The sequence below is a fragment of the Nylanderia fulva genome, unplaced genomic scaffold, assembly GCF_048542155.1.
Source record: "Nylanderia fulva isolate GAGA-0341 unplaced genomic scaffold, ASM4854215v1 Scaffold40, whole genome shotgun sequence".
Lineage (NCBI taxonomy): Eukaryota > Metazoa > Arthropoda > Insecta > Hymenoptera > Formicidae > Nylanderia > Nylanderia fulva.
In genome coordinates, this window is record NW_028190477.1 from 164,987 (window position 1) to 652,573 (window position 487,587).

General features: G+C 36.3%; 23 protein-coding genes and 5 long non-coding RNA genes across 52 annotated transcripts; 13 read left to right on the forward strand and 15 right to left on the reverse strand.

The window, feature by feature from the left end:
* The first annotated feature begins 73,277 nt into the window (after nt 1–73,277).
* On the forward strand, nt 73,278–73,820 carry LOC146721866 (uncharacterized). The gene is made up of 2 exons (XR_014925482.1): nt 73,278–73,416; nt 73,495–73,820. It is a non-coding gene; the product is annotated as an uncharacterized LOC146721866 (long non-coding RNA).
* Nucleotides 73,821–81,197: 7,377 nt separating this feature from the next.
* Nucleotides 81,198–107,366, forward strand: Fur2 (furin-like protease 2). 3 transcript variants are annotated; one of them, XM_029307708.2, is made up of 14 exons: nt 81,198–81,299; nt 84,889–85,095; nt 96,004–96,298; nt 98,788–98,960; nt 99,951–100,616; nt 101,186–101,402; nt 101,665–102,142; nt 102,705–102,892; nt 102,982–103,230; nt 103,406–103,874; nt 103,972–104,171; nt 104,231–104,533; nt 104,807–105,021; nt 105,624–107,366. In XM_029307708.2, the coding sequence occupies exons 3-14, from the start codon at nt 96,031–96,033 to the stop codon at nt 105,729–105,731; spliced, it is 3,534 nt and encodes a 1,177-aa protein (XP_029163541.2). In that variant the 5' UTR covers nt 81,198–81,299; nt 84,889–85,095; nt 96,004–96,030; the 3' UTR covers nt 105,732–107,366. The 3 variants fall into 3 exon arrangements, with proteins under 3 accessions (XP_029163541.2, XP_085342263.1, XP_085342262.1); XM_085486137.1 differs by having other exon boundaries at nt 104,231–104,512; XM_085486136.1 differs by lacking the exon at nt 81,198–81,299 and having other exon boundaries at nt 85,035–85,095; nt 101,665–101,744; nt 101,862–102,142.
* Nucleotides 107,367–136,970: 29,604 nt separating this feature from the next.
* On the forward strand, nt 136,971–143,797 carry LOC114936514 (adipokinetic hormone/corazonin-related peptide receptor variant I-like). Of its 9 annotated transcripts, XM_029309762.1 has the most exons (10): nt 139,323–139,508; nt 139,602–139,763; nt 140,249–140,524; nt 140,671–140,819; nt 141,054–141,159; nt 141,226–141,433; nt 141,626–141,749; nt 142,046–142,178; nt 142,648–142,810; nt 143,034–143,797. In XM_029309762.1, exons 3-10 carry the CDS (start codon nt 140,249–140,251, stop codon nt 143,144–143,146), a joined length of 1,272 nt encoding a protein of 423 aa, XP_029165595.1. In that variant the 5' UTR covers nt 139,323–139,508; nt 139,602–139,763; the 3' UTR covers nt 143,147–143,797. The 9 variants fall into 9 exon arrangements, with proteins under 9 accessions (XP_029165594.1, XP_029165593.1, XP_029165596.1 ...); XM_029309761.1 differs by lacking the exons at nt 139,323–139,508; nt 139,602–139,763 and adding an exon at nt 136,971–137,130; XM_029309760.2 differs by lacking the exons at nt 139,323–139,508; nt 139,602–139,763 and adding an exon at nt 137,150–137,580.
* LOC114936516 (uncharacterized) lies at nt 137,197–141,499 on the reverse strand. The gene is made up of 3 exons (XR_003820722.2): nt 140,236–141,499; nt 139,925–140,137; nt 137,197–139,506 (listed from the first exon to the last, which is right to left on the reverse strand). It is a non-coding gene; the product is annotated as an uncharacterized LOC114936516 (long non-coding RNA).
* Nucleotides 143,798–145,646: 1,849 nt separating the features above from the next.
* Nucleotides 145,647–155,357, forward strand: Tsp (Thrombospondin). The gene is made up of 15 exons (XM_029309758.2): nt 145,647–145,950; nt 146,461–146,637; nt 146,721–146,947; nt 147,548–148,262; nt 148,336–148,421; nt 148,734–148,797; nt 149,581–149,791; nt 149,880–150,008; nt 150,314–150,590; nt 150,692–150,844; nt 151,268–151,640; nt 151,805–152,158; nt 152,779–153,006; nt 153,230–153,742; nt 154,005–155,357. Exons 1-15 carry the CDS (start codon nt 145,875–145,877, stop codon nt 154,124–154,126), a joined length of 3,705 nt encoding a protein of 1,234 aa, XP_029165591.1. The 5' UTR covers nt 145,647–145,874; the 3' UTR covers nt 154,127–155,357.
* Nucleotides 154,884–190,135, reverse strand: LOC114936478 (C-Maf-inducing protein). The gene is given in 10 exon segments (XM_029309680.2): nt 154,884–157,539; nt 157,912–158,212; nt 158,384–158,437; nt 158,439–158,642; nt 159,894–160,146; nt 160,234–160,323; nt 160,402–160,550; nt 161,788–162,219; nt 163,643–163,828; nt 184,767–190,135. Coding segments are annotated over 10 exon segments (3,078 nt in total). The 5' UTR covers nt 186,051–190,135; the 3' UTR covers nt 154,884–157,414.
* On the forward strand, nt 184,692–192,144 carry LOC114936481 (uncharacterized). Its single transcript, XR_003820717.2, has 2 exons — nt 184,692–190,561; nt 190,617–192,144. It is a non-coding gene; the product is annotated as an uncharacterized LOC114936481 (long non-coding RNA).
* Nucleotides 191,447–212,012, reverse strand: Dip-C (dipeptidase C). 4 transcript variants are annotated; one of them, XM_029309682.2, is made up of 10 exons: nt 208,833–209,259; nt 208,321–208,380; nt 207,648–207,846; nt 201,975–202,214; nt 195,995–196,056; nt 195,873–195,917; nt 192,634–192,903; nt 192,057–192,501; nt 191,819–191,970; nt 191,447–191,740 (listed from the first exon to the last, which is right to left on the reverse strand). In XM_029309682.2, exons 1-10 carry the CDS (start codon nt 208,841–208,843, stop codon nt 191,701–191,703), a joined length of 1,524 nt encoding a protein of 507 aa, XP_029165515.1. In that variant the 5' UTR covers nt 208,844–209,259; the 3' UTR covers nt 191,447–191,700. The 4 variants fall into 4 exon arrangements, with proteins under 4 accessions (XP_029165515.1, XP_029165516.1, XP_085342311.1 ...); XM_029309683.2 differs by lacking the exons at nt 208,321–208,380; nt 208,833–209,259 and adding an exon at nt 211,742–212,012; XM_085486185.1 differs by lacking the exons at nt 208,321–208,380; nt 208,833–209,259 and adding an exon at nt 209,756–209,903.
* Nucleotides 192,911–195,866, reverse strand: LOC114936479 (uncharacterized). Its single transcript, XM_029309681.2, has one exon. The coding sequence runs from the start codon at nt 195,264–195,266 to the stop codon at nt 193,152–193,154; it is 2,115 nt and encodes a 704-aa protein (XP_029165514.2). The 5' UTR covers nt 195,267–195,866; the 3' UTR covers nt 192,911–193,151.
* LOC114936482 (uncharacterized) lies at nt 200,477–203,791 on the forward strand. Its single transcript, XR_003820718.2, has 3 exons — nt 200,477–201,350; nt 201,631–201,743; nt 201,896–203,791. It is a non-coding gene; the product is annotated as an uncharacterized LOC114936482 (long non-coding RNA).
* Nucleotides 212,013–215,932: 3,920 nt separating the features above from the next.
* Nucleotides 215,933–222,966, reverse strand: LOC114936469 (uncharacterized). Its single transcript, XM_029309669.2, has 2 exons — nt 221,183–222,966; nt 215,933–221,091 (listed from the first exon to the last, which is right to left on the reverse strand). The coding sequence occupies exon 2, from the start codon at nt 220,779–220,781 to the stop codon at nt 220,179–220,181; it is 603 nt and encodes a 200-aa protein (XP_029165502.1). The 5' UTR covers nt 220,782–221,091; nt 221,183–222,966; the 3' UTR covers nt 215,933–220,178.
* A 225-nt stretch (nt 222,967–223,191) lies between these two features.
* On the reverse strand, nt 223,192–226,858 carry LOC114936470 (uncharacterized). The gene is made up of 10 exons (XM_085486184.1): nt 226,748–226,858; nt 225,669–226,292; nt 225,369–225,587; nt 225,105–225,291; nt 224,793–225,016; nt 224,584–224,712; nt 224,102–224,438; nt 223,795–224,027; nt 223,546–223,717; nt 223,192–223,475 (listed from the first exon to the last, which is right to left on the reverse strand). The coding sequence occupies exons 2-10, from the start codon at nt 225,848–225,850 to the stop codon at nt 223,335–223,337; spliced, it is 1,824 nt and encodes a 607-aa protein (XP_085342310.1). The 5' UTR covers nt 225,851–226,292; nt 226,748–226,858; the 3' UTR covers nt 223,192–223,334.
* Nucleotides 226,663–230,077, forward strand: LOC114936471 (UBX domain-containing protein 7). The gene is made up of 8 exons (XM_029309672.2): nt 226,663–227,041; nt 227,236–227,478; nt 227,548–227,822; nt 227,913–228,185; nt 228,263–228,320; nt 228,471–228,629; nt 228,717–228,802; nt 228,881–230,077. The coding sequence occupies exons 1-8, from the start codon at nt 227,002–227,004 to the stop codon at nt 229,040–229,042; spliced, it is 1,296 nt and encodes a 431-aa protein (XP_029165505.1). The 5' UTR covers nt 226,663–227,001; the 3' UTR covers nt 229,043–230,077.
* Nucleotides 230,078–230,507: 430 nt separating this feature from the next.
* Jwa (PRA1 family protein Jwa) lies at nt 230,508–233,437 on the reverse strand. The gene is made up of 4 exons (XM_029309645.2): nt 232,852–233,437; nt 232,305–232,522; nt 232,072–232,185; nt 230,508–230,894 (listed from the first exon to the last, which is right to left on the reverse strand). Exons 1-4 carry the CDS (start codon nt 233,049–233,051, stop codon nt 230,836–230,838), a joined length of 591 nt encoding a protein of 196 aa, XP_029165478.1. The 5' UTR covers nt 233,052–233,437; the 3' UTR covers nt 230,508–230,835.
* A 1,671-nt stretch (nt 233,438–235,108) lies between these two features.
* Dnmt3 (DNA methyltransferase 3) lies at nt 235,109–370,467 on the forward strand. Its single transcript, XM_029309660.2, is given in 21 exon segments — nt 235,109–235,853; nt 236,003–236,024; nt 286,580–286,623; nt 362,535–364,823; nt 365,228–365,429; nt 366,452–366,540; nt 366,612–366,719; nt 366,820–366,901; nt 366,991–367,098; nt 367,196–367,354; nt 367,457–367,548; nt 367,625–367,735; nt 367,880–368,105; nt 368,193–368,320; nt 368,439–368,486; nt 368,562–368,626; nt 368,714–368,982; nt 369,246–369,482; nt 369,573–369,714; nt 369,793–370,007; nt 370,090–370,467. Coding segments are annotated over 21 exon segments (5,124 nt in total). The 5' UTR covers nt 235,109–235,649; the 3' UTR covers nt 370,374–370,467.
* Rpn7 (regulatory particle non-ATPase 7) lies at nt 237,117–239,257 on the reverse strand. Its single transcript, XM_029309664.2, has 5 exons — nt 239,006–239,257; nt 238,427–238,778; nt 238,027–238,355; nt 237,784–237,952; nt 237,117–237,493 (listed from the first exon to the last, which is right to left on the reverse strand). The coding sequence occupies exons 1-5, from the start codon at nt 239,148–239,150 to the stop codon at nt 237,319–237,321; spliced, it is 1,170 nt and encodes a 389-aa protein (XP_029165497.2). The 5' UTR covers nt 239,151–239,257; the 3' UTR covers nt 237,117–237,318.
* Tdg (Thymine DNA glycosylase) lies at nt 240,175–349,953 on the reverse strand. Its single transcript, XM_029309662.2, has 9 exons — nt 347,986–349,953; nt 286,215–286,285; nt 282,905–283,122; nt 278,164–278,483; nt 276,576–276,717; nt 270,318–270,387; nt 252,400–252,549; nt 248,158–248,300; nt 240,175–247,832 (listed from the first exon to the last, which is right to left on the reverse strand). The coding sequence occupies exons 1-9, from the start codon at nt 348,180–348,182 to the stop codon at nt 245,850–245,852; spliced, it is 3,294 nt and encodes a 1,097-aa protein (XP_029165495.1). The 5' UTR covers nt 348,183–349,953; the 3' UTR covers nt 240,175–245,849.
* Nucleotides 369,613–374,499, reverse strand: LOC114936463 (polynucleotide 5'-hydroxyl-kinase NOL9). Its single transcript, XM_029309663.2, has 7 exons — nt 374,339–374,499; nt 374,060–374,181; nt 372,179–373,815; nt 371,895–372,100; nt 371,748–371,798; nt 371,470–371,669; nt 369,613–371,406 (listed from the first exon to the last, which is right to left on the reverse strand). Exons 1-7 carry the CDS (start codon nt 374,401–374,403, stop codon nt 371,165–371,167), a joined length of 2,523 nt encoding a protein of 840 aa, XP_029165496.1. The 5' UTR covers nt 374,404–374,499; the 3' UTR covers nt 369,613–371,164.
* Nucleotides 374,500–374,750: 251 nt separating this feature from the next.
* On the forward strand, nt 374,751–381,830 carry LOC114936438 (histone lysine demethylase PHF8). Of its 3 annotated transcripts, none has more exons than XM_029309626.2 (13): nt 374,751–374,928; nt 375,392–375,477; nt 375,563–375,841; nt 375,948–376,089; nt 376,180–376,629; nt 376,706–376,907; nt 377,025–377,797; nt 377,870–377,920; nt 378,291–378,481; nt 378,574–378,776; nt 379,086–379,133; nt 379,531–379,720; nt 379,833–381,830. In XM_029309626.2, exons 1-13 carry the CDS (start codon nt 374,831–374,833, stop codon nt 379,910–379,912), a joined length of 2,793 nt encoding a protein of 930 aa, XP_029165459.1. In that variant the 5' UTR covers nt 374,751–374,830; the 3' UTR covers nt 379,913–381,830. The 3 variants fall into 3 exon arrangements, with proteins under 3 accessions (XP_029165459.1, XP_029165460.1, XP_029165461.1); XM_029309627.2 differs by having other exon boundaries at nt 378,300–378,481; XM_029309628.2 differs by lacking the exon at nt 379,086–379,133.
* A 2,311-nt stretch (nt 381,831–384,141) lies between these two features.
* On the forward strand, nt 384,142–417,287 carry LOC146721867 (uncharacterized). 3 transcript variants are annotated; one of them, XM_085486165.1, is made up of 3 exons: nt 384,142–384,481; nt 386,825–386,969; nt 417,192–417,287. In XM_085486165.1, exons 2-3 carry the CDS (start codon nt 386,827–386,829, stop codon nt 417,283–417,285), a joined length of 237 nt encoding a protein of 78 aa, XP_085342291.1. In that variant the 5' UTR covers nt 384,142–384,481; nt 386,825–386,826; the 3' UTR covers nt 417,286–417,287. The 3 variants fall into 3 exon arrangements, 2 of the variants coding, with proteins under 2 accessions (XP_085342291.1, XP_085342292.1); XM_085486166.1 differs by lacking the exon at nt 384,142–384,481 and adding an exon at nt 384,807–385,272; XR_014925481.1 differs by lacking the exons at nt 384,142–384,481; nt 386,825–386,969 and adding an exon at nt 413,887–414,573 and having other exon boundaries at nt 417,192–417,254.
* Nucleotides 414,231–415,669, reverse strand: LOC114936507 (uncharacterized). The gene is made up of 2 exons (XR_003820721.2): nt 415,523–415,669; nt 414,231–415,307 (listed from the first exon to the last, which is right to left on the reverse strand). It is a non-coding gene; the product is annotated as an uncharacterized LOC114936507 (long non-coding RNA).
* A 457-nt stretch (nt 417,288–417,744) lies between the features above and the next one.
* On the forward strand, nt 417,745–436,754 carry LOC114936505 (trehalase). Of its 3 annotated transcripts, none has more exons than XM_029309747.2 (6): nt 417,745–417,886; nt 424,483–425,265; nt 425,572–425,705; nt 426,496–427,049; nt 427,184–427,431; nt 432,296–436,754. In XM_029309747.2, the coding sequence occupies exons 1-6, from the start codon at nt 417,750–417,752 to the stop codon at nt 432,435–432,437; spliced, it is 1,998 nt and encodes a 665-aa protein (XP_029165580.1). In that variant the 5' UTR covers nt 417,745–417,749; the 3' UTR covers nt 432,438–436,754. The 3 variants fall into 3 exon arrangements, with proteins under 3 accessions (XP_029165580.1, XP_085342290.1, XP_029165582.1); XM_085486164.1 differs by lacking the exon at nt 432,296–436,754 and adding an exon at nt 427,618–430,710 and having other exon boundaries at nt 427,184–427,436; XM_029309749.2 differs by having other exon boundaries at nt 417,821–417,886; nt 424,523–425,265.
* Nucleotides 436,755–437,045: 291 nt separating this feature from the next.
* On the reverse strand, nt 437,046–445,947 carry LOC114936434 (uncharacterized). Its single transcript, XM_029309620.2, has 14 exons — nt 445,394–445,947; nt 443,915–443,986; nt 443,692–443,835; nt 443,428–443,565; nt 443,208–443,348; nt 442,829–443,116; nt 442,551–442,694; nt 442,235–442,473; nt 441,945–442,091; nt 441,522–441,836; nt 440,985–441,266; nt 440,584–440,859; nt 440,213–440,500; nt 437,046–440,020 (listed from the first exon to the last, which is right to left on the reverse strand). Exons 1-14 carry the CDS (start codon nt 445,630–445,632, stop codon nt 439,896–439,898), a joined length of 2,838 nt encoding a protein of 945 aa, XP_029165453.1. The 5' UTR covers nt 445,633–445,947; the 3' UTR covers nt 437,046–439,895.
* LOC114936435 (protein FAM98A) lies at nt 444,967–448,800 on the forward strand. 2 transcript variants are annotated; one of them, XM_029309621.2, is made up of 6 exons: nt 444,967–446,164; nt 446,218–446,291; nt 446,486–446,852; nt 446,994–447,284; nt 447,386–447,684; nt 447,898–448,800. In XM_029309621.2, exons 2-6 carry the CDS (start codon nt 446,248–446,250, stop codon nt 448,451–448,453), a joined length of 1,557 nt encoding a protein of 518 aa, XP_029165454.2. In that variant the 5' UTR covers nt 444,967–446,164; nt 446,218–446,247; the 3' UTR covers nt 448,454–448,800. The 2 variants fall into 2 exon arrangements, with proteins under 2 accessions (XP_029165454.2, XP_029165456.2); XM_029309623.2 differs by having other exon boundaries at nt 446,238–446,291.
* Nucleotides 448,801–449,479: 679 nt separating this feature from the next.
* Nucleotides 449,480–451,965, forward strand: LOC114936455 (ribonuclease H2 subunit C). Of its 2 annotated transcripts, XM_029309652.2 has the most exons (4): nt 449,480–449,784; nt 449,869–450,101; nt 450,189–450,221; nt 450,353–451,965. In XM_029309652.2, the coding sequence occupies exons 1-3, from the start codon at nt 449,637–449,639 to the stop codon at nt 450,207–450,209; spliced, it is 402 nt and encodes a 133-aa protein (XP_029165485.1). In that variant the 5' UTR covers nt 449,480–449,636; the 3' UTR covers nt 450,210–450,221; nt 450,353–451,965. The 2 variants fall into 2 exon arrangements, with proteins under 2 accessions (XP_029165485.1, XP_029165484.1); XM_029309651.2 differs by having other exon boundaries at nt 449,481–449,784; nt 450,189–451,092.
* LOC114936454 (transmembrane channel-like protein 7) lies at nt 449,665–455,625 on the reverse strand. 2 transcript variants are annotated; one of them, XM_029309649.2, is made up of 4 exons: nt 455,221–455,625; nt 454,722–455,120; nt 454,404–454,645; nt 449,665–454,324 (listed from the first exon to the last, which is right to left on the reverse strand). In XM_029309649.2, the coding sequence occupies exons 2-4, from the start codon at nt 454,897–454,899 to the stop codon at nt 452,444–452,446; spliced, it is 2,301 nt and encodes a 766-aa protein (XP_029165482.1). In that variant the 5' UTR covers nt 454,900–455,120; nt 455,221–455,625; the 3' UTR covers nt 449,665–452,443. The 2 variants fall into 2 exon arrangements, with proteins under 2 accessions (XP_029165482.1, XP_029165483.1); XM_029309650.2 differs by having other exon boundaries at nt 454,722–455,133.
* Nucleotides 455,626–456,350: 725 nt separating this feature from the next.
* Nucleotides 456,351–466,745, reverse strand: LOC114936495 (uncharacterized). Of its 2 annotated transcripts, XM_085486135.1 has the most exons (9): nt 466,632–466,745; nt 462,493–462,629; nt 462,216–462,340; nt 461,922–462,061; nt 461,604–461,633; nt 460,176–460,387; nt 459,797–460,034; nt 458,459–458,703; nt 456,351–457,714 (listed from the first exon to the last, which is right to left on the reverse strand). In XM_085486135.1, the coding sequence occupies exons 1-9, from the start codon at nt 466,639–466,641 to the stop codon at nt 457,487–457,489; spliced, it is 1,365 nt and encodes a 454-aa protein (XP_085342261.1). In that variant the 5' UTR covers nt 466,642–466,745; the 3' UTR covers nt 456,351–457,486. The 2 variants fall into 2 exon arrangements, with proteins under 2 accessions (XP_085342261.1, XP_029165547.1); XM_029309714.2 differs by lacking the exon at nt 461,604–461,633.
* Nucleotides 466,746–469,191: 2,446 nt separating this feature from the next.
* Nucleotides 469,192–487,210, reverse strand: CAH1 (carbonic anhydrase 1). Of its 2 annotated transcripts, XM_085486186.1 has the most exons (8): nt 486,786–487,210; nt 480,983–481,183; nt 478,374–478,495; nt 476,540–476,635; nt 475,186–475,300; nt 474,318–474,416; nt 472,727–472,905; nt 469,192–471,702 (listed from the first exon to the last, which is right to left on the reverse strand). In XM_085486186.1, the coding sequence occupies exons 1-8, from the start codon at nt 486,823–486,825 to the stop codon at nt 471,634–471,636; spliced, it is 921 nt and encodes a 306-aa protein (XP_085342312.1). In that variant the 5' UTR covers nt 486,826–487,210; the 3' UTR covers nt 469,192–471,633. The 2 variants fall into 2 exon arrangements, with proteins under 2 accessions (XP_085342312.1, XP_029165550.1); XM_029309717.2 differs by lacking the exon at nt 474,318–474,416.
* Between the last annotated feature and the right edge of the window lie 377 nt (nt 487,211–487,587).

The following is a 487,587-nucleotide window of genomic DNA, read 5'->3' on the forward strand; positions in this document are numbered from 1 at the left end:
CACAGGTTGGATGTACATTTGTGTCTGTGTGTGTGTGTATGTCTCCGTCGTCTTTCGATAGATTTAAAGATATAACAAGACGAGAGAGACATTGTGTCAATAGAATGACGTCTCAAGAGGGAAAAATTCGGTCTTCAGTACCATCAATACGTTTTGAACAAGATTTGCTATTTTTCAAAAGTTAAAAGTATAAAAGGTGTTTTTATATTATTTCATTTTAATATTAGTTATTGTACAATTTATAATACGTTAAGACAGTTATACAGTAATAAGTTTTCTGCAATAAGGTCTCTATATTATATTGAATGCGTGAAAATATTATTAAGATATTATAATATTAAGTTAAAAAAAAAAATAATAATTGCGGTATAATCATTTTGTTGTTATTTTTAATTGTTTATAATAAAACAGTACGATTTGCCATACGGGAGTTTAAAAAATTCCAGTTTCGAGCTTTTACGATCTACATATAAAATGTTAAGCGATATGCTGAAACGGTTACGTTAACGCGATAAATGCCCTGAGGAGAGATAAGCAGATATTTGAGGTGTTTGAAGCGGCTACATTATTCATGAATAAACCAGAAGCTTGGACGAATGGCAGCTTATGAGATTAAAAATTATTTTACTGTATAAAGTTAAATATAACGAATTTGCATGAGAAAACTAGAACGTCATCAATGTACGCGAAAGATGCAGATAAATGATCTCTGCTGCTTCGAAATAACTTGCATTAATGTGTAGTAAAGCATCAATAATAATTATATGTCGAATAATTACACATTTTTTTTTCATAAATTATATACGAAGATATATCTATCGAAATCATATATTCATTCGCGATTTTGCATCAACGAAAATTCATTCGGAGAAAAACACTTTTCGCGGAAATTGGTTGAAAGTTGAATCGGACGCGGCTGCAACGATTAAATGAAGTTCGTAAAGGAGAAAAAAAGATTATAAGAACGTTAGCATCGTTAAACGCGCGTTTCATTGAGGAATTCACGCGAATCGTTTAACCTTTCGTAGATGTATAAGCATGTAATTGCGAGAAAGAGAGCAGAGCATGTTAAAATCACGTTCGCGAGTAATATCTACCCAACGAAAAATCCTTTGATGCTCGACGTGGATATTGAGACTTTAAAAGGCAATTATCCCCATCGGCAGTTGATTGGGTCCTGAATGGATATTCCACAGGATAATTTTCTCTTTTTTTTTTTTTTTTTTTGCCTGTCGATGTAAATATTTTTGTTCGACTATAGAAGGAAAGAGGCTATCTTTGCTCTCCCGTTAATAATCCTTCTGTTAATAATCGGACTTTATGCGAAATACAGAGTTCAAATCACTCGCAGAGAAAATCCTGCCGGCCGTTTTTAAATCATACAGACGTGAGATTAAAAAATATTGGCCGTATTAATCGCGTTGGTATACTGTACGTTTTAACCAAGCCGGAGCGAGGCGAAATTTTCTGAGTACTCAGAGAAGACTGTGTAAAAAAAACTCTGAATTAAAATACGCTCCGTTCTAATATGTTAAGATGGATGAGCCGGAAAATAATGGAAGAATATCAAATAGATATGGATACATATAATCGGCTCTTTAAAACACTACAAGAAATGTTTTGAAATAAATATGGACAATAACGTGATTATCTTTAGATTGTTATATCAATCTGTCTATGGATATAGAAACGATAATTTTAGATATTTAATATTATCGAGTTTATTCTATCCATCTATATTATTTTTACGTATTTTGTCATGAGAAAATTTATCCTGAATATTCATTTTTGGATATTTATATATTTTATAATAATTTGAAAATAGCAACTTATAATTATATTCATTTACTTAAAAATATTTCAACATTATTATAATTAAAATTTTATTATAGATATTTTTGATCTATACTATTTCAAGATAAATAAAAAATATCTTCTCCGCAAGGAAGTTTATTTTGGATATGTAAAATAAGAAATGCGCACAATTTTTTACGTAAAAGATAGATATTGTATGATGATTTCACACAAAGTGGATGATTTCCGGCGAGTCGATGGTCTTTTTAAATTAGGCGCGAATGTAAGATTAAAAAGAATCTGTAAAGAAGGCTGTATTAAACTTGCGTCTACGTATGTGTGTATAGCGAAATAAATTTGTGACAGAAACACGAAAGCACGGATAATGTACAAATGAAGAGTGTCAAAGTGGCAGACAGGTTAATAAGTCTGGTAATTCACGTAGTTCGTATATCGTTTCATACGCTTCGAAACTCATTCACAAATTTCTGCGTCCGCAAAGTTATATACAAACTTCTCTTGCGTAATAATAATCTGCTTGCTCTTTCGCGTGCTAGGAAGCACTTTCGATCGCCTCCTAGAATTAATACGAAATATATATATGCGAGGAAATTTTTTATTGAGCCAATTATCTCGCAGAATTAATATTTCAGATCAAAATGATTATAATGGGCCTTTGAAAATAATTTATAATTAGTCCGAGTACCGTCTCTTTTAGAAATTATAATGATATCGATTCATCGACTTTCTCTTTAATTAGACGAATATCTTAATGCCAATTAATTTTTACAATAAAATTTCAATCTTTTATATATATATATATATATATATATTTGATAATTGATATATAAATGCTTGGAATTTATTTGCTTAATAAATCTAAAATTTTAATAAGTCAAAAAAATAACGAATTCCGAAAAAAAGAATAGATATCGCAACACTTATTCCCTCGAGATGGTAGAAGAGCCGTTCTGTTCCTTTATAGCCAGGCCAGGGCACGTTTGCCATTCGCGTTACGACATTAAAAAAAATAATTCACGCCGAATGGTCGACGTATCATTCGCGTTCCCTTTACACCGTCATAATAATAAAGCAGAAGAATTCACGAGGAGCTCACAGGCGTGCTTCCGTAACGGCTAGCCGACATGCGCCATTCTTTCGTTCGGCCTCGAAATATAGACATTACCCTCTTGCGTAATGAGATCGCACACGGGACTCGTTACTCCGACGTTTTATCCGTTCGGCATCGCGGGAAGTAAACCGACTTAGAGAGGGTATCGAAAAATATTCCGAGACGTGCGCGCGAATTATCGGAAAAACGCGGAGGAACAAAAGGTAGATAGCTACATACGTCGGAGTTCCATTCAGAATTTAAAGGAGCAAGGAAGGCCCCTCAGAGATTCTGGGGCGGAATAATTACAAAATCAGGAAAAAGCTTCGAAATTTGTTGTTCGTTAAAGCGAGTAGGAACAAAAAAAACGTGTGATTTTTCGCGATCAAATTTATCGTGCGAATTTTCTATATATATTTTCGGTTTATTAAATAAATCGAATAATAAATTCACGGAACTTACGTTCCATCCAGTGCAACTGATTTCGGAATGGATGGTTCCAGAGTTCTCGCTTGCAGAAACTCTCTCTCGCGATATTCGAAGAATCGTGCGAAATGAAGCGACTACGCGATGTGAGGGAATATTTAACGGATCATAACCGACGTAGAAGGAACGAAATTCTAGGGAAGAATAGAAAGGAATGGGGGACAACGCGCGCAACGTTGCTCGCCGACATTTCCATCTCGGCCGTCGTAACTTCCGGTTCCCAGAGAGCGAAGCTCGTTCCGCGGAAGTAACGGCCTCAGCTAATCGAGCCTGGCTCCTTCGGGATCGTATTCGCTCGGAGGCGCCGTTTCTTCTTCCGCGACCTCTCTGCTGCCTTCGTTTTCTCTCTTTCTCTATATTCTCTCTTGCTTTTGCCGTTCTTATTTTCCCGAAGCGTCCCGAGACGCTACGTCCTGCAATAACCCGTATCCCGGGGAACGATGACGGCCCTCGAGACCGGACGTCAAAATCGTCCCATGACTCTGATGGATTATCGATTCCGCCCTCGTCGGAGAGAGGATATGTTTCTCGCCTGGAACGATCTCCGGCGACGTTTTCCACTTCGAGAAGCGTCGCTTTTATGCCATCCCCGGTATATATCCGATGCCGCATCAAGTGTCGTTCTATGAAGCTTTGCGTTTCGTTGACTGGAAACAGTTTTGTCAATTTTCGACCGGAAACGTTATTCGAGGCAGCGCTTTGTCGACGGAATGTAAAGAAAATTCCAAGGAGTTTTATTTGTCTTGAGTAAATATAAAAACATGTAGTATAACTACGTTCATAAACTATTACTGGATATATATATATAATATATAGCGTAGTAATGTATTCTCGGGCATTATCTCGCTTGAAAAGAAATTTAATATTAGAATATACTTCATCTTTTAATGGAAAGAATAAAAGAATATAAAAAGCAAGGTAATCTTTTACATTGTCTGATTTTCAAAAATTTATTAAAGATGTGATTCCTTTTTTTAGTCATTTTTTATATTTGTATTTTTGTAGCAAAAGTGCAAAAATGTAACGCGTTGGAATGAGAATAATAAAATAAAATAATGTTACATGCAAAAAATTAATTATATTACAACTATAAAAATCGATTAAAATACACCTGCAATGTGTGTCATCAATTAATTAATTGTACAATGTTATACTCGTATATGATAAAAAAAAAATACAAATATGAATAATAAATAACATAAAGTGCGATTAATCCGTGCGTTATCTTTCGTCGAGAAAGACACAATGCGAAATAATGCGCGCTGTTTGTTCGACGTATCTATTTTTCTATCGTAAACGATATTATTTACGACATAAATTTGTTACAATTAATCTAAAGTAAGATTTATCGGTGACCGATAACCGTGATTGGCACTCTAGATTCGAATGGTCATCGCGACAGAGAGATTGCCACCCTTCCATCCGGTTATTGTGAATTATACCGAGCCATAACAGTGTCGACTTGCCGGGAGAACCGGTCGTTAATCCTTCTGAAAATGTTCGGCGTCGAGTTTATTCGGCCCACGCCATAAATCGGTTAGGTAATCGTATTCGGGAAGAGGAAAGGGTGGGTTAGGGGATGATAGCGCAGCAGAGCTCCACCGCAAATGCTTTAAATGCTCGTGCAGCGCGGCCCTCCGATTTGCCGATGGCTCGCGAGAAATTTCCAAACGATGCAGGAGACAGCAATCGATCGCGAAAGAGAGAGGGACTAGAGTCTCTCTATCCAAGCTCGATAAATTATAGATTCGGGTCTCTCTCGCCCCGACAACAGGAACACGAATTAACCCTTGGCGTACCGAGCATGCTGGAACGTGGTCGTTTACCGTGGCGAGCTGACCTTAAAATGCAAATACGTTCTTGATGATTTCCTCTTTGCGGAAATTAAAAATTTTATTTAACGAGACACACTGTTATACATATTGAAAATATTTTTTGTTCATTTTATTACAATATTTTGTGGAAATTTTTGCGAATAATTATGATAAATATAGGTATGTGTGTAGAGGAATGTGTGGCAAAAATTTGTCACGATACTCTGGTGGTAGTCGTGGTAGATTTATTTGCGGAAAAAAAGTAGTTAAATATTTTATTATTTGATATTTAATACATTTCATTATTTAAATGTTTCTCACTGTATTTTATAATAATAACAGTACATTCGCTCAATACTTAAAAGCGATATCAAGCTGCAGCAAGAATATCGAGTTTTTTTTTGTGGACAATAGATTTTCAAATGGACGACGATATTCATTTATGAACTGAACAGAAGCCAGCTGTGGAATAATATAGCAGAAACCGCGTATTTTGACTAAAAATTCTTATAGTATGTGTTCCTGGTAAAAAGCTTGAATATATTAATTAATTAGTCGAATTCTCAATTCAATAATAAAATATTTCGTTTAGCAAGACTCTTAAATGTCTAATGGGGAAAATCGCGGTTTTAATTTTTATTGCGTACTCGCATTCGCGAAGTTTAATTCCGCAGAACCGCGTTTACTTCCCAGCCGCTTATAACTCGGAAAAGCTGGATTAACGCTCCAGACGTCGAGGCAATCGCGCTATTCTTCTTAATTCGGTGCGCAATAACCTCGACGAAGAAGGAGGCAGCTTAGTTTCGCAACACATTCTATGCGTACCTTGAACACGAACGATCTTAAATGTTACGAATTTATATTATCTCGGAGAAAAGCGGAGTGGAGCCGAGGATGAGAGACGCCAGTTTACGCGGGAAGCGCATATCTAAAGCCGCGCATGATATAAATATTTATGAAACGATCCCTTCTTCTTCTTTGTACGCGCGCGGTGAATTATGAATTTTCATTAGGGGCTTCACGAGTCTGTTTCTTAATTCGCGCCGGTCCGAATTAACGAATGCGCCGCGATAATGACATTTCTCACCGCGCTAATTATCAGCTGATCGATATTTTCCTTGGAGCTTCTCACTGTACCTATACAAGGTGTCCGGTAACTAACGGACCAACGATTACAAATGGATTCTTTGGTCAATTTGGGAACGATTTTTCCTCAGCGAAAATGTCGAAAAAGGTCATCATTTTTTACAACTTTCCAATATTTGTCATTATGTATCTTTATAACTAATTGTAAGCCTCAAATTAAAATTTTATTATAGTAAACTCTACCTGAAATTAACTGAAGAATGTAATTATGTTAGACTTTTAACTCCAAAACGTTTAGTTTTCAAAAAACCCATTTTTTTCAATTTGGGAACGATTTTTCTTCAGCGAAAATGTCGAAAAAGGTCATCAATTTTTACAACTTTCCAATATTTGACATTATGTATCTTTATAATTAAGCCTCAAATTAAAATTTTATTATAGTAAACTCTACCTGAAATTAACTGAAGAATGTAATTATGTTAAACTTTTTTAACTCCAAAATGTTTAGTTTTCAAAAAACCCATTTTTTTCAATTTGGGAACGATTTTTCTTCAGCGAAAATGTCGAAAAAGGTCATCAATTTTTACAACTTTCCAATATTTGACATTATGTATCTTTATAACTAAGCCTCAAATTAAAATTTTATTATAGTAAACTCTACCTGAAATTAACTGAAGAATGTAATTATGTTAAACTTTTTTAACTCCAAAATGTTTAGTTTTCAAAAAATCCATTTTTTTCAATCCCTTATAACTCGAAAATTATTGACTTCTCAACATTTTTGCTAAGGAAAAATCGTCTCCAAATTGGCCAGAGAATCCGCTCTTAATCATTGGTCCGTTAGTTACCGGATACCCTGTATAAACGCGAGAAAAGTGAAGAGAGCGAGATCGAAGGGGCTCCGACAAGATTCTCAGAGCGTGCATTTTATTATACGACCCTTCTCTCGCGCGCGAGACACCTCTAATGGAATAGGATTTACGTGTCTATCCTTGGAGCTGTCAAGGGAGCTTCCTTTGCTCTCGGAAGGAAAATCCCGCGGCCGGTTTCTTCGATTCTCGAAGAGGTTTCACGCGGTTTTTTAGAGAGCAACGGCCATCTAATGATAAATAAATTCTTTCTGCCCTCCTCCTTTTTATTTAAGACAACATTTTGCACGCGGGAGACCCCGGGAATGCTTCCAGTGCGAGGAATTAAGGGCAAATAATCCACGGCGATGACGAGGAAGACGACGACGGACTCTTCTCGTTTATTTGAGTTTATAGTCCGCGTATACCGAGAGAAATTTTTATCTCCACGGATTCAGCAGTTGTCAGACCGAACGAATGGATTTATTCCTTTCAATCCGCGTCTCTCTCGTTTCTTTACGTCGTGTCGGCTCTCCCGAATTTACCTCTCGACGATGCCTCGCGGTTTATCAAACTTGTATTAACGGGGCCAGGATTACGGTCTCGTTGAATTTCAGAAAAGAAGTTTTGCCGCAAAAGAAAAACCATGTGCTTGATCGGTTTAAAAAATACTCGCAAAGTATATCGAGCTGCTGATAAATAGATGGGAAATGTCTAAAATTGTGCGCGATCCTTGTTGACCATGATTACCGATGATGATTTCGCAATCATGAGGATAACTGTACATCCGCAGTTGTCACCGGATATCCCTACGTATCCTTCACTGATAACATATCAGATTAACCAAAGGACTAACGTCGCAACAATCGATAATCACTGGATATATCCTCGATAATTATAGGGATTGCTGTGATTGGCATAGATAGTCCATAGTCAATAAATATTGCGATTGAGTACAAGCCAGTCGTAGAAATAGCATTTAATGGAAATAACGTCTCTCTCTCTATACCAGTTTCCCCAATTCTTCTCTCATTTTTTTAAATGGCGCGCTGTTTTTCTTATTCTTTCTCCTCGAAAGGATTTCATCCTCGTCGCGCCGGCTCGACAATTTAAGCCCTGCAAACGGGATACACTCGTCTGCCGGGAAACCGCGAAAAAGAAATTAGTTTTCGCGCCAGAAGCGAGTAGATACGGACTGCATTAACTCGAAAGCTAACTTGAAATGCGCCGGACGAGTGCAGGTCGCGAGGTACCGTGCGCATTAATTCGGACTGTCTCCGACTACCTACTCCGGATCCAATTCGGCTTGGGGGATTACGATACTCTTGGTCGACCCGCGCTGTAACGAGGGGCACGAAACGACGGGCCGCGGCCAGAAGTTTGCTCTTATTCCGCCGAGAGAGCTCGTCGGGGTGGAACCTCCGGCCGGAAGAGACTACGCGAATTCTCGTCTCTAGATTTGTCGCGCAATAAGACTCGAACGGCAGAACTTCTCACCTCTCTTATTCACCTCGCAGATGTCGCGAACTCGTGTCAATTTCGCCGCTCGAAACTTCACGCTCGAATTATATAAGGGTTAATTTTTAATTAATTTTTTGAACTGGGTGTCTAGCGGTCAGGGAAATCTGGGCATTGTTAAGGAATTTTGTAAAATTGTCGCAATAATTGGAAATTTTTTATTAAATAAATATAAACTTTTTCTTGATTCCCAGCACGCTAATTTTCTGTGTTAAAAATCGATTCGTTAATTTTATTTTCATCGTCGTGTTATTTTATTTCAATGTGTTTAATAGAGATTAAAATAAAAAAGGTGATTATTTAAATAGTTTATAGTGATCTGTTTGTTTCGATTATCGTACATAATGCAGTATGTATAATTGATTTAAATTTTGGTTTTTTTAACTTCCAAACTTTATTTAACAATGAAAATTTTCATTGTTGACAAAAATATCTCAAAGATATGATTTAACATTGAATTGATTTATCATGTAGATATATGCAAATTATATATTTGGAAAAAATAATACTCTGAAAAGTCAGGGAAAAAATGAATTTCTGGTCTTGCACTGAAAACAAAATTTTGTTGGATTAACAAAAATTCTGTTCGAAAATGAACGAAACGGAATTCTGGTTGAATCTACCAGAATTCCTTTTAATACAACAAATATCTTGTTTGCACCAATAAACTGATCTGTTGTACAAACAAGATGCTTGTTGCATTAAAAGGAATTCTGGTAGATGCTTGTTGCATTAAAAAGAATTCTGGTAGATTCAACCAGTAATTCCGTTTCGTCCATTTTCAAACAAAATTTTTGTTAATCCAACAAAATTTTTTTTCCAGTGTGGAAAATCTGAAAAAGTGAGGGAATTTTTTCATTGAGTCTGCCGGACGGCCTGTTTAAATCAATTTTCGGATTTTATTATTGTATATCTTACATATGTCGATAGGTCGCGATCGAAGGATCTGTCTTTGCACCGCGGAATGTATGGTATATAATCGCGATGGAAAGCGCGCTCAATCACTCCACATTCGCCGAATGCATTCTGTGCGCTGGCTGCGCGCATCACCGATGGCGAACAAAACAGGCAGCTACCGCACGGAATTTTCTCTCGGTCGACGGCAGATGGTTATACCGTGCCTCTCTCGCAACGCAATCCGTAATCCATCCGGGTTTGCCCCGCGACAATAATACCCAATGCTCGATCCGTTAAATCCATTTCGGCTATTGCTGCCAGCGAAACGCACTATTTTCCATAGTCGGGGCTCACTCAATCTATCGATCCGATTGAGAGAGAGAAGGAGAGCGAGCTCTCAACTTTAGGCGGTATTTCAGTCGCGAAAGGTCATCGATAACACGCTTTGCGGACGTTTGACACCGAGGAAAGTCAAGCGGAGTCGCGACAGCGCAGTTTGCGGTTTTCGTTCGCGCGCGTTTATAAAACTGCAAAACTCTCCAACGTTCGTATTACAGACTGAATTTACGTTCTATTCACGTGCAGCCAGCTTTCACTGACAGCTCCTGTGGTACCAAGATTTATTATAACTTTTTGCACAACGGTCCGATATATAAATAATATATCTATTTTAAAGATGTTTTATTCATACACATAAGTCAGAGAGAGAGAGAAAGAAAGAGTTATAATGGTTGTGTCCTATAGTTATTCGATATATTATGCGATTGCGATTTATAGAAGTTTGGTCGAAACGTTTGATAAAAGTACCATAATTATTTATGGGGGAATCTTTACGAGATTTACACTGTATTATAATACTCGGATTCAACGGCAAATCGGGCTGTAAGATTTTTTATACACCCGAAATGATGATTGGAAAGGACGAAAAATAGATTTCCGTATATTTATACCTATATGTATATGTCGAGCGAAAAATAAAACACGTCGACGTGGTGCATCTTGCGCTAGCCCCGACGATCGATTATTCTTGACAGATATATTAGACAGACGTCTCTCGAGGATTACGTCGCGCTATCGGCGCGTGCGCGTCTATCGACGTGACAGAGTGGTACATAAATTGAGCGAACACCGACGACGTCCATCAGAGCCGCAGAGCAGATGGTGGGAGCCGAGTCGCGCTTGACTGAATTACGAATTGATTTTTCACATGTTGTCCTCGAGCGCGAATTATGACACGAATGTCCATCGGCGAACGTTTGTTTTTATTATCGTTCGAATAGCGAGAGAGAGTAGTCGTGAATTATGAACTTTAGACAACACTGATTAAGGCGAGATCTGATTAACAGCCCGGCCCTAATGCCGGGTTAACATCTGACATTTATTGCCCAACACCTGGGGTCCGATGGACATGATGCAGATGTCAGAAAACTTCTTTCCAAGAGACGTGATTATCAGGGTTAAGCTAAATTGATCGTCATATAAAAATAGCTTACTGATTTTAAATCTAACATTGATGTACATTTCTTTTTGATTAAAATTTGTTGAAAAATTTGCAAAGGAAAAATTAATTCAAACATAATACGCACAACTGAAATAAATAAAAATTTAAATCTAAATTACCACACATACTTTTTTAATAATTTAATATCGTGTATTATCGATGAGACAATTTTGTCAGTTAAATCCAGAATGAAAAAGAAGCACGTTTCACCGTTTAATTACCATAACCTGATACCTGTTCTTAATCCTTTGTCCTGGAATTTGCATGGCAAAGTTGGATCGAGGTGGCCGCGCACGAATTACCGCCGACCAATGTTTATTGGCTTCGATTAAGTCTTCCTCTTGGCGAATTACCTACCTACTAGCTTCGGTTCGGCTCTCCTGTTGCATTCGGCGCGAGAGATTCGTCGCGTGGATCGCGGTACCAAATGAAAATGGAAATCTCGCCGCACTCCCGGTATACGCCACTTTTCCACCTTCTTACTTCTCTCTCTCTCTCTCTCCGAGTTCTCTCGTGCCGGAGTCTATTTCAGCGTCGGCGATACGGAATTGCCCCCAATTTATTTCCTCGACCGGCGACGGCAAAACCTACCTTGTACCACGAAGTGAGTACCACCCGCGGAGAAAGCGGCAGTCTGTTTGCCGGTAACGACACGGATCGCCCTGATTTCGTTGGCTTACATCCGGGGTAGACGCCTTCTTCGCGGCGATGAAATGCAAAATACTCGTCTCTGCGTAAAATCATTCCGTAGAAACATCGCGGCCGGTATTTTCGAATCTGAAGACATTCCTCGCTCATTGGCGTAAATGGGAAGAGAAAAAGAAAATTAATTGTCTTCATATTTTAGACAAAAATATTATAACAAATACATTAAACTACAACAACTATGATAATTTTAATTTAAAAATCATGAATTAAAAAAGGTATATTTTTTAAGAACCGCGAAAGCGATATTTTAATATCGGGCCGCACTTTCCTATCCGGACAATAATACTGAACACGCAATATTTTCTCGTCACTTTACAAACTCACGGAACCATAAATTTCTAGCTATGAATTCGTTGTCGCACAAAAGCGTGCAACGTGTAATGAAACAATACCTTCTAATTCGTAGATAAATATAAAGCTCTCTTCTGCTTCTCTCGCGGAATTCCGTAGTATGATTTTTATAACGAGACCTGTTTTTCGCAGTATTCTTTTGTGATGACATTTTACAAATTTGCGAAATAATAAATCTTCAGCATCCCGGTTGGATCTCGCTGGCACGCGAGGAACTACGGGATCATCGTTTATGCAAATCGCGACGGGAACGCGCGCCTGAATTTACACAGACAAATACAGATGCTTAATCCTTTTATTACTAAGAAGGCAGCATGCATATTGCGAATGCATAAACATAAATAGTAACTGCTATGGCGGACTGCACTCGGAACTTGATATTTATAATGCGTAACACGCAATGCATAATGCCGCATTTTCTATATTCATATCGCACAGAGTCCATTCTTTTTATCCTCAAGTATACTCGTTAATGTTCCGACATGTATATGAATTTTGTTTAATTCCTGCGGATTTCAGCAATATCGTATTCATAATATAATATCGTATTCATATATTCATCGGATATTCATCCAGAAGTTTATCGAATTTCTTTTCAGTGACAGAAATTCGAAGCTAGTAAGAGATAATTGTATAGACAGTTAAAAGAGACAAGCTTTCCTAAAATTATAAATAATCTCGTCTTCTGATGAAAATGTCAGAGGATACAATTATCATGAACTGGCATTCATGTAAAACTCGACGGAAATTTGTTGAGATTTTTTAAACCTTCAGTCGTCAACCTCTCGCGCGCAAAATAAATCGAAACGCATTGTTTCTTCAATCCGTTTTTTTTCAATTTGAAAAATTGACGGGCGACTATTGGGAAATAAACTTGCGACTATATTTCGAATTTAGTAAAGTCTCTATCTATGCATTATATATAGAAATGTGACGCCTTCGTCGTTTATGTAAATCGTGACACGTACGTCGATGTGACAGTTTCGTTTATAATCTGGCGATATGAGAAAAATACCGAGACGATTATCGGAGGCCGAAAGTTCTCTTGTCTCTCTCTCTTTCCGCTGCTACTTTTCGCAGTCATGTCAGAGACGAGGTGCAAATAGCTGGCGCAATGCGTCATTGTAGCGCCCGCGGGAATTCAAACATGTGTCAGCGGATTATTGCATATTTCGAGTTTAGCGTTAGCTCGCAAAATGCAAAAGGTCTATTTCTCGCAGCGACGTACTGTCGTAAGATTCATCTCGGCGAGAAGAATACGGAGGATAGCGGGAAACTATAGTCTGTGAAGGGTGAGAAACGTATAAACGTAACAATGCAGAGTAAATCATACCAGTATTATTGACCTATGTAAAAGATATTTGAATTTCCCTTATACTATTACCGTCGAATATTTTATATAATGGTACGCATACAATGGTATACGTTATTGTGACTCACTTTTATTGTTGCATGAAAATGGAAAATATATATATATATATATATTTATATATATATATATAGAGATTGCTAGATATTGGAACTTTTCGTTAAATAGGTAACTTACATTCTTATTGGATATGTATCTAGATACACAGAATAAACAGGCTGGATAAAATAAGATTTTTTTTTTCTATAGAATTAGAATTTAAAATTTATAGTCGGAACTTGGAAAATAAAAAAGGTTTGTACATACACTCTTTAGAAAATATTTTTCTTTAAAGAGAATATTTCAGAATATTTTATGATGTCAAAAAAAAAATATACAGTCTATGCACATATTAAATGAAATCACGTCATATGCTAATTTAAAAAAAAGAAAAAGTTGGCCAGGTTATATATAAGGAAAATCCGATTTATGAATATCCAACGTTATTTTTTGGCTTTTATGACTCATCAATCCCAGAATCGCTTTTTATTTCCGGAAGGTTCTGCAACCCTTCTCCCGCGATTAAGCGCGCGCGTTTTTCACCTCTCAAAACATTCTTCTCTCCCGAAAATCGAAAAATTTATTCGTTTCGCACGTCGACCGCGAATTTCGCGACGCGCACTCGCAGCTACGATGAATGCATTTTTTCGCCGGCGAGAATTATTGGCTTTTTTCGTCTCAATGGCCGGGGCGCGGCTCCCAGGATAATGAATTCTTTTCACAGCGCGAGAGCGCACAGAAATTAATTTAAATCTGGCGGACAGGTAATTTGCTCACGTACCGCGAGCGACTACGCGCCTCCATTCCTTCTCGCTATGGAAACCTTGGACGCTCTAGTGCCATCGCGTCACCGTTTCTTAATCAGTCCCACACATAACAAAGTGCGCGAACGTATAGTCGCCCTTTCGATGACTTTGTATTTGTTCTATCGGTTCGCAACCTCTTTGCAACGCGGAGAACCAACCGGCCTTCTGCCGGATAGATACAATTCCGAGGCCGGTCAGGAACGATCGCGCCTGGATAATTGAGTTCGTCCCTTTGACAGGCGCATCCGCCATGTAATCTACCCTTTTAATCCATGTCCATTTACGCGTGGCTCTGAAGTAGATTTCCGTCGCGCGTGAAACGAGAACGAGCCATTGCGCGATGGCTTTATCGTCCGCCACAATCATCGACGTTAATCGCGGTGGATTTTAATTCGCATCTCTCTCTTTCTATCTCCTACCCCGGTTAGGTGGGAGGTTCGTTTACTCTGTTCTGTGTCGTCGATTTTACGAGATTCAACGATTTCGAGGTCGAATCACATTTTCAAGAGGTTTCGACTTTTCGGGGATTTAATTACTCGTGCGAAACTAATGATGGAATTAATTAATTTTATAAAACCGATATCAGAGCGATAACCGAGTAAAAGTAGATATTGAAGATGATGATATGTTTTTTCCGGCAATTTCTGGGTAATGTCGGCGTTTAACGCGATTTAGCGATTGGAGAACACGCGTGAAAAATTTAATTTGATTTTTAAAAATTAAATCTCCATCTCTCTGTCTCGAATTTTATTACTTTTCAAAAATCAATTCACTTCACGTTCGCGCGAGTTAAATTTATAACACTGAAAATTGCAACGTGATATTGACATTGACTCTTACCTTAACTAAGGTTTCCGCTTCTCTAATTGAATTGTGTAGGAATTTGTGGATAAGTAGAAGATTGAATTTTCATATAATTAATAGCCGTTTCTCTTGAGTGATATTTGTGAATTTGGAGGAACTTATGGGTAAACCGAGTTGTCTGACGTGGCAGATTCGATTGCTTTTCCTAAATTGGCATACATACTACTCGACATAGAAATTGGTCTCGTTACGGTGCTCTCGTCGTTACCCGGGAAACCATCGTCCCGTGTCCTTTGATGTGTTCCGCTCTGGAGATCAAGTCTGTGAATGCGAAACATCGACAGTTTTGGTCGAATTTTCGATCTCGGTTGATCGCTTTCATAGGCGAAATTGATAACTTCTATCGGCAAAACTTTGTTGGAAAAAGTACGACCGTATTTACGTATCTCATTAATTCTCAAATATTTCTGTAATTAATGGCTGTTGGACATTTTTTCAAAGAGAAAATTCTATTTCAGCTTGAATATCGGATATAATTGATGTGATATCAAATTTCATGAAATGCGGATCATTCTTCGCGGTTTTCTACAAGTCAGAATGAACGGTTTTAAATGACCTTTCTTCGTTATATCGTTCCGATTGATTCGACGTTTATTTGCGGTGACTTGTAGCATTAGACGAGGAAAAGCGCGATGAAGCAGACTGCCGGAGTTAATAGAACACGGTAAACAGTTTCCTTGATCGGAAATTACTTGGGCAACAGGCAAGAACGATTAACGTAGCCGATATCTATATACTATAGTGCTACGAAAGATTGTTGAATAGTATTCCTTTCGCTATCGCAAACTGCTACATCAATCGTCTGTCTACTATGATTTTACGAATAAAACTCTGCGCGTTTATTTCGGATGTTGCTCCTTTTATAATCCATGTTTATTAAATCAATTATATATTATTTTTAGATAAGTGTTGACATAAACGCATCATCATACAAATGTTAAACCTAATTTATATAAAGAATATAATTCAATTTCTAATGACGTTTCTATTGAAAAAGAGCTTATTTTAAAATCAATTGTTTTAACAAGAGTTTATTTAATTTAAATTTATTAAATGTAATTTAAATGAACGAAAAATTTTGAGAGATGAAATTTTCACGGCGAGAAATTCAAATATATATGTACTAGATACAACAACAATGATTAAACTTTAGGATTATATTAAATGAAAAATTAAAACAAGCAAGAAAGAGTAACGGATAAAGTTTTTAGTGCACATTTTTTTTTACAAAATTTTATAATACATTATTGTATTGTGTATATTTATGTGCGGTAAAAATAAACTTAACTGTATACGTCTATTCACAGACAATATTGCTACCATTGCAAATTTTCATTAAAACAAAATTGGTTGAAAAAAATTTAAACAATACATGGCTGCAAATTTCAACAGATTAATCTCCTTCAATAACAGCCAATATCTATCGATTATTACAGTTATAGTATTTCGCCGATCGATATCGCAGATAGACGTCGGGCAGTCGGTGATTAGAACGAATACGCTCGTTAACGTCACGGCGGCGTAAAAGCGTTTGAATGTATTTTGGCGGCAAAACGCGTGACGGTTTCGGGACGATAGGCAGAATAATATTTCGGCGCGACTCTATTTAAAAATATTCCGAGATTTATTATATTCTCCTCCGGCGCGGACGGGGGACAGCTTTTTATCCTTTCGCGTCCCGTGATTTGTGGACCATTACGGCTCTTCGTCTATGTCCCTTCGTCGAAAACCCGCGATCGCCCACCGTCGACAGCGGGCGTAGTTCCACATCCGGCCGATCTCGGTCGACGATCCCGATGGCCCTTCCGGGTTATTCATTACCGAGTCGCGGGGTTAAAGCCACGACGAGCCTTTTTAGCGATATCCCAGGTTGCTCCTTTTCCAACTCTTATCCGGAATCCGTCGTAATCCGGAACGCCGAGATCTCCGATTTATCCCTCCACGCTCGATTTTGGTGAAATTGCGAGGCAAACTCCCAATATCGGTTACGTTTCCTTTTCTTTTTTTTTTCTTTTTTCTTCCTTTTATCGCAACAACACTTATATTGCTCGCTCGGGAGAACCGAGCGGAATTATTTCGCTCGAAAAAACATTTCTATGAAGATGCAGAGCAATTTTCGGTATTTCCCATCGTCGAACGCATCATCGATCTTGGACGAACTTTGCGACGATGAGTTAAGTATTAAATTACGAGAGAGAGAGAGGCACTTTCGACGCTCGTAATGTATATTTTCCCGCGAAAGCAGGGGATTTTCATCGTCAGCACAATGCTTGCTATAATGTGCAAATTAATTATACGTGTTCAAATTAATTATATGCGTTAATTATAAATGTAATTATTCGTGCTCGCAAAGACTTGTCGAGAATGTATTATATTTCGGAAATATATAACTTGGAGATAAATCTCGAAAGATAAATCAGTGTCACAGTGGACGAAAAGAAGCGCGATCTTTTTTCTGAAATCGAAGCAATAATTGCGCCGAGAAAGTGGCACAAGATACGGTTTTCCGGCAATATATATTCAATAAAGCTGAATTTGCGCTGTCCTCTGACGGGCGTAATTCTTTTTATCGGTTACACCACGAAATACGCGAAATGTGATATCCTTTTTGCGGCGATCCATTCGGATTGGATAACGAGTCGTCGCCTGCGCGAAATCTGATTTGTTGCAACGTTAATACATTCGCCAGCCGTGGCCGATTGGATATCGGAAACAATAACGCAAGGCCGATGAGCAACGGGAACGAGCCTCGATGTGGAACGTGAATCGAATGTTTATATAGCAAGCGATACGCGATAATTCACCAATTCAGGATTTTTGCGGAATTAAAATTGATAATTTGGCAGAGTTCAATTTTCGGCACACTGCGTTTGTGTGTCGAGAGATGCGCAAAAATCATTTCTCTATTCTTCTTTCGACGAAATGAAAATTGCGTTTTCTTCTAGTTAGAATTTTTTAAGTAGAGCTGAATAGTGAATGAGAAATTAAGTTTTCATCTGTCATTATTAGTAAACAATTTATAATTTTGTAATAAGTTATTAATGGAATAGGGAATTAACTGATGGAAGGTTTAAGACGAGTTTGTGAATAATGAATTTAAACTTGGTTCTAAATAGCTCCTCTTTCTAAAGTTTATGTATCTAAAATACAGTGAATTACAAAAATGAAGAACGTAAGAATAAATCGAATTTAATATATCAAAAATTGTGGATTGCACAAATTTAGTTTAAATTGCAAAAGTCTAAATTGTTAAATTTTATTCAATATACAATATAATAAAATTGTCCAATATCGCGGTGAAATAAATACAATTTTTGACAGATATATTCATTGCTTCTTTTAATTGTCTCTTCATTAGCAATTAAAATTTTTCATACGTAAAATTGCATATCAATGTCAATGAATCGCATTAGCATAATGATATCCGGCAAATATTAATAATTCGAAACGTTTTAACGTAAACGCTGTAGCATGAAATGCATTTTTCCACATCCCTAACACAGGAAATTGAAACTTTACGAGATTATCCGCGAGAATTTCGATCTCTCCCTCTCTCTGCATCGTTTGACGATTCGAGAACGAGCGACTCGTCGGTCGCGACAAATCCTCGAATGAAGCCGTCGGACCGGAATAAGGACACACTCTCAGTGCGGTCCGTATCCGCCGATGGAGAGATAATCGAAATACTTGGGCGAAAACGGAATCGGTCGAGAGAGAGCGGACGATACATTAGCAGAAACTATTACAAAAGTTTGCCTCTCTTCTTTGCGCTCTCCAGGAGAGAACTTCCTGGTCCCCGCATTTATATATATATATATCGAGTCCGGGATACTCGACACTGTTTTCAGCATCCCGATCGAGTCGCCGTCTTCACAGAAAAAACAGTATCCTTGAGAGAATGTAAATATGCCTTGATTCAAGTATATTTTATTCTTATAATAGCGCCAAATATAAATAATTTTGGATAAAGGATAATTTATCCTTAAAACAAAGTGCAAAATATTCTTGGTTGAAGCTGAAATTTACTTATAAATATTGCAAGGACAAGTGTGCATCGGATATAAGCGGTACTTTCAAATATATATAATAATTCTTAGTTCAAATGTGACTAAGTTTGTTTTTACCATATGCGATTTTTCAAACAAGAATATATTTTAAGGATAAAATATACTTTACACAAACTTATTTATTATTGAGGCAAATAAAAATTTGTGATTACAAAGAGCATTCTATGCTTAAATGAATCAAATAGCGTTCGAGAATAAGAATATACTTGAATCAAGGATTCCTTTTTTTTTTTGTGTATGTATATATAACTCAAGTTCTTCCGAAAAAATTCTTACAAATTGTAATTAATATTACTATGTAAAAGATATATAAAAAAATGATTTATTTATTATACATTTTTTGATAAAGACAAAAAACTTACACACACAGAAAAAACAGTATCCTTGAAAGAATGCAAATATGCCTTGATTCAAGTATATTTTATTCTTATAATAGCGCCAAATATAAATAATTTTGGATAAAGGATAATTTATCCTTAAAACAAAGTGAAAAATATTCTTGGTTGAAGCTGAAATTTACTTATAAATATTGCAAGGACAAGTGACAAGTGTCACTATATGTCAAATATATATAATAATTCTTAGTTCAAATGTGACTAAGTTTGTTTTTACCATATGCGATTTTTCAAACAAGAATATATCTTAAGGACAAAATATACTTTACACAAACTTATTTATTATTAAGGCAAATAAAAATTTGTGATTACAAAGAGCATTCTATGCTTAAATCAATCAAATAGCGTTCGAGAATAAAAATATACTTGAATCAAGGATTCCTTTTTTTCTGTGTTCCTTCCAGTCCACTTTTTCCGTTCCCACGTGCGACGTCCGACCGCGGGAATCTATCTGTCAGTCTATCTGGCGGCGAAACCGCTGTCGGAATTCCGGAACGGCGGTAAGACTCTTCCGGATCGTTGATCGGGAAATGCCGTTACACGGCTGGTCGTATAGCCGATATTAATGTGCGCGATATCACCAGCCACCGGACCACCCTCTCGTGTCAAGTCGCGAATTGTATCTCGGGGTCGAGAGAGAAAGAGGGATGCTGCACGTGAAGCTGCATATATGTTGCGATTGTTGTCGAAATACGGGAAACGAATTTCTCGTTTTCAACCTTCTCTTTCTCGATATATGCGGAAAAGAAAGTCGTGTCGAGACCTGACGTTTGCGACGAGCTGAATATTTATCTCTCCATTTATTTGTTTCTATAGAAGATCGAATGTAGCGATATATATCTGTGTACTCTTTACAATTATCGCGTTATATTTTGTTATCATCGTGTTAATAACGTTAACAGGAATATTATTTTATTTTCATATTATATGTGGGGCTTTTTGAAATTGAGAGATGATATCAATTATACGTACGTAGCGAATTCTAAATTATCATATTACTGCGCTGAGAGATATAATTTGATACTAATTTTGATAATTTACATGAAGCTAACAGCTCTCGAAGGAAATAAAAATCTTATAAAAATTAATTTTATTTATATCTGACAGTTGAATGTACGAAAATGATATTTTCATTCAAATTTCACAGAAAGAGAAAAGGAGCTTGAATTATCCGATATCAGTTAGTTCATTTCCTCAAATACTTTATGTATGTGTTTTCTTAATATATATATATATATATTTTATATATATATATATACTTATATCCGATTTTTGTCTGTCGATTCATCTCCCTGCAGCTTACAGTATTTTCAATCTCTTAAAGTACATGCTATCTTAGAAAGTCTCTTGAGTACAAAATTCTTGGCGCGTTGGCAATTCAATTTATTTTAGCAAAGATTTGAGGTTCTGTAAAATTGAGTTACAGTTATACAGCACTATTTTATACTTGAGCGAAACATATAAAGAGCACATTAGGCCTTATAAAATTCGAGTCAATTATCATCAATTATCGAGATACTAATCGCTTTTAAGACGTTAAAGTATTGCAAGTTAATGATTTTTTTATTCGATCTTTAAAAGTGTAATTTTATTCATTTCTCTTTTCTCACCTCTTTCAATATTTATAATCTCTCAAATATATAATATATGTAATGTTTTTATTTCCGAGGGCTAGCTTTATTTAAATTAGCAAAATTAGCATAATTAGTACCAAATTATCCTGGTGCACGTTGCTTTTAATGTACGCGTGATAGCTATGATAATTTAAAATCCACCGTATAAATATCTCACAATTTTAAAAAGCTACGTAGCATATATAAAAATAATATATCTGTTACATTATTTATAATACGATAATAATAAAATGCAATGCGATATTATAAAGAGTATAATAATATACATATATGTATATATATCTACATATATATCCAATAATATTATATTATATTCGAATCTAGAAATAAACAAATGAATAGCTAAAAATGCTCGTTGCATTAGATCTTTATTATCTTTGGAAAAATATTATTTATATACAATATATTTATACAGATAAAAGCATTTTGTGTGTGTGATCTTATAAAAGAATCTGGGAAACTACAAATATATGTATGCGATAAATCTTGGAAAATTATGAAGTTTGAAATACTCTCCTAGTAGTTCTCGTGGACTACCATCCTTTGGATATAGCGATTGTAAATTACGAGCTGTAGATTTTTATGGAGCAATTGTGTCGCTATTATTTGTGTAATCTCATAAATTCTACGTTTTTTTATCTCATGTCGACGGAATTGTTGTCCATTTTTTGTCCAACTCGCGTCGTCGTGTCGCAATTTTTTATAAACGAGTTTATATATAATATACAATGATAACGATGGATTTATTTAGACTTTGATGCAATTCATCCGAAAATCAATAATCGAAAAACATGTATATTAATAAATATAAATATATTTGCAGCAGCAAATGAAGTTTTAATGAGACGTTTATATCGCTTTTAAAGTTGCATATTATTTCCAGAGAAGTAAATATAGTTTGAGATTTCAATGAATTTTGTGCAATCGCGTGATGCGGTTTGTATTATTTATTTGCATGAACAAAATAGATATATTTATCTTCATAAAGATATTCATGCAATTTCTTGTATATCCAAATATAACAATATATTATATGAATATAATAGTAAACAATATATATATATATATTGCAATAATACTACTAGTAAAATATCTTTAGATATAAAAAAGAATACACTACCATCAAACATAAAATGTTTCCAATATATAAATATAAATAATTTCCAATAGAAAATTTTTAATTCTATTATAATCTTTACATTATATGCATATACAGATATATTAAAATCATCAAAGATTAAAAAAAAAATATTTTATAAAATTGAATAGGGTCCAGATTACATTAAAATCCGAGGATTGAAGTTTCGTTCAATTGAAACGAAATTAAATTTTCAACGATTTTGTGCTTCACATTATCACTTCACGTTTAGACTATCGCGAACGAGATGTTAAGCAGCATCGGAATCTGAATCGTAACGAGAGAATTGTACCGTGTTTTCAATTTTCGCGTTTAGGCGATATACATATATGTATTACTGAAAAGAGATCGAGGAGAGACCAAGAGAGACGTCCCGTATTAATAATCTCCAGCTCAGTTAATAGCCTTCCGCGTTGACCGACATAGGGTTTAACGTCGACTCCCGCGGTCGAGCTTCGAGCGGGTAATAGAGCTCGTTAATATTCGATCAGTGGTTATACTCGCGGGCCGCATACATCTGGCGTTAATCGCGGCGCCATTAACGACGCGCTAATTCGCGCATATCCTCCCGGGACCTTTTAAAGGGAGGAGAACTTAAAGGAGCTCGGTTTGCGTTTCGTTGTTCACGCTGCTGCGAGCGCGCGTTACATCGCGATGCTCGTAATAATACGCGCCGAAACGCCCCCGATGTTTGCACACTCGATAGACGACACCTCTTGATCTCTCGAGAAGAGACGGGAATCCGTCTTCGGGGACTCGAGCGCGCGTAGAAGGGATTCTTTGAAAGAAAAGGACGCGCTTCTTCCGGCAGAAAGCGTCTTTACATCGGATACGCCCCGTTTTCTTCGAATATCATGCGCGCGTTTGAACTAAGGGAAAGAGAAGGCATTTAGTTCTGGATCAATATATATATAGGGAACGGTGGTGGGTAAGATACATTTAAAGTGTATCTCGATACAGATATACAAATTAAACTGTATATAGATACAGATACTCGGATACTTTTAAATTATATTTTCTCATAATAATGGTAATATGTACTGAATAATTCTTTTAGCTTTATTAATATTTTCGTTTATATTACGACTTTATTTGTTAGTCTTGACACGTGAAAAATGTCTCAAAAATATCGTTACTCAAACTATTTCGCCATACTAAAATTTGACCAATGCTTAATAATCGCTCAACCGATGTTGATAACTTGCAGTCTTGATCTTTTAAAAATTTGAAGAATTGGGCTATTCAAAAAAATATTTGAAAATGTATCTGCAAATGTATCTGAAAAAAGCAATTCAGATACCATTCACAGGGACGACTGTGATAAATTTTTAAACGAGTATATAGGCGTCTATACAGAAATATCATGATAAAAAGATTTTTCCGGATCTTGTTTCTGGATGAATAATTTTTTTTCTATTCTAAGAGGCCCCAAGACTTACAGCAATGCTTGTAATTTTCGGAACTAGATGTCAAAATGGCCAATAAATAATCTAAAAGTATGCAACCATACTCGTTGTTTTTGACACCAAACACAGGGACATACCATGTTTTGTATCTAGATGCAGATATAGATACTTCAATTCGAATATATCTCAAATACAGAACTCAAGTACACAAAATGTATCTAGATCCAACACTGATCGGGAATTTTTTTTCGTCGATTTTCTTGAATTCTGAAATTCTATTTTTAACTCTAGTTTCCTTCACGAAATTATGTAACTTCACTGAATGTTAAAATCACGCATGTATTGAACTAAGTCTCTTGGTATTGGGCGCATTAAATAGCGTCAGCACTGCCGACTTCTATATATATCGAAGTAATCCATATGCTCTCTCCGAGAACATACAACTCCTTTAAATCCCTGTTTGTATTATCTTGCTGTCAACGTATTATCCCTTGCTATCAAGCCACATAACGTGTTAGTCTGGTTGAAACTTTATACTATATACGTGAACTTATATATTATCCCTTATACATATTTGTAGCATTCTGCAAATTTGTTATTCTAATATGGTTATGGTTGATGATGCGTACGAAATGCGAATTTTATTGTTATTATTCTGCCTCTCTATTTCGCCCGTCCGTTCTCGTCCCTTCAAACATTTTTCTTGTTGCATATTTAGCGCTAGTTAATATCGAATGAAAACGACATGATATCTCATTAACTTTAGACCTGTTTAATATTAAACAGTCGCATGTGCAAACACAAGCGTTACCAGACAGGTAAACATAATTCCAAATGAATCTCTCTGGTATTACTCTGTCAAATATATAAATTTATTTTCCTTAGAAAGAGAGTAGATGCTTTTAACATCTCTAAAGAAGAATAGACTTGTCACATTGTTTCATATTTTTAAAGGAAACTTAATTTGTACAGGAGACAATATTTTGTTTACACACGAAATAGTTTCGCATTCTTAATAATATATTAAACTTTGTACATACATTATTACGTCCAGATTTAATTATGGTTTGTTTAAGTTCCCATCTTCTTTCCTTCGTAAAATCTTAATAAACATTTTTGGATGCATAAATCATAAATTCAAAAACAAACTGCGTCTACGAATGTTCGCAGCACCGAAAATGCTAATAAATCAAGATCAAAAGCGTCCGTAATAGAACGTATAAAGTACGACGACGGTGATAAACGTTATTAAGTAAATTTAGAGGGCTCTAATTTAAGCGACGTGTAATTTTAACGAAGCGTGTTATTAAAATACATTCGACAGATTTATTCGGATTAACAATATTTGTTTCCAATTAACTACCCAAATAGAGTTTTTTTTTTCAGACAAACCGTACTAATAATGTTTGTGTTAATTTTGTTTCAGGTACGTCAAAATATTTCTCAGTAAGCTTACACCTGCATTTTGTGCGCAGCCATCGACAAAGTTCGGGTGCTATATGTGAGTAATTTTTCATTATATAAGCTGTGCGTGGTACATAAAATATTTTATATTTATCACGTAGAACGATCCGCTGTATTTCAATTCATATTTATTTGTTAAATTGCAAAGTACCTCGAATGTCAAGTATTCTAAGCAATAGTATGCTTATTAAACTCTGACGACGACTCTTTATGTGGGGCTTTATAGCCGTTTGTGTAATATAATAGTAGTATATTTGATTTCTCTGAAAGCAACTTTTCGTACATTTGATTATAAATAACGCAAACAAAAATATTGCGATTTTCTGCATCCGAAAAATTGTGTGAATTTTTTTTTACTAAAAGAAAATTAAAAAAGCAGGAAATATGAAATACAGTCGAAAGAGAGACAGCGAGGTATTATTATTAAAAGCACAGTAATGAACAAAACCATGCATTTATATTTCTCGATTATTTTACTTTTTTCATACACTCATTTTTCATACCTCTAAAATTAAATTATGTATGTAAGTCATATTTATACACAATATATATCACTGTAATATCATACTATAATAATCATAATTACACTATAATATACCAAATCAAATAAAAATAATATGAATATTAAAAAGTATATTGTATCAAAATTTTGAGAATACTATATACCATACTGCTGCAACTATCAAAGCTCTCTATCATATTTTATAAAGTACTATAATTATTAAATAAATTATTAAAGCGTATTGTAATAAAGAAATACAAAGAGTTCATCTCCGTTGGTTATTTTCGAAGAACGCTCGGGCTTTCAATTTTCTCAGTTCGACGTGAACATTTCCGACGTAGAATCTTTCGTGTTACGTGAGCTAACATTTAAAAAGGTAAGGAGAGAAGGACTTCTTTCGTGCCGAAGTTTCGACCTGTCAGGTACGCGATACGTGATAATATGTGGCGTACCGAAGTCTGTTCTACATTTTAATGAAACCCATCAGTCTCCGAGAAATCCGCGGCTGCCCTTTCATAAGTAAAGAAATGATTTCATATCGAAAAGACGAATTACGAGTTTGCCGGTAACGAGGTCTCCTCGTAAAATATAACGTCGACGACGTCGGTGCTAAAGTCTCCGTTCTCGCTCTCTTTCTTTCATCTTTTTCCTTCCTCTCATTTTCCATTTTCCCCACTTGCTTTCTTATTGTTTTTCTCTGCATCTCGGCTAATTACTTTTACTGTCTGCCCGTAACTACACAAAGTTAGCAATGGTCGGGAACTGTTCGGTAATAAGTACTTTTTAATCCCCCATTTCCCTACTCTCTCTCTCTCTTGCGCCACGCCACGTTATTCTGCATAAATGTCATAGCTAGATTATACAATTCGCTTCGTTCCTTTCGTTTTTTCGCTCCGTTTCCTTTTTTTTTCCCCTCCGCGATTTTCGAAGCTAATCGGTTAATTGCTCGTGGAAAAATTCGAAATAGCTAATACGGCGAAAAGCGAAGGAATATTTTCGCGCGCGGCGGCGAAATAATCCTCAGATTTCCAAATTATCTGAGAGCGAGAAGATATTTCAGGATTTTTTTAATTGACTTTAGCAGCATTATAAGATACAGTCGGTTTAATACTTTGATTTATTACGCGAGATCTTTGTAAACCGTCTCGTGAGAGAAAAATACCTAAAAACTTTCCCGGAATTTTTTAATTTAAAAGATGTATTGTTTTTTTTATTTTAATTTTTAATTTAGTAGAAATAATACGGAAAATATAAAACTAATTTAGAGAAGGATTTTATAATAACTCAAGACAGAAAGAAAGAAATTGAAAAAGCGAAAATTACTTTGAAGGCTTCAAAAAGATTACAACATCTATCAAGTTAATTCAAGAAACATATTTATAAATTTTATAATTAATTTTATTTTTAGAAAGAATTCAAAATATATAAACAATTCAAACTTCAATTGATATTTATCTTCACCGTCGTCACGTTAATTCAATTCCTACGTATCTTATTTTATTATATGAGAATAGGTAGAATTGGTTGATGATGATTTTCGACACATTTCTTCTTATGTGTTATCGTAAGTGCTAAATGTCTATAAATAGCTCTGAAATAATCTTTGTCGAAGTCGCCTCTCACAAATGACTCGGATATTTGATTAATGCATATACGATATCTTATTTAGCATCATTCATCAACACGTTACAAGCTAAGCATGCGTCGTACATTTTGCATACTCTTCATATACTTTGTGTGCATATAAACGCCTGAAAATCACGGCTATTCTGTCTTCATGATATTCATCTCGCTATTCCATTCGTCATAATTACGCGTCCACTTTTAGCCCTCGTGAGAGGCAATTTTGAATTGTTAGACGCGACGTAACGTCGCTGATTTTGCCCGTAGGCGTAAAAGGAATTTCATTCAACCACGAATCATGAGTGATTGTGTTCGCCATCAATCTGTCTACGTCTTCTTCGACGTGCCGTGAAAGTGAAAGGAGTAGGATGACTTGCAACGTCAGTAGATCTTAATCTTTGACGTATTTTATTCCGTCAATTTTATGTCAATCACGACAGCGAACGATCAACAAGTTCTCGTATTCATCTCGGAATACATTATTGAAGCGAGTTGCTAATTTAGAAGATAGTATAATTTAATTCAAGAAGAACCCGAGTAAAAAATTTCATACATTACCAGATACATTTTTTTTTTTAATTTTTTATTATCTTGATATTTTTTCACATTTAATATAAACATAGCGAAAAAATATTTTTCTATAATGAGAAATGTAAAAATGAATAATGGAGTTGAAGCCGCTTTTTAACCAAGTATATGAATTTTCAAGTTATTATTTGCTATGTTTAAATTAGCGTTATGCATTATATCTCGGTATATGCAAAATAATAACGATACGCAAAATAAGGATCTAAAATTGTATACTTCTTATTATACAGTATGACGACATTTTCTGAGCCAGTGCATAATGCGGGACACAACACAAATCCAGGACAAGCATGCATAATCCGGTACTTCAAGCCACGTTATCCTGTAATGTTCGTATTAAACATAGCATAATTGTAGAACTGCAGCCCGTAGCAATTAAGCGAGTAAGTCTTTACGTGCGTATATGGCACGTAACAAGAGCGCGTGAATACTAATCAGATATGATAATCTTTCAATATTTATCGTTTAATAAATTCAACAAACACGAAACTAAACATATCAAAATCACAGTAGTGAAAATGTGTTTCTACGACGAAAACAAATATGAATCGAAGCTTTCTTAATAATTCATGAAATCGCATTCGCGCAATCCTATTTTCCGACTATATCCTTCTTTGGCTCTCTTGGCGCGAAAAACGCGTCTTACACGCGGACAATGGAGACAAGTTGGAGCAACGTCGTCTCTCTCGGGTCAGGACGCGTGCGTATATCTGAATACGTGTGGCCGAGCGCGATTAATTCGCCAAGAATGGACTTTAGCGGCTCGAACTATTCGTATTCCGAGCCCAGAGGAAAACACGCTGTACGTTCTTTTATATTCGAGAAGGACGAGAGCCTTCTCTCCATTGTACTTGGAGAGTCCCTCGGTTTCGATCGAGATCGTCCGGTTCTCCGCCAACGTATTCTCTCGTGAATCGCGATAATTTGATTCGGCGGCTGCGGCGTGGCTCCTCTTTCTCTCTCGCCAAATCGCGACGCCCAGGACGTTAATCGTCCCGGTCGGTCGTCTGGAAGCGTCGTGACGCCGGAAATTGGTTTCTAAGCGCTTCTTCGCAGCGCCTGCATCGAGATTTAGTGAACTTTGGCTATCTTTCGCCTGTCTCCTCTCTATCTCCCTCGATTTTTCTTTATATATGTAACTCGATCTCTCTCTCTCTCTCTCTTTCTCTCGCTTTTACGTTCATAAATGCTTTGTTCCACATTCCCGAAATAATGTTCGCCACCGCTTTTCATTCGCGCGGGTTATCCCGTGGGCGGATTCTCGACTCTATTTCGGCGCGATATTAATACATCAGAACTGTCGGGGAGAATATATTCTTTTTTTCCGAGAGTAATATATAGAGTTAGAAGAACAAACGTGTTATTTATTAAATGGATGACACAAGCTTGAACTTTGATTCATCAACGATTTATGGATTAAAGTTTATTTTTACATCGCGAGAGAAGGATGACAAGAAGCCGGATAAATCGTATTATTATTATATAGCCTGAAGTTTATTTTTTCTCCCTCGTTTTCGCGTTTGAAATCATTAAAAGTGCAATATATATTTTTAAACGACCTGTTTTGTTTCGCTTATATACGAGATATATAGACTTTGCGATATTTAACGCTATTAATGCACCGAAACTGACGGTGGTACATTATTTCGGAAATGGAATGGATGAAGTTCGACCAAAATGGATCGACACGCGAGGGTGAGATCCGGGACGCGGATAACCGCGAGAGGACATTAATCCGAATCATAGTGAGAGAGGAGATGTTCCTCTTCCGGAGGATGTGGGAGAAGCCACGAGAGAGAGAGAGAGAGAACTTTTCGCTGGTCGTAACTTCTAGCGAAGAATCCCCGTTAAACCCGTGTCAGAGATTGCAAAACCTACGGACAGGAGGAACGCTCGTAAAACGCTCTTCTTCGCAAGACTCGCCATCGTTCCGTCAAGATTCTTCGGCTTTCCTTCCACAGCGTACGGACAGGTACGCTTTTACGTTTCCCTGGCCGTGACACAGCCGAGAGTCTTCATTCGTACGGATATTAAATGCCGGCTTAAGCAACATTACGCGCTCTTCTATAATGTCAGGCATTTCTCCGGTGGTAGAAAAGACGGAGCACGCTCGAGGAACAACATGCGTGACACGCCCCGACATTTTATTTTATTTTATTTTTTTTTTTTTTTTACAATTTATGATTTCTTTTTATTTCTACTTTTATATTAGAATATTTTATTTTTATTTTTATGTCGTGTATATTTTTTTTCTAGTGCATTCTATTATTGTATACATATGTATATAGATAAATGTATTTTTTTTTAATTTTTTACTTGTTGTTCTCCGCTATTTGCTCTGTATTATATTTATATTTTTAGTATTATATATTAGTGTTTCAGTAATATTATATTAACACATTATTGAATTTTGTATATTAATTTTTTTACTTATTGAAGTTTTGATGCAAGTTTTATAAGAGAAAACTTATATGTCAGTTATATATTTTTTTAATTGAATATAGTTTGATTTGTGAGATATGGAATACTTTTTAGGATTTTTATATTCAGGTAATACTTTTTTTATTTATTGAAACCAAACAGTTGAACTTTTATTATTACTAGATATTTGCAATTATTCAATTTTCCTTGTCACAGATATAGGAAAGCGCGAATCTTGTTATTACTAGATGAATATATATATATATATATATGAAGTTCTCGTGAATCTATAACATGCTTATCTAAGCTTCATTATGCCACGGAAATTATGCTGATTGTACACTATCTGAATTACGCTAATCTGAAATGCTAATTGTGATTAAGATTCAAACATGGACACATTTAACGAAAGTTACTTTATTTATTTATTGCAACATGGACTCGCTATATCAATTTTCTTGGTTCTCGATCGAATTTCGTAATCAACTTATCCGGCAGCAGTTCTTTATTTTCGGCCTCTTCGCTCATTTTCTGCTTCTTCGATTTAAATTTAAAAGTGGTTTTCTTGCTATCTCAAGAGTTTGTTGCGGCTATCAGTAGCTATAATTTCGCGAACAAAATTTCTTAGATTCATTTAATTATCTTATTGCATATACTTTTAATGGAATTTTAATCAGCATATGAACATCTTAAACTTTGGAACGCCCTTAAACTTTTGAATGACCAATAAAACTTGGTAAAAAATTTTTTTGACAATCGTATGCTATGAATATTCGTAGATTCCCTTTTTTAAGATTTTATAACACATATTTAAAAATCCTTCGAGTATTTCTATATAAAATTATAATTATATATTGCACATTAAGGAGGTTAATGAATAATTAAGTATTGAAATAACATGATTTAAAAATTAATTTTCCAACATTTATGGCACAGATTCTTTAAATAATATTTCTCGAACAAATCGGAAAAGTATTATTCAATCTTAATCCGGATAATTAATGAACATGTGTCTTGTCCCAAGTTCGGAGATATAATTTTCATAATGTATACGCTTCCCGCGTATAACTTTGCCAATTATCGTACTTTTGACTTGTAGTATCTTGAAGCAGAAATAGTCTCGGACTCATTCCGGATACGACGCTGTAATTAACAGCGCCGGAGCAGTCTCGAGGTATATATCGCGCGCGCAGCCCCCGATATATAATTTTGCAACCTAGACTGAGTAATCGCTAATTGCGAATTCGGGCATAATCCCGCGATCATCCCGCGATACCGTTGTACCAAGCTTAATTGATAATCTCCACCTTCTCGGCGCGGAAAACGCGGAAAACTTTAATGTAGGCCGCCCGCGCGAACGGGCGCGCGCATACGCTAACTTTATTATCTGAATTATTAGAGGCGCTTTTATCGTCTCATAAATCCGACGATAACGACTTCATTTAACTCGATTTCACGGCAAGCTTCTCCTTCTTGCCTCGCTGCTCCTCGAGGTCCCAATCAGGCTTTTATAATATTCATGAATAAAACGTGAGAATTAAGCAAAGAATTTCTTATTGTGTGTGTTGATGTTATCATACTTCATTATCTTATTATGAATACGGTATATCGAAAAATACCGCAATACTATCTGGAGCAGCCGATGTGATTATATACAGGGTATCCGGTGACTAACGGACCAACGATCACAAATAGATTCTTTGGTCAATTTGGGAACGATTTTTCTTCAGCGAAAATGTCGAAAAAGATCATCATTTTTTACAACTTTCCAATATTTGTCATTATGTATCTTTATAACTAAGCCTCAAATTAAAATTTTGTTATAGTAAACTCTACCTGAAATTAACTGAAGAATATAATTATGTTTTAACTCCAAAACGTTTAGTTTTCAAAAAACCCATTTTTTTCAATTTGGGAACGATTTTTCCTCAGCGAAAATGTCGAAAAAGGTCATCATTTTTTACAACTTTCCAATATTTGTCATTATGTATCTTTATAACTAAGCCTCAAATTAAAATTTTATTATAGTAAACTCTACCTGAAATTAACTGAAGAATATAATTATGTTAGACTTTTAACTCCAAAACGTTTAGTTTTCAAAAAACCCATTTTTTTCGATCGCTTATAACTCGAAAATTATTGACTTCTCAACATTTTTGCTAAGGAAAAATCGTCTCCAAATTGGCCAGAGAATCCGTCCTTAATCATTGGTTCGTTAGTTACCGGACACCCTGTATAGTTTAGATAATGGAGGGAGATCAATTGTTCGTTGTTTAACAATTTAGATTCCGATGAGTATCACATCTCGTACGTACATAACGTGGAATAATATTTTAGCCATCGGCGACGACGTCGACCATCGTCGACTGTCAAATTAACGACGCAATTATTGTCGGTTGGTAGTTCATACGGACATTTAACGCGGAAACGAGGAATCGCGCAAGCCATTGAGTCGAGAAACCGGCACGTGCCTGTCGTATGTATAATGAGCCGACGACCAATTATGTGCCCGATCATCTCACGCGTTTCTCTTATGCATTGAACGCATCCTACGGTGTCGATCGGTAGCGAATCGAAAATGCGTCAGTCTAAGAGAAGCTGAATGTCACTCCGTTGAAACGAGAATAATGGATAATCAATTCTCCGAATATAATCGAAATTCATTCTGCATATTACGTTGCATTATACATATCGCTTTACGATATCTATTATTATCCATCATTATTGCCTATCATATTTGATAGTTCTGCATACTATATTATATTCCTTTTTCTGCGCAGAGACCTATTAAGAAGTTACTACTAATTATTTAATTTGAGATTTATTTTTGACAATTAATTGGCGCACCGAAATTTGTTTTTTTTTTTGTTAATTAAGATAATTTAATTATCGTTATATTTGCTGTAGTATTTTAGTACGGCATTGAATGCGTTAATTTTTACAGCAGTGTACTTAATATATTTCGGTCTTCGTTGAAAAATACTACGGTCGTAAACTATTTTAAAAGAAGATTCGATTCAATATCGCTGGAAGTTATTTTCGTTCGCGATAGAGACAATTTCGTCCAACGCTATTATTTCGCGGGCGGTGAAAGATTAAAGCGCGATCGATGATCGCCGAAGGAGTCGCAGCTGTTGGTGCAACGTGAGAGGGAGAGAAAAGAGAGGGTGCACCCGTGGATGTGTCCGAGTTTCCACGAGCGCGTTCCGGAAAGGGTCGGCAATCGTCGTTCCGGTGCTGTCAAATAAATGTCTCGCGCACACGCGACCGCGAATCCCGACTCGCTCGTACCTTCGTTAGCCGACTTTCCCGCTTGGGTCACGATTATGTCCGGAGTTTCCCAATTGGGTCGCGAAAGCGTTCCGTGAGTATTAACGCACCGGATATACAGTGTCCCCCCGAAACTCGCGCAATGAAATTTCCTGATTAATGCGTACCGCAAATAACACGTTGTGTTCCGAAACATTTCGCTTAATTTTCATTCCTTTATAACAAGTTTTGAGAAAAACTCGTATAGTTTATACAGCTTAATATATACTTAGCTTGAGGAAATTACTTTGGAGAAAAAGTAATTTCTAACATAACGTAAGAAAGGTTTTTTGCGACTGTATTTATTATATGCAATTTTTCAATATGTGACATTAAGTGACTTGAAAAATCTCTCGTTTAAATAATAGCTAGTTTGGATTGTATGAAAAACAAAGTTTTATTATTTTAATATTATAGCTCTCTTAATTTAAAATAACTTGCAAACTTTTATTATTTCATATACTTGGAAAATTACTTGGACGTTTTTATTAATATAAAATTGTTTACATTTTAATTAAGGAATCTCGATGTCTATGTCAGACGTGGATTTGAATCTGGGAGCACTCTATATAATAGGTAAACGAATCACTAAATGGATCGTGGTTGTTTCCCATCGGTGAACATTTCGCCGTCCAGCGGACTCATTTCAGGGTATCCCTCTGGTATCTCCCTTCCGATGTGTCTCGTAAATTAAGTATTCGCGGCGAAAATGCATATACATGGTCGCCTTAATCGAGAGTAGTATCGTACCTCGGGATGCACAAACTTCATGATTATGTGACAAGAAGTCGTAATAATTTTATAAGCTGCGATCAAACGTTACTCTTTGGTCACACAGTCCTTTTGATAATTTTGTAACAAAACTATGAAAACATAATAAAGATAAGAAAATTGATATATATAGGTATGCAAATTTCGAAAACTGATTTTATTTGAACGTAATAATATTTTTTAATATAATTTGTAACAGCTCTTTAAAAATTAATATACATATAAAAGGCAATAAGAGCTAATTAAGTTCTGTTATTAATATTTATTTGTAGAAAAAAAAAATTTTTAACATAAAATATTAGACAAAAAAGTTCGAACGTTTCGATTGCCTTTTTCAACCCTCTTCAGCGCATCATTTAAAATTAAAGATTAATTATTGTTAATTTCTATTAATCTTCAATTTTAAATGATGCGCTGAAGAAGGTTGAAAAAGGCAACCGAAACGTTCGAACTTTTTTGTCTAATATTTTATGTTAAAATTTTTTTTTCCCACAAATAAATATTAATAACAGAACTTAATTAACTCTTATTGCCTTTTATATGTATATTAATATTTTTTAATCTAATTGGAAAAAATAAAATATGTGAAAGTTTCTTATAGCACATTTTTTCTACAATAATTTTCTTGGGCTATATTAGGTTATATAATATTCTTATTTATAAAGGAGTGAAAATGAATTTAAATATAATTAAAAAACAATTCGTAGGCAATGAAATATGCTTAAAAATCCGAGATTTGAGAAAACGCGTAAAGAGAAAAGCGGTTAAAAGAGAAAAGGGAAAAACAAAACGAGAGTGCATTTATGAGACGCTTACAATGCACTCGGTGGCTTACGTGTAACCCGAGTAAGGATTTAAGGATTTTGGTTTTCCGAGTCGGTTTAGCGACGGTCACCGCTGCCGCGACCGCTGCTAAGTAAGAGGCATCCGATTGCGCCCGAGATTTATCCAATTTACGGACGGAGAGAGAGATAGAGGGTGAATCACCTTTGTGAGTAGATGTTTAACGATGAAACGCAGAGATCGCAAAGCGCACGCCTCGCTGCATCGGGTTACGCAATGCGATATCGAACGTAAAAGCTCGATCTTCCCTGATCCCTTGTTAAAGCGCTTTGTGTATCAGACACTGGCGCGCCGATGGCTTTGGTAACGCTAATCAGAGGCAATTATCGACACCGGAAAGCAAACGCTGCGCTCTACGTATCCGGAGCGACGAGGCTTCTCTGCTACTCCCGTTCGCGTATTTAGAGAAGACGGCGCACGTACGTACGTGTGTGCTTAATTAAAATATATATATATACCGGCTCTGCCTTAACCGGATCATCATGTTTCGTGCTCCGTCATGCGAATTGAAGAAGGCGTTTACGTGCCTTACGTGTTTGCCAGGATTAAGGCATGCTTGCCTTACATTTCAGCTCGATGTCGCCCGGGTTCGATAGTCGTCTCATGTTACGTCACAATCTTTGTTTTACGCAAATAAGCTTGAAAACGAGGTCTCCCGCGGTGAAATATTCCGAAACTTCAATTTAATTAAATTCTTATTGCTCCCTAAAAATCTAGTTAAAATTGACATTTATTTGACGTTTCTGCGGCATCTATTTGTACACGTCAAATTTGCTCTTTCAGGGTGTCTAGCGGTCAGGGAAATCTGGAAAACCGGGCATTGTCAGGGAATTTTTTCACATTATTTTACATTTGTCTTAATAATTTGAAATTTTTTATTAAATAAATATAAACTTTTCCTCGACTCCCAGCACGCTAATTTTCTTTGTTGTTAAAAATTGAACTTTTACTTTCCTTATTTTAAGTAACAATTAGCTTTAACAAGGAATATTTTCTTCCTAATAGACTAAAAATAAATTCATCAAATATTAGAAATACTCATTATTATATATTCAAAAGAAGAAATTATTTTCTTTTCAAGAATATTATAAACTGTTATCAAAGTCAGATAAGAAATAGAATATTTGTTTTAATTTCATATTTCTCATTGAAGTATCAAACTTATTAGTATTTACACATTTTGAATAAATTTGATGCTTATGATGAACTTGTCATATATTTGCAGATATATGAATTTATGAAACAGGTAAAATATTTACTTGTATACAGTATGTATTTTTCTGTGTATATATTTGAAAAAAAATACTACTAAAAATACGTATTGATCCGGGAAATAAGAGGAAAAGCGTAAGGAATTAAATTATTACGCAATAGAATAGTCCGGCCATCGACTTGCGAGTTCATCGCGTCGGGATGACGACGAGGGAAAAGAGCTCCTTTGCGAAACGACACATGAGATAGATCGTGGTCGTTCGCCTACTCGGCGACTGCCGGCACACATATCCCGCCTCTCTCTCTGAACATTTTATCCATAGTGAAGACCTATACCCTTCATCCACGCATGCATCGTCACGTACAGGATGCCGCAAAACTGACAGTGCGAACGAAATCGTCTCATCGAGGCTTTAAGTGATCTTTGCGATGATTTTCGAGAGATTATTGCAAGCGCGAGATTTTCGTCCTTTTTAGAATATGTAAATGAGAACATGATAAGAATGGAATTCTGTTTCTTTACAGTTCTCAATAGCCAAAATATTTAATAATCATTTAACAAAAAAAAATGGGTTTCCCCTTAAATAAATTTAAAATTAATCAGCTGTCAAAAGTCAAACTTTATCTTTCAATAAATCGGAACAAGATTTAATTTTGACAGATACTTTAAGCAAAGAATTTCTACATTTTTTATGTTGAAAATTGAAGGGTCGACAAACAGATCTTTCATTAGATACTCATCATCGGAAGAACTCATCTCAGATAACAGCTAAGATGAAGAAACTTGAAATATTGAGAACATGATAAGAATGTAATTTTCTTTCTTTACAGTTCTCAATAGCCAAAATATTTAATAATCATTTAACGAAAAAAATGGGTTTTCCCTTAAATAAATTTAAAATTAATCAGCTGTCAAAAGTCAAACTTTATCTTTCAATAAATCGAAACAAGATTTAATTTTGACAGATACTTTAAGCGAAGAATTTCTACATTTTTTATGTTGAAAATTGAAGGGTCGACAAACTGAGAGATCTTTCATTAGATATTCATCATCGGAAGAACTCGTCTCAGATAACAGCTAAGAAACTCGAAATATGTTTAATGTTGAAGCATCCTGTACATTTCGACCTCAAGACTTCCGGTTTATCGCGGTTCATCCCGTTATCGGACGGCTGCATTTATTCGCGACCGTACGCGCACCGGATTCTTCTCGTTCTCTTTCCTTCTCTTCGTCCTCCTTCTTTTATCGCTCTTCAAAGCCGAATCACCCTGTGTCCGCCAAGCCCGTCGCGCATTACCGTAACGTATCTGTAACGGCCTTTAAGAACGTGAACTTACCGTACAGCCGCCATTGTCCCGTGGACGCGAAATGTTCCTTGGCAGCAGGAATACCGATCGTAGATTTTGGGGGGTGATGCTGCTACTCACCCTCGTCGTTCTTATGGGTTGAGAGCCATATAGGTCGAGGTCCACAAGCTCCTATCCGTTCCGTCAATCTTGATCTTATCGTTCCTAGGGGATCTTTACGATACGGTTACGTCGAGATGCTTACTGTATTACCGCAATACATTCTTCGACATTCTTCTCTCGTTTCGGGAAGAGTAATGAGAATTTTTATGAAAATTCAAACGTCTATAGTTTATGTATAGTCATAATTTTGTATTCTTTGTGCATATACTTTTTATCTGCATGTAGAGCAGTAGGAGAAATTTGTGTAAATCGAGAGTGCGAGATAAATTGATCGGTTGGAGTATGTGAAGTTAGCACTCTTTTTTCAACTTTTTCTATTCATTTTAGCGCATTAAACAATAAGAACCAGAACTGCCGATTATCGAAAAAAATGTTTAACTCTGCAGAAAAATTTTCGAATCCGCAATTTTTTTGGAAATCGGCAATTTTATTGAGAGTTCTGACAGTCTCTCCGAAGAGTTCTATCGATCACCCTTATTGTTTAATGCGCTAAAATGAATAGAAAAAAAGTTACACGGCCTCAAAAGTTGAAAAAAGTGTGAAGTTAGCCCCGTAACTTCAAGTGCTATTTTCGATACTTTAAAACGGCGGAACTATTTCTAAAAAGTCGATAGAGAACTCTAGAATTATTAAGGAGGCAGAACTCTAATAATAATTTATACAAAATTTTAAAAATGGGGAGCTAACTTTACATACTCGATTAGTTGACACTATTAATAAGAAATTATTATTCTTTGTACATTATTATGGTAAAAAGCTGGATATTTAATCGTCGTAAAAATTCTCAAAATAAAATCAAACTAACAAAATTACAAATATATTACATATAAATATGTACGTAAATATTTTTTTAGGAAAAAACTACAAAACAAAATTTAAAAAACTACACTACAAAATCAAGATACTCTCAAATAGTAAACTTTTGATAGCTTGTTTCCAAAATGCATAAATTAACCAAGTTCCATATTTATCTAGTTAAAAAAAAAAAAACATAAATTGATGACACTGGAACGATAAATCGATGCTTTTTCATTTTTTTAATATTTTATATTTTTATATGATAAACACATTTTTAATAGTTGATTGAAATTTTTAAAAATCTCTTTCTCTCCTATCCTTTTCTCTCTCTCTACTTAACGTCGAGGGAATAATGCAATTTTATCTTGTCTCTTTATCGCAATAAAAATATCCATTTGCGACGGATACTAATGCGACAGGACTGGCTCCGCCGTTATTTTTGCGAGTCAACAGGGCTGGCAAACGAGATGGGTTCAATTTAATCCTTCGCGAATTTCTCGCGCGCGCGAGTCCTGTCGACATTAATCCCTGGTTAATTTAAGGATCCGAAATTCGCCGTCGAAGTTTGAGTCGAGTTAAAAGTCGTCAGAGGATTTTAGACGAGTTTAACTGTGAGCGAAGTTTCCGTTTTCTCCCGAAAAGAGCGGGCGAACAGATCGAATCTCATTATAGTCGAATTCTCCTCGGTGTTTTGCGATCTTTTCTTCTCGTCTCTTTCTTTTTTTGTGTTCGTCGTTTTCCTCTCTCGCCATTATTCTTCGTATTTCTACCTTCGAATTTATTCGCATAAATCGTCGGCATTTGTGGAACACTTTTCCACGATGTGTAATACAATCTTGATTTATTTTTGCGTATGCACATATTTACAGTTTGTTTATTTTTTTTCTATTGTTTGATAAACTACACTCTTCGTCGAAATATTTTAAATGTGAATACATGAGAGTGTAATTTGCGTTTATAATTATATATCAACACATTCGTCAAATTGCACGCTATGTTCGTCTAAATTTACATTTTGAAGCGGTACACCAGGTCTGCGATAATGAGTGCTATTTCGACATTGTGTGCTTAAAAACTTTAGCTATGTGCACCCGACTTGTAAAAAATTAATTTTTTAATACCGAAAATGGGAGCATTTCGTTTATAGTTTTATCATTAAATAATAAAAAACATTTTTTAAATTATTTACACACGACTCTAAAATATCTCAAATGCGCGTGCATAGTCTTTTTTTAATCGTTTGTAATTGTTTGTAATGATTTTTTTCTCGTTGCACGATTAAGAAATTGCAATTGTTTAAAGAAATGGAAAATTAAAGATTTTTCAAATCTTTTTCCATTAATATAAATTTTGATTGCAATTGTTACGAACAACTACAAACGATTCTAAAGATTGCGCAAGTGGATTTGAAATATCTTAAAGTCGGGTGCTGGTTATTTAAACAATTTTTATTTTTTAACTGATAAAACTGCAAATAATATGCTATCATTTTCTGTATTAAAAAATTAATTTCTTAAAAGTCGAGTGCCAGGTTCACATAGCTTAAAACTTTGTTTATTCAATTTTTTTATATCTCCTCTTTTTCACGCGTATGTACATAAAATCTTACAAATATAAGGAAACGTGAAATTTTATCTTTTTTTTTCTTTCTTGTGCTGTTCAGAAATTTGCTCTTTTATTCGTCACATTTTTTCCCCTGGGCTTAGAAAACAAAGTTGCATCGAATGAACGCTGATGTTTCAACTGTAACACAGTGAATTGCTCTTAGAGCACTCGTAACCCAAATATCCATTGTGACTAGACTTTGTATTTTTTTTCTTTTTCTACTTTTCGTTCCCGTTTCTCGTCACATTCGAATTCCTCCCGTCGTTCACATCCGGCATTGTCTTTCGTCACCGACGACGACGTCGCATGTCGATCGTCCGCCGTCACCGAAAATCCCTCCAATTCGATATAATCCAATTATCGCGACGCTCGATGTCGATCGCACTAACTTCGACGCGTCTCAGCATCTCGTTTCCGCCCTTCATCAGCTTTTTCCGGTCAGCTGTCTCCCTCTCTTGTCTATACAGGGTGTCCGGTAACTAACGGACCAACGATCACAAATGAATTCTTTGGTCAATTTGGGAACGATTTTTCCTCAGCGAAAATGTCGAAAAAGGTCATCATTTTTTACAACTTTCCAATATTTGTCATTATGTATCTTTTTATAACTAAGCCTCAAATTAAAATTTTATTATAGTAAACTCTACCTGAAATTAACTGAAGAATGTAATTATGTTAGACTTTTAACTCCAAAACGTTTAGTTTTCAAAAAACCCATTTTTTTCAATTTGGGAACGATTTTTCCTCAGCGAAAATGTCGAAAAAGGTCATCAATTTTTACAACTTTCCAATATTTGTCTTTATGTATCTTTATAACTAATTGTAAGCCTCAAATTAAAGTTTTATTAGAGTAAACTTTACCTGAAATTAACTGAAGAATATAATTATGTTAGACTTTTGACTCCAAAACGTTTAGTTTTCAAAAAACCCATTTTTTTCAATTTGGAAACGATTTTTCCTCAGCGAAAATGTCGAAAAAGCTCATCATTTTTTACAATTTCCAATATTTGACATTATGTATCTTTATAACTAAGCCTCAAATTAAAATTTTATTATAGTAAACTCTACCTGAAATTAACTGAAGAATGTAATTATGTTAGACTTTTAACTCCAAAACGTTTAGTTTTCAAAAAACCCATTTTTTTCAATTTGGGAACGATTTTTCCTCAGCGAAAATGTCGAAAAAGCTCATCATTTTTTACAACTTTCCAATATTTGTCATTATGTATCTTTATAACTAAGCCTCAAATTAAAATTTTATTACAGTAAACTCTACCTGAAATTAACTGAAGAATGTAATTATGTTAGACTTTTAACTCCAAAACGTTTAGTTTTCAAAAGACCCATTTTTTTCAATCGCTTATAACTCGAAAATGATTGACTTCTCAACATTTTTGCTAAGGAAAAATCGTCTCCAAATTGGCCAGAGAATCATTGGTCCGTTAGTTACCGGACACCCTGTATATATATATATATATATATATATATATATGTATACACACACACACACACACCTCTCTCTGCCCGTCTTTCCTTCCTTCGTGCAAGTCTGTCTCTCCATCTTTGTCCTTCTTCATCATCGCGCCGCGTCGTCGTTACGGATTATCACGTGAGAGCCGGAATTTCATTTCGCTCTAATTGAACGTAGCGCTACGACGACGTTTCCGTTGTCAGACGCACGAGACGGGTACCCTCCCATGATTCATCGAGCGTAAGTCGACGGAAAGGGAAGGAAAGGTAGGTGGTGGTAAGTTCAAATGATGAGAAGGAGGGTCGCGTTGCTCGCTTTATTCGCTCATTCCACCCCTTCGCGCTAAGTACCTAAGTACTTTTGTACCGCGTCCGCCCGCGTTTCTGTGTAACGCTGCTGCGACAACAGCAACAACGCGGCTAATTCCTTAAGTAGGTGTACGAGAGGTAACGAGCCTTTCGTCTCGACGTAGGAAATTCTTCGCGCTCGCGAGTTTCCGCCGTTCTTCTTCCCCAATTCTCCGTCAACCAACCCTTCGACTGCGCGCGACCTCTTATTTTCCGCGATTATGTGTATGTGTGTGTGTGTGTGTGTGTTTCGCGAACAATTACCCTCCCTGCGAAATTACGTCCGAGTGCGTGCATGCGCGAGTTGTACCTTCAATTTCGCGTATAAATGCGCCCGCGATTTATTATACGCGTAATTCACGTTTTCCCGATGGATGGAAGCGCATCGCGACACAAAAGACAGGCGTCGTCGTGTACTTCGGGGTTGAGTCGCGGATTATATAAGCGAGACCGAGTTAAATATCCTGCCATGTTGGGGAGTGCACATTCAGATCGGGCTATGCGATATTATAATGGAATCAGAATCAATGGCAATGACAAGCCGCATCTGATTGAATAGATCGTGTGTTATTAAGCGAAAATGCATACCGGTAATTAAGCACGATGTATTGTTGTAGCTTTCCCATACATCTTCCCGATCGAAATATTCCACTTCTCGAATATCACTTGATATCATTTTCCTCCTCGAAAATATAATCCTGACGTATCCATTTTCTATAATAATTATCTCATCTATTGTACTTCCTCGAAAAATCGTCGTAATTTTATCTCCCCAACGTATTATTAATTTTCTTTAATTTTTTCCCTCGAATTTTGCGCATTTCCGATATAATAAATAGAGGCATCAAAATTCCATCGCGAGTACTATCTACTACAGGCTTTCCATTGTTGACACGTCCATCCCTGCCCGTCAATTTCGCTTCTTTTGTCGATCTCTCGTGATGATGGATTGGCTGGCGTGTCGCGGCCGACTATATATCCTCTTCTGCTTCCCACCGAAACGCTCGATATCACTGGGGGCACGGGTATCAATATACTTTAATTACCGGGGGATGTTGGTGCGCGTGCCTTTGCATTTACGGCTCGTACCTTCCATATATATACCCTAGTGCCCAAACCTTGGTGGAATTCCATTTGATACGTATACACCGCTATAGACAACATACACACACTCTCTCGCTCCACGACCTGTATACGCGCTCGATTGTGCGCGACGTGCGTCACGTACGAATGTTTCCGCTATTTTTCGCGCGTGTTTGTGCGCGCCCTCTCACCCCAGCATATCTCATATCTCGCGCGAATGCGCGTCACGCGTTTCTTCGTAATCGGATCGCGCGTGTCTCCCCTAGGCGCGAATCCTCTCGCTCGATGATGATTTTAGTCCACCCAGGCCTGTCATATAATGTATTTCAGTATTTTTGAATACTTTAATAAAAACTATTCTTAATATTTAATATTTATTCCGACGGTTTATTAACCGTGTTTTAACATTTTTTTAATTGTGCGCAAGATCTAACACAAAACTGTCAAAATAAAATTAAAAAATCTGCGCTGACGTACATTGAATAAATCTGCCTGAAAAGTGTCCTGACCTGTATATAAGACCGTGTTTTAGTCGGTTACTAGGCGCGAATCCTCTCTCGATGATGATTTTAGTCCACCCAGGCCTGTCATATAATGTATTTCAGTATTTTTGAATACTTTAATAAAAACTATTCTTAATATTTAATATTTATTCCGACGGTTTATTAACCGTGTTTTAACATTTTTTTAATTGTGCGCAAGATCTAACACAAAACTGTCAAAATAAAATTAAAAAATCCGCGCTGACGCACATTGAATAAATCGGCCTGAAAAGTGTCCTGACCTGTATATAAGACCGTGTTTTAGTCGGTTACTAGGCGCGAATCCTCTCGCTCGATGATGATTTTAGTCCACCCAGGCCTGTCATATAATGTATTTCAGTATTTTTGAATACTTTAATAAAAACCATTTTTAATATTTAATATTTATTTCGACGGTTTATTAACCGTGTTTTAACATTTTTTTAATTGTGCGCAAGATCTAACACAAAACTGTCAAAATAAAATTAAAAAATCCGCGCTGACGCACATTGAATAAATCGGCCTGAAAAGTGTCCTGACCTGTATATAAGACCGTGTTTTAGTCGGTTACTAGGCGCGAATCCTCTCGCTCGATGATGATTTTAGTCCACCCAGGCCTGTCATATAATGTATTTCAGTATTTTTGAATACTTTAATAAAAAACTATTCTTAATATTTAATAATTATTCCGACGGTTTATTAACCGTGTTTTAACATTTTTTTAATTGTGCGCAAGATTTAACACAAAACTGTCAAAATAAAATTAAAAAATCCGCGCTGAGGCACATTGAATAAATCGGCCTGAAAAGTGTCCTGACCTGTATATAAGACCGTGTTTTAGTCGGTTACTAGGCGCGAATCCTCTCGCTCGATGATGATTTTAGTCCATTCAGGCCTGTCATATAATATATTTCAGTATTATTGAATACTTTAATAAAAACTATTCTTAATATTTAATATTTATTCCGACGGTTTATTAACCGTGTTTTAACATTTTTTTAATTGTGCGCAAGATCTAACACAAAACTGTCAAAATAAAATTAAAAAATCCGCGCTGACGCACATTGAATAAATCGGCCTGAAAAGTGTCCTGACCTGTATATAAGACCGTGTTTTAGTCGGTTACTAGGCGCGAATCCTCTCGCTCGATGATGATTTTAGTCCACCCAGGCCTGTCATATAATGTATTTCAGTATTTTTGAATACTTTAATAAAAACTATTCTTAATATTTAATAATTATTCCGACGGTTTATTAACCGTGTTTTAACATTTTTTTAATTGTGCGCAAGATCTAACACAAAACTGTCAAAATAAAATTAAAAAATCCGCGCTGACGCACATTGAATAAATCGGCCTGAATAGTGTCCTGACCTGTATATAAGACCGTGTTTTAGTCGGTTACTAGGCGCGAATCCTCTCTCGATGATGATTTTAGTCCACCCAGGCCTGTCATATAATGTATTTCAGTATTTTTGAATACTTTAATAAAAACTATTCTTAATATTTAATATTTATTCCGACGGTTTATTAACCGTGTTTTAACATTTTTTTAATTGTGCGCAAGATTTAACACAAAACTGTCAAAATAAAATTAAAAAATCCGCGCTGAGGCACATTGAATAAATCGGCGTGAAAAGTGTCCCGACCTGTATATAAGACCGTGCTTTAGTCGGTTATTAATTTCGACGAGCTTCTTAATTACTCGAACGCTAAACGAGTTGCCACGTGATGCGCGAGTGTGCGTATACATATTTATTTGCGAAATATGATCGGTATACAGCTGCACGAGCTACGTGGATGGAAACTAATTTCGAAATAGTATGTGTCGAGATCTCGTACACAGAGACATCGGGCTTTCAACAGGCATAGTGTGTTTGTTACACGTCGCTTAATTTAATGTCGCTGCTGCATATACATTAGAGACGCTTCATTTATTCATAAATGTGGAGAAATGTGGCTCTTTCTATCTCTGGATTTTTTTTGCTGTGCGCTTTGTAAGATAAATCTGTTGATACGAATATAAATTTTCATTGATCCATTTTATCCATAGATAAACGCCGGTAATGGTTAATCCCGGTTTCATTTATATATAATCATGTTAAACAATGTATCTCCTGAACGAAGTAAATGATTAATTCTCATGAGATTGAAATGCATCCAAAGTAGACGCAAATGTGACATTATGTAGCTATTATTCCGACAGAGGAGGGTTTAAAATAATTATGCTTTCATTACGTTTACATATTTACACATGCGTATACACACTGTCTGTTTTACATCTTCGATCAGGAATAAAAATAAATTATGATTTTTCAACCTTTAAAAGTCAAATCAGTGCGCTCTTTTAGAAAAATCCGTCGATCAATTTATCAACGGATCGCTTTCGAGTTTGAGCGACCGAGTCGGCAATTATTGGCAATTAATCGCAAAACATACTTTCTACGGTTTGTCGAACGCGGTATAATTATGCGTCCCGACGTACCACATCGTGTCGATACAAACTGTATGAATAGATAGGCGTGCGGTGGCACCTGTTTCAGGTAATACAAGATAATCCACTTCGGTAGGACTATAGTTTGTGCCGTTTGGTTCTTCGGTGAAGCATTCCCACGCTCCCAGGCCATTCGATCAACGCAATTATATCGTTCGCGATGTTATCGCGAATCCGAATTAGGGCTTGCGCTTGTCGCGGAAATTGAGCGGAATCCGTGGGATCAATTCGCATTTTCTCTACCGCGTGTATGTAGGTACATCTCTGCGCGATTGTTCCAAATCCGCGCTCGTTGTGTACACGAAATTCAAGAAGCGATAATGTATTTATTTTTAAAGTCCAAGAGATATCATTCGAAGTAGCAGGATAATACAGTATATTATGCAGAGCTTATTATATTTGTGGAATAAATAATAACGTTCGTAAAGTGTGATTACTACGGAGATTATTTGTATCAAAAATCATAAATAAGAATACATTTTTTTTAAATATATATTCAAAAATATATTTAATCTGCCTTCTTTGATGAAATTTTGAAAAATCGAATTTGTTATATTAAATTCTCTCTGGATTTGTTTAATACATACGCAAGAATAGATATATAGCAATACTGTTACGTTTAGATAATTGATATAAAAATTGAACAAAAAAAAAAGAATTGTAACTCTGTTTTCTCCTAGATATTTATATAACACGATGACGTTTCGACATGACTATTTGATTGTCGATTTCAAATTTCCGGGACAATTTCGGCGGGATTGTTCATTTCCATTTTGGATGCAAACCTATATACCCCGCATATCGAAATCACTCATGTTACGTTGTGAAAAAAACGCACGATATGATACACAAGTAAACAAGAGATCGTGATATCTCCGTTCGTTTCCCCCTCGAAATGACAATACAACGAAGGACTCGTTGTTTCGAGCGAGCGACGTATATACATTAATTTCCGTCGTCTGAAAATATTTCATCGGCAATGTCTAATAATTCTACTTACGAGTCGGAGAGATATTTACGACTTAAGCGCGCCGTGATTATAAACGCCAACGGCGAAAAGGGAGAACGAGCGAGATTTATTACGACTGCTCGCTCGATGCGATCTGTCTTCTCCCGCGAGCTAGATATCTCCTCATCTCTGTCTCTCTCTCTCTCTCTCTCTCTTTCTTCGCTTTTATATAATCCAGGAGCTATTTTCTCGAGAGAAACCGGGAAAAGGATCGGACGCAGTCACCACCAATCTGCGCGGTCGTCCTTGGACGCAGAATCGGCTATTACATGGTGTCTAGCGGCCAGGGAAATCTGGAAAACCGGGCATTGTCAGGGAATTTTATAAATCTGGAATTGTCAGGGACAAGTCGGGAGATTTTTTCACATTATTCTACATTTGTCTCAATAATTTGACATTTTTCAATTAAATAAATATAAACTTCTCCTTGATTCCCAGCAAGCTAATTTTCTGTGTTATAAAAATCGATTCGTTAATTTTAGTTTCATCGTCGTGTTATTTTATTTCAATGTGTTTAATAGAGATAAAACTAAAAAATTTAATATAATAAAATAGGTGACTATTTAAATAGTTTGAAATAATACATGGTTGTTTCGATTTCATGATTTAACATTGAATTGATTTATCGTATAGATATATGCAAATGATCTATTCGGAAGAAATAATACTAAAAGGTCAGGGAATTTTTTTCATTGAGTCTGCTGGACACCCTGAGGATCAGGACGGAATTTTATAAATCTGGAATTGTCAGGAACAAGTCAGGAGATTTTTTCACATTATTCTACATTTGTCTCAATAATTTGACATTTTTGAATTAAATAAATATAAACTTCTCCTTGATATCCAGCAAGCTAATTTTCTGTGTTATAAAAATCTATTCGTTAATTTTAGTTTCATTGTCGTGTTATTTTATATCAATGCGTTTAATAGAGATCAAACTAAAAAATTTAATATAATAAAATAGGTGACTATTTAAATAGTTTTAAATAGTGCATGTTTGTTTCGATTTTATAAATTAATTTATCATATAGATATATGTAAATGATCTATTCGGAAGAAATAATACTAAAAGGTCAGGGAATTTTTTTCATCGAGTCTGCTGGACACCCTAGAATCAGGACGGAATTTTATAAATCTGGAATTGTCAGGGACAGGTCAGGAGATTTTTTCACATTATTCTACATTTGTCTCAATAATTTGACATTTTTCAATTAAATAAATATAAACTTCTCCTTGATTTCCAGCAAGCTAATTTTCTGTGTTATGAAAATCGATTCGTTAATTTTAGTTTCATCGTCGTGTTATTTTATTTCAATGTGTTTAATAGAGATCAAATTAAAAAATTTAATATAATAAAATAGGTAACTATTTAAATAGTTTTAAATAGTACATGTTTGTTTCGATTTCATGATTTAACATTGAATTGATTTATCGTATAGATATATGCAAATGATCTATTCGGAAGAAATAATACTAAAAGGTCAGGGAATTTTTTTCATTGAGTCTGCTGGACACCCTGAGGATCAGGACGGAATTTTATAAATCTAGAATTGTCAGGGACAAGTTAGGAGATTTTTTCACATTATTCTACATTTGTCTCAATAATTTAACATTTTTGAATTAAATAAATATAAACTTCTCCTTGATTTCCAGCAAGCTAATTTTCTGTGTTATAAAAATCGATCCGTTTATTTTAGTTTCATCGTCGTGTTATTTTATTTCAATGTGTTTAATAGAGATCAAACTAAAAAATTTAATATAATAAAATAGGTGACTATTTAAATAGTTTTAAATAGTGCATGTTTGTTTCGATTTCATAAATTAATTTATCATATAGATATATGTAAATGATCTATTCGGAAGAAATAATACTAAAAGGTCAGGGAATTTTTTTCATCGAGTCTGCTGGACACCCTGAGAATCAGGACGGAATTTTATAAATCTGGAATTGTCAGGGACAGGTCAGGAGATTTTTTCACATTATTCTACATTTGTCTCAATAATTTGACATTTTTGAATTAAATAAATATAAACTTCTCCTTGATTTCCAGCAAGCTAATTTTCTGTGTTATAAAAATCGATTCGTTAATTTTAGTTTCATCGTCGTGTTATTTTATATCAATGCGTTTAATAGAGATCAAACTAAAAAATTTAATATAATAAAATAGGTGACTATTTAAATAGTTTTAAATAGTGCATGTTGTTTCGATTTCATAAATTAATTTATCATATAGATATATGTAAATGATCTATTCGGAAGAAATAATACTAAAAGGTCAGGGAATTTTTTTCATCGAGTCTGCTGGACACCCTGAGAATCAGGACGGAATTTTATAAATCTGGAATTGTCAGGGACAGGTCAGGAGATTTTTTCACATTATTCTACATTTGTCTCAATAATTTGACATTTTTGAATTAAATAAATATAAACTTCTCCTTGATTTCCAGCAAGCTAATTTTCTGTGTTATAAAAATCGATCCGTTTTATTTTAGTTTCATCGTCGTGTTATTTTATTTCAATGTGTTTAATAGAGATCAAACTAAAAAATTTAATATAATAAAATAGGTGACTATTTAAATAGTTTTAAATAGTGCATGTTTGTTTCGATTTCATAAATTAATTTATCATATAGATATATGTAAATGATCTATTCGGAAGAAATAATACTAAAAGGTCAGGGAATTTTTTTCATCGAGTCTGCTGGACACCCTGAGAATCAGGACGGAATTTTATAAATCTGGAATTGTCAGGGACAGGTCAGGAGATTTTTTCACATTATTCTACATTTGTCTCAATAATTTGACATTTTTGAATTAAATAAATATAAACTTCTCCTTGATTTCCAGCAAGCTAATTTTCTGTGTTATAAAAATCGATTCGTTAATTTTAGTTTCATCGTCGTGTTATTTTATATCAATGCGTTTAATAGAGATCAAACTAAAAAATTTAATATAATAAAATAGGTGACTATTTAAATAGTTTTAAATAGTGCATGTTTGTTTCGATTTCATAAATTAATTTATCATATAGATATATGTAAATGATCTATTCGGAAGAAATAATACTAAAAGGTCAGGGAATTTTTTTCATCGAGTTTGCTGGACACCCTGAGAATCAGGACGGAATTTTATAAATCTGGAATTGTCAGGGACAGGTCAGGAGATTTTTTCACATTATTCTACATTTGTCTCAATAATTTGACATTTTTGAATTAAATAAATATAAACTTCTCCTTGATTTCCAGCAAGCTAATTTTCTGTGTTATAAAAATCGATTCGTTTTATTTTAGTTTCATCGTCGTGTTATTTTATTTCAATGTGTTTAATAGAGATCAAACTAAAAAATTTAATATAATAAAATAGGTGACTATTTAAATAGTTTTAAATAGTACATGTTTGTTTCGATTTTATGATTTAACATTGAATTAATTTATCATATAGATATATGTAAATGATCTATTCGGAAGAAATAATACTAAAAGGTCAGGGAATTTTTTTCATCGAGTCTGCTGGACACCCTGAGGATCAGGACGGAATTTTATAAATCTGGAATTGTCAGGGACAAGTCAGGAGATTTTTTCACATTATTCTACATTTGTCTCAATAATTTGACATTTTTGAATTAAATAAATATAAACTTCTCCTTGATTTCCAGCAAGCTAATTTTCTGTGTTATAAAAATCGATTCGTTTTATTTTAGTTTCATCGTCGTGTTATTTTATTTCAATGTGTTTAATAGAGATCAAACTAAAAAATTTAATATAATAAAATAGGTGACTATTTAAATAGTTTTAAATAGTACATGTTTGTTTCGATTTTATGATTTAACATTGAATTAATTTATCATATAGATATATGTAAATGATCTATTCGGAAGAAATAATACTAAAAGGTCAGGGAATTTTTTTCATCGAGTCTGCTGGACACCCTGAGGATCAGGACGGAATTTTATAAATCTGGAATTGTCAGGGACAAGTCAGGAGATTTTTTCACATTATTCTACATTTGTCTCAATAATTTAACATTTTTTATTTAAATAAATATAAACTTCTCCTTGATTTCCAGCAAGCTAATTTTCTGTGTTATAAAATCGATTCGTTAATTTTAGTTTTATCATCGTGTTATTTTATTTCAATGTGTTTAATAGAGATCAAACTAAAAAATTTAATATATTGTAATAAAATAGGTAACTATTTAAATAGTTTTAAATAGTACATGTTTGTTTCGATTTCATGATTTATCAGATAGATATATGCAAATGATCTATTCGGAAGAAATAATACTAAAAGGTCAGGGAATTTTTTTCATCGAGTCTGCTGGACACCCTGAGGATCAGGACGCAGTCACCACCGATCTGTGCGATCGTCCTTGGACCCCAGGAGCGTATAGAATCGGCTATTAAGTTTCGTGTCCGAAATACTTCTTGTCGGCCTTGATTCGCCGATGGTTTCGGTGTCAGATCCCCGAAGCGTAGGAGTGGACCCGCGGGAAATCTTGCCCGTCGTCTCGATGGTTGAACCCGTCCTGCGAAACCCGGGCATGACGCGGGCGCACGTCAAGATAACAAGGACGAAGTGGAGATTGCTTCATTAGCAGCGACGCGTAATTCCGCACCGCGTCTCTTTCTCTTTCTCTCTGTCGTCATCTCTCAGTCTCTTTCTCCGGCCTTACGCGGTTATCGGAATGCAGGGAACACGTTTGTTTGGATGGCCTTCGTAAATTATTCTTCCCACGAGTATTAGCTTTTCGGAACGGAAGGTGTGGCGAAAGAAAATACAATTTCTTACGACGACGTTGTAACTCGGTAAAAAGATGAATTGATGCGCGCGTATCCGGTTTTTACGCGGATGATGAAAAAGATACGTACAATTACTTGATATTTAATTAATTTAACTAGCAAATATCGATATTGCTTGATAATTAATGTTGAATAATTAGAGTTGATGCTAAGAGTGATTCTTTTAGCATGAACTCTAATTATTCAACATTAATTATTAAGCAATATCGATAAGGGATACGTATACACATTCCGGTTTACTTGGAATCATTCTATTTTTATAAAAAGAGATACAGGTAATTTATCATGAAATTTTGAAGTATAGGTATTTAACGTAGAAATAAATGGAGGGTATAAAGACATATCCTACCTGCGAAAGAGAATATTTCTTCGTCTTGGTATTGGAGATAAAACAGTGATAAACGACAGTCATCTCTCACAATCTGCATCAGATTAATCTACATAATGTCGATCTACCTAGAAAATTTGCATAATATTGATATGGAGCCCATAAAAATCGCAGAACGTACGATCGTATATAAACTGGAAGTTAAAATGATGAGTGTGTCTATTTCAGAGGAATTGAAGGGAAAAAAAATTCTTTCTTTCATTTCCTCTCTATATAGGCTTTACATCAAACTTGTGTGTGTATAGAGGTAATTTCCCGTTATCCTCAAACACTCGGACCTTTTTTAATCGAGTCACAATCGTCAAAAAATAGCGAAACCTGTACCGATGCTTTAGCATCGCGTGTCTGATTATCCGTAAATTCAGTGCGACGTTCGAGAGAGAAAGAGATGGACCTCGTTGTGAAAAATCCCCTAATTACGCTTGCGCGCACGCGATGATTAACGGCCGCCGGGCGATTTAATTGTTCACATTTTCTCTATCGACAGCTTTGATTCACGCGGCTGGGTCGAATCCTCGAGCGCGACATTTCAGGGACAAATTGGCGCTCGCGCTAAATCGCGCGCGAAGATAAAGAGTACCGGGCTCTGCCAGTCGCGCGGTAATTAATCAACGCCTGTAGCCGCATCGCGTAATTGTTTATGCAGCATGGCTCATTGTTAGCCGGCAACAATGCTGCTCGACAGCCGACAATAACGCACTGCCGTACCTGCGGCTACTGCGCGAAGCGGTTCTCACTTTATCGTTCATATTTCTCCATCCCCTGCAGCGAGATCGTTTCTTTGTTTTATGAACTGCCGCCTCCGATTGCAAGTAGCATAGCTGAAATTGTGCCTGGTCAGCCGTGCCTGGGAGTTTCTATTCGGTCTGATTGATTTCCGACGAGGAGATTAATGTTGAGTCGGAAAGAGAGCTTCCGATTCGTCGACTGTCAATGACGTGATAAACGAGAAAACTTTTGACCAAACGCTGCTTTTAGAGTTTGTGATCAAAAAATTGTATTATTATCTAGGGAATCTCTTAACATCTGCAAATTATGATTTTGATGTCACAGATTTCTTTGTACGGGAGAAATAGATAATTATTATAATTTAGGGTTTAAATTGAATTATGATGATACGTACAACGATTGAAAAAATATTCCAAGTTCTTCAAAATTTCAGAAAAAATTTCCGCGATTTATGTTATTCATATATTTTACGCTTTTATTTTTTAATTGTATGTCTCTCTATTTTATTTTATTCCGATAAAAATTATTCTGCTTATTCTGCTTGTTTCATGCCAAGAGATAATTTTATAATTTAGCGTTTAAATTGAATTATGATGATATCGTAACTGGTTGATTTCTATTATTTTTGAAATACGTACAACAATTAAAAAAATATTCCAAGTTCTTCAAAATTTCAGAAAAAAATCTCCGCGACTTATGTTATTCATATATTTTACGCTTTTATTTTTTAATTGTATGTTTCTCTATTTTATTTTATTCTAAAAATTATTCTGCTTATTCTGCTTATTTCATGCCAAAAGACAATAACGATACACAAGCAGAATCCTTTTCCTCTGGTTTCTTTCCTGCGAGTTCTCTTTCCTCGGACGGTTCTCGCGCTCTGTCCGATGAAGCGGAAACTTCTATCAATCATAATAGATACCGCTGCTAGGAGCAACTCTATGGAACGAAATTGTCAGCGAAGGTTTCGAAATCATTCGCCGTGCATCGCATTCGCATTGAGAGTAAGGCCGTCAAAGTTGAACGTATCTTATTTTCCTTTTCAGTTACAGCCTCAATTATCAAAGCCAGTTGCAATAATTCGGTTGTGCAATGAGTAAATTTTTTATTTTAATTATATTCATTAATAATCTGAGAATTAGTAGCATATATGTTTTTACTTTTAATTAATCAAAATGTCTATCGATTGTGTATGACGATGCCGTTTTCTTTGTTGAATATCGAAATGATTCTATATATTCGGGAAGCCGGCTCGTTATCAGAAAGTTTATAATGAACACGCACGTGTTTATAATAAACTTTTTTCTCCTAGATTCTTTTTTTCTTCATTCTTTTCTTGATACTTCTCTCGGATATCGCGGCCATCTCATTTTTAATTAAGCGCCGTCGATAGTCTCGATTTAGACATAAAGTTTTCCGTAATTGGATGCTCCTCTGCTCGTCCGAAAAAATCTTCCTAGACAGTAATTAATTTTTCGCCTGTATGAAGTTAGCCCCCCATTTTTCGAATTTTAAAATTTTAAAGGTTGTTCCAGGTTGTTCTAGACTTGTTCTAAATTGTTCCAAAAGATCAAATTTAAAAAATAAAAATTTTCGCGAAAAATGGAAAAAAACGATTTTTTGACCTGGCCCCCCATTTTTCGAAAATCGAACTTTTAAAGGTTGCTCCAGATTGTTCTAGTTGTTCTAAACATTGTTCCAAAGTGATAATTCCCTAAACAAAATATTTCACGAGATATAATAAAAAAATAGTTTCGTGCGCTAAAACAGTATTTTTACGTTTTCGGCTATAGTTATTATCTCTTAAACACCAAACTGTATATTTTAGCTAAAAACGAACAGAACAACCTGGAACAACTCTCAATTTTGCTAGAATATAATTTTAAAGAGTACTTTACTCTTGGAAATAAACATATTTTTGTTGTTTTTTCGTGTTTTTCGACCGATAACGACGTGACAGCGATCCCAAACTATAGAACAATTACGTACTGGCATAGAACAACTTGGAACAACTCTCAGTTTTGCTAGAACATTATTTTAAAGGATACTTTACTCTTGGAAATAAACACATTTTTTTTGTTTTTTCATCTTTTTTGCCCGCTAAAGTCGCGATAGCGGTCCCAAACTATAGAACAATTACGTACTGGCATAGAACAACTTAGAACAACTCTCAATTTTGCTAGAACATAATTTTAAAGAGTACTTTACTCTTGGAAATAAACTTTTTTTTTTTGTTTTTTTATCTTTTTTGCTCGCTAAAGTCGCGATAGCAGTCCCAAACTATAGAACAATTACGTACTGGCATAGAACAACTTGGAACAACTCTCAATTTTGCTAGAACATAATTTTAAAGAGTACTTTACTCTTGGAAATAAACACATTTTTCTTGTTTTTTTTGTGTTTTTCGACCGATAACGACGTGACAGCGATCCCAAACTATAGAACAATTACGTACTGGCATAGAACAACTTGGAACAACTCTCAGTTTTGCTAGAACATTATTTTAAAGAGTACTTTACTCTTGGAAATAAACACATTTTTTTTGTTTTTTTATCTTTTTTGCACGCTAAAGTCGCGATAGCGGTCCCAAACTATAGAACAATTACGTACTGGCATAGAACAACTTGGAACAACTCTCAATTTTGCTAGAACATAATTTTAAAGAGTACTTTACTCTTGGAAATAAACACATTTTTCTTGTTTTTTTGTGTTTTTCGACCGATAACGTCGCGACAGCGGTCCCAAACTATAGAACAATTACGTACTGGCATAGAACAACTTGAAACAACTCTCAGTTTTGCTAAAACATCATTTTAAAGGGTACTTTACTCTTGGAAATGAACACATTTTTTTTTGTTTTTTCATCTTTTTCGCCCGCTAAAGTCGCGACAGCGATCGTAAACTATAGAACAGTTACGTACTGGCATAGAACAACTTGGAACAACTCTCAATTTTACTAGAACATGTTTATTTCCAAGAGTAAAGTACTCTTTAAAATTATGTTCTAGCAAAATTGAGAGTTGTTCCAAGTTGTTCTTTGCCAGTACGTAGTTGTTCTAAAGTTTGGGACCGCTATCGCGACTTTAGCGGGCAAAAAAGATGAAAAAACAAAAAAAATGTGTTTATTTCCAAGAGTAAAGTACCCTTTAAAATAATGTTCTAGCAAAACTGAGAGTTGTTCCAAGTTGTTCTATGCCAGTACGTAATTGTTCTATAGTTTGGGATCGCTGTCACGTCGTTATCGGTCGAAAAACACAAAAAAACAAGAAAAATGTGTTTATTTCCAAGAGTAAAGTACTCTTTAAAATTATGTTCTAGCAAAATTGAGAGTTGTTCCAAGTTGTTCTATGCCAGTACGTAATTGTTCTATAGTTTGGGACCGCTATCGCGACTTTAGTGAGCAAAAAAGATGAAAAAACAAAAAAAATGTGTTTATTTCCAAGAGTAAAGTACTCTTTAAAATAATGTTCCAGCAAAACTGAGAGTTGTTCCAAGTTGTTCTATGCCAGTACGTAATTGTTTTATAGTTTGGGACCGCTATCGCGACTTTAGCGAGCAAAAAAGATGAAAAAACAAAAAAAATGTGTTTATTTCCAAGAGTAAAGTTCTCTTTAAAATAATGTTCCAGCAAAACTGAGAGTTGTTCCAAGTTGTTCTATGCCAGTACGTAATTGTTCTATAGTTTGGGATTGCTGTCACGTCGTTATCGGTCGAAAAACACGAAAAAACAACAAAAATATGTTTATTTCCAAGAGTAAAGTACTCTTTAAAATTATATTCTAGCAAAATTGAGAGTTGTTCCAGGTTGTTCTGTTCGTTTTTAGCTAAAATATACAGTTTGGTGTGTAAGAGATAATAACTATAGCCGAAAACGTAAAAATACTGTTTTAGCGCACGAAACTATTTTTTTATTATATCTCGTGAAATATTTTGTTTAGGGAATTATCACTTTGGAACAATGTTTAGAACAACTAGAACAATCTGGAACAACCTTTAAAAGTTCGATTTTCGAAAAATGGGGGGCCAGGTCAAAAAATCGTTTTTTTTCCATTTTTCGCGAAAATTTTTATTTTTTAAATTTGATCTTTTGGAACAATTTAGAACAAGTCTAGAACAACCTGGAACAACCTTTAAAATTTTAAAATTCGAAAAATGGGGGGCTAACTTCATACAGGCAATTTTTCGCATACGCTCGCACAAAAAACGAAAGACGATTGAACTTTCCAACGCGCGATCGATCTTTGATACCGCCTACTTTTTATTCTTAATTGGAAGTTTGTAGAGACGACAACGCTGAATGATTTTCCGTCATTCCCTCGGCGAAGAATTACGACTTTGCAATTTACAATGCGTCTTAAGAATCTGGATGATATCGATAGAATTGGCTAAATCATTATTCTATTATTTTTGTATAAAAAAAAATGAGATTTTTATCCTCTTACAAAGGATGAAAAAAATCGGAAAAACGAGGGATTGTTAGGGATTTTTTTTTACCTTAAAAAAACAGGAATGCTTATAAAGAGAGCCAGGGAATTTTTTTCAAAAATTGTGTGCCTTCGATAATTATCAGTCATAATAAAATCGTTTTATTTGTAATCCCAATGAAGAAGCTTCTTGTAAAAAGCTGCATCTACGGGTTTCCTTATTTTACCTGGAATTTTAAACGAAGAAGAATCCGGAACGCGAAGGAATTCTCGCGGAATATTTTGAAAAGATTCGAGTAGACACCGAGGAAAAATGATATTAATTAAATCACGATTAATTTCAAACATCTGTAAGGATGACGTCTATTGCTCTTGCCGCGCTCGATCGCGCGTATCGTATCACGGTTGCATTTAGTCACAAAAAAGGTTCTCTATAACAGGCGAGATAAACCTTGGTGTACCTGGCACGATACGGTTTGCATCGGCGAATCCCTCTATGAGAGCAAATAGAGCGTGTCGCATATATATACGCGGCCTATCGGCACGACATGGAAACGCGCAAGCAAACAGGTCGGATGCCTGTCATACTCGTCGTTGCTGTCATAATCACGGCTCGCTCGCGATATTAAAAGCCACGCGCGGACCAGCCGCTGCGAAATGAGAATAATTAGAAATTTGCCCCGCGATGCATAATGCTCGTTCTTTAGCGTCGCAATGTTTCCTTGAACCCGCGAGTTGTTGAGCGTGTTGTTTTAAAATTAAAATTGCAAATACATAGTAAACGTGAATCTGGACTTTTAAATTACATTGCGAGGTGGATCATAGTTAGCGCGACAAATCTTCAAGGTTGGAGAAAGGAGGAATTAATTAATTAATTCTCTCTGATTCCTTTAATCCTTTTCACTTTAATACACAGTTTCACTAGGAATGAATGCGAATTAATTTTTAAGTATAATGGTGTGATATAATTAGTGAATATACAAGAGAAAAAATCTTGGAATATCTTTCTGCGTTTAATTTTTTAAGATATACGGTAAGAATTTGTTAGATGCTAAAATGTATTAAATTGATCATGGATTATTAAGGACGCGGAAAAAGCAACAAATTAAAAAATTTAATGGACAAATTGACAGCTTGAAGTACTTTGATGAATTATAATTCTATCAGTTCGTCGATTGCATTTTATGTCATTTCGTCGTTTTAGTTTAATCGTCCGTCCTCCACTTGAAAGTTAGAACGGTATATAGGTTATAATTTCGGAACAATTTCTGTATGTTAAAAGTTTGAAAGTGAAGATATATAAAATTGTGAAACGATAGTTTGGCATAGTTCTTTTCCAAGCTTGAAGAAAGTTGTTTTGGAGCATGACGTTTATTACGCGCACGGGACAGTTAAATTATTCAGGAATAAACAAAACAAAACAAAAAATGAATAGTCGTGCCGAGACTTATGTTGACAATGCGAAAATAAAACATTTATATCCCATGAAAAATATATCCGCTTACCTGTCCGTGTAAAGAGTACCTGCAACGTTTAGCTATTTTGCATTGTGTCTGAATGTAATAGCAAATGCATTTACGCCGCGTATATCGACAAATATGATAATCTTAATTCGAAAGTTCAGATTATAATAATAAATATTCAATATAACGTATGAATTTAGCAAGATTTGTGAGACCATTTTGCGAAAGGTACGATTATGTGGAAACAGAGTATAATATGAAATTAAATAATAACTGATTCAATATAATTTTCTCTAAATTTATTAATATTTTATATATTTATAGCAAGAGAAAAAGCACAATATTGAATATGCAATTAGTAGTAAAACATAATTTATAATATATTTATTATACATAAAGTATCATTTGCAAAACAGATTGAACGTACACATTACAGGAGTAATTATATCTCGCGAGACACATTTGGCTAGATTAAATATAATGATATCAGGGATTTATGCATCTCACACGCACAAATATCGCGCTGATATATGCGTATTTTTGTTTAATCTCTAAAGAATGTATTTTTTTTTAGATTCAAATTATACGTTCTGTATAGAACTCACAATTAATATTATATTTTATTATGAGATTATTTAGTCACGAGATGAGATTAAAATTACATTTTCATTAAATTAATTTGTTTATATTTTCGTGCTACTTTATGCGTGTAAAATACACAGTTTAATTATTTTGGTTTTTAATAAAGCAGAACAAAAATCCCAGAATAACATGATACATTCATTTCTAAGTGATTTATTTAAGAGCAAATTTTATAATTGCTTTTGATGCAGATTATTGTTTAATATGATTTAATATATTTATGAATGTACAATATATCAAAATCTTGTTCTCTATTATTGGTTCATTATCGTATAATTTAATCTTTTATATTTTTATTTAGCGATATCCTTTAATCATTAAAAAATCATGCTGTTTCACTTAATTGATTTCTGAAAGAAGATTAGATTATCGTATTTTACTGTATCTCTTTTGTTTTTCTTTCAAGCTAAAAGCACTATGAAGTCTTTTCTCTTCTCTATTTCTCATTTTCTGGTTGGAATAATGCATCGCGGCTACCGGTAAACCTCGGTAAATTTCTATCGATCGACTCGCGTCAAATGGTTCGTGTAGAGTCCGGTTCGCGGTTTGTCCCGAATCCCTGAACATCGGGTTCTCCTCTGTCAACTGGATTTGAATTCGGAGTCGGCCAGGGTGGGTTTGACGAACTCATACTTCTAACCGCGGAACCGCGAATCCTCGAGATCCAATGGAAGGAAGAGCATAATGGAACATTGGAGTTGACATTGTACGCGTGCTCACGTGCAATTCAATCCTTGTTCTTCGAGAGATCTCTAGATTTCTTTGTATATGTATGCTCGATTCAATTGTTTTTTTTTTTTCTATTTCTTAGAATACCAGAAATCGTAGAAGAACAAAAGCACCATTAAACTAATGACAATTCACACATTTATCGATCAGTGTAATAATAATTAATTAATTAAAATGATTTCTATAAGTCCTTGGAAAACTGTTCTTAATTTTTTTATAATCAAGTAAAAAAATATATATTTTATATTAATTTTTCATTCGATTAAATATATATACACACACACGTGAATTTATTTCATGGATTATTTTTATTAATACAAATATTAGTTACGAAAAAAATATTTTCTACTCATAAATATGTACGAAATAATAAAAATAATTTTGGATTATTAAATTTAAGCTAACAGAGAGATTGAAAAAATGTATTCTCGCAAAAATCGGATATCGTTCGATACCCGGTTTACGTACGCTGGCAAAATTGTTGCCTCGAACGTTAGGATTGATCGGTAGCTTAAAGGAAATCCAATAATCGGCGGAAAAGTCTTGCGCTCGTTCCGCGCATTTCCGCGACCGCGATCGTTTTTCGCGATTTACAATCTGTTCCGCGCAATGATTCGCTCGTGCAAGGACGAATAAGGGGCGCCTTAAAGAAGGCACGTTTACGTAGTCGTTGCTTCGGACTTACGAGCGTTATAACTCGTTTATCGGCAATTTCGAGATTCTTTGCGACGATATAAATTAATGCAGCGACCAGCGAACCGTGTTTTCTACGATTTGTTAGATTATATTTTTCGGCGAAAATCGTTATCTTCGCCGGATAAAAGTCGGCAAAGCCGGCTCTTTATTTATCAGGATAGTCGATGTATGTATATATATATATAAAAGTTGGTCTCGCGCGCGCAAAGCGAGAAGGAAAAGCGAGATGATTCTCTGAGCTGTCACTATAGTCACTAGTACAATGTTATTCAGCATATGTTTCTTTCTTAAAAAAGAATTGTATAACTGTATACTTGACATAAAAGAAACTTCCACGTTTAACGTTAACTCTCTCGAGAAGTTTCGCGTACGCAGAAGTTGTATGTATTTTTTTACCATTATTTTTGCCTCAACTTTTACTTCCAACACATCGGCATCAGCAAGGAGGGCGTGTTTCTGAGAAAGTCATAAACGTGGTTGTTTCGGCGACAAAGCTCTCTACGCTTTCGTAATATCCGGTTCATCCAATTCATAGAGATAATAAGAGAATTAGTGACGTAATTTAATCGTACGCTAATTTCTCGTATCTCTCCGCTCGACTCAGCTTGCTTAAAGCGAATTTAGACGATTCATTTCCTAGAATTATTCTTGAAAACAAATTAATCCAAGATCAAAGATAAAAGGAAACGTACGTGAAAACATGTTTTCGCAATTTATTATCGTATGATTTCTACGAGTTTCGAAGAGTGTTCGAAATGAAAAATAATTTTGCGAGAAATTGTCAATTTTTGCGAATTTCTCTAACTAAAATTAATGCGTTAAAGTTTATCGACCTGGTATGAGTCATTCGAGGTTGGGCGACGCCGTATTTCGAGGCGAAAATCGTGTACACATCGAGTTTAACTTCGATACCTCTGTCAGCTGACATTGTTTTACGGCTCGTTGTACCCGCATGCCCCGGGAAAATTGTTCACTCGCGCTCGATTTGCCACGAATGTGGCAGCAAAGTATCCGATATATGATTTCCTAGGAAGAAACGAAACTGCTCGAGAAATGGGAAAACCGAATAAGGACATCAGGCGCGGAGCGAGAAAGGATTCATACAGCATAGTCGAGTATGTTTGTTCAGAACCGCGTAACTGTGCGATATCAAATTGATTTGAAGAATTTTTATTTTCTAAGAAAATCATGGAAAGAGCTGCGCGATCTTCTCTCTCAACGGAAGTTTAATTAAAATTCGCCGCTTATTGAACTTAATCTTCAATATTGAATATTGTTGGAAGGAAATTCCAAGTTTATTTTTTCGAGAGAGATAATATTTCACTATTTTTCTAACATTTTCGAAATTGAAATTGAAATTTATCGAAAGCTTTTAATATAAAAAAAGAAACAAAATTTCATGTTTTTATAGATATTTAATGCAATGCTTTGTTTTTTCACCTATGTCAAAATTTGTCATCATAATTCAATATTTTAATCTAATTATTATAATATGTAATTAATATATATTTTCATCAAAAGCCAAATTTTCGATCGGGAATAGAAAAATGAATGCGCTAGTATATAAAAAGAAATTAAAGTTTGATTTAAAAAGAAATTGTATGTGAACATAATTCTACATCTCAATCGAATGAATAATTCTTCACATTAAACGTTTACGGAAGAAACATCGCTGCTCCGTATATGCACTCATTAAATATTTTTGCATAACATATAGAATGCGTCGAAAATATAATGGGAAAAGACACGTGTCAGCGCGTGTCTCTTGAAAATTTCTGCTGGCGACGAGACGCTGCAGATCTGTTCCGTTTGTTATCGGAACATATTCATATTTAAGATCCACGTCGATTGTTTAGTTTCTCTTTCGTTCGGCGGAAATTGATTTTCGATTCCGTATATTCTGACGATGACACGTGCTCGCTCGCCGCTCCCGGGGGCATCTCCAAGGAAATTGTCTGTCGTTCTTGCGCGACCCCCGGGTTTACTCCGTTTTGACCCTTCTGCGTCGCGGTGTGTCTAGCTTTGTACCATGTTGTTTGCCGAAGGACGAGAATCCGCGTCCTTCGATTTTCCGATGTAATAAGAACTCCCGCGTCGAGGATTTTCCGATCGCCGCCGACGTAAAAATAACGTCTCGAGACATTCGAGAAATGTCTGGTTTTTTTTTGCGACGCGCTCTATCGATATTTTCTCTTCGCGATATTTAGCATTTTTGATAATCATAGACTGGAATCAGTCTAATAGGATGTAACAATTATATATAGACAACTTGATGTTTCTCCAAAATATTCTGTGCAACGTTTTATTGCAACAAATCATGATTGCTTTTATTTTAAACAGACATTGATTGGTTTAATTAGGATTTCCGATTCGTTCTCGCGAAGCATCATGAATTATTTATTAGTATAATTACTAACCCGTTGTATCTTCCGTATACACGGCATATTAATAAATTATAGAGAAATATCGTATTACATATGTACATTATAATAAATTATTAATATATTTATATATTATACATATATACGTATTATTAATAATACTATTATTTGATTAAATTAACATGATAGAACGCGATATTAAGAAATATGGAAGAAAATCTGTAAAAAATATCAGCGATAATCGAATACGTTCAATATTGATTTTTTTCGAGTATTGGACGAATAAACATATCATCGATAGAGTCGAATTTAAATGTATCAAGTTTACTTGCGGTTATCGTCGATCAGGGCAGACGGAAATTTGCGTGTCAAGCTGCAATTCCAATTTCTCTACTGCGGACGTATAATTCTATCCCGTCTCTCTGGTCAGAGAAATTAAACATTGCGGGATAAAAAAAATCGAATCCGGCGCATTTGTACGCGTTGTAAAATCTCTCGGCAATCAGCCCTGTCGAACTACAGAGTGTCCTGTTCCACTTAATGTGTACACTCTCATAGCGAATATAAATTTGACACTCAACACTTTAGCAAAGTATTTTCTGAATTTTTCACCTAAAAAATATTTATATCTTATAATTTAATTTCTATGCAAAATATCAAATTAAATGTGAAAAAAAGGAAAGAGTATATGAAAAATAATTTATCTTCAATTTACATATTTTCTTTCTCTCTCAAACATTAAATTCTCGAGTTATTTTACTGACAATTTATTACTGAATTATTATTAACTTCTCGTGATATTAAAAGCCTTTTTTTCTCTTTTAAAGGAAAAGAATCTGGGACACCCTGTATGAAAACTCGGGCTCGTTAGTCGTTTACGCGAATTTTTCACTGTTGCGGTCTCGCGAGATGTTAAAACCACAAACACACGGTTGCGTCTTTCGTCATTGAGTTTGCGGAAATAATGATAAAAAAAAAGGAAGAAAATAATCGGCGAGAGGAAAAAACGCTGCAGAGATGCACAATTAAGATCGCAATGTTTTTCCGGTCATTAGTCGCCCTTCTTCGTTTCTCGCGCGATAAGAAAGCGGAAAATCCACGCGGCAAAAAAGGGCGAATCGTTAGGATGACGTCTGCGTGGCAGGACTGTAAAAGAATCGTATGTGAACGGTGCTCGGGACACTCCGACACGAACGTGATGCATCTCTTGTTGCTCCACTCGCTTGCGGACCGTGCATTACGATCGCGTTCGTGTCGCGACGATTTAGCGCGAAGTAAGAAATATGAGGGACCATTCGAAAAAAGTAAAGAATATATATATATATTCGAGACGGGAAAACGAATGTTAGGGGAAAAAGAGAGAGTCATTTGTAAAAAGGGGCAATGTCATATGTATGAAAAAAAGCAAATGTCAAAGAAGTCTGTCACATTAAAATTATACGAATATGTATAATATATCTGTATGGATATATCGTATTGTGGAGAAAATTTAAGTGCCACAGTTATTTTTCATTTATAGATTTATTCACAGTTTTTAAATATATATGCGAAAGATATCTGTCATGTCTTTATAAATTTTCATCTCTTTCATTTCACATTAATTTATATATATATATATATTGAATAATTATATATCTTTGGTTTCTATTTTAAAGCGGAATACCCCATAAAATATATGTCTATTAATAAATACCTAATACTATTATTATATCATTTGCACTATTTAATTTTAATCAATAAAATATGATTAATTTTTATCTTTTAAATTTAATTTTTGAACGAGAGAGACAAAAAAATGACAGTTGTATGATCTATATATATATATATATATATATATATATATATATATATATAATGTTACTTTAAAATTAAAATTAATCAATATCAAGAAAACAATCTTTGTAATATTGACCTCGTATAAAATATAAGATAATAGCAACAAATAAGTTGTATATTTTTAGACGCAATGTCTCGCGTGGTATCTTGAGACAAAGGAGAATGTTACACATATAACAGCGTCTCGTTCAACAATAGCTTTCCTCCGAAGGAAAACGGGATTCTATTCGCGTCCCGAAACCGCCGATATCTCCCTCCGATTTCGTCGAACTCACCGAAGACAGGTAACAGCTGATTGTGAGCATTACCGAAAAGTAGCGCGCTCGCGCGGAATCTCGCGCATAGAAGCTCGAATTCCCGAACCGCAATTTCCTTCCTTTCTTCTGTCCCCTTGCCGGTGTTCTCTTTTGCCCTCTTTCCTCCGTCTTCTCTCGGAAACACGCGGCACCGCGTCTCATCTCCGTTTTGCCGTTAAACGTTCACTTCCGCCGCCCGAACGATCTTATCCGATCTCTCTCTCTTCGCGCTTTGAGTTCCGTCGATCCGGAACAAGAAGGTCGGCTTATTTGCCGAGGGAGGATCGAGGGTAGAGAGAGGGATATACACGATCCACGACGTTATCCCGCTTTTCGGACACACTATCGGTATTTTGAATTTTCCATTTATTGCACGTTGCGCTTCGATCTTCTCGTTTACCGCTAGAAATATCTTGTATTTGTTGCGCTTCGCTCCTTTGCCGTCTTATTTCGTGCCGGTATCTCTGATCTTTTCATCGGTAGAATATACACACACACACATATATATATATATAAATGTAAAAATAGAGGAAGAGTAGAGTATAATCGGATCATGTACTCGGGATTAAAATGTAATCCGCGCGTGAGTGCGTGCAAATTTGTGTTCGAAAGAATTTTATATCGTTTAAATTTTTGCCTAAAAAAGTTTTTATATTGCACTTCACGTACATATGTTTCTTTTTTTTTTTTTTTTTTTTTTTACTTATTTTGGCTTTGCCGTTAAACGATACGAAAAATTTACTCGCAAACATTAAAATGTGAACACGACAGATGAATTACAGTTATTGTGGACTAAAAATTCAAGACGAGGCAAATACAAATGTAATAGAAATTTTTTTCATACTTTTTTCCTCTCCGTGGTTTATATTTTTATATATAATATGTAAATGAATTTTTTTGTGAAATACGCGCTTCACTTTTACTCATTCAACAGTTTTATTCTCGTTTCACTCATATGTATATACTTAATCGGATAATATATATATTTTTTTCACTTCATATGGAGTTTTTTTTTTTTTTAATATACTCGAAACAATTTTTTTGTGAAATTTGCATCATTTATGTATTCATTTATTTACATTATTTATTCAGGACTTTGACGTTTTATGTAGATCAAAACGGAAGAAGATTTCAATAGAGAACAATTCTGTAGAATAGAGGAATAATTCCGACTTTGTGTCTCTCTTTTCGAATTCTTCATTACGATGGCCGTCGTACAAATTGTGAGCGATGTCGGTAGCAAAAGTTGATTAAAAAAATTATATAACATGATGTAAACGTTACAAATAACACGTAACATGTAAAACATTGTTTTTCCTTCAACAAAAGAAAATTCTGTACCGGTACTTTTTTATATAATGCGGATTCGCTATTATCCAACGTCACATCTAGCCTTTCAGCGCGCTTTAAATGCGGCAGAAAGGTAGCCGCTTTTACGATCCCGTTACATTTGCGTGCGTTACAGCGATCCCGTTAACGCGTGAGGGGCACCACTATTTTCTAACTTTTTTTCTCTCTCGCGATGGTATTCTGCGGTCGGAGAATTTAATTTTTTACGTTGCCGCGCGCGCCCCATAATGCCATTCCCCTTAGCAGGTCTCGGTAAAAATGCATTAACCCATTTACCGAGTGGCTCCGTGGCATGTGTCATGCAACAGTATGAAATTTTCATCGCTCGAGATATCGTGGGCTGCTGCTGATACCGTCGATATATCAGACAAGGCGAACAGAACGCGCTATCCAGGCGCGGCTAACATAACCATTATTGGACAATTAATTGCGCAATGTCAATAATGTAACGCCTATGTTTAATTATAAACAGAGAGAGATGGAGAGGGAGAGAGAGAGCGTTGTGATCGATTTAATTATGTAACATCAGCAGGTCCGGCGGAAATGGCGTTGACCAATTGAAACTAATGCGTCGGAAATTGAGTTCAATCAACGCGCCGGGAGAAATTTGGCAACGAACACGTAGTGTCTGGGTATACGATCGGTATAACATCTTCCCTCAAAATTCGAACAGATTTTACAGCTGCGATAATCGATTGGTTGCGTGTTTCCGCTAACGATTAATTTTTCTCTTCCGAATGATTTCGCGAGACCGATGAATCGCGGGAAAATTGTGTTAAAAGAAGGTTGAAAACGAAGAAAAAAATTAATTGACAATTTTGACGTTAATAAATTACATTTTCGCCTGTCGTTTTAAGAGGAATCGCTCGACAGAATAGCCAATTGTCTTGCTCGATGCTATTTTTATGGTCCATCGTTTCTTTAACGTCAATATACTTTCGCGTGCGAGAAATTCGAACAATCGTTTTCTCTCTTTGCTGTGGGAGATCCTACAGGAAGTGGGACGAATAAGCGGCCGATGTTCGATTACTCCGACGATAATGATATTATGTTTCTCCGCTTTGATGCGTTTCGGCACTTTGGCTTTAACACGCTATCGAATCTTCACCAGAGTAATTTCTCCATTATCCTCGCGCTGTCGAATCCAGATGGAAAACGTCATCTGGAGATTTTCCGTTTAAAACAATGTGTACATAAAATCCGGTACCTATAATATTTAGATCTTGTTAACTATTTCATCTAATTTTATTTCAAGTTTTAATCGAAGATGGAATTAATGTGTAATTTAAAGGACAGCTTTCGATTATTTTTAAATAAAGCTTTTTTTTCGACCGTAATGTTTTTCATTTTGCGGTTGTCTACATATAAAAGGAATTGAGATCCGCGTTTTACGCGATTGCGCCGATAAATAGACTGAGGGAGCAAACGGTATAAAATCGAGGGTGCACAAATAAAGGAGAGGATGCTTCAATACGTTTCTCATATCACGGTAAGCGGTATTTGTTTTTCGAGCGACCACACTTTGCTGTGATCAATACTGTATTTTGTATTTTACGTGTAACCCTTTTCTCTCTATCCACTGAAACCGCACGTTGGTTTCTAATCACGATTCCGTGCGCCATAAACGTGGGATTGCGTGCTTAAAAGATCACAAAATTACACAAATGTGTGTCTGCATTATTTGATTCCACAAAAACTACACGTGAGTTTTCGACATGTATGCGGCATTAATTATTTTTTTATTTCATGCTCCGTGTGTCTTTTTATCTTTTCTGTTTCAGTCGCTCTCGATGATTTCCTGATATACATTTTTTGTTCACGTCTGAACATCAAACTGTCAATATTGAGCTCATCAAGTCGAATTTGCATATTTCTAGAAATTTTTATAAAACTGACAATTAACATCGAGAAGCGACATGAATACATTTGGCTTTCATTTTTTTAACAATGAATTTTTCTTTGTTTTTATTTCTTGATGATGTTTTATTTTTTCCATTTTATATTCATATATTTATCACAAACGCTAACGCGCTTAAAAATATAATTAAATTTCGAATAAACTTTATGCAGTTTTACCTAGTTTAGCATATTTAATAATATATATTCAACAATTTAGTTTGTAGAATCTTTAAATATCTAAACATATCGTACGATTAGTATGAGAGACACTACGATTAACTTTGACGAACACATTATTAGCATCCGGAAATATTGTATAGAATAATCAAATGTGGCATCGCAATTTTATATGCACTTGACGAATCGCATCGTCCAAACGTCACTCACTTTCGAGCCGACATTGCGCCATTTAAACGCATCGTCATCCGATTCTATTCCCTCCTCACTCTTATCGCTAACTTATACACACTGCGACGTCGAATGGGGGATATCGCGGGCAACGATATCGACTGTACGTGATCGGCATCGTCGAGAGAGAAAGCCGTCGCGCGATCAAGGATTTCACGGGGGACGGATATATCCCTCGTGAATGAACGACGCGATGCACCTCGAAGTGAACGCGCCTGCGATGCAATTTACGCGATATTCCGTCCATCGTGTGTTGCGTTGCCGGCGTCGTTGATTCCTATATGTCTATCTTTCTGCACGCGTGTACATGCGTCGTGCATGCGAATTTTGCATCGCGACGAGAATACCTCTCGATTTCTCCGTTTGGTGTTAAAATGGAAATAAAAAATAGTACGGGTATTTCTTTCGCGTCGGATGAGAATGGAAAGATTGCGGATATTTTCTTGTACCTTCTCGAACGAATAGAAATTGTATTAGAAATTAATATTGTAGGCATTTTTTATAAAGACGTTAACCGACGATGAGATTAGCTGATTTACGTGTTTTGTTTGTCGACCTCGTGCCGGGTACTTATTTATTTGTAATATTTATTATTGAAAGCGTTCTGAGCGATCCTTTGTTTGTCGAGAAAACCGAAAACACATCTCTGCGCGATGAACGAAGGTAATTCTGATTGGTCCGATGTTTCGGGTAGGGAAGGTTTTAACACCGGGTATAAATATGCCGACTTTTTGGGAATCGACAGACAATAGAGAACCGAACGGAACAGGTCATATCTCTCTTCTTCGAAACACCGAACGACGGCGAAAACGGCAAGATACGGCTCTGAAGAATTGTCGACGTGAAGACGTGTAATATTCACAATTGCACATTATACATACATATACATACTATCATTTAACGTTGGAATAAATTAAACCTTTGGCCTATCCCTTGAAGCACGATATCCTAATCGAAACGGTGAGAGAAACATTCTATTTCTCTCTCTCACGCCCATCAGACGCCTACAATATATAATAATATATATATATATATATATATGAATATATATAATATATTATATAATAAATACACTAATATATTATTTTAATATATTATATAATAATATATATATGAATATATATATAATATATTATATAATAAATACACTAATATATTATTTTAATATATTATATAATAATATATATATGAATATATATAATATATTATATAATAAATACACTAATATATTATTTTAATATATTAAATAATAAATACACTAACATATAATAATATATATATGAATATATATAATATATTATATAATAAATACACTAATATATTATTTTAATATATTATATAATAATATATATATGAATATATATAATATATTATATAATAAATACACTAATATATTATTTTAATATATTAATTCATAGTTTCATCGGTTGATACAGCTCTATACTCGCTGGCTTCGTTTTTACAAAACACCTTACGAACTAGCCTACCCAAAGCGAAAAGTCATATTAATAATAGTTTTGATTTGTACAGCATATTGTCTGGTAAAAAGATTGATGAGAATGATAGGATGTTTTCCTTGGATGTGGTGTCTTTGTTTACGAACGTTCCTCTGGATCTTGCGATTGACGGTATTAACGATAGATGGGATTACATTGGAATAAATACTAAAATACCGAAAAACGAATTTTTGGGGGGTATAAAATTCATATTGACTTCTACATATTTTACATTTGATGACATAATTTATAAACAGACGTTTGGGACCCCTATGGGGTCACCGTTATCACCAATTATTGCAGACCTGGTTATGCAAGATCTTGAGGATACAGTTCTCAAAGCGTTGAATTTGGAATGTTTGTTTTATTTTCGTTATGTGGATGACATAATAGTGGCCACCTCTATGACTAATATGACTCAGATTGTGAATAATTTTAACAACTATCATGAAAGACTTAAATTCACGGTCGAACAAGAGGTTAACCATAGCTTGAATTTCTTAGATTTATCACTTAAAATTATTAATAACAAAATATATATAGACTGGTATCAAAAAGAAACCTTCTCAGGAAGGACGTTATCATTTTATTCAAACCACCCATTATGCCACAAAATTGGAATAATATATAACCTTGTAGACAGATGTCTATTGCTATCACATCCACTATTTTTTAATAAAAATTTGGAGTTAATTATTAATATACTCAGAAGCAATGGTTACCCTCTTGATCTGATTTTTAACAAAATTAATCATCGGATAGAACACATCATATCTAAGGGGAGCATTATAGAGAGACAGGCCAACATAGAAAGAACAAAAAGTATAGGAAATGACTCGGTCAATAAAAAATTCTTTGTCATTCCGTATATAGATGGGATCTCAGAAATGATTGTTTCCTCGGTAAAAAATAAAAATTGTATGGTAGGGTATAGATGTCTCAACAAACTGGATAATATTATTAAAGCGCAGAAAGATAAAACTAAACATCCATGCAATTCGAATGTGGTTTATAAGATCAGTTGCAATAATTGTAATGCATCTTATGTAGGCCAAACAAAGAGGCAATTGCAGACGCGAATGAAAGAACATAAAAATGATATTAGATTGGACTCAACGAAACATTCAGTAATTTCTGAACACATAATAAATGAACATCATACTTTTATCTATGAACATCATGCCTTGTGCACCGGTATTTAATTCTAACGAAAAATTATTTAGTTTCGTTAGGATAACGCATTGTCATCCGCGATTTGGCTCTTGTTGCCCGTCTTATACGTTAAATTTATATTTATATTACAGAGCCTTGTTAAAACTCTTATATTTGATACACGCTGGCTTAAAAAATGCGTTTGTTTACCAACATTAATATATATAACAGAGAAAAGTATAGAATCGAAAGGATCTGAATAGCTCAGCTGGAAGAGCAGTCGCCCGGCAAGTGAAAGGTCTCGGGTTCGATTCCCGATTCAGCGATTTTCGGATCTATATTTTTCTCTTGCATTCATTTATTTATTTTCCGTAGGGGGGTTAAAGGGGTATTGAAATTAAATCTCAAAATATGAGATTATTTCATATTTAAAATCTTGGCCGTGTCCAAGTAAAAATTTGGTGCCTTGTGCACCGGTATTTAATTCTAACGAAAAATTATTTAGTTTCGTTAGGATAACGCATTGTCATCCGCGATTTGGCTCTTGTTGCCCGTCTTATACGTTAAATTTATATTTATATTACAGAGCCTTGTTAAAACTCTTATATTTGATACACGCTGGCTTAAAAAATGCGTTTGTTTACCAACATTAATATATATAACAGAGAAAAGTATAGAATCGAAAGGATCTGAATAGCTCAGCTGGAAGAGCAGTCGCCCGGCAAGTGAAAGGTCTCGGGTTCGATTCCCGATTCAGCGATTTTCGGATCTATATTTTTCTCTTGCATTCATTTATTTATTTTCCGTAGGGGGGTTAAAGGGGTATTGAAATTAAATCTCAAAATATGAGATTATTTCATATTTAAAATCTTGGCCGTGTCCAAGTAAAAATTTGGTGCCTTGTGCACCGGTATTTAATTCTAACGAAAAATTATTTAGTTTCGTTAGGATAACGCATTGTCATCCGCGATTTGGCTCTTGTTGCCCGTCTTATACGTTAAATTTATAATCATACTTTTAATTGGGACAATGTTAAGATCATGGACAACGAAAATAATTATTATAAAAGACTCATTTCTGAGATGCTACATATCAAGGAACAAAAAAATGGACTAAATTTAAACAAAGATACTGAGTTACTTAGCGAATCGTATTTTGATATTTTGGATATATTAGCGAACAAGAAATAATAATAGGACAAATAGGACATTAACGAGTAAAACATAGATATTAGATCATATATAAACACGCACGCTCTCCGATCAAGTAGAGTTTAAAATGAGCTGTCTTTCTGTATTGTTGGTTTGTTATGTGTCATCCTTAATAACTGTTAATAAGTAGCAAAATTGTCAAGAAGAACGATGATAGGTAAGCATACTACCAATTGTAGGGGATACATATTATAATTTGGACATACGTTGATCGGTAATTTTTTATTAATCGCAGCGCCTACGGAACGGGTTAATTTCTCGCATATTAACGATGAAACTATCCGAGATCTGAACAAAATCAGGGATCATATCGAGGCGAACATTGTTGGACAGGACGGATTGAAACACGCGTTAATTGCTCAAAAACTCTTGATTCTGAATAACTATAATTAAATTTCGATATTATGTGAATTGTAAGAATTTATATTTCAATAATTATACTGAAGAAGACCGCGTGCGGTCGAAACGTTTATAGAATGATTGTAATTTGCGTTAGTTTTAATATAATGACTGTAGTTTTATAATTTATACATGTAATAAATGGTAGTTGACTGAACATCTCGAATATTCAGCTCGATAAGTTGGCCTTATATTTATCACTTTGTTTTTAATATATTAAATAATAAATACACTAATATATTATTTTAATATATTATATAATAAATACACTAATATATTATTTTAATATATTATATAATAAATACACTAATATATTATTTTAATATATTATATAATAAATACACTAATATATTATTTCAATATATTATATAATAAATACACTAATATATTATTTTAATATATTATATAATATATAAATATATTAATATAAAAATATATTAATTGGCACATCATCTCCATCCGAAATCAGCTTCGAATTTAATGCTTCTGAAAAAACATATTTATATTCTCTCGGTTATAAATCAACAAGTCCCAAGTACGTTATATCTGAGCATTTCGCGCAGAATGGATGGCGCTCTGAAAATACGCGGAAAATTGGAAATCGACTTTTTGAACTTTCGGTACATACCTATTTCGCGTCAAATCTCAACTTGATCGTGCACGATGACAACTTACAAGGCTATATGCACCCTGCCGAGAATATCCGCGTATGTGTCGCGTATACGGCCGGCGATAACCCGCAGGTCACCGTAAGACATTCTTCAAGCGGTTTGATTTAGTATGGTCCCTTTCAAACTACCCCCGCCGTTATCTAGCTCTTGTTCACCACCACGCGAAACGAACCGGAAGTACGGAGCGGAAGTATACTCATGCGCACGAGTAGAGAATAAGTTCGCGTTGCTGTGTGTGAACGTGCTATCGAATTGCTATGCCGAACTCACAGCACAGAGAAGGCTTTAGAATCTTTACCTATCCTCTCCTTTTGTACGCTAATCAAATGATACTATTTGGCTAACAGTTGGCGAAACATAGCTGCAAAGAGAATTCGTTAACAGTCGGCGGTGAATATTTGCCTTATAGCGTTTTCGATTGGGAAAAAGTTAGTGCGCACCAGTGCGCACTCAGTTCACACGAACACTGGACAAGTTCCATGGGTTGCACTGAATAGTGCAGGTGAAAAAGAACACGCCGAAATTTTCAGTGCTACTTGAGTTGACTAGATTCCGGGAAAAACGAAAAAGTAACCTCGACATCTTGTGTTCAGTTAAATAATGATTTTTATTATATGTAATTAAATATAGAAGATGATCAAGAATATCACGTATGACAAATATAAAAATTATTATTATGCAGTATAAAAATGCTATTACATTAAGTACATTAATTATATTTTAAAAAAGGGTATAGGTTCGATGTTTATATAAAAAGATATAACACTTACGGTGTCATTATCCATTTTTTTCACACATTCTACATAATTTACAGTTTTTGGAATTATTCTTCTAGTTCGAAGAGTTGTAATTATTTCTTGCTCGCTTGAACTAGAAGAAGATTCCAAAAATGTCTCCAAAATATTAAAGAAAGCCAAATCCGAATTGCTCATTATGTCGAATTTTCGTTCAAAAGAATGCCCTACTGCTTGCATGCATCCAGTGCATTGAACTGGCACCGTCAAAATATCTCGTGCCACTTAGTGCGCACTATGCGAGTGTTGTGCGTTCAAACGAACACGCAACACTAGCCAAGTGCGCATTGGCACTACCAATCGAACACGCGCCTGACATTCAGTGCAGCCAGTGCACCCCAATCGAAAACGCTATTAGTTTAGAGAGCTATTTAGAGTTTTAATAACAGAGAAGGAGAATGAGAGATTAATAATAAAATAAATATCAATTTATATATTTATTTATACGTATGTGTATATTCGATGTTATATATTATATATACATATAATTATAGTAGGTATACATTTGTTTGACAATTCTTATGTGTGTAGCTTTATCCGGTCTCTTGGACAAGTTTGCTCAAGGGAGCAAAAATAAAGGGGGTAAAATAATGGAAATGTATATATAATACTTAAATTTTTAATTGTAAAAGAATGATATTTTAAAATGAAAATTAAGTGGTATATCAAAGAGAGCTATAGATATAGTTCAGGTGCTCACGTGTGACTTTAATAATAATTCAGTACACGCGTTAGAACAACGAGCTCAGTGTGTACGAGCCTTAACACAAGCTTGTTGCAGAATCGGGATGATAAATCGCTCGCACTATCTCTTCTTTGGATCTTATGACTTCACGTCATGACGTACTGAATCCCGCGAGAACGACTCGATAAATAAAGTGGATTTAAGTACGTCGTCAAAGTGCGCTCAGCACTCCGGAAGAAATCATCCTGATGTTACAATTAAGTTCCCTTTTCGATTAATTTTACAGATTCTTTCGCGCGTCAATCTCGATCGAGCGCAGCAGAAAGAAATGTCGAAGCATAATTTATTTTAAAATCCTTTAATTCGTCAAATAAAATCGCGAATGCAAATTCGTATACATAAATCGTAAAATTCGATCGGAATTTTTTATTCGATCCCCCGTTTCTCTTTCGCATTCTAAAATATCTTGTAACTTTCTTGTAAATCACAATTTTATTAAACCCAGATCTATACACACACACACATTCGAAATTAAATAAAAGGCAACGTTCCATTTTACGGTACAATCGATGTCTTTTCATGCCACGTTATACCGCAATTTTCTCGCAGATTGCGCCGTACGTTGTACACAGGACGCTTTGTTCTGACATTTCCGTTCAGGCCTGTAACAGGCCCCTACTCGCTCGCTCCGCTGGCATATCTATTTCGCCGTTTGCTCCTGAGGGCGCACTACCAAGTCCCAGAGTATTAATAAATTGCTTCGTATTGTGTGCTCTGCCTCTCTATGCGGGTTCCGCGGGAGCGCGCGTCGCTGGCTTCCTGCACCACCACTGCCACCCTACTCTCATCCATTTTCTCGTCTTTTTATCTCTGCCCTGCTTGTGCGCAGCCACCGCGACGAGTATCTCCCATCGGGATTTACCCAGGGGCGACGGCGCGTCGAAGCGCGAGCGAAAACACGGCGGCGCTATCGCTTCCCGAAAAGCTAAGCTTCCGGATGGATTTAAGGGGATTTCCCGAAGAGCGCCAAGGTCGACGTGGATCGAGGATTTCGCCAGTCGCAGGAGCTGTGGTCATTCTCGCCATCAGCACTCACCGATTAAACCCGAGTTGGAGCGCATTCGATTTTCATTTTCGATCTTCTCGGAGAGGATTTGGATTATTTATAGTGTTTTATTGAGCGTTTAATATATCTTATTGGACAATTACATTAAATGACGATTCGAGGAATAGCTTTTAAAAAATGCGTTGATTTCGTTTTTTCTAAAAATAATATCTTGACGTAGTTTTATGCGAATAACTCTGTTTCTGTATAGTTTTAGTATATTGACAGTTATGAATAATTGTTAATTTCTTAATCTTTAATTTTAAATGATGCGCTGAAGAAGGTTGAAAAATAACAGAACTTAATTAGCTCTTATTGCCTTTTATATGTATATTAATATCTTATTGGTCCTGTAGGGGTTTTAATTGGCGTCGTCTCCAGCTGTTGGGGCTGACGATAAAAGTTGCTTCGAATTGAGCGAATTTGTTGACAATAGAGCGCTACAGAGGTAGATCGTTCTCGTGAAAGTTTCTTCAAGTTTCCGCTAATCGCGGGAAATCACCTCGAATTCGTCGACGTCTTTCTCGCTTTATTTTATACCGCCCTTTCGGCCGGAAGCTGGAAGTAAGGCGTTAATGGAGCGGATGACATAGAGCCGGAGAAGCAGGTTGGGGAAGACTATCACTCATGCGACCGGTAACAAACGCATGGGAAAACTCTATTCTGGAGAGTTTGCGAGTATCTACGGCGATAGAAGAAAAGATCGCGTCAAAGTTCGGTGCTTCGTCATTTTTAGTAGCGACGACGTGACCTCGCATTTATGTCGTCATCCTCCTTCCGAAGGAGAGAACTCGCAGATACTCGATCGTCGATAATAGGAAGATAGTTTGTCGGTTCAATTCGATCGGCATCGTTAAGATTCTCACGTCTCTATTCGAATGTTTGGAATGTATATCTATAGGGGATGAATACGTAGAATTATACCGAATATATGTATATGTCATCATTGTATTTTTATAATTGTAATTTATAAAATATTGACCGAAACGTTCGCTTTGTATTTATATTTAAAGAGTACTTATGTTTAATTATTTTTTGTCACCTTTTATTGTAATTCATTATTAGACATTAGATTAAAGAATATTATTTTTATATATGACTTCACTTTCTAACATAATTTGAATTTTTATATTTACTGTTTTCTTAACAGCCTTTTATCAAATTTATTATATGTATATGTATTTGCAGTCCTAGAATCTGACGAAAAAATTAGTTTGATCTAAATTTAATTTAAATTTAAATTCAATCAGCTCAAATTTAATATTAATTTAAATGTCTCGACTAAACTCAACGATTTCTTATCATGATAATATTTAAGAAATATTTTATACGTGAGTTATATCCTTTTTTCAATTTACTTTTATCATTTTTCATTATGTATTACCGTTGTTTACGATACCGAGTCACAACAAGCTACAAGCAAGTATGAGTTCAAAATAGAGGCGTATTTTATGGAAGATACACATCGCCGTCAAGTTTAATATCGTTGGCAGCGCTTCGTTTTCAGGCTGGCGAAATAATCGCGCGCGCGGGAATATTATCAAAATTTCCCGTGCAATCTCGAAGCGAGAATTTCGACGGGCGCCGCTTAGCCGCGCCTCTCGAATGGCAGAGAGGCCCTTGAGCGAGTTCTTGACCGTCCGTTGTGAAATTTGCTTCACGGAGCGCCCTGCGCATATAGGTTGGATGTAAAATTGTCGGCGGAATACGCGGGAAATATGCGAACGAGCCTTCCGGCGTCATCCTCGTCTTCGTTAGTAAAACTAGCAAGGCACGTCCTATCACGGAATATCTTCGAGAGATAGCGACAATCTTGTTTTTCTTTTTGCCGTCCTTCTTCTGCATGAAAGCTGCGTGCCCTGAAGCTGACGTCTCACGTGAGCGAGACTTTTTGAACGGCTTTTCGAGTCAATAAAAATATTGAAAAACTTCTCCGGGAGTTCTAAATGTGATTGAAAGCTCAGTTTCATAATATAAAATTTAAATTATATACGCACATTTAAAAGGAGTGAAATTTTCAAATTTATTTAGTTTCAGGTATATTTTATATCGTGCGTGTAATTTTATTATAGATGAAATTGGAGGTTGTAAATACGTCAAAATATTTAATGTCGAAAATTGAAAAATTTTCGGACTTTATTATTTCCTTGATTGATTAACACGTACATATATATATATATATATATATATATATATATATATTATAGATAACATATTATTTTGATTTCTATAATATAATATTTGACATGATTGATGAATTTTAAAGAAAAATATTCACTGAAATTTCCGGTTAGGAGAAATTATTTACGAGTTTCGGATCATTTATTACTTTTTAACTTTAACTGATTTTATTGGAAAAAAGAGATGCAAGTTTACACAAGTCGAAACGAAATAAAAACTCAAACCAAATATATATATACGCTGTTGCTGCTAAAGAGATAAAAATTGGCAAGAGTGAAAGAACTGGGGCAAGTAATTCTCTTTCACACGAAAGATAACTCGAGATTGAGAGGAGCAAGTGATGCACTTTGCCACTCTTCGGCTACTTAGATTTTCGAGAAGTCTGGAGGAGCGACGAGAGATAGTTGTCTCGAGCTTGCCGCGAAAATTTCGGATAAAACTCGATGGCGAAATAAAGCGCGCGCGCGCGCGCTCCTTCTTTTTTTCTCTCGCGAGTTCCGCTAGAGTTCTTCGTGGCTCTTCAATTTTCGAGCCGCGGCTCCTGAGGGTGGCTGCACCGCGGAAGAATTTCAAGTAGGCGACACGTGTAAAGCATCAACGGCGTAAAAACAGCTTCGGGAAGTGATTCTACTTCGCGGGGCGGTGCAGTTTTGCTTGATTTTCGTTCCCGTTAGGAAAATCCCGTCGAAAGTTACGCCATTTCGGGGTAGAAGAGAGTCGGGTTACCTCTGCATCCTCTACAACTTCTTCTCCAAGTGTCGGAGAATATCGAAGTAATGTGAGAGTCGTGCCCCGGTAAATCGTAGACATGTGCATGGACATTGTTTACATAATGCACTTCTATATACGGCATTATTCACAATGCGAAATAGATTTTTTTAATATTTTTTTTTTACTAATTAGAATAGAGAAGCGATATTGGACTTTTGTTTTTAAAGTCCCTGAATTAAAAAAAAAGAAACAAATTAGTCTCCTCTGAAAAATATATTGAATAATTTTTTATAGAAAATATATAATAATTGGAGTAAGTGGGCGAAAGTAAAATCCAATATCGTTGGTCCTAACGTTCCCTAAATTCACTCTAAAACTAATTCTGGGAAAATGCCCGTTGATTTAATTAAGGTTCACGATGTCCAAATATCAGATCGCCGATCGGAATAGTTTATTAGTTATTCTCGATATATATGTGTGTGCAGCGTTATTGGAGCGTGGCTCGCGCTGCACCTAGAATTATCGACAATCATTTTCATCGACCGCCAAACTGAAACGCTACTCTATTCGTGTGGCGCGTACATATAGACATAATTATAACCATCCGCCGTCCAATAAGCTGCCAATTATCTCTCTGGATCGCGTTAAACTTCCAAAATGGCAGTCAATATCGCGTGCATGTCGTTCATTAATGTTGATTTTGGATTTAGCAACTTCCTCTGGCCGTTAAATCCTGAAACAAAAGCCTTTGATGCTAAAGCTGTCGACAACCGCCAGCTGAAAAATCAACTATTGTATCTCAATCAACACCGCTGGGCTCTTGGTGTGCTCATTAATCTTGTTAACGCTCTGATGAAAACTGAATTCATATTCTTAATATTATTCAACTAGAATAAAGCATATTGCGCACCCTCGGCCAACATTTTAACATAACAAATAAATAATATTTTTACAAATAATCTCGTACAAATGCAATATTATCTAAACACTATAATACATAATTTTTAATATAATTTTTTGTACAAATAATAAAAGGGAGATCATTTTTGTGTATCCGCTAGTGGTGATTATATATTCGTCTATCATTGCGCAAAAGGATGAGCGAACACACATACATCGTCCGCATAGAAAAACACAGATGAATGTGTAGACGGGATTTAGCGAGTCTTACCATATAAATTCAGGAACGGCACTTCGAGGAAGTTACTAGCAAACTTCAGTCAAAACGATATCGAGTCACACAAAACCATCGAAACGCAATCCGTGAGAGGGAAACTTGCGAGTTTACCATCTCGTGTTTACGTTCGCGCGATGGCTGCTTTAACCTCTCTGAGGCTCCAACCGCACTCGAATCGGAGATAATAAGGATGCCTCGCTTTTTGATTTCAGATCGGTGCCCTGAAGAATTATTACCTCTTCTCGCATAAGCGACTGCACAAGAGGTCTCTCACTGCGAGCGAACCGCATCATAAGGCGCTCAGGGATGAATCGCGGGTAAGTCGACGTATCTTTGTACTCTGCTAAGTTAAGACGCTTGTTATCAAACTCGGAGAACACATTTTGCTTTATATTCAAAGAGATAGGACGCGCTGGTTTTAGAGTTACCGATATAGATTTATCTCAGGTCTGTGTGTGAAGATTGCCTTACTCAATTCTTAGATATGGAATAAAAATATCCTTTTCTAAAAATATTAATTCTATTTCGCTTCACTTGTTATTTTAATCGCGTGACTTTTAATATAGTACTGAAAAAAAGTGTTATTTTATTTTCGGAACAGCATTGAAAAAAGTTGACAGAATCGATGATAGAAAAGTCGAGTTTTGTGCTGGCATATTTTGAGAAAAAGCTATATACAATGTGTGTTTGTTTAAATAGTCCCGTCATAAAAATATCGCTTTTTTTTCGATATGTAGTTTCTTGTACTTTTAAAAAGTTATTTCCCAGTTTGCATCCAGTTTTCTGTCGCTGAATATTCTGTGTTGCTGCGATAGAATATTTAGTGATAACAGTAGTATACCTCACAAAACATTGCAAAATATTTCTTTCTTTTTTGATTGACTATAAATGTATTCTATTGTTTGGCTCTAAATCTAAATTTTGCCGTTGTAACAAACGTCGGAGTTTCGGCATACTGTAAAAATCTAGAAACAGAAAATTGTTTTATAATTCTGTGACAAAGAGAAGCGGAATATTTCATTCGCGGCAGTAAGGTATTTTAAATTAATAATTTTTTAAGGGTCCTTGTGCGCATAGTATAAGATTTATTCAGATTATTATATTTTTTACGACGATAGAATGTACATATAAATCTATTATAAAATCATAAAAATTATTTATGAAATTCTGCATTGCCTGCGGATTTTTTTTTGCATTTTTCACTATAATTTCACCTTAGTATTCGCGCGGGAAATACCTGGTGGACGCTTTAAGTGCACTCTCGGAGAAGCCTCGTCGTCCCGTGCTCTCACGAGAACGTGGCAAAATATCTCACTGTTTCGAGAGACAATATTGTCGTCGCCGCGTTTTCCGCCATTGTCCTCGTCTCGATAAGCTTCTTCTCAGCGTGGATGAAAATTGCGGTGCGGAAGGGCAGGCAAAATGGTCGGAAAAATATCGCGTCGAATAAAAAAAAAAAAAAAAAAAAAGGGAAGAGAGCGAGAGAAAGAGAAAAAGTAATGCAGTTCTTCACATGCACACAGGGGACGCGATATAGCATTAATTATGAGCTACGCTCCGAGAGCACGTGATCGCGGAGGAAAATGCCATTTGCACGAGGTGGATGTGCGGAGGTAACTTCCGCGCAAGAGATACATTTTTTTCCGAACGCGCTCAGAGATCGTCGAGATTTATGGCTGACGAAGCCACGGATACGTGACCGGGAAATCTCTCTCGTTTTCCCTGGGAGCGATCGTGACTGGCTGCTTATTAATTGTGCAGCACGCTTAATTAACCGCTTAATTGTTCGTTAAAAAAAAAAGAGCGTTTTATTTTTACTTGCTTACTCTTTGGAAAAATATCGTGCAACTCGAATGAACGAATTCTATATGTTTGGAGTTATTTAATTTCTCTTAATTTCTTTTTTTCTTTTTTTTTTTTTTTTTAATAGCGCAATTCCTTTATGCGAGTATCTAAAAAATATTACGAAATCGGAAAACTGCAGGAAAGTAAATCAAGGATTCTTCGTGTTCGTGTTTTCACTTTCGATTTCACAACTTTCGCTATTATCAAACAGACTGTCTAAGTTTGAAAGTTAAAATTTCAGATAATAGAGATAAGTTTCATTAGATATTTCTCTCTATTACTTTCACCAAGATATTCAATAGTGATTTATGTCGGAAGTAAATTGTTATTGTTATCACAAAGAAATTTCACGTCTAATCAAATAGTGATAACTTTATGAACTTTGATGGTTGCAAAATAAATGATTCGACGATTTGAATTATTTAATTGAGTAAACAACAAGATGAGTGTTGTTTATCCGATTAAACGATAATATGGATATGTATGAAAAATGTAACTCGTATAATAAGATCGAAATTATTTTAAATTTACTTCTCAAATTTTTTAACAATTTTTTAACATTCTATACTGGTATATTAATTATTACAATGATTATTATACTTATCGTGTTGTTTATCCGATTAAGCGATAATTTGAATATGAAAAATATAAGATCTCGAAATCATGTTAAATTTATTTTTCACGTTTTTAAAATATTGTTATTCTATTCTGGCATATTATTATTCTATATTAATTAGAATTCAATATGATAAAATTAATATTTATTATTTCAACCAAACTAAAATTAAAAATCAAAATTAAAGTTTTGAATACACATGATATATCAGCCTTATTAAAAATAGATCATGGTGCTTTTTGCATTTAGAATTTTTTTCTCAATTACAAAACTGTTTATAATTCATAAGAGAAGATAGCAACATCTGTTACTAATATTTTACTACACGACTGTCCCATAATCGTTTAATTTTAGGGGACTTTTGGAATGTTCGATAATCGCTGTAGAACAACATATGTACCAAATTCCTTTCTTACACTCATCGTCCTGTGTCGGATATTCTAAAATTCCTGTAATGTGTGCTCCACTTTCGATACGACCGTGAAACTAATTCGTTTGAGCCTGACGTATATTTGGAGCCTCGCCAAAAATGTGCAAGGGCGGTGAATCTGTCAGCGATACCGAATCGTATTGCGTGTCTGGACCAGTACTGGCAATATGAATGAAAAGAGAGAAACGCAACACGCGCCAGAATTAAAGCTCGTTCCCCGAAGCGTTTTTCGGTGATTGTACGATTTATGATCCTCGATTGAGTCAATCTGCACCGGTGAATTTTCCGTGTCACTGCGCCGGTGTATATGACTGTTTAACCAATCAACGAATGAAAAACTGCGATCGTGTGCTATGACTAGCTGCACGATATTTTTTCTTTTATATCGGTTCTTAAAAAGAAGAATTTTTCCTTCCTTTTTTCTCTTCTCAATTCTCACTTGTCTTTTAACAATCTCGACTAACATTCTTTGAAATAATATTCCAATTATTAAATAAAATATATTAATAAATATATGAATCATAGATTTGCTTATCAATGTTGTGAGTGCCTTTTTAATTGCCTTAATATTTCTGAATATTATCATCTCGTTAAGAGATATACGTTTAATCATAAATTCAACTTACAACTCATATTCAAAATTTTACAATGAAATTTGAGTAATTCTGTAGGAAAGGCATTAAAATGCCTTTCATTTTTTAAGTAGCGCATAATTCGTTTACATCATTAGCGCGCGCCATATTTCGTCCGCCAACAAAACCGGCTCTGACGACACACTGATGAGATATTCCGGGCACTTAGGAAAATTTGCGACGTTACCACCGGTTTACATTACCGTGTAATGTCGCGTGGAACTTAGTGTAACGACGTGAGATAACAAAACGGCGGCTAATGGCCCCGGGTCAGTTCGCCAAGTTATCCAAGTTCGTAATGTGATGACGAAGTCGTCGGAGTCGATCACAAGGGCGCGCAAGAAAACTTGTTGTTACAGATCCGGTTATGCTTTCGGTTGCAGGTGCACTGGTTCCAGCAGCAGCACGAGAAGAAGCGCAAGAAGCGGGACTTCGGCAACCCGTCCATTGGGTTCCTCGATTATCCGCACTTCTTCAGCGACTTCGGTCCGCGTCCGCGGCAGGCTAGCGTGTTCCATCGCCAAAGAAACAGGGGCTTGCCGCTTCAAAACCTGTTCACGGATCCGCTCTTCAAGGAACAATGGTACCTGGTAAGTACGGACTCTCCCGGACGTGACGGGAATCGAACGAACCACGTGGGGCGTCGAAGCCGTTTGACATTTCCGATTATTTCTTCTCCCTTTTGTCAAAAAAGTCGATCGGAATACATAAGAGAAATATATATGTAATATATCATATTAAATTGTTTGCGTTAATTAAAAATCATAATTGACGATGTATAATGATTATAGTAGAATAAAGAATATTTCGTATTTTTTCACGTCATCTTCGTCGATCTAACTCTGACAAAATTATTGTCAGTTATCCTTAATTATTGTAGCGTTAATTATTCATTTAATTTGAATACATAAAATAAACTATTTTTTACTTCGACGTCTCGACGTGAGTTAGTTGCGTATAATTTATTAGCTGTAGGTTCGATAAATTATGACGTATCTTGTTGTTAATACGAGATATAACATGTAATAGCTTTTGTTACGGTTCGATACGCTCTTAAAACAAAGTAGGTATCCCGTGCAAAACATCACTCGTATAATTGTGAGTGTGTAAACAATTATTAGGATAATTACTTGGGCTTTATGCAAACAGACAATCAATTTGTTTGTTATCCGATCATTATCAGTCGCAACTAATACGATCTTATTGAACGAGAGCCGTTGAATCGATTAATGACGAGATTATCGAGAACAACACGTTTAGGGTTTAAATCTCTTTCGCTTTGTCTCTATTCTGTTCGTTTTTTTCGGTCGTGTGGTTTAATAGCTTCAAATTAACCCCTAGATTAATTACCTTGACACATTCTAGACTTAAAGTGTTACCTTATTAAATCGTTAAAGGTATAGTGAAATTACTTTGTTATTTGTAATTAAATTATAAATTATAAATGATGTCTCCTTTTGTCTACAATATAAGAAATATACATTTATAGAAACTGTCAAAGACGATAAATTTTCAGTTCTAATTAATATATATGAAAATAATTTATATAATTATAATTTTAACATGCGTGATATAAAATTTTTTTAAATATTATAGATTCCATTTCTGATTGACAGAATTTTGTCATCATATAACTTTTTCCATTTTAATTTCAACATACGAATATGAAACCTAAAGTAAAAGTAATAAAAAAACTTAATATGCAATAAATTAAAGATAATTGAAATAATGTGGAATATATTGATGAGTAATTTTTTGGGATGCTAGATAAAATAAGTTTTTAATATTGTGTGAAAAAGTTACAGATCAATCATTTATCATATGTTTTATTTGTTATTTTCTTTTGTATAAATTATACAATTTGGAACTTAAGAAAAAGTTTAATTATGGCGAAGGAAAAGTGATAAAATGCGCGGAATTAAATTTTTCCTCGTATGAAGAATAAATCTCAACACTTAGCGCGCCAAGTGCATCGCACGTCCGGACTTTGTATTTAGTTCCCTCGCGATCAGCGTGCCTTAATGGAACCGTTGTGCCGTACACATGTTTTCTTAGTGTTGTAAGCGGTTTATAGTGTGCAGTCACCCGCGTGCCATCCGGAACGGCGGCGTAAAACAACGGAAGTGAGCAACTAGCTTTTGGCAGACTCCGTCCGATCCGGTGGAAACTTTTCTGTTTCCGAGACTTCGGTCTCGGCCTAAGTTCTTTGCTGAGTTCTCGATTATATCAGAGTGTCCTGTTTCTAATTCTCAAGTTACTTTTATTGGCGAACACAACGAACATTGCTCAGTCTTGCGAACAGCTATAGATGATCGTTTCGAGTGATTAATCACTTTGGTCTTTTACGGGAAATCTTATTCTCTATTTAATCTCAAGTTAATTTGGGGTTTAGTTGTTTAAAGATAAATGTGTAAAGAAGATAATGCGCAGTCAAATTTTCCACGCTCAGAAATAAATAAAATAAATGAAAACATTGATAAATGGTAAGAAGTGTCAGAAAAATCCAAGATATACCTTAAATATTTTCTCTTCAGTTTTATAAGACCTCAGAATCAGTATTGAATGCGAAAATATATATAACTGGTTGTCGAAAAAATGTGGGGAATAAATGGAGGACAAAGAGGAGAAATTTATTTTGCGCGACAACGCGTTCATAAAAATATGTTTAAAGAGCTCTTGAGAATGGGAAGAACGTAAGATTGCGATCTTGCGTAATGGGCGTGATAACGCGCGGTATGAAACTTGAGGTCTGGCAAAGCCCGATACCTGAAGCCTTTTATTTAGAGAGGATGATGCCCAAGTATGCCGATACTCTCGGGTACGGAAACCACTATTGCGGGATAAAAGCACGGGGTGTGTAATATTCGTGACGCGCCCGGAGCATCGCCCGAAGTGCGATAGGCAACCAGAGTTTACGTAAGCTGAGGAATCAGTTCTGATACCTCTCCGTATCGCGATATCGATACTCTCTGAAAATAAGAATTGACATAGAGAAATACTCAGAAGCGAATAAATAAATAAATAATAATATTCGAATTTCAAATTCTATTTCGCGACGGACGTGTATGGGATCAATTAATGTTATTCCATATTCGATTATTCTGTACGCATAGAATCGAAATTTTTTTAACTGTTGCTTTAAATTTAGCCAAATTTAGCATCGCTCTCGGTGATGATCTTTTAAATGCCAGCGTTATTTATTCATTCAACTATGTAGGCGATATGTGGTTGTGATAATGGAAAAACGAGGTCGGAATAAATGGAATCCGATATTCAGACTTATCGCCCACGTCTCCAGCATATGAGAGTATCATTCAAGTAGATATTTTATTTTATTCTTATACTTTGAGTAAAATTGTAATACGATGCAGGATTATCAAGAGAAAAGAAGTATTTGAAAAATTCAAATAAAAGAAAAGTAGAAAGAAATTTTTTAACAAAAAAAACATTAAATATAAAACTTGTTTTTCAATATTACTGTCGTCTCAATTTCGATTTTCGATGCTTCGTCTAACAAGAATAAGTTACTTTTATAATTTATCTAGTTGCTCTTTTTTCAAAAAGTCGTAACTCCATAGAAGAAGAAGAGGAGATAACAATGATCTAGAATCGAGTTTAGCTTTCGACATCCTTTTTTGTCAATTTCGCGCCTCTAAATAGAGAGAACCCCATGCTTCGTGCTGTTACATTCTTGCGTCTATGATGATGGGAACGGCTCTCATTTGGACGTGATGAAAATGAAGGAGAGAGATCGCTTTTGTCGGGTCGTGGAAGACGCCTGGGCCAGCGAAGTAACCCCAGCTCATTCTCGGGGGTCTTTTTTGCCCTCTTTTTTTTTTCGTCGACCGCACGCGTCGCACGAGACAATAGGGGGTCGGTATATATATTGTCTTTCCCGGGCACAATATGCGCCCACAATGTGTGCACGAGCCCATCCCGCACGCCTTTCGTACTGCGCTGACGGGATTACGGCGCTCTTATGCGCGGCGCCCGTAAATTTGGCGGTTCTTGCTGGATAATTTTGCCCTCGTCGGCTCGTCCGAGAGAAAGAAGCAGCCGAGGGATCCACGATGCGCGCGTATTGTAGAGAAGAGCGAGGCACAATCAGGAATCTCTCTCAAACGATTCTACGTATCTCTCGTAATAAAGCAGATAATGTAATTATTTTATCAGAGACGTGCAGTTTCTGAAATCTCTCCTGCAATTTTTTTTTTTTTTTTTTTTATTTATCTTTACATACGCTACAAAATTCATTTATAATTTAGAAAGAGATTAATAAATGTGTGTACATTTTGTGTCTAAAAATGTTTATAAATTATTATTAGATGTCAAGAGCAAATGAGTTTAATTGAATCACTGATTGTGCATGAATGATAATAATTTAGAAAGAGATTAATAAATGTGTGTATATCTTGTGTCTAAAAATGTTTATAAATTATTATTAGATGTCAAGAGCAAATGAGTTTAATTGAATCACTGATTGTGCATGAATGATAATAATTTAGAAAGAGATTAATAAATGTGTGTATATCTTGTGTCTAAAAATGTTTATAAATTATTATTAGATGTCAAGAGCAAATGAGTTTAATTGAATCACTGATTGTGCATGAATGAAATCTTATTTCGGTCTGTTCAATTTTTGATTATACACGGAGAGAATTTTCGCGTAGAATTTACCCTGAAAATCATGGTATCGTGGAACAATAATAAGAATTTTATAAGAGTTTGTCGGATTAATATTTACTACGACAAAAAATATTAATATGTACATAGCAAAATTAATCGAAGATATTTTATGCCTTATTGTGATAAATATTAATCAGAGAATTCTTATAAAAATTCTTCCAATATACCATATTGTCCCACGATAATAATGATTTTCAGGGTAAATTCTAAGAGAAAATTTTCTCTTTGTATGCTTACACGAAATATTCCTAATCGTGCACCTAAAAAATGCTAGCGAAAAAAAAATTATTGAACATCTACTAAATCAAATAAATAATTTTCTTGGCTAAATTTTTAAAATCATATTTAATTTCAAAATTTGTGCATATAAGACACAAGAATTGATTTCTTGCAATTATCGTGCGAAAAGTACACGAATCCAATTTTCTAAAAAAAATTCTCATTAGAGTAAAGCGAAGTAAAATGAGATAAAGGGTCTTCCATCAAACACCAACGATTTAAGTCGATACAGAGTCGGATGTTGACGGTTCCTTCGTTGTAACAACAAGGTAGAGAGTTAGGTAATTCATTCCCTCCGGTGACGGCTCTCTCCTTCTCCTTTTCTTTGGGCCATCGAGCTATTTTTCTGATCCCGTTGCATTCTCGTTGCACTTTCGAGTATTCGCCCGCGCTCGCGCTCTCTCTCTCTCTCTTTCGTGCTCTCGCAGTGTCGAAATCTCAGCGCAGATAAGCGCTGACACGGGGGACATGCATCGATGCCTCCGACCTTCCTCTCGGGCGAGCACGACAATACGCAATCTAGTTAATGGAATCGCAGGGGAAACGGAGCCCGGGTACCGTCATGCGGCGCCCGGCTCCGAAATAGACGAGCAAAAAAAGAGCGGCAACAGCCGGGAAAGGTGCATCGACGCGGAGATTGGCACATTCCCTCGTTGCGACCTCTCTCTCTCTTTCTCCGCGACAAGAAACACGCGTCCGCCTCGTCCTCTGATCTCCGACAAGCTACGGGCGTAACGTACAAGAGCCGGAATCAAGGGAAACGTGTTCCTTTACATGCGCACTGCGTGTGCGATATAGTTCGAAGCGTTAGATTTCACGAATATTTTCTCCAGGTTCAACTTTTCTGAATTGCGAATTTCTCGCGACATTCTCCTCTATTTCGCGCGAAGAAGTGACATTTTTTACTTTGAAGTTTCCCAAGTATTTATATATATATTTTTTCTATTTAGCATCTATTGTTATCGTTGAAAAAGATTTCTTTGAGAATTTTTAAAAATCATTCGTTCAAATGTTGCTAATTTAAATCAATCGATAAATTTTTAATTTATAGATGTAAGTAAAAACTTGATTCTTTAATTTATGGTTTCAAATATTCTTATTTATCTATTTTATTACAAAAATATATATATATATATATTTATATATTTTATAAATTAAACTTCGGCTCGTATACAATTAAAATATGTGATATAATAAAAGGCCAACTTAACGAGCTTATATGCTAATAATTGAAAAATTTTTATTTATTAATTTACGTCATACTATACAAAAGTTACGATAAACGTTTCGACTGTACGACAGTCTTTCTCAATATCTTAATAATATGTTAAAAAATTAATTTAGTCATTTCGACATCATAAATAAATACAACAATTATAAGATTATATGACGAACGCAGTACAAAATTCATGATTGTTGGCATGAGTTAGAGCGTCAGATGCTGTTATATTATGTAACGACACTGTGAACAAATTAATATATCCGCTCAAATATTACAATACATTTAGATTTTTAATAAATAGTATTAACTTACTTTTTTGTCAACGAACATAACACCTTTGTTAAAAAATTATTTCTTTTTACTTAACATAATCACAATGTGTACTTTTTTAAAAAACAAATCGATATCTGTATCTTACAATGTCGGCGCGCTGTATATATACCCAATTTTTAAGATGACGTAGACAATTTTTTTAGAATATCATAATAAGAACCGTCAAGACGCTCGGTGTCCTTTTTTAGGTTGATACTGTTGTTTTCTTCTTTAATATATATCATTTCTGATATCAACCTTTTATAATAATTCTTTTCATAATCTAGGATTTTTGTGTCGTTCCAATTGAAATTGTGTGTAAATTTTACAATATGATCAGAAACCACCGAGTGCCTTGCTGAATCTAATCTAATATTATTTTTATGTTCATTTACTCTTGTACCTAATTGTCTTTTCGTCTGTCCTACATATGTAGCATCACAATTATTACACGAAATCTTATATATGACCCCCGAATTAGTGACAAGTTTACCCAAAGGCAAAAGTCATGTTAACAATAGTTTTGAATTGTGCAACGCTTTGTCTGATCTTAAATTAAATAACAATGAAACAATCGTATCTTTGGATGTGATATCGTTGTTCACAAATGTTCCTGTGGACCTTGCAATAGACAGCATAAATAATAGATGGCATTACATTGAAAACCACACATCAATAGACAAAAATGAGTTTGTTAATGTAATTAAATTTATTTTGACTTCAACGTACTTCACATTCAACGAAACGATCTATAAACAAATACATGGAACTCCTATGGGATCGCCTTTATCTCCAATTATTGCTGATATTGTCATGCAAGATATAGAAACTAGGATTCTTGAAACTATAAAGGTTAATATAAGGTTTTACTATCGCTACGTCGATGATATCTTGCTTTGCTTGCCGGAAGATCAAGTCACATATCTAGTAGAAAAATTTAATGATTGTCACGATAGATTAAAATTCACAATAGAAAGAGAGGATAACCGTAGCATAAGTTTTTTAGATATCTCACTCAAAATTATAAATAACATAATATACATAGATTGGTTTCAGAAAAAAACATTTTCGGGTAGAACACTCTCATATCATTCAAATCATCCTATATGCCACAAAAAAAGTGTAATATATAATTTAGTAGACCGGTCAATATTATTATCACATCCCCGTTTTCATAGTAAAAATTTAACATTAATCATAGATATTTTATTGAGCAATAGTTATCCTCTTGATCTCATTTTCTCAGAAATCAATAATAGACTGAAGTTCCTTATTGTTAATAGATTAAACAAAGAAATGACTCAAGATATAAATAACGAAATCATAAATAATGACAATAATAAAAAATTCATAGCGATACCTTATATTGAAAGAATCTCGGAACTAGTAGCATCAGAATTAAAGAAATCAAATATAACAGTAGGATACAGATGTCTAAAGAAATTAAACAGAGTCATAAAAACGCAAAAAGACAGAGATAAGCTCCAAAATAATTCGGGGGTCATATATAAGATTTCGTGTAATAATTGTGATGCTACATATGTAGGACAGACGAAAAGACAATTAGGTACAAGAGTAAATGAACATAAAAATAATATTAGATTAGATTCAGCAAGGCACTCGGTGGTTTCTGATCATATTGTAAAATTTACACACAATTTCAATTGGAACGACACAAAAATCCTAGATTATGAAAAGAATTATTATAAAAGGTTGATATCAGAAATGATATATATTAAAGAAGAAAACAACAGTATCAACCTAAAAAAGGACACCGAGCGTCTTGACGGTTCTTATTATGATATTCTAAAAAAATTGTCTACGTCATCTTAAAAATTGGGTATATATACAGCGCGCCGACATTGTAAGATACAGATATCGATTTGTTTTTTAAAAAAGTACACGTTGTGATTATGTTAAGTAAAAAGAAATAATTTTTTAACAAAGGTGTTATGTTCGTTGACAAAAAAGTAAGTTAATACTATTTATTAAAAATCTAAATGTATTGTAATATTTGAGCGGATATATTAATTTGTTCACAGTTGTCGTTACATAATATAACAGCATCTGACGCTCTAACTCATGCCAACAATCATGAATTTTGTACTGCGTTCGTCATATAATCTTATAATTGTTGTATTTATTTATGATGTCGAAATGACTAAATTAATTTTTTAACATATTATTAAGATATTGAGAAAGACTGTCGTACAGTCGAAACGTTTATCGTAACTTTTGTATAGTATGACGTAAATTAATAAACAAAAATTTTTCAATTATTAGCATATAAGCTCGTTAAGTTGGCCTTTTATTATATCACATATTTTATATATATATTGTTTGTATGGTTTTTCAATAAATAATATTGCGTATATTGCGCGGAAGAATTTTTCGAAACAAATAGGATTAATAAACAGAACAGCAAACTTTGTTGCAACATACGAGTCATGCATTTTTACGTATCTCTATTCTACTACCTCTTTTTGATATCCTACGGAAGAACACACTGGTAGTCGTAGAGATTAGAGAACAGCCTCGTGTTTTTGCGCTTTGCGATGCACTCCGCGAAAGTGTTTTACTCTACTACTCGCGTATATTCGTGCACATGTGCTGGAAAACGGGAAACGCTGGATACGCTGGTCCCCATCGGAAGATACGAGCCCAAGATTATTCTCGGAGAGCAAGGACAAAAACGCGCAATTCTACGTGTGCGATAATCAGAACTGGGTCTCGCGGATTCTTTGTACACTGTGCAATTTTTTATAGCATCTTCTTTTATTTTGATAAAAATTGCGCGGAATATAAAATATGCGCTTTGAAGAGAGTTAATCCTAAGATTCTTCTTTATTTCTTTGCAACGCCTTGGATTATTTCGAAACTTTAAACTTTATTGAAATCTGTTGTTCTTATATGTAATTGTAGAATCATTATTTTTTCAACTATATATATAGTGATTATTTTAACTGCAAATATACAAGTATATTTCAGTGTCAATTAAAATGATAAATTATTCAATTTATCCGGGATTAATATGTTTGTCACGCTCTTTTACGATCCTTGATTGCTCATCCCTTCTGATGGTTAATTTACGAGAGCCCGGCAAATAATCATTCTACGCACGCACGAATTTATCGCGTTGGTGTCGTTGAACTTTTTTTTTTTCGTCGTGATTCGAGATGATCATACGCACTCGCGCGTTTGCCATGAAAACACGTGCGAAACATTCGCGTATTTCCATATATACCGTACATTTATTACGCAAATTCATGACGCAAAATGCAAAATACCGCCCGTATAGCCGAAGCAATAATCAATCCATTATAAATGCATAAAACGGACGTTTGTTAGAGGATACAAATCACGTGGCTGGAAATCGTCCGACGGTTCGTGTCCAGCATATATTTTTTTCCGGCCAGATATATAACTTTTAGGTGGCCACCAATAGCGATGTCGGAGGAAAAGCTAATGGCTCTGTCAAAATTTGTATGGAATTCTAATACGGTCGATATTTTTATGTAAGCCGCGATATATAGCATTTTGCGAGCTAAAAATCCCAGATAAAAATTATAACTTTTCAAAACTGGAATTAATTTCTTTTTTACGTTTATATTGCCTATTAATTTTATACATTATTTATACTATAGATACATACATTTTTTTTTATACTTTAAATGTATATTAAAAGGAAGAAAAATTAATACGAGGCAGAAAAATGACAGTGAAGACATCTGCAATTTTGTCTACTTGTATAACGCATATCACCGCTATGAAAATTGTAACATTCGAATTTGTCGTGTGGCTAGTAATCCATTAATCCACGAAATCGTATACACGCATGTGAAGATGTATAGCGTTACATCGCGGATTACTAGAATATCAATCAACGGTCACATACGTGGCAACATGAAATTCGCGAATTAATACCTGTCAAAGAATCATGTACCGTTTCCGTACACGATTTATCATCATGCTCTTTGGCTAAATTGAGAAATATTTTTCACAATACAATATCGGAATTTTTTACGTTTATGGAGATATAATAAAATTTATATTTAAACCAATCGAATTCCCTTTAAAGCAAATTAAAAATTTAAAGGAAATTAAAAATTAATCTTGAAATTTCCTAATTAATTTTCCCAACTAATTTTAAGATTTTAATTAAGACTAAATTTAATTTCTATTTATCTAAAAGTAGAAATAGATTCTACGGATTTCTTCTTAGAATGCTAAATATTTTAAGTCCTGTATTTTTTTCCTAAAATAAATTTATTTATTATTTTTTTAGAAAGATATTTAATATGCCAAGACATTTTTAAAATTTAAATAATTAAAAACAGATGAAGCATATATTTTACGAATCTCTCCCTACTTAATCTTGTTGAAAGTTTTTTAAAGCGTGCTTGCGATTCCACAGATTTTAAATCGTATCAAGGATGTAAAAGTAATTTCAAATCTTCATAAATCAGTCAATAAAAGACATCTGTATATTATAGAAAGATATTCAATATGTCAAGATATTTTGAAAAAATTTAAATAATGAAAAACAGATAGTATATTTTATACCAATCCCGACTTAATTTCGTTCACGGAAAAAAAGAATTAGCTACCATAGCTAAATTTTAGCTGTCCATATATTACAACCTGAAATTTAGTTATCGTGCCTAAATTTTAGCTATGGTAACTAATATTTTTTAGCCATAGTTTAACGGAGAATGTTATAGCTAAAAAATATTAGTTGTCATAGCTAAAATTTAAGCATGATAACTAAATTTCATGTGTAATATATGGGCAGCTAAAATTTAGCTATGATAGCTAATTTTTTTCCCGTGTATATATCGTTTTCTAACTTGGAATGGATCTTCATATCAAAAAGTGTCTTATAAATTTTTATAACAGATCTTTACAAACAGATAGAAATTTTGGCATAGTTTCTACATTAAAAAAGAAACGTAAAACTCTTTCTTCTGATTTAGTCAAACTTGACGTTTCGTTATCGTAGAACGGCGGTGCCAAAGACGGCTACGACATGAATCTCGGTCCGGCTTGGCAGAAGGGCTATACCGGCAAGGGTATCGTCGTTTCGATCCTAGACGACGGTATTCAGACCAACCATCCTGATCTGGCGCTCAACTATGATCACCAGGCCAGCACGGACATCAACGACAATGACGACGATCCGATGCCGAGGGATAACGGTGACAACAAGCATGGCACTCGATGTGCCGGCGAGGTCGCCGCCGTTGCCTTTAACCAGTATTGCGGTGTCGGTGTCGCTTACAATGCCAGTATCGGAGGTAAGAGAAATTGCAAGGAGAGAAAATAGGAATAATTGGGTTTAAAAAGGCGCGCCTTATAATATCTTTATTTATTTTGGACTCGTTAATAACCGTTTGTTAATTATAGATGTCATCGTTAAAATATTTTTATCCATATATTAATAATTAATATTAATATTTTAAAAGTATTTAATATTAACCAAAGAAATTTATTTTGAATAACAAAGAAGAATAATGGGAGAAATTTGCTTTAAAGAAACTATACAGATATATATAATAGTCTAGATATAAATGATGAATGAAAGTGATCAATGATAAATTAATTAGGCAGTTTATTTTAGGTTGAAATATAAGTATCGATATTTTTCGGAAACATATCGCTGATAATTCTGTAAAATTTATGAATGAAATGCCTTCTCTTCCAATATCTCTGATCGCTTTAATTCTCTGATATGTTTTAATCCGGTGCATCAATGTTGATTAGTATTATAATCCTGGTTAACAATTTTCCAATTTTCGTTATAATCTCGGATTATAATCTAAAAAGAAAGATAACGAATTGCTAATACAGGATTGCTGTTAGAGTAATATGAAGATTGGATTATTATTCTAAATTAAAGAGAACGCTCCCATATCATCGTAGAGAAAATGTGAAAATTGAGTAGTGCTTTAGTTGGGATAACGTATAATAGATTAATATTTTCTTTTCCTTATACTATATTCCTGCGTTTGGTAAACTAGAAATTGGTAGAGTTGTTTTATGTCTTAACGAATTTTGTGGAAATATGAGAGGATGAGTAATTATCCAAGGATGTTAATATTGGACGAGATGAGCTGGTGCTCGTGCATTTCAACGAGTACAAATATTAACGATACACTTAATCCATCCGGATTATGTATATAAAGATGTACAAGAACATTTATTTAATATTCAAACTAATAGAAAGTCCAATATCCTGAGTATTTTCGACATTGATATACTTAGTAAGTTTGCCGTATAATATCTTGATGCGCTGCAAATTATGTATATTTACCAATGGCATTTATTTTCGATAATAATTACGAAATAATATGATTAAAATTATTTCTAAAAATGTTGTGTATAAAAAACTAGGAAAAATTTTAGAGACACATCGTTATGCCAAGAAAAATGGACCCTAGTCACGAGTTCGTAATTGATTGAAATTGTCCTTAATTTTACATTTACATAGTATTTATAACTTCACAGTTTCTCGTCAATGTTCGTAATCAGTTAATGCCAAAGTAAGGGAAGATTTCATTGTTTCTCCAAAGCGGTATTTATCTTTATTTTATACCAGGTGAGAGCGAATCCTCTGGGACGGTTCCAGCGCTGACTTAGCTGGCGCGAATCGTTTCGCGGAAATAAATAGTGCAGCGGCCGCTGGAAATGTCAGGCCTGGTAGCGGTCGCTTTATCGTCTCGAAACCCGCTGAAGAATAGGCCACGTTTTCCGGTCGTTCGCCGGCTATTCCCGCTTTCTCGATGCTATCGAGCTGTATTAATTCCGTTAACCCACTTCGAAACGGAACGAACGTCCGTAAGCTGTCGGGGCAGAAACGATAGCGCGTAACGATACAAGGGGGTTAACCGGATCTCTCAGTATTGAATTCAAGCAATTGATGGTCGTGTAAGCGTGCCGCGCAGCGAAATTAGAAATTCCGATATAGAGGAAGCGGCGAGAAATTTCGTCAAAGTCGCGAGACGCGACGGTAATAATGCAAAGTGGATGTAATCAAGATCGTCGTCTGCTGACGAGATATTTTTGCAAAGGTTGAATAACGCGAGAAAAATATTTGCTGATTATTTTTCTTTCAAATTATCTCAATCAAGCTTCAATTTTAATTTATCTTATTTATTAAATAGTTATGAAAGTGAAATATTTAGTGTAAGTTAATTGAAACTTTTCATTAAAGATTATTTGCTAATATTTATGCAGACTTTAAGCAGACGGTGAACAGACATATTGACAGCCGGCATGTATGGAGACATTCAATTAATTATATATAAATAATTAGAAAACATTAAATATATTTAATATATATTATGAAGAGATTTAGCTATTTAAAAACATAAGAGACATAGAATTTATAATAGCTCATATTAAACTGTGATTGGCGAAAGCACGATTATTTCAGCTGTCAAACATTTAGATGCTCTGAAGCTGTCATTATCAGCCGATGAACTTTTTTGTGATATTTAAGTATATAATATACGCACATTTTTTTTCTACTCTTACATAAGAAAAATCAGAAATCTGAAAGATGATTAAATTAATGCTGGACCGAAAACTTAAGCATAATTTTGCGTCTTCCTCTTTATATTCCGAACGCTTGCTAGTCTCGATTATCCTTAAGATCGATAACAATCTATAGACTCCCACACACGAGGATATTATCGTAATTTAAAATCGCGGCATGCTAGAAGGAGAAAAATACAGAGAAAGGGAGGGAAAGCAAGACTTACGCACATATCTCTCGTGTTCTCAGGCGTGCGAATGCTCGATGGCCCGGTAAACGACGCTGTCGAGGCCAGAGCGCTGGGATTGAATCCTGATCACATCGACATATACAGCGCCTCTTGGGGTCCCGAGGACGACGGCAAGACCGTCGACGGTCCAGGCCCGCTCGCCAGGAGGGCGTTTATTTACGGAGTGACGAGCGTAAGCCACATATATCGCGCGCGCCCGCGCGTACACGAAGCGAGAGGATCAATTTATTTTCTGTCGCGAGCTTTCATCCCGACATTTTATTCCATTACTTCGGGACGATTTAGAGGCGACCTTCTTTTTGCCGACGTTACGTTAATGTCGCGATGACATAAAATAAAATTATTATATCAATTATGTAGGCGAGGATATTTGCAGAGAGTGATATTACGGTTTTTACGTCGAATTGATAACAGAATAGTTGAAATATTATTTTACGAGATATAAATATTTATTGACAAAATTGAGAATAAATAAATAAATAAATAAATTCCTTTTCAATTTTATGACAAATTATTTTTTTGATTGTAAAATAATTCTTGATTCGCCTCGAGAAAAGTTGTACATACAAATTGTTTTCTTTCTGTTCTTTGTAATTTTCACTTTCACAAATTAAACATATCAGGAAATAGTTTTTTTACGTACTCTATCATATATTTAAAAGCATTTAATTTTTCGGAACAATTGTTAATTAAAATAATACGGCTGCAATAATATCTTCGGCACAAAATTCATCTCATGTTCAGTTTTATTATTTCACGGTAATGGAATATTTCTAATTATGAAAATCTCATAATAAAAAGAATGTTTTTTTTTCGTTTGATTTACAACTTTTTACATTATAATCTTCCTAATAAAATATATCTCTTAAATTATCATTATATAATTTCATTATATAATTTATATTTCTAATTATGAAAATCTACTAATAAAAAGAATGATGTTTCTCATCATTCGATTCGCAACTTTTCACACATGATTTTCTTAATATATATCCTATAAATTGTGATTATATAACTTATACATTATATATAAATTTATATTATTTATATCTTTGTTTTGTTACTTTAAAAAAATATAAAGATCCTATCGCTTCGTTGGTCGCGCGGTTCATTTCCTCGCTGTCAACGCACATCCGCGACAATGTTCTTTCTTCCCACGCAGGGTCGCAAGGGCAAGGGCTCGATCTTCGTCTGGGCATCGGGCAACGGAGGTCGGCATACCGACTCGTGCAACTGCGACGGCTACACGAACAGCATATTCACCCTTTCGATATCAAGCGCGACCCAGGGCGGCTACAAGCCCTGGTACCTCGAAGAATGCAGTTCCACCTTGGCGTCCACATATTCGTCGGGCACGCCCGGCAATGACAAGAGCGTCGCCACCGTGGACATGGACGCGAAGCTGCGTCCGGATCACATCTGCACGGTGGAGCACACCGGAACATCTGCCTCGGCGCCTCTGGCCGCCGGTATCGCTGCCCTCGCTCTCGAGGCGAACCCGACTCTAACGTGGCGCGATATGCAATACCTAGTGGTGCTCACCTCGCGGTCAGAACCGCTGAGCAACGAGCCCGGTTGGATACTGAACGGTGTGAAGAGGAAGGTCTCCCACAAGTTCGGCTACGGTTTGATGGACGCGGGCGCCATGGTCAGTCTGGCCGAACAGTGGACCAATGTGCCGCCGCAGCACATTTGCAAGTCCGACGAGATCAATGAGGAGAGACCGATTGATCCTACGTACGGTTACACCTTGAGCGTGTACATGGACGTCACCGGATGCGCCGGGTCCTTGAACGAAGTGCGGTTCTTGGAGCATGTGCAGTGCAAGGTAAGATTACGCGCAGGAAATAGGTCGTCTATTTTTAACATAGTTATGTAATGCAATAATAGATATTTTAATGTATCTACTATTTAGTAATTATTCTATATAATTGTTATTAAAGTATTGTTCTTAATATCTATATTATTTAGTTACCACACAATAATTTATTAAGTGTAAAAATATTTATTTAGAATACTTGGATACCTAATATTTAGTCCAGAGGGTTATAAGTAACTATTTAATTCTTGGAAAATATATTTTATACAGTTGAAGCTTCCTGTATTTTTTTTTTGTAAAATTCTGTATTCTCTCTCTTTCACTAAATTATTTTCGCGAAGAAATTTCAAGATTTTTCTCAGTGTTGTCAACGTTTTCTGATTTACTTCATTTCTCTTTAGGATTAGTCTTCTACTTAAAGAAGATTAAAAAAATTGATTCTCTAAGAATAATTAGGATAGCTCGAGCATATTAAAATCAATATTTGCCAATTTGATGCGTCAAGTTAGAATCGTGTCAAAAGAACTTCGAATATTATGAAAGTATGAATAAAATTTGAATTGTTTGTCGTAAAACAGGTTTCTCTAAGGTTTTTCCCTCGAGGAAACTTAAGGCTCTTACTGACTTCCCCGATGGGCACAACCTCGACCCTATTGTTCGAGCGACCACGCGACGTTCTCAGTTCTAACTTCGACGATTGGCCCTTCCTCAGTGTGCATTTTTGGGGCGAGAAAGCGGATGGCCGATGGACCCTGCAGATCATTAATGTCGGAAACCGACACGTCAATTCACCAGGCAAGCTCAATTTAATTTCTTCATTGATTTCGACGCGCGTTTATTTGCAAAGTAAAATAATTGTTATGAAACTTTTCTATCAATATTCATTACTCTTCAAATTCTAGAAATATAATTTTTTTACAATAATCCTCTTCTTTCTTCTCCGATATTAAATTTTCGATTTGCATTATTTTTAATAATCAAGTCAATTACGATTGACTTGATCTTTTTCACTCCCGGCGTTCCTGACATAATCTCAATCGTCTCAATTTTGTTGCAGGCATCCTGAAGAAGTGGCAGCTGATCTTCTATGGCACGTCGACGAACCCGATCCGGTTACGCACGCGGCAATTTAATCCGGTACATTCCACGTTCCTTCCTTCCCATTCCGTGCATTATCCGTTCACGGTAGACGATGATCCGCAACTGTCCGGCTATCCGGGCAATAGCGACTTCTTTTCTACGTCTACCTTTCAGAATTACCAAGGCCCGTATGCAGGCGCCGCGTCGAATCTACAGGCATCGGTGGCTACCTTGGACGGTTCATCGGCGCCGATCCTGACGAATCACCTACCTGGCGATGTCTCTTCGGCGGCCGCCTTCGATTCACCCTCGGCGGCGTCATCCGCGCAAATGGACGGTTCTCTCGATACTACCAGAAGGATACTGCACGACTGTGATCCTCAGTGCGACGCGCAAGGTTGTTACGGCAAAGGTCCGACTCAGTGCATCGCTTGTAAGAATTATCGTCTTGACAAGTGAGTAGATGAACGCTTCGAATTCTTGCATGAAACAATCGCCTTACTTTCGTCGATGAAAAGATACAGTTTATACAATTCGAGCTTTTTAGCGTATTCGCTGAGATTCTTAAAATCATTTACGGAATATCGGATGGGTATATATTTAATAAGTGTTTCATTCTCACAGAGATCTATGACACTTTAAATTTAATCTTAAATATAGCTGTTATCGAAATTTATGCACTAGTTGTGGTATCTTCATGAGACTAATGAAACGCAAAACAATTTTATACAACGCTACGAAACTATGGATTACTACGGTAGGCACATTCCAGTATAAAACTACTTGATATTAAGAGAGCAGATGGTAATTTATCATATTGAATATTCATATATTTTTTTACGTGTTAAACTTCTTTTTTAATCACTCTATAATTTATTTCTTACGCGCAATAAGAGCTCTCTCAATTCTCAATGCATCCGTAAATTTTCATTTTATATCTTTTCTCTTCGTTTGACCCTCCTCAACGAAAAATCGTTTGAGAAACAACGCGAGGGGTGTCTTTTTTTTCTTTTTCAGCACTTGCGTCAGTCGCTGCCCACCAAGGAGCTTCCCCAATCAGGGTGGTGTCTGTTGGCCTTGCCATGAATCCTGTGAAATTTGCGCGGGCGCAGGTCAGGACTCTTGTCTCTCCTGCGCGCCCGCTCATCTTCGAGTCATCGATCTAGCGGTCTGCCTTCAACAATGCCCAGAAGGCTATTATGAAAGTACGTTAATCGATTTATCAATCGCGATCTCTTTCCTATGAAATCGAATGATTTAACGCACAATTTTTCTTTCACATTTTCCTGCACAGATACCGAAAACAGCACGTGCGTGCCCTGCGAGGCCAATTGTGCCAGCTGTCAAGACAGACCGGACAAGTGCACCAGTTGCGAGCATCACTTGGTGATGCATGAGAACAAATGTTACGCCGCGTGTCCTCCGTATACATACGAGACTCAAGATTACAGTTGCGCTCCGTGCCACGCTACCTGCGAGACCTGCAACGGTACGGCGGAGAACCACTGCATTACCTGCCGATCCGGGCTGTTCGCTTTGAACGGTGAGCGTCATTTACATCAATAAATGGAAATCACATATTTGACGGAAATTTTGATTAAAAAAAAATTGAATTATATCAGATATGTAAATGAATTAAATGTGAGATGAAGGACTACATGTCTCACAATTTGTTCTATATATTTATATATATGATTTTTGTATTTCGAATGTTACAGGCACGTGTCGCACTTCGTGTCCAACGGGTTATAGCCCCGACAAAAAACGGCGCGAGTGTGTCGCATGTCCGCCCGGTTGCGCGACCTGTGCCACGCTAAGTTGCACCAGCTGCATCGAGGGCTGGAGTTTGAACAAGAAAGGGCTGTGCGCGCCCGAGAGTCGCAGCAACTGCAACTCGGGTCAGTACTACGAGAATGGTCAGTGTAAGCTCTGTCACTCGTCCTGCGAGACCTGCGCCGGCCCCACGGAAGATCATTGCATATCCTGCCCGAATCCGTTGCTACTTCAAGACAAGCGCTGCGTATCGCAGTGCGACGACGCGTATTATTCCGTGGTACAACCTTCGCGACCAATTTGCGTCCCTTGTCTGCACACCTGCAAGAGTTGCGTTTCTCGTCTGAACTGCACGGCGTGTCAAGATGGCCTGCAGCTGCAGAGCGGAGAATGCAGATCGTCCTGCGCGTCAGGGTAAAGCGGAATAATTTTTTATTATGAATTATTATTGAATAGATTGATGGTAGAACAGCATTGATATGCTCCGGATTCTTTTTCTTTTTGATTTCAGTTATTACAGCGACAGAGGTCAATGCGCCAAGTGTTACTTGTCGTGTAAAACGTGCTTGGGACCTAGGAGGGATCAGTGCGTCACGTGTCCGAGAGGCTGGCAATTAGCAGCCGGCGAATGTCATCCCGAATGTCCGGAAGGCTTCTTTAAATCCAATTTTGGTTGTCAGAAGTGTCATCATTATTGCCGCACGTGCAAGGGTAAGCAAATTGGCTTAATTAAATCTAATTAATTCTCAACGGGAAAATATTCGTTCCAGGAGAAGGTCCACTAGAGTGCACTTCCTGTCCGGTTCAGTCCATGTTGGAAGGCGGACTGTGCATGGCGTGTCTAGGAGCGCAATACTATGATTCTTTAACGCAGCTCTGTAAGAGTTGCCATTCAGACTGCCGAAGATGCGCTGGCCCTGGCAAATTCAGTTGCACCGCATGTTCGCCGCCGCTGCATTTGCTGAAATTGAACAACCAGTGCGTGCCTTGTTGTACGGGCAACGAAAAGGGGCCTCAAGCTGAAGAATGTTGTCTCTGTGATCCAGAAACTGGTAATGCTCATGATTTGACAAGTTAGTATTACACGTAAAGTTTGCGTAGATAAATAATTATACATATTGATAGACGAATAATTGATCTACCATTAATAGATGTTATAACAGATGTTATAAAAGATGTTATACAATCATCAACGCGCTTATTGGATTAAAATAATTTTTTTTAAATTTATACTTCTTATTTTAGTTAATTTCTAATATTATCGATATGATGTTGTTCTATTATAGTCTACATTGTTATAAATACCATCATATAATTACTGAATAGTGTATTTTTAATATGTGTAGGTGGCTGCAGGAACAGCTCGCCAGCTGGTAAAAGAAGAGTACCGGGAACAGAATTCTCTGCTGGCACGGCTATTTCTGAGACATATTCTGACAGTTACGACAAATCAAGTAGAAACGACTCGGCTTCATTTGCCGTAACAGCAGCCACAACTATGGCGGTCGCTATTTGCTTAGCGTCAATTGCGTTATTTGCAATGATATTTGTCGCTCTTCAGGTATGCATCTAATTCAAGTTAAACAATCTGATGTTTAATTTGTTTGTATTTAAGAAATTTCTTTAAAAAAATTGCATTAATTTATATCAATATTATATTTAAATTTATACAGGGTGTCCGGTAACTAACAGACCAACGATTACAAATGGATTCTTTGGTCAATTTGGGAACGATTTTTCCTCAGCGAAAATGTCGAAAAAGGTCATCATTTTTTACAACTTTCCAATATTTGTCATTATGTATTTTTATAACTAAGCCTCAAATTAAAATTGTATTATAGTAAACTCTACCTGAAATTAACTGAAGAATGTAATTATGTTACACTTTTAACTCCAAAACGTTTAGTTTTCAAAAAACCTATTTTTTTAATTGCTTATAAATTTGAAAATTATTGACTTTTCAACATTTTTGCTAAGGAAAAATCGTCTCCAAATTGGCCAGAGAATCCGCCCTTAATCGATGGTCCGTTAGTTACGGGACACCCTGTATTATTCAAAGTTGAATTTATAGTTTTCAAAAGTATAATTTATGTAATTTTCAAGAAATAAATAATTCAATGACAAGGGAAAATAAATGCGCATGCGTCATCATTTTATTCGCAGGCCTGGTCCGGCAGAAGGGAAACCAATATGGGATATACGCAGCTCGCTGTGAAAGTGGAACCGTCCGAAGATGTGGACATCGACGACGCAACAGAACTAATGACTTAGACTTCGTTAAATGCCACGTAGCTATTGACCCCTTGTCGACGAGTCGCACAGAGATCAACGATTCTCGATTGTGATCAGTTCGCGAGTCAGAAGTTACGTGCTTTCGCGTCAGCGAGGTCCAGAGATAGCCTACATATGTGTAATGATGAAAATGGGAAAACGGTGGTAAATACGTAACGAAAAGGGAGAAGTACAAGGAGAAACAAGAGGAGGAGGAGCAAACAAAGGATGATTCGTCGAAAACGTGATAGTAGAACTCCGTAGAGTATGAACAGCGAAAGAGGAAGAGAGCAAAAGAGAGAGAAAGTGAGTGAAAGAGAGTGTGATTGTAGTTTATCTGGCCGTGGTGCGGTTGCATGAACATGCGAATGTATGAGGGATGTGTGTGTTTAGCTAGAGATATACTTTTTTGCCTATCATCGTTGTCGAGTGCGTCGCCGATGCCGTCATCACACATACCACCAAGTTACTTTCGATACGGACGGTGATTCCGAACACGCAGAAAAAAGGGTGAAGGACATTATGAAGTGCCTGATTAGTGACACCCTTGATCCCACACCCTTTCGCGTTCCCCCTCCGACGCTTTCTGTCCACGAAGTAACGCCGAATCTTCGTTGATTTTCGCGTCGATCATCGTCGTCGTCGCGTGCATCCACGAACAAACAGAACGACGGACAAGTTACAAGTGTTGCGCGGTACAAGAGTCGAAAGCAATCTAGTTCATTCAATAGCATCTTTGAATTATATCGATTGACATTTTTTTTTTCTTCGCGCAACATTCTTCTTGACGCAATCGACGACCGTCGTCGAGTTATTCAAGAAACGAAGGCACGTCTCTTTCTTCGCCTCTCTTCGGAAAGCTACCACCGACGTTCCGTTAAGGGGTGAAAGGGGATATAAAAGTGGCCTCCGTACATTAGGCTGAACCACGGACCACGTAATCGTAATCGTTAATCGTGAGAATTATGAATGGATATTGTTATATATTTGTACAAATGATAATAGTAACAAGCGAGCGAACAAAAGGTGGTAATCGCACAAGGATCAGGAGGGGGAGGCGAAAGAAACGATAGCGAGACGACGAATCCAACTTTGAGTCTCGACTAATCGACGCAATTCGCATACACGGAGGAACCAACAGACTGTTACTCTCGTTTGCTACTGCGATCGCCTAGTTATCAGACGCGTCTGTGACGTCAGTCGTCGTATTCCAGTACCTCCCAAACCGACACAACACATACCGTCGACACAGCTATTGCGTTTTGTAAACTGTTTATTGTTATTATTTGATTGTCTATATCGATGTTTTGTTTAATATCCCACTTTCTCCGCGTTATTCTTACTACTTTTTTAATTTTCACTGATATCTGTTCTTTTCCCCCCATTTCTTTGGGATCGCGTGAGAGGAGAAAAATCGTTTTATAAAAAAAAAAAAGAAAAACAGAAACAAATGAGTGGACAAGAAAGAAGAAGAGAGAAAACCATACGCAACGATCCGCAGTGAATCGATATTCTTGAAAGCCATCGCCCACGTCTACTCGTGTGAATATTGACTTTCTCCTCGTGATTTGATATAAAGCTATTATTGTACTTTTATGATGACCGCGATTATAAATATATACATATATACATACACACACGCAACGTGCGAGTATATGTAATTATTTCATGAACATCCTTGCGACACTATCCTGTCTTACATACATCTGCCCGATGTTCCATTTTCAAGATATATGTATCATCTTAGGTAAGTACGATTACAGTATTGATTTTAATTACGGCGATGCGTGAGAAAGGTGCTGGCAAATCGACCGTAGAAGTCAGGAATGAACATATTTAATCTCAAACCCCTCGTGGCTATTACTTAATGAAACGTTAAGGATTAACTTGAATCATATGTATCATATATTTCTGTGCATTAGAATGTATAAATGTTAGTTTTCGAATTATATTAATATCTGCTCGCACTACAATCTACCGTGGAATTTCTAAATATTTGGAAAATCATGCTTAGAGAGAAAGTAGCGAGTCGCAGCTGTCAAGTTTAATATAACAGAAAACTTTTCAGATTAACTTTCAAGAACACATCTTTCAAATTTTAATTAAAAAGGAATTTTTCAAAGTCCTCGAAAAAAAGATAATCTATGTAATTAATTAATAATACATATCATTATTAATTGTACATTAAATGATTAATTATTTGACTCTAATTTTAACGCAAAAAATGTCATGTATAAAAGTTAGCATCTCTCTGTCGATCACTTAACTTGAAATTGATGTCTCTTCCACCTTGTGTTCACAACGGCTGCGTATCAATCCCCTAGTTTCCAATTGGAACTCGAGAATGTCGATCTCGTTGGACTCTATCGGGAATAAGAATCGCGCGCGAAATGAAGTTCTTAATTAGGATACGAGAACTACTAAATCGCCGTGTCACGCGACGAGGAAAACGTCGCGTGTCAGCAGAGTTTGTCGACGACTCTATAGAGAAATTACATTCGGCCGATTGTCTTACTTCTCTCACGAACAAGGTGAAACTGTGAATGACGCGAGAACGAGTCGTCAGCAATCATTCTGACATTCTATTTGCGCCCTTCGATCCTTTCATGTATATTAAATCTAAAAGCTGATGTAAATGATGATGAGCGGCGACAGCTGCGAATCCCCCGAATTTCAATTTCATTAAAGGGAATTATCCTTCCCTATTGGACAACTTTCATTTTACTATGTTATTAGGATAAGAATCTGCTCGAGAATGCTTTAAGTTGTTTGTTTTTAAAAGACAGCTCTTTGGGAGATATATGTTACATTTTTATGATATAACGAATATTAGAAATAATTATTATTGATAAAGTATTAAAAGAAATTTCCAATTTTTAAATTCGCATAGATAATTTGAGATAAATTAATATCAAAAAGTTTTTTATATTTTCTAATGAAATGAATTTCTTAGGTAACAATCAATTTTTTGCGGTTCATGCGGACATTCTTTTATATTTTTCGCTCATTTTTCTTTAATTACACCAATTTGAAAATATTAAAAAATAAGGTTGGATATGGTTCAGCTTTCTTCAAGTCTTTTTGCCCCCACAGTCCGATAAAATTTAATATCTATTCATATAAAGTACATATATGAGATCGGGAGAAGCTCTTTCTCGCAAAAAGCAAATTATTTTCCATTCAATCTACTTCTTCGTTCACGAAGTAAAGGTATTGCAAAATCATATAACTTTCATATTACTCGACGACCGCAAATGGTCCGGAGGAGAATCCAAAGGGGACGACAGATATGTGCGGTTGGCGTTTTTCTCCGGAAATATTGCCAAAATCCCACGAGCGGAGAGACGAGAAAGAGAAAGGGAGAACGACTTTAATCAAAGTTGACCTTTCTCTTCCGCCACTCCCAAATCATCCGTTTCCATTGTCCTATTTTTCCGCGTCCACGTTCTCGCGAATACGAAACTATATACGAGTCCGAACGGCAGGAAATAAATAAGCTTTCCGGTATATAAAAGCGGGCAATCGGCGGACTAAAGGTGTTGCGAGGGTAAAAAAAGAGGGTGGGCCGTGGTCAGAATAAAAGGAAAGATCGATGTGACGCCTTGGGCCGAAAGTTCCCCTCGATCGGAGAATAAACAAGGTATTTCCCGAGTCTATCCTTTCCTTCGCGAATGGGATTTTCCTAAATTTTCGCCAGGGTTTAGGAATAAATGATTGATGCTGAACCAGAATATCCTCCTTTATCATAAATGTTTTTGAAGTGCCATGATTTTTATGGAATATAGAGACATATTTATAAAAATAATGCAGAAAATTATATTTTGCGAAGAGAATTTCTTTTAATTAACAATACATTTTTCAATATTCATCTTTCATGTAAAATCCGATTTTTTTAATACACTATCTCCGTATCATCAAAATGTGTCTCAGTCATAGAAGAGACATTATTTCAGATTTTTTAAATGAGATGATAGTGGAAGGATTTAAAAAATCAATTTGTTTCTCGTGTTTGTATGATTAAACTATATTATAGCTTTTGCCTCTTGTCAATAAAGTAATGAAACATATTATTATTTAAAAAATTGTTAAAATTATAGCACAATTTTAAATAAGAAATTATAATTAAATTGGAGTTCCACGTCTCCAAAAATAATGTTAATAATACTACTATTAATATTGAGAAATACTGATTAATGAAAAAATTGATTCCTTAGAATCCGCGAAAGTGCGTTGGAACCAAATTCTTTGTCGAATTTCAAGCCTATTATCTTTTAATTAAATGAAAGAAAATTCTCTTTAAATCCTTACATCTGCATTAAGTTCACATTACGATTTCCACCGCATTGTTTCGCGAATAAAATCGCGTTCGATACCGAAGAATGAGCGAAAGCGCCGTAAGCAAGCTCTCGCAAGAGCGGTAACTTGTAATCCGTTATCGCGGATAATAAAGCTGCGGCGAAAGCGATCGTCTTAGATTTTTCCGCAAGACCGGAAACGTTAACGGCACGGCGGTAACGCGGCAAGAAACTTGAGCGGAAAGAACGCGACGGAGAAAATTCGTTTCGACGCAGCGAGTTTTCCCGCCGAAGCCCTTTTATAGCCTCTCTCTCGCGCTCGAGAAGATCGCATTTACTTTCCTTCGCGCAGCATCAAAGCTTAAACCATACGGCGCCGCATGCGGAAAACGGAATACTGTAAAAAGTCCGCGGCAAGAAGAAACTTCATACGCTAGCTTTCCCACCGAAATGTCCTCTTTTGTCCGGTACCATCGTAACTCTGATCTTTGCACGTAGTCGGACGGAAGTGCATGGATTTTGCTCCGATTTGTGGGTCTCAGACATGAAAGAGACATTATTTCAGGTTTTTCAAACGAGATGATATAGTTGAAAAATTTAAAAGACCGATTTTTATCTCGTGTTTGGACGATCAAGCTATATTATTAATTTATGTACCTCTAATTTCTTGCGTTATCAATAAAGGTAATGGAAGATTATTTTATCGTTATTTAAAAAATTGTATCAATTTTAAATAAGAAATTAGGGAATTCAATTCAATTAAAAGTAAGAGATATTTTTATTTGTACAATTAATTATTTTTTGATTAAAAGGAATGTAATACATGCTGCTTCAATATATATTGTCAATTTCCCACTTCTAAATTTATTCTCTTCCACAAATTTTCCACGTCACATTTATTTCCATAATTATTATAAAATATAACCTTGTTTCCTTCAAAATTCCTTCTAATGGCATTTAGGATATCATATATTATTTAGAACTAAACGACTCTCTTCGTATAACTGAAAAGTAACGACTCGTTACTTTTAGAGTAACTGTAACTGTAACGAGTTATTTTTTAAAATCGGTAACTTGTAACTGTAACTAGTTATTTTTTCAATGAAATAACTGTAACTGTAACTAGTTACTTTTACAAAGTAACTTTCCCAACCCTGATGTATACATATATTAATTAATGTATATGGAGCATTTCAAAGTGTTTAATTGATCAATCAAAATATAAATGAATAAAAATTTCTTTATTCTGATACATGTTTTAAAGCATTTGCAATGTTTTCCTGATCGCAATCAAAGTTTCGAGATAGATGTTTAAAGCGCATTATTTTCATTATGAATTTTTTTATAAAAAAGATTCAAATATAATTTCATGATTCTTTAATTTCGACTTATTTTGACTTCATCATTTCACTCTCCAAAGATAGGATGCGACTTCTGTGTGTGATATATTCTGTATATACACATTTCGTTACTAATCATCATTTTTAAGGACGTTTCGTAGTCAAAGGGCTATAATACAAAAACAGCGCTAAGTATTTTTTGTACATTACATTTTTTTTTACTTTTATTTTTACTTTTATTTTTTAATTTAAATTAAAAATTTTTATTTAACTTTAAATTTTTTTAATTTCCTAAATTTAATTCTTTGTGCCTTATATTACCTTTTTTGAATATACGTTTAAATATATTTGAATTAAATAATTATTTAGAGATAAATAATTTATTTTTTATATATATCTATTTATCTAAATATTTTATAAAAATATATAATAACTTTACAATGTATATACATTCCAGTTTAAATTAATTACATAATTATTCATGTTATTTAAATATAAAGATGAATAAATATATATATATATATATTTTACTGAATTTATTTTGTTATTGTATATATTATAAACGTTTTAAAATAAAGCAATAATTATACATTTGTATCATTATAAGAAATTTATCTAAATATTATATATTATGTTGTCACTTACTTAGTGCAACTTTTTGATTTGACTACTTTTTGATGCTAATATTTTAACCTTTTTTCTCGTATTATCAATATAATTATTTAGCGCAATTTTTTGATTTCACTACTTTTTGATGCTAATATTTTAATTTTTTTCTAGTATTATTAACAAAAATAAAATATAATTTATAAATATAATTTTTGAGAAAATATTTTTGATAATGATTAATTTTTGCAAAGAATTATTTTGGCTATAAACATAATTTTTGAGAAGATTATATTTTTTAAATATAAGAGTTTTAACAAGGCTCTGTAATATAAATATAAATTTAACATATATAAGATAGGCAATAAGAGCCAAATCGCGGATGACAGTGCGTTATTCTAAACGAAACTAAATTTTTTCGTTAGAATTAAATACCTGTGCACAAGGCACCAAATTTTTACTTGGACACGGCCAAGATATAAAATTGGAATAATCTCTACAAGAGATTTTTTATGTTAAATTTATATTTATATATTACAGAGCCTAGTTAAACTCTTAATTTATACACGCTGGCTTAAAGGCGTTTATTTACCAACATTAATATATATAACAGAGAAAAGTATAGAATCGAAAGGATCTGAATAGCTCAGTTGGAAGAGCAGTCGCCCGGCAAGCGAAAGGTCTCGGGTTCGATTCCCGATTCTGCGACTTTCGAATCTATATTTTTCTCTCGCACTTTATTTCTTTAGGGGGAATAGGGGATACATGGAATTAAAAATCTCTTGTAGAGATTATTCCAATTTTATATCTTGGCCGTGTCCAAGTAAAAATTTGGTGCCTTGTGCACAGGTATTTAATTCTAACGAAAAAATTTAGTTTCGTTTAGAATAACGCACTGTCATCCGCGATTTGGCTCTTATTGCCTATCTTATATATGTTAAATTTATATTTATATATTACAGAGCCTAGTTAAACTCTTAATTTATACACGCTGGCTTAAAGGCGTTTATTTACCAACATTAATATATATAACAGAGAAAAGTATAGAATCGAAAGGATCTGAATAGCTCAGTTGGAAGAGCAGTCGCCCGGCAAGCGAAAGGTCTCGGGTTCGATTCCCGATTCTGCGACTTTCGGATCTATATTTTTCTCTCGCACTTTATTTCTTTAGGGGGAATAGGGGATACATGGAATTAAAAATCTCTTGTAGAGATTATTCCAATTTTATATCTTGGCCGTGTCCAAGTAAAAATTTGGTGCCTTGTGCACAGGTATTTAATTCTAACGAAAAAATTTAGTTTCGTTTAGAATAACGCACTGTCATCCGCGATTTGGCTCTTATTGCCTATCTTATATATGTTAAATTTATATTTATATATTACAGAGCCTAGTTAAACTCTTAATTTATACACGCTGGCTTAAAGGCGTTTATTTACCAACATTAATATATATAACAGAGAAAAGTATAGAATCGAAAGGATCTGAATAGCTCAGTTGGAAGAGCAGTCGCCCGGCAAGCGAAAGGTCTCGGGTTCGATTCCCGATTCTGCGACTTTCGGATCTATATTTTTCTCTCGCACTTTATTTCTTTAGGGGGAATAGGGGATACATGGAATTAAAAATCTCTTGTAGAGATTATTCCAATTTTATATCTTGGCCGTGTCCAAGTAAAAATTTGGTGCCTTGTGCACAGGTATTTAATTCTAACGAAAAAATTTAGTTTCGTTTAGAATAACGCACTGTCATCCGCGATTTGGCTCTTATTGCCTATCTTATATATGTTAAATTTATATTTATATATTACAGAGCCTAGTTAAACTCTTAATTTATACACGCTGGCTTAAAGGCGTTTATTTACCAACATTAATATATATAACAGAGAAAAGTATAGAATCGAAAGGATCTGAATAGCTCAGTTGGAAGAGCAGTCGCCCGGCAAGCGAAAGGTCTCGGGTTCGATTCCCGATTCTGCGACTTTCGGATCTATATTTTTCTCTCGCACTTTATTTCTTTAGGGGGATAATGGCATTAGGATATCATATATTATTTAGAACTAACGACTCTCTTCGTAATTCGAGTGCCTTAAATATCCTATAATTCTTCATCCATAATATGTGATCTTTCCTCGTAATCTCCTCCTATATAATATACAGCTAAATCATAAAACCGTCTGTTATTTTCTGCAAGAACGTGAATGACTGTCGCGTTTCCGGGAATTCAGGGTGCTATAAACCCTCATCCCCGAAATATCTCATCCCGAACTCGTTATTGTCGAGCTCGTGAAAGAATCCAAACATTCGTTAGTCGTCAACGTTCATCTGTAGCCATTTCCTGGGTGACGTATACAAACGTGTCGACCGACGGCAATCGAGATAACGGGATAAACGCCGTAAATTCGCCGACGATAATTCGCAGGGGAGGAAGCGAGATCTAGCTCGTCTACTTTTATCAGCGCGCCGTAAACGGATATCGTAAATTCGCAACGAGTGAATCTGTATGCATCACTGATGTTTATCAGTAATGCACGGTATACATCCGATCTGATTCTACGTATATTTTCCAATGCAAATGGTTTCCTTTAAAAAAGGAAAGGCAATTATACACGGTCAACATCTTTTAATCGTTTAAAATTGTTTGAGATGTTCTTCTTAAAATTTCTCCTAATTTTGAATTATCTTTGTCATAAAATATCCCCAAGACTTTCGTATCATTTTTCATTACATACATTAAAAAAAAAAAATAAGATCAGGAAAAACTAAAGTCATAATCGTGTTTGAATTAATCCATAATGTAATATATTAAATGAGTAAATGGATATCTTATATTATTAACATTTATTTTATTAATGATGAAAGTTATGAATAAATTTATGGAAATTATTCATTTGAATTACACGTACAGAGAAAGTAATTGAAGTAAAGAGTATTCGATGATGGGGCGAACTTTAGCGAAATGAGAAAATATTCTATCAAACTTTAGAGTGCGCGGCTCTGAATTTAATTATCTTCCTGTCATCTGTTTTCTCGTATCACGAGTAATCGATTTTTCGTTAGGAACGCCAAGTAGCGCAGTCAAAGAGAGAGAGAAAGAGAGTCAAAGGCGACCTGGGAAAGAAACGGCTATTATCGAGCTCGACCTCTCGACGAGGTCTCTGATCAAAGCGAAGAGGAATATTTTCACTCGCCACGAAAACGCGAAAGAACTCGACGCGACGTCTCGACTGCTGCGCGTTCTGTCACTTTGCTTTGTCCATCCGCGAGAGATACGCTATTTCGTCCATTTCCTGTGATTACAATTTTCCGCTTTTCGTTACGAACGTCGTCCGGTTGGACCTTGGTCATATCCGACTGCGAAGCTTTGCTTTAGAATCGGCTCTGCGAAGGACACCGATTCTACCCTTTCGCGATTCAGTTCTAGTTTGCCGGGGATAATAACGAAGAGTTCGTCGTCCCCGAAAGGGATGGATGCGCGTTGAAAGGCGGCAAAGTGGAGTAACAAGCGTTTTAGCGCCGATAGAAGCGCTGGACTAGATTAAAGGAGAAAGCCGGAATTCGGCTGATGGGATTTATCGGTTAAAAGCGGCCAGGAGTATCATCGGCCACTGATGCGACCGTTCACATTCGCCCGAAAGATACCATCCATCTTCCGCTTGTATCATCCCTGTTAGCTCTCTGCGGGAGAATCGACGATACAAGATGAGAAGACAGACTTTGATTTTAATAACAGTTATTTAGAGCAATTAAAATCATTTTTGTCAGTGGAATGTTGAAAAAAAAGCGCAATAATTTTCATAAGCTTTTTGAAATAAAATAAAATCTTTTAATTTTTTTCTATACGAGATTATAACTAGGTACTAATTTTATATTTGTTGAATCCAAATTAGATACAAGAAATGATGATGATCTTTAGTCCAAAAATATTTATTCTTATTTAGATTAATTTTTATTTATTATATATGAACTGTCCGAGACAGAGAGCTCTCATTGAAAAAAAATTAGTTCCATGAAACAAATTTTCCTACACTAAAAAAATTATTAATTTGAGTAAACCTTTCAACTAAATTACTATTTTGTTATTAAACATATATTATTTAAATCAAATACATGCTTTGTTAGATTAAACATGTTATAATTAATTTAAATTCTAAAGGTTTAGGCAAGTTAACAATTTTTTTCAGTGCAGCTTTGAAAGATTATAATATAGTTGCATAATTTCTTAATAAAAGTAATGTCAAGCTGTATGCACAAAGGGTTTAATCAAGTTGGCTTTTAAGTATTATCACCAGCACATTTAGATAGCGTCTCAATTTGTCCACCGAAAGTCGTTTGCAAGCCGTTGTTGTTTCGAGTTAGTCGATTGCAGCTTGTGGAAACTGCAAACTGCACCGCAGAAGCTCTCTCTTCGAGTATAGCACAAGTACCTTAACAAAGCGACGTTTCTCGCACGACTCATATATGGATGAAAATTTGGCCGTCTTATTGAAGTATCAAGCCAATGAGAGGAAGTCGAGAATAGTCTCGAATGTGCGTTATAATATGATCATTTAAATTCGACACGGCACCACAATTTTTTTCCATGTCACGGAAGATTGTGTGCAAGGAAACAACAGACATCCATTCTTTATTTTAGAAACATATGTAATATATAAATATTATCATGAAATATAATACAGAATTGCAACTTTAAAAAATTAATTAATTAATTAATATATGTATATAATTTAATTTAAACTTCTTGAGATATATTATTAATTATAAAACAAATCGTTATTTAATTATACGTATTTGTATAAAATATATAATGTTTAATGTATATGCAATATAATATTTAAAAAGGAGAGAAATATGAATATATTCTCGCACATTTAATTTACGAGAGAGAGACTGTGAGATGCTTATAAAATAAGAAGAATCTTAGCGGCGGTTCTCTGACTCCGCATATAAGATACGTCTGTATAAACGCAGACCTTAACTACTGTCGGTTGCACCGCCACCGCGACTATCTCTTAAAAGAGAAATCTTACCTCTCTAGATCCTCCAGAAGGGATTATGCCGTTCTCTGCAGCGCATATTTTCGCAAGAGATACATTTACCTGTGTTTTAAATTAACGATTACGTGAAAAGTTTTAATTGATTTCGAACATCTCGCAGCTTCGAATATAATAGAAAAGAAGGATTAATATTTCATGTTTTAGACAATACGAAAAATATACAGCTTTTACAGCTTTTTTACATTTTTATTTATTTTTTTAACGCTTTCAATATATGCTTGAAAATAATTGATTAACGCGGCAATATTATTATTTCAATTGATTCAGAAGAAAATTAATGAATTAATTAGCCTCGATGATGGAGGCAAATTGCCTCTTGAATTTTTATCGCGTAATTTTCATCAGCGATGATTTATTAGCCAATTAATAAATATTGTATTTTGTACATCAGATACAAAGGAATGGTTCATAACCAATTTGTAAATTATATTTTGATGTCCACAATGTATGTCAGGGATATTATTTTAATATTCGATTCCATTATATTTATTATATTGTATAAAATGCAATCTAAAATATTTTTAATTTTTAATATTTAGTAATAATATTCGAAATTAGAATTCTATTAAACAAAAATTTATTTGACATTAAATATTATTAATTTTGTGCAAATGTTGAAGATTATTTCACGAGAGTTTCTCTGCTCTTTTAATTTCTCTAGAAATTAATTTAATATCTTTATTAAGGAAAAACCCTGAAATTAATTGTACAAACTCGAAAGTTTGTAAAAAGGATTCGTTTCTATTTCGATGGAACGTGGTCCAAGATATGTTATCGTAGCAAGAGCAATCGAAGAACTTTTCCGCACGGTAAACGTGCGGCGCACTAATGCAGCATAATTGTATGCACATTAAATGAGCTTTCGGCGCTCTCAGTGATTTAGATAGCGACTTGTTTTGTAACTGCGATTGTGAGCTTGAAATCGAATGACTTGCAAATGGCACGGCGCCGATTTCCGGGGAAATTGGAAACGCCTATTCGCTCGTGCAAACGATTATTTTGTTTTCGTGCCTGTCTCATTCCTGCACAAGCCTTTTAACTTTTTAACCCATTGCACACTCGCGAAATGAGAATATTAACGAAGGATGTCGTCTTTGATATCGGAGAAATCTCACCGCATTCACGAATCATCATATTCATGAATCAGTATTAAATGCGAGTAAATATTTATGTTAAGATGCAAAAATGATCTCTAAAGTAGTTCTTTATTAATTTGTAATATGTATATAATTATTGAAATATTTATTTCAGTCAAAATAATATTCGTCAATTTTTTTCTCTGAGAAGAAATAAATTTATCAAATCTTTTCACTCACCTTATTTCGCATTTCTGTAAAAAATTTTCGCGTTGATGTGCAAAATCTGTAATGACTGAGATGTAAATGAGATGTACGAATAAAAGTGATGCAAATGGTGTTAGGAAGGTAAAAGCCAAATTTTTCATTTAAAAGTAAAGTAAGAACATTATGCAAAAAGACGCGTTCTACCCTTCGTACGAATAGTTTTGCTTTTACGACAAAGCTTCGTATTTTAAAGCGTTTGCTTGTAAACATTTTTTTGGTCATCATTACAGTAATTACAACGTCAGTCATATATCACGATTTACAATTCGTAGTAAATTTATAATTTTGCAATGTGCATTCCGGTAGAATTATAAATTCGGTAATACTGAAGGAGAGCTCTGTCCTCTCTAGTTTTACCGAAACTTTACAATATTGTGTATTTTTGTGTGTAAAATTAAAATTATCACTCTTAAGTAGAAAAAAGTTACAGTGGGTTTCTATGAAGAAGGTGGGTTTTAATTCATAAATTCGTGTTTTATACACAAAAATGCGCAATATTAAATAAAGTTTCGGAAAAGATTTTTATAAAATTTAAGTGAAAATTGACGAGACTCACCGCTACAATGCACGGCAGCAAAGTTGTAACCTGTAAAATAAAAATATATAAAAATTATATATTAGAAAAATTTTTAAATAATATTTTGAAAAAAAAAATTATTATTTACATTAATTTCTTCGCGCCGAAATTCTCGAAGGAATTTATACCAAATATATGACAATAGCGATTTTCCTCCTCCCTCCCACCACGTACGGGAATTCGCGGCGACAAGGTTAATCTCGCGCGTGCGATCGCGATCGGATTTATACGATAATTAACGCAAGGACACTAATTAATTACTCACGCTCGTACTTTCGTGGACTGGCGATGAAAGCGCGCGAAAGTGACCATGAACGATGCGAAAGTGCCCTAGAGGGCAGCAGCTCATTGATCGAATTTCTATTATGTACAATTTCAATTATTTACATAATAGAAATACGGCGAATTAAAATTATGTATATATATATATAATAAAAAATTAAAAATTAAAATTGTGTGCATAATAGAAATTCGACGAATTAAAATTATGTATATAATAGAAAATTGGGAATTAAAATTATGTACTCCCTCATAATAAAATTATGTACATAATTGATATTCGGCAAATTAAAATTATGTACATTTGCTGATTGTACATATATTATTATTTACGCGTGCAAAATTCCCGCGCGTAGTATACCATGAAATCGGCCGATTCTGACGCCGCGACGCCACGAACTTCAGGCAGCGCCGCCATTACTCAGTCCAAGTCCGGCAGCGGAGGAGCAGAGTGCGTCGCGAATGCTCCGCGTCTCGTCCGGATTTCGTGCGCGAGTAACGCGAATAATCGGGAGTGCAAGTCCGGGAGTGTCGTGTTTCGACGTGGACCGAATAATCTGCTCGAAGAGCATTCGGGCGTCGATGGGGAGCCTCGGAACATCGCGAGTTGGAGGTTGGTGGGATGGGGGAAAAGGACGCTTACTCGCTTGAGACTGTTCCGACGTGATTTTCGTGCTTTTTCGGCGCTACTCGCTCGCTCGAGAGCCTCGCGGAGTTCTATATCGTCTCGAAGGGTACGACGGGCGTCGACGGGGCCCCGGGAGTCGCGGAGCATCGCGGATTCGCCGAGGTAGCGAACTGGTCGAGGGGCAAGGGGAGAGAGATCATCGCTTGATCTATCGTTTTAGAGTATATTTCGACATAAACTACGGTTCTCGTGCGGTATTTCGGAATCATCCTCTCGAGGAGGAATTTCGCGAGTGCTTCAACATCTACAGAAGTGCCCGAATATCGGAGAAAGTGACAAAGAAGCTCGACTTTATCTCAACCGTCGATTCAAATTGTAGGGGAAATGCCCCTCAAACGGTTGAGATACTGGAGCTTTCGTGACTCTCCGCGCAACGGTCCGCGGCGCTCAAGTATCACTCTGCCATGCCACTTAGTTCGCTTCGCGATGTCGCCTAATGACGTGGCTGGCCGAGAGATGTCGCGATAGACCTCTTTGGATGTCGCGATAGACCTTTATAGACATCACGAGTAAATTTAAGGGACATTTCAATGCGTTTAATGTGATTAATATTCGGACGCTCGCTTTCTCGGAATCGGAAAAGTATATTTTTTCGACAGATGTGTTCGTGTTTTTATTCCCGAATGCGATATCGAACGTGATCGAGCGGGATGCTCGAAAGTGCCGAATGCATTCGCGAGTGATATTATTTTTTTCGTATCGTCCGTTTATTTCGAAGTGCATCTGTGTGTAGTGAAGTGCAAGAAATAATTATTGCAAATATAAAATAATAGAAAAAACAGTGCAGTGATTAGTGCCAAACCATATGGGATTACAGCAGAGCAGCAGTGGAATATAAAAGTGGATATATGTCTAAAAGCAGAAAGGTTTGGATAATCGACTTCATGCAATGTGAGTTAATTTTTTCTTTATGTTACATTGTTAGGAAAATGCGGAGCATTAAAAATTTTTTTTTATTTTTCGGGAGGGAATTACTGTAGCGACTTCGATTTTTTCAACTAACTAATATAAAAAACTAAAATTAAGAAAAACGAATCTAATCTATGAAAAAAAATAAATCTAACTTAAGAATAATACTAATATTAGGAACTAAAAAACTAATATTAGGAATAATAGCACTAATATTAAAATAAATAATTCTAATATTAGGACAACCGTATTTTTGTTCTAAATTATTAAAGTTCTAAATTATTAATAGTTAATATAATATTGAGAAATGGCGCGAACGTAGCGCTAATTAATATAGTTTCCGTATTAACATATTAATTCTTTAAAGTCAAATGCAACATGTACAAAACTAAAAACACGATATTTGCACGTGCCAATAAGTTTGAAGCGGACATACATCGTTGTCGACCTTGAAGCAAAAAATTTAAAAAATGACCAAATTTAAAAAATGACCAAATTTAAAAAAATGAAATTCTCATGCTCAGCTGTATTTAGAATCGATTCTTATTGTTTGGAACGTTAGAAATCGAAATCTGTATTGATAAAAATAGCAAAAATTAAAAATCTTAAAATTTGAAGAAAAACATCTTTGACAGATTTTTTAAACTACTGTAATATTAAAATGTGCGACTACAGGCAAAACGAAATTCACTTCACACATCTATAAACGATTCTTAATAAGACTGCTAATTTGGATTTGCGTTATTTTCGATTTGAAAAAAAACTTGAACTTTTGATTTTTCTACTGACGACGCGAGCAATCGATGTACTATCATTTTCGGTATTAAAAAAATTAATTCTTTACAGTCAGCTGTCAGATTTACATTAATATATATTAAAAACACATTTTCAAGTGCGTTCAAAGTCTTTAAGCGAAGATAGATCGATTTCGATGTCGAAGCGAAAAATTTAAAAAGTGACAAGCTTTAAGATATGCCAAATATACATGCTCAGTCGTGTTTAAAATCGTATCTTGTGGTTCGGGACATTCGTTTTTGAATGTTACATCGATGTACAAAGCAGAATTAAAAAATCTTGAATTTCGAAAAAATTCAACTCTGACAGTTTTGTTTAAACTGTTGTATTTTTTAAAGTGTGCGACTACAAGCGAAACGAAATTCACTTCACACATCTATAAACGATTCTTAATAAGACTGCTGATTTGGATTTGCGTTATTTTCAATTTGAAAAAATTCAATTTCGACAGTTTTGTTTAAACTGCTGTAATTTTTAGAGTGTGCGAATTAAAGCGAAACGAAATTCATTTCACACAACTATAAACGATTCTTAATAAGACTGCTGATTTAAATTTGCGTTATTTTCAATTTGAAAAATTTCATTTTTGACAGTTTTGTTTAAACTACTGTATTTTTTAAAGTGTGCGACTTAAAGCAAAACGAAATTCATTTCACACAACTATAAACGATTCTTAATAAGACTGCTGATTTAGATTTGCGTTATTTTCAATTTGAAAAAATTCATTTTTGAAAGTTTTGTTTAAACTGCTGTATTTTTTAAAGTGTGCGACTTAAAGCGAAACGAAATTCAGTTCACACATCTATAAACGATTCTTAATAAGACTGCTGATTTAGATTTGCGTTATTTTCAATTTGAAAAAATTCATTTTTGACAGTTTTGTTTAAACTGCTGTATTTTTTAAAGTGTGCGATTTAAAGCGAAACGAAATTTAGTTCACACATCTATAAACGATTCTTAATAAGACTGCTGATTTGGATTTGCGTTATTTTAAATTTGAAAAAATTCATGTTTCACAGTTTTGTTTAAATTGCTGTATTTTTTAAAGTGTGCGACTTAAAGCAAAACGAAATTCATTTCACACATCTATAAACGATTCTTAATAAGACTGCTGATTTGGATCTGCGTTATTTTCAATTTGAAAACATTCATTTTTGAAAGTTTTGTTTAAACTGCTGTATTTTTTAAAGTGTGCGATTTAAAGCGAAACGAAATTTAGTTTACACATCTATAAACGATTCTTAATAAGACTGCTGATTTGGATTTGCGTTATTTTAAATTTGAAAAAATTCATTTTTGACAGTTTTGATTAAACTGCTGTATTTTTTAAAGTGTGCGACTTAAAGCAAAACGAAATTCATTTCACACAACTATAAACGATTCTTAATAAGACTGCTGATTTGGATTTGCGTTATTTTCAATTTGAAAAAATTCATTTTTGACAGTTTTGTTTAAACTGCTGTATTTTTTAAAGTGTGCGACTTAAAGCGAAACGAAATTCAGTTCACACATCTATAAACGATTCTTAATAAGACTGCTGATTTGGATTTGCGTTATTTTTAATTTGAAAAAATTCATTTTTGATCGTTTTGTTTAAACTGCTGTATTTTTAAAAGTGTGCGATTTAAAGCAAAACGAAATTCATTTCACACAACTATAAACGATTCTTAATAAGACTGCTGATTTGGATTTGCGTTATTTTCAATTTGAAAAAATTCATTTTTGACAGTTTTGTTTAAACTGCTGTATTTTTTAAAGTGTGCGACTTAAAGCGAAACGAAATTCAGTTCACACATCTATAAACGATTCTTAATAAGACTGCTGATTTGGATTTGCGTTATTTTCAATTTGAAAAAATTCATTTTTGACAGTTTTGTTTAAACTGCTGTATTTTTTAAAGTGTGCGACTTAAAGCGAAACGAAATTCAGTTCACACATCTATAAACGATTCTTAATAAGACTGCTGATTTGGATTTGCGTTATTTTCAATTTGAAAAAATTCATTTTTGACAGTTTTGTTTAAACTGCTGTATTTTTTAAAGTGTGCGACTTAAAGCGAAACGAAATTCAGTTCACAGATCTATAAACGATTCTTAATAAGACTGCTGATTTGGATTTGCGTTATTTTCAATTTGAAAAAATTCATATTTTACAGTTTTGTTTAAACTGCTTTATTTTTCAAAGTGTGCGATTTAAAGCGAAACGAAATTCAGTTCACACATCTATAAACGATTCTTAATAAGACTGCTGATTTGGATTTGCGTTATTTTTAATTTGAAAAAATTCATTCTTGACAGTTTTGTTTAAACTGCTGTATTTTTTAAAGTGTGCAACTTAAAGCGAAACGAAATTCAGTTCACACATCTATAAACGATTCTTAATAAGACTGCTGATTTGGATTTGCGTTATTTTCAATTTGAAAAAATTCATTTTTCACAGTTTTGTTTAAACTGCTGTATTTTTTAAAGTGTGCGACTTAAAGCGAAACGAAATTTCGTTCACACATCTATAAACGATTCTTAATAAGACTGCTGATTTGGATTTGCGTTATTTTCAATTTGAAAAAATTCATTTTTGACAGTTTTGTTTAAACTGCTGTATTTTTTAAAGTGTGCGACTTAAAGCGAAACGAAATTCAGTTCACACATCTATAAACGATTCTTAATAAGACTGCTGATTTGGATTTGCGTTATTTTCAATTTGAAAAAATTCATTTTCGACAGTTTTGTTTAAACTGCTGTATTTTTTAAAGTGTGCGACTTAAAGCGAAATGAAATTCAGTTCACACATCTATAAACGATTCTTAATAAGACTGCTGATTTAAATTTGCGTTATTTTTAATTTGAAAAAATTCATTTTTCACAGTTTTGTTTAAACTGCTGTATTTTTTAAAGTGTGCGATTTAAAGCGAAACGAAATTCAGTTCACACATCTATAAACGATTCTTAATAAGACTGCTGATTTAGATTTGCGTTATTTTCAATTTGAAAAAATTTATTTCTGACAATTTTGTTTAAACTGCTGTATTGTTTAAAGTGTGCGACTTAAGGGGATCCTAAATGCACGGGCGAACTCCGATAGGGTCGATAATGAAGATTTTTTAAATATAATTATCGACAAAACTCTACAGATGTCGCAATAAAAAAGTTGTCAATCGACACACACATACATATACAGGGTGTCCCATTTTATATAATTTATAATTATATAAAAATTATATATACACAGGTTGTTACACATACATATACACATATGTATGTGTGTGTGTATTTATACAAGGTGTCCCATTTTTACTACCCCTAATATCTCTTTGTTTCAATGCATTTTATAATAAAACAACAAAAGTTATACGGTTTCAAAGGAACTATAAAATAGTACCATTAGTGTTGACCTTGCACAGTCATAAAGATTACGTGAAAGTCACTATCACATGATAAGTTATAAAGTTTCAACATTGCAATATCGCTTCTGAGAATTTTGCGCACATGCAAACTGCAATCTGGGGTAAAATATTTTGTACAGTTATCAGCAAACGAATAGATCGCCTGTGGAATTATTTTTTAAAAACAACCAGCACACGAATAGATCGCCTCTGGAATTATTTTTTAAAACAACCAGCACACGAATAGATCGCCTCTGGAATTATTTTTTAAAACAACCAGCACACGAATAGATCGCCTCTGGAATTACAGTTTTAAAACAACCAGCACACGAATAGATCGCCTCTGGAATTACAGTTTTAAAAAAACAACCAGCACACGAATAGATCGCCTCTGGAATTACAGTTTTAAAACAACCAGCACACGAATAGATCGCCTCTGGAATTATTTTTTAAACCAGCACACGAATAGACCCGCCTCTGGCACTAACTACTATAAAAAACTATAATAATAAGTATCAATTATACATGAAAAAATAAACAAAGGATTGCATTATCTTTCAGATAAAAAAAATTGAGAATTGCATTTTAATAAAAAAAAATTAAAATAAAAATTAAAAATAAAAATAAAAATTGCATTTTAAACGTCTATTTGAATGTTCTTATAAAATTACACCTACATACATACATACATACAAATATGTATATATATATATATATATATATATATATATATGTATATATATATTTATATACAGGGTAAACCATTTTAATCTTTGCACTAAAATTTCTCAAAATTCAAAAGTTTAAGACAAAAATGTTTCAGATAAAAGTTGTATAGTTTCAAGGGGGACATGAGATGGTGTCATTGATTTGACCTTGAATAGCCATTTGAAGGTTACGTGACGGTCAACTTCAATTTCTTAAATAGAACACTATATTTTTTCTTGCATACTTTTATAGCTGACTTTAAGATCTTTCCAAAACACTACAATAAAATATTTTTTCATTAAGTATTTTTCGAGTTATAAGGCTGCAAATTTGCAGTATTTTGACATAAAATAGAAAATATCTTGGGAAATATTCATTTTTCGATTATCATACCTTAATACTTTTATGCACAGAATAATGAGACGAATCAATTGGTGTAAAGAAAACACATAGTTGTCTTAAAGAAAAATTATCTAACTGCTTATTGCAATTTTCATATTTTTTTTAAAGGTAATATGTGTTTTCTTTACACCAACTATATATATCAATATATATGTATCAATATATATATATATATATATTAATACGATGTTCAGCATAACAATACGTACGATTTTTGAAATGTTTGCAACAGTTTAGAAAAAAATATATATTGTAAAAATTGATCTGTTTTGTGCAATCTATTACAAGCAATAAAAAATAAGGAAAAAAAAATTTTTATAAAATAAATTAGTGTTACCTTCAATTTTTTTTAATAAAATCATATTTTTTTATATAAATCGATTCTCAATATTCTGCATAAGTTGTAATGTAGGATGGCCAAAAAAAGCGAATAGCTTATGAGATATATTATACTTTCATAATGTACATAAACTATGAAATATCTCATGAAATCATTTTCTGATTATTTTATTCCAATTTTAAATCAATTGGTGTAAAGAAAACACAGATATAAATAAAGATATAAATTGTAAACCAGCAGCTACATATTTTCTCTAAAACTCAAATATCTCGTAAACTTTTCACTTTTTCACAATTTTATCTTTATAATTTTTGATGCAGAATATTGTAACAAATTGATTTAGATTGAATATGATGCTTTATTTAAAAAAAAATTATGACATTCATTTTTTTAATGAAAACATTTTTTTTTAAATTTTTCTGTTACGTAATAGCTTTGAAACAAATTCATTTGTACAATATAAATTTTTTAATTATCAGAAACGTCTCAAATATCATGCGCACTATTATAATATATATATATATATATATATATATATATATATATATATATATAATACATACAGCATACATAATACTGTTACATACAGCACAAATACACAAAATATTACATACCTATTTATTATGCACATAAATGTATATAACGATTAGATATACAAAAAAAAAGAAATAGAAGAAAAAAGAAATAAATAGAAAGAGAGCGAACGAGTGAGCCTTTTTATAAACGTCGACAAGCAATATATTATTATGTATGTATACATGTATGTGTGTATGTATATATACATATATATATTGCTTTATGATATATATTTATAATGTAAAGAGGCTAGAGAACTCATACTCACTATCTTTCTCTTTTTTTTCTTCAGCTTTCTGTATCTATTAATTTATTCATTATATCCATGTATGTGTATAACAAATAGATGTATATAATTAATGTTTATTTGTACTGTTTATAATGTTATATATTATATATATATATATATATATATATATATTTCTTTTTCTTTTTGTCTATCTAATCGTTATATACATTTATGTGCATAATAAATTAGGTATGTAATATTTTGTGTATTTGTGCTGTATGTAACAGTAATTCTGATATTGAATCAATTTATGATATGACATAATACTACCTTTTAAAACATGCTCCCTTTCTACTCAATCTGGCGGACCAGATAGGGGCAAACGTTTATTTTGTTGCACCCATTATACACTATATATTTAATAAATATAAAAATATCACTTTTAAAAGATCACAGTATGCTATCTATACAAATTCGACACGTTATCACACGTTTTAACGGTCGGTCGCGCATTTCGGTAAGCCCCCTAAGTACGTACCGCGTGAAATAACCCCCTCCCGCGCAAATAAAAAGTCATTGCGCGCACACGTTTTTTTAAAATATGTATATTTTTGGGGGCCCCACGCTACTTTTTAGCATCCCCCCCTTTTTTTTTTTTTCCCCAAATTTTAAAATTTTCACAATTTTTAATTTTTAATTTTTAAAAAATTTTTCCCCCGTTGTATGTTCGAAAAGGGAATATTTTTAAATTACTTTTTTCTTTTAATTAAATACTTTCTGAAAGAAAAAAAAAAGGGGCCCCTCTCTCCCCCTCCCCCTCTCTCTCTTCTTTTTCCCCTTATCCTTTAGGGGTTATTGTTAGTATTCTTTTCAATTAGTAAAAAAAAGAATAAAACAAAAACTTTTTTGGGGAACCCAAAATTACTCTTTTACTCCCCAAAATCTTTTTAAAAAAACGTCCTTTTTTTAAAACAAAAATTATGAAAATTTTTTTATATAAAAAAAAAGGGGTTTTCATTAAAATTTTATGTCAAATTTTTATAAAAACATAAAAATTTTTATAAAATAAAAAAATACTTATTTTAAAATTGATTAAAAAAGGGTTTTTGGGAACCCCGGGCCCCCCCTTGAGGGGTTGTAGGGGGGAAAAAATGATTTTTTTTCCCAGAAAAAAATTTTTTTAAAGTCAAAAATTTTTTTGAGAAAACGATTAAAAAAATTTTGGGGTTTTTTGAAAAAAAACTTTTTTGGGTTAAAAGGGGTTAAATAATTTTATTTTCAGTTAATTTCAGGTAGAGTTTACTAAAACAATTTTTTTTTAGGGTTTTTTTTTAAGATACATAATGACAAAAAATTTGGAAAATTTTAAAAAAAAAAGACCTTTTTTGACATTTTCGTGAGGAAAAAAAGTTCCCCCAAAATTACCAAAGAATCCAATTTGTGGGGCGTTGGTCCCCTTTGTTACCGGGGAAACCCTGTATTTTAATATAATATTTATATATATATAAATTTATTTTTAAATTTTTAACAAAAAATTTTACTTAAATTGGGGGAAACATTTTCAAATTATTTTGCGATTAATTTTGTACTTTTATATATTTCTATATAAGTTATATTTTATATAAACAAATTTTTGGGGCCCCGGGGGATTTTTTTAAATTTTTTTTTCTTTTTCTTTTTCCCCTTTTGTCTGTCTTTACCTGCATGTTTTTTTGTTTTTTTTGTGTATCAGTTAATTTGGGTTTTTTTGTAATTTTTGGAAAAAATTTGGAAAAAATAAAATTTTATTTTTTCATTGTTTTAAATTTTAAATGCAAACTTTTTTTAAAAAACCGAAAAAAAAAAAAAATTTTTCTTTTAAAAATTTTAAAAATTTTTTTTAAAAATTTTTTTTAAGCACAATTAAAAATAATATATTTTGGGGTTATTCTATCTTTTAATTTTTTTCATAATAAAAAAAGGGTTTTTTTTAAAAATAATAAATTTTTTAGTAAAAAAAGAAAAAAAAAAAAATCGAAAAAATAATTTTTATAAAAAATATTTGGGGGAAAACGAAAAAAATTTTTTAAAAGGGCCCCTTTAAAAAAAATTTTTTTAAAATTTAATTAAAAAATGCATTTAAAGATAGAAACAAAAGGAAAAAAAATTACCAACCTCAACCCCACACCCCCCAAAAAACACCACCACACAAACACACCACACACACCCCCCACGGACACCAAAACCTTTTTTAAAAAATGTTAATAAATTCAAATAACAGGTGTAAAAACGATCATAAAAACAGGATTTTTTTAAAAAAAAAAAACCCCATTTTTTTAAAAAAAATTTTTTTTTCCAAATTATAAAAAGGGTTCTTTATCCTTACATAGTAGTATTAGTATTTGTTGAATGCATTATCAAAACACTAAAGATTATTTGGAAAAAAAGGAAACCCTTTTTTTATTGAAAACAAAAAAATGAAAAATTTATTTTTAAATCTCTCAAAAGTAACTAATGTATGACCTGCAATCAAAAAGGGGGTTTATTTTTCCCCAAATTTTAACTTTATGGACTTTGATAAAGGGGATTCAACATAAAAATAAAACTAAAATGATAAACCCTTATAACTTGGGAAAAAAAATTTTTTTAAACAAAAAAGTATTTCTTCTAAAAAACCCCCCGATTTTATCGTTTTTTACATCGTATATGGTAATTTTATAACATTTTTATAAGAAGTTTTGGGGGGGGGTGTGGGTGGGGGGGGGGGGTGTTGGGGGTTTTGTTGTGTGTGTGTTTTTGGTTTTTTGTTGAGAAATTGGAATATATTATTTTTTTTTTTTTGTTTTTTTTCTGATAAACCGCTTTTTTAAAATTAAATTTTAAAATACAATTTCTAAAAAAAAAACCCCAAATTTTAAAAAAATTTGATTTCACAAAAAATGTTTTTTTAAAAAAAAAAATTCTTTTCGATATTTTATATTTCTTATTTACTATATATTTATTTTTTTTTCAATAAAAAACCCTTTTTTTGAAAAAAAATTTAAAAAAAATAGAAAAATGCAAAAAAAATTAGCTAATTGTGGAGTAAAAAAATTTTTTTTAAATTTAAATATTTTTTGAACCTTATTTATTTTTGGATATTTTAAAAAAAACGCATTTTTTAAAATAAAAAATGAAAAATAAAAAATTTATCTTTCCAAAATTCTAACATACCTACAAATCCAAATTTTAAAAAAGATACAATACAACATAAAACAGCCCCGGAAAAAAAGACAAGAATGGGGAAAGAAAAAGAAAAAAAAAAATTTTTAAAAACCCCCCGGGAAAAAATTTGTGTATATAATAATATAAAAAATTTTATAAAAATTTTAAAATTCCTTTTTAAACCAGAATTATTTTGAAATATTTTTTCCAAAAATTTAAAAAAGTGTTGTTATATTTTAAAATTAAAAAATTTATAAATATAATTTTTATATAAAATATATATATACAAGTGTAATAAAAAGGGGTTTCTTTTTTTTATATAAATTAATGTTTTTATACAAAAATTTACCTGATTTATATGCACCTTTTTTTTATATATAAAAATTTCATAATTAGTATAAAATGGACATATTTTAAAAAATGAAGAGTGAGGAAGAAGCGGGGTTTTTCCGTAAAACGAATTATTGATTGCATTTTTTTAAAATTTAAAAGAATACTAAAAAAAAGCATAAAGGGGGCAAGAAAGAGAGAAGGAGAGCTCTCTTTTTTTATTTTTTAGAAAAAAGTGACATTCAAGGGGAAACGATCAAATACAATTTTTTTTTCGAAAATCCCAACCCAAAAAAAATTTTTAATTTTAATTTTATTAAATAAGGGGAAAAATTTTTTACAATAATCGAAAAAAATTTAATTACACAATTTTTTTAAATAATTTTAAAAAAAAATTTTTCCCCCCTGTACGTGTCTTTAAAAGGGGTTTTTCAATTCACCGTTTGCATTAAAAAGTTTCTATTTTCGGGAAAAAAAAAAAAAACTCCCCCCTCTCTTCTCCCCTCCTCTCTCTGTCTTCCCCTTTTTGTTTTATAGATTTTTAAAAATTTAAAACTTACTTTACAGAAAAAGGGAATTTTTAAACAATTTAAGGTATATGCGAAAAAAAAATTCGTTGAATCCAATGTTTTCAAAATATATTTCATTAAAAATTACTCGAATTACTCGATGTAGAAAAATAAGATTTTTTTTTTTTAAAATTTAAATGAAATTTCTTTTTTATTTAAAAAAACAGGGGAAAATTTTTTTATTTTTAAAAATTTTAATTAAAAAAAATTGTTTTCCCTTAAATTTCAGTGTTTTTTTTAAATAAAACACAAAATTTTTCTGTTTTTTATATTTTTTTAGAAAAAAATTAGGGTTTTTTTTTATTATAAAAATAAAATTTTAAAAGGCAAAATTTTGGTACACAAATTTCAGGGGTTTATTTTTTTTCCTTAAAAGTCAAAAAAAAAGGGGAAAACCCCCTGAACTAATGTGGCCAGTGTAGCCAAAAACGCCTTAATAAAAAAAAGAAAAGGAGAGCGAGAGAAAAAGGAGAGAGAGAGAAACACGTTGCAGCCCTCATCACATATCACGCAACAATCTATGTTGTTTTTTCCGCACTCGTTTTTCACACACACTTTCGTGAAATTTTTTTTAAAAATTTTTTTTTAGATTGCAATTTCATTTTGCTTCTAATATTTTTTCTATAACCTTCCCGAAAAAAAAATTTTTCGGCCCAAAAAACTGCAAAACTTTTTTTTAAAAAAGTTTTATTACGAACTAAACCCCCCAAACCCGGTAAAAAAACTGTAATTTTTGATTTTTTTGATTATATAGCAAACTTCGCGCAGTCCTTTTTTTTAAATTTTTAAAACGGGAAAAGTTTTTTTGCAGTTAGCCCCAAAAAAGTTTAAAAAAAAAAAAAAAAATATTCTCGCATTGGTGGGGAAAAAAAATCTTTTTTTCCCCCTTTAAATGCTGTATTTTTTAAAGTGGGGATTAAGCGAAAAAAAAATTTTAACCTCAAACGATTCAAAAGCTGCGTTTGGTTGCGTTTTTTAATTTGAAAACATTATTTTTAAAGTTTGTTTAAAATGCTGATTTTTTAAAATGTGCGATTTAAAGCAAAAAAAATTTTTTAAACATCTATAAAGATTTAATAAGACTGTGTTTTTGGGTTTGCGTTTTTTTAAATTTAAAAAAAATTATTTTGACAGTTTTGATTAAAAGTGTTTTTTTAAAAGGTGCGACTTAAAGCAAAAAAAAATTAGTTCACATCTAAAAGATTTTTAATAAGAGCGTTTTTATTTGCGTATTTTCAATTTGAAAAATTTTTTTTAAATTTTGTTAAAAAAGCTGTTTTTTTTAAAGTGTGCATTAAAGCGAAACGAAATTCATTTACCATCATAAACGATTCTTTAAACTGCTGTTTGGATTTGGTTATTTTAATTTTAAAAAAAAATTTTTTTTTGACAGTTTTTTTTAAATGCTGTTTTTTTTAAAATGGCGTTTAAAAACGAAACAAAAATTTTTTCCACATCTATAAACGATTTTAATAAGACTGTGTTTTTGGTTTGGGCGTTATTTTAATTTTTAAAAATCTTTTTTTAAAGTTTTTTTTTAAAAAGCTTATTTTTAAGTGTGCGACTTAAAGCGAAAAAAAAAATTCATTCACAATCTAAAAAAAGATTCTTAAAAGACTGCGGGTTGGGGTTTTTCTTATTTTAAATTGAAAAAATTCTTTTTTGCATTTTTTTAAACTCTGTTTTTTTTAAAATGTCCCTTTTTTAAAACGAAACGAAATCCTTTTACACCTTTTAAAAAGATTTTAATAAAACCCGTTTTTATTTGCGTTTTTCAATTTGAAAAAACATTTTAAAAATTTTTTTTTTAAATGCTGTTTTTTTTAATGTGGATTTTAAAAAGAAACAAAAATTTATTCACAATTAAAACGTTTTAAAAACTGCTGATTTAGATTTTCGTTTTTTAATTTGAAAAATTCCTTTTTTTAAAGTTTTGTTTAAACTGCGGTTTTTTTTAAGGGGTTTCGTTTTTTAAAAACGAAACGAAATTTAGTTAAACATCATAAACGATTTTAATAAGACTGCTGTTGGATTTGGGGGTTTTTTAAATTGAAAAATTCATGTTTCACATTTTTTTAAATTTCGATTTTTAAAGTGGCGATTAAAAAAAAAACGAAATCATTCACCATAAACGATCTTAATAAGATGCGTTTTTATCGCTTATTTTAAATTTAAAAAAATTTATTTTAAAGTTTTTTTTAAAGCTGTTTTTTTTAAAGGTGCGATTTAAAGCGAAACAAAAATTTTTTTAAATCTATAAACGATTTTAAAAAAATGCTTCGCCTGCGAATGTTACATCGATGTACAAAGCAGAATTAAAAAATCTTGAAATTTGAAAAAATTCGTCTGTGACAGTTTTGTTTAAACTGCTGTATTTTTTAAAGTGTGCGACTTATGCAAGACGAAATTCATTTTACACAACTATAAACGATTCTTAATAAGACTGCTGATTTAGATTTGCGTTATTTTCAATTTGAAAAACTTTATTTTTTACAGTTTTGTTTAAACTGCTGTATTTTTTAAAGTGTGCGACTTAAAGCGAAACGAAATTCAGTTCACACATCTATAAACGATTCTTAATAAGACTGCTGATTTGGATTTGCGTTATTTTCAATTTGAAAAAATTCATTTTTCACAGTTTTGTTTAAACTGCTGTATTTTTTAAAGTGTGCGACTTAAAGCGAAACGAAATTCAGTTCACATTTCTATAAACGATTCTTAATAAGACTGCTGATTTGGATTTGCGTTATTTTCATTTTGAAAAAATTCATTTTTGACAGTTTTGTTTAAACTGCTGTATTTTTTAAAGTGTGCGACTTAAAGCGAAACGAAATTCAGTTCACACATCTATAAACGATTCTTAATAAGACTGCTGATTTGGATTTGCGTTATTTTCAATTTGGGGAAAAACTTGAACTTTTGATTTTTTCACTTACGACGCGAGCGATCGACGTACTATCATTTTCGGTATTAAAAAAATTAATTTCTTATAGTCAGTTGTCAGATTCACATTAATATATATTAAAAACACATTTTCAAGTGCGTTCAAATTCTTTAAGCGAAGATAGATCGATTTCGATGTTGAAGCGAAAAATTTAAAGAGTGACAAGTTTTAAGATATGTCAAATATACATGCTCAGTCGTGTTTAAAATCGTTTCTTGTGGTTCGGGACATTCGCCTGCGAATGTTACATCGATGTACAAAGCAGAATTAAAAAATCTTGAAATTTGAAAAAATTCGTCTGTGACAGTTTTCTTTAAACTGCTGTATTTTTTAAAGTGTGCAACTACAAGCGAAACGAAATTTACTTCACACATCTGTAAACGATTCTTAATAAGACTGCTGATTTGGATTTGCGTTATTTTTAATTTGGGGAAAATGTTGAACTTTTGATTTTTCGACTGACGACGCGAGCGATCGATGTATTATCATTTTCGGTATTAAAAAAATTAATTCTTTATAATCAGCTGTCAGATTCACATTAATATATATTAAAAACACATTTTCAAGTGCGTTCAAATTCTTTAAGCGAAGATAGATCGATTTCGATGTTGAAGCGAAAAATTTAAAGAGTTACAAGTTCTAAGTTATGTCAAATATACATGCTCAGTCGTGTTTAAAATCGTTTTTTGTGGTTCGGGACATTCGTTTTCGAAAGTTACATCGATGTACAAAGCAGAATTTAAAAATTTGAATTTTGAAAAAGTTTATTATTGACAGTTCTGTTTAAACTACTGTATTTCTTGAAGCGTACATTACAATTACATGCAAAACGAAAATCGCTTTTCACAATTAGAAACGATATTAAATAATACTGCGTATTCGGATTTGCTTTATTTTAAAGTTGGGTCACAATTTTAAATTTTTATTGTTACATTGACGAAGTTTGCGATCGAAATGTTGTCGTTTTCTGTATTAAAAAATTCATTTCTTAAACTCAGGTGCCACATTTGCATTAAAATATTAAAGACACGAAATTTTTAAGTGCGAATAGAAATCTTTAAAAAAAGATAGGTTCATGTCGATTTTTAAACGAAATATTTTAAATGCTTCAAATTTTAAGATATTTAAAATTCACCTGCTCAGTATTGTTTAGAATCGATTTTTATTGTTAAGAACATTCCCAATCAAAAAATATATTTATGGAAAAAGCATAATTTGAAAATCTTGAAATTTGAAGAGAATCAACTTTGACAGTTTTCTTTTAACTGTATTGTCTAAAGCGTACAATTACAAGCGAAACGAAAATCACTTTCCACAATTAGAAACGATATTAAATAATACTTCGTATTCGGATTTGCTTTATTTTAAAGTTGTGTCACAATTTTAAATTTTGATTTTTACATTGACGAAGCTTGCGATCGGAATGCTGTCGTTTGCTATATTAAAAAATTAGTTGTTTAAACTTAGGTGCCATATTTACATTAATATATTAAAGTTACTAATTATTTCTTATGTAAGCTTATTATCATATGAGACATATGTAGAACGTTTTGGGTTGGTTTTTTAATAATTAAGTTTACGATTAGCTAAACGTTTAAACTTTACTCACAATCAGATATATATATATATATATATATATATATATGTGTGTGTGTGTAAAACAGAGTTTAAATTAAAGTTCAAACTATTATTAAAAAACCAATTTTAAATTTAACTTTAAACTCATTTATGTTTTGTATTATTTTTAATCATTTTTTTATTTTTATCAATTTTTAAACTATTAACTTGAACAGAATTGCTAGCGTCCGAGCAATATTCTTTAATAATCTTGAGAAAATAATATACGCCTTATACGCAATCACTAACATATTATTCTCGAAATCACGGTGAGATATATCCACGTAAAATTATTCAAACTTTACTATCTTTGATACAATAGTCATCGCTAAGAATAAAATTAATTTTAAAGAGCTCGTTACGCAAGAACTACGAGACATTGTAATTTCCAAGTAGAATAAAAACGTACAGAATGAACTTTTGATCTTAACAAGATCAATGTTTCTTAAGTGATTATTTTAAATAACCAAAATTAACTTTAGTGCCTTTTCGGCGCCTTATAAATAAAATAAAAGAAGGTAAATTACTTTGCGTTTTGAAAATAAATTAATTTCTACAAGATAAGATATCTTTTATTTATATTTAATATTTTTTATACAATTCTCCATTAAACTATAGCTAAAAATATTAGTTACCATAACTAAAATTTAAAAATAATAACTGAATTTCAGATTGTAATATTGGGAAATTTAACTATATGGTGGTTAACTTTTTTTCGCGATAACACACGAGATTTTGTTCCGTCCACGAAATTATTTTCTATCCACTCGATTTTTTAAAAGTGACAGTGACAAAGAATCAATTGTAATAATATATGATAACATTCGCATGTATTTCCATCTTTCCAAAGATAAAGAGAGAGATGGAGAAAGAGACGAGTCTTTCCAAGACTCTTACGCACGCGGTCCATTCACATTATTTGATTTCGGCTTCCGCCACAATCTTCACTCGCATTCCGGATGTGTTCTCGATCGACGGCACTGTCCCCGACACGTTAGTCCTATCAGCGGCGATTTGACACTTGACCCTTGACGCCGGCCTGAGTGTGAGTGTGTCTGCGTCGGCGGATAAATCGCGAACGTCCCGCGGGATCCGCAGTCCCTCGTCGTTCATCGTACGCTTAATTATACTCGCGCCGCACCGAATTCCGTCGTCGATCACGTGTAGATCGCGTCCCCCATTTGCATTTCGCAAAACTCATCGTGCTGTTCACGCCTGTGACTCTTCAGCGTAAAAGGTGAACGATAGATAAGTTGGCTTTTTTTTATGTCTCGCTGCGATACCAGATTTTTTTTCCTCGATGTTTTGTCGAGCGATATGTGTTAGTATACGCAATGAGAAAACGGATTGAGGACATACATGTGTGGAGATAATTCCCATCGCCCCAGGAATTCACGCACAAAGTTAAGCGCGGAAGGATTTCGCGAAAACGTTAATGTGACAAAAGTTCACATTCTCACGCGTGAAGCACGCAGTGCTTATTATTTTTCTCTCTTTCAAGATCCGCCAAGAATTAATCGTTCATGCTGACAGTGCGTGTTCATTGATCTTAAAATGTAAGCAACTCGACCCACTTCTAGTTCTAATTGTTAAAAATCGTAGCAGATACTGCAATCTTGGAAAACAATATTTGGAAAACATCAAGAATAAATTTACTCCAAACATCGAGATTCCGACTACGCATCGAGTAAGAAATTTATTTTTTATTACATGACTTTGATTGAATTTATTTATTTTAATTTAAATTATTTCTTTTTTTCCTTCTAATAGAAAAAGAATTTGCGATTTAGGCACGTGCAACTTTTTTTTCAACTTTCTTACAATTTGCGACTGATGATGTGTAGCAAACAAAAAATATAAGAATATTTTTTTTAGAAAAATTTTCTTCTTCTATTTGCTAAAAATAAAAGCTATAAATATTTCTGAAGAAAGTTGAGACAAAAGACACACATGTCGTATGTTGTATATATTATAAAGAGAGTTATCTAGCATCATCTCCTCGTCATGAATAATTCCTCGATGTCGTCGGTATCGACGTTTTGTGTGTCATATCAGTTATTCATTATTTACGGAAATAAATAACAGCGAGTTATTTGCATAAATATATATGTTTTCAATTTCAATTTTAAGATCTTGAAAAATTAATCTCTTATATCGATTGTTTTTTCTATTCTAAGTTTTCCATTCTTTACAACGAATGAATATATTCTTAATTTCCAAATATATATAATATAGATATATATTTTTTTTTGCTCGTATACGTCATTACATCCTATACATACATAGAACATTAATCAGGTTTTATTGTTCGACAAATTGCATTATATCGACATGTCAATATGTGAGCAAAAGCGAGGGAGGATTCTTAATTGAACTATATCAATACAATTCTATTCGATAAAAGCCATATATCCTGCGAACACATATTACGTCTTATAAAGAGAATCCTGTACAAATTAATAAATATTTTCTGCTTTCGCCGTGAATTACGTATTAAACTATAATATGCGTTTTCGAATTAATATTACATAATTTCGTGCTCAAGGCTCTTGATTTTAATCTAATCTATGCGTGTTTTTGGATGAAAACATGACAGTTTGTTTTTTGCGAAATAATTGCGTAAACGATTGTTTGACCGAAGCACAAAAAAAATCAGCGTCATATCGATTTTGTCTGCGCATTTGTCTCTATTATATGTATATTGTGAAAATAACGAGAACCTAGATAAGGATCGCGACAATTATCGACGCCCCTTGAAGAAAATTATTTTTCTCTAGTGTATGTTGAAATCTTTCATCGAACCTTTTATACTACATATAGAGAAAGACATTCTGCGTTTTAAATAATTCGATTCTTAGTAGTGTCTTCGGTATTTATCTGCAATCATGATACAAACTTCAATGTTTATTGCTATCCAAAAAAATGAATGATATTACGCTTTTACACTGTTTTGCAAATCTATCTTTCTCCATCCATTTATTCGCAATATATAGTGTTGATAAATTAATGCAGCCAAAACAAGTATCTATATCGCTCAAATCCCGAAAAATCGTCCAACTACGATGAAATAAAGTTAATTGAAGAAAAACAGCTCATTAATATGATATCTTAACGTGTTCCCTCGTTGATGCACTTTGCGCTTCGGGGCCGAAGTTTAGTTCCGTGTGTCTCTGGCGCATGTTTAGCACATGATGTCAGTCGGATTTGGTACTTTGAACGCAATCTACATTGATGTTGCTTTTCTTTCTGCATTTTATCCGGCAAAAAAGCAGGCGTACAAACTGTAGACACTTTTCGGAGCAGATTGTAATATATATATATATATAGTAATAGTTACAAAAAGTTGCGAACCAATTCGAGCTTCAACACCTCCTATGACTTGGACCTGCGCTGAACATACTTCGCTAGGGCAGCGGAAAGTAAGCCGAATCAGTATTACAACGCACCCCGTACGACAAGGGTTCGTTGTTCAATAGTGCGCAAAGACGAGGCGGATCTTTCGACATTTTGGCGCAGATCATCTTGAAATATATTTTGCACTCGAAATGATCTCTCTCTGTAAAGTGTTTTGATTTTAAAAGCGATTCCATCCCAGAAGAGAATTTAATTTGCTCTGTAAGATAAAAAATGTTTAATATATAAAATACTCGAATCTTCTTATATATAAACTTTTTTACATTCTTTTTACACTAAATATTTTTGTTTAAGAGGGGATCAGTAAAATATAAAAATTGAAAGACAGAAAAAATAATTTATAGATTTTTCTATGAATTATATCCACGCATCCAATTGAATTGGAAACCGTATTTAAATATATGTAATATCACCCTCTGATAAGAGATTACGGATTGAAGAGGATCGCTGGTGAACGTAATTTCTATGTTTAAAGATCTAGTCGTTAACCACAAATAAATGATAGCTTGCCAAACACTTGGCGCATCAAACTGAATCGGATGTTGTATCTCATCACATTGTCAGTGTAATGTAACCCTTTGAACGTGACTGCTACGTTTAAAGGCCGAGTCGCTTACCACAAATAAATCATAGCAAACACTCCACGATGTATCTCTCCGCGAATTGTTGCATGTTCGGAATGCCTCGCGCACAGACTAGACGCATTGTCTTGGTGTAGTTTGCTTGTTTCCAAAACTTTCCGAGCTAAAAGTACGAGTGTGAAGCATCTCGAATGAATTCGCGTCACGTGTGCGATCGAACTGTCGTTCTTCAAGATCTCCTCGCATTTTCTAAATATCGGACAAAAATCAAAAGAAAATTAAATAAATTTTATATAATTAAAGAAATAATTTCGTTACAAAAAATACTCATTTTCTCAAAATCGAACCCGATAATTGCAGATGGATAAGCTCATCCTCAGCGATATGGAGAACGCGATTAAACAGTTAAGCGAAGCCGACAGCGAAGAGAGTTTCGAGTGCAACGACACGGTGGAACTGCCGAACGAATTGCGTTTCAATGACGGTCACCTCGTGACGATAATCACTTACAGCATCCTAATGGTGATATCGGCTGCTGGGAACTTTAGCGTGCTGATAATGACTATAATAAAGAAGCGAAAGTCCAAGTCCCGTATACACACCCTTATAATGCACTTGTCAATTGCTGACCTCCTTGTAAGTATTCGAGCATAATTAAAGCATATTCGAACGCACAATTAATTCGCCATAAGTAATATCGCTATACGATTTGATAAAAACGCGATGATTGAATTCAGGAGATTAAAGTGTGAAATTTTATCGAATTTAATTTAATTATCCAGGTGACGTTCTTAATGATGCCGCTTGAAATCGGATGGTCTATAACGGTATCCTGGGAAGCCGGAGACGCTATGTGTCGTATAATGGCTTTCTTCAGGATGTTTGGTCTATATCTTTCATCCTTTGTAATAGTTTGCATAAGTATAGACAGGTCAGCGCGGAATCACCATTTTGATAAACTGCGATTATTTTATACACGCATGCATGCATTGACTATTTTTTATTTATTTCTTTGAATGTCATGATTTATTCAGATAAATGTCACATATAATATGAAAATAATAATTATGTATATATGCAGTATTTGATCCGGTTGGAATTCTATAAAATTACATTTAAAATGACATTTAGAATTACATTCTTCACACGTACTGTAATGTTACAGATATTACGCTGTGATGCGACCTCTTCAGATACTGGACGTTTACAGAAGAGGTAAAATAATGCTGATGCTCGCATGGATTGGCTCTGTGCTATGTTCTTTACCACAGGTAAACTAATTTATATAATTAGCATAAAATCGCATTTGTTATCCGACTCATTATTTTTTTCTATAGATGTTGGTGTTTCATCTCGAGACACATCCGAATCACTCTTGTTACACGCAATGTATAACTTTCAACGTCTTCCCGTCGTACGCGCATGAAATTTCCTATACTTTGTTCGGGATGGTGATAATGTATTGGTTTCCACTCGGCGTAATATTCTACACTTACAGCAGTATTTTCATGGAAATCTGCCGTAGATCCAAAGAGAAGAGCGAAGGTACGGTTGATAGCGATTTATCAAACTACATACCAGATTTATTCGAAAACATATTTTACATACACACATATTGCGTTATACATATATATCGCAATCTCTTATTTTATTCATATATAAAGTCCCCTGAGTGTCATGTTATTTAATGACTCGGCAACAAAGTAAAGCGATTGATCAACAGACATTCTCTTGCAGATAAAATACGTCGTTCCTCGAGCGGTTTCTTAAGTCGGGCTCGAGTACGCACTTTAAAAATGACGATAACCATTATCGCCGTATTCATTATCTGTTGGAGTCCTTACTATGTGATGAGTGTCTGGTGAGTGACAACTATTTTTCAATTTCCACGGAATTTTTTTATTCTTGTCTTGCTAGCTGGAAATTTTTATTCGCAATAACTAATAACACAAAATCAGCAAAATCGACCTAGTTGATTTCTGCAGACGGAAAAATACTGACTTTTGACGTGACCAACGTTCACGGCCGCAGATGGACTCGTGTAAATTCCGCTGTATTAAAAGAAAATGATAATAATTATATTTTAGATTGTATACCTCACTTATTTGAGAAATTTGCTGTTGATTATGCACGATTATTATTATTGAATGTGAACAGGTACTGGTTCGATCGAACTTCAGCCCAGAAAGTCGACGAACGCATTCAGAGAGCCCTCTTCTTCTTTGCCTGCACCAATTCCAGCATGAATCCCATCATCTACGGCATTTTCAACATACGCCAGAGAAACAAAGTACGTATTTATTATTTAGAATGGTTTATAATATCAACTCAGTATATTTCCTTCTTATAAAGATTTTTTTCCAAAATTATTACTATATCATTTTTATTATCCTGTTTTCCATTGATGCAAATATTCTGATATGACATCGTTTTTATAAATTTGTTTAAATTATGTACCCAAGAAAGAGAAAGAGAATTTTGTATAATAAATTTTCAAGTATTCAATATACGCACATAACGGTCTTATTCTAATAAAATTGATAGTCCGTTTAAGCGTGAAATAGAACTTGATATAGGACAAACTCATATAATCATTGTATTAATTGCGATTATCTGCGCTTATATATTGTTAACCCGTGAATTATAACACATAATTTCGTCTTACAAATTGCAAAAGCGAATTCGCAAGCACAAAATACTTTAAAAAAACATTTCTCTTTTCTATTGAAAATATTCAAGCTTGTTACTTGTACTTTCAGACAAAGATTCAATCCTATCCCCTTTTGAGGCCCATCAACACAACTATGGAACTTCCAGTAGTAGCATACGCTAAAGATTCCATTTTCACCATTTTCGTAATTGCCTTGCCGAATCTCTTTAACCCCTCGACTTCATATAACAGACGCTCATCGCATGATCGTGGTAATTATGTGCGTCCTTAATTATAATTACCATATCTTTGCTATATTAAAATTGACGAATAGAAAAGAACTCTGCTTCATCCGAAACACCAAAATAATTGCATTATTCTTTCCGTAAAAAAAAATAAAAAACAAGAAATGCAGAATTATGAAAAGTGAGAAAGGACGGCGCAAGAGGGTACCTAAAACCTCGACTCTCTTCTTTAGGAAAATTTCTGTTTCAGGCGCCGACGCGTGCAGCCACCATCGAGACCCGATTAACGCCGCTGTCTCTGTCGGTCAGACTTCTCGATTGACGATGAACGCGATGTTCGCCAGATCGAACAGATGCGTTTAGAAGAATGGAACTGATGCCTCGGGTGTATTCGCATCTCTCTATGGAAAAGGGACAGTCGCTGTGAACTGCGCTTTGAACGACCTCGCCGTCCATATGCGATGCAAATCCTATGTAGCATTGTTTACACAGAGCCATGAGGAGTCTTATACTCATATATATTGTCAAGTATATAATAGGATTAGGTTACAACGATGAACTGTGATCGCGATCGAGTTTACGCTCGATGGATCCTTGATGCAACGAGACGAGTTTTCCTCAGTAGACTATTATATATTCGTTCATCTCTAGATATATTTATTTTTTAATGTTAAGCTCTAGCGACTAAGTAATTTTTATTACGTATTACGATATAAATAACGTTTCGAGTGCAAATATGCAGCTTCGTATATGTGTGTTTTTATTTTTATAATTTTACGACGCGAGATTGTACAAACAAATTACGTGAATTATTTATACACTGCTATAATTCCGTTGTTTATAATTTCGTATTTTTATAATAATGGATACAAAGAAAATTGTATAGGCGTTACGTACACTTCTCTCGTCACATGTAAGAGTCTTAATTAAAGCCCGCAAAATTGATTTATCGTTTGTAAATATTTGTGTAGCATGAAAAAATGAAAATAAAACATTAATTTATGTGACATATAATGAAGTGTGGACAAGCTTTATCCTAGGCAATCGAATAACGTAATAATATATTTCGGTTCGATAAAGTAATCACGCTTTTTTCTCAGAATCGAACACATCATGAATGTATCATGCCAGCTCCAGTCTCAATTGAATCAAATCTGCGTGACTTCGTGCGCGCCGAGTCTGAGTTACATATATCAAGTTCAGCCGCACATTGTATCCGTAATGCTGCTTAATTAAGAACGGAGGAATAGATCACATCATCATGTGATTCGGGATTGCAAAGTCTCGGTCGGCATCCGACACGGTCAAAACGTAGTTAATGACGAAGACGAAATGACGGCCCGGGGTCGGAGCGATTCCTTTCGTTCCGCGTATTTGCAACGGCGTGTCTACGACGTGGACGAGAAAACGCGGCATAACGTATCGAAATGCAAGAACGAAGCATTCGTCACATTATAATGATAGCCAGGAGAGAAATATATTTACTTATCTTTCTTCCGCAACGTGGAAGTTTACGTACACATTTTACGAAATTAATTTATGTTGAAAGTATTAAGTATTGGCGTCGTTAAATGAAATTTGCCATTATGGTTTGACACTAAAGATGAACAATTTTTAATTGAGAAAATAGAATTTAAGAAATTTATTTAAAAAATAAAATCACAAATATCTAATTTTAAATTGTGAAATTTTATTTCACAAAATTCTATATTAATATGTACTATACATTATACGATAAAATTCTCTGTTTCTCTTATAAATTTTTTCAAATTATCTTGTTATTACAGAGAGATTGCGCTCGATTATATTGGAAAGTTAGTAATAGAGCTTTATAAAATTTTCAATAAAATACATTTTCTTCAATTTTTCAAAGACACCGTATATGCTGTCGGAGGAAACTAGGCTTTGCTGTGCAGCATATTTACGGTTTGAAACTGGTGTGGATGTGTAGGTGGGACCACTTCCCACACACGCGTAACTGGCACAAGAGCGACATTGTTGTTACATACCTGTTGCAAGGTCTGTCGCATCGAAGGGACAAACAAACTGAATTATCATCGAGATTGAAAAATTTCTCCTCTGAATATATATATATATATATATATATATATATATATATATATATATCAATACAACGTGTGACAACAGTTTTATTAAGAGTATTCCGAAATAATATGCTAATGTCTCGAATGATTGTATTAATTGATTCTGCTGAAAAGTTTCCTCGTGTCACCGTAAAAGGAAGTGATTAATTTATATTATTGGCGCCGGCTGTGACTACTTGTAACTCGGCGCGCCTTTCCGCTATGACTATTTCATATCGTTAAAAAATTCTTGTAGGCGTGTGCATACAACATTGTCACAGGAATAATGTGTTAGTGACATCAGGACTAATCATTCAGCCACAGATCATGCGATAATAATATTGCTTACTCTCTCTATTACCCATTTCTATAAAACCATTATACATGAATAATTTACCGTATAATTAGATATTATCTGGTTTCATGCAAATTTATTAAATAAACATTATAAAATTAAATGATTTATAAAATAAACAAATTACATTTTTTTAATCTTAAGCCCGATCACATAATTTTATCATAATTTTTATAAAAAAGCCTTCATTCATTAATTTTAATTTACCTCTATCTTTTATTCATAAAACTGGTTTTATGTCAAGCTGTTTCTCTCTCTCTTTCGCTTTCACTCCATCTTTCTTCACGAAATAATATCGTAACATGCGGTATATGGTCGATTTACGGTGATAAATCCCAGTAATCCTAATTCATTGATATTTTCTCTGCTCGATATATACTGGTACAAGCAGCACCGCACAAAATCTCGTTCGTGAAGTAGCATTCGTGGGCGACGTATAAAGTCGCAGACGGTACGCATCCGCGCCTCAGTCGGCGGCCGTGCCTCCTGTATTCGCGCGTGCCGTCGTATCTATCGGAATCCTTCGCGAGACGAGGCACAGTGGATCTCTTTTCTTAAAGAAAAATCGAAATTCTGTTTCCTCTCTTGTCTTGAAAATTTCACCGCGAAAGTCTGATTCACTCGCGCAGAGTGAATCGCAAAACGCGTCAGGATGCGAATCCTGATTGTCCTGATCCTCGGGCTATTAATTGTCTACGCCGTCGACGGTAGCATCGTGCCTGATGATGGTAAGGATTTTAATTACTGAAAAAGTGGAAAATATTTTTCGGAATTAAGTGTCAAAATGAAGTATTTTGTACTGCTTTCGAAATTTGAATTCTTTTTTTTTAATTTACTATACATTTACAATGATTAAATATTTTTCTTAATATTATCTTTCATTTAATAATTCAATATTTAATAATTTTAATATCGATAACATCTTCTTGTAAAACTTTATAATTACTTTTCTTCGATTTAGACATGTTTGCACTATAGAAGACCATTCCTGGTGCGATGCTACAAAAAACTTGGTAGCAACACGAGATCGATGACCAAACGGTCACTCAACTTGTGTTTATATTGTATCAACAACTCGTATAAATAAATTAAAATCGAGATATTGTTCTATTAATTAATATTAATTTTAATTTGTATTCAAAATTAATTATAATCCATTAATTGCAACATCTATTATATTTAGCGGTATATTATTTATGCATTCTTCTACTTATACTCTTTTTATTTTGCCTCGACAGACTTGACTGCGAGCCTGCAAGATATGTGGTTCGAAGATGAATTTATTATCGTCTTGTCCAACATAAGAGTTAAGAAGAAATCCGGCTCGACCAATTCGATCGAGACTATATTGGCCGTGAAGTATAAACAGACGAAAACCAAAATGCTCCTCATACTTGATCGACGAACGAAACGCGGTGAGCCGACAAATTCTTTTGGAATCACGATTTTTCCGAATTTTTCTTCCCGTATCACAAAACACTGACACTCGCCGTTCCAGTTGTACTCGAGAGTCTCGACGAGAACGGCCGACGTAGCGCAGCGCATGTCAACGTGGACTCTCTCACGGTGAACACGCCTCTGAAGAGCCTGATTATCCTGGTGCATCAGCTGAAACTGAATCCCCGCATGGACGTTTACGTCGATTGCATCTTCGAGGGCTCCATCCCGCTCAAGCAGTCTTTCCGTGACATAGCCGAGCTCGAAGACAGCCCGTCCGTGGAAGTGGTAAGAATTTAAAATATTTCGACTAATATTCTTATTAAAATCATTTTTAAAAAATGTCAATATATAATATGTTCGTTTAAATTCGCTTCCTTTTTTTACTGTTCTGCTCGATATTATTTTCTGCTGCCGCTATCTTTCCCCGACGATTTCTTATTTGTTCTCCATGACGTCCGCAAACGTGGGACGACGTCTTTCCAAATATGGTTGACGAGGTCTAAGCTTGTTGCTGCTTCTGTTATGTACACCTGGTCGGTTTACCCAACCCAGACACAACGATGCCTGATTACTCGAATGAATTGAATTCGTTTCAATGAATTATTCGCTCTATATTTCTGTTATTCCGACTTTATGCATTGTCATTCTACGATTCCTTTCAATTCTCGTCACAATTTACTGAGTAAAAATTCTATATACAATATTTTCATGAATTTCAAAATAAATATTTAACAGTGATAAAAAATATTATTTTATATGTATCACATAAAATTTTTAATTCATAAATATTCTCGTTTATTTGATTGACATTCATTTAACTAGTGGTTAAAATTTACTCTTGAAATTAATATTAATTCGTTTATAAGCACGCTGAAATTCTTTTAGTTCAGAGAACGAAAATGCCAGGCGAAAGTGTATAAATCCAATATCATGGAGGCGCTGAAGAAGGAACAATGTCCCGATAATCTAATTGATATGAAGCAGCCTTCGATATTCGACACGAAAACTAATCCTACAGATAAATCTGACGGGACCGACGATGGCGATGAATCGAGTACATCGGACAATTCTACGCCATTCATTGACACAAAACGTCCCAATCATCATCCGGATGACAAGAAACTTTTAAATAAGAAGGGTCATCTGAATGATCGCGACCAACAAAAGAGGAAAGATCCACGACATCCAGGAAGCAATAATAAGGATCCATATGATCCAAACGGGTCTTTCTCGCAACCTGACCAATCGACTGAGACAGACAATGAACCTTATCTTACTAAATCGAAAAAACCGCATCCATTAGGAATGGGACCCAACGGCTTGAGTCAACGTGGCCCCAATAAATCTAGACAATCAAAGGAGACGGACGATCTTGACTATCCAGACGAGTCTTTACCGTTAACTTCGCAGTCTAACAAAGGGCATAGTCCTACTAATCATCAAATAGGGTCTGGTGGATCTCCGAATAATTTTAAACGACCTGGTCGAAGTCCAGATCGTACAGGAGTATCCAATTTGTACAATCCGGATGACATAGACATACCTCTCAAGAGACCGCCTAGAAGAGGCGACATTGGAATCCAGAGTCTGGATGAAAGAGGTGAGCAAGCGGACGTTAAATTGATTGATACTGTTCAAAATTTAATGCATTCTCACAAAATATGTTTTTCCAGTCTGCCAGACCGACGATCGAATCGTGAAAACCTTGAATGAATTAATCAACGCCACCAGGCAACTCTGGAGGGAGGTGGAACTTAATGTGAGTCTAAAGCAATTTTAATCCTTAGATTTTTAATTAATATCTTTGCTGTGCTGTATGCGCGTTCATAATAATAATATTAATTAAAGATTTTGTATATCACTCTCTATTATTTTACTTGAAAAAATCATTAACTAATTAAATTTAAATAATAGAAAACTAAAAATTATTATTACGATATAATATTTATGTTTCATTATTATTAGGATACTTTGTAAAAAGATGTACCAGCATTATTTATTATTCATTATTTAAGGAGAAAATTTGCAAAATTCAAAAAACTTACGCGACTCATTTTCTTCCGTTTTACAGAGGGAGGAAACCCGACAGCTTCGTCAATTAATCGAAAACGGCTTGGCGTGTCGTACACCCATCGGTGAGTGACGTTCGGTCGTATTGAAAGGACACGTGCTCGCAAATAACAGTTCTCTTAACTTAGAAGCTAGCCAAAAAAATCTCACTGTAATATCAATTGAATGATTTTATCTGTCTATCACTCTCGCGTCCTTTACACTCTCGAATTTAATCTGTACGTGCGACAGTTGTCAATATCTATTTATATGCAACGAGTTGTACCAAGGAATCTTACAACACAATAAATGCCTGTTGTTAGAAAAAAAATTCAACTTTGTTGTGACTCTTATATTCTTCTGCTGCGCAGTCTATAACACATTTTCATTTAAATATCTCTTTCGACGTGTAGGCAATTAAAAGGGAGCGTTTAAAACACGATGCTTGCACTCGCAAAACAAGCGCTATTTTTTTGGTTTTTTTTTAAATCTTATTGCAACATAATTATAGAAAATTCTTACTCTCTCGTGAAATTCGCTTCTCAACATCTATATCTGTCCGACCTCTTATATCTATCGACAGAAATTAAATTAAAATTAAACAGCTTAACGATTGCATCCTCGTTGTCTCCGCAAAGTCCCTATGCAAATCGAGAATACGCAAGAAATTCATGTCGATCTCGTTTACAAAACACACACACACACACATACTTGCACGTGCACGTACGACACGCTGGGGCGTCGCATAATTTTCCGGGGCCCGTGCTGGGCCCACTCGACGGACGCGTATGGGAGACCGGAGACCAAAAATATTCCGAAAAAAATTGGCAAATTCGTCACTCGAGCCGTGATCCCGGTAATTCCCGTAGTGACACCACTGCCGCTGCTCACGTGCGATCCTTCACCATGCTACCCCGGCGTCGATTGCCGCGACACCCCGAGGGGACCCCAGTGCGGCCCCTGTATCCGCGGTTATACCGGAAATGGACAGGTCTGCACCAAACTCGTCAACGTCATCACCTGCTTCGACCGGCCGTGCTACCAGGGAGTGCGGTGCTACGATCTCAGCAGCGGTTACAAGTAAATTAACTGTAATAGATAAGATAGAAGTATATAAAATCGAGACTTTTAAAAAAATAATGCAATAATAATGAAAATTTGCATCCAGATGCGGTAGATGTCCAAGCGGATACATCGGCGATGGCGAAAGATGCGACAGGCATAGAAACCCTTGCGAAACTAATCCTTGTCATCCGGAAGTCAAGTGCTATCCAACTTACAGTCCTCCATTTTTCAAGTAAACATCAGCGGCGCATACTTATTTATATTCCAAGTTCTACTTAATACCAATTTATTCAAATTCTTTTTGAAAAAAAGCAACACAGACTCATCTTAAGAATTCTATTATTGAAATGCAAATTAATATATTTTTATAGTATACGTACAGAAAGAAAGATAAAAAATTATCAAAAATGTTACAATTAAATCTTCACACCTCTCTTTACCTTTGCATTTGTTTTATTTTATATTTTGTTCGATCAAACGAGGAACAAAGCTATTCGAGTATCTCGTCTTCTTTAATCAATCTCACACATAATATAGATGCGGTCCATGTCCACTGGGATATGTGGGTAACGGCACAGTCTGCCAGGACGAGAACGAATGCGAGCTGAGCCGGCCCTGTCATCCCGGAGTACGATGCATCAATCTCCATCCCGGATACAGATGTGATAGATGTCCACCAGGTTACACCGGACCGATGACAGAAGGTGTCGGTGTCGAGATGGCTAGAAAGCAAAAACAGATCTGTCAGGATATAAACGAGTGCGACATCAACAACGGCGGATGCCACCCCTATTCGGAATGTATCAACACGAAGGTAAGAAATTTTTGAGGGATCTTAAATTATAATTTACAGAGAATCAAATTTATTAATATTTTTTTCATATATTTTAATTGTGTCGCTTGATATGACTAAAGGGATCCTATAGATGTGGTCCATGTAAAAGCGGCTACATCGGTAATCAAACAGTGGGATGTCATATTCAGCAAGATCTCTGCCCGGATATGGTAACAGTTTGTGACGTCAATGCCTATTGCATCGCTGTGTATACTAATGAATACTCATGCAAGGTAAATGTCGTTTTTATATTAACTAAAGAAAATTATGTAACGATAAAATTTATACGTAGGATAAATAAACTTCTAAAAATAATTGTATTCAAACAAAAGCGAGACTGTGGTAAAATTTTACAAATAATATTTTTACAATTAAAATATATATATTTAATAAGACAAATTCGAAAGGTAGAAAAATTAGTTTTAAAAGATTAAATCCCTTTCCAAAAAAGGCATGCAAAGTCGATTATAAATATTGTTGCTGCTTTTCCGCGATGCTGATTAGTTGTTTCGATTAACATTATGTGTTATTTACATTATAGATTTAAAATTAGAAAAGACCGATCGCTATGCGTAGATTATTTCTTTCTCATTAATATTTTATATAATTATAATATTGAAACAAAATATCAAGAGATTTTGACGCACTCTTTGCAGTGTCGCGTCGGTTGGGCCGGAAATGGATTTATGTGCGGTCCTGACAGCGACAGTGACGGTATCCCGGATACAGCTTTGCGCTGTCACGACAATCGCTGTCATGCCGACAATTGTCAAACGGTGCCAAACACCGGACAGGAGGATATTGATGAAGATGGAGTTGGCAATGCTTGCGACAATGACACCGATAATGACGGCGTATTGGACGAACTCGACAATTGTGTGTACCAGTATAATCCGAATCAACTGGACTCGGACAATGACAAAATCGGCGACGTGTGCGACAATTGTCCCTTGCAGTATAACAATCGTCAGGAAGATCTCGATCGCGACGGGGTAGGCGACGCTTGCGACAATGATCTAGACAATGATGGTAATTATCAGAATTTTTAATTTTTAATATTTAAAAAAATTACAAGTTTCTATGGATTAAAGAGAAAGAGACGTTCCATATTTTTTCGTCATTAAAAAATAATTTTTTACTCGTAATTAATTATCGATATACGCGCGCCACATTATGTACTTATACTCCTTCAGGTATCCTCGATACCAACGACAATTGTCCCAAGGTAAAAAATCTTAATCAACGCGACAGCGATTCGGACGGCGTCGGCGATGCTTGTGACAATTGTCCAGGCATCACCAATCCTGACCAGGCGGACAATGACGGCGACGGTGTCGGAAATGCCTGCGACACTAATGCGGACCGCGACAGGGACGGTGTCCAGGACGATAGGGATAATTGTCCGAACGTGCCGAATTCCGGACAGAACGATGCCGACCACGATGGCATCGGCGACGAGTGCGACGATGACCTCGATGGCGATGGTATACGAAATGGAATCGACAACTGTCCTTACGTGTACAATCCGGATCAGCGTGACATCAATCGTAAGTATAACAAATCTTTCTTTATAATTATAAACGATTTTATTATCTTTATTAGGTATTTAATTATTTAATGTATTTAATTTATTGAAGGGATGAATATATTTACTTATTATATGAATCATACTGAAAAAAGGTCCAAAATCAATACTTATTTAAAAATCTTTCTTAATTTTGATACAATAATTATTATGTATATCTATAAAAAATCATATAAGAAATCGATTATTATTAATTGACAAGAAGAATAAAATGATATGTACAATTTTAAATAATACAATAAATATATTTATGGAAAAAAAGAGATGAGAGAGAGAAGAGAAACTAACTTAGTATTACTTTTTTCTTATAAATGGAATTAGTGTACTACTGATAAGCAGTAGTTTCAATTATAAGTATAGCACAGTAAAATTTTATAGAGAAGAATTAGTGGTAATTGTTAATTGAAATCTTCATCAATTAATGAAACATAAGACGAAGAAGCAAACTGTGAATGTTTGCCCTGAAATACTGATCTTTGATGAAATCTTGTCGCTTTAATCATTGACATTTTCACTGATTCCATTTAATACAGTGCGTTATAATTGACATTGTAATCTGTTACTTACATTTTGCATGCATAGACGACGGTATCGGCGATATATGTTGGAATGACAACGATAACGACACGGTTATCAACACCCGCGACAACTGTCCCAACAATAGTTTAATATGGGCGACGGACTTCCGGAGATACACGACCATTGCTCTCGATCCGTTCGGTACCTCGCAGATGGATCCTGTATGGGAAATTCATAACGATGGAGCTGAAATTAAACAGCTTCTCAACAGCGATCCTGGAATCGCTATAGGTAAATTTAATTTTGTCATAAAAACATATTTAAAAAAACTTGTATTTTGCAAACTCTTTACAAAAATTTTCCTTTTCCGATAAACTTTATATTATTTTTTACAAATTTAACAAATGTACGAAAAACGTATAAAATCTTTAATTAATTACTATAATTAATTTTGCAAAAGACCATATACTTACTTGCGCTTTCGTAAATTCTTTTTATCCATCACTCCGTTTAGGGCCAGATGTGTTTAATGGCGTTGACTTCGAAGGGACCTTCTACATCGATGACAAAGATTACGACGACGATTTCGTAGGCTTCGTCTTTTCCTATCAGGATAATCGACATTTCTATATTGTTTGCTGGAAGAGAGCCGGCCAAGTCTACTGGGTGCCAACGCCATTCCGCGCCGAAGCCGATCCCGGGATTGTGTTGAAGCTCGTTCAATCGGAAACCGGACCGGGCGAGATGCTCAGAAACAGTCTCTGGCACAAGAGTGATACGCCCAATCAGGTGAAGATTCTCTGGACAGATCCGAAGAAAATGGGCTATCAGCAAAGAATGTCGTACAGGTGGCATTTGTTGCACAGGCCGAAGATCGGCCTGATCAGATTCTGGCTGTATCAGGGTTCGCAGCTGGTGACCGATTCCGGAAATCTGTTCGATTCGACTTTGCAGGGCGGTAAACTAGGTGTTTACTGCTTCTCTCAGATGGAGATCACCTGGTCCGATTTATTGTACAAGTGTGCAGGTAAAACAAGCAATCTTTATTATTTAAGAAATTTATTATTTAAAGAAAATTTGAAAAAATATTTTTTTATTTTTATAGCAGATATAGTAATTTTTTTTTGTTGTAGTAAATATAAAAGACATGTAATAGTCACCATACACACGCACTTAAGATATAAATGTTACAAAAAATTGCAGAATAATTATAATTATAAAAGTTTCAAAATAATTATAATTGATTGTTTATATATGTAAACTAAAAGAAACTAATATATTATTTTCAGAAACTGTACCTCAATCCATATGGGACGAATTGCCTGATCATCTAAAGAAAGAAGTTGAAGTTGGAATAGCTAACCAACAACAACAACAACAAGTAGTACAACGCATGAATTATGATTTCTAAAACAGGCTTTCGGTGAAAACGATGAGTCAAAAAAAATGCAGGAAGATAAAGAGAAAGTTTAAATCTCCGTAATTTTAATTCTGAAATAATCATGAAATCATATCTATGCGAATTATAATTTGCTATAATGAATCACTAAATTGTCATATCTTTTGCGCGTTTAAATAAACTTAATTTGCATAAACTTGCATATAGATTCTTTATGATAAATTTTGTATATTTTTTAAATATATGTACAGGCATCTCTTGTAACACAGATATTTAATATTCCATAATATATGACGAATATATTATTTAATTTATTAATCTATTAATCAATTTTTATCGAATTGAGAATAATTATTCAAGTAGCATTATATTTCAATCTCAATGTTATGATAAAATGAAACGTACGTACGTTATGCAGATATTAGGGAAGTACGGAGTCGCGAGATTAATATATATATATCATAAATTAAAACATGTAAAATCATAATGATTTTAATCGTTGCAATTATTTTTGTCTCTCTAAGAAATGCAACTTTCGTAAGAGCTATATTTTCGTACTTTAATAATAGATCGAAATAAAGTAATCGTCGTAAAAATATATTTCCATGGCATCGTTATTCATTAATAATTATTTCACTTTCCAAAATGTGCAGCATCGATGTAACATGAAATTATAAAGAAAGAATATATTAAACTTCGTACATATTAATGTTTGGGAAATATAATTAAAAAAGGTAAGTAACGATGAAATAATTTAAAACGTGCGACGTTCTTCGATTAAACACTTTATTCGTATGAAAATGTCAAAGAAAGATACGATATTAATAATTTAACGCTGAAACTTCGATCACACACATTCTCGTAACATATCTAATAGAGTATGTTTTACAGATTTTTCACCGGTAATGGCTACGGAATTACATGCGAGGATGATTTGAGAATAAAATTTAAAGAAATCGTATGTGTTGCTTGGCGAGAGAGCCAAGGACCAAAACAAAGAACCGTAGAGAGATTTCACTGATTAAAGTGGTGAGAAACCAACGAAAGAGAGGCGTGACAGAACGGACGCTGTGAGGTATTAAATTCGAATTTATTTGCTTCGCTCAAACAGACGCTGAGAAATTAACTCGAGCGATCGTGTAACTCTCTCCCTAAGTTAATGATCCTTATTGAAATTGACGTAAACAGTCTTCTTACAATGCTTGTTCCCTTGCGGCTTTTACAATAATTCCGAGACGAGAAATTGCAAAATTGTCGAATCGCCGTCTACCGCGACGGCCTTCTATCTTGCTTTCACCCTTCGAAGGGCCTCTTCCTCTCTTCTTCCTAATTCGCGCTCTAAATTCGAGATATCGATCATCCCCTAAACGCGTGTTCGCGCTAATACGAGAGTTGGATCGTGCGACATACATATAGTATTATATATTTTATATATATGTGTATATATATATATACACACATATATATACGAGAAAGGTTCTAGCTAGAGAATAAATTATTAAAATCTACGCATAAAATTGTATTAATAATCGGAGGAGAAACAGGAGAAAGGGAGAACGTTTCCTTAATTGTCTACTTATCTATTTACACTAGGGAACGAAATGCACGAGTGCGACTCCGCGTCGTCCGCGACTCGAAGCTTCGCCTTTACACGAGGAAACGCGAAGCTTCGCGCGCGAGCGCTTTTTCTTCTTTTTTTCTCTAAAGTAAAATTGCGTTCGCGCGTTGTGGCAGTGGTCGCTCAGAACTCGCTGATTAAGGCAGTTGGGCACGCCTCGAACGGAAAGGAGTTAATCGAGAGTGTCCCTCGCGAGAGGACACTTCTCGCAAGAGGAGGATCGATTTGGCGGCTGCGATCCCAGCAACGCGCTGACACTCGATTGGGAGCAGTCTTTGTTTCCAAGATCGTGGAAGATCAACATCATCATCATCATCATCATCATCATTATTGTAAACTTTGCTGATAGGAAGCTTACAATCAATGTCGACCCTGTGTGGATGATGATTTGATAAACTGTCCAACGATTTTTCTTGTCTGCACATTAAGAGAAGTCAGCTTGTAGGCAGGAAAAATTGTGTGGTTTTTCATTATGTAAAATTACGCATCAATAATAGCGTCTATTTTTTTTTAACAGCATCACACTCCGGTGATAGTTTTTTTTCGCGACGCGAATCTAAATAATTATTAACTTTATCAGCGCAAGTGGTGAACACGCATTCGATAAAGTAAAGTCGGATGGCGATACACTTAATTTCTATCAAAAATATTAACACAAAAAATTATGTACGCGAATAATAAAAAAAGATAAATATCGTGTTACGCCTTTAACTTTTCTCGACATAAAAATACGAATAAAAACAACTCGCTTTTCTAGAACTAGAAGTAGGTAAAGGACTTGTTGAAATTACCGTTAAAGTTGATGCTCGACCTTCAGACTTGTGTAAAATGCAAAGGATCGTTAAACGCGGATCGTTTTCAATGAGAAACGTCGAGGCAATCGCGTCTATTATTGTGTGTATGTGTGTGCGCACAATATTAGCGCACAAATAATCCCTTTGCCATTTTCGAATGGCATTCCGACAACTTATCGTGCAAACGACTCATATTCTAAGGATCGCTTCTTCGACGCGATTACGTGTCTCCTCGCGTGACTCTGCGTTCCGTTCAGACTCGCATTTTATGCAAACGACGCTCTTCGTTTATTCAAACGAATGTGCGCCTTCGTGGAAACTGACGTCTTAAATTTGCGACGCTGGAATGTCCCTGAAAAATGTAGACTCCGACGACGCGGAAGGAACATCTCTAAATTAATGTCGCGACGGCGTCGTCGAATCGACTCGTTGATTCGAGACTCTGGAGGAAGATCTTTTTGTCTAACATTTCTTTCGAATAAATAACATCTATCGAAAATGAAAGGAAGATGCGTTAATGGATTTTCATTGATACTCATCGATTCTTATCGCCCTCTGGAAGGAACGGAACATCGATCGCGGTTAAACCGTACAAGTATAAGCATCGTCGAAGATGCGATAAAGATTCGATAAAAGTCTTTTCGCTTATCCTGCTTACAGTGTTTCGATAATAACAGACTTTGTTTAACTCTCTTGTAGAGTCTCGCCGTCATTCGATATTATATCAAATTGATTAACACCGAAAATTCGAACGATAATAATGTCACTTCGGTCAGTTTCAAAATTGTCTACTCCGAATGACTTAAAAGCACCTTAGCGTTGTTTCTTCGTTTTCACGTCACGACGATCGCTACCCTCGATGGGTGAGGTGCTGGATGTAACCTCGGGTCACCAGGCCTCCGTGTATCGAACGTCGAATTCTTGCAGAGCCGGCAATCGCTTCTTCAGCGACTCAAACGTCTGGGCCGACAGCTTCGTGCTGTTTAAGTTCAGCTTCCTTAGGCTGGTTAATGCTGCAACAAGTGACAAGGCATTTTTTTCCAAACGATTGATCCAAAAATTTCATCAAAATAAAGCTGAACTCGGGAAGAAAAATATATAAATTAATTTAAATTTAATATTAGATATATATATAATTCAACATTTTTACATCGCACGAGATATGTATAGCCTTCATATTTATCTACAATCTATCGCATATCTAGAATCTTTTCAATATACAACTCTTAGCCTCTGATAGATAAAATTTATATAATCGACTTACATTGTTCAAAACAAAGCTTTACATCGCACTTTGAAATTATTATTTTAATTATTAATTAAAATTTGTGTTCAAAGCTTGAGAAGCGACTTGTTATTAAAGTCATGAAAATCAGGATACTTACAGGCCAACGTAGAGATGCCTTTATCAGACACGGGCGTCTCGCAGAGATTCAGCACCTGGAGCTTCTGCAGGTGCTCGCTGATCATCTGTAGGCCGGCGTCGCCGAATTGCGTGGCCCATAGATTTAAATATCGGAGTGCCGGCAGCTTGATCAGCTGTTCCGCGCACGCGGACGTCACGGAGGTAAAGGCTAGGCTGAGACACTCGAGATTACCGAGGGCGCGACCACCCAGAAGAAGGGCGACGTCGGCATCGGTCGCTCGTACTGGCAATGTCAGTTTACGCGGTCCGCCCTTTTGTTGCTGGCAAGAACGAAAGCAAACGCGCGTGATATAATCATATGTGAGCGTGATAAGAGCCCTAATCAGTCTTTATATCGTCGCGTCTTCGAGAAAGAGAGAAAAAAAGAGCGGCGCAAAATTGCGCGATTTTCCGCATCGTCTATCGAAATAACGATTCACGATGTCCCTTACCAGTTCCTGCAGATTCTTCTGTCTCTGGCAGAGAGCGGCATAACGCTCCTTTCCCGGACTCCGTAGACTCGAGCGCGTTGACTGTCTGGAGTCTCGCCTCCTCGTTCGCCAGCAAACGCCACTCCAGCATCAAGCAAAGAGCCTCTTGCGCGGCGTCGCAGCCTCGCACCGCCAGTAAAATGCAATCGTCGCCCGCCTGCTTCAGCAGAGACGCGATGAACCTCTTTCGCCGACAGCAACACGCCAGCAGAGTCGTCAGCTGTCGCGAAAGAATCCCGTTTTAATTATTCATATACATTGTATATTTTTTGTAAAAAATATATGTAGAATGGGCGAAAAAGTTGTGTAATATTTTTGTGTAAAAAAATATGTAGATTTTTTGCCTATTAAAATTTCTTGATGACAAAGTCAGGTGTAATCGCGAGAGTAAAATTTATCGGATCGGATTTAGCGGGTCACGCTTCCTGTGTTCCATTCACTTTTGCCGCCGATTATCCGACAGACCTCATTAATTCCGCACGACGGTGGCGATTCAGTTCCACGGGCTATATTCGAGAGATTGGAATGGATGCTGTGAATACACGGGTCTCTCCATTGAAATCGCGCGCGAGCGCGCGCGTGGCCTCAAAAGAGACCGATTCGATGAATATTCAGATGTAGTCCTTCGATCGAGTCGCGTGGGAATAATCGTGCCGCTCTCTCTCTCTCTCTCTATTTGCTCTGGATGAATTGTTTCTCGACAACAAATCTTATTGCGGTGTGTTATCGCGCGGATACCCGGGGGAGGTCGCGATTCGAGACGCCTGGCTCGCGAGATTACGATACACTGAATATACGCCACAATCATTTCACGTGCGGATAAATTCGGTTGCCGTTGCCGGTACCGATAAGCGCGATAATTGCATATCCATCCGCGTCTCCCTATTTGCCGCTAGAGATATTTATATCTCTCTCACCAAGTGTGACCCAAATGTATAAAACGCGCGAGACGAACGTTTTATACGAGATCGTAAAGAGAGGAAGATATATAAACGTCGCGTGTGTGTCTTTTTTTGTATCTTTCTAATGATCTTATTAAAGATTTAAGATCAACCAAACTGTCTGCATGTGCACGCGCGAAGAGATCTTTATGAATGTAATTATTTTTTATAACTGATTAATCTTTCTGCGCAATCTTTCAATAGGTATCCGGGTACTAATTACGTGTTTTCGACACATTGCATCGTGATAATTTCTTTATAGCAGCGGCTGGATAGCGAAGATATTCTTTTCCATTATATTTCATAGAAGTTAATTTATTGTTTACAATTTATTTTTTAATTTATTTTCATACAAGAGCCCTTTGTATTTAATTTCGAGCAAAGAATATTTTTGACACATTTTTTTAACATTTACAATTGCTTACTCAGGTATGCGTTTATTGATAGGAGAGTTAATCAAACTTTTAAAGTTAAAAAAATCTGTGTTTTTATATTTCGAAAAAATGAATAAATTGAAAAGAATCTCTTACCATCTCACCGAACAGTTCTCCGCGATCTGGACAGGCCGGGCTGGACGGGGCGGCGATGTGGATCCAACCAGGACGCGGTTCTCGAACAGGCAGTAAAACGCGATGCACCGTGCATCTCGGATCTTTCGCCAGTCGTTTCATCACGCACATCAGCACCGATTCTTGCACTTTCTTTACGGCCAGAGCTTCCTCCGGGAACGGGACAGGTTGTAAAAGTGCTCCGAGACCCGGACGCCAGTCCGCGTACTCCGATCTGAAACAATTTTTTAATAGATGAATTTAAAATAAAAACTAAATGCATGGGCGAGGAATACAAGGAATTTTTTTATGCAACACTTACGCAATATTCAAGACGAGCAAGTAGCATTGTAAGGGCGGCAATGACGGCGGCTTATCCTCGTTTAACGACACGCGACTCGACACTTCGAACCTGCAAGCAAAATCGATGACATTGGCTCGGAGTCTCGAGTTATGATTTCGGCTTGTAACGATGACGGATGAGACTTGCCTGTGGAATATAGCCGCGACGCAGATGGACACGAGATTGGGAAGTACCCTTGGGTGCGGACAATCGCTACCCGGTCCGTGAACCGACAAGATGTAATCTCTGATCGCCTGCTCGCCGTCGTTGTTCTCGTACAGAGCTGCGACGAAGACCTATACGTATGCAAAGCAACATTACGAATGCAAAATGATATAAAAATCGCTCGAACAATTTCGATTACATTATTAGAATAATTTTTTATTATTTTTTCTTCTCTTATATATTATTTTTTACAGTAGCAATATACAAGATGATCCACGGTAAGTGTAAAAAAAATTCAACAGCTTGTTCGGCCGGTCATTTTAAGTAAAAAATATGTAGGTATATTTTTATTTTCTCATTTTGTTTATTAATCTAATCGAATATAATTATGTACGCAAAGCAAAGTTATATTATTCTTGGATAATAAAATTTCCAAAATTACAACGCATGTATAAAATTATTATTGCAATGCATGCATAGAAATATATTTAATTACGTGATTCATAAAAATTCAATATATAAATTTTTAACCGAAAACAAAAAATAGAATTATGTACAAAAATTTTCAATCAAAATATCTGCACTTCCATTAGATTCACGCGTCTATACGCGTCCACTACGCTGCACGGCTCGTATAAAACTGATTATGTAATCAAATTAGTACACCCCACACTTACATTATGGTGCGCGGTTTGCGCGAGACTGATTCTCATGCGGGGTATCGCAAGCGCGGGACCGATGGTCACATGACCACTCGTCACATGACCAGTGGTCACGTGACCATCAGTCCCGCGCTCGCGATATTTTGAACGAGAATCAGTTTCGCGCGAACCGCGCAGCGTGACAGATATATAGAGTGTAAAGTTTCGCGCGAGTCTAATGAAAGCGTAGATATTTGATCACAAGATTCTTGTAAAAATTTTATTTTTCGTTCGTATTTTCTGTTAAAGATTTAAATATTGAATTTTTATACGTTACATATTTAATTAATATATTTTTTATGCGCATTGATTGCAGTAATAATTTTTGCATGCATGCGTCGCAATTTTTGAGATTTTATTATCAAAGAATAACATAACTTCACTTTGCGTGCGTAATTATATCCGATTAGATTAAACAAAATAATAAAATATTTATATACAGAATGGAATTCAGGAGGAGATCATGTATATTCATGTATATATTATAATAATAAATAATACGTAATACATATATTAAATGAACGAGCTATCAAAATTTTTTTACATTCTGTATTATATAAAATAAAACGAACACGAGAGATTCTCGATGCTATAATCGAATCCAAGTAAATTAAACTAATGCCAGACATCAATATACAGTGAAATCATCGACTCTTTGGCCGCCTACCTGCAGCAACTTCCTCATGTCCGGCGACTTGCCAAAGTCAACGGTGTGTTTCAGGCATCTCGTGATCGCAGGGCTGAGCATCGGGACCAGCTGCGACCGCGGATGCTGTTGCGCTAGTCTGGCGAGTGCTCTCGCGAGAGCCGCCGGGGGAGCGGCCTTTTCCAAAAGCGGCGCCACAACGGAAAGCACAGCTTCCGCCCAGCTCCTACGATCGCGAACGATTCCTTCAATCTTCGCATCCGTGTCGGGCTGATCCGTAATCGGGCTAGGCTCCTCCAGGAGTTTGGCGACAGCTTCCAACGGGGCGCCTGCCACCCTCTCGTCCTGGAGCGGCGTCCACAGGGCGAAGTCGACCATGGTGCGCAACTCGCGCAAGATCACCTCTTCCCGTGTGCTCATAGACACCAAATGTTGATACTTGAAGATGCTCTTCTGTGAACAAGCAAACAAATCGACGTTTGATTTTATTTGCCGCACGCAAGCTCGGCTTGTTTAATAACGAATTCTTTAATAAAGTTTTAGAAGCGAGAAAATCTCCAGAGAGGAGAAAAAATGCGTGATAATTATTAATTATTATAATAACGAAATAATATTTAAATGTAATGAACAGAATAAAAAAATAGAAATCTTGACTCTTTCAGATCTGGCATGTTACAGCAATTTTAATTTTAACAAATAATAATTAATTAAAGAATCCTTCAAATTTACAATTAGATGTGAAACATTGTGCAATACATCGCTTGTGTCTATGAAAATTAAATGAGAAAAGCTATCTCTCTTCGAATAAAATTCAATCTCGCAAATGCGTAATAATTATCACTATAATAACAAAATAATATTTAAATGAAATGAACACAATAGAATAAGTGAAAATCTTAATTCTTTCAGATCTGCTGTTATAGCAATTTTAAAATTTCAACAAATAATAATTTATTAAAAAATTCGCGCATTAAGGATTAACTCAAATTTAAATAAAACATTGTGTAATACATCGTGTCTATGAAAACTGGGATAAAACACAAAGCTGGTCTCTCTTGGGAATAAAATCGATCTCGCAGAAGTCGATGACATTCAACTGTCAATGTAGGGACAATATTTCCAATGGGTATACGACACCGTAAACAATAAAATTCAATCAATCATTATGATCGATCTGAACCGTTACGATTTACTCGTCGTAAAAGCTGCGACGAGAGGCCGCTGATTAACTTCCCGGTCGGATATTATACCGTTCGTCGCAACTGTCGTAAAATATTGACGTATTCGGGGGGAGGATTTGATACGACCTCTCTGGAGGACGAGCGAGAACGTTCGACTTGCACAACGTTATCACTTCCTCCTGTTTCAGGGCTTTATATGTATATTGTCGGATGTTAATAACAACCGTGTTTGCTCGCGTTCATCGTCGACCAACATCCGAGAGAGAACCGATATTGAAAAAAATATTTGACATCAGCGTTTGTGCATTCGCGTGAATAACATCGATCGCGCTGCGTCCGAAAAAGAATAAAAATCGGACGATGCGCAAACACGTTGCTCTCTATTGTTCGCTTAAAATGTTACAAGTTAAAAAACAAAATTATTGGGAAATCAAAATTAATTTTTTTAAATTTTTATTCATTATCGCTATCAACATAATAAGCAAGCAATTGCAAATATGTGAAATATGATAAGATTTTAAAAAGTCATTAAAATTTGAATCAATGTAAGTTTAATATGTGACAGCTTACTCGCGTGTAACATCTTATTTAAATAAATCATTTATCTTCATATTTAAAAAAAAATGTAACACGCTTGATATAATTATATCAATGCAAATAATTCGAGTAAGAAGTAATATTACTTTTTTACGTACTTTCCATAAAATCGAGTGATACCACTGGTCCCTCGTGTACGCGTTGCTGGCTTGTAGGAGCAACGATCCATCCGGCAAAACGATGCTGAGACAGTTCTTATATGCGGGATCCCATCTGGCGACGACGTACTTTCGGACCTCCGACATGCTGCTGTACGGAATAGGTTGTTGAAGGAAACCCGTGAGCTGAAAGAGAAAAATAAATAAAATTCAAATTTCACAAAAAAAACTTTTATAAAAATGGATATGAGTGACTGTAATATTAGAATATTATCGGATTAACAGAGTGTTACAAGTCATTTTGAGTTCGTTATCGTTGTTTTTATTAAAAAGTTTCATATAAAAGCCTGATACGTACGTGCAATATTCATGAAATCTCTATAGCTCGCGGAAGTCACTTTATTTTCTTCTATCAGAATACAGAGTATATAATTATATTATTAATTACATGTATTAATCAATTCAATTAATATAATATCGCTTGTTATATAACGAAGCTGCAGGTTAAAAATGTCATCAATCTTGTAACCAAATTAATTATTTTGTATTTATTATTCTGTAATATAATTTTCATTTAACAAATGGTAAAAAATTTGCATAATATTCTCCTTTTCTATGAAAAATAGATAGAGAGAAAAATATTACAATAAAGGTATAATCTAACTTTAAAATGACATTTCGTTTTTATTGCAGAAAAACGCAATCTCTATTATTTGCGTTTCGATCATCAATCATTTTCCACTTTTAGCCACTTGAAATCGCAAATTATTAACGTTGTTTGACGTATAAACTCGACAAATGAACGTCATAGCTGTTCTTATAAATTTATCTATGTTCGGCAAATATAATAAGAATGTTATAATATTATTATTTCAGGAAAAAATCATTACGATAATATAATATATTATAATTAAAAGAATGTTAAATTTATAGTTTTAAAATTAGCTAACGACATTAACGAGAGAAACAGAGTATTACTAATCACCTGTTTGTATTATAGTTTAAATTATAACTCAAGAACAGTGAAATACTAAATGTAAAAAGTTTATTTCCCTTATTAAAAGTTTTTCTTTTGTGTACTTTATAAATGTTTTAAATAGAAAATTGAAGAAACGAGAGATTTTTTTATATTCAAGAGTTTTTTATAAACTGTAAAAATGTATCGAGGAATCAATGGTAACATAATAAGTAATAATTATGACTAAAATATTGATTAATACAAAAATTATTTTTTAAAATTATTTTAACGTTACTTGATTAAAAAAATACGAGTCTTCTGGCATCAATCTAATAGCAGCTTCGAGTCAAAGTCAACACAGACTTTCGGCGCGCGATCGGTCTCTAAAAATGATGTAATCACACTTGTCATAACGAAGCGCATGAATGTGTAATAAAGCAGTACCGGCGAATCTGGCCGTGTGGCAAAAAAAATAACTTGACGAAGGAACAGAGAACAGACGCGAGAGAGAAAGGGAGACAGAGAGGCGGGAGAAAAAGGGACGATGTGAATCGAGGGAGAGAAGTTGCATAATACGACCTGGTGAGGACAATGCGCCCTGGTTCGCGCATCACACTCTGACGGTGTCTCGAGTTCTGAGACTGCACGGGGGATGACGTAGTCGTGCGTGCATATGTATGGCGTGTGTATACATGTGTTTGCGTATTTATGAATGCCTCTGGGTGTACGTGTGCGTGCATGAATGCCGGGCCGCGCGTGTAAACGTGATATCGACGACTAATACAGAACCGCGAGCACCTGCGTGTGGAATAGTGACGTCAGAGCGCGAGGCGAATCTAGGCCGAGGGTTGAACGACTCGCTGGAGCAGGCTCGGCCGAATCTAGGACACACCGCATCCCCTCGCTAAATGCGGTCGTAAGCGACACGGAGCCGATCGCGCCGGAATTTCGCGCAATATCTTTCGCGCGCAATCTCATTTCGCGTTTCTGATGTGTAATCAGCTGTTATTCTTCGGGCATTTTGACGCCTTGAAATTTGACGGTCGGAAACAGTAGCGAGGTCGAAGAAAAGGAAACGAGATAGTAGATCCATTGAAAAACTGACATCTACTTCTTTCCGTCCATCAAGAGATATATAATTATTCTAATGTAAAAAGATAACAAAGAACAGAGATTCATGTCGCGATGAAAATTTCCGAGAATCATGTACGCACTTATAGAGAAGAATGATAGAGAATAATTCACTTGGGTCTGTGCTCCGACTCTGCAATTCTCGGAATACTTATGCATTCTGTGTTTATAATAATCAAATAATTACATTATGGTTATTAAATGAATGCAAAGTAGATAGGCGCTACGGTCTATGAACAAAGTTCGCGCGGTTTCAATTTCCATTTATTAAACGATCCGTGCATTTCGACGTTTAAATGAAATTTTGTCGTTTGTGGAGAGAAAATGGCATTTATATATTTATGAAACAAAAAAAATAGAGTCCGAACACTACGAACGTTTGCTGTTACAAAGGGCGACACGAATAATATACAATTTTTTTGCCGTACCTTCTGATCCAAGGTCATCTTTTGTAAACGACTTCACGCTCTTTTTATGCATTTGTGTTACGAAGACTGCTATGCATATGCATGCATATCATGCATATTCATGCGTGACGTAAACGATAACGAAACTTGCTGCGCCCATTACTTAACTGAAAGTAGCTAAATTTCTCATGTTCTCTGTAATAGCGATTTGATATTATTTTCTAATTAATAATCTTTAATTTTTTTGCCTTTTCTTCCCTTACTTCCTTTCAGAAAAATTTAGATCAATTTCGTGCGCGATAACAGAATCACGCGTGCATATTACGAGGTTCCGTATAATTAATAAAAAACAATGAATAACGCTATTTCATAATATGTACATTCACATTGTATAACCCGGCAATATCAAGGCTGTCGAACATTAATGTGTAAAAAAAGATAAACCAGTGAATGACACGCGGTTTCTCTCTTTTCTACTTGCAATCTTCTCTCTTCTCTGTATTTAATAAGCGCAAATTATAGCAGAATTTCAAACGTAAGAAAACTTGATTTGATTGATGATCGAAATGTAAATCTTTCACTCGTCGTTAAATAGAGAGATACTTGCAAATTATATACATTGTTTTCATTTGTCTTCGGCACCATCGAATACATCTCGTTTTTTGAATTATAATGTCCTATTTTAGTAACCCACCTAACATGCGATTGCATAATCGATGGTGGTCAATCGAAACATAAGCGCGATGAGTCATTAACATCTCATTAACATCTGGCGCATGTAGTCAGAATGACAATGTTGTATTCGCGATATTGCACATCGATTCAAATTACAATTATTTAAATACAACGGAACGCCGGCGACTCGCATTCGCGATTTGCGACGTTTCCTATGCGTTGCGATGATTGTGCAACTACAAAGATTAGTAGGACTACATGTCGAACAATTGCGTGTCGTGACGTGAAAAAAAAAGAGAAGGCAGGTAAGGTCGGCGCATCGTTTCGTGTCGCGTTACTCATAAATAACACTACAATCTTAAGCGCACAAGCGACCATCACAAACAACGTTCAACTTTCGTGTCTTTAGCCCGGAAAATGGAACGTCAGTCTCTAGAGGCACCAAGGAATATTTATGAAGTAACACAGAAAAATTCGTTAAAATTCTCTCTTAATAAAAAAATATAATATATATTCTAAATAATTGAAAATTTTGAATAAATTAAATTAAAAAAAAAATAAATCAAACTTTTATATTTGATGATAACGCGTGTGAATCCAGTCGAGAAAATTTAAAATTATGATTGCAGATTTTTTGATTGACGGAATCTTTACACTGATCGAAACGCAGATTTACATCTATTATAATTTTTTGCATAAAGCAATAAAGTTCAACGAGAAACAGGTATATGACATCCAGTCTGACTCAAGTTCGTAACGGGAATATGTAATATATTGACACAAATTCCATACTAGTTACTTTCCTAGAATATCGTTACGTAATTTATTCGTGCCTCCTGCGTAATACGGTTTTGCATAGCAGGAAGTCTCTCGATTTCATATCGCGATAAAAGTCTAATTGTGAAGGAGGAGTAAGAAGATGTCGCCGATACGTGTTGCAGAATCGCACCACGTGGCTAATTTGACATATCGTATACGTAAGATATGACGTGCGGCTCTCGTGCGATATCGTGTCGACTCGCTATCATTTCCTCGTCATCTATCGATCATAATACAATGTTATGCAACTTTGTGCTTGCAAAAGAGCAGCACAATAATGAATAGAATATACCGATTGAGTATGATTTTGACGATACCACACATTGTCAATCTGCTAAATGTCGTAAAAATTTTAATTAAATTCCTGGGGTAAACAATAAACGAATAAGTTAAAATAAAATTTTATTTTAATCACTGTCGCCGAGCAATAATACTGAACAATTATTATTACTTGTCTCTCGCGTTTCATACATTTAATTTTGTAGGGAGAAAATTGTATTTTTTATAAGAATAAACAAATGTATATAAAAAAGGCTTTTTGTCTCTCTTTGTGATAATGGAAAAGTACTGGTTTAATCGAAAAACAAGTACAGTCGATCAGTATTTTCGTTCGTCCATTATTTCAGACATTCACAACCGCGAGGTCGTTGATCCGAGTCGCCTTTAATTTCGAACTGAATACACGTGGATCGTGCGTTTGATAAACGACTCGCTTATAACACGAAAACGAACAGCACTCTGTCCACCGCTGTATTGTTGTAAATTTATCGATTCGCGTGTTTGCCGTTTTCCTGTGTTTGTTCTTTCAAAATTCCGAACTGCATGTGACTACGTGAGCACGTGTATCCCTATATTTAACAAAATTGTGCATCTTCGATAAAGAAAATCATTTTAACACTTTGTAAAGTCTATTTATGCAAATTAGGACAAATATTTTGCCGAATGAATATATTTTAAAAAATTAATTACAAAATAATTTCATTGTAATCAAAAATTTTTCAAAACCATTGTCAATTATTTGACAAGCAATCCTTTTTCGTGTCACTATTTCAACTTTTTAAATATAATGTATAAAAAAATTAAATAAAAAAATAAGATTTAAACAATATTTTTTGTGTACAAAAAGTTTAACCCGTTAGAAAAAAAATCATCGAATTGCCATAGAGAGGATGCCGGTAATACACACATCGACGCGAGGATCTAAAAATAATCCGCGGCTGTAAAAGCATCGTCGTCGGCCCAATCGCATCGACGAAAACAATAGAAGATAAACGAGACGAGCGGCAAAATGAATCGATTGTTGGCGAGCGATAGCAGATTGCGATTCGAAATATCCCCGGGAGATTCGTAACACATAAACAGAGTTTTCCCAAGCGGGATGATGTACGGCGAAGTTTTTATGAGAAGACCGGAATTGCTCGATCATATTTTTATCATACATACGATATCCGTATATTTAATAATCGCATCTCACACCTATTTATTAATTTATTTGCGATATAAAATATAATAACAAAACTAAAAATTGTAAGAAGTGTTATTTTTATTACTCAAACAAAAGATTGAATGAAAGTTTAATCAAAAGTTTCTCTCACTACAAAATACTACGAACGAAACTTATTAAAAAGTCTCACTACATATCGCGACACATACAATACATACTTGTAACATGAGTCACTTGGGTGTTCTTATCAAGGTGACGTTAAAATGTTTTCAAGCGAATTTAATAGCGATGCCGCGTTTGACACATTTTACAGTATGTTTGTTAGAATTTCCTTCCTCAATTTTTCGAAGAAATATGTTGAAATACGAAGAACATTGCGAGAAAGAATTTATTTATTTATTTTTTCAAGAAATAGTCTCTCATTAGTTTGAAAAAATTATTATACTTATAAATATGTATAGAATAAATTATTTGCCACAAATAAATATTTTTGAAGAAAATTTGACAGAAATTTCCTCGAAACTCCCAACTGACAATGAACAATTCCGTTAAATATTGACGTGGTATAAATAGTGAACAAGTATCGACATTAAAATACGTCAATTGATCAAACAGTGCCATTAGATTTCGAGAGAGAGAGAGAGAGAGAAACCGCAAGGTGAATATTGACAGCCGGAGAGTTTAGCTGCCGGTGACATTTTCCTTCTCCGATTTCACCTCGCCGAAATATAAATTCCTGCATTTGCACATAGCGATTCGTTCCACTGTAAATAAAAGCTCCCTGTCTCTTTCTCTATTCCTCTCTTCTTCTGTCACACGTCAGTGAATGCGGAACGCGTATGTTCAGCCAGTAGAAGCGGACTGAATATGACGGGTGCATACACGATGATTTATCTTTCTCCGTTTGTGACAACCCGTATAAGCGGGGATATTTCTTCAGAATTAACCCTTTAACTGCTTTCGCGTGGCAAATATAATACATGTGCATATATATATATATATATATATATATATACACATGATGCGGATGCAAATATTTCTCGCAATTCATTCTCGTGCACGTAATTATGCTGCTTTCAAATTGTTACAGATTAAAATTATGTTGCATCAGGCAACAAAATTTTCGCAACGTGATGAAATTTGATTGACGGTTCATCATTACCGTAAGCATTAATGCTCGAATATTTTCAATTACGATGAAATCTCGTCGTACTTCACTCGTAGTCTCTAATGAAATTTTTTGTAAAAAGATGTGCAAGCAAGCTGGCAGAGTAGTTTCAATTAAATCTGTTTCTCTTAACGAGAGTTTCGTTTTCTTTAATAATATATACAGGCTATAAATTTAAATCAAATCGTAAATTTTTAATCTTTAAGTTCACTGATGGTACATTCGCAGTTAATCCGCATTTAATCTATTTCAATTTATTTTAAAAGCGTTCTTAAATATATACTCGCCCCTTGAATCGTTTATCTTTATTAATTAACTAGTAATATTTACAGACTTACGTCAAACATTAACATTTATTCATATGGCAGACATATTTTTTGTATAAATTTCCATATATACGAGTATGATATATGTATTGTCGTTTACGTAATGTTAGATAATAGTTAATCAAGTTTTTTCATTAACCTTTATATTATATATGCGTCACTTAATATCGTTCGATCGAGAAGCCCACGTTCAATGGATCATCTGCACTTAATCGCAACGCAATAAATCACACCCTTATCTGACATATGACGTTAAAATATATAATCTCGTTTTCGCGAATAAATTTTATATTTATGCGAAAATTCATTACGTTTTGACTGAAGTTATACTCTCCAAGGAGTCTCAACTAGAAAATAATTAACGTTCTAATGATTTCGAAAAGAGAGAGAGAGAGAGAGAGAGAGAGAGACATATGGAGCTTTTTACGAAACTGCGATCTGCGAAACGACAATTGAAATTTTTCAACGCGCTCCACTTCTACTCCAAAGTCGCGCCAAATGTTTGCCTGCCAAACGATGCGAGACGCGTTACTTTACGAGTCCTTTCATGTTCCAAGAGGCACGAAAACGAGCTAGTATTTTTACGGCTGCTAACAGCGGCGCCGTAAAAGCTAGGCGCTGCGTCACTCTACCATTGTTTTATGTTTGTCGCGCTTTATTTCAGATATCAGCAGATATACGAATTTCCACACGAGCGCGTATAAGCGTCGTTGAACGTCCTTGTTGCAAGTCCGCAAAAATTTATCATCACGGAAAATCTGCATACAATGAGACGCGACACGAATCGCTCGCATTCCTACACTTTATGTTACGTAACAACTGCGCGATACTAAAAAAAAGAAGCTTTAACGTCGTTTAAATAGTAATACATAAAATTAATAAATTTTTGCGGCAATTAATAACCCTCCTCTCTCTGATAAAAAAGGGAAAAAAGAGTTACTGAGTTTAACACTTATTAACTACCGGGAGTTTGAGTAACCTCTATAGTCTCTCTCTCTCTCTCTCTCTCACGGGATATTAACTTTCAAAGTTAACTCGCTTTTTTTCACTTTCGAGTTTAACGAGTTTCATAACTACATTCCTGAAATTCATACATTTCCTCTTATCGGGGTAGATCGCTGATGAAAGTTAAACGTTTCCTTCGTGCTCGACCCCCGCAACCGCAATGGAGGAGGACGATTTAAACGCACCTACGCATATCCTATTTAGTCGCTATATAGTATGATTGTAATACAGCTGAGATCTACTATATTCGTTGCAATGTTCTGCGGCCCTTTGCAGGCACTAATTGGGAGCCATTGAAATTCCACGTCCGCGTTTTACCTGAGAAATTACAGTCGCTCCTTTTTGGGTCTCTCTGCTGGCTTACGTTCAACATTTACGAAAACGATTTAACTTGTCGGAATCACCGTCTCTCGTTGTCTCTGATTCTTTAAGCTAACTCGCGCCTCATTAACGGGAGTTAAAATAATGCAGAGAGATTTGTGCGCAGCATCTATATAATTGTACAGAATATCTCAAGAGAAAGTGTAATTTTATTTCTGACATTACACTTATCTATTCTTTTCGTAAGTTTACTTCATAACTCTTTTCTCATTTTTATATCGGCAATTTAAAAAAAATGAATCGCAATGAAAAGACATAAAATTAGAATATTCCGAAAAAAATCTGCTTGAACTCGAAAATCCCCGTCTTTTCATCAATTATAATTTTGACGTGTCGCTCGTACCTCAGCGACTCAAATGCTAACAATTCTCATCATGCGCACTTGCGGAGTGGTTTGAGATGAGTATCTTGTCGCAATTGTCGGTCGTTTCGAAGTGCGCGGATATTTGCACAACAACGACTTCTTATTCCTCTTCGTCTTCATCTTCAATATAAATTCCCTTTTTTCTTTCTCTCCATATTCCACTGTTTTTTTTCTCTCATATCCTCCAATTATTTTTCTCATTATTACAGACACAATATTTTTCTCCAAGTTATACGATCGTGTATCTTCCCTCGAGAGTCATCGAAAATCAAGTATTTGCTCAAGTAGTCTCTCCGTCTTTATTTTTTGTCATTTTATCATATGCATATTTTTTATCATATATATGCAATCTTTGACTCGGATCAAAGTCGACGATTAATTAGAATCCTTCCTGGTGGCTTTCAAATCTCCTCTGTGTCTCTCTCCTTACTAGCTCCTTTGTGCAGGAACCAGCCTCGGCAAGGGATTCTCGATGGCATCCATGAAAAGCGAGCAGTTGACAAGTATTTTACAAGACGTTAGCGCGAAGAGAGTAAACCGGCCTTTACTCGAACAGGGTCCCAGGTAGCCCAGGGTCAGCTTTGACGTCAATGAAACTCTCACGAATGCATATACGCACAAACGCTCGCACGCGTGCTTGCTCATAGAGAGAATCGTGATTGTTCGACTCGCTCGCATACAGATACGTCCGCGATAGCGCTGTTATGTAAAATTGTCCCCAAACTTTTCGTAGATTCTTCGAAACAATATTTTTTATTTTTTATATATTTATTTTCTTATTTTTTTCAACGAAAATGTCACGTCAAAAAAGTCACTCAACAACCATTTGCAAACTAAATTTCAGAAAAGAACAAAAATTATCATAATAAATAATTAATATAATAATATATAAATTTATAAATTTATTTTGACTGTATGCAGTTAAGTTTTCAATAGTCGATGAATGATTAATTTAATTAGTTTAGTTGATATGTATTACAAAATGTCAAAAAATGTGAAATCTCAGTGACCTCCTTTATTTTTATTAAAAAGAACTTTTATCTTTAAATGGATCGAAGAAGCCGCGATTTCAGGGATCTTTTCTAGAATAGAAATACATATATGTACACACATATACGTATGTATATACAATACAAGTTTGCCGAGAGATGCTGTCGATGTCGAGATGTCAGCGACCGCGATTTGTCTTGTCGATCCGCTTCCGGTGTTCCTTTCCCACGAGAAGGAGAAATGTCGCCCCGATATTTCGCGGTACGCCTCGGTTTCGGATGATATATCGATTACGTGCAGAGAGGTCAGAGGCGAACACAGGCGTGAATGATCTGGTTCGGCGGAGATCCGGGTGTGCGCGTCATCGCGCGTGGTTTGCGCGTGAACAGAAAATGTGCCGATACGGCGAGGATTTTAACCCCATCGTTCTCCGTATTCGACTTTCGAATTATTATCACGGAAAAAATGTTTGCTGTCACAGCATACATATTTTATGCTACCGTAACAAATTTCGTTAGTTACTATATGGACAGCAAAAGGATTTGCTAAGAATACTAATTTTATTTGTTAAAAGTATATTTGCTAATCCTGCAAATTATATTGTTATAATAACAAAAACTGTCTTTACTCTGCCATTGATTTTACTGTAGTAACGAAATATATTTGCTGGAAATAAACTATTTTGCTTTAATAGCAAATTAATATGTTTATATGAACAAATTAACTCAGTAAAACTTTTTTATATCCTATTTACAAATATTTTTTACCCTATTTATAATTAAATATATATTTTGCTGTAACATTAAATAAATTAAAAAATTAATTACAACAAAATTTTATTGCTGTTACATTAAATATATACAATAGCAATAACATTTTTGCTGCAACAGCAAAATTATTTTTTTCCGTAAAAAAGATAAGGAAAAAATGAAAAAAATATAAACATTGTATAGTGACTATATAGTGCACGTCATTTTCTTGCATCATCAAAATTTATTCTAATATATGCGAGAATAATATTTTCGATGTATTTATAGTGTTTATATTTTTTTCCATTTTTTCCTCCTCATCTTTTTTAATTTTGAACCTGAAGAAATGTAAGGACGCTCTCACGAAACGTACGTTTGCTTTCATCCGCGCGAAAATGAATTTAATCGCCCTTGAAGCGAATGCGTTTAACGCGTCTGCATTCCATCAGAGGATTTAGTCTAGTATTATATTTAGTAATACCATAATTCTTCATTGTTTTACAATCTCCAGTTTGGCGTGTTAATCGTATGCACGATTAATATTCATGGCTATATTAACGATCAAAGAGCAAAAAAAGGAAAAGGTGAGATAATGATACATTACAAACATTATAATATTTTTCTGTCTCGCCCAATAACAAAACACTCTTGACCAGCTTGAATAGTAGTTAATTGTTCGTTATTGCATGTAAATTAATAAGATACTGGGATTTCCCTCGTCTATCTTCGTCGACAATATAATTTTTATAATGGGCCATTGTTTTCCTTTTTTTTTATAAACGTGGATAATATTCACTTCATTTTTTTACACGGGCATTTCACGCGGAGATTTATAACGATTATTGTCATGGTCCACGTTTGATTTAATGAAGACAAGATAAATGTTGACGCGTTTACGTCAGTAGTTTCCCGCGACACAATAAACAGGAAATCTATAATTCGGAACCGTTTAGGTAAATAATGATGGAATTGGTATTTCAGGCAATTCGATACGCACGTATGTACATACATATGAGTCAATAACAGACCGGCAATTATTTACAATGACTCAATTATTTATACCTGTTAAATACACGAATTAGATTAATTACAATTCTCGATAATATCCGCGAGTGAAATGATTGCGGCACGTATTAAAATCATTTACAAACACGGATAATTTTTTTTATTGCCGTGCATCGTCATTATTGTTATGTTTAATAACGCGTAAACCAGCAGAGAATCGCGCGCTAATAATGTCCGCGATGATTAACGACGAGTGAGCACGTGCGAAACTTCTTCTCAGCCTTGAAGAGTTTCTACGGCCGAAAACATTATATATATGTATGCTAATCTATCACGCGAGAGATTCCACGTGATAAACTACAAAGTACACTAATCAATGAGCAATCGGTTAATATCAAAATGTTGCGTCAATGACAGCCACAATTTTATAATCTTCGTCGGTAGCGCAACCATAATACGATGTCTCATCTTTTTCTTCTTATTTTCTTCTTATTTTTTCCTATTTAAATAGCTGAATGAAACGTAGAATACACGTACGTCATCATTACGTCGTTTTTTAAAAGCTTTTAATCAGAATTTATACTTAGCTTCGGATCAACCGATTATCGAGAAAATGCAATTATATTTGATAAAACAATTAGTATTAGTTGTCGTACAATACGAGGAAATGTTTCTACAAAACAATCTCCTTTTCGCGCTTTTTTGAAATATTCACAAAAGTTGTGCAATTTCTTTTAAAGATAGCATCGCGATTGTATAATCCGTCATTTGCATCAGAAAGATATATATATAAATTTTAATGTAGTTTTAATCGTATCAACGTAAAAAAATACGTCATTGTTAATTTAAATCTACTTATGGATTTTATGATACACCATATAAAAATAGCGTACTATGAGAAAGAGAGAGAGAGAGAGGAGCACGCAATTTAAAGGCAGGTGGTTACAAATTACTAGCTACGAAAATACGAATCTATAAATAATTATAAATAGCTGTTATAGCATTTTCAGCTTTCTCTTATTGTACGTCAGTTTTAACCTACTTAGTATGGCATACTATTAATCCCTCGGTCTCTCGTATTTTATCGGCAGAACCCGAAATAATCCAGCGACTAAATTTGACTATCTTATCCTAGTCAAGTTCGTTCATTGAAATTATATTGCCACGATTTAAAGCTAAGTTTAGATCGACTAAATACAGTCATCTCTGATGAATTAAAATTTATGTAGAGTGCTCGGGACATTTTACATTCAATGGAGGATTTTGCAAGTCTGGAAGTAGATAATTCCTGTTTCAAACTTCAAAAGCTCGTAATAAATAAATAAATTTTTATATATAGCATCTCTCTATAAAAAGGTATATTAAAAAATATTTGCATACATTAAATATACAATATTTATTTATATCGAGATTAGTATGTCGGATGTGATATCGGAGTATTCTTCGAACTAGGATGTACTAATAGGATTTTCCGGAAGCAGTTCGAGCACGCAATAAGAACGACTAATGATCGCGCGATCTCGTCTTCCTACCATTCACCGAATTCCATTGACGTGAATAGTGCATTACACATTCAGGGAGAATTAAGGAAAGATTCTTGTCATCGGCTGCCACGTGTGAAGCTTCACTTCCTGCGACGAGATCAATTCAATTTTCCATTTTTGATCGGGGGACGCGAAAAAGAATTTTATGTGCAAGGTGTCGACAGTCGCTACACTGCTTCGTTCACCTCGACTGGAGATCGAAATTGTGTTAATTGCGCACGTATGTACGTCTCCATTGACATAAGGAACGACGGCCCATTAGCAGTATATTTGCGCCGCGAGAAATATACTTTACTCTTACGCCACGTAATAATCTAATGGCATCGCATATTACCCTCGGCGACAAGTTTCCTGCCCATCCTCAGTTTATGCTTCGGTAATAAATGGAGCACGTAAATGCCAAAAGCCGCATACTTTGTTAAAAGAACCAACCCGCACGATTTACAGCTACGATTTAACGCGGCGGGAAAGCATCAAATTATAGTAGCCAAGATCGATATGCATATACATATACGTATATATATATATATATATATATATATATATATATATATATAAAATATAATATAATAATTCTCTTATTAATTTTCATATATCGTGAAATATAAACGAGAATAAACGTGAACGTCAGAGCTTTCTTAAACAAATTTAATTATAAATAAAATCAAAATATATTAATATTTTATTATTATATAACAATTATATAAAATTTTATAATGTGCTAAATGGTACTTTGACATATCAGATTTGCAAATTGTTTCTTACACCTCATTTTTTTATTATCTTTTTATATAAATTTTAAATAAAGTACATTTCCTTTAAATAGAGATCGCAATAATCGAATATCACATATCATTCTCTGATGTGTAGATTTTCAGATTTTTTTACGATGTCATCTTCTCGGAAATTGCAATTCGTTCCAATTAAACTTCGACTTTCCGCCAAAAGCAGGTACGTCAGAGCCATGTAGATATTGTCACAAGTGCGTCACGACAATACAATTTTGTTTACCGCTTATTTATTCCGACGTGTTACTATACACGTGTATTTTTGTAAAAGGTAGACTGGGTAGAATAAACCAAAGCAAAACGCGATACACGCATATATTTTTTTAACGACAGAGCGTTTCGATCGTTCTCATCAATTTGCAATATTTGCGTTAATATCTCGCGCGCGATTAGCTGCATCGCGCACTATTTATTCTATTCGATGAATTCTAGTAATATATATATATAGAATTTTCAATTTCCCGCAATGGCTTACGTATACACGTGCGTTCAAATAACAGGATTTCATTTTTTTTTCATATGTACTCTGCATTATTGATACAGTTGAACGCGCGAGATGCATACGCGAAAATTCGACGAAACAATTTTGTATAAATTTATGCTCGCTGCACAAATACATATATATCCTATATAACGAGACAATTTTTGTTTCATTATATCCGCGTTTATTTCTGTCCGGGTTACAATGGACGATTAACCGCGCGACATATATTCACGTCATTTACAAAAGAAAAATCGCTAAACGCGATCAACGTCAAAGTGATTTCTCTGTATTAATAACGCACACAAATAATGCAAATTTTACTACAGACTCTTCAGAACGTCTCTGTCGCGAGGAGTCAAGGGTCGTTCACGGATGGATGGATGACGTACGACGACGACGCGGCATTTCGCGTCGTTTCTGCCTCGGGTTCTCGATTTCCGATTTAAATGGGGTAATACGCGGGCATTTTTACGATCCGCCTCGCGCTGCCGGGCGATAAAACCGCGCCGCGCCGGGTTATTACGACCAATCCGCACGGAGCAACGGCACCGGGTCGTTAAAACCCGACGATAATTTCCTCCCCCTTCGCAATATAAAACGCGAGAGAAAAATAATTGCGTCAGCGAATGTATGTATAGGCGAGGAGAGCTTTATACGAGCGTCCTTCGCGTCTGTCGCGCGCGAAAAAAGTAATTCGCGCGCGCATTATTTCCCGCACGTCAATGCAGTTGCGCATTATCTGTCACGAATAAAATGGTCGCGGTCTATCGATACGCACCGGTGCATGACTAATATATCCCTCCCGCAATACGAAATCGGCTCGAATAAAACGAAACTCTCTTTCGTCTCAATGAGCATCGCTCTTTTTTTTCTTTTTGTTTTTATGACACGTTGTTATTGCGAAGTTATTCGGAGGCACAAAATAATCGACCATATAGCTTTTAGGAAGGATATGATTACATTTCGCTTGTGCTATATTTTCTCCAACTGTCTCGCAATTGTTTGATTGAAAACGTCGTCATCGCCCGACAATATGTTTATTAATTGAAGCGATAATTACTGACCGAGTCGACGGTTTAGTGAATCGAGGTAATGAGTGAGATGAAGAGTACAAGGGCGCGAAGCGATGTGTTTACGTTATCCGTAAGTAGTTCTATTAATACGTGCCCGCGTATATCGCGTACGATATGAATATAGAGCATCGCGAAAAATCTGTGCACGTACATGTACAATTGGTTGAAAAAAAAAAAAAGAAAAGTTAAATTAATAAAACGAGACGTGTATATATTTTCGTACACGACGGGGGTTGCAATTGCGGGAGCGAGAGATAAAAGCTAAATACCTCGCGCCAAATTATGGAACGCGTGGCCAACTTGAATGGAGATCCTAAAAATACATTTCGCGTCATATGGTTTATCGTTGAACGTCCGGTTTAACGAACGTTTTGTTGCCGAACAAAGGCTGCATTAGTACAGAAATATCGCGCTCGTGCGCGCGCGACATATACGTCTCATACATATATGCACATAGATTACATCGCGAAATTTTGCGCTATTCTCCCCTCTTCTATCCTACGCGGGTGTGACATATAATAAACCGCATCCCATTGTCCGAGCGAAACTCTGTGGAATTAAATTTATCGAATCCCATCCGGGATGCGTGAAATATTATATAATATAATAAAATGTTTCAGTAAAAACAATATATCAAATGAAAACCTATGTTTCTGCAGTCTTTTGCTTTGTTTTTTTTTTTTTTTAATTCAATTATTTTTCTGCCAAAATTTTGCGCACAAAAGAAAAGAATTTCAATTACGTTCAGTAAAAGAACAGAAGCTGTGTATCGCAGTTTTACGACATACGTGTGTAGAAAATAATTATAAAAAGTTATAAATAACGAATAATGTGTAAAAGAGAGCAAACCCAAATATTTCGAAATTACTGCCGCACGTTATAAAATAATTTTGCTTTCGCAATTCTTTTCCTAGGTTGCAATATTTTTTGTTATACCATTTTGTGGCAACATGTCGGTTCGAAGTATACATAATATAGCGCAAAAAAGAAACACGAGGGAATGTTGAAAAGAAATTCCCTGTATTATGTCGGATGAATGAACGATCTGCAAGTATATAACTCGTTCATCAGAACCAAGTCCTTTGAATCTTTAATCTCATTATACACAATGTTGGAAACTTGTTCAATTGTTGCTTTTATCGTTGAAATAAACCTTCGTCCTCTCTTTATTCTGCCGAATAGGCAGCCGGCTACTCGGATTAACGTGATTCCGTTTACCATTTGCGTTATTAACGAACTGTAAACTGCCATCAACAATACAAACGGAACTTGTTAATGAATGTTGTATTAGACATTATTGTTTGCGACAAGGTACAATATAGCATATGAAAGATTTTCGGAGAATTATTTAACAGCTGATTAGCCAAGCGCGCACATAAAAAGAAAGAAGAAATAAATAAATAAAATCTCCGGGATATTTTCAACCTTTTTTATAAATACTTTGCATACATTTATGCAAATATAAAATATCAGAGACCGCTATTTATTTTCGTCGAGATTCGGGTATTAGAAATTTCGCGTATCAAGCGCGCTCTTGATTTGCTAATTACTACGGTTTATTTAGAGAACTTGCAATTAACTTTATGCATATTTGATATGCACTATGCACACACTCTATATATAGATCGCTGCGCCTTCATCTCGACCTCTGTCTATCGATCTCAACGCGTCTGTCATAAATAAACGTGCGAAATAAATATACGAACAACGCATCATCGACTTATATCTCACAGCTGAATTATATTTTTGGTGTCGAGCGAGAATTCGCCTTTGACATTATCAATATACTATATAAAGATAGTATTATATATCGAATGATATCAATGCTATAGTGGCATCCGATATCGAATAAACGAACTATCGAGAGGTCGATCTCTTCGCGGTTCGCGATTGCGTCAAAGACGTCGCGACTTTCTCTCTTATCGGTTGTGTATTCGCTCGATTAACCATAACGGGAGAGAATTGACAATCGGTGCGTGTTTTTTTCTCGGCATCTGCCGTCATTGGTGTTTCATCCTAATTTCACGTAAGTGTGACGCACAACTCCGAACCGATCGTTCCGAATGTAAGGTCACATGAACGACGATTTCTCGCGGCGCGGCGATGTGAAAAAAAAAAAAAACGTGGCGTTTCGAGAATTCCCGCGAACCAATATTCGACACGAACGATTAATCTCTCCGAATTCGTTCGCGATCGAATAATCGCGGAATGTTATCGGTGTTTTATCGATAACGAGGCGGGTTTTGTCCTTGTGCATTACCGAGAAAAATGCTGTGACGCCGATACAGCCTCGTCACCCATCGATGTTATTACGGGTTTAGTGTGTTATATGTCACATATTTAACTACGTATATATTTTTTTATGATTTTACGAGGTTATCAGAGCGTTATCCCAGATCACATCGTACTAACTTTCGCATTTAGATTAGTGGATATTATTTCTATATTTACGAGCGATCTTTATATGTGCATACACAAATAAACGCACGACGAATGAATAAGAGGGATATGAATAAAAATTCGACAATTTTACAAAATAACAAAATATTCGTCGAGCGTGTGTAAGAAACAGTTTAAATATAAGTAATATACTCGGAAGAATCTGCACAAGATTTTAAGCTCGTCTCTCTTGAATACGTATAAATAATTCCTGTTCGTGTTGCAAGAAACAGGAGAGGAGATACGTATATTTTTTAACAATTTTGGGCAATTATTTTGACAATTATTTTTTATTCCTTGTGTCAACAAGATAATTATCAACACGCAAAGATAAAAAATATTGAGAATTTTTATATAAGAAATGTATATCATAATTATTTTATATTATATGTAATTATAATATAACAACGAAAATATACATTAGTCATATTCTCTCTCTTCCTTTTTGCATAAAATAATTAATATAATTATTGCATATATACAGGGCGTATCTAAATAAGTCCGAAAGGTGGAGATGATTCTTTGTCGAAATTAAAAAGGGTTTCTTATATGTATAAACAAATACTCTAATATATCCCTCCTTGAAGAATTACAGTTTTCTAAAGAAGAAAGTAAAAATTAAATTTTTATTTTTTTCCCCAATTTCAAACAAATTAAAAAATGAAACTGGATGGGATATTTTCCCCTATAATAAAAAGGATATTTATTAATACTTTTTTGATCTTCCTGTATCGTTTAATTTTTTTATCAGCACTTAATTTAAACGAATTTAACTTTACATAAGAAACCCTCCTTAATTTTTAACAAAGAATCATCTTCTAAAATTGTTCGCCCTTATTTAGATGCACCCTGTAAAAAAAGAAAAGGAAGAAAGAGAGATAAATATGACCCTTATCAAGGTTGGAATCGCATATAAACGCATCCCTGCGAAAATAGAATCTATCACGAAGTGCTGCATCAAGTGCTACTCCATCTAAGATTCTCTTCTTCTGTAAAGCGAAACGATAAATTGCATTTCGCCCAACGCGGGATGTGCAGCAGCGGCAGCGACAGAACGATTCCGCAATCGGCGTCGTGACTGCGCCCTGGGAGAGACGAGGGTAACGAATTTAGCTAGTTCTTCCCCACAACTTGACGTTTCTCTCACCCTCTCTCTATCTTTCGATCGCAATTACGTAACGTCGCCCACCGGAATCGAAGGAACGAAGGCAGAGCAGGAGAACGATTCATCCGCTGATCGTTGCACTTCGATGCAGCTGCGATCCCCTTCCTTCATCCGCGCGATGCACTTTATCGCATATATATCGCGGTCATAAATCTCACTCTCTGACGATGCAGATTGCATTTTGATACAATGCGAATCCCGGAGACAGAGAGAAAAAAGGGAGAGAGAGAGAGAGAGGAAACGGAGACGCGTAATCATTGTTGTATCGAGATGACCGACATCCGATTTTATTGTTATATATGAACGTTGTCCTCTTCCTTCCTTCCTCGATTAATAACGAGAAATTTGGATCCGTGACGGTGAATAACGAATTGCAGCGCGATCGAAATGTAGGAAATAATGCATATTTTAGTGATTTAAGAATTGAAAAAAATTATTTAATAATTAAAAATCTCTTCATAAATGATTCATGAATTAATCTGATCTGGTCGATTAAATTAATGGAACGATATTCTTACACCGATAAATATATATAAATAAAAAAGAGATGCGATGTTGCATCATATACGATCGATAGTAGCGATTCTGCTCGAACTTGAGATAGAGAGATGAGAGAGAGCTATTGCTAAAATTATTTTCGCGCGAAGCTCAACTCTTCAATTATAAAAGTTGTTCGTCAAAGAAGTCACTGTGAATCACGATGATGAAGTATGAATGCCTCGCGGCACGAGTTTACATATAACAAACTACGATGAATAATGAATCCTTTGCACGAAAAATGACCGAATAGATCAAATTATGAGGCGGACGTGACGCGCGAAATTATATTCCAGCTAAGCACGTCATCTCCGGAACTTGTCTCTGTCAGTTCTAAAATAAACAGTTCGAGTTATCGCGTTCTCGAATCCCGCCGCCTTGGTTGCAAAGGCAGCTCTAATTTTTGCGAAACGTAATTGAATTCCTTACACTTAATCTATCTCTTCTTCCGATTACATTATTTTTGAATCAATTTATCAGTGGGATAATACCACTGAGAGACAAAGTTGGACGACAGAATTTCCTCTCGGGTAACTATACAATCGTATTACCGGTTCAACATTACCGTAGTAACCAGTAATCTGGATGATACAATGCGCAGAGATGGAGAGACTCATAGTTACGCCTACGTACACTAACGTAACAAGCTCGGAAGCGACCTAAGCCGAGAATAGAGAGCTCGAAGGAGCAGAGTCGCTGAATTCTCTCGCGTTAATCGCGCAAAATAGGATTAATGCTATTATACATCGCATGTCGCTTTAAGCGCAAATATAGATTACGATAGATCTAGGAATTCAAATATCCCAGATCTCGAGATATATATATATACCGGTTTCTCATCTTTCTCATATGCTCCAACTTTGATTATAATATAAACAACATCAGCTGATCCCTCAATTTATAGAATCGATATACTTTTTCACGACGGAAAGTTAAACGTTCTGTTTTTCTGGTTTTAAGACAAAATATAGATTACGATCTGCGATATTTTTAATCGCAGATCGAGATATATTTATCAATTTTTATCTTTCTCGCGCTCTTTGATTAAAGTATAAATAACATCCGCTATATGCAAGATCCCTTCGTCGATTTATAGAATCGATATTTTTCACCACGAAAAATCAAACGTTTTGTTTCCTGTGTTAAGATTACGATCTGCGAATAAAAATATGCCGGATCGAGATACATTTATCATTTTTTTCATCGTTCTCCAATTTTGTCTACAATATAAATATCCGCTATACAAGATCCCTTCAACTTATAGAATCGATATTTTTCGTATTGTTTCCTGTATTAAAATTATAATCTGCGAAATAAAAATATACCAGATCGAGATATATTTATCATTTTTTTCATCATTCTCCAATTTTGCCTACAATATAAATATCCGCTATACAAGATCCCTTCAACTTATAGAATCGATATTTTTAGTATTGTTTCCTAGGTACCAGATCGAGATACATTTATCATTTTTTTCATCGTTCTCCAATTTTGCCTACAATATAAATATCCTCTATCCAAGATCCCTTCAACTTATAGAATCGATATTTTTCGCGGCAAAAAATGAAACTTTGAATTTTCAAAATCCCTACACTTAAAGACTCATTATTTCAAACTCGACAAAGCGACACTTTTATCTTATACAAAAATCCAATACAAGTAGCAGACTCACCGTTTTGGAGGACAGGCAGGCGTCGTTGAGGTACAGATGATGCGTCTCCCAACGTCGCAGGAACTTGCTAGACAGGATCTTCCTCACCAGGGTCCGGGTGTGATTCAGGTAGCAGACCTGGATGTCGCCCTCCTCGAGCGGCTTGAATCTGGGTCCGGCCGGACCCGGACTGGGACTCGCGCTCGAGGAACCGCTGGCCGACGAACAACCCGCGCTCTGCCGCTCCAGATTCGGACAGGACCTCGCGGCGGGTAGACAACCCGCGGACGTGTCCAGGCCCTCCGGTTTCAGCGAGTCCATCCCCGGACTGCTGTCCTCGCCGTAAGAGCTGCAGGTATCCGCAGGCGGGGATTCGACGCTGGATCGCAGACTCGTCCCCGAGGACAACTGCGGCGAGCTGGTGCTGGTGGTCTCCTGGCGCATCGCGCCTCCGTTCACCGACAGGAAGTCGTAATAGGGTACGGCAGAGGTGGCGAGACCGACGGTGGACGCGGCTGCTGGACTGGACGGCAAGGACGAGCCTTCCTCGGTCTCGGTCTCCGGGTTACAGACCTCCTCGTCCTCGTCCTCCTCCTCCTCGTCGTCCTCTCCGGGCTCGCTGAAACCGTTCTCCAAGGCTTCCTGGGGACTCCCGGTCATGTCGATCTGCACCGACGGCGAGGAAACGGTGGCTTCGCCTATGTTCTCGTCACCGCGAGGATTTCTCGAGCAGAATGACGACGCCGACTCCAACGTCGACTCGCTCGCGGGCGACGGTGACGTCGAAGAAGATCGCGTCTCGCCGTTGTTCAAGCTGGATGAGTCACTGGAGCGGAACCGTAGGATGAGTTTGCGATGCCAGCTGTTGCCGTTCACGCCGGACTTCTTGGTCGGTGACGGCGCGAGGACTCTACCGGCGGTCTGATGACTCTCATCTTGGAGGACGATCTGTCTGTCGTTGGGGGTCCCGTTCAAAACGACTGTAATTCCACTGGGTGACGTCAGAGCGTCCGCGCCAGGTGACAGGGGTTCGGGATCCAGATAATCGGCGCGGATACCCGGCAGAGTGTCCGTGCTGCTGCCGCCGGACATCGAGGCCTGATCGATGTACCTGATGGAGGAGTTGGAGCTTTCGCTGGTAGCCTCGGAACCGCGTCGATTGCACTCGGACGCGTTGGGCGACGTCTTCTCGCTGGGTGGCAGGATCGCGCTCGTCAGGGAAGACTTGCTCTTGCTCGACGACAGGGAAGCCGTGGACACGACACTGCGCGACGATCGCGTGAAGGGACTTTGGAAGCAAAACATTGTGCGTTCAGTTCTTTCCGCGATAAGGCTTTCGTCCTATATACACAGGAATTTCCTTTAGTTTTCAGCTGGGATTAAAGAGTGGTAGCGAAAAGAGTTGTCTCTTTTTCTTTCTTTTTTTTTTTGTTATAGTCGTATCGCCGACGCGACTGGATATAGAAGGATTTACGCGTTACTTGTTTTTCTGCCTGAACTTTCCCGCTCCTCTCCGACGCCCTCGTAGACCGATAATCCCCCGCGTCAGTCGAGGACAGAGAGAAAGAGAGAGAGAGAGAGGGACTCTCTTTGTTCCCCGGGTCGCGTCGCAATTTCTCCGGTATCTATCGGGCTAATCCCGACGTATCACGACGGAAATTCAGTCCCTCGACTGTTCTTCTTCCTTCTTCACCCTCGCAGGGAGTATCGTCCGCCGCGATTGTTCGCCGAGTGTACACGAAGGAGGGGGATCACTCGAACGTTTCGGAGCCACCACCAGCGATCACCATCGCGGGGAGAAGAGGGTGGATCGATCGCAATTCGCGTAGCCAGTCATCGAACCGATCGTATCCTTCTCGCAGGATCTTGAAGAAACCTCACTTTTTTTTACGCGCACGTTGAAACGCGCCGCGACACATCTTCGCGACCCTCGTTCCTAACGACCCGATACTTGACAGCACCTCGTGTCTCGGCGGGTCTAATAGGCTCTCGGAGTCGACGTGCCACCTCAGATGCTGAAACCTTCTTGTTTGGCAACAGGACTACCCGCGGACTACGACGTACGAACACTACTTGCACATCGAAGAAATAGAATCCACGGAGGAGGCGGATGATCCGAAAAGAGAAAGACAGAGGAAGAGAGAGAGAGAAGAACAGAGAGAAAGAGAGAGGGGAGTGAGTAAGAAAGGGACAAGGAGAGAGAGAGAGAGAGAGAGAGAGAGAGAGAGAGAGCGCCAGGCGTGTTTCCGACGTGATACGTAAATGTCTGACACCACCGGGGACAACAAGACAGGTGGGGACGACCAACAGAGAGAGCAAGAGGAGAGGGCGTCGCGGCGCGCAGCGTCTGCTGGTCGATCGATGACTAGTCGGCGAGTTCGCGCGGGATTATCGCACGCCCGTGGCTTGGCTCTTCGTGTTGTTCCTTATCGCCGCGTCCCTAGGTACTCCCGTCAATCCTGGAGCACTTGAGGAATCTCTGGAGGAAGTGAAGATCCTTAAGGGAATACGAGATTTTCCCTCTCGTTGATCACTTCCGTGTTTCTTCCTTATCGTCACGTCTCTAGGTGCACCCGTCAAACCTGGAGGACCCAAAGAGTTCTCTGGAGGAAGTGGAAGTCGTTAAAGGGATACGAGATTTTTGCTCATTCGGATTGCTTCGTTCTTCTTCCTTCCGTCTGTTTGTTGTCGTTGATTGTACAGTCGAGTAGGACTTGGTTCATAACGCGAGTTTGATTATCAAGTGACGACATCGGCACAATCGTCGATCTGTTTCCGGTTGGCGGAAGCAATGACGATTAGCAAACGCTGTCCTTCGGGCTAATACGGGAACGTTATGTGTCTCAGCTGTTCGCTCCTGGAGGAGAAAAACCGATGGTGGATCCAATCTTTATTTCTTGCCTCCTCGTGCACGCAAGGATGCCGCATCGATCAACAGATTACTGAGCGAGCTAAATTCGTAACGTTCGCTAGCGCCGATTAAAATGGATCGCGTCTGTGTACACGAGCGAGCGATTCCGCGATTAGATAGTACCAATAACGCTTATCGCCGCCAATTTTTTTCGTCTTCACAGCTGCGCCGCGCAGATTATTCCGCTATGCGTATTGTAGAGCAAATTGGCGAGAGATTCTGCTCCGCGTTCTGTGAAATCTCACTTTTATCTTGATCAATTTTCCTGCCACCTCTGTATCGGAAATCTGCTTCAACAATTTCGTGAATTGTGGTGGTTTAATTTTTTCCTTCTTCGTACTTCTCCTTTATTTTGATACCTTGTATTTGAATCCCTCATTAAATTCAAAATTATCCCGAACTTCTTTCTCTATCTTGCGATCTTCCGATGCATACATTTCCACATTTCGCGAATGATATACATATATCACAGGCGAGTTCGAAGAGACTGAAAATATTTAAAAGTGGAAAGTTTTAAATGTCGTCCCAATCACATAAATAATTAATCGCTTAATCAAGATTTTGCAAGCAGGTCTCCGCTGCGCATCGGGAATCTCTAACAACGTAAACCCTGCGTCGAGAATAATAAAAAAAAAAGAAAATAACGTCACAATCGACGATCCGATTCGCTCGTACTCCAAAGTGTTACAAGTGAAGCTCTCTTACGGAGAGTCGCGCCCTCGAAATCGGAACGCGATACTTTTACTGCGTCCCATTAAGACGCACACGCGCACATATAAACAACGTTTCGACACGCGCACCTACGTCCGGAAGTCTAGCTGCGCGCGTCCTTGTACGAATTGCGACAGCCCCGGCGACTTTCGGAGCGGCTTCGACGCGGTCGTTTCCTCGCGAAGTGGATCACTGACAGCAAACGCGGCGGGCTTTACTCTCCGCTCTATCCCGCGGCCGCTCTTTTTCTCGCGAGTCTATCCCCTCTTCCAATTCCTCTTTCCCTCTCTCTCTCTCTTGTTCTCGCGCAGTTCCGAAATTACCGAAATAAATCTCGCGGAAACGCGGGCTCTAACACTCGTATTTTTTCTCTTCCGCTTCGTTATCGCGAGATGACGGAAGAAGAACAACGACGCCGAGTCTGACGTCTCTGTCTCTCTATCTCTATCTTCCCGCGCGCACTTTCTCGGCCGTAAATAGCCGCGCGACTCTTCAAATACTCCACGACATCGGCAGCATCGTGGCCGACCGCTACGTCTTGCTCTACTTCGCTGGAATCGAAGCGGCCGCGATCAGCGTCGCTTCTCCTCGCGAAACGCGACGACCGACTGCGCTGCTTCTTCACCACGAGGCATCATCGAGGCTCTCTCTCTCTCTCTCTCCTCGACGTCGACTCGCGGTTGCTACCCGACTCCCCTCGAGAATGACGTTTTCTTCCCCGCCGACAATCCTCCCTCCTTCGCGGCGATTTAATTATTCGCGGGCAGCATCGAGGTCGATGCCTGCAGGTGGTCGCGAACGTACGTCACCGACGCTCGCGATGACAGCTTGACGGCTGCCGGGGGAGCGAGGAGGGAGGGAGGAGGGAGACACGTGGTGAACCCGCGGATGACACAGATCTCTCGCCCTGCGAATGACACCGAGCTCGACACGCCTCGATCACGCTTCCGGTTTCGCCGGGGCTGATGCCTCGCTTCGCCCTTCGTCGTTTCCTCTCTTGCGCATCCTTTTCGACGAGGTCCTCCGAGGTCCCCCGACAGAGACGATCACCAGTGCTTGATACGCTTGACTCGTCGATACGAAGGCGCGACGCCGAAGACGACGAAATCCGCGACGATCGCGACGGCGTCAGCAGGCGTCAGGCATGCGTGTTGGGGAAGCTGCGGACTTTCACGCCTGTCTGCCTCCTCTTTTCTATCCTCGTCCCTTTGTCCCTTCACCTGACACCGCTCTCTTTCTCTCTCCTGCTAGCTAAACGTGCCGCCTAGCCACGAGTTGATTCACGAGGATCGTCGAGTCTAGATACTGATGTGCTTACGCTAATTTAAGTAATACGAGTTCAAGCTGATCAAACCCCGCGCGATAAGACGCTTGAAAGACGTCACAAAGACGTCTATATAGGATATGCGTTCTTTTATGATTTTTTTCAGGTGTCTCTTTTTAGTGTCTGCTGAGGAATATTTTGCTCCGAAGACTCTGACTCGAGAAAAAGAACGTTAGATGTATTGAGCGATGTTGGAAAGAAAGTCTTCAGCTCCTTCGGGCTTTCGAAAATCTGTTTCCGATAGTAATCGCGATATTCCGCAAAGTCTCGCCAATAAATCTTCATCGATTCGAATTTAAATTTCCGAAAGCCTTTCGATTTGTTTGAATAAAAGCTCCCGATTCTCTTCCTGATTTATTCAGAAAGTCTTTAGAATCGCGGGATGCATTATTCGTCCGTAACGTCAAGCTTTTCAAGAGAATCTTCAAAGAGGGACAGACTTTACGGAGAGCAAAAAGACACTTAAATTAAAAAAAAAAAAAAAGAAGAAAAAGAGAAAAATTTGACATTTGCGAGCTGGTGAACGCGTCTGCGCAGCTGGAAGCCTGCGTTGTTGACACTGCGACATTGTAATGAGTTAACCAGCTCCTCTCTCTGTCTCTTTCTCGTTTTCCCTCCTCATCCCCGCTATCACGACGAGAATATACCTGCCGGCGCATCATACCCTCTCGCGATACGTATTTATAAATCGTGAGCCACTTGGCAGTACAAATGCAACCCGGTAGCGATCGCGGGAGGACAGTCGAGTCCGAATTTTCCTCGAGATTCGAGTCCCAAGTGGATTTCTACGCAAGCTCGAGTAATTAGACTGAGGCATTTACATACATATATAAAGTTAGAAGAATTTCTAGTTGAGCAGAGATTCGAATTGTACGGACGCCCGCTCTTCTCGTATAAAAGATTAGCTAATAATATATATTTTCAGATCCGCGCGATCTAATTGTGGTACAATGTCCGCTCCTCAGCTACGTCTTATTTTTACACGAGCGGTCGCGAAAAAGAAAAGAAAGAAACAGCGGTCGCAACTCTTTGTCGCGTCCCGCTTTCTATCTCTCTCTCTCTCTCAACTGGCTTTCTCTACAGCATTTTCACCAAATCTCGTCGGTGATAAGTGCCGCTTGACGTCAACGCTTCCTTCGTTATCACTCGCCTGCGAGAGAGGCGAAGTCTATCTCTCGCGTCACCAAAGACGAGACGAAGTCCGTGTAAAAAATCTCGCGAATTTTTCCGCAGACCTCGGTTCGTTGACGTTTCGACCGCCTGATGATATTAATATTACTATTCTTGTGAAATTCAAGACGCATGTTGCAACGCGCGAGCGCCGGTTGACGTTTCTCATACACGTCGGTCACGCAACTGTTAGTTAGGCGCCGATAATAGACGAGTGTACGCGCATGATAATATAGCACTTAGATTTCATCCGAGATGGACTATAGTCGACCCGCGTTAACTTCTACGTCATGCGATAAAAGTATATGTGCTCCTAATTAAGTCCCAATTTCTGTTGACACGCGCGTCTGTGAGATTGAGACACTATTTTCAATTCCGCTGTCAGAAGTCGCCAAGGCTGTCCCAAAATAAATGTCGTCGGCAAAGAATGAATGACTTTTACGCCTGCTCTAATCTAAGTCAGTGTGAAATTATTGCTACAGCGCGAATGTAGGCTTGAAAAATCTTGTTATGTGATAACCGATAAACATATATATTTGACGTACGTCATCATAAACGTCGCGATAATAATGTAACGTTACGGAGTTTTAGAAACCCTTGCGCTTTATTATGTATAAATGTTACATTTATGTATAAAAAGTATAGTAGATACAAATATATATGGCTTTATAGGAAAATATATATGGCTTTATACCTTCATAGGAAGTTCTTATTAGTAGACTTTTTTTATCACGATTATCTTCACTTACAGTTATTTGACCGACGTTAATAACAAGCATACAAAGTGTTCAATTTTTTGAAAACACTATTATATGTTTGAAATCTCTTAATTCTACGAATCAATTCTCTTCCCGCATATATTCCTCTATTTCTTCGACTCTGAAAAATATGCACATAAATATTAATTCTCTCTAAACGATATTCATAGAAAATAATTTGTACAGAATAAATACTTACGTGCGAGGAACATCCGTCATATTTTCCACTCCATTCTCTGTTATAAGAACATCATCTTCTATCCTGACGCCACCAAAACCGCGGAACCTTTGCAACTGTTCTCGCACGAGAAACTTTGACTGCTCTGGATTGGCCAAAGCTGCATCCAGCAACTGCAATAAAAATTATTTTACTCAACTGCCCGAAATATTAATCTTAACCAATCCTTATTTTACGTGCTAATTATCTCTACACTCACGCAGTCTATAAAGTAGCAGCCCGGTTCTACCGTGAGGACCATTCCGGCGAGCAATGTACGAGCGGTTCGCAGTTTCCTCAGCCCCGCTTGATTTGAACGTTCAGGATGCCCCGACAGATATCCGCCTACGTCGTGCACATCCAATCCCAATAGATGGCCCAGTCCGTGAGGCTGAAACAGTTCGTTCAGACCCGCTTTCATCATATCCTCGACATCGCCCACCAAGAGTCCGCCCTCTTTCAACGACGTCAACATGACTCTGTTCGCCAAGAGATGCATATCCGTCCAGGCAACCCCCGGCTTCGCGGCCGCGATCACCGCATTCCGCGCCTTCAACACCGCGTTGTAAATCAGCTTCTGATCCTTGGTAAATTTCCCGTTGGCCGGAAAGCTGCACGTAATATCGGCTGCGTATCCGCAATAATTGCCACCCATGTCGAACAAGCTGCGCGATGTAAAGAAAATTTATTATGCAACAACAAACATGCAACGATACACGAATCGTAACATAAATAAATAAATATATATATACATATGAATATGAGGAGAACGAAATTATTTCCAACGGAAATCTCACCACATATCTCCATCCTGTATTACTTTATTATTCGGCGCGCCGGCGTGACCATAGTGTAATATAGAGGAATTATGTCCGGATCCGCAGATGCACGTGTAAGAAACATGCCTGCATCCTCCCGTGCTGTATACGTAATTCAAGAACCAAGATTCTGCCGTGTACTCTGGAATCCCGGGACGCATAGAGCGCATAATGGTCTTGTGTGCCTCCGAACTTATCTTACACACGTACCGCAATACCTCAATTTCTTCGGGAGATTTTATTACCCGGCTATATGAAACAAAAAGAAAACTCATATAAGACTACAATATATCACAAGAACAGATTTCTTTATACAAGACATTTATTCAGTTTAAAGTACAATGTTTCTTTTATTATTTCTTATTTATTTATAATTCTATCTATTTCATTTATATATAATATATAATAATCGATTTAATTATTAAACCAAAAAAAATGTTATTACAATTTCATCCGCAAATTTATATTAATTTACGTGTCAAACGCGAAATACGAAGTTATAAAGCATCTTCGGCACCGTCTAAGCTTTGCGACAAATAAGATAACAATTTATCGTCGTGATCTACGAGTTTTGCTAGTTTTGCATAATCCAAGCATGTAACCCGAAAACCCAATTTTCGAATTTGCCGTTTTCTCATTATCTGCGGTCCTATTAAAAATCGCGTATTCCAACAATAGTACTCGGGCAATTGAATCAGAATTGCAGTATTGGTGTTTCTTTTTTTGTGCAAATTTAAGTTGAAAACTGAGGTTGATTTTAAGAGTGGATGTACTAAAATATCTAAAATGTAAAAATTTATGAGAGGCAACTTGTTTAAAATTACGTTCCTGCTCAACTTTTGTTCGTCACCTACTAAATGCGCCAGCGGTTTGTATATTTTATTAACAATACCCCTGATTCTCATGTCCAAATTTAAGGATTTCGCGCTTCTGTCTAAATTAATCGGATCGCCCTGATAATCTTTACATTCTAACGACATACTCGCATCAAACAACTTTAATTTAGTTTTCAAGCAATTAATACTAGGCGCGAATTCTCTTTGAATTTCTAGTCTGTTTACCAAATACGAACTAAAAATTCTATCCAAATATTTGATGGGATATTTTTCGAGATACATGCAAGAGAGAAGAATGTCTAAAGCATCGTTCAGTTTTAAATCTGCGAATCTCGCGGATATTACTTTATTGAATATTTTCCAAAACTCGGTAGGATCCGGTGGTTGTACATTCAATAATCCAAACGGTGTAAGAATGGAAGACAACAAAGTAGGCGAAATTTCCATCCCGTGTCTAATGAAATATTTTCCACATTCAGCAAGAATATACGGATTCCTGACTCTTAAATCTTTGCAATAATCCATAATGGAAGCGATTAAATTAGAATCTTTTGTCTCAGTGCTTCTAGTCGTTATATATCTCGCCATCGCCTGTTCGATATTTTCATCAATATATTTCTTCGCACGTAAACCGCTAATAAAATTAACGAGATCCTTCTCCGTGGAAGTAGTCATGCTAACACCTGCCCACTTACTAGCACTTGACAGGCATCCCTTTGGACATTCTTTCCCGTGAAAGCAATCTAATATATTAGCCATCTGCGTGCCGGACAGCTTCAACCACTGCTCCGAAAGTTTCTTCTCCAAAATAATCTGTACCATGTCTTTACTTTGTTGGAAATATTTTAAAAATCTGAATAACGGCACCAGCAGATCCGATTTAATATCCTGCTCCCGGCACGCCAAACCTATCCACAACATGTCGACGCAGTTTCTGTATTTGGAATCTCTTAAAGAAGCCAAGATTTTCACCGCTCTGATTAATTGCGACACGCTAAACTTGCCGTCCGTAGCTCTAATCATAACTTCGTTGCACATCAAGTCCTTGTAAACGTTCATCGAAGGACTAAATCTGTCTCTCTTCAGCGTTCTCAGTCCTTGCAGTATCATCTCGCTGTCTCGGCTTTTGACAATCAGATGTACAAGTTGTCGCAGAATAATATTTCTATTGACGATTTCCGCGGACGATTGACCACTTGTCAGGGTTTTTCGATATCGATACCATCCATTTTCTAAATCTATAATTTTTTTTAAGTTTTGAAATGCTATTCGACAGCTCATCTCATCGGCTGTCTTGTCCTTCTTTAAAGGATACATTTCTTTATTGGTGCTCCCCGATCTGATCGTATCTAAAACCTGTTCTACATCTGTATTTCTAAGGCGCTCAATATTGGGATAGAAAAGTATTGCCGTACCCTCATTTGTCTCTATACTAATACTATGCTTCAAAGACTCGGTCTTCATCACGTTTGTGTTGATGAAACGAGGAATATCTTCCTTATAAATTATCGTAGACTTTTTATTTTTATCTGATATCGATGTATCTTCTTTGCTTTCATTGCCGAAAAGAGCTTCGATGTTGGTAATCTTTCTGACTATTAAAGGAACCTCTTGTATGTGTTTACCTTCTTGCATAAAAATGTTCGTCCGAGTCAACTGTGTTCCACAATAATCGTGTGTGAACCATCTCTTTTTAAATTTCGAAATCAGACTACACGGTTGTACAAATACTTTCGTAGAAAATTTTCCCCGGTATATATAATTTAAGATTATCATCTACAATAGTAATTATAAATAGAGGAGAATTAAAATATTATATGTTTTAAAATAAATTTTCCTTTCTTTACCTTCAAAATCATATTATAAACATCGCATAATTTAATATTCAATAATTCCTTTCAAGAAGATTTTTATATCTCGTATTCAGGAAAATTACAACATTACGAATGTTGCAAGAGGGATAATTTTACTTTTAAATATTTATGACATGAATCAAGAAAGTATATAATTTATATTATAACCCAATGAAAAATTGTCAGAGGTGTACCGATGTAACATATAATTACATGAAACGACCAGCCGATGGCGACACTAATTCCTTCAGGCAGTTGACGCGCGATAAACAATAAAAAATTAAACTAAAAAATAGTTTTATTTTCTTAACACTATTAATATATCAAAATGCGCATTTTTAATTTATTATCTTAAACGCATTATATTTTATTTAATATCTATTTGCAAGACTCATCTATCTTTCATTCTTCTCTCTCGCACGCATGTTAAAATTATTATTAAAAATTAAAATTTATTATTAAAAAAAACAATATATATATATAAAAATATATCTGCATAAAGATAAACGTTGTACGTACACATACTCACCATTCACATATTTCTGGATACAGGATACTATTATTCACCTTGAATCTGCAACAAAAGACAAAATTAATTCGTCTTCGCCAATCGTGCCGTATTCCTATTAATGTATTTTACGTCATACTCACTCGTCGATACCGTCGAAAATCGTTTCGCGTGTCAATAAGCCGCTATCGCTGTTTCTGCCGCTCTGTAAAGATAAACAATGTTTTGCATAACAATTGTAGAATCGTAGTCGGACGCGTATATACATTTACCCGATATGTGTATAATCAAAAGTAAAAATAAGCCTTATATAATTCAAGTCAGAATGGAGAAAGCAATTCTTTTCATTCGGTCGCAAGAGAAACAAACGTGCCATCGATTTCTGCCACCGCACAGGATACGTGCGTGATAACGCACGTTACGTATATCAATGGATGATATATCCTCAATCTAAATCCTTAATGCGTCATGCATTAATTAACTGATTAATTGGCACGTTCAATTGTGCACAACAAGAGAGCGCGTAACAATTAATATCTATATTTCAAATTAGTTTCCTCTTATAATAATAACTCGAAACATTTTCCTGTTTTTATATAATAATTACTTTTACGTATTTTTACGTTTTTACGCTATAATATTAGCTTATTTTTTTTACGTGGTTGTACTCAATTTTCGATATATACACAATGTATATGTGTACTTTGTATAGAATGATTCCTTGCATAAACAATTGTAAATTTTATTTTCACACCGGTTGAAACTTTTATTAACGTCAACTGGTGCGCAGTTTTTGCGTGTATTCGCGATATTAGAGAACACACACATATATTATATCATTTTTTCGCTGAGTAATAGATAAAAATGTTTGTTGGCTAAATAGCAAGTACCTGTAATGAATGCGCTGTATCAGCATTTGTTGTTGTATCGAATATTGCAAAAGATCGTGCAAACGTGTCGCAGAAAAATATGCGGTAGCAATATACGTGTTTGCATAATGTGTAATCATAATTATAGTCGCGTGGACTGCTATACAGCGTTGTCTATAAAAGACAAGTGTTTATCAATATTGACGACGTGTGCGTGTACGAACTGGTATATAAGACCGATATATAGACGACAAACTCTATTCTTTAACCAATAAAAGACTAAACACATTTATTAGACGTATATACACAAGTATATCCAGTTCATGGTATCGCGCTGAATGATTCATAACTACATCGCGGGAATTAAAGAAAGGAAAAATATTTTTCAATATATATTACGCACGTTTTTCGCGCAAGAAATTTAATTATCCTCGCTTGAAATAGCTTCGGCTATAAATGTCCTAAAAATCAATATTAATATCAATAATATTCCGTGAGTGTGATATTTATTACATAATTCATCTTTTAAAGGTCAGATTCGAGCAGAACCTTTATCATCTTCCTCTATAATTAAATAGTTTATTCTGTCATACGCGCGTTTGTGTGTGTCTTTCTTTATAGGTGAGATATTTTTATGTGGCGACCATACGTGTGTATGTACGACAACACGGTTGCATGAAAGCATGAAAGGTTGCATTATGCCGTCGATTATATATCCGTACCTATTTCTACCAAGCTTGAACCTCGGCATTAATCTTGCGACCGGTGTCATGATGTAACGTCCTGTGACCCTATAGTTCTCCCAAACTTGTCTCATTTGCCATGCAGAGAGAGATACGACGTCTACCCCTCGGTCTATCGGCAATCATAAATTTCTAACCGATATCGACCGATGTACACACAGTTACATGCGTGTACGACAAGGCCGTAAACGAGAGATAAACGAAAAAAAAATAAATAAATAGCATGTCGATAAATAAATTTTTCATACATTTTTATATACGCGAGAAAAATATCTCTACGCGCGTCAGAAATATCGACTTTAATTTTAACGTCAAATACTCGCACGACAAATGTGGACGATTGATTTTTCTATAAATATAAATCATCAAGAGAATTTAACAGCTGAAAGAATCTAATAAAGTTTAGTATTCTGTCGTGTCCACGTGTGACGATATATATATATATATATATATATGCATATATAGATATATATGTATATGCAATACAAACATGTTAGTAATGTATTCCCGCAGCGGTATGAATCATTTTGTTTCCATTGGTGTTTATCAGCCATTAAATTAGCTTTGTCACGCATGAATATCGTATTGTCGAATAGTAATCGGCTTGGAAAGCATTGTTTGCAAACAATACACTCTGCGGTATAATTAATGATTAAACGCGCAAGAGAGGTAATTTCATATTAATTATAATAATTTAATATTTTCCGTATTGCTAATTAGTCGTGACTCTCTCATCTCGTCATATACAAAATAAAATATATATCAATCGCGCACACGTAATTTAGAGCGGAAACATTATTCGCGAGATATCTGAATCGTGCCGTAACTAGAAACATTTGATTTCGCATATCTTACATTGTATAAGCGTTACGCTAATCTTTAAAAATAAACCAAACCGAAGATTAAACGCCAAGTCGGTTCGCTGCAATAAATATAACAAAAAAATCTCAATTATATAGGCGAGACGCATAAATTGCGTAAGGATTATATTTTAGAAACGAACTGACTCCTTTCTAGTTCTTGACAACATTATGGACAATTATGTCGATAAATCGATTTCTAAATTGACGTCAGGATAGTTTACAAAAATTACGAGATGTATACGTTTTTGCAAAATACTCTGTAAAATTTCAGAGTGACGAGAAAAATATAAAATTCTATAAACTAGCAATTATTTGAATATTTATATAAATATGAATACAAAGATATGCGAGGATTTCTTAAAAAACGACTTCTTAAAAACAAGAATTTTGTAATGCTAATCTCGAATTTTGCGAATTGATTGAACGCTTCCTTACGCATTTCATCAATCTATATACGTAGAACGAAACAATTGCTTACGGCAAATACCGAGCATTGTTCCATCTCTTATTCATGCCGCTCGTCTCCGCGCCTTTCAGCAAAATAACACTTTCTGCGAAACCATTAAATATTGATTTCCGCTGTGTTTCGTGGCGATTCGATTTATTGAACGGTCACTGAAAATAGAGAGAAGATTCAAGGCTGCCTGTGTGTGGCACTGTTAGAGCTACTCGGCTTCTTTGTATTAACATACAAACGCTAAAACGCAACCTGAAGATTGTGTGGTCCTGGCAAATAATAGAAATAACAAACCTCGCCTCTTGAATTCGAGAATTCAGTTTCGCGCAAAATAAAATCTCCCGATGTCGAATATTTTCCTCCCATCGCGTCATCAACGCTGCCTATTCTGATGTAATAAATAATTTCCATCGTTCGTGTTTTTCTTTCATAAACATGCGAAAAATGTATAAAAGCGTATTGCAAACTAATAATAAAGAATCAAATCGATTTTCGATATCACAAGCGGTCTAAGTACTTGCATTAATGACATTCGCGAGTTTGTGTTTTCGATCGATTCGACGTCGCTAGACAAAAACAGTGACTATGTTTTCTGCCAATTTGACGGGACAATGACGTGTACTATACACAACATGCAATTCAACGAATAATGCAAGTCGACCAATAATCGCGTACAGTTCTTAGAAAACATCTCCGCTCTGCCACGAACCTTCGTGAATTTCCTGGTTTCACGTAAATCATGCAAGCGTCTCCGGAATCGTTCAATGTACTGCTCGAAACACTGTAAATTGCTCCAAATTGCTCTAAATTGCGTGCTCTCGCGCGAGTGGTATATTAGCAAAATTAGTTCCGCAAATTTGCCGAATATTTTAATCGCGACGCAAAATGTCGCACAAGTGTCAAACATAAACAAAGGAAAACGCAATACTCGCTATAACATGTTTGATATATAGGTCATATGAATCCCTGGACTTTATATACATATATATAATATTCGAGATAATTAACGTTTCTCATTGATAACGATAACTCATGTAGCTGTTGATAAACTTTGCAATGTTATCACAATGTTATCAGAAAAAAGAGACAGAGAGAAAAAAGAAAGAGAGAGAGAGAGAAAATTTACATATACACAATTTGTAAAATAATTGTAAAAATATTTTAAAAAGAGTGAAACTATATGTATATAATATATACATATATACATATCTACTTAAGAATATATGTATCTATATACCTAGATAAAATCATGTCAAGAGCTACTTGAATACAACTGATTCGAATACAGTTATTTAAACTTCTATTGTCCGAATGTTCTATAGTATCTGAATGCCCTACTATTCAAACATTCTAATATCCGTACAGAACATCTCTATGTAAAATATTTTCTCTATTTCTGTTGCAAGACGTGCACAATATTTTCTAAAGACATGAAAGAAAAAGAATAAAAAAGCATTAATGGTTGAATTAGATGTAAAAATGTGTTCATTAAAGATATGATAATGTGCAATGATCTTAAAAAATTACTTAAAATAACTCTGGAAAGAATACTTTTAAAATGACTAATTTCTCGTCGGCGTTTGTCAAAGATTTATATTTTGCTCCAAGCAAATATTTATTTACTAAATATTTATTTACTAAAAATGGAGTACTTTTTATATCAACGAATATAATTGATATGGGAAGTCGACGATATATCTTTCAAACTTTATACGCGAAATTTTTCGAAATTCGCGGTGACTATCAGATAAGCATTCCACGTAACGTACATATTATAGTGTGGGTCGTTGGGATCGTTCGATTATATAGTACCGGTCACCCAGTTACATTGCCAGTGATATATTGACGCTAGGGACAAATTATTGTACGTTAGATAACGACAGGTTGAAAAATTCATCGGCTATTTCCCAACGCTGGGCGAGTTATGAACGCGACATGTGTGTCAGAACGAAGCAGCGAGCTATGTAAATCGCCGCGAATCGCTCGATTTTGCCATCAGGTTGTACAGAAAGTCGCAGATGGAACAAACATTCTATTTTCTCATACGTTATCGCTTAACGCGTATTATCAAGTGACGGCTAAAATTATTCTAGTTCGCGATATATCGTATTTTTCTTTTATGAAACAACGTAGTTCTTCAACTAGAAGTATACTCCGCTACTTATATTTTTCGAAAATAAAAATTGGAAAAATTGAACTGACCGAGATAATGTCGAAACACGGAAAATAGAGCAAAATGTGAAAAATAAAAATACGATAATTCGAGGAAAATAACTCGTTATTTTTTTTTATTCTTTTCTAACTTTGTGGCTTTCTCGCGGAATAATAAAATAAAACACCAGAATAAATGCGGGATATTTACGCGCATCGATTATATTTGGCAAACGAAAGCGAGAGCAAAGCTAAGAAATGCATTTTGAGATTCTGCTAAATCCACTGTAATTCTAATCCGCATAGCAACAGAACAACGTACAATAACGTATATAAAGTAACGTAAGGAATTTCTATTATCTGTGAAATTTTTGCAACACCTATTTAACGCGGCTCCGTACAGAAGCGCAGGATCGGTAAGTCATTCAGTAAATGGCGACGGTCAGACGATGCTCTCGCTCGACAAACATTCGCCAAGTCGTGACAAATGTCACATCGTGCAAATGAAGCAGGCTCGACGAGGCCTCCGATCGCAGATGACAATACGGGACAAGTTCGCACGTACGTACATACGCGCAACATGCATTTACATTCGTCGAATGTTTGGCGAAGGTGAGCGTCTCTCTGGAACCGTCTTAATGCAAGCAGCTCGCAACCAGTGCACTCGACCGATGCAACTTTCTCGACACATTGTAGAGGCAGACAGTCGCGAAGGAGGCAAAGGTAAACGTCACGAGGCACGCCATAGTGAATTGCTTATTGCAAGACATATATCCATGCCTGTATGCAGAAGAAGGTGCTCACCTCAGGTAACCTGAGGATATCTCGCTAATAGTTTCACTTATTTTTATTTTATCGAGGCATCATATATCGCTAATAGTCAAAAATGAATGTTTTTATTGTGCTATACAAACAGGAAAAGAATTGTAATTATTGTAAAATCATATAGTCATTCTTACAGTTAGAATATCCTCGGACTGAGCATATTTCCGCACCTGAAGAGAAGGTAGACAGTGAACGTCTGTTTACAAGCGACTTACCAGCGTGAGCAAAAGGCGCGCTCGCTTTTCCTTCAGCACGCGTGCAATCTCATCGGTGTAGTAAGTTTCATCCACGCCGTATCGCTCCTTCAATTCATCCAGGGTATGCAGCTTGCCCTCCCAAATCGCGTATTCGGACGGTAACCTCGGCACGAAGAGAATCGAGAGGCCGTTGTCCAGATCGAGAGCGCCGTAACATCCTGGCTCCTCCACTGCGAAGCACCATTGGAAAAACGATTCCTGATAAAGAGGACAAATAATGTGAAATGAGATGATTTCCCGGAAAGCTTGAGATATCGCTGTACAATCTTGAATAATAGAGGGATTTTCGAGACAAATGTCGCATAAGAAAATGACAGCTGATAAACCATATGATTCCAGTACCTTTCCAAGTAATTATCTAGAAGTGGTACACGCAATATACTTTCGACCATTACATGGAAACTTTTGCGCTGGATAGAAATTGCGAAAGATGCAAATAAAGAGATAAGAGAATAAAAAAAAAAAGATTAAAAATCCCTTATTTTATGAGATCAATGGTTGCTCGTGCGCGTGAAAAGAAAACTAATGTTTGACGAGGTGAAACTGATTACATTAATATTTACGATGTCACTATATACGCGATGCTTCCGTTTTTAATGTTAAGCTTTCATTCTCGAAATCGAAGTCTACATGTTTCCTCGAAACAAATAGGTCAACACGCAAGATATTACGTGAGAAATCGATGCTGCCTCGGTAATATCGTTCTCGTCGACTGTATTTCAGAAGAAATGATATTCCGGAACCACGTCATCGAGTCGACACGCCAGGTCATCCTTCGACCGGAATTTTTTTTTCGACGATTAATAGACGACGTTTCGCAATTACGAGGCCAAGTTTCGGTTTCCCGCACGAACAAAGGATACAAATCGTATTCTACGGAATTTCTCTCTTGGCTCTCAATAGCCAATTCCTTTTACCCTTTTACTTTTTTATATAAATATGCGTTTAAGAATTATTACAATGGCTTCCCCGCGGCGATCTCACGCCCGACTGCGGACCTCGGCTTCGAAAAACTTTGTACAGGAAACAAGATCACGCGAGTGTGTCCGCGTACGGTCGCTCCGAAGCTTCCCCTTTACTTAAGAAAGGCGAAACGGAAATGCCGTTTCCACTGTTCGGCCCTTTTTACCAGGTTGAACCGTCGAGGTCAAACTGTATAAAAGCAATTTCGAAGACACATCGCCCTTTTTCATGTTCGTATATTTATTGATCTTCCCAGATTGTCTCTACATACAAAGGAAATTTTCTCTTAGAATTTACCCTGAAAAAAAATATGATAATCGTGGAACAATATGGTATTGGAAGAATTTTATAAGAGTTTCTCTGATTAAATATTTATTACAATAAAAATATTAATATGTAAAGTAAAATTAATCGAATATATTTTATATCTTATATTGTAATAGATATTCTCATAATGTTCAGGGTAAATTCTAAGAGAAAATTCTCTCTGCGGAAGCTGAATTTTTTTGCTTCTAGACTTGAAATAGAGAAACGAACTGTAACAAAAAATAAGAAAAAGAAAAATTATTGAAAAATAGTAATCACATACACTTGTTATGAAATCATTAATAAGGTATTTGGTCTCGTTTTTACTTCAAATTTCATTCTAATTTTCTGTTTTATTTCAACCAGATAGAGTTCGCTGGTCGGCTGAGTTATACGTTGCTTTCAATTAATTGGTAAATAAAAGCAATTAAAAAATAATAAGAGAAACATTGCTTTAATTATCATTTTTTACCCATTTGGAGGGAAGACTACTTTTAATCGTGTAAGCCTGAGAAAAAGAATTTGTTGTAAGAAGACAGTATTGGACAATCAAATAGACGAAATAATCCAGGTTTAAAACGAAAGGAGTGTACGGTCGCATGTTGATGAGAATAAAGAAAGAAAATAAATGCGGCAGGTGCAGTTGCGAAGAGAACGGATCTACTATATATATATATATATATATATATATATATATATATATATACGTGATGCCACAATATCGCGTCTTTAACAACATTGGCGTAGGCAGCCGTTGTCGCCGTCGTCATAAGTTCCAAAAAATCCGGCAGATCGGAATTCCAAGGATGAAGAGATGAGAAATGAGCCGAAGGAGCCTGAGCGAGTCGTAATGCGTTGCGCTTTGTTGTGTTTGGGTTCAAGAGCTGAGCCTTCTCTCACTCTCCCTGTCTCTCTCCTCTCTCTCTTTCCCTCCCCCATTTCCTCTCTCTCTGTCTTTTTCTCTTTGCTCTCTGTCTTCTGACCGCTCTCGGAGACTCTCATATCCATCCGATGCTGGGAAAGACAGAGGTAGAAGACGAAGAGAGAAGTGAGAGAACGTCTTGAGAACGATCGGCCATCAGGTCAACGCGCTCTCGGCGCAACCAGCAGGTATTATCTTAAAGGAACTGTATATCTATATATATATGTATATATAGATATATACATCCGCACAATGGCGCGTGTATTTTGTAAGCGCGTGCAAACTAACAAGGATAATATCTATATTACAGCGGCTATTTTCCATACAGAGCTATATTTTGCATAACGCGAATAATTTTTCTAAAATTTGCAGATCTATATTTTGCATACAGAATATTTTTAAATATCATAATAATATATCCACACAATGAATATTTTTTAAATAATTACGCTCTATTTTACCAATTTAACAATTTACTCCAAAATTACGAATTTTTTTTTATTATTGGGTTTCCACTAGAAATTCGGACAAAGCCTGAAAACGCGCGGCGGATTAATATACAACTGCATCGAGAAAGAATTCAACGACGAGCGGATCTCGTATGGATCGTATAGCATCGCGCAACAATAACACCGCGATATTGAATTCATGAGAGTACATCGTTTTATAAACTGTCGAGAGCGCGCTACGCAACAAAGAGATACGAACGATCCGCTATTCGCCAAATTAGAAACTGGAACAGCACCTTGATTGCACGCATACAGGATGTTCCAGAAGCACCGGATGTTCCCCCAACCGAGGATTCTACAACAAATTTCCTGCCTATTCATTTCTGCGGAATTTTTTTATGAAAACTTTTGCCATTTACTTAAAACAAATATTTGTTTAAAATCATCGACATTGAATAGTTGAAAAAAAATTAACCGTAGATTAAATTTCGGTCAAGAAATATTATTGAAAATAATACTCGAAAGTAAGTATGCATGACTGAGAACGAAAAATATTTTCCTCTCTCTAACAACGAAACACGAGTTCGGTCTAAACGTCGTCTGGGAAGATCAACAATGACGCAAGCATAGCACAAATTTGAACCGGCCTGGAACATCTCGAGATAATATTCACACGAAAGTCTATAGCACATAAAAACGCAAGCAGTGAAGGAACGTAAACAGAAAGAATCTACCAACCACTATATATCCAATATTCTTCTTAGGAAAGAATTTTGTTTTAATTTACTATATAATTCCATTCTTTTCCTGCCATAACTTTAATTACGACGAAGATATCATCTGACTTCATTTAAACTCTATTGAATTTATAATCTTAACTTGCTCCTCCATTTTTACTTGTACGAATTCATGAAGCGGAATGATTTCATATCGTGTGCATAATTATAAATTCACGATAACATTGAATGCGATCTAGGCTGAGAATTGAAACGCGATTGCAACTGAACCCAACTGAATAATGTAATTTTAAGAGCTGCATGTTAAGGGGCTTGTAAATTAAAATATTTAATTAGCGGGAGCAAAAAAAAATGTGGAACGTTACATTCAGATCGTCGAGAGCAACAATAGACAATTACAATGAACAAATTTCGAGTAACGCAAACGGTTTGTACCACCTGTATTCACACAAAGATCGCTCGCCAAGCGTTGCACATAATCGGCTCGAGTTCCACCACTTCACATGAAGAGAAAGAGAGAGAGAACAAGAGAGAATAAATTTCAACACACACATAAGCTTAATCAGCTTATATTCTCTTGTAAAATTAATAAAATGCGTATTAAAAATGATAAATAAAACATAATATTTAAATGTATAATATATAGGCAAATAAAGTTTTAATAAAATAACCGGTTTAGTAAAAATAGATTAAAAAAGTCTTAATTAATTTCGCGATACGTTCAAGGTTCCTCGAAATATCCTTCGCGAGAGAGTTCCAATCAGACCTCAAACAAAGCCGCACATGCGCTAGCGTCTGGAGCACAGACGAACGAACGGAACGGTCGTCGTGAGTTTTTCTAGAGTGTGCTGTGTCCGAACGGTACCTTCTTGGTTCTAGTAAAGCGAGTTTTAAAGGCAATCTGCCAGATCTGCCCGTCTGCGCGCCAGGAGCGTGTCTCGACCGGATCTTCACTCTTTCCCATCGATTTTCGGCGACTCGCACCTTGACGAGAATGTGTTTTCGCCAATGTAAATGTTACGGAACTTTATTTACCAGAATAGCCTAGTGGAATGGCTAAAAAGTTCATGCTTATATAATAGTTTATAAACTTCCTAATGAAATTTTTATCTATTTATTATCACGAGAAGACACATTATCATTGTATAGAAATTAATTTCAAAAAATAAAAATAATGAAAGAAGCAAATATCGAATTAAAAGACGTAGTAATATAGATGCTTCGAAGCATATACAATCTTATTTTGCGAAAATTCTGCAATACTTATCGCACGATAAGACAGATAATAATATTTGGTCTGCACACATCTCTGATTGGATAAAATTATCTGATATCAGTCAGACTATGTACACGGGAGTAACTTCTTGAAAAAAATTCTACTTCAATGAATCTAATAAATTTTTACTATAAATATAAACAAATTAGTTTAATGCGTAGTGTTTAATAACGCGATAAAATGTACTGTCGTAAAATATTTTTTATTATGTTATCGCGTTCGTATTATTTCACAACAACCCATGATAAGCTTTCAGTAAATTATAAAAAGTATGAGAGTATTTCTTTCTGTAATGGTCAACATAAAATTGTTAATGTATCTTTGTACACAGTTAATGTGTTATCAGCTCGAAACGTCATAAACGTCCTGTACAGTCATCGTGCCAGTCTTATATCGATACAAGAATACGACGACAAATAAACTGAGTTCGGTAAATTGAATTCGCAATTGTATTCGCTCTTAATCTCTCTCGTTGAAATAAATCTAATGAATTTTCTCACACACTAATGGTTACGGCTATTGAACACTTTGCGGCGAACTCAATTGTCTTTACGGTCGTTACTCCGACAGGGACGTGCGACAGAAATAGTCGTAAAAGTCAGACCACGTAATTGCGGTTGAATCTTTGGAATTCTCTCTTCTCCCATCGGTCACGATCGCGCATTTTGTTTCTTACACGGTACTTTTATAAAAGATCACGAAAATAAAAACGCTCTCTCGCTCCTTCGATCGTCACATCTGACAATCATGGTATAAAATCCTTTAATTTGATAAATAATTTTTTGGCGATCTTTTAATAACAAGAAATCTTGTAAACTATCTAGGTTTGCATTTAAAATTCGCATTCTAAAACTTTTTCTGTCTCTGAAATATCTTGGATCTTGCACAAGCTATCTTTTTATTTAATTATGCAGCTCGAGCATATAGATTCATCGATATGGCAAATACTAAAGGGCATAACAGCACGCAAATACGCACCTGTCTGAAGGGCCAGTTTACGTCGGTGTCGTTGAAGGGAACGTCCACGCCACCCTGAAGAAGGACGAAAGCGCCCGCGGCAGAAACTTCATTCTTTGCACGGAGACGTGAGATGAGTCGCTGGCGATTATCGCGAAAAAGCGACATGGGCACTTTTAACGTCTCCTGGTGTCGCGAGAAGTGACGTCCTCTGGTGCATCTGAAATTACATTTTCCCTATATATCAACAACAATGCATTATTACAGAAAGCAAAAAAAAAGAGTGCATAAATAAGCAATTACGTTGTTGCTTCTAATAATGTTATTACGATTTCGTGATTGAAACTTTTACATCGCCATTAACGTTTACGTTATTATTAGAAATCATCGTTAAATGTTAATGCGAGGATGTTAAATGGCATCTGACGTTACGATACGCCGCTCGCAAATAATTATTTTGCTTCCGATAATATCGCTAAAACTTTCTAAAAAGAAAGTAGATCCGTCACGTTTATCGCTTCGTCGTTCGCTTACTCATCGATACCTCCGCTTTTGCAACGCCTTTAACACGTATATTTAGGTGAATCATATAAGAGTTGCATCACCAAAGCGATGAAGCGTCATTGTGTACACAAAAATTCTCATAGAAAAATAAAAATAATAATTATACACAAATATCAACTATTTTACATACAATTGAATTATTCTTGATTTCGTACGCCGCTGCTTCAAACTTTCCTTCGGTAGATTAGTTCTAGATTTGATTTGAATAAGTCATAAACAAAGATTACAAGACGCGCGAAAATAAGGTGAAAAGGCACGTAGAAAAAAAAAGCCGGTGAATATACTATTTTTAGCTTTACTAATTAGCGTGCTCATACGGCTTAAAGTCATTAGACGATGTATAAACTATAATTTCAATTTAAAAAATCTGCAATTCCTGTCACGTTATCCGAACTTTTTAAAACAATTTATTACTGTTTGCTTTTCTAATTTTTTTTTTAATTTGAATAATATGCGATCATATCGAAGAAAGAGAAAGGATATTTCAAAAGAATTTATTATCGTAATTTATTATCGATTAAGAGAATACTATTTTAAGAATGAAAAAAAAGAGATCATATATTATGCATGCACGTAATAATAAGATCGAACCGGATCGAACGTATATCTTGTTCACCATTTGACAGCTAAATAATTACACACAGTGTGAGCATAAATAGACGCGTCTATATTCTCCCGAAAGAGAGAGATGTCGGTTTCGTGCGGTCTCGCCCGTATATATTTGGTTTATATTTAAGCCGTGTCATTGGACGAGTCTCTTAACTGACACAATTCTTGTTCTGTCATATCCTCGGGACGAAACACGCGTGACGGCACACACGGAAAACTTGGACGCGTTAACGAGGGACACGCACGTAATATGCGTATATAAGCTCGTCGTGTCTGAAATTCCGCACCCTCGTCCCGTTGCCGTGTTTTAAGCCTTCCTAAACTCTACGCGTGTACTTATTTAGTCGCTCGGAATCGCACGAGCATGTCACTTTTATAACGTCTATTCAAAAATTATATTTAACTTGGCAGTTTGTACTAGGGAAAGAGAGAGGGAAGTATAAAATTCATGTGGCACAACAATGCGGAATATGGAGTAATTGTACGCGATGTTTACAATTTAATATATGCTGGACTTTCTATAGTTGGATCATGAAATTACATGTATATTTTTTTAGAAAAAAAATTATATTTATACAAGACACATTTATGTATATACGTATTTATATATGCGTATATATAAATTGTTTATTTTTAATCTCCGTTACGTATTTAAGTTAGGTCGAATATCTAGAGCGAGATGGAAAGAGAGCCGCTACTTGACATCGAATAAAACGGTACGTTCTCTCGCCATGAAAGAAGTGAAAGCATCGCGCGGGTCAGAGATGCACCGAGTATATCTTCTCTTAAATTTTTCGCATAAACACTTCCGCGCCAACTTTCGAGTTTTTGTACGAAATATATGTATATACCGCCGTAATAAACGTTCAACACGAAAGTTATGCGCAAAAATATTCTGAAAAATACACGGCGAATTTTATATAGATACAATATGAATCATAAATCACTCGTCATACATTGTTTATTAATTTCGTTTTTTTTTCCGTCTGGCGAAAATGTAAATAAAATTCGATATTGAGCAGACACGTTTGACACGAGCTTTTTGATACAAAAGCAAACGGAGCACAATAACATCTTCACACGCTAATAAAGCGTGTGAAAGAATTACACAGCTAAGTAATAGACGAATTAAATATATATATATGTCGCGAATATTGTTTGCTCCAGAAAATGATATCTTATTACGTTGCAAAATGTCACGTTACCAACTAAAAGGAAAAAAATTAATGCGATTATCTAATCTCATGGACAAGTCATTTTCTCTTGACGACATTACATTGCAATAATTTTATAGCTTTTAGTTTCATTAAAATCGTCCTTATCGCGATATGCAACCAGACAAATAATGACACTGTTTATCGACGAGAAAAAAAAGAAGGCGTCTCGGTATACGCATCAGCATTACGTAAAACGTTGACATTGAAACACACGGACGATCAATTTAGAGTGGCTCGAAATTTAGAGGCCTACAAACAGCGTCGATAACGATTCGCTGTTTTATTTACCGTAAGTGATACGACGTACATGATATAGCAGCTGCTAAAAGACTGATAATACCATGAACCTATCGTTCTACTCCAGTTATGTCATCGAGAATCAGATTGAAGCACGAGAACAATCCAGCTTTTCACGTCAAATATTTTAAAAATAGTAGTAATTGTGAACGACTTATATGAAAGAAATGTTATTCGACTGATAAAAAAGAAATTACATAAAAAAGTGTAATAATAAAATTGCTAGCAAATTTTAAAATTATTCCATACGGTAGATGATAAATTTTTACTTCATTTATAAGCAAATCTTGTGTTAAATTTTTTTGTGGTCAATATAAATAATTCGCAAAAAAGTTAAATGCTAATGCCTTCGGAAATTGTTATGTAAACCAAAATAGAATTATCTGTATTTTTAAGAGCTATTATTGTTTCACGCGAAACGACCGAGTATACGTTTAGCATAATTAAGGATAATGTAAACATAAACAACGCGTCATTAAATTCCACACGCAAGTCTGGTAACCTAGAAACCTTATTAAGTTCTCTATAAGAAAATCTGTTTTTCGCAAGCGCGTGAAATAAAAACACGTTCATCAGTAAATGCAACTAGTTATATATACATAAATTTATATGTCGAATTATCATTTTTCATTCGAGAATGATATAATTCGAAGATTAAAAATTGTTCTCTCTTTCTCTATCATTACTACTTCTTTTATAAGTACTATTAATATCACTATCTAAGGATAAATTAATCAACATGAAAAGAAACCTTCAATTAATTCGACCTACTACATGCGATGTTACGGTTGAAGTCATGAGACCTCCTATTACAATCTCTTCCGAGCGAACCTATTATTATCTCGTACAAGTGCTGTTATCAAACAGTCCAAGGGTCAATGCGATTCTAACGGAGCGAGTTTCGCAGCGCGCCATAACCTCAAAATCCGATCGGGTCAGGGGAAAGCGAACTCGATTGAACGAGAAAAGGTGATTCTAGCCACAGGCAAACTCGAGCAATTTCACAATTTAATCGCACGAGCACCGTCAACGCTCTATTTTGCATTTTGTTCACTGCAAAAATTATCGCAAATTTATATCATCGACCAACTTCTCATGACGCGTCTTCTTTGCGAATATAGAAATTAATAATTGTAATTAATGATTCATACAATTTTGACGAGATCAATTTTTCATATCATAAATATAAAAAAAAAACAGATCACTTCGATCTGTCGTAAACATATGATTATTTTTTTGCGCACTTTGACGTGCAAAAACAAAACTGCATCGAAAGTGCACAGTTCTCATATCTCGAATATAAAAAGACGCGCACAAATTACGAAGAGCAACGACACGATGAAAACATTGCGCAATTGAATATATATATATATATATATATATATATATATATAAATCATATAATAAAATATATAAATCATAACATACGAGGCCGCGTGATTGGACTCCGCCATGTTGTTTGTAGGTGATGCTGCGATGGTTTCTCCGTTGCGTTATTCCGTCTCGTTGCAGGTGTGACCGTCACTTATGACCGGAAGTAATGGGCAAGAATAACGACGTGATCACTGCGCGAGGCTACCGGAAATCGTGTTTCTTTATACGTACGCGAATCACGCTCATATCAAGTCCGTTATCAAGAGCGACAACGACGCGTGATAATCTGACAGTTCGGCCCGCGGTCACATGACCAAATCAGCTGACCGCCGACGACAACCGATGACGGCCGAGCTAGCCGAGTGCGAGCACGTGACCATCTGACAGTTCACAATCAGTCAGCCGGCGCGCGGTGGCCGACAGCAGTCGATGATGGCCGACAACAGCCGAGCCTTTAAACGATGACGCGATCTGACGCAACGTTTGCTTACAATGCCGCCGTACATTCTTATGTTTACTAATTTTAAGATGTGTTTTCGTAAAGTACATTTCTCATCAAACACTTAATGTATTAAATATACTGATATCCATAAAAATAATAAATATTAATTAAAAGAATTCAAATTTCGAGAACTTAAAAAAAAAAAAAAAAAATTTGAAATATCCACATATTCTGGTTTGATTAGCCAATTCTCATGTACAACACGCAGACGCCGGAAGACTAACCGTGACCAATATGTTAACAGGAATCGAGATCATTATAATATAATGCGTACACGTCGTTTTCTTTCAACGTGCAACTAGGTCGCATCGCATTCGCTATCTCGCGCCGAAATCTGTGTCAACACACAGACAAGGTCGATATCTGTTATTAGACGTTCGAATTGTTGACTTACGACCATGTCGCTTACTGTCGTCGAGAATAAAATTTATATCAAACTTGTCGCTTTATAATTACGAATAAATAGCAAAAAAATTTCGAACACTGACAAAGGATTTTTGTCCGAGTGCATCTCTCGCTTCGTATCAATGGAAAAATATTATGTATTGTTAATGTAATACTGTCGCTGCGATAAGTGCAGATCAATTCTCGCATTATCTTGTGCATTTCGGGGATGACGCAACATATATTAATCCGATGTTTCTTGGTTGAAAAACTCGATGATTCATTATATGAATCTGATTCATAACATAAACTATGTAAACGTTTTTAGTTACATTTAATAAATATATAATCTCTCGCTTTATCAGAAGCTAATAAATTTCGAAAAATCTTGAAATGTGATAATTTTGTCTATTTTCTTTCGAAGATATGATTTGTTAGTAAAAATCGCTAAAAATCACAAAAACGTGAAACACAATAGCGTCTCGCGTACAATTATAGCGCAAGGTTTTCTTTCAAACTATAGTCGATGTAGAATCCTATTCTCAGTTTACAGACGACAGACTGAAAGAAACTTGCCTGAAGGTCGCGCGAATGTTACACGTATTATATAAGATACTATTTGTTAATGCAAAATGTAAAAAGTATGTCTCGTTACCGCGTCGATGAAATCAATTATACAAATTGTTTAGGGCTGAAAACATTTACCATCGCTTCAGACTAGGAACAAAGAAATGAAAAATGAGATTATCTATTGAATTTTACATCGTATCGCTTACTGTTATTTTTATCAGCTAACTGGAAAGCCTTGATATAACAAGAACGCAATTCTTTCAGGCAATTTAACTCTTTATCAGAACAGCTATGTTTTATCATACAGATCTTAAATTATGTATTGGTAACGTGACAGGATTCACGTATATTAGATACGTTGTAAGTCATCGGGTATTTTCGAATCAAATAAAAATTATATCGAATGAATATCTGCTTGCAAATAAAATCTTGCAAAGCTGATTTGATAAGGCGAGAGATATCGTTGCTAAAAATATTATTACGCACAATAACAATAAATTTATATATAGAAGTATACGAAAATATGATAAGAGTTCAAGAGAAAATGTCGTATATACTCCGTTTCACAGAAATCTTCTACATTATTATTAATAAACTTGAATGTTTCTTGCGCGCGAATATCTCTATTAATGTAAAATTAACATCTATGTCAACACGAATCGCGACGACAGATGGTAGACAAACGTATAAATGGACGTACTTGAATTAGGTCAAATTGCGCCAAGTTTTCCATCGTTTATTTTCGCGTCGCGAGTTTAACACAAGTGTATCCATTGATTATCTCGGTTACGCGATAAAGCGAGCAGCAACGACTCGATAAATAGGATTATCCGGGAAAATCTAATTGCATAAAAGGAAAAGTAAGAAATATACTCGTGTCCACATATATACAGAGTTTTTCTCATATCAACGTTGCACGCGTTGACGTAAATTTTCTTCCTGACAAAAACGGATCACTTTGTTAGCTAAGATTTCGTAATTTCGTATTTGCATCGAAAAAGCGAGAAATAGCCGAAAGTTACTCACTCGCTCGATTTATTCTTCGATTTCGTGCATTTTTATTAACCCAGGAATGTCGCCAGTCATTCGATAAAAGACTTTAACAACGACCATAGTGACGTGACTCGCGAAAACAACCAACTCCTAACAATCTTTGCTTTCGAATGCTGTCTCACGATGACATTTGACTTTTCTACAGATCGAACGAACTCGTTAGCCTTTCCAATCCCGGAATTTTCTCATTGCAAAAAATAAATATTATTTATGATTTGCAATCGAGCAGCACAATTGTAGTTGTTTGTAACTATTAGAATATATATATATATATGCATATGTTATGCAATAGCATCTTTAAATAATTACTTATACAATTCTCAAGTATTATTTATAAGTAATTATTACTATATATATATATATATATATATATATATATATATATATATATATATTATAGACAGTATCATATTATGTAATTATAGAAATACAAAATTACATAAAAAGATAACACAAAAAATATAAAAATAGATATGCTGAGTAATAATATAGCCACTATCAAATTTTTCAAAGTTTAAATTGAAATTTTCTTAAGTCATTATTTTTAAATTAAAGTCAAGACTAAATAATAATAAATCGCCATTTATATTACGCAACACGATAATAATCGCGTTGCGTTACGCACCAACAAGACAACTGTCTCGTGTCCAAAGTGAGTAATTTTTAAGACACGAGTTGTTAAATGGACCGTCCACCTGAAATCGACAACCGACCTTTTCCTTTTTGTCTCGAGCCGCCAGTTTCAGGTCAGAAGCGTCGAACAAAGTGGCTCGTAAAAATATGTCAGTTTCATTTTACACCCGCAAGGACTTTTAAAAACCATAATTTAGATTTTGCTATTATTATTATCGTGCTGTCGACTCTTTTGTGCGAGAATTTATTATAAAAACAGTCCTCTTGCTAATGCGAGAAGAAAAATTGAATGTTACTATGCGTTATTAATGGATTTAAAGTAAAGAATGCAGTATCGGTATATGGATAAGTTTTAAAGGCTTGCAGAATATCAAATGCCGCCGTGAAAAATCCGAGATATATCTATCGCGGTTTCATGTAACACGGACGGTTTATCACGACGTTTCGCGGTTACCATCAACGCGAGATAGATCGACGAACGTAAGGCTAAAAGCAAATTTCTAGAAGCTGGCACGGAGAATACCTTCAATGCGCGCCAACGATCAGAAGGCCAGTGAACTGCTGACTATACAGGGTGTCCCGTTACTGTACCGCCGTTTCTGATGATGACAGGCCTTCGGTTTGACGAAACACGAGTCAATATTGCTCTAAGGCAAATTTCGCGGAAGTATATAATGCGCTGAGCTCCAATATCAAACGACAATAAGCAAAAACCTGAAATTAAAATCGCATTAAAATCTATTTTCAAAATTGGTGTGAAATGAAATTTTTCGTCATCCGTTTATAGGTACCTAAGTACCTAACTACCTGGATACTGTACCTGTGACTCAATTAAATTATAATATCGCGCAAAATAATTTTTATAATTATTTCAATCTTTCGCTAATCAATTCGCTAAAGAGAAATTGCTCGCGCAAGAGAAGGATCGTAATAACAAGACATCCTATATGATGCCACGATGTATTTGTGGCACGCTCCGTCATCGGACACCAAGCAGAACCGTTTGATACCGACGTTTGATGACGATGAAGGAAGAGAGAAGTGCGGAGGATCGGTGGAAAGTTTTCGCGCGACAACGCGCGACCGACAAGAATCAGCAATCGAAACTTTGAACTTCTTTATTTTATAATTAAGACTTGTCGGACTTGCGAGCCCAACGATCACAACGAGATATAGTTTTTTTTCGTAACGCACGATCCTTAACGACGAACTTAGAAAAGAACGAAGGATTGCGCTCACACTCGTAATTGTAAAAAAAAGAAAAAAATGACAAATACACATTTTTCCACACGCACACTCTCTCGCATACATATACACGCACATACATAAACATACTCGCATATGTATACAAGCATCCTCGTCGGAACTATGGTATCCTGACACGAATTATCGTTCACTCCGCTCGCAGTAGGTACGCGCAATATGTACTAATTGCTAAACTTATCTAATTAGTCGGATAAGGCGACCAACGTCGTCGGAAATCAACGCCGAAGCTGCGAACGATCGCTTCGTATCGCTACGTACAAGTGTGCCGTTTTATTGCGTCACCGTGTCGCGACCGCATTTTATACCATCGCCGTCTATAATAAAATCCCGGACGCTGCAGTTGTGACGTCACACGCGCCCCAGGAATAATCAAAAGCTTCTACAAATTGATCACGAGGTTCAAGAATAAAAACGAACACGCTGGCCGCGGTTTTCATTTCCCGCGAATACGGCATTAATAACTAGTAGTTATCGAGTGAAATAATAATTGCCTTCGATATAAATAATTATCGGGGTTCGTGACGTCACGCGGCTGCCTCCGCTCCCGGGATCCTTACTACAGATGTGGATCTTATCTTTATTCATGCGCGAGGCGAATCACGCGACAATGGAATACCATCATGCCGCGTATACAATACACGCGTACAATGATCTTACGTGTGGGTACAATGTGTATGTAACATTAACAGTGTGTCTCTCCTATGTATAGCGATCGATAGCGATAAGTAGCTATGCACTAAAACATGCACAGAAAAAGAGATATACATATATATCTATAAATCTATATGTTATTATTATGCACTATGATACTGTTATTCGTATCATACATTTTATTTTATAAGAAATCTACTCTTTAAGCATTTTGTTTTTTTTTCAATGTTTTAAAATTATTGTTAATATTATATATGTATATATTAATAATACATTATTTGTATATACATAATACACATATTTCGAATATTTTCAAAAATTAGATCAATAGGTTATTTCTTTGATATTTGAACAGTTAATCAGACACGTCATCTCGTTTAGTTTGCATTGCATCAAAAGTCGCTAACTAATTTCAAGTAAGCCAGTAGTTATCTCGATTATATTAGACGAAAAAAGAAAGAATTTAGTAAATTTACCGAACTCAATAAATACAATTTTATTTGTTTAATATGATATAATTTTGTTTTGAAATTTGTTTGCCTCGCACTAATAGCTTCGGAGTCTAATTAAATCAACAAAAGATAATGATCGCAATTTAGGTGTGTGTGTGTATATATATATATATATATAGAAAGTATCTTTTTACAATGCTATACTTCGGATATCGCACACAAGTACTATAAAATAATACTAGCTAATTATTTTATAATTATTATAAAGTTCGCGCTACAACGGTTTCCCCTCTTGTTGAGTTTGCACTACTTGTAAGCGTACTTGCACGCTTACTGATTCGAAATACGGTAGAAACTCTCTAATCCTTAAAGTGCGAAACGTAATACATTCTGAGATTCCGTCTCGAGTTTCCTACGAGGTAAATACAGCGAATCTTGTTCATTTATTGATTTACTTAGCAAACGCGTCGAATTATTATCTCACGCAAGCACTCGTGTGGATGTTCTATAAATAGAGTTTCTGTTAGAGAACGAGGATACCACCCGCAAGGAAACCCGGGAGTTACATAGCACGACGAAGATGAATTGTCGTTCACAACTTCCTTTAAAAAAGAAAATATTTTATCTGAATTAGATAAAAAATTTCGGTATTGCAAATTTTGAAAAAATACAATACAAATTTTAAATTTCTGTAAAATAATACATGAATGTCGCTCAAGATATTTTACAAGCTGTTAGAGTATCGAGTTCTACCACAGTTCAATTTAAGCAAGCAAGAATCGTGATCAATAAACTGCACTCTATCAAACGATCATCGATGTCTTTGTATTGTGTGGCGGAAATATCAGGAATGTAATATCTTTAAGAGAGAAAGATGTACACATACATAGACATCGATCTCGTTTATTTTTTCATCTTATGCGGACCAGCCGATCAACTTTGATGGTTTAACATAAGCTCGGTCTAGTTCCCCGACAGCTGCGTCCTTTATTAACCCTTAAAGGATACAAAATATTGTCGTTCGGTGAAAGCAGCGAAAGTAACAAAGGAGATAAAAAGAGGTCGGCGCGAAGGTTTTACACGAAAATGCTTACATCTGCGAGAATGCATCGTGAGAATTAAACTGAGATTCGTTGTATAAATGTCAAATCTCAATATCTAGTTGAGTGTACATTTTATTTATAACATTGTATATTAAGAAAAAATAACTGAAGTTTATAAACTCTTAAAGATTGTAACAATTTTAAAATAAAAAAACGGGATTCTATCTAGTCATTTAGAGCAATTTTGACGCGCTCGAGTATTAACAAAGAGATGTAAAATGTCAAAGATGTAGATAATGTTCACGTTGCGGGGAAATCGGTGGGAAAGAAAAAAATAGGCGGTCGAGATAGAAAAGAGATCGTGTGAGAGAGAAGGACAGAGTGCGTGTGTGTCAATGTGGACGGCAAAGTGCAGCATAAAAAGAGACTTTCTACAGATATACATATACCGAACTGTGTTATTTTTTGTTGAATTTAAACTACATATAAAGGCTTCGGTGCGAGTCACAAACTCCGATCAGAAGAAAAATAAATGTATATCATACACTAATAAATTGTATCCATTGAGTCAATAAATCAATTAAATATTTCTTCATCTAATCTATAATCAAAACAATGACATGGCTTACTTGAAATTAGTTGACATCTGATGCAATTCAAACTAAACGATTCGCAAGAAACGAATTCGAATGCAAGAGATGACGTGTTAGATTAATTCTTTATATATCAGAGAAAATATAAGCAACTGATGTAATATCTGATAATATTTGAAATGTTAACGTATACAAATATGTAATTAATAATTTCAAAGCATTTTAAAGAAAAATTTGCAATTTTCTCCCAAGAATTTGCAAGTTTTCTCAAATTATAAGAGCATCGAAAAAATATATAATAAATCTCTGAATCAGCAAAACACTTCATTAAATAAAATGTATTATACGAATGCTAATATCATAGTGCATACTTTTGTAATCCTTCTTCTCTGTATCTACAAAAATTCGTACTATAGTACTTGAAGCAATAATCAAGAGTTTCGCAACGAATCGATTGTTGAAGTACTCTATACTGTGATAACAAATATTGTCAGTGTACATATTTTAGACAATTAAAATACGTATCATACAAAGAAAAAGAATGTTAAAGAATCGAGATAATTTTCTACAAAAAAATAAAAACTAAAAAAATTACATCCCGCGTGTTATGATCGTATCGCCGGCGACATTTCATAATTTGGGGTATCGACACAAACATATACAATACAGAGCACCGCTCGTGAAAAGAAACAATTCGCATATATGGATTCCAAAGTAAAAAATAAATGATAATAATAATAATCAATCGCGTCGTAACCATAATGAAATAAAATCATCGTATTAATCATCGCCAGCGACATTAGAATTAATTGAAATTTCAATTTGATACCGACGAAATATAGCGTTTAACACAGTACAGAAACGACGTGTTACGGGAAAGGAACATCTTCGAGTCCGCGCGCGGCCATAAGTCTTCCACGTAGACCAGATCCGCGTCGAGCGTCGATACGACGGCGATCTCGACCGAGGCATTACGAAGCGAGCTTTAGCGCGCAGCGCCGACAACGCGGCGTATTTACAAACACGGCCATGTAAGGCGAGTTCTCGCCTAATTGTGCCTCCCGCTTCTCGCCTAACCAACTCCCCGCGTGTTCTCCTCCGACGTAAAGCGGAAGGAAATGCATTTTTGCGGGAATATTATTTAATCCTTACCGCTTCGCTAGAAGAGGAAGGGGGACCCTTGCGCTACCTTTTTCAAATCTGTTGTCCCGGATCGCACAATAACCGGGACACAAAGGAAACGAGTTTTCATTTCGGAGCAATGTCCGTAGGAAAGTTCTCGAGCAGAGAGAGAGATCTTCAAAGAAGTTGCCGTTCAGAACATTTTCTTCAAGCACTCTCGCCTCACAGTTCCAGGGGCTCGTACATCGGCGGTAGAGGCTCGTCCTCGGAATCGTAGAAGTACGGTTTCCTGCGGTAGCCACCCGCGTTGGACCGCTGATCGTCGTCCTCGTCATCCACCTCCTCGTCCTCGTCCACCTCCGAGCTCGAGAGCTCGTCCAGGTTCGCTTGAAGCCTCTTAACCGCCTCCTTGATGAGGCCTCCCTCGCGCAGCAACTCCTGCAGCACCTCGTACGGATCGTCGTCCACTCTGTTCCTCTCGCTCCTCTTCAGGTGGCTGTGATGATGATAATGATGATGATGTTGATGACCCGGGCCGGTCACGTGATTCTGTTGTTGCTGTTGATGGTGAGACTGGCCGCTGGATCGCAGGCCGCAGACCTCGCAACCGGCGGCTGGGTCGGCCCAGGAACGAGGTATCCGGTAAGGCGACGGCCGGTTGTTCTTATGGCTGACGCTGGACTTGGCCTTCAGGCTGGACAGCCGTAGATTCTCCTTGATCTGCGACACCAGCAGGTCGACGTCGCGCGTCAGGAACGCGTCCGCCTGCGCCGCCCCGTCCGGCATCACTCCGATCAGGTACGTCGTCTCCTCGGCACTCGGCATCCTCTCGGCAGTCTTGTTTACGTCCGCTAGAAGAGGATGTTCACGGAGGTGTTCGCGTTGCAAGTTCACTACTGACTGCTAGGAAATGTGCAGTGGAAAAACCTGGACGGTTTCTCACTGTTGTTGTTCCCTCTCTCTCTGGTCTCTGGACACTGTCCTTCTCTTTCCACGCTGCGGAACGTCTCTCCTCTCTTTCTCGCGCCGATGTTTACGTGGGTCGACGTTCTCTCGTCGACAACACAACACAGGGAGACAATCGCGGAGGTACGGCGGAAGCGAGACACAAAATCACGCTGCGTGCGACTTCTTCCTGCGAAAAAACACCAACGTCAACAGTCGAAAATACTGGAAAGACTTTCTTCCAAACGAGGAAAACCTGGCTGTGCGAGAGAGAGACTTACTCCTTCTCTTCACGATGAAAGGATAAATAATTTAACCGCTCCACTCGTCCTATCTCCTTCTTGGCCACGACACGTCAACAATATAATGTATACACGTCGTATCCGGCCGTGCGTAATCACACTAGGACTCGCTGGTGATTCACTGGACAAATACACGCGAGACGACACCCTCTCACTCGCTCGCTTTCCAAATGATGATGACGATGACGGAGAGTCGCGCGTCGAAGCGCGTCTGGCTGTTGAATGAATGTCGCGCGCGGCTAATCTACGCGCATAAACAAACGCACACTAGCGCGCCGCGCAGGCAGGTACGTACGTATACAGGTATGCGCGCACTCACACACATACATATATTTATATATATGTATATATATATATATACACGCGCGCGCAAATGGAGCGACGCGCTACACCAGCAGCATTGTTTTGCTTCCAGAGACCGGATCGAATCTCGCTCTCTCTCTTTCTCTTGTGGATGTCGAATCAGGGTGACGAGTTGCACAACCGCGCACACGCACCGATGAGGTAACGCACTCTCCGGGGGAGAGGAAGAGGAGAATCCGCACGGCGAGAGCGAGCCTCGATGACGATAGTATACTTGACGCACCACTTTCCAATTGAATGTTATTATGTACGTTAGAGTTTTGAGAATGTCTTACTTGTTAAATACCTTAGTTCGCTTATTTTTTCTTGTCGAGGTAGTTATTACAATTCCTTACGCAGCTCGTCCACTTGTTTCTCACGGTTGTCAAACTAATCGAAGCAGGTATGTATATATGTATGTATACATACGTACACACACACACACACACACACGTTTGCAGGCACGCCTCGTAGATGAGTTTCGACTTAAGTACTTCTCTTCGTGGTATTTTCGAGGTAGTCTCGATGTATTCCTCGCCTCGAAGATGATTCCGCGAAACTGACCCCCTGTCGAAGAAAATTCGCAGAAGTATCGGATTGTCAACGCACACACACACACACACTATATATATATACACAGAGCGCGTTGGCGAATAATGTCCGTCTTTCTTTCCGTTTCGCAGCCGGGTGCCGGCAATTTCGCGTGACAGGCCGAGTCTCTTCGCGCGCGAACCTCGGTCCTACGACAGGCTCGAACGAGTTCGAAACAACGAAGAGCGAGCGGTCGTCCGTACGCGTCCGCCAGCCATGAACCTTCTACTCTGTTATTATTGTTTTCGTCGGGCCGCGCATGCGCGCTGCCTGTCCCACTCTGCCCGCCCGGCCCCGCGTTCGTGTAAACAAACCGTTAACTCACGAGCCCCGGCGAATCGATAATACTCCTCGCCACGCCACTTCCCCGTTCTGTCATCTTTTTTCCCTCTCTTTCTCTTTTTCGTCAATCTATCCGCCGCAGTTTTCTCTCTTCAAAATCTCTCTATCTCTGTCTCTCTTTCTTTGTATTGACGCGAATTGTATGTCGCTTTCGAAAAGCATATCGTTTCGTACGAAAATATATAACGCTTATATAAGTATATAATATAATTTATAAAATATATAAATAATATATAAAATATAATTTATAAAATATATAAATATATAAAATATATAAATGTATAAAATATATAAATGTATACGGATAAATAATGTTTACTTATGATTCTTTTGTGTACATACATATTTGGGAGACGGTTTGAACGAAATACTATGTTGAAGAGGATGAAAGAGAGAGAGAGAGAGAGAGGACAACATCGATGAGAGAAAGGGGTGAGAGGGGGGAGGGAGGGACATCGATGCGCGCGGATCAAGGTTACACTTGGGTACCTCTTCTACGTCATCTTTCGTCGAGTTTACACTCGCACATGCGCATGCGCCCGGGATGCACGCATACATACACGCATCCTTGAGACGAATCATTCATTATTGCAGCCACGTAACACGCAAAGCGTATCATCCAAAAGCGAAGAAATTTTTTTTTTTTCTAATGACGTAAAAAAATTGGAAGAATTTTTAGATCAAATTTTGCGCAAATGTGTACGACTTTGCTATTAAGTTGCATTGTTTTAATTTTACAAAATATAAAAATATAATAACAGAGGATTCACTAGAATCTATACATTTTCCTTTATACAATTCCTTGACAACTTGTGATCGACGTAATTTTTCTAATTAATTAATTTATGAATTCACCTTATTTTCCGCAATTGTGTCCAAAGTGAGATTCATTTGCTTTTTGTTCTGCTTCCTTGTATTTCATTCTTAACGTGTCTGGCTCTGCCAAAAATCTCTGCCATAAAATGTCTCTTTCGCGTTCTAGATTGATGTCCATTCTCTATAATATGACAATTATTAGCAAACAATATACACACACATAATACAGTAATGATTCATCAAGTATGTACCATTCGTTCTTTGAATTGATTCCTGATTTTTGTTATATCTCCTTGCATCTCTTGAACAATCGTGGATATTTCCTCGCATTTGTTGTTTATTTCGTATGAAATAATTGGATTGAAGCTGATTGTTGGTCCAGTTTGTATTTCAGTCATATAATCCTTGTTAACTTCATCCTCTCTATAATTCCATAAGAATCATATAAAGATAGCACATCACAGTTAGACCACAAGATTACTAAAGAAAACAATACTTACAATTTTTGTAATTCATCAATTTCATTATTTATATGTGTTTCCAATATAAATTTCTTCTTCTCCATATTGTCAGCTATTAGGTCATCGTATTTTTTCAACGCCGAAGAGAGTGACTCGTCCGACATATCATTACCAAGCATCATGGAGATGAATATTTGATTAAATACATTACAAGTTTTCGGAGACTGCGTTACGAGGGTTGCATATTCGTCTTGTTGTTGCTGCATGACTTCCTACACATTTCATACATGTTTTTCATGTGAATAATGCAAATTATCATTTCCATTAAAATAATGAAGAAACTTACGCATCTTGTAGAAGACAGTTTATATTCTGTGGTGATGTAATGATGAGCATCGGCGATAAATTCAGCAACCTCGCGTAGAGAACAAAATTGCATCTCCATTAACATACATAATAAATCCACATAAACATGTCCATGCGTTACTGCGAAAGAATATAAATTCTTGAGTTTTTCGAGACGAGTTTTTCTACGTTCGAGACGAGCAAGTGCATTGTTCTTCAAAATCTTTAATATCTCCATTTCTGCAAACCATTCCACTTGAGACAACTGTTGATCTAGCAAAAGTTCAACATTCTTCTCCAGAAAATCCTTTTTCATGCTTAACATTTGTATTTCATCACTGTAATAATGTTTTATAGATAACAAAACATTACATTTAAATGCAGAATGTTTTTTCTTTTTCTACCATGTTCAAATTATATAACATTGAATGTTTTAGTACCAAAAATTCAAAATAGTTTTATGTCAATAGTGTTATTACTTACTGTAATTTACTATCTTTAGGCACCTTCAAAACATTATCATTGTAGATATCTTGCGCACATTGTAACATTGCCATATAAAACTCCTCTTGAACACTAGTATCAATTTCTTTCATTTTAGAATTTATCAAACTGTGAAACAAAATAAAATATACAAACTGAATAAAATTAATTATTTAATCATCTTTGTTAGAAAGTTCAGTTATACTTACTTAGTCTTACACAAAGATAACATATACATTCTTTCATCTAATTGTTTCTCCCTACTATCATTTATTAGAGATGCATAATCCAAATCCTCTTCTTGCTCTTTCTTGCTCTTATTAGCGTCACCAAATTGCTTTTTTATATAAATACCCAGATACTGATTATACAATTCAATTTGTTTAATAAACAGATCTATGGGCATTTGTGACCATAATACTGGATTACCTTGCTAGAAAAGAAAATGAAAATGAAAAGTAATGAAACATTGAATAATAAGAAGCAATTATAAAGTTTGAAATAAAACTTGAAATAATTACATTTCTAGCAGCATCTGCATATATATTTAGAAGATTATGAACATCTTTAGAAAATTGACAATTATTTTTGTCAAATTCCTTCAAAATTACACTGCAATCATCATATGCTTTTTCTATTTCAATCTGCTCTTTATCCAGCATAGTTTCCACTTCTTCAATCTCATCATCCAGCTTATTCTCAACGTCCCTATAATAAATTCATATCTATAAATCATTTCATTAACATACAAGTATCTTGAATATATAATTTCACGTGTTACTAACTTTAAATTTTTTATACTGTGTTTCAACGTTTGAAGATACTCCTCGCTGTTTCTACAGCTTTCCTTCAATGTTTCATATTCCGCAAACAAATCTTCTTTATATGTATCATCCACACTGACAAGTTGGAGCAAGTCTGGACATTCTTTGATTGCTTCCTCTAATGCAGCCTCCAATGCTTTGTCTTCTAGCCATTCGTCAGTATTTTGCAATGTATTTTTTCTGTAAATAAACAAAGGCAGACTGTAAGAAATATTCCCCAATTAACCATGATGATGCAAGGAAAGCATAGTTACAACTTACAATTTTATTTCCTCCAGAGAAAGAACATTAGCGCCGCTCACATTCTTACAAAACCACTCCAGAAAAGGTTGTGTGCTAGAATCATCGTAGATTTTGCCCAAATATTCCGATGAAATCCCTGATGACAAGTCCGGGCGTAGCCCGCGAATTTTATCGTACAGCTGTTTACCGGTAACGCTCATCTTGTCTTTTTCCACAAATCCCTATCGCAAATTCTTTCTCTCCTTCCTCTCCTGCGCTTCAATTTTTCACAAAAATTGTATTTTGATTCATCTCGCGACACACACTTTCGGTTCTCCGTTATAAAGAAATTTTGAATGTGTAAAATCGTTATCAAATAATGCGACCAAGTGACATGTTACTCCGACAGAGTCCGTTAGTTGTCGCACACATAGATTATGCTGATAAAATCCAGAACATTATTACCGACATAATTAAAGACGAAATTTAATATATATTTTTCTAATCTTTCTAAAAAATTTTGTTGCAATTTATATACTCTTGTTCTTCATTTTAATTCTAGATTTATTCTTCTTTATGATCCTACGACACAAAATGTACAGCTGCATATTTATAAAAAGAATTCAGATAACCTTGTCAATCGATGATCTTGATGATGATCGTCTAAAAAAATAATATTTAAAAATTAGTATAACAATTATAATCATGTACATATATATATATATATATATATATATCAAATCAATTATTTTTTCTCTCTAGCTCTCATACATGTGCAAACATAAATATATTGCATTTATATATATAATTTATATAATTAATATTACAAAAGTTTTGAAAATAATTTTCTCGTTCACTGTATACGTATGAAAAAATATAATTATATAAGCAAGATAAATAATAATAAAGTATAACAAAAACAAGATATTATACTCTATTATATATATGTATATATATATATATATATATATATATATATATATATATATATATCTTATATATACATAATATATCTTAAAGTTGCAGAGATATAATTTATTAATTATTTGCTCAAAATTAATATCACAGTTATAATTTTAAATTGTAGTTTTTAATGAATATATTTCGAGAGAAATTACCTAAAAAAGAGCCTGGTCCTATTGCGTTGTAATATTTTACATTACAGTGGTGTAGTGTGGTGTAAAAAGTGCAGGGTGTATTGAAAAGCGAAGCAACGTACAGCATGTCGAGATAATGTTCGAGATGTCATTCGGTGCGTGGTGAATGGCGATAGAGAGAAAGAAAAAGTGAAAAAAAGATTTAGAAGCATTTTTCTTCGACAATCGCGTATTTGTGCGACGAGAAAAATCCTTCTAAATTACAGCTGATCGCGATGGACCGCGAATTAATTGAGAAGTTCATCGAAGTGACGGGTGAGTACTTTTATCAAAGTATTAGCGCGAGAACGCATCGTCACGTTCAGGTTACACGGTACAACAAGCAAGAATCGCGGGATTTTGAACATACGTCTATTTAAATGTATTACAACAATATCGAGGATTATTATCCGAATATTTCGCTACGAATTGATGTATTTGATGCCAAGTATTGTCAAATTTTGTGTTAGGTGAGAGTGAGGCGACTGCACAACAGTATCTGTCATTGGCTGAGGGAAACGTGGAGATGGCGATTAGTCTTATGTTTGAGAGTGGCAGACCACCGGAGATTGAGAATTCAGATCCTGAACCACCAGTCAGAGCTCCTATACTACCCACGCAAGAGATATTGGTGCCATCAGAGCCAATGTGTTCATTTCCACGGTTGTCAAATAATGTGTTCGATAGATTCAGAGACTTTGCTGTAGAAACGCGTAAGTTTAATGTATGACATTTATATTAATTGATATATATTACATATTGCATAATACAAATTGATGCAGAGCGACAAGAAGAGGAGATGACTCATAGAGTAACTGGTATGAGACACATTTCCCAAAAGAAATCAAAACGATTAGAAGATTTATTCAGACCACCAAGCAATATTCTCTTTTTGGGCTCCTTCATGGAGGCGCGAGACCATGCAAAAACTCTGAATCGTTGGTTACTTGTCAATGTTCAGAATCCACAAGAATTTAGTTGCCAAGTTCTTAATAGAGATGTATGGCCCAATCAACAAATTCAAGAAATAGTGAAGGATCATTTTGTTCTGTGGCAAGTATGTCATATCAGATTATGATGCTATTTTTATATAATTTATATTTTGATTTATTGCCATACTCTATTCTTTCCATTTTTTTTAAATCAGGTTTTGTGTAATTCATCGGACGGAAGACGTTACATAGATTTTTACAATGTAGTGGCATATCCATACCTGGCAATTGTAGATCCCAGGACAGGAGAATGTATGAAAACTTATAATAACATCACTGTGGATAGTCTGATGTCTGATTTGAATGATATGTTAAGCACACATGCATCTCCAGAAAGCGCTTCACATGTTGCATCCAATTCTAAAGATTGGAATAATTTTCCTACAACGCCTCCAAAACGGAATCCTTTAGCTGATCAAATAAAGAATGTTAGTTATTAAATTTTATCACTAATAATTCTCAATTTTTTAAATATATTTTTTTTAATTATGTCTTCTTTTTTCAGGATTGTGGTCCTAGTAGCAAAACTTCTAGACTTTTATCTGAAAAAATAACAAATTTAGGTTAGTATTTTTTTTAATTTAAATGAATAATATAAAAAATAATTATATGTATACCATGTTATTGATTTCTTCACTTTGCAAAATTGCATATCTTATTATAAAGCACCATTTTATTCAATTTCTTCAATGTTTGTATTATAACATTTACAGAAAATGAAAATGTTACATCAGATAATATTACAAGTTCAAGTATTCCAAGTAGCAGTAACACTGCCTTTAATAAAAAAAGAAAGCTGAACGAATGTGAGGCTAAAGATAAACAACTAAAAGATGAAAAATTAAAATCTAATATAGTTAAAGCTGAAACAAGTAAGCACAACATTAATTTATACAAAACTTTTCATACACTTTTACAATATTCTATATTCTATAATTATAAATTATTTTTAAATCCAGGTAATGAACCCTTTTTACGGCTCTGCCTACGACTGCCAAATGGTACAAAGGAAACAATATCAATGTGTGCAACAGATACTATAGAAGTATGTTCTTGAAATATTTTCTTATTACTGTAAAATTATACAAATAAAAATATGTAATATATAACTAATTGTTTTTAGGACTTTCTAATTAAAATGGAAGAAATGGGATTTCCATCAACTGAACATACTTTTTTGGTGCCATTTCCGAAAACAAATGTTGGTGCACTGTCTTCAAATACACGTTTATTAGATACAATTTTATTTCCGACAAACACAGTATTCATAACAAAGATACAGTAATATACTATAAGTGAATATTCTTCCATTATAATTTGTCAACTTAAAAACTTGAACTTGAAAAAAATATTTATCTAAGATTTAAGATATTCTGAAGTCTTTCTATGAAAGCTTGTAAAAATTGTATACTGTGTTTAGATAAAAATTTAAAGTTGTGTCTTTCCTTTGAAAATAACAAACACAAAAATCTTCCTTTATGTTTATATAATAATTTGAAGAGATAGGATATTTATACATGTATAAAACCGATAAAACCATAGAGAAGCACTGCCATTCAGTGTTCATTTCATATTAAATCTCTTCTCTATATAATCTTTCAATTTTAGAATAAGATCTGATTGTACTCACGATATATTTTAAGAGAAAATTATCAGTTAAATACGTATATCGTATAGCTACTTATTACCCAATTATTTTATCTCGTTGCTACTTATTCGTTTTATTATTATTGTTTCTGCAAATCTTGCAAGTGCCGTCCATAACGTGTACAGCTGTCTCAAAATGTATTTCTGGCAAAATATTTCAAGGTAAAATATGCAACATATTGTTATGACATTACTACATGATACTACATGATTATAACATATTACAAAATAAGATATCTTAAAGAATAATGTATGAAAGAAAATTTTCGCCAATGTGATGTAAATCATAAAAAACTTCATATTACAAATCGAAAACAATTCAATGTTATTCTATATGTTATTATAATATATCACATATATGAATGTATGTGATTTTCATCCAGATAATCTGTTCAAATTAAAACTGCCGATATAATTAGTTATAAGATAGATATAAATTCAAATATTTTACATTATAAATTATAAGTAAGATATTAATCTACACATAGTATACTATTATTACATATACATTGACTACACAAACACATTTTACATATGTCAAGTATCTGTATTTTTACTTATTTTTCAGTGTATAATATCATAATTCTGTAATATACATTGTAGAAAAGAGCTATTTCCTTGAATTACTATGCATGTGTATATATACAAATATAATACATTTAATTAAATCATATTATTTTACATATTTATTATATAAAATTTGTATCTATGCAGACATAATTTTATGATTTATTCAAAAATATTTTAATTTCCAATGCATATATGTATATGTATAGTATGTATATTCATTATACTCAACATATATATATTTTTAATTCTATAGGATTGGATGAGATGTGTGCAGGATTCATACATTAAAATACCAAATTAAAATAAATATGATATAGTATAACAAAATTTTGCGAGAACAACTTGCCATGTGTTTTTTACATATTTTATATATTATCTATAAATGTACATATATACAAATTAATTCAAAATATACTTTATATACATTATATAGATATAGTGATTCAGTCATAGTGATATCTTTAAATTTTGATATCACTTATAATATATATGTAACACATACAAATATATAGAACTATATAATATAGCATTTAAAAAATAAATATAGCCATATTAAAACAGTCCTTTTAAGTATTTCAAGAAAAAATAAACACTTGATATAAATCTGTAAATTCAATATTTAGTATTGTAGCATAATTGTTACTTGTCAGTTATGCTGTAAACTAAGAATAATATAACAGATTGCTTTTAAGTTATAAATATTTGTCAAATCTCTCTATATTCTGAAATATTTCAAGACTCATCTCATTGATAATGTGAAACACTGTGATTCAATTAGAGCAGTAACGGCGATAAATACTAATGGTTATTGATATTAATTTTTGTCAATTTAATATATAACTTGATGCACAAAGCAGGATATTAATAAGGCGGTTGCATGAGTGATGTCTGCGCACGCAGGGTCATACCAGTCACACCTTCTGTATAGTGGAATGAGAAAAAATAACAGAATATTAGATAACATAATTCATACATATAATTAATGGAATTCCTTATAATAATGATAAATAAATAGCATTACTAAACAAATTATAATGTAACAGTGAATAATTAATGATGTCAAATGTGTGCCTGCTAATTGATTAACTGAAAATTCATTATTAATAAACGAATTCAACAAATAAAATAAAGAAAAAATTAAATACAAGAAAAATATATTGTTAGTAAATGCAATTATTAAAATTCCCTAGTGGATAATACAATGTTGTATTCTAGAGATAACACCTGCTAAAACTCTTTCAAAAAATAAGAAAGATAATTCAAATGTTTTTATTCCATATACATATTTTAATACATTATATAATAATACTCTTCATTAAATAAATTGCACATATTAAATCAATACAATAATATCAATACACTGTCTATGCTACAGAACATTCTTAAAGAGTGTACAGTTCTTTTAATAAGAAACATATTATATTCGAAGACAATGTTATATATATTCAATGTTGTATATTGTGTGTATATATACATATAGTAAGTAAAGCCATTATTAGAGAAAATGCTGTCCAAAAATATTAAATATGATTAATAAATAATAAGTTTATTACTTTCATTCACACACTATCAGCAAATATATAGATTTGATTAAAAATATTAACATTACTCAGGTAGCACATGTTGCTTTTATAAATAATTTTTAAACATATCTAATGGTATTTATTAGATATATTTAAGAAACATTTCTGAAATCAACATATGCTACTTAGATTATATAAGCCTTTAAAATATAACATGTAAATATTAAATATTATTTAGCGACTAGATAAGAAAATATGGTTTTACCATTAACAATATATTAATCTAAAATTATTATTCAAACATCGGAAATTCTCTTTTACTGATACTATTGAGCATTAGAGAATGCATGATAATAATGAAGATAAATGCCTCTTTTTTCAAAATCTCAGTTAAAGAATATTTAAAAATAGATGTCAAAACTTTATAAGGTTCGATGTGAAAAATCTATATGGTATCACGTGAGTAATATAGAGCAAAATAGTTAAGGATTGCAAAGCATTTTCACTTGACTCATCTTAATAACTACAAAGCAATAAATTATAGAAATTTATGAAAGAAATTCTTCTTCCATACCAAGATGTCCCAGAAATACGCCCATCGGTGTGCGTTTAAGACCAATGCCTTCAATTTTGTTGACAATCTTGTTTTTGATATTCCTTAATCTCAGTGAGGCATGCACAAATGTCACTAAAGATTGATACAATGAGCAGAATTAATTTTTAAGTTCTATTATTACAAAAATAATAAAAGCAACAAGTGACAAGATTAATATATAATATATAATAATATAATATTGCCACACCTACCACAGAAAGGTAACAAAATGCCCAGCAAGAAAACAAATAGAGATCCCAGAGTATATGTTAAGAAACATCCAGCAGATACTATAAATAATACTCCAACTACTGGATATTGCCTTTTAAAATTATGTATCACACTTCCTTCCATAGACACATAAGCAAATGTGCCCAAAATTGTCATCATTGCTAGCATACCGACTAGCATTTTAACAGGATGGATCAATCTATACATATAGAATTCATATAATAATAAATGTCACATAAATAAATTTATATAGAATAAAAAAATGCAAGCTGTTTATTTCAAAGAAATTAAAAATTTCAAAGAGTTAAACAAATATTAATTAATATTATGATGTTCAAACTAAATGTAGCGTACAGTTTTGAAACTTATTAAAAACAAGAATATTAAGTGTCTGGAACAGATCATAACAAATTCAGAAGTATTGAGATCACAGATGGCTTTTGCAACTGATGTAGTTTATAAAAAATTGATTTATAAATGATATTTATGCATGATTTATATAATTATGTTTATATAAGGATAACTCACCCAACGATGAGGAAAATAATAATGGACATAAACAAATAATTGGTTTGATAGTACAGAAGATTATTGACCACCCGATTGCCCCATTTCTCCAAGTCCTTGAGATTTGGTAATTGAAAGCGCGCGGACTCCAGCAGGAAGTCGTCCAGGCTGCGCAACGGGGGTAGCTCCAGGTCGTTACTGACCAATTTCGTCTTATCCATCGTGACAGATATCAGATGATTTGAGATATTTATCTTCAACGACGCGCGATCTCGCTCTTAATTAGTCTCGCCGGCCTTCCTCTTAATTATTGTCCTACCGGTATTTTTGGATGATGACGACTTTGATACAAATGTCAAGATTGACAACGACTACGTTTGTGCCGAGTGCCGACATTAGTCTTGATGCTACAAGTGCTAGAAGAATTTCATAGACCAATCGGGACGGAGATTATTTTTGTCCAGATTGGACTATTAGCATTTATCGATAAAATCAGAGCTTAATCGCGCAGATATTTTTAATTTATAAATATATGTTATTATTAAAATATTTTCACACACATACATGTAGATGACACACTGTGACATACATATTCTTGATAAGAAAATCATTTTTCGAAAAGATCTTCAAAGAGAGAAAGACAGAGAGAGAGAGAGAGAGAGAGAGAGAGAGAGAGAGAGAGAGAGAGAGAGAGAGAGAGAGAGAGAGAGAGAGAGAGAGAGAGAGAGAGAGAGAGAGATATGTTTCTTCTCTCTCACTTCGTCGTGCTGAATAGCGTGGGACAGTGGAGGGGGAACTGGTGCGCGCGCTGCCTCCTTCCCCCTCCAGCGAGTAGTCACGTGATACGTGACGCACCGCATTCCAGCGCCGCCTAGAGGTCAGAGTCAGTTCAAAGTCATACGCATTTAGACGCGCGCTCTTCTCTCTTTCTCGTCATAATAATATTAAGCCCTACGCACAATATAAAGAATATTAAATATTAATAGAAAAACACAATAAGAAAAATATTAGAAAAGATCTCTCTCTCTCTCTCTCTCTCTCTCTCTCTCTCTCTCTCTCTCTCTCTCTCTCTCTCTCTCTCTCTCTCTCTCTCTCTCTCTCTCTCTCTCTCTCTCTCTCTCTCTCTCTCTCTCTCTCTCTCTCTTCTTTCTCTCTCTCTTGTTTGATATTTAATTGCGATTCTATTTATTTTATTCTATTCTATTTGTATATTAAATTGTATAGATTTTATATATTTGTAATTAATTTGATGCTCGTTTTCTGGCCTTCTTATGTGTGTTTCTTTTGCGTTTAATATTTAATATTTAATCTTTTTCCTGTTGTGCGCCTTAATATTTTTCCTATTGTGTGCAGGGCCTTAAGTACTGTACGAAAAATTCTTCAATTAAAGCATAATGTACGATAACATTAAACGCATTGAGGAATACTTTGTCAAAGCAATATTATGACTCGTAAAGCGAGAGACGGTATATAGTGTTTCGCGTGCAACGACAATAACGAGATATTCCGTGTTAAATATACTTTAATTATATTTTAACTGTATGTGTATGACAATCCTATTTTGTTATATTACATTTCTTTCCGAAGAATACACATCATCTGTTTTATATACGTATATATATATATATATATGTACGTATAAAGGTGCCTTTTCATACGCAAAGCATACTGCAGCAGCAAATCATGCAGTCATGTGATTAAAATTTATTAAAGCATATTTCTTTTGTTCTCTTATTATCTCAAGGTTTAAATTACGATTTTGGCTTTTATATTCTCATAATAATCTGTTTTATTTTTAAAATCAATTATTTAACTAAATAATAATAATTAGAATCAATCAGTTAGTGTGTTCTTTTACTTTGCTGTCTTATTTGCTGTTCGCATCGTTTAATTGAACTTCAATAGCAACAAATTGTTGCGGCAGCATGCTGCATATGAAATGGTACCTTAATTAATGTATCTTCGTGAAATAAATGATCAATATTGATGTCACAATTTTACACGTACATTATCTCTTTCCGCGAGTTTCTGTTTGATTTGCCTGTATCAAAATTTTAATGCTGTAAAAAAATGCTCTCCCGCCTAAAAAATATATGATAGAGACATTCTAGACTGTGTTCGAAAATATATTCATCTAAAGCTAAGTCTATATTGATCAGTTTATAGTGAAACGTCCGATCGACCAACCAGGACAGAGATCCTCGGTCTCTGATTGGCCGGCCAATTCTGCACTTGACGGGCGGATTTCTGAACACAATCTCGAATGTTGGTGCCCTCTTTCTTTTTCTTCGCATCGTTCGGAATCAACGTTCGCGCTCGTCGCCGGTCTGCGTAATTACGGAGTGTGAATAATAATTAGCATCTTCACGTCGTTAATTACGGTACAAATCCGATCGCGTCGCGTGTCCCGACATCGTAATCATGATCATTCGCCCGAAATTGACCTTCGTCGGCCGCGAATCTCACTAAACATTCATCTCCCGAAAACGTGTGAAATTAGCTTCAATTTGAGAAAGTTGGCAAGAAAGCGTGACGTCACGGCTTCTTCTCGAACTACCGAAGTTCGCGCGCTTGAGTTACTGAGAATGGATCGTCGAGAATCACCGAGCACCTTCGACGCGAATATTTTGCAAGTTTTTTGACGGTGTCGGTAGTATTTTGAGTGCGCGATCGCGCGTTTCCGGTCGCACTTCCGCCTTATCGTGTCGAAGACATCGTTTCGCGACATCGCGAGTATATATATATATATATAGTAAAGTGCCGGATTCTCGGAAATCGGCGACTCCTGAGTGGGCCTTGAGAAAAGTGGCGACGCGAAAATGGAGCATCGGTCGCGCGCGAAGAAGCTCTCGCGATTCTCGCCTTTTGCCGAAAAACGTCGAAAATGTGATAGTTTATTAAAATCCGGGCGTCGAAAAAAAAGTAACGCGAGTGGAAGTGTTTCGAAACTTCTAAGAAATGGGATTAGGAGTCGGAAGGAGGCCCGGGGAGGGGGCATCGGGCAATGGCGGAGCAACTATATGGTAAATTATTTTATTAATTTTATTATTTATTTTATTATTAATTAAATTTTCTCATTGTAATAATGTTATTTTTCAAAAATATCTAAATAAAAAAATTAATAAAATTTTTTTTATTTTAAATTTCACTAATTTCCATTTATATTTTACAGGCTACTACTGTGCATCGACTTGGTGAGTCAATTTTTACTTAAATTTCAGGTAATTTTGTGAAACTTCTTTCCAATTTTGTTGCATTTGATATATATAATATGCATTTGATACTTTTATAATACACAAAATGTGTACAAATAATGCAAGAATCGTCAATTATAAAGTAATTTTTTCTCAATAGAAAGACAATTAAAGATTCTATGATTCTTCAACAATCATATAAACAGTTTACACTTTCATGATGCATGCTAATTGCATGTATGAAATATTGCAAGTAATTTTTATTTGTTGATTTATTCTGCTCCAATTATCTAAAACGCATTATCATCTGATTTTTCACTTGTAATTGTTAATTACGCAAAAATATGAATTAAGATCAAATAGCAACCGTTACTTTTCTCATTGCAATTTAAGAAATAATATATAATTCTCTTATAATACAGTAAGGTAAGATCATTTTTAATAATATATATACACACATCTTCACATATCTTTAGACCCAATCCCAATTTTGGCTGTTGTATTTTTAAGCGTTTAATAATCATGTTACTCTGTTACAATAATTTAATAAAGTAGGAAAACACATTTGATTGATAAATTACAAAAATAGACAAAATAATGATATAGCGATAAAATTTACTTTTATTAAAATCATTAAATTTCTTTCTAAACAATAAACATCGCAATCTTGTTACTTCAATAAGTACTTATTCAACTGTTATAAATTTTCTTTCCTTCAAAGCGCAAATAAATATAGTATGCTATTGTAACAGTGTACTATTATAGTATTTTTAATGTGAATGTTAATTATACATTATGCATTTTATGAATTATTAATTAAAAAACTGATTATTAAACTTTTTTTACTTACAATTAGAATTAAAAAAAACATACTAAAATGAAATTGAAATATTAAACTACTTTTACTTTTATTCTATTTTACTAGGGACTTGTAATATCTATTACTTATATATAATATTTAAAAATTTGTTTGGACCTTGTACAAAAGTATCTCCAACATCTTTTAAATTTCTCAAAAGGTTTCATGGATCGATAAGATATGCATCAGCTTTAATTGGTGATGAAAAGGATAAATAAAAATAATATTATATATTTGAGAGATATTGTGTATGTATATCTTGTTTACAAAATCCAATACAAGTGTTAAGCTTTCTTTGTTACAAAATTTATGCTATAACTGAACACACTGAACAGGCTCTTTAAAATAGATATACAATGAAGATTCAAATAATTGATCTTAATTGTTTTAATATTAATTTGATAGCGTATATACTATGTTGACATTAATATGACATTAAATATTAATAACGCGCGATAATTTTTGCACCCTATTGAGCAAAAGATCCCCTTGCTTTACCATTGCCTGATATTGCCAGTTCTTACTGTCTGGTCGATTCGTTTCCACTACACCTCCGACGCGATCGACTTTGCAGTGTAGTCGTCCAGCTGCTATAAAGCGCGATAATTCTCTGCAAAAATAATAAATAGTGTAAGAATTATATATACCATATATAGTATACATGCTACATGTAACTCTAAAGTCTATCTTTCAAATATTGCACTTTTTGCAAATAAAAGATATCAAAAGTATTTCATGAGCATGGTTAGTCATGACTGATTGCAAAAAAATATAACATTTGAGAGATGTAATTCTGATGTAAAAAATTAAATAAATAATTTTTCGTGGCTGCCAATTAAATATCAACATTACAGATTAATAATGGTAACAAAATTAAGTAATAGTAGATTATACACTTACTGATCAATATATTCCACTGTAACACCAAATGCTTCAGCCATATACTGGAGAGTTAAAGATCGATAAGATTCCAATAGTTGTGTATATGCGAGAATTCGCATTTCTCGAACGTAATATCGATAGTGCGGAAATACTAAATAATCTCGACGTAGCAATCCTTCAACATGTGCTGAAACAGTATTTTAAGAATATAAGATACAAGTTCTTCAAATATGAAAGGAAATTTAAACTTTATCAATTTACCAAGATTCTTAAAGAAGTCTGCATAATGACAATTATACAATGAGAATAAATAATCCTTGACATCCTGATTACTATGGAGAACTTCCAATATTTCAGATCCTTTAATAATTTTGTCTCTCAGTTCATTGCGCGGAAGGCTTATCATGCTCAAGTATACTGTGTATCTCACAAATGTATTATAATCCATAAGTTCATAACTTGTGAAAGTGCTAATTGTATCCAAAAAGAAGTTTGCTGCTTCTTTGAAGTTGCGAACAGCTATGCAATATGTTCCTTGATAGACTTTCAAACGGTTTCTTCTGTCCCAATCACCACCTTCTTCTATCAAACTAAAACGAAAATAATACACATTATTATAAAGTTAAAATATTTGATATTTACAATCTTTTTTTATCTTTACCTTTTAGCTTTTTCGATATTTCTCGTAATATGATCATGATCCAGATAGAACAAGCCAATTCTAATATTGTGAAATACAATATCTAGTCTATGTCCTAATGATACTGTTTTGTCGTAAGTTTTCCTAAACGCCGAAATTGCACCTTCCTTATCACCTATTCGACACAGATATTCAGATTTCTTTAAATTAGCTTCCCGAACTTCCATCTCGCTTAAGTTTTTCTCAGCATCTTCGATAGCGTCATCAAGTTTCTTTAATTGTTCCGCATTATGTGCCTTCATTGTTGAAAGAAGTGTTTCATCTACTGGCCAATCCAGATCTTTACATACTTCTTCATAAAATGGAGCCATATCTATTGAAAATATTATTGTTATATTAATTTTTACAATCATATTACTAATTAATTAATAGTAGCTGATGACATGAAGGTTATGTTTGTAACAATGACAGATAATATATTAAATACTCAAAATAAAAAGAAAGGATTTGTATTAAATAATATTAATCATATTTCTAATTGGATTAAATCTTTAAAGGAATAATATAATAAAGATAATCTCAAAAAATATGCAATCTCACTTTCGTTTTTGATAGCATCCAAGAGCTTTGTCTTGAAATTAGGATCATCCTTGTGTTCAGGAAGACTTAGCAGAAATTTAGTTTGTGCCAATTCCAGGTTCGGGTTCTTCTCCAAACCTTCCTCTTCCAAATTCTCTAATGGCATTGCGAACTTTTAATAATAATACACGCTCCCAAAATCTGTAATGAGCTGACACTTTTCCTAGTGGCGCTTAAACATAGATAAGAAATGTCTTGATGCGACACGTCGCATTTTTTGTTCGCTTGGAGGCCATGTTTTTCAATTCGGAATGACGTCGAAAGATGGCGCAAGTTGTCCCAAATTTTGCGCCAATTTCTGCCAATTATTTGTCCACTCGCGGTAAATCGCAAAGTTAGTTTATAAGTGCAAGATTATGAATTATAAGAACAAGATATATTTTGTATTATAAATATAAGAGAAACATCTTCAACTCTTTAACACTCGTGCTCGCTCAAGTAAGAATTAAATAATTTTTAATTAAAAGTTTTGCATTCTTTGCAAGAATGTTATATATATATATATATATATATATATATATATATATTTATCATATATTTTTCTTTAAAACACAATACAATACACGTCCAACAGCTTTTAGTCCAGCTACACTTAGTGATCCTTTAATAATTGGTTAAACGCATGGCGCGATTTTGTCCTCTGACTTATTTACTTAATCGACTCGATAGTAGGTCTAGAGAATTAAAACGTTAGCCTCGGAAAATAACGGGCGAGGATGTCGGATTTTTTTCGCGCAATTGTGTGCTTCAAATAAGAGATTTTTTGGAGCATATATGCTTTCGAGATGCTTTCTCGCTATTCGTTCAAATAATTTGTTTATTTTTCGGTCAATCGTACACGGAGATCTTTCTTTTCTTTTCTTTTTTTTCAAAAAATCGGTTTGCACGCAGACTTTCATCGAGTATTCATTAAGTGTTTATCAGACCTCCGAATATCCCGCAGCGTTAACATCGTTAATAAATCGCTATTACACGCACGAACGTTCATCTGCACACTAAATTATTATAAAAGGATCACACATGTTATCGTATTAAGGGATAGACAGACACAGTTTTTCAATGATCGCGTCGAGCGAGTATAATATACTTATTGTTTATCAGAAAAGTCTTCAGGTAAAGAATATGATTAGTTCGGTGTTATATCAGTAATGTATTTGTAACAATTCATTTTTCACATAAAATATCGTAGTACGGGCAGAGACATACAGATTTACATATTGCGGGATACTCGGGTATCCACTGTGAGCACCCAATATATATAATAACGTCCGTTGGAGATCTGCGTGGGCTTCGTTAAGGTTCGGGCGGCAAGGAGCAGAAAATTGTTTTAAATATTTTTTTTGCAAAGTATCCGTCACCCTTCCTTATCCCGCGATTATTCGTAGGATAGCGATGAATATTCGAGAAGTACATTCGTTAATTCGATACAGAACACATCTCGATAGCCCGAGCGAACGCGACCCGATCGACGACGTCGACCGGGAAATGACTAACCGTCGACGAGGACGACGCGGATCGGCATTGATCGTTCGGACGCACACGTAGATACACCGTTTACGTTTAATTAGTTAGGTAGAATAATAGAGGTTCGAAGCGATTAAAAAATATGTCGGAGGCCGGCGATCCGGCCCAAGCTCTCTTACTCGCTCTTACTCCTGGATTTTGTGTTCTTTTTTTTCTTTTTGCTTTGTTTATTCGACACGTTCAACAGCGAATCCACTTTTATATCTGTATAATATATATTTATACTTAATAGTAAAGTCCTTAATATAGCGATCAATTTACAATCAGTTAGTTAATTTGATTAATCGAAGAGTCAATTAATTAATAGTGTAACGGCGGATCCGCCGGTCGCAGCGAGAGATAGGTGAGAATATATATATATATGTATATATATATATATATATATATATATATGTATATATATATATATATATATATATATATATATATATGTATTTATATAATCCTCATCCTTCTTCTCATTGCGATTGGTGATGAACGTTGTTGCGCGATTAACACACCGATGACACCTATTATTTCTTAGCCGCCGCTCGGAATCGGGGGTGAGAGGGAGCGGGAGAGGGAGGAGAGGGCTTTTTTGGACTTCTGAAAAACATCTACTACAATAAATTTCGATCGTACGTGATTTCGCGCGCGATCGTATGCGTGTTTTGAGGCCGATGACGGAACGAAAGAAACATCTATAATAATATAGACATCAGTTATTATATCAACGATTCTCTCATCTATACCCTGTGCATCATCTTAAATGTCTCGACACATCTTAGGTGGTTTTACCCGAGATAAATGTGTGTTGCTCGCTTTCTTATCCTTACATATAATCAATATATAATATTTATAGTTTATTTATAATATCTATATATATTTATATATTTATATATTTATATCTGTATATATATTTATAATCATGCCAGATGCGTCACTTTACAGCGTCGGTCAGCGACAAAAGAGGATGTCGATTAATGCCAGCTATAATATATTTATTACGACTGCATGTACGTGTCTGTGTGTAAATTGTATGTAAATCTATGCATGTATACGTACGTGTGTTTGTCTTCATAATCGTGTGTTATTAATATATATAGTGACTTTCGGCAATGCGAAACGCATAACAGAATATAATTAACGAGACAACGTAACGCGAGTATGTTAATAACGACAAGTAACGTATGTAACTCCACAGCGATATCGAGTTCTAACGATAAATAATAATCAGAGTTGCAACGAGAAACGGTGTGATAGCTGGTATTGCGGGCGCGAGGTACGAAAGTGGTTGGCGGTGTGATTAAACAAAGTACACACGAAGTGGTCTCTTTCATTTTTTCTTTGCCTCTCGTTAGGGCTCGTATCTTATATTTAAGTAAGCTCGGCATCCGGTTGCGCGGGCGATCTTACTTTAGGTTCTCGGCTTATAATAATTCGGTCGATCGGCGGATTCTATCCCGCGCGCATTTACAAGGCCGGTTAAGCTATATTAACATCGATTAATATCAACCTTAGTTTAATCGATTTGCTGTCTCCATCTAGTCCTATATAGTTCTCACAAGAGATGAATAAGTTATTCCTCATCTCCAGCTGACGCGAGTCAGTCGTCGCGAACAAATATAAGTATATGGAAATTTTTAATGTACAAATACACATTCGCGAATAGTCTCGAAATATTAATGAGAAATAGTGAACATTGTTCGAATTAGCATATTCATCAAGTTATATCTATACAAATCAACGACTTCTTCATGCAAAACTGTCTATACCGCGATTTTAAGAATAAATACAAAAATTTTCAATAGCATATTTTTTTTACATATTATAATATGATTATTTCTTCTATAAATATATATATATATGTATATTAGTTTGGAAAAATAATTTGCCCGGATTAGGATTAAACTACGGTTAAATATGACCAACGTTGATGAAAGCATGACCGTGCCGCGATTAAAGAAACACCGGCGCAATCGGGCTTAAGCTTCTTCCTACTATGTGCAGTAACCTTAACGATACAATGACGATAACGATTAATATTTTACTCTGTTAAAAATGCTGACAAAGAACTTATAGGAGCGGCGAACGTAATGACAACGCGCGGCTCGTAGTTCGGTATAATCATCGTCTTTTGCTAGCGACGAGAAAATGCGATATTCGCTGGAATAATTCGAGAAAGGTCCTTGATGAGAAAATGAAAATATATAATACTTAAATTAGAACACTCCGGTGAGTGGCAAGAAATAACGAGAACAATGACGCGTATCTTTTATTCGGAAAAATAAAAACGCCCGACCGAATAAATGCAGGTACGCGACAATTAAAATCGATGATGATTTTTGAGCACGAAAATACAGAAGCAATTAATCGGTGATCGTGCGTTCTCGATTTGTTTATTAGTACAATGACGAATCCGTAGAAACGTGAAAGAATATATATGTATATACTTAAAAACGTGTCACTTCACAACCGGATTTCGTAATTCCAATCGTACATGATGAGCCTTCTCATGTAGTTGTCTTATCGGTTTTTACACGTGGATTCATTTTGCTCGGAAGATTTTGCATTTTGAGAAAATTTTAAAAAAATTTTTACGAATGTATAAATAATATTAGAGATAAGAAAATTATGGAAAAGGACCTGCATTTTTTTATTTTTCTCTTTTTTTTTGGTTTGCAGATTGTCCTAAAAGTATTATTTCACAACCAGATTTCTTAATTCCAATCGTACATGAGCTTTCTCATGTAATTCTCTTATCGGTTTTTACACGTAGATTAATTTTGCTCGGAAGATTTTGCATTTTGAGAAAATTTAAAAAACTATTTTTTACGAATTTATAAATGAGATAAGAAAATTATGGAAAAGGGCCTACAATTTCTTATCTTTCTCCTTTTTTTTTTTGGTTTACAGATTATTGTCCTAAAAGTCATTTTTATTAATCGTAATTCTTTAAGATTTTGTCGACTCTGTCGATTAAATTTTTAAAAATATATATTAATATAATATATAATATATACCTGTATAATATATATATAATGTATATATTATTTAATGCATATAATATATTATTATAATATATATTTTTTATAATTGTATTATAATACATATATATGTTTTAAAAATATATATTTACTTTTTTATTCTTTTATTTCATTTTATATGAAATATAAACAAACTGAATCATATCGGATAGAATAGATCCATCGATATTATATGCGGTGTAGTACCTAATTATGTGAATCAGACTGCTAATGAAGCTAAAAGTTTTCAAATTTACGAAGAATTTGTTCGGTTGTGTCATAATAAAACTGATATCGATAAATTTTGTTTTAATTTTCTCATAAAAAATCTTCCGAGCGTTGAGAGTAGCTGAAAAGTCGTACGAATATTGCTTCTAAGAAATAATATTATACGTCGTCATGTAAAATAGAGTAAATTTCTCGACAAGAACATCAAGACAGCTATTTCGACGACATGGAAACGCGTCACAATCTAAATCGCTAGACGCGCGTTAATCAATTAATGAAACACGTAATATAGTAACAATATAACAAGCCAACAGTAATATAAATCGCGGTGCGGTACACAAATACATATGTAAGTAAACGGTGCCGGTCATTTCCACTGTATAATTACAGCGTGATTCTTCCTATAATAAAACTGATATAATTTCGATGGGTCTCTCGATGCGACAAATGCGGAACAATGTGTCTTGATAATGATATAAATCGCAAGTTCATTATCACAATAACGTTACATAAAAAAAATTACAAACAAATTTATCATCGATTAATGAATAAACAATATATAAATTATTTTGCACAAACAATCTGTGGCATCGAACTCTAAATCCATCAAAATTACATCCGTTTCAATACCTGATAAATTTTCGGATAAATTTGCGCTTTATTCTATTCGCACCGCGATGCGTAAAACTAATTCGCTGTATCCTATCGACTTTCGAAGACGGTAAATTGATTACAGATGCGATTGATTACAGAATTGATTCAGAATGCACGATATATATCCGTGCGATTGTTTGCAGCTCTCGATGTCGTTTACAATCGGGGATTATTCATGTCACAAAATATGAAAATGCGGAAATACGATTTCAATGATAAGGTTTTTTTTCTTACGATCGACGACGATCAGCTGACGATCAATTGATATCGTTGGGAGGGAAAAAGCGCAATTACACGTCCGGCTGACCTCGGCTACGTCGACCGAATTTGTAATAGCGATTTGCTCAGCGTTAATAAGGTCGCCATTTATCGTCACGGTTATCGATGTGCGTGTCCGCGTGTATGTGTTTTAACGGTCGGATCGGTATATAAAACGCGATCAGCGAACCTAATCTAGCAGAGGCTTATGTTCGTTGCGTGCGCCATAGTCGCGTTTCACGAGCAATTTCCCATTCCCGAGCCGCGCGCCCGTAATTACTCACAGCGTAATCGCATATCGAAAGCGAGATAAAAAAAAAAAAAAAAACAGAGAAGTGAGAGAGACGAAAGTAAAAGCAAAGAGGTAGAGAAGGAATGAAAGAGATATGGAGAAAACGGAAAACCGATACACATATGTATATGTATGTAGCTATACTATAATAACTACACTGGATTTCTTGAAAGATTTTTGACGCAAGATGAATATATTATATATAGCATTATTTTTCTCGTCGGAGGAGATCGTCACATTTTTTTTTTTTTTTAAATTTTAAACATATCTTCGTCATTTTTAGGAACTAAATTTCAATAACAAAATAAACTTTATCTCTACTCTAATGTATATTAATGAAAATTTCATCATTGACATTAGAATCTCGATGTTTCAGATGAAGAAAGATCTTTCAAATATTGTTAATGTCTATATGTGTTCTCTCATTTGCGCCCATTATAGGATTATCTTGTATGTAGAGCCGGATAGAGAGCAAAAGAGAGACAGACAGAGAGAGAGAGAGAGAGAGAAAGAGAAAATCGCAAGATAGATAGACCAGATCGATAAACGGGGAGTACACGCGCAAATTGATAGCGAGTAGCGGATGGTCGCATAGGAGAGAGTTTGCGATTCGAGGATGGGGTAGTAGACGACGTGTTCGGGGTGACGACGCGCGCGGCGACGCGAAGAGCCCCCGACGTTAAGAGCCTTAAGAGACACGTGTAAAAATACGTAGAAAAGATAAACGCGGCGCGGTATCGCAACAGGAGGCGATCGGCAGGCGGGGCGGGGACCGAGCGGGGGGGCCGTTGAAGGTTGATGATGGTCGGTGGATGGTGAACGAGATGGTACTTCACATCGATTATCATACACCGTCGTAGGAGAGGTCGACCGGCGGTCTGTGATGCGACGGTGCGAGGTAGGACGGCGGCGTGGTGGTGGTGGGCGCCGCTCCAGCCGCGCTTACGTAGCCGGGATAATTGGCGCTGGGCGCGTGTATCGTCGCCGATGGTGCCGGGTAAGCGTCGAAGGAACTCGAGTACGAGCCGTTGTACGGGTACGGATTCGCCGCCATAGGGTGGCCGAGAGCGGCGGACGGGTGCATGCTTCCCATCCCGCTCATTCCGCCGATTCCGTAGGTACGTTGCATCAGGCTGGGCTCTAGACCACCGAACAGGTAGCCGTTGGTCGAGCCCATCGGTACCGGGTAGTGCGGTCCGGGGATGATGTTCGGATACGAGTTACCGGGATGGTTCATGCTGGGGGTGTAATTGCTGGACGCCAGATTCTCCACCGTGTAAGATTTGCTGTGCTGTTGTTGTTGCTGTTGATGTTGTTGCTGCTGCTGCTGTTGTTGCTGCTGTTGTTGTTGAGATTCCTGATGATGACGACCGTTCATGCCGTACAGACTCCCGTAACCGCCGTCGTTGGGCGAGTGATGCAGCGAGCTTGGATAGATTCCGCCACCCGGTGGCAGAGGCGGGCTGTAATTGGTCATCCCGCTCGGTCCGGTCGGCATGCCGCCGAAACCGGACATGTAGGACTGATGGTGGGCGTCCATCTTCTCCGCCAGAGCGTCGTCGCCCGGTATTCCCGGATGCGAGTGCTGAAGGCGCTGGCTACCGCCGTCGGCTATGCTCGGGATCTGATCGACCAGGGATTCCAGATCGCTCAAACTCTTGGACGCCACGTCCTGGCCGGAGTTCCTCTTGATGCCGTACTGCTCGTGCGGATGGTGCGGCGACATGGACGTATGAGTGGGAGTGTGCGGATGCGGCGGCGTCGGATGCGAATGATGAGAGTGATCCTCGGCGGTCTGGCTGAGGGGCGTCGGCGTCGTCTGATGCGGATGCGGGTTGTGCGCCTCCGGCGTCTGCTCGTGATAGCTCATGTAATTGGCATAGGTGTGAGACGGCGTGCCGGGACTGCCATGATGGCTCGGATCGGGGCCACCGGCCGGATTGTACTGGCGATGATCGTTACCCATGTTCTGCTGCGACATGCTTGTGGGCGGCTCGAAGTCCGGATGTTCGACGCTGGGCGACGTAAGTGGCGACGGCTCGAGATTGTTCTCCGACGATATCCCCGTGTTGATCTCCGACGACAGATCAGAATGCGTAAACGACAGAGACATGGATTTGGGACTGTGACTCTGACTGTAATGCATGTGCACCGGGCTCTGCTTCGCGCTCATGTTGTACGGACTATTGTCGTTCATGCTCTGACCGTAGAAGCCGTCGTTCATCGGCGGTTGCGGATACGGCGCCATGTGCGGAAACGCTTTCGGGGGTGACATCAACGGGGGTGAGAAGCAATTCGTCACGGCGTTCCCGTAACCGTCGTTCAGGTGGCCCATCGCTTGATGTTGCTGTTGCTGATGCTGTTGTTGCTCCCTCTCGCGACTTTCCCGCTCCAGCAGTTTCTGCTGCTGGTGTATCTTCTTCGGGCGTCCGCGACGCTTCTTGATGACCTCCCCGTTCGCGTCCAGCTTTTCGGGATCCGGCGGCGGCTGATCTTCCGGATTCTTGATCTTCTTCGGTCTGCCGCGCTTCTTCTTGCCGGGTATCAGACCCGACTCTTGTTTCACCAACGCGCCGTTGATTTCCGTGATTCGAGTCTCGCCGTCCGGCAAATCGTCGACGAACAGCGGCTTCTTGTCCTCGATCGCCTCGTGGTCCTTCTTCTTGAGTTTCGAATCGGCGAACACGATGTCCGACTCGTCCAGATGCGGAATCGTGCCGTTCAAATAGTCGCGGAACTTCTTCAGGGCCGCGTAATATGGCACCTTGTCGGCAGCCCGTGGTAACTGGGCACACCTCGCACTGCTCGAAGGCATCACCCACATGTACTGCAAACGTGAATCGAGCAATTAGAATTTTTTCACCCTTAGACTGATTATTATAATAAGCATCGATATGATTTCGTGAAACTTCGACGTGTATAATAACTATGCGAAAATAATCTCTACGTTTACTCGCGATGAATTTTAAATCGACATTCTCTTATTAAATTCTTACTGAAATTATTAATTTTATTAAATTTTAATATAGGTATATGGTAAACAATACGATGCGTGAAAGATATTCTATATAGCCTTTTGGAGTTTCTTCAAACGTCTTTTGAATTAAAATAATAGATAGGTAATTAAAAATAATAATAAGCGATTGTTTTACCGTGTTTGTGCCGTCGACGAGATTAGGCTGTCTTCCGAATCCAAACTCCTTCTTTCCCGAAAACACCTCGTATATGAGTTTGCCGTTGAACACGGCAATTTTTGGCTTATACTTTCGTAATTTCTCGAGCAGAATGTGACTACCTGTAAATGAAACAATTATTATATTGCAATTATTATATAATTATTATATCGGTTTAATTCTCCTTCATTCATAATATTAAAAGCTGAAAATTAATATTAAATTAATATTAAAATTAAATTATTATTAAGTTAATATTAAAAGTAATTCTATCCTTTTCAATATTAATATTAAAATTAATGATTTATTGTCATTAATATTAATAATTTAAAACTTTATATTATGAAGAAAACGTGATAATTACGAAAAACAAAAAGAGTGAAACAAAATATTTTGCACAGTATAAATCACATCAATAAGATCAGATGCGATTGTAATTATTGTGTATATAATAGAGAAGTTAAAAAGAATTTAAAAATTATAACAAAATTATAGAGAAATTATACAATTAAGAATTATAAAAAAATATTATGTTTTGCTTTCAAACATTTTTGCCACATATTTAAATTTTATTCTGTCGTTCTCGGCATTTCAATTATACAATCGTGTATCGTATAATGACTCTCGTGTCTCATATTTTCGAAACTTAATGCATGTCAGTTAACGCAATAAGCGTGTCGGTGAAACCTTAAATGTTACCGTAACCGGTACGCTAATTTCATTTCAAGCGGCGAGTAAAGTGTCCAACACCGTTATTCCGTTCATTTTTATGCTTTTGGCTTTATATTAATTTATCGAATATTTTATTTTGGAGAGAGGAGATATTGGCTCTACGATGCTCCGGATATCGCATTAATGTCATCGATGAATTTCCGGTACGACAGGCAAATCGCAATTTTAATATATAAAGATATCGAGAAATTGACGCGCGAGTGAATAATTTAATGATTGTTAAATATTCTTCGTAATAAATAATCCGGAATAAAATTTATAGTTAGATTAGATTTATACATAGAATTATATATTAGAAATTACTATTTCTAATGTATACATAGATTAGATTTATACTTAAATTTATATATTAGAAATTATTATTTCGGAGTAAATTGTGATAATAAATAAGAACATTAAAAATAATATATTTAATGGTGATTGAATAATAATGAGAACGCATTTAACGCTTCTATTTTATCTTGTAAGCTATTTGGAATAAATTACTCCTCTCTAATTTAATAATTATTAATTTAAGTGTGATTTCTTCAGAAATATCAGATTTTTCGATTTGTACAAATACAAATGTAAATAATATCTAATAGAAATGTTATATATAATATTAATAATAATAATAACATATATATATATATATTTAACACTTTTCTGTTCTATCTTGTAAGATATTTTGAAACAATTGCTACTCTTTCTCTCTCTTTCTTTCTCTCTAACATAATCGTTATTAATTTAAATATGACATTTCTCTACCTAATATAAAAATATTATTTATAATATTAATAACACATTATATATCATATATTACATAATTATATAATATATACTATGTATAATATATAGTGTAATATTTATATTAATAATATATTAATATACAATATAAATAATTAAATAAACTCGCTACATTTTCTAATGCTAAACAAATTAAATTAAAGTTAGAGCGGCATTTTTGAGTAATGGGGTTCACATAGCTTTCAGCAGAACGGTGCATGTTGCGATATGCCTTAGGGATAGATGACTAAAAGTTGGTAGTACTGTCGTTTCCCGCGTCGTGACACACGCATGGCCGCGAGTGATATTCTCGGAGTTCGGAGTGGTTAAAAACGGTTACGGTTTTCAGCAACGGAATGGAAGAAGGTGTGATCGACAGTTCACCCGAGTGTGAACATTCGGAGAGGATGATGTGGACTTCTGCCTCGACGGAGGAAAATAATCTCTTACTCCAAAATATCGATGATTACCGAAACGGTGAGCACCCTTCGATCACGATCCAGCTTATCGTCTTTCTCACTCGTTTTCGGTGATGCGTGTAACAGAGACCGGAATTGTATCTAATGGCGACGCGCGATAGAATTTTTCTTCCAAGATGTGTTACCGATAATTTTCTCACTTACGATTACAAGCTCGAGCGTTCTTTCGTCTTTCAAGATATTGAGATATAATATTTTGACGAGATATCTCTCTCATTGGACGAATAATGTCGTTTAGTACGAAATTTATCGAAGGTAGATTATTAAATAAACTTTCTATCTTTGTGACATAATTAAAGATGCACTCGAAAATAAGCGAAGTTGATTAGTACATTATATATTATAAAATCTAACTCGTTTAGTTCATCGATTTATATTTTACGAGCATTGTTTATTTTTAATTGCATCTTCTTTCGGCATATATATATATTTATTTAATTCAGTACATGCATAATACGTAACTTGTAGTAAAGAGCACACATATTTATTTTACAAATTTCGAGAAAAAATATATTTTTAAAACATGTCATAAATTTATAATGTCGATCAGTATTAACAATCGTACGTTTTTTAATATATTTGCGTTAAAAATTAAAAGGACCAGTTTCTCTTAACAAATTTGTTCTTAAAACATGACCTCCTTTTGGGTCACTACACATACATACATACACACACACGCGCGCACACACACACACACACACACACACACACACACACACACACACACACACACACAGATACATACACTTATGTATATTTGTAAAACAGCATATTCACAAATACAGGAACAGAATGATCCGTGTTGGTTGCTGGATGTCTTCTTTCGTCTAGTCGGCAGACATAATTCCCTTTACTAACACACATGCATGTCGCGTTACCACAAGAGAGTAGTCACTCAGTCAGCGACGAGAAAGAGATAACGCGCGACTATAGATGTTCACGACATGCAAATGCGACACGTGTAAGTTGAACGCGACGAGAAATAACCAATTCCCTCTCTTTCTCTCTCTCTCATCCCGCATGACATCTGAGATTTTTATATTATTATTATTGTTTTTTTTTATTTAGCTTTTATTATATCCACTCGTCCGTTTCTTGGCCCAATTATTATCGTTATTTCCATTAAATCTCACACAACATACATATCACACCTGAACTACGTGATGATTAATTATTTTTATCTCGCGAGTTATAGTCCGAAATATAACTTTTTCTTTATCATTTTTTTTTTAATATTGCGTAATCTATTATTTCTCTTTATGTTTAACGTCTGATTAATTCTTGCTGGCGTTTCTTGTTGATATTTTTAATCGAATCAGCACATAGGCACAAGGTTAATGATCTTTATCCGAACTATTTTTGCCATTTTGTAAAATATATTTTTAAATGTGTTATTTATTTATTTTTATATTTAAAACAACTTTCACAAACATCGCGAAAACTTTTAATCACTTTTATCTCGAGCAATATTATATATGCACAATTTCTTATCTGAAGAATTATTGGGAAAAAACGTGTGAAGAAAATAGCTTAGACAAAGGTGGAAAACCAAAGAATATATAAAATCTAGGTATACTACTGTGCTATCTGGTGGCGCGACCTAGTCGTTGTTGTAGGATCCATAGGACCTACAAAAAATATAAGCAAGAACTTGAGTAAGTAGAATCAACCAGTCATAGACGAGAACGTCCGAAAACGTAAAATCGATTGGTCGATTCGCTTGCTTCTCGAATTTCTATCGCTTACATTTTCTCATGTAAATCTTGAGACTTACTACGTGTTCTTGTTGGACAAAATCTTATTCCTGGTTAAGCACGTGTTAGTAAACGTACGATAAAATGCCTAATATTGAAAATTCAAATTTCTATAAGTAATACAAAAATATTTTTGTATATACATCTTGATAAATTAATCTCAAATTACAAAGTAATTTCGTAGATTTTAATTTTCAATTAAATCTTTCCAATATATAATTATATCGAAAAAATTAAGGAATCAAAGTATATAGAGTAATAAATAAAATTTTATTAATAAAAATAATTATAAAAATAACTATTTTCTTTTGCACGCGATAAAATATAAATCGCGCTATGAAAAATATATAACGTGAATATAATACGAAATTTAGATTAATTTTCTCGCGAATTACGTCGGAGCGATATCGGCTTATGCAATAATTATTTTCAATCATTCGTAATTATCTCGCCGTTTATTTGGACGAACTAAATGCAATCGGCATACTGACCTTCTTTAATTTCCTTTCTTGTGAGATCTGCACTGCCTTTCGTCGCACGTGCTACCATATTTGTAAAACCGATTCCGAGGCGCAAAAGCTTGTAATCGTCGTCCGCTGTCAATGGTTCGGGCGTGAGACCACTCAGATGCAAACATTTCCCTGAAAAGAGGAACAATGAATATAAATAAAATTATCAAATTATATTATTTTTTAATTTTTTATTGTTTATTATTTTTTTATTTATTTTTTAATTAATGCCTTGTGGTTATGAATGGCTTCCAGTTTATACATTTGCAATTTTTATCTAGCGTCTACATTATTCCTGCTATGTGTGTTTTTGTTTATACAAAATTATTTAACTATATAAATTAATTGTAAGATCATAATGGGGTATCGCAATTGCAAACATAATGAACATGAATCTCATTACTTCAGATAACGGAGCACTAATTTTTGAATTAATTCTGTCGTATTGATTTAAAATTTCCGAAGAAAAAAATTAAATCTTTACATCAAATAACTCATAAGTTATCATATTTTACAGAGATTTTCTTTATATTTTTTACGTCTTTCGCGTATAATAATTTTATAACTATGAAAAAAAAAGAAATTATTATTACAGTCGAGTATGTTACACGTATATCATCGAAGCACATACATGCGGATGGCTTTTAAAATTTTTAACGAAATTGACGTCCCTGATATTTTACGTAATCCATTTTTAATTTTAATTGCATAATGTTAAGCATTAAATTGCTTACTTGCGGCCATTATTATAACGAAACGTATAATTGCAGTCGTCGCATGAACGGCCAAATGACTTCGCAAAGCTATTGTTCCGCGCGAAATACTCCGTATTTTGTTAATAGGCCGCGCTCGACTATTTATATCCCATTAAATAAACGATCTAAATTTTCTGATAGGCATAATAAAGCCTCGCCCCTCGGCAGCGCTCTCGCGCGGAGATAATGGAATTGTTAGAACAGAAGCGAGCGTATCTATTGTAATAGAAATGACAACCATTGTTGTTTCCATTGTCGATGATTCGCGGTGGTATCATTTTGCGTGGATTACTAAAATCATCAGCAAATTTTATCATCATTTTTTCCCCGAACATTTAAAAGATATATTTTTATTATCTGAGAATAACTTGCTTTTGCTGATACTGACTTGCACGAAATTTTAATTTAAGCATTGAAATTTTTTATTTATTATAATTTTTCAAACAACCGATTCAATTATTGTCATTTCCATAAAATAACAATTCCCCAGTATTAATTAAAATTAATGTTATTTTATAATTAATTTACAACTTGCACGCAAAGTGTAAAGCACAATGATAAATTTTTAGAATATTTTAAAATCGTTTTTCCTTACACCGAACTTTCACGCGAATATGAAGAGAGAATTTTCCTTTTACTAACATTAAGATATAAATTAATCCCGTGCAAGATGTACAAACGATTAGCGGTTGACTTGGTAGGCGAATGTTTGTGTTTGAATGTTGCAACAGCGACAATTAGCGTCATGAATCGCAAATTTCCATTGTATAAATAATAAATAGCGCGTATAAATATAGCGTACAAACATCGATAAATCGTATGGACGACAATTCGTTCTAAATATTGACGTATGAATGCTTGGCAAATGCGCGCGATCGTTTATTTCGTATCGCGAAAACAAACACGGCGTTCAACGCGAAACGTTTAAAAGGTACTCTCGCCCCGGTTTTTCCACCGCGATTATGCAGATCGGCGATACCCCCGCACAGAAAATTCAAACGATCGTTTTTACGATCGTCCGGATGAGCGAGTAAGTGGCAGGTTGTGTCAGGCAGGTAATTCTCAGGGAGTTTTGTAATTCGACGTTTCTCCACGTTTTGCCATAACATTGTATTGCCGTATTATCGCGGCAATTTGGCGGTTGAATGCTGCGACGCGCGCTTTTGCGGGCATTACAGAGGTAGAACCGACGTAAAAGGATTAAACAGTTTGGAGGTCAGACTCGTGTATGTGTGGTCGGTTCTTTCTACTTTGCCACATAAAGTTGGATTATGACTCCGCCTTGTTCCGTCCGTGCGGCTAGATATAATTGCTCGCCACTTGCGGAAGTTACTTCGGTGACTACAAATAAATTATTTACGTGCCGGAGTCACTTCGTAAGTCCCTTTACGCGTTACACCTTGTTTGTCGCGTTTAACGCGTATTCTAATCGTTTCCACGTTTGAAGCTTGAAGCTCTACACCGATTCAAATTACGCAAAAATATAGGATAATTTGATTTACAGATGATGTCTGTAGAAAATAATAATATATATGACTATTTAAAAATATTTTTATCAAAGTATATGAATATTATGAAGATAAAGTTTCTCTTATATATGTAATCTAAAACGAACATTGCACTCTGTTTTTAATTATTGCGCGCGCGTGGTTATATTTCGAAGATAATATTAAATAGGAATAATTAACGCAGAAATTAAAGTGCGCGTTCTCTCGCGTCACATCGAACATATTTAACAAGAAGCGCGTCCGAGAAACAATAAGCGCGTCCCTCTCCCTTCGTTCGTGCGCGAACAAAAAGGAAAAAGAAAGGAGAAAAACAGGGCAGATAAATCCTTTACCGTTCACCGTTATGGGCGCACGCACACAGATATGCACTCCCGCACACACGTGTTCTCGCGTACACGTGGGGCGGCGAGACAACACCCCGGTGGCGCGAAATTACAGTCGTCGCCAAAGTCTATCCCGCGAGCGTTTACCCCCGGCAGCAGATAGAGATTTATGACGCGGCCTCGGGAAATTCTCTCTCGCTGCTTTACTCCAGTGCCACCGACCTACAACGGGCGCGCCGCGCCACGCCGGCACGACCTTGGAGAACTTCGGAACAAAGTTAAACGCTCGTCCGCGGCCGTTGCACGCTTTCCGGCATAACGTGCCCGACCTCCAAGTCCGCGGGAAAAGGTACGAGCAGCACGTGTGTACGTAATATTACGAGAACGGTGATCTCGATTTTTCCAAGGTGAATATCCGTGTTTTTTTTTTCTCCGTCGGATAAAAATTAATTTATGCGTAATTAATATAGAGTAAAAGGGGTGAAAAGAGAACGAGTCGATCGCGCTTATATATTCTGCTTATTCCGTAATTTTTCATCGCGAAAGCTTATATAGCATGTTTTCCTACATTTTTTATATTTTTTAATATTTTTCTTTTGAGCGCTGATACGTACGTGCTTTTTTATATTTCCTTTGTCGAAAACTTGTGAACTTCTCACGCGAAATATACACACGCAGCTTAAAGCTTGCCTCGATAAGGGGCGCTTGGGACCATAAGAAGGAGACTAACGGCTGATCGAACAAACTTTATCGGGGCGAAACGCGACCCTCCTCCGTCATTCACGACGCTAACCTAACCCAACTTGACTTCGCTCGACCTTCCCGCCTCGTCGGCTGCTTTATGGTGTTTCGAGCGAGGGTGTGAAAAGTGTTCTCCCCCGTACGCCGATGGAAAGCAAATGCGCTCGTTCCCGACGGCCGAGTCGTTCGTAAATTGTAACTCGTCTCTGATATGGACGTAATCGGGGTGGAACTTGAGGATCCTATGCGATCTCGGGCGCGACCTTTTTTTAGGGTTGGGAAATTATGGTAATTTATGGGAAATTCGAGAATTCTCCGAGCGGAAAGAACTGGTTAAGAACGTAAACCTCTGTTACAGACAATTTTTTTTGAATTATATTTCTCCATAAAATAAATTATGTATCGAGTGGCATGTTATTGTTAACTTATCACCGTTTCGACATGATCATTACGATTAATAATACTAGCGCCATTCAAAGGATGTATTTAATACGTATGAAAGTAAAAGGATATAGAGAAAAAATATTTACATTTTTTAAGCATTTTCAACAGTAAAAATAAAATAGAAATGAAATACAAGAAAATATGTCATAAATATTAAAATCAATGTAAATATTTTTCTGTAATGGAAACGTTTGTATTCACAAATAATTTACGTATATTTTTACCATATTTTTAATAATGAATATCTCTGAACCGTGCAACTCAATACATAATCGATACGCGATATATGAAATCTGAAGATAATATTTCCAATCTACCAAACTGAAAATATCCGAATAATTAATTTCAGCATAATCTCATTTAGTATCAAGAATTAATCATATAACAGATATTCGCTGACAGCCGTAGGAAATATCAATTGCAACCTGCAATTCTTCTCAAATCTACGTGGTTCTGATTTCCTTTGAATATCTTTACGTATCTCGTCTCACATATTAATAATTTCAAATCTGTTTTATTCAATTGAAAATAACGTATTTTATTTTAAAGAAAATCTTCGGGATTTAATTAATTTAATGAAAAGCAAAATAATAATTCGTCTTAAATAGAATTAAAATCTCTTCCTCTCTATAATCCACATACATATATCTGCAACAAGTATTTGCTCAACACGATTGAGATCAAAAGTCTATCCTATGTTATGACGCAGTCAAAACTCTAAGATTCTCGCGACGCACCAACTTCTCGAACTTTCGGACTCGAAAGCAGTATATACGTCCGACTTAACTCGCTTTATGGAGTTCCGGACATCAGGAAAAGCGCAACAGGACCTTCCGTATCGCATTTTTCTTCTCCCCCATTTTCCACCCCCCAGCCTCGGGGGTTCTTCTCTCGTTCTCGTTACGAGAGGCGCGGCGAGCAGCGCGTTCAGGAAGAAATATCGCCCTTGATATTTTTCTAATGCACTCGAGAGAACCCGACCCTCCTCCTTCATTTCCAGGCAACGATAATGACACGCGAGGGAGTTGCTCTCTCTCTCTCTCTCTCGGAGAATCTCGGCTATCATTTAGCGCGAAATGTACAATTTATTATCTAAACGGTCGCTAACTCGTTACGATTATATGCGTGGATTTCTCACGATTGTGTATAAGGTTCTGTAACAGCAGTTAAAGTAAATCGCAGAGTGACATTTTCTTTAACCTTCGTTCTCCAGCGCTTTCTTTCGCTCCGACTTTCTCTCCGTCAGATTTTCAGATTAGATATCTTTAATAATGAAACGGAGAGTCGCGCTCAATTTTTTCTTATTACAGCATATAAAATAAAAGAAATTTTCTAGAATTATATATCAGTCTGTCTGACTTTGGAGGTCTTGGTTTATTATTGGTGCGAAATCCGAACGACGAGGATTGTTAGTCTCGCGTTTTGTCAAACGCGCGGATTTTTTTTGGTCGACCGACGAGTATATTCGCCTTTGAAACAACGTGAAATCAACACGGACGATATTCCTCGCTTGTCGCTCGAACGAATGGCAAGCCGTAACGAACGACGGCGACTATCGCGAATTTCTCAAACCTCCATTGACCCAGATTTCGCTTCTTTTTTTCCTCTCGGATTCTGAATGAACCCTCGGTTTGAGTCGACGACGGTGGTTGGCAACGAGGTGGCGGCAGGAGAGAGAGAGAGAGAGAGAGAACGAGAGAGGATAAGAGAGAGAAAGAGAGTGAGAGAGAGAGAGAGAGAAGGGATACACGATGGGTGGCGAGAGAGAAGAGGGTGGCAAGCAGGGGGGAAACCAGGTGAAAATCGATGCAACCGAGAGAGACCTGTGCGTGGGTAACGCGGGAGACCGCGCCTGGAAAATCAATTTTCAGGGTTTTCCAGGACGAAGACCCGTCGGCGGCGACCTAGGAAACGGTCGAGCGTTCTGAACATTGCTCTCTTTTTCCCTCGTCGCTCTGTCGAGGCTGGCGAGAGGACGGGGGAGAGAGAGATAGAGATAGAGAGAGAGAGAGAGAGAGGGTATATCTCAGTGCCACAATTTGCGAACGAGCACGTATTAGATCCAGGTGTGCTTAATGATATCCCCAGCGCGGAAGTCTCAAGACGTCGGGCGCTTCTTTTCTCACTCTCCCGGATGTTCGTCCTGGAGTAATTTCAGCTTTTGTGCTCGCGCGCACAGCCGAGGGTATTTTTTTTTAATTAAAACGCGCCGAGGGGCCTTTGGGCCGCGTCGCTCGCTCGCTCGCGCGCAACTTTGAAGCGACTTTTCTCCGTCCGATACGCCGAGTCCGGCTGTTAAAATGAGATAATAGGGAGAAACGTCCTTCCCGAACGATTCAAGCGGGAGATCTTCTACGGCGCGACGCTCTCTCGTGTTAGGACCCGCGTCTCGCAGTATAATTCCGCCGACGTCTCTGTTATCCGAGACACAATGAGATACGGTTTCACAAAGGCGCCAAAGCTAAGAAACAGGCACTGTGTATAATCGTCATTCGATAGTATGTATTTTCCTTCCGGAAACGCGCTCTTTCCTTCCACCTTCTCAAATAACTCCTATAACCGAATGATCCATTAACATGTTCTTTGGTTAGAATTCTTCATTGCTGTCTCTACTGTTGTGCTTGGGAGACAGAAGGTTCGTCGATTAATTAAGCGAGTTATTTCAAGAAATTTTATTGCAAAATATTCGCGCATTTGTTTCTCCGAACTGTGTAAAATCTAGCTAAAGTGTAGAAATAAATTTAGGAAAACTAAAGTTCGCTCGTGACTAAAATTAACGCGAGCGGTGATGCTGATGGAAAAAAAAAAAAAAAAAAAAAAAACCGAGAACCTCTCTCTCTCTCACATCTTTAAAAGATCCCGAGTGGATCGATCGCGGTATTCGATGAGGCTCGAGAGAAAGATGCTTCGTAAATCGGAAAATAAGGTTCGCGACCGGATGAAATCTCAATGTTGTATATGCATTTTTTGTTCGAACGAAATATCCGAAGAGAGGGTAAAAAAAAAAAAAAAAAAGAAACGCAGGGCACGAAATTCTAGGGAGGTAGTGAATGTGTACGGACTATAAGCTGCTATCGAGCGGATAGGCGTGCGACAACCCCTCTCCCATACCTCCCTCGACCGTCCCTCCGAGTTCCCTTTTTCCTCCTGCCCAACCCCCTTTCCGCCCTTCTCTTCCTCCACCATCTCCTCCTGCGCCCCTCTTGGACCGAGCAGCAGCGGCAGGGTGGAAAAGGGTGGAGGCTGAGGCTACACGTTTTCCCACACTCGCCCTTTCCGCCCTTCTCCAACCCTCTTCCCTTCGCCCATCTCGCCCTTGCTCGACCTAACTCTTCGCCCTCGCATCCCCTCGCTTTCCTCTTCCTCAGCCTCTCTCTCTCTCTCTCCCTCTCTCTTTGCCTTTTGCTCGCTCACACAGCCGCCACTCATTATAGTTACTACCACTGCTGTAGCCTCGACCTACACCACCTTCTTCGCCATCTCCTTCGTTGCCACCTACGACAACCGACCGCCAAAGGACGGTCTTGCGTCTAGTGATGGCCCTCGAAGCAATATTCGCTGGTAATTCTCGGGCAAAGTGCGAATGTTGCCCATCGAGCATCATATTAACCCTCTGATTCATCTGGCTCCCATATCGACGATTTTTTTCTTAAATAATATTTTTAAACGTTATATCGATCGTTTAAACATATGCTGCAGTAATTTTGCATAATTTTGAAGATAGAAATTTATTAATTCGAAAGATGGAAATTATTTATATCATATTGTTAATTATGAGAAATCACGAGACACCACGTATTGCGAGCATTCGATGTTTTACGCGAAAATGTCGATGTCATTACTTATATATACTCCTCTCCACATTTAGCTCCGAGTACGTCGATAGTTATAATATTACGTTCGTTATATCATAAAGGTTAGTCAGCGATAAAAAAAAAGTATGAAAAATAAAGAGATATCTAATTTTTAATTTCGTCCGGCCTAGCAAACTTATGATATTTGATTTTTCATCCTCCCCATTATATTTTGAATAATATAAACAATTTTCACAAATCTGATGCTTTAATATAAAATTTTTCATGTTTGATATATAATATTGATATTACATGATTTTTTTCTGATAGCGTACACAACGCCATAATATTCAAATCAAAATAAATAGAATTTTAAAATTAATGCGATAATACGTACAAAACTGTGTACACGATGATATATCTACTATTTGTTTTTAAATATCATTGAACTTTATCGCGTGTGTAATAATTAATTTTAACGCGTCGCATGCCTTCTAATTATTATTTCTCGGGGATATAATATTACGCGCGCGTTCAATCGCGGTTTGAATAAGTCACGAAAATGATCAATAAATTCTCTCTCAATGGATCGCCATTCAATGGCTTGCTTATTACGTTTCCTTTCGTTTAGCGGGATTATATATCGGTATATGACCGATGCGCGCGCGTGGTTTACTCTTCTCTCTCTTTGCAGTTACGACGATAAATTATCCGAATCCCGGAGAAAGAAAACACGGGAAACGAAGTGTACCCGCGAGTACTCATTCTCCGTGTACCTACCCGCCTGACCGCATTCCGACAATAATCACTTCATCCACTGTCTGTGTCGGGGCGATGGCGGACCTTAACTACTTTCCACTTACGATTTAATTCACCGTCGACGTATACGTTTTATATTGTCCGGCAATTACGCGCCGCGGAAAGATTTATCATCGCGCCTCGGAATATTGAAATTACCGAAGCGTCTCGATACGCTCGCGCAAGTGGAACGTGACTTATCGATTAGAAACGTTGAATTATCGAAATATACTGCTTGTCCTCGAATCGAACGCGTTTTCTTTTTCTTCGCCCCTAACTTGTTAATTCGCGCGGCAGAGCGAACGTAACGCTCTACGAAAACTTTATTCTTCTTTATTATTTTATTATCTTTCGGATAATGATCTTTACTTCGATAAAATAATCATTCCTTCATTAAATCTCGTTCGCCGAAATTGGAAACATTTATATTTGTCTCTTGTAAAATTTGACGTTATATGCGCATTAATTACATTAGAAACGTATCGCGAAACGGAATTGAATTATCCGGAAAATTTCATTACGATTATGATAAGATACGAAGGAATTATTCGCGGAATGTGATAAAATCTTTCTCATAATAAATCTCGTGGCTGTAACCTGAGAGAAGCGGCATGTGTGAAATATTAAAAAATTCAAGAATCGTGCGTAAATAGAACGAAAAATTTCTTATATTTTTATTTCCCTTCTTACATTCCGTTACACACGTGAAAAAAAAATAGAATCGATCGATCGACCGAAACTTTCTATCGTAATTACCGAAATATAAGTGACGCGCAGAAAACGCGAGAAGAACGCTCAAATAAGATATTGCACAAGTTTCATCCGTTATATGGGTCGTTATATATTATCTAATGTCGTCCCAAAACAACACCTAACAACAACGACAACAACAACAACAAGAGGGCACAATTTCCCGTTATGCTTCACGTGTAACATCAGCCTTAAGGTTCTCACGTGCGACCATCGGCTCGCATAATCGATTATCGATAGGCGGCGGGGAAGATAATCTCGGTGCGAAAGCTCTCCGAGCGATGTCATGACCCCTTAAGAACGCTCTTCTCTATAGGAAAAAAGTTTCTCCGATAGAAAACTTCGACCGAGTGCCGTGAACTATCGAACCGGCGCGCCGACCAGCCTGGGTAAAGGATTGCCGCGTGTGTGTGTATATACACGGCGGTTATAAAATAACCACACGACAATCTGGATCGGTCGAAAGCGATAAAAAAGTAAAATGTTTTATATTTGTGTGAAAACACTCCCCCGAATTGATATGGACGCGAATTCGAGACTCGAAACTTTTATTTCCCGAAACATCGCTATAAAAAAAAAGAATAAAAATATGATTTGAAAGAGAGTGCGCGCCCCATGCACCCCATGTTGTTCTACGCTATGATACGTATGACTCGTGAAACATTGATAAACGTTGTCGGAAGAAATATAATTCTGCGTATCTTGCGCTTAAACGCGCACAATTTTCCTCGGATTTATTGCGCATACGTGTTATACAAGTAATTCGCCTCCCGGAGATATTCATAATACATTACATTTTTATCTTCTCTCTTTTTAGAATATAGATTTAATACAATTTAAAAATTCGCAAATTGAGCAATTAGCCATTATTTATTACATTCGTTTCAACGTTTTATTAAATACATATTTGATTCAATGATTCCCGACGTATTATGCAACGTATATTTTTTCTGATAATATAAAACTTTCGCGCGTTATTTAAAAAACTGTTTATCAATTTTATATATATAAAATCATTTATAAGCAATTTTTTTTAATATACCTATACATGTATATATTTATGGAAAAATCACGCTATAATGAGAGGATATAATATTTTAAACATTATCCTGTTGAAGGGAAAATATTTTTTTCAGCTCGCAAAAAAACATTTATATATATATATATATATTCATAGAAGTGAAACTATTTTCGTAAATGGATCTACGTATCGATTTATGGATTAATTAACATAGGAAATTTCGGAGTCTCAAATAATTTCGTTAAAGTAACGAGGACACGACTCTGTTCTCGAAGAGAGTCCCTGCGATTTCGCGCAGCTGTCGCGGGCGATTCGCGCCCGACCAATATTTCCCTCCGTAATACCGGCTAGTTACCCTCGTTAGGTCGGTCGCGGCGCACGGCCAACTCTCCGAGGGTCTCTTACAACAAGTTGAACAGGGGGTCGAGGTCGCCATCGAGGGTGGTCGGTCGGTCGGTTCGCTGAGCTGAGCTGCGCGTTTGTGTATGTCGCGTCGCGTCGCGTCGCGGAGACTCGGCTTGGCACGACCACGAAAAGTTTCGCCGGTCACGTTCAACTTTCGCGCAACGTACGAAAAACCGTCTCTCTCGCTCTTTCTTCTCGCCGACGGCGATGAATTAGGTCGGCGACCGAGTGCCCCCGAGTGCCGTATCGTGTCGCGAGCAGCCGCTGCCCTCCTCCGGATCGACAAGACGAGGTACCTCTCTTTGGCCGAGAAAAAGTTTTTCCTCCGCGCAGAGAGAGAAAGAAAGAAAAGCTTCGATAGACGACGACCAGCGAAACGAAACCGCGATTCGTCACGAAACCGTACTTTGCGGTATATTATAGCTTTTCCCTCTTCCGTTTTCGGCGACGATTTGTTGAAAAATTTAACGATGCACGGTGGAGAGATATTTTTCGGCGAATTAAAAATAATTATTATGTATTAATAGACACGAGTTTTATTATTAGTTCGTTTCACAGCATAAGGGCAGTGAAGATGATATCAGAATTATCAAGCATCTTTAAATAGAGAAAAACGTAATTTAATATACAATGAAAATTTGTTGCGCCAACATTTGAAGTAATAAGTTATTATTGATTTAAGCACATGAAAATTTTATTTTATTAAACCCCATTATGTGGATAAAATATTAAAATTTCTAAATAATATATCTATCATTTTAAAGATAAGGTAAACATGCTCGAGATTGATAAAAATGTATTTTTAATATTTCATTCTCTTATTCGGTTAAACTTTATAATGTGCATTCGGTTATAAATTAAGATATTTATAACGGGAATCACGGATGACGATAACCGTCTCTGATTTTAGCGCGATTTAAATTCCAGCTGCAGAATGCGGTTGACAGGGCTAAATAATAAAGTCGATCAATCAAGTCCAATTTTGGTACCGTCCGAGTAACTTCGCGCGCGAAGTGGGTCATCGACCGAATATACTGCCCTACGAGAGCATGTCGCGTGTGCGTTCGACGTCCGTCAACGGCGAAGAAATATTTGCGCGCGATAAAAGCGAAATCTTCCGGAACGCGTCTCGTTTCGGTTTTCCTATTCGCTGATTTTTTTTTTTTTTTTTTTTTTTTTTTTTATATAAATCGCGCAGAAATAATCGATCACGCGCAGAAGCTGCGGAAAAATCAACAATACGTCGAAAATGTTTGCGAAGATGAGATATTCGAGAAATTACTCGTTGCGCACATTTTGCATTGTGCGAAAAAGTTTCCCGCTAGATTGGGTCGCACAATCGATTGCGAGAGAAAAAGTTTCTCCTCGCTCTCGACGCGCTTTCGGGCCGCAATCTTAGATACAACCTCGCAAGTGTCATGATTCGGCATCGGGAACGAGGAGTAACGTTCAAAATATGTATCTTGAAATATATATTTTAACATTTCGATTTTAATCAGAATAACGTGTTGGCCGAGCTAAAAAACATAATGTTAATTCATCTCATATACGACTGCAATCTATATATCTTTTCATTAACGCACAATTTATATCACCTACATTCATCAATAGTAAATTTAATATTTATAATAATGATATTTTCATGAACTTCATTGTTTCTATCCGTTTAATTTAATTTCGAATTTATTGTCATTAAATTGCTTATTGCGTTTACTTTCCCTCACGACCGTGAAAAAAATCGTACGCGTAACTCTCTTACAATGAATTTGTTGGTGGAATTGAAGCAATTTAGACAAAACTCCGGATTACGCGGTGTCACAACTAGCGGAAAGCTTCTCGAAATGATAACCGGGACGTCGCGAGGCGTTTGGCAATTCCGCGGAATCGAGTCGTCGCCGGCGGGAAAATCTTCGAACTAGTTGCGTCCGTGTGCCGGAGAAACTTTTTCCCTCAACATTCCGGAGGATATAAACTGCGCGCGCGGCGCGAAACTTCCAACCCTTAACCCGTTTTCAGATGTTCTCGAGTTCGCGAGAGGGAAGTTCGAAACTTTGCCGGGATGTCTTTCGCGGATTACATTCAATCAAATATGCACGATTCCGAGACAAAATCTTAATCGAAATCCTATGAATATAATGTTCCAAGTAATTACGCGTCAGCGTTTCTAATTTAATTCTTAAATGTGAATGAGAGAAGATAAATATATAGCGAATGAGAAAGACAACTTTCACATATGAAATTCGATCTTGTTTTTACGATTTATCTGAAAAATATATTACGATTTGCTTTTAGCACAGTTATTTGTCAAATTTAGCAATTTAGAGGGCCAGAAGTGAATGTGTGTTCTCTTTAAAGAAAGGATCTAATAAGGAAGTTATTTAACATTGCAAATTAGAAAGTCTTAAGTTTTTATGACAATAAAACTTTTTACTTAACTTTAAGCAAACTTTATCCTAACACAAATTTGATTCAAGAACTAATGGCATATTTAATGTGCCTCGAAAGTCTTTCAAATTTTGCTAAGAAAAAAAATCATTTTAAATTTCGTCATGTAGAAACTGTAATTAGGGAATGTCATTATTCTGAGATATTCGGTACGTTAATAAGTAGATAATATTATGGATCTGCGGATGGGGCGTTCCACGATGCGTTATCTGCAGTAACATTGCGGTAACATGATTATAACACACATTGTAAAATACAGCATACTGTTGAACCGGACAAATACGTGTAACAGGTTCGCCATGTAACGAGCCGAGTGCATTTGAATTTGAATGCCGCAGAACTAATTTACGCCTAATATATATCATAGCGATGATATATATTAAGAACAATAACACACGCATTAAGAAGCGATAAAATTCAAAAAGACGGAAACGTGAATGAACTCGTCAATTAAATTAATACATATGAATTAACGAACGATCGCAATTTTATAATATAATTGCTAGAAGATTTTACATATATATATATACATAAGCACGTATAAAATTATAATTTAACTAATTATATAATTTATAAATCAATACCGTTTGGACCATTTTAGTCACATATGTAATTCAATTTCTCTACGATTAAACGGATCTATACGTCGTACACGAGATATCATATCATCTTTCCGCGCAAGACAGGTACATGTATAAATATACTTCTCTCTCACATGTTTATCATTTCTCCAAAAATCTTGCGATCGTGATACATCCGTGGCGAGTTATCGCATCGTGCACTCCGCGAAGGTTGTAGGATTTGTCGATCCGCGATTTCACAGAAATGATGAAACGATTTTAAAATCTTCACTCGAGCTCGAGTTTCTCCGGCGAGAAATCACCACGAACAAGATGAAACACTTATCTCGCGAACTTCACTGCGGGATAAGAAAACAGAGAGAGAGAAAGAGAGAGAGAGAGAGAGAGAGAGATCGAAATACAATCGCGGATCTTCGAACGAACGAACGAACGAACGAACCAACGAACGAACGAACTTCCTCCTTACCGATCTAACGGGTGAATCACGGCCCCGTTAATCGACCCTACCGGCTCACCCCGAAATTACGGAAAAGAGCCGCGTATCTCTCTCTCTCTTTCTCCCTTTCCGCGTGTGTTTCGCCCCTATATCCCCGGTGCGGTCTCTCGACGTTACAATGCGCGCACCACCGATGCACGACGCGCGATACTCGATTCGCGCGTTGTAATGGTCGATCGCGGCTTCGACCCTCTTCCGAGCCATCGAACGCGGCCCGAACGCGGTCGGATTTTTTCGACGTTTACTGCCTTTAGGCCCCTGGACCATGCGTCCGCCACCACCCTCTCTCATCCCCATGCTCCCCCGAATACTCAAATTGACCCGTCGTGCTCGATCCACCCTTTCCCTCCACCGCTCTGTTCGCAGCGAGCAGAGTTCCCTCCCTCTCTTTCATCCCCCTTCGCAGTTGCCACAGCTTCCAACCTTTTTACCCCTGTACCAACCCTGTGCTTTTTCCCCCGTTCCTCGCCCCAACCCTATCCACCTCCCACCCCTCTTTTTATTCCGTTCTCCCTCACGCGCACCACTCATTATAGTTCCTCCCTCCCTCTCTTTCTCTCACCCTCTCCATCCCCGTGCCGCCTCCATTTCCTCGTCCTTCTCGCCCACCACCATCCGCTCACTCGCTGCTGTTCTCCCTTCCAACCTTACACGTCGACCACCCTCCACCCGGTTCAACGCTCTACCGCAACCCTGGGAAAACCCTGGAAAATCCAGCGGCGTGCACCTAACTTCACCGTCGCGCGTGTGTGTCTACATGTATGTACACACACACACAGACACATAATATATATATATGTCGCTCGCGCATGTATCCATGACACAAGCAAGCAAAAGTTGTGTGTATCTACCGGGTGTCTCGGAACCGCCGTTCTTCGTTAGGGAGATCTGTGATCAACTCGCAAGGTGAAAGGAGAAACTCTCATCTTCGAATGTATATAGATAAGCGTAAATTATTGATTATAATCGCGAGTCGAAAGTGTAATGAATTATTCGGCTAAATTTTACATAGATATAATTTGAATATAAAATTATGTAAAAAAATAAGTGATTTCTTTCCGCCGAAAGTCTTCGAGAAAAACATCCGCTTTGAATATATAGCTGGGAGAGAGTTTCTTATATATAGATGGAGGAGCGTTAGTTTTCGAACATCCCGTATGCAATGTTGCGTATACAGCTGCCGCAGGAGGCATGCGTAGGTAATAGGCATCGGCCAGGACGTTAGCGCGAAAATTGTTTATTTAAAGCCCGCACGGGGGATGGTCGCGCGTGCGCCGCGTCGGTGCACGCATTGGAAATTGCGTGCACATAAGGATGGCGGACGTAAACGCGCGTGAATATATATATATACGCAGTCGAAGCAATCGCGTGCGCGTTTATTTCATCTCTGTTCGCGTTGTTAAAAAAAAAAAAAAGTCGGAGGAAATCTGGTAAAAATCGCGAAACACGCGCCGGAGAAAATCAAAACAATTTCGGGGAGAATCTATTTAGGAAGGTCGGGACAATTTTGCGCGGCTTTGACGAAAGATGGGATTTAAAAAAAAAAAAAATGCCTTGATATTATTAGCGTGTGTTTAAAGCGTTAAAAGGTAACGAAGTTGACTCGAGCCACGCAGTATATATATATATATATGTATATAGTTTCGTAAACGTATACGGATTAGAGGTAGAGATTGTAGTACTATAACGCGCTGCGCGACATACAAAATGTATGAACCATCTTTGTTTCGCGTTCTTCTGGTTTCCCGTTCATAAATAGTACAACCGACTTTGGTTCTAATTATTACACTTCCGATTAATATAACGCGTTAATAGTTAAACCGTGCCTTACGTCCATTCACTTATACACTGATATATCTTATATATATATTGTCATTACGTTGGTATCGCAAATACGGACGCACATATTTGATCGCGATACACTCGCGGACGAAAGTAAACGCTTACGGCTATTACGGCAGTGCAATAATCGGGCGCGTAAACCTGCAGGTAGCCGCGGGTTTGTATTATATATTACGCTACATTACATTAAGCATGTTGTATGCGTACAGCGCACCCACCGCTGATAAGCGCGCGGACTCGTGCAGATACACGTAAATCGGGAGCGGGTTGAGGGAGGACTACCGGCAGCGATACGTCGCCGGTGCATGGGGGCGCATTAATACGCACGTGCTTGCCGTGCGTGCGCTTCGGCAGTTGCATCCAAGATAACCGAGCGTAATCGTTATTCCGCGTTTTGTCCGGCGCGCACGAATCCAAGAAACGTGGAGAAACATTTTGTCGAAGCGCGATAGGGATATTTCTCGCGAGAGATATTGATCATTGTTCTTTTTTCATTAACAGGAAATTATTACATAACTTTCTACTTCTTTACGTATACATACCGCGCGCGACGTACGTTAAACGCGGGATCTCTATATTTGATGTATCATTTGTATATTAAGATTTATTTTCTGAATTTTTTTTGAATATAAATTTTTCTTCCATATACATGTCGAATTAGTTTTTCCCTATTTTTGATAGAAAAATTGTTAAGCCATGCGAAGAGATGCAACACAAAGGACGCAATTATTTCGGCGTATTTCTCCCGAGGGCGAGTTTTTAATCTGAAATTGATGAAGATTTTTATAATGTCCATTATACACGCCGCATATAAATCAAATTAAAATGTATTAATCGATGTTACAAGCGGCGCGAAAAAAAAAAAAATAAATAAACACACGGTATATGTACGTGGGGGTACATCGCTCTGTATTAAAACTGTAGATTTTACAGTCCATGCCGTGAGTGATTTATGCGCGTTGCAGCGGCTCTCGTTGTGCGCTCGTCGATGCAGGCTTCGCGATTTCAGATCCCGGGTGTTTCCCGGTGCAGAAAAAAAGCGCGAGATGAGGGCTGGAACGGATCATAGGGGTCGCGAGAGACTCTCGACGGGAGGGTTTTTCCCGGATCCGCGAATTTTGCACCGTGCTCGTCGGGGGCGCGTTTTAGTTTTTAACTACGAATCCTAGGTTATAACATTTATCAACATTCTGATTGCGCATTAATCGACGTAAAAGTCAACTCATCAATATCCAAAGTCGATGCATGACGTTTCGCATTTGACGTCTCTTCTTTTTTATAGAAAATAAAGTCGTTCCAGTTTTTTTTTTTTTTTTTTTTTTTCGGAGTTTTTTACGCGAATGATAATCGTTCCTGCGGCAGTCTCCTTCTTTGTCCCACCCTTTTTTCTCTCGCTGACTCTGATTTTCTCGTTGACTTGATAATTGCTCCCCTCGAAACGCGTCTAAGACGAGGCGCGCGCGAAGCGCACTTGATTTTCTCCGAGTATAACGTTATGCAATTTTATGCGGAAACTTCGAGACGCAAAGACGAGGCTCGCTTGCAAGGCTATGGTAATAGGTGTGGGATCGTTAGCGCCACGATTGTCGGACACATTGATCGCTCGTTTATACAGATGTTCGAAATTCGAATTGCGAATTTATGCCCAAGTGGTGGTCGCTGTCAGTGGCTACGAGACTCTTTCTTTCTACACGCTCGCCTTTCACTTATTATTATGACTTCACAGCTCATAATTTTCATCGCGAAACACTTTCTTTCTTTCTTTAATTTTCTTTAGTTTATTTTGCTGCTCGTTCCAAGTGTGAACTTGAGAATTATATTAGATAAATTAGTCGTGATAATAAATTATTTTTATCTCAAAATATTAATTATATTAATGTAGAATATAAAATCTTCAATACCTTTGACTTTTTTCTTATATTAATATTATTGTCACGATTTAACATGATCTTTGATTCTTGAAAATGGGCATATATAGATAAATATGTATAACTCACAGAAATGATTGCCAGGTCCAGCGTAGTGATGTCCCTTATATGCCGCGAATAATCCGGGGTTGATACCAATCTGTAAAATAAAACGAGAAATTCATTAGAAATTTTTATTTGTATCGCTAGATTTTATTTGACATAATATTCGCGATTGAAATATTATCTAATCAAATTGCGATTGTTTCCATTAGCATGGACACGATTAATTCACCATTATTTTAATTAACCATATAATCGTGAAACAAATAATGTAGAAAAGTATTCTTAAGTCCACATTACTTTGTTTTTCTTTCTCTGAAAGTTCTTTGTATCCTCGTGTCGATCTCTTAGAAATTATCACTTTTATTTCCAGACTTATTTCCGTACTTCGAAACGGCGAAATTATTGTCTTCGCATCCTCGAGTTTTCATCGAGTTTTTCTAGACTCTAGAGAAAAAAAAACTTGGTCCGAGAGAGACGAGTCGTTCACGTCACGCGTCGCTGTCGATGTAATTAATTTCGCTTTCTATCGATTATAAAAGCTAAGTCGAGGCTTTAGAGAGAAAAGCATTCACTTTATTTTTTCGATATTGTTTTTTTTTTTTTTCTGGTCTATGGCACCCGATAAAAAAGGCGCGGAAACGGGGAATCGAAATCGATTCGTAAATCCATATGCTGTTAATTGAGGCAGACCGTATCGTAATTAACTATACATACGCATAAACATGACTAACCATGTATAAACATGATATAAAAATTATGTACAGATGGTTTGAAATCGACGAAGGAATTTTGATAAGCAACAAATTTACAAAGTTCAGATGCATTCTTCTTCGAAAAGAGATATTTTCAACTCCACTCGAGTTTGCGTTCGAACATATCGCAATCGTAAATATATAAAAACAATATGTAATGATTAAATGAAACATATATTATGGAAATATATACATGTACATGTTTGAATGTTCGCGATATGTGCATAATGTTTAATTTAACTCCAAAAGCATCCTAAAAAGACACGCTCGACGAGAAATTGCATGTATTTATAACATATACAGGTACGACGAAATTAATTCCGTTATTATGAGAGCAATGCGTATACTTCAATGCAACGTTTTTAATCTGCAAAATGCAAAATTGCAAATTGTCAAAACAAGTCCTGGTTCGCGAGAGCTTCCAGCCGCTGTCGGATGCTTTGGCATTTCTCACATTGAGATGCAAAAATATTAAACGTGATTAAACTAGCATATATTTCTAACATGCGCACTTTCCTCATTCATCGAATGAATGAAAATGGCCAGAATCAAATAAAATTTTCGCCTCCCGTTCAATTCCGCTTTAAGAGAGAGAGAGAGAGAGCTCGCGTCTAACGTCTCTTCTGTATGTGCACTTTCAATATTTTCTTTTTCCAATTTTACTCGAATTCCTATGAATGTAGCCTCATCAGCAGATTGCATTGGAACAATGAGTGCTTTTCCAAAATCAAAAATGGGATAATTGAAACTCTTGGTTAAATGGAACGGCGCGATTTTTCAATATGGAAATTAACAATTTTCTTTTTTCACAAATTCTCCGAACACATCATGAACATTTCATCTCTTTTTAATGTCATTTCATAATAACTGGGAAATTATATTGTCTCTGTTTTATTTTGATTACGCGCTCTTTCTCTCCGCTTGTGATTTTCTTAAATAATAATATTAGTACCTTACTTACTAATCCTCCTCTTCTGCTCGCTTAGCTAATTTACATTCTTTTTTTCTCGCGTAAACGAGTATCGTCTTTCAACATTTTTCGCGAAAACCATTAATTAAACCCAATCACGTGCGCTGCACTTCCTCGCGCGATATTGTTAAATCGAAAAAGAGAAAGAGAGAGAGAGAGAGAGGAAGAGAAAAGAAAAAGAAAAAAAAAAAAGAGAGAGAGAGGATCGATTTCTTTCGCGACTTTACGTGCGCGCTTCTTACTCGCGATTATGCAACGGCGTGGCGGGAGGGGGAGGAGAAGAGAAAGAGATGGAGAAGGAGGAGGCGCAGGTGCGGCGTCGGTACCTGTTGCACAACCGCATTATCTTCGCTCCTCGCTCCGCCGGTTAGGTAATTAATAACGACAAAGTCCAAGGATACGTTATGCGCGCGGTCGCGCGAGCACCATTAGACGCGCATCTCGCTCGCTATTAAAGCCCTCCCCCCCCCCCACTACTCCCCCTCGTCTCCGATGCACTCACTCTCGCGCTCTTTCTCTCTCTCGCGCGCGCGCGCGCGCGCGCGACTGACCTTTTCGCAAGTGCAAGGTGCGCGCGGGAACAGAGAGGACAGGCTGAGAAGAATCTCGTGTCGTAACTTATCGACGTTTATCTCTCGCGCCTAAGCCACGTCTCATCCTGGACGTCGCGCGTAAATAGGGATTAACATTCACCGCGCAACGAAACGGCCCCGTGCACTCGTCGAGATAATTGCATGACAAAGTGCACGTTCCGTAGGAACGCACATGTAGAAGCGTGCGTGCGCGTTTGTGTGGGGTTCCATTAAGAAACCGCGACGCGTCCGCGAGAAGGGATCGGCGCCTGATTAGTTTGAATTCTTCTTCGCGCGGCTCGCTCCTATATTCTCTCTCGCCTCTGTTTTAGCGTTGCATTGAGAAAATCCCCTTCGGGGGATGTCGTTATGAATACCCGAATAGAAACGCAGAAGAAAAGGAATCCTTGATTCGAGTATATTTTTATTCGCGAACGCTATTTGATTGATTTAAGCATAGAATGACAAATTTTCATTTGCTTTAATAATAAATAAGTTTGTGAAAAGTATATTTTATCCTTGAGATATATTCTTGTTTGAAAAATCGCATATGGCAAAAACAAACTTAGTCACATTTGAACTAACGATAAGAATTATTATATATTATACTTGAAAGTAGCGCTTATTTTGCACTTTGTTTTAAGGGTAAATTATCCTTTATCCAAAATTATTTATATTTGGCGCTATTATAAGGCTATTTGCATTCTCTCAAGGATACTGTTTTTCTGTGATTTTATTCAGTTTTTAGCAAATAACTGGCCAAGAATTCTGGTTACTAGCTAGTTTTTGGCCAATCAAACTGGCCAGAAATTTTGACAGGTTTGGGAGAAAAAAAAACAAAAAACAAAAAACCATGCCCAGTATTTTCCTAATTTTTACTAAACAAAAACTGCCCAAAATTTACCGATTATTTTTCACGTCGAGTTTCTGACTGCGAGAACTAGCCAAGACACTATGCTCAGGATTTTCAGAGTTTTTGCTAAACACAAATTGCCCAATATTTACCCATCATTTTCTAATGTCTTGAACAGTTACCATCTAACTAATCCTAGCAAATAAAAACTATAACCGATTTCTGGATAGTGAAAAGTTTTTCCCAAACATTTTTCTACTCGGGTAGTACCTTGTGAAACAGCACGCTTGTTAAAGGTATAGTTGAATGAAGAAGCTCGAAATGGTGAGAATCTTGCGAGAATTTCTTCCTTCGAAATTCGTAGTGTATATCCGGGAATTTTGAGAATCCCGTCTTTCCGTCTTATTTCGCGGTTTCTCTCTCTCTCTCTATATGAAAATTATTAATTAATTGAAATAATCGACGCGGCGAGAAAGACGAGAAACCGTTGTCCAATTTTCATGAATGTAAATTCTATCTCCTCGTTAAAAAATTCATCGAATGACTTGTTTTTCAGCTGTTATATACAGAGAGCTCTCTCTCTAAAGCACGAGGCGCGAATGCTTTACGCGCCTATTGAGGAATCTCCGCGTATCTCTGCGATTCGGATAATGCATTTCTCGATCGCACCTTCGATTCCGAGCGAGCGAGAGAGAGAGCGAGCAACGACACACGACCGACGTATATCGCGTCGTCAAAATCGCGTTATATTGTTAGTCGCATATGAGCGAATCCTCATCCTCCTCTTCCTCCTGCCGCGTATGTGTACGTGTCCCACCATCCCCATCCCACGTAGCCCACCGTCGACATAAAGTACGTATCGCATTAGCGCGTTAACGCCAATGCGTTAGCCGCTCGGCCGGCACCGAATGGCGGCCGGGATAAACGAGGATAAAATGACGGGCGGGGGTGGCCACGAGGTGGTGGTTGAACGTGAGGAAGGGTGTGGAATTGTCACCGATTGAAAACAACGCGCGTCGCTCACGTAGGAACGGTGCCGGGGAAATGCGGATAGAGGGGTAGAGGAGAGACGGATAGAGAAGCGAGGGACAGGACAACAGGGGGGGGAGGGGTTGGTCGCGCTGGGGGTGCACCAGGGGGTGCATTCTATGGGGAGCAGCGAACAGTGTCCCGCTGCGTTCGATTACAACGTCGGGCGTAATAACCGAATTGCCCACGGCCCGTTAAAGCGTTTACACCGCTTGACGGATGATCGACCACGGTGACAACTCGTTTCGGGTAATATATGAATATGGACCGTGTGGAGAGAGCGTTAACAGACTCCCCCGATGAAAATGGCCGACGGCGTTCGTGCCTTATTTTGGGATAAATAACGCGCCCGCGAGAAAGCCGAGAGACTCGTCTTCTTTTCGCGCGGTAAGAGAGTGCGAAAGAGTGACTTTTGTGCGTCGATGGAAATCGCGAGAATAATGTGCTGTATATATACTTGTATAACGAAATATCGATATTAAGGAGGATTTTTTAGTGCAAGTTTCGAAATTTATTCATTTCGTGCTGTATATGACGTGTGTACGATAATAAATGTACAATATATGTATATAAGTGTGTGTGTGTGTATTATATATTCATTGTAAAAATGTAATTTTTATCGGCGCGTTTGTGTTATAAATTAATTGATAAATTACCTTAATGGTGCTTTTAGTCAGTGTAATACTGTATAATGGCGCGCGATACCAAAAATAAGATAATTCCATTATCTTAAAAAGGACCGAGGGGGAATATAAATCAAGCCGCGTTCGGGACGTTTCCACGCGCGATTAAAATACCGAAATCGTCACGAGCCTCCTCTCGGCTCCGTCCTCATTTAAGTCACCCCAATTTTGATAACGACGACCATATATCGGATTATAACAATCACTCGTAATGACTGTGATGCTCACCCGTTAAACTGTTTATACCCGTTTACACCGATATCGGGTGATCGATCAACGCGCGGCGGGTCGTCGCGTTTGTAACGAGAACGTAATTCCCATTCTCTCGTTTGCATTCAATAAAGATGACGCGCGTTGACGAAAATGACACATGCATATATATAGCGCGGGAATTGTTTTTGGAGATTCCAGATTTATCAAGATTCAACTCACGATCGTCTATTTTCCTTCTCTCCGCGAAAGTACAATATCATTAGTAGCCAACTCATTATTGATTTCACCAACGTCAATTAAAACTTTACAACTCCCTTTATCTTAATTCCTTTTAGTTTCACTTGTACAAAAGACTCGATCGAGTTAACCGACATCTGTGAAACTGACCCACTCATCTGGTCCACTAGTTTCTCTCTTCCTCGAAACGCACGGAAACGCAATGACCGGCGTTTCGCGCGATAACCGAATCGCGCACGGATCATTAAAGCGATTAGGCCGGCTGTTGCGGAGGCGGCGAATTGCCATTTGTCGTTGCCGCGTGCAGGGAATCCTCGCATTTTCGGCTTCAAGATGGATATTCGCGAACCGGGCCGACGCCGCACGCGCGCGTCTGATTAATTGCCGTCATTCGATCAAGAACGACGTCGCGGCGCATTGGTAATGCGGTATTACAAATGACACGCACGCGATATATATGCGCGGGGGGCTATTAATTACGCGCGTACACGCGCCCCATGCGAAATTGACGCTTTTATTGTTGTTAGCAGTTATATATACGGACGCGTATTAATGAATTGTTCGTGCGGCGCCGAGTCGCGACGAATTGAAATGTCGTCTATATTTCGCGAGTCGATCATCGGCCGAGTAAATTCTCGTTTATTATCCGCGCGGAAAACACTTTCCGCAAGGACACGGCTATATTTTAATTTATCGATACTATAGAGATAGATCTATTTCTATCGCGAGCGACACTCTCATGCGGTAGTCTCATATTTCTCCGCGCGCGATTGTTGTTCTCTCCCTTCTGCCACCTTTTGACGTAAACTTATAGCCGCGGTTATGCATAATGTCCCCGGAAATTTGCACGACGCGATGATGCAATATTGAAGTATGATAAATAAAAGCGAGAGTACATATATATGTATAAAATTTCAAGATCGCGGTGCTTATTTGCCGAATAAGCTAATACGGAATAATTATGGAGACTTACTATAATAATGTCAAGGTTGTTGGTGAGATGATCCGGTAGAACGCGCTTGCTCACTTCCTCTTCCGGCATACCGTCGAACCTGTCGTGCTTCTTCCTCTCTTTGTATGTCTTTGCGCGTTTCTTGGCCTCCGCAAGCTCCGCTCTGAGAAAAAAAAAGAAGAGTATAGAAAGGACCTTAATAATACGGCTGGATTCCTTTATGCTGCGTCATGTACGATTCAGCGCGAAAGCAACTATTTCTCTCGATCGGCAGGGGACACGCGGACTTTTTCCATATGTATGTCTGCTTTTTGTCGAGCCGGCCTCGGACTCAACTACAATGTTTCGATTCGTGACACTGTAACGCAATGTTACGTTTTGTATTCGGTCGAGAATTTGTATTGTGAATACGCGAATAAACACGGATGAATAAACCCGTATTTCTCGCGAGACCGTAGATATGATTTATAGTTGTGTTACGTCTTTAAAAGAGAGGCAAAAGAAGACCCGAGCGCTGAATAATACACAGAACCGATTCTTTAAATACGCGTATTTTAATGCGAATTAAGATATTATTATGAACGAAACGCGTCAAATTAAATTAACATAATTTTGCAACGGAACATAGATTGCATTAATTAACATATTTGTGCACGCTATTTTTTTTTTAATGTTACATAAGCTCGCACAACGAGCAGTCTTGGAAAAAAACCAACGAAGCAGAACATTTACATCGGTTTACATATAATGGCCTTTATTTAATCGCGACGATATATTTGATTAAATGGACACGATGGCGTACACAATTTGTCAAGAAAGTATGAATAATTTCAAGATCTTCAATTAACTTCTTAACAAACGTCTTATCATATGCCGTATATCTCTACATATAATGGCAGCGCGAATCTGATCGCGTTACGTTCTTAATATGCGAATTTTTTCTATTTATAAGTTTTTTTTTCGACCGACTTCATACATAAAAATAAGCGTAACTGAAGATCCTATCGGATCGGCAACATGGTGCCCGGTCAGACGGACATTGTTAGCAGAGCGGATATTTTTAACCATAGCTATGTGTGCGCAAATATATAACTAACTCCGGTTATATCGAGTCGCAGCTTCGTGGCCGGTTCATGATCCTTTTTCAGCTTCGTTTCCCTTCGGAGATTCGTTAACGCGTTTCATCAATAACAACAACGATCTTTACCTTGAGTTATAAATTTTTGACAGATTTTATTCGACAAGAAAAAGACGCGTGGGATTCTCTAAAAAATTGAATTTTTTTTAAATAAAGTATTTTTGCCAGGAAATCGCAAAATGGATCTTATACAATTAGACGTAATAATTGATCGAGCACGGACGTCCGCAGGGGACGTATGCCTCCCTTGAAATCAAGAAAAAAATTAAGCATCTATTCTCTTCTTTAATAAACACTGGAATTTATTTGCATATTTAACGTAAAGAAATAAAACTAAGAAAAACATTAAATTAAAAAAAATGAAGAAAGAAGAAAAAATAAAACAACCCCAAAAAATGAAATTGTGTCCCCTTCTGGAAAAATCCTGCGGACACCCGTGTGATCGAGTATATATTTATATGCGACTCTTACTCCTCGGGGGTGAGTATCATCTCCGACTTTTTTTTGCGGCCTCGCTTCTTCGGCTGATGCGCCAGCTGGGGATTGACGCCGGCGGCGCCGTTCATCACGAGATTCATCTGATGATGTTGTGGCCCGGGCAGCGCCCCGGGCGGCGTCGACGTGGGTGTACCCAGCCCAGGTTGGGCACCGCCCGGACACGTCATGTTCTCGGGATTGCCGCCGCCGCCGCCGCCGCCGCCTGGACTGCTCGCCGTCCTCATGCCGCCCATCGACATCTCCTCGTCCACGAACGAGTACGGGTCCACCGGCGTCTCGCATTTTATCGCGACCTGGAAAAGAGCAGAGTTGTGTCAGCAGAGACGTTGGCGGCCGTCATTTTCGGCGCCGCGTCGTCGAAGGAGATGCGCGCGTTTGTTTTAGGATCATCGTTTTAGGATCGATAGGAAAGAGAGATATTCTTTTATCTCCGAGTCTTCATTTTCTTGTTCTCGAAGTTTCTTGTTCGGATAAATTTCGCGGAGTGAGGAAGCACGTCAAATTAAAAATTCATCAGAGGCAATCCATAATACGAAAGATTATATATGTCATTGAGATGCGACTTCATAAATGTTTCGGGATAAATTTCGGCACGTCGTTTCTCCATATTACAATATTAAGGACTGACATATCATCGTATATTTACTGACCGAATTTCTCTCGTATTTCTTTGAATAATACATATCGGCGAAAGGGATGTTGGAGAACACCGGCGAATTATATCCTTGTGATATCTCGATGACGGCTTATGTATCCGACGACCGATTTAATTCCGCCGCGAAATTGTATCGCAGAAATTTTTCGTCGCGTCCGCAGGTTTCGGCCGGTTGCGGAAAAATGAAATTTCTTCTGAGCACGTACAATCTCGACGTAAAACATGTACCGACGATCATGGACACGTACAGGGACGATCATAAAACGTATGTAACCGACACCGTATGTATGTACCTCTCGATGCCTTGGGGGGAAATAGTAATAGCGCAATTGCCGCCCGTGGACCGAAAATATACAGCCGCGTATAACGTATCGACCGTTCGCGGTTGTAAAACGTGCAGCTGTCTCTTCTGTTTTTTTTTTCCTTTTTTTTCCTTTTTTTTTTGTGCGTTACTATAAATTGCGTGTAGCGCACAGTGACGACTATCGCGGGCATCTCCTGTTGCACTTTTCATATCGTCTGCTTTTTTGCATTAGCCGCGACTACAATTCGTACGTCAAAATTTTTCGTCTCTGACATGATTTTTATTTAACATGTATCTACGAAAGTTCATCAACTTTGCTTCTCAAGTTGAGTGACAAACTCAGAAGGATTAAATGTATATCAAACAACATGCGCAGGAATTATCGGTTTTATAACGCAATAAAATGCGAAGAGGATCAAATTATTTGGCAGCTTTCTTGTGTCAGCTCTCTTGATCGAGTTTTGTCGTGACGATATTAACGAGATGCTATTAGACGATTAACGCGACAGGTATCTGAGTGACGTTTCGCTGCCCGACTCTTCTCGACGACCGCGCAAAAATCCGATATCGCGAACTAAAATAAATGCTTCAAGCGCTATCCCGCCCAATGAAATCAGAAATTATTCAACAGGCCGTTATTGTATTCTGAAGGCTGTCAATAGTCGCGATAATTTAGCGTATCGATATTCGCATATTCCACGCTCTTAATTTTAAATGATCTCTCGCTATCGTTCGTTTAATAGAATAGGGATATAGAGATGTAGGATATTTCGAGCAAAGTTGATCTCTACGCGTCGTATTCTCGGCTTAAAATTCGCGTAAGGAAAAATAGCACTTTTTAAAATAGCCATTCTTTTGCAACCAGTTTGTTTATTGGCACCAACCGCGTGGAAGGATCGCGTCGCTTTTTCGGCGTCCGCGAAAAATGGTGGAATAGAGTAAGAGATAACGCGAATCTGCCGAGGCTTCGGGGATTACGGAGGATTTTTTTTATCGCGACGCGTAAACATTCCCTCGCTTGCAATTTTCGACCTGGTCTCATCCCCGTCTCGACTATAGCCTTTCCAGCCGACACACTCACGCTCTTGACCCCGTGATAACCTCGTGAAATCGAGGTCGAAATCCCGCAAAGATAAGGACCGTACTGACTGGTACTTATCCCCACCGTGTGTCCTTTTTCCGAGCCTCACCCGAAGGTCGCCGCGACAATATTACCCGCGATAAGAACGTATTCATATCGTCATGCGTATACCGTATTGTTATTATTTACTTGCAAAAAGACCATAACGAGCGTATATAGCGTCGTCCTAGCACGAAACGATTTATTTTATTCGACAATATTAGAGTATAATATTTGCGTTATAAACGGGTAAATAGAGAAAATCTTTATTGCGAACCGCCGGTCGCGCAAGGAACGTTCGTTTATCGATTTGTATAGCTATTAATTTATATATTTCGGGAAAATACTGGGATAAATAAAGCGCATTGTTCGGATATTAAACGTTCGCTTATTTGACTCTGCTTTCACGTTTGTATAAGACACCAGATTAATATGAATCATATTCTAAAAACAAAAAAAATAATAATAAAAAACATTGAGCGAAAATAACTCGACTCTGTTGATATCTTTTCTGCAAAATGTGACAAAAGTTGTTTAGAAAATTAATATATAATAGACGTATTCTCTCTTTTGGTCTTTAATTATTTCGAAAAAAAATTCGTAACTTAAAACCCATCGGCTCATTTACGAAGAAACGATTAGGCACCTAAATCTTGAGAAGGATTAACTAAATAATGTAAACCCGGGATTTAGAACAGAGAAGCGAGATAATGCGAAGAAGGAGAGGGAAAAGATATAAACTCGATAAATCAGGCACGTTTGTTCATGGGTAACAATTCGATCAAGGGAAATTTGCTCCGCTCGTCGACCGTTCATTCGTTAAAACGAGAAGCTAGCAAAATCGAGATCGATCGGTCGTCACGTCACGCAATAATTTTCGAGAAAAAGATTATTGATCCTGACAGCGGATAACAACTTTGCGGATAATGGCAATTTAATATCGGATGAAATTTCTGTAATTCGTGCGCGATAGCGCCGATAGCCAAATTGGGGAGCTGCGCAACCTGCAATTAATTCATGAGCGTAAAATGCGCGTTCTGATTGAAGTCGCTGAAAATTACTATCGTCGAAATATTCATCCGAATCGTTCTTGCAAAAAGCTTTTATTGCGCCGATTTGCGTTGAGTGAAAATGCCAAATTTCGTTTGCAATAGTTTCCTAGAAATGGGAGGACATTTTTGCTTCTCGATACTGCAGATGTATAAATAAATATCTAAAAATTATCGTATTATCTAACAAATTTATTTGCATTTTCATTTTATCAATGAAGACAGTTATCGATGTAGTATAAATTTGGAAAATAGAAAAACGAATTTATCGCGCGTGACTGTAAAATGCTATAAAATTATTGCTTTATCTGTATTAGTGCAATTTTATCGTACATTTCGCGCTCGTATCAGTCGAAGAGGAATTACGCAAGACGTAAGCGATCGTGGAACGGTGCGTTTAGAGAGATTCTCGTATAAAGCGGAAAAAGAAAAAAAATAAGTAACCCTGCGTGGCGGTCCATCCGTGGCTTTCATTGTACAGACGACAGAGGTAACGTTGCGTAAGTAGATCGTAAAGCTAACATGAAAATGCAAATCGCTGCGCGCGGCATTGCGAAAAACCCGGAGTGGCGATTGCGCGCGTCTTTATTGCAATTTATTGCTCGTAACTTTGATTGCGAGGTGCCAGATACGGCCGATACGCCGGATTCTAATGAGAGAACCGTCTGCGCTTTTTAGTGCGCAATAATTTTGGCGTTTTACGCGCGCGCGGCTTTTTTATTTTGTTTTTTGTTCTATAATAACCACCATATTTTCTCCGCCGATTACGCGGCGATACTCGATCGCGAAGTCCCGCGGTCCACTTGATATTGACACGCGATCGCCGCGTGTTTTGTAATTTGATTGACATCTATCGTGCATTTCTTTGTTGAAACACGATCCACTCGGATCCGCGGATTTAAAATCGCATTTTTATCGTACTTGGCGGAATCTCGAAATAATAATAATAATAATAATCCGTACCGCGTACGGGACAATAAAATTCATGTTATTGCTGCTGTCTTACATTTTATCGTGTGTATATAAAAGGGGAGCGCTATATTTAAAATCATACATCAAATAAAATTTCAATGAACTTTCTATTTGTATACGCTTCAAATCAGAGGGAGAAAATACGGAACGTATTAATTTTCAGATTGTCATATCAGGTAGCGCAAATTTGTTTAATCCAAAATTCTGACGTAAGATCGATCGAGAGTATACGCTGTACACGGCCGCGGTTATCTTCCCGTATAATTACAGCAATCACGCGCATATATCACCCCGACAATTCCGCAAGCGGTGCATTATTCCCGACGTTTAAACATCGTAAACCGTAAGCAATAAAACATCTCGATTATATACCCATCGCAAATATTATAACCGATTTTCGGCGGACGGGAAACTTTTTCTTCGACAATTTCGATCTATACTTTGAAGAAACAAGGTAATATAAAATCGCGTCGACTCGTCGCGGACACGTAAATAGCTCGAGGGGGATGATGCGAGGAAGGGCACATGAAGGAGAGGGATCGAATATGCGGGGGAGGGGGTGGAGGAGAAGGGGAGAGAGAGTCGGGCAGGGTAGGCGAATATGAAAAACTCACCTGTCCGAGGGCGGAGGCGGTCGAGCCCGGCTGCTGGGGTTGATGCGCTGTCGCCGATATCGGCGTGAGGGGCGTGTGCGGCGTGTGCGGTGTGTGCGGCGTGTGTGGTGTCAGCGGCGTGTGATACTGCTGACTGCTGTCACCGCCGGTGCTCCTCATCTCGAGGTCCGGACTCGTCTCGTAACCGTCGTCCCTCGCCTCCTGCTTCACCATCACCCCTGTGCAGACAAGGACAGGGCGACGCCCTTTTAGATTTTCGGCTCGCTTATCTTTCGTTCGCGTTCCAGTATACTATATATATGTTCGTTGTATCGATATACGACGCGCGTAGAAATATTTCCGCGTTGTTCATGTGGCGTTCGATCGTCCACAAAAATTTGTCCGCCATGTAACGAAAATTAAAAATGAAATCAAAATTTGATCGTTGATTAGCATCTCTAGGCGCACCCCTATGTCTATCATTTTTTAATAATTGTATTTAGGGATGCTTTTTAATTTTTATTCGCGAGGTGGACGACAGACGATTTTTTATGGTCAATTGTGCATTTTGTGGTGGCACAACTTTATATAGACCTCGCCTTGTCTTCGGTTATGTCAGAAAGTCACAGCGAACTTTACGTATAGATTTTTTGGTCGTGTATTATTTACGTGAATAATGTTATATTTATGTTTCGCGATGAAAAATTGACGAAGAATGTATAACATTCCTTTCTAATTTTACTTTCCGGCGTCGCACGCAGACGTCAGACGCCCTCGTGACACGGCTCGTTAATCATTTCCCAAGTTTCTTCTATTTTCCTCCTCTCTCTTTCTGTATGTACTCAAGCTAACTAGCTGGAATTATCGCGCTATTAATTCGCGCGGGAACTCCTGTCACTCATCTCTCGTCTCGTTGTATTGTGAAATACTTCCGCCGCGCGAAACTGGGAGAGTCAAGTGACTCATCGGGCGCAGTCTCTAACTCTAATCCCAGACAGCTACAGGTAAACGCAGGCACCAGTTGAATTTTCAGCCCAGTTTAAACATAGTTGCCGGCCGATTTGCCCGGAATCAAAGTGCGCTTCGAACTTTCGATATTTGTTCGCAAACTTTTTCAGGGGAGAGAGATCGAATTTATCTTCTCTACGGCTTTTTAAATCAGGGAAAACTCGATAAGTTGGAACTTTCTCCTCTACGGTTCCCTATCGAGACAAAATTTACTCCTACGTATTACACTGAGATTAAAAATAATTGTAAAAAAAAAAAAAATGATACGAGATAACTTTTGTAGGCGATCAAAAGTTTTGCTTCTACATTTAATTTCGTTTTATAACAAGATACTTATATATGTATGTATAAGAAAAATAATGATTAAAAATGAATCTTGTATTTTCTTTGTCATTTATATAGTAAAAGTAGCAGTTATTGGTATATTAAGGAATTAAATGTTCGTTAATTAAATTGTCAATCGATTCGATATGCCGCGACCATAAAGCTCAAAGTAGTGCTAATAAATGATGAGGAATAAATAAACGAGGCATTTAAGTGATTTAAGAGATTATTGTATAATCCACGGGACCCTGGCTGTAACCTTTCGCTCGGTTTAGTATCAACCCCGAACAAGTTTTATTGCCGGCGGTATCGTCGATGGTAATTTAATAGCTGAGGAGTACCGAGAGAAACGAGTTAATCGCTCGTCAGAAGATTTACCGGTTAGCCGTTGAAAGCCCCGGTAACAGCAAATACCCAGCCCACCCGCGCACAGTTCACTCGATGTCCGACGACGCGTAGAATTGTTCAATTGACCCAGAGAAAAATATTCCGCGGATTGATGACTGACAGCTCGGTGAGACGACGTGTGTTTGTAATTGGCCTCGGATTTTGGCCCGCGCGTGCACGCGTGTGCGTGTACGTGTATATATTTCGGCGCACGATTGTCGCGCGTCCACCCATATATATATATACATATATACACGCATCGTCGATGCCGGGTCGGATCTCGCTCTCGGGAAATATTTTTTTTTACAATTTTGCGCCAATTGCCGGGGACGATATCGACGATATAGTTTTCGCGGCCGCGAGTTCTCGCCCTCGTAGAATTAGACTCGGTCCTCTCCTTTGCTAAAAATTACGAGTATCGAGGAAATTTACGAGTTTCTATACCTTATATTATTGCGGCATTGACAGAAATTTTGGCAAAATTTCGAATCACGGAACACCGCGATATGCATATATATATAATTTTTTTTTTCCGCGCGATGCAGTGCAATATTGGCAAGCACGCGCGTTACAAATGGATCACGATACAGAACAGAAAGGCGCATGGTACTTGCGAGAATCCCGTTATAATGAAAATTAATTTCGTAATAAGCTCGTGTTGAAATGAAGCTTTTTCATTGATTGCGCGTTCCGCGCAATTTCCGAGTGGGCGAGCGAAACTCGCTCGCCGATCCTTTTTCGTCGTGAAATTCCATGCGAATCTGTTTAATGGCTCGCTCGCAATCGCGAATAAACGCGAGGACGAGCTTTTTGCAATACGGCATGTACATATACATACATACATATATATATATATATGCAATATATATGCTCATATGCATCTATACGTATATGTACGATTCGTATATATGATATTCGCGGCGACCGCACGTTCGTCGCACGCGCTCGCTTTGTCACACGATGGCGAAAAATATAAAATTAATATTGTATCTGGTCCACTCTCTCGCGTATAGCTTTCCATCCCTCTCCGTCCCCAGAAACCTTTTGCCGCGATAATCGCGCGATATTGAATCGTCATGAGGCGGGTAATTTTTTTCCCCTTCGGTCGGCTGCGCTACGACCCCGCTAAAATACCAGAGTCAATATTTTCAAATATCCGCCGACGTTTGATATTTGCAAATTATATATGCGCGCGCGCGACTCCGACATATCACCGACCGGCTCTTTTTGCGCGCGCGCTCGCGCCAGTTTATAAAAGAGAATTCAGCCAATAAATTTAATGCAACGCTAATTTAATCGGAAGAAAATTTCGCCGGGAAATTTTTTCGGACCCCCCGCTAATTAATGAGCGTGCCGGAATGCCGCTCGCCCTCTCTCTCTCTCTATCTCCTTCTCGCTAGTCCGCTTTTATTACGAATCGCGGTGGCTTTATTCCAGCGCGGTGGCGGGGTCGTAGTAATTAAATGCAACGCGCGAACATTGCGCGACGCATTGAATTAGCAGAATTGTTTCCGAGCTTTTCTCTCTTCTTTTTTTTATTTTTTTGCCGTCAAGGAGCGGAACTTTCTTTCCTTTCTCTCGAACATCCCTGCCGCGATCGGCAAAATCTTACCTTGAGAAGTCGCGCAAGTCATCGTCGTCGCGCCATTTGGTCCTCCGTTCTGCACCGGTGATGGATATGACCTGAAAACAGAAAACAGAATGCTCAGTTGTAACACAGTCTTTCTTTTAATTACACATTCGGATTATTTTTAAATAATTTTTGAAATCTATCATCGCGTTTTATTATTTGATATTGAAGGGAAAACAATTAATTGGAAGAGAATTCCACGAAGAAATTGTTTTAATGAGGAAATTATTTGCGTATTCGACGTCAGTGCGATAAATAATGAATGTTCTTTCGTCATTACGTTCTATATAAAAATATAATGAAATGTCGTCATTGTATACTTATCACGAATTATCTTTGATTTTCAGATGCGGATGCGACGGGACTTCAGCGTGCGGTTGTGCAGCAACAGGTAAAATTGCTCTCGATTATTTAATAATAAGCTATCTTTTAAGATTTAACGGCCCGATCGAATATATAAATCGTGCCGGATAGTTAAAATCGGCGTTGGAGCACGGCGAGAGATTACCATAATTCCGGCGCATATAGTTATTTAATCAATCTTAAAAGCGTGTGTATATGCATATAATTTCGTAAATTTAACTTCTCGTTAAAACAACCAATCAATAATCTAGAAGCTAATTACGTAATATTTCAATACCCCTTTTGTCAGCGTTTTTCCAACATAATTTAACATTTTATCGAATTTTCCTTTGATATCGAAAATATCGAATATTACATTTGACAAACCCGTTACGAAAGCGGTACTTAATTTAATTAATTTTCAAATTACCTATATGTAATGTTCTTTTAGTTAGCTCTTCCCTGTCACATTTAAAAGGCAGAGCCGGAAACGGGTTTTCCCTAATTAAAATTTCCGTAATGTGATTGTCCTTTATCAAGATAGTTTCTTGCCAATGTTTTCATTTATATATATATTATAGAAATAAAAAGAGATTCTTTAAATCTCTTCCCTCAGTTTACGTTTACCACAATTTTGGATTTACGTCACGCATTATTTCTTCAATGTACATATTATTAGTTTCTCGTGCGATTATATATATATATATATCACGAAAATCGTGCTATATATGTCCCAAAGTTAGTACACAGACAAGACAAGTGAATGAAGAGACTCGGTAAGTTTTATAAGTTTTAGTTCATGTGACGTAACATGGCGCCCCAAACTTTACTCCAAGTTTTTCCTTTCATTTCATTAAAACTTCGCGACAAGAGAGGGAAAGAGAGAGAGAGAGAGAGAGAAAAGTACCGCGCAACTTGGTTAAAAAGCATGAGGCGGCGGTTTATCGAAGAATAATTATTGTTGTATACATTAAAAACCTCGCGCAGGAAGCGCGATAAGATGTACAACGTAATAGCGTCTAATTTATGTCCAGCTATACGACATATCGATCTCGATTACGTCACGAACAGGTAATAAAGATATGCATTTAACAATTTGAATACGATGCCGATGCAGTGATAATATACGCCTTGTTTTTACGCGACTTTATCCAGCCGGTGCACGATACGTCGCTTTTTTTTTTATTTATTTCGCAATTCATAAAAACATTACGAAAATTTTTGAAGCGAGAAAGAGGGTATACGAATTATTAAAAAAAAAAAAAAAAAAAAAAAAGAAAAAACACGTTAATCAACGTAAAGCGCAAAATAAATGCAATTTGCATTTATCACGGGGAAACGTCGATTTTTCGAAATTTATCTTTCCGATGTACACGCGGACCACTCAATTAGGGATTATTCGAGGAGGAAAAAAAAAAGAAACGTCGATTTATAACAGCAGGACGGGGTGGGAAGCAAAACGGGGTGGGGAGATCCCGTTCCATCTCGCGATGGTAAACGCGCATGCCATTTAATTGATTGTGCCGGGCCGCGGTATCGCGCGCGCGGCAATTATGATCGCATCCTCCCTCTCTCTCTCTCTCTCTCTATTTCACTCGTCCCTCTCGTCTTCCGACTAATTATGAGGCACGTCGCGCGGCGGACCGCGTTGTTGCCGCACGCGTCGAAATCGTTTCGCGCGGATTACAGATATTAGCGATATAGGGGATGCGCGCGCGATATCAGAGGCCGAAACGACACTTAATTATCGCGCGCAGTCGTTTGAACGTCGTCGTTATTGAAGCGCCGACTACTCGACTGTCACGTTGAAGGAGCGTGGAGATGAATTTTGTTAACGTTTTTTCTGCGTCGAACTGCCTTTTTGAGATGGTCGACGCGCAAGGTAGGTCGCGATTATCTGTATGTAGGAGTGCATTGGTTGGGCCACGTTGATTAATTTCACGTGGATTAGCGTGGGGGTTTTTTTTTTCATTGATCGCTTCTTAATACGCACCGAGTTCAAGGAATTTATCCTATACCTCTGACCAATACGCACTTGTATGCATTTTTTTACGAAAGAGTTAATAAGTAAAGATTATCTACATTTGAACGTAAATTATGCAAATTACCTCTTTATGCTTAATGTATGCAAACAGATGGTTTTTACAAATGTCGTTTTACCATTTTTAGTTTAAACGGCGAAAATAAAAGAAATATGAATATAGTTTAATAACGACAATTATGACTATTCGAGAAAAAAAGATTCAAACAAAAAAAGACGTTTGCGATAAGTTCTAATGAGGTAGAATGGAATGCCATTAAAATTATAAATAGTGAAAATTACGGAGAAGTTACGGAAATTACGTTGCGCATATACGCGAGGTATAATTATATATCTTGAAAGTAACTAATCACTTTGTTTTCCGTATTGCAAAAGAGGATGTACTTTGTCGTGATCTACGCGGTGTCCCAAATGAAAAATCAACAAGTTTCTCCATCTTTACAGCTTTAATTGTCCTCGTAATCAGAGATCTATAATATACGAATACTTTTATAGAGTTTCCGCTCGGTCGTTTATCAAAAATCGATGGTGAAATAAGATCATAGAAAATCCACGGAGGACTTTCGATCTTGCGGTTTCTCGTTTGAATCTGCACGGATGCAAACTTCATTCCAGCCATCTGCGAAATCAGCCAATTACGGTCTTTGACGTTATTGAGCCTCGCGCGCAGAACCGAAGTGCAGCAATGTCAGGATTAGCTAATGAGGCGAGATTATCCTCATGGGAAGTCGCAATTAGCGGCTTAATTCGTCTCCGAATACAATCAAACACGATCAGAGTCTCTCTCCCTCTCTGCAAATGGCACTTAACGCGAATATATCATTTCCTTCCTTTTTTTTTTTTTTTTTTTTTGAGAAAGATAAAAAAACTTTAGAATTGTTTCATCCAAGTTTTTCGGATGATTTTAATCTCATATCTATTTATCACGTCTTTATCAGGCTCATAATCTTTTATCGCCCTATTTGTGTTTAGGAATTTATTTTCAAAATGCGAGAAAATTAATATGAATTTTTTTTTAAATTCAAATGAGAATGTTTATTTTTTTGCGATGCAATTTGAAATGGCATAAAAAAACACTGTGTACATCTCCACGTTTAATGCCCAGTACAAATATATTGTCGAGTAATAGTAAATATATATATTGTCGGGTAATAGTAAATTTGTGATGACGTATATGTGATGATGTGTACACAATATATATATGTACGTATCATAGCAAAACGGTAAATCGTTTCTGTTACACACCCTCGTGCGATCGGAGAACGCGAAGGGGTGGGAGACGGGCGAGAGGGGTGCGAATATAATAGTAATACGTTCGCAGTCATCGGATTGGTTTACTCATGGATGGAGTCTAAAAGCTCTGTCACCCGACACTGGGGAAAGTCATTCGATGAACCATTGACGTCGGTCCGGTAGCGAACGTGTAAGCTACAACAACCAGAGGCAGTGCCTGGCCTCTCCCGACGCTGCGCAGATCGTTGTTGTCGTTTTCGGGTTCATGCGATACGTGTAATTCAGCCGCATGGATTCAACGACGGCGCAAATATTTTGCGCGAGACTAAACGTAAATATTGTAAAAACGCAGGCGGCGATATTTAATATCGCGCTCTCGTGCGCGCGTTCTCTCTCCTTTCTCTCCACATATTATTTCCGGTCTCTCTCTCTCTCTCTCTCTATATATATATATATATATATATGAATATATATATTATAAAATCCGGATGCGCATTTTCGAAATCGTGGACACAAAAACAGGGGCGCGAATCGCGCGCCGCCGGCCGTGTGTGTATATTACGCGAGCCATTTTAATTTCATATCTGCGCATTCAATATCATTTTAGCGCCGCGAGCCGCCAAACCGGAGCTAATAGGCGAAAAAATGTTTTTGTTGTCGACGCATTAATATGGGAAAGCAGTGGCGTTTTTATCGCGGTGATATCAATTTTAAAGGCTATCACACGAGAATATTTATCCATTCAAATATTTTCATCTCTTCTCGAACAATGCGAAATGGAATTCGCACGACGGGGATTCGCGTTTGCACATATCTATGTATGCATGTCTCTGAAACGCCGATTCTTTATTATATGGTATACGTGTGCTCGATATAAGAATTTTAATTATGCGCTCTTGCATGTACTCTGTATTTTATTATTTATCGTCTCAATTATTCTAAATATTATAAAGAATGCCGCGGAGAGAAATTATTCATTGGCGTACATTCCGTTATTTTAATTTTCGACAATTATAATCCCAGTAGTAGTATTTTGTACAACTTGTAGAGGAAATTTTCTACACAATTACGAATGTAATCGGACACCGTTTTATATGTATCATCGTGTACAGATATAGATAGAAATCTGTATTTTTTTTTCACCGCTAACTGCTCGTAAAAAAAGTGTTAGAGATTTTATTGAATATTTATATTTTTATTTTCATGTAACAAAAGAAATCAAATTTTTTTTATATTACACACACAGATACCTCGCACACAGTCGTTGTACAAAAAAAGAGTAGCAGTTGTCGCGCGTTATAAAAAAAAAACCCCAGAATAAATTTATTAATATTTATTAATTTATCTCGTCGTGCGCGTCGTTTAGCAATGAATACATATTATAATCTCGTTATCTCCGTTTCTTATTCCGATCGGCGAATTAATATCGGGTTCGCAGCTAATGGCCAACCGCGAGCCGCGATGTAATTGATAAAACACCGGGTACCGCAAAATCATTTCAACCCGTTTAATCATACGTTGTCCCGTCTCGAAGTGTCTCGTTTCGAGTCCTGTGCATGACGCACAACGACGACGGCACACATTCACGATTGCGAAATTACAAAGTCGCCGCGGTGTAACAGGAAGGAAAAAAGACAAAGTGACTGAGAGAAAGAGAGAAAACTGAGTCGCGACCAGCTCGAGTAATAATAACGTCAAATCGTGGACCTTACAATTATACCTCATAATATCATAATTATCATAGAGAGAGAGAGAGACGTTATTTCTTTTTACACACGTTATCCCCGTCGGAGGGGGTAGAAAAAGGAGGGGTAGAGGGGCTCTAACCGTGCAATTACAGTCCACGCAATAGTCTGCCATTATCTAGAGACGAGTCTATCAATATTGCACGACCGCGTCTGGATGAAAGGAAAAAAGTTTCCCGCACTTTCGCCTGCCTTCTTACCTTGCGTTTTTGTCATCTTTAGCGAATCGTCTTGTTCTTCTATCTATATCTCCAAACTACCGCGGGACATAAATTGCTCGATGAGCCGCGCAAGAATTCTGCGACGAAAAAGTGCTCTCTCTCTCTTTCTTTCTCCTTCTCTTTCTTCTCTTCGTATGTATTTTTAAAATATTTACGTCAAGGTTACACGACTCAAGGTCGCGTTCTTTTTTTCTTTTCGTGTAGCACGATCGGATACGCTATATAACACGTGTACACACTTGCATAGAGTGCATTAAAGCAATTTGCGGTATATACGCGTAACGGAAATAATGATGGATTTCAAAATTAATGTTGATGATTCGGGCCATTCAGTCATTGTCATTTATCTTCTCGTCGGAGAGAGAGAGAGAGAGAGATAGAGAACGAAACGTGACGCTCGGCAAGATCTGTTTCAACACACGCAGTGATTCATACGAGCAGCTACGCGCGCTCGTCTGAAAGGCGTATCTACAAATTAACTCGTTTATCAGCCGTTATCTATCTATGTCAAAGGAACCTTCGAACGTGTACATACACAGCGCGTATTCGCCGATAAGTTTTTATGCGAGGTAAACTCGAGTGAGACTTGACGAATTTCGATTTAAATCGACTCAAAAATTCGCAATTAATCGGTAGATCTAATGTCACATTTTGCATTTCCAATGTTTAAATAGACGCGCGATTTCGATAGCAACACATTTGTTTCTAAAGCGTGGAACAAAAAAAATATATATATATCGACGTAATATTACGGTTATAACTATAAATAGAAGGATGTATGTTTGTGAAGAATGATATGCTATAGGAGAATTTCTATATACTTTACAATAGTAATTATAAAATTACTCGCGAATTTTTACTACAAATCATACAGTTTTACCGTGTATAAGCGTTTTGAAATCACACTATTCCGATATATGTAATACAACGGGCATATAAATATTTAACATATTACATAAATTATCATATATGCACATGAAACTGGATTTATTCCGTTGCATATCAGGCGGGGAGGAATTGAAACTTTAATTATACAAGCAGCATGATGTGCATTATAAATGATGAGATACTTGCGATCAACAAGCAGACAAACATATATCTTATAGCTGCGAGAGACAAGGCAATGCCGACAGGAAAAAAAAGTCTATGACGGCGAAATAGTTACGTAAAATGTCGCAGCTGGCAGTCTTTACGATTCGATAAAACGACCGAAGCGGACTAAGTTAGATTTATTTCCTTCCGTGAGTTGTCAGAATCATTCGTTGCACTCACTTCCATAATAAACATTTATCCGTTGACGGCCTCGTTTAAAAAGAAGAAAATAGGAAGGAGTTTCTCTTTTCTTCGTTTTTTTTTCTCCGCAAGGATGAGGGCACCTGATATATAACTCGCAGTAAACTATATTGTCATATTGTTTGCGGGGGAAAAGAATCCTTCGATGATATATAAACTCTCTCTCTCTCTTACATTGCTTTCAAATGAATCATCTTGAAAACGAGGGGAAATATGTTTCGCAATCAGTATTGTTTCACAATTTTTCAATATAGTTTTTTTTTTTCATAGATATCTAATATAGATAGTTCTTTCTTTTATTTCGATCGAAGTTGTATTCGCGATAGGGATACGAAATCATTTTCTACTTTATTTTCCCTCGCAACATTAATTTAAAAAAGCATTACGTAATTATACCGTCTCTTAAAAAGATTTTCATATAAAGAAGGAAAAAAGAAATACAGCTTACTGTATACGTTGCTCGACATTGTGAATATCTAATAGTCGAATTGAAATTTCAATTTCCAAGCATAAGAAAAATTAGCAACATTCCAAGTAATCAGTATAAAGTGATAAAGCATAATCAATCCGAATTCTTGCAAACTACAAAATACATCCCGTGATAAAGGGACTTGCTTTAATAAATACATCAACAACTTCCTCCACCGTGAGATTTATTTTCGCGAAACCTTTTGTATGTATATCGCGCAAAAAAATTACGCCGTTAAAATACGTTGCTAATCCTCATAATTGTAATACGCGTGTTTCCGCCTCCCTCGGAAAAGTTGTGACCCGTATAGAAAAGAGCAAGAAAAATTGTATCTGCGGAAACATTGCCATTACCGCGCGCGTAAAAGCATAGTTTTATAAACGGCAGATTTTCGCACTGCAACGCGTTTGAATGATGCATTTCAGGGAACATTATTACTTAGGGGAGCTTAGACCAGTGCATTTTTGCATCATCTCGTAATGCTGCATTTTCGCGTTGACTTATTTGTTTCCAGAAAAATGTCTCCTAAAACGCGCGCAACGCGTTTGAAACAATCTTTTGCAAATATTTTGTTAATACATTATTAGTAATTTTGAGATATTTTGTGTATTTTATTAATACAGGATATATTCCGCAAACTATCGCAAACTACTTCGTCAAAAATGTTATTAATACGATAATACGATAATACGATAGTTTCTAATTTATAAGCGATCAATATCGTACGATGCAATATTCTGCACATATATTGATCTGGCATCTGTTATTGATCTTCATATGACAGATGATATGATAAATTAAGCCGATTTTGTTTTATTTTATATTTTTTTATTTTTAATTGACTATTTACACACCATATACTATATCAGATACCAACCATTGTAACAATGTTAACAAACTGATTATTGATTACACAGGAATTCTTTTTTTTTTTTTTTTTTTAATAAAAATGTAAATGATTGATTAATTAGTCCACTTAAAAAAGATATCAAATCCATATTTATTTGAAGAATAAATTTTGTGCTTGGAAAATAATCATAGAGAAATTAATGTATTTTTTAATTATTTTTTCACTGTATTTTTAGATTGACATTAATATTTAATATTAATAAGTAATAGAACAAAATATTGATATATTAAATGTATATGTTAATAAGCAATATTAACAACTCTCCTGATTTAAGATTACAAAATTGTATTTCTTCAAAAAAGGAAAAAATATCTGATAAAAATTGAATTTATGCACTTTAAATCTGCAATTTTAATTTTATTCTTCATATATATATGTTGTAGGTTATTGTGCGAGAATAGTACATTCATCAAAATTAGCTTATTTCGCATTTATTTTATAACTTCTTAAATCCGTTTTAGACCAGATCTATATTTTGCGATTGAGTTCTGGACAAAATTCTATCTACAAAATTTTATATACATACATTTATATGTACATGTCATGAAAACAGGAAACACACATACGAGAAATTAAAATATAGTATAGGTATAGAATAAAAAAAAAAAAACACGTCAGGCTACACACATATGTTAGCAAATTGTCATATATAAAAATATAGATAAAATCCCTCCGCCCCCTCTATCTTTTTATCTGTTTTTCATCGCGAATTATAAATGATAATAAATGAGACATTGAGCACCAAAACGGTTGAAACCTATAACAAAATCATATAATAAATAAAACAAATGATTATATAAATGTAAATATAATATAATAATAAATTTAATTCAATAATAACGTTTTGCAACCAATGATATTTCGAGCTTTGAGTTAAATTATAAAATTAAATAAAAATAAATATGTAAAGAAAGAAAGTGTATGAATTTTTTAATATATTTTATAATTGACAATAGAGTTATACGCTTTTTTGACGCTTAACGTCTCAAATTGTTTAAAGCATCGTCTCTCATATTATCCAATAATTATTTAAAGCTTTAAATATTCCGCGGCATTGGCGTAGCACGTGTTTTTCAAGGCGCGCGACGTCTTGTTTACGCGCGATCACCTTGTCATTCGCGTGGTGAGAGTCGAGTGAGTAGGACATATATGTACGCGCTCCGCATCTCGTCGCATATCATCTCTCGAATCGCGATCGCGACAAATGATCGAACTGATTAAAATACATTCGATTGATATGTACGGACAGATTCGCTTATTACATACTGATTTGCATGTCGCGATATTCAATAGATCTTTGCTCTCCTTGCGCCCTTATAATTGACCTCGTCTAACCTGACACATATTGCAGCTCTTACATTGCAAATGTAACGCTTGTTTTTTAAATCTAATTAATATAAATGCATCAATCGTTACTTAAAAGCAATTCAATGTTAACATTTATGACGCAAGAATGTGTGTGCGTAAAGAAGGACACAGAAATATTATATTGTGTGAAATATATATATAATATGATGCAAATCTTCAGCGCATACTTGGATGTAAGAAGAATCGACTCTTAAACAAGTGAGTTTATCTTTGAGTGCAATTTCCATATTTGTAATAAAAATACTCGATATTTTCCTGGAATATATACGGATTTCATATGCGATTAATTACGAGGAATTAATTATAAGCAATTATTGTGTGGAAATGATAATTTATTCGCGGATTAAATGTGTGCCGTGAGTTTATCAACGCGTTTCAGAGAAAAGAATATTAAGAAAATAGTTAGCAGTTTTTCGATAATCAATAACAGATAACAACACACGCACGTATATAATGACAGATCCATGCGTGCGTATGCGTAATTGTACGGATTTTACGCAATATATCATTCACTAATAATTCAGAAATTATTACAATCTCAATATCAATGAATTAATTGCATTAAGATCCTCAATGTTAATTAATTCTCACATTAAACTGTTAAAAATATTTTATAATACAATAGTTACGGAATATCCTGTAAATTTTTTATTAAAGTATATGTATATATATATATAGATTTATATTAAATGCGAATTTTTAAAAGGACCGAATTTTTTGGTGCATCTACACGCCGAGAATATTTCCTATTCGTGATATTCGCCGAATCTTGCGCACGTCCGGGATACTTCACGTCGTATGATTTCATCATGTAGCTTCACGGCGAAAGGGGGAGCGATTTCTTGAACGTTGCGAGATAGAACGAGGTGGATGATAGGAGACGAAAGATTTCCGCGGAACTTGACGCAACTTACATCCCAGTGTGCATCATCACCGGAGCGACGTACCTACGTACGTCACTCAAAAATTCCGGGGAAAAGCAACTTGTTTGAATGTGCTCGAGAAGCGATGGCGCGATCCGGAAAAATGACGTGCTCCGCTTTTGCATATTACAATCTTTGATAAACGGGAAATTTTTGGAATTAAAAATTTATATAAAAAAGAATCCCGAGTACGCGCTTGAAAAATTGATGACAATCGTCTTTGTACTCGCGCAAAAAAATCTCGCGAATTTCGTACAAAGCGAACACGAAATGAGAAAGAGAGAGAGAGGGGCCATGTATGCTCGTAATTGTTATTTCAAGCTTGCTTCTCAGACTGTTCTTATACACACAACCGCATAAAAGGGGGAGAGAGCGGTTTCTAAGGTCGCACAGGTAGAAACGAGATAAAAGATATCGCCAACCTCGACGTACAGTCGCCGGCAACCATCTCACGGCGTGGAATTTTATGGCTAGCAGGTCGGTCTACCTGTATATGTATATATGTATGACGTCACGTAAAATCGTACTACAGGTTGTTACAACCGATTGATATTCAACGAATATATAAATTGATGTTAAAATTATTTTTGCAACAATAATTTACTTTTGCTCGGTATCACATTTTATATACATATTTCTTTCTCTCTCCCGGGGCTATTAAGAAGAAATTTATTTAGATATATTTGATAAATCACTGCTGCGATATATTAAATCCATTGAGCATCGGTGTCATCGGCATTATTCATTAGTCGATTACGATCGATAGACAGCGATTCAATATTCGCGGTCAAATCGAATAACACATTGACGCAGGAAACTGATGGCGGTGATGAATATCGAGAGATTAATGCAAAAGTCATTACAAACATCATATTCATTCATGCATATTTACAACGTAAACGCTAACAAGTCTTGCGACTCTAATTCGATCGAAAAACTGATCAGATTTTATTTGACTAGCGATCCGATACGCCGCACGCGAGGGAAGGGAACAAAGTGAGAGAACTATTTTTTTTTTTTACCCAATTAGAAATGATAAAAAAAAATTTGACTTTGCATCCGCCGAATGCAAAATAGCTCTCTCGAATCGGCGCATTTGGCGCCGCGGCCCTTCTTCTTTTTCCGCGTTACAGAACCTAAAACACGCCTGCGGGGGCGCGCTTTTGCAATTTAAAAATCGAGCCACCTTAGTTACTCGCTCGCTCGTGAACTCGCTCGAACACGCTCGTCGCGAATAATTCCGCCTCGCCTACCCCCGGCAACAATGGCGACTCCGAAAATTCTCCGGCGCTGCTCGAAAACGGTATATATGTATAGCGTGAAAGAGAGAGAGAGGGAGAAAGAGAGTACCGGGTACAGTCGCCAACAACGCGTTACTGCGGAATTTCGGGCGGCCGAAAGGGACGAGAGAGAGAGAGAGAGATGAAAACATCCGTTTCGCGCGCGTCCAAGAAACGACCTGGTGCATCGCGCATATATACCTCGTGGAAAAGTGCATTTCACGCGTGCGAAGAGCCGCGCTCGACCGAGTTTCCTCTCCTCCTCGCTAATTCGAAAATACTCGGAATAATTTTCAGCCGGAGCTATACCTGCCTGCCCCATGTACTTTTTATGTGGCGCTCGGACCTATGTACGTGGCGCGGGCCCCGATGTACGTACATACATATACCTATATATATATACATATATATATATATATATATATATGTATGTACTATACGAAGGTACATGGGCAGGAGCGCTCGCGCGCTTATATGTCACGGAGGTAAATATACAACGTATATAAGGGTAGCGTGTAGGAGATGGTTGGTACATAGAAGTACTTGCTGGAAACGACTAGGGCTATTGGCGGGGGTGAAGCGAGGGGAGGAAGGCAGGAGGAATGGGAGAGAGCATGCTTCTCTCTCTCTCTCTCTCTCTCTTTCTGGCTCTATCTTGCTCTTTCCAACGCTCTCGTGTAGCGAAGGCTTCGAGCTACGTTTCGAGACGTTTCCATGCATCCGTACCATGAATCGCTCATCTCGAAAGTCCTTTTGCTCGCCCGAGTTGCGAGGAGAATCTGTTGGTCGATCAATACAGTAATAACTCATATTAAATTCCAAGTGATACATGTGTACATGTATATATTATATATATATATAATATATATATATATATTTAGAGAGAGAGAGAGAGAGATGTAGTACATTTGACATTTTCAAGACATTAAATTTAGAGAAATCGCCAATTATTTCGGGCTCTAGGAATTCTGTCGAAAGAGAAAGCTCTCTATTTTGTTTTCCAAGAAGAGCATTTTTATTTGAATCACGATACACTTTGGTGAGATATTTCAGAAAATATATCTCGTATTCTATCGACACGCAGAAATAATTCGACGAGCGGCGAACAGGACGCGAAACGGTAAGATTTTTGAAAAAGCTTCTCCGAGAGCGAGCAATTTCCAACGTTAAAGGGTTCCTCGCGCGAGCTATCGAGCGTCCGCTTGCTGAACGCGCGGGGGATGAAAGGCAGGAGGGAGGGGGTGGAGAAAAGGGTGGATCGATGGTGCCGTGGGTCGGAGCTGCGAATTTTGCGCCGTTTCGAAATTCCGCGCGAATGAAGATGATCTGGGATCAGAGAAATAGCACACCAGTAATACAACACTTTTCGCCGAAACTCCTCGGATTGAGTTACCAGCTGCAATGCGCGAATGCAACGCGTGCGCTTCGCGGGAGGGAGGACGCGTTTCGTTCGTTCGTTCGTTCCGGAGTCCATCCGTCGTATATATGTATGTGCGCGCACGCTCGCGATATCAACGCGCGCGCGAGGGTTTCCTCGTGAAATCGGAGCCCCGGTGCTTTTTAGCCCGGCGCGGCGCGGCGCGCAGAGGCACACGGAATATGTTTGAAAACAAAGTCCCGTCTATGCCGGGAAACTTGATTTCTCTGCCTGGGTTTGCCGGCGAAATTCTACTTTTCGTGACTCCCACCCACTTTTTTTCGACTGCGAAAACGCGGCCGCGTTCGGATTTTCGGGCAGAAAAACGTCGACACACGTTACGTTTTTATAGTTTGGCTCGGATATCTCGGGCTCGCGTTTCCGTGTGCGGTGTCATTTAATCCGCGAGGAGAGAGAGAGAGAGAGAGAGAGAGACGTTTAGGATAATAACTTTGTCGTCGAAAGTAAAGCTCTCCACGCGACTCTCTTTCTGAGCTGGAATTTTATTGATTTTTTTTTTCTTTTCTTTTACCCAACACACGAACCCCCATTATAATCAAGTAAAATGCTAGCCATTAAACGTAATGAGGACGATATAAGGTTAAATGAGGTAATAGACACCCTTGAATAACGGGGTATTTTTTTATTCGCCGTACAAAAACGCGCTGTAATAATAATGAAGAATGGTCGACATTTTCTGGCGCAGATTGTTTGTAACTTTTCAGACTCGACAGCCGCGTTCTCGAGCGACCGATATCGTGAATATTCACCGTCCGCGTTTATTTATCGCGGCATTAGTCGTCGAAAGAGACAGTTGCATTTTCAATGCGCGACCAGAGAGAGAGAGAGAGGAGACTCCCCTTCCTGTCATCGTCAATCGTTATCCGGGATTCTTCGCGGACAATATCGTCGCGTTGACGCGAACGATTAAAATCACGACGCAAATATAAATCCCCGCCCGCGCGTCAATGCGCGCGATTCTCTCCCTTTTGAATCGCGTCAACGTACCGAGATAGTACGTCTCGTTAACGACTGCGCGATTTCAATAAAGGACTTGCCAGACCTGTCAATCGTAACAACGATATTACTACAAAATGCCACGCTTTCGCGCGCGTCCTGCCATGCTCCGGCCATAAGTGCATTACGCGAGAGCAGCGTTATCCGCGACAACGACGAAGGACAGTGCACAATTTAATTCACGTCGATCTTAATCTTTGCTAGACGAGTCTACTAGCTTGCGCGTAAAAAGATTAAATCCGCGATTTGACGAAAGCGGATGAAAAAAAAAAAGGAGGGCAAAAAATTCCCTTTTCTCGCTTCCCTCTCTTTCTCGTGGAATCTGAATCTTCTTCTAGAATTCGAACTCTATATCGGAAACTTTTCAGACTGGGTTACGGATAAGTTTTTCATATGTATGTCAAATGGCAAGAAGTGGCCGAGAAACAGTACGATCGAATGAAATAATTGTTACCAATGTCCCATGCGCGTTTCTTTTCCAGTTTTGTTAGTTGCGGACGTTTTGATAGATTCACGATCGAGCTTTCCTCAGCGATTCGATTAGATATTATTTTCGCATCTGTATCATTTTCTTATACCAGCTATTTCCGATCGAAGATACAATTTTCATCTATTTTGTTATCTCGCGCAATGCCGTTTCTATATAACCATTACTTAGTTAAAATCGGATGAACGTGAACGCTATACATAATATTACCGTCCAGTCGGCATAATTGAATATTATTCCTATCAAATATTTTCACGAGTCAAATGCATACCGATCGACATTTAAAATATATAAGAATACCCGAAGCGACAGTGATGCTTCGGTACGACACGCATCTGTCTTAAAAGTTAGAAACGACGTCTCTTTACCGCATTTCGTTCGTACACGTATATTTCTTTTTTTACTTTTGCAAATTCTCCCGTTTATTCAATCAAAATTGTTTCCCCGGACGTCGATTTGCTCTTGGTAAACGTCAATCGAGTTGACACACGTCAGCGGGGTCAATATGCGATGTCAACCTTCGAGTGAACCGTATATCTTCATCTTGGCGCGCGTGAATATTTCAACGCGGCGCGGCTAACGTATCCGACGATTTTTTTCCTTCGACGAAGGGACGAGCGAGGAAGAAGGAAAAGGAATAGACGTTTTTCCCGATTGCGGTTCCGGGGAACCAAGCGATCGCGGCGGCAGCGCGTTTCGCGTGGGGTTCGTAGCTACCCCTAAGCCGGGCTGTGGCTGGTGCTGGTGCTGCTGCTCGTTGCTAGGGGAAACCTCCAGAAAACTCTACACACACACACGCGCGCGCGAGAGAGCGCACATACATACATATATATATATATATATATATATATAGAGGCACACACGTATACACATATATAGCGCGTGCAAGCGAGCCAACCAGCCCATGCTCGGCGACGTGTACACACGCACACACAAATTCCCACCCACACTTTGCCACGACCACCTACGCGAGCGCGCGCGCACACACAACCACACACATATATATACACGTATATACAAGGGGGCAACGAGAGAAGCTCACGCACGTACTCTCACGCACACCCTCACACGCCGTGGAAAATGTCGATAACGAAAAACCACCACCGGTCTCTCTCCTTTCTCTCTCTCTCTCTCTTTCTCTGTGTTCGCTCCCTCTGCCCTCTTCTCATCCCTCTGTCTCTCCACCGATTTCTCCCCCCCGCTCGCCCCTATGTATGCACACCTCCTCTTCGTTCCTACTTCTCTCCATTGCGGCCAGCACCCGGCCAAGGTATTTCATTGTTGCGCTCCAAAAGTCTCTCGTCACTCTCCACGTAGAATGAGGAAAAAAGGGGAAGGAATAAAAAAGAAAGAGAGAGAGAGAGAGAGCAACGCGAAAGAATACTTTAGAGACCTCGCCATTAGGTTAGGCGAGGTCAGGCAAACCGCGGCAAGCATCCACCCTCGTCGAGACGCGATATCCGCGCCCTTCGCTCTCTCGCTCGTCCTCCGCTCAAAGTCCTGGGATTATCGAAAATCCTTTCCCGCCGCCGTGAACCGCCCGTCCGCCCACTTTGCGAGAGAAGACTCGTTTCACGGACGATTTCGTCCTCCACCTACGCGAGAGAAGGTTTTTCCCCGATCTCGGGGCGGACAGATCGCGGTAAAGACGCTTCTCCCTCTCTTCGATCTCTGCTCGGAAGATATCTCACCTCTCTGCGATTCCAGATGCGTGCTCGTTAATGGACGAGAGAGAGAGAGAGAGTAGGCGTCGAGGTTCATATTCGGAACACAATAGAAAAGTGCGCGACAATATCGCGTGTCCCGCACGGAAAAAAAGGAATCCTTCATTCGAGTATGTTTTTATTCTCGAACGCTATTTGATTGATTCAAGCGTAGAATGCTCTTTGTAATCACAAATTGTCACATTTGCCTTAATAATAAAAACAAACTTAGTCACATTTGAACTAAGAATTATTATATATACTTGAATCCTCTTTATCCAAAATTATTTATATTATAAGGATAAAATATACTTGAATCGAGGCTTATTTGCATTCTTTATACGGTTCGCGTATACCAAGCTTCTTTTTTCTCAATTAGTATACCGTATAAAATCCGGATTCTTTCTTAAGAGAAGGCCGATTATTTGGTCGTCAAATCTGGAAATAATAATCCTCTGTATATTATAATATTATATTGCATATTAATCATGCGTGTTAATTATGTAAATATATTACCAAATATAGTTACTTTATTATGCAACGAGCGATCGCGCGCAATATTACGAGGATTTCCCAAAATTAACCGGCATAATTTTCGCGCACTCTCTCTCTCTCTCTCTCTCTTTCCTAAGAACTCGCGAATTTCTCTATTCCCTCGCGTCGGCGAAAAAAAAAAAGAATTCGTAAATGGATGCTCTTCGCGAACATGTCGTAATCCCGCGGAGGAATAATATCGGGATATATATATACATATATATATATATATATATATATATTGCTTTGACTATCGTTTAACTCGATTTTCCACGGAAAACCGTGCACAAAAGGCCGGGCCTTTGACAAAGGCAGCAGGGAAAGGGCAGAAACTCGAGCCCCGCGTCTCTCACGAGTGCGCCCGGTCGAGATCCTTGTCTCTGTACGTAAATCTGTGCCGCGGAAAGAGAAAGAGAGAACGGGGTTGGAGAGAAGAGTGACCGAGGGAAGGTAGGAAAGAGGAGAAAATAAGGGCCGCGCTCTCCGGAGAAGTGGGCTGCTGGCACGGCCTTACGTAGCGACGGCGTAATGGCTCTCGTAAAGTAAAAAAAAAAAAAAAAGGGTGAGCTACGTGTGCGTGGGCAATAAAAATTTACGAGCCAAATAATAATCCCGCGAGTCGCAAGGTCGCCCTTCGGCGAAAATATCGGACATCGTTCTCCCTTTGGACCACTCGCGGATGTATTTGACGGATAATAATATACGATGTGTTTGGAACGTAAGAAACGAATGTAAAATCTCCCTCGAAATCGAGATATTGTCTCGTTAACGCAAATTTAATTAACATGAAATAACCGACGAAATTTCTCGCGCTCTAACCGGAGAACGGTAATTTTTTGACCTAAATCCATATATCTCCTCTCGAACGAAGGGAATCGCCGCAATCACATTACATCGTGCCGAGAGTAGAATAACGATAAGATTTACTTTTGAAATGATGGATCAATCGCCGCGGCTCTACCGCGGGGTGAAAGAGGGAAAGGGGGATTTCGGGTTTTAAATCGCGACGTTCGTCGCGCTACGTGAATTTGAAAAATGAATTCGAGAATGCGGGTGCTCTGCGCTTCCCGGGCAAGCTCTCTCTCTCTCTCTCTCTCTCTTCTCGCGATATCAGGACTTCGGAGGGGAATTTAATTTATGTCAATATTAATTCTCGCTCTCTCGCGCTGGCAGAATTTTGTGTTATTCGACGAAACGAGTTTCTTCTCGGGAGGGAGGAGGCGCGTGCTTCAAGTATAGAACACGCCGGGTCCGCCAGTATATGTAACACAAACTATTAAACCGGTATGCTTCGGCACGTACCGCGGCATACCGAAGAATTCTTTCGCCGGGGAGGTATGTACCAAAGTATACCAAACTAATAGCGCGCGGTATGTACCGAAGTAATGCCTTTCGCGTTCACAATGTGCATCCCCCTCCTCCATTCACCTCGCGTCCGCCAATGTGTTGTATCCGCGTTAATTTACGACGTCGCGCCATTATTTTTCTTCGGGCGCTCCTAAGCAGTCGAATAATTATTTTCGGCGAACATTTATTCTCGCGTACATGTATGTATACGCTTCAAAAAGAGAGAGAGAGAGAGAGAGATCCATTAATAATGGCGAACCTTGGACATTAATCTTTCGGCGTGCCATAAACAATGAGCAAGAGGAGGTCGATAATAAGTTTGTATTACACGTGCAGGCAAAGTGGCACTTTGTGTACGTGCTTTCTGTGCGGAAAGCGGCCGATTTCCCACGCCGCCATCTCGCGCGCAAAGCCACTTTGCCTGCACTTGTAATACAAAATAGTATGTGTATCACGTGCGGATTGACAATTGTTCACTCGTGACCAATTGTCAACTTTCCGCACTTGATACACAATATACTATTATGTGACACGAAGCGCAAATATCGAACAGTTTCTATAAATCTGAAAATTTCAGACTCGACTGACGATCGTTAAGGGTGTACTTTGTCGAAGCGAAAGGGCTCGATTATTTCACCGCATTTCATAACCATAATTATTCACTATTTATTGTTCACTTATACGCTAAGCGTGTTTGATAATGTCACTTGCAAGCGCGGTAATAAGTGAAGTAAAGGGATCGATAACGTCAGACGAGCACTTAATTTCTCAGTACTCTACTGGAAACATTAATGCACATGCCGCACGAGTTTCGAATTACGCATTGTAGTGCGAAACCCGGAATGTAGAACTATTTTCAAGTAAGATTAATGCTATCCCGGCGTTCCAAGGAAATTCACGGCAAAATAGGAATATATGCCGCGCCGTTAAACTTTCAAAATTATGCGTCGTTACGTAGTTACGTAGAGTATCGCGGAAGTTACCATCGACGCATATGCAGGAAAATAAAAGCGCCGTGCGACTTAATATGAAAAATATTCCATAATCAGAGAAGAGAGGGATTAACCCCCGTGCCGGATGTGTGTATTATATGTGATGAGATTACAAAAGTTCACCGCGGCGTCGGCATTATTTAAATCACCCGCACGTCGTATTAATGTATTTCTGATAAAGAAAGTTTCTATCGCGATTTTAGAAGCGTCTCTCATTTGAGGAAGTGCGCGGAAACTGCTTTTCGGCGAAGCTCGATTAACACGATTCGCGCTTTCGATAAGATTAAAGCATTCATTTTCACAATACGGAGGGCTTATTAAAGTATATCGACAAACGGAAAAAAGAAAAAAAATACGCAAATAATGGGGAGTGAAATGACCTTCCACAATCGAGACAGATTCCCCTGGGTGAAATCAACATATCGCCCTAGTTCGTGCCGTAACCGAATTAAAACGATAACTGACGTGTGTACGCCAGCCGAAATCCCAAAATAAAACACACGTCGAGAGATACAGAATTGATCGCGGTCCATCAAAAAAATTCCCCAAAATATTCGAAAGTACATAGCTTTTTAGTCCTACAACGTTGCTGCAACAAAAATTCGAGGTTTTATTTCATTTAATGAATATAGATCCCCCTTTCATATCTGGCATATCTGGCAAAGATTAAATGATCTCCCATACTGTTGTAATGATTATTAAAGGAGCCAAACGTGTTGAAATACATTTGAATAAAAATGTTGGGAGTTTAAGACGGAGTCGGCGTCGCGCGAATGTAAGACGGCGCGAAAAGAAACGGAACGGCAAGAGAAGAAACACACCGAGGCGAGGCGAGCATCGATTCCGGTCGAAGGTCGAATGACCTTCGGCAAAGAGGGAGGGGACTCCCCTGGGTGAAATCGACATATCGCCTTAGGTCGCGCGCCGCGTAGTTCCGAGTTTCCAGTTATAAATTACGGGGTAGACGACCGAGTTCCATCGTCGTCCCTCCTCTTTTTATTCTTCTTTTTTCTTTTTCTCTTCCTTCTTCTTCTTCTTCTTCTTCGCCCCCGTTCATCCCGTACGTTCCCCTTTCCGATCAACGACGCGGTTCCTCTCCTTTTTTTCTCCCCCTTCCCTCCCTTTTTTTTTTCCTTATTCACCTAACTGCCTCGCGGAAGCGGTATATCGGAGCAGAGCGTTCGAACCACGTGTGGTCCCCATTCATAAAACTGTCGATCCCCGACACGTGCACCACTCGCACTCGCGCGGGCACGCGTGGCCACGGCTATTTCGCCGGCCGATTTCGAACTCTGACCCTAATCCCGATTTAAAGGAGCGCTGCTGACGTTCCGGTAGAAACGCGCGATCGGCTCGTTCTTTTTCTTCAATTCCGTTGAATTTAAGACAAATTTTGAATCGGGCCGCGTGTCATAAATTTCACATCTTTCTTTTTTCTGATTTACGTCACTGCGCGCTTTCTTTCTTTTAATCGTAGAATGAAGAAAAAATATATATATATCTCAGAGCTGCAGATTTTCTTGTTTTATATAGCGGAGGAGATTAGGCGCTCCTTTCTAATATTTCAAACCGATTTAATTCGTTCTCGAGATTTTAATGAAAAATTACACATCGTATGTACGTAGAAGAAAGAAAGCGTAGTTTGAAAATAGTTTGAGAAGCCATTAGTGGAAAGAAAAATGTATTGGCTTTACACTTTTTTGCTGATTACGTATATACAAGTGATGAAGAGTACAGTAGCTTTCATTAAATCGTTGAATAAATACCTGCCAGTAGTGCCTTTAATTACCCTATTGAATGAATGCTACAAGCATAATTGTATACGTTTATATTACCGCTTATAATTTCTTCTTTGTTTTTTTGCGGCGCATTAATTAGGATGAAAGTACGCAGTCGTGCCGAATAAAAGTGAACAAGATGCTAATCGTGCGTAAATAAGGTCGAAAAGCATCGTGACGGATAATTTAAATGTTGTTTGCGTTATATATATATATATCGCGTTGCAAGATTTTTTTGTCATACAATTTTACCGCGTACAAAAATAATCAGTGTATAATCAGCGATACCCCGCGGAATTCGTCATTGTTCGCGAATTTGCGCGCGCGATTTTATTCGCGCACTCGATACAACGCATCCTATAAAACGCGCTACAAAGGAGGTGTTTTTATAAATCGACGCTCGAAGATAATGCGCTTATAAAATTTTGCCGGAGCGGAAATTGTATCGATACAATTGCAAGATATAGAATAAATATTTCCGCCGGGCGGACATCCTTTTGCTCTTTATTATAAATTCACACGTGTTCGCGTTTGTTAACTACTATTAATCGTATTTATTTATTTCTGTGAAATTCATCTTTTTATCTCGGCGCGTATATATTTGAGAAAAATTAAACTTTATTCCGCGCGAATAATTGAATATTAATGGATCAAATTGTGCATGCAAATGAATTTGAATATGGAGACCCTTCTCTCCCCGCTGCAATGTGCTACTCTCGATTCCGATACTGCATAACAAACGTAAAGTATTTAACGTCTACAAAGTTTTATAACAACATCCGCCGCCTTCTTTTTTTCTCTCTATATCCGAGGCGAGGCTCGATAAATGCTCAATGAATGAAATATGCCGCGAGTATACTTTGCGTATAGGTCAAAGTGCAACAAAGTAAGAATAAGTGTTTGCTTACGTCAATGCTAGCAACGCGTTACGCAATTCCCGCTCGCAACTTCTAGGCCCTTCGCACGTGCGCCCAAGTATACTCTAAGGAAAAGTGCACACGTGTCGCGTTAAATTTATCTATACCCAACGCGAGAGCGCGGAACGGAACTGATACGAACGGAAATGCGAGAGATACGAATTAGAAACCGCGTGGTGTTTCACTCTTGCGAAAGATTAAAGAAACTGAAAGTATCGCGCTCTCTTAAACCGCGCTCGTTTTTAGTGAAAACACTCGTATTTCATATTTGCAGGATATATGTTTTTGGAGTTGGCATATTTTTTGGAATTCATTTTGAAAAATGTACGAGACATTTCTATATATAACGAAATATATCGTTATGAATTTATTTCATACATTTCATATCATGTTTCACTGATTTTTTTCAGTAAGATTTTTAAAAATTATAATTATAATCGAAACCACTGCTTACGATAATACACTGATTCTATTTAAGAGAGCAACCTGAAAAATACAGCATATCTTGCTTCAAAAAATATATGTACTTGTTATTAAATTATCAAACAGCACTTTAAAGTTCGAGTTCGCGGAAAGACAAAATTGGAAATCTGCGTTGCGATATCGCGGTGAGCTCCGCTCACGCATCTCTCTTAAGGGTCGGAGACGCGCTTTGAGCGGCGTTGGGCGATTTCGAGACGCAGCGACAGGTAGAAGGCAATCAGAGTCTCCAGGCCTAATCATATTGATGGGCGTGCTACGCGCTATTCGAGGCATAGCGCACGCCGGCAAGCGCGTTGGCGATGGCGGACCCGGCAATTTCTCTCGAGGAGCGAGAGAGAACACATCGATAACCTCATCGATATGTATATTGCTTTGTTAGCATAGTAACAGGCTTGATCCCGTTGGCTCGGGTTTGCGCGCAAGACGCGCAGCAACGTTGCATTATCCAATCGCCACTTTGTAATTCGGACGCGCGCGGGATGTAGTTTCCGAGACGTGGCGAGACTCGACGCATAGAAGCAAGAGTTGCGAATTGGTTAATGGCCGATAGAGACGTTCATATTGCAGACGCGCATATTGAGATTGAGACGGCCGATCGCGCCTTCTTTTATCGGAGATGCCGGATAAGTTATTGCGAAATGAGGATTGTGCAAGATGATCGGTCTACGCGGTTACATTCATTCGAGCAAGCCGAATGCTAAAGTCGTCAAGTTATTGATACTCAATTTCGTCGTGTAGAAAAAAATAATGTAAAATATTGCATTTTTTTAAAATCAAAGTCAAACTCATGTTAGACTTTGAAAGAGATGGTGTATGACATACAGAGAGCAACGTGTTTACGTCATCAATAAATATCGGCGTTGGAGGATACGTTCCATCTCGGTGTGATCAATTATTTTCGCGGCATGGCACGGCGGCTTTATCCGATCGATAATTTATAACCTGCTGTGTGTGATAATACCGCATGAGATTCGCGGATAATTACGTGTACGCTAATCCCACTTTGTGTAATTGCACTTTGAAGATCTCCGCTACATTACAGGAGTTTAATTAAACCTTTAACCCACATCTGCCTCTAACGTCGTCCCTATCTACCCTACAAGGGTGTCTAGGATATAACTCATATTCGAATTAATTCGTAATAGCTACAAAGCTGTTACGCAATGACGTCCCGCTATCCCGATGTTCCATATAAGGATCCTTGGAAGATTCATAGATTTCGGGCACGTATATCTCGCATCGTCCTTCCCGCATTGCGCCTGCTTTTCGCATAATGTAAGATAGCTATAAAGCTCAAATTGGTGCCCTCTAATATATGATTCGCGAGAGATGTTAATTTGTAATTGAAACGTTGCAATATGAAAATATGTCGCGTGTGTATAACGCGAGTTCAGGGTTTAAAATAAATTCAGGGAAAAGAAACAAACGAGCGTAATCGTAAGCTCCGGTTAGTTGCGGAAGTGGCTCATTACGTTATTCAGAGATGTTACGTCATTAGCTAAGCGCTTCGTAGACGCTTCCGTCTATTTATCGTTGATTCCGTCTATTTCTCGCCGAGAGAAAGAAAGCACGTACGTTGCTACAGCGGAGGGAGAGTCTTATCGACGAGATCGATTTTCGCTTCACCCTTGTTAAGCCGAGCAGGTAGCTAATCCACCGTCGCATCGCGACTGTCGAGAAGTCGAGAATAATCTCTCGTCGTTTGGCTCTTCAGATTTCTCTCCCTCTCGAGCTTCCTTCCTCTCTCTCTCTCTCTCTCTCGCTTCGTCTTGTCATTTTAAAGGAGACAAAGAATACACCCTATCTCAACCCTGTCGTCTCTTTTTTCTCTCCTCCTACTCCTTCCTCTCGTCTCATTCTCTTAATCGCTCGAGTGCCGGCGACTCGCGGCGCGGTCGAGGCGTGATAATCTCACCTCGGATCTGTAATGTCGATCGTAATCGATCGATCGGATCGATCGAGAGCATTCAACGACCCTCTCGCGCGTCGGTCCTCAAGAAGACCACTCGATTTTCATGTAATTCAAATGAAGCGTTCACCGAGTTGCCTGCCCGCGTTCGTCTGCCTGAAATCGAATCCGGATTTCTTCGCGCGAGCGATTTCCGCTTCTCGAAAAGTTCGACCGAGAAGCGTGATACGCGACTGGGGTACTAGTGTCGCGAGCTAGGGAAATAATAAACGCGCGTGCGATGAATAAATCGCTCAATTTGCAACTATATTTTTCCCGTATGACATTATATTGAAATCGACATTATAAACTTTTCCTTGACTTCCAGCACGCTAATTTTCTGTGTTGTTTAAAATCGATTCATCTACAGTATGTTTGTTCATTTAGATTTTCATCGTCGCGTCGTGTTTTATTTTATTTAAATAGTTTATAGCGACATGTTTGTTTCGATTATCGTTCATTAATTCAGATTGTATAATTGATTTAAATTTTTGTTTCAACTTTCGAACCTTGTTGGCAAAAATGTCTCAAGAATTTCATGATTTAACATTTAATTGATCTATCATACAGATACATGATCAAATATGATATATTTGAAAAAAATAATACTAAAAAGTGAGGGGACACCCTGAATTGCTTCCTCCCTCTTAGAGAGACTTGGACGATAACGTTTACTCAAAACTTGGACTCGAAAGAATGAAAGTTTCACGCTAGATTGTCAATTATCGGGTAAGGGGAATTTTTTCCGTTGTATATTAAGAGCGATTCGCCGATGCCTTTTAATAGAGGAGAGAAAACAGATGAATGAATGTTTCACATACACACGCTCCACCCTCTTCTCGTCGGTCGGCCGGAAATACGCGGAGGATACGCGAGTCGGAGTCGATATATCGGATATACACAGCCGGCGTAGCCTCCTCCTCTTCCTCCCCCACAGAACCGGCCTAGGGGTCGGTCCAATCAAATTTTATGATTTGTATCCATCTCGCATCTCGCGCTCCTGACCTACCGCTAGTCGTTCCAGTGATAGTGGTCTTTTCGCTGTTGTTTTTTTTTTTACCCGCCCACCTCTCCGCGTTTTTTTTTTGTTACCGTGTGCCGGTTTTATCGAAAAAAGGGAGAGTGACTTCGAAAGTCAATAACCAGTATCCGCGCATCAAGTGTTTTTTAATTCCCTCATTGTCCCTTCGTTTACTCCACAAAAGTCGGTGTACTAAAGTTCAACGCGCGTTCGTTTCGTTTTACGCGAAGTAAAAAATTTTACTGCGCCATAGACGCGAATCTTCATCCCCGAATAATATATATACATACGTCTCTTAAATCTCTATATTTTTTCTCTTTATACCGACACAATTCACAGTCTTCTTTAACATATCGTTTTTCCCGCGTAAATTCGAATACGCCTAAATTCTTTGGAAGATCTTCCTTCGGTATCAGCAGAAACCCAAAATTATTGTCATTGCTAACAGTTCTCGTTCTAAGACACGGAAACTTTGAATCTCCGAAAGTCGTGGATGGCGGATACGATTCTTCCGTACCGTGGAGAAAACCGAATGAATGCGGGGGCGAGCGGCGAATCGAGAAAGCCCGCTTTCAGCCCTTTGTGAGACCACGGGGGTGAGAATGTAGCGTGAGGCGGGGCGATCAGCAAAGAGATCGGCCATGAAAGAAAGAAAGAAACGAGATAAGCTCGGCGCCGAAAAAGGGCGACGCGGATGCGCGACCCAAAAAGTCCAAAGGAGAACGAGCGGTTCTCGAAATCGGATCGGGCGTTTCGCGTCTGATTACGACGAGCGGCGGCTCCGACAACGTCGTCGTGGGAGATCGAGTCGGAGCATACGAGCAGGGTGGATCTGGCGAAGAGAGAAAGGGAGAGAATCAGCGCGGCGGAGGGATGGAAAGAGAAACGATCCTTCCTTCCTTCGAATCCCCAAAGCGAGACGACACGACGCGACGCGACGACGAGACTTTGACCGAGTTTTCAAGCGATTCCCGCGCGCGGCGAAAAGAGAGAGAGAGAGAGAGAGAGGGAATGAGAGAATCGAAACCACGTAGACGATCTCGCCGTCGCCGACTTCTCTTCTCGTATCGCCTCGTTCCGTCTCGCCTCGACTCGCATCGCCGACTATAAACCATTTACGATACCTCATGCCAAAAATCCGCCAAAAGTCACGCTCGCCGATTCGCGACTCATCTCGCATTAAGCGCGATCGCGAACGGTTGAAGAATGGTAAAGGAAGAAAGGAGGGACCCTTTCGAAATAGAAAATTGTGTTTCGTGGAATATGAAAATTTTTTAATAACAACGTGGAATACATCGCAATTGCGTATTCTCGTAAAAGTTATAGGGTAAATCTCGATTTTATTCGCGATAGCAAACTGCGGGATGGAAAAATTGTCAAAAATCCAACGCACGATCGTGCGTTTTGATATATTTCGGTAAATCATCCCGCACTCGCGAAATTTATAGCGCCATACATATGGTAAGGATTGACACACGACACTTCACACGGTAGTACTGCATCAGTTTAACGGGTATCATAAGGGCGAGAAAAGTTTGATATCGTTTCAAGTGTCCCGCTGACATTGCGCGCTCTCGCGCTATATGTTCGCCGTCAACGACTAATATTTCTCCGACTTTACAGCGCGTGATAACTTGAGCCGAAACGCCGCGTAATCCATAAATCCCGACTTGGCAGGAAGTACAGTTTAGCCAGGAGTATCTAGTACGATGCCAGAAAAAGAGAGAGAGAGCAAGGGCGAATGAGAGAGAGAGAGAGAAGGCGCTGCGCCGGCCTTATTTACGACAAAGTCGCAAAAAAGTCACTTATTTATGGAGGAACTGAATTAAGGATGCGCGATCATGTGCATAATGCAACGTGCGTTGTCCGCCGCATGCCCGAACCGACCGTAGAAATTAATGTCGAGTTATTCACACGCTCGAGACACGACGAAGATGAAAAACGGCGACTCGCGCCTTTTGAAACGTGCGTGTACACATATACGTATACACGTAATCTGAAGTCGCTTGAAGATTTCTCTCGTCGGATAAAAGACTTGATTAAAAGTTTTAGCACGTGTAAGTTGTAATTAAAGGGCTTGGCGTGCTAATGCTAAGCTATTCGAGAGAAAACTGCGTGAGATTTTTTTTTCAGATATATATATATATATATATATATACATATATGTATGTATACGTAGGTCCGCGGGCGAAAAACACATCGCGTTCGTCTCGTGCAATCTATTTTAACTTTGAAGCTTCATTACTTTTTGCAATAAGTAATACCGTAAAAAGATGGAACATTTTTCTTTTTATACATATTTATTTATATTATTATTTAATGGACACGCGTGAAAATGTAATATGCTTTTTTTATTATCGTTTTTTAAATACATTTTTTTTTATAAAGCACGTTCTTGCAGAATAATTTCAACGCGCATATAATTTGAATGAGATGCGTTTATTTCTTCCCCTATAAATTATTTATCACTATATACGTATGTATGTACACACACTTATGTTTTATGTAACTATGTTCGCGCATATATGACCGGATACATATTAAAGTCAGTTAGCAAAGTTACGAGGTGTGCGGTAGCGTTGAATCAGCGAATCGAGAGATCTCGTATAATTGTAACTTAATTACAGATCGTTTGTGCTTTCTCTCTCTCTCTCTCTCTCTGGCAGCGTATAAACACATATCCTTAGCAAAATTAGGTGAGAGAATAACATCTTTGTGTCGCCGCGCACTTAATGTCGTTTTCGCGGCGAGTCCAGTCGACGAGGTAGTTAATGTCAGATTATTCACGCACGCGACAAGGCGTGACGCGAGGGAATACGAGGAATTTTAATACTAATATATCGCCGCTTCGGAAACTCGCGTTAATCGAGGCGCCGCATAACGAAGCGTGCTTTATTATCGGTATGATTCACTTTGACCATTTTCACGTCAGTTCCCAATTTATTAACCGACCGATAGTCGCATGAGTCTTTTAATGGTTCGGGTTATATTGCGATTGCTGAATTAAATGGCGAGATTAATCTTAGCCTTTATTTCGACTATTTATTTCCAGAGAGTAAGGTAATTCATACATTTTGCCGAAACACAGATTAAATTCAGGTGGTTCGAGTAACGCGAATCAATTTCATAAAGTCTGTTGCAAAAACCTCGCGCCTCATTATGAAACGTTTGATAAAATAAAATTTAAATGACGATTTTGAACACACGAGACGAATGAAGCGCTAGCCAAGTCGCAATCTGAATGGAACCTTACGACATATCCGCGTCGTTAATGGAAACGCCGTATAATGGATACGCGCGATTGTTTATCGCGACGTGACCGTGCGCGCGCTTAATGTGTCGTTTAAACGAGACGAGAAAGATTTATCTCGCGGTCGCGAAAACGCACGTCAGGAGTGAATTAGCGGATCGCGCTTACGAAATGCGGTCTCTCGCGCTGAAAACTGCGCGAAGAGATCGAAGGACAAGGCGAGACTGTTATTTTTTCCAATTTGCAATAAAAACGCGTTACGACTTTCACTTGCGGCAAGAGAAATTTTCAGAGACGGCATACAATCTCGATCGCGTATCAAGTCGGGAAGTTTGCAAAAATAGGACAATTATTTTCCTCCAAATATGTAATGTTTTTGGCATGAAAAAAATTATTTTACGTCGAAAAAAAAAAATCATTACGTCGAATACACAAGTACTTTAGATCGTTGCGCGTGACGTCGTATCCTGTCTATAATAACGGCATAATTCGCGAGGCCAATTTTCAGTGGAGGTACGTAGAAACACGGAGCTTTACGTAAGACTTACGTCATGAGTCACGTGCGATTACACGTAAGACTCATTTGCGCATATTTGCGGTGAGGAAAATTGGGCGGGTCAGGATAATAGTGGCAACAATAACGGTAATCTGTCTACGATTTTACTTGAAGGTGCTATTAACGACTTCTGCGTAGAGAAATGAGTATAATTTGACGATAAACACAACAGATACGAATAAATCTCGAAACATGCGAATATAGAAAATTGAATATATGTATGGCTGTTCATCCATTCGACGCATTAAATTAATTGTCGTCCATTCCTTCCGCCTTCGAGTCTCTATCGTGAAATTCAATTAAATTGTTTTTCCAAGGCATTATTTCCGAGAACACGGTTCCCTTTGTTTTGTTTAAAAATAGATTATATACATCTCGCAAACCATATCTCGCATTATATTGAATGGAAGGATTTTAGTTCTATCTCTTGAACTTAGCAATGTAGTCGAGCCATGTAACAACTGATCTGTGGAATTAAGAGAAATGTACGGGTCGTGTAAATGACGGTGAATTCCTACATTTGAAATCTCCGATGAATGCATGCCAGGAATGCCATGAAACGTAGCCACCTATCAAACTTCGGGCAAGCCTCTCTTCCCCGCGTTCGCTGCCATTCATTCGTTCTGTCTCTCTGCTACGGTTTTACTGGATATGAATGCAATTGGTATCGCCGATGCAGCGTTTCTGCTGCTTCGTCAAGATTATTCCGAATCGGACCAGACTTACCGCTTCCATCAAACTAGATTATTCTAGACCTTTCAAGAATTTTATCGCTCCCTTGTAATAAAAATTAAAAATATTTTTCATAATAGGTAATGAATATAAACGAGATTTCGGCGCCGAAAATCGCTTTCACGAGGGATAAATCCAAAGCGTTAACCATATTTAAAAAGGCAAAAAAGACGCGTTCGGCGAGCAAATAAATGTTCTATGAGCGTATCGCGCAAACGCGACAAATTAAGTAACCGAGGGCAAAGTGGATCGGTGAGTAATTAGATTCGGAGTGAAAATGCATGCAGCGAGACAAAGAAAGAGAGAGAAGAGAGGAGCGAGATGGAATAGCGCGTTGAGGGCATCAAACTTTGAGCTCTTATACGCGAATACTAGATCGCGATGTGCGCAGCGAGAGAGAGAGAGAAAGAGCATTGTCTGCTTTCTCTCGCACGAATATTCATGGGGCGACTTTCGGAAACTTGTCAAGAACCACGCATCTTTACTTTGCCCCATCCGCAAAATTCTTCAGAGTATTTATGCGTAGGGCGGGATACATCCCTCGGGAGTGCTAGAATATATTTGTGCCCCTATTTTATTCCCACATAACGCAAACGCTATGAATCATCAATTATTATTTGTTATGGATGTATCAAATGCGTTTTAGGTATAAATTAATTTCCGTGGTTTTTCTTCAATTATTTAACCGCGAAATATACAAGAAAATGCAATTTATAATATATATATATTTAAGTATACCGTATGTGCTTATACTATTTTTTAATCGTAATTTTTTTAAAATAAAAAATAATTGAGAGACACGATTTTATATAACGGAATACACCTTTCAAAAATATTTTATAATTCTTTTCTAACATTTTGCATTGACAATTACACGTATACTCTTCATGTGTGTCCTGCGTCTTTGATAACGAAGCACCATGTGTTTCGGACTGTTGTCTCTCTCTCTCTCTCTCTCTCTCTCTCGCGACCAGACAAATTCCGCAAAGTTTCGTATCTCGCGTTGCTCGTGCAGGGTCCGTAATCGAGCCCTGCGACTTGGGCAAATCCTTCCCCATTTACAAAGTTACAACGGGAGACAGGCCGGAGAGTTTCGCAAAACATATTCGCAAGATCTGTCCCGCACATCGTCGCTCGCCGGAGAAAAAAAAGAAGGTTTATTACGTGTAACATATGCGTGTACATACATAGTATATGTGCATGTGTGTGCGATTTCTCCCCGTTATGCTTACGGTCTGACGCCGGCGCAGTCCCGCGATAGGGAGGGTGATATCGATATTTTATCGGCATGAGTGAAGTCAAGACTCGAATTGAAAGAAGGTTAAAAAAAACATATTTTTTAAATTACTTTTTTTCCATTAATGATCGTCGACGACGACAACGCACGCACGAAATATCGGTATCAAAGAGGAGATGTGAATATTAGTGAAAAATGTCTCTAAAATCGATTGCGATATGAGATTCGTTACGTCATAGTCTTTTCCAGTTTTATATGAAAATGTCACATGTGTGTAATCTTTCTTCGCCTCGATAAAAATTACGCAGCGGTTAATAAGCGTCTCGATGCACCACGTATACAAACGCAATTAAGGACACCTTTGAAGAGCTCCCAAGGCAGCTCTTTCTCTTGCAAATACTCCTATGCCGCAAAGTAAACGTCGCGCTAATTGCTTGCATTTTCTTGAATGGCGTGAATTTTTTTTTTTTTTTTTTTGTACGTCGTTGATCATCGTATTCGTGCGCCTCGTCAAGGAGACATTCCAGCTGAAGATTCCAGCTGCACACTAAGTATCTTACCTTGCTACCTTATTCGCGCTTTTTCCAACGATCTTTATTTTTATTTAATTTTTTTTTTTTAAGTTCGATGTATCGATAGAACGATAAAAAATAATTGCGCAAGTTGCGCAATTATTGTCGGAATAATTGCATAACTTTCGTTTCGTTTCTGTTGATATCCAAGTCGATAATTTTGGGGTGGGAGATATAACGAAATATACTCTCACGAAGTTCGAGCCACTCGGCGCTGCAAAGTTTTGTTTTCAACTTTCCGAGTAAGTTCTGGTAGCATTTGCATTCGATCGATGGTAGAACACGCGTTCGGCATATTTAAAGACGATCAAAATTAGAGATCGGCTGATAGTGTAACAAGAGACAAAAATAAAGCGCATATATGCGCGGGAGTCCGAATAAAAGGATTATCGTATATCGTATGCGGCTGAAAACTTTTCTCTTTCTACTTGAACGAACCGAAGAAAAAAGAAAGAGAGAGAGAGAGAGAGAGACGAAAGGAAAAGTTAGCTACGAAACGATAAGTCGCTAAAAGCGTAAGCGCGCTTAGCGTCATCGTGAAAATTAGACGGCGGTGACAGAGTATTATATAATTTAATGACGACGGAATTTGATTCGCGAACGACCGAAAAATTGGAGATCTCTTTCCTCGGTTACATTTCTCCGGTGATGAATTAGCGTCGTGAAATCTTCTTTGCCTCGTATCGATTCCGAATGGAGAATCACAGAATGCGGGAAGGTCGCATTTAGCGTTAAATGCGAGATATCTAGAATAAGCGAGCCGTTCATCCACTCGAGTCGTCGATGTACACCGACGATTTAACCAATTCTCCTCCGGCTGATTGCACACAATTAATTCTACGATTATATCAGGCTACAATGCGATAAGATTATATATAGTATATATACGAGGCGCATTTAATAAGACTTGGCGTTTCACGCACACGTTAATTCATCTTCCTGATCCTGTACTTTTTCATATCTCTAGAATACGGGATACCCTAGAACTGTCGGTCCAATAAGTATCCGTAGATGAGAAAAATGGCGGAATCTCTACTCTGTATCTGTGTGTGTGTGTGTGTGTGTGCGCTGGCGTATTGAGAAATCTCGGTGTGCATGTGCATGTATGTGGGTGTGTCAGGGGATATATAGCGCGATCCAGGGAGGATGCAAAAAACCGGGAAACCCGTAAAACGTGCGCCACCACGTCGGCGAAGTGGAAGCATTTCTTTGAGGCACAAAGTGGGGTGTCCCGTCCCTTCGGTTTTGAAGTCGCAGGCGCGCCAATTCGTTCTAACAAGATGAGCGCAAAATCTGTCACAAGTCCGGAACCACTCGCGCGCGGACGTCTCAAAGCGGGCGTTTGAACCTTTCAGGTGTCGCCGCGAACTTATGTGACACGGAGCTTTGCCCCACGACACAAAGGGAGATCTTATCTTGAAAATTAAACCCGCAGTTTAAGTGTCTCTCACTGTCGACGACGGTACTTCCTTTTCCGAAACGCCAGCGTGTGCGCTTTTGTCTCTTAAAATTCTCACGCGAAAATTACTGTCCCGCGAACTGTTTCGCATTCCGGTATTATGTTGCGATTATTGTTCAACATGTGTAATTGCCCTTTACTGTGGCGCACATACATATATATATATATATATATATATATATATTACATATTATATTGTATTATATTCTATATAAACATTCCTGAATTCTCTAGTCATCAAATTTCAACCTACTCGAACAGCGTTGCGAGAACTCGCTGCAAATCCGCGCGAACTTGAAATATGCAATTGAAAGACGTGGTTCTGCCAACTTTGGGTAAACTTGCGTCGACCTCGATATAATTTGATCATTCTCGAGTGCAGTTTGTAATCTCGTGCAACATGAACAGGAAAATGTGAATATAAACAGATTTGTGCAAAATATATAGAGAGAAATATGATCGGAATTTACGACGGAAGAAAACGATGAAGCACGCTAATGATCTTGTATGTCTTTGGAATTAATTAGAATATATTAAATGCAAAAAAAAATGTTTTCAAGAGATCAAATCTTAAACGTCAAAATTATTTATAAAATTGCCAACTTTGCGTAAATCACGAGATTAATGTCTGGGGATATTCCGCTCGATTTTCTAACGTAAATTTATCTCGTAAATTATTTTATCGAACGTTACACCGAGCATTTACGTTCGTCAACGTGCCGATTTATTCTCTCGCTTTATTCTCCCGCGATTTGCGCTACCTTTGCGCGCAATAAGCCGCGTCTTCGAAATCCAAAGGGAAGAGAGTATCGCGCTAGTAGTAAAAACATCACCGTAACGCGCGGTAACCGCGATAGTAATTTCAGGCTAACATCAAAATTACATACGCGCCGCGCCGCGCCAGTGCGAAACTCGGGGATTCCGACCTGTAGTTCAGGAACACCCGCTAGATTTATAGCTAACGCTTCGAACGTCTCTGCCCTCCTCATCAGGCCCGTAGTTAGACATTCGCTCGGGGCCCCCAACTATTATTAGACACGCGGAGATGGGTTCCTCCCGGCCGATTCAAACGGCGATAAATTAAACGACGCTGTTTATTTCATCTTAATTTCGTTACACGAACACGAGAGCAAGCGTATTACACGTTGGAGAGATCAAAGCTCGAATCTCTCTTCAAATGGATATATGCCGTAACGAAATAAGCTTTATTCGAGATTTATTTCGTCAGATAATTTAGGATAACATATCATACATATCTCTATTACGCTATCGATGGAGAATCATCAAAGATATATTATAAATAATTTATACCTTAAATAATAGAGACGGTGATGTATTAGTAATTAGATTATTCAAAATTATGCTTTTCTAGGTCACGATAAATTATTATTTAATAAGTTTAGTTTATAAATGTATATGAATAGGGAGGGAGGGGAGAAAGAAGTGTCTAGAAGAGATTTTGCCAATTTTGACGAATATACTGTGTGAGAAAATACTATTCTATACAGTAATTCTTCTGTAATCGAATAAAACCAATACTTGAGCCAAATTTAATCATCGAAGACAATCGTTCGATTCAATAATCTAATTATGAGCAATAATTCGAAATTTTCAGTCGATACTTGATCCAAAGTGTATGTAACTCCATATGTATGGAAATCCGTATATTTGTAACTAAATCGTATATCTCGCGATTAATCGTTTGCGCATTTATTGTATGAAAAAACAACGGTTAGGAAAATGAAAGGGAGAGAAGAAAATGACACAGTTTTTAATAGGCATTTCTCTCATTTACAGAGAGACACGGTGTACTGTGTCAACCGATCAGATAATAGCAGTCGAATACACAATTCGCGCTATCCAAAGTATCATCCGCGAGTTGAAATCCTACTTAGCTTGTATACGTCAATTATTACCCACGTTCGATGTCTATTGAATGAAACGTTCTATGTCCCACGAACGTATTAAAGGATTAAAGGAATTAGCGATAATACGCTTTTACACAACATTAGAAGCTTTATACACACGCATTGGGTGTAACTTTGACGAGCAAAAATCTTATTAAATCTCTTTTTATCATTTTATACTCTGATATATATAATTCTTTATCATTTCGATAATTGCAGATTCTAGAAATATTAAAGTTATTTGCAATACCGTTACTTTTTTTTGGGAAATTCGTAACAGCGTGACAAATTTTATCTATATAATGGAAAAAGGAACTTTGATACATTTTTTTCAGTAATTAATTTAATGGTTACTTTTCGATGCAATATTAATTTTCATACAACATGCATAAAAAGCATTAAATTCTGTTTAAAAATTAATAGATATATACAATATAATATTGATAAAATTTAATGACTTTTATTAAACCAGATCATATAATTTTTGCACGACTTTAATTTGTAAATTAGCGTATCATGGCAGGATTAAAATTGTATAAAATTAAAGCAAAAATCTTTTTTTTTTTTATATCTGTAATATTTTGAAAAAAGTCATTTCTGATTAAAAATTATTAAGATTCAATATGCTAATATAAAGATTGTTGTTGTGTAACGCTTTCATATAAAATATTAAAAAAATATAACTTTAGATGTGCATTTTATATACATAACTTGTATGTAACGCTGTTAAAAAATAAGTAATGGAAATCGTTAACGACTCGTTATACTTTTTGCAATCGGTAACTAGTTTCTTTTTATAACATAACTTTCTCAAGCCTGACAAATGCGAAAAAGATTTCTCTTTCTCTCTCTTCTTCTATCTACGAAACTCGAGAAACAATAACGAAATTTCGATCGAGCCATCGAAGTTTCGCAACGCGAGCGAAATCGCATATCAACCTTGAGTTTTCGCTCGTAATTCAGAGACCCTCGCTTTTACGATTACTATCCGTGAAATCATAAAAAGCACTCTTATTACGAGAATTACTGGAACGATCCTTGCGTTCGCAATACCGATATCGCCGGATCGATTTCGCCGTCATCATCATCATCATCATCATCCTCCTCATCCTCGTCGTCGTCCCGGATCCGGATTCTCCGTTACGGGACTGCAGTTGCAATGGCGACGCAACCGTAAAACGTCACGGGCGCAAACAGTAAATATCTGCCATTACGTCTTATCGAGTGTACGCACTTTACTGTCGGCGGTGTGGTAAATTGCGCCAGGCAATGCCGGACGATGATTGAGAGATCCCCGACGATACAGTATATGCATATACATAGACATATATATATATACATACGTGACTGATGGCGACGTTGTTTCGCGACGACATGTGCGCGCATAGAGCAGCGACAACGATGACGACGACGACGACGACGACATCGTCAGCATCCAGGCTCTTTCTCCCTCGTCGAGTTAATTGAATCGCGGGCGCGTCCGCAATCAGCCGCGCGCATCGCCTCCAGGTATTTTACCATTCGAATGGAAAAATCAGCATCAAGAACGATGGGGGTTGGAGAGCGGGAATCCCGTCTCGTCGCGATTTTCGAGTTTTTATTCCGCGCCTCTCCCTCTCTCTTCCCTCCTCTCGATGTCGGCGATATCATACGATACCTGTCTCGTGATGTATACCCGTATATCGCGCGACAATGGAGCCGCTTCGCTGGACGCATTGCGAAAATTTGCCGCGCCAAATTGCGTTTTTTAGGGGCTCGCTCGCTCCGCTACCGATAATTCGAGGGCTACCGATCCGTCCGGTACTTCGCAACGAATTTTTTTTTTTTTTTTTTTTTTTTTTTTTTTTTTTACGCGCAGCGGACGGTTTTACCTCGATGCCGGTAATTTGGTCCTCGATACTTAACCGTCGAGGCTCGGGGTTTTAAATTTGATCTAGGGACTGCAGTAGAGATTGATAAATGGCTCGACCGGATCAACTATTCGGATCTTCATTCTTATCCATTTCTTCTTACGTTCTCGTCTCGCGAAAAATTATTTTGCGTAAAAAAATTAAATAATATATATATATATATATATAAATAAATAGATGCAATTTTCTATGTAACTCCTATGTGTACGTTGCAGTATTTTTATAGATCGCTTGTTGTAAATTGCGAAATGAGAGAAAAATAATAGAGGGAAATAACGAAAAAATAACACAATGCGCGTATTCTCTATTTTAGAAATAATAAAAACACGGGTAACTTAGATACACTTGCATGTTGATCCGTGTTCTTGAAAAAAATAATAGTGAAAAAAATTGGCCAACTTATATACGCAGATACTACTCGTTTAAATTGCAGCTGTATTTATACAGTAGATTGCGCAATATAATTACGTGGTCGTTTTCATAAAATTTCTCATGCACGCATGATTATAATTGGTGAGATATTCCGTATACAGACACATGTCGTTGTGTTTCTACGTGTATATATACACGTATATTTGAATGACGTCTCTGATATATACGTATACATGCATCTGTATGCGTGTGCATTTATACGCGTGTGCTTAGTGCGCGGACGTTTCAACTGCATCTGACGTGCCATTGCGCGATAACCTCGAAGTGTTTGTTCGAAGAAGTGTAGGTGGGTTAGATGTTGCAGCAAGCTCGTGATGTGCACTTCGTATATATAGTCGGCGTATTCCCCGACTTCCTATTATACTTGTCATTTTTTTCCTTTTCGTCGCGCGTTTTCCCCCGTCCTCCATTAAATGTGTTTCAACATTTATAAAACTTTGTGTCGCCACAGAAAAATGCCAGTCTCTCTTTCTCTTCGAAATCGTGAAAATTTCACCGAGTTCTTGTGGTATTTTGCGAACTATTTCGTGTTATGTAATACCTACGTGTGTGTGTATATATATATATATATATATATATATACATACGATGCATTAACACCGCGTGAAAAATGAACACCGACATTGTTCTTTTATTTTTCTTTCTAATTTCTCTTCTGTCATTCTTTTTTTTAATTTTTTTTTTTTTTACAGAGGATCCGCATCTCTTTTGTGTAAGTCATTACCAAAATATTTTAACGCTATGAAAAACGCGTTCTCTTTCTCAAGGGATGATTGTATGAGTTTGTTTTCGTTGAAAAAAGAATGTTTGAAACATAGAAAGGTAAATTCTTTCTCCGATTGAGTAACTCCGTACGTGAGAAAGTTTATTAATCGCGTGCACTTGCTCAGTAAATTAACAGATAAAGATTTCCGTTTGTTTATACGTGAAACATATAGATAGATACATCACGTTGAATTTAATTATTGAGGCGTGGATAACGCGATAAAGCGAGGGATTAGCATGAGAGAAATATGTAGCGAAGAAAGTTGAAAGAATTAAATGTCGCCGCTTACAAGCGCTATTTTTATCTAAAAACTTCAATTTGCATGCAAATAAACTTTTAATATCACGCACGTTACGATAGGAATTATTATCATTGTTCATTTATCTTTTCGAGTTAACGCGAATAGATGTATAATCCGCCACGCATTAAAATAATGTTCAATTCATAAATATTAAATAATTCGATCGGTATTTTTATCGTTAGTCGAAAGAAAAAATTCAACGTTCTCGCAATAATAATAATAATAATAATAATAACCCAAATTTCACGTATATACTTAATTAATTCAGGCGTCTTCTGTCAACTCGTACACGAACGCTATATCGTTGATTCTATCTCGACGGCGACGAATTGCCCGAGCCATATTTTTAATTTCAGCATAATTACTATGTCTAGCTTCAAAAAAAAATATTCGATGGTCGATATATAACGCGTGTTCCGCATTGCCCGTACATACCACGGAGAGAGAGAGAGAGAGAGAGAGAGGAACGAAGGGGACGGAATAATCTCACGAAGAGCGCAAGCGCGATGAATTAATGAACCCGTCGATCGAAAAAAAAGGGGGAAAAATTGAGGGAGAAAAATCTCCCCGTCTATACTTCGGGGCATTATTAAATGTTTCGCGGGGATAATGCCCGCGAAAATGAGTGGTAATATTATATTAATTTATTAAAAGTGCTTTTAATTATTCCGTACTCGTTATATATATATATATATATATATATATATATATATACACACACATACATATATATATATATATATATATATATATATATGTATATATATCTGACCGCGCGAGCGGGGGCCGAGCAAATTCGTTCCAAAAAGCTACGTTTCGCCGCCGCCGCCACCGACGCTGCAATTAAAGTCGAATGTAAACTGATAGGACGCCGCTGTTACACGAAACTCCGCGGTAATGATTACGGGAGCCGTCGTAATTTATTACTGCATGCGCGCTCGTTACTGCCATTGTGTAATACAGTGATACGTGCGATATAATTGCAAACACTAATAAGACCGTATCCGCTACGTCGGCCGTTTCCTCGGCCGACTCGATTTTCCCTCTCGCACGAGATAGTGGAGAGAGAGAGGGAAGGATTAAAAAAAAAAAAAGCACTATTAATCGGCAAATCAGTCCGATCGAAGATAATTCGAGGCGATAAACCATGGCGCAGCAGCCGGGTTCTTTTCATCGGAACCGAATTCATTGAGTGATTCGCGAAACGGCGATAATCGCGTCCTCTCATATCGCGTTATATATATCATCAATCGTTTTCCTCCTTTTTTTGTAATTTTTTTCAAATGCGACATACGGACTACAAGCGCGAGATGGACCGATTGCGAAGGTTCATTCATTAGCAATGGCGTAATGTCTTTTATTGAACACAACTCTATTAACTAATAACTGTAATCTAACTTCACCTAATGATTAATTCAGTCGTTTGGGACGCGACACGTTACTCATACCATTTCATTGACCGGTCTGTATACTGATATCATTACGCAAATTAGTTTCCAACTATATCTGTTCCCCTCCACTAGTCATCATGAAACACAGAGTTTACGAATAATAACGTATAATAATAGACCGTTCAAAAGACACGTGCGTGTAAACACGTCTAATATATATTTTATCTGTCATCTCCCGTCAGAATCAGTAAAGAAATTAAGAAATTCGCTTTTGAATAGACGCTGGAATTTATTTGCGTATTTAATAGAAAAAATATGAAAATAACAAAATTTTTTTTCAAAGGAAGAACGACAAATTAAATTACACCCTCTCCTGGAAAAAAATCCTACAGACGTCCATGTCTGTGCTCATTGTCAGTCGCTCGAGCAACGTCAACAGGAACGGATCCGTTGATAGAGAACGCGAAGATCTTGATCGCTCGCGGAGCGAAAATTATCCGTCTTGATGATTTACCTCGAATTGCCGTTCGCGCGCGCGTATATATATATATATATATATTTATATATATATATATATATATGTGTGTGCCAATTAATGAAAGTCATCCCGAGGAAGCCGGCGGTAGCCAATTAGAGCAGCGGCGAGACGCTTTTCCACGTTGCTGCGTCCGTCGTCGTTGTTTCGAGCGAATACTCGGCGCTTTAACGCCGCGTTCGTTTTAATTACCGAGCATTGCAGCAGCCGAAAAATAACGTCGACGCGTAATCGTCAACAACAACGCGCGCGAGTCTTTGTAATTCTTGGACGCCGACCTGTTCTCTCTGGCTCTCTTCCGCGGCAGCATCTCGATTTTCCGAGTTCTCGAGACCGACGGAAGGAAGATACGTGTCATCGTAACGTTATTCGCACCGACAATGTTACAACGAAAGGGTTTAATTATTATTAATCCTGGTGTTTTCCTCGGAAACGAGAATACGTGTCGCACGGATGTTTGTGTAAAACGCGCCTCAATGAGAATGAATAGTTAACCGTACCTCTCGAAAATCGTGTTACGGTCCGCCTCGAGGGGCATGTGCCGAGATAAAAAGGAAAAAAAAAGTTGCGTTTAGAATCTGTAAAAGAGAACGAAAAAAAAAAAAAAATGAAAATAAAACACGTTAAATGAATCTTTTTACATAAGTAATCTTGTAGCGGAGAGAGAGAACGCTCGAAAATCGTTTCCAAAGGTGCTCTTTAAGTCGCGCGAGTCGCAAATGGTGTATTTTATCGCAATTAAATGTCCTTTCGCGAATTAAAGGTGAAAAGAATGCGACGGAAATGTTTTCATGTCCTGTTTATACGTGCTTTTGAAAGAAGGATACTCCAGGGAAAAATCCGCGAATGTTGGAAAGCTGAACTAACCGTTCTCTCAATGGGCCATTTAGATTGTGACTGTAATTTTTCTTTTTGTACACGGCGGAAAATGGTCGAACGATTATAAAAGTAAAACAAATTTTCTGGCTGAGAATATTTGCAGCGAAGAGAAAGCGCACAACTGAATTAACTGAGAGTTAACACTTATATGTGTAATAGGATTCAAAGTTTTTTTTTTTTATGCGGGGAGATTTTGCATTTTCAATCTTTTGTTTTCAACTTTTATTTAATCGTGTTTAGCTTTAAACCATGAACATCATTATAACATTCCAATATTTTTGTTCTTCTAAAATTGAGCGATACACTTTATCTTCAATTCCAAAGAATTGTCATCGAGGGAAATGTAAAAGATTCTTAAAGTAAACAGATGATTAAAAATAAATCAACAAAAGTCCTTTTTTTCCCGGAGAAAGATCTCGCCATACTTTTCTCTCCCGGTGCGCAGTGCGTGCTATCGATACATTTCTATTTCTATATATACATTGTGCACGAGTATGTGATCTCGATGCAGCTCGCTCGCTCTTGCACTAGTGACGCGAAAATACCGATAGTTTTCTTTCTGCGTTTTCCGCGCCAGTCGAATAGCTCGGCGAGGAGAAACGATCTCGTCATACTCGACGATTTCGTGGACGAGTTCCTCCGCAGCTCGGAAAGGATCGATAGTCGAGCGTCCTTGTACTACGTTGCATCCTTGGTAACGGGCGCGCGTCGTTCGTTCGTTCGTTCGTTCGTTCGCGGAGTCTTCAGCAATGGAGAACGCGCGCTTCGCTCCAGGAACGAGCGGTGAGCTCAGTGTTTACGTACGCTGTTCCATCGTCGTCGTAGACGTTGCGGCGCAACGCTGCTTTTACATCTCTTGTTCGAACGAAGGAAGGTCGAAAGAGCGAATACACCGTCGTGGCGAGGCGAGTCGACAGCCGCCGAAACTCGCCGAATGCCGGAGCATCGCTTACGTATGCGGGACTCATCCGCACGAATAACGCGCAAGACGCGAGTATGTGTGCGAGTGTGTGCAACAGTAAAGGTGAATTTACACAGCTTGAGCCTTGATCGAAGAATTTTCCCCGCAAACACACGAAGAATTCGCGTTCCCGCATTGTGTGTTTTCGCGATGCGCAATTAACGCCAGGAGGAAAACGATGGGGAGAAAATTGGCCGAACAATTTTCGAGAATTAGGGCAAAATTAGAATATCGTAGAATATATTTGTTTATATATATATACATATATTTGTAAAAAAGGACGATAGGTCTGGAAAATCCGAAAAATATATGTAGATCTCGAATATCTTCCATATGATTTCTTTTTCAAAGGGATACCTAAAAAACCTGCATGATTTTCGACACACAAAACACGTTTGACCCTTGCGAAAAAGGAAGGGAAAAGAAAGCAGAACACATGCTTTGTTTCCTCGAGAACCAAGACATTCGGTCAGTCCACAAAGAGCGGAGTCGTGTAAATCGGGCTTGAGCACGCCCGCGCGCGTGAACGTGCAGTATGCTAACGTGTATGCGCGCACAGTCATCGAAAGAGAGAGAGAGAAGGAGAGAGAAAGATGGGCTCACGAGGAGAGAAGTAGCGTACGTACGCGGTGGAAACCCGTAGGTAATCGTGCGAGCAGAAACGCTGACGCAGATAAGGGAAACCCTTACGACCGCCTCCGGTATGGCTATTTATGAGCGGTGTTGCTAGTGAGATGGAAGAACGGAGGATTCGGCTAGAAGACCCCGACCGAGAGAGAGAGAGAGAGAAGAGAGAGAAAGAGATCCCGCAAATATCCCAACCCCGAGAGAAGAATTTCCTTCCTTCTTCCATCGCGTCGGACGATCCTGGAGCTTCCGATTCATGGCGCCCCGGATCAGAGGTAGATGCGGTTTAGCTGGTGAACGCGGGATTCTCGAATCCGACTCGCAACACCGCTAATCGCGAATGAGGGATTCAGAAGAGATGCAACATTTCCCCAGGCAACCGGAAATACGCTTGGAAGGAACTCTTTTTTTTTTCGCTTTCCTCCAAGAAACGTCATTTACACGTCTCTCTCGCTTCTTCGATGAGGGATGCGTATCTTTCTTTTTTTTTTTTTGAATTTACTTCGTTTCTATTCGAATCTATTTGCGATATGCAATAATATCAGAACAGACGGATGATATTTCCGGTGAACAGTCTTGGTGGGAAACTAATTAGCTGGGAGAGAGTTCTTCGGGCGATTCGTATATATATCTGGCCATCGCGAAAGTTTCGCGAGAGAATGAAATTTGTTTCGCACTTAATTCGCGCGCGTAAAGGAGCGATTAAGTTTGAAATGCTTGTTTGATTTCGCTGCGCAACTTTTGAATAATTAAACATTAGTTTCGCGAACGTGTGGAACGTGTAGCTTCTAAACAACGTTCGTGATATTCGTCGAGACGTCAATCCCTCTTCGAGATAACTTCGCGGATGACGAAGAAGTTCCGTAGAAGTTCGTGCTCGAAGTAAGGACGACCGATGTTGAGCAATAATTGTTTCGCTTCGATCGTGATTCGAGCGAATTTCTTCTGCGATTTTGGATCGCCGTCGCGCGTTAACGAATGACTTTAATGCAATTACGTAAACGCAAACGAGAAAGAGAGGGACTGCATTAAGTAATCAAGAAACTGGAAACCTGTTTCGTTATTCTCATAAAGCGATCAAAAGTGTAATTATTTCGGCTTTTTTGCGGCGTATTTATTTCGCTGCGTCGCGGACGAGATGATTATGCCACATCGATATCTCGACGTAAAACTCTCGAATCGAATCGTCGTCGTGCACACGTCACACATCGCATTATTATCCTAATTCAATCGCGGAGGATCTCCCCTGGGATCTTAATCCGATTTTATCGCCCGCTCTCGGTCGGGGGAGAGAGAGAGAGACTCGCATTAAACTTAATTATACTCGGGACACGCCAGAAATCACCAACTTTGCGACATACTTAAAGCGTAATACGGTAGCATTCCAAAATTAGCCGCGAGAGATTAATAGCAACGTCGTCGTCGACGTCGTCGTCGTCGTCGTCGTCGTCGTCGTCGTCGTCGACGTGATTACCCGCGTCTCTTTTCTCACAATCTACACTTAACGACTTCGCTGCCCCCGCCAGAAAAAGAGAACGCAACAATGTTGGCCCCGGGTACGGATTTCGCAACGCGCGACCTACATACATACGTACTTATACACGACACCGGGCAACGCTCGCCGAAATCTCTCGCGCCGAGTCGCGAGATGCGGATTTATTTCTCGCGGGGATCAGGTGTTTGTTTCCGTTCTGCGAGCCCGCTGTTTTCATCCTACGATGCACTCCTCGGAGGAAATACTCGGGATCGCACGTGACGCCCTCGCGCGACAGATTTTCCATCATTTTCCCTCCCAATTTTACCAACAACCCTTCCGATACTATTTTTTCTTTTCTTCTCTTCGTCTTGCAGTCTTCTTCCCACGCGCAGCGTGAATTCTCTTACATATTATTATATATATTCTATTCATTTTATATATTTTTGTATATTATTATTAGTCGAGACAGTTTTCGGGATTCCTTAAATCTTGGCGGATTCAACTTTTGATAATAGGAAGTGTGTCTTAAACTGATTATCGCGTTTTTACTTTTACCATGTTAGGCATAAAGATTGTACTCTCGTGTAGTATCTGTATCTCGTAAATGTTGGCTGAAATTTATTCGAGTTTTAAGCGAAGCTACGAAGAGAACCATTTAAGTCAAATTACAGCTCGTGTTAATGGTTGGATGACTATATAAAATTTTTAAGTCGACATTGATCAAAACTATACTCGATCCTCCGATAAAGAGACAGAAAATTGGTTAAGCTTTCGTTAACTAGCTTGTGACGATAGTTAAAATGATAGTCGGTGACATTGAAGTCGGAAAAAGAAAAAATTATATTGGAATAACCGACTATTACCGGCAAACAATTTTCTTTCGCAGGCAGCATTTATCGTGACAAACGTATTGATCAGTCGAGCGACTTATCTCCTCGAGATACGGGGGAGGCCGTATTTGCAAATATTGACGTGAAAAACTTCTAATCCGGCAACGCCGGCGCCCCGAGAGCGGCGGCGACAAGCTGCCACAGACTGATAAAAATAAATTTGCGCCCGGAATAATCGCGGAGCTCCCTAGAGATTTCGGTATGGACGGCCGGTGTGTGTCTAGGCGCGGTGTGGCTAATCCTAAAGACTGATATTCAATGTGTCGCGCTCGTCGAACGACTTTAGCCACTAAAATATCAAGCCGTTTCATAATTGATTACGGTAGTATAAAATCCAGGATCGAGAGACTGACAGACACGTCGAAAATGTGTGCCGGAGAATTTATGCCGTCGACGGAATTAGATTTAATAAAATGTCGCGGAATTAAATTTTGCATTACGTGAGGGAGAGAAGAACAAGAATGTTCTCCAATCTTATAATCATTTTTATATATATATATATATATATTATACATTGAATAATTATTTATTAGATGAGTTCATAATGAGCTTCCAATATTGAATTACAGTCTAACTCATATTTAAAGAAATTCAGTCATCGGATTTCACTGGTTTTTAAATTTTATATATGTATAATTGAGTTTGTCTACAGATCGCAACTTAATAAAATCATTCGATAATAATTTGACACTTGAAAATTAGGTATTGCAAACTCGAAAGAAAAATAAAGAATAATTACTTATTAAATGAGCGTGTAATGGATTTACAATATTGAATTACGGTCTAAATATAAAAAAATTCAGTCATCGAACTTCAATGTTGTTTAAATTTCATTTATGTATAATTGATTTTGTCTACAGATCGCAACTTAATAAAATCATTCGCAAATAATAACTTGACACTTGAAAATAAGGTATTGTAAACTCGGAAGAGAAACAAGGAACTTTATTAAATGAGCTTGTAATAAACTTACAATATTGAATTGCAGTCTAATATAAAAAATTCAGTCCTCGGATCTCGATATTATTTAATTTATGTATAATCGCCTGAAATAATAACTCTTGACACTGAAAAATTAGATATTGCAAACTTGAGAGAAAAATAAAGAGATGTATCAATAAATGATTTTTTCCCGCAACTGACATACTTTTCGGGCTGTCACAATTTGGCTTTGAACTAGCATCAAACAAGATTCCATCTTTGCTGTCTGTTCCGCAATGCGTGCGTAGGTGCGTGCGTTCGTCCGTCGATAATTACTTCCGATGCTAATATTTGTCCAACATCGCTTGCGCTTTACAAGATCAATTAGCTATCGGAAACTTGGAACCGGTTCCAAGTTATCGATCCGAACGAGCTTGAGAATCGAGAGAGTTCGCTGTCGTCCTCGTCGTCGTCTTCGTCGTCGTCACTAATGGCGATCATTACCAGCCATGCCGTTATCGATCTTTAAACGCGATGATTATCGGCCTTTCGCAACGTCACGCAAGTCATATTTCGAACGAAATTGAATCGATAATCGCGATATTATTAGGCGATATAATTATAGTTATTTCGCGAGTATGTGTTTCGTACAATTTTATTTACGACCTATAATATAGCTCTCCGCGATACTTTATTATAATTTTTTCTTAAATACTTTTTAACGCGCTGAAAAATATTTCGGACAGTTGGAGATTTTCTTCAGCATCGATATTTTGAGATTACGAATTTATAATATTTATTAATAACACGTAACATCAGCTCTCTCTCTCTCTCTCTTCATCTCTTTATGACGCATAAATGCGAATAAACTTGCCATAAATGTCCCATCAACAAGTTACGGTACAAGTTGTATAGCTGGGCAAAATTATTGTTAGATTATTTATTGAGGCAAAGAATGTGCAATTTCGTGTTATTATTAAAATCTGCTTCACTAATCTGTCGCCATGCATTAATGCGATTAAGTCCATCTTTAATCGAGTAGCTTTATGTATATATATGTATATATATAATATATATATATATATTATATAATGCACAATCATATTTTTGTTGCAATTGGAGTGTTAATTGATCAAGTAAAGTAATCACGTACGACCAGAGAAGGTAATCCCGTATAAATAGATATTCCGCGAAACGCGCAATGTACACAATTTATGCGATCGTGGAAACGTATATTGTGTATGATCCGTTTTATACGGATAACTAATTACGTTATAATTCTAGACCAAATGATATGTTCATCATCAATTTAATCACGTTATAATCTATATCGGATAGCAGACAGGAAGCGAGCATGCGTAACTGCGTCAGTGGTTTCCAAACTTTGGATCGCGACTCAGAATTGAGTCGCAGGAGTAAACTTTTAATGAGTCCTGTTGCGGAAAAATAGATCGCATCTCCAGCCGTATAAAAAAAAAAACAGTGTCGCTCGCGCAGTCATATACGAAAGATATTAAAGAAGAGTTTTTTTTTTTTTTTTTTTTTACCCTCCCATAAACATTTTTGTATCTCGATATCCTTGTATCGAAGCTAATCCTGTAGGTGTTGGAATTTTCGTGGCTGAAAAAATTTGAATGTTCCACTCTCTCCTGCGCTTCATTCATTTTAATCTTTCGATTATCGGGCGATGTTAATATTTGAAAGACGCGAAACGAAGCGCAAATTAGCGGTAAAATTTTTCGTCTACCCTCTCTCTCTCTCTCGATCGGATCGTCTCTGTCTCTCTTTCTGTTTCAGATTTGATATCTATTTGATAAACAATGGAAATATTAATTCATGCACGCATGGTCACATTTGGGGCTTCTTCTCATTTTTCGTGCGCATATCTCCGATTTCCCGTACAATGAATTCTCCATGTTTGGAGAAGCCTCAGAAATCTGGCGTTGCTTTATAGCTTTATATAAATCAATCGTAATATAATATCGTATAATACTCGCGATGTAAAGGAAAAAGAAAAATATCGTTTGATTGGGAAATTTGGTATCATGTCAACTATAAATATAAAGTGACGATATTAATCAATTTTGAATTGCGCGAAACGCGCGCTTTGGAAAAATATAAAGTTTAGATTTGATTGCCCCGTTTCAATACAAGATTTCGTACCATTGAATTGAGGCGCGTAAGCGAATGTATACAAACACATATACATGCGTGTGTACACAATTTAATTGATAAAAAATATATTAAACGTTTACAAACATTTTTCAGATAACCTATTTTATACTGATATTTTTAATCTAACTAAAATTTTAGTTATTTTATATATATATATATATATAAAATACATCGTGTCTCAGATTCTAAAATCTACGGCGCCCTCATTTTATCGTATAAAATAGAAGGCAAATGAAATACGATATATAAATATATATATACATATATATATACACATATACAACAATCTTAATTCTAGCATTGATACGTCGAACATATGTACGTATTTTTAGAGAAGATGCAGAATTTGTATTATGTCGGGTATCGAGCATCACAGCTTCGAGTAGCGCCGTCGTCTGCCTATCAAGCATGAAATGTCAGTTGCGGAGCATATTTATTTATCAATTAGATAACGCATATCGAAAATAAGCTTATGCAAGCGTCGAGGAAGTCTCGGAAGCCACGTACGTTTGAAAAGTCGTTGCTTGTTTATCGAAAGCTATACGCGCGATCGAGTGTGCAATTACGAGTTGCCGCTTATTATAGATCACACTGGCTGAGGTTCACGTTTAAAGATTACTTTTATTTAAGACACGTCGTCGCCGAAGCGCGGACGAGGACGACGAGAAAACTCTATTACCCCATTAACGTCAGATTTTATTCTGCGTTTCCATCGCGCGTCTTTGCCAAGATACAGAATTTCTCAAGCGATATATATATATGTGTGTGTGTGTAGTGTGTAGTATATATATATATATATATATATATATATATATGTATATGTATGTAGTGTAACGATGTATCGTGCTTTCCAAGCGGGACGGAGCAAGAGAAAAAGAGCGAGATGCTGTGCGAGGGAGAGACGCGTGTTACGAAACCACGGCTTGTGAGGGGGTTTGGAGAGAAGAGGAGAGTAGAGCTCGTTGGACGGGCTCTCTGCGCGAGCAGGCGTTCATTTTCTATCTCGCCTCCCTCTTTGCTCCGCCACCCTCTGTGTTCACCATCTCCTCTTTTCCTCTCTCTCTCTACCTCTTTCTCTTATTCTCTCGCTATTCTCCTCTTTCCACTTTTTCCATCCCTTCTCTTCCCTCTGCTCTTTTCGCCTTTTCTCCCCCTTATGCCACCCCTCTTGAACCCCTTCGACTTGCCGTTATCATCTCGGCGCTCGCCTCGGGCTAAAATAAAGAGAGGAGCGGCAGGAGGGAGAGAATAATAAAGAAGAGGGAGAGAAAGAGGATACAAAGAGGTGGAGGAGAGAGATTCGACCGAGGATTTAGCGCGAAGGGAAAGAAACGCGATATAACCGGGAAGACGAGAAAGAGAGAAGAATGTAATGTAAAATGCGAAGATTTCGAGTCTTTTTTTTTTTCCTGTAATGTCCGTACCAGAAGTGGTACGCGCGACTTTTGTCGGGCTGTTTTCTTTCTTTCATTTTTTTTTTTTTTTTTTTTTTTGTAACATCGAGTTATAAATGAAAGCGCGTTCCTTGAACGTAACCCTCGGCGTGGGTGCGTGAGCTAGCGCGGAGATATTTTTAGGATCCGTGCTGCATCTCGTCTCTCATGTTGCAGAGGTGTATACGAGAGATGAGATCACGTGGCCCCGCGGAATGCCAGAATCGCGCCTCTCTTTCGTCCAACCCCTGATTTTTCGCGGTGGCTGAAATGTATCTAAATTCTAGCTGTCGTTAATTTTTTTTGTCACTTTTCCTATTTTGATGAAGATTTGCTCCGGATATGACTTACTCAAAATTCTTTGCATTCGGCTACTTTTCTCCCGTTCCTCATCTCTCTTTCTCTCATTTTCAATATACACAATCGTGAAAGAAATTATATTTGCATATTTAATATAAAAAAATTAACGAAAAATGTTCTCTCCCTGAAACAAAAAAATGCCGCGACGAACTACACCCGCGTATTTGATAAACCGAATGTAGCGGAAAATTCGCGCCATTATTTGTTAAAAAAGCAGCGGCAGTTCGCTCGTATATATATATACAGTTGAAACGACTTGCGTAGAGGGTCCTTTCCACGGGGAAAACGGGCCAGTCGATGATGTACGAGGGCAATTCCGTAATTGCGTATCGGTCGAATTCGCGGTCGGTGCCAACGATCGTAAAACACGATCGGACGACGGGTGCGTTAAGTTGACGCAACAATTGCGGGTTACGGTCACGTTCGGCGGGAATAATATAATGTAACGTCGAGATAAATACTCTTCGCCCGGACAATTAAAACCGTGAGTACGACGACGGCGCGGAAGAATAATTGCCGCAATTTGTCGACACCTTAATATCGCGGGGCTTAATATCCATCCTCTTGCCCTGTCGTAACATCGTACATTATTTCGCGGGCAAAACGCGGAATTATCCTCGTTCCTTGATGATCCAATTAAACGCGGATCGAACGATTTTTAGAATCGCGAATGCTAAAATACTTTGCGTAACACGTCGAGAAAATAAACTGACCAAAAGAGCTTCGAGTATATATATATATATATATAAAACGTGCAAAAAGTTTCACCTAAAAATGCATCCAATGTATTCGTAATTCTAACACGTCGCTTTAATCCTTCCGTCGTGTCTTATATATTTAGCAGCGATCACATATTTTAACCTGATTTAATAGGATGATGACAGTTTACATAATTATAACGCAGAAAAAGCTGCCGAAAGAGAGAAAAAGGAGAAAGAATCTATTTTTATTTGCGAGATAATGTAATTATGCAAATATGTGGACTGAAAAAAGGATTGTATAATTCAGCAATTATCGACAATTTTTCGTCGCTTTTTTTTCTCCTCCGTGAAACTATTAACGATAGTACGACCCTACCTATCGCGACATGTCATTTATACGAAGCGGATAAAAACGATTTTACGTGAATGTATGCGAATCGCTAACGAACAAGAGCGCGCTCCGGAGTCGTTGATTTTTCGCGTTCTCGACGGAGATCGGTCAGGATTGGTCCGGCGATGTTGTAATACTGCGAAAAAATGAAGAGCGCGAAATTATTCATCGGTGACCCATTTCGGCGAGGCGGTGGAATATGGGAAGAGATCACAGGGACACATTATTTCGACGAATAACGGTGGAATAACGGATAACGAAATTTTCGTTCTATTTTCGCGATCAAACTTATGTCACAGCGAGTTTGGATAATGAAGATGGAACGTCATAATCTTATTTCATTTTCTCGTATTATAAATCTCGGTCTCTCGGCTTCATGGAAATGAATATCACCACCACATAATACGATCGCACTTATCAAATTAACCGGAGCAGTAACGCCGAGGTTTGCACCTGTCAAATAATGGCACACGTGTGACACGTCATATTAAAGTATTAAGAAAAATTTCTCTCGCGCGACAATTATTTCACAGATCCGGCGACAAATAATTCACGATTATTCGTGACAACAGTAATCGATCGGATAATTATAATTCGTAATATATATATTAAAGCATAGGTAATTATATTATAATATAGAAAAAGGATCGTTGCATCAAAAATTGCGCAAAATCTTGCAAAAATCGTAATGGCGGAGAGTTTCTCTTCTAACATTTTTCCGAAGCCACTTTCAATATTCGCCAAGCGAATAATTTAATGGTAATTTCAAAATTCTATCGCGCGCGATCAGAGGAGTTGTAAAATATTAAATACTCTTTAAGATCTCGAGTGTTAACATCTGGAAAAATTCTCGTACGTACGTCGAGGAATGATTTTCCGCGCTTGCTGAAATGTTCGAGGTAATTTCCCGAAAAAAAAAAAAAAAAAAAAAAAAAAAATTAAATAGTCACGTCAAATAATGAGATGCGTGTCACCTGTCGCTTATTTTGTTCGAGATGCGCTAAACATCGAGTCTCTTACCTGGAGGCTTCATCGAAGCCGATTCGCGCGAATACTTGAGAAACTTTTCGTAGGTTATTCATATATTCCGTAAGTTTGGAATACATGAATAACTACGTCGGCGGGATGGAATGAGAGCGGAGAAGAGAGAGAGAGAAAAAGAGGGAAAGCGCTGGGAAGTCTCGACGATCTTATTGATAAGGTCGATTTATCGGCGTGGCACGATTTATCTGCGACACGTGGTCGCGCGTTTACGTTCTCCTCGCTCGTTTTTCCATTCGCGACTCTTATAGCCATCCTCGTACCCGAAGAGAGATCACATTCGTTTCCTTCGCACGCGATATTATCCGCGACGAAACGCCCATGTCGGATGCACCATGTGCTTTTTCGTTTACATACATGTTTCGCCACTTGTTTCGAACGATTTTTTCTTCTTTCCCGTACAAAATGCAGACGTCAACGAGTTTGTCGAAAGCTAACGTGTGAAAAATTATTATCAAAATTTATTACTAAAATTTTCTGAAAATTAATATATTTTATTTTGTGCGTGTATTTTTTTTTTAAACATTCTACCGCATAAATTGTCGGCATAAATGATTGCAGATACTATTTCGGTCCTTCGTTTTGCACTTTTGGATTAAATTACACACACGTTTTTCTTATAATAAGTTTAACTCTTCTCAAGTTCCTCATGCATTCTTTACGAAGCAATCGCCGTTCGATATTCCGTATTGTCGCCAGCCAGCCTTGCGCTATTGTTGCACGTTTGCTTTTGTCTTCTGCCAAGGAAATACCACGCGATCGCCGCGCACATCGCCAATTACATATCGATTGAATTCTCCCAGAACCGACAATTTTGTTCCGCTACCTACATTACGGCAACTCAAATATGTCAGCCCGAACGGTAAAACCGTTGACAGTCGAGTTACTTGACGTATACTGCTGTTTTCATAGTCGGATTTGCAATAACACACTGTCGGGATTTGTCGTTGCGATGTATCGACTGACGTATCACGAAGGAATTTGCACTTTGTCGAAGAAAGCATAATCGGGTCTTCATTAATATTCAGGGTTGGGAAAGTTACTTTGTAAAAGTAACTAGTTACAGTTACAGTTAACTCAAAAAGTAACGAGTCGTTACTTTTCATTAACTTTTTAAAAATAATTATACATTATTTTACATATAATGAGCTTACATTTTATGCACAATCACAGTCGAGTATTTAAAAAAATTCTTGAATGTAATAATTGATCGATTTGCTTGCGACTTTGCGATTACCATCATTGTATGAATGATCTTTATATGCAACGGTAACAATAGTTATTAACTTACTAAATGGTAATCGCAAAGTCCCAAGCAAATCGACCATTGCATTTAAGAATTTTTTTAAATACTCGACTGTGATTGGTCGATCTTAATTATGTGTTACATTATTTTATGTGCACTAAATGAGAATTTTAGATAAAAGATTAAATCATATGAAGCTCCAGATGCTACTGTTATCAGAATTTAATAACAATATAACAGTTACCATGCTTGAACCGATACACATGTTTCCAAAAAAAGTAACTAATAAAGTAACTATTAAAATAGTTACTAGTTACTAAAAAAAGTAACTAAGTTACAGTTACAGATGGAGAAAAGTAACGAAGTTAAGTTATAGTTACCGAAAAAAAAGTAACTAACTTCGTTACAAGTAACTCGTTACTTCCCAACCCTGATTAATATATAGTTCTAAATCTGGAAGCATCGCTTGTATATTACTTGATATTGACGTAGGTCGCATTATGTTATTTCAGATGCTAACGGATATAAATGTATACAGCTCTTACTTATCACAAAAGGAGATCTTGCAATAATTATATAGAATTATGACGCATGTTGGCTCTTGCCATTATTGCTCATTACTTATTAATGGGTTCGAACATTAAGCAGCTTTGCTATATAGGTTTAGAACGGATCTTCTCAAACTGCAACGCGGTATTATCGTATTAATCCTTATATTAAATCAAGAAAAAAAGAAGCAACGATTAATCCTCACCGTATAGGCGCGTGCATTGTCATTTGACAGCAAAAGTGCTGGTTACTTAACGCAACAATGATTAAGAATGATGATAGGTTGTATATGGCAAATTACATAAGTTGTGTCGTAAAGATCGAAGAAGAAGAAGAAGCAGAAGAAGTTCGAGAGCCTCTGCTCTGTGAAAATTACAGGCTTCACATTTGATCGCGAGTAGAGACGTGAAATCGCGTTAAACGCGTCGGCTAATTATCTGTATACAGTGAATTTTATTTCTCGTCGTTCATTCCCGATTTTGCAAAAACCTCGGAAACAGCGAAAGAGATCCTGGTGGTATTATCGAAAGGAGGCCTGTAAGGGTAAGTCCTTGATGCTTCAGGTACTCGCTTTCTCTTTCCAGGCTACTTTTTTTGGTACCGTATCGACGAAAACGTCAGATCACTATGCACACTTCTTTCTTTCTGTCTCCCTTTCTCTCTTTTGCGCGCGCCTGAAGTAAATCCAAAAGGGTTCCGGTCTTCCCTTTCCGGCTGCGAGAGAACAAACGACGAGAAATTTCGCAAAAATGCGCTGGGCTATCCGGAACTATCTTCGTCGTTAATCTTCAAGTAGTCTCCAAGGAGCTCTCCGTAATGAATTTGTTGGAAAACGTGTAGATCGCGCTAATGTAAATGTGTGCATATATACAATACACATCGGTAGCGGCGGGATAGCCTTGACCTATTGGCGCCCTCAAGTCTGGTCCAAACTTCTTGCGGGTTTGGCTTCAATTCTCCGGAGACTCTTCTATACATCAAATACATTCCCCGCTCTCTCGCCTCCGCATCTCGACTGCGGAACGCTATTTAGATGTCGGCATTGATAGAAATTGATACGAGTAAAGTCGGAAGAGAGTTTCGAGAGTCTCGTTATTTGTTTTGTCAAAACTATTTTTGGAAAAATTACAAAGTTATTTCTCCATGTCACGCGATTATATAATGAAGAGAATTATGAAAGGATACGCGCGTTACATAATTATTATTCTTATATATATGTGCATATACATATGTATGCAGGCAAATGTAAACACTTTTAATCGTTTAAAGAATTTTAGACTAATATAATTTAAATAGGCATTTTAGTCAGTATAAAAGAGAAGACATATTTTAAATATTTTTTTATTTTGTTTGGCTATTTTAAAATTGTGAGAAAGAGATATGCGTATTTTACAATCTTACTTTTCAAGTTTAGCGTTGCTAATCTGCATAATCAGATAACACATAGCTTCAACGTCAAAAATAAAAAAAACACTACCGGTTTTTTCATATTAATGATCAGTGATTCGTAATCTTATTATATCCAGCCGTAGGAATCACGGATTGAAAAATGCAGGGGATATTTATTTCACTTCCTTCCGTTTACAACGAATTTAAATTTTCATAAACTCATTTAGCATTGATAATTTTTTTAGCTCCTCCGCTCGTAATCGTAGATATTACGTAGAATATGTTATTCTCCAACCTTTTACTCAAAGGTTCTCCTTTTTTGTTCCGTGACGCTTACATCGTTTTGTATCTCAACTATCGTCGCTCTTGCTCCGTGAGAAGATTGTAAAGAGAATCTTGCCGCGTCGAGACACTTTGCCGTTCTCTCGGAAACTGGAGTAACTAGACGACGACGTCCCGATGAAAAATGTGCGCCACATTGTGAACGACACGTGGCGAACTCGTTCTCGAAGAAAGCACGCAGACTTTCAACGAGGAGGAAAGTACACGAGGAGGATACGGGAGGGTTGAAGGAATAAGGACCGCGGGCTCGAACTGAAACTCGATTCCAGGATCACGACCTTTTCGAGTGGCCGGTGGTTTTCGGGACACAGTTCCGAATGGAACTTTTATATAGACGGTTTTGCCGTTTTGATCATCGACATTTCGATAAAAAGAGAGAACACACGTCTTGTTCTCTCTCTCTCTGTAGCGCTATCGCGCCATGCGACGCGATTCGTGTTTATTTACGTCAGTTCCAGTCTGCGTCCGCAAAAATGGCGCGTTCTCGCAACGATAACCTTCTTAAATCCTAAAGCGTTGCATAATGAAATTTATATATTCCTAGCTCGAAATGAAACACACTTTCACGAGCAGTCGAGAAAGTATTATCACCGGAGGATGAAGCCGACTGATGAATCGCATTAATCATTTATGTATCAATGGACTCGTGGCACGTTTGCCTGCGACTATTTTCAGCGGGACAGGTACAAGGACAGCAAAATTACATAATATTCGAAAATGCATATCCTCTCGTCTCTGGAATCGCGGGTATTAAACCGGGTATTAAGCTGATTGGGAAATTAAGCGCACAAGGATTAACGCTTACGCGAAACTGTTTCTTCATTATCCTTGACACTTATATGGAGCGTATATTATCCTGACGAAAGTATATTCGTCGTTGAGACGTAGGTCTATACAGATTCTACTCCATTGATTACATTTCGCAATTTAAGGATTGCGAGTACGAACGGACCCGACGCGACGAATGCAAATGCATTCGCGTTTCTCGGCAAAACGTGATAAAATTTGCAAGCATTGCTCTCGCCAGAACTTTGCAATTAAATACTAATCACAGCACGCCGCGAATCTAATTTCGAATTTCGGCGACGGAGGAATCGAAAAAGACGTGAACGCGAACAATCGTGCGTCGTTCCGATAATCATTCAATGATGTAATTAAAACCCGTCGATCTCTGGATGTAAAATGCGTCACGCGTTCCTTTATTGATTTTTACGCATCGCGTATCGGACTATCAATTTTATTTCGCTACGCTAATGAAAAAGCATCGGCTCGTTCGGAAGGACACCAGATTTGAGCGATGGTCGAATTGTTATTTTCATTTTAAGACGACGTATTTCTCTCTATTAAATAATTAAGAGTCATATCGCTTTGTGCCTATGCTTGCTAAATACATTTCGCGCACGTGCGCACGCCGCGATCGAATTATACACATTTTATCACTGGTGTGGCGAGCGTTTAACAAATCTATCGATATTTCCGATCGCGCGATAATCGAGTTTAGCCGGAGACTAATTTTCAGTAACCGGCCGGTGGAGAATCAAGGGAGCGTTTCCCTGATAACGATAAAGCAACGCGGAGCTTTAATTATCGTACTGTCAGACACCGCTCCGCGTCCTACATGGAAATTGTATTAAGCTATTTCATCGAGACGTCATAATATCGCTCTAATCGAGTTATACCGTCTTTATGCCACGCGCGATAATGGAAAAACCGCGGAGGCGAATATCCGACGAAAAGACGTATCAATCAGCCCACGCGAGAAGGGCTTGCAAAACGCGCAGTCGTTTCACGTATAATCTCGAAACTTCCTTTCAAATTTCATTTGAGAATTAAATACTATACTTGAGAAGGAGGAGGAATCGCAATTTGATTTTCGCAAAAAAAAAAAATAGATTCTCTCTCTCTCTCTCTCTGTCCCCAGTTTTATCGATACATTCGGCGATATCTCGGCGATTTAATCCGCCCGGACGATTACGTCGCGACGAAGAGGAGAGGGAGAAAGGAGGGGAGGGGGAGAGTACTCTCCCGCGACCGCGAGAGACGAGATTCCGCAAATTATACTGTTTAAGGAACGAGGGCGCGACCGGACCTTGCGCAACGAATACAAATTCAGAGGCAGCCGGCGCGTCCCTTCAGCGGCGCGTGACGAAATTCGTAAAGGAGTTCTCGAAGCTCCAGCCTCCATCATCTCGACCCCTGGAATAGGTGGAGGAGAACGCGGGCGATTTCCCTGCGAGAGAGAAAGAGGGAGAGCCGTTTTAGCGACAACGTGATAATATTTCTGAACTTGGTGGGCCTCGCTCTTTCTCTCGCGTGGTAGAAAAAAATTCGTTGGCCGAAAGAGCCGCCGACCTACGTCGAAACTGGTTTCGTAAGCGCCGCTTCGGCAATAAAAAGAGACAGGATGAGAAGCGGATAGGAGCGAGAGGGAGAGAGAGGCACGCAACGCGACCGCATTCAGGACGAGCGCATTTACATGTTACGTAAAATTTCGTTTGGGACCCGCAATATATACGACGCGACTCTAGCGAGAATACTCTCGTGACGCTTGCCTGGACCCGTTCGCGTCTCGATGAAAGTTCAAATGATTTTCTTCTTCGCGGATGTCGGCTACAATCTTTACATCTTCATCGCGAAAAAAAAAAAAATAATATTTTTCTCCCTATATTTTACACTTGAAATTTCATTGTCAATACTAAATTTTGGCTAAATCAATGATACATTAATATTTTTGAGCTATAATCTAGTAGGGAGAATTCCCCGTTAAATTACAATGAAAAATATTAGTTACCACAGAGAGGTAAAATTGACACTTGACTTTTTAGATTTCAGGGGTAATCTAAAATTTAGTTACTATATAGCTAATATTTGTTTTCCATGCCTCTATCTTGCTTTTGTATATCTTTGAAAATAAATTACATGTCAATTAGATAAAGATACATAAAGAGATTTAATCAAAATTTTAATTGCGTAACGTTATAAAAGACGAAATCGATAATATTTTTCTGAGAGAGCATCCTTTACAGAGAGTAAGAGAGATATATAGAGAGCGGAAGGGTACTCATTTATTTTTGCGTCCATTCAAAAGTTAGAAGAGGAGCAATAATTTGCAACCAACTAAAGCCGTCGCCTGAGAGGAAGGATTAAAGCATAGAAAGCCCAAGTACTCACTGTTTGAAGACAAATTTATTTATAATCACTCGTGTTAGACGCAACACAACACAACACAAACACAGAATTGTGTCAGCAGTCCCATTATCATAGATTATTTCTAATTTAAAGAGACGCGAATTTTCTTTCTCGGAGTGAGTAGCGAGACTGTAATCATTTGATCAAATTCTCATCGATTCAAGGACCCTCATAACGCACTCGCTGTCGCGCTACGCGTTATCAAAATTTGTCTCCTTTTTTCCCCCACTGTAGAGACACCGGTGTCCGACACTAGAGAACGGCGATGTAAAATATCCGATTTATCATGCGTTCGATGGCTTGTTTTAATGTATCATGTACCGACAGAAACGCTGCAAATACTGACGGACTAAAAAAAAAAGAGTGAGAGAGGTGGAACGGAGCTTTTACTCCAATTTTCAAGGATGATAGATCGTCCCCTTCCCGCTATTTGAAAATTGGAGCAAAACGAAACGTACGTTTTCTCTGTGTATTCTGCCCGGTTTTATCGCACACGCTCTCGCTTTTTTATCCGCATTACCACGCGCCGAGCGTGTTATTTCTGTCTTCGCGACTGACTCATCGACGTCTCGGAAAGAAATGACCCTTGGTCGCGATACGCTCCGGCTTTGCATGCTTATCAGTCCGCTCGGCGATGCTTTCGAAAAGAAATGTTACAGTACAGTCATAGACCGGTCTCTCTCTCTCTTTTCCTCTTCTTCCGAGAACTTTCGACAGAGACCGCCGTTTATTCCACAAATATATCGTAAATTTGATTTTGAAACTTATCGAATTTGCATAATGCGCGAAGAATCCAAGTGTTCTGGAATAAGATTTTTAGACTTTCGGTAGGTATATACATTTCAAAAAAATTTCAAGTCCAACGAGCGAGGATCTCCGACTCGATATAGTTTGAATACGAGTTTGTTGATTAGTTAATTCTTATCTTAATCGTGTTCGCGAGTTATCTCTCTCTCTCTCTCTCTCTCTCTCTCTCTGTTCCGATGCGCAAAAGGTTACTTAATATCCAACGTTCCACGTGTCTGCTTCGTCAAAATCGAGAACACAACAGAAAGCAGCGCTGGCGCGACTTCTTCCACTTAACACCACTTGTGTAAGGGCATCATTTATAAAGCTTGGCAGGCCTCTCTCGCTTCCAACATCCATGTGAATCCGCCGCATGTTTCCCTCCCTTATCCCATTCATAAAACAAGAGATATTGAAAAAGAAGCGGCGAGAGAACAATTTTTCCCTCTTGTCTTTCTCTCTTTCTCGCGCCGAGAATTCACCTGCTGATCCAAGTCGCCGTATCACGTCGTTCGCGTATATTGTGGGAGCATGTGGAGCTCATAAAACCGTATTGCGTCCAGCCGTTTCCATTAGAAGATATTTCCGTGCGCGCACGCGGATAAAAACAAATATGAATGGCGGCGACAGAGAGCCACCCGACACCGCGTCGTTTAAAAGGTTAATGTCGATACAACACAACCAACGTAATATAAATAAACACTTTGAGGACATTCTCTGCGGCCACCAGATGTTGTGTCTTTTTGGGAAATCAAGGAGAGAGATAAGGAAGAGCCTTCCTTCCGCGACGTTTCTTTTTAGTTTCCATCCGCGATTCAAACGCGCATATCCTCTCTTACTATTCAATTAAGATTATTGCTTAATTAAATGGGAGTCTCCGGGAAGTTTAGTTTCAGAACTTCTCTCACTCTCCGACGACGAACGATAAGAAGCGATATTCACGATAACATCGTTTCGCGACAAGGATCTTCTCTAGGAATGCGATGCGAAATGTGCATGCACTTGCTAAATTATTATATATAGTTTAACGCGCAAAGAGGGAGATTCGCGTGTAAAAAAGAGAATATAAATAAAAGCGGCTTCAAGGTCGCTTCGCGGAACGAAAGATGGGTTTTTACGGATTTTAGTGTTCGACAAATACAACATTTGCCGTTTTAGTTTGGTGTACGAATATGGTTTGCCGTTTAGTGGCTGGTGTATTGATGCAAAAGCCAGGCGTGTTTAGACAGCATCTACCCGGTGGAAAAAGCGAAATGGGTTTATACGCTATGTATTTTGACCGCAAAAACCGCCTGGTTTCTGCAACAATTGAAGCAACCGGTTGCGAAATTGCCTGTATTATTATTCGATCCTCTAACGAAAGAGAGAAAGAGAGAGAGAAATATCGAAGATCTCTCGGGCAACTGTGCGATCTTCCGCTTCTTCAATTCTGTAATTTGTATTCAAGGTAAACTGCTCTCTCGTATACAAGCTCAACTTTGAATTTTTTTCCTCCTAAACCGTCATCGTGCGCGAATTGGATTATTAATCTCGCGCCTTCTTACGTATTACAACATCTGTAACTTTCTTCTTATAAGGGAGAGGCCCTTGTATGAATTCTCCGAAAAAGAGGTACATTTCAGCACACGGCGAGTCCGTAGGTATATATAGGTATACCTTCTCGCTTAGAGGTTCTCAGAAATGTTCGAAACCACGGTTTACGGGTTCTCTCTCGTAAAAGCCGGCGAGTTGGGCGCAGTATACCTTGACTGGCCGTCGTAACCGCGTTCGCCAAAGCGGCTCTCGAAGCCGAAGGTCGAACACTTTCGAAGCGGCGAGTGGCGAGGCTCCTAGCCGGCGATCAGTGTACGAAAAGAACGGCAGAGAGGAGGATACTTACATCTTGTAGTGGTGCTGCTGCATGTGGTGGCCGACTAGGTGCATGTCGGTGACGTGTTGCTGCTGCATCTGCTGGTGCTGCTGCTGTTGCTGCTGTTGCGGCTGCAGAATACCCTGATGATGGTGAGTCTGCGGGGGGTCCAGGCTGGAGGCACCCAGCAGGGTAGCGCTCTCCCTGAACAGCGTTGCCACCTGCATCCCGGTTGCGCGTTTTTTCCCTTTTTTTTTTTAGGAAAAGCTACGCCTCGCCCTCTGGCTCTCGCCGACGATTCGAACGAGGGTAATCCTTCGAGGAACGCGAAAACGCGCTCCCTCGGGATAAAAGCTCTTTGCGAAACGTCGCCCCACGTTCCACGTTGTCCGGGATCGATACCGGGTTTCGGTAGAAGGCGATGATTATAGAACTGCGGATGGGTTCCGAGTAAAAGTCCTCTCGTCGATTACGATGATTGCGAAATGATCCTCTCTCTCTCTCGATTACACCACAGCCTCCCCGGCAAATGATATCCTTGGGTGTCTTCCGCAGACGATTGCTTATAGCAATCGCGAATAGTCGTAGGATACGCGAATATATCCAGTGTTCAACGACGGAATAATCGGAGTATAGTCATCGGCTCCGTTCGGACACGCTCTCGCTCGTGGTGTTTCGTCAACGGACAAGTATATAGCACCGTCGCTGTAAGGCCTTCACTCGAGCCCGACGGACTTTCTATCCGCGCGTCCTTGTGTCGCAAAAGAGACCTGTCCTCTCCTCGACGTCGATGCCACCGTCGCGACGATGCAGGTCGCGACTGGCGGCGCACCTGGCAGGACTCAGTCGAGACCCCGCGAGGTCGTCATCGTTGTCCTGGCTGGACGGACCGTCGGCGACGTCATCAGCATCCTTTCTTCGTGAGACCGCGCTCGCCAACCGGACCGCTTCCGCGCCGTCAGGCCGGAAGCCGCGAAAGTCTCTCTGGTTTCCCTCTTCCCTCCTCACTCGGAGTCCACTCGCGCGCGCGACCTGGCCCTCTTACACTCACACACACTCACCGCTGGACGCGTTCTCGCAACACGCGAGCCACACACGGGATCACTGGCCGCGCGGATATACGAACTTTCTTTTTTTTGCCTCGGAGTAGGAGTATCTCTCTCTCTCTCTCTCTCTCTCTCGGTTTTTTTTCTTTCTGCCCTCTCGTTTATACCATCGTCCCTTCGCCCGCAACGCGGTGCCGCCTCGAACTCGCGCACTCCGCGTCGTCTGTCATGTTCTCGCCGCGACCGCCGCGCGCACCTTTTGAATTACGCGCACCGCCCGCCGTCTCGCCGCACCACCGTCGACGCCGATGCGATGCGGTGCGGTGCGGTGCGGTGTGGTGTGGTGGTGCACCCACGCCCCGTTATAAGGGCAGCCGCGCAATATCGCGGCGTGTACGCTCTCTCGTGCAACGCGCCGGTCGTGCGAGACGCGCACGTCTTCTCCGTCGGCCTCGGCGAACTCTCGTAGGCTCCCTTCTTCTTCCTCTTCCTCGTTCGACTCTCTACCTCGCGGCGGCGGTGCCTCGTGATGCGATACACGTCACGAGCGAGGCGGACGTAAAGCGTTGCGCGATGATTCTCTCTCCTCGAGAGAGACGTGCTCGGAGCACTCGCGTTCCTGGGAGTTCACCACCTTCTCTCGTCGTTTCTCTTTCGAGCTCTATGCCCTCCTGCCCTCCGCGGCGCAAACTCTCCTTCTATCTCTCTATCTCTCTCTCTCTCGTCGTGTAAACACGCGCACACACACACACCGCGGAATCTGCAACCGCGGCAGCAAGGGTCGACACCGCACTGCTCTTCGTAGCGCTCGCTTTGCCGTTCGAGCTAACGCGCTCGTACGTTTCCGTCGTTCCTCGACGATGCTCGACCACGTTCGGGTTTCGAAGCCTCACGGTGACGGCATAGAGGCAGCGCGGCAGAGGTGGAAGTGGTCCGGCGCAGTCTGTCCTTCGCCGCCTCGCACTCGCACCGCACTCCGTTCTGGTCTCCCTCTCCTTTTCCCTCTCTCGCTTCCTTCCTCCCCTTCCTCTTCTCCTTCTCTCTCTTTTGCGTGTTGTCGACTACTTCGTTCTACCATTGGATACCTTCTCCTTCCCTTCCTTTTCCCTGTCTCGCTCCTTCCCGAATGAACACGTTTCTATTTCTTTCTCTCTCTCTGTCCCTCCCTCTCATCCCGCACTTTCGCCCCCTCTCTCTCTCTCTCCGTCGCACTTTGCCTTCCTCCTACACCCCCGCTGTTTCCTCCCCCCGTTCTCCTCCTCACTCCTCTTCCCGTCTTTCTTCTTCTTTTTCTTGCTCGTGCATCTCTCGTTCTTTCTGTATCCTCCATTTTTGTCTCTCCTCTTCACGACTGTCCTCGTCTCGCACTCGCGACCAAGGATAGCCGTCGAAGCTCGACAGGGCTAATCGATCGCCGGCAATCAATAGTAAATCGGGGCACGCGCCACCACGATCGATTGAGATAGATCGATCGTAGCGCGATCGTTACTCGGCCGACCGACCTGCGGCTACATCGGCCGCATCGGCGATAAGGCACACCATCTCTCGCAAGAGAGAGACAGAGAGAGAGAGGGAAGGGAGAGCGAGAGACGTATAACGGTCACTCTCTCTCTACGCGCAGCAGCCACGAAGACCGGCCGAATTTACAGCGCGGGTCGTACGTCCTTTCCACCTATGGACCGAGGACATTATGCAAATGAGCGCGCGAGAGCGCGGCGAGATTGTATTTGCGAGAGAGGATGTCGCAACGGCAAATTCTTGAAGATGTGACAAGGGGACGGACTCTCGCGCTCACATATTTACGTAGGTGATCTTTTTTTAGATCCCCATCTTCGTCGTCGTCGTCGTCGATACGTCTTACGCCGTGCTCCGTAATCCACTGACGGTGCTGACAGCAACGGCGGCCGTAAATACGGCTTTTCATGCCTTCCGAAATACATTACTACTGTCTGTGATGTATAATGGAACGATTCTTAGTTAGGCACACTTGGCTCTCGATTCAGCCACTCGGCTCAACTACATGTGTTAAAGTTACGGACAGTTATACCGCGGCGGAAAGTTTACGACAAGTATGTACGTAGATCGGGGGAAGGGTTATATAGTTGTTGTAGAGAAGACTCTCTTGTATATACATATGTAGAAAAGACGAGGGTTGTAAATATTACAGATAGTTGACGACGAGTTTGGATTCGGAGCGATGCATTCTTAACTACGCTTAACTGAAAATACTTTTGCGAGGTCAACGTATTCCAAGGCTTCGCGAAATTATATATCAATGATGCTGCGCTGCGTTTTGGGATGTCAACATCATTTAGTCAGAGATGCCTGAGACGGAAGTCGGTGGTTTCACTCGAGAAGTCGATTTAGGTGCGAAAGCAGTTTACGACAACGCGCTCGAAATTTATTTCAAGGTGGAACGGCAATAGAATACCTATTATATAGGTTTTGTCTGTTTAGCTACGCTTTCTCAGACTTTCGAGCTTTCATTCTAAGCACAGCCCTCTCTTTCCTCGTATATAGTATGAGATTTTGACATATAGACTCGGAAAATAATCAATCGCGTAACAGCGGCTCATTATTTCTACGCAATTAATCGAATAATGTTGCGCGAGAGAAGAGCTCGAGTTTGATCTTGAATTTCTCCGTTGATGGAAATTAATTGAGAATTAGAGCGAGATAAGCGTATACGTTGAAGCTTCGAAGGGGGCAAACTAAATACAAGATGTACGACTAAAACAGGCGGATCCAGTGGGTTACTGGACATATATATATATATCTATATATCTATATACGCAATATATGTATAGCGAAACCTATATTTTCCGTACGCTTTCATTATCCTTCGCGATGTATATAATCCCGACGATGCCGATAAACAATTAACGAGCGCGGTATTAATCGTGGTCGGGGTTCATCGTCGTCGTCGTCGATTGCGCCGATCGATCGCGAGAAAACGAGCTGTAAATTATTATTCCCTCAAAGTTGATTTCCGATTCCGTTCCGCGGGAACACACGACGGCGGGTACCCTCGTGTGTAACCCAAAATAAACCCGGTGTACGTACCTCTCTCTCTCTCTCTTTTGCGCGCGCGCACTCGCACACGCGGTTGGCAAACGGGGATGAGGCTCCGAAAAAAAAAAAAAAAAAAAAAGAAAAGAAAAAAAGAAGGAAGAAAGGCCACACGAAAATATATCGGACGGTCCAGCTCTCGCGGTCACGCGATCGATCTCTCGCGGGGTGCGCTTTTCCCGCGCCTCCCCTTTTCCACCCCCTATCCCCCTTTTCGGTCTTATTATTAATCGATTCGAATTATCGATCCCAGTCATCGTCGCCGTCGTGTCCGCCCGACACCGGTCCGCCTCTATATTCTGCTCTCTGCCTGGATGCACGAACGTCGCCCGCCATAGTGTTGCGCCGCTCGCCATCGCGCGTGCGTGTGCGTGAGCGTGTATACCCATATGCGTGTACACGTCCGTGTAAAAATGTAGGTGTAGGTGCGGATCGGTGTGCTCGAACGCGCATGTGTTGTGTGCAATCCGACCACGAGGATGTGTTGCGGGAGAAAGAAAGAGAGAGAGAGAGAGGAACCCTGTATGTGTATACGTATGTGAGCATGTGCGTGTGTGTGTGTGCGCGCGCGCGCGCGCACGTGCGTGTACATGACAGGGTGTGAGTGCATGCGGTGACCCTGCCGGGTGGGTGGAAAACCAGGGACGTACGTAGAGAATGCGCCGAGAAAGAGACGGCACGCGTCTCTCGAATCTGCGCTCTTATTTTTCCGTCACGTCGGACTGGCTTTTTTTGCATAACGCCTCGTGATACTTTTGATATATACGGCGTCTTGCCGACGTGGTTTTCCGCGCGCGCTTGTTGCTCGCCCTCTTGCGCTTTCACCCTCGTGCGTCGTAAACAAAAACCCCCGAGTTCTTTGCGGTCTCGCCGTGCAGTTTTTCACGCTTGTTTTCCCACCCCAGGTTCAACCCCATCTTCAGCCTGCATGTACCTGCGTTTCGCTTCGAGCACGAGAAGTGTAAAAAGTTTAGCTAAACAGGAGAATGGACATCGCGTTTCGCCGAGGTTTGTTGACTTTTTTCTCGGGGACTCTCTTTCTTTGGCCAAAATAACATATCCACTTGTACACATTTATCCTTTCGTCCCTTTAATATCTGGACGGATTCTTCCAATCGAATTGTGATATGTATTATCTTATATTATCTTATAATATGACGCAACATAGTTTTCTTTCCCAGAATAGATAAAGATAACAGAATAGATACTCGAAATATCACGTAGCTTCATCGTTCGAAGACATTAGTCATCCTGTTATCGTTGCTAAACGCATGACTGTTCGATTGCTTTGCAGCTAGAGGCAGAAGAATCGTCGTTCCTCGCTAAATTTCGCGCTAAATTTCACCGGCAGAATTTTTCGAACACTCTTCTGGAAATCGCGGCGAGTTTCTCCCTTTGAAAGGTGTCAAAGCCAAAACCTCTCGACACGTTCCTGCTGCCCGAAGCGACTCTCTCGTCCGTGTGTGCATTTGCGTGTGCGTGTGTGCGCTGCCAGGTTGCCACGAGAGAAGGGAACGAGAGGACGAAGGGATGGCGAGAGAGAGAGACGAGGGATATAACGGTTAGGGGGTTCGGGAGAGGAAGGAGAGGTTCATGCGTGGGAGAAGAGAAAGGGATCGAGAGAGATCCACCGGGGCTCTGTGTATAGAAAAGAGTACGCGTTTGAGAGAGAAGAGGCGCATCGTCGCTTCCTCGCAAACCGGGAGGGAGAAAGAGAGAGAGGGAGAAAATCCAGGGGGATGAAGAGGGGTGAAGAGGGCTAAGACTGGCGCGAGAGCAAGAGGGATTACGTCGGTGGAACGAGGACAGCGCGATATATACCGTCGAAGCTCTCTCACGCACACATTCACCGGGCCGTCAAGCTCGCGCACAGACTCTGGCAGAGACTCCCACCACGAACTTTCGGAAAAATCAATAGAATACAAGAAAAGCCCATGGTGCGTCAGGCGAATCGGAGCCCTCTCTCACTCTCTCTCTCGCGCGCGCGCGCGCGGTATCCGTGTTTGCCCCGTGACAAAGAGAGGGTAAGCTCGCGTGTATACACTGGCGATCGACGGAGATAGGCGGTATGCGTGCACGCACGACGGCCAAGGACGGAGATAAGGTCGGACGAGAGAGAGAGGGATGGTTGAGAGGAGCGAGTGCATGTGTGAGTGAGACTCTCCGAGCGTGTCCGATAGCACTCGAGCAAGTTGAAGGGAGAGAGAGAGAGAGAGAGAGAGACGTGCTAGAAACGCGTTTTGGTGGAACGAAGACGGCGAGAGAGAAAAATGCGCTCGTGTGCGCGCAAGCTTAACAGATGAGGTAGTCGGAAAGAGAGAGAACTCGTTGTGCGGAGGAAGGAAGATGAAGAGACTCGTGGGCATGTGCGACTGTGCGTATACCTCAGACGCACATAAGTCTCGTCGTTATAGGCCGAAAGAGAGAGTGCGCGTGTTTGTATGTGTATGTATGTATGAAGAGAGAGAGAGAGAGAGGGATGTGTGGTTGTCCGTATACGAGCACATGTGAGAGGAAGATGGGAAAATACGCTGTTCGGCCGAGCTAGCCCGAGAGGTTACGTGGGTTCGTTAATGGGCAAGAGACGAAGAGCAGCATGCAACGAGATGCATTGGAGGAAGGAAAGAGAGGGAGAAAGAGAACTCTGCGCGCGCGAACATACCTCGTTCGTGTTGGAGCACCGAGCAGAAGATTTGCACGGTTCAACAAACGCCTCTCTCTCGCTTATGTGTACGTACAAAACTATGTATGAATCTCCTGGGGGTAAATCGCACGTGTACATGGAACGGTGCGTATCCTGCATGTATATATATATATATATATATATATATATATATATATATATACATATATACATATACATACATATAATATATATTATACATATATATATATATATATATATATATATATATATGTAGTGGATATGTACTTGTACACGTATATAAGGATACTCTGTTACAGGGCACATCCCTGACCAATCGCAGCTCCTTTTAACGATGGACTGTGCGAGTGGTAAAAAGTATTGCGTTTGGCAAAATTTAGCAGGTTGAGAATTAATTGAAATTAATCGGGATATCGTCGCGATTCGATAATCGCCGATCGTTTATCTTGGATACACACAACATCGCTTAATCATTTAATTATCGGATTAATATATGTTGGATTATAACGTGAATATATGTATGATGATGGTACCTATTCAGAGTATGATTAATTTCTCGATATCATTTTTCCATTTCAAAACATTGCATCTCTAATCATTTTATTTACTTGGAGCGATTTTTACTTCGGTTGGCTAGGAACACCGCGTATATCCGAGCACAAGGAGTGAAATGGGACGCAGGAGGTTCGAGATGTTGACTTTAAAAAGACATCTCAAGTGTATTATCGTCTTTATCGCTCTTGGCGCAGCCCCGAATGTGTGATAAATAAAAGTCTGAAAAACGAACAATAGCGCGAAATAAAGAATTAAACGTATCGAAAGGCGAAAATATATACCTCTCATTGTGAAAAGCTTTATATTTTGCATATATATATATATATGTATATTCAGATAGTTAAAAGCATCTGTTAAATTCTTAAAATCTTAATGTATAATAACTCGTTTCGCGATCGACGTCCATTAACACGACATTATTTTATAAAGCCACCTAATTTATTATCTTACAAGCAGTGTTTGCTGTTATCTAAATAAAATTATATAGACAATCATCTAGACGCAATTTATCTTTTCTTTATACAGATAATAAAAATATGTATTATCTGTATCTGCATCTTAGATAAAATAAGTGTTGTCTTTAATAAATTATTTGGAATAATATTCAGATAATTTGGTTTAGAGTCATGAGACATAAAAATATAATATATATTTTTTATATCCCTTTCATAATTTATATTTTTTTATAACTGTGTTTATATAAGTACTTTTAAAAATAATATTATCTGAAAGTTATCTAGATAAATCGACATATAATTTTACCTTTTTTTCTTATCTAGATATATTTGAAACAAAAGTACCTTCATCTTATCTAAGATAAATTTCCAAATTTTTATCTCTCCTTTATCTAGCTAATTTTAAAATCATCCAAGCACAACACTGCTTACAAGTCTTAACAAGAGAGACGATGACTCCCGATTCGAAGCCGTCGCAATCAAGTTGCATTCCCGATAACGCGATAGGGTTCTCTCTCTCTCTCGGATTAAAAAACCACCCCCGGCTTTAATTCGAGCGGCGAGAAAAAAAGGGCGGAATGCGAGTCGTCTCTTCCGAGCGCACCACTGACCAAGAGCGCGAACCGCGAACGTGCGTTTTCCCTCGAAACGGAAACGAGAGCCGGGACACGACGCGGTCGGGATCCCCGTGATTGTGGTGGTGCAGATTGCTCTCGTGTGCACCGCCTGCCAGTCACCCGCGCCACGTTCCTGACAACCACCCCGGCCTCAGCCTCTCGCGCGTGCACCCGCATTTTTCTCTCCCCGGTCATGTAGGATTTTCCTCGATTGCGAGGAGAAAAAGCACGTACACGGGGGAGGTTTCTACGATTCGTTCCTTCACATAGATCACCACGCGCGATCATTCGAAGCCGGATGACGTGCAATGTTGCATTTTCGCGCGGCGAACAAGTTGCATCCGAAGAGTCTGCGATAATGGAAATGTTTCTAACATGAGTTGCGGAAAGTTTTTCTTCTTTTTTTTTTTTCATCGAATATGAAATTATGCACGCGGAAGTGTAATATCGAAATGCCATATTTTCTCTTAATTGTGCATATAGGAGTATTAGAATGATATATTGGACATTTCTAGTTGGGGAAAAAAATATTTGTACGTGGCCGTCGCCGAAATGTATTATTAATTGAAACAAATGCGTTCTACCGCGTTCTATGCGCTTTCATTAGAGCCCACTAATGAAGAAGCGTCACGAAATAATTAAACTTATGATGATGAAACGTCATTCTCTTCGCAATAATAATACTCGATGTTAATATCTGATAAGGGTTTGTCTCGTCTTAGAAAATCACAATCTAATTCATTATTCATTATGATAAATAAATTCGACAGTATCATCCCTTCTACTTCGCTTATTTGGGGCTTTCATTTTTTTTTTTCCTGGATCCATTTAAACGATCTCGCAAATGACGCGCGAAGGAGGCCGCGACAGATCCAAACGGAATTGCTGCTTGGCTCCTACTAAACGGAACTGACCCAGCTTCGCGGCTTTCTACCCTTCTCTGATCTGCCTCACCCTCTCCTCGGGCATTCTATCTCTCGTATCGCGTACCTTCTCTCTCATCCGTTCTCCCCCATCCTTCCTCGTTCGCGATCTCCGTCTCGTTTCCTCCTCTCCCGTTCTCGACTCTCTGCGAGGCACCCTCGAGAAGTTTCAATTTATACGGAAAGTCGTCATGAGACCGAATGCACAAATACGCGTACGCCGACGCTGCCGCTACTAGTCCATTCATATCAGCTGGCACGATGTAAACACGAGAGGAATCGTGGCACAGCGAGATGTAGCTTTGCACCGCGAATCATCTTCAGCTGATATTGCGAACGTTATGCGCGACGTTGCTTTAATTGGCTTTCGGTTAAAGAGATATGGTAGGGCTTGTGTCAATTATTTCTCTTGAAAAAAAAAAGGAATTTATCGCGTCTGATAAATTCCGATAAAGATCGAAATTACATTCCTATTATGAGAATAAACACGCCCTGGCTCTCCCTTTCTCTCTCTCTCTCTCTCTCTCTCTCGAGTAATCGAATTTTATATTTCGCAGAAATATATTAAATGCAAATATGTTATATAATATATGTATATGTAAGAGAAATTCCCCGTTAGAAATCTACTCGGATTACACTCAATGAATATTTGAAGCGCCGAGTTGCTTAAACACTCGAATCGCATTCCATTAATATCTAAAACATTGAAAGAAAATCCACGACATTTCCCCTCATTGAAATTTAAAATATATAACATTGTAAATTTTATTCAAATTATATTCTATATATTTCCGACATTATATACTTTGAATGAATATTCAAATTTATGAAAATTCACGGGAAACAATCCTGGTTGCGACGACCGAATGCTAGGGGATGGAATGCGAATTGCATCGCGATGCGCCTTTGACACCGCGCGTCGATACACGTCGGGGAAAAAAGCGGAAAAGCGACGGTGTCGCGCGTGACCATTCGGTTTAAAGACCTTGAGAGGCACGCGGCGAAAAAGAGCATTCTTTTGCTGCCACCGACAGCGAGTGTGCCTGGCGGCGTTATGGTTGACGCCCTTTCTCGGTAGAGAAGTTGGCGAGAGGGCAGAACACCTGTCGTTATAAATTACCGCGATGTGTTACGAGTAATGTGGGAGGGTGTCGCGCTTTTGCCTTCCTCATCCCCGTCAGAATTTCACACCCTTCCGTCTCGCGTTTCGTACGTATATCTATATATATGCTCCTGATCCTTAAGTAATAATTCGGCAAAAGGATTTTGTGCGCAATTAAATGTACGAAAAAAATATGCCAAAAAAAAAACATAAGGAGCATCTGCAGGATTTTTTCCAGGAGGGGGCGCGATACAAATTTGTTTCATCCCTTATTTTTTGTTCTTTCTTAATTTTTTGAAATTTATTTATTTTTTTATATTAATTGCACAAGTAAATACCAGTGTGTTTATTCAAAAGGAGAGCAAATGCTTAATTTTTTCACTGACTCCATAAGGAGGAGCAAACGCACCCCTTGTTAAAAGCTATCGGGAATAATAACATTTATTATATTATATGTCGCCGAAAAAATGAATGAATGAAAGGGGTGAAAAATACAGTGTGCCAAAGTATAAATGTTCTAGAGAATAAATGTACTTTGCGTCATTTTTTTTTTTCGTCCGTACGTTCCACGTGACATGCAAAATGCACCGCGCAGACAGATTCAATATTTAAGAACTTGAATAGTTGAGGAATCCAGGACACGTGTTGAGAAACTTGCGGACCGTATAGTAGACGGCGAAAATTCGCGAAACCTCGAACGTGAAACTTATTTCGTCATTAGTATAGACGCTTGGAAGGAGAACCGAAATCTCGGCGCGCGGGAATCTCTCCGTTTCCTCGCGTAACGGAGCGAGGAATTATTTTCGAGGGTGGGTATTATTACGGAAGCCGAGAGGGAGAGAATCTCCGCGCGACGTTATCTCGGCGCGGGCCGAGGCAACCCCTCGTCGCGGCAACGAAATTCAGAATACGTCACTGCGGTGTCAACCCCCGCGCGGCAGGCAGAGGGGTCGTGTGCACCCTTCTCCGATTCTGTGTGTGTGTGTGTGTGTGTGCGTGCAAGCGCGCGCGGACCGCGACGTATGTGTGGCGGTGAGAGGAACGCGCGGAACGCTTTATGAATGGAATTATGTTTCCACGCCAAGTGTGGCGAGAGAGGCACCCGTGTGTCCCGCGTGTAAACACAATAATACCGACGTTTCCATTCATCAGGTCGACCCCGCCGGAGCGGAACGACGACCTCGAGAAGTGCCTTTGGAGGCGCCACGTGAATTGTGTGTGCGTGCGTGTACGCGTCTCTACCCTGTCTGAGTTTGGATTCTCCTTTTTATTTTTCGCTCTTTCTCTCTCTCCAACCCCCTTCGCGCGAGAGACTGTTTAAAGGGCGATTCGAATCGAGATTCTGCCGTCCTCGGGCCAACCTCGATTCATTAATCGCTCCTGCAGCTGTTTCCATCGCAAGGGCCAAGGCTATCCGATTAGGTCAATTTGATGATTCTTGAAATTTCTCCCCCTTTTTTTTTTTTTTGAAGATATTGCAATTGCGCGTCTGATTTTTATTCGTAAATATTTAATTACTGTATAAAAAATCAAAGATTTAGCAATGAGGAATAATATTATTCGAAATTGGAAAAACAGAATATTCTGTTTTTTATAGATGTATCAAATAGTGGGAAACACTGAAATAATATTTAAATACATATGGCGAAAGGGAGCGAATATTTTTTTGCAATTACCAGCATGGGAAATAATTGCAGATACCGGACCACAAATACACAAAATACATATATACACGAATAAAAATGGATGCGGAATCTCTAACATACATATTTATATAATTTTTTTTGCGGCCTGTCAAACCGGTTGAAGGCTAGATCGCGTAATTTGTATCAACCGACGCGCAACCCGTTCCAAAATTAATGTAACTGTTAAATAACACGGAATCGGATGACAAACAGCTTACTAATCTTGTTTGCGTATAAAATCGCTAATGACGAGCTCCCGGATTCAACAGGTCGACCGTGCGTTGCGATACGAACCTGCATGGTCTTTGGAACTAGTTTTAGAGATATCGTGTCACGTGTAGCACGTGTTCTCTCTCGTTTCTCTTTCTTCTACGCGTCTCCTTCTCAAGAGATCGCTATTTAAAGGGCGATTCGCGGATGCGGGTTCCTTGTCGTGGATTTCTGATCGCGACGTTCGCGGGATAATACGCGAAATTCGCCTTTTATTAGCGATAATACGTAATTGTCATAATTGTGATTCAGCAACAACTGCGAGACAGAAACAATTTTCCCAGGCTCGCTTATATTTTATTTCATCGATTTTTATTTGAAATAAGATGTTATGAAATAAGACGCGGACACGCTGCAATTACCGTAGAATGATAGGGTGGAGTAAGAGGCGGCTTCAAGGGAAACGCATATACACGCCGTCGTCGATATTGAAACATTTATATGTATGCCTTACGCAAATTGTTTGGTTTCTCTTCTCTATCGATCTCTAACGATGTAAGAGACTTTTTATCTCGACTTGGCGGTGATATGGCCGTAGAATTGCGTATATGTATAATTTCCCACTTTTAACGCATCAAATATTTACGTCAGATTCTTTTAAAAATTTAGAGTCGACTCTTCCTTAGTAAAAAAAAAAAGAAAGGAAAGAAAGAGAAAAAGAAAATCCAGAAAAGCTCATAACTGCAAAAATATTTGCTACTAAATTTTTTTTTTTCACGAACCGAGCTTCATAGATAGAATGAAGCATTTAAGTCGCGCTTAATCTTTTACCTAAAGGGATAAAAGATATTAAGTCTCACGTGCATTTTCGCGTTACTCACGTCGCTGCATCGTGACGATTAATGCGATAAATGCGCTAAAATGCACCGTCGACGAATGAGACGGTCGGCTTTGCAACGGACATTCATTTTGTAGCGCATCTACATTTCTTATGACTTTATACTTAATTCAGGTCCTCGTAGACTTCCGGGAAGTATTACGAGAGGGAGAAAGAGGAATACGCATCCTACAAGCACATATATACATATATATATATATTTATATATATATGTTTCGTGTACATACATATATATATATATATATATATATATATATATATGTATGTATGTACACGAAAGTGCGTGTAGCTCTATGAGCGCGAGAATATAAATGTGCGTTTGTATGTGTGTTTGTGTGCGCAATATTACGTCGCGATCAAGAGCATATACCTTCTCGTCGCCAAAAGTACTCTCTTTCGAGAGACTACTCTTCGACACATGGCGCGGTAATATGAAAACCGTGTGTGTTTACCACGCGGCGACAACTCTTGCGACAGAAGGTGGGAGAACGCGAAGAGGAAGGAGGGATTAATTTAGGTTTAATTTTAATCAAGTCGCCCCGCGACTTTAATTTGTTTTTCTTTGAGGCAAGATTTTTGCGCGCGTTATATGTGTAAGCACACACACACACACATATATATATATATATATATATGCGTATGTAACATATACACCTACGACGCGAAAGTTTCCATGTTACGGGACGGGCTTCTGTCAATGTTGCGAGTTACGTTCACCCGTGGGAAATCTGCTCACGGATGCGGCGCGATCCAATACATTTTCTTTATACACTTTACTCTCGTAATTACGAAATAAGCAAACACCCCGGATTATGAAGAGTCTCTCTCCGTCCGCGCGCGTCTCTCGCTCTTCCGGTGCTGCCTCGCTGATGCAATTCTGCGCGTCCTGCATATTCTCGCGACAATCACTCAATCATTTTTAATTACGCCACGAGTGGCGCGATGTTTTTTCATTTTCGAGATAAGATTTATTTTCGATAAATAATTTTGAAGGTGACATATATATATATATATATATATATATATATAACCATTGCACACATGTATAATTATGAATATCGAATAAATTGTACATATGTTATATGTATTTTGAAGATAATAAATAATGATACATTATGTATATATAAAATAATTACATTCGAAACGTTGGAATATTTTGACGCGTTAATTAACATGTACACTTGTAATATTTACGATACCTTTTGATATCATAACTTTATAATTATCTTTTTTTGTGAAATATCGAGGGAGAAGAGTTTGAAAGATTCTTAATATCCCACAAAATTAACATTACAGATATGAAAAGAAATCAAACTTTTTTTTTAATGCCACGATTTTTGTTCGCAAATTCTAGAAATATCAAAAGTCGTCAAAGTCACACAAAATAATGAGCCCTTGGTCCATAATCTGCGCCATAGAGCTGGGTTTCGTCCAGCAATCATCTCTGAAGGATGTTACCATCGTGAGTTACTGGGACTTGGATTTTCTGCGTACAGCGAAGAGAAAATCCTCCGACCAGGAAACAAATAATCACGAGGATGTGGTGTCCACGAATATTTTCGGCAATACCTGGCCATTCATCGATCCGGCGCAAATTACGAAAATCGTTTCAAGAAAGTCCATCCGAAAACGAAGCAAGAGAAGAAGCAGATGGTCGACGAGACGGCAAAGGAAACGAAACGTAGATAGGGATATCAACGATGACGCGAAGTCGACGACGAATCTTCCGATCAAACGGGAATCCCGACGTGAAAGTGACGACTCGACTGGATTATCGGGGAATAACTTTTCGTTGACGCAACTTCGTCGGGATGAAAATCGCGAGCGTTTGTCCGAAAGTTACGGATCGACCGACGAGGACGAAGAAGCGACATCGGAGACGAACTCGAACGAGATCGCTCGGATTGATTATTCCGGTGCCGGATATTCCAGATTTTACACGCCGACTTGTCAAAAGAAGGAGTTGCAAAATCAAGCGGAATTGCCGGAATATCCCGATTACTTTTCAAACGTTCTGCGGATAGACGATGACAATAATACCGAGGACGACGATTGGTTTCCTGACACGCAAATGAAATTTCACAAAAACGTTTCGCGCGAAATTAATACGCGTAGGTCCGTAAAGAACGGAAACACTTTAAGTAGCGACATCGTAGGGAAGAGATCGTCGAGGAGGAAGAAGAGTCATCGGTTAAGCAGCGAGTACCATTTCGAGACTGTAAAAAAGAGAAAGAACAAATGGTCGCGGCGGAAGAAAAAAGCTGGAAAATCCGTAATGAATGGCGCTTACAGCTTGTCGCGAATTTCCCGCGATTCGAAGGAAAACTCTCCGGAATGCAAATCAGACGCGGGAGATGGTTTCGCCGTTGACACGCGTGATACCGCAAAAATTGTACGCGAACGTTGCGATTGTAATGCGCGGCGACATTCTTACAATTTTACGAATGCCGTCTGCGCGTGTAAGAGGAATTTAAAGAGCACGGCCACCGCGATTATGCAGGATATTCAGGCGTACATACGTAGCGCGGAAATTGCGAAGGACGCCGAAAACGTTCGGAATTTCGCGACTTCCGATAGTCTAGACTTGGATAAGGATCTTGCTCGTCGGGATATTTCCATGGAGTACGATTGGATCGTGGAGGACAACGGCGAGATATCGTCCCAAGAGTCGAAACGATCGTACGATTTGACAGGATCGATGAATAACGTTAGCGCGAACCTCAGACGTCGCAAGAGACGACGATTAACCAGATTTAAGATCGACTACAAACTTGTCGACAGAACGGAAACGGCTTACCGCAGTGCCTTCCACGAATGCGTCAACTTTGATTTTCCAGCTTCATCCCCTCTGAAAATAAACATGGACGAGAGCTGGAGATCGGAGCGCAGCAACAGCGACCTCGAAATGATCCACTCATCCTGGCGCCAATCGGTATCCTTCACCGAAGAATGCGATAACGAATGTGATAGCGCGCTGCTACTGGCACGGAAAATTGTTAGCGACGATTTGGCGAAGGTTGAAAAATATTACGACGACGAGCGCGACATATTAGATGCCACGTGTTACAAATATCGCGAAATAAGCTATGCTCAGGAGTATACGATGAGGATTGACACTTCTCACGATTCGTGTTCGGATGACGAGAAATTTCAAGCGGATCGACAAGAGGAAACAAAGAGCACGTATAAGAAAAAGGGCAGGAATAATAGGAGATCACGTGACAAATATCGCGAAATAAGGTATGCTCATGAGTATACGATGAGGATTGACACTTCTGCTCACGATTCGAATGACGAGAGCATGGGCACGTATAAGAAAAAGGGCAAGAACAACAGATCACGTGACAATCGCGAAATAAGGTATGCTCATGAGTATACGATGATTGACACTTCTCCTCACGATTCGGATGACGAGAGCATGGGCACGTATAAGAAAAAGGGCAGGAACAACAGATCACGTGACAATCGCGAAATAAGGTATGCTCATAAGTATACGATGATTGACACTTCTCCTCACCATTCGGATGACGAGACATTTCAAGCAGATCAACAAGAGGATACAAAGAGCATGGTCACGTATAAGAAAAAGGGCAGGAATAACAGATTTTCGATGAATCACGGTTTTTTCAAGAATGCAAACAAGGTGATATATCCTAATATTCTAATATTTTATAATTATTATGTAGTTGTATGCGGAAGTTGGTCGCATGCGTTTTAAAAATTCCATAGTACCTCTTTCTAATACGAAAAGAATATATATGTATAGATATAAATTACGTATTTCCAGTAATATATTTCTGAAGTTCACTCTCTAAATTATCATTTGTCAAACAAAGTTACAGCTATTTAAAATTTGCTTATTTTTTTGGACATTTTTTTTATTCCTTAATTATTTTGAGGAATATAGTATATTTTTCTAAACCATACTTACTCTTTGAAATTTTCTAAGTAGCACTCGTTTAATTTCGCGAATCACTTTATAAATTAACATAATGTAAATATAAAATATAAATGAAATACGATCGAAATATATAAATAACACGATAGGTTCGAGTTACGAGACACGAAGGAGCCAATAGCAAGATACGATTAATGCGAACAAGTCCGGATAACAAGGGTACCGATTTGGAATATGATAGTGATAAAAAGAAATATGTTCCGCGAAGAATAACAAGAGCTTTGGTAAAGACTACTAAGGAGAATCTCGCCGGCAAGCTTGTATGGGGATACTGCTCAGGATGGTGGCCAGGTAAGTATATCGAGGATAATAATTACAGCGATATATTATATGCTTAATAGAACTCGCGGTTCACAGTTCACTATGTGACGTTTGGAAATTAATGGTGTTGGAGGAATTGTTATATAAAGCCTTCTTTTTTTTCAGACGATGTATAATTCGCGAACTTCTATTTCTATTTTATGTATCATGTAATACATAAAAAACATTTAAAAAAGATATACAAACGTGTATAAATTATTAGACTCTTTTCGAAACAGACACTTTTCCGAGCTTAAAGGTGAGACGATTTTCGAAAGTTCTATTTTTTTAAATATAATTCTCATATAGTTTTTGGCATGTACAATCAATTTCCAAAAAATTCTGATAATTAAAACACTTAGAGAAAAATTCTTGTAAATAATAATTTTGCCAGAAAATGCATATTTTCGAGTCTAAAAATAAGACGCCAATCGATTTTTAAGAGTTCTGTTTTTCTAAAGCCGTGTCACCAAATGTTATTTAAAATTAATAAAACTATCGAAATGTGGTCAGTATCTTAATACTCGATATTAATATATTTAATACTCGACTCTTATACTCGAACACTTGGCAGACAAAATAATTATTCAAAACATTTTGTAATAGTTTTAATTATCAGAATTCTCTAAAAAGGTAATTTACATGCCACACGTAGTGATACTTCTGCATTCAATGTAAGTTTTTATTATTAAAAAAGATGTTTTTGAATAATCTACAGATAAAAAAATTATTAAAAAATCTCCAATCTTTTATAAAAAAGATAAAACTTAAATAAATGTGTCTAATTAAAAAACGCAAAAAGGTATAATTATAAAGTAATCTCAACATAAAAATATGTTTGAGTCTAATAATCTGCACGCACGTTTGTATACATATATAATATACATATATAAAATATGTATGGCACATAAAATTGTAAAAATTCTGTCTTAATTTTTGTGTTTAATTTTTGGGAATGTTTTTTGCTCTCTCGAAGAGAAATATTTTTAAAGTCGAAACGTATAATGTTATAGCTCTTATCGTCGATGCCGAGCATGTAGGTATGGCTCCTACTTCCGGCAAGCTGTGGGTTTATTGGATCGGAGAATCACAAATATCATTGGTAAATTAGCGAATTATTTCGAGTATACAAATCTGTATTAAAAAAATGAAACGTAACTGATATGATTCTAGCTCAAGGAAAACACGCAAATTCAACCGTTTTCGACTAACTTGGAACATCGATTGACGCAACCACCTCGTAAAAATACTCGTACGCGCGCCATTGACGCAACTATACAGGTTCCTTTACTATCTTCGAGAATAAAATTAAAAAGACAATAAGAATTTACATAAGGAATTACACTTCCAAAAATGCGATATGCCGTTACAATTATTTTAGATGCTTCGCCAACGTTTCGACTGTACTCTGACAAAGCCTTATTACTATTGAATACGACGGAATATAACTGGATTCGAAAGCTGTAAGTCAGAAGAAATTTATTTTCTTATTTCTATTTAATTCACACACATACAACATAAATAATAAATTATAATATATTTGATTTAACAGTGGATGACCTAATATTTTATCCATACCCGAAAAATGTACAAGAAAGAGTGGATGTCTTAAAAGAAAAGAACGCCAAAGCTACCGAGAAATTTATATCAAATCAGAAAAGTATGTTTTCTTCTAGTTTTATGATTTAAGTTGTAATATTAATGTGTAATATATTTGAAGAGTTAATTTTTTACGTTCTCTCTCTGACTTTATATAGACTCACCAGAGACATCATCGACAAAGAAACAGGTTGTTGAAAAAAACAAAGATATGAATACAAGTTGGAAACAAATTGATGATGAGCGTTTACCTTTGCAAAACCAAAATCCTGGTGTAATAGCCTGGGCAAAAATCGCTGGACATTGTTGGTGGCCCGGTATACCTTGAGCGCATTTGTTCTATAGTTTTTTTATTTTTTTTTCTTGTAAAAATGTTCTTAGTCTTTTGAAAAAATGAAGAGCTTTTCTTGTTTTTACAGCGATGATTATTGATTATCGCGACTGTTGTTTGAAGGAACCGAGTTTTGGTTGTCAATGGATTATGTGGTACGGCGATTACAAAGTTTCGGAGGTCATAAGAATTCATATAAAATAAAAATTCAATTTAAAAAATTGTTTTCAACTAGTTTATATTTTGCATTTAATAGGTGCGTCATCTGGAATTTTTGAAATTTTACAAGGGATTGGAAAAAATGCGCGACCACATTCAAAATACAGTTAAACAGACCTATCTCGAAGGCGTACTTCAAGCTTCAAAGGTAAAAAATACGTTAAATTATTTATCTAAAATAATAAATAATTTCAAAAATAATTTATTGAACGGTGATATGTATGTGAAATAAATTCTTTTCCAAAAATTTCCAAAAATTTCTTGTACACGACAATTGAATCTGACTTTTTAGGATTATTGTTCGCGTTTAGGATGCACTACGGATAACTGGACTTTAGATAATGTCTTTGAATATTTTTCGAATGTGAATAATATTCACATACCATATAACGAATCGCAAGTTTCAGACTCTAACAAGATATATGATAAATATTCCGACGAGATAGTAAAAAAGATCAATGAATTTAAATCCAAGCCGGATATAGATGATGAACGAAAGAAAGATATAAAAACGAGTGGTGAGTTAAATTACGCAATGCATATATGTGTATATTATAGACTGATGCTCTCTAATACTAAATTTTTTATTCATATTTTAACCGCAGATGCTCTGCGTCGCGTAATATCAGGAGAATGCAAGATAGAAAAATTATGTTTGAAATGTTTGAGGTTTCCTAAAGATAGAATGGAGGAACATCCGTTCTTTATAGGATCTTTATGTAAAGAATGTTCGGTATGAGACAAAAGAGACACCACACTTTCATACATTTTCCACAATAATCATACAAAAATAATGTTTATTCCAGTCAAATGTATTTTTCATCGAAATAACAAGGGTTGTTTTATTTCAGTATACGTTCAAACCGTGTATGTTTGTGCATGGGAACGATGGCAAGTGCGTAAGTATATTTTCGGTAGTTCCGTGATGATATTTAAAGGCTGACCGCTTTGACGCTTTTCACGTTTAATTTCAGTTTTATTGCACAGTTTGCGCCTCCACCGGAACTGTTCTTATGTGTGACTCGGAAGATTGTCCACGGTTGGTTATTACCTCGCGTTTGAGAAGTTTTAACTTAATTCGTCGTATCACGGAATATATATTTATTTAATGCGTTATTGATTTCAGTGTCTATTGTACAGCCTGCTCGAAATTTCTCATATGCCCAAATTCGTACGAGAAAATGCTGTTGGAAGATCCATGGAAATGTTTTCTCTGCAGAGATGAATCTAAACAACTTGATATGTTCTTGAATCCGCGATTGGATTGGAAAGATAAATTTTCCACAATGTTCCGCACAGCCTCTAATCTCGAGTCCGATGACGTAAATCTTGCAAGTTATAAAAAGCAAAAGAAACCCATACGTGTGCTGTCACTTTTCGATGGTTTAAGTACTGGTAAGACAAACATTTGTTTGTTTTATTTTTTAATTATTTTTTTGTTAAATTGATCTTTATATAAATCATTGTAATTGATTTCACGTTGTAAAATTCATGCTTCCAAAAAATGCATTTCGTTATATCATAATAATATTATAGGTATTATATATAATATATCATATATATATATATATATATATATATATATATATATATATATATAACATATAATGTTACGTGTGTGTGTGTGTATAATATAATTATAATATAATATTTAATAGGTTTTTTGGTACTTTTAAATTTGGGAATCGTCGTTGACGTTTATTACGCAAGTGAAATTGATAATGACGCCTTAACAATTAGCTCCGCTCACTTTGGCGATCGAATCACTTACTTAGGAGATGTGAGAGGCATAACGAAGGAAAAGATTCAAGAAATTGCACCGATCGATTTGTTAATCGGCGGATCACCGTGCAACGATTTGAGTCTGGTCAATCCGGCGCGATTAGGTCTCCACGGTACGGTCACAAATGTTCAATGTTTAAACATAATATTCATTCGAAACATTTGCTGCAGGCGATGATTCTGATCTACTTTTACGATCATAGATCCCAGAGGAACGGGAATTCTCTTTTTCGAGTACTGTCGAATTAAAAAACTGATGACGAAAGCCAACAAAAATTGCCACCTATTCTGGTTGTTCGAGAATGTTGCTTCGATGCCGAGCGAATACAGATTAGAAATTAACAAGTGAGTTTTGCGAATCGCTTCTTCAAAATAGCGGGTAACATTACATCACGCGAAATCAACTTGTTGCGTTAATTGCAGGCATTTGAAGCAGGAACCCGATGTTATAGACTCAGCAGATTTCTCGCCTCAACACAGACTGCGACTTTACTGGCACAATTTACCCTTTAATCCGTACATGCCGTTGTTTCAAAATCGACAGGACGTTCAAGATAAGCTTACACCGAATTTAAATCGTAAGGCTCTTTGCAAGAAACTGCGCACGGTTACTTGCAGAACGGGTTCCCTGTTACAAGGTATAAGATACAAGCGCGGCTGTTTTTGTTGAACAATTTTTCTATCGAAAAAGATTCGTCAAGATTCTTTTTTCTATTTTAGGGAAAGCAGAAGTAAAGCCAATCCTGATGAAGGGCGCAAGTGATAGAATATGGATTACCGAGCTTGAAGAGATCTTTGGTTTTCCGCGACATTATACGGATGTAAAGAATTTATCGGCCACAAATCGGCAGAAATTGCTCGGCAAATCTTGGAGCGTACAAACACTTACCGCCATATTGCGACCTTTATGTTCCTATTTTAAGTGCAATGAAGATAAGACGAGCAACAATAGTTCTGCCTTGTATGAAGATATCTTAACTCCGTATCGCGGTAAACATTTTTAGCAAAATTTCGATATCTAGCAAGCAAACAATCAGTATCCGGAATAATTTTTGTTTCGTATATTTTTGATTAAAGATTTGTATGGTGTGACAATAATGATAGACATTCATTTTATATGCCTAAAATTATTATTTTTTATCTATACATATATCTCCTCTTTTCTATGTTACTTGACAATGATCAATATAAGAAATTTGTATGTGTATACATATAACACATACTAAATCTATCATCTATGCATTGTTTGTTATAGACATTGATTTTTATCAAACAAAATAAAAATTAAAGAAAAAGCTTTAATAAAATTAAAAAACAAAGAGGAAAACAAGTTAATGAGAACCAAGCGCAAAAAATAAAATACGAATATTGTAAAAAAATAAAAAAAATCCTTTAATTAAATGTTTCGGTTTCTCGGACTATCTTCAATAAATGATATAAAAATCGTATACTTCCATCATGTGATAGTAAGACATTGCAAATATATTATCGTGCATAAAAAAATTAAAGAGAGAGCAGGAAATGCAATGAGTAGGAGAACATTTAAACTAAAGGATTTTTTTATGGGGATATTTATTCGCTTTCTGTACTTCGCTCTCATTAGCCTGTTTGCTTCCTTGTTTTTTCATGGTCTTTTTTACAATTGTTCTCAAAAATATGTATATGTATATATATATATATATAATATATCTGCAACTATGTTATATTCAGATAAAGCACTTGCTCTTTTTCATGAATAGAAAATCAACGAATATTTAGAAGGCGCAGGAGGTATACTTATATGTACGTTTTATTATTAGGATTTACTATGACTCCGATTCTTTCGATATCTCATCCGAAAGTACCCTTTGCGTGGTTCGCGACTCGTCGGCAACATTGCATTTCCACTAACGTAAGGTACGCCTGGATGTAACTGTAAAAGCATCGGCGGAACTGGAATGCAGCCCGCTAAACAGTTAACGTGCTGCATCATCGATATCGGCAATGGTGTGTTTATGAACACTTGCTGTTGCTCCATATCGACACCTCGAACTATTCCTGTATCATATGCGAATTATGCAAAATATCTGTTGAGAAAACTTATGTAGTCACAGTACTTACCGAAGCCATAACATGTACATAAGGGTGATCTTTGCGTCAATATCCGAAGAGTGGAAATATTCGTCGACTCTTGCGAAGATTCTTCTGTTAAATCTATACCACACAGTGCTACGATATTGCCATTTACAATGCTTAAAGCATGCGACTCCGGTATGCCGAACAATCGTTGAGGAATAATGCACAGGGAAGAGAAAGGCGCTCTGTAAACACATAACAGGACGGATTTATATTTCTGTTTAACGCTCGCTATTGTAATATAATGAAATATAAATACTGACGTATATGGTATTGCTTGGTTGATGCTGCGCGACAGTCCTGCGTTGTAGTGACTGAAATAACAAACGTTAAAAAATTAAAAATTGATTGAAATAGCAAAATATTAAAATTAAACATTAAAACCTTATGAAAGACAACATAGAACTTACAAAGAATCATCGTTGTTGCGTACGATATCACTGAGATAAGACATCATCATGAGCTCGCGTTGCTGATACGGTTCCATGTTCCACTGATTTGGTCCTTGATCCACGACTGTTTGCACTTCGGCCGGAGAATTAATGATACACAAATCGTGCTCGCACGACCTGTCCCAATTGATAAATTTCTCGTCGCAAAACGTCCACGAGCATTCCTGTATAAAGATAAGTTCTTTTTCAAGAATTCGAAGAATGAAAATCCATCAATTATATACAAAGAGATTTTATATTACCTGCTTATTTACGACTTCCGCGCTAAAGACATTGTCGTAATTGTTCTTCCTCTTCGACGACATAATCTGCACGATAATTGACGGTCTGATCAGTTTTATCGTGAAAATCGCGATATCCCAGCCTAGATTTTTCGCGAAACCCATCGTGTTCACCACAACAGGTAAACGGGACAGTTCAGGATCCCCCTTTAATCTCTCGATCAGCATCTTGATACCTTCCAGGTAGCGAGTGACGCATCGGGCAACGTTTACGTCGTCGATGAATAGCTGATAAACCGGTATCTTCAAATGCGTAAAACTTGGCCCCATTAATGGTTCCTCGATCAAACTGTACGAGATGCAACTAGGTGGTGTGCATTCCGCTTGACCGGGATCTACATCTATCAGAATCACCCTCGAACACTCTTGCAACAGAGTGTTGATCAGATAGCGCACGCTGGTGGATTTGCCGACGTTTTTCCCGCCAGCGATCAACGTGCAGGACCATTCGTTTTTGCGCCAGCGACTCAGCATCCTCTGCGCGATATCGATGATCACTGGATCGCTGATCAATCGTTTACAGGTGGAACTGTTAGATTGCTCGAAATGCAGCTCGGCCTGCAATATTATCTCGGCTCGCCTGGGATCCGTCCAAGGATAGTAGCAGGAATTATTTACGTCCGGGAACAATCTGAGGTACGAAAAGTAAGTTTTCAGAAACAACGTCAGATTGCTGTCGAAATTTTGCAACACGAGGACGGCCTCACCCGGCTGGACTTTGTCGATGTCGGCTTGTAGCTGACTCTCGGAATCTCGAGTGATGTCTTCCACGGCAAGTGCTGCCCAGATATCTTCGATATTGTTATCTACGGGATATTCCTTGCTGGTTTCTATAGCAATATTACTGTATCCTCGTGGAGAGTACACTTCCGTGGTACTGGTCGACTTATTTAATATGTACCCGTAAATTTGTACAGCACCATATAATACTTTTACCAACAGCTTGCCGGTGAAGCATAATCTACTCTCGCTTTTCATAATAACTATAACTATGTTCCTTATGCAATAAAATGCTGGGGTCTTTTTATTCCGCGAAGACTGTACGCGATTTTGAAGATGAGAACTCCTATGCACCGTTTCTGTATTGCAATCTATCGATTTTTTACTCTTTACATTTCTGCACTTAGGATTTCTCTTAGGACTGCTTATGTTATTGATACTATTTTTTAATTTATTCTCACTTGTATGTTTGTTTTTGTTATTTTTATCTGTATTTGGTGGCACAGAAGATGTCTGTGTTTGCACGTAAGTATCATGCTTAGGATTTATAGATTTAGCGACTATAACGCACGCTTCATCATTGGAAGGTATATCTGTTTGGAAGATGTTACTGTAAAATTCTTTGTTACTGTAAAGTTCCTTATTTAAACATGTCTTTTGTTTAAATATCTGTGATAGATTAGATGACACATCATTTGAATGCATCTCCATCACAACTGGTAACTCTATATTTCTTTTTTCTTTTGGAGCAATTTGAGTCCAATCATCTGTTTCAGCTTCTATTTCCTCATCAGAATTATCCAACTTCCAATCATTGTCCATTTCCTTATTCGTCAGTTCCTCAGAACTATCCCATCTTATAGAATCAACTGTGGAATCTGAAATTCAAATAAAAAAAAATTAAGATGTGATTAATTAAATGTAAAATTAATTAGATAACTATAATGACTACGTAATTTTCTGTTTAACTTAAGTACATACAAATTAATATAAATAAATAAAAAAATCTGTTTTTGCATAAAATCATGCAATTCATTAATAGTTACTTCATTATTTAAATTTTTCTTTCCGCAAAAATAAATGGTTTGATTGCTTCATTCGCAGAAGAACAAATTAACTCACTTGAAGGAATATTTTGTGCATTAATGTCCATATTATTAAAATTTACAGTAGTTTGTTTGTAAGCCAACATAGATTTGTTTTTGCCAACAGAATGTTTCTCTATTTTCCGTGTTGTCAGTTTTCTATAAAATTAAAAGTAAAACAAATGAAACAATATTTAATAACAATATTTTAAATAATGTTATATATTATCTTATAATATTATTCTGTACAACCATGTGGATACAGTGATTGGAGTATTTTTATTCACGTGATCTTGAATTGAATCATTTTACTCACCTTGCATTTTTTTTCAATTTAGCTTTCTTTTTCTTCGCCCCTTTACTATTGTGTTTAACTTTCATTAAGAAAGAAGGATATTTATCTATTTGTGTATTTATCAGTTTTTAACCTAACAACAGATCAACACCTATCTACGTTTTAATTTGCGAACGCAGCGCTATGGGTGTCAATTTAGATAAACTGAACAGCTTTGGTAGAAATAGAATAAAGAACTCCGCTTAGCAATACCTCCCTATTCTGAACATCTTTTCTAGGAAAATATTCAGAATAAAGAGATCGTGTCTCTAATCTAACCATTCCCCTAGAAAAAAATGTTCAGAAAAAAGAGGTGTTCAGAATAGAGAATCCATCGAGAACGCCCATCTATGTAAACCTCGTTGTTTTAGACAATTTTTTTTATTATCTGCGACGTGCAACAAGAATATGTGAGCGAATGTGTGCGTTACGAGGGAGTGTTGTATTCGATATTGCTAACCACTAAAAAAAAGAATGGAGCTGTCAATTACGTACTGTTTTTGCGGTCGTTCGTACGATCCCCAGCAGTTTATGATACAATGCGACGTGTGCAAGGAATGGTACCACGGCGGGTAAGCATTTACGAGCTTGAAATACGTATTTCGAAACTTGGCGTCCACGACGCAACGACGTTCAACGACCCCGCGCGACGCTGTTTTTTTCGCGATCTCCCACGAATTCCGCCGATTTTCCGCGTCGAATGACACCTGTCAAAACGTTCGCCCGCTCATGCTCGCGAAATTCACCGCGGATTCGCCAGCATCGGATTGCAAACAATGTTTTGTTGATAGTAACATAACCTGCACCAGGCCTCGTTGGTCTTTCATATCTAGCATCCTTTTCACGTTATTAACAGACGTGTGATACAGTGAGAATAATTGGAGTAACTGTAGAATTATTATCTCTAGTCAAAGCATTCGTTTATACATATATTGTGATTTTTTAAAATTTGTATCTATAATGTATTACGATTGTGAGTTTTGTTAAATTCTGAGTACATATAATGCGTCACATATTATTATTTTGTTCTTTCAGATGTGTGGCTCTGAAGGAATACATGACTACGGATCTTGATAAGTACCACTGTCCACGATGCGAAGCCATGTGTGGTCCTTCTCTCAGTAAGGCTATTGGGTGTCATTGCATTTTAAATATCTTTCAAAATGAAGTTTATATTAATTTGTATTAATTTTTATTCTTTTACAGTGAAACCTAGAATGAACTGGCATAGACACGATTATACTGAACGCGATGCGGATACAAAACCTGTTCAAACTGGAACTCCAACATTTATACGAGAGCTGAAGTCTAGACACTTTCCTAAAGCTGATGACATTGTGAAGCACGTGAAAGGACAACACTTAACTTTTCAGTATTTACAGATAAATGGCTTTGAAACTCCTATTATCATTGATGGGAAAGATGGACTTGATATGACTGTACCACCTTTGAGTTTTACCGTTCAGGATGTTGAGACTTATATAGGTAAGATAGCAGATGTAAATGTTTTTTGATTAAATATAATAGATGCTTTATTTACTACATGATATTATTGCAACATAATATATAAATGGATGGCTCTTATTTTCAGATGGTGATCGGGACATGGATGTAATCGATGTTACTAGACAAAGCAACATACGTATGAAATTAAGAGACTTTATAGAATATTACAACTCTCCCTCCCGAACAAGAGTGTTAAATGTCATAAGTCTTGAATTTACTAATACTGGGTATATCAATATTCATTGCCTTCCCATGTATATGGCTTTATAAATCTTTTCTAGAACATATGTATAAATTGACAAATCAAACAATTGCAGTCTTTCACCATTGGTTGAAGCACCGTACATCGCGCGCAAACTTGACTGGGTTAATTCGGTGTGGCCCCGCGATTGGCCGGAGGACAGTGAATTAAAGCGACCCGAAGTACAAAAGTATTGTTTAATGGGGGTCAAAGACAGTTTTACGGACTTTCACATTGACTTTGGCGGCACATCTGTGTGGTATCACGTGTTGCGTGGTGAAAAAATTTTCTATCTCATTAAACCGACACCGGCGAATTTGCAATTGTACCAGCATTGGATGTGCAGCTCGACGCAGAGCGAAACTTTCTTCGGGGATCAGGCTGACGCGTGTTACAAGTGCGTGCTTAAACAGGGCCAGACAATGATGATTCCCACAGGCTGGATACACGCGGTACTTACACCGGTGGATTCTTTGGTTTTTGGTGGAAATTTTGTGCACAGTCTTAACATTCCGATGCAAATACAGTGAGTAGAAAAAATGTGTCTAGTTATCAATCTTGATTAAGAAATATTTGGTAATGAAATTGTTATTATTTTGTAGAATATATGAATTAGAAAGGAAGATGAAGACTCCAGCAAAGTTTCAATATCCTGGCTTTGAAACAATTAATTGGTTTGCGGCTAAGAAATTGCTCAAAGAATTGAAAGACTTGAATAATGAGGGGAAGAAGTGTCCAGCCTACTTTTTACAAGGTGTGAAAGCACTGCTTGGAATTCTCAAGCAATGGAACACAGATAAAGATGTAAGTTAGAATGTTTTATTTTATCATTTTCCTTTGAATAAAAATTAAAAAAAAAAAAAAAAACGTAAAAAATTAAAATAAAAGAGATGAAATTAAAATCAACATATATCATTTCAGTATAGCATGATTAGTCGCGGTCAGATACCAGAAACAATAAATAGCCAGAAATTATTGAAGGATATTAGTAAAGAGATACGACACGCGGAACGGTACTTAATATCTTTAAATCCGCCGAAACCGGAACGTGAGAGTAAACGTAAGAAAAAGAAGCCATTGAATAAGGATTTCGTCGACTTTGATTACGCCGATAAAATAGCGGACAACGCCTTCAAAGCTACGTTAAAGGAAACGAATAAAGTAGAACCTGCTTTGATCGAGCAGCCATTACTAAGACCACCGTTAAAACTTACATTACCGAAGCCTATTACGTTTTCCGACGTTAAGGCGACTGTAAACAAACCGGTGGACAAACCCGTCAATAGCAATAAACGACAACTGTCCAAACCGGGAAAACAGAGTCCTACCGTAATTCGATTTAAGCTCGGCAACAACGAGGTTGTCAGAAGTACGAACGACAGTATAAACGCTTACGGTGGTAACATCACGACCGATCACACAGTTCTCCGGGCAGCGAAGGAATCTCTTTCCTGGAATCAGACGTCATCCGTATATGATTTTCACGATGGCAGCAACGAGAGCGATTACGGTCTCGTGATAGACGAATCTCAAAAGCGAAAACGGCCGCCAAAGTCGAACGTGCAGAAACGATTCAAGCGCGATTACGACGGCGATGTTGACGTGCTGAACGATGCGCCGAAGAATGGTATAGAAGAATTGTTGAAAGCGTCGGCGTACACCCTAGGAAACGGCGCTCAAAGAATAGACGTTGCGTACGTATAGATTTAGACCAACATTAATTTTTATTTAAACTGTAATGGCTACAATAAAAAATATAATTCCAGGCCGTCGACTGTGATACAACAGTACAGTCAGTCCATGCCACCTCCCACCGGGTAAGTTAATTCAATATAGGACTCTCTGTTTCATATTAGACTTTGTAGTTTGTCGCACATTTTACAAACTTTCTCGATTAATTTCAGAGAGTACTTCATAAAAAGTTTTAACGAACATTTGTATAGTATTAATTGTTGTAACTCTGTTATTATTATATTATACTACTATATATTATTATATATTACTGTTATCAACTGTCATGTAGCTCTATTACTTTCTTTTTAAACTTCTTATAGTTTTACTTCTTTCAAGCATGTGTAAAAGATTTTCATTTGAATGTTTATTAGGAGATTATTGTAGATTTTAATCGTACAGAGGAATGAATTTGATTTCTTGGTGTCTTAGTATTTATAAATTGAAAACGATCAGTTCCGACAGGGCGTCACCGTCCACGCGGGAGGCTATCGCCGGGATGTTGTCGTTTAGCCAGCAAAGTTACTCGACCACGAATAATTCTGCAAAATCTTCGAGATCTACCAAAAATCAACAAAATGATAACAATGACGATGATGATCAGTCGATAGAAAATATCGACAAGGTTCACCAAGATGATGATTTTAGTATGTATACAATTAAAGGACCAGTTTAAACGAAATATATATCAATTTATTTTTCTCTTGCGACGACGTTACTAAATTCATGTTATTCGCAGTTTATCCAGCTTTAGACGCTTCTGATGACGAAGATTACATCTTCAAACCTAAAGCAAAAAGTCAAATAGACGAAGCGTGGAATCCGAAAGCCAGAGTTGGTCCCCTTTTACCAAAGATGAATCGACCAGCAAGGGAAGGAGTGAAGAAAACATCTGTGGAAAAGGGTTTGGAAGCAGCTGCAGCGAAACGAGCAAAACAATCGGTAAATTAATTATTATTTTGGTTAATATTTTATTTTATTCTATTCATAATCATTATATTTGTGCATCTTACACATGTACAAATACATTAAACTCCTTTCAATCGTTAAATATGTACTTAAATTATATACTTGAATTAATCTAATACATTAATTCAGTTAAACATATATTCAGTATGTGTGTGGTGTGTCTATGTGTGAGTGTGTGTAATATTTTTTTATATCATTTATCATTTAATAAATATCTTTTATCATTCATATAACTTTCCTTAAACATCATAATTCCATGTTTCTTGCATACATTTTACATAGGATGAATACCTGGATAACGACATGGACAAGATTACCAAGAAGAAATTGGTAGGCATAATTCGACTTTTGCAGTTTAATCTAAAATTCTGTTGTAATGTTATATTTTTCTATAGTTTTCAGATTGTGCATATTTTTTAGTTTTATAATTATGTTTCTTGTAGTTACAACTGTAATATTTAACTGTAATTCTGGTGAATTTTTTTTTTTGAGTTGTCATTTTAATGTTAGTATTTTCTTTATATTGCACATATGTGATCATTTAGCTGTAGTTTGACAATATTAATCTACAAACCAAGTTATAGAGTATATTTGAATATTTTTGTTGATAACTCATTCTATATATTTTCTTTTCTGTGTTCATCAATTATTTTCTTTTCTATGTAGTTATTAAATCAAATCAAAGAAAACTTATAATGTGAATTTACATCTTACATGTGTAACACAGGGTAGCAATAAACGGACGTATAACAAAAAGAAACAAAAGGATCTTGCGGTTGCTGCAGCGGGCACTACTACATCGTCCACTGCACCTTCTGAAAATGTTATAAAATCGCCCATCGGATTCGGATCAATACTGACTAGCCCCAATAGACTTAGAGATGTTAAAGCCAAACTTGCAGCACCGGTTCCTGTTGGTAAAGTGTCAATTTTTATATGTATACATTTTTTTATTAATTTAAAAGTGTGTTGAACTGATTAGCTAATTGATAATAGTGAAGAGAAAATTGGATATCCATACATTTTCAGAACGAAAGCCGAAAAAAGGAATGAAAACGGCGAAACAGCGTCTGGGAAAAATTCTGAAACTTCATAAAATGATGCATTAAATAATACTAGTGATAACATGAAAAAGAAGAAAAAAATTATGCCAGTTTTTACTTGTGCATAGAATCGTGTAATAGTTGTACATTATTATGTAAATATAACACATTTTCCATTAAGGTGGCATGTCACCTGACAAACAAAAGTTGTAAAAATCAGCGCCGCGCGTTTTTTCTAAGAGATACTTATATTTATTATTGTCAATTAATTTTAAGTAGATTATATGTATGTGTGTGTGTGTGTGTGTATATATGTATATGTATATGCATATGTATATGTATATGTATATATGCACGCACACACACACACACACATATATATATATATATGTATGACTTTTGATATCTCGATATATGTCAGTAACATAATATTTATATATTGTAATACTGATTACGAATACTTTATGTGATGACTCTATATATACACAGTTCAGTTGACAACGATTCGAAGGCAAAAACTATATCAATCCACGGATTAGCATATATACTTTATTATTTTAATAAGATTTCAATAAGATTATAATTTAATTTATGACTATTAGTAGAATACTAGAATAGTAGATGAAACAAATTTAATAGGAAAAAAGTAGATAATTTTTATTTTTTTTCTTTATTAGTAGTTAAACATTTCACCGTCCATTGTCAAGAATACAGAGAATTTCTCACGCGCTGCATAATATATTTTTGCATTTCTTAGAATACGCAGTTAGCATGGAAAACTTTTCTCTATTATATATTATTTGATTGTCTAAAAATGTTTCAGTATAGTGCAAATACGATTTCTGATTTTAACACAACTATAGCATAACTTTCGCATACACGATAAATGCATTTGTTATAGCAGCCTAGTTGATTCTCTGGATTACAATATTAACTGAGAGTTATTCTCATATCTAAAATATAGCAATTACTATATACTATTTTTTAAAATAATGCATTTATGGGTGCTAAGTTGATAATTGGTAAAACGATTATTTGATGCTTAATGAACCATATTCGGTTCTCAATCTTGTTCTTTTGGGTAAATTTAAATTTCAATAGAATTATTATATTTCCCCTTCAGTGATATAAACAAAAAGCTGTATATGTCTAGACCTAATTTAATATAAGACAATAGAGAGCACTATGTTTCGTAAAAAAATCCCATTAAGAAATGTATTAAGGAAGAAGACATTTCAAACTTATATTTTTGCCTTCTTGTAAATGCAAAAGGTGATAGTTATAAATGATAACCTGCGGTTCAAATGTCGCAAGTTATTCCTTATCGTCACAACAATACATTTGCCTGATTCTTGCAATAGTTACAGTACAATTTGCTTATGTGCAGCACTTGCTTTGAATTTATCTCTTTATTTCATACATCACAGAGAGGCTGTAGAATACTGATTTTTCTATATAGGTGTTATAAAAAGGAAGGATGATATCTGCCAGCGAAACATTTTATATGTAACTTAAAGTATGATAAGAAATGTACTTTGATCATTATTATGGAGCACTAAGCAAAGTAGCGTAAGAAATCTTATGGATTGTTGTATCGCACAGGAAATTGAGTTACCTAATACATTGTACCTGTTTCCTATGATACAAAATACGAGATGTATAAGGCACACAGAATACCATAGTTTTAAAAGAGAATTATTCATAATTACGCATTGCTTCTATTTCATAAGCTATATTCTCAAATTCTCGTTGATATTTGAGAATATTAACAATTTATTTTAAAAATGGAAGAAATGTCGAAAGATGTTTTCTACTTAATAACTTACATGTGTATTAAAGATATTAGTCCTGAAGTTATAAATTGTTGGAGATTTATATCATGTCAAGAGGTAAAAATTCTTTTCAGACTCTAATATTAATGATTAGAATTTTTACTTATGATTTAATTTGTATTATAATATAGAGATCGTGATAAATATGTAAATTGTATTTAATTATCTTATTGTTTTAGTAGAACACACAATTTATAAATTGCTGAAACATGTGGCAAGTAATTACATAAAATTTACAGTATCATAACATATCTCAAATCACATTAACATTAATGCATTGGCTAATTTTTTTTACACAATATTTGCACATTTTATTTCTCTTTTAATAAATTTTATATGCAATATGAATATATATATATATAGATATTATTTCTTTTTCATTAAAGTTTTTTATTATATGTACAGATAACATCGTTATGTGTGTAATATATAAAATTTCTAAAATAATATATATGATGTAAAATATCGAAGACAATATATAAATTGTTTTTATATTAATTTCCGGGTAACAAAAATAGTCACTTTAATATCACTTTGCTATTAAATAATCAGAATGATTACTTTTGCTACCTGGCAATATATCACTTTTTGTATAAAAGATTATTACAAAGAGAAATAAAAAGCAAAGACTGTTCATCGCAAAAGAGGTAAGAATGTATAAAAATAAAAATATTTAAAGATTATTTACAATTTACATGTTTTAAATAGTATAATAAGTATTATTGCAGTGACATTTGTTTGTTTGCTTATTTTATATCTTGCATAACAAATTTAAATTACACATAGTTGTTTTTAATTATCTAGTATACTTGACAAAATGTTTGCACATATATGTGTAAGATTATACAAAGTAACATATACATATAGATACACGTATACATATATTTTTTTACAGAGTAGTCATTTTGAATTTGAATCATATATTTATTTAATATTTCTATGCATTATACATACATCTTCATTAAATTTAATAACAGTAATAATTCTATAACATGTGTGATAGCATTGTATATTTCCATAATACTTCATACTAATCGAATAGTTAAAAACAAGCTCGATAAAAATTTTGCGACAAAATTGACGTGATTTATACTATTAAATGTAGATTTATATATAGACTTTTGCCACAAGGGATCGGTATATTTCACATGTGTTCATTAAATTATAGACGATAACAGATCGCAGATTTCAATGTTCGATGCCGAATATATTATTACGAGATTAAAAAGTTAAATGTCAGGGATGAAAGTAAAATGACAGTTATTTTCTCTCACTTATCGCTCGCATAGAAAAGTAGCACACTTTCTATGTGTATGTATTGTATATATTATAACAATATTAATATAAGTACTTTAATATTATCGCTCGACACTTAACAGAATGCAAATAAAATTTTTGAATAATTTTTTTTAATGCGAATTACAAAATTCGTTATTAATCTAGTCTCTCGTTGATAAGAGTGTTCGTATCAATGTATATTGATTAGCATGATACATTTATATTTATGAAAAAAAAACAAATGTATTTTTGAAGAAAGTCTTATCAACCAGAGTGCAAAGGAATTAATCATTTATTTAATACAGCATCTTTTTCCTTTTTATCAATGTATATTAAATATTTTTTGTCTGTGTCTTTTTGGAATATGCAAAAATCGACAGTTTGCACAAGAAATGTTATTCAAAAATGATATTTATAAAGATACTCATAACGAATCAATTACAAATATATATATTGTATATTCATAAAACATCCGAACAATTTTTCATCGTATTCGTATTCTTGCTGAATAAAATGTTGGATTCATACTCTTATAGTTTATATCATTTTTTATTTTTTCATACATATTACTATATAACTATATATATGAATATCTAAAAAATCAGTGATTATTATATTTTTGTCATTAATTTTTTTCTTATTACATTCCAACATTTTCTTCAAATTATATAATGCTTTATAGTTTGAACATAATTGTGTACATCCATAATGGCTCTCATAATGCTTTAAAATAGTTCAATATATTCCACAGAGACATATATTAAAATTTGTCAAAGCGCGTCTCTATCCAAACAAACACGAAAAACTCAATCAATTTTCTATTATTCAATTACAGAATAATATAAAAGTTAAAATAATATAAAGTTTTTAGAACATTGAAAAACATAAATTTCAGAAAAATTTATCGAACGTCTCGATATATAATCGATACTAATATTCTCGATGTATAATCGATACTAATCTTTTTTTCTTTTAATGGCTTCTTTGCTTTTCCCCGCAAATATTCTTTCGATTTTATATTCAATATTTTTTCGTCGGATTTTCCAAAATCGATGTCACTTTGCTCGACAACGGGACTCGAAAGCGAGAGACCCTTTCCTTAGACACGTTGCGCTCGCCCTCGAGACTCGACGCGGCGCGTTCTTCGTATTTACGCGGTATCGCGCGCCGCGCCGACTTCAGTCTGCTGCCGTCCGCCGCGCAGTGCGGACGCTTCGCCGCCATATCGCGCTCCGAGCGTGTGCAACGAATGCGTGGCAGCCATCCATTCATCTGTGATTCGTGTCGTGCGTTTTCTCTCGTACTTGCTTCCCGAGAGCTCGTGCCGTGTCTCTCGTCGCGTTTTTTTATTTTCGCGATATCGCGAGCGTCTCGTCGGCGGAGTCTTATTGGCGGTAATCGCGTGTGTTGTCGATCGTCCGTGACGGACGACAGTGTGTTTCGCGAGCGTTTTTAGTCGTGTGATTCTTCCGGGGCACAGGAACGTATATTCGGAACGCCATAGCGTGAGCTTGACGTTTTCAAGGTACGTATTTTTTCGCAAACACGCGAGCCGACTCGCTACTTTATGCAGGGGAAGAGAGAGAGAGAGAGAGAAGGATGAGGGGGAAAGAGAGGGACGCAGACAGGATCACGCGTGCAACCGATCAGGCGCGCGAGCACGCGTGCGAGTTCAAATTCAACATTGCACTCGGAAATCTCGGCTTGAAATTAAAGCCGATTACGCTGCAATAATGTAAAATGCGCATTCTCGGAGAGAGGAAGGAAACGGGCGCGAGTGAAGCGAACATAGCCGTAAATCAAACGATGATATGAGTGTAGGTTTCGACTCTGAGATAACTTCAGACTCTGAAGTGGCGAAGGAGACGCGCGCTCTCTATCGATGATATACAACTGTATTTTAAAATCCGTGCACATAGACGCGCTTTTTATATCGCGATTGAAATGTTAGTCAAGTCCGAATGAGTGGTGTCCTTCGTAGGTTTTTTGTTAAATATCAGTACTCCGAGAGGGAGAGAAAGAAAAGTGCGTTCGTTTCTGAGTAATTAATACAAGCCGGTAACACGAAACGCGAGACGTCGCTAAATCTAACCTGCACCAGCCAATCGATAGAGTGACTGCAACCGAGACATATTTTCTGTCGCATTACGATGTATATATTTTCGCGTGTTTTGCAATGTCATGCAAAAAATCATCCAAGTTTCGCGTTTCCGGAATTCTCACGAAGTCGCCAACGGTGGGGGAGGGAAAATGTCACGTGAAGTTTACTCCAGATTGCATCACTCGATGACCGAAGTAAACAATCGGTCAGTTCCGGTAAATATATACGAATGTTCAGCTTTCATATTTAATATTTGAATGAAAAGATGCTACATATACATATAAATATTTATATAAATATAATATACATATAAATTTGAGTACATTATTATATATTTAATTTTAATATACAATATATATATATATATTTTTTTATATATGTTATATTTAATTAGCATATTTAAATAGCATATAAATATATATATACATATATATATATATATATATATATATATATATATTGTATATATAATATACATATAGTATATATATACAATATTTTCAGTTTATTAGACTTTCTGTTGGCATAAATTTTTGCATTATAAATTAGAGAACATATAGGTATATTTTATTTAACTTTAAAATTTAAAGATATTAAATTTAAACTCGAAAATCAAAATTAAGTATAAAAATATCAAAAATATTAAATGTCAATAGAGAAAATCTCTATCAAGTTAAAAATTAAAAGAATTTAAAGAGTAAAATTTACATTTGCATTTTCTGCAATAATTATATTTACATTACATTCTGTAACAATTACATTCATGGCTTTTCATCGTGTAAATTTATTTACAAATTCGCGAACGACGTCTTTTGACTTGAAACAAAAAAAGATCTTCGGTTTCACAATGTCAGACGAAGGTAAAGTCAAAATTTTCTGTCATAACCCATTCGAACGTCGACGAATAAAAATTTTACGTATAATATAGGAATATTTTAAAGTTAAATGTCAAGTGCCTGCTTATTATGTACATTTCTCTTTCTGTGATTAACAAGTAATGACGCTCACACGCAACATTCCAAATTGATTTAAAACTCCAATTAGATCGTAATTTACATATTTATAATAAAATAAGGCGTGTTTTTTTACATTTCTATATATTATTCGTTTTCTTTTTACACCTGTACATTTTCTTTGCGCCTATACATCTGTATATTCTTTTTGCACCTATAGTTACATTAATTATTCGTTCTCCTTGTAATTTTTTTTAAGATTACGTGTTCGCGTTTTAAGATTACATATTCGATCGATATAAAAAAACTATTGTTCTTGTCGTCAAATTAAAGATAAGATATTTCGTGACGGACATTGACTCATACCGCGCGAATTACTATATTTCGTTGCAGATTTGCAAATTGTTTGCGTGGCGTAAATTCTAGACCAAAGGTCAAGAACACACGTAATCCCCGATTGATCACGGATCGTATCGATTACTATACGTAACGCAATCGTATCATAAGATTAAGTTAAAGAATAAGTTGGCACTCGAATTTCCTTTTACGTAAAAAAACATTATCAGCGATAATGAAAGAGAAAAAATAGCGTTCACTGAAACAGAACACTCTTGTTTTTTTTCTATCTTTCGATTGACTTGTCGTATACACTTGAAAAGAAGAAAAAATGTAATGCCTCATATAAACAGATAAATCGTGTATCTTGTGGTTTGAATCACGGTAAGCGCACGTGATATAATTCACCTTGATTTGCGATTGAAAGATCGAAGATTTTCGCGATATTCACGCTAACATATTCATTCTTTTGTTATAGTGATGCTGGTTGTTTGGCAAGGAGCTCGCCGTTGCCTGAGTTGCAGCAGGCAACGCACTAATCAGGGTCATCAATTCCACCAAAAGCATCATCGTCGCGAGCTAATCGGCGAGAAGCTCGACCGGTATCATCTCGTTAAATCCAGGTAAGAGTCGTTCAGAGTTCTTTGTCAAGCGCTATTTTTTGCCGCATCATACCATTATCTTTACGTAATCATGCTTGTTATTACTCACAATCGATCAGGGAGAAAAAATCACATGATAAATACTCATAAATACTCAAGAAACCACCTATGTGTAACATATTTAATACATCGATTATTTATAAAAAAATTATGGTATGTGACAAACATTAATAAAAATATAGTTTTCCTAGTTTTTTTTACTAAAAACTAAAATAAAACAATATAAAGTCACTATATTTCGTTAAAAATAATTAGAGAAGTTTAGAAATAATAGAGAGATATATGACATAATAAATAAAGAAAAATAATAAAAATTCTATAATATCTGCGTGCATTTGTTAGACGATGAATATTTGAGAGATCTATTTGAAAGAGTCGAGATCAATATTGCTTTATTTTATTATTTGCGATTGAGACATAATTGATCGGGCTAATTGCACTCGATAAGTTTTATGTATATGCGAGCGCGGCTATACAAATATGCGTAAACTCGCATTGAGTATTGATATGTGTCTTATGTCAACGGACTCAAATAAGACGAGTAATTCTCCATTCTCGTTGACCCGACCGATTTAATCGCGGAATGTACAAGAGGAAGTTTCCAATGGCAATATTCGAAATTACCCACGGTATTTTGCACATCTCTCAGAACTCGTCTCGCGAGATTATATCCTGATTAAATCGGCAAATCTTTTGAATCATCGGAAGATGCGTCAAAATGAATAATCGATGGAAAAGCATTGTTGAAATGAATAATCGGTGAAGTCCTGTTTAATTAATTCGTACAACAGAAAAAAAACTTGCAAAATCATCTAAATTTTGACAAATCTTTTGAATCATCGGAAGATGCGTCAAAATGAATAATTGGTGGAAAAGCACATTGTTGAAATGAATAATAGGTAAAGTCCTGTTCAATTAATTTTTACAACATAAAAAATTTGCAAAATCATCTAAATCAAATTTTAGATTCTAAAAAGTCAGTTTCAGATATTAATTATTATTTATTTCTTTGTTCTTAAGATGTAGTATTATCTCTTATAAAAATACCTGATTGTTTTAGAAGTTAGTTTTAAAATTGTTATCTCTCTTTTGTGCAGTTATTTTTAATTTTATTATACCCTCGAAGTCACGTACAGCGCGAATCTTCTTTCTCTCTGCATTTGTGAAAATTGATTGCCAGACACACGTGGATCGTCGGCGATATCGGATCGGATTCAGTGTGTCACATAGCCAGAACTCTTGTTTTTACAGTCGACAGTCTTACGATAAATTCGTGATACAATGTCTCTTATGTATCAGACACGTGCGTGAAGAATATGCGGGGCATTCACGCCCCGTGTTGTATAACATGTTATGCGAGCAGATTTTTCTTCGGTTGTATGCACTTTTTAAGAAAGTGCACATATGCACTCTTTTAGTATTGCGTAACATATTTACATTTGATTCGGTCGTTTGACCTTCCCACGATAACACACGGACAAGTGTAAAGAGGTTTCAATTAATCTTCTATTGTATATTTAAGTGATATGATATTGTCTCCATAACAATGCTAACAATAAGATTGGCCACAATCGATATTTTAAATAAAAGAACAAATAGATGATTTAATAACTAATAATTTTTTTGCGAAAATAAATTAATCTATTTCCGCGCGAGTATTCGTTATATTTCATTATTCGTTTATCACTTGCGTATACAAATCATCAGATATCTCATGCTCATTATCGCGTTTGTTCTGCGATTGAAATTTTTTCGATCTCTAATTGTTATACGAAAAAGAATATTAGCAATTATTACTAAATTTTTTAGGTCTTCTTACCCTTGAAATTTAATTATCATGTCTAAAATTTTAGTCATGGTAACTATAATTTTTTAACATGTTATCATTTATCATTTGTCTAAATTCCAAGTATAATTCAGCTATGGCAGTTAATAATTTTTTCCGTGTATTAATGAAAAATTTTGCGCAAATTCGCGCGTTAATTATAGTAGCAATTTTAATTAATTACAGTCTAATCGAGAATATAATTTTGCGCGCCACTAATCTATTTTTTTCATAATTAGACAAAGTCTAATTAGGCAAGTACATATAGATGCGACATAGATAGTAACTAACACGTTAACGAGTAAATTAACGACGGAATTACGTCGGCCGTCACTTCGATCGTCGGCTTAGCAAAGCGGCAAGAAATATTCGCGGTCACGTGATAATTGTCGACGAGCGTAGTCGATCATTATAAGGCACTCGATTGACGTTTCAGCTCGTCAGTCTGCCACCGAACCTCCGCGAGTCGATGTCTCTTACACAAATCGTGCGTGTCGTATCGCCATAATATAAAAAGCACCTACGCTATCTTCGAATTAAATTTCACACGTTTGCGCGTCTCCGCGATCTCGCTGACACCTCGCTATCGTATACCATTGCAGTTCCCGAAACTGCGGGATCGAATCGTGTCGAGCCGCACTTGTTGCATTCGACGAGAAGCATCGAGTGAGAAAAGTCATTTCTGAGATCAAAAGAGAGATCCTTTAATTTCATTGAAAATAAAATACTTTGGAGACTTGCTCGAGAATCATATATACTTTTTCTTGAACGTGACTTGTGTGAAAGAAAGAAGATTAGACACATCTTTGTTCAATTAAATTGGTGCATTGTGTGAGTTGAATCTCACGAGCAAACATTTACTTGAATGAAGTGCATTTAACTTTTCGTCCCCGTAGACGCTGCAAGTTTCTGTGTGTTTTATATACGCGAAGGACCGATTAATTGATTCCTTCAGTTTCGCTTTGCAGTAACATCCGAGTGCGTGCACTTTGCGGTATTTAATTAGAACTAAATCGAGAGAGAGACTGTGTCTGTTTCCACTATATACCTACGTATCCATTCTCTTGTAGTGTCTTGATTAAGGAGAGGAATCGAAGGCTTCTCATACGGTATGTATATAAAGTTCTTAATTGATTGATAGGTAACGTGTTATTTAGTCGAAAGTGTCCATGGCAACGATCTTAATTGTTCTTATTTCGCGAGAAATACTTCCGTTGCAAAAATGCTTGAGTTTTCTCATGCAACTTTTAAATTTTTACTATTAAATGATAACGCAATCTATCGGACAAAGACAAGTCTATAGGCTTGTGTAAGAATACAATTTCAATTGCTATTGTTAGCGAGCGATATTTTTAAAACACTCTTTGTATAGGAATGCAGTTAGAATTTTATGAATGACAAGTTTCCTCAGCTGTTCTTCATTTTGCTCGGATGAAAATTATACGTTTAATATTCGCGTTAATAATCACTGCAATTTTTATTGAAATGATATGTAATATCTATATATATCTTTGAAATAATAGATTTGGAATAGCCATGCACAAATTGCAAAGTGCAAAAAAATTATTTACTTTGGCCTATAAGCACACATAAAAATTATTACACACATTAAAAAATATTAGTTCTTGAAAAAGAAATTAAAAATACAATTGCATTGTAAAACCAGAAAATATAAGAAAGATTATCTGTGAGATAACATTTATTATAACATTTTGTGAATCTGAAATTTACAACAAAATCGTAAAGATCGCATTAGAATGGGTAACGTATCTCTGCGGTTAACCAAACGTGATACGAGAGAATAATTCTTCCGTACAGCTTATTATTTATTACTCTGCATAGAGCCGCTAATTTATACATATAACAAAAATTGACAGCTGATTTTGAAAGAACTCAGATTGCGATCTCACAATCAGTTATATTAATAAAAATTCAAGCTATTTTTTATCTGATAAAAAAATAAAATTGTACAAGACATGCTGGTTTAAATAAAGAATAGAGATTGCATAAAGATTGCCGAAATCATACAGTAGATGCGAAACTGTCTGCAGCCAAAGGTTAAAAGTTTCTTCTATATTTCTTAGACACAAGTGAATGATCCAAGCACGTGTTTACGGTCTTCGTGTTCCTTCGTCAAACTTCGTCGCGTAATCACATGTCGGCTAACAGATGCACACATATACATCTTGAGACAAACCAGTTCATTCCAGGTCGACACTATAGATCACTGGCGATACCCGAATATTTGCACACCGAGGACCAAATTTTATATATATATATAGAGTTAGGAAATTTCCTTCGCTTCTCTTTAACCTTCGTTCCTCATTAAATCTTGTCTAATTTTAATTTCTTTCGCTTTCCATATATCGTTTTCGACTTTGCAAAATATTCCCGTTTAGACGCAATTTGTTATCATATAAATCCATAAATAGTATTATTTTTTTTCTAAAGCTAATTTTCTAGCATCAGCTTTAGATGATTTTGCGACAAAAACAGAAATCTCTATATTTATAATTTTTGTATCGCAATATATATGTATGTATTTTTGAATATTAATTTAAACAATTTTATTCTTCAAAAAAATTTTATATTTATACATATACATAAAATTATAAATAAAATTCTGTACTGTAATAAAAGTTTTGTCGCGAATAGATAATTTAAAATAGACTTAATCAATTACAAAAAAATTATATAACGTGCACCATAATAAATATATATTTATGCATTTGTTGCATATGAATTATGAACAATTGCGTATCTGCATTGCGGTTGTAGGATTCATCTCTATATTTTGATGAAACTGATTTCAAATTGAAATTTAAAATACTAAAAATTAAAAATTTTTTTTTAAATAAACCGTTTCCTATTTACCATTAGATTTTGAAAGAGTTGCGTCAAATCTTTGTTCCTAAACCGGAATGTAAGTAATTTGCGCGTTTTCTTACTAAGAGAGTGTCGAGACAACACAGGTATATCTATTCTCCAAAAAGAGAGAGATTGATCGAGATTGTGGCAGTGAGTGGGATCCGATTGCAGTGCCGGAATAAAAGGTTCGTTGTATTTGAAAATTATAACAGGAGCTTCTCTCTTCTTTTTATAGACAAGTGTATGATGACGCGTTAAAAATATTTTTCTTGAAAAAATCGCGCGTGACAAAAAATGATTTTTCTTCTTTTCGAGATAACGCGAAATCTTCCTTCGCGACGCGACTTCGAATCCCGCAGCTCGCTGAATAAATTTTCGACCCTGAGGCGATCGAGAGAGGGAGACGGACTCGACTTGCGCGAGGCTCCTCTCGGATAACTACTCGAGCAGTCACATACGTAACACGGTACCAAGCACTCGCCACGTGAAATCGACGTTTTCGTTCCTCTTCACAACGAGCGACACCGTTGCGTCAGCAATTCTTAAACGCGTTCGCGTGTCAGTCTCGATCTCAGCTGGACCAAGTAATAATCGCGCAGTGCTCCGATAAGTGTGTGCCCGCGCGCATATTAATTACAGTGCAAAACAATCTCCTCTCTTCCGGCTTGCTCCGCGACGGATGCGAAAGGTACGTTCAAGTTACAAGTCGCGGTTTACAGATCCAAATGTCGCGCGCTGACACGTGCTCGCGAAATCTCGCGGGAGCCTTCGGGGGCACCTTTCAATATATGCGTGCCCCGCGCTGAGGTTTATTCCTTTGGGTGTTATATAACAATCGTGCTAAATGAAGTAGGCAATTATTGAGTGGAAAGTCATAAAGGTGTCTGTGTCTGAAATTTAAAATTAATTTTTATAATTAATTTAAAAAAATGATTTTTGTACTCTCACTCTCTCTCTCTCTCTCTCTCTCTCTCTTTTTCTCTCTCTCTCTTTCTCTTGTATCTATTATATTGAAAAATTCAAAATTCAAAATGTATTCATCGATTTATCAAATATAAATTTATTATATTAAAATTAGAGAAAATATAAAATCTTATTTTAGAAATAATATAGTTACTTGTGAATTTCCACGCCATAAGATTCTCGTCAGATCGTAATAACTTCAAACGAGTACTTGCATTTTTTCAATTCAGGCGAATAATTAGTTATATTCAATGCAAAGTACTTGATTTTGTTTTCAAAATACGATACATTTTTAGAATACCTATAAATGAACGCATGTATTTTTAAAAATACAACTATCTGTGTTACAGATTGCTATGAATATAAAAATAAGGTGCATACAAATCAAAATTAAAAACTCGATAATTTGCATTTCGCGCACGCGTTTGCATCGAAGGACAATTTCGTATCATTGTCATTCGGTGTCCTTTCGACGTTCGAATGTCATTAAACGAAGAGCATTAAGTCTCGGAAGTGCTAGGCGAAGGTTTTTATTTGCGATATTACGCTGCTGACTAGAAAAAAATCTGAATTATTTTAGAATAAGGTTGAAACAATTTACACAATGTCGCGAGTACTTGATAATTTATTTTATTGATAGATTAACTTCGAATTGAGTTCTCTACGTAATCAGTTTATATATATTATTGTTTGCGCGACTAACAATAAGTCGCTATTACACAAGTGGAATATTACCATTCTTTACAACGTAAGAACTCATTGAACCAATTCGATGCATGCGAATGATGTTAATAACATCGGATAACCCGTGAAACATAACGCGCAAATTGATAGCTGCACAGTCCAAATTAGCGAGTCTCGAGCAATTTCGTGTTACATTTTGCATATTTTTGCCAAACTAATTTGTAACAAAAAAGCCTAACATTTATAATTTTTTTAAAGCTGTCAATATTCGAATACTCAAGTATCTCGGATATTCAAGTATAGAATTAATATTTTAATTAAAATTTTACTCTTACTTTATCTGTATCAATTTATTTTGGAATAATTAGGGGAGGAAGAAAGGAGAAACTAAATATTGTAATATCTAAAAATCTAATGTCTTAGAAATAATGTATGATATAATAGAAATGGATGTACGATTATTATAAAATGCAATTTTAATATTGACCGAAATTCTTTTTTAATCAAACAGATATTCAGAGAATCTTTATATGGATATTCTGCCATCTTTCCTTATTTAGAATATTTTCTGAAGGCTGACAAAATATTAGATAGGAATATCGGTCGGAGTGATGCGATAGGACGATCGTGAAATGCGCGAATGAGCTATATAAGTTAAAAGTATGCATTTTGCATATGTCACAATTGACACTGTGCCAGAATTCATGTCGAAGTAAGTTACAGGGCCGAGCGGACGATATTATTAGATCGGGAGGTTAGTGCAGAATAACATATTTCTCTTAATATGTCTGTTGTATTTCGATAAATCGTGCTAGCATAGCTAGAACAATGTTGATTGTTCTCTTTCTCGCATTTCTCGAATTTCATTCATTGAGTCGATATAGTAAATAATCTAGATAATTTTAGGTATGCGCGAACTTTTTCCTTTTTTTTATCCCACGATTGTTAATGCGCGGTTTGGTATATTTTTAGTTTTCGCTTAGGTCGTGCAGTTAAAGTAGCGATAGCCATATAAGCGCAGAATCAGCGAAAACGACGATGCTGCGCTTTGACTGCAGCGAGTGCGAAAATGCAGTGGCGATTCGCGGTTGTGCAATCTTTGTATAACGAACTTATGTGTCAATTATAAATAAATTTCTGCTTAGGGTGTCTCTTATTTCCAGAAATGTGATTTTTTCGCAATAAAACACGGGAAAAAAATATGTTGCATTAACAAAATTTCTGTTCTCTCCATTTTTGAACAGAATTTTTGTTAATGCAATAATATTTATTTTCCAGTGAATGGAAAGCAAATTAATATTAATTTTATATTGAATAATTTTTTTAAGTTTTTGTAAAAATTATCTGTTCTCACCTGTTCCTTTATTTGCAAATCAATCTGCAATTTCATATTCTGCAGTCTTATATTCTTGGAATAAGCAAATGAATAAAATAATCATGAAAGCACCAATTAAGATGTGTCGATAATGAGAAGAATAATTCTGTATTTTACGCGAATTAATTTATACATTTATCGATAATATAATAATAATTTAATTATTATTACAATATAGTAATTTTTTATTAATTATATGCATAGCTTGCATTGCAGTGTTTTAAAAATGTTAAATGACAGCATAAAATCTTATCTTTTAAAACATACGGAATTTTACCTCGAACAGACTATTTATTTTACGTCACAGAGGATCCAGTCGCGAATGATAAAGCCGATGAAATTCCGATTCACCGACTTTGATCTTGAATGTTGCGTTAAAGTGACACATCTTCGGTTATCATCTCATGTCAACAATGATACGAAGCGTTCGCGTCACAGTTCGTCATGACGAAGGTGGAATTGATTGAAATACGTCGAGATCCGTGAAAATTGCATAATTGCAAGTCTAACGTGCACATCTCTTTAATGAATCTTTCTCTCCTTCTCCGTCTAAACGGTGCGATTGAACGAAGAGCGGAGCGAAAACGACAGCAAAGATATGCAAAGTACAAGAAGACGAGCCTTCGTCTGGTTGTTCCATGATTGGTCGACGTGGTAGGTGTTGGTTGGCAAAGCGATCCGCGATTCGTTGTTCAACCGGTCGGGAACAAGAGGCTCGTCTCAAGTGGTTCTCATTCGCGATCGCTTCCGGCGATGAATTTATCCTCTAAAAGCGATCGGATACGAATTAATACAAAAACATGTTATTGAACAGGAGAATTAAAATTTATTTTCAATTAAAAATTAATTTATTATATTGACTTAAAATAGATAACTTTAGAGAGATGTCTGATATATCGAACGTATGCAATTTTTAATGCGCATTTAATAATGTAACATAATTCGCTATCAGAAATCGCACTGCTGGTTTATTAAATCGGTCAATTATCTCGCATTATTAAAGATAAGAGGAAGAAAATCGTTAAAATTGTGACAATTATTTAATCGTCTATCAAAATTTCAGATTCACATTGATATACGTACCGCAAAAAAGTTTGGAGTATATTTTATTTTGCAGCTTTTGCAAATTCTAAATACGAAAAAATAATAAAATTTAAAAAATCCAATAGGCATATCTATAAAACTTGCGAAAAACTTGTCATTTTCAGAAGTATAACTATTAAATCAATGATATTAGAATCTGACGTTTGAAAACCGATTTGAACGGAAAGAATCTATCACTGGAATTAAAATGATGATTGTAGAATGGGATTGACGTCGACGGCTAATTTAACAGTTATACTTTTGATGACATTGTTTAGTGAGCGACTAGTGGCTCGATTACTGCAACAATTGAAGCAATATACTTGACTTTGACCGATTTGCCAATAAAGTGACCTGTAATGAGTAACACGCGAGCCGACAAATCGGTCTGCTTCTACTTGATGATTTGATGACCCATAACGTCACAGCAAGAAAGTCTCTTATTGGCTAGATTGATTATCGTTCGAGGGGCTCGACCTAACACGACGGTTCTCAACCTGCTTCGTTTGCATTCAGAACTCGTAGTTCTTAATCGTGATTTCGATTCACGTTTTACAGATATAGCTACGAGATTTTAAATATCTGAAAATAACCGTGATGTCACTTTGACAGTCGAATTTTACTCGCGTCATCGGTCATTTCTTGTACTATGTTCGACGCTGATGATGTAACGCTACGTTTCATTTGGACTTTGTTCCGTATTATTTTACGAGATAAGCGCTTATTTGTTCGCTCAATTGTTTATCACCTGTAAATTTATTATTCTCGTTTTTATCATTTTACTTTCTACGAATTCCATCATTAATTATTAAATAAATTGTATTAGTGCTGAAAGAAAGCACGATTGCACGAACTTTTAGGCGTGTTAAATAATTAAAAATTAAATTAATGAAATTAATTCAGCAAACAATCAATGAGTTGAAAATTTCAAAACGATGTAAGGCTTTTTGAAAGTACAATCTGAACTTGCATACGCGATGATTGAAGGTGGTCAGACAGAAAGTAGTTCTACTTTTACCTTTGTTGACGACCTATATATATCAATACCTCCTGCTCTACCAACTTTAATACGTTGCAGAATTATTGCGTATTTTATTGGCTAGGGTCACGAAGAAACATCTAGAAATTAATGCATTAATTACTTTTACAGACGAACGCTGTATATACGCATGTATACAAAACTTTATAATTATCTAATGATGTCGGAAAATATCCCTCATCTTTATCGATGTAAAATTAAATAAATTAAATGTATATACTTCAGATCATAAAATACGCTTGTTAGCTTAATCTGAAGATCTGTTCAATATTATTTAATAAATTGTTACATGATCAATTATAGTTACTTAACATTTTATAAAATAGTTAACTGGAATTGATCAGTTACCAATTCGTAATTACATCATTTATCGAGTTTACGTAACAGTCATCATCTATTATGATTCTCTTTTCATAGCTATTCAAATCCATATAATAAATACTTAGCAAAATACATTGCTTTAAACGACGCATTTGAATAGGCATCTGTGATCAGCTGGGTTTTTCGAATGACTCACGATTTTACGGATTTATGAATATAAAACTATTTCTCCAATCAGCATCCGTGTTTCAGTGACAGAAATGATTAAACGAAAAAAAAATGTTTTTATAAAATTTTTTATTCAATCTTTTTTTTAAATTTATATATACAACAAGAGATACTTGGTGTATCTATCTTGAGTTTTAAATCGTTGTCAAGTAGTTTGATGAGACTAACATATATGACGTCACAAAGCGACTGACAATTAAACGTTATTGCTAGAGATTAAGAAGGGTTGATCTATCTTGTCTATCGCTCATGATTGCAAAATTAATTTTAATTGAACTTGCGCTGATACTGTTCGCTCACCGATTTCGCCATAGGGTTCATATCTCATGCGATTGGCTAGCATGTTCGTTGACGTAACATAGTACAATGAAATAATTGCAGACTTAGCGTTCTCTATTGCGTTTTATTATTTTGTCCCCTCCCTATACGAATTGGTCGGAATTGATCATTGTGCACTTGCGACTATGGCGATATAAATTACAATGTAAACGATTTCAGGATTATTATTCGCGAATGCCGAGAAGCTTTTCTGCAATCTTAAAAAAATTATTATAATTTTTTTTTAATAATTCTTTCAGTATGCATATATCGAAAAAATATTTATTTAAATCTATTTATTCTAGATTATATTTTATTATATTGTTAGAATCTAAATTTACGCAGAAACTTTTTGGCACTTACAAAATACGCAATTTTTCGAAATATAGCATACTATTTTAGCGATGCTATTTTGCTGAATTCTGCGAACAATAAGCGTATTTCCTGTCTTGTTGCATAAAAAACAGTCCTGTGACCTGATAAGATAAACATTTATTTAGTTGTTCTGTTCGCAAATGGACTCTGTGAAGTTGGCACGGCTTTTTTCGATTTTCAAAAAAAACATATGAGTTCTAGTAGCACTTTTAAGAGTTCTAGAGTTCCTGATAGGTTTCGCAAATAGTTCTGTCAATTTAAGGTCAAAAAACGAATTTTTTAAAAATGTCGTGCTAACTTCCCGTAGCACGACACTTATGCAAAAAAAATTTTTTATTCATGTATTTCGATAGATTTCGACGAGATCTAGAGTTCCTGATAGATTTTAACAATAGTTCCGGCGAACTATGCATTCTACTAGTTAAAAAACAAAATTTAAACGATATTTGTAAAAATTTTATCTTGTTGTGCTAATAGAAATATTCATTTCTCACGGCGCAATTTGCGAGCTCTAGGATAGTTCTGACCTCCAAAATAATGTTCGACAATAGTTCTGTCGATTAACCATAATTAACTTAATTAATTAATAAGCTATTATAGCACGACATCGCGGAAGAGTGTCGTGCTGGTAGAAATATCTATTTCTCTGGGCGCATTTTACGAGTTCTAGGATAGTTCTGACCTCCAAAATAATTTTCGATAATAGTTCTGTCGATTAACAGTAAATAACTTAAATAATTAATAAGATAATTATAGCACGACACTCGAGCAAAGAGTGTCGTGCTGAGTATATATCGCAGTTCTAGGGGGAGTTTTGGCTAGTTCTCGTAGAGTTCTATGCTCTGCAATTATTTTTAAAAATAGTTCCGGCGATTAAACATTTTTTAATAATTTTTAAAATTTTTTAATGTCCGATTTCAGCACGACACTCGAGCAAAGGGTGTCGTGCTGAATATATATCGCAGTTCTAGGAAGAGTTTTGGCTAGTTCTCGTAGAGTTCTATGCTCTGCAATTATTTTTAAAAATAGTTCCGGCGATTAAACATTTTTTAATAATTTTTAAAATTTTTTAATGTCCGATTTCAGCACGACACTCGAGCAAAGGGTGTCGTGCTGAGTATATATCGCAGTTCTAGGGAGAGTTTTGGCTAGTTCTCGTAGAGTTCTATGCTCTGCAATTATTTTTAAAAATAGTTCTGGCGATTAAACATTTTTTAATAATTTTTAAAATTTTTTAATGTCCGATTTCAGCACGACAGTCGAGCAAAGGGTGTCGTGCTGAGTATATATCGCAGTTCTAGGAGGAGTTTTGGCTAGTTCTCGTAGAGTTCTATGCTCTGCAATTATTTTTAAAAATAGTTCCGGCGATTAAACATTTTTTAATAATTTTTAAAATTTTTTAATGTCCGATTTCAGCACGACACTCGAGCAAAGGGTGTCGTGCTGAGTATATATCGCAGTTCTAGGGGGAGTTTTGGCTAGTTCTCGTAGAGTTCTATGCTCTGCAATTATTTTTAAAAATAGTTCCGGCGATTAAACATTTTTTAATAATTTTTAAAGTTTTTTAATGTCCGATTTCAGCACGACACTCGAGCAAAGGGTGTCGTGCTAAGTATATATCGCAGTTCTAGGGGGAGTTTTGGCTGGTTCTCGTAGAGTTCTATGCTCTGCAATTATTTTTAAAAATAGTTCCGGCGATTAAACATTTTTTAATAATTTTTAAAATTTTTTAATGTCCGATTTCAGCACGACACTCGAGCAAAGGGTGTCGTGCTAAGTATATATCGCAGTTCCAGGGGGAGTTTTGGCTGGTTCTCGTAGAGTTCTATGCTCTGCAATTATTTTTAAAAATAGTTCCGGCGATTAAACATTTTTTAATAATTTTTAAAATTTTTTAATGTCCGATTTCAGCACGACACTCGAGCAAAGGGTGTCGTGCTGAGTATATATCGCAGTTCTAGGGGGAGTTTTGGCTAGTTCTCGTAGAGTTCTATGCTCTGCAATTATTTTTAAAAATAGTTCCGGCGATTAAACATTTTTTAATAATTTTTAAAATTTTTTAATGTCCGATTTCAGCACGACACTCGAGCAAAGGGTGTCGTGCTGAGTATATATCGCAGTTCTAGGGGGAGTTTTGGCTAGTTCTCGTAGAGTTCTATGCTCTGCAATTATTTTTAAAAATAGTTCCGGCGATTAAACATTTTTTAATAATTTTTAAAATTTTTTAATGTCCGATTTCAGCACGACACTCGAGCAAAGGGTGTCGTGCTGAGTATATATCGCAGTTCTAGGAAGAGTTTTGGCTAGTTCTCGTAGAGTTCTATGCTCTGCAATTATTTTTAAAAATAGTTCCGGCGATTAAACATTTTTTAATAATTTTTAAAATTTTTAATGTCCGATTTCAGCACGACACTCGAGCAAAGGGTGTCGTGCTGAGTATATATCGCAGTTCTAGGAGGAGTTTTGGCTAGTTCTCGTAGAGTTCTATGCTCTGCAATTATTTTTAAAAATAGTTCCGGCGATTAAACATTTTTTAATAATTTTTAAAATTTTTTAATGTCCGATTTCAGCACGACACTCGAGCAAAGGGTGTCGTGCTGAGTATATATCGCAGTTCTAGGGGGAGTTTTGGCTAGTTCTCGTAAAGTTCTATGCTCTGCAATTATTATTAATAATAGTTCCGGCAATTAAACATTTTTTAATAATTTTTAAAATTTTTTAATGTCTGATTTTAGCACGACACTCGAGCAAAGGGTGTCGTGCTGAGTATATATCGCAGTTCTAGGGAAAGTTTTGGCTAATTCTCGTAGTGTTCTATGCTCTGCAATTATTTTCAATAATAGTTCCGGGGAGTAAACATTTTTTAATAATTTTTAAAATTTTTTAATGTCCGATTTCAGCACGACACTCGATAACTATACTATTGCTCGAGTGTCGTGCTGAAATCGGACATTAAAAAATTTTAAAAATTATTAAAAAATGTTTACTCGCCGGAACTATTTTTAAAAATAATTGCAGAGCATAGAACTCTACGAGAACTAGCCAAAACTCCCCCTAGAACTGCGATATATACTCAGCACGACACCCTTTGCTCGAGTGTCGTGCTGAAATCGGACATTAAAAAATTTTTAAAATTATTAAAAAATGTTTACTCGCCGGAACTATTATTAAAATAATTGCAGAGCATAGAACTCTACGAGAACTAGCCAAAACTCTCCCTAGAACTGCGATATATACTCAGCACGACACCCTTTGCTCGAGTGTCGTGCTGAAATCGGACATTAAAAAATTTTAAAAATTATTAAAAAATGTTTAATCGCCGGAACTATTATTAATAATAATTGCAGAGCATAGAACTCTACGAGAACTAGCCAAAACTCTTCCTAGAACTGCGATATATACTCAGCACGACACCCTTTGCTCGAGTGTCGTGCTGAAATCGGACATTAAAAAATTTTAAAAATTATTAAAAAATGTTTACTCGCCGGAACTATTATTGAAAATAATTGCAGAGCATAGAACTCTACGAGAACTAGCCAAAACTCTCCCTAGAACTGCGATATATACTCAGCACGACACCCTTTGCTCGAGTGTCGTGCTGAAATCGGACATTAAAAAATTTTAAAAATTATTAAAAAATGTTTACTCGCCGGAACTATTATTAATAATAATTGCAGAGCATAGAACTCTACGAGAACTAGCCAAAACTCTCCCTAGAACTGCGATATATACTCAGCACGACACCCTTTGCTCGAGTGTCGTGCTGAAATCGGACATTAAAAAATTTTAAAAATTATTAAAAAATGTTTACTCGCCGGAACTATTATTGAAAATAATTGCAGAGCATAGAACTCTACGAGAACTAGCCAAAACTCCCCCTAGAACTGCGATATATACTCAGCACGACACCCTTTGCTCGAGTGTCGTGCTGAAATCGGACATTAAAAAATTTTTAAAATTATTAAAAAATGTTTACTCGCCGGAACTATTATTAAAATAATTGCAGAGCATAGAACTCTACGAGAACTAGCCAAAACTCTCCCTAGAACTGCGATATATACTCAGCACGACACCCTTTGCTCGAGTGTCGTGCTGAAATCGGACATTAAAAAATTTTAAAAATTATTAAAAAATGTTTAATCGCCGGAACTATTATTAATAATAATTGCAGAGCATAGAACTCTACGAGAACTAGCCAAAACTCTTCCTAGAACTGCGATATATACTCAGCACGACACCCTTTGCTCGAGTGTCGTGCTGAAATCGGACATTAAAAAATTTTAAAAATTATTAAAAAATGTTTACTCGCCGGAACTATTATTGAAAATAATTGCAGAGCATAGAACTCTACGAGAACTAGCCAAAACTCTCCCTAGAACTGCGATATATACTCAGCACGACACCCTTTGCTCGAGTGTCGTGCTGAAATCGGACATTAAAAAATTTTAAAAATTATTAAAAAATGTTTACTCGCCGGAACTATTATTGAAAAATAATTGCAGAGCATAGAACTCTACGAGAACTAGCCAAAACTCCCCTAGAACTGCGATATATACTCAGCACGACACCCTTTGCTCGAGTGTCGTGCTGAAATCGGACATTAAAAAATTTTAAAAATTATTAAAAAATGTTTAATCGCCGGAACTATTTTTAAAAATAATTGCAGAGCATAGAACTCTACGAGAACTAGCCAAAACTCCCCCTAGAACTGCGATATATACTCAGCACGACACCCTTTGCTCGAGTGTCGTGCTGAAATCGGACATTAAAAAATTTTAAAAATTATTAAAAAATGTTTAATCGCCGGAACTATTTTTAAAAATAATTGCAGAGCATAGAACTCTACGAGAACTAGCCAAAACTCCCCCTAGAACTGCGATATATACTCAGGCACGACACCCTTTGCTCGAGTGTCGTGCTGAAATCGGACATTAAAAAATTTTAAAAATTATTAAAAAATGTTTAATCGCCGGAACTATTTTTAAAAATAATTGCAGAGCATAGAACTCTACGAGAACCAGCCAAAACTCCCCCTGGAACTGCGATATATACTTAGCACGACACCCTTTGCTCGAGTGTCGTGCTGAAATCGGACATTAAAAAATTTTAAAAATTATTAAAAAATGTTTAATCGCCGGAACTATTTTTAAAAATAATTGCAGAGCATAGAACTCTACGAGAACCAGCCAAAACTCCCCCTAGAACTGCGATATATACTTAGCACGACACCCTTTGCTCGAGTGTCGTGCTGAAATCGGACATTAAAAAACTTTAAAAATTATTAAAAAATGTTTAATCGCCGGAACTATTTTTAAAAATAATTGCAGAGCATAGAACTCTACGAGAACTAGCCAAAACTCCCCCTAGAACTGCGATATATACTCAGCACGACACCCTTTGCTCGAGTGTCGTGCTGAAATCGGACATTAAAAAATTTTAAAAATTATTAAAAAATGTTTAATCGCCGGAACTATTTTTAAAAATAATTGCAGAGCATAGAACTCTACGAGAACTAGCCAAAACTCCTCCTAGAACTGCGATATATACTCAGCACGACACCCTTTGCTCGAGTGTCGTGCTGAAATCGGACATTAAAAAATTTTAAAAATTATTAAAAAATGTTTAATCGCCAGAACTATTTTTAAAAATAATTGCAGAGCATAGAACTCTACGAGAACTAGCCAAAACTCTCCCTAGAACTGCGATATATACTCAGCACGACACCCTTTGCTCGAGTGTCGTGCTGAAATCGGACATTAAAAAATTTTAAAAATTATTAAAAAATGTTTAATCGCCGGAACTATTTTTAAAAATAATTGCAGAGCATAGAACTCTACGAGAACTAGCCAAAACTCTTCCTAGAACTGCGATATATATTCAGCACGACACCCTTTGCTCGAGTGTCGTGCTGAAATCGGACATTAAAAAATTTTAAAAATTATTAAAAAATGTTTAATCGCCGGAACTATTTTTAAAAATAATTGCAGAGCATAGAACTCTACGAGAACTAGCCAAAACTCCCCCTAGAACTGCGATATATACTCAGCACGACACTCTTTGCTCGAGTGTCGTGCTATAATTATCTTATTAATTATTTAAGTTATTTACTGTTAATCGACAGAACTATTATCGAAAATTATTTTGGAGGTCAGAACTATCCTAGAACTCGTAAAATGCGCCCAGAGAAATAGATATTTCTACCAGCACGACACTCTTCCGCGATGTCGTGCTATAATAGCTTATTAATTAATTAAGTTAATTATGGTTAATCGACAGAACTATTGTCGAACATTATTTTGGAGGTCAGAACTATCCTAGAGCTCGCAAATTGCGCCGTGAGAAATGAATATTTCTATTAGCACAACAAGATAAAATTTTTACAAATATCGTTTAAATTTTGTTTTTTAACTCGTAGAATGCATAGTTCGCCGGAACTATTGTTAAAATCTATCAGGAACTCTAGATCTCGTCGAAATCTATCGAAATACATGAATAAAAAATTTTTTTTGCATAAGTGTCGTGCTACGGGAAGTTAGCACGACATTTTTAAAAAATTCGTTTTTTGACCTTAAATTGACAGAACTATTTGCGAAACCTATCAGGAACTCTAGAACTCTTAAAAGTGCTACTAGAACTCATATGTTTTTTTTGAAAATCGAAAAAAGCCGTGCCAACTTCACAGAGTCTCGCAAATGGCGCTATAACTCTGCACTGCTATTTTAAAATGCAATTGTAGAAATATACACTTGCAAATTGTAAGAAATTTAATAGAACATTTTCGTCAGCGTTCTTGACTGTCAAAACTGTGACGGATGGATACGTAAACCGATCGTTTACTTTAGGATGATGGACTTGTTCGAAGCTCATGTTCATTCAGTCAGAATTCGTGCACGTGCTGATATGCACAGACGCGAATAATTCTCGGAAAGATTTCATAATCTGTCGACATGTTGCTAATCATGACAGTCAAAAATTGAGATATACAGGGATCATGCTGTATAATTGCTAATTAATGATAAACAATATTTATGAGTAAAAGACAAATAAACATTAATAAATGGTTTTCTTATTGCTTAAAAAAATTAACGAAACATTACATTTTTTAAATACATGCTCTATTTTACACTATATAATTTTTATATATTTTTTACACATACATACACATACTTGTGAAATTATAAGGCCAGATAATTTATGTCATATCCGAAAATTAATGTATTTTTATTACCGACGAACTATATCTATGTTATCGACGACAATAGTTTCTTATCTTACGTGTAATGTGAGTATAATGTATGTAAATCCTTCTGTTACAAGTTCGTATCAGAAGATGGCAGTACCGCGTCTTTTCATGAATGAGTTTGTAAATGCTTTTTCATTCCATCAATGAACTCTCTATCATATGTCAGAATAAAAATATTGTATATACAAAAGAATTTTCGCTATTCAATACGACGTACATATAATTTTTATTGATATTATTTTTATGTAAACATATACATATTTAACAACTATCTAAATTCTGTAATAGTGCAATTTTTTTAACATATTGCATTATTATGCATTTTATTTAATTAATGCATATATTGTTTTTTATCACTATATAGGAAAATAAAAATTAATATCCTAGAGATATATTTGTTTAATATAAAATTGCTTAGTAAAATTATTTAGCAAATTTTTATTTTTAATACAATATATTATTTTTAATACAGTATTGCTTTCAATATTTGTTTCAAAATTATATCGGCCACAGTTCGCAATAAAGAAAATACAACCATATATTACATAACAGAACGTCGCGATATTCTGACAATGAAATACGATATTTGCTGAAAGACAGGAAGAAAAATGCGAATTCAATTTTCATATCGATATGAGATACATTGAATATATAAAAGCAATCTTTTGCGAGACTCTCATTCATATATATCAGAATATCAGAGATCATTTCCGATTCTTGATGGTATCTCTATAAGGAATTAAAAATTACTGACACTAGATATGCACATTCTGCTGTTGCGATATATTAATTTATTCGTTTTTACGCGCGTTTTTGTCGGTAAAACGATTCGCATAATCAGTCGCGCATTGCGTAACTGCAATTGCACTTGTCCTCCCCCTTCTTGTGTGCAGGCTTCTTCAGCGTTTGTCGGACGACAGCCCGACGTACGTATATGTACACTCGGCGATGTGTTGAACAAACGGATTCCTGGTTTGTAGCGATTAACTCGACCATCGCTGACGAGATCTTTCAAGACTCTCTCTTCCTCTCAAACCCCTCCGTCAAACGCGGATATGTTCATAATTCCCGTCATTTTTCATTGAATCCATATATATGCATGTATTCCACGTTTCTTTTCACGATTTAGGTATATATTAATGATCGTTGATCAATGTGTTATTTTGCCGATGAATATGAACACAAGCGCTGGAAAATGTAGATTTGAATTAATTAATATTTATATAATTATAATAAATTATATAAATATTATGCAAATACATATATATTTGCGTAATGATGTTTCTTGTGCTATAATTATTTTATTTGTAGGGAAAAATATAATTAGAAGTGAAGGACTCTAATATTAAATATCTTGGTAAAGACGAACAGGATAATTAAGAGCCAGGCGTGATAAATAGTACGCTAATTATTTGTTATATATGTATATTTATTTCATATGTTTCGGTTCTAATTTCGGACTATTTTCAGCAACTATCAATTATCATAGATGTTACATATGATTTATTTTGACAATTGCTGAAGATGGTCCGAAACTAGAATTACAACATACGATATAAATAATATATAAAAATAATTACCGCACTATTTATCACATTCGGCTCTTAATAGAATGTTTGTTTTTACCAAGAAAAAAAATTTTTTTTCTACATATTTATTTTATATCATATTATTTATATCTATATCATTTTTTTTACATTAATTTCTTATAATAATTGAGATGTAATCCATATATAATATTATTTTTTTATAATTTTAACTTTGCGATGCACATAGAGCATATTTCGCACATTAAATTAAACAAATTTATATAAGCTGCATCTGTATTGTTCACAATCATTAAAAATACGCACGTGCCTGTCATTATTTGTCGGCATTATTTCCACGAATATCCAATTTTCTGAATAATGTTTCTAGTACGGTTCCAATTGTTTCTGAAAAAAGTAAAAAATTTGTCCCATCGCGTAGAGAACACGCGATCTCTGAAACGCATGTGCATTTTTTATACGCACGTATGTACGATCTGCTGCACAATGTCGCGCAGGTGCGTACTTATTATTGTATCGAATAACACATTCCTCAATTACCTAATGGCAGAACCATCATGTCGCGATAATTAATTCGTTGACACCGTTTAAACGACATGTGCTATTACCGATAATTATTAATAGTCGCTAATTAACTCGATCTTGCTGATTAAGTGCGGCTGTAACATATCGAATAACGCATTTAGGCACAACTACAATAAATCCAATTTTCATCTCCATTGAAAGCGTATTTAGATTTGATATCATTCTTGATCTTAATTTATCTATATATATATTTTGTTTTTACTATATGTATATATATTTGATATCAAGTTAATTTCTGTGCAATTATATTTATATTGGTAAAATATTTTCAAATGGAATTCATAAAAGAAGTCTTCCAATCAAACGCAAATATTCGTATATGTTATGAATTTTAATTGTTCTCTGCAAGAGCCAAATTTGTTTCGGTCAAAAAGACTAAAAGTTTCGTTGCAGTTTCTTTGTATTCCGCGCGAAAACATATTTTTTTATTAGACATGACAAGAAAAAAGAAAAAACAGGATTTTTACGTAACCTTATGTTTGTATAGTGTATTGTGAAGATTGATGAGAATGCTAGATGTAATTCATCTTCATACATGGTGTCAGATACATAAATTCAACTAATTGCATATCTGCAATTTTTTGCAAGACAAAAATGAGTTAAATTTTTATTTGAATTTTTATGTAAAGAGCGCATTTTTTGAAGACTGAAGATTATATACTGAATAATCGCAAATGCTCTATAATGTGTTCAATTAATTATTTTAATAATTGCAATGATAATATTGCATAATATAATATCTATATAATATTATATGTATGTACATGTATATAATATATATTATAATATATAGTATATATAGTATAGTTAATAATTTATTAATTATTATTGAAAAAAAATTTTTTAAATGTGATAAAAAATTTGGAAATTTAAACACATAATTTTTGATGTATAAACTGTATGCAAAAAGAAAAGTTGAAAGCGAAAATCGATGTCGATTTTTTGTATCAAAAAACTGAAAAATTAATGAACGAGTTTAGATGAAAAGAGAGGGTTTCCCGGAAAGAGATAAATATGGGACACACAACTGTTGTTACAGACGTAAACATCGGCAATTACAACTTCATTAGATTCGAATATATTCATCATGTATGAGAACATTTATTAACCGAAATTGATTCATGCTATCAATCAATTCGTATTAATTGGCGAATGTGATTCGGATGTGTCTACCGGAAATCTTCTCCGAGATATATTACAAATATCTATTCTCGATTGAGAGCTTATCACGATATCTAAATTAATGATTTTTTTGCAGATAAGATAATATCTGAATTTATATCTGTCATTATCGTGAATCACTAAAAAAACATAGTTTGCAGTAATTATTTAACTACTAATGAATAGATATACGATTCGGAAGTTCTATCTTGTCATCTTTTCACACGATGTTTTTCTCTTCTTTTTAAAAAATAAAATAAATGTACTATATATATATATGTATATACATACACATACACAAATATATCTCTCATTAACATGGAATAGAGATTCTTATCGCGAAACTCTGAAAGAGAGGGGAGAGACAAGACGATGAAAAGACAGTCAGATAATTGATTCGAGCAACGGTGATTCGAGCCTCGATGACACCCGTCGGTAGAAACTATTCAGCATGGCCTTTTATTGCCACCAACCCTCTGCACACCGACCTATTTCCGACTAAAAATAGCCAATAGAATGATTGTCGCTAAAACGTTCCACTCGACCACCGCGTGTCGCGATTAATTGTAAGTGCGAAGGCGCCGTAACGCAATCTTTCGCATCACCTTTAGTTGTTCGAATCCTGCATCTTCTACCGCGCAAGTTATCTCATTGAATAAAACGAAAAAAATTAACAATTAATTTAATAAACGTTGTAAGCGGTCATAATTAAAATTTAAGCGATTCAAGTATCCTTTGTATATAATATTTTGTATTATGCGTATACAGAGTATACAGAGAGAATTTTCTCTTAGAATTTATTATGAAAATCATGATAATCGTAGCACAACATAGTAGGTATGTATATTGGAAGAATTTTATAAGATTTTCTCTGATTAATATTTACCACAGTAAAAAATATTAATATCACAATAAGATATAAAATATGTTCGATTAATTTTACTATGTACATACTAATATTTTTTATTGTGGTAAATATTAATAATTAAAAAAGAAACTTATAAAATTCTCTTCCAATATCATATATTGTCCGACGATTACTATGATTTTCAATCAATTATTTATCTATATCTATCTATCTATTTTCAGGATAAATTCTAAGAAAAAATTCTCTCCGTGTATATAACGTTTGTCTTTGGAAATTTTATTGCTAGAATTTTTTTTCTGATTTATTCGCTTACAACAGGGAGGTATACATTATTGTATGACATGACGGTTCATAAAGTTTGTGTCTTGTATTATAAGTAATAAATAAGACGTTATGGTTTGCTTGACAGAATTATCGTATAGGATCTGATTTCTTTCAGTGTCGTTAAAATGCAAATTGTGTAGTTTCAATGTTCGATCCTCATAAACGTTTAATAAATCTCTCACTCGTGACACTTTGATATGTTTCATTAGTCATTTGGCAATTAGTACTCAACGATAAGATTAAGAGCAGTATTATCAACGTGCTATCTTGGACAGAATGACAATTTCGATTCTCTCATCCATCGTCGCGCGAATATAACACTTTAATATTTATATATATTTTTGCATTATACCATTAATATAATTGATGGAATTTATTATTAATAGTATATTATTACTAATATTATTACTAATAGCAGACTTTAAATCGTTATTAAATTACAAGAATGAATTGACACACAACTATTATATTTAGATATTTTAAATTACCAAAAATAGATTATTATACATTATATTTTACCACTTTTTTAATATATTAGTCAAAATACGATGTAAACATCAATTTCTTAATTCGATACATTGTTATATAAATTGTGTAAATGGCAATATATATACATTAAATATTCCAAGGTGTTTGAAACAACTTATATGAAGCTATTTTTAATGGTGAATGGGACAGGAAAAACACAGTTTATATCAAGAATAAATTTTTAAATTTGTATATTTGCGCGTATATTACAATGAAACAACCCATATAGAAATATTGCGGCATTCGTTTGTAGTCGGCAAAAATTAGTCTCACAAAGCATCAAGGGAAAGTGTTCAAAGAAAGTTTGTACTCACGGTAATTAATCTCTTGCAGACTTCGGCGAATGGATAGTTGTCTCGAGGTTAAATCAGTTAATTGGTTAAGGCCATCGCATGTCAGTAAACCAGGGTTTTCCGCGAAAGAAACAGATTCTGTTCATCGACCAACGAGTTGATTCTTATTAATAAAACACATCTTTTAACGAGCGTCAAATTTGTTACACGCGACAACGGTTAATCATCTCTAAAAACTTGCACGTGTGTGTATTAATTATACGAAAATAATATTGTACGTAAATAATAACATGTGACATTCTTTTCAGTGATAAGAAAGGTGATCATTGAATACAATGATTAATTAATGCTATCATTATCTCATCCAAGGATCACGCTTTTTTAGTAGCTTGATAAAATAATTGAATTGTTTTTCAATTACATTCATTATGCGTTCAACTGTTTTTCTTGTCATACGTGATTAGTGAGCCGTTACAATGATTGCAAATATAAAACATTATATTATGATTTAATAACGATTTGTACGAAAAAAATTTAATTATTTATGATTAATTAATTTATTGCATTTATATGAGTATTTATTAATTATATCACAAATTTAGCAAATTTACATTAATCCATATAGATTCGAATGTATGACGTAACGTAAAAGTAATGTTACATATTGCAGTCGTTATAAAATTAAACTGTCGCAAAGTTCGTAAAAAGCTATAATTTGTTCAATTATAATTGATCATAAAATTTTAACGCAAAGTTGACTTAATTTTTTTTTGTTTAGTCGGATATGTTTTAATCCTTTACACGTAATAACAAAAAATAATTATGATGTGCCAATTTCGAACGTATTGTATACAAATGATAAGATTAATGTAGGGCTATATTCGCGATTAATGATAATAGTTCATCATAAGTTAAACTAGATAGATAAATATCGAGAGAGAATAAAAATAGGTGAAATATAATCTAATCACTGTGAATGCGTTACGCGATATTTCTTTAAAACGAAGGTTACCTTATTTTATATTCTGTAGACGAGTAACATTCATATGCTTATATATTCTTCTTGTTCCTTGTTCTTCGGATAATTTTAGTTGGAAGACGAACAATTAAACAAACATTGAACATATGTATTTATATGTATGCATCGCTGTTCAGAATAATGCAACTAGCAACTATTCATTCGTTACGAACGTGAGTTGAAAGCTCATGTGATCATTCAAAGTATTATAAAAAGAATTATATAACATATACCGATTACATAACGATACTTCAAAATGTATATTTCTTTCATTTGATTGCCATGATTCCTGTCGATACGATTATTTTCACTTAAAGAAATAACGTGCAAATAATAAAAAAAAGATTCTTAATTAATGATATTCATAAACGCGTGATATTATTAAATGCAGGTGATGATTAGTGATGTATGACAATTTTATAATTTGTATCGAAATAATAACTTCTCTGAAGCTAGAATCAAATCAAATCGATTGGAGTATTTACTACTTAATTTGTGCTAACGTGTACCAGTAAAGATAATTTTACCATTTCGAATTAAACTGTGGAACTGCTAATTTATATTCAGCTGGCACCAGATAAAAATTTTTTTATAATAATTGTAATAATTTGCAATAAGTATTTATAATAATATATAATTTGTGTCGACATATTTTTTTAAATGTACGAAATATGAAATTGTTTTACGATATAAATTAATATATAAATTCAATCCTTCCCATTTCTTTTTTTTATTTATTTCCATTTTTTCTCTTTTCCTTTTCTTTCTATTTCGTTTTGTTTTACTTATGGCCTTGCTAATTGAATATAAAGTTAGCACCATGCGGTGCCATGATTTTGTTTCAATATAACGTAGAGTACAAAAAATTATCTGATACTAATTAATACAAAATAAATACTATTCGGATAAACCGATTTAATTCTGCCTATTTAGTCCTGTCAGCTTTAGAGAGATGAAATAATAATTTAATTTAATTCGTCGATTTATATTATACGCGTTATATTTATAGCATAAATAGTCTACTTTGGTGTCTAGCTTATATAACCTTGATGAATAATTTTCGCTTGCTATCAATGAACTGTATCGTACGGCCTACTTTTCACTCTGTGAATGATTGGTTTTTCCGCGAATTTATCAAATACCTATATTTTGTGTCGGTTTGTAATGTTTCAAACAAAATTCTGCGATATTTTCTGCAATAATAAGTGATAAAAAATAGAGAACGTATATGCGAAGAACATATTATAGTAAAAATTACGATATAATTATTGTAATTGTGGAACATACTGCTTTATAAGAGAAATCATAATATTTGTATTTTCAATATGCTATTATATTTTACGAAGTAGTATTGTAATTATTCAAATATTTTCCTGCACAAACAAATATACAATTATTGACAAATATTAAACAAATTTATAATTTACAATTTTTATAGTAATAAATATCCTGATGTCATACTCCAGCTTTATAATATATGTTTTCAAACAAAATGTATTTTTTATGTAATTTGTACTGTAAAATTTTTATGTATACGTTCTTTGTTTTTCTCTTAATTATTTTTAAACTCGGCACTCTTGTTTCCGCGTCGATATAAAGTTCTCAACAATTTCGTATCGGTGATACTTTCACTATTTGCGCCAGCAATCGACGTCATAGGCACTGGAGAAATTGCGAATTCAGTGGCGACGTCAAAATCAGGTTAATGCGGTATTTACGCACGTACGTAATTTCTTCTTTTATATCTTAATATTTTTCCTGGGAAAAATTCTAATAATATCCTTGATACTCTATATATAATATAATATCCTGATATATTTTTATCACTTGGATTATTAGAAACTATTTGAACTTATGTAAATAAATGTTACAAAGATCTATAATTGCAATAGATGTCAACAATTATTCCTTATATGATCTCTTTTAAAAAATGTTTTGCATATCCAACTTAAATTTAAATGTTAAAAAAATATATTTACATTATAGATAAAATGTCATTATATAGATTAGGTCCGTAAAGTACAGATAAAATCATATTCTTTTGCCGTTACACGTGTAACTAAGCATAGAAACTTGTATAGATCTCCTTCGATTTCTCATGATCGTCGAAAAAAAATGACCTTTGAAAAATTTCTCGTAATGACGTCATTCGATCGAACGCGAATCCTCGGTCATTGTCGCCTGACAATCCTCGCGGTCAGTGTGTTGCCTATACACACACCGTCGCAATAGATCCGTTTTCGTTCTCCGAAACGCGGGCAAGCCGAGGTTAAATACGTTCGCTGCATCAGCAGCCGCCGCCTTTTCCAGATGCGGATCTTTCACGGCTCACAATCAGACGTGCCCCACGCGATGACGCGCGCGGTTTAAGGTTCAAATTCGCCGCAGGGTGTGTGTCCCGTTTACGGCGAATGAGCGGACGCCGTGTCGGGGGCTCGTCTCAGCTGCGACGTGACGTAACGCCGCTTAAAAGGCGGCTCGCGTGAAACGCGCGAATCAGTCGCACAACGCACGCCGTACCGTGCATTGCTGAGGAGCAGAGGAGGCATCGGATTATTTGTTTTTCCCTCGACCAAGAGAAGACCTGTATATCGCGTTGTCGATCCCATCTCTCTCTCTCTCTCTTTTTCTCCCTTCCCCTCTTTCTCTCTTTCTCTTCGTCTGTTTCTCTCCTCGTCCTCCTGGTTTTCCCCTTTTTATCATCCATCCTGCACAACCCCGCGACATTCCGCGCATCTGGAATTTCCATCCAAGTCGAGAGCGCATTTGCAATTAGACCGCCAATTCGCGCTCTTGAGAGAGATTTACGCGCGATCGAGTTGGCGCTCGATCAGAAGCGGAGAGATATTATTTCTGTGCACATCCGAAGGAGATCCTCTGACGTAGCGGTGCGACTCTTTTATCAGGGAGATTGGAAAGGTACGCGAAGGTCGGCTTGCGTGTATCCCGTAAGTACAGACGAAACGCGCGTCGAGACGAGAAATAATTCCAATTGCCATATTAGTTATCAATTTTGATTATATTAAATATAATTTATCTTATATTTTCATCGTTCTCTTTTTTCAAGATCTTTGATAGATGAGATGAAATATCGGAGCGAATCGAACCATATGCAAATTGCTGTAGACACACTATACCATAGTTCTCATTTCATTCTCATTAAGTAAAATTTTCATGTAATCACGGTAAATTCCAGGTTATTGTAGCAATAGAAGAATGTAATTTCAGACTGATGAAACATACTGTTAATTTGTAATTCTGTCCCATTAAGTCACATCATTAATTAAATAATGGTGTGGGCATCGTTGTTTCGTATTTCGAAATTATAATCAACTTTTTTTTACATACATCATTAATTTTTTAAACACGTATTACTAAGCATAAATATATATGTAAATATTACATAAAAATATTCCCCAATAATTAAAAATTCTTAGTATACAATTTTTTGTAAACAGAATAATGCATGTCTTACATACATATATTGTATACATATATTTCTTTTTTAAATTGGACATTTGATTTTGCGCAAGATTATGAAAGAAGAAATATTACTAAATTACAGCAATGTCGCAGAATTAGTCATCCGATAATATCCATCATCATTGAATTCCGTCTTCATCTGTATCTTCAAACCATAGTATATGTATACACTGAAAAAAAATGTGTTAACTTGACTAAACCTTTAAACCAAATTACTATTTTGTTAATTGAACATATATTGATATTTTGGTCAAAATATATACCTACATTTTGTTAAATTTAATATATTATATTTAATTTAAATATTTTTATATATTCAATTAACGAAATAATATTTAGTTGAAGGGTTTAGTCAAGTTAAAAAATTCTTTTTCAGTGCACGCACTGCAGAAGAGGCAGCAGGTGACACGTATCGCACTCGTGGTTACTCCGTGGCTAAATGTAGCCGGTGCCACTTAGGGACGGAAATAGATGATATCAATTTGGTGACCGGTATTGACAAACTTAACGAGCACGTCGCTGATACGGACACAGGACTTCAATGGTGTATCGTGTAGGAAATAAAACGCATCTTATATATCTTACAGTTGGAATCTCTCACTTATCGTAATCTAGGATGTCGTGCAATCTTACTTACTTTAGCTTCGGATATCAAAGATTTTATCATAAGTGTCTATTACAGGGTATCTACTCAGATTGAAGAATTAAGTGTAACAGTGGTGTGACCAGGCGTTTTAAGGTCTTTTGAGAAAATTAAATAATTTAAAAAATATGAATCAAATCACTTAAATTAAATATAATAATTTTTTTAAATTTAATTTCTAAATTAATTTTCTCCAATTTTCGAGAAAAAAATAAACCATTATTGCATGATTACTTTCTTAGGTGATCCGTCAAGATAATATACCTATCGATCCGTATATATTTGCATTGATGAATCGATTGCTTTAAATTCTATTCGTAAACGATGTGATTGGCAACTATATTTGTCCACGTGCAGGCGTCTGAGGTAGAAAGTGTCGAAGTTAATTGCGACATATGATATATATATATTAATTCGTCAAATCGAAATATTTTTCAACATACTCCGTTTTCGCGAAGTGTTTCGAATTTATTCAAGGCCGTTCGAAGCCGACTTTGCTCGTGAAAAAATTTATTATAATCCGGTGTTAAAATGACAGAATGACATTTTAATCTCATTTTATTTTATTCATTAATGAAATTGTAATTTACGTAATTATCGCATTATCTCTTTTGAATTCGTCGAATTACTCGCGAATGATCTACTTCGATAGATCCGCAGGATCGTTTGTCACTGTGGTGACATATTTATCACTTTGATCGACGCATAGTATGCCGATGCATACCTAATTATTTTACTGTTACTCACAAATCAACCAGATGCAGCTCGTCTCGCATAATTCAAGTACGTAAGAGCATAATTAGCTAATGAGGCTATAACGATCGATTTATCTGTATAGATATTATATCATGAAGCAGATGACATTACATTTTCTTGTAATAGCAACAGTTATCTATATATTGAGGAAAAAATCATATCGGCATTTTTTATTTGCATCATGTTTACTTAAAAGTGATATTATGTAATTAAATACAAATTTATTTCTCTACGAGCGTGATTAAAAAAAGCGTAACGTTTTAATAATTAAAATTAAATAAATATTCAAGAAAATGTTATTTTATGTTAATTTTATGTTTAATAAAAAATAGATACTTTTTTCTAGATTATATACTTTAAATGTTCGCCGAAAGCGCAATATTTTGATTTTGTAGCGGAAAAAACCGCGAATTTCGCGGATTCGCGATAAGAGCTTTATCGTAAACATTCTAAGATAAGTATCAGTTGCTCGCAGCTCTCGATTGAAGATATTCATTTGCTGTTTTACGAGAGCACACTGAAGTGTAAACGTACAATTGAGATTGCAATCGCCGGAGTGAAAATGCTAAATTCTCTCATACGAGCTTGTTACATGTCTAACGTTGACGTTGCATTATTCATCTCCTAACATCTGTTTTCGCATTTTCTGTTACAGGAGAGATGTTGGGGCCTCGCTGTTGGAGCTGAGACCGCCGCGCCGGCTGCGAAAGTCCGTGGGTCCGCATCCGAAATTGATCACGAAAAAGTAAGGATCATTCGCGTACGGATCATCTCCGCGCGCCATCACTCTCGTATCCCTCGGTTTAAAAAAAAAACGAGAGTCAAAATCAAGTTGGGCCTAAAAAGTAAAAAGAATCGAGAAGCACAGAACCGTGAAGCGAAGAAGAACAGAATCGCTAGATCAAGAGTGAAAGAGGAGGAGAGAAGGAAAAAAAAGGAACATTAATTCATAAAATAAAAGCCGGCTTTTTGATTTGATAGAGGGAAGAAAAGAAAAAAATCTGGCCTTATTACGCGCGTTTATTATCGCTCGCTTTTCTCTGTTCACTTTCGCGTAGATTTTTAAAAGACCCTCAAGGGATAAAGTGATATGCGCGCGCGTGCTTTTCCCGCTCGTGCTTGTGTAACGTAAATCCAGGGGTTCGCGATATCCAATCGACAGTAAAAAAGAGAGAGAGGGAGAGAGAGGTACCGAGAAACCGAGAGCGAAAAAATGGCCATGGTCTCGACATGCTCTGTCTTGAGGTATCGTCTTCTGCTGAACGCTGCGCTCTTCACGTGCCTCGTCGTTCTCCAAAGCTCTGCTATCGCGGATAACACGGGCACGACGAAACCGCCCCCGTGTTCAAGGTAAGTGTCTCTCACAGCGAAACCAAATCTCAGCCTCAATTCGCTACTCTGCCAAACCCCTGCCAAAACCTCGCGACTTAGAAAATCGTGTTACTCTCTTCTTTTTTTCTTTTTTTTTTATATAGCCTCGTCGTTCGCGATAAGTGACAAGGTCACGCTTATTTTTAATGGACAACTGACGTCGATATTTCCGCCTTTAAAACGTGGGCGATAAACTACGATTAAGGCAATTTTTTCTTGCGCGTTATGTCAATGTTGAAAATTTTCAACATCGAGCCTTTGGAAAATAAAGTCGACCGACGATTCGAAATATTTTTTTTAACGATTTATCTTTTATTGTCTGTCTGCAATAAATATGTATCTCGATTTGTATTCAATCATACAGACAAGAGTCTGTTAACTCTTCCGGTTAACTTGAATCGGATAAAATATGATACGCGAGAGTTGAAACGAAGCGTTTGAAAGTGATTAGAAACGAATTTGTCATTTATCGTGTTTTGTACAAATTTTATTTAATTGTAAGTTACTCCACCCGAGATCGAATCTTACGTAACTGATGTGTATATATAAGCAATTATACGTTAAACGCATGTAATTGCATAAAATTTCACATTTCAGTTATCGTATCTCGCCAACTATTGTTTACGGAAGTAAATTACAAAATGATATAGGGTTAATTACTTAGGACTAGAAATTACATTATTGCGCGCGCGCATCCCATATAATACACAATCACAAGTCATTATATAATATACTATTTATAAATAATGGACATTTCGCGTGAATTTTCAGGCATTTACTTATTAACAATATTTTTATGCTTAAATGGATATATTTTTTTTCATTAAAGCATAAAACATTAAAATTTATTGACTACATATGAAAATATTTTATCTATTTGATACTTATTTCTGTAATTTTTATTTTTTGATTTGCCGTATTTGATACAAAATTATGTTGATTATTGATAAAAATAGATTAAAAAAATTTACGAACGAAAATGCTATAGCTGTCAGAAATTAATGCATAGAAAGGAAAAAAATATAACATATGACAAGCATGATTGCCAACAGAGCAGCAGTATCGTAACTTTTTATTATTTAAAAAACTTTTGAAACTAAATTAAAAAAATATTATCTACGAAATAAAATAAAATAGAACTTTTTTAGTTAATAGATCTTTGTTGTATAAGCATGGAGAAGCCTAAAATTCGATATTTAAAATATATTTTAAAAATGCGACGACCGGTCATTCGTCATAAAATCGCGTGTCCATGATGTGACAAATATAAACTCCGACAGTCAACCGGGATATCTTAGGTATCGCAGACACGTCGAGAGGAAATGTCACGAGACTTCAAGTGATTCGTTGACGACGAGTCACGTCATTCACTGTACGATAACAAAAATAGTCGTCTCACATATACATAGCAGTCATTTTCGTATATTTCTTTGAAGGATTGGTGAATAATTTGTATATAATAAAATCGCTGTCTCCATTTTTGCCATGTGCCATGTGTGTCTTAGAAACTTTATATCGAATTTATATTAAAATTTTACGAAACTTTCACACATCATATTTATTTAATTATATTCTTTTACTTAAAATAAAGTTTAGCACATAATAATACAAATTTAGCAAAATGATATTGTTTTTTTTTATAAATATAACGTTGTACAATTTGAAAGTTAAAATGTTTTAGAGCTAACGTTATGCTATTTGGGACTTGACCCAAATTACAAACAAGCGACTCTTATTTTGGTTTGACATAAATGTAAACCACGTGTCGTTAAAACATACGTGAAAAATATTCTATTTCCGTCGAAAATAAATCTTTAATCAATGTACCATTTTTTCGTGCATATACTTGCCATTATATTATCTTGAAAACAGCAAACAAAGATTTTATAAAATAATTTGTTTACTTTCATAAATATGTTACTAAAGATTAAATATATATGTATCCCACACAGCACAAATTCTGAGAATATTCCAAGAGAGAATATTATAAAAAAAATATTAAATATATTCTCTGAATATTCGTATACGATATATTAATTATTAATTAATTACACGTTCATTGATCCAATTTATTAAGTATACACATGTTACAGTTGTTATATCTCATATAGAGCATTACGATTGATTTAAGATAAATAAATAACAAGATGAATTATATTTTATATAATAAATTAATTTCAATTTGCCTTAAATAAAAATAAATTTCTTATTTATTCGTCCAATTTCAAACATAATCTGTTTAATGTTCTGAATTTTTTGTTAGGATTTTTATTATCAGAAATTAAACTGAAAAAATTATACTTTGAATCTTATGTTAATAGTTACTCGTTAGGCTTTTATGACAGAAACTTGATAATAGTTTTGCCATGTAATGATAAGCAGAAGAAAATATGTAATGTATTCAAAAATATATCCTGAGAATATTTAAAAAATAATATACTATAGGAGATATTTTCGATATATTATATACATCCATAGTATTCAGTATAAGTGCAGAATTTTCGAGTGTCCATATTATGTGCTGTCTGGGATATCTGAAAAATTACTGTAAAATACAGATAGGAGATATCTTTTCTACAATATCACACATTTAAATATTTAAATATCATGTTTCTTTGTTTTAAAGTACAGCTATAATTATGTAGCATAATTATGTCTCTCTGACGCAATTGCAAAAAATCAAGATCGCACTTTAAGTGGACTAGATTATATATACACGCAATATTATATTTTTATGCGAATACGCGTGACGCAAGCATTTAGGGAAATGACCTTAGCAATGAACTTTGTCCTGAGATCAGGCGCGTGGCAGGTTGGGCTCTAAATTAACGTGTTCCGCAAGTACAATGAACGTGACCTTTACACGTCTACACATGCATGTGTGCACATGCTAATGGTGGCTCTTTCGTGTGCGTCGACTTGCGGCGGAAACTTTTCACTCGCGCGATCGATGACGCGCTTCAGCATCTCTATTTAAGGCTTGGATTTTTTTGTGACAGACAAATTTCTGCAACAAGCGTATCTTGTGTTTCAAGAGTATACAATTATCAACGGTTTTTTATTTCTAAAAAAACGTTTTTTATTTGAACTATTTATTAGACAATCATTATTGAAGATATCATGACAGAATTTTATTATAGCCCAGAATAACGAAATTTCTTTTTACATCGTAATTTTGGCAAAAAAGTGCGATAAATGATATCGTATTGTATAATGCACCGCGTATTCTTTCAAAAATCCATCAAAGAAAATTTATTATGATTTTTTTATGTTCGACGTATAGCAAAAGCATCAATATTGCATCAACTGCATCAAGTCAAATTTTTTATTGCAAAATATCTGATTTATATTTCAGAAAGAAACAATTTTTTGATTAAATATTAATCAAGACAAGATATAGCATCTCGCATTTCTAAAGAGATGGAATGTTTTCTCACATATATATTAATATATCTCATCGCGCTAATCTTGGCATTATGCCACTCGATTCTGACAAAATCTATGCAATGTTTTCCGCAATGAAAACAACTATTTAATGAAAAAAATAAACATACGGTATTTATTTCGTGTTAATTCATATTTTGTTTTAAAAAAGTAAGTAACTCTTCCTGAAATGCGGTTTCGCAATTTTTTGGATAATGACAGGTTCCGCAAAGATTTATCTGCAAAAGCGCGGATAAAAAAATTCGGTAATGTCTTCTAAGAAAGCAAGATCTTTCATCTTACACCATCACATGATGCAAACATGTTTGTCAAGTATATCCGTGTCGTGACATAGGCAAATCTGCGAATCCGAATCACGTCTGCGAGATAACACGTATACCGGGTATATCCGGTAATAGGTATATGTATATACACACTTGATGAGAGCTCGACGAATTAATTGCTGAAGTCTTCTGTCGTTGTTTTTTAAGGCGACATATTCTGCTCAAATTTCCTCGACCATGTCAAATTACTTGACCATTGATATATTTAGCAACAAAAAGCGAAGTGAATGTTGTGTAAGGCGTAGCGAACGAGTGGAGTAAATTGAGTTTTCCGGGCATTTTCTAAATGACGTCTTACTAAAGTAGCGCGATCAGGTTCCTTGGATAAGGTTGCAATGACACTTACTTCTAAAATACGCATATTAAGTTTCATAAAATTTTTTTAATTTTTCATAAATTATGTTTTTTCACTTGCAATATATATAAATAGAAATTTATATATTTAATTCGCTGATTATGCATATATATGCGATACTATGTATAGTACACAGTATTAAATACGAATCTTATCGCGAAAAATACGGGCAAATAGAGGTGCTAGTCTCTTGCAATATCTAGAATGGCATTTAGCTGATTAATTAAGTCAACAATTAATTAAAGCATTCTCTATCTCCAGTATTGCGTAGTCTGCTTAACACAGCTTTTCGAACCTGTTTCTGATAATTTTATTTTTTTATCGTAGATACTGTTATTTGCCACGATAATTTTCTGTACACATATTTGACACTAAAAAAAAAATATACTGATCTACATATCAAGATCAACATTTTTTGAAAAAAATTATAAATTACAAGTATATTCAAGTTTTATATTATATGGATATTATATACGTGGACTTTTCAAATCTTGATAATTATATTAGTATAATAAATTTTCATATATCGCATTTTTAATATAAAATCATTTGTTTACAACGAGCTCGATCAAATGAAAATAGATGTGAATAGCGAATAGATAATAAATCAAATAATTTGCAATAACAAATTAGATCTGACACAGGAAGAAAAAATAATTACGAATATTAAAAGATATTTGTTTAAGTAATAATTGACACTCACATATATATATATATATATATATATATACTTCTTAAACACTAACAATTTTTCTTATGCAGATATTTTTTTTCTTTTAACGTACGCTTGATTATGATACGTTTTTAATTAGAGAACAATTTCGAACGTGCAGTTAGTCCACACGGATAATTATTCACGGATATATTTACATCAAACGATCGTATCAGCACGTAATTACAGACTAATGTAAACAGAAATTCGAAAGAGGAGCTTTAGCAGAAGTTTGATTTGCATATTTTTACCGAGGGGAAAATTTCGTGCAATCTCGTTCGCAAGGAGCCGCGTTCGATTTTCACAGTGAATGAAAAATAAAAATCATTATCAAATTCTTCGTTCGCAACTTGAACGAGGGAGACGCGTATTAATGACAATATTGAGGCAGATTTCGCGAGGCTAATCGCGGTTATCTCGCGCATTCCGTCACGCGAGCGCGGAATTTTTTTCTTTTTTTTTTGTATCGATAGAACATTGTGTGAATCTATAATTTGCGAGAGAAACAATTTTGCTCGAAATATACACCGAGTCACACTGGATCGCATCGCGTGCGTCAAAATGTAACACGTAATCAAGGTCTGCTAGAGGAAACTCAAAAGTCTCACGTACAGAAACCAGTCGTGCGCGACCAATTTATGATTTACATATTACAAATTCGCGATGTCACGTTTTGTTCTTACATGCGCGCGAGAGATTGACGGAGGAGCATCTGTGCACGAAAGTTTATCTCTCTGGAATACGAAAAAGGAAATTTCCAAATGTCGAAATGCTTGAAATTCACTCGCTCGTTCTACACGCTTTTACGATTTCAATTATTGCGATACAGAAGAGGAATATTCATTCTTACGAGACTTAATTATATACACATCTCGCATTACATGATTATGCACGCTTGTTTGTTGAACGATCCGTCGTTTGAATACCATTTTTTTATGAGCTCTGATCTAATGCTTCTTCTTCGGCTCTGACACGAGATGTATCCGGAAGTAAATCAGAACGCTCTGCAGCGCCTTACAATTCACAGGAAAAAATAAACCGATGTTAATTGCGGGATTGGAATTTTCCTACTATTAAGCACAAGCGTGTAATTCTTTACATATGTTTCCCGGTTTTTTTAAATATCATTGTTTGTGAAATAATTATATTTCACAATTAAAGACTAAAGCTTCTTTTCTAACTGCAATTAGAGATTAGTAGCTGCTTTATTCTGACAAAAATTATGCATTCATGAAGATGGCGTATAATTAAAGATCTAAATATGTCTGACTTAATTAGGGAAGTCAAGACATTGATTTACACGTCTATGTATTAATCGCGAAAACTGCGCATAGTTGAAAAAGCGTTTTGCTTCTTCAAGATCATGCCGCGATTTCGTGACATTAATCTAATATAAGCTTCCTCAATAGGAGTGACTTTGCACTGCATCAGTAATAAAAGAACTTTTTAATTTAATTTAATTAAATAATAAATAACGCGATTTTTTTTCAATCGTCTACTCTTATCATTATCATAAATTATTATAAATTATCATAAACTTGCATAATTAGCGACGACGTTTGTGACTGTATTAAATTCCTCCCTTTTTCACGTAACATATATTTGTTTTATCAAATCAAATCGGTGCAAAGTTCATCCTCGGACCGATTCTGTCCACGTTAAGACCACCCGATCCGCGAGCAATTTGATCAACTCCTGCGATCTCGTCGAGTCAAGTAGCCCATATACCATGCCTTTCCAGCGAGATATACTGCCACGGCGATCTGCTGCACACGATACAGATGAACGGGGTGTACAAGGATTCCAAGCACTTCGTCGACATGAAAATGAAACGACCGGCGAACGAGACGCTGGCGTCGTTCCGGGCCTTCATGAGGAGCGTGAACAACAAGCCGTCCAAGCACCAGGTGGAGAAGTTCATCAACGACACGTTCGAGCCGCCCGGTTTCGAATTCGAGGACTGGGATCCATCCGATTGGACGGCGAGTCCCAAGTTCCTGCAGAACATCGAGGACGACGAGCTGCGAAAATTCGGCTCCGATCTCAATCAAATCTGGAAGCTGCTGGGCAGGAAGATGCGGGACGATGTGAGGATCAACGAGGATCTTTATTCGATCATCTACGTGCCGAATCCCGTAATCGTGCCCGGCGGTCGATTCCGCGAGTTCTACTACTGGGACTCCTACTGGATCATCAAGGGCCTGCTGCTGTCAGAGATGCACAACACCGTCAAGGGCATGCTGAACAATTTCGTGTCGATCGTGGACAAGATAGGTTTTATACCGAACGGCGGTAGAGTCTACTATAAGATGCGAACGCATCCGCCGCTTTTGATACCCATGGTACACGAATATCTAAGGGTTACCCACGACGACGCCTGGTTGAAGGAGCATCTCTGGCTGCTGGAGAAGGAATTCGATTTCTGGATGACCAACAGAACCGTGGATGTCGAAGTGGACGGAATTAATTACACTCTCGCTAGATATTACGAGGAATCGTCCGGTCCTCGACCGGAATCCTATAAGTAAGTATCGCGACTTGTACATTCGATGATAATGAAAATGCGAGAAGCTGATAACCTGAAACTCGTCAAAGCGAAACTGGGAATATTTGAAAAATTCGGACGTAAACTCTCCCTTCATTTATATCGAATTCTTACAAATATATTAATTTTTATATGTTGTATAAAATAAATTACACCTTGAGCAATTTCTGATTTAATTATAAATATTGGAGAAAAATTCTGTAAATGAAAATGAAATATTCTCAATTAACTTCGACTCTGAGTTTTGATTTTTCGATCTTTTTAATCTCGCGATTTGATGGTCAGGGAGGACTATCTGACGAGTCAAAGTTTTCGAACCGCCGAAGAGAAGGATAATTATTATTCGGAATTGAAAACTGCGGCCGAGTCCGGATGGGATTTTTCCAGTCGATGGTTCGTACACGAGGGTACCAACAAGGGTAATTATCATTCCTTAATTGCTTTCCGCGCGATGTAAATAGAAGTCTTTCTGGGTGAGCGACGTTGGGCACAATATTACATACTTGTTTACACGAGAGAAGTAGTTAAAATAACTTTGATGGATGGATAAAGCGTATTAATTGTCGCACAAGTGTCGGCGAAGATGACGTACTGCGCTAATTGCAAAAACCATCTTCGATTCAAAAGATTAAGGAAAAAGAAAAAGAATAGAGAAAACTGTGTTTCAATTGTCTTACATTAACTGAACTCAATTTTTTACATGTAGCTTCTCTCTTCAAAATGATATCGAACAAACGCTAAGCCGCTGCGTTGTTTGTTAATATTGATAATTAATTTCTTTTTATATCTTGAAGAGCTATAATGATATATTACACAGATATACGCACGTATATACCTATTATACGCGCGGCATAGCTATTATTGTGCTACGTATTCCACAATTATTCCACGTTAAACAGCGTATCTTCAATGAGATCTGCGCGCGCCGTCAAGGCCCTCCGTCTCGTTTCCTAAGTGAAAGCCTTGCTCGAGGCATCGGTACTCTAAAGTCCATTTTTGCAAAACCAAGTGTTGCAATTCAGAATCGGTAGATCGTACCGATTTTGTAATATTCAGATTGTCCTGCCTTGCTCAATCCCATGACAATTAAAAATGCAATTTGGCAAAATAATCTTTTATTTATGAATCTCTTACTACTTTCCAACAATGTCTACATAACGAAAGTTCATTAAAAAAACAACTCAGCTGACGGCAAGACGCGAATTTCAGGCAATTTGACGAATCTCAAAACCAGATCGATAATTCCGGTCGATTTAAACGCCATAATATATCGGAACGCGGTGCTGCTGGCTCAATACAATCGTCAGATGGGCAACGAGACAAAGGCCGCGTATTACGACAACATAGCGGAGAAGTGGAAGACGGCAGTGGAAAAGGTGTTGTGGCACGAGGAGGTAGGTGCCTGGTTAGACTACGACATCCTCAACGACATCAAGCGGGATTACTTCTACCCGACCAACATCCTGCCGCTCTGGACGTATTGCTACAACCCCTCGAAGAAGTCGGAGTACGTGTCGAAGGTGCTCAAGTATCTCGAGAAGAATCAGATCATGTTGAATCAGGGCGGTATCCCGACCACGCTGGAACACTCCGGTGAACAATGGGATTATCCCAATGCCTGGCCGCCTCTTCAATATTTCTTTATCATGTCGTTGAACAACACGGGCGACCCATGGGCGCAGAGGCTGGCCTACGAAATCAGCCAGAGATGGGTCCGTAGTAACTATAAGGCTTTCAACGAGACCCACAGCATGTATGAAAAGGTAATTTTCCTGGGTGAAAAGAAAATGAAGAATATAATATCTCGCACAATTTATTTTATGATGAATTTGTAAAAAAATAAATTTCCTTCTGGGGGGGAATTTCTAAAGAGGGAAAATTTGAATTCTGTTCATAGTACGACGCGACCGTCTCGGGTGGACACGGTAGTGGAGGTGAGTACGAAGTGCAGCTTGGTTTCGGCTGGTCGAACGGGCTCGTTATGGATTTGCTGGATAAGTATGGTGACAGGTTGACCGCGGAGGATTTTTTCCTAGCCGGTGAGGTAGTCGAAAACGCGGCACCACCGCAAGTTATTTCAACGGCTGGTCAAATGTTAACCGGGCTTCTAGCTCTCATCATATCGTTAGCAGCAGGATTTATAGGGTGAGGTGAGTGTGTCAAGCCGATAGGGGAAAAGTATTTACTTCACGTTGCAAATGAGTGAAAAAGTTTTGATAGCTTCTTTTCTTTATAAAATTATAAAGTCAATTTTTTTTATCAATGAATTAATTAATAGTGCATGTGTGATAGCATATATTAAAAGAATGTCTTCTTTGCTTTCTGTTTCAGATATGCACGTGATCTAAATCGATTAGGATAAAATTAAAAAAAATAGAGAGATCGATACAGAGGTGGTAGTAGAGATACTTGCAGTAGAGAAAAAAAAACAAAAAGTTAATCTAAATAATATTTTCACCCCTCTTTCTCGATTTTCATTCGGTTTATATAAGACTCGATAACCGGTGAGGAAAAATCGCGTAGACGGGTAGAAAGGGACCAAATAGAAGCAAGTGCAGGCACTGTCCTTCTTATGAATATTATTGTGAGACATTTTGACGCGGGGTCTCGCGTTATATTTATTCTCTTGCCACACACGTGCTTCCAAAGATTACTTTATAAACTACAGAATATATATTATATATATATTTTTTTAACGATAGCCGCATTTAAGTATTACTTCAGAAGGGACACGAATCTTGCTTACTCGCGATATACTATCGATATCGTACTTACCAATTGTTTAAATTTTATATGAGATATACATATACACAAAATTTATTATTCTACTTTTACACATCTTTATTAAAATAATTTTTAGTTAAAAAAATATTCAGAATATGTGATATCGATTTTTTCCGAGATTATCATCTCAAAGATTATATCGCTAGTATGCCTAAACACATTTGCAAACATGTGCCTTCTTAGCTATGGAATTACGTCGTTATATTATTTATAGGAATATCGTGGCCCTTCTCTTTCTCGCTGACGGATAACGTAGACAAGATTTATTATCGCTAGATAATCGTCGCATTACTTAATCGTTCCATCAGACAGGCGTTGTTACGAGGGATATTCTGTGATTATTTAACGAACTACTTCGCTGGTCGAACTACGTTCTAGTATCCTTCTACGGCAGGAGTTTATCCTTTGTTTTTGTGTCTAAAACTTTGAAAATACCGCAGGCGATTTCTTGAAGTTAAGAGAGTCTAATCAACGTGTATTATTTTATTCTCAGATTAGCCATTAACTACTATATTAGTATTATTAGATAAATTATAGATAAATTATTATGTCGCACATATAATATATGTATGTAATAAGCAAATATCGACATCTCCGAAATATTTCGGAGAGAGTCGGAGAAAGGTTCCTCGAAAGGGAAGAAGAAAAAGACGCAATGAGAAAGTGTTAAGGTAAGACTAAGAACACGAGTTTTTCGGCAGGACTAGGAGTTTACAAATAAACGGAATAACAAAGAAAGATTCCGCTCTCTCTCTCTCTTTCTCTCTCTTTTCTCTTCTCGAAAGAAGAGTGGACTTATCTAGTCAGTTTGCGTATCGGCGCTTATAGTTATCTTATTCTTATGAATTCGCATTGGCGAGATATTGTGAAGAGGTCGAGCGTCACCAAAATTACTTCTCTAATCTTCGTCATCGCTCTCACAAAGGGTGCCTTAAATATAACTTGAATAGACGGATAAAACGGAGCGTTAAATTGAGGAAAACATGAGGTAGCAATGAATAATAAACGAACGCAACAGTCAACTGTTGACAGTTCGTAACGATGACAGCTAGTTTACTTTCAATTCGCGAATTGTTGTTCCTCTATATTTTATATATAAATCCTCTCTTGTGTCTCCATTCGCGATCATTCCCTTTGTAGGAAAAATTAGCACGGTATATTAAAGCTACGATCTCGCGAATTACTATGTCCACACTCTTCGAATCTATTGAATAGATTCTAATGAAAAAATAAAGCGTATATAAAAAGTTACAGAAAGATGTATTTTTGACGAAAGAAGGATTTATTATTATATGATATATATTATTAGAAAACACAATTTTTATTCGGTGAATATATACATGACGTAATATACCAATATGCGTTTAAAATATCGGTACAATTTTACAATTTACTTATTTGTAAAGTTAACATTAATAATAAATTCGCCAACTACTTTATATTTTTATCTCAGAGGACACGTATATCGCGCACTCTTTTTTTAGTTCTATGTCAGCCAAGATGACATTTAATAATGCATGCGTAGGTATATAAAAATATCGCGTCTGTCTCTTGCCATGTAAGATATTGCATGACTTTTAGCCATTTGGTTATTTGATATAACTCAAAAAGAATTATTCTTATTAAAAACGGATTTGCTACATATTTTCTTTTCGTAATCTATTTATACGAATGTGAGTGTGTCACACGCATGTTCCTTGCATCCACAAGTCCACACACCTTGTACGTAATTTAATAAAATAAATAAATTGAATGTGTGTGTGTACCTCCACGTAAACCATCCTGTGATACATCAACATTGCATGTAGCCATTTGTACGCGTAGTCACATAATACTTTTAATATTTAAAAAAGATATTTTAGAGATAGTTTATCGCGGAACTAAATCGGATAAAAAAAAAACACATTCCTTCATTCTATTCTTTAAGTTTGGTAAGTCCGTGGCTAATCTATAATGTAATTGAATCTGCCAAAGATCAATTTGAAAAATAATTACCTTTATCAGATAAATTTCTTACGTCGATGTTCTCTCTAATCAATACGTGATATTAAGTGTGATTAGAAATTAAATATAATTTATAAATCCTTGAAACATGATTTTGTTTATTCCGATGTATCGTATATATTTAATTCCGACGATGTAAATAAGATAAATGATGCTCGTTAAAATACTTGTCAGATAAATTTCTTAAATCGATATTCTCTCTACTCGATACGCGATATATTAATTGATTAGAAATTAAGTACAATTTATAAATCCTTGAAACGCGCATATAATATTGTTTATTTCGATGTATCATATAATTAATTCAGACAATGTAAATAAGGCGAGGCTTGCGGTAAAATACTTTTCCAAGGATGAGGCGTGACAATGAACAATTAAAAAGACATTTGTGTTAACATTTTGAAACATTTGCATATAAGAACGTATTGTTAATTTTTGCAAGGATATGTCTCTCAATGGGTGGCATTTTAAGTCTTTGTGACTGCGATAATTATCATTCCATTGCGCTACGCAAGTGGAACTTTTCGCGCACAACGAGCTGCCTTCGATGGGTGCCTAGTCTACCGTCAATAGTAATTACGCAGATAGTAGTCAAGTCCGTGATGAGATTATACAGGGTGACCCAAAAGATGCGTACCAGTGATTGAAAAAAGGATAACTGCAGCATTTTCCTTTGTAGCTGAAGCCTTTTCCTTTAAAAGCGAAAGTTTAACCCGAGAAAAGGAGCTTCTTCAAATGTATGAAAGTTTAGATAAAGATTTTTGTTTGTGCGTCAAATTAAACAAAAATTTTATCAAGAAATTTTGAGGTATAAATATCTCATAATGCAATAAACCAGGAATTTTTTAATGTTAAATCGGTTTTTTTATTACTTACTTAAATGTATATAATATTTGCAGATGAGAGAAAAATGTTTGAACAATTTAACGCAAGTATTTAGATCTTTGATGGAATAAGATTTTAAAATTAAATGTATTTCTCGGATTAATTTTTTTTATACAATTTTGAATGCACTTTTGCCTGTAGTGAAGCATGTTTTGGGTATCACTGTTAGACACGATGCAGTGTCTCGCACTTTATTACGATGTTATCGCGATAAGTGTGATGAAGCTACTAGCTCTTGCATCCATCAGTACTCTCGTGTGAAGGTACCGATACAATTACCAGCACACATGGTGGTACTGAGAGAAAGAGGAGGAAACGAATGGCCGCCAATGAATATACACGTGATGTAGGCGTGACTGCATTTGCCATTCAAGCTTTTTGCGCAAATTCCTGCCGACATTAGATCGCGCTCAAGGACCGGTCTGTGATCGCATTCATATATAACGCGGTATAATTTGGTACGAGAGATACTTATATATGTAATTGATAAAAATAATATACAATTAATTATTGATAAAAGAAATTAAAATTGTAAAAATGTATTGGTGAAAAGATGCATTTTTTGAGCGGAAAAATACACTTGATTCACAACAAATAAGAAAGAGAGAAGAGAGAGAAAATTATAAATTTTTTCGATTGCAATAAATTTCTTGAATATCTATATAAAATACAGACAAAAAATGTGTGAACACTGAGATGTTAGATAAATTTAATGACTCAGTTATAGTCATTCGAAATACGAATAAAAGTGTTGGTCTTTTGAAATGCAAAGTTTGGTATATCAAACGAATTCTTTTTTTTTATGTGTGTGCAAATTTTTATTGAGAAAGAAACTTATGTTAAGAAGATCAAATACATACTCAGTGCGATATCTATGACGTGAATGCAAGATAACGTGATGACATGTCACTTGCACCGTATCTTAATGCACATATATTGATAATCTAAATTTTTGGATAAACTCTCTGATAATAAACTCTGTGTCTTTTGAAACAAATTAATTAATTTAATGCTACGACAAAGAAATCTTGACATTTTCGATAATTATAAACCTCTAGAATAATTGTAGAATTATCGAAACAGCGCAAGTAGATGGAACGATATTAATTAAAGGTATACTTTTAATTAAAAAATTCGATTCTATTATTTAAATAATTTATCATTTGAAAGTGTATTATTTGGTAAATTGCTTGTAAATCTCCTTAGATAGTCTTTCGGTCTATCGAGTGAAGAGATTTAAAAATTTGCCAATCAAAATCTCGTCGGATTCTTAGAAAAATTAAAAATTTGTAATTAAAAAGTTAGTACGTTGCTTAATTTATATCTTTTTTCGCAGGATGGTCATGTACAAGAGACGGCAGTATTATGCACCCGGTCCATCGACGATACCGAACAAGAGACCGGGGTTGTCGAGCGGTAGCAATCTGTACCGGAAACGGATCGCGTATACCGAATTGAGGGACATGAACAACGATTGATGACCGCTCGTCGTCTAGACCGAATGTCGATTTGTTACATGACTAGTGAAAGAATGTATACGCGCATAAATATGTAAAAAGGAAGAGAACGAAACAAGGTAAAAGTGCCGAAAACGAAGGCCCAGGATGAAGTCACAGATGTTCCTAAACGCGCTGGAGTTCTGCGGAGAAAAGCGAGACTGACTGGTATCATTCGAGATATGGAAAATCCATCTCTACCGATGAAGAAATCCAGGTGTCCGAAGGCAGACTCATCGCTTCAACTCTATGAAATGGAACAACGACAAGATGACAAGATCCTGAAAGCGTATATAAAACCAAAGTTTGATGATTGCACTTGGTTCTAATCGGAAGCTTCTGATAATGTTCACTTCCGAAAAATTCGGAGAGAGAGAACGAGATGAGGAAGAAGCAGGTATAGTATATGTAGTGTAAAAATTAAAGAAAGAGAAAAATAAAATGTATGTGTGAAGGTATGTGTGCATAAGACTCCAGCAACAGCAGGATTTAGTTTTAGTTTAGCGAAATATTAGACAGAAAAAAAAATAATGGAATTATTTATTGACTTCTCAACGAAAGAAGGTATTGTACAATGCGCAGGATCTTATACAGCGTCCTTCCAAGCAGGATCTATTTAAGCGTCAAGGAAGAATTAAACTCTTAATTATAAATACGCTATCAACCGCTTCGATATTTATCTTATCTTTGATACGCTCTTTATCGGGCTAATTTTAAGATTATCTTGAAAATAATCTCTTTACGAAGTGCGAAATCAAAACACTTTAACGACCATTAAAGCATTGAGCTAAAAAATCCTACGGTGCCATCCAAATATCGTACGTATGAAAATTAATTAATTCTACACAATGTTATATACATATGTATTATCCAGCGACTTTTCTTCGCGACGTGAGAAAGTGCACGCGTTTTTATGAGTGTTATAATGACTCGCGAGAAGCGATTTTATAATGAAGCGATTGATGAAAAAAAATAAGTAGCGATAAAAACAAAGATTTGCAAGTACGAACAATTAAAATGTGTGCGTGTAAAAAGTAAAAATGCGAGAATGACATAAAATGAGTATATGGTTTATAGAAAGATGTGCCACGTGGAGGCAGGATATTGCGAAATTGTAAATATAAATAAATAAATAATTTATTTATTTAACTTACAAATAAATAAATTATTTATTTTATTTATTTATACACTTACAACGTATGGATATATATAGACATAATTTAGAATAAAACATAGTGAATAATTGATGATAAACTTTATTGATGAGATAAATTATTGAGATCGTTGTATTTTTGCTGATATTTTTATAAACGAGTGAGCATGTTTATCCCGCGTTATATTAACGATCGATTCGCGGGGCTTTGTTCGCTAAAAATCGATGCGTCGTGTATGACAATTTATTTATTATTATTCCCTTTTTTTTAAATCAGCTTTGCGTTAAACTTTATGATATTGTAGGAAGGTTGAAAGTTCCTTTGCCGATCTTTTCGAAAGAGCTTTCACGCGCTCAATTAGTTTTATTCTCTAGAGCGAGTATGATTTTATGGTATTTATATTTTTTTCTTTTGCGTAAAGAGAAGAAATTGTAGAATTATCTTATTAGAGCTGCCGATAGAGCTACTTTTTAGAGCGTATATGTAATTGCAACTGTTATTTTGCTCTCTCATTATTACGTATTTTAAGCGCATGCGACGACTCCAAATGATATTGTCGTAATTTTTCACGATAGGGCATTTCTCGGAGTAATGTTGATAGATATCCATCAAATGTATAGATGAGCATTTTTAATTATATATACAATAATATAAAAAACCTAATTTCTGACCAGTGCGTGTATGATATCGAGAGTACCTGGTGTTTATTTGACATGTCCGAGAAAATCTCTAACTCGTGCATTGTACGGAACTTCTCTTAATTACGAATGTTCCGCATATTACGACCTAAGTTAAATTGTAAATAATAATTTTCTATATTATATATATATATATAGAAAGAGAGAAGAGAGGGGAAAGACATCATAATTAATTTCGTAAATTGTATGAAAAATTTAATATATTAAATAATTCTTGCTCTTTTCTATATATATATATATATATATACATATATGTACGTACGTATGTATTACTTATATTTAGCTAGAATTTGTTAGATCGTGGAATTAAATTGCCGTACACGACGCATTTAATTGAATGCCTAGAACAAGTAAAACGGACAATTAAACGAAGATACAGTCGACTTATAATAATTACTAATAGAGACCGACGATCTTTTGGAAGAATCACAGATTTTATCATGAGTAAGGTGTCTGGCGTCTTGCTTGCTTAAATACTTGGCTCTTGTTGTCATTTCCTTATTTTTAGACTATTGCAACCACATATATATCATATGGATCATACTGCCAAGAGAGATGCGATAAACATGCGAATCTAAGATGAACGACATTACGCAATAATTAATCGGCTGAAAATATTTTAAATCATGTTTTACTATAATTTAAATTTTAATTCAATATTATTCGTGTATATACATACATAAAAGCACACACATACTTGATAATATTAGAATATTTCGAGTGAATCTTCGTTTAAATAATTATGACAATGAAAAAAATATGAAGGTAGTTCAAGAGTACATCATGGAACATTAGCATGTATTCTTTTTTATCACAAGTGTCCTAAGTATAAATAGATTCTATATCTTTTCTCGAATGTTAATAATTAGACCTCTTGATATATAGTATATATACACTTTAATTGTGCAGTTTTTTATATTTAATCATTTATTCAATCTCGATTTTAATCTATTAGTTTGCATTTGTAAATCGTATCGTTATATAAATGTTAAAAAAAATAATATGAGAATTATCACGAATTATAATTGTCTAAATATTTTATTATAATGCAATATAGATTTATATCGTTAAAAATGATTTCATACAGTAACGCAAAATGCGTGTTCTAAATTGTTAATTTATTTTTTTGATGAATTTATTTTACTCTCAAGATTATATACGAAAAGAGTGACTACAGAATTTCGCTTTTCTTCGACAAAGTTAAAAATTTTTAAAAACTCGATAATATACTTGAAAAAAAATTTTGTGAACCTCCTTCTTGTTACAATCTTTTTTATGCATAAAAGCTGCAACGAGAGAGAAAAAGGAATGCGGTTGTATATATATATAATAAAGTTTTACACAAATATCAATTAGTATATATATATATATATATATATATATATATATATATATATATATATATATATATACATATATATACATATGTGGAGATATCAATTTGTTAAATTTTGTACGGCGGTAATTTGTGACACTCGATTCGATATTTGTATAATAAAGATCAAATTGCAGATGATGAATGATATATATCTCGTATTAGAGATACGCTACCTCAAAGGAAGCGTTCTTATATTTTAATGTGCGTAGGTGTGCGGCGAAATTCGCATCACGGTCGAAGAAAATGCAATTGAAACGAGCTGGATTTCTCTTCTAATCGTGATGGGACAAAAACTATCAAAGGTTTTTTTCACGGATAGATTTATCCTTATTTAAGCGCGATTCACGATTACACACAAAGACGCGAGTGATCTATTTTAGTTACTGGATAATCTTATTCACTGACAAGAGCAGTATTAGCAGAGAACGTACGAAAGTGAATGAATTAAGCGTTTTCTGCTCTGAAAGCATGTGTCATAAATGTTATGGAAAATATAAATGCATCATATGAGTATTTTCATAGATTTGCGCTGTAATAAATGTTAATTTTTGAAATAATTATTAGGGGCATTGTGTTGACTTTTTGCATCCATAATAACGTGTAAAAAGAAGAGAACACATAATTACACACATAACTTATCGTTAAATTTTTTTTCCTAATATTTTAGTATGTATATTAGAGAGAAAATTCTCTTCTTCTTCTTAGGTCCTTTTACTATCAAGCTATATTTCGCTCATATTTTATAAAAATGATTTCGCTTATTCTAATTCAAGATTGTAATTATTATATAATTTATATGCGTTATATGAAGAGAATGCGAATTTCAGCCGCGTGATGAATAACATGAGCGATCAACAAATTTCGAAATAAATGCAGAAATTTTAATGCAAGATGTAAAAATATCTGTATTATATGTACACTTGAATAATTGTGATACTTAGAAATAAGTAGGTACGTTTTTTTTTGCTGTTTTATGATGCATTCAGTTTTTCTTCTTTATCTCCACGTTATTTCGACGATGCTCCAGTTGTATTTAAAAACTGACTGATAATAGTTAAAAAAAAATTTAGTATTTGTACAAATATTATTTTGCCTGCAATTCTCTTATCCTGATAGAAGAAAAGTTTATACACACACATATACTCATTCATATATATATTTATGTATTATTATATATTTGTTTGACGATCTTACTAATGCTAGTTTTTTAGTGAAAATTAGAGAAAATTACATTTCGATTATAAAAGCAATTTTATGCATTACTATTTCTGTTCCATTCACTTGAAGATAAGTTAACGTAAGGTAAGTATATATCGTTACCTTATTACACTATGGCTGGAAAATAACAACGCACGAAATATATCGTAGATTGTAGATGATTATTTGTATTTGTACACAATACTATAACAAGGAAAAATACTGAATGAGAAACAGATGCCTTATTTGGTGTATCACACGGGCGCAAGCCAAAAAAAACATGTCGCAATAGAGCATCTATTTGTTGACTATATTATAATTTAATACTCGTTACTAATAGCAAGGAGAAAAAAACTTCTATACGGATTATATTAATGAAACACATTCTCGTTTCTTTCCTCGGTTCCATCCATATATAACTATTCTCACATCGTTTAAACATATACATTACAAATACATACAAGTTACACAAATAATATGGAATATCATAGCAGACTATTTTTACTTTATACAATACTTGAAATTTACTTATAATGAGCATATTATATACTTTACGCACTTTAGACACTTGTGTAAGTCAGAGTAGTAATAGTTCGTGGAAGAAAATGCGATTAAGTAATAGTACTGGCTCTGCGTCTTGTGCGAATTTTATGCAATTTTTCAATTTTTGCAATATAAGTCGTATATAGAAAAATATATGTAGATTATATATATCGCAAAAAGGTTTACTCGATAATACATACCCGCAGTAAAGACTTTCATTTAAATTTTTACTTTCGTAAGAATCACTTGCGCATTATTGTTCGAACTTTTCTATTAGATAAAAAGTATCTTCTTGCCTTTCTTTTCTTTTTGTTTCCTAAAAGAGTATCCTTAATATTCTTTATAAACTTAAGGCAATGTTTTATAGAAAGTTTATATAAACATTATCGCAAATATACTACAAGAAAGTTATTAATGCATATTATCTAAATATAAATGTTACTTCATAATGTTTATCTTCTAACGAGACACATGAATATCTAGATATATATTCTACCCAAATAATCGAACGATGAAGTAAAATGATGAATGTACATTTATGGTGTTATATAAATTTGTAAAAACAATTACTATTAAAGAGAAATTATTCAATTGCAAAGTAAACTGTTTTACAAAATTTAAAAAAAGTTATACATTCATCATAAAAAACTAAAAACCTTAATTTCTAAAATTTCTCGATTATACAAACTTCAGTAAAATGTATGCAAACGTGAAGTCGTAAGTAAAAACAGAAATAAATTCTTACATCTTTCGTAATATCGTATTGAAGGATCGCGATATCCCACACAATAAAACATTTCTATTCACAAAAACAAGTACAATAATAATAATATAATAAAACGTGGAAGAGATTATTTATAGTCTCATGTCGTATGCGTTTTAATTTACTAGATATTATATAATAACGAAAAGGCCTGTGAAAGCTAATAAACTATACCTAGAACACAATATAACTATTAGTAGTGAGCAACATTTTGATCAATAAACAAATTAGATTAATCCAGAATATGGGTTTGATGTCGCGTTCGACTACAAATAAGAAATAAAAGAAGATTATCTAAAATCAACGCTTTGGTGCATAGATACACATTCACCTGTTGACAATCGCGTTTTCAGAATAAAATTTTTTTTTTTTAATATTTATAGGTAGCCGCCTAATTTTACGCGTGATAACCCTAGAATAAATATTTATCACAAAGACTGGTCTAAAATATATATATATATATATATATATATATATATATATATATATATATGTGGCTTTTATAGTTTTTTATAAACTTTCTAGTTTATAAACATCGCGCACGTCATTGTGTTTAAGAACGATTGTTGAATTAAATATTTGTTAATAGTTAACAAAGATAATTTTTGTATTTTATATTTTTTTCGGACATGCTTCATAAACATCTTTGATTAGCATCAATGCTCATAGAACTGAACATCATTGATTGAAAAATTGTTCAAATTTCAACTTTTCAGCTTTTTCAAACAAGATAATGTTTATAAATTATTATACGAATTTTTCATAATTGTTAACAAATATCGCGAAACATACAGGGTGTTGAAAAAAAGGATAAAATATTTTAAAGGGATTTAGTATGTCCAAAAATAAGTTGTAAAATCTTAATAAATATTTGAGTCCGTAAATAAGTCGTTTTTGAGATATTTTAATTTTATTATTTTTTTATTATTTTATTCATGTGAATATAATTAAATTACATTATAGGTAAGTTACGTTATATTAAATTCTCTAAGTTATATCAAATATCTTAAAAATGACTCATTTGCAGACTCATATTTATTAAGACTTGTTATAACGACTTTATTTTGACACATAATCTTGAGACTAAATCTTCTTAAAAATATATCTTACCTTTTTTTTAACACCCTATATAAATAAAAAAATCGATATAATTAAATCTATGACAGAAGATTACATTTTGATTCGGATGTCCAAAAATTGTATAAACATTGCGTTTTTTAAAAAGGCCCGATGTATGTGACACGCACTATAATAATACTAGTTACAGTAGAATTTAGTTAGCCTAACTATTTACAATTCATACCGCCTAAAATTTGCTATGTCAGCTTAACGAGAATCGCGTTAGTAATAAATACGATTACGATTACATATAAGTATTTTGCTATCGTTTCGGTTGTACTTGTGCCGTGATTCGCTGATCCATTACTAACTCCGTAGTATCGAATTGTACTCGATTGTGTATTGGATTGTCGGATCAACGTTCACCGTAGGTCATTCTTAGGCAGTGGAGGACCAATGGAGAGTCCTTGCCCCTCATAATACTACAATTCATTAAATTTATATACCATTTACAGCGGAATATTTATATCCCACTTTAAAAACTAACTGCGTTCACACACGAATACTCAGTGGCTCTTCACGAAAAGTTTTTCGCACTATACCGGTTGCAAAATTGTTACATGCGTTAGCCTTTTTCACATTCCGACTTTAAACCGCGCTATCGGCGTTCTCGCTCGCATGTCGTTCGTGATTCGTATAACGCAAAAGAGGATCATCAACATTTATGGTTCCCATTTCTTCTTCGTTATTAGCAGAATTGGACACGACCCCTTCTGATAATTATAAAAATATATTATTCATCAATGATAAGAATTAATAAAATATTAACATATACATACTACATATATATAAATTATATAAATTATAATTTATAATATAAATAATTATTTATATATATGTTATTAATATTTTATATTAATATAGTAATAAGCTAAGTTCTCTTTGGAAATTTCTTTATTACTCACCTGGTAAGCACAATTGTAGCTGATCATTGCTGGGATTAGTGCTGTCTCCAGTTCCACTATCTTTGCTGTGCTGCGAGCTCGTATCCAGATACAATTGCGTTTGTGCTTCCGGTACAGTTAGTACGACGGTCGTTGGCGGCGAGGCAGCGGTGTCCTGTGCGAGATTCAAACGACGTCTGGTTTTGTAAATGACGACCACCCAGATCACGGAAGTAGCAACGGCGCAACACACAACGGTGATTATTATCAAGCCCAGTATTTCGGAGTCATTCAGCACAGAAGTCGGAGCTGTGGAATGTGACAAAGATATAAGGCTAAGCCAGGCAAAACTCCTTCTGCAAAGTCCTTCGTATTATAAGTGTCCTAATTACCTGGATTGACCGTGAGATACGACGCACCGATTACGCTACCCAATGAATTACTCATCTCGCACTCGTAATTACCAGCGTCGCTGGTGATCGTGTTAACGATGATTAATAACTGATCCTCGGCGGTGAAGAAGTGACGCTCCGTTGCTTGCAATGGACTACCGTTCTTTCGCCACAATAATTTCGGACGTGGTGAACCGCCGGCCATGCATTCGAGCACGATCGACCGCCCTACCATGATTTCTTTGTTCTCCATCGGCTTTACGAAGGACGGTGCCTCTGTAAAGGAAAAGCATTATAAGTATATACATATAAATTAACTAATATATTAGTATTTTATATATATATATATATATATATATATATATATCTTTGATATATTACAGAAGGAAATAGTTCTTTACCCAATATAGTAAGGGTAGCGTTTGCAACAATAACGCCAGCTAAATTTTGCGCAGTACACGAATAAACTCCGTTGTCGGCCATTTTGACATTTATTATAAATAGTACGTCGTCCGTCGGCATCATGTGCATACGTCTCTCCCTCGCAGCTGGGAACTCATTACCACCATCCTTTTGCCAGGCTATCTGCGGGGCCGGTTGTCCCTCGGCGGAACATTCCAGACGGGCGGTGCTTCCGGCATTTACTCGTATGTCATGCGGAATTTTGGAGAAGGACGGATAAACTATAGAAAGAAAAATGCGTAAAAAATGTTACTTAACCCATTAAAATATATAACTGCTTAGAATCTTAATTTTGAAAAATTACACTCGCTTTTACTTAAAAAATCTCAATTAATTTAGAATTTATAATTCTCCAAAAACATTTTTAAAAAAATATTTATTACTAAAATTATTTTATTCATAATAATGCTCTCAAAAATGTCGGTTGATTAACATCTTGCAAATACAATTAACGATAATGAACATGTATAGCTTACCCAACACAGTCAATATGGCTTTGGCAGAGTACGTAGTTCCATAATTATTTGTTACCATGCACTGATATTTCCCCGCATTAGCGTGAGTGACATTAGTAAGGTATAACGTAGACGTTGCCTCGGTTGCTCCGCTCTCAGAGGAACTGATGTTGGTCTGCAAATTCATCCCGCTTAATTCCACATTATTATATTTCCAAGTGAAATTAAGTGGCGCGTCAGCGGTGCTGGTTGCACGACAAATCAATGTCACGTTGTCCCCTTTGATGCTCATTTGACTCATGGGTTCTTGAATAATTCGTGGTTTTGGGTATTCAGCTATAAAAGAATAGAAGATAGTTTAGTAAAATTTAAAAAAAAAGAGAAAATTATAAAAGATAGCAAAAAACATAAAAAATATATTTGATGTATTACAATAATACTGACCACAAGTAAAATTTGCATGATGTAACTGAGTTAACGACATGCCTTGTAACCAATGTGGATAACCGCAGGACAATTCAGCTTCGCTATAATGATGTTCTTGCAACCACATGCTTAGCCATTGAAGTCCACAATCACAAACTAAGACTTCTATATGTAAAATTAAAAAACGCAATGACTTAAAAATATAATAGAAATATAATTAAAGATACATATATGGGATTACACAGAGATATCCAAGGATAGCTATACATTTAATTTATATATAAAGTAAAATTTTATATTTAACTCACGGGTGTTCATCTTAAGTTTGCTCAGACTAGACATTGGAAAAAAGGCATTTTCCTGAATGGACGTAACATTGTTTCCGATTAAATCAAGCTCATTAAGGCGACTCAGACCGGTGAAAGCATCTCTATGTATGGATTTTATTCTGTTATGAGCCAGACCCAGTTTCCATAATTGATCAAGCGGAGAGAATGCATTACCGATGTCCTCTACCATATAGGATATCTTATTTGAATTAAGTTCCCTTTAAAACAGAACAACGATTATAATATAGTATAATCACAAATATAGCTACAAGATATTAAAAGTATATATGCATACAGAATGCGAAGATTGGTCGTAAAATTAAATGCTCCATCTGAGATGTATGCTATCTGATTATGATCCAGTTTAAGTCTTTCTAGTTTTGTAAGATATTCGAAAGAACCTCGGTCTATAGAGGTCAGCTCGTTATGTGACAAGTCTCTAGAAAAAGTAAAAGAAATATAATTAATAATTTAAAATAAAATTAGTAATTTATGTAATGTATAAATCGTTTAGTGTTTACAATTAGAAGATAATTTAATTGTATGCTGTGTATTATAAAAAAATATTGTTACATCTCCAATATTTCTCTGCATATATCCCATGCTTGAGGTTCAATCGTTGAAATTTGATTGTGTGACAAGGTAAGCTTTTGTAAATGTTCCAATCCGAATAAGGCACCTTTCTTCACAGTGGTCAGCACATTAAAATCAAGATGTAATAGTATCAAATTTTTAAGTGGCCAGAAAGCTCCATCATCCAACTTATCAATTCTATTTCTTTTTAGATGCAATTCCTCCAGGCTCTTTAAATTTTTCAAACTTAATCCATGAATTTGTTGTAAATTATTTTTGTTCACCTCTCTGTAACATATTAATAAATAAATCTCTTATAGGTAATATTTTACATATAGATTTATAAATATTACAAATAACATATAAAATAAATGCTTACAGCTTTCGCAGTTTTCCCAAATTTGTGAAAAGATCTTTTAACTGTGTTAAATTGTTTTTATTTAAACGAAGCTCTTCCAATGAAGTTAAATTATATAAACTTCCATTTTCAATCATTCCTATATGGTTTGCATTCAAATTTCTATAAGTGTATAAAGACATTAGATAATATATTAGTATAATATATAGACTTATATAAAATGTGTGATTAAAATACATACAAATGTATAAGTCGATTAGGAGCAAGGAAGGAATCCTTTTGAAGGACACTTATTTTATTCCCACTGAGATCCAGATATTGAAGCTGTTGCAAACTAAGCAATGCAGTCCCGTTTATACTAGTAATTAAGTTATGGGATCTATAAAAAGCAATTATAATATTAATAATCGTAAAATTATTGTCATATTAAATATCATTAATAAGATATTCATTATAAAAAAATTATATTTAAAAAATTCTCAGTTTACATATACTAAATACTTACAGCGTAAGATGAGTAATATTCTTAACAAATACAAGATCTGGCACTTGTGTTAAGTGATTTTTATTCACTTTAAGTTCACGTAATTGTGCAACGTCTGACAAGGCGATAGTAAAATTATCTCCAAGTTTATTAGCACTTACATCTCTAAAATTATAGAAAATCATAAATAAATATATATTTATTCATTAAAAATCTACTGAAGATATATGTGTTAAATGCTTACAATTTCTTGAGTTTCTTTAAGTGAAGTAATGAGTCAAATTCCAAATTAGCAATATTGTTGTCCTTTAATTCTCTGAAAAAAATCAAAATTGAAATTATATTTATTAAATAATCACATAATATTTAAAATTAATTTTAACTTTCCTTTATAATTCTTAATATATTTATGTCAGTATCTATTTAATCTTTTTATATCAGATATTTTGTAAATGCATATATTAGCATAGAGACTAATAAATTTAATGTGTAAACACAATTTAAACATAAATATAATGTGATACAAATATAAATATGTACATATAAGAAAGGTTTTGCAGTTTATAAAGAGAATAATTCTTCCTTTTTATTTAGATTGTTATATAACAACATTCTTGGATTGTAACTATACCTTAATACCTTAAATAGCATAGACATAAATCTTCCTTACTTAGATCTTGCTATCCTTGACTCTGAGCATTGGAAAGTTTTACAATGATCAGTCATCATTACATATAGCACCCTACATGGCAGGCAATATAGACCTGACCATGTATTTGTAGAGTCAGTTTTATCAATCTGACTATTTGGTACAATGAAGGGACAAGCAACCCACATGCAGCCATAACAAGCAATATTACCCTTCCTGATTTAACTTCCAAATAATATAAAATAATAACAGTTATCATCCAATAAATAATAAACTGCTATATATGCAATATCCGCTGTTTACTAATTTATATTTTACACAAACAAATAATTTGTCAATTTGTGTATATTAAAAAGAAATTAATTTTATGTATAAATTACTGTAAAAAAATGTATCTTTAATATTTCTCCCTCTAATTAACATTTAATGACATTCTTTTTAAAATTGTTTAAAATTATTTACATATCAGGATATTAATTATTATTGTTAAATTAACAAATTTCTTTATAATTGGCATTATTCAATATATATTATCTCCATATTAACAATTAATATCAATAAATAATATCATTTTAAAAACGTCATAGAAATAAATTATAAGTCTTTAGATAACTGATCATGCAAAATGCATATGTGTATATCTTGTCATTTCTATTGCAAATTCCTTTAATATCTTATCTATGTTAGCTCAGGTTACACAGAGAGTATACAGTCCAGTTCCACTATGCTATCCCACGATTGGCACGATCATTCTCTTAATAAATAAACCCTAATCGTAACAATGAATAAAATGTATTCCGCAATTCCAAAATATACCCTTTCCAGATAGCATTTTAAAGTGGCTTTACTTATGATAATTCGCAACAAACATTGAACAACATTACTTCTTCTTCTTCATTAATAACAATCAGCACGAGAGATTCTTTTAATAAATAAACCCTAATCGTACACCTTCATTCTAACAATAAATAAAATCTATTCCGTACTCCAAAATATACCCCTTCTGGATAGCATTTCAAATATTGAGAAACATTATTTCTTCTTCTTCCTCAACGACGCCCAGGATTTACTCACAGAATTTCCGTCCACGGTGGCAGTCCACTAGGTGCCTCGATCAGTTGCAACTCGCTACAGGAGACCAAATTGCCGAGGCAGGCGCACTCGACCGGGCAGCTGTCCGCCTTGTCGTAGAGCAACCTCGTCGAATCGGCGACGCTCGTCGTCAGGACGATCAGTCCCAGGAAGCAGACGGCCAACAGGATCCACCGTTCCAGGAGACGACGACAACGCATCCTCGTCGAACACCGCGACATCGCGCGTCAGAAAAGGACAGGCAGACAGAGAGAGAAAGAGTCCAACTGAGAGATTAATCGGTCACCTCGGGACGCTCACCGTTGCCCATCGTCGCGGAGACGCGAGACGACGTCGTTCCCGGACGAGCGCGATGCCATAGTGAACGAGAAGACGACGCGTCCCCTTTCCACACGTTCGATCTCGCGCTCTATTGAGTCAAAACAAACTCTCTCGCCTCTTCCCTCAAAAACGCGAGAGCCCACGCACCATGATGACGCCTACGGGACAACCCAGAGATGGACCAGAGACCGTGTCTGCGCGACGTAGGCGGCGTCATCTGGCGAGGCATCAAAAGATGGGTTCGTGACGCCGGATCCTTAAGGTCGCCTCACAACGAATTCGTATCTAGTTTTCAAAGAGCCTAGGATTTTTGTCCGGAATTGATCAAACGGAGCATATTCTACGTGCTCTTTTATTGTTCATGTGTCAAAATGCGAAGCCGGTTCTTGTGCATATTCTGATGAATGAATAAACATATTGGCGCAATATCAGGTAATATCGGAGCACAACTGAATATCATATTTATTATATCATACTTTGTTCAGTAATAATCAAGATCTGAAAGACATAGGAGGATGAATATGGAGGAGAAGCTGTTGCAAATTTTCGAAGATGTTGAGTGAGTAGCTGCAGGTTATTTTTTAGTTTAGAAAAATTTATAATTCCAGAACTTTAAATGTCAAAAAAGAATATATAGAGAAGATCAAAATAAAATAATTAAATTTTTATAATAATTATAGACTTGTCATTTATAAGTTTTTGTTGAAATAATGTGGAGCAGAAAAATTAATAAAGTTCTTAACAATTTTATAGGTACACAGGGCCAATGCTTAATGGTGACAAGCTGTCACAAGCCCTGAAACTTGGTGCGAAATCGCCAGATTTTACTAGTCTTGTAAGTTGGTTTGCTCAGCAACTGGCAACATTTATCGACATAGATGAGACTGTTCAAGCTACAACAAGTGCAGACGATGCTAGTTCCTTCCTTTTAGAATTAAGCTTCTTTCTTAAGGAAATAGGATGTGTAAATGAAAAACTAATGACTGGATATGTAAATGAAAGACTTGCTAATGAATCTGAAAGAGCTATCTTGATAGAATTCCTAGCTACAGAACTTATGGCTTGTAAATTATTGGAAGTAAAATGTCCTAAAGAGGAAAAACAGATGGAAGTTACTCTTGTAAGTATTTTAACCAATAATAGTTATAATCTGTACTTTGTATAGACGTCTGCTATTGCATATCATTCTGTCTTGTAGATAACAATAAAAAAAATTGATAATATTGCAAGATATATATCTAACTGTTCTCTCTATTTACAGGATGAGAGTGATACTGCGAGAAGTTTAAAAAATATTCTGGTAACATTAAAGTTTCAAAAACCACCAGACAACATTGAGCCTCAGTTATTATTCTCGAGACTAGAAACTAAATTATCAGAAGTACTAAATACTGTATGGTCTGAACATTTAGGAAAACCACTTATAGATGTAGAGCTCTCTGCTAATCAATGGAATGAATTAAGTAAATTGCAAGAAGAAATGCATAAGGAGTACACAATTCGCCGTGATATGTTGCTTAAACGCCTTGATGTCACAGTTCAATCATTTTTGGTAAGATTTGCCTTGAGAATATATTTTTTCCATATAAACATATAAATTAACAATTATAAAATAATTATAAAATATCACTCAACATATAATTTCATTTATAGTGGTCAGACAGGATAAAGTCACAGGAAAATGAGGTAAACACTAGATATGAAGAAAGAAGAAAGGTTCTAAAAATAGAGCCAAAAGTAACAATGGCAGATTTACTGGCAGCAAGAGATGACCTAGCTATAATCGAAAAAACTAGTAGCGCAAGCGTTCGTAAGAACACGCGAAGTAAAATCAATAGTGTCATTATCGGAGCGGTGCCAGACAGAGGTGGCAGACCATATGAACAGGAACCACCTCCACCAGAGATGCCTCCATGGCAGAAGGACAGAGTCCAAGGACCACAATCATTTCAGTAAGAATCGATAAAATGATATATAAAGTAACTTTATACAACTGAGGCATAAAAAAAAATTAATTATTTATATAATAATTTATTATTTTTTCTAATAAATTTATATAATAATTTATTATTTTTTCTAATAAATTTATATAATAATTTATTATTTTATATAATTTTTTCAGTAATAAACTATTTATATTTATTAATTAAATTATAATGTTTTAGGGGCGGAAGAGGAGGTGGTGGAGGTCGCGGCGGTGGAGGTCGCGGAGGCAACAGAGCAGGAGGAAGTGGTGGCGGTGGTGGTGGCGGTGGTGGTGGCGGCTATCACGATCATAAAGATGCCAGTAGCAATTTTGGTCAAAACTTAAATTATCAGCAATCTCAATACTCTGGACAAGGACATAGAGCATGTTATCCGGATCATAGAGATTCAGGAGGATATCAGAGAGGTGGTGGAGGAGGCGGAGGTTATCGAGGAGATTCTGGCACGAATTACGGTCAAAGCTACGGTCAAAGCTATGGTCAAAGTCAAAATTACAATCAAAATTATCAAGGCCAAAGCTATCAACAACCGCAGTATTCTGGTCAGAGAGATTCTTATGGAAGTGACAATCGAGGTGGTGGAAACTACTATCAGGAAAGAAGAGAAAGTGGTGGTAGAGACGGGGGTGGAAGAGGAGGCAGAATTCAAGGTGGATGGAATCAAGGGGGCAATAATTCTGGTACGAATAGTTATCAACGAGGCGGCTATAATAGAGGCAGGGGTCGACAATACTAAATTTTGGTCATAACGAAGACTTGTGTCACAACAGTTTATGATATTAAAATAATTATGTGATGATATTAATAATAATAATTATTATTCACGCTTATATTTATAACTCACAGATAACACAAAATGTAAGTGTTTGGTCTCAAAATCTCTTTAAGTTTAAAATGTCTCTAGATAAATTTTGAATTTTGTTATTTTTAGGTCATTATTTAATTCACAATATTTAAAATATTATAATATTACTGTTAAAAAATGTTATGTATATTACTCTTGCACTTGGGCCATTATTTAAAAAATGACAGCTTTTAATTTTTTCATAGTCAATCGAAATGTATACATATATATATATATACATATATGTTTTCCACAAAATTAAATATAATAAAAATACAATTATGTAAATATATAATTGTTTTGTCAAAAATAGATGGTTGGAATTAATTTATAACACGAGATAAAGACTGTAAATTAAATCATGGAAATATAATAAATTGTGCAAATATAAAAATGTACACAAAAATATATGCATGTATAAATATAGAAAAATAAATATGTAATATTGCAAAAATATACTTGTATATGTAATTTTCATTAAATCCTTAATATTTTAAAAATTTGTCACATTCTGTATTCAAAGATGACAATTATTTCTGGCAAATATGTTTTTAAAGTGTATCTTTTTATATAATGTATAAATATAATATATAATATTAATATTAATATATTTAAATAAATTCGTACAAATTTGTAAAATGTAGCAATATTCAAATTATTCATTAAATAAATTAAAAGATTTCTTACATAAATTTAATTTTATGAAAAATAATCCACATAAAATATTTTATTATTCTATTTCTTTTATTTTTATTCTTATATATTTCTTTTTCAATTTGTTCTTAGATACAATTAAGAAGAAATAAAAAAGCGAAGTAGATAATAAAATAATTAAAGACAAATAAATTCAAAAAAAGAAAATCATCAAAAAAGAATTATTTAAAAAATTTTTTTGGAAGACTTGATGCGTACCAAATTTACAGTATAGTATAGTTATAGTATACATATGTGCTATATTCTCTATTTTTGTTTGTGAACAGAATAAAGGTTATGCAAGGGAGACGATTTTTCTGTATATAACATATTAATATATTCCAAAAAATTCAAATACTATTGCATGTCATACTAAATTAATATGGCTATTCGTTTACACATGAATAAAGAAGACTTAGCCAAGCAAGAGGAGTCTGAATTACATCTTATGCCATGTAAAATTCATGGTGACGAAGCCGCAAATGTTTCCTCCTATTTAAAGCCTTACATTCGTAAGGTTGATGAAGAATGTAAGTAATAGAGTAAAACAAAAGTTATACATGTATTATATAAAAAAAATGTTTGCAATATTAATTTATTATTTTATTTTAAAGATTATGATTGTTCATTCCGTGGCTATCCACTTCAAGGGAAGAAAGTCACTGTACCTGCTGGATACAAAGGCATGACATTTATGGAAAATAAGAAGGCAGACGTTGAAAATAAGAGCCGTAATTTGTATTGCACAGGAACGTTTTCAGAATTCACATATTGGAACTACGATAGAATTCCATCTAAAAATGATGCCCTCGCAGCAGCATTGGATTGGATTGACATAGCTAAAGCGGTGAGCATTTTTGTTCATTGAGACAATTGTATTTAATTATAGTCATTGTCATGATATATATATACTGATCTATAATTTCTTTTTTAGTTACATTCATCAGAAACATAATACCAAAAGGAGGTACAATTATTTCAATAACAGAAAGATATTAAAAAATTAAATCTCTTGTTTGATAACATATTTTTATACTTTGAGAGAAAAAGGAGACAATAAAGATTCTTTCTTTGTGTATAACAGATATATTTTTGCAGCATCATAATTGGATGATTATGCCACAAATAATGAGCATACAATAGGCATAAGAGTCTATGACTAAAATGCATGAAGAAAGTGTAAAGAGATAGTGATGATATCAATATAATCTAATTAGCAGCAACATTGAAAGAAACAGAAATTTCTATTTAGATATTCGTGGACTCGATTGCTTTTTTTAATATAATAGTATAATATATCTTAAATTAATTCTGCAGATTTTTTTCAGAGACAGATTCGTTTTATATAAGATTATCATGTTATATATGTGACTTTATATTAAATGCATTTAGTGCCACTATTGATACTTTGACAGCCATCGTTGATTAATGAAGGATGTATCTGAGAACATCCATATATGCTATCTTATATGAATTTACAAAATACATTTACCAATATATGAGTTATTTAGGCCAAAGAATCCCAATCAATTTGTGATAGTGTGTGATGTCTACAGAATTGATTTCCGAATATACATTAAAATGGAAATATTTTCACTTCTGTATTGTATAGGATCATTGGCAGTGCGAGAAAGTGTGCATATGAATGAGAATTACATTTTACATTATCCTGATATCAATAGAAAATGCTATAATAGAAAAACGTAATAATCAAATTATTACAGTCTCAATCCGAATTTTCTTTGGCGTTTTAATAATACTGAGGTATATGAGATTTGTAGAACTAATCCAGAACTTTGTGTGAATATATCATCTTAAAATACACAAATTCTTATACATTCGTTCATTCTTTTATACTCTAAATTATAGTAAGCCTCTGTCTCGGTATAACAAAATAATAAATATAATAAAATAGTTCTATCTGTGAAATATATTTTTTTTCGCATGCGAGCGTTGCTTACTATATAAGTGTCGCTAATAAAATAAATTTTTCAGATTCTAGGGAGGACCTATTTACAGTAATAACAATTACAAGAGTTTCTAAGAAGTTAAAAATAGGTCCACTGCGTATCACTTTGTTTCACTCATGCAAAAGCTCTCTAATGTTCACATATAAAATTGTGGAAGTAAATGCTTGTCTTATAAAAGACGATTAGTTCTGTTACTATACTGTTCATATATTATGCTAAACATATTTTATATATTTTAATCTCCTCTTATACGTATAATCAGACGGGTATGAATTCCTGCCTGTTCGATTTTAGACCGAGGCCAGCAAAGTGAACCCTTAGGCGAACTTGGAAGGTGTCTAACAAGCGGCAGATATAGATAGATTATTGGATAATCCCTCTATCTGTCTTCTCTTCGTGATTTAATATTTGTTTTAAGCTAAATGTATGTGCAATTACATTAGTTTATAATATAGTATATTATTTCCGATGAAGATCTCATTATGCCTTAAATTAGACTTTGTTCGCGCTTAGCATTATGGGTGTATATGATTCTAGATTAAATATTTATAGATATACTCGTAAAATTATACAGAATTACAATGGATAAATAATTCATACACGATTTCCCCTACTATTGCACAATAGTTGCAACATCTTTTGTTTCTTTTTGTACCCTGATTTTAGAGATGCGTATTTTCATACACATTTTCAGACGACTGAATTTCTTAGAACGTGAGATATGTTCCGTTTTAAATGCAAGTTCAAAAAACTGATTCCGTAAAACTGTTTCGCATGGAAATGCAAATTTTTGGCAGTGATGATTGTGATCATAATACATTCAAGATTCCAAAAACATCACTTTGTATAAAAGCAACTATATATATTGCAACGGGCAGTATATATAAGTAAAATGCATATTAATCTTTGGTATTGTCCACGCGTTCTTATAATCTCCGACAGATCTTTTATCCAATTAGATATAAAATATCAAAAATCTACTTAGTAAAAAACCGATTCGTGTATATAATATATAGATATATATATATATATAAAAACATGTATAATATCTATATATTATAATATACATAACAAAGAAGATAGAAATATTGAGAGCTTCCCAGTCTTACATTTCATAATTAAGATCTACAAAATTCACAAAAAAGCAAGCTGCCAAATAATGCGCTCTGTACACATTTGCAAGAGAGAAACAAATATAAAAATTAAATTTAATACTATTTTATACATGTTGAAACGTGCCTAATTCATTGGTTTGCTCCTGATGAAACTTATTCTGATCCTGTTGCTGCTTGATGAAAGCGCTGAGTCTATTCAATAAGAATTGTTTATCATGGCCCTCCAAGACCAACTGATTCTTCAACACCGTCACCATATGCTTGTTCGCTATCGACACCGCGTAATAGTAATAGAGGAGCAGAGCAAGAATGACGAAGGCCGGTATACCGAAGCCAGCTGTACCCAGGAAGAAGAGGGTCGACTGCAGCCAGTCGGGGAAGCGCATGAACGTCGCGATCAACAACATCCACACGGATTCCCATTCGCGAAACGGTCCACAGGATTTCGACGGCATGATCTCGGCGATGGAATAACCGACCGGTATCACCGCCAGGATGAAGGAGACCAGCAGAATAAACATGAACAGGGAGTTCGACCTACTCGCGCGATAAATCTTACTCGACGGGGTGCTGTTCACCAGACAGGTGAATTTCTTCACGTAGAAGAGCAGATACGTGCCGGTTATGGCGATCATTGGTAGTAACGGAGCGAAGAAGCAGCCGAGCCAGCAGATCGTCTGCGAGTAGACGATATCTAGCACGTGTTTGGGCAGATCGAACTCCTGCTCGCCGACGAAGCGCAGGACTTTGTTCTCGGTGTGTCGAGCGATCAACGAGCGCGGAAAATTCACGAAGAACGTCATGAAGAATTGGATGAAGAGATCGGTGGTGTACAGCTTGAAGAACTGCTGTCCCACGAACGTTTCCCAGCAGAGAGGCTGCTTGTTCACCCTGTTGGCGCATTCGTTGTCCGGAATTTTGTCCGCGACGAGTCTGTACAGAGACGTTAACAGAACGACGAGAGAAGCGAGTCGAAGAAACACGGTTCTGAACAGCGTCACTCGAACGACGTACGACGGACTGTAATTTTCTAGGGCGACCAGATAGCGAAAGAGGAACGGAATCGCCACGTTAAGTCCGACGATGCATACGTAAGGAAGGAATTCGAAGAACAAACGAGCTATCTCGTAATCTTGCGCCAAGTACGTCGGCAGCTGATCGAACGAGAAGTCAATTACGTAATAAATAAACGTGCCACAAGCGCTCAATACCGTTAAAACCAATAGATTTACGACCAGACGTATGAAGAAGAGCTTCGTTTTCTCTTCCCTCGTGCGATTCTGTCGCTCCTCCTCCATCCTCTCCGCTTCCAAGAATGCCTTCATCTCGTTGTACAATGCCTTGTGCTTCACATCGGCAGATTTCTCATTCTGAATACAGTAGTCCCAGCCGCCGAATACCAGATTGCAGTATTGATAAAACTGACCCTCGCCCTCCACGACTCTTTCCTTGAAACCTTTGGCGGCCGATCGGACGATCGCTACTAGGCTAACGATGAAGACGCTGATTATGGCACAGATGTAGGACAGTGGTGAATTGTAATACAAGTTCAAATCTATGCAATGAAAGATCTTGTGCGTGTACCAACCGTAAAATAGCGGAGTGTACTCGATCCCCTGTACGATCTTGGTTATACTATCACTTTCATTGATCATATTCTTGTATAATTCGGAGCAACAGGCCACGCTGGCAGTGTTATTGTTAGACAAACATATTTCATTCTCAGGCGTCTCAAGCATTGCCGGCAACACTATTAATACAAATATAATCGCAAACAAAAATAGATTGAGATACATCAACCATTTTATAAATAAAAAATACGCTACTATGCCCATTCCGAAATTTCCGCCTATCTTCTTGAGACTGTCGTTCCACAGCTCCATTTTGGACCAAGTCTCCTTCATTCTTATGCGAAATTGCTGCCAAGCTTTCCTACGCTGCCACTTTAGCTGCTCAAAACCTTGAAGTCTCAATTTTGTGGCACTCTGAGATGCCATATATAAAGATTAATACAAGTTATATATTAATTGTCATAAAAAGAAATAAGAATGTTCTGAAATATACCTGTAACTGATTCTTCAGTTGTATCTTTTGTGACATGCATACAGGCATAGCTTTGATCTGCATAATTTCTTCCCAGGTACGCTCTTCATTGGACAAGTTTTCTGAGAGATCCGGTAGCATAGATACAGCTGCATCATGTATATTGGTCGACATACGCCTTGACGTTGTAGTGCCACGAGATCGAGTGCTCGTGCGTCTTCTCAATGTTGTCTTTGTGTCATTTCGAATTCGCTTCGCAGTGGCTGCATCAAATGTATGTTTAAGATACAGATGAAAAAAATGTAGCCACAATTCATCATTTCTTAAGTTTAAACTTACCAACACGAGACTTCTTGCTAGGAAGCAAAGTGGCGATATGCGAAGGATCCCTTTGCAGAGCCTGTTGCAGATCTGCTTCTATAGCTGCTGGATAACTCTCCTGATAGAATTCAGCACCAGCCTCCTCCCATCCGTGCCCCCTATCGCAGCCTCTCTTCTTCCTCTCTCCACCCGACATCTTCGATCTTTAGAATATAATTTCCGTTCAAACTAGAGTCAGTCACGTGTGGAAATAATCACGGTCTTGAAATGTTCAATTTTGTACAACTCGATACATGACTTCAATAATGGCCTTCCACGTGTTTCACCAACTGAGAAGAATCTCTTGTTGAATTTTTACATGCTGTTTAAAAGCAGCCATAAGAAATATTGCTCATACGATGACGCATACATGTATAACTGAAAAAAAAATCTATTATTGGCGTGAATGTTTCACTCTCCCCCCGGGGTGTACACACACAATAAAATAAAATAAAATCGGTGTGTTACGCGCACATACTTTTTGAGATCGGCTCTCGCAATCATCGACGATTTTCCATCAATCGAGCTTAATGACAGCGTTGACAAATTATCCTTTAGCCGTCGACGATATCGTGACTCTGGCAGACCGCTAACGTCGCTTCGCACAAGCTGACAGCACTTTGACAGCGTACGTCGTTGTGTGTGCAAGCCTCATGGGGAGATTCTCGTGCAAATCAGATCAACGTAACGGACGATGCCGCGTTTGACACTTCTCAGATTTTTGAAGGATCGCGACGAGTGGAGGCATCACGGAGCCTCGTCGCCTGCTGATCTTGTTTGTCTCAAACGTCAAACTCGTAGCTGACAGCTCTAATAAGCGGCTGCCTAGAACAACGAGAATCTACATAGACAAGCGACTCGAACTTCAAACTCGCGATAGATTTGGGTAGAGAAATCTGAGAGCGGCCACCGGGATTCACCGTGTACTAGTGCGCCCCCTGACAAAGTAGACATAAACTACGTCATGACACTCGGAAAAAGCATGGTAAATGGTTCGATTCCGCGATATGGTTCATGTGGGGACGTACTACGGGTCCCGATTCGACAGGCGCCTGTCGAGACTTAATAACAATTTGATGAATTAAAATTATGTGAAGACATAATAATAATTCAAGAATTTTTATTCTGTCGAGACATAATGTAAATTCATTAATTAAAATTATATCGAGACATAATTAAAATTCGATAAATTAAAATTATTTCGAGACATAATAAAAATTCGATGAATTACTATTATCTCGAGACATAATAAAAATTCGATGAATTAAAATTATGTCTCGAGATAATTTTAATTCCATCGTATTTTTGTTATGTCTCGATATAATTTTAATTCATAGAATTTTTCCATTTTATATTGATATCTAGACCAATCCATTTTATAGTGATATCTAGACTTCGGATTATATGCAAATTGCATATTTGTTACTTTTCGCACGTTCTACGACAGCATTTATAACGTGAAAAAATTATAATAGTTTCAACTAATTAATGTTTATTAATTTAAAAAATTATAATTTATTCACATTATTAATGTTCTTGTAGAATATGCAAAAATAACAAATATCGCGGGAAAGCAGCATCAATACTTGCGAGAATTAACGGAACATATATTGTAAATAATTTTATTTAGTACGCACATGTAAGTATATTTATAAAATTAAGGGAAGACTTCTGATAAGGGAATAAAGGGAATTAAGGGAATAAAGAAGGTGCAATAAAATGCAACGAGATTTTTATTATATATATATATATATATATATATATATATATATATATATTTTTTTTTTTTTTTTTTTTTTCTTGTCGATGTACCTTTAATCTCTGTGTCACAACAATACAGAATCTCCGAAAATATATTTTTTGATGAGAAGCTTGAAATATATATTGTGCGTTAGAAAAACGATAGCCGTCTCATATGAAAAATATACATATATATATCTATGTTTCGTCGTCTCACAGCAGAGCCGGCAAAATAACATTTTATCCAGATCCGATACCTGGTGAACAAGAATCATGGGCATCCGCAGGAAGGGTGAGGCAAAAGAGGGAGGCATTTGCTCCCTCTCTCTTGGAATTATATAGTAAAAAAATTAAGCACTTGCTCTTCTTACTGTGAATAAATATTGGAATTTATATTTGCAATTTTATATAATATAAAAAATATTAAAATAATAAGAAAATTGAATTTAAAAAATTAAGAAAGAATAATGAAATAAGAAATGAAAGAAATTTTAATCATGTCCCTCCTTGGAAAAAAACCTACGAACACCCATGACAAGAATATATAGCATAAACATACGCATGTCTAGCCGAGCTATATATATATATATATTTGCCGTTTAATTTGCACTCTTCCTATAGCGTGCGACCGCAATTATATTCTGTGCAAAGTAAGCAGACGCTAGATATAGCGCATATCACCGGCTTATCGGTCAGTTCTACAGCATCTTTCGCGTAAATGTTATCTTGACTTGTAATATAATTAGACTAGTTTGCACACTTATGAGATTCCTCCTCCATATTTTTCAATATAAACACGTCGATTTTTCTATTTTAAAAAAATTGACAAATCAGAAACCGTCTATCTTATTCTAATCGATTTTTCTTCTTTCTTTTTGACGATGACATCAAACGACTTAAACATATGATTGAGATCGCCGATCTCTGAAATTGTCATCTCTTTTTCGCAGAACTGCCGATAAGTCGACGACTTCTATTCCTGGCCGAAAAGTTTCCCTCGATGTTTACTGGACCAGGATCTCGAATTCGGGAAAGGCGACCTCGGCACCACCGAAAGGTATGTAACACACGCTATGAGAAGGTTGCACCTTTCCGATAGTCAAAGTGCCCTCGTGGTGCACGCGACCGATGAACAATGGTTCGCCATCCTCGGTCTCGCCACCCGGAAGCGCGTTTGGCGGGATGCTTCCGCCGCTTACTGGCACCCACGTAGGATTGCAGCCGCAAAGAACCTGCAAGGAGAGAAGTGATAAACGATAAAAATCATTCTCTCTGTAAAAAATTAGAAATTTTCTTAAACGTGCAGCTTTGCAAGTACAGGATCGATTTTGGGTGGGATATTACATTCATATATATGTGTGTTTGATTATTGAAACTCTCTTAAATGGAATTAATGTATCATTAGAAAGTATAATGATTTCAATGATAATACTGTAAACCATTAAAATCCCATTAAAAGATGATCAATTAATGACTGTTTTAATCAGTAATATTTGGAAGTGCATCTTATAATATTTTATAAAATAAAATTTATTTATGTTAAATGGTTGAATTTTTTATTAAGAATGCTATTCATTTTTTCAGAGTAAAATATGTATGTAAAATACAAGATGTAAATACAAGAAAGTAAATCAAAATTTTTATTAAAAATTAATAAAATATTAAAATCTGATTAATAACTTATGCCTTGATTAAAACTTATTTTATACTAATTCAGTTTAAGAGAGTATAACAAATTTCAAGAATAAGGATCTCGATTAGGATCTCTCTTCATAAATTTATTCGATAACTAATATTATATAGATACGTCTGACAAAAACATTTTACAAATATACAATTCTCGGATTTCAATCGCATTCTATGATATATATATATATATATATATATATATATATATATATATATATAATTGATCCAATTAATATCCGACTCGTAAATTGCTACGTGTCTCTCTTTGGATCTATACATATACTTACTTGGTAATCAGTCTTTCCATGCTCCTCGCCACCCCAGGCGACGTAGCAAACGGAATGGCTAGGCTTTACCTTGCCGGGAATGAGTGCACCCTCGTGATGAGCCCTGCCGACGAACAAGGGCCCGTCGTCGTTTCCACCCTCGACCGCATCAGGCGGAACCATTCCGCCGGACGCGTCGCACCAGCATGCACTTCCGGCGTCGAGTCCGCGGACTTCCACCGGTGCGGACGGCGTCGCGCCAGGATCTATAATCACGTTCTTACCCTTAATAATGCGACAAAAAATTCTCGAAATTATATGTATATTGATACGGTGAAAAAAATACCAGAAAGTAATATAATGCAGCAGTGCATCCTCATTCAACCAAGCTAAATTAATACGTTTGCCTATGCATAAATTATGTGCTATAAAATATTCCATGCGATTAATACAATGAGTGTTTGAGGAATAAATTGAAAACTGGAAAAAATAACAGAAATATACAGACGTATGCAAATTATTAGACTCAAATCTATTTTTATGTTGAGATTACACAATTTTTTTGTGTTTTATAACAAACACATTTATTTAAGTTTTATTTTTTTAATAAAAGATTTAAGGTTTTATAATTTTTTTACTTGCAGATTATTCGGAAATATTTTTTTAGTAATAGAAACTTATATTGAATCATCAAGCACTTACTGCGTGTCGATGATGTTTGTGTTATAAAATCAATCAATACCAGCAATACGACATAAACCGGTTGCTGATTCAATATGAGTTTTTATCACTAACAAGGATATTTCCGAATAATCTACAGATTAAAACATTATAAAGAAATTTTCAATCTTTATAAAAAAAATAACATATAATTTAAATAAGTGTGTCTATTAAAAAAACGCAAAAAATATATCAATGAAGTAATCTCAACATAATAATATGTTTGAGTCTAATAATCTGCATACGTCTATACGTAAAAAATTTTACAGATGTTATTTATTAATCATACGCTTAAAAATTGCATAAGTCGGGAAAAAGGAGAAAAGCTACACGTATAGTGCGTGAGTGCGTATATACAGATTTAACATCGCAGCCAAGCAAGAAGATCTATCACCTCTCGACGATCTCGAGATCGTCAATGCCATTTATGAATCGCGCGAAATTATTGCACAACGTGACTTTGTCACTCGACATTGACCGATCTCGTTCCAGGTAGCAAACTGATATCATTAAACGTCAAAATGACATCATTTGACGTCGAATGACGTCGTTTTGACGTTTAATGACGTCAGTTTGTTAAGGTATCGTCGTATAAAAAAACAGAGATATAGAAATAAATGTCCAGAGAGAAATTATTACGTTTCTTTTGACCGGTAACTGCGGGATATTGTTCGAAACGAAGTTTCCAGTTTCCGGTCGCACCCCAACCGGTGCGCACCCCCACGTAGCTCACTCCGATGGGATTCGGGTCTCGCCACTCCATAAGGACAGGACCGCTCTGACCGCCCGATCTGATCGCGACGAGGCCGTCGAGCCACGTGATCGAGAACCTCTTGTGCTCGTGCTCGCTGAGCAGATTCGGCGTGTCCACGCGCACCTGAACGGGTTTCGGAAAATTTCCCACGTGAGAGCGAAAGAATCGTCTTTCTATCCCTTTAATTCGGAATCGCTAAAACGTCCCAATCGCGTTGGATCCAATTTTACCGGTTCCGAATCATTAGCGGAGATCGTTTCGAACCTTGTCAGGCTGTTTGCGATCGTATCTGATAACCGACGCCTTGTTTTCCCACCCGCCGAGCATGATCTCGTACATGGGACTCGATTCGCTCTTCCGGTCGGTCAGCGCGATATGTCCGTTGCTCTTGGCTTTCACGTCGATCAACACCGAGCCACTTCGCACGGCATGGAACTTGTACTCTAGTTTGTTAGGGGTATTCAGGGGATTGCGACCTTATCGAACGTAAAAAAATTACAATGAAGACATTTATTTATATGGCGGTTAAAATTATCTCTAAATTAATGTAGAATAATTTAGAAATTTTACTTGCTCGTCAAGGCCTTCCAATAAATTTTTTTATAGAATAGTTTAATTTAAAAATCTGAGGAAAAAATAGGAAATTGAACTCTATCATACAACTTTGTCTATATACATGTATTTGCATCATGTTATTTTTAATATGCTCTCCTTCGAATTAAAGACATTCCTAATTGAAGACATTTACCCATATAGCGAATAAAATTATCTTTAAATTAATGTAGAATTTAATTAAAAAATCTGAGGAAAAAATAGGAAATTGAGCTCTATCATACAACTTTGTCTATATACATGTATTAGCATCATGTTGTTTTTAATATGCTGCTCTCCTTCGAATTGAAGAAATTCCCGTACGATATTTTGTGTTCTTCACTTCTTACTTGAAATGATGTAATAATGTAATTTTCATTAGGCAAAAGCAGAAAAGCAGTCAAATAAATAAATCCTAATATCAGTCAATATATGTGGGTGAAAATCAATCGTGTCTATCTACGATGCCTGAAGGTCTATCATAACGTGCTGTGTATCGATGTGCTGAATTAATATTTGTCTCTTTAAATTATTAAATGTACACCGAAAAAATTATTTTTTTAACATGCATACTTTATAAGTCCTCTTAATAGATATTCTTAATGAATAAAGATGTTTCTCTCTTTATGTGATGCTTTTCGGAATATCTTCTTAAATTAAGAATATATTCTTTAATTCCAAATAATACACTGATAAAAAATATCATTAAGTATATATTCTTGCATGTTACAAATATCTAATAAGATAATATATCTAATTAAAAAATATCTCTTTGGAAAATTTTCTCTTAAATTAAAAGGATCTTTTTGGCGCCTTTAGAAGAAGATATTATAAAGGTAAGTGACACATATACTAATATAAGAATACAATTTTTTCGGTGTAAGATTTGTATCAGAAATCTAATTCTCTTTGTAAAAAAAAAACGCTCTTAATCCAGCATCAATTATTTTACAATTACACGTGATATATAAAGGGGATAATCCGTGCTAGGAGGGAATCAGACATACCCGGGCGAACAAGCAGAATCTAAGAAACGATCACGTGCGACTATGCCATGGTTCTCATTGCAATACAGGATTGCTTTTCAAATACATTACGTACAACCACCGTAACCTCCGCCGCAGCATATGGCTGTGCGAACCACGATGCATTAATAGATCGTCCATAATCCGAAAGAATGCCAGAAAGAAAAATCAGAAAGTGTCAAATATCAATATATGAGAGTATAGAAGAAATTTGGTAAACTTATAGAGAAATGGTCTATAATTATACATTACGAGTGTATTATATATACTTCTACCTACGTATCTGTAAAACAAGGTGGATCGGAAGAAGACTATATATCGAGGGCTGAGAAAGCAAAAAGGATTGGAAAGATAATTCGTATCGTTAAAAAAGTGAGAGAAGAAGAGACCTTACCTTCGATGAGCCAGTCACCGGTGGCACCCCAGCCGGTGCAGACGCCGAAGTAACCGATCCCGAATGGTTCTGGATCGCTGTAGCTCAGGAATGGAGCCGAATCGCCTTCCTTGCCCACTGTGAGAGTCCCGTCGTTCCATCTGCGAATTTCGCGAATAAAAGAAATGTTACATAATACACGAGCGGAACACAGATTTAATTGATGCTAATCAAACTCAAGTAATAACAATGTAAGTTGCTCGACTCCTAACGACACTTTAATGAATGGAAGAACAAGTCTGCGAACTACCGTACCTGATCCAAAAACCGCGAAACTCGTCGGCGCTGAGGATGTCAGGTGTTTCTGCCTCCATCACTTCCGGCTTGGTTCTATTTTTGCGCACGACGGACTTGCTGTTACTCCAGCCTCCGATAAAAACCTGAAGAGAAAAAAGAACGAGTTTTGATCATGCTTCGTCGCAATTTAATTATCATCGCAAAGCTGGATTTTATTTTAAAGCTAAAATTTATAGCTAGAAAGGCATCTGTTGGCTCTCAGTTCTGCGTAAGAATGAATGAGAAAAAATCTCACCTCGTACATCGGGTCTCCCTCCTGGGGCCCCGTGGTAAGAGCGATGTGAGCATCGTTGGGCGCCTTCACCCGGAACTGGATCTGCCCAGCCGTCACGGGATAGAACTGGTACTCTAATTTATCTTCGGTGGAAAGCGCTGTAAAGGTGAAGGACTACATGAAGAACATCGAATAATTTATCTCGCAGTTTTATAAATCACAAAATCAGCTGATCAAGCGCGAGCCTCGCGTGTTAATTAATCATCGATTCTCCATATCCGACTGTCTTGTGACGCGCGAAAATGTGTTGATATCGAACATCCAGACATCCTGACGCCAACCCGACCCTATGACTACGTCAAAGAAAGTAGGACAATGCAGGATTCGATCGATATCGCGCGCTGGTAGTGATAATCATGTACGTGACTTACGTCTAGTGATTCGATCGTGATTTAATTTTAATGATAGGTATATAAAGGTCAGTCTCGGTGCAAACTGATTACATGTGTTCAGGCTTCTGTATACAGTTTAGTTTTAAAATGTGAATCGTAAAAATGACGCATTATCGATGCGTTCGACGCGCACGGATGAGTCATTGTCAATTACGTTTGTCATCAGCGAGGAGATATTTGCGTATAACGATGTATGATAAAAATGTATGCTATTGATAATTTTAATTTCAATGCTGCACGCAAAAGTCTGATAATCTATATATTCTCGAATCGAGTTGTGTATATGCGCCTATAAATCCGTTCGTCTTAATAAATCATTTTCTATTCCGGAAAATGCCGAGATGTAAGATGAATAAACGGTTATTCTTGGTCCAACAAGATCACGTTTCATAATGACAAGTGACAATAAATTCTAATAATTCTAATGAATAGTAATCGCGATGATCCCTGGTGGATTCTTTTATTTCGGAGATTTTTAATCTTCAATTTTAATTCAAAATTAGTCTTCAAAAAAGATGAAATAATGAATACGGTCATTCCATTAATTTCCACGTAATTTACATGAAACGTTTAAGCAAGAGAATTTTATAGCACTTTATTAATTCCGAGGTCGCGCGAAATAGAAGCGACAGAGTCGCGCGCATAACTAATATTTCTTATCTATTTTTTCCTATTTTCCGGTTGTGTTTTTCTTGCAAACGCGTAATCTGACTAACGCACGTAAGTAAGGGAGTAAACGTAACGATTATAAATAGTTGGCTATGCGTCTCCAACTATTCATCGACCGGTGACATCATACGCATTGTAAACGAAGGAAGGGATTATAAATGCGGGACGATTTGGCATATGGTCCTTGCATAAGGCGTATCCCTATATACACGTTATACACTGCACGAAACCTAACGCCGATGCTAAACTCGAGGTCATCGCGTTCAGCGTAGTAGGTCTAACGCTCTGATGTCATTCTTATTTCGATGTCAATTACTCGCACGACGTCCCCGATTTGGAATAATCGCCGCCCGCGGTTCTTTGAACGTGATGTGTCGCTGAAGAAATCTGCGCTCGCTCGAAATGCGACACGTTCAACAAAAATACTGATATCCATTGATGTCCGCTAATGAAGCTTCCGAAGATTACTTTGTTGTTTTGACCCCTGAAATCACATCGACGCTTTGACATTCGTTTCTCCGATACGCGCGACTCTGCTGCGAGATTTGAAAAGTTTTCCAAGTATATTGTAGATAAAAAAATATTTTTTGTAGACTCTTTTTTTATCGGACGCGAAGAATAAGTATATCTTTCGTCGATGTCTATAGAGATCGTAAGCGGTTCGAATCGCGTTAATTTCGCGCGGCAAATTGATTAGCTTTCATAAAATGTGGGTCGTTTCGCTCGCAATTAACATAACAACGTGAAAATTAGAGCTATTGAGTCTGATTCACGTTGCGCAACTACGAATACCGTCATCTGGAATGTACGGAAAAATTTCACGAATTTTCTCGTTTGACATCATCTAAAATAAATTATCCGCGACATCCTCCCGAGAGTGCTATTAATTTCTGACATTTTCCGCGACATGAAAAGGGATTTGGATGGTGACAACGGTCGCGTGTGTCGAAAGAAAAAATAATACCTATATCAACCGGACTTTACGCTAAATAGTTGCACGCTAGTTAGTTCTACGGTAAATCACGATAGCTCGACTATGTACACTTATTCGTGGAGCGATTCGCCGTCGTGCTGTCATTGACCTCGCATGGCAACTGTCGTTGCTTTACTATATATGGTGCAAGGTGGAGAACGTAATTTAACAGGATCTACAACAGGTGCCATACTCGCCACCTAATTTGCCACCTGCTCTAAAACATCAAGGAACTTTCTATTGAATTTTTTCGATGATATCTAAACGAAGAAAATTTTTTCACAAATTTTAAATTAATATATGCAATTAAACAATATTTGAACGATACGTTAATGTTTCTACAGTTTGTTTAACTATATAAAAATATTTTCGTTGTTTTCGTATTGTTTTTTCGAGCATTGTTCTGTCTACTTGTCTCTTTTTTTCGCTGATTATGTAATACAAAAGTGAAAGACAGATTTTTATTTGTACGCGGATTTCAAAGAATGACAAACGAGTCGTTAAATTTTTAAGTAAACTCAGCTTTGTTCGTAGTTTTTCTCGAGAAGCTTACGTGACAGAAAGGACCCGGTCGGCGGGCAAAGGTTTCATATAATTAGAGAGCCACGTAATAAGAACGCTCCAATTTCACGGTAAGATGAATGGGAAAAGTGTCCATCTTTCACGCGCAGTATTTTCATAACACTCCCAAGGATTCCGCTCTGATAATATCCAAACAAGGCGTACGATCGTGTCACGAAGACGACAAGACAATGGAGAAAATAAAATATTCCGCATCGTAAACGTGTATGAATGTTGAATCAGGAATAGTCGCGATTGAAAAACAAGATTTTCGAGAGAATGATAAATTAGTTTTCGCGCGGTCAAAGAGCGGAAGAAACAACTTTAGATGATGAGATGAAGAAGCTCGGAGGCGGCAACTATTGTATTACGAGACCAGCAATCTCTGGAAATCATGGATTACGTGGATGTGAAGGGGTCGCATTCCTATGACGTGATCGAGGCTGTTATACCCGACGAGGGGACTCGTCATCGGATCCGAGATCTACTCTCACATTCACTATGCCACTATAATTGCGAAATTTCTCACGTTAATACTCTGAAATTGTACAAGCTTTCAAACGTGGTATTTATATATATATATATTCATTAAATCGCACAACAGATACCAGCGCGATAAGTATACATAAAATCTGGGATATATATTATATATCTCAGATTTTATGTATATTTATACCAACATGTATTTATATCGGTCTCTGCGTGAATTAATGGATATTATCATTACTTCCTTTCGTTCTACATGTATTATATTGTATCTGAAAAACGAAGTCATACATTTTTTGTGTTAGAATATTTTTCTCGATTTTCTGAGGACAGAGCAATCTTTTTTTCAGATCAGATCCATACAAATTCATACAATAGTTCTTTTAAAATCGCTTGAGCATGCGACTCGATCGTATACAAAGTATCTAAACGCCGGCCGGTGTATCTAGCCAGCCGGCTTGTCAAACCGGCAGCCGCGCCCCGACTCTATATTTAGAAAGACCTTAGAAAAGAAACGGGATATACTATTCGCTTCTTAAGAAGAGAGCTATAATATTTCTTAGGTCTACAAACTCTATTTCCTTTGATTCGATCACCGTAAAATGGAATGAAAGCGCGGAAATGAATTCGCGAGGCAGAAGAAGACTCTTGCTAATTATTTGTTAAACCATTCAGAAATTAATCAACGCAAATACACGCAAATAAAAATTAATTAATTAATATCTGAGATATATTATACGACATTAGATTATTCTTCCTATTTCTTTATTTCGGAGTAACGTCAATTCTGCGTATATGTTACGTAATGTTACGCGTCAATGTAAACCGCATAGCGATCATAGTTAATCTGCTCCAAAATAGTCGCGACATGGTGATGAATAATGGAATAGATTCTATGTGAGAATTATACAAAACGAATCAAATATAGATTATAATCGTGTCGATTTAAAGAATCTTTCAAAATGTGACAGATAAAAAATGTCAAACGTCAAAATGTACACGAGTATATTATGACTTACAGACTGCCATGTTGCTCTTCTAGTAGATTATAAATTGTCCGATTATAGGAGATGCGGTACCACGATGTGCTCACAACGACGACGGAATTCGTACTGCGACGCGGCGCGGAATTTTAACGTCTTGGCAATCGCAAGCCGACGCGGCGGCTCGACGCAAGCGCGATGCGTGCAGGTACGATGTGTATGTATGTGAATGTTAATTAACGAGCGGGATGAGTCATCAGCGAATCGGCGACGTAGATAGATCGAATTCCGATACTCCAGAAAGGATAGATCTCCGTAGATCCGATTAATTGTGACGTACAGGAGATTAAAATTCTTCAGCCTTTGAATATATAATTTATCATCGCGATAATTGAACTGTGAATCATTAAGTTCTCTAATTAACTCTTATCTCATGTTTTAATATTATCTTTCGCTCCTTTCCCGATCGCAATAGGAATTTTACGTGCGCACTGTACTTGCGTGATAAAAGATCATTCTGTATCAGCATTGCACGATTCGCAATTTTAATAGAAAGAGAGAGAGATTGTGGTTTACTTTTTTAAATAATACCGCAGCAGCGGCGAATTGTTACAAGTGCTTATACATTGCATGTAATATCATAAACAACAAATGGCATGCAGTCATTATCATTCTTAAACGATGATTTCATTTGAACGAGTTAATAATAATTCTTATCGATCAGTTGAATTTTTTATTCGCGGTATATTTAAGTGATGGTCTATAAGTATCAGTTATGACGACATACTTAATAATAACTATGAAATAATAAACTTTAATTGGAATATATATATAAACTCATCCGTTTGACAATTAGATTTCCGCGTAATGTTGATTCTCCGAACGATTCACATGAATTATTCGGAGAATGCGCAGATTCAATTGTGTAAATTACATGCATATAATTACAATATTATTATAAAAATTAATGTATTAGTAAATATTAATATATTTTCTTTATGACCATCTTTATTTTTGAATTCAAATTTTTAATCTCGATTTTAATCGAGAAAAGTCGATAATGTACAGATGCACAAAATTATTGTAAATTACCTCTTGACGATACCTGTAAGCGATTGATGGTCGCCAGTTATCAACAGCTGATTCTGACATATTGAAGTATCCACATTTCATAAATTGAATTTCCATAGATATGTGAGAAATTCATAACATTCTCTCGATATAATATTAAATAAAAATATAATTATCGTGACAACAGATTTTTTAGCTATTACATATATTGCATGGCATGCATCAATAATTTATCAACTTTTATTCATCGAGGAAAAACATTCTTATTTACACTGCAGACCTTATGAATTAATTAAAAATATTTTCAACATTGCACACCTTTAACATTAATATCTAGCGATGCAGCGCTGATTACGCAATAACTGCAAAGTTGAAGATAATTTATTCTATACATAATATATTACAAGAGAAAAATAACATAGTGCTAGCAGGTATGTTTACAGCTGTGAATCTTAAATGTACAATCGTAGAATGCAGAAAAATAGCATAGCATTTATCTCTCTCTCTTTCTATTTGTGTTGTAAAAACATCGTTCGCTTCTATTAACTAATTGTAAGCAGCTAAATGCTTTTCTTATCCTCCTAACAGTTGACAATTGACGTCAATTACTTGCCAGTCTCGTTCCAGCAATTTACGTACAATGTTGCATTTAAACGAAATGAGAATAACTAGCGAAATAGGAAACTGACAGTATTTACATTTTCCAATGCATTGACATATGGACGATCTATTAATGCATTCATTAATAATCCTGCGATAATTTTTTCCTCTTACGATCTTATATTATTTTTATAATTCATTCCAACGTAAGAAAAGTTTGTCCATTCTTCGAAATTTTGTCAGCAAAGAATATGAATATTGTTTGATGCAACACACATATTATCCATATTCTTATCCGAAATATTACTCAAACGGCGAGCCTGTAATTTCAGCGATGCACATGCACCATCAGACGTGCACTGACCGGTTCTGAGGAGACCTCGTAAAAGACTCAAGCCAACACGACCCTACAAGATCTCGATGTGATCGTATAAAGCGAGACTCGCGAATGACAATTATAAAAAGATTCACAAGCTTAATGGCAGGAAAAAAATTAATAGAAAATTAAGTAATATATGGGTGTTAATATTGCGATTTTTGCTTATTACGAATCGCGCTAAAACAACTCGAGATGATAGTTTTTTTCCATCAGCTAAATGTGCAAATTTTATTCGCGTAATTGGACCATTTCAGCGTCATTGATGCAAGACGTAGGTCGGAAGGTCATTTCTTGGTATCGTTGTGTCGTGTGCCTTCTCTACACAGGTTTTCCTTCTCGCGTCCCTGAAACTGGTCCCAAGCAACGGTGAGCATCAAAGTCAGGTAGGAGCATTAGCGGTTGTTAGCCTTGAATTCTTTCATACAATACGAAGTATATCTCGTGGTAGAAGTGCACAATTTTTTCAGAATTCATTTTGCTGGATTTATTCAATGAATTATTCGCGACAAGTGGTGAAAAGTGGCCAAATATTGCCGTAAAAGAACAAACGAAACACAGTCCTTTATTTTCTCTCTCTTCATAGTCCCGACACTACGAAATACATATATATATATATAGCTTACATCTCCAACAATAATTAAAACATCGGCGTACATACATCTAGGAAACGAGTAAAAGAAGTTTATATTTTACAGAAATAATAAACAGCGATTCCTGAGAATATATGTACGATAAAATGTCAAAAGTGATCTGATCAGCATAATAATGATACATTTAACGTAGATCGCATAAATCGTACATAGCATATAGTAATGCGTAAAGTTCGCCAGTGTATGGCACAAAATAAAATATATCTAAATAAGTATCTAGAGCACTAGATCTATTTTAAATGACTGTTTGTGTTGACGCTCGAGAGTTGTAACTGGTAACTCAGAATTATATTTTAGACAATTTTTATTTACATATATTAGTCAATCTTTATGTATATTAGTCAATTTTTTAATCACATTCCGTGTATTGTAAATTATATTTCTCATGTTAATCGAAAGATTAAAAATATTAGAGAGAGATAATAAAAAAATTGTCTTCATTTTTTTGTCATTCTCTCTTAAAGAAAATTTGAAAGGGAAAAATGATCTCATCTCTTCGACATCTATTGCACAGCAATTGTCATCTGTCGGGATACACACCTTAAATAAGTCACATCGGCGATAAAAGCCGCCGTGACATCTCACTTGTTGCATCGGATGCGCGTGCAATAAACCTTGTGCAATGCAATTATGTCATGTCGGATTTACTCTCGTAAGCGTAGAGTCTATATATACACAAGCACGGCTATATGAATGGAGAGAAAGAGAGAGGGAGAGCTTTATACAATATCTTCGGGTCTTTTACATTTCTCGCGCGTCAGCAATATCGTACGCACTGCTTCATAATAAATATGACTTTATAAACGACAGCTATTCTTGCAAAGTTACGCATGTATATATGTATATGACGTACAATATCCACACACAGGTATATAGATCATTCTAGCACATCGCACCGGTTTGCGGAAGCGAATCTGATCGATATGACTGGCCCCGAGGACGGATCGAGATCGAACAGAGTTTTTTTTTATTTTATCGAAAATATATAGATATATATAATATATATATTTATATATATATCTAAAAATTATATCTTGCCATATATTATATTGTACATTAATCTAATTTATGCGACGATATAATGAGACGTGTTGCGGTGTGAGGCGAGCCGTATCGCAATTATAATATATTATGTTTCGTCTTATTCTCTATCGCGAAATGATGCGTTTCTACGTACATATGTATGTATGTACGCACAAGTATGTAGGCACATTTCTCGTTTCTTTCGTAGCTGCGCAAGCGATTGTTTCACAAGCGATAGTTTTTAATTAACGAGAAAGCTACATTCCCCAGGCGCGAAAGCGGACGCTTGTTATCCTAAGTGTCAGAAGTAATTGCACTTGAAGTAAAATAAAATTGTTAAACACGCTTATAAATAACTACTATACACGATGTCCCTGACCGTGAAAAAATTATCACTTAATAAACGAGGGATTCAAGACAATTGTTTTTTTGAAAAAGAGTCCTTTTTAATAGAATTTAAAAAGTTCTTGAATGTGATTAATAATTAAAATTATCACCGATTTTATTTTGACTGAGTCAGAGCCACGATAATTTGTTCAGATAATATATTTTAGATAGGAGATGTAAATTAACGATATTGCCGCAGCAAAGAGATAAAAAATATGGTCATTAATTACCTGTGTAACGAATTTATCTTTTTTGAAAATACATTTTGTTGATGCCTCGCATTTCCGTCAAGAAATATCCGGTTGATCAGAAATAATTTATATTTAAAATATAGTATCTCGATAGGCCCAGCAATGTAACATATGTCTATACAAGATATCTTCTAAAACATGGACACCAATGTTTGACATTTCAACAAAGAAGATCATGATGCAATTTTCGTATATAAACAGTGCTTCTGTTTTACGAGTACACTGTACAAAGTTTCAAGATATGTTCGATAATGACGTTCTACATTCTACGAGCTACAACTTATCACGTCGAATAATATAGGATATACATCGCCGTAGGAGAGCTAAAGAGCTCTATCAGATATTTTTAATTTATTTCTGTAGAATGACAGTAGAATTTTCTTCTCACCGTGAAAATTCGTTTCTCAACATAAAATTGAATGGATTATGCGTGCGATGCAACTGAATTACGAGGAAACAACAAAAGCTGGGGAAAACTCGCGAATCGTAAAACGCGAGTATATATTCGTTAATTAATCCAAAGGCACGTTGAACGCTGTCATTCGATGACGACTAGTATTAATCATCGTTTCGGGGTCGGATGATCCGCAAGAAACGAAGAGGAGCTCGATGGATCATCCTGCTTTCTCTTTTCCCAGATAAAGAGAAAAAAAGACAGAGAAACAGACAGACAAACCTTAGAAGCTACCACACTCCCGCAGGACGCGATTTCCCAGGGGCATCGGTGGACGGAAATTGTTGATCACCTGGGAGAAAAGAAAATAGATCTGCGTTAAAAACAAAGGCAGGATGTCCAGCAGACTTAATGAAAAAATTCCCTGATCGGAAATGAATTTTTTCCCTGACTTTTTAGTATTATTTTTTCCAAATATATAATTTGCATATAGCTATATGATAAATCAATTGAATGTGAAATCATGAAATCCTTGAGATATTTTTGTCAACAATGAGAAGGTTCGGAGATAAAACAAAAATTTAAATCAATTATACAATCTGCATTATGTGCGATAATCAAAACGAACATGTCACTATAAACTATTTAAATAATCACCTTTTTTATTTATATTATATCAAATTTTTCAGTTTTGTCTCTATCAAACACATTGAAATAAAATAACACGACGATGAAAATATAAATTAACGAGTCGATTTTTAACAACACAGAAAATTAACGTGCTGGGAGTCAAGGAAAAGTTTATATTTATTTAATAAAAAATGTCAAATTATTGAGACAAAAGTAGAATAGTGTGAAAAAATCCAGATAAATAGTAAAATTTTCTGACAATTCCAGATCTATAAAATTCCTTGACAATGCCCGGTTTTCCAGATTTCTCTGACCGCTAGACACCCTGGAAGGTGTCTTGTGTCGTCGCCGAGACGACGTCTCGCGGTCATCGACGTCCCGTGGACGCCTAAAAATAGCCGCGCATCGTAAAATAGCACCCGCTCGTTCTCGTATATAGCTTCTCTTCGTGTAGAGTGGTAGGTATATCGGACAAAAAAAAAAGGAAAAAGAAGAAAAACAAGATATGTATCTCACGGCTGGAAAATGGTAATCGCGGCGCCGCAGAGGCGTTCGCCGACACGTTGCGCGATCGCCATTCATCGCCATTCATTAATCAAACGTGGAGAGGAAAGGGCGGGAGCGAAAAGCGATATACAGGAGAATTTTGTGTTAAACGAGGAAAAGGTGTCGTTGCATTCTCTCGTGTGAAAAGTCGAGGAACGATAAAGAGGAAAAAGTTTGATATATATGTATATTTCGCTTACCGCTCCGTGATTCTCGTGACACGGACACTCCTCGCCGCGAGGAAACTTTCGCAGATTGCGGAAAATGTTCAATTGATGATGGGACACCTCGATGTACTTTTTGAAGAGGATCCAAGTGACGCTCTCGTTACACGGCGGCGTCGTCAGCGAGCCCAAGTACGTCCAGTAGCCGTTATCGTCTGAACCATAAAATAATTTTAAGATTATTTCTCGCGTCTCCGCGTGTGATTAATTAAAGAATTAAAAAAATTATTTAAGAAAGGTGCGACTAATTTTTAAGCTGACACTTAAAGCGACGTGATTAAGAAATGTCAAAATAATTATTTATATCTTATATCGATAATAAATGTGTCATTTGGCTCTTTCGTTAATGACCGGATACTAAAACAACTTTAAATATTAAACATGTGTTGTAAGCTTTTCTTCGTTTGAAGAAGAAATAAAATACAAATGGCCTTTGTATTTGGATATTTTTTAAATATTATAAAGAATGTTTGATGCCCAGCAACTGCTATAATACTTGAAATATAAAACATGCAAATGTCTTTTATTGTGTTACTTATGAAATATAAAGAACTATTCGGTGCACAATCAAGATTTAATCAAGATTAAATTGTGAAGACACCAACATATGTGCTAGATTCAGTACAAATAAAAACTCACAGTTGGATATTCGGATATTATATTAATGAAAAATTATGCACTGACAGAATGAAATTAATAAGATGCTAACTTATGTATTTCGTCTTCCAACGATATAGCAAAAAATTAATTTCAAAATAGCTATCAATGAATTTAATTTAGAAATGTAGATATATGTATATATATCGAGATCGATTGTTTCATCGTATTACTTTGAGTTATGGGAATATTTATGTCACATATGTCGTACAAATTGAAGTTTAATAAGAGAAAAAACTGTGTCAAGAATAGAATTATATAATTTGATTAATGTATTAAAATAACGCCGAGAAAGTAATATTTTTTATATAAACGCGAACCCTCCATTCTATCTTATCTTTTGGTATCATCAACGTCATCCAAGAGACATTTCTCCGAAATAATACCGATAAGTAACAATGAGGACATTAGAGGATAAAAATCTACACATATAAAAACATTTGAAATATAAAACATGCAAATATAATATTATATCACACTTACAAAAAATAAAGGACGGTGCATTTTAATTAGATTAAAATTAATTTGCAAAGACACTAACATACATATGTGCTATATTCAATACAAATAAACACACGTATATATATCTTACAATACAAATTGAAAAATGTTAACAAATCGTCGGCAAAAATCCATATAAAAAAATATTATATACTTCATTCCTCTTCAGACGTTAAATACGTCTCTTTATCTTATAGAGCGTGAAAAAGAAATATCGATTACTACGAATCCTAACATGCGTCCATCTCCCTATTTGACCGTGGTGCATTGACATGCATGCAGGGCTTCGGGAAATCGGCTGCTTATAAAAAAAAACCCGTAAAGCTTTTTCGAGAGGCGATACTCTGCGAGAAGAAGCGAGAGGAACGCGCAGCATCTCTCGTATCAGCTAGTCCAAGGCGATACGAACCTTGGAAGTCCCATTTGTTCTCGTGACGTGGTATGATTCGGTCGGCCCAACGCATGCATGGATTCACGCATCTTTGCGTGCCAGCCCGTCCGCCGCGCACTGCGAGCGCGTAAATGCGGAAGAAACTTCGTTAGTAACGTTAATGCGCAGGCAAACGTCATTAACGAAATGACAATGGCTACCGTGATAATGCGCGCATAGATGCTTCAGGAATTGCTGTTATTTTAGCACTGTTACTCTCTTAAATAGAATCAAAGTTTATCACACAAAGTGGTTTAGGTTTCGATTATAACGTTAGCACGTACATATAATGACATCAACGAAAGCTCGCTGAAAAAAATCAGTTATTGATAGTGGCTTTCAATCAATAATATTTTAAAATACATTTTTTTGTAGGTTTATCATATAAGAATTCAAAAATAATATGCATATAATTTTGTATTTGAATATTAGTTATATATGAAATCTTACTGTCATAATGAAGATGAATGAAATACTCACTGATTTTTTATGCAATCTTGTCATTGCTTTAATTAATATTTTCATTATAATTGATTGATTCAATTTAAAGGAGTAGCGTTCTAAGTTAGTCACAATTAAAATTAAATAAATCAGAATTATTTCAACTTAATTTATTTTTTATTTTTCTTGCCCCAAGTTAATTGATTAGTATAGGTCAGGACTATTACACCAATTACGAACTATTAACTAATAGATTTTCGCAAACAAGTTCCAACTACCGGTATACAACTGAATATTGCAAGAAGGACAACAAGGACATGAATCACGGACACTATGCATCACGAATAGACGGAATATCTGATCAAAGGGACAATTCACCAAATTGCATCGAGCGACGTCAACTTACCGGGAAGAAGTTTACCAGGGTCAATAGGTTCCGTAATTTCCAAGACCTCGTCCTTGTGCGAGACATATGGTAGCAGGCGCGCGATCTTGTCCATTTCCTCATGGGTTTTGCCGACCTACGAGCAAAAAGAATTACAAAAATATCTTAACAAACAACTGAGTTTCACAAAAGACAAAATACGTGACAGAGTCGCTGGAATGAACAATTAATTTTCAATTATCTCGAGATCGGCAGTTTAATAATTATTAATAATTATATACCATGTGTCTCAGATCTTCCGTGTTTATCCGTGTTCTTGATACGTGAACGATAAGAAGTTTAACAAATTATCGCGGACTCAAAAAGCTTTCTTATCTAGTCCCTGAATACATTTTTAGATAAAGATAGAGATACTGCTTGGGACATTGTTAAGAGATACATAAATATAGAAGCCGGAAAAACGCTCGACATCGAGACGACGTTTCGATTATCGATTACGCAACAATATTTTTTAATATTGTCTGACACGTTGTCGCCGTTGCACGTGGCACATAAATTTTCTTACGATATGTGTTCCTCAGGTGCAACTCGAAACTGCAGTTGCGTTACGTAAGAGATAATTACGATAGCTTGCGAGAAACAGAAACATCGACGAATTTTTTGTGACTTTACACGTCTATTTCTAAATTTAAAAAAGACATTATTTATGCGCGCGTAGAATTAACTTTTTCTAATTGTTTGGGATATTGCGAACTGCAACCAATTAAATATTGGAAACAAGATGCAAATAATCTCTGTTGCAGCACATAATCGGGAAGTATTCTTTTCGTCGCAAATCATATAAAGAGCGTAGCTGCATGGTCTTGTGTTCAAAAACGTATCTCGTGTTCAAGATACGACGACCATATAATTATGTCCACGGACGCGTCTCGCGTGTTTACATAATCGACTATTCGACGGCGATCGGTGATAATACCTCCGACACACGGTTATGGATTCTCCTGTTTGTGCGGTTCGCGCTTTGTCTTATGTAAAAGCTTATTAAGCTTAAGTAATTGTAAATACATGGCCCGGCGACATAAGCGAATTAGAATCCCGTATAAAATAGGTGCGGCTTCCGTATCGTTCGTTTGTATTCAACACGTTTACATAAAAATTCGGGGTGAGCTAACATATCAAGTATCTGATAGATATAATATTTTTTATATTTTTATATAATATTTTTTATATAATATAAATATAACAAATATAATATATAAATATAAAAAATTATAACAATAATATAAATTAAATAGATGGATCGACACTTATCCTGATGAGGAATAAAACAATTTTTCCGATTAATATGCGCGATTATTAAAACAATATTACCAACCTTAAGAAAGACCCCCAGAACTGCTAGACCATCGGAAGCTTTCGCAGCTTCACCAAAAGTCTTGTATTTGCTGGTGTTCCAGTGCACCAGATGCAGCTGAAACAAAGAGCGTCGATTAATAAATCTAAATACGCGTATTAAATATAATAGCGGGCAATCAACTAGGAGGAGCGAAAAAACAGGTTGACTGGATACGCAACAAGTATCTAATCATCTCTTTAAACAATCCATTAAGAAATGACATTTTCTCTATTTGTTTGGCAAGAACACTTATCATTATATTAATAGCATATTGTCTCGCTTTGTAATTATTTAATCTCCCTTTCAGCTTCAATTATTCCTGTCGTATCTCATCAAGCGAAACACACAACAAAGAAACCTTATCAGTATCAATAAATAATAATTGCGTCCGAGGGATGGTCGTTAGAGGAATTATGTAATCGGTCCGGATAACTGGACGTTGAAATTCCACGGATATCCGACCGACCCGGTTTCCCGGATCGTCACAAGAGATATGATCGCATAGAATTTTTTTCGATAAAGCGAACGTCATATATATACATGTATTCGAGACAGGAAAGAGTGTACTCGTCCGCGCATCCGTTTTAAGTGCATCCGTTCTAAGTGCATTGAAGACGGACGTGCGCAGCGAACGAATGAGAGCTTATTGTGATCGCCAATTGACTCGCTAATGCGTTTAAAATTTGAGTTGTTAATTAATATATCGAGTTTGGCTGAGAGTCTCGTCAGCGTTAATCCGTACCGCCGTCCAAAGAAATTCACGATTGTCTGGAAAAATGTTTCAAATGCTTCTTCATCGGTTCAAAGTTTCGTTGCATCTACCATGCGCGAAGAAATTTTCCATTCATTATCATCGATATTTTATTGATCACGATCAGGGTCCATAGTTGAAGGTTATTATATATGAAAGATCGCAAATACATATCGCTGCTAAATGTTGCGTTTAGACGATTGCATAATCGATTTATCAAGTATAGAAATGCATTTTGCAGGAAATACCCAAGCTAAAGCATACGTAATGAGCTTTAAAAAAATTTCCCGCAATAGAAGAATAATCCGGTTCGAGATCATATCGGAAAATGTGTGTATCAGGAAATACGCAACTTTTCAGTTAATTATTGACATCCGTTTTCACGATTGGACGTTTGTTCACAGGTGGTCTCGTTATCCCATTCAGCCAAGCAAGTGGTAGTTTACATGATAACGCCAATTATTATTTCCATTCCGAACGTGTTTGTTGTTTCATTTCTTCACATTCATAACCCGATACATGCTGCTTTAAGCCCACGCAGCTGCCAGCACACAAAACGGCCTTTGACCGAACGCTGCTGGCGTATTTATCAATGTAATAGTACGGGTGATAATAACGTCCTATTTACGAGATCTATTAATCCGCGTAATTATACACCATTATATTCACGTAACACATCCACAATTAGTGTTTTTACATGCGTCATACTTAAACCCCGGACGAATAAAATTTTTTATTTGCACAGGAAAATTATCTGTTTCATCACCTATATATTACGAGTCACGAGTGTAAAACTAGACGAGCTTCGATGTATCTTCGAGAAAATGATCGTGCTAATAAATCGTACAAGGTCGATATACCTATAGCAAGCTCGTTTCGAATGATCGCAAACAGTGAATCATACTTTCAACGTGGCTGAATTACAAATAAGCTACTTTGACGTACGCTATTAAGTATGCGAAAAAACGCAATTAATATTCTTCGCATTGCCTTGCGAATTTATATGTCGAGAAAACGCGAATCTAATAGCCACGTATCAATAAAGCTTTAATTATACTCTACCTCCCCGGCGAAAGCTTGTCCGTCCACCGTATGTTCGGATCCCCTGGAATCGCTGCATCCCCAGTGACAGTGATACTGCTCCAATTTGTAGACGTCATCCATCAACGGTCCACCGCTCAAAACTGGCGACGACAAAAATCGGAATTTTTCACATCATGGTTATATAGGGTGTCCCAAAATTACCGGACATCCTGTTAATGGAAAAATTCCTCAGATTATTTGGAGACGATTTTTTCTCAGCAAAAGTGTCGAGGCACCAGTAATTTTCGAGTTATAAGCGGTTGAAAATAAAAAGTTTTTCGCAAACTAAGCCTTGTGGAAATAAAATATTAACAAAATCGCATTCTTTAATTAATTTCAGGTAGAGTTTACGTTAGTAGAATTTTAATTTAAGGCTTAGTTACAAAGATATATGATGGCAAAAAATGATGACCTGCCTCGACATTTTTGCTGAGGAAAAATCGTCTCCAAATAATCTGAGGAATCTCCCTATTAACAGAATGTCCGATAATTTTGGGACATCCTGTATAAAAAAAATAGAAAGAATCAAATAAGTGAAGGGTGATTTGCATAAATTAGATCCTCCAAGCAAAGTTTTCGGAGCACGCTCTTTTAGCGAAGTGCGCTTGAATAAACGGTGATTGTGCGGGCTCTCGTATACGGAGATCGCTCTATTACAGGATACGGTTGATTAGCCAAATTACGTGGGTTGTACGTGGGGAATATAACGAGAGAGCATCTGCATCACTCATTTGCGTTGGCGAATCGTGCGAACTGGACAAATCGTGCGACACATTCTGTCGCGCCTCGACTGTGATAAATTATTCACGGAAAATTTGCGCCAAGTTTTAAAAGCCGCGCAATTCCTCGAGAATGTAGGAGAATCTAAAGTTAGTTATCATATGTAGCAGGAAAAACAATAAGATAATTTTAGACCTTCAAAAAAAATATAAAAAAAAGATACGAGTTGTTTTATAATAAAAAGCTTGTTTTTTATCGATTTTTTTTGCTGTCAAATGTAACAATATATACAAATGTGTATAATTTTCTCATTGAAATCCTCAGAAAATCTTCGCCTGCGGAAGATACAATGAGAATTCTTGGCCGAGGCGACTCGAGCAAGTCATAACTCCGCGTTATCGGCATTCTATCCAGCGATTGTTTTGTGTCACATATTGCCTTATAGAGCCTCTGCGCCGCTTCGTGCCACATATGAGTCCACATAATACGCCACGGCGCACGGTCGTCCTCATTTCGAATACGCCCCGAGCACTCGGCGAAGGTAAAAGCCCTCTCTAAGTGGCACGAGGAGCCTTCGTTAAAATACGATATACCAAGTAGTAGAATATAAATCCATCTGTACACGCCGCATTTTATGTCCGACTGTTATTTATGCAAGCGATATATATTCTTCCCTCTTCATTCCCGTATTTTCAAAATAAACGTAAAGACTTGATCTGCTCGCGAAAAGACGGAGAATCTAAAATCTAGATGACACGTCTTCGCAGATCGCGGGACTATTTTTCGTCTACGTCGCGAATGCGTACAAAGTCCAGCTTGTAAAATTATAAAAGACAATAGATGAATCGCTGTGCGGTTAATGACGAGTGGTCGCAATGACTTGTTGCGTGCGGTTGATTTGTATCCGCGTGCGATGACATGTCATTCCGCGTTCGCGTGCGATGACATGTCGTATTCTGCGTTCGCGTCTGCGTCTAAGGAATAAGAGGATCCACGAGGACAAATGGACCTTTGGTTCATCGCGTGCGGTTGATTTGCGGCTGCGTGTGATGATACATCGTTTCTGCGTCTGCATCTGCGTTTTTGCAAATATATAATGCACGGAATGCAGACGCGAACCTTGGATATACGCGAAGCGACAGAAAACGAATCGTGCCGCGAACCGTAGTTTGTTTCTTACGTAAAGACTCATGCATGATGCACGAAATTAATAAAAAGCATTTTTCTTACGTAAGTCGTTTACATATCGGGAGAAAGAAAACACGTTTCTCTCATACAGGTTGCTCCGAAAATTACGACTAAGTAAGCCGCGTTCGGCATCACTGCCAAGCGTATTTATTAAATGTTTATAAACGCGAAGCTCGAGATGGAACGCGAGGCCGGCTATCGTAAACAATCTAAAATTATATTGCATTGCCATCTCTGAATGGACGAGCTATGCTGATTCGCAACGCAATGCATTTTTATTCACGCATTTTATTTGCAATTCAGAATATCAATCGCGATTAGAACGAGGAACTTCCGCCATCGACTTTGGTCATCGATCGTCGTTAAATATATATTGACACGTAGAGAGGCTCGTGATCTTTTACACAATGAAAAAGAATCACAAACTTTATTTGAATAAAAAGGGAGGAACGAGGAAGGGGAAATGTGTTTAAAAAAAGTATAAAAAAATGAAAGAAAGGAATCATCGATCGTCATTAAATTATATATATTGACACCTGAAGATGCTCATGATTTTTTGACACGATGAGAAAGAATCACAAATTTTATTTGAATAAAAAGGGAGGGTGGAGGAAGGGAAAATGTGTCTAAAAAATTTTTTTAAAAATGAAAAAAGAAAATCTAATGTCCGACATACTCACATGTGCCTTCGCCCGCAGTATCCACCCGCCAACAATAGCCAGGATTGACCAATTTTCGGGAAGCTGTAGCCGGATACTTCCAACGCAGCGGTTTGCTGCTTAGAGCCTCGTGATCGGATTCCGCCCTTTTCGTTTCGATATTCACCGGGCTTTGCCTAGAGCCGGCAGCCATGGGAAATTTTGTCACCCACGTGCTGGGTCCTGCGACAGAGAAGAGAAAAATCGAGTTAACGCTAATCCGTTACGCATAAATAGTAGATGGAGAATTTTGTCAGATCTCTACGTCACAACGATAATAATCAGCGGAAACAAAACAGAGGACTGATTATCTGTTTCTTCTCTTTGGTTTGCAAATATCAATTTTTCACTGACAATGAGTATGGAACACGTGTGCCAGCGCGTTCTCGACAACAAGATAATGCTGCATAATTTTGTGATATGAATAAATTGAAAACAAGTTTGACGCGAAACAAATTTTTTCGCGATAAAATATGTCACGTGTTCGTAATTAAAATTCGCTTTTATTAAAATTCCGTAATGTACGTTTATTATCCTTGATCTCTTGTAAATTTTTTGTCCTCCATTTAATTCGTACGAAAATACAAGAATGATATTTACAGAAGCAATAATATTTTCTAAATTTATGATGCATTAGCGAAGCTATAAATGACTTATACATTAGAGATAACCCATAAAAGCTGCGAACATTATATACGTCAAGCTTACATAATTTATTATGTCTTCAACGAACGTTTTGTGAGCCAATTACAATATACAATTCAGGACAAACACGCGTGTGCAAATATCTAGCTGAATATCAATTTCGATAACAGACGCAAAAGAGCTAATCAAGTATATTATCTCTGGTAATCGCACATTTTTCTTATCAGTAACTAATGTGATGTGTCGACGCATTAAACTCTCTTTATCGAGAACCACATGATCGCGTGTTATTTGTTTGATGTAATTAGATGTCGAACGCGAACATAAGATCGGGAATGGTCACGAAACTTGAGTCGCGAATTAAACAGACATCGATTTGCATCGATCCATCAACGCGAGAGGCAACTCGCTCATATTTCTGTGATATTGTAACTTCTGTTAAAATACGTATTATCGTCAATTTCCGCGAGATCGCATGTGACATTTCTGAGATCCACGTGACACAATACGCGTCACGCATTTTAAACGCACTCGTGCGTGCAGAAGTCTTTCTTCGTTGCCGAATAACTCAGACTTGTAATCAATCACGAAACTAAAATTAAATAATTATGCCTTCGTCATGTTACGTATAAAATTACATTCAAGAGAAAGGGAGATTGTGAATTAAATTATCTATGTCTGAACGTTAAGAGCGCAAGACTGTAAAAGCTAAATATAAAAAAATTATTAATAATTTCTATAACGCTGTAATAAAATTATATTACATAGCGAGACAACAAAGGGGATTTTCAGGATCACGTCTTTGATCTCTCGTATTTCGGTAAATGTAGAATAATGATATTTGCATAATCGTTCGAAAAATTGAGAGACGAAGTCATCCGTAAAATATAAGAGCGTGATAAATCCGTCTGCGACATTGAGACCGTCGTCACGTGAATTCTTATTGAAGAATAGAGGAGATAACAATAAAACACGCCCGCGGCAGCTGCTTAACCGGTTTGAAAAGTTTCGATAACGGTTCGATATTTATTTATCAAACGGTTAATCAACGGCGATTATCAGCGAATTGCAACCGGCATAAGAATACTCAATAATAGAGAGATAAATCGGAGATAGCTGATCAATCTCTGATATTTATTATTGCTATAGTTGCAATGTCTAGTTAAATATAATCTTTATGCCTGAATATTTATTTTACACCATTGAGTAATTATCAATATTTGTAATCGGTAGACGTGTCGTTTTAAATTCTTGTCACTATTTTGACCTCGTAACAGAGCAAATAGAAAACGTTCGTTTGAAGGTTCGTTCAACCTTGTGCCATGACATGATTCAACAAATCTTAGAAAACATTCTAAGGCCAAAGGCGAACTAAAGAATCGACGTGTTTTATATTATTTATTTTTATTATCATGTATTTAAAAATGTATATAACAGAAATTTTTACGATACTTCTTTCCTATATATCTTTCAAGAAGCTTATTGTTAGTATATTTTCTACACGTGCGCGTTTTTTTTCATTCACGCATTATTAATGTCATAATCTTGAGGCCACCAACCATCAGAAACGTAATATTATGTTACGTATCAAAGATGGTAATTTAACAACAGAATGGTGTCACGTTTTGTCACGCTTCGTCGTTATCCTACGATTACGCGATATTTAGATGGTCTATCGTGGAATTGTTACGTCATATTTACAGCACCCTACGAATCTAAATGCACTGTAATATTTGATATCGCAAACAATTTTTCTTCTTATTCATGTGTCGCGGATTGAAAGCTTCGACCTTTCCAAAGATATAATATTCGCGCAAATTGTATAGTGCTGTCAAGAATATATGCAATTATATTTAAATATGCACACTTATCTTTTAAATTATAAATATAGTTATAAATTTTAATAAAAAAATTTATTTAAATAAAATTATACATATATTTAATATATAGAAGAGAAGAAGAGGTCTCTCTTTGTTGTGGAACTCATAATTGCGACCGGCAAATAAGTCACATATATCATACCGTATAGGTTTCACCTTTGTGCACAATAAGCGCGAATGGCAGCCGTCAGTCGGCAGATAATTTGCAAGTTAATCGTCGCGACCGAAGGACGATGCGATTGACCGCTCAGCTCGCAAGATGATTTCTCCACATCTCGATTGTCTTGAACTTTCTTTTTCGACGCGGGATTATATTTTCACAGCGTTAAAAGATATACGCACTTGCGAACGCGCGATTTATGTTGCAATCGCAAACGCGATCAGATAAAATATTACTTGTGAGTCTGTAATGAGCCGCAAATTTCTTGTGGAAAGTGCGGAAGACGTTTCGCGTAGGTGAGAAAAGTTTATAAATGATAAAATGAGTTTTCGCGAGAGAGATCGCGCATATCTTTTTGTTCGTCCTCGCAGAAGGGATATCTATAAAAATTGTAACTTACACGCTCGTAGGCGTCAAATACGCTTCGCGCATTCGGGGCGGAAGGAGAAATGCCTTTTTATTTTTAATATAAATATTCCCTTCTCTCTATTTTTATCTCGGATGAGGCTCGATTGAAATCGCATTCGCCTCGGCGGCAACCTAAATCGATAGAAAGCGCAGCGATGTAGTACGTAAAAGTATATAATACACGAATGGCAATCGGTAGACTTTTTGTATATAAGCCACCAATTTTCATTAATCTTTTAGGGTCCTCTATTTACTCTCGAAACGAATCTCTACAATTTGATTATACGAGCGCTTCGCTTTTCTAATTCCCCGATTGTTATAGAAATTATATGCAATTTTCTTGAATCGATCGTACAGTTAAGTTCAGCACAAGATATTCCTATATATCGCATTCGCAATTATCTCATATGTTAATTAAATAAGGCAGGCAACGTCTATCTTCGTTTATACGAGTGCGATCAAAATCGATGTTCCGGCATTCGTTAGAGAAAACGGGCGGAATACGCAAATAAGGTGATCCACCCTCTCTTTTATACCCCTACGCGTTACGTGACTTCGAAGAACGACCTCGATAACTCAAAATCCGAATTAATCCAAGTCGTGAAAATATTTTCGCGACCTATCGTTGCCTGGAAAAATGCTCCAACGCAAAGGTTACCGAAAGAATTTTTTTTTTCGCGGAGCCGATGATTAACTCTGAATGCCCGATCGCTCGGCCTACAAATCGCGGGGCAAGATAAATCCTCGGGAAACAATCAGATCGCTCGGGCAAGCCGCAATTACAGCCGCGGAACATCGTGGGAACGGTGTTGTCTTTGGAATAATTTACGACGTACACCGAATAACACCGATCAATCTTAAACAACGAGGCACCTCGCGGCTAAGCCGCGGCCAAGTCGTATTCAGGAGTCAAATAACTTAATCATCCCTCTACGAGGTTTCGTCTCATTTTTGGCAGCGGGCCGATATCCCGAGGACGCATGCAAAGCGCATTGTACGCCTCGCTTCTTCTCTCTTTCTCTCTCTCTCTCTCTCTCTCTTTCTCGCAATCGGCGAAAAGATAGCGCTGACAAATTGACTCGAGATTAAGGACGTTTCGGGGGCATGCACGGCAACCCCGAACGGAACAAAGTGAAACTGGGTCTGCGACCCCCCACGTTCGTGTGCGTGTGTCCGTGCGCGCCTGTACTTTCCGCGGGAACAGGTGCATCGGCCTACCGAAGAAAACTATTGATTTTCATTTACCCCCGCGGAGAGTCGTGTGCTCGACCCCCTCGTGTGCTCGGCCGCGAAGGCTACGAAGGGGAAAAGACACCCTCACCCCCGTCGCTTGGCACGGCCCGTTCGCCCTGCATTCGAGGGAAGACAATGGCCCCGGGTCAGTGAGCCTGTGCCGGTACCATCCGGAAAATCGAATCGAGATCGACCGAAAAATTCAAGGAACGAGGAGGACGAGAAAATGGGAAATACAAAAACTGTTCAGTTCTCTTTAATTTTCTTGAATTTCAAGAAAAGAAAATTTGTGTACCAGACTCATATCTCGGAAATAAACGAGTTAAAATTAATATTAATTAAATCGAATTATTAAATTGATTATGTAAAATTAATTAATAGAGTCGCAAAAGTTTTAGAAAAAAAAAACAAGCGCACATGTGTCGCGTGATTATGAAGCATGAAGCATGAAGTTTCCACAAGATTTCAATTTGGAAAACTTTTCTGGGAAAAGAGAAAGTTTAAGAATAAAAGAAAAAGATTTATACACACATGTGCGCTGTCAATATTTTCTCTTATTGCTGCGTTTAATATAGCTTGAGAAAACGCTCAAGGATATGGCAAAATGAAAAAGTTAAGGAGGCCAAATTGTCCAAATTGTTTATGTCACGTTGCGATAAAGGAAAATAAGGAAAATAATTTCATCGCCGCCAGAAATGAAAGAAAAAAATATTTATGCGGAAATTTACGGAAATCTTTCGGCTATAAGTAGAGATTTTGATTACTCAGCTTATATTTATGTATATATATTTACTTAAAATGTAAATATAAATTTTTCAATTTCTCCATTATATTTTTTTCGGAGAAAAGAAAATTCTGACTAATTTGCAGTAAAATGAATTCATATCTTCCGCAACTCCGATTCAATTAATAATTCCGATAAGTGTTATCGCTAACACGTTCGTTCGTCATTGTTAATCAGAAACCGCGAACAAGCCTGCTAGCTAGTAGGTAGATTGTAACATTAATACAAAAATACCCTGGTTATATGTATATTGGATGACGAATGCACGATCGTGAATGCACGACGATTGACAAAGTAGTTGATCAATAATTTCCATACGGTATTATCACAAAAATATAATACGTACGACTTAAATCATCCAATACTAAATACAACACTCAAATTATTAGAACATTATCGATATAATAATTATAATTGTACAAAATAATGTACTGTAAAAATTAATTGCCAAAAAATTACATTACTGTTAAACAAAAAAAAATATAAGTACACATCCATCTCCAAAATTTTTCCAATGACTTTTTCCATATCTATAACTCCTGTTCAGAAATTATAAAGTTTGTATACAAAATTAGAAGTTCACTCATTCAAAAAACGTTGTCATGCGATACGCAATGCGAGACACATATGCGAGTCACGCACAAAATTAACATTGATATATTTTAAATACTTTACCATTCTGAATAGAATAGTCCCACTCGTCCTTCGAGCCCATTGCGTACACAGCCTATTTACAGGAAATTGAGGTCCGCGAAATTGAGATCCGAGTAGAGTTTACACCCGCTCGTCTTGTCCGTTTCCGCCAAACTTTTGTGTCGAAACGAATTAATCGAATTAATCTCACTCGATTTCCACTAAATCGCGTCGTGGGGAATTTCAAAATAGCGAAAAATTTGCGCTCGATTCGACTCGAGAATTTTCGCAAACTTTGTCGCATGCGAAAAGAAGAATCGTCTTTAATTTCTTTTTTTTTTTTACGAGCACGTCTGTTTCACAAAGATACTAATCACGTTACTTTCCCTGGCCGAACAATCGTCAGTTTCCCCCGCGTCTGTTTTTCTTCGCGATCGGGGAACCGGTATAAGCTACGCGCCCTACTCCTACGGCCGTAATACCGGCCGGCGCATCGGCACCGCTTTATATCGCGCGGGGTCACGTGAGCGCGCCTGGACCGGCCAGCCGCGCATGCGCCGGTAAATATTTACACGTGCGCGCCTCCTGCGGTGCGCGCCAGTGCGCGCGTACACACGTGCGGGTGCGGATCGTGATATGGGGTGGAGTGTACACGACGTTGGTCAGATCGATGATCGATAAATAAATAAATAATTGTATGAGGGGGATGCTGTTATATATTCATGCATTTTCGAATAATTCATTATATCGTGAAATTTTTAAATAAATCTTGAATCTCCCGCATAAATTAGTATACAAACTGCGATTTGTTCTCTATAGATCTATTCTAAATGTTGAAAATTTG

Coding starts and splice junctions, on each gene's coding strand:
- CAH1 (XM_085486186.1), bottom strand. CDS start 486,825: ATGGGCTCGAAGGACGAGTGGGACTATTCTATTCAGAATG. Junction 481,184..486,785: donor GGACTATTCTATTCAGAATG/GTAAAGTATTTA, acceptor TCTCTGTCGCAG/GACCCAGCACGTGGGTGACA. Junction 476,636..478,373: donor GACAAGCTTTCGCCGGGGAG/GTAGAGTATAAT, acceptor TCTTTGTTTCAG/CTGCATCTGGTGCACTGGAA.
- Fur2 (XM_029307708.2), top strand. CDS start 96,031: ATGAATCTCGGTCCGGCTTGGCAGAAGGGCTATACCGGCAAGGGTATC. Junction 103,231..103,405: donor CGGGCTGTTCGCTTTGAACG/GTGAGCGTCATT, acceptor CGAATGTTACAG/GCACGTGTCGCACTTCGTGT. Junction 104,172..104,230: donor TTATTGCCGCACGTGCAAGG/GTAAGCAAATTG, acceptor TATTCGTTCCAG/GAGAAGGTCCACTAGAGTGC.
- LOC114936435 (XM_029309621.2), top strand. CDS start 446,248: ATGAATATGGAGGAGAAGCTGTTGCAAATTTTCGAAGATGTTGA. Junction 446,853..446,993: donor AACAGATGGAAGTTACTCTT/GTAAGTATTTTA, acceptor CTCTATTTACAG/GATGAGAGTGATACTGCGAG. Junction 447,285..447,385: donor TCACAGTTCAATCATTTTTG/GTAAGATTTGCC, acceptor TTTCATTTATAG/TGGTCAGACAGGATAAAGTC.
- LOC114936463 (XM_029309663.2), bottom strand. CDS start 374,403: ATGAAAGTTAAACACAATAGTAAAGGGGCGAAGAAAAAGAAAGCTAAA. Junction 374,182..374,338: donor AAATTGAAAAAAAATGCAAG/GTGAGTAAAATG, acceptor TTAATTTTATAG/AAAACTGACAACACGGAAAA. Junction 371,407..371,469: donor ATGTACATGTTATGGCTTCG/GTAAGTACTGTG, acceptor CATATGATACAG/GAATAGTTCGAGGTGTCGAT.
- LOC114936455 (XM_029309652.2), top strand. CDS start 449,637: ATGGCTATTCGTTTACACATGAATAAAGAAGACTTAGCCAAGCAAGAG. Junction 449,785..449,868: donor TCGTAAGGTTGATGAAGAAT/GTAAGTAATAGA, acceptor TTTATTTTAAAG/ATTATGATTGTTCATTCCGT. Junction 450,102..450,188: donor GGATTGACATAGCTAAAGCG/GTGAGCATTTTT, acceptor TTTCTTTTTTAG/TTACATTCATCAGAAACATA.
- Rpn7 (XM_029309664.2), bottom strand. CDS start 239,150: ATGCCATTAGAGAATTTGGAAGAGGAAGGTTTGGAGAAGAACCCGAAC. Junction 238,779..239,005: donor GGATGCTATCAAAAACGAAA/GTGAGATTGCAT, acceptor TATTTTCAATAG/ATATGGCTCCATTTTATGAA. Junction 237,953..238,026: donor AGACTTCTTTAAGAATCTTG/GTAAATTGATAA, acceptor ATACTGTTTCAG/CACATGTTGAAGGATTGCTA.
- Jwa (XM_029309645.2), bottom strand. CDS start 233,051: ATGGATAAGACGAAATTGGTCAGTAACGACCTGGAGCTACCCCCGTTG. Junction 232,523..232,851: donor ATTATTTTCCTCATCGTTGG/GTGAGTTATCCT, acceptor CTATATGTATAG/ATTGATCCATCCTGTTAAAA. Junction 232,186..232,304: donor CATTTTGTTACCTTTCTGTG/GTAGGTGTGGCA, acceptor ATCAATCTTTAG/TGACATTTGTGCATGCCTCA.
- LOC114936471 (XM_029309672.2), top strand. CDS start 227,002: ATGGACCGCGAATTAATTGAGAAGTTCATCGAAGTGACGG. Junction 228,321..228,470: donor TGAAAAAATAACAAATTTAG/GTTAGTATTTTT, acceptor TAACATTTACAG/AAAATGAAAATGTTACATCA. Junction 228,630..228,716: donor TATAGTTAAAGCTGAAACAA/GTAAGCACAACA, acceptor TTTTAAATCCAG/GTAATGAACCCTTTTTACGG.
- LOC114936479 (XM_029309681.2), bottom strand. CDS start 195,266: ATGATAATCTTAAATTATATATACCGGGGAAAATTTTCTACGAAAGTA.
- Dip-C (XM_029309682.2), bottom strand. Junction 202,215..207,647: donor TAAACTGGCCCTTCAGACAG/GTGCGTATTTGC, acceptor CCTCTTTATCAG/GAATCGTTTTTCCAATGGTG. Junction 195,918..195,994: donor ATTTTCGACGGTATCGACGA/GTGAGTATGACG, acceptor CTTTTGTTGCAG/ATTCAAGGTGAATAATAGTA.
- LOC114936495 (XM_085486135.1), bottom strand. Junction 460,388..461,603: donor CGGCGGAGGTTACGGTGGTT/GTACGTAATGTA, acceptor ACGTTCGATAAG/GTCGCAATCCCCTGAATACC. Junction 457,715..458,458: donor ATGGAAAGACTGATTACCAA/GTAAGTATATGT, acceptor CTCTCCTTGCAG/GTTCTTTGCGGCTGCAATCC.
- LOC114936514 (XM_029309759.2), top strand. CDS start 139,268: ATGACTTGGACCTGCGCTGAACATACTTCGCTAGGGCAGCGGAAA. Junction 141,160..141,225: donor TGCTATGTTCTTTACCACAG/GTAAACTAATTT, acceptor TTTTTTCTATAG/ATGTTGGTGTTTCATCTCGA. Junction 142,811..143,033: donor ACGCTCATCGCATGATCGTG/GTAATTATGTGC, acceptor TTTCTGTTTCAG/GCGCCGACGCGTGCAGCCAC.
- LOC114936438 (XM_029309626.2), top strand. CDS start 374,831: ATGGAGCTGTCAATTACGTACTGTTTTTGCGGTCGTTCGTACGATCCC. Junction 374,929..375,391: donor AAGGAATGGTACCACGGCGG/GTAAGCATTTAC, acceptor TTGTTCTTTCAG/ATGTGTGGCTCTGAAGGAAT. Junction 375,842..375,947: donor GGATGTTGAGACTTATATAG/GTAAGATAGCAG, acceptor TCTTATTTTCAG/ATGGTGATCGGGACATGGAT.
- LOC114936454 (XM_029309649.2), bottom strand. CDS start 454,899: ATGTCGGGTGGAGAGAGGAAGAAGAGAGGCTGCGATAGGGGGCACGGA. Junction 454,646..454,721: donor TAGCAAGAAGTCTCGTGTTG/GTAAGTTTAAAC, acceptor CATTTGATGCAG/CCACTGCGAAGCGAATTCGA. Junction 454,325..454,403: donor AACTGAAGAATCAGTTACAG/GTATATTTCAGA, acceptor ATGGCATCTCAG/AGTGCCACAAAATTGAGACT.
- Tsp (XM_029309758.2), top strand. CDS start 145,875: ATGCGAATCCTGATTGTCCTGATCCTCGGGCTATTAATTGTCTACGCC. Junction 150,009..150,313: donor TACAGTCCTCCATTTTTCAA/GTAAACATCAGC, acceptor CACATAATATAG/ATGCGGTCCATGTCCACTGG. Junction 153,743..154,004: donor TTTATTGTACAAGTGTGCAG/GTAAAACAAGCA, acceptor TATTATTTTCAG/AAACTGTACCTCAATCCATA.
- LOC146721867 (XM_085486165.1), top strand. CDS start 386,827: ATGCTGGTTGTTTGGCAAGGAGCTCGCCGTTGCCTGAGTTGCAGCAGG. Junction 386,970..417,191: donor TATCATCTCGTTAAATCCAG/GTAAGAGTCGTT, acceptor TTTCTGTTACAG/GAGAGATGTTGGGGCCTCGC.
- LOC114936434 (XM_029309620.2), bottom strand. CDS start 445,632: ATGTCGCGGTGTTCGACGAGGATGCGTTGTCGTCGTCTCCTGGAACGG. Junction 442,474..442,550: donor ACGACCAATCTTCGCATTCT/GTATGCATATAT, acceptor TCTGTTTTAAAG/GGAACTTAATTCAAATAAGA. Junction 440,501..440,583: donor GTATCTCACGGTCAATCCAG/GTAATTAGGACA, acceptor CACATTCCACAG/CTCCGACTTCTGTGCTGAAT.
- LOC114936469 (XM_029309669.2), bottom strand. CDS start 220,781: ATGCCGAGTGCCGAGGAGACGACGTACCTGATCGGAGTGATGCCGGAC.
- LOC114936505 (XM_029309747.2), top strand. CDS start 417,750: ATGGCCATGGTCTCGACATGCTCTGTCTTGAGGTATCGTCTTCTGCTG. Junction 425,266..425,571: donor CCTCGACCGGAATCCTATAA/GTAAGTATCGCG, acceptor TTTGATGGTCAG/GGAGGACTATCTGACGAGTC. Junction 427,432..432,295: donor TTAGCAGCAGGATTTATAGG/GTGAGGTGAGTG, acceptor CTTTTTTCGCAG/GATGGTCATGTACAAGAGAC.
- LOC114936470 (XM_085486184.1), bottom strand. CDS start 225,850: ATGAGCGTTACCGGTAAACAGCTGTACGATAAAATTCGCGGGCTACGC. Junction 225,017..225,104: donor ATGCAGATGCTGCTAGAAAT/GTAATTATTTCA, acceptor TTTCTTTTCTAG/CAAGGTAATCCAGTATTATG. Junction 224,028..224,101: donor AACTGTCTTCTACAAGATGC/GTAAGTTTCTTC, acceptor TGAAATGTGTAG/GAAGTCATGCAGCAACAACA.
- Tdg (XM_029309662.2), bottom strand. CDS start 348,182: ATGCAGGTGGCAACGCTGTTCAGGGAGAGCGCTACCCTGCTGGGTGCC. Junction 283,123..286,214: donor GACTTGCGCGACTTCTCAAG/GTAAGATTTTGC, acceptor TTGTCTGCACAG/GGGTGATGGTGAAGCAGGAG. Junction 276,718..278,163: donor ATGATACTCACCCCCGAGGA/GTAAGAGTCGCA, acceptor TTTTTTTCTCAG/AGCGGAGCTTGCGGAGGCCA.